At 43.9% G+C, this 576,716-nt stretch overlaps 1 protein-coding gene and 1 pseudogene across 2 annotated transcripts; both read left to right on the top strand.

Annotated features, from left to right (window-relative positions):
* The first annotated feature begins 27,319 nt into the window (after window positions 1–27,319).
* On the top strand, window positions 27,320–27,438 carry LOC148502669 (5S ribosomal RNA; annotated as a pseudogene).
* Window positions 27,439–188,561: 161,123 nt separating this feature from the next.
* Window positions 188,562–558,758, top strand: PPM1E (protein phosphatase, Mg2+/Mn2+ dependent 1E). Of its 2 annotated transcripts, none has more exons than XM_088449535.1 (7): window positions 188,562–188,781; window positions 414,900–415,018; window positions 484,309–484,508; window positions 508,813–509,001; window positions 523,090–523,233; window positions 526,808–526,901; window positions 556,251–558,758. In XM_088449535.1, exons 1-7 carry the CDS (start codon window positions 188,600–188,602, stop codon window positions 557,303–557,305), a joined length of 1,983 nt encoding a protein of 660 aa, XP_088305661.1. In that variant the 5' UTR covers window positions 188,562–188,599; the 3' UTR covers window positions 557,306–558,758. The 2 variants fall into 2 exon arrangements, with proteins under 2 accessions (XP_088305661.1, XP_088305662.1); XM_088449536.1 differs by lacking the exon at window positions 188,562–188,781 and adding an exon at window positions 408,439–408,567.
* Window positions 558,759–576,716: the final 17,958 nt, after the last annotated feature.

Below are 576,716 nucleotides of genomic sequence, written 5' to 3'. Positions count from 1 at the left end.
AGTCACAGCGGTCTGTGGTGAGGTGGACCCTTAGCAATCAGTGATAGGGGCAGCTCTTGAGTGCTGGATATACCCACAAAATGATGAGAAATAGGGGAGTATTATGCAGATACAGCAACATTTTAAGTGACCACAACCCTCCTGATTTGTGGCCAAGCTAATTTTTACATAATAAATTCAAACTACTTGCACCACTATCTATCTACGTCTCTCTAACTATCTTTTCTGTGCCCTCATCTCAGTTTAGGGGCAAATGCTGGGGTAGTATGGTAAACCTATATATATATATATATATATATATATATATATATACACGCATACCATGTATATACATACATTCATACTGTACACAGGGGTAGACACTGACCTGTGGGAAGATACTCTGCCTATGCTTGTTGCTTTCTCCTCACTGCCGGTGACCGCTGCCTTCCATCCTGTGCTAGGCAGCTGCCTCTGCACTCGCAGGCTGACTCTCCTTTTCATTTCAGCGCCCCGGCCGTCTGCCAACTCAGTTGCTGAGAGTAAGATGATCGATCAGGTGAATATGTGGGCCGGGCCGGGAGCTTCAGATGGCATGGGGGCTTCATAAGATGACCCAGGAGGCAGAGCTTCGGATCACCGAGGAATCCAGCTGCGGGTGACCCAGAGGGCGGAGCCTCGTGCTGAGCGGAGGTGGAGCTACAGGCTTTATGTGAGCGTGGCTTCGGGTGACAGGGGTCGTGCTTTGGGCAGTCCTGGGGGTCAGTGCCGGCGGGGCTTCAGACAGTCAATCGGTTGGAGAGAGTTAATGGGCAATACTTCAGTGCAGCAGCCGGGACTCAGGATGAAAGAGCTGGGTTGTGACTTGGCTATGCCTGACTTCACTCCTGCTTACTCGCTTGGCTAATCTTTCATAACCTATAGACCCTATCTCATCTTGCTGATTACTAGTCCTTACCTCTCTGCTTCCTACCTGTAATATTAGTACAGAGGGCCCAAACTCCCTCGCAGGGAGCCCTGTCTCAGGAAGTGTTAATCCTAATCGATAGAACAATCCATTTATTATTGTGAAATCATGACAACTGCATTAGCTTCAGTGGTGTTTGGTCAAGCTCAGTGGCGTAACTACCGTAGATGCAGGGGGTGCGGCTGCTATGGGGCCCAGACCGACCCGGGGCCCGGCCCTCCCCCTGCACCTACAGTGCCAGGCCACGATCTGCGCACTCCCCCTCGCTCCCAGCACCTTCCTCACTCTCCTCAACTTACCTGCTGCCTGCTCCGTGGTCGCGCCCCACCTCCGTTGTCACATCCTCTCGATTGGCTCCGCCTCCGGCTCTCCTCATTGACTGATACTGGGAGGAGGTGTGGCCGCTGCCTCCCAGCATCATTCAGTGAGCAGAGTCTGATGGAGCCAATGCATGTCCTGAGCATCACGTCCACGGAGCAGGTAAGTTTGAGGAGAGGGGAGTGAAGAGGGCGCGGGGGAGGGGGGGACGCGGACCAAGGGTGGGAGGTGGGGCCAAGATGTGTCCGTGAAAATTTTGCTATGGGGCCCCCTAGGTCTAGTTAGGCCCCTGGTCAAGCTTAACTGTAAAACAGTATGTTATAAATAGAGTTACTAAAAAAAATGTTAATAGACCTGATTCAAAGTCGGACATGGCTGTGTCTTTTTCCACAGTCACGTCTGTGACTTTATGCTAATGACGCTACAAAGTCCTACAAAGTACGGAGACAATACCGGAGACAATGGACGTGGTCGCTTCCAGGCACCTGCCCTAAAGGGGGCACCTCACCTCCATTGTCCCAGCCAGCTTCCGCCGCCCCCTGACAATAAGTGCCCACATCTGCCTCTACCCCTGCACTTTGCCCCTGCAGCCAGGGTTCGAACTGGCCCACCAGGCACAGTGCAGCTCAGGCGTGTCTTAATAAAGTAGGTGGCTCTTGTGTAGCCACCGCGCCATTTTCACTGTGATTTGAGCAGCGCTGCCAATACGAGACTCTGGAGAGGTAACTATTGAAGAAATGGGTGCAGGGTGTGTAATGCAATAATTGTAGCTGCCCACTGGATATCTCTAAAACCTGGACTGTTGGGAGTGTCTTGAGCAGGGGAGCCTAGAGGGGGGGGAGCGGGTACTAGTTACCCGGGCTTGCTGGAGGGGCCGGCGGGGGCCGGGTCCAGCATCACTCCCCCTCCCTCTTACGTCACAGCAGCCCAGCACATGCTGCTGTGTGCTGGGCTGCACTGGGAGACTGTTAGAGGCTGCTAAAGCAGCAGCTGGAGCAGTCTCCTATGCCTATGGGGGGAGCGATCATGCTGATCGCGCCCCCCATTGGCTGTGCGCCGGGCTAAGGGGCACACAATGCCCACCTCACCAGCGCGCAGTACCGTTTTTTTCCCTAAGGGAGTGTGGCCATGCCTCCCGTGATTAGGCCACACCCCCTGTCACCTGGGCCCCGCACGGCTGTCGGCGGGCCTGGTCTTGAGAACCACATTTGGAAACTTCTGGGTGAGCAGGAAATGGGCTGTAACTGGATGTGGAGTACTGAGTCGCATGATACAACTCATTTTCATAGGGATTTCAAGGGTGTGTTGTTCGTTTTACAAAGTTGAAGAGTTGGCATGGGGGGAAGGGCGCCAAATATCTTGTCTTTGGGCAACTGCACTTAAGTTTCACCACTGTCTCAAAGTTACATAAATGTTCATACAGATTTTCCCCCTTCTGTCTATATTCTTTACACCATCCTCTGATTTATTGTACTAAAATCGTAATTACAAAAAAAAAAAAACATTTTGCATCATATGTAAATGGCTTGGACAGTAACCTATCATGTGAGCAGCAACATTTACAAAGTCAGTCTGTATATATGACCATTCATGTTTATATATTTGTTCCTGAGTTCCGAAGTTTCATGCAAGCATTTAACTTTACATACATGTAGATAAATGTACTTTCAACAATCTACAGAAGCTCCTGTGACAGTTGGTGTCCATCAGACTGAATAGTGCCAACTGGATGGGCACCAAATGTCAATTACTGCCCTGCCAGCCCTCCACTATGCCTGAACTCATGCAAATAAACATTGGTGTTCACACGCGAGGATGCCAATGCTTGACAAAGCCATCAGTGTCTATCATGACGACATTTCTGGCTCGGGGACAAACGTAAGGCTGCCCTTTGAATATATGACTAGCAATTTAAACTAATGTTAGGTAAGCAGAATAGTGTTTACTGCAGCCATAATAAATAAAAGCAGACCCCAAAATTTAAAATGTAATTTTATTTCATGTTTTACATAGTGTTAGGTCCTTTCAACCCATTGCAGGTAAGGTGGTCACACAGAGGGGTGACTGGGTGTAAGATGACCAGGTTAGAGTAGTACAGTACATATACCATTACAGTAGTTTATAGTGGTAATAAATAAACTACCGTTCAAAAGTTTGGGGTCACCCAGACAATTTTGTGTTTTACATGAAAACTGACTTTTATTTAAGTTGGATTGGCTTGATCGACACTTCTTGCATACCATACGGTCAAGCTGCTCCCACAACAGCTCAATGGGATTGAGATCTGGTGACTGCACTGGCCACTCCATTACAGATAGAATACCAGCTGCCTGCTTCTTCCCTAAATAGTTCTTGCATAATTTTCAGGTGTGCTTTGGTTCATTGTCCTGTTGGAGGAGGAAATTGGCTCCAATCAAATGCTGTCCACAGGGTATGGCATGGCATTGCAAAATGGAGTGATAGCCTTCCTTATTCAAAATCCCTTTTACCTTGTACAAATCTCCCACTTTACCATCATCAAAGCAGCCCTAGACCATCACATTACCTCCACCATGCTTGACAGATGGCATCAGGCACTCTTCCAGCATCTTTTCACTTGTTCTGCATCTCACAAATGTTCTTCTGTGTGATCCAAACACCTCAAACTTTGATTCGTCTGTCTATAACACTTTTTTCCAATCTTCCTCTGTCCAATGTCTGTGTTCTTTTGCCCATATTAATCTTTTCCTTTTATTGGCCAGTCTCAGATATGGCTTTTTCTTTGCCACTCTGCCTAGAAGGCTAGCATCCCGGAGTCACCTCTTCACTGTAGACCAGGGGTTCCCAACCACGGTCCTCAAGGCACACTAACAGTCCAGGTTTTAAGGATAGCAATAGTTGAGCACAGGTGACTTAATTAATACCTTAGTTTTTTTATTTAACCATCTGTGCTTAAGCATGGATATCACTAAAACCAGGACTGTTAGTGTGCCTCGAGGACCGAGGTTGGGAATCACTACTGTAGACGTTGACACTGGCGTTTTGCGGGTACCATTTATTGAAGCTGCCAGTGGAGGACTTGTGAGGCGTCTATTTCTCAAACTAGAGACTCTAATGTACTTGTCTTCTTGCACAGTTGTGCACCGGGGCCTCCCATTTCTCTTTCTACTCTGGTTAGAGCCTGTTTGTGCTGTTCTCTGAAGGGAGTAGTACACACCGTTGTAGGAAATGTTCAGTTTATTGGCAATTTCTCGCATGGAATTGCCTTCATTTTTAAGAACAAGAATAGACTGTTGAGTTTCACATGAAAGTTTTCTTTTTCTGGCCATTTGGAGAGTATAATAAAACCCACAAATGTGATGCTCCAGATACTCAACTAGCTCAAAGGAAGGCCAGTTTTATAGCTTCTCTAATGAGCAAACCCGTTTTCAGCTGTGCTAACATAATTGCACAAGGGTTTCCAAGGGTTTTGTAATCATCCATTAGTCTTCTAATGCGCTTATCAAACACAATGTACCATTAGAACACTGGAGTGATGGTTGCTTGAAATCGGCCTCTATACACCTATGAAGATATTCCTCTAAAAACCAGACGTTTGCAGCTGGTATAGTCATTTACCACATTAACAATGTATAGAGTGTATTTCTGATTAATTTAATGTTATCTTCATTGAAAAACAACAGTGCTTTTCTTTAAAAAATAAGGAAATTCCTAAGTGACCCCAAACTTTTGAACGGTAGTGTGGTGTTCATCTTATACTATCTAATCTAGTGTTAAAGGGAAGTGTGTGTGTGTGTGTGTGTATGTGCAGGGTCATTAAGGGTTAATAAACTAGCACATTTTTGCAGAAGTACATTAGATAATGCAAAGTCCAAATGACCTACTACCATTCATTTCAGAAACCAATACTAGAGATATTTAGCACATATGAAATGTGCCTATCTTGTAATGAAGGTTGAGGCAAAGAGATGCACATAAATAGCAGCTGTATGGGAGCATTCTTTGCCATAGTACACTATACAGTAGGGATGCTTCTAAAACACACATCTAAAGCTGGACATACACTGCGACCACTGACAGAGATAGGGGAGAAGCCGACTGCCCAATAGTTGGAGCCCCTCTATACACCCCTGATCTCCATTTACAGCTTGAAGTTGGCTGAATGATGGTCAGGTGGATAGGAAAGGTTTCTAGGTTTGGTTTAAAGTTAACTAGCCTACTTTCTCAATGCCTGGGTATGTGACCCCTTAGTTAGAATTATTTAAATTTATCTCTGTTTGCTAATGTTACAAATATGTCAAACATACCTAAAAGGGGATGCAGTTTATATACCGGCAGATGGAATGCCGGCAGTCGAAATACTAATGGCGGAATCCTGCTGCCCGGCATAATGCTGAAGCCGATATTCTGAAGGACATCAGGATATTGCACAACTGTAAATGATATGTTAACCCTGTAAATGTAACTATACACTTTATTATGCTCAATAAAACATTAATGTAATTGCAAGATTGATTGAATTTCAGATTTTAAACCATGTGATGTGTTTTTGTCTACAGTGATTGTGAAACTGGGCTTTCCCAAAGCCACATCTCGTCTTGGCTGATGTACAACATCTTACATACAACTTTGTTCTTTCTAACTTTTGTCGCATCCTTGTCTATAAAAATGCTGTAAGTGTAATGTTGGATAAATGTTGCTTGGTCATTACACTACTGTACAAAATGCAGTTACTCCAGCATAGTGACACACTTTACAAATGTCCATCAATGTATTTTCTTTGGTGTTTTGTTTTCCAAAGAAATACAAAATACAAACGTTACTTTCTATTTCTTCAAGAGGAAAACACTGGTGAGGCACAATTAGATAGGGAAGCAGTCGGGAAGCCGACGGATGGAATCCCGACCGTCGGCTTCCCGACTGTCTAATCCCGGAAATGGGTTAACTGACAGGCGTCGAAATCCCGACGCCTGTCATTTTACCTACGCTGGGAGCCCGACACCCGGCTTACCGATCGAAGGTAAACCGGGCGCTGACAGCAGCGCGGGGGGGGAGGGTTAGGTTTAGGGTTAGGCACCCCCCCGGGGGACTTCGGTTTAGGCGGCGGGGAAGGGGGGGTTAGGTTTAGGCACTTGGTGGGGAGGTTAGGGTTAGGTACCCCTAAGGGAGAGTTAGGGGGTAGAATAGGGTAGGAAATACTTACCTTGGGACGATTGGGATTTTCACTGCTGCCAGGATGCCGCTGTCGGGATTTGCATGCGGCCAGCGGTCAATCATACTGAATCCATTAGATCTCTTCATACTAGTTATTTAATGCATTTCTATTGAAAATATCAGGTGGCGGTTTCAGGCCAACTGTTCTGGTTGATGTGTGGTTTGACCTTCAGTAAAATAATTTACAATTTGCACATTAAAGTACATGAAAACCTACAGTTTGATCAAACCACAGTGTAGGTAATCTTTAGGATTAAGTTTAGGGTGCAGGAAGGGGGGGGGATAGGGTTAGGACCACCAGGGGATGGTTAGGAGGGGAGAGGGAGGGTTAGGATTCTCATACCGATTCCAAATTATGGACAGTACTGTATATTGAAGTCCCATGGCCTTTACACCTTAGCATACTTGAATGATATGGTCATTCATGTCTCATAGTATAGAATGAGAGTCTAATCTGCCACAATGGTCATTCATGTCTCATACCGTGTTTCCCTGATAATAAGACACTGTCTTATTTTTTTTTTGGTTCCAAAAAACACCATAGGGCTTATTTTCAGGGTAGGTCTTATTTTAACTAACATTGACAGCAGTGCCCCTTATGCAGGCCCCCCTGTAGCAGTGCCCCCCCTGTAGCAGTGCCCCTTATGCAGGCCCCCCCCTGTAGCAGTGCCCCTTAGGCAGCCTCCCTTGTGTAGCAGTGCCCCTTATGCAGGCCCCCCCTGTAGCAGTGCCCCTTATGCAGCCTCCCTTGTGTAGCAGTGCCCCTTATGCAGGCCCCCCCCCTGTAGCAGTGTCCTTTATGTAGGCCCCCTTATTGCAGTGCAAGTACGGTACTTACCTGAGTCGCCGCCGTCCGGGATGTCCCTCTCACTTGCGCGCTGACTGGATCTAATATGATCCAGCAGGCGCGGCCGCACAGGATCCTCAGCGCGCGGGTGACGTCATGACGTCACCCGCGCACTGCATGACTGGGAACGCTGGTCTCTGCAGCGTACCCAGCTCAAAAAGAGAATAAGGTAGGTCTTATTTTCGGGGTAGGGCTTATTTTAGACCGGGCTACAAAAGTAAGGGTAGGGCTTATTTTCAGGGTAGTTCTTATTATCGGGGAAACACGGTAGTATAGAATGAGAGTCTAATTTGCCAAAAATGTAAAATGGTGCTTGCCTCAATTCAGTCTGTAAATGTAGCTATTAATGCCTTTAAAATTACTATTGGCATAATAAACTATATAATATGCAAAAGAGATGGCGAACAGACCCATTAAGAGATTGCTTAGATAAAATTCTGCATCCAACATATTTTTGATGTCTAGCTGCTTGGATGACATTTCCTTGCTTATAAGGTGTATTAAGGATTATACTGTATTTTATTTGGGTTTTCTTTCCTCATGTTGCATTTCTTGTTACAATTTATGTAATAAATAAACAATCAGGAAGCTATTTGAATCCACATGTACCAATACTTTCTATCTATCTATCTATCTATCTAAAACACCTTTTTCTCCTATTCTATCTTGCATTCATGTACTTTATATTGTTTTTCATTTAGTTTTAAAATGCCTGTTGCACGATTTAGTTTCAAGCTCTGAGAGCAGAAGGCAGATGTATTGTCTTGTGCTTATTCAACATTGCAACCTTGACATTTATTCAACTCTTTATTCAAGTTTGTAGAATATAATTAGATGTTTGTAGATGGATGTTTTATGCATAATATATTTTATAGATGCAGATGAAAATTTAGTGTTAGCACTGCCCAAATATCTGGGACATTAATATTATGTACTGAACATGTGCTGGAGAGGATATGTATAAATATAGCTATTTGTATTATGCTTACCTGGATGATTTATTGATCCTATTGCCTACTCCAAAGGGCAGTCTTCAGATTTATGTATTCCTCTTTTAGTTTTCTACGCAATTCAAAAAAAATTATATGTCGGGTCCTAAAAGGAGACCCTACCATCAATGACACCCAAGAAATATGGCCCAAGGCCATTCATTGTGTAGTATATCACCAAATTAATACATACAATAAAAACAGCTAAAATACTCTTACACTAAAATTATATAATTATTTTTCTTTTTTTGTGTAACTTTTGGTAGTACAGCTGTCACTTACAATGTGTTTCGTCACATGCAACTTTTTCAGGGGTGTTTATGATAAAAAGTTGCCTGTTACTCGTCACATCATCGCTGCAAGATTATTTTCTTGCTTTTATATTTTTCTGAAAATGGATCACTGTATTGTTGGTTGATTTAATTTAGATCTTAAGCCATATGTATATTATGTATTTAATGTTTTCCTGAGTTATGTTGGCTGTTCTTAACTGTGATTCGATTAATAAATTGAAATTTAAAAAAAAAAAGAAAGTTGTCTGTCAGCCTATTTACAGTGTTCCATGTATTTTTGTAGAACAGATGCAACGAAGCAAAGTGATGCCATGATTATCAGTCCCAAAGAGTTGGTCATGGCAAAGAGCAAAGATTTTGGCTATGACTAGAGAAAAAACTTGAAAGCCCAAGAAAAAAATTGGACAGGAAGGTAAACTGGGTTACTTAATTTTCTAATTCAAGTAACACACGGCCTAATTCAGAGATGTATGCAAACCCGATGTTTACGTACACCTCCAATGGTTTTTTTTTTAGAAGTGTATATGTGTAGAAGCCACACTGCGCACGTGTAGCTCTGGGACTCCAATGTCACTTGCAGTGCCCCAAACTCCGCAATATGATTGAAATGCTGGTGGTGTTTGGGGGTGTTGAAAGGCAGCGTTACAGAAAATGGGGGCGTTAGCCCCATTTTCTGTGAATGCTAAAGCCAGTGGCTGTATCTTTGGATGCAGCTTCGCTGGCTCCAGCTGCATGAATTTCCCGGCTATCCTGACTAACCTCAGGGTTACTCAGATGACAGATGTTCACGCAGATCATCCAGCGCTTTGACTTCAGACACAGCAGCGGATCAGTGAAGCAGGCCGGAGGTCTCTTTTTACACAAGACGTCTCCTGCAACATTAGCATATTATCGCACAGTGCTGCGTACAATGACACAGCGGCTGTGTGATCTGCGTCCATCTCGGAATCAGGCCCACAATTATGGTCTATTGTCAGCTCTGATGCTGATCTTCCTTTTCTTTAAAACCCAACAATAATGCCTTGTCCCAAAAAAGAAAAAAATATTCAGGATTAAGTAATACATGCTGATATTTCACAACCTCAATCTGCAAAGTCCTTTAGTGCCGCCAACCTCTACTGCAGATATATATATCCATGTGGTAATGTGGTGTCTACATGGGGGAGTGACAGTGGATTTAAGTTGCCCTGTTTGTTTCACATGTTGTGCAATGTGGTAAATGCTGTATTAAATGCTGTTAGAAGGTGGTTGTCTGCGAGTTTCCTTCATAGCCTTGAGTGCTGCAGTGGAGATGTGCTATTAATGTACTGAATTTCTTCAGTATTTGAAAGGCAACAGAGTACTTAAAGTTAATGGGGGCAGGGGCTATGATCTGTTCCTTTGCAATACAATAAACTTAATTTGATAATCAAAAATGTAAGTACTACCCCAAATCTGTTATTTGAGGTCACTTATGTATATATATGAAAGAGAGAGAGAAGAAAAGCAGACCATTGATAACAAGAAAGACCAGCACACATACCATATCCAAAAAGATATTAAAAAAATGTATTCCATCAGAAAAAAAACATACAAAGTCAAATAGACAAATATTTATAGGTAGCGTTCTTACTAGGCTGTTTTAGCAGCCCCTAAAATAGCCTGCGGGTTCCCATCCGCAAGCAGCAGTGTCCCACGGATGGGGAAAATTGCGGTGTAGCGATTCAGAGAATGGAGAGCTTGGGGCTATGATATGCCGGGCACGCCCCCAAGAGTGAGGAAAAGGGCATGCGTCTTGAAGACACACCCTCTTATCGTGGCCATGCCCCCTTTTCGGGCACGCACTGGAGTGCCCTTTCTCTAGGTCTGGCGCCAGACCTAGAGTGAACACTATATAAAGTATGTCATGATGAAATGCTTATCGCAAAAAAACAAGCATGCCACAAACTGAATGCAAATTTCAGTTACTAGTAATATGGACAAAGCACACAAGAACTGTTAGGCATGGCGCCTATAAATTGTATCTGCTAAACAAGGGTGTAACTATAGTGGGGGCTGGGAGTGCCATTGCCATGAGGCCTGGATGCTTATGAGACTCACCTCTCCTGCTCCAGCTCACAAGGGCCGAACATTTGATATTGTATTTAATACAGAAACTACTCATCAGGTTTATAGTAGAGATGTGCTGGCTCAGATTAGTTCAGATTTTCCCGCCAAAAATCGGGTCTCAGAAGAGGCAAAATGTCATCTTTCATGGACAAACATCATCTTTCCTGGACAAAAGTCCATGAAAGTTGATGCTTGTCCATGAAAGATGACATTTTGCCTCTTTCTGAGACCCCATATGTGCGGGAAAAATCAGAATTTGCTGGGAAAATCCAAACTAATCAGAGCCTGCACATCTCTAGTTTATAGTGTACAATACTGTGCAGTGTACCCTTTAATCCTAGCCGCCGCCTCAGTGGATTGTGCGCAACAGATTAGATGTGCAGAACACAAGGGGAAGAAGAAAGAGGCAGAGGCTCCCAAACGCGGTCCTCAAGGAACCCCAACAGTTCAGGTTTTAGAGATATCCATGGTTGAGCACAGGTGGTTAAATCAAATTGATGTACTAATTAAGTCACCTGTGCTCAACCATGGATATCTCTAAAACATGAACTGTTGGGGAGCCTTGAGGGCTGCTTTTGGGAACCTCTGGGCTAAGGTCAAAAAGTGTAGTAAGCAGAATCTCACCAATGTGAACTGGGGCATGTTAGTAATCCACCCCTACACTGATGATACTTACAAGATTACAAGTGTGTGTAGGTTGGTAATGAACAAAAACCTAAGTCCTTTCATATTATCACCTATAGAAAGGAAAAGTACATCTTCAGTTGCCTGCACATAACAGCAATATTAGAAAGGTGGGCAGGGGAGATCTCAGCTTGCAAAATGTGTGCTGACACATGTTATTGTATCACATTGCAGCAGACAGTAGTCACGGTAGTAACAGTGAATCTTATTTTCTTTTTTAAAGCACAACAAATTCTAAACACATTACACTTGGTGATATGTTTTAAATTCACAGCTCAGTGCTTAAAAGAAAAAAAGGTGTTGAGTTCTTATTATTATCTTCATTTCGCAATTGAATGTTAATATATTATATTTACTCTGGTGATCCAGCTGTGTCAGTGTGGGTAAAAATATTGCCATTGTACAATAGTAGCTGGGCAAATACAAGATTTGTAAAGGTGTGTGTATACAGGGGTGTTGAGAGGGGGGATTGGCTACTAATTATTTACCAGGGCCAGACTGGATGGAGAGGCCCGGCAGGGGTCTCACGCCCTCCCTAACTTGTCAGTGGCAGCAGTCTGTGTCTCCCAAGCCCAGCTGCTGTGTGCTGAGCTGCGGTGGGACAGGGAGGCTGCTACCACTGATCAGCAGCAACAGCATTTTCCTCTGGCATTTTGGGGGGGAAGCAGTCACACTGATCACGCCCCCTATGGATTTGTCCCTGGCTGAGAGGCACACGGCGGCCCCATGTGGTGAGTGCTGCGTCACTGCGAGGCGCAGGAAAGAGAAAGAGAGAAAATAAAAAATTAAAAATGGGCACTCCAGTGTCCGATGTTTACAGCATTTGAAATATGCAACAACGTTATGGGCAGCCAAGAGCGGTTTCTCAAGCTACCAGAGTAACTGGTCACATCAGGTATAAATAGGCTTCACTTAATTAGCTATTAGCTTCATTATGTCATCAGTTTAACACCATCACCAATTATGCAAAAAATAAACAGAAAAAAATAAAAATAGGCAGTACAGCATAGCAAACAGAATAAATTGTAAATGCTTAAAGGGAGACGATTGAAAGAATACCAAAATCGTATGTATTTAGGCAACAAAAGCACATACTAACAGGAGCCAACCAACACATATATAGTTAACTGAGTGAACAGATAGAAAAGTAAATGCAGGGTGAGAGTGAGTCTGTAGGCATTGAAGGATCACCAACTTTAAAGACCGGAATATAAATGCTAAAAAAGATTCCATATTATACAAAAAAAAAAAACATAGCATTAGCCAGGGTTTCCCAAACTCAGGCCCTGATTCAGAGCTGGACGCTCTAACAGAGCACTCACTCTGAATCAGGGCCATCCCTGCTCCTTTTTGGAGCAGCCTCCTGGCCGCTCGCATAGCTGTGGGTGACCACCCACAGTTATAGCGAGTGGCCAAAATGATGGTCGCGATGGTCAAGACCATCGCGACCATCGGGCTTGCGACGAGACCCTGCGGTAGGGTCTCGTTGCCGCAAGCCCTGGAGTGCTTTTGGCTCTTGTGATGTCAGTGGGGCCGGCCCCAGACAGTAGGCGTTCCCATAGGAACGCCTCCATCTGGGCAGCCACGCCACCGGCACGCCCACCAAAGGGGGCGTGCTGTCAATCACCATTGACAGCACGCCCCCTTTGGTGCGAGACCCATAACGACGGCTTGGCCGTCGTTATTCGGGTCTCGCGCATGCGCACGACGGAGCCAGCTCCCTCGTGCGCATGCGCACTTGGGCAACATCGACCCGCTTGTGAGCGCTCACGAGCAGGTCTGAATCAGGCCCTCAGTCCTCAAGGCTGGTTTTAAGGATATCCATGCTTGTGCACAGATGGTATAATCACACTGACTGAGGTACTAATTGAGTCACATGTGCTTAAGTGTGGATAACCTTAAAACCTGTACTGCCTTCAGGACCTAGTTTGGGAACCACTGACATAGGCGGTACCCTAAATAGAGGGTATGCGTGCTGGGATCCCTCTGCGATGGGCGCCATATGCTGCTGCCAGTTGTTAAGCAACTGCACCTCAAAACAGGACCTGAAAGGAGAGGACATTGCCATACCTCATGCAGGGGACATGGCTACCAGGTCCTATTGTATACAAAGACACTGGCAGCTCTGTAGGGTCAAGGTGAAGATTATGTAACATAGATCGCCAGCATATGCTACAAGTGAAAGGTAGAAAACATGAGATGGCACATAGGCTAAACTGGAAAGAAGAAAGCATGGCATGTCAGTAAAAAAATGTCAATTCAAGTTCATATAAATAACGATATTAGAGGAAGAATGCCAAACTATAGTGTTCATTTAGTTCCAGTTGGGCTGATGATGACAAGTCTATTGATCAATGTTGCTTCCAAATGGAGTATAAGGTTGGAACGATGACCTCCCTGTGAAGGGATAGGTACATGGTATATAACATGATTGTCTTACAAATTGCAGATCGATGAAGGGACTTCCATTCTCATATTGTTTGTTCTGTTTTGCCAATATAAGTTAAATTGCAAGAACATATGAGTTGTTGAGGCAGTTCAGCTAGTGCTATATCTTGATGGATGATTTGAGTTTAGGGTGTCGGATATATTCTCCTGTGTTCATGGATTTGCACTTAATACACTTATAACACATTTTTTAATGTTTGGTATCTTCATAGGAAAGGTTCCGTCCTCTATATCCCGTAATGGGTGGACCAACAAAAATCTAATGTTTGGACCCCTCTGGTGGCTGAGGAGTTGTTTTGTTTGATGTAGGGAAGCTATTGACGTCTGTGCTTTTCATGTATAGAGAAGTAGTAATATTCGAGTCTCTGATGGATTTGTTGACGCCGAGAAAACGAGTCATGTGATGGTTGTAGTTCAAAGTCAGTTTGACTGGGAACTATTTGTTATTAATGGAAGTGACCAGATTTTCAAGCTGTAGTGCTGTATCTGTCCAAATCAGGAAGATATAATCGATATACTGTTTATATATTATAATGTTGAGCCATAATGTTGGTAGAGAAGATGTTCATTCTCAAAGTCGAGCATGGAGATATTCGTGTAAGCAGGCGGCATGGCTGCTCCAATCGCGGCACCTGTCAGTTTCGGGCAATACTCCCCTTCAAACAAAAAAATAGTTGTTACTGAGTAACAACTCCAACAATGTTAACAAAAAGTCCAGTTTCAGGCCTGAATATTCAAGATTATTCATCAGGAATTTATGGACAGCTGTCACACCTTGTGAATTTGGTATACAAGTGTATAGGCTGACCACATCTAGTGTAGCTACAGTAGCAGGGTATGAAGTGATAGTTCTGGTATTTCCTCTAGGGCCAAGAGGAAGTCAAGTAGTGTCACATAGATGGCTAAATGTTTTAGTTATGCATGCTTGAAGAAATTAGTCAATAAATTGTGCCAAAGGCTATTTGAGCAATCCAATGGTCAAAATTATCAGTCGTCCCTGAGGTTTCTGAAGTCTCTTGTGAATCTTGGGCAGAGTATAGATAAATGATCTTTTTGAAAATGGGAACATAAGACAGCTTGTTGTTGTTGTTGTTTTTTTTTAATACCATCTGGGAATCAATCTCTTCTTTGATGGTGGAACAACTAGGGCTTTGAGTTCAGATGTTGGATCATTTTCAAGTTTGCTGTATGTTGTAGTATGGCTCAATTGCCCAAGGATTTCAGCACAGTAGTCTTGCAGGACGATTGCTCCTCCTTTATCTGCCTTGTGAGATACAACTCCTGGTAATTTAGACAGGTGTAGTAATGCAAGGTATTCATTGTGGGGTAAGTTGTTTTGAAACTTGGTGGAGGCATCAGAGACTTCTTCATTAAGTCTGTGAAGGAATGTCTGTATTGATGCATTACTGGACTGTGGATCAAATATGGACTTTGGGGGTCATTCAGACCCACTCGCGAGCAAAGGACGCTCGCAAGCGGGTCGATGTTGCCCCACTGCGCATGCGCACGACGGAGGGAGCTCCGTCGTGCGCGAGACCCGGATAGCGACGGTCTCTCCGTCGCTCCAGGTCTTGCACCAAAGGGGGCGTGCTGTCGATGTTGATTGACAGCACGCCCCCTTTGGTGGGCGTGCCAGGGCGTGGCTGCCAGACGGAGGCGTTCCCATGGGAACGCCTGCCGTCTGAAGCCGGCCCCACTGACATCACTAGTGATGTCAGTGGGAGTGATTTTGGCTCTGATAGAGCCAAAATCACTCCTGGGCTTGCGTCAGCGAGACCCTACCGCAGGGTCTCGTCGCAAGCCCCATGGTCGCGATGGTCAAAGACCATCTTTTTGGCCGCTCGCATATGCTGTGGGTGGTCACCCACAGCTATACGAGCGGCCAGAAGGCCGCTCCATTTTCAGGTAGGAGGGCACTGATTCAGAGCGAGCGCTCTGGTCAGAGCGTTCAGCTCTGAATCAGGCCCTTTGTATTTGTTTGACACAGCAATGAGGGCCCAAAAACTGGGCATAAATCAAGTCCCACCAGATGAGGGCAACAGTGGAAATGCCTTCAAGAAATCCACATCGAGGAAGAAAGCCTAGTGTACAGCCTTACCAACTATAAGCTCTATGAGTCCTCCTATCTTTTGTGCCAACCACCAAAGTTTCCGTCTTCAGCTGAAATTATACAGAATGGGCCGCTTTTTACATCTAAAGGACTTTTTTGATAAAGCACAATCTGCCTTTCAGGAAGTCCTACTTTCCAAACTAAGAACTAAGGGCCTGATTCAGAGGCGCTCGTAAAAAGCGAGCACTTGCTCTGAATCAGGGTGGGCGCTCTTTTTTTTAGTTGCGGCCTCCTGGCCGCTTGCATAGCTGTGGGTGACCACCCACAGCTATTGCGAGCGGCTATGATGATGGTCGTGATGGTCAAGACCATCGGGCTTGCGACGAGACCCTTGTGGTAGGGTCTTGTGGCTGCAAGCCCCAGAGAACTTCTGGCTCAAATAGAGCCGGAAGCTCTCTCACTGACATCACTGGTGATGTCAGTGGGGCTGCCCACAAACGGCAGGCATTCGCATGGGAACGCCTCAGTTTGTGAAGCCACCCCCCCGCCACACCTACAAAACGGGGTGAGCTGTCGATCAACATCGACAGTCGCCCCTTTTGTAGTGAGTCCCGGAGCGAGCGCTTTTTGCGCTCGCTCCGGGGCACGCGCAGTGCACACGCCGCGCATGCGCACTGGGCCACCATCGACCCTCTTGCGAGCGGGTCTGAATCAGGCCCTAAGTCTGTATGATCCACAGTCCAGTAATGCGACTGCCAGCCTACTCCCAGCTCCTCTGTGATGCGCAGGAAACCAGAGGGCAGCTGGGACTTAGTTTTGACAAAAGTCTCTTCTTGCTGAATTTTCGGCTCTGTGCTGAGCTTCCAGGTACTCTGTATCTGAACGGTACCAGGGACTGATTCATCAAGGATCACAATTGCAAAGCTGCACGCAGGCAGCTTTGCAATGCGATCCTTGCAATCATGAAAATACAGCAGGAGGTGTAGGACACCCCCTGCTGCATTTGCGATCCCACGCACTGCGACTGAGGTCACAGTGCTGGGATCACCATCGCGACCATCGACGGTCCATGGTCGCGATGGTGGACAGCCGACCAGCTGAGTAAGCATCAGCTTACTCAGGCTGGCCAGCTTGCGAGCCCAGCAGACTGCGTACGTCCATGCAGTCTCTGTACTGGCCACTCTCGGAAAATGGGGCAGACACACCCCGTTTCTGGGAACACAGGCCACCACCGCCCCTTAAAAGCCTCTGCCTGTCAATGAGGCAGAGGCATTTAAGGGCTAGCGTGCGTGTTAGCAGGACCCATTCTGCACACTCACAGAATGGGTCCTGTGCATGTGCAGATCCCCGATAATCGTGAATCTGTGTTCAGCAGTGCACTTGCGTGCACTGCTCAAATAGCCCCCCAGTACGTTATATCCAGTTCCTATATCTGGTAAACAAGTCTCCTATACCATCTTGCACTCTAGTCTGGTTTTTAACCATTGAGACTTGTTCTTACAGCCACCATCGGTTCAGCCTATACCTCCAGCCATCAATCTCATCCGATGCTTCCAACATTGGACTCATATTAATTAAGTTCTTCAACATCGGTCTCAAACCGATCAAGTTCTTCAAATCATCAACATCAGTCTCAAACCAATCCAGCTCTCTATCCAGCATCATCGGTCCCAATCTGATTCTGCTCATTCATTCAGTATCATCATCTACAGTTCTCATTCCAACCTGTGGTTTAATAAAGACATTCCATTATTGTTCTCGCCTTCGGGCCCATCATCCTCTACAATACATGAGATAATCCTGGCTCAAGTCACCCAGGTTTATTCACACATCCCAAGTCTCCTCTTCAGCCTCCCACGCCTGTTCCAGCCCAAACCAACCCTCAAGCGTGACACTGTGGGACACGGACCAACTAGTGACATACTTAGATGTAGTGACACACAGTATGAGAATCACTGATTTAGGAGACGGACATTAGCACAGGAGAAAATTATGTTATGGTCAAATACAGGGGCATAATTGTAAAACTATTGAATGAGAATATTGTGCACGTCGCCAAAGGGGGGAACTTGTTCCGCATCCTTGGCCTTCTTGGCACCCCTGCCCTTTCCCAATTTAAAGGTTAAAATGAAAAAACCCTCATAGAATGCCCAACACTTGGAACCGCATTGATTATGAACCTGAAGCTGGCTATCAAATTCTTTTATTATAGCTGAAATGTCCCATGCTCTTCCCACACTAGGAACCTGGGTGAAGCAGACAGGAGTATCTGCTGCTACTTCCACTTTTACATTGTATCTAAGCTGCACAAAAGCCCCTTACTGTATCCTTTACTCCCTGGTTTTGTCTCACTATGGGGTCTATTTACTAAGCAGTGTTAGGAGACAGAGTGAAAGTGATAAGAAAGTGATAAGGTGCCAGCCAATCAGCTCCCAACTGTCATCTCACAGGCTGTGTTCGAAAAATGACAGTTGGGAGCTGATTGGCTGGCACCTTATCACTTTTCACTCTGTCTACTAACACTGCTTAGTAACTAGACCCCTAAGTGTAGAAAGGTGTAAATGTCAGCGCTCATAAGGGCCTGATTCAGAGATGGACGCTAATGCGAACGCATCTGTGATTTCGCACGGACCGCAGCTGCGAAAATATGTTAGTAGTTTCAAAGCTTACCCGAGCCCACTACTGCCTTCTCATGTGCTGCCGACATCGCGTACCAGCATAAATATCGGTAACATCGACGGACATCGGCCAGCCATGCAACCCTTGCGGAAGGTCTGATCTGTCTCAAATACAGCGGCTCTCCTGAATCGCAGAGAGCTCTCATAGTGCGTATGTGATTGCAATGGCTAATTTATGCACGCGTTTAGATGGTCAGACATGCCTGCGTTTTTCTAACCACCCCCCCGATACCTCACCCCAAACACCCACTACCAGTCACCCACTTTGCAAATGGGTTCTCGGTGCGTGTAGAATTGCAAGACAATCGCTGCACTGCGCAGTGCGATTTTGATGCATACGCAATAGCAAAAAATTGCTCGATCTGCGTAAAAATTGCCATTGCCCACATCTCTGAATCAGACCTACATACAGTATATATGTGCACACTAATGAAAAGCACATTTCATTTTAGACCTGTGCCAAACTCTACATCAGCCATTTAGTTGAAAGTGTACATATTAATGTATAGTGGAAAGCTGTTAAATAGTTATATAGTAATGTGTTTCAAAAGGAGCTAATGCTAGACTTTCTCTGCAGCCTCCAATCTGTTAGTAATCTGTGACTTTTGTGCAAATAACTAACCATAATACATACAATATTTAATTGCATAATGTACATGTATTAAGCATATGCATATATTATGAATGTTTTATCTCTTTTGGTCTTTTAGAATATTTAAATAGAAATTTTTCATGTGTTTAATGCATTATAAAACTTGAGCGTTCTATATTGTAATTGCTAAGAAATAGGTAACGTCTGAATTCTTTTGCTCCCTTTCACACTTGTAGTTTCCATGTCACCCGTCTCTATGGTTTCTAGACGCACAATCTCTTTTTTTCCCTAACAAGACAGTTTGGCAGTAAAACAAAAATTAATCTGTGGAACAGAAGGATTTATCTCCTAACATTTATCAGCAATGTGTTACAATGCTGAATACAGCACGTACCTCCAAGATACTGTCACTGATGTAACCAGATCCTATGAAGATATTTTCTTTCAAACACATATAAAAACAGACTTATCTTTTAAACATTTTTACAGAAAGTAACCATCAAGTACAATATATATATATATATATATATATATATATATATATACACATATACACACACACACATACAAACACTTTTCTCTAAGTGCTTCTAACAGTAACAGTTGCAAAGTCTCAAGGAACTACAAGTCCCAGAATTTCTGTTTGCAAAAAATAAAGCCAACCAGTTTCCAAAGAATTTGGAGTTCCACAGCCGGTTTCACTTGCATTCAGTCCGCCATAATCAGGCCGGCGTCTTCCCCTTTATAGATCCCGAATCCAAACAGCGGGTATTGTATATTTCTAAAATAAAGCAAGAGTGCACCAAAAGTGTATGAATCAATTACATTTAATCAGCAACCCTTTAAAACAATTCTAAAACTCTATACCAAAAATGGCGGTATATATAACCGCAAGTGTAACAGCATGAAAAATATAACATCCACAGCAATGATGATGCTCACAGCAGGATGCGCTCTCCGTCTGTCTCCTTCCAAAACTGGGCCACGCCCCTACTAGTTCCATTACTGGGACTTCGTCAGAGGGCTAGCTCAGCATCTCCACGACATCCACTATATACTATTTAGCTGTTGATCACCTGTGTGCATAATTATCTCATTATCCTGCACACAGTATTTTAATCAGTCAATTAGTGCAACATCAATTCTCACTATACAAAGTGCTATGTTGTTAACTCCATAAGATAACATACAATGGTTAGAAATTGCAATGCATCTCCGATACACAATAATCTCATATATTACCATAGCAGTACATGTAACACAAAATATACAATAAAAAGAATGCATTTTATCTAAAAAGTTAAAATAGCAATGCTCTTTCTTCATCCTTACAAATTAATTACTAACTAGATCTCTTTCTAAAAATATATATAAAATCATCCTAAAATAAATTTCATTCTAAAAAGGCGTGATTTCAAATCCTTTGTTTAACCCATAAGGATGCAGTGTGTTTAAGGTTATTATCCAGTATGTCTCCCGCCTGTATAACAGGTTCAATCTATCACCACCACTCTCATTTAAGACATGTTCTAACCCCATATATCTCATTGTACTAGGATCATTACCCTGACAGGTTTTAAAGTGTCTGGGCACATTGTGGTTCTCTACATTATTCTTTATATTCCTGATATGCTCAAGGACTCTGATTTTTAATGCCCTCTTTGTCTTCCCAACATATCTTTTTCCACAGCCGCAAATTAGCATATAAACCACATATACATACCTCTCAACATGACCCATTCCAGGAGGGACAAAATGCTCTATTCCTGGACTTCCCTCTTAATGTATGATTGCCATCACCTGTGTGAAAACACCTTTCTCAAATAAATTAATTAGTTCAACACAGGTGATGGCAAACATAAATTAAGAGGGAAGTCCAGGAACAGAGCATTTTGTCCCTCCTGGAATGGGTCATGTTGGGAGGTATACATATGTGGTATTACAGTTAATAAATCCCTTTACCTTATACTCTTTCTTTTGATCCTTTCCTAAAAATGTTTTTTTACCTGTCAAACCATACGGATATGTTTTACATTTCCCACAGGAAAAAAAACCTTGTATTCTATTCATGGTCACGTCTTGCTTTCCAGATTCTTTCAGGGGCTGCAATAAACTGGGTGATCTTGTCCGTGTAAACACTATTTCAGATAAAACTGGATCCATTTTAACAATATATCAGTACTTATTTAAAATCTTCCGTATATCATTACTTTGTGCATTATATTATACTGAGTCACGAAAGGACATTTAAACCTCGTGTATTCTGCCTCATTCCAGAGTGTGTGTGTGTATATATATATATATATATATATATATATATATAGAAATCCAAGATAGGCAGCACTCCCACTATAACCAAAAATAATAAGCTCTGGTGCCTTCCTGAGTATCCCTCAGCGAGGATCCAACATAAATAGAAATGAAGGCGGCACTCAGATATACAATACCAACACACAGCTGGTTTGAAGTTAGATCAACGTTTTAAGACTTTATTGTCTCGTAATCAGGATAAATAACACAAACAAACACTAACCTTATATAACCTCCACCCTCACCGAGTGTATCTCTGGACAGTGACCCGCCCGGAAGGCGCACAAATGTGTTATATATACGTTGCCCAAAATTCATAAATGTATGATTAATCCACCAGGGCGGCCGATTATTGTGGCTAGAGGCTCCCTATTTCAGGCATTGTCCACTTACCTGGATGCTTTACTGCAACCATGCATTACAGGTAGTCCTGGCTTTATTTTGAATACTACAGCTTTCCTTAATATGTTGAACCAAGTGAGTCACCTACCATCAGATTGCTTTTTGTGTAGTGTTGACATATCCAACTTATACACTATCATTCCTAATAATGAAGGTTTAGCTGCAGCGAGAACACTGATTGTTGATAATTGTCACAACTCCCGGATGGTTATGGATGCGTCCCGTATTAGGGAGTTGACTAGACCTAAGCCTGAGGCTCGGAGTCTAATGTGCCGGCGTTATTCACCAGGGACCCTCGCAAGAAGGTATGGGCTTGGCTGCGTCCGACACACAGGTCGCGGCCCTCAGGATAGGTTCCCTTATACAGGTGCTGGTAAACTCCAGATGAAGCAGAAAAGACATATAGCTTAGTCGACAGGCCGGGTCAGAGCCAACGGACTTAGACGGTACCAGGGAGCAGGTGTAAACAGGTCACAGGGAATAGCCAAAGTCAAAACCAGATATCAGATGCAGTACCAGGGGTCAGGCGCAATCAGGGTCACAAACGAAGCCGAGGTCAGGAACAGGTAATGGAATATCACAGGAACGCTGGAGTCTGGTAAATGAGCCTGATAGCAGTGGTGGTTTTCTGCACAAAGGAGCCACAGGTTAGAACTGAACTCTAGGAAGCAACACTTTGCTCAGGCACCAGTGGGAGTTCTCACAGGGGATATGACTCTGCTGCAAGTCCCTGATAGGCTGCTGAGGTCAGTTGAGGCAGGAGCACTCTCACTGGAAGAATGCTATCAGCTGACATAGCGCCTGATGGTGATGTCACTGCATGGTTCCCGAACAAGGTCAAGCAGAAATCCTGCCCTGCAGCAAATGGCAAGGTAAGTCACACAATTTGTGCAGAGTGTGACAATAATGAGTTATACAAGGGGCCCCATGTCAATTTGTTCCTGCTGCTCCTAGAGATGATTATTACGCATAATTACTTCCTTTATAATGGTAAATGTTACCTGTAAGTCTCTGGATGTGCAATGGGGTCCAATGTGGCCCCATCCTATGCAAATGCATACATGCTTGTTGCAGAGCATGATATTTTTTTCAGCAATCCTTTGATTAGTGGTAACATTAAAGCATATTGTCGTTATATTGACGACGTGCTCATAATCTGGTCTGGCACTGAACAACAATTTATAGATTTTATTACACAACACAATGACACGACCAGTCCCATAAAGTTCACTTATCATATTTATGCCCATAGGGTGAACTTTTTAGATGTGGAGGTATCTTTATATGACGGGCAACTTACCACTTCTCTATTTCAGAAAGCCACTGATTGGAACACGCTCTTGCATGCCAGCAGCTGTCATCCCAAGCCTTGTAAATATGGACTGCCTTTTTCGCAGTTTATTCGAGCCAGACGTATCTGTAGCGATATCAAGGTAACAGAGAAACATATAGACACCATGTTACTCAAATTTTTGGCTCGTGGTTATAAATATGAAGAACTGCTGAAGGCTAAGATGCGTGCTATGTCCTCTTTGCTAGAACAGTTGTTATCTAAGAAAAAACAGGATGATACTAAAAAGGTTATACCATTGGTCAATCATTACCATCCCCTGAGCTTCAAAATTAGTAGCATTGCCAAGCAACTTTGGCCTATAGTACAGTCAGACCCCTCTTTAAACCTGGCAGATACACAGATTATGCCCTGCTATACCAGGGGATGCGGTCTGATAGATAAACTGGTATGTACTGACATCTCTACTCAATGCAATACATCTTCCAGTTTCTTAACCCTCGAATATGGATGTTATAGATGTTTGAACTGCTTGATTTGCCGGTACATGAATATTAGTTACTAGCTTTAGACATCCCCTTAGTGGTAAACCGATTGATATACAACACAGACTAACTTGCCTTACTAAATTCGTGGTGTACCTCATAACATGTTCTTGTGGACTAATTTATGTAGAGAAGACCGAGAGAACAATTAGGGAGAGGATGGCTCTACATCGTTCTGCAATTAAAATAGCGTTAGCTAGCAAGCACAGTGATCAGCCTGTAGCCAGGCATTTTCTCAATGCTGGACATAGTCTTTCCACAATACGGTTCATTTTAATTGATCACATTCCTGCATCTATTTGCCGTGGTGACCGGGCAGGTAAACTGCTGTGCTGTGAATCTCAGTGGATTCACAGATTAGGCACTATGGCACCCAGAGGATTCAATGAGTCTATATGTCTTCATTGCTTCATTTAATCTACCACATGTAATATGTACTTCATTCATTAACCACCACGAGATTGCAGTTGTGATATTTATGTTTGATACATTTTTGATACCATAATGATTGTATGCTACATGTCTGCATTTTTCTGGTTTCTGATGCCCGTGACAGTTTGTGATACAACATTCGGGGTTTCCGCTATTTATACATGTATTGTACTGTGTTACTAGATGTATAGTTGTTTTATGGGGCTGCCCCGCTTCGTCATATGGTCCAGATGCCCTGTCTATAATCATTGCATGTTGCAGGGGTTATTCATATATTTATTTATATTTTATAATCTGCTTGCTTTGATGGGCTTGGTGACACTTTTTAAAGCACTTATTTTATGTACAATGTTTTATGTGTATAATGTTGTCCTGGAGACGGACCCATGTGAATGACGTCACATTTGTGCGCCTTCCGGGTGGGCCGCTGTCCAGAGACGGTGAGGGTGGAGGTTATATAAGGTTAGTGTTTGTTTGTGTTGGTTATCATGATGACGAGACAATAAAGTCTTGATACATTGATCTAACTTCAAACCAGCTGTGTGTTAGTATTGTATATCTGAGTGCCGCCTTCATATATATATATATGTATTGTGACAAAAAATCACGTAGACTGGGTAAAATCCAACAGACTTTTTTTTCTCACCACAGGCAGGTATACAGGACAGTGCAGTGTTCATAGACAAGATGTTACAGGCTGTACTCAGAACCTTCCAAACAGCAATGCAGTTCTTTTAGTGGACTCATAGGTCCAGGATCCCTAACACTAGTCACCCCCTGGCCTATAACCTGGGCGACTAATTCACCATCAGGATCAGTTTCCCAGTGTCTCTGCAGCTCTTTTACCAGCCTCACACAGGTGTCTGTAATCAGCTGCCCTCCAGACTCAGACTTACACAAACACACACAAACCCTGGCCTGAACCTGACAACCTGTAATATTACAACTATGACAGATCTATCCTGTCCTTGCCACAATATATATGTGCGTATATATATATATATATATATGTGTGTGTATATATATATATATATATATATATATATATATACAGTCAAGTCCATAAATATTGGGACATTGACAGAATTTTCATATTTTGGCCTCTATTCACCACCACAATGGTTTTGAAATGAAACAAACAAGTTGTGATTTAACTGCAGACTTTCAGATTTAATTTGAGGGTAATTACATCCAAATCAGGTGAACAGTGTAGGAATTACAACGGTTTCTATATGTGCCTCCCACTTTTTAAGGGGCCAAAAGTAATGGGACAAACTAAACAATCCTAAATCTAACTTTCACTTTTTAATACTTTGTTGCAAATCCTTTGCAGGCAATTACAGCCTGAAGTCTGGAACACATAGACATCACCAGACGCTGGGTTTCATCCCTGGTGATGCTCTGCCAGGCCTCTACTGCAAATGTCTTCAGTTCCTGCTTGTTCTTGAGGCATTTTCCATTCAGTTTTGTCTTCATCAAGTGAAATGCATGCTCAATCGGATTCAGGTCAGGGGATTGACTTGGCCATTGCATAACATTCCACTTTTTAGCCTTAAAAAACTCTTTGATTGCTTTTGCAGTATGCTTCGGGTCATTGTCCATTTGCACTGTGAAGCGCTGTCCAATGAGTTCTGAAGCATTTGACTGAATATGAGCATATAATATTGCCCGAAACACTTCAGAATTCATTCTGCTGCTTTTGTCAGCAGTCACATCATCAATAAATACAAGGTAACCAGTTCCATTGGCAGCCAAACATGCCCACGCCATGACACTACCACCACCATGCTTCACTGATGAGGTGGTATGTTTTGGATCATGAGCAGTTCCTTTCCTTCTCTTCTCTTCCCATCACTCTGGTACAAGTTGATCTTTGTCTCATCTGTCCATAGGATGTTGTTCCAGAACTGTAATGGCTTTTTTAGATGTTGTTTGGCAAACTCTAATCTGGTCTTCCTGTTTTTGTGGCTCACCAAATCTTGTGGTGAACCCTCTATATTTACTCTTGTGAAGTCTTCTCTTGATTGTTGACTTTGACACATAAACATCTACCTCCTGGAGAGTGTTCTTGATTTGGCCAACTGTTGTGAAGGGGTTTTTCGTCACCAGGGAAATAATTATTTTGTCATCCACCACAGTTGTTTTCCGTGGTCTTCCGGGTCTTTTGGTGTTGCTGAGCTCTCCAGTGCGTTCTTTCTTTTTAATAATGTTCCAAACAGTTGATTTAGCCACACCTAATGTTTTTGCTATCTCTCTGATGGGTTTGTTTTGATTTTTCAGCCTAATGATGGCTTGCTTCACTGATAGTGACAGCTCTTTGGATCTCATATTGAGAGTTGACAGCAATTGATTCCAAATGCAAATGTCACACCTAGAATCAACTTCAGACCTTTTACCTGCTTAATTGATAATGAAATAATGAGGGAATAGCTCACACCTGTCCATGAAATAGCTTTTGAGTTGATAGTCCCATTACTTTTGGCCCCTTAAAAAGTGGGAGGCACATATTGAAACTGTTGTAATTCCTACACTGTTCACCCGATTTTGATGTAATTACCCTCAAATTAAATCTGAAAGTCTGCAGTTAAAGCACATCTTGTTTGTTTCATTTCAAAACCATTGTGGTGGTGAATAGAGGCCAAAATCTGAAAATTCTGTCAATGTCCCAATATTTATGGACCTGACTGTCAAGCATGATTAAGAGTGGGACATCCCAAATCAACGAAATCCTCCCCAAGTGTCTAGGTTGCTATAAGTGTGGACATTGCAATGTCTGTAAATATATCCATCCACGAAGGAAAATATTTCACAACTTTGATGGTTCAAAGGAATTTAAAATTAAGAACTATATGAACTGCAATACCATCGCCAACATTTACCTTTTGGAGTGTAAATGTGGTTTAAAATACGTGGGGAAAACTAAGAGACCGTTAAAATTGAGAATTCAAGAACATGTTCGCAATATCAGGAACAAGGTCGAGGGACATGTGGTGTGCAAACATTTTTCTGTCTATCATGATTCCAATCCGGAGGACTTTTAAAGCAATAGAGCATGTTAAATTAGGAGAGAGAGGGGGTGATCTAGGGAACAAATTAACAAGAAGAGAAATGTTCTGGATCTTCGAGTTAAATACCATGGCTCCACAAGGATTTAATGAGAGTTACGAGATTGCCCCATTCTTGACAAGGCGGTAGTTGTGTATGTTAATAAGAACCTACAACCAAACCATTGTGTATATGCCCAATCTCGTCCGATCTTGGAAGCTAAGCATGTATGGGCTTGGCCAGTACTGGGATGGGAGACCTCCTGGGAATACCAGGTGTTGTAGTGTTCATACATACTTACAACAGGGCGCAAGATAGCCACTGGGTCTCTGAATGGTTTTAACTCTCTACCTTTGTTCCGTGGTACTCATGGATTTTATCCACCCCCTCCTCCGTCTTTAAATAATGAATTTATTCATAAATAATCTAGTTTTAAAGGTATTTTCAAAGTTTTCATTAAGACCCTTGCTTGCCTATTACTATTTTTTATTTTTTTTATTTTTTAATCAGCCAGTGTTTTCTTATGTTCTTCTTTTTTATTTATTAATTCATTAATATTTATCATTCTTATCATTATCATTATCATTATCTTATCATTCTTAACTAGTCAGTGATTTATACCATGTCGTCTATCTTATTATATTTTATATCAAAAAAATGTTCTCCTTTTTTTATTACTCCATCTTTCTTTTTGCCATCTAGAACTCGATGCTGTATTCTTAAAACCTGCTGCTATATTTGAGGCTTATTGTTTTACAATGCCACTATCACTTTATGCCTATCCAATTGGTGTATCTATTAACATTAACAGTTTGGGCTAAGTTACCCTTTCTCAAAATGGCGCTTTTAAGTGTCCAAAAATTACTGAGTTTTTTTCGCTTCCGCAGACCCACGGCAGTGCCTATTTCTGGAAGCGCGTGACCTGAGTGAGATTTAGATGACGTCGTCCATGGGCGGGCGCTTGCGGAGACGACGAGCATTGGAATCTGTGCGGAGGTCACGTGGACTGGACGGGAGTTGACCACCCGCGATACCATTCCCGGATACTGATGGACGGATGCCGCGTGGAGCCAGAAGTGAGGGCGGAAGTCACAGCAGACGCCGATCCCATTGCCTAAGACCCGGAAGAGGGCGGATGTTGACACTGAGGGCGGAAACCTGGAGTCTTTTGGGCGTAATTACCGCTCAGTTTCACGCTAAGTTCTACTTAATATTAGAAAGATCTGCATATTACTGGAATCCCATTTACGTTATAAATAATGTAACTCATTTATAGGAGTGGTTTGGAAGTTTCCTTTGCTGAATCACTCCGTCAGACCGGATATGAGGTCACTAATTGTAATGAGGCTGACTAATTAGTTCTGTTTAAGCTTGGTATAAATATGGACTCATGCCTGCTATCTAACATCCCTTGAAAAAGTCCCATTGGATGAAACGCGTTGGAGAAGCTGTACTCTTGCCTTTGAGTTATTAAGATAAGCACCTTTGAACTCATTGCTGTTTTTAGAACCTTATTCTCAGTTCATTTGTTTTTTATTTATATTATTGGGCTTGTGCAATACTTACCATTTTCCATTTGCACTTTATTCCAACACTTTGGTGTTGAGATTTATGTATCTGCTTTTTAACTCAGTCATCATTTAATATTATTAATATCTTTGCTCCTTCATTTTTTAGATATTAATTTGACATTTAAAGTCATATGTAATGTGTGCGTTTTTATTTCATGTGTTCATGTTAGTGTGTCCTTTTGAACCTTTGATTAAATAATTTTTTATATATATATTTATTGCACTGTGCACTTTCTAAGTGACGCCTGTCGCTGTATCATTCACTTTTTCCACATTTTCCTTTGGGATTTGCCCCAATCCCTCTTATTGGTATTCAGCTGACACCTTTAGGTAGTGCGTCTCGTTATTTATATACCTTGCACTTTATTCGTTTACTACAGTTTAAATTATTTTTAATACAATATTTACTGTTGTTGGCTGGCGCCATAGCCATCACATTTGTTCTATATATATATATATATATAAAATCAGTATGTAATACCACTGGCTGCATGGCCGGCGGTTCTAATCCCGACAGCGGAAGCCTGGCAGCGGTGAAGATCCCAATCGCTAATTTAGGTAAGAACCCCTAACCCTACCCTAACCATCCTTTAGGGGTGCCTAACCCTAACCTCCCCCCTAGTGCCTAACTCTAACCCCCCTCTAAGTGCCTAAACCTAACCCCCCCCCCTTCCCCACAGCCTAAAAACCCTCCCGGTGGGTGCATAACCCTAACCCTCCCCCCCTTCGTTCGATATGCGGGGCGTCGGGCTCCCGGTGTAGGTCTAATGACAGGCATCAAGATTTCAACGCCTGTCATTAGTACCTTGCCGGGATTTGACAGTCGGGAAGCCAGCGGTCGGCATTTCGACCGTCGGCTTCCTGACTGCATCCCATATATATATATAGGGTCCATAAGGTTGGCACTCCCTCCACTGAGCAGAAAGACCGGGGTCCCAGCAAACAAGATCAAGAATATACGTCCATTGGCAGCAGCACTCATCGGATTTCCAGGGAAGAATTAAGACACACACAGTATAGTTCAACGTTTCGGGTTTATTCCAACCCTTCGTCAGGAATAATAGACAATACATCAATCTTACCTTAAATACCCCAAAAGACTGAGAGATGCCGGTATCACCGCCAGCTCTGTCGGTCAGCGCCCGCAGGACTTCTGGTGTGCACCTGGAATGATCGCCCCCAGCACTCAATGCCCGCAGGACTTCCAGTGTGCACCCGGAATAGCCGTCCCCGGCGCCCCCTCCTTTGCCATGGCTACCCCTTGGCGTCTCCTTATACCAATAATCCCATGCATAAACATACTAACTGCTAGTCTTTACCAAATAGAAAAAACAAAATAAACATATACAAAAAGACTATTTAAATTAGGGGTGTGCACCGGCCACTTTTCGTGTTTTGGTTTTGGATCTGGATCTTTCTTCGTGTTTTGGATCTGGATTGGTTTTGCCAAAACCACCCTTCCGTGTTTTGGGTGCTGGGTTTTGTGTTTTGGATCTGTATTTTTTTTAAAAAAAGCATAAAAACAGCTGTAGGTTTTTCTGCCCCTATGCTATTATTAACCTCAATAACCTTAATTTCCACTCATTTCCAGTCTATTCTGAACACCTCACACCTCACAATAGTGTTTTTATGTCCAAAAGGTTGCACCGAGGTAGCTGGATGACTATGCTAAGCGACACGAGTGGGCGGCACAAACACGTGACCCATCTAGGCGTGATACTGCAGTGACAGACAGGATGGCAGTTTGAAAAACTAGGCCCCAAACTGTACATAGTGCAAAGAAAAAAAAGAGGTGCAAGATGGAATTGTCCTTGGGCCCTCCCACCCACCCTTATGTTGTATAAACATGCACACTTTAACAAACCAATCATTTCAGCGCCAGAGTCTGCCACACAACTGTGGCTGAAATGATTGGTTCGTTTGGGCCCCCACAAAACAAGCTGGCAATTAATGTGTCCCTGCACAAACTGGCTCTACGGAGGCAAGATGTCATCCTCATCCTCCTCATCCACCGATTAATCACCCTCTTCAGTGTGTACATCCTCATCCTCACAAAGTATTAACTCGTCCCCACTTGAATCCACCACCACAGGTCTCTCTGTACGTTCTGGAGGCTGGTCTCCCTGGAAGAGCTGATAATTCATTTTGATGAACATCATCTTCTCCACATTCTGTGGAAGCAACCTCCTACGCCTTTCGCTGACAAGGTTCCCGGCTGCACTAAACACTCTTTCGGAGTACACACTGGAGGGGGGACAACTCAGGTAAAATAGAGCCAGTTTGTACAGGGGCCTCCAAATTGCCTCTTTCCTGCCAGTACAGGTATGGACTGTCTGACATGCCTACTTGGATGCTGTCACCGATGTAATCCTCCACCATTCTGTCAATGGTGACAGTATCATATGCAGTGACAGTAGACATGTCAGAAATTGTTGCCAGGTCCTTCAGTCCGGACCAGATGTCCAAACTTGGTCCTGCCTGCCCTGCATCACCGCCAGCGGGTTGCTTAGGATACCTAAGTTTTTTCCTGGCAGCCCCAGTTGCGGGAGAAAATGAAGAAGGAGCTGTTGACGTGTCACGTTCCGCTTCAGCTGGCAGTGTGTTCACCAGCAGGTCTTTGCACCTCTGCAGGCTTGTGTCGGCCGGAAAGAGAGACACCACATAGGCTTTAAACCTAGGATCGAGCACGGTGGCCAAAATGTAGTGGTCTGATTTCAACAGATTGACCACCCTGGAATCCTGGCAAAGCGAATGAAGGGCTTCATCCACAAGTCCCACATGCCGAGCGGAATCGCTATGTCTTAGCTCCTCCTTCACTTTCTCCAGCTGCTTCTGCAAAAGCCTGATGAGGGGAATGACCTGACTCAAGCTGGCAGTGTCTGAACTGACTTCACGTGTGGCAAGTTCGAAGGGCTGGAGAACCTTGCACAACACGGAAATCATTCTCTACTGCGCTTGAGTCAGGTGCATACCCCCTCCTTTGCCTATGTCATAGGTGGATGTATAGGCTTGAATGGCCTTTTGCTGCTCCTCCATCCTCTGAAGCATATAGAGGGTTGAGTTCCGCCGCGTCACAACCTCTTGCTTCAGGTGATGGCGGGGCAGGTTCAAGAGTGTTTGCTGGCGCTCCAGTCTTCGGCACGCAGTCACTGAATGGCGAAAGTGGCCTGAAATTTTTCGGGCCACCCAAAGCGTCTCCTGCACGCCCCTGTCACTTTTCAGAAAATTCTGCACCACCAAGTTTATTGTGTGAGCAAAACATGGGATGTGCTGGAATTTGCCCAGATGTAATGCCCGCACAATATTGGTGGCGTTGTCAGATATCACAAATCCCCAGGAGAGTCTAAGTGGGGTAAGCCACTGGGCGATGATTTCCCTCAGTTTCTCTAAGAGGTTGTCGGCGGTGTGTCTCTTACTGAAACTGGTGATACACAGCGTAGCCTGCCTTGGAACGAGCTGGCGTTTCTGAGATGCCGCGACTTGTGACGCTGCTGCTGTTGCTGCGTAAGGTGATACATCTACCCAGTGGGCTGTCACAGTCATATAGTCCTTAGTCTGCCCTGTTCCACTTGTCCACATGTCCGTGGTTAAGTGGACATTGGGTACAACGGCATTTTTCAGGACACTGAGGACACTTTTTCTGACGTTTCTGTACAGTCTCGGTATCGCCTGCCTAGTGAAGTGGAATCTAGACGGGATTTGGAACCGGGGACACACTACCTCCAGCAATTGTCTAAATCCCACTGCACTAATGGCGGATACCGGACGCACGTCTAACACCAACATAGCAGTCAAGGCCTCAGTTATACGTTTTGCTTCAGGATGACTGCTGTCGTACTTCATCCTCCTCGCTAAGGACTGTTGGAGGGTCAATTGTTTAGTAAAAGTAGTGGTGTTCCTACTTCCTCTCTGGGATGATGAACGACTCCCAGCAGCAGCAACAGCAGCAGCGGCAGCAGGAGGCGTAGCAATGCAGGATCCTCCGGAGGAATCCGGGATAGGAGAGTCAGTCATGCCAGTGACATGGCCTGCAGGACTACTTCCGATCCTGACTAAGGAGGAAATTGACGAGGAGGGAGTTGATGGTGTGGTTTGCAGGCGCTTGGATACAACAGGACAACGGGATTTAGGTGTCCCTGGACTGCTTACGGTCTTAGCCAAAGTTTCTGAACTTGACAGTAACTTATTATGAACGCGCTGCAGGTGCCGTATAAGGGAGGATGTTCCTAGGTGGTTAACGTCCCTACCCCTACTTATTCCACCTTTACATAAGGTACATATGGCAAGACAGTTGTTGTCCGGATTTGGATAGAAATATTGCCAGACCAAAGAGGTGGAATGTTTGGTCTTCTGCCCAGGCATGACCGTGATGGGCTTTTTCATCCCACGGACAACAACTGTCTCCCCCGGAGCCTGATTTAAACAAACCACATCACCATCAGAATCCTCCTCGCCAACTTCCTCCTCAGCGCCAGCTACACCAGTATCCTCATCCTGTTGTACTTCAACAGTGACATCTTCAATTTGCATATCAGCAAGTGGACTGTGGGTGCTCCTTTCAGCACTTGCAGGGGGCGTGCAAATGGTGGAAAGAGCCACCTCTTCCTGTCCAGTGCTGGGAAGGTCAGGCATCGCAACCACCACCACACTTGGACTCTCCTTGAGGATTTGTGATATCTTCTTAGAAAGCACAGTTCTTCGCTGTGCTTTTGCCAGCTTAACTCTTTTGATTTTTTTAGTGGGAGGAGGGCTTCCATCGTCATGTGAAGCTGAACCACTAGTCATGAACATACTAGGGATCGACCTTAGCCGTTCCTTGCCACTCCGTGTCGTAAATGGCATATTGGCAAGTTTACGTTTCTCTTCAGCTGATTTAAATGTTTTTTTCAAGGTCATTTTCCTGAACTTTGTCATTTGGGATTGTATGTGCCCTCTATTATGACATTGGGCATCGGCCTTGGCAGATGACGTTGATGGCATGTTATCGTCTATGTCATGACTAGTGGCAGCAGCTTCAGCACTAGGAGGAAGTGGTTCTTGATCTTTCTCTATTTTATTTTTATCGGAGAAAGTTTGGTCCTCCATTTATGTTATATCGATTTGATATATACGTGCGGCTAAACACAGAAAATATTTTTTTATTTTTGCTGGAGAGTAGTGCACTTTGTGGGTTACACCAGCCTTTAAGAAATGAGCCAGCCGGCTCTTTACTTATGGGACACAGGCGCACGCTTGGCGCTGCTCCTTTTTGATGCACGTGCGGCTACTGCGCACACAATTCACAAACACAGAAAATATATATTTTTTTGGTTTGGACTGGAGTGTACTTTGGGGGTTACAGCACCCTTTAACGGTCAAGCCAGCCGGACCTTTACTTATGACACAGGCGCACGCTTGGCACTACTTTGTTGATGCACGTGCGGCTACTGCGCACACAATTCACAAACACAGAAAATATATATTTTTTTGGTTTGGACTGGAGTGTACTTTGGGGGTTACAGCACCCTTTAATGGTCAAGCCAGCCGGCCCTTTACTTATGACACAGGCGCACGCTTGGCACTACTTTGTTGATGCACGTGCGGCTACTGCGCACACAATTCACAAACACGGAAAATAATTTTTTTTTTGGTTTGGACTGGAGTATACTTTGGGGGTTACAGCACCCTTTAACGGTCAAGCCAGCCGGCCCTTTACTTATGACACAGGCGCACGCTTGGCACTACTTTGTTGATGCACGTGCGGCTACTGCGCACACAATTCACAAACACAGAAAATATTTTTTTTTTGGTTTGGACTGGAGTGTACTTTGGGGGTTACAGCACCCTTTAACGGTCAAGCCAGCCGGCCCTTTACTTATGACACAGGCGCACGCTTAGCACTACTTTGTTGATGCACGTGCGGCTACTGCGCACACAATTCACAAACACAGAAAATATATATTTTTTTGGTTTGGACTGGAGTGTACTTTGGGGGTTACAGCACCCTTTAACGGTCAAGCCAGCCGGACCTTTACTTATGACACAGGCGCACGCTTGGCACTACTTTGTTGATGCACGTGCGGCTACTGCGCACACAATTCACAAACACAGAAAATATATATTTTTTTGGTTTGGACTGGAGTGTACTTTGGGGGTTACAGCACCCTTTAACGGTCAAGCCAGCCGGCCCTTTACTTATGACACAGGCGCACGCTTGGCACTACTTTGTTGATGCACGTGCGGCTACTGCGCACACAATTCACAAACACAGAAAATGATGGACAGAGCACCCCCTGGACAACACTACAGCACCCCTTTAGGACTGGGACACTGCACAGGACTTTGGAGTGGACACAGCCACTATGGAGAACTGACTGCACAACACAGTCCAGCCAGCCCCTATGGACTTTGAAGTAGTGGACACAGCCCCTATTAACAACAGCAGCACAGCACAACACAGCCAGCCCCTATGGACTTTGAAGTAGTGGACAACAGCAGCACTACACTACACTACACAGCCCAGCCAGCCCTAACTCCCACCCTCCCTCTTCACTGTCCACAGCCGAGTGAGAAAATGGCGCCGACGCGGGTACCTTATATAGGATCCAAAACCCGCGAGACTCGGAAGGCGGGATGATGACGTTTTGCCTCGATTTCAGATCCGAGTCAGGCGGGAAAAGTCGAGCCTGACTCGGATCGGACTCGAATCGGGGGGGCTCGGGGGGGTTTGGATTTCAGAAATCCGAACCCGCTCACCCCTAATTTAAATGCTATTACATAATGCAATGCAGTAACACCTTCTATTATTATTTAGTTATGTCCATACAGCAGTACAATAGTGTAGTCCATTTAACCCTTAGTATAATGGGCTGACTAATGTTATAAAGACTGGGAACAATCTATTTGTACATATGTAATGCCTAAATTGCAGAGTTCACACAAAAAACAATGTCCCCAGACAATAAACCACAGATACAAGCAAGAACCATAAAGAGAGATTAATATAAATACAATGCTTACTTCATACAGAGATCTATAATACCTACAACCTGGATCCAAGAGTCAGAAAAGCTTCACAAGAACACATTAAATGTCAAATAATAATTTAAGCCTCTAGGCTTAACAGTATCCAACATAAAAATCCATTTGGACTCCATTTGTAAAAGTTTTTTATGTCTATCCCCTCCCCGAGGATTATCAGGAATATGATCTATAATAGTATGTCTAAAGCTTGATAAGCTGTGTTTATATTCAACAAAGTGTCTTGCTATAGGCTGCTCTGAAGGTTTACCACTCAGGGCTGCCCTGATGGCCGACCTGTGCAAGGCCATGCGTTCTCTGAAGATGCGCATGGTCTTGCCTATGTAACAAAGGCCACATTGACATTTAACCATATAAATTACATAGCTACTCGTGCATGTCAATGCAAAGCTGATGTTGTAGCATCTTCCAGTGTGTGGATGATGGAAGTATTTCCCCGCTGTCATGTATCTACACGTCGTACAACCTGTGCACTTATAGCATACACCTGCTTTGATCATACCTGGTATTCCAGCCTGCATAAGGCTAGTTATATCTGCCTTGACTAGCCAATATCTTATATTTTTGCCCCTTTTCAAACAGGACATAACCTCCATTTGGTTAAAGTCACGTAGATCTCTATCCCTCTGAATGATAGGCCAGAGTGAACGTGCAGTTTTTATCTATAGATCGATGTTAAGTATTGAACTTCCTTACCCAATGTAACTTATTTGTCCTTAGACATGGGTTTATTCAACAGTTCATGTCTCGTTATTTTTTCTACTCTCTCTACTGATTTATCCAAGATCTTGTGCGAATATCCCCTCTCTTTAAATATATTGACCATCTCTTTCAAACCCACTGCTAATTTATCCTCATCACTCGTAATTCTTTTAACCCTTAATAATTGGGAGTATGGGAGACTTCTCTTCATAGCTTCTGGGTGGTGGCTGTTTGATAATAATAGGGTATTTCGGTCGGTATGAGCTGCTCGCTATTCTTGTGGTTGGTTTTTGCTACCACAATTTTGCGAGCAGTTCTGGCTCTAAAATAACCCAGTGACGGGGTCAGTGACGCTGCTGTTTTAAATATGCACACCCATAAAACGCCCGTTTTGACCTTTAAGCACGCCTGCGATCGGATCTCCACTCCCCATTTTCAAGCACCTTCCCGTTACCACCCACATACGCCTCATCCTGTCACTCAAATTAGCAGGCATTCGCTATTTTGCGAGCACATGAATTTCGGCCGCACTGACTGGTTCGCGCATGCATATAATGATCCGTACGCATGCGCAGTTGGGCAAACATCGCTGGGAGCGAACGAGCTGCCGCTTACGAGTGGCTCTGAATCAGGCCCTTTGTCCCTGACTTCCCTATTGAAAAATAATTCTTGCTCAATATTGAACATGTATGAGTTTGCATAGGTGGGGGCCACGTGTGACCCCATTAACTGTACGTAGTACTCTCCATTGTAATAAAAATAATTTTTGTACAAAACAAACTCCAATAGAGATAAAAAGAATTCTAGATCAGGTCCTTTATATAATGGGTTGTTATACAGGAGGTCTCGCATAGCTTGTATCCCCTGCCGGTGAGGTATATTTGTATAGAGACTTGTTATGTCCATAGTGCACATCCATGTATTTGCCGGAATCTGTCCCAAGTCACTTCGTTTCTTCAAGAGCGTCGTTGTGTCTTTGAGATACGTACTCTTGGCTTGTACACATGGTGGAACATAAAAGTCCAAATATTCAGGAACCACACAAGATAAAGACCATCTGGCCGAGATTATTGGCCACCCTGGAGGCTTATGATGATTCTTATGGATCTTTGGTACACAATATAGCAATGATACTATAGGGAAATCCGTCTTCAAATACATGCCTGTTTCTGAGTCCAGAATACTGTACCTTCACAACAATGTGCCCAGTTCTCTTTTAAATACCATAGTAGGGTTGTTGGGCAATTTCAAGTATGTCTTTGTGTCAGCCAGTTGTCTACTGACTTCTTCGTGGTACTGTATAATATCCTGTACCACAATGCCGCCACCCTTATCTGCCGGCCGGTATACCACATCATTATATGTACTTAAATCCTTAAGTGCTTTAAATTCTTAACGTGACAAGTTATAGTTGTTGAGTGTGTATTTTTTTGGAGGCTTTGGTCACCTGTATATCTGGTGCCTTCATAAAAGCTGCAATGGATGTATTGTTGGAAATCGGGTCAAACATCGATTTTCTTTTGAATTCATTCTCTGTAACAGGAGAGCCCAATGTGCTGTCTTTTTTATTAGTACCAAAATATTCTCGTAATTTCAGTTGACGATGTAGCCCACATTGGTCGATTTTCCAATAAAATTCTTTGAAAGTTGTCTCCTTTGCGGGTAATCTCTATTAGTCATACCCGATAACCATCTATACACACGATGTTCAACATAGTCCTTGCTGACTTTCTCCATTTTTTTTTTTTAAATGTTATGAAGTCACGTTTATATGTAGTCACCTGTTGGGTTAATTTCTCTAACCAACCACCTTTGACATCTTTAATCAAGGCCTGTTTATTTAATATCTCAAATTCCTGAATATTCTGTCTGACCACAGCTATCTCACCGGCAGATTCTTCTATTACCAGACTCATGAGGTCAAAAGTACATTTATTTAATACTGCTACCCAACGACGACAGAACTCATTATTGTATCTGCCAATCGTGGGGGTGTTTCTCATGCAAAATCCACACGGAATTTTCTTTTCTCTCTGATATTCTGATAATGTAACCCCGTGCATGAGGAAATCAATTTCCCTTTTCTTAATTTTTAATAGTGCTGTATATATGCCATCTGCGGTCATACCACACTCTGTCTTCAAGTCTCTCCTTGAACCATAATGCCTCAGTTTCACTTTCAGAGAAACTAAGGCCCTGATTCAGAGCCGTTCGTTAACAGCAGTACGCTCGTTGCGTTCCGATGTTGAGTAACCGCGCATGCGTCGGTGTTACACTGCGCATGTGCGTACGGCAGATTGCGCGTTTTTTTTGTCTCATTCGTCAAATAGCGTACAGGAAGTGACATGTCAAATGTGATTGACAGAACAGGGCGTTTTGGGGTGTTGCCGGGGGAGGAGATTGAAAAACGCAGGCGTGGCGAGGCGTTTTTTGGGCGTACATACATTACCAAATGCGAACGTCAAATGTGTTCTTACCAACTCATACGTCACTGGATGATTCTCTTTCCCTTCAAAATGCTCGCACAGCTTAGGGGCTGGATAACTCGACCACAGTGGCGATGGCCTTCTCCTCCGTCCCGGCACTCCACGATGTTGCATCGATTAATCACGGCTTCTCAGAAACTCAATTAGTGTTGGATTGAAAACCGGCTTGGTATGTGTTTGGAAAGCATTTTTTTTGGATAGCACAAAACCGAATGCAGGTGGAAATCATAGCTGCTAATGTCTGGATTACACAATCAATTAGCGTACATTTGTGGGGGTGTATTTTGGCCGCAATGTGTTATTTTTGGACTATTGTAACAATAATGTCATCATGTTTAGGTTTGGTCCCTCATTTTGTGTTTGCAAGGTGATTTTTCCTCCTGAGGTAATGTTTCAAACGTTCCTTAACGAGACCTTTTTTTTCAATGTGTAATTTTTAAGTTTGAACGTTGTTGGCTTGTGTGCCCCGATTAAATGTAACCCATTTTTACAATAATGTCAGAATACAAAGTCGTACATTTGTGGTAAATTTATTGGTATCCCACAAAAAAAATACACATATTTAACTCAAACATTTTTGGCAGTGTTCATTCCACAATATTTATTAATTGTGCAAACAATAATTTTTGGGTAAACGAAAATTAAAAAATTAAAAACAATTCACAAGAAAGGAGAGGGAAGTTTTGGCCAGAAAGGAATATGAGGCAAGCACAGAAGGAGTGTGGGAAAAGTAGCCAATGGTGTCACCGTTTTTTCGGCCGTTTGGCTGGGGGAGGGAGGGCGCCAGACCGGGTCCGGGATGTCATCGGGCTGGCCTGTCCAGAGGCAGATGTTGTGGCCTCTGGACTAGGCACAGGGCTAGGCACATTTGGAGGATTGGCTGATGTTGTGCCAGAGGTGGAGGATCCTGATGTTCCGGCAGGAAGGGAGGTCGGCTCCACCATGTGCTGGCGAACGAGCTGCTCCAGGGCAGTGGCGATGCAGATGTTGGCCCTGGTATTTTCTGCCAGGGCCTGAACAATGGTCACGTTGGCCGCAGCATTTTGCTCCAGGGCCTCAGCCACCCGTACCAGACTGGCGTCCATCCTCTGCAGAATCTCCGTATGGAAATCCGATTTAAAATTGAGTTCTGTGAGGAGGGACACTGCCTGCGAGGGGGATTGCCCTGGACTGGCTTCTGCAGGGTCCTCAGCCGGATGTACTGGTTCCTCCCCTGCAGAGCCAGCAGAAATTCTGCGGCCAAGGCTCCCCTCTGGAGCAGACTCATCCGCCTGTGTCTCTGTTGGAAAAATGAGAAAAGACTCACATTAGAATCTACATATTGGCACAATAACATTTCACAGTTGGTGACATCACAACATTTACCTGGGACAACATGAGGAGCCGCAAAGTCTGGCATGTCCGTATCCATGTTGGACACGCCAAACACCTCCACAGCCTGCACACACCCCTGTGCCAGCTCTTCTAAATCAGTCAACTCCAATGACACAGGGGTGGGACCTCCACCTGTCCCCCTTGCATGCCTAGCCCTGTCCGCCATTTTTTGTTTCAGGCGATATTTGAAGTCGCCCCATCTGTGGGTGAAAAAGGAACCATTACTTTTTATTTGATTTTGTTTTTTGTTTTAGGGTGGTCAAGTGTTTACTTACCGCCGTTTGGCATCCCGGGCTAGACGGACATAATCACCCACCCTATTGACATCCACGGCTACCTCTTCCCACATTCTCCACTTCTGGCTAGCACTCATATTCCTGTCTGCCTGTGGCAGGATGTCCACACATTTCTGAATCAAAACCTCCATCTCCTTTCTTGTGAATTGTGGCTGCCTTTTCTTTTTGGCAGCTTTGCCCGGAATACTGGGCCCAGCAGCCTCTTCCATGTCATCCTCCTCACCTATGTGTGTAAATTTGCAGAATTCTCAACTTCACAACTTGCACAATATTATGTTTTTAATTAATCATTGAGTCAAAATGCATGAAATACTTACCGCCTGACTGTTGTGCATTGTTTCCCTGGTCTGTAGCCATGTGTGAGCTTCAAACAAGAAATACACCAGAATAGTGTTTTTGTCTCGTGACGTATTTATACATGCGTCCTTATTTTGCGCCCGCATCATTGATTGTGCGTTCCTATGATCCCTCCTTAATTTGTGCGGGAAACGAAACACTATTTATGGCTTGGGGCGTCTAGATTCGAGGTGGCGTTTATTGAATGTTGGAGGTTACGTTGGTTGGAGTTGATTGTTGGCTTGTGTTTGAGTTAGCGTTTTTTGTATTTTTTTGGTTGGATTTATTCTTTTTTTGTTTTCCGTTCGTTTTTTTTCCCTTTTAATTTTTTTGGTCGTTTCCAGTTTTGGTAAGTTTGGGCAAGACTAACTTTGGGTCAATTTGGCTCTCATTCTGGTGATGTTTTTTCTAATAAGTTTTTCCCGTCATTTCATCTCTCTTAGGTTTTATTTTGGCTCTGCCCCAAAGACATTTTGTTCCGGATTCTTATATATTATCTCTTGGTAAGTTCATTTGTTAAACTGTTTTGGAAATGTTCTTGTTTGTCTTTAGGCAACTTTGGTTGGCCTTACACATGTAACGTTTGTTTCTGCACAATCGAAATCTGTGTTTTTTTTTTTTTATTTACGCGGCGTTGTTGTGACTTGTATTTGCGAACTAATTAGCGCATTTTTACTACTTACTATTGTGACTTGTATTTGCAAACTAATTAGCGCATTTTTACTACTTACTATTGTGACTTGTATTTGCAAACTAATTAGCGCATTTTTACTACTTACTATTGTGACTTGTATTTGCGAACTAATTAGCGCATTTTTACTACTTACTATTGTGACTTGTATTTGCGAACTAATTAGCGCATTTTTACTACTTACTATTGTGACTTGTATTTGCAAACTAATTAGCGCTTTGTGAAATGTTTATTCATCCCTTAAAATTGTTTGTGTTTTTTCGGGAGCATTGGTTGCTTACATTTGGCCTCAATTTGACGTAGTGTGCGCCACGTCGTTTTCCTCTTTGCCCAAATGTGTGTGTGTCCCCTTTTCTGTTTTTTCTTGCTTTAATTTTTGAAAATGACATGGCCAGCATAAAATGATGTATATTTATGTTGTGATTATTTCCAGTTTCAACATATCATGACAATACCCCGGCATGTAAGCATCAATGGATGGTATTTTCAAGCTAAGTAAAATTTTGTATTTTTGGGTGTGGTAAAAAGCCTGACATTCCAATGTTGCCATTTCAGGTTGATATGGGTCGGATTGTTCTGGCCCTGCTCCCGGAAGCCGACCAACCTCAATCTCGTCCCAGGCGTAGGCATCGTAGGCGTGCAAGGCCCCAGATATTTCAAACACGTGTCACCCTTTTTGGAATGCCCGATGATGAGGTTTTAAGACGATACCGTCTTCCTCCAAAAATCATCATAGACATTAATAGAGAGTGATCTTGAGCGGCAAATTGACAGTCCTACAGCAATACCACCACTTACGCAATTTATGGCGGTGTTACATTTCTGTGCCTCAGGATCATTCCAAACAACGGTGGGAATAGTGGCGGGCATCTCACAATCCTCCTTTTCCCGGATCCTGAGGGCAGTGATGGAGGCACTTTTCAAGCACCTCCATCATTTTATTCAAATGCCTTTGGATATGGGTGCCCTTAGTGTGGCCAAGGCCAATTTTTACCAAATAGCTGGCTTCCCACACATCATAGGGGTTGTGGATGGTACTCACATACCACTTCAGCCTCCAGCACGGCTGGAGGCAATATTTAGAAACCGGAAACACTATCACTCCCTCAATGTAATGGTGGTATGTGATGCCTCCCTCCAGATCCTGTCCCTGAATGCAAAATTAACAGGAAGTGCACATGACTCCTTCGTCATCCGGCAATCAGGGATATGGCACAAATTAACCAACCTACAAGCTGGTGATGCGTGGCTTCTGGGTAAGTGGAGACCTTTAGTACATAACAATGTTAAGCTTCATACAGAGTGAGCCTGATGTTGACTATTCTTTTTCACAGGAGACAGTGGCTACCCTTGCACGCCCTGGCTGCTCACTCCTTATTTGGCTCCCACACCAGGGCCACAAAGTGAGTATAATTCCGCACTTACAGCCACCAGGCAAGTGGTGGAGTGCTGTATTGGCCTTTTAAAAGGCCGATTCAGATGCCTCCACCGCTCTGGTGGCGAGCTCATGTATTTGCCGGATATGGTTTCGAAAATTGTGGTCCTGTGTGGGATATTTCACAACATCGCCATAAGGAGTGGTGTCCCAATGCAGCCAGAGGATGCCTTACCTGAGGATGGCCCCCCCGAGGTTGGTCGGAGGTCAGTATGTGGGGGGGCCATACGCGATGATGTGGTGGCCAGATTTTTTAGGTAATTATTATAAAAAAAACAGTGTTGATACCTAATGTGGTTGGGTTTGTTTGAGAACATCTAATTTTTTGTTTATTTTTTTCTCCATCTTCTGTTTTTTAACATAATCTTTGGCACTCCAACGATGACTACTTCCTGCTACCCTTACAAAACCTGTATGTGGACATTTTGGGGATATATTCTGGAACCCTTATTGCAATGCCATATGTGTGGAATCATGTTGGCATGGTCCTTCGTCAACCAGTTCTTGATTTTTTGTTTTGTGATGTGTTTTTTTTGGTATGTGTTGCATTTGAGATTATCACTGTGTGTTTTGTTTGTGAGTGACCACGTTGATTTTTCAGTTATGTTGGTAATAAATGTTTTGAGAGTGAAATGTTGTACCTTTTTTGGAACGTTACCAGCAAGTGTAACCAGGTTCACACACGTTACATTTGACTAAGGGGTACTGACGCCAGTTGAGCAAAAAAATTTTTTTTTCAGGGTCCAAACCAACACCAAAAGGAAGCCTGTACAATCATTTTGCTTCGTAAGATTGGCCTAAGCAGCTTGCACACCAACTAGGAACCTGTAAAATGTAGAAATATCTAATTGTGACTACACCAAAAAAGGGAAATCAGATTGTTACTGTTAGGTGTTTCTTGTGGCTGTTTGACATAATAATACAACACACACTCTTAGTGTCAAAAAAAGGAAATCCTTGCAGGAACAGTCTACTTATGTCAGGGTAAACAATCTGTGCTTTTGAAAGAACGAAGGAGCCAGAACGTTACTTCAAAAATAACAATTTATTTACATAATGGGACAAAAAAAAAAAACTAATCCCTAAGGAGGACCGACATACGGTCAAGGACCACCAGCACCCCGACTATATTGTTGTGCATCTAGGCCACACAGGCGGATAATTCGGCCCGACGCCTCTGTTCCTCTGTGGGTGAGAAAAGTGTGGGGATTAATACAATAATAGTGAAACCACATTAAAAAAAAAGCCAAAACCAAACTCCACCCAAAAAAAAAAAAAACAGCATTAAAAAACATCAAACTAAAATGGTGTAGGCCAAAAATACAAGGCCTATGTACAAATTCCGACAGGTGTGATATGTGTATGTGGAAAACAGCAGTAACAGGTAAAGGCAATCGCCAAAATCCCCAAAAGTGTAGCCAAAAACCCCAAAAAAAGGAACCACACATGATTACATACAAACAGTTTGTGTCGATAAAAAACCGCATAGAAAAACATACCGGAAGATCCAACGCCAGCTACGGAAGGCCCTCCATCGTCCTCCTCGGAGGTGGCTCCATTCACCAAAGATCGGGGCGGGGTAATGACCGACTCCGGGGAGGGGGTCATTCTAAGAGGGGTGGTTGGAGGAGAGGGGGAATTGGGACGGAGGGGAAGGAGGCCCGAAATTTCAGGCTGAGGGTCTAGGAAGGCTGGGGAGGAGTGGGGAATAGGGGAATGACTGGAGTTGGAGTGTTGGCTGGGGGTTGGGGAGAGTGGCCGTGAGCGACGTCTGGCCGGACGCTGACGGCGTAGTCTTCGCTGGGCCCCTAAAAGATGTGAAACAAATTTTGGTTATTTTCAACACAAATCCGCGCCACAAAACAATTTCAAATCCACCCCAAAAAAAAAAAAAAATGCAGATATGAGGAGAATGAATAAATATGACATACAGGGAAAACATGGCCATGCAGATATGAGGAGAATGAATAAATATGAAATACAGGGAAAACATGGCCATGCAGATATGAGGAGATTGAATAAATATGAAATACAGGGAAAACATGGCCATGCAGATATGAGGAGAATGAATAAATATGAAATACAGGGAAAACACGGCCATGCAGATATGAGGAGAATGAATAAATATGAAATACAGGGAAAACATGGCCATGCAGATATGAGGAGAATGAATAAATATGAAATACAGGGAAAACATGGCCATGCAGATATGAGGAGAATGAATAAATATGAAATACAGGGAAAACATGGCCATGCAGATATGAGGAGAATGAATAAATATGAAATACAGGGAAAACATGGCCATGCAGATATGAGGAGAATGAATAAATATGAAATACAGGGAAAACATGCACACGCAGTTAGGGCCACAAAGACAAACATGAAAAACACAATCCAGAAAACTTACTTTCTGCGATCTGCATGCGAAAGCATGCCAGCAAGCGGGGCGTCCGCCGTTGCAGGTCCGACCACCTGCGCTCCAGCTGCCCGATATGGCGGCGTGAGCTGAAGGAGCGCAGGCGGGCCCGTACCTCCGCATATGCGGAACGCTTCTCGCAGTTGGTGATGGGTGGAGGCTGGCTGGTGATCCGCCTATCCATCACCTCCGTAAGCACCAGCATCTCGCGCCTGGTGAATGAGGAGGCTCTCATGATGGCAATGGTGTTTTTCATAAAAATCATTTTTGATAAAGTGCACCAAAATTTTATGATTGGCTAATGTATTTGGGTAATTAACAGGAGCAATTCTATTGGTTAGTGTATGAGTCATGTGTTCGACAGGGCCAGAAATCTGTTGAGACTTATGATAGGCTTGATGCAGTGACATGCGTAAGCAAATTTACATAAAGAAATGAACTCCGGGAAATATGCGGCCTGAAAAACACATAGAACAATTATTTAATTGAGGCTAACATGTATTTTGACAATGAAAAGCGAATGTTTAAGCCGTACGTATTCTGAGGGTAAACACAAACACAGACATGAATAAAGTTTATTGCATTGTGTTAAAAAAAAAAAAAAAAAAAAATTAAGCTAATTGATATATTGATTGGCATGTTACGATTGAGGGAGGTAGGCAGAATAAACGAGCAGTTAATCGAAATCTGACAGTCCAACTTCCGGGTAGTACTAGTGCGTGCGTTCCCTTCAAGCCACTTCGGGGATGTACGCTCGCTATTTGGCACGCTCGTTAGTTAGAGGAGGGGTCGCTTGAGTTTGGGGAGGATGTTTGGCTGCGAGCGAAAATACGAGCGTGTGCTTGAATTTAAATATTTTTTTACGTACGCCGAACGTACGAACGGTCACTTGCGTCCGGGTCTGAATGAGGGCCTAAGTGTCTCTCCTAGTGGTAAAATAACTCTATTGAAACTTCCTGGTTCCTCCACCGGTAACTGGGACATATCCTCAAAGTAACAATTGTGCGTATAAGAGTAATAAAATAGTGCAGCATTAAATAGTAAAGTGCAGTCTCAATGAAAAAAGTGCTATGTGCTTGAAACCAGTAAAGAAAAATAAATATAATACATATGTCTTAACTCAAATAGTATAAGAATATAAGACAATGCGCACACCTAAAATACTATGTTAAAAAACACAGACAAGATTTAATCCACGTGGCAGGTTACGGGATTCCTTAATGACCAGTTCATTTGAGATGATTAAAGACTAGGGGTACTTCAACCACAGCAGCAAACAACTGATGAGATGCCGGGATCACCGCCAGCTCCATCGGTCAGCGTCCACAGGACCTCCGGTGTGCACCTGGAATGGTCCTCCACGGCACTCAATGCCCGCAGGACTTCCGGTGTGCACCGGGAATAGTCGTCCCCGGCGCCCCCTCCGTTGCCATGGCTACCCCTCGGCGTCTCTTTACACCAGGAGGGGGCGCCGGGGAAGGCTATTCCGGGTGCACACTGGAAGTCCTGCGGGCATTGAGTGCCGGGGATGACCATTCCAGGTGCACACCAGAAGTCCTGCGGGCGCTGACCGACGGAGCTGGCGGTAATCCCGGCGTCTCTCAGTCTTTTGGGGTATTTAAGGTAAGATTGATGTATTGTCTATTATTCCTGACGAAGGGTTGGAATAAACCCGAAACGTTGAACTACACTGTGTGTGTCTTAATTCTTCCCAGGAAATCCGATGAGTGCCGCTGCCAATGGATGTGTATATATATATATATATATATATATATGTGTATATATATATATATATATTATTTTTTAACAGTTATTTTTATTAAATATAGCAAGTGTGTCAGCAATATGGAACGTGAGAGTAGTCAAAGTAGATATAAGTGCACAATAATATAACAACATGAAAATATTTTAATTAAGAGGTTCCTAAAACATCTAGAGAACAATATAGAAAGTAATTCAAAGCAAGAACAGACATTGCAAATATGAAGACAAACATAATAATATAAATTGGGAGAGGTATAAATGGGACAAACCAGTGGAACATTAATGCACAAAGATATATACATCTCACATTGTAATGGAAAATAAAACAAAGTAAAGCACTCAAACTGACACAGTTGATGAGTCCAAAGGTATTCTTTTATTCATAGCAAAATATATATATATGTGAATATAAATATTTATTAACCAAGCATATATTACACTTAGTAAACATAAAATTAAACAGTAAATTCCAATCTCCATCCTATAGTCTAATATTAGTATCCTAGAAAGACATAGGCCCTCATTCAGAGCCGTACGCTCTGAGCAGAGCGCACGCTCTGCATGAGGGCCGGGCTCCATTTTCATGGAGCGTCCTCCTGGACGCTCGTATAGCTGTGGGTCACCACCCACAGGCTATACGAGCGTGCATTTTGATGGCCGCGATGGTCGTGACCATCGCGACCATCGAAATTGCGAGCCGGAGCCTGCGGTTGAGGTTTTCAACCGCAAGCTCCGGAGTGATTTTGGCTCTATCAGAGCCAAAATCACTCCCACTGACATCACTAGTGATGTCAGTGGGCCGGCTTCTGACGGGAGGCGTTCCCGTGGGAACGCCCCCGTCAGGGAGGCACGCCCCCGGCACGCCCACCAAAGGGGGCGTGCTGTCAATCAACATTGACAGCACGCCCCCTTTGATCGGACACAACGAGCGAAGGAAAGTCCTTCGCTCGTCGTGTCTGGCGCATGCGCACGACGGAGCTCCCTCCGTCGTGCGCATGCTCAGTGCAGACCATCGACCCACTTGCGAGCGGACAGCCGCTCGCGAGTGGGTCTGAATCAGGCCCATAGATCATAGTCCTCTGCAACAGTACTTAAACGATGTGCAAATCTAGCTTAAGAGATGACACAATATAACAATCGTTAGCAGCAATATGGTATCCACTGATCAGTCTAGTAAATTAAAATGTTCCTACTAAATGCCATTTGGAATAAGTAAAAGCTCCTTATTGTGTGAAATGAATTGTCTCTAACCGCTGAATCTCCATATAAAAAGATGATAATGAAGCTATAAGCCGGTTGATAATGTAGAAGCTCTCCTTGGGTGCTGGTTGCATTAGTGATATTACCTGTCTAAAGGAAGAAATCCTTAGTTCAATCGGCAGGTGTGGTTCCAAATAAAGCACTCAGCATGTATCAATGTTTATGCAATCCTAGCTCCTAGTACCTGTTACGGATCTCCGTGTTAGACAACCATGAGTTGATACTTAGGGAGGGGAAGCGGAGGTAATGTCCATTTGTTCAATAGGAATCCATGCTGGTTATCAGCAAGGAGCGGTATCTCGCGGCTCACTGTTCAGCAATAGGAGCTACTTGTGTAAGGCAATAGGAGATGGGAGTCACGATTGGAAGAAAGCAGCATAGATCGTTGACGCATTTCTCCGGTCACTACAACCCCTGGAGAAACGCGTCAAGGATCTATCCTGCTTTTTGTCTTTCGAGTGTGGGTACAGAACCCTCTTGTGAGCTGCCACAGATACAGTTGATATTAGGAGCAATTGACAGCGCACCTTTCTGCCTTTTATATATTTTCACATTGTAATGCAGCCTAATGCAATTACAGATAAAATGTCATCAAGTGGGAAAGATTATATAATCTCTTTGCAACATTAATTGCTCATATAAACACAATGCAGTTTTCATCAAAGGGGAAACATTCTATCACCCCTTTACATCAATAGTTGTTCTTATAAACATAAATTGATGCATCTAAATGTAATTTGCAGGCAGAGTATCATCAGATGGAAAAGATAGAATCTTTTCCATCTGACGCAGGAAAATCCTGAAAAATGACAATAGTAAAGTCATGAATGGTAAGGGAGCGAAGTTTTTGGTACGCCATGTTCTCTTTGTCTTTGTAATCTAAGAATCTAGCAATGACCTCACGCAGTGCCGTGTTGGAACCCCTGTGTTCAGGACCAATCATATTGGCTTGTTTCTACGTTAACAGACCCAGATGAAGTAGGAATCAAATCGGTGTATCAAATCGGTATTATGAAGAGCCAACAAATCGACACCTTTTCTGGCTTCAGGCCAGAAACCGCAGATTGTTATGTAAGCTACCATTTTCCAGGTCGTCCAATTTTTCAAGCATCTGGCGCATACCCTGTTCTTGCAATCAATGGTATTTTGCAACATGAGGATAGTATCTTCAGCTTCACCAGTACGTTGTTCCAGGTCCCCAATACGTTGTGGTTGTGTTGTGTTGGATTCCAGGCGTGAAAGAACAGAATCAGTAGAGGCCTGTCCATATTCTTATTTAATAAAAATTTTTACATTCTTTATAAATGTTTATATATTTAGATGCAAGAAAAAAAAGCTGGTGGTGGGGGAGAAACAAGCTGTGTTTATGCAGGCATGTTGATATCTTTCTCCCTTTTTGGATTTTTGCCAAGTGAATGCATGAGAGACAGGTACTCACACACTGTAGATCTCAACAAATAGACATATATAGATCCAGTGGGGATGCGGTCAAAATGCATATGGCCTGGAAGCCGTTTGACTAAATCCCGACGTGGGACTAAAGACAGGCCTTGAAATCCCGACGCCCGTCTAGTTCCTGATGCCAGAATCTAGACAGACGACTTCCAGAACTAAGGTAAGTCTGGCAGTGTTAGCATTTAGTCATGGGGGAGTTAAGTTAGGGAACCCCGGAGGGGACTTAGGGTTAGGCACCACTTTGGGAGGGTTAGGTTTAGGGTGCAGGAAGGGGGGGTTAGGGTTAGGCACCACCAGGGGGAGGTTAGGGTTAGGCACCACCCCGCGAGAGTTAGGTTTAGGGTGCAGAGAGAGGGGGATAGGTTTAGGCATCACCAGGGGAAGGTTAGGGTTAGGCACCAATGGGGAGAGGTTAGGGTTAGGCACCACTATCGGAGGGGGAGGTTAGGGTACTTACCAGCCCCAGTCGGGATCCTGACAGTTTGGGGTTCCAGCGTCGGTATTTAGTCCATAACATTATGGGCCTGATTCTGTATGATTCTGATGCTACAGCATCCCATAATTGCCTACCTTCTAAAATCTCTTCCCGGGAGAAGCCCGGGTAAGAGAAGCAGGAGGATGGCAACGGGGGCGGGGCCTGATGAGCGCGTTATTAAGCCCCGCCCCCTCACTGCAAAATTGCCACGATTGGCTGTAATTTGCCTAGGGGGCGGGGCCAAATGACGTGAGTCATTTAGAATCACATTTTAAGCCCCGCCCCCTACATGGAGACCCGCGATCGCTGCGGCAATTCTCATTCTGCCCACTTCACTAGGAAGTGGGCAGAATGCGGGAGAAATGCCTATCCTTCCGGGGGTGCGGGGGGTTGCCCGAAAAATCGGGAGCCTCCCGCGAAAACCGGGAGGGTAGGCATGTATGCAGCATCCGTGTGTGCGTTTGCAACTATACACAAGTACCAATATAGCACTTCCCTGGTTTACATCTGTGCACGGTGCATCTGCTGGTACAAGAACTGAAATGCTCATTTTGTGCATCTTTAGATGTTCAAATAATGCTTGGTGTGCCTTTAGACTCACCAGTGGTTGCATCATTAAAACCTCAATCTGTCCTGTGGCTGGTGCAGATTATGCTTTTGAACATGGCCTCCTTTGTTAATGATTCTGCGTGCCGTACATAACCACTATCAGCAGATCTGCAGCTACACTCTCATAACACGCCCATAAGTAGGACCATCTCTGTGCATCTATTTCATCTCCGTGTCACTGCCCAGAAACACCCAATGCATTTCCAATACATTTCTGAGATTGTGCTGCACTCACAATCACCCTTTAATGCTGTATTAGACTGATCACATTTTCTGTGTGGCTAGAATTATACCCCTTTCAGACAGAGAAAAGAACCCAGTAATTTTCCGGCTCTTGCTGGGTCGACCCGGGTTTTTTTTCTGTCTGAAAGGGTCAACACGGGACCTGATTCCCGGTACTTCGACCCAGGTATTTACCAGGGTTTTTCCCAGGTCTTACATGGGTTGGCGGCTGTCTGAAAGGTGCCGACCCGGGTTTTTCAACTCTGGGCATAGTAAACAGCGCTTATTGGCTGAGATGGCGGTGCGCAGGCTGATTGGCTGAGCGGCTGGGTCTCCCTGATTGGCTGAGCAGGCGGGGCAGTGGCGCTGGCGTCTGATGTCATAATTGTGCTGCAGAAAAGTAGAGAGAGAGAGAAGCATGGCGCACTGGAAGGATGAGGAGATCCATGAGCTGCTGGCAGTCAGAGGGGAGGAGGAGATCCGCAAACAGATCAGTGGCACAGTGAAGGACGCGATAGTCTACACAAACATAGCTAAGGTCCTCACCTCAAGGGGCATTGTGCGGACCCAGCAGCAGGTAGTGAACAAACTGAAAGCTCTACGCAAATACTACAACAAAGTTCACGACCATAACAGGCGGAAAAGTGGTGCTGCCAGAATGGAATGGGTTTACTACGATCAGTGTAATGAAGTCTTTGGCAATTCTGCACTGGTTAATCCCATTGCCATATCATCGTCTAGTTGTGCATCTTCACGAAGTGTTACCCCGGAGAACAACCAATCCTGCCCAATGACACCACCAATACTCTTTGATGACATCACAGAGATAAGTGACACAGATCCGATGGCTGCCACGGGGGTCCCAGACACCAATACACTTGAGGGTGTGGTTGAGGCGAGTGGAAGCAGTACGAGTGGGACGCCAACTCTTGCACAGACTGAGACTCCGACATTGCGTAGGAACAGTAAGTTACTATATACACCCACTATTTTTGGGATGTTAACATTGTCCTGTATTGACTTGTCATTATAGTATGACTATGCTGATTTACTATGCTGAAATCTAAACTCAATGTATCTGTTGCAATGTGAAGCTAGTGTGCAGTAGGCCGCAAGCACATATATGTTTACATTACGGCTTTGAATTAATTTGTAAATGTATTTTTTCTTTTCTTCTATTCCTAGTCTTTGAAGTACCAGAGCGGAAGAAAAAACTTCCAAGATGGAGCTAGCAACGCGCACAATGACCAGAATCCTGGTAAATCAGCTGCGAGATTCTGATGCTGAATTCCAGGCACAGGAGGATGCCCGACTCCAGCGCTTCTTTGACAATGAAAGAGAATTACAAAATTCATTTGTTAGTCAGGTTGTTGGTCTACACGAACGAATTTCACGTGAAAACAGAGAGGCACAGATGTCCTTCCTTAACGGTCTAGTGTCTAGGTTACACACTCCACAACCTTATGTAATGTATCCTCCTCAGTTCTCTGAGGGTCCTGTTAGAAATTACCAACAGCATAGCAGAGGGCTACCATTTCTGCAAAGTAACCCCTCCAATCCACCTCATGCTACTCCACATGGCACAGTGCATAGTTATCCAGACGGCACAGGGAATAGTAATCCACATGTCACTGTACAGAGCAATCCACATGCCAATACCAGTCCAGAGGGCACAGTGCCTAGCACTCCACATGTCACTGTGCATAATAGTCCTGACGGAACAGGAAATACTAATCATTATGGCACTGTGCATACTTATGCAGATGGCATGGGGATTAATACACAGGATGACAGAGGGCATAGTTATTCAGATGGCACTCATCATAACACTCCACTTAGCACTATTGTCAGCACTGCCTACAGACAGTTGTAGACTTATATGATGTTTTACATGTTTGCTGTCTACTTTACATTTCTTTTTAGTTGAAGCTTGTTGTTTTTGACAATATTGTTTATCCTGCCGTTGACAGGCCTGGCAAGAGCTTAGGGCAATGTGTGGGTGCCCTTTAAGTCAGCTATGGGGGTGTACATAATTTAGAATGTACACACATTACCTCCATTTCTTTTGTATTTAAAAATTTGTATACTGCACTTAACAGGCCAGTCGTGAGCTTTCTGCCATGTGTGGCCGCTGTATTACCAAATGTATATTGTATATGTGTCGTTTCTAAGGCTGGCCCTGACACACAGTTCTAATAGTTGGGGTGCCTCCCCTATTATATTTTTCAGTTCCATGACAGCACAACCTATTTTTCTAATGTATATATATATATATATATATATATATATATATATATATATATATTTTAATTGTTGAATGCATTAAGGCCATGTTGTTAATGGCTAATGCATATTTGTTGAAAAATAAAAGAAGCACTTTAGAAAATTTAATACAGCAGGTGTTACATGTGACATAACATGTACATAACATGAGGCTTTAAAATAAAAAAAATTTGATTGCAAAACAAGACTTGTGTCGTCTATACTATGTCATTTTATGTATGCAGTGAGCAGACACCACCCACTTTTCATGACCTCATCTCTGTGTGCCATAAAAGCAGTCCATTTATAATGACACACTTTATATTGCAGGGATAATCTGGATTCTGTGTGAAAGGGGTCTACCAAAGAATTCCCCGGGAATTATATGCTGTGTGAAAGGGGGTTAGGAGCAAATTCCCGGGTCCTTCCCGGGTTGAGCGATACGGGAAAAACACGGATTTTTGGGATTTTTCTGTCTGAAAGTGGTATCATAGAATTTTTCAGAACTTCATATTTATCAACCTAAAAGCTGATTTCTTGGAGGGCCCAAAGCTCTCGCCTTGGGGCCTGATTCTGAGTCGCACGCACCGCCGATGTCATCTACAGTGGAGCGATGTTCTTCTGGTGCATGCGTCCAGATTGTTAGTGCACAGAGGGCCTGATTCAGAGCCGAACGCTCTGACCAGAGCGCTCGCTCTGAATCAGGGACCTCCTCCCTGAAAATGGAGCGGCCTTATGGACGCTCGCATAGTTGTGGGTTACCACCCACAGCTTATGCGAGCGTCCATGGTGATGGTCGCGATGGTCAAGACCATCGCGACCATCGGGCTTGCGACGGAGACCCTGCGGAAGGGTCTCGCTGCCGCAAGCCCTGGAGTGATTTTGGCTCTATCAGAGCCAAAATCACTCCCACTGACATCACTAGTGATGTCAGTGGGGCCGGCTTCAGACGGTAGGCGTTCCCATGGGAACGCCTCCGTCTGGCAGCCACGCCCCCAGCACGCCCACCAAAGGGGGCGTGCTGTCAATCGACAGCACGCCCCCTTCGGTGCGAGACCCGGAGCGACGGAGAGCCCGTCGCCATCCGGGTCTCGGCGCATGCGCACGACAGAGCTCCCTCCGTCGTGCGCATGCGCAGTGGGGCAACATCGACCCGCTCGCGAGCGTCCTGCGCTCGCGAGTGGGTCTGAATGACCCCCAGAGTTGCAGTATTGATTCAGACGCACATAGTCTGGGAGGTGGCTAATCAGGGTTATTATAATTCAAAAATATAAATCAGGGACACACTACCACGATGTATCGATACATCTATAAGTATCAACACATCAAAATAAATCACTTATTGTTATTTTTATAAATGGTGGATTATAGCAATGCATTTAATAATTACTTACTGACAGGCGCCTGGCAGTGTAGTATCCACAGTCCACAGTACTGGAGCTGGTGTGTTCAGAAGTATTCAGTGTTGCCCAGTTGAACTGTGGGCCTCATTCAGCTTGGATCGCAGTCTACGGAAGCACACACCCGGACGACTTTTGCATTCTGCGCGAATGCATATGCACGATAGCGTGCATGCCCGAACCGGCCGCTGCGATCACCAAAGTGAACACAGTCGATACGCAGAGCCAACGCACAGTGATTGACAAGAAGCACTGTTTAGGGGTGGAGAGGGGAGGGTTGAAGGAACACAGGCGTGCCTGTGTGTTTGAACACCATTACAGCTGCGTGCATAATTAAGCCCCTGCGACAGCATAAGCAGCCAGAGGTCTAAATGGCGATAGGATGTTTTGCAGTTTGTGAGTCAGGGTCAGCTCAACTGTGCGTATGGGTCCGATGTTACTCAATGTTACCGATGTTTTTGCTGACTTGCGGATGTATGTAATGAGAAGCGGGCGGCTTTATACAGTGGTGGGCGTCTTGGTATTGTGCTGCGATCGCACTGCGATTGCATTCATTTGCATAATTTCGCAGCGAGCTGGTGCATGCTATTGCAGACTTGCAATCCCTGCTGAATGAGGCCCTGTGTGTCTAGCTGTGGGAGGATAAAACCGGTGGGGAAGTAGCACAATAAACATCTGTGTCAGATCCTGATAGGTAGTGCTTTGTATTTAATGGGAAAGTCAAACAGGATTATTTTAGGAGTTTCATTTATGCCCAGTTCAGTCAGAGGTACTCCCTGTGTAAGGGTGATAGACAGCTAGTGTACAGCAGGAAAAGCATTGATATGCTGTCTATAGTATGTCCATCGATGCCGCAGTATGCCCAGCGTGGTCTACAGGGTAGAGCAAGAGAGATGGCCAGTGCAGAATGTCTTAGGGGTATTTCTGGTGTAGGCTGCTGTGGGCTCTTGACTGGTGGATGTTTGGTGGAGAGTGTGCATGGACACTGTGAATGGGCGCTGGGAACCACCGTGACCATGCAAGAGCATCCTACGCTTCTGCATGGCCTCTTCTGCCCTCAGTGACAGCGGCTACCTCTCCAGCAGCCCTCCCCATGAAACTGGGACATTTCGGCATCCCCAATTCCAGTAAAATCCAGGGAAAACTGGGACTTCTAGCAACCCTAAATAAGTCACACAGAGATGGTCCATTTTATGGGAGTGCTGCTGAGAGTGGTTGCGTACTAAGGGCCTGATTCAGAGATGTACGCTAACAATGCATAAACATTTGCATTGTTCCATATCTGTAAGGTGTGGTATAAGAGAGAAATAAGGTTGACAATGTATAGCTCAACACCAAAAGGTCGACAGGCAATAGGTCGACAGGTACAAAAGGTTGAACGCAAAAAAAAATGGTGGACACTTTTTAAAATTTTTTAATCCTAACCCTCCCCCTAATGCCTAACCCTAACCGTCCCCAAGTGCCTAAACCTAACTGCAGCTTAACCCTAACCCTCCCCCTAGTGCCTAACCCTAACCATTCCCTCTGGCAGCCTAACCCTAACGCTCACCCAAGATCCTAACCCTAACCCCTAACTTTAAAAATGTTTAAGAAAAAAAAATCACGTGTTGACCTTTTTTGTGTCAACAGTTGGTGTGTCAACCTTTTGAACATGTCAACCATTTGTACCTGTCAACCTTTTGCACTGTCGACCTATTACCTGTTGACCATTTGGTTTCGACCTATACATTGTCAATCTTTTGTCGGTTGAGCCTTCATCTGGATACTCAAACTGTTAAATTATAACCTACTATCACTTTGCAGTCACATATACAAATGTTCTGTTAATTAGGCACTTGGATAACAATAGAATTCTACTATAATGGACACAATAAACTGTAAATGTATTGTTCACAAGAATCTGCTTATAAAGGGCTTGATTCAGAGATGGACAGAATTGCAGAGCCGCACACAGCTTTGCAATTGCATCCATCTTAATGCAACTGCAGAAGGAGGTGTCAGACACCTCCTTGCTGCATTTGCGAGCACCATCGCAATCATTGTGACCGATGCTCCTTTGGTCAGGGTACGGGAGCTGAAGCTTCCCGCAGCCTGACTTGGTGCTGGTCACTTCAGAGGCCAGGAGACTGCATCCATCAATGCAGACCCTGGCCTTATCCCTCCCAGAAAATGTGGGCGAAATGCCCCCTGTTTCCGGGAATGGTGACCAGCCACACCCTGCTCCGACCCCAAAACACCGCAGCATGTCAATCATGCTGAGGCTTGGGGGGGTCTGCAAGCATAATCGCAGAACCTGTTTTGCAGATACGCACAACGGGTTCCGAGCAGGCACAGACCCCTAACTATCGGAGGTGTACAATCCTCATTGGATAAATTTACATCTCTGAATCAGGCTCAAAGGCCAGAGCATGTAATAAGAAGCTTTAAGTGCTGGAAACTCATTACTAGCAAAGATACAGTTAGAGCACTCCATTACAGTCTAATCTTCCTTAGTAGAATGACGAGTTTCAACTTAAAAAAATTAATTGAGGACAAAATGGAAAACAAATTATGGTATATTTCCGAGCAAATTTATAGATACTGAACTCAATATCAACTGGGAGAAGGATTTACAAAAACTTTCTTGACAACAACTGCAAACAAAAAAATCTCCACATGCAGGCTAAGAACTGCTTTTAATCTAGCAACTAACATTTTGAAAAAAACAACTGGGAAGCATGGCCCTCATTCAGAGCCGCACGTTAACAACAGTACGCTCGTTGCGTTCCGATGTTGACTAACCGCGCATGCGTCGGTGTTACACTGCGCATGTGCGTACGGCAGATTGCGAGCTTTTTTTCTCTCGTTCCTAAAATAGCGTACAGGAAGTGACATGTCAAATGTGATTGACAGAACAGGGCGTTTTTGGGTGTTGACGGGGGTGGAGATGAAAAAACGCAGGCGTGGCGAGGCGTTTTTGGGGCGTACATACATTAGCAGATGCGAACGTCAAATGTGTTCGGACCGTCTCATACGTCACTGGAACATCCGCTTTCCCTTCAAAATGCTCGCACAGCTTAGGGTCAGGATTACTCGACCACATTGGCGATGGCCTTCTCCTCCGTCCCGGGACTCAACGATGGTGCTGCGATTAATCGCGGTGGGTCAGTAAAGTAATTAGTGTTGGATTGAAAACCGGCTTGGTATGTGTTTGGAAAGCAGTTTATTGGGATAGCACCAAAGCGTACGCAGGTGAAAATCAGAGCTGCTAATGTCATGATTACACAATCAATTAGCGTACATTTTTGGTGTTTTATTTTGGCCACAATTTGTTGGTTATGGCCTATTGTAACAATAATGTCATCATGTTTTAATTAGCTCCCCTTTTTTTTGGTTTACTGTGGAATTTGCATCGCTATGTGATTTTTTAAACGTTCCTTAAAGAGGCCTTTTTTTTTTTTTTAAGAGGGTCAGTTTTTGCCTTTAGGGCCAGGATTAAATGTAACCCATTTGTACAATAATGTCACAATACAATCTCAGTTTTTTGTTTTAAATTTATTGTTTAAACACAAACAAATTGGCCTAATATTTTGTTGCCTTTTTTTGTGGCAAAGATATTTGTTAAAAAAAAAAAAAAAACCATAACTGCTAACATAAGCGTAAATACAAAATTTAAAAACATTTCACAAGAAAGGAGAGGGAAGTTTTGACCAGAAAGGAATATGAGCCAAGCACAGAAGGAGTGTGGGAAAAGTCGCCATTGCTGTCACCGTTTTCTCGCCCGTTTGGCTGGGTGAGGATGGGCGCCAGACCGGGTCCGGGATGCCATCGGGCTGGCCTGTCCAGAGGCAGATTTTGTGGCCTCTGGACTAGGCACAGGGCTAGGCACATTTGGAGGATTGGCTGATGTTGTGCCAGAGGTGTAGGATCCGGATGTTCCGGCAGGAAGGGAGGTCGGCTCCACCATGTGCTGGCGAACGAGCTGCTCCAGGGCATCGGCGATGCGGATGTTGGCCCTGGTATTTTCCGCCAGGGCCTGAGCAATGGTCACGTTGGCCGCAGCATTTTGCTCCAGGGCCTCAGCCACCCGTATCAGACTGGCGTCCATCCTCTGCAGAATCTCCGTATGGCAATCCGATTTAAAATTGAGTTCTGTGAGGAGGCCCACTGCCTGCGAGGGGGCACGCCCTGGACTGGCTTCTGCAGGGTCCTCAGCCGGATGTACTGGTTCCTCCCCTGCAGAGCCAGCAGAAATTCTGCGGCCAAGGCTCCCCTCTGGAGCAGACTCATCCGCCTCTGTCTCTGTTATGAAAATTGCAAAAAGACTCACATTAGAATCTACATATTGGCACAATAGCATTTCAGAGTTGGTGACATCACAAGACTTACCTTGGCCAACATGAGGAGCCGCAAAGTCTGGCATGTCCGTATCCATGTTGGACACGCCAAACACCTCCACAGCCTGCACACACCCCTGTGCCAGCTCTTCTAAGTCTGTCAACTCCAATGACACAGGGGTGGGACCCCCACCTGTCCCCCTTGCATGCCTAGCCCTGTCGGCAAGTTTTTGCTTGAGACGATATTTGAAGTCTGCCCATCTGTGGAATGAAATTGGACCCATTATCCTTTTTTTTACAATGGGGTTTGTTTATAGGATGGGAAAGTGTTTACTTACCGCCGTTTGACATCCCGGGCTAGACGGACATAATCACCCACCCTATTGACAGCAACGGCGACCTCCTCCCACATTCTCCACTTCTGGCTTTGGCTCATATTCCTGGCTGCCTGGGGCAGGATGTCAACGCACTTCTGGATCAAAACCTCCATCTCCTTGCTTGTGAAATGTGGCTGCCTTTTTTTTTTGGCAGCTTTGGCGGGTTGACTGGGGCCAGCAGTCTCTTCCATGTCATCCTCCTCACCTATTTGGGTAAATATGCAGATTTAGCCACTTCACAACTTGACCAATATATTTGTTTTAAAATAATCATTGAGACAAAATGCATGAAGGCCTTACCGCCGGATTTTTGGCCATTGTTTCCCTGGTCTGAAGCCATGTCTCTGCTTCCAGAATGCAATCAACCAGAAATTCAATGTGATTTCGTGACGTATTTATACATGCGTCCTTTGTTTGCGGCCGCATCATTGATTGTGCGTCCCTATGATTCATCCTTAATTTGTGCGGGAAATTAAACACTATTTATGGCTTGGTGTGTGTGGAGTCGAGGTTGGGTTGTTGGATTGTTGGCGGTTAAGTTGTTTGGATTTGGTTGTTTGCGGTTGGAGGATTTGGCAGAGTTGGTTTTTTGTTTGGTTTTGCTACAGTTGTTTTGGTTTTCCGTTCGCATTTTTTTGCTTTTTTCCACATCCTTTCCTGATTTGGTAAGTTTTGTGCAGTCTAATTTGTGGCCAATTGGTGTCTACTTCTGTTTTTTGTTTAGCTATTTTTTTTTAACACTAATTTCATCTTTTTTAGTTTGTTTTTGCTTTCGGACCCCAAGACCTTTTTTTAGGAAATCTTATATATTCGAGTTGGGTAAGTCCATTTTTTTTCTTGCATTTGCGAATTAATTACCGCATTTTTGACTGTTGGTGTAGTGACTTGCATTTGCGAATTAATTACCGCATTTTTGACTGTTGGTGTAGTGACTTGCATTTGCGAATTAATTACCGCATTTTTGACTGTTGGTGTAGTGACTTGCATTTGCGAATTAATTACCGCATTTTTGACTGTTGGTGTAGTGACTTGCATTTGCAAATTAATTACCGCATTTTTGACTGTTGGTGTAGTGACTTGCATTTGCGAATTAATTACCGCATTTTTGACTGTTGGTGTAGTGACTTGCATTTGCGAATTAATTACCGCATTTTTGACTGTTGGTGTAGTGACTTGCATTTGCGAATTAATTACCGCATTTTTGACTGTTGGTGTAGTGACTTGCATTTGCGAATTAATTACCGCATTTTTGACTGTTGGTGTAGTGACTTGCATTTGCGAACTAATTAACGCATTTTTGGCGGCTTATTCATCATGTAAACCAGTTTTGCTTTTCCCTTTTCCATTTTTGGGGGCCATTTGAACCCTATTTGACGTAGGTGTGCAATGTCGTTTTCATCGATGGCCAAATGTGTGTTTCGCCTATTTTATGTGTTGGCTTGCAACAATTTGAAAAATAAAAATTCACCCTCAAAATTTTAGATGTCTCATTTTTGGCTTTTTTACAGTTTATACGTATCATGACAATACCCCGGCATGTAAGCAGCTATGGATGGTATCAGAAAGCTAAGTTGTTTTTTGTTACTTTTGGGGTGGCTCAAAAGCCTTACATTGTAAACTTTGAATTTCAGGTAGATCTGGGGCGCATTGTTCTGGCCCTGCTCCCTGAAGACGACCAACCTCAAACTCGTCCCAGGCGTAGGCATCGTAGACATGCAAGGCCCCAGATATTTCGAACACGTGTCACCCTTTTTGGAATGCCCGATGATGAGGTTTTAAGACGCTACCGTCTACCTCCCAAAATCATCATAGACACTCTCTCATTAATAGAAAGTGATCTTGAGCGGCAAATTGACAGTCCAACAGCAATACCACCACTGACGCAATTTATGGCGGTGTTACATTTCTGTGCCTCAGGATCATTTCAAACAACGGTGGGAATAGTGGTGGGCATCTCCCAATCCTCCTTTTCCCGGATCCTGAGGGCAGTGATGGAGGCACTTTTCAAGCACCTCCATCATTTTATTAAAATGCCTTTGGATATGGGTGCCCTTAGTGTGGCCAAGGCCAATTTTTACCAAATAGCTGGCTTCCCACACATCATAGGGGTTGTGGATGGTACTCACATACCACTTCAGCCTCCAGCACGGCTGGAGGCAATATTTAGAAACCGTAAACACTATCACTCCCTGAATGTAATGGTGGTATGTGATGCCTCCCTCCAGATCCTGTCCCTGAATGCTAAATTACCCGGAAGTGCTCATGACTCCTTCGTCATCCGGCAATCAGGGATATGGCAGAAATTAACCAACCTACAAGCTGGTGATGCGTGGCTTCTGGGTAAGTGGAGACCTTTAGTACATAACAATGTTAAGCTTGATACACAGTGTTCCTGATGTGGTCTATTTTTGTTCACAGGAGACAGTGGATACCCTTGCATGTCCTGGCTGCTCACTCCTTATTTGGCTCCCACACCAGGGCCACAAAGTGCGTATAATTCCGCACTTACAGCCACCAGGCAAGTGGTGGAGCGCTGTATCGGCCTTTTAAAAGGCCGATTCAGATGCCTCCACCGCTCTGGTGGCGAGCTCATGTATGTGCCGGATATGGTGTCTAAAATTGTGGTCCTGTGTGGGATATTTCACAACATTGCCATAAGGAGTGGTGTCCCAATGCAGCCAGAGGATGCCTTACCTGAGGATGGCCCCCCCGAGGTTGGTCGAAGGTCAGTATGTGGGGGGGCCATACGCGATGATGTGGTGGCCAGATTTTTTAGGTAAGTTTGAACAAAACTCCAGTGTTTATACCTAATGTGTTTGTGTTTGTTTGCGAACATCTAATTTTGTTTTTTTTTTCTCACCATCTTCTGTTTGTTCACATAATCTTTGGCACTCCAACGCTCACTACTTCCTGCTACCCTTACCAAACCTGGATCTGGTCCTTTTGGGCATATATTCTGGAACCCATATCGCAACGCCATGTTTGTGGAATCATGTTGGCATGGTCCTTCGTCAACCAGTTCTTGATTTTTTGTTTTTATTTAATTATTTCTTGGTATGTGTTGTATTTGAATTTATCACTGTGTTCTTTTTTTGGGAGTGACCACTTTGTTTTCTCTGTTATGTTGTGAATAAATGTTTGGAGAGTGAAATGGTCTTCCTTTTTTGGGACGTTAACAGCAAGTGTAACCAGGTTAACACAAGTTACATTTGACTAAGGGGTAAACCAGTACTGACGCCAGTTGAGCTAAACTGAAATATGTTTTCAGCTTCCCAATCCACACCAAAAGGAAGCCTGGCCCAACCTTGGGATTTGTAAGATTGGCCTAAGCAGCTTGCGCACCAACTAGGAACCTGGAAAATGTAGAAATATGTAATTGACACTACACCCAAAAAGGGAAATGACATTGTTACTGTTATGTGTTTCTTGTGTCTGTTTGACATACAAAGACAAAACACAATCTAACTTTTAAAAAAGGGAAATCCTTGCAGGAACAGTCTACTTATGTCATGCTAAACTATCTTGGTTTTGGTTTTTAAAAATGAGCCACAACGTATATTTGTCTTAATAAATTTATTTAGAAAATATAACAAAAAAAAAAAAACTACTGGCGAAGGAGGCCAGACAGCCGGTCGAGGGCCACCAGAATGCCGATGACATGTTGGCGCATCTGCCCCACACAATCCGCCACCTCTTGCCGACGCCTCTGTTCCTCTGTGGGTGAGAAAAGTGTGTGGGTTAATACAACAATAGGGAATCCACATTAAAAAAAAATAACACAACCAAATCACTCCTAAACCCCAACCCCCCCAAAAAAAGGGGGGCTGGCAAAAATACAAGGCCTAGGTACAAATTCCCAGAGGTATGATATGTGTATGTTGAAATCACCAGGAAGAGGTAAAGGCAAACCTTCAAAATCACCCAAAGTCAAGCCACAAAAACACGAAGAAAGGCACGACACATGATTACATACAAACAGTTTGTGCTTTAAAAAAAATAAATAAATAAAACATACCGGGAGACAAAACGGGAGCTCCGGAAATACCTCCATCATCCTCCTCGGAGGATCCGTCATTACCCAAAGAATGGGGAGGAGTTATGATGGACTCCGGGGAGGGGGTAATTGGAAGAGGGGTGGGTGGAGGAGAGGGGGAAGTGGGACGGAGGGGAAGGAGGCCCGACATTTCCGGGAGAGGGTCTGGGAAGGATGGGGAGGAGTGGGGAATAGGGGAAAGATTTGGGGTGGAGTGTTGGCTGGGGGTTGGGGATAGTGGGCGGGAACGCCGTCTGGACGGACGGTCACGGCGGAGTCTTGGCTGTCCCCCTAAAATATGACAAAGAAATTGCGGTTAGTTTATGGACAAATCCGGGCAACAAAACTCCAAAAAAAAAAAAAAAAAGCCAAATAGCAGTAGAATGAATAAATCAGAAATAGAGGGGAAACATGCACACGCAGATATGAGTACAAATAAGAAATAGAACAGACAGGAAAACATGCACACGCAGATATGAGTACAAATAAGAAATAGAACAGACAGGAAAACATGCACACGCAGATATGAGTACAAATAAGAAATAGAACAGACAGGAAAACATGCACACGCAGATATGAGTACAAATAAGAAATAGAACAGACAGGAAAACATGCACACGCAGATTTGAGTACAAATAAGAAATAGAACAGACAGGAAAACATGCACACGCAGATATGAGTACAAATAAGAAATAGAACAGACAGGAAAACATGCTCACGTAGATATGAGTACAAATAAGAAATAGAACAGACAGGAAAACATGCACACGCAGATATGAGTACAAATAAGAAATAGAACAGACAGGAAAACATGCTCACGCAGATATGAGTACAAATAAGAAATAGAACAGACAGGAAAACATGCACACGCAGTTTGCCCCACAAACACAAACATTAAAACCACAATACATAACACTTACTTGCCAGGATCTGCATGCGAAAGCATGCCAGCAAGCGGGGCGTTCGCCGTTGCAGGTCGGACCACCTGCGCTCCAGCTGCCCGATGTTGCGGCGTGAGCCGAAGGACCGCAGGCGGGACCGTGCCTCCGCATACGCGGAGCGCTTCTGCCGGTTGGTCATGGGTTGAGGTTGGCTGGTGATCCGGCGATCCATGACCTCCGTAAGCACCAGCAGCTCGCGCCTGGTGAATGCGGAGGCTCTCATGATGGCAATGGTGTTTTTCTTAAAAATCATTTTTGATAAAGTGTGTAAAAATTTTCTGATTGGCTAATGTATTTTGGAAATTAACAGGAGCAATTTTATTGGTTAGTGTATGAGTCATGTGTTCGACAGGGCCAGAAATCTCTGGAGAGTTATGATAGGCTTGATGCAGTGACATGCGTAAGCAAATTTAAATAAAGAAATGAACCCAGGGAAATATGCGGGGATCCACAGCAATAGTACAATTGTTTAATTGTGGTTCACATGTTTTTTGAACAATAAAAGCGAATGTTTCATCCGTACGTATTCTGCGGGTAAACACAAACACGGACAAGAGTAAAGTTTCTTGCATTGTGTTGAAAAAAACAAACAATTAAGCTAATTGATACATTGATTGGCATGATACGATTGATGGAGGTAGGCAGAATAAAGGAGCAGGTAATCGACATCTGACAAGGCCACTTCCTGTTTATACTTGTGCGTGCGTTCCTTTCAAGCCATTTCGGGGATGTACGCTCGCTATTTCGTACGCTCGTTAGTTAGAGGAGGGGTCCTCAGAGTTTTGGGAGGAATTTTAGATGCGAACGAAAATACGAGCGAGCCATTGAATTTAAATATTTTTGTACGTACGCCTAACGTACGTGCGCCCGCTTGCGAGTGGGTCTGAATCAGGGCCCATGTCTCTTAAAATACTCACTAGAACTAATGAGCGTCTTGCTTAAACACAACCATCTCCATGTACAGGAGTGTGAAAGAGAAATAGGAACTATTGGTAAAAAGTTAGAACAATGGGAACAAGATGCCCAATTCCAATGATGCTTTGAACAGAATCAAAAAGTTTTACTGTAGAAGGCTATGAACAGGTTATCACTGACAGGCAGAAAAGCAAATTTATAAGGGGCAAAAAGGACTTTGCAACAAGCAAATTATTTAAATGAAATATGACACTGAAAACAGAGAATTCAAAAAGTTACACTGAAAAAAATTCTTAATCTGAGACTGAATCTTCAGAACCAGAAGACGTTTAGAATCCAAACCCTGCCAACAACATCACCCTTGAATCTTAGGTCTTTCAGATCACATCCTTAACAATGAACGAACCAATGTTCTCCGTAATCAATTATCTTTTTCTCCCACGATCAAGCAATTGGTACACTACACTCAATGCCATCATCGAGAATGCTCTAAAAATTAAAAAAAAATTCCCCACAGGATAATATATATTCTGATGTAAAAGTGTTTATTAATATAGGGCCTGATTCAGACCCACTCGCGAGCGGCTGTCCGCTCGCAAGTGGGTCGATGTTATGCACTGAGCATGCGCACGACGGAGGGAGCTCCGTCGTGCGCATGCGCCAGACGCGACGAGCGAAGGAAAGTCCTTCGCTCGTTGTGTCCGATCAAAGGGGGCGTGCTGTCAATGTTGATTGACAGCACGCCCCCTTTGGTGGGCGTGCCGGGGGCGTGCCTCCCTGACGGGGGCGTTCCCACGGGAACGCCTCCCGTCAGAAGCCGGCCCACTGACATCACTAGTGATGTCAGTGGGAGTGATTTTGGCTCTGATAGAGCCAAAATCACTCCGGAGCTTGCGGTTGAAAACCTCAACCGCAGGCTCCGGCTCGCAATTTCGATGGTCGCGATGGTCTCGACCATCGTGGCCATCACAAAGCACGCTCGTATAGCCTGTGGGTGGTGACCCACAGCTATACGAACGTCCAGGAGGACGCTCCAGGAAAATGGAGCCCGGCCCTCATTCAGAGCGTGCGCTCTGCTCAGAGCATACGGCTCTGAATGAGGGCCATAGTATCCAAAGATTTTGATACAGTATACAACATAGAAAAAAAAGGCACTAAATGATATCAAAGGTTGAAATGATGTTATGATTAAACCATCAGACAAAGCTAGGAATATAGTGATACAGTACTACCTAATGAAAGAAGCTATGAGACAACTAGCCTGGTTAGAAAATACAAGACAAAGTACAAATTATATTGTTTCAGTAATGCGTTTTTGTTCATTATGATATACGGATCATATATCAAAAAATCTATGGCCATTGATAAAATCTGATAGTGAGCTGGGCTTGTCTAGTACAGACCTTATGCCATGCTACTCAAGGGGTAAGAACATCCTTGTAGGGAGGGGGGGGGATCGTGTAAGATCACTCCTTAGACATGAGACACAGTGGATACATAATCTGGAAGTTATTTCCCCTTGTGGGTTAAATGAGAATATCTATTTTGCATGTTTTGTCTGATGGTATGACAACATTTTGATATACATACAGGCTTGGACTGGGCTGCCAGGGATTCGGGTATCTCCCCGGTGGGCCCCACTGATTTCAGGCCACGCCCCTTTTCAGGAAGGGCGGGGCTTATCGGGCCACGATCGGGAGGGGGGAGGGTTGCTGGCCAGCCTGTGAAAGTGCCCCTTGCCCTGCCACGACTAGTACTAGACATTCCCTTCCAATACCTGCACCTTGTCCCTGATCCCTGCTTAATGCTGGTATGGAGCAGCTCAGCTACGAGAACAGAGTCTAATACAAGGGGCGGAGACTAATGTCGGGAGCAGTTCTGTGAGGATCAGAGATCCCTGCTGAAGTCAGCCTAATAATGATGTTCAATTGCCCCTTGCCCCCTTTCTCAGGGGCCCCCAAGCCAGGCTGCCTGTCAGCTTCTGCCCTTTGTCCTCAGACTCCTACCACATACTGCTCTGCTCTTTACAGCGAGAGAGCTGAGTTCTATAGTTGATGGACGGTGCGGGCTCATTTCGCTCGCCACAGGTTTATATTCCCCCTCTATGTTCACGTTAATAGTAAGGTATGACGTTGGACAGTAACTGACGTCAGGGTTCATCTATGGAAGAGGATATATCCACTACCGTGTCAGCAGCAGTGGGGAAATCTGCCCGAACTTCTGAAGGAGAGCCATGTCTATGGAGGGTACAGCTGACCAGGCACAATAATGGTAAAATAAAGATCTAAGGCCCTGATTCAGAGGCGCTCGCTATTTGCGAGCGCTCGCTCTGAATCAGGGCGGGCCATTTTTTTTTTTACCCCGGCCTCCAGGCTGCTCGCTAAGCTGTGGGTAACCACCCACAGCTTTAGCGGGCGGCCTGGCGATGGTCACGATTATCGCGACCATTGGGCTTGCGACGAGACCCTTGTGGTAGGGTCTCGTCCACCGCAAGCCCCAGTAAACTTCCTGCTCTAATAGAGCAGGAAGTTCACTACTGACATCACGTGGTGCAGACTCTGTGCATGCCAGGAGTAAGATATTTATATACTGATATCTTAGTGGCCAAGAGCTTCACATATGGCAGGAATATTACTTAAGATGAGTGGCTGATTCTGAGTCGGACACAGCGTTTTTTGCCAGCCATACATCTATGACTATTTGCTATTGCCACTACAAGCCTTTCTCCTGGTGTACACCCATGTGTATGACTGTGCAAGGACAGAGACACTCATTTAGAACGTCCCCAAACACTGCAATATTTTTTGGTGAATCTTGGTGCATAGGAACTTGCACCAGCCCCATGCTAGGAGCAGAATCTCTGTCTAAGTGGGCACCAATGTGAGCGACTAGGGGCCTGATTCATCAAGGATTGCAACTGCTATTGCGCCCACAATCGGCCGATTGTTGCATTCTGCGTGACCGCAGTGACTACACAGACCCATCGCAGAGTGATTGACAGGAAGTGCTGTTTGTGGGAGGTTTCGCAGTCTTGCTAAACATTACGGATTTGTGTAAGGTAATGTGGGAGTCCTTATGTTGTGCTGCGACTGCATAGCAATGGATTAGCATATCATTGCAGTGAGACTGCATGCGTAATCACAGCCGCGATTGCAGTTGCGATCCTTGCTGAATCAGGCCCTAAGTGAGTCTGTATACAGAACCATTTCAACGACATGCCCAGGACACACCCATAACACGGCCATAAGACGGACCATCTCCATCTATCTTCCATCCACCTCCCTGTCACCGCCAAGGAATGCCCAATCCATTTTCAGTACGCTTCTGCATATGTGCATCTCAAATCACTACTGCGACTCTGTATCTGAATGAATGAGTACACAGTAAAAAAAAAATTAAAATCGCTCAACTGTATCCGGCATCGGCATAGTGTCCATCTTCGAATCAGGCCCTAAAAGTTCTCTCTAAGAGAGCAGGATGGGAGTTCTCCCTTGAAGGATTGTAGAATGGCTGTATGTGTATGTTAGCACATAGGGCTTTATTCAGAGGTGGCCGTACGGTCTACGACCGCACGGCGGCCTTGATGTTTGTCTAGTGCGCATGCGCACAAGGGAGCTGGCTCCTTCGTGCGCATGCGTGAGACCCGCTACGACCGACAGCGCCGGTCGTAGCGGGTCTCTTTCCAAAGGGGGCGAGCTGTCGATGTTGATTGACAGCTCGCCCCGTTTGGAAGGCGGGCCGGGGGGCTGGCAGCCCAAACGGAGGAACGCCTGCCGTTTGGGGAAGGCCCCACTGACATCACTAGTGATGTCAGTGGAGAGCTTCCGGCACTGACAGAGCCCGAAGCTCTCCGGGGCTTACGACAAGTGAGACCCTACCCTAGGGTCTCGTCGTAAGCCCCGATGGTCGCGATGGTCAATGACCATCGCGACCATCACCCTAGCGGTCGTTAGAGCTGTGGGTGTTAACAGCCTAACGACCGAAACAGAGGCGGCCGGTCAGGATGCAAGCGGCCGCCCAGTTTCTGAGCGACCACTTGCATCCTCCGACCGCCTCTGATTGAGGGCCATAGTCCTGACAACCATGCATCTAATACATTTTTCTGTTTATGTCCCGTTACTTTGCATTGCTCCAAATTGCTTCCTCTGCACCTTCCCTCCATCTCCACCTCCCCCTAACCAGCTCATCCTTCACCTCATCCACTTGCCTCCACCTTACTCCTCTCTGGTACAAATTTCTCATGATCTTTTGCTACTCTTAGTTACACCCTCTCACCTACCTACTCTTTCCATAATACTCCCCTCACCTATAAATCTTCTTCCTACATCCTAGTCCTACTAACCCCATTACTTCTCTTGGTTGCCGGTAATCCTGCTACATCTCCCCATTTCCCTCTCCAACATTCTTGGGCACTTTCTAGATTGCTAGATCTGTCTGCAATAAACTGGCCTCCATTCATAATAATATTTTATCTCTAGTTTCCTAAAGCTCTTTGGCCACACCCCTCCAGTTAATGACCACATCTACCTATTGGCTGGTCACGCCCCTTCCATTACATTTCCCTGGTGGGCCCTTCATGCCCCAGTCCGATACTCTATACATATATTTGGATTTATTACAGATGGCTAATTCATTTGAGTTCCCTCAAAGATTATTATCCAACCCTGATAATTAAACTATCTTATCAGGTTTTTGCTTAGTCCTAGGTCAATCTGACTCCTTGGTTTTGTAAGTGGTGTTGTTGCATCCCCCCCCTTCCCCCTCATTTCTTTGGTTGATACTTGTTGTATTTCTTGTGTTGATTCTTTGTTTATACAGATTTTTTGTTTATATGGAATTTGGACATGTCCTCTTTTAGTATGGCTTTATAAGGCATTTATAGGCGATAGTAATAATATTTCTGAATAGTGCTTGATTATGCTATATTGGCTATTTATATTAAGATAATGTTATTTTCTTATAATGGGCCAGTGGCCTCTTTATTTTGCTGCTATTAAGACATATGGACATTGTGCAATTTTGTAATGTTGTTAATATATTATTGGATATGGTTTTCTATTGCATTACCATTAATGTGTTGATATGATGAATTTGCACCTCTCTATTTTGGTGTGGGGCGCGGCACAGGTGAGTTCACTTGAGGTGATTTTAGGGGTATATAGCATGCCGATTTGCTGAGTGTAAACTTGTGGTTCCCTGAGGAAGGTGTTACGAAACGGCTGTTGGAGCCCACTGGGTTCAGAGCGTGGCTCCCCAGACTATGCTTGACCCACTGAATATGTGCTGAGTAGAATTTTATATACTATCGCAAATGGCTTGTTTATTACCCTGTTGGTACTATTTAAAAAATCTTTTTTGACTAGAAATGGTGTGCTGGATTTTTTGTCCTTGGTTGGACTCAACTCTATATAATACAGCATCCTGGCACCCGCTATTGTGGATAATAAGTTTTGTGTGCGGCCTAAGTTTACATATATGATATCTATATCGATTCTGATATATCCAGGCTGCACCACGCATTTCTATTTTTGATTGTCTACTTCCATTTTGATTATTTAAAGACATTTTTTACTATTCCTGAACTCATTTGTATTCACCATGGAACAGGATATAGGAGACCTCACAGGAACTTTAAGATTCCAAGACAAGGACATATCCAAAATTCTATTTTCTAATACAGCTGAACTGGCTTTTGATGTAGATTCTTCAGCAGAGACTTTTACAGATTTATGCAGATTAGGTAAAAGGATTGTGGAACTGGAATTACATGGTCTCACGTTGTCACAGTACCATAAAGAAGGTCTGATACCTAGAGGATTTAGGATCCGCAATCAGCCCACGTTGGGACGTAACAATAAGGACTTCTGTAGACAGTGGTGCATGATCCTGAACCAGTGTAGTTTTGACCTCATGGTTCTTGTGGTACAGCAGGTCAATTGTGAGATTGAATGTGTTAAAAAAGATATAGCTACATGTGAGGGGACTGGCATGGAAGCTCTAAAAACAGATAGCAACATGGATTGGCTGACCAAATTAGATGATATTGTCAATAAATTTAAAACTGATTTGTTGGTTTTTAAGAAATCTAAGTATAAAAAGGTAAAAGATGACTACAGGGATATGAAGGTCTACCCGTGGCTTATTAATCAAGTATCTAGACGACCTTGGAGAGGTGGGGGTGGAACACGTAAAAGGATCGATACACATTTTACTGATATTGACACTTCACAAAGTGATTCAGATGTCCCTGGTACAGGAGGTCATTTTTTAGGGGACAGGATGCATACACGTGGGACCCCAAAGGACAGAATGGAAGGAAAAGATCGTGTAGGAGAGGGGGGCTCAGACACAAAAAAACGAGGGAGGGGATACAGGGGACCAAAGAAATAACCCTGTTCAATTTATCTAATTATATATTATCTGAACAAGAGTCGGCAGTGCTGTCTAGGGGTCTGTCTTTTATACAGACCTTTAGACAGCGCAGTTTTGACTACGAGAGAGAATTATATGATTTTCATAGGACACTTAGAATTAAAGATTTTTTTGTGAGAAAGGGTGAACAAGAGTTAGTTAAAAGACCATTTAAAGTGAGAAGCTCCTTTGATCCCCCCTCACCTAATGCCTCGATTGACACTTTTATGAGGTTAGTTAAATCTGACACCCTACCCCACATACAAAAGGCAAAGATATTTCATTCGAATTTATCTAGAGCTGAAAGCAAAGCTATTGGTACCTTGCGTGATAACCCATCCATTGTCATACGCCCCGCCGATAAGGGTGGGGGTATTGTAATCATGAATCACGATGACTATATAAATGAAGTGATGCATCAATTGGCAGTAACTGAATGTTATAAGCAGCTTACTTTTGACCCTACTGATAATTACAAGAAAGAAATAGATTCTATTCTATATATGGGCCATGGTAATGGTTGGATTGATGATCATACTCTACGGTTTTTGTTACAAGACTATCCCAAAATACCATTACTTTATATATTGCCCAAGGTGCATAAGTCACTTACCCAGCCTCCGGGTAGACCAATCATTAGCTCATGTGGATCATTGTGTCAGAGTTTATCGCAGTTTGTTGATTACTACCTGCAACCGGTGGTACAAGGTACAACTTTTTTTCTGAAAGATACATCTGACTTTTTGCGAAAAATTATCTTCTGTTGGTCAGCCACCAAGTGATTGCTTACTGGTGACATTAGACGTCACCAGTCTATATACAAATATAGGACATACCGAGGGAATACAGGCAGTGAGGGAGGTTCTGTCCTCCAGTCCACAGTACACTGGTCCACCCATTGAATTTATTTTACTATTAATGGAAGTTATTTTGCATAAAAATTATTTCTTATTTAACAACGCTTTTTATTTGCAGTTAAAAGGAACGGCTATGGGGTCTAATATGGCCCCAGCCTATGCAAATTTATTTATGTATTGTTTTGAAAATCTACATATTATGGCTAACCAGGTTTTTTCACGATTTATTCTATTTTATGTTAGATTTATTGACGACCTATTTATGCTGTGGACTGGAGGGGAGAAGGCTCTTCATGAGTTTGTAGAGGTTCTGAACCACTTGCCGGGTTCAATTAGATTTACATACAGTTACAATGCAGAATGTATTGACTATTTAGATGTTTGTGTTAGGATTATAGATGGTCAGTTCTCAACTGCAATCTTTAGGAAGCCAACTGATAAGAACATGCTTTTAGAGGCTGCGAGTTTCCATCCATTACCCCTTAAAAGGGGTTTGCCCTACTCCCAACTTGTCCGTGTAGTGCGCATTACATCTGATGAGCGCAATGTTCCAACGGTGTTGGAAGCGATAGGCACTAAATTCATTGAGAGGGGCTACCCAAGGAAAGAAGTTAAGGAAGCGATACAGAGATGTCTGCTCCTGAAAAGAGAGGACCTGTTAAAAACGTCTTTAAAGGATGATGATAAAGACATGCGAATGATTTTTTCCAGCACTTTTTCCATTACCTCAGGGTTAGTTAAGAGAGCCATTTTGCGTCACTGGCACATTATACAAACAGACCCGATACTGAAGGACATTTGCAAGAATGTACCGCTCTTCTGTTACAAAAGGAGCAGAAATTTGAGAGAAAGGGTCTCGAGCTCTGAAGTTAGCTCAGTGAGCCATTGCGCTACAAATTGGTTAAATCCTCAGAGAGGGTCATTCAAATGCACTGGCTGTGTCAATTGCCGCTTTATGAAAACGGGCAATACATTGACAAACCCCATAAATGGAACTGTATATTGTCTGAAACATCGCATGTGTTGTGACACGAAGTTTGTCACTTATATAATCATTTGCCCATGTAAGAAGATCTACGTGAGCAAAACTATCAGGATGCTGAAAGAACGGGTCGCAATGCACAGGTCCTCCATTAAAAAGGCCTATATCAAAATGGAGCCTTCGACTCCTCCGGTGGCCAGACATTTTGTCATGGAGTGACATTCTCTGAAAGACTTCCGGGTAATGCCTATTGACCACATACCCCCCCTACGTAGAGGTGGGGATAGGCATAGACTTCTTCTGAAACAAGAGTGCAAGTGGATTTATGAGCTTGGAACCATGGTTCCCCATGGGCTACACGAGGAATTTACATTTGCACCTTTTGTTGGCGATTGAAATACATAAGATCTCTCTAAAAATATACTTATTAATTTTTCCCGGCTGATGTTTGGCTCTCTGTGCTGATTATTGCTTTTTTTAGTACTCAACTGCTGCTTATTGATAATTATCTTTACTATCATTTGTACCTTGAGCCTATACTATGTCAGTCTCCACAGATGTTTTTGCCATCTGTTGGGATTAGAGTTCTACAGCTATGTATCTGCATGTTTAACATTTCTGGTCATAGTGTAGTATTGTCTGTCTTGTGTTGTCAATTTTTGATATTTTATTGAATTAAAGTGTATTGTTTACATGGGGACAGCTGTGCCGCGTTGGCCGGCGTCATTTCCGGCACCCAGGAACCATGATGTCTTCCCCCGGACTCCAGCGGGTGCATACTCGTTCCGGATGACGTCACATCCGGCGGACGGGACGTGTGTGCATCGCCGTGGACGGAGGGAGCGTGGTGTGGGCGGGGGTGATGGCGCGCGGTGGGGCGCGGCACAGGTGAGTTCACTTGAGGTGATTTTAGGGGTATATAGCGTGCCGATTTGCTGAGTGTAAACTTGTGGTTCCCTGAGGAAGGTGTTACGAAACGGCTGTTGGAGCCCACTGGGTTCAGAGCATGGCTCCCCAGACTATGCCTGACCCACTGAATATGTGCTGAGTATAATTTTATATACTATCGCAAATGGCTTGTTTATTACCCTGTTGGTACTATTTAAAAAATCTTTTTTGACTATAAATGGTGTGCTGGATTTTTTGTCCTTGGTTGGACTCAACTCTATATAATACAGCATCCTGGCACCCGCTATTGTGGATAATAAGTTTTGTGTGCGGCCTAAGTTTACATATATATATATATATATATAAAATAGCAAAAAATCGCACACACTTCCAAAGTAATAATGTAGAGAGGGTGCCAGATCTCAATAATTAGTAGTAGTATATCTTTCCAGCCCAACATATTGAAGCATACAAAAAGATAGATCTGCACTCTATTTTTGAAAGGTTCAGTCCTGATGCATATTAATGTAACAGCAAAGAATGCATCAAACTGCAATAGTTCATATAGGGGCTCTATTTACTACAATCCGCATTTGTAATGCAGATTGTAGTGTGATAATATCGACTGAATTCGCATTGTGAATTCAGACAATATCACAGGGATTACTAGAAATCCCTTGCAGGGACAGAGCTTGCGAGAAAGCTCTGTCCCTGCGAATCCCCTCCACACTCTAGTCACGATATTTTCGCAAAAAATAAGGTGACCAGTGCCCCTCGCATGCGCCGACCGGCCACCGCTGCTACCCCCCGGCGCTAAGCCCCGCCCCTGACAATAAGCCCCCCTCACAATCGCGGACACCCCCGTGACCCCCCCTCCCTTAATAGCACTTACCTGCAGTCATCGGTGCTTCGGTGATGTCTTCCATGCCTAGATATGTAAACATTGGAGTTTGTATTGTTACTTCCAGTTAGTTGACAAGCAACCAAGATCATATATTGATTGACTGGGTTGGTTTATTCACACTGTATTTGTGTGTGTATCTTATTTTGTTTGAGCCAGGTTAAGGGGATCTGAGCCAGGTTCCTACCCGATGCTTAGTTATAAATAGGGGATGATAGACATCTAATGTTTATGTTTTATGGTGACGCTGCGGCACCCACTGACGCCATTTCCAGTATGACGGAGCTGACCGGCGTTCCCCTGATCCAGAGGGCGCGCATGTTGGTTCCACCTGCCGGTGACTGTCGGATGGGGTCCGTCATGAACGACACGTGGGAGGAGGGCTAAACAGGTGAGTGCACCTTAGGTGACTATTTAGCAGGGCTATATATATATGTTTGCTTGGGGAGTCAAGTGCATGGCAGACCCCTGAGGAAGGTGGTAGCACACCGAAACAGCTGTTGGGTTGGGACCAAGGAATCATGCATCCCCCAGTGCCTGTGCTCTAATAAGTATTTTTATGCACTTTTTGCACTTTATATGAACTATTGCAGCTTGATGCATTCTTTGCTGTTACATTAAAATGCATCAGGATTGAACCTTTCAAAAATGGAGTGTGGCTCTATCTTTTTGTATGCTTCAACATGTTGGGCTGGAAAGATATACTACTACTAATTATTGAGATCTGGCACCCACTTTACATTATTACTTTGGAAGTGTGTGCGATTTTACTATTTTTGATATAATTTCTTCAATTCGTTGGATTGGAATTGCACCACCAAGTTGTATGCGACTATATTAATTGTTTATGTGTATTTATGTTATTTTTTGGGATTTTTTTTATACACATTGTTTGAGTCCTCACCCTTGCATTATGGAGCCAAAGGTCGGAGATTTGACAGGGACCAAAAGGTTCCTGGACAAAGATTTATCTAAGATCCTATTTCCTGATCCCGATTCACTTGCTTTTGATACATACATACAGCCCCACGGAAATTTATTCAGACCTCTTAAAATTTAAAAAAAGACTGGTAGAATTGGAACTTCATGGTTTAACATTATCCCAGTATCATAAAGACAAAATGATACCAAGAGGTTTCCGGATTAAAAACCAACACACTTTGTGGCGTAACAACAAAGAATTTTGCTAGCAATGGTGTATGATACTTAATCAATGTAGTTTCGATCTCATGATATTGGTAATTCAGCAAGTAAACTCCGATATAGATATTTTGAAAAGAGATATAACAGCTTGTGAGCTTAGTGGTTTGGATGTTCTCAAAACCGACACTAGTGGTGATTGGCTGGCTAAGTTAGAGAACAACATTACTGCCTTCAGAACAGATTTGTTAACTTTTAAAAAGACCAAATTTAGAAAAGTTAAAGAGGATTATAAGGAACTCAGGGTATATCCCTGGGTATCTAATTACAATACACGATGGCCAGGGGCGGATTGGGAATTTAAAGTGGCCCTGAAAAAAAACTTGGAAAGTGGCCCCATGCGCGCGCGTCGTAGGCGCGCGCCCAAAAAGTGGGTGTGGCCTTGTGGCAGGGGTATGGCCTAATGTGAAATGTTATGCCCGCAAGCCACTCCCCCCCATTTTCATCATGCTGGGGGCATGCCCACCGCTCCAAAAGCTGATAGCCATGCCCCCAATCCTTCGTTCTAGTGAATAAGCACAGCAAACATGTTAATGACAATGAGTATTTTCTTACCTATATGATTTCTCTGCAACGAGGGAACCTCTGAAGAAATTGATGCTCCCTGGACAGGCAGTGTCTTGAGACGGTATTCACAATTCATGCAGGAGATCACATGGTCTGGAAGCCACCTGTTTGTGTAGTAATAAAGCCAATGTCATTATCGTTTAACAGAGGTTCAATCAGATGTTTTGGGGCAGGACAAATGTGGATTTCCCATATCAAACAATTTTATATTAATAAAATATATTTGCTAATTTGGTTCCCTTTGCATCAGTAATATGGTTTCGTTACAATTGTTGTCTTACTGAAGATTATTGTCCCCTAGTCTTTTCTTCTAATAGTACCAGTGATCTTATTGTCCTCTATGTGTGCTCCCTCACCCCCCCACACACACAGGGGTCAGTGCCATCCCCCCTCACCCCACACACACACACAGGGGTCAGTGCCATCCCCCCTCACCCCACACACATACACAAGGGTCAGTGCCAGCCCCCCACACACATACACAGGGGTCAGTGCCAGCCCCCCCTCACCCCACACACACACACATAGGGGTTAGTGCCAGCCCCCCTCGCCCCACACACATACACAGGGGTTAGTTCCAGCCCCCCTCACCCCACACACACACACAGGGGTTAATGCCAGCCCCCCTCACCCCACACACACACAGGGGTTAGTGCCAGCTCCCCTCACCCCACACACACCCACATACACCGGGGTTATTGCAAGCCCCCCTCCTAACCCCACACACACAGGGGTTATTGCCAGCCCCCCTTACCCCAAACACACACACAGGGGTTAGTGCCAGCCCCCCTCACCCACACACACAGAGGATATTGCCAGCCCCCCTCACGCACACACACAGGGGTTACTGCAAGCCCCCCTCACCCACACACACAGGGGTTAGTGCCAGCCCCCCTGATCCACACACACAGGGGTCAGTGCCAGCCCCCCTCACCCCACACACATACAGGACAGTGCCATGGAGCTGCTGGGGTAGAATCACAAACACTCACTTTGAGACCATGCACTTCTCCTCCAGCCACTCCGCTGAGCTCCAGTACCAAGCCGCCACTAAACAGGAATCTCCCCATCAGATAATAGCTTCTCTCTTCACTCCACAGGCTCCACACGTGCAGGGGGGAGGGATCCGCCCGCATGTCTCGCTCCCCTCTGCTCCAAACGTGCAGGAGGTAGAGGGGAAGGGATCTGCCGCTGCTGCCACAGGAGACTTCGGCTGCAGACCCACGCGTCTGAGCAGTGAGCACTCTTCCTACAAAGAGCTGATGCGCGGTCCGGCGCAGTGTCTGACTGGGATTCAGGGGGCAGGGTCAAAACTCAGAAGCCTCTTCTCGCGCTAGAGGTGGGCAGGCCACAGGCCATGGCCAGCTTACTGCTCTCTATGCCAGGATGCCTGTCATGCTTAAGAAAAAAAAATCACAGCTGGGTGACGCGATTCGGGGGGCGGGGCCAGGGTTGAGAAGCGGCCCCACAGACCAATCGGCCCACCGGGATTTTCCCCGCTAAAGGTAAGGGCCAATCCACCCCTGACAATGGCCCTGGAGGATGGGTCAGACTAATAGAAGGAGATTTGACAATGCCTATACAGACATTGATTCACACACTTCCCAAAGTGACTCAGATCAGTCATCTATGAGCAGAAATCAATTTTTAAGGAAAAGGATAGATACATGGAGCAAACACAAAGGATAAAAAGACCCTGTAGGAGAGGGGGAGTTAAGCACAGGAAATTCAGCAAACAAATCAAGGAAGAACACAAAGAAATAGTCATCTTTAATTTGTCTCATTATCAGCCGAACATCGCTGAGATGTCCGTATTAACAAAGGGTCTTTCATTTGTTCAAACATAGTAAGAAGGGACACCATACCCCTTCTTAATACATGTAAAATTAATTATGGCAATTTAACTAAGCAGGAGATTAGTGCGGTTAAATCTTTGCATGACAACAGCGATATAATTATCCACGCCGCCGATAAAGGCGGGGGGTGGTCATATTAAACCGCACAGACTACATTCAAGAATGTGATAGAAAGTTGACAGATAATACATGTTCTAAAAAATCATCATTTGATCCAACTAATACATCCAAAAAAGAAACAGACTCTATAATCCAAATGAGTCTAGCTAATACATGGATTGATGACCAAATGGTTAAATTCCTAACCCAGAACTTTCCTAAGGTACCGTTGTTATATCTGTTGCCTAAAATTCACAAATCGCTGACCCATCCCCCAGGACGACCGATAATTTCCTCTAGAGGTTCATTAAGTCAAACTTTATCCCAATATGTAGACTACTACCTTCAACCGGTAGTCCAGAACACCCCATACTTTCTGAAGGACACTTCAGACTTTCTAAGTAAGTAAAATTATTTTGGTCAGCCATCCACCGACTGTTTGTTGGTAACTTTCGATGTTAATAGTCTTTATACAAACATTGAGCACACTGAAGGAATGAATGCTGTAAGGTGTGTGATTACAGCCAGTCCACATTATGAAGGGTCACCAATTGATTTCTTATTATTATTAATGGAGGTCATTCTTCACAAAAATGATTTCATGTTTAATATTTCATTCTATTTACAAATGAGAGGGATGGCCATGGGGCAAATATGGCCCCATTGTATGCGAACCTTTATATGTACGTATACGAGTTGTCTCATTTTATGTCAAATTCGATCTATTCAAAATATATTGCGTTTTATGTACGATTTATAGATGACCTTTTCATTGTGTGGACTGGCGGGCTGATATGTCTTGAGAGCTTTGTTGAGTATTTGAAAGAGATTCCAAGTTCCATTAGATTCTCATGTGTTAGTAATTCTTCCACCATTGATTTTTTTGGATGTATCAATATCGATCAGTGATAATCAATTCCACAGAGAGGTTTTCAGCAAACCGACAGATAAAAACACGCTGCTATTGGCTAGCAGTTTTCACCCATGACCATTAAAACGTGGTCTTCCTTACTCACAGCTGGTGCGAGTTACGAGGATTACATCGGACAAACATAAACTTCCGGAGGCATTGAATCAAATTGGCCAGAAGTTCATTGATAGAGGATATGATTTTAAAGAAGTAAACCAAGCCATCCAAAAATGCTTGGACTTACAGATAACAGATCATATTATCCCCAAAGATCAATGAAAATAAGATGGAGAGGTTTCTCTTCTCAAGCACTTACTCGGTTTCCTTGAATATGACACGCAAGGCTATTTTGAGGCATTGGCATATTATAAGGACCGATTCAAATCTTGGTCCTAGCTGTCAAAATAACCCGATGTTCTGTTATAAACGGAGTGTGAATTTGAAAGAACGTATTATGTACTCAGATGTTAGCCCAAGAGCCAATATTGCTAAAAATTGGCTGAGTATTCAGAATGGGGCATTTAAATGCACGGGTTGTGCAAATTGCCCTTACATGAGCACAGGCACTTCTTTTCAGCATCCAACTACAGGAGTGAAACATTGTCTCCAGCACAGGATGTCATGTGACATGAAATTCGTTATATATATAATTCAGTGCCCTTGTAAACTCCTCTATGTGGGTAAAACCATTTGCATGGTTAAAGAACCAATAGCCATGCATTGCTCATCGATCAAAAAAGCATTGTCGGTTATTGCTCAAGGTACTCCACCAGTGGCCAAACATTTTGCAAACAGTGGACATACACTAAGAGATTTTAGATTCATGCCAATATATTATATCCCACCCTTAAGGAGGGGTGGTGATAGACATAACCTTCTTTTGAGGCGAAAATGTCAGTGGATTTATAATTAAAGTTCATTGACGCCTAATGGACTAAATGAGAAGCTCGTGTTGACACCATTTTTATAAGGTTATAGGATCAAGACCTGATGGGGTTCGTCTCCTCACTTCATTGTCAGTTTAGGAGTCATTTTGTCGTAATATTTTCAGAGCTTTCATACCACTATACTTTTCTCTACAAAATAGAGGCTCCATTTTCTTAGCATATTGTTTTGATGATATACATTTTTTTATTTTTTTTGGGTTGCACAATTTTTAAATTTTGTGTTTCGATGTGATTTATTTTCATTATCATATGGTTAGAACAATTAGACATAGGTATGGGTAGATAAGATAATTATTTTGTCAGCAATTGTAGCAGAATAGTATAGAAACCAATGAGTTAGCTGTATAAGTAATATTATTCAGATGTTATAATTATGAATGTCGTTTTTGTTTAAATTGAAGGGTTGGTCATGTGACGGCGAGCTCCGATCCCAGAGCAGCCGATACTAGACTTACTTCAAATTATGAATAATGATTTACATTTGATTGCGACTATTTCTGTTTTTATCTGACAAGCCACTCAGCGTTATGTCTAACTGACACAGTCAGCCATTTGGAGCGATTCGACAGATGATTAATGCTGATTGGAATATTATACATACTGAACCCGCATGAGATTAGGTGGTTAGTTCATTTTAATATAGCATTCATGTAAAGATATGTAAACATTGGCGTTTGTATTGTTACTTCCGGTTGGTTGCCAAGCAACCAAGATCATATATTGATTGACTGCGTTGGTGTTATTCACACTGTATTCGTGGGTGTATCTTATTTTGTTTGAGCCAGGTTAAGGGGATCTGAGCCAGGTTCCTACCCAATGCTTAGTTGTAAATAGGGGATGATAGATATCTAATGTTTATGTTTCGTGGTGACGCTGCGGGACCTGCTGACGCCACTTCCGGTATGACGGAGCTGACCAGCGTTTCCCTGATCCAGAAGGAGCACATGTTGGTTCCGCCTGCCGGTGACTGTCGGATGGGGTCTGGCATGAGGAGGGCTAAACAGGTGAGTGCACCTTAGGTGACTAATTAGCAGGGCTATATATATATGTTTGCTTGGGGAGTCCAGTGCATGGCAGACCCTTGAAGAAGGTGGTAGCACACTAAAACAGCTGTCGGGTTGGGACCAAGGAATCATGCATCCCCCAGTGCCTGTGCTCTGATAAGTATTTTTATGCACTTGTTGCACTTTATACGAACTATTGCAACTATTGCAGTTTGATGCATTCTTTGTTGTTACATTAAAATGCATCAGGATTGAACCTTTCAAAAATGGAGTGTGGATCTATCTTTTTGTATGCCTCAACATGTTGGGCTGGAAAGATATACTACTATATAAGATACTACTGTATCTGAATGAATGAGTACGCAGTAAAAAAAAATGAAACTCGCTCAACTGTGTCCGGCATCGGCATAGTGTCCGTCTTCGAACCAGGTCCTAAAAGCTCTCTCCAAGAGAGCAGGATGGGAGTTCTCCCTTGAAGGACTGTAGAATGGCTGCATGGGTATGTTAGCACATAGTCCTGACAACCATGCATCTAATACATTTTTCTGTTTATGTCCTGTTACTTTGCATTGCTCCAAATTGCTTCCTCTGCACCTTCCCTCCATCCCCACCTCCCCCTAACCAGCTCATCCTTCACCTCATCCACTTGCCTCCACCTTACTCCTCTCTGGTACAAATTTCTCATGATCTTTTGCTACTCTTAGTTACATCCTCTCACCTACCTACTCTTTCCATAATACTCCCCTCACCTATAAATCTTCTTCCTACATCCTATTCCTACTAACCCCATTACTTCTCTTGGTTGCCGGTAATCCTGCTACATCTCCCCACTTCCCTCTCCAAAATTCTTGGGCACTCTCTGGATTGCTACATCTGTCTGCAATAAACTGGCCTCCATTCATAATAATATTTTATCTCTAGTTTCCTAAAGCTCTTTGGCCACACCCCTCCAGTTAATGACCACATCTACCTATTGGCTGGTCTCGCCCCTTCCGTTACATTTCCCTGGTGGGCCCTTCATGCCCCAGTCCGATACTCTATACATATATTTGGATTTATTACAGATGGCTAATTCATTTGAGTTCCCTCAAAGATTATTATCCAACCCTGATAATTAAACTATCCTATCAGGTTTTTGCTTAGTTCTAGGTCAATCTGACTCCTTGGTTTTGTAAGTGGTGTTGTTGCATCCCCCCCTTCCCCCTCATTTCTTTGGTTGATACTTGTTGTATTTCTTGTGCCGATTCTTTGTTTATACAGATTTTTTCTTTACATGGATTTTGGACATGTCCTCTTTTAGTATGGCTTTATAAGGCATTTATAGGCGATAGTAATAATATGTCTGAATAGTGCTTGATTATGCTATATTGGCTATTTATATTAAGATAATTTATTTATTTTTTTATTTATTAACAGTTTCTTATGTAGCGCAGCATATTCCGTTACGCTTTACAATTATAAGCATTAATAGAACAAAACTGGATAATAACAGACAGATATATAGGTAGGAAGGCCCTGCTCGCAAGCTTACAATCTATAGGTAATGTTATTTTCTTATAATGAGCCAGTGGCCTCTTTATTTTGCTGCTATTAAGACATATGGACATTGTGCAATTTTGTAATGTTGTTAATATATTATTGGATATGGTTTTCTATTGCATTACCATTAATGTGTTGATATGATGAATTTGCACCTCTCTATTTTGTAAAGGTTGTATTAATTTGCATTATAGTGTATGCTTATCACTGCTGCTCATTGTATGTATGTTACCATGGTGATAGGTTCCAGGAGTCCCATGATGATTATGTCATTACCCGACACCTGGACCTGGAAATGGACTCTCATTGTTTGCACATGGGTGATGGTGAAGGTATATTAAGGTAAGATTGTTATTCTTTTATTGTTATACTAAAGACAGTTGCAATACTGAAACGGTGATGACACCACCTGTGTTTGTGTGATATATATATATATATATATATATATTTATATAAAATAGTAAAATATCGCACACACTTCCAAAATAATAATGTAGAGAGGGTGCCAGATCTCAATAATTAGTAGTAGTATATCTTTCCAGCCCAACATATTGAAGCATACAAAAAGATAGATCCGCACTATATTTTTGAAAGGTTCAGTCCTGATGCATTTTAATGTAGCAGCAAAGAATGCATCAAACTGCAATAGTTCATATAGGGGCTCTATTTACTACAATCCGCATTTGTAATGCAGATTGTAGTGTGATAATATCGAATTCAGGCAATATCACAGGGATTTACTACAAATCCCTTGCAGAGACAGAGCTTGCGAGAAAGCTCTGTCCTTGCGAATCCCCTCCGTACTCTAGTCACGATATTTTCGCAAAAAAATAAGGTGACTAGTGCCCCACGCATGCGGCGACCGGCCACCGCTGCTACCCCCGGCGCTAAGCCCTGCCCCTGACAATAAGCCCCGCCCCCACGATCGCGGACACCCCCGCGACCCCCCTCCCTTAGTAGCACTTACCTGCAGTCATCGGTGCTTCGGTGATGTCTTCCATGCCTAGATATGTAAACATTGGGGTTTGTATTGTTACTTCCGGTTGGTTGCCAAGCAACCAAGATCATATGTTGATTGACTGGGTTGGTTTATTCACACTGTATTTGTGTGTGTATCTTATTTTGTGTGAGCCAGGTTAAGGGGATCTGAGCCAGGTTCCTACCCGATGCTTAGTTGTAAATAGGGGATGATAGACATCTAATGTTTATGTTTTATGGTGACGCTGCGGCACCCGCTGACGCCACTTCCGGTATGACGGAGCTGACCTGCGTTCCCCTGATCCAGAGGGCGCACATGTTGGTTCCACCTGCCGGTGACTGTCGGATGGGGTCCGGCATGAATGACACGTGGGAGGAGGGCTAAACAGGTGAGTGTACCTTAGGTGGCTAATTAGCAGGGCTATATATATATGTTTGCTTGGGGAGTCAAGTGCATGGCAGACCCCTGAGGAAGGTGGTAGCACACCGAAACAGCTGTTGGGTTGGGACCAAGGAATCATGCATCCCCCAGTGCCTGTGCTCTAATAAGTATTTTTATGCACTTTTTGCACTTTATATGAACTATTGCAGCTTGATGCATTCTTTGCTGTTACATTAAAATGCATCAGGATTGAACCTTTCAAAAATGGAGTGTGGCTCTATCTTTTTGTATGCTTCAACATGTTGGGCTGGAAAGATATACTACTACTAATTATTGAGATCTGGCACCCACTTTACATTATTACTTTGGAAGTGTGTGCGATTTTACTATTTTTGATATCATTTCTTCAATTCGTTGGATTGGAATTGCACTACCAAGTTGTATGCGACTATATTGTTTATGTGTATTTATGTTATTTTTTTGGATTTTTTTTATACACATTGTTTGAGTCCTCACCCTTGCATTATGGAGCCAGAGTTCGGAGATTTGACAGGGACCAAAAGGTTTCTGGACAAAGATATATCTAAGATCCTATTTCCTGATACCGATTCACTTGCTTTTGATACATACAGCCCCACGGAAATTTATTCAGACCTCTTAAAATTTAAAAAAAGACTGGTAGAATTGGAACTTCATGGTTTAACATTATCCCAGTATCATAAAGACAAAATGATACCAAGAGGTTTCCGGATTAAAAACCAACACACTTTGTGGCGTAACAACAAAGAATTTTGCCAGCAATTGTGTATGATACTTAATCAATGTAGTTTCGATCTCATGATATTGGTAATTCAGCAAGTAAACTCCGATATAGATATTTTGAAAAGAGATATAACAGCTTGTGAGCTTAGTGGTTTGGATGTTCTCAAAACCGACACTAGTGGTGATTGGCTGGCTAAGTTAGAGAACAACATTACTGCCTTCAGAACATATTTGTTAACCTTTAAAAAGATGAAATTTAGAAAAGTTAAAGAGGATTATAAGGAACTCGGAAGCATATCCCTGGGTATCTAATTACAATTCACGATGGCCCTGGAGGATGGGTCAGACAAATAGAAGGAGATTTGAAAATGCCTATACAGACATTGATTCACACACTTCCCAGAGTGACTCAGATCAGTCATCTATGAGCAGAAATCAATTTTTAAGGGAAAGGATAGATACATGGAGCAAACACAATGGATAAAAAGACCCTGTAGGAGAGGGGGATTTAAGCACAGGAAATTCAGCAAACAAATCAAGGAAGAAGACAAAGAAATAGTCATCTTTAATTTGTCTAGTTATCAGCCGAACATCGCTGAGATGTCCGTATTAACAAAGGGTCTTTCATTTGTTCAAACATAATAAGAAGGGACACCATACCCCTTCTTACTACATGTAAAATGAATTATGGCAGTTTAACTAAGCAGGAGATTAGTGCGGTTAAATCTTTGCATGACAACAGTGATATAATTATCCACGCCGCCGATAAAGGCGGGGGGTGGTCATATTAAACCGCACAGACTACATTCAAGAATGTGATAGACAGTTGACAGATAATACATGTTCTAAAAAATCATCATTTGATCAAACTAATACATCCAAAAAAGAAATAGACTCTATAATCCAAATGGGTCTAGCTAATAGATGGATTGATGACCAAATGGTTAAATTCCTAACCCAGGACTTTTCTAAGGTACCGTTGTTATATCTGTTGCCTAAAATTCACAAATCGCTGACCCATCCCCCAGGACGACCGATAATTTCCTCCAGAGGTTCATTAAGTCAAACTTTATCCCAATATGTAGACTACTACCTTCAACCGGTAGTCCAGAACACCCCATACATTCTGAAGGACACTTCAGACTTTCTAAGTAAGTTAAATTATTTTGGTCAGCCACCCACCGACTGTTTGTTGGTAACTTTAGATGTTAATAGCCTTTATATAAACATTGAGCACACTGAAGGAAAGAATGCTGTGAGGTTTGTGATTACAGCCAGTCCACATTATGAAGGGTCACCAATTGATTTCTTTTTATTATTAATGGAGGTCATTCTTCACAAAAATTAATTTATGTTTAATAATTCATTCTATTTACAAATGAGAGGGATGGCGATGGGGTCATATATGGCTCCATTGTTTGCGAACCTTTATATGTACGTATACGAGCAGTTGCATTTTATGTCAAATTCGATCTATTCAAAATATATTGTGTTTTATGTACGATTTATAGATGACCTTTTCATGGTGTGGACTGGCGGGCTGTTATGTCTTGAGAGCTTTGTTGAGTATTTGAATGAGATTCCAAGTTCCATTAGATTGTCATGTGTTAGTAATTCTTCCACCATTGATTTTTTTGGATGTATCAATATCGATCAATGATAATCAATTCCACACAGAGGTTTTCAGCAAACCGACAGATAAAAACACGCTGCTATTGGCTAGCAGTTTTCACCCATGACCATTAAAACGTGGTCTTCCTTACTCACAGCTGGTGCGAGTTATGAGGATTACATCGGACAAACATAAACTTCCGGAGGCATTGAATCGAATTGGCCAGAAGTTCATTGATAGAGGATATGATTTTAAAGAAGTAAACCAAGCCATCCAAAAATGCTTGGACTTACAGAGAACAGATCGTATTATCCCCAAAGATCAATGAAAATAATATGGAGAGGTTTCTCTTCTCAAGCACATACTCAGTTTCCTTGAATATGATTCACAAGGCTATTTTGAGGCATTGGCATATTATAAGGACCGATTCAAATGTTGGTCCTAGCTGTCAAAATAACCCGATGTTCTGTTATAAACGGAGTGTGAATTTGAAAGAACGTATTATGTACTCAGATGTTAGCCCAAGAGCCAATATTGCTAAAAATTGGCTGAGTATTCAGAATGGTGCATTTTAATGCACGGGTTGTGCAAATTGCCCTTACATGAGCACAGGCACTTCTTTTCAGCATCCAACTACAGGAGTGAAACATTGTCTCCAGCACAGGATGTCATGTGACATGAAATTCGTTATATATATAATTCAGTGCCCTTGTAAACTCCTCTATGTGGGTAAAACCATTTGCATGGTTAAAGAACGCATAGCCATGCATTGCTCATCGATCAAAAAAGCATTGTCGGTTATTGCTCAAGGTACTCCACCAGTGGCCAAACATTTTGCAAACAGTGGACATACACTAAGAGATTTTAGATTCATGCCAATAGATTATATCCCACCCTTAAGGAGGGGTGGTGATAGACATAACCTTCTTTTAAGGCGAGAATGTCAGTGGATTTATAAATTCAGTTCATTGATGCCTAATGGACTAATTGAGAAGCTCGTGTTGACACCATTTTTATAAGGTTATAAGATCAAGACCTGATGCGGTTCGTCTCCTCACTTCATTGTCAGTTTAGGAGTCATTTTGTCGTAATATTTTCAGAGCTTTCATAACACTATACTCTTCTCTACAAAATAGAGGCTCCATTTTCTTAGCATATTGTTTTGATGATATACATTTTTTTCTTTTTTTTGGGTTGCACAATTTTTAATTTTTGTGTTTAGATGTGATTTATTTGCATTATCATATGGTTAGAACAATTAGACATAGGTTGGGGTAGATAAGAAAATTCTTTTGTCAGCAATTGTAGCAGAATAGTATAGAAACCAATGAGTTAGCTGTACAAGTAATATTATTCAGATGTTATAATTATGAATGTCGTTTTTGTTTAAATTGAAGGGTTGGTCATGTGACGACGAGCTCCGATCCCAGAGCAGCCGACACTAGACTTACTAAGAAGTACTTCAAATTTAGAATAATGATTTACATTTGATTGCGACTATTTCTGTTTTTATCTGACAAGCCACTCAGCGTTATGTCTAACTGACACAGTCAGCCATTTGGAGCGATTCGACAGATGATCAGCCCTTATCAATATATGATTAATGCTGATTGGAATATTATACATACTGAACCTGCATGAGATTAGGTGGTTAGTTCATTTTAATATAACATTCATGTAAAGATATCTAAACATTGGGGTTTATATTGTTACTTCTGGTTGGTTGCCAAGCAACCAAGATCATATATTGATTGACTGCGTTGGTGTTATTCACACTGTATTCGTGGGTGTATCTTATTTTGTTTGAGCCAGGTTAAGGGGTTCTGAGCCAGGTTCCTACCCGATGCTTAGTTGTAAATAGGGGATGATAGATATCTAATGTTTATGTTTTGTGGTGACGCTGCGGGACCTGCTGATGCCACTTCTGGTATGACACGAGCTGACCGGCGTTCCCCTGATCCAGAGGGAGCGCATGTTGGTTGCGGTGACTGTCGGCAGGCGCATGAGGCATGAGGAGGGCTAAACAGGTGAGTGCACCTTAGGTGACTAATTAGCAGGGCTATATATATATATGTTTGCTTGGGGAGTCAAGTGCATGGCAGACCCCTGAGGAAGGTGGTAGCACACCGAAACAGCTGTCGGGTTGGGACCAAGGAATCATGCATCCCCCAGTGCCTGTGCTCTGATAAGTATTTTTATGCACTTTTTGCACCTTATACGAACTATTGCAACTATTGCAGTTTGATACATTCTTTGTTGTTACATTAAATTGCATCAGGATTGAACCTTTCAAAAATGGAGTGCGGATCTATCTTTTTGTATGTATATATATATATATATATATATATATATATATATAAAGTTATGGTCATTTGGGCCAAAAGAGGGCACTCACCAGTATATTCAAAAATGAAAGCTTATTAATTCAGCTGGGTATCACAAGTGGGTATCACAAGTCAATGTTTTTCGGCCCCTGAGGGTCATTGTCAAGACAGTCCAAAAAGGCATCAGCACAGCATGCAGTCAATAGGTACACTGCATGCTGTACTTATGCCTTTTTGGATTGTCTTGACAATGACCCTCAGGGGCGAAACATCGACTTGTGATACTGCTGAATTAATAAGTCTTAGGGGTGCACCTCAATGTAACCACATGGAGCATCCAGGGTCCATACATTTGTAGAAAAATAAAGTAGCGAGGGCACTCACCATAATTAAGCAAAATTAAGTCCAGTTTATTCACATACCACCAGTGTCATATAGCTGCAAAGTCCGACGTTTCGGTCCCCATATGAGACCTTTGTCAAGGTGCATCCATAACACAATGTTAGTCAAGCCTTAAGAAAAGCGTAACAACAATTACCACAGAAGACAACATATATAGCACACATAATGCTTACCAGGTGGAAGGCCAATCGATCACTGTGAGACTGCGCACATGTACAAGTGAGTTTGTGATTTATATGCTTATGTGTCCTTGTTCCCTGGTCTATATTGGTCTTACAACAAGATCCTTCCGTGAACGGATGGCTAACCATAGAAGCTCAGTGCGACAAGCATTAACTATGGGAACCACCAATAAACCGGTGGCAAAACATTTCTTGGCACAAGGACATGCACTGGCCAGTTTACGGTGTATGGTCATTGACTGGCAGCCTCCACTAACAAGAGGCGGTGACAGGGAACTGGCACTTAAGCGGCGTGAAACAAAATGGATATATGAACTTGACACAGTAGCACCTCGTGGCCTGAACGAACAAATCTTATTTAATGTATTTCTATAAATTTTTTTAGGTATTGTTGATATATAACAAAATTTTTTTTAATATTTGTTTGTATGTGACTATGTATGTGTTTTTATATTTTGCTTATCTACAGGGAGTGCCATATCGATTATGTGAGTCTTTATTACATGAACTAATAGAGGGACATTATTATGGCTAATTTTGTTTGATGACAGGGAACTGATGCCCCACACTGCGCATCGCGCTATGTTGCCTAGCAACTTACTGTTGTGGTTTAGCTTGCAGTGATGTTCGTATCCAGGTGCTGTTTAGCACAGCCCTTTTCCATGTGACTTTGTAGTATGATGTCACAGAGGTTTGCTGCCATATGATTATTTCTCCAACATGAGGCTTGGAGCTGGTTTGTGCTAGGGGGCGTGGCCACGTGGGTGTGCGTGTCTGCACTAGGGATGGGCAGATCGTTTCACTGTACTGAGTTGAGCCTCATGTCTCAACTCAGTGAAGTGTCTCGAGACACGGCTCTTTAGATAGAGCAAGTACTGGAGCCAGCAGGGGAGCCAGTGACAGCTCCGCCCCCCAGCAGCCCAGCACTACAGCTCAGGGTTCTCACTGACTCTCTTGAGTCAGTGAACTCCCCTGAGTCCTGGCTGTAGCTGTGCGACTCAGGGAGTCGCTGATAGCTCCGCCCCCCCCAGGCCAGCTCAAGCTTCTTCACTGACTCAGGAGAGTCATTGCACTGCCCTGAGCACTTGGCAATAGCTGCACGACTCAGAGTGAGTCGCTGACTTCTCCGCCCCCTACACTGCTGATCTGACACAGTGCACAGAAGTATGATCAGGTCGGATCAGCAGTGTAGGGGGCGGAGCTGCCATTCACTAGCTGCCACTGACAGAGAGGCTAGGGGAGCTGGGTATCTCGACTCACCAAACACTGAGTGACTCGAATCATTCACTCATCTGAATGATTCGAGTCAGTGTGTTGAGACACTCACTCACTAGCCATCTCTAGTCAGCACAGCATGTGCAGTTTCACAGTGATCGATTGGCCTTCCACCTGGTAAGCATTATGTGTGCTATATATGTTGTCTTCTGTGATAATTGTTGTTACACTTTTCTTATGGCTTGAATAACATTGTGTTATGGATGCACCTTGACAAAGGTCTCATATGGGGACCGAAACGTCGGACTTTGCAGCTATATGACACTGGTGGTATGTGAATAAACTGGACCTAATTTTGCTTAATTACTGTATGGTGAGTGCCCTCGCTACTTTATTTTTCTACAAATGTATGGACCCTGGATGCTCCATATGGTTACATTGAGGTGCACCCCTTTGGGCTGACATTGGCTGCAGTGAGTGCGGGCTATACTGGATTTATACTTTAGAATTGCTCAGTGTTTGGACATTTCTTTGGCCCTTGCACCCTATTTTTGGAGAAACAGCTGTTGTATCAACATTGATACCAACGAAAAAGCAATTTTTTTATATGATTGATATTTGGATCCATCGGATGCTTTTCAGCCTGGTTTATATATCAGCAATCCAGTATATGTGTTTGTAATTTTGTATGTGTTACTTGTGGGAGGATTTTGTGTCTGTTTAGTGTGTTGTCTGTGTTAGTGGATGTTCTTGAGCATATCTGCTATATATCATGTCCCAAACTTCCTCTAGGGTATTTGATGAGGAGATCCTGAATGAGGCTGAAAATTGCTTCATCAGTTTAACTGATGATGATGCTGAGAGGGTCCTTTTTGGTCAAATAGAATTCTCTGAGTTACCTGCTGAAACCCCTGTCGATATTTATCATCAACTACTTAGATTAAGGAAACGAGAAATTGATCTTAATTTACATGGGCAGTTCCTTTCAAAGTATTTTAGATCAAAAAGGATACCTAGGGGATTTCGTATTGCTAACACCCCCACCATCGTCCGCAATAATCCTGCCTTTTGTAGCCGTTGGTGCGGGGTGTTAAACAAATGCTCTTTGGATTTATTACTCTTGGTAATTGAGGAGGTGTGGCGTGAATTAGCCATTTTGAAACCTGAGATTAAAACCTTCTCTGACAATTATTATAAATGTCTATCTGATGACAAGACTGAAAAATGGGTTGATAGGTTAGAGACTAATCTTGATAATTATAACAGCGAATTGCTTGCATTTAAAAGATGTAAACTTGAGACTGTTAATACTGACTATGAACAGCATTCTGTGTATAGATGGTTAATTGGTGACTCTAATACATCTAAACAGCGTAGACCATTTAGATTTATACGCTCAAGGAGGTTTAACAAACCAGACTTTTATTCATCCCAATCAGCGTCTGAGTCTGACTCCCAAGATAGCCTGCCCCCTAAACAATCTTTTTTAGGGGGGATCAAACAGCAGCCCGTAAGTGGATGAGACAGAGGATCAGACCCCACCCGAGAAGAGGTGGATATAAAAAAGAAAGGGCGGAAAAAATAAGTAATCTTATATTTAGTTTGTCATCATACACCTTATCAGACAGTGAAACCTCATTGTTAAATAAAGGTCTCTCATTTGTGCGACTTCAAAAGCATAGTGATTTCCAGTGGGCGGTCGATCATTATAAAATAGGAAGACAGCTCAGACTAAGGGAGTTTTTCAGTGATAAGCAGGAACTCCCCTATAATGACATATTACCGATTCTTAGACAAGCAAGTTTATTTGATCCGAATTCCACTAATTCAAGTATAAGGGCCTTTCAACGACTAACAAATGTTGATCATAAAATGAATTGTAAAAGATATTTTGACAATTTGATGATTGATGAATGCAAGGTGTTAAAACATTTACAAAACAACCGTGATCTTGTCATACGGCCTGCCGATAAAGGCGGAGCCATTGTGCTGCAAGATTTTGTCGATTATGATGCTGAAATTTGTAGACAATTATCTGATAACATTACCTACAAGAGATTAACATATAATCCTACTAATAAAATTAAAAAGAAAGTAGATGATGTTATCGATGATGCGATCTTACATCGATGGTTGGATGAGACACTCGCTAAAGGTTTGAAAGTACAGTTTCCGGTATGCCCCATCTTGTACACACTCCCGAAGGTGCACAAAACCTTGGTGAAGCCGCCCGGATGTCCGATAATTTCAGCACAGGGATCAATCTTACAGCCACTGGCTCAATACCTTAATGGCTTTCTTCAGGTGTTTGCCAATCAAATCCCCACATATATCAAAGATACGGGTGACTTCATTTGCAAACTGAAAGATGTGGGTGAGATTTCTCTTTCTACGATGTTTGTCACCATCGATGTCGGATCGCTGTACACCGTCATCCCGCATGATGATGGTGTGGAGGTGGTGCGTAAGGCTCTTGTACTGATTAAGGAACATATTGTGATGCCCCCAATAGAATTTTTATTGGTACTACTTAGATGTGTTCTTGAATATAATTACTTCCAATATAAAGATGGTTTCTTTATGAAGTCATCAGGGACAGCAATGGGGTCGAATGTGGCCCCGATGTATGCAAATATTTACATGCATTTTTTTGAGCAGACATACATCCTCCCCAAGTATGGTAATAAGATCTTGTATTTTTAGCGGTTTATTGATGACCTGTTTATAATTTGGTCTGGAGACTATGAGAGTGTTGTTACTATGATGAGAGAACTCAACAACTTACCCACGCCCATTAAGTTTACATTCATGGCATACAATGACCATGTCGATTTTTTGGATCTGACTGTGTTCAGGTTGGGCACCAAAATTGCCACAACATTGTTTCGGAAGCCAACGGATCGTAATACACTATTGTTGGCATCAAATTTTCACCCGGAACATTTAAAATCTAGTCTTCCTATTTCGCAGTTCTTTAGGGTGTTGCGGAACAACAGTGAGGAAGAAGTGGCTGAAGTCCAGTTGCATGAAATGGAACTACGGTTCTTACAACGAGGGTACTCACATAAAATTGTCAAATCCTGCTTGGCTAAAGCAAAGAAAAAATGTCGACAGTTGTCTAACAAACGTACCAATTGTGAGAAATTTAAGAATCGTATCATCCTCTCTAGTTTGTATGACACACACACCACCAGTGTACAGAAGGCAATTCACAAACATTGGCCAATTATAAGAACTGACACTACATTGCCATTTAAGGATAAGACTCCCCTTTTATCATTGCGGAAGGGTGCGAGTCTCAAACAATTATTGATGAGGCCTACCTTATGGAATGAGCCTTCCAACATGAAGGATATGCGCACAGGCTATATTCATTCAAGCATCCACATACTGGCAGGACGATAAAAATTAAGCACAGACTCACATGTACAAGTGAGTTTGTGATTTATATGCTTATGTGTCCTTGTTCCCTGGTCTATATTGGTCTTACAACAAGATCCTTTCGTGAACGGATGGCTAACCATAGAAGCTCAGTGCGACAAGCATTAACTATGGGAACCCCCAACAAACCAGTGGCGAAACATTTCTTGGCACAAGGACATGCACTGGCCAGTTTACGGTGTATTGTCATTGACTGGCAGCCTCCACTAACAAGAGGCGGTGACAGGGAACTGGCACTTAAGCGGCGTGAAGCGAAATGGATATATGAACTTGACACAGTAGCACCTTGTGGCCTGAATGAACAAATCTTATTTAATGTATTTCTATAAAAAATTTTAGGGATTGCTGATATATAACAAAAAAAAAATTGTAATATTTGTTTGTATGTGACTATGTATGTGTTTTTATATTTTGCTTATCTACAGGGAGTGCCATATTGATTATGTGAGTCTTTATTACATGAACTAACAGAGGGGCATTATTATGGCAAATTTTGTTTGATGACAGGGATGACAGGGAATTGATGCCCCACACTGCGCATCGCGCTATGTTGCCTAGCGACTTACTGTTGTGGTTTAGCTTGCAGTGATGTTCATATCCAGGTGCTGTTTAGCACAGCCCTTTTCCATGTGACTTTGTAGTATGATGTCACAGAGGTTTGCTGCCATATGATTGGTTCTCCAACATGAGGCTTGGAGCTAGTTTGTGCTAGGGGGCGTCGCCACGTGGGTGTGCGTGTCAGCACAGTGATCGATTGTCCTTCCACCTGGTAAGCATTATGTGTGCTATATATGTTGTCTTCTGTGGTAATTCTTGTTACGCTTTACTAACATTGTGATATGGATGCACCTTGACAAAGGTCTCATATGGGGACTGAAACGTCGGACTTTGCAGCTATATGACACTGGTGGTATGTGAATAAACTGGACTTAATTTTGCTTAATTATGGTGAGTGCCCTCGCTACTTTATTTTTCTACATATATATATATATATATATATACAAGCCTGGTGGGGAGCACACTCGTTGAGAAAATATAGCATTGTCGGTGCCTTCCGCAGGGCACTCCACACCGGAGTCCCAAATAATACCAAACAGTCAGCAGCGGCACTCAAGCAGATAAAGACCTCACGGCAGGTAAATGTCACCAACATTTCGATTTTAATCAATCGACATCAGGGTACAAAACATAGACATACAGGCTTACCTTATACCTTCACCCACACCACGTGCAAACAGCGGCATCCGGAAATGGAAACAGGCGCCCACCAATGACGTCGTCTCCAAGATCCCGTTGCCATAGCAACTATAAACAAAACGTGAATACAATCAAATATAAAACATCACAGTACAGAGTTATAATAAGATATTAATCCTATTAAAGCTTTATAACAAGCAATGCAAACCCAGATTCTCATTTAAGCCTCTAGGGGCTAAAGTACCCAAACGATAAATCCACCGGGTTTCACATCTTAAAAGTTTTAATGATCTATCACCTCCACGTATTGACTCTACAATATGGTCAATAATAATATACCTTAGGGTGGCTAATCCATGTCCAGCCTGCGCAAAGTGTTGCGCTACTGGTTGGTCACTTTTTCCGCAAGGGCATAGTATCAAATAAACAATAAATCTAGTAGTACATACTAGAACATGTCTAATTGAAAAACTTTTCCCACTACACGGATGTTTAAAGGTAGAGCCAACCATTAAGTACCGACACGTTAAATGATTTAGACACTTATAACAACCAGGTTTTTTTGTTAAGAAATTTGTAACTGCAGCATTACTTTTATTCCTTCCTGTAACATCAGCTTTTACGACCCAATCCCTGATATTTCTGCCTCGAGTATAACTCGGCATAATATCAGTATCGGACAGACATAGATCTTTGTCAGTTTGAACAATTGGTCATCTATATTTAACCACCTGATGTATTTTATCGCTTGCTACATTGAAGGTATTAACCCATGGCATACGATTTTGAGATGTGACCTTCTTTTTTTCTGTTAATAAGTCCTCTCTAGATAATGACATAGCGCGTTGTTTGGCATTCATTAATGTAATAGGATCATATCCTCTATCAATAAAACTTTCAACCATAGTATCAATCTGTTTTTCCGCATCAATTATATTGTTACATATGCGCCGGGCTCGAACAAATTGGGAATATGGCAAGCCATATTTTAGGGGTCTAGGGTGAAAGCTTGCTGCATGTAAAAGGGTATTTTTATCTGTATCCTTTTTAAAGAGATAAGTATTTATTCTTCCTTGATGCACAGAAACCTGTACATCTAAAAAGTTCACCCTAACTGGATCTATACTGTAGGTAAATTTAACCTGGTTATCAGTATTATTATGTTGATCAAAAAATGAAATAAATTCATTTTTAGTACCCGTCCAAATCGTAAATAAATCATCTATAAACCGTGTGTAAAAAATCATATTCTTTGAAAAATCTGAATTATTGAAAAATAAATCCTGTTCAACCTGAAACATAAATGAGTTTGCATAAGCCGGGGCCACGTTCGGCCCCATGGCACATCCGGCTGTCTGTAAATAAAATTTTCCATCAAAAATGAAATAATTTCTGGTTAGAATAATTTCCAAAAGATCAATCAGTAAATTAATATCAAAACCAGAGTAGTTAGGGTTATCACACACCAATCTCCGTACCGCTTCCATCCCTAAATCATTTGGGATGATGGTGTATAGGTTAACTACATCTGTACTACATAAAAAGGCATCTTTGGGGATCTCCCCAACTGCAGACAATTTCCTCAAAAAGGTTGTAGTATCTAGCAAAACGTTGTCATGACCCTTTACACATGGCTGTAGTAGACTGTCCAAAAACACGGAAATTGGCTGAAACAATGATCCCCTCGTCGATATAATAGGGCGTCCTGGCAGATTAACGATACTTTTGTGTATTTTAGGCAATGTATATAGTAAAGCCACCACCGGATGTTTAGGTATTAAAGCTTCTGCCAAAGTCCGTGAAATAATGCCATCCTGAACAGCAAGCATAAGTCTACTTTCTAATGATTTTTTAAACTCAAATGTAGGGTCGGAATGTAACCTTTTATATACAGTAGAATCCATCAATTGTCGCTCAATTTCTGCCATATAGGCACATAAATCCTGTTTCACAATTGCCCCACCTTTATCAGCGGGGCGAATGATGATATCAGGATACCCAGACAAATCTTTTAATGCTTTAAATTCCTTAGCAGACAGATTATACTGAATGTTAGACTTTGCAGTACATCCTCATCTACAAGGCGAATAAATGTTTTTATACTGACATTATAGGAAATAGGATCGAACTGGGATTTCCTTTGCAACTTCTTTAACTGTAGAGGTATACTAGATGTTGTATTAGGTATTATATTAGAAATCATAGAGGCTTTTATATACTCCTGTGCCTGGCCACTTATAAATTTAGAAACAAGTACTACAGGATTTGCAAAATGGAAGGAGGTTTTCCCGCTAATCCCCATAGAGACTATTGCTCTTTCATGTTTTAAAATGAACAAACAATTGGGATCAGTATCTTATGCTGAAATGCATCTAAAAGTATTACACAGAGCATACTACACCCCTAAATTGAAATATATTATTGGTGATGCGCCTGATGCCAATTGTTATAAATGCTCAGCGCCTAACGCTGATATCGTACATTGCCTATGGGACTGTCCACAGGTACAAGTCTTCTGGGAGGAACTTAATAATTATATTAAAGAAATTCTAAAAATTGATTTTGTGATTCTTAGAGACTGGGCTTTTTGGAATATATCGGAAAAACACACATTCTCAGAGATTGACTAAGGGAAATAGGCTATTAATGACCAAATTGACGGCAGCAGCTAAAAAGACCATTCTCTCACAATGGATTGACCCTCATCCACCTACTCTGTATTATTACGCCCTAGAATTATATTTTTGTTTACAATGGATTGGACAGAGACGTCCACTAATAAAGAAAAATACACTGAAAGATTTTTTGGCACATGGTTACCCTATATTCGTACTCTTTCCCCATCACTTAAAGACTCCATACGGAAATGCTTCCAACTAACATCATGGTATAATTTGGAAGTGCTTGATAATGGCCCCCCTTTCTGACAACTCAATCTATGATTTTGATCTATGTCATTAATGGTAACTGATTTACTGACAGTACTGATATATGTAACAATATATGTAAATGTTTCTTATATGTGCAATTACAACTTATATCTGGATTTTTGAGCTGCAAATGTTATAATTATTTTGTTGTATGAAAGTTCTTGCAAAGTGATTGTTCTATTTACTATGTTTAAGATGATTAGGCATATATCTGTATCACAATACTTTGTTGTCCTAACAATAAAAATTGTTTTGAAAAAAAAAGAAATCATAGATGCATCATTACTATGGAAATGCTCATGTAATTTTAATTGCCTATTAAGGCGATGTTTCTCTACCTCCCACTGTAAACCATCAAAATTAACTGTAGGCACAAAGGATAACCCACGACTTAAAACATTAGTTTCATCATCAGACAGGGGATGAGAGGATAAATTATAGATTATTGTCTCTTCAGTAGAGGTGGTCGTCCTGTTTTTCCTATGCCGCGTCCTCTGACCTCCCCGTCTAGTGTATTTCCTCTTGCGTCGTAAGACTGTTTGCGAGTACGTACCCCCAAAGGGACAAAAGGTGCTCCCCTACGTCTCCTAATGTTACCTTGATCAGAGTCACTGGTATTAATTTCCTGAGATGTATCAGAATCAGGATGAAATTTTCTATGTTTTTTGTAGGAGGCACCCCCTTGAAAACTGTTACCACCCCCTATCCAGTGGTACACTCTATTCTGTTCGTAGTCCAATTCCACTTTAGATCTTTTCATTTTTTTAAACTGAATAAGATCATGTTTGTATGTAGCAATTTGATCTTTTAGTTTATCACACCACTTATTTTCTATGTCAGACTGTAATGTTGCCAGGTGAACATCTTCAAATGATTTCATTCGATCACGAACAAGGGTCAGTTCTCTATTAGCCTCCTCAATAACCAGTAATAGTAGATCAAAGCTACATTTATTTAGGACAGCAATCCAGCGCTTACAGAAACTGGCATTAAATCTTCCTGTGGGAGAATTTTTTACACGAAAACCACGTGGTATGAATTTATCTTTATAGTAATCACTTAAGGTAGTGCTATGGAAGAAATAGTCCAATTCTCGTTGCTTCTTTTTAAATAGTTCTCGATATATATGTTCCACTGTCTGGGAATCATAATCCTCACCCAATTGCACATTACCTAAAATAGATTCAGCTTCTGTTTCAGAAAAGGATAATGTTGTACCTTGGGTTGCTTTAGATAAGTTCACAAACTCGGCAATATTATCCTCCGACATGATATTTCTGATATCCAACACTGTGCTCATATTAAAATCAGACCACTGATAAATTCACACATAAGTGAGAGACTTGTATAGTCAAATAAACGGGTGCCAAACGCCCAGGGACTGCAGGTCCTGCCACCTGATCTATCCCAAATATACAAGCCTGGTGGGCGGCACACTCGTTGAGAAAATATAGCGTTGTCGGTGCCTTCCGCAGGGCACTCCACACCGGAGTCCCAAATAATACCAAACATTCAGCAGCGGCACTCAAGCAGATAAAGACCTCACGTCTCCAAGCCACCCTAAGGTATATTATTATTGACCATATTGTAGAGTCAATACGTGGAGGTAACAGATCATTAAAACTTTTAAGATGTGAAACCCGGTGGATTTATCGTTTGGGTACTTTAGCCCCTAGAGGCTTAAATGAGAATCTGGGTTTGCATTGCTTGTTATAAAAATGAATAGGATTAATGTCTTATTATAACTCTGTACTGTGATGTTTTATATTTGATTGTATTCACGTTTTGTTTATAGTTGCTATGGCAACGGGATCTTGGAGACGACGTCATTGGTGGGCGCCTGTTTCCATTTCCGGATGCCGCTGTTTGCATGTGGTGTGGGTGACGGTATAAGGTAAGCCTGTATGTCAATGTTTTTTACCCTGGTGACGGTTGATTAAAATCGAAACGTTGGTGACATTTACCTGCCTGGTCTTTATCTGCTTGAGTACCGCTGCTGACTGTTTGGTAGTATGAACACCGGCACTCCACTGTGCAAGCTCAATACATGCCCAGGTGCCCTCCATGGTGCAGAATAATACTTCCACCAATGTCTAAAAGTACGAGTTCATATATATATATATATATATATATATATACATCCATTTGATATAACCTACTATTGCAGATATAAGTCCAGGAACAGGTGGTGAATAGCACAATACTGAGCCGCTTGGAAGCAGCGAGGTGAGATGCAGGAACAGACAAATGAACAAGGTAACTCACTGATGTAGGAATGTCCAGAAACAGGTGGTGATATTGGTAAAGGTTTTCTGAATAGCACCGGAGCAGAATGCTGAGAAACAATACAGAGCTGGTTCTCCAGATAGCACTGAAGCAGATTTACCAGATAGTATAGGAATTTGACACACTCTGGCCCAGATGGGACTGTGAAGCAGGTGTAATAAGATAGTATTAGTGCTAGGAGCAACTCATAGCTGCTGGATCAGGTAATTAACATAGGCTTGTAAGATCATCAAACAGCACATGGAATCAGACTGGCTGGAACATTGCTGAGTAGCATCAGTGGAGAGAGTAGCACGACTGGTGGGACAGCGATACTGCAGCGGATCATGTCAGTTGTTAGCTGAGCCAGCCTGTGTAGAGGCTGGATTATTGTGATCCATAGTTTTCACTTTGAGTTTTAGCAGCACTAGATTCTTCCTGGGTATTGATGGTGTGAAAAACCATGTTTCTGTGGCAGCAGAACAGTTGAATCATGTTGGAAAAGAGTTGTGAATTTAAATGGTGAAAACTGTATGCTAACAGTCGAGGACTGAACAATTATGGCATTAACAATGTGCAATATCAAAAATGGAAAGAGGTATACAGTATGGTTGGAGGGGCGGATTGGGCCACAGGGAGCTCAAGTCAGTTACCGCTGGTCTAGGCCCTGAGTTCCCCTCAGTGGCTTGCCAGGCCCACAGCCCCTGGCTTCTCTTTGTTCGCGGCTGATTCACAGGCCTGGTGACAGGGACATATACAGTGCAATAAAGTTTTTTCTTTATTGCGGCACAGCACTCGTGGCATAATGATGTCATGCCACGCCACTGAGAAGAGCCATGAGATGAAGAGGAGCAGCTGCCAGCCAGAAGACAGAATAAGCAAGTGACAATGGATGGGGTTTGAGAGACATATGCTGGGGTTGGGGCTGGAGAGACACATGCTGGGGCTGGAGAGATTCACGCTGGTACTGGTGAGACACAAGTTGGGGCTGGAGGCACACATGCTGAAGCTGGAGGCACACACGCTGGGGCTGGAGAGACACATGCTGGGCCTGGAGAAACACAAGGTGTCTGGAGCTGGGGAGGCAGAAGGTAGCTGGACAGATAGAAGGGAGCTGCAGAGACAGAATGGGGCTCGAGAGACACTGGGCAGCTGGAGGAATGCAGGGAGGCTGGAGCTGAAGAGACAGAAGTGGGATGAAGAGACAGAAGCAGTCTAGAGAGACAGAAGGGGTTGAGGAGACACAAGGAGACTAGAGCTGGAGAGACAGAAAGGGGCTGGAGAGACAGAAGATGTCTGTAGAGACACTGGGGTGCTAGAGAGAAGGAAAGGGGCAGGAGAGACACTAGGTAGGTGGGGAGACATAAGGAGGCTGGAGCCGGATAGACAGTTGGGGGTTGGAGAGACATTAAATTGTTTGATTAGGGAAGTTCACATTTTGCCCTACACCAAAACTTCTGTCACTATGTATTAGCTGGTTGAACGTCTGCTACATGATGCTGACATTGGTTATAGTCCTATGCAAACTGGCATCTTCTAGACCATGTGATCTCCTACGTGAATAGTGAATACTGACTGATGTCACCATCTGCCCAGGGAGGATCAATTTATGCAGAGGTTCCCCATTGAATGTGCCACTTCCACAGACCCCACCCCTTCACAGGTCCTGCCCCTCCAAAGACCCCACTCCCTGACCCCACTCCCTCAACACACCTGCCCCCATTAGCAGTGGTATAACTAGGGCGGGCGAGCAGGGCACGTGCCCTGGGCGCCGCCAGCCAGTGTAGCGTATGCCGAAGTTGCAGTTATAGAAGAAGCATCCCTCAGCAATGTAGCTCCTGCTCTGTGAGTCCCAGCATTTCCTCTCTACATCTGATGACATCTCCTCCCCTTTAGTCATATTAACATTTCAAAATACAGTCATAGTTGGGACTCGAATCCGGTCACTTCATGCTTTGCAGTCAGACAGTTTACCAATGGAGCCATCGGCTATTACAAGGGAAAACTGTGATTTCTAACTAAATGAAGCTACTTCACATTCCTATTAATCTAAAATAAAGTCATACCTAGGATTCAAACTTAGCACCTCATGTTTTGCAGTCAGTCACTTTGCTACTACAGTGAAAGCCTCTGAATTCTAACTATATCAAGTTACTTCACATTCTCCTTAATTTAAAATACGCCATACCTAGGAATCAAACTTAGCACCATACTTTGCAGTCAGTCACCTTACCCATTGAGCTATTTGCTACTACAGTGAAATCCCCTGAATTCTACCTATATTATTCTCCATAATTTAAAATACAGTATACCTGGGTTTCAAACTGGAATGGAAAGAAATGTTCCCAGAGTGACGAGAAACGGTGGCGTGTCATGTTAATTTTCAGCGACCACGCCCATTTTTGGAGCGCAGTTAGGGAGGGGGCGCCATTTTTCATCTTGCCCTGGGCATCAAAGATCCTAGTTATGTCTCTGCCCATTAGGCATGCTTCCAGAAATTTCCTGGGCTGGGGTTCCATCCCAATCCTCCTGTGTGGTTGTTTTTTTTATATTGTACTCACAGTTTAGAAAGACCTCATATTATTTCTGGTTAATAATTTAAATATACTGCATTATTACCTTCAGGCTGTGTTTATAAGGTGTATATGAAACATAAATGAATTTCATGTATGTACACAAACATTGGCCCTGATTCAGACCCACTCGCAAGCGGGCGCACGTACGTTAGGCGTACGTACAAAAATATTTAAATTCAATGGCTCGCTCGTATTTTCGTTCGCATCTAAAATTCCTCCCTAAACTCAGACGACCCCTCCTCTAACTAACGAGCGTACGAAATAGCGAGCGTACATCCCCGAAATGGTTTGAAAGGAACGCACGCACAAGTCTAAACAGGAAGTGGCCTTGTCAGATGTCGATTACCTGCTCCTTTATTCTGCCTACCTCCATCAATCGTATCATGCCAATCAATGTATCAATTAGCTTAATTGTTTGTTTTTTTTCAACACAATGCAAGAAACTTTACTCTTGTCCGTGTTTGTGTTTACCCGCAGAATACGTACGGATGAAACATTGGCTTTTATTGTTCAAAAAACATGTGAACCACAATTAAACAATTGTTCTATTGCTGTGGATCCCCGCATATTTCCCTGGGTTCATTTCTTTATTTAAATTTGCTTACGCATGTCACTGCATCAAGCCTATCATAACTCTCCAGAGATTTCTGGCCCTGTCGAACACATGACTCATACACTAACCAATAAAATTGCTCCTGTTAATTTCCAAAATACATTAGCCAATCAGAAAATTTTAACACAGTTTATCAAAAATGATTTTTAAGAAAAACACCATTGCCATCATGAGATCCTCCGCATTCACCAGGCGCGAGCTGCTGGTGCTTACGGAGGTCATGGATCGCCGGATCACCAGCCAGCCTCCACCCATCACCAACCGGCAGAAGCGCTCCGCGTATGCGGAGGCACGGTCCCGCCTGCGGTCCTTCGGCTCACGCCGCAACATCGGGCAGCTGGAGCGCAGGTGGTCCGACCTGCAACGGCGAACGCCCCGCTTGCTGGCATGCTTTCGCATGCAGATCGAGGAAAGTAAGTGTTATGTATTGTGGTTTTAACGTTTGTGTTTGTGGGGCAAACTGCGTGTGCATGTTTTCCTGTCTGTCCTATTTATTATTTGTACTCATATCTGCGTGTGCATGTTTTCCTGTCTGTCCTATTTATTATTTGTACTCATATCTGCGTGTGCATGTTTTTCCTGTCTGTCCTATTTATTATTTGTACTCATATCTGCGTGTGCATGTTTTCCTGTCTGTCCTATTTATTATTTGTACTCATATCTGCGTGTGCATGTTTTCCCTCTATTTCTGATTTTTTCATTCTACTCCTATTTGGCTTATTTTTTGGGTTGTGTTTTTTTTTTAGTTTTGGTCCCCGGATTTGTCCATAAACTAACCGCAATTTCTTTGACATATTTTAGGGGGACAGCCAAGACTCCGCCGTCACCGTCCGTCCAGACGGCGTTCCCGGCCACTATCCCCAACCCCCAGCCAACACTCCACCCCAAATCTTTCCCCTATTCCCCACTCCTCCCCATCCTTCCCAGACCCTCTCCCGGAAATGTCGGGCCTCCTTCCCCTCCGTCCCACTTCCCCCTCTCCTCCACCCACCCCTCTTCCAATTACCCCCTCCCCGGAGTCCATCATAACTCCTCCCCATTCTTTGGGGAATGACGGATCCTCCGAGGAGGATCATGGAGGCATTTCCGGAGCTCCCGTTTTGGCTCCCGGTATGTTTTTCTTTTGTTTTTTTTTAAAGCACAAACTGTTTGTATGTAATCATGTGTCGTGCCTTTCTTCGTGTTTTTGTGGCTTGACTTTTGGTGATTTCGCAGTTTGCCTTTACCTCTTCCTGGTGATTTCAACATACACATATCACACCTGTGGGAATTTGTACATAGGCCTTGTATTTTTGGCAGCACCCCCTTTTTTTTATTTTTTTTTAGGTTTAGGAGTGATTTCGTTGTGTTTTTGTTTTTTTAATGTGGATTCCCTATTGTTGTATTAACCCACACACTTTTCTCACCCACAGAGGAACAGAGGCATCGGCAAGAGGTGGCGGATTGTGTTGGCCAGATGCGCCAACATGTAATTGGCATTCTTGTGGCCCTCGACCGGCTGTCTGGCCTCCTTCGCCAGTAGTTTTTTTATTTTTGTTAACTTTTCAAAATAAATTTTTTCATACAAATATACGTTCTGGCTCATTTTTTAAATCCAAAACCAAGATAGTTTAGCCTGACATAAGTAGACTGTTCCTGCAAGGATTTCCCTTTTTTAAAAGTTAGATTGTGTTTTGTCTTTGTATGTCAAACAGACACAAGAAACACATAACAGTAACAATGTCATTTCCCTTTTTGGGTGTAGTGTCAATTACATATTTCTACATTTTACAGGTTTCTAGTTGGTGCGCAAGCTGCTTAGGCCAATCTTACAAATCCCAAGGTTGGGCCAGGCTTCCTTTTGGTGTGGGTTGGGAAGCTGAAAACATATTTCAGTTTAGCTCAACTGGCGTCAGTACTGGATTACCCCTTAGTCAAATGTAACTTGTGTTAACCTGGTTACACTTGCTGTTAACGTCCCAAAAAAGGAAGACCATTTCACTCTGCAAACATTTATTCACAACATAACAGAGAAAACAAAGTGGTCACTCCCAAAAAAAGAACACAGTGATAAATTCAAATACAACACATACCAAGAAATAATTAAATAAAAACAAAAAATCAAGAACTGGTTGACGAAGGACCATGCCAACATGATTCCACAAACATGGCGTTGCGATATGGGTTCCAGAATATATGCCCAAAAGGACCAGATCCAGGTTTGGTAAGGGTAGCAGGAAGTAGTGAGCGTTGGAGTGCCAAAGATTATGTGAACAAACAGAAGATGGTGAGAAAAAAAACACAAAATTAGATGTTCGCAAACAAACACAAACACATTAGGTATAAACACTGTAGTTTTGTTACAACTTACCTAAAAATTCTGGCCACAACATCATCGCATATGGCCCCCCCACATACTGACCTCCGACCAACCTCGGGGGGGCCATCCTCAGGTAAGGCATCCTCTGGCTGCATTGGGACACCACTCCTTATGGCAATGTTGTGAAATATCCCACACAGAACCACAATTTTAGACACCATATCCGGCACATACATGAGCTCGCCACCAGAGCGGTGGAGGCATCTGAATCGGCCTTTTAAAAGGCCGATACAGCGCTCCACCACTTGCCTGGTGGCTGTAAGTGCGGAATTATACGCACTTTGTGGCCCTGGTGTGGGAGCCAAATAAGGAGTGAGCAGCCAGGACATGCAAGGGTATCCACTGTCTCCTGTGAAAAAAAATAGACAACATCAGGAACACTGTGTATCAAGCTTAACATTGTTATGTACTAAAGGTCTCCACTTACCCAGAAGCCACGCATCACCAGCTTGTAGGTTGGTTAATTTCTGCCATATCCCTGATTGCCGGATGACGAAGGAGTCATGAGCACTTCCTGGTAATTTAGCATTCAGGGACAGGATCTGGAGGGAGGCATCACATACCACCATTACATTCAGGGAGTGATAGTGTTTACGGTTTCTAAATATTGCCTCCAGCCGTGCTGGAAGCTGAAGTGGTATGTGAGTACCATCCACAACCCCTATGATGTGTGGGAAGCCAGCTATTTGGTAAAAATTGGCCTTGCCCACACTAAGGGCACCCATATCCAAAGGCATTTTAATAAAATGATGGAGGTGCTTGAAAAGTGCCTCCATCACTGCCCTCAGGATCCGGGAAAAGGAGGATTGGGAGATGCCCGCCACTATTCCCACCGTTGTTTGAAACGATCCTGAGGCACAGAAATGTAACACCGCCATAAATTGCGTCAGTGGTGGTATTGCTGTTGGACTGTCAATTTGCCGCTCAAGATCACTTTCTATTAATGAGAGAGTGTCTATGATGATTTTGGGAGGTAGACGGTAGCGTCTTAAAACCTCATCATCGGGCATTCCAAAAAGGGTGACACGTGTTCGAAATATCTGGGGCCTTGCATGCCTACGATGCCTACGCCTGGGACGAGTTTGAGGTTGGTCGTCTTCCGGGAGCAGGGCCAGAACAATTCGCCCCAGATCTACCTGAAATTCAAAGTTTACAATGTAAGGCTTTTGAGCCACCCCAAAAGTAACATAAAACAACTTAGCTTTATGATACCATCCATAGCTGCTTACATGCCGGGGTATTGTCATGATACGTATAAACTGTAAAAAAGCCAAAAATGAGACATCAAAAATTTAGAGGGTGATTTTATGTTTGTCAAATTGGTGCAAGCCAACACATAAAATAGGCGAAACACACATTTGGCCATCGATGAAAACGACATTGCACACCGTACGTCAAATAGGGGTCAAATGGACCCCAAAAATGGAAAAGGGAAAAGCAAAACTGGTTTACATGATGAATAAGCCTCGAAAAATGCGTTAATTATTTTGCAAATGCAAGTCACTACACCAACAGTCAAAAATGCGTTAATTAGTTCGCAAATGCAAGTCACTACACCAACAGTCAAAAATGCGTTAATTAGTTCGCAAATGCAAGTCACTACACCAACAGTCAAAAATGCGTTAATTAGTTCGCAAATGCAAGAAAAATAATGGACTTACCAAAATCGAATATATAAGATTTCCCTCAAAAAGGTCTTTGGGTCCGAAAGCCAAAACAAACTAAAATAGATGAAATTAGTGTTAAAAAAAATATATCAAACAAAAAACCAGAAGTAGACACCAATTGGCCACAAATTAGACTGCACAAAACTTACCAAATCAGGAAACGATGGCAAAAAATAAACCAAAAAAATGCGAACGGAAAACCAAAACAACTGTAGCAAACCAAAAAAAAAAAAAACACCGCCAAATCCTCCAACCGCAAACAACCAAATCCAACCAACTTAATCGCCAACAATCCAACAACGCAACCTCGACTCCACACACACCAAGCCATAAATAGTGTTTATTTTCCCGCACAAATTAAGGATGAATCATAGGGACGCACAATCAATGATGCGGCCGCAAACTAAGGACGCATGTATAAATACGTCACGAAATCACATTTAATTTCTGGTTGATTTCATTCTGGAAGCAGAGACATGGCTTCAGACCAGGGAAACAATGGCCAAAATTCCGGCGGTAAGGCCTTCATGCATTTTGTCTCAATGATTCTTTAAAAACATAATATTGTGCAAGTTGTGAGGTGGCTAAATCTGCATATTTACCCAAATAGGTGAGGAGGATGACATGGAAGAGACTGCTGGCCCCAGTCAACCCGCCAAAGCTGCCAAAAAAAAAGGCAGCCACATTTCACAAGCAAGGAGATGGAGGTTTTGATCCAGAAGTGCGTTGACATCCTGCCCCAGGCAGCCAGGAATATGAGCCAAAGCCAGAAGTGGAGAATGTGGGAGGAGGTCGCCGTTGCTGTCAATAGGGTGGGTGATTATGTCCGTCTAGCCCGGGATGTCAAACGGCGGTAAGTAAACACTTTCCCATCCTATAAACAAACCCCATTGTAAAAAAAAGGATAATGGTTCCAATTTCATTCCACAGATGGGCAGACTTCAAATATCGTCTCAAGCAAAAACTTGCCGACAGGGCTAGGCATGCAAGGGGGACAGGTGGGGGTCCCACCCCTGTGTCATTGGAGTTGACAGACTTAGAAGAGCTGGCACAGGGGTGTGTGCAGGCTGTGGAGGTGTTTGGCGTGTCCAACATGGATACGGACATGCCAGACTTTGCGGCTCCTCATGTTGGCCAAGGTAAGTCTTGTGATGTGACCAACTCTGAAATGCTATTGTGCCAATATGTAGATTCTAATGTGAGTCTTTTGGCATTTTTCCTAACAGAGACAGAGGCGGATGAGTCTGCTCCAGAGGGGAGCCTTGGCCGCAGAATTTCTGCTGGCTCTGCAGGGGAGGAACCAGTACATCCGGCTGAGGACCCTGCAGAAGCCAGTCCAGGGCGTGCCCCCTCGCAGGCAGTGGGCCTCCTCACAGAACTCAATTTTAAATCGGATTTCCATACGGAGATTCTGCAGAGGATGGACGCCAGTCTGATACGGGTGGCTGAGGCCCTGGAGCAAAATGCTGCGGCCAACGTGACCATTGCTCAGGCCCTGGCGGAAAATACCAGGGCCAACATCCGCATCGCCGATGCCCTGGAGCAGCTCGTTCGCCAGCACATGGTGGAGCCGACCTCCCTTCCTGCCGGAACATCCGGATCCTCCACCTCTGGCACAACATCAGCCAATCCTCCAAATGTGCCTAGCCCTGTGCCTAGTCCAGAGGCCACAACAATCTGCCTCTGGACAGGCCAGCCCGATGGCATCCCGGACCCGGTCTGGCGCCCACCCTCACCCAGCCAAACGGGCGAGAAAACGGTGACAGAAATGGCGACTTTTCCCACACTCCTTCTGTGCTTGGCTCATATTCCTTTCTGGTCAAAACTTCCCTCTCCTTTCTTGTGAAATGTTTTTAATTTTGGTATTTACATTTATGTTACCAGTTATGGCTTTTTTTTTTTTTTTAACAAATATCTTTGCCACAAAAAAAAGGCAACAAAATATTAGGCCAATTTGTTTGTGTTTAAACAATAAATTTAAAACAAAAAACTGACATTGTATTGTGACATTATTGTACAAATGGGTTACATTTAATCCTGGCCCTAAAGGCAAAAACTGACCCTCTTAAAAAAAAAAAAAGGCCTCTTTAAGGAACGTTTAAAAAATCACATAGCGATGCAAATTCCACAGTAAACCAAAAAAAAGGGGAGCTAATTAAAACATGATGACATTATTGTTACAATAGGCCATAACCAACAAATTGTGGCCAAAATAAAACACCAAAAATGTACGCTAATTGATTGTGTAATCATGACATTAGCAGCTCTGATTTCCACCTGCGTACGCTTTTGTGCTATCCCAATAAACTGCTTTCCAAACACATACCAAGCCGGTTTTCAATCCAACACTAATTACTTTACTGACCAGCCGCGATTAATCACAGCACCATCGTTGAGTCCCGGGACGGAGGAGAAGGCCATCGCCAATGTGGTCGAGTAATTCTGACCCTAAGCTGTGCGAGCATTTTGAAGGGAAAGCGGATGTTCCAGTGACGTATGAGACGGTCCGAACACATTTGACGTTCGCATCTGCTAATGTATGTACGCCCCAAAAACGCCTCGCCACGCCTGCGTTTTTTCATCTCCACCCCCGTCAACACCCAAAAACGCCCTGTTCTGTCAATCACATTTGACATGTCACTTCCTGTACGCTATTTTAGGAACGAGAGAAAAAAAGCTCGCAATCTGCCGTACGCACATGCGCAGTGTAACACCGACGCATGCGCGGTTAGTCAACATCGGAACGCAACGAGCGTACTGTTGTTAACGTGCGGCTCTGAATGAGGGCCATTGTTTGATGAACAAATTTATTAAAATTATAAAAAATATTGTATAGAATTACCTGCACGCTGTGTGTATAAGGTGTATATGAAACCAGTGGCGGAACTTGTGAGTGGTGGGCCCAGGTGCAAAAATTAGTTTTGGGCCCCCCTCCTCCGCCCTACTCCAAGTTCAAAGTGCAGTGGGTGACAGAGAGAGGTAAAGGGTGACAGGGAGAGGCAAGAATGTAACAAGGAGAGGGTGACAGAGAGAAGCAGTGGGTGACAGGGAGAGATAACAGGCAGTGGGTGACATGGAGAGACAAGAGGACAAAGATATGCAAGAAGGTGACAGGCCATGGGTTACAGGGAGAAGCAGTGGGAGACAGGGAAAGGTGACAGGCAGTGGGTGACAGGGAGAGGGAAGAGGCAGTGGGTGACACAGAGAGAGCGAGAGGTGACAGGGAGAAGCAATGAGTGACAGAGAGGGGGAGAGGGTGACAGCGATAGTTGACGGGCAATGGGTGACAGGGAGAGCGTGATAGGTAGTGGTGACAAGCAGCAGGGAAAAGCAGTGTGTGAGAGGGAGAGGGTGATAGGGAGAGGTGACAGGGAGAGGCAGTGGGAGACAGGGAGATGCAGTGGGTGTCCAACACATTATACCACACTGTAGTACCCCCCACATTATGTAACACTGTAGTGCCCCACACATAAAGCTACACTCTAGTACCCCCCACATTATGCCACCTGTATTGCCCACACATTATGCTACACTGTAGTCCCTACACATTATGCCACCTCTAGTGTCCACACATTATGCTACACTGTAGTCTTCACACATTATGCCACCTGTAGTGCCCACACATTATGCCACCTGTAGTGCCCACACATTATGCCTACTGTAGTGCCCACACAATGTAATCACCAGCAGCATCCATGGGCAGCTGGCAGAGCAGCAGTCACAGCCTCACAATGAGTCACACACATGAGGTTGCGCTGCTGCTGGGTCATAGAAGCATGTGATGGGCTCCTCCAATCAGAGCTCAGCACATGCTTCTCTGACGCCACCAGAGCCGGATTTAGACCTCATGGGGCCCTAGGCAAGATACCATGTGGGGCCCCCCTCCCTCAAACAATCCATAGCACTATATGTGGATTTTGGGTTTTGGGTTTTTCCTCCTTATATTCAGCTTAATAGAATAAATAACCAGGCAGAGAAAATGATGTTTATCATGAAACGTTGAAATTGACACTGATGTGTCTGCCTGGTTATTTATTCTATTAATTAAGACTCCTGGAGTGCTGCCGCTGATTGGAGGGGTGTAGTAGGTATTACCGCCAGCCACATGGAGCCCGACAGGGGTGAAGATCCTGATCGCTACTAAGGTAAGTATAACAAACCCTATTTTCCCCCCTAATCCTCTCTTATGGGTGCCTAACCCTAACCTTCCACCCAAGTGCCTAACCTCCCCCCGGGGGTGCCTAACCCTAACCCCCCTTCCCCTAGCCTACACCTAACCCTCCCTGGGGGGTGCCTAACCCTAAGTCCCCCCCGGGACCATCGGCTTCCTGACTACATCCCGTTTGGAGATATATATATATATATTCCCATTGAGATAGATACACATTTTCATATCATATACTATATATACTTGATGATGTGTTCGCCCACCAGGGGTTAGAGCACTGCATGGCACTACAGGACTTTGAAGCATATAAAAGATTGGGAATAAAATCTTTTATATGCTTCAAAGTCCTGTTGTGCTGTGCAGTGCTCTAACCCCTGGTGGGCGAACACATCGAGTGTATCAATTGATAGCAAAGGCACACAGGCAACGGGACATTTATACTGAGTGCCGGCCCACTACATATATATATATATACATATATATATATATATATATATATATATATCAGCCTCTTATTTGTGGATTCTATGTTGGGGGTGCATACCCCGTGGAGGGCACCGGAGAGAGATAAAGTTTTTATATATAGATATATATATATATATATATACTCAACTTGCTCGTCACTCCCAAAAAAAACAAAGTCCAACTTGAAACGGTGCCCTTCCTAAGGTAGATCCAAATAACAGATACAGATAACAAGAAACATTTCTAAAACACTCACCCAATGTGCTTGTCTCCATCAGCACGGCTCCCCGTGGGACTAATGACGTCATCAAGCCGCATCACGGCCAACGACTTCCCAGCAACCACCGGGGACACCACCCGATCATGTGACCCATCACCATAGTAACCTAGAAATAAACTAAAGTGTGTAGATATAGTTACACACTATAAACTAAAAAACCAATTGTGCGTTTAACACAACAGCACAACTAATAACAACATATCAATCCCAAACGGGATGATGTAAATAGTATAAGTCGCTGCAAAGAAAACATATAGTGTCAAATAAAAATGCACTACAATTATAGCTAATAGGGGAAACTACTACAGATATCGGGCAATATTATATATATATGTAGAAGACTAGTGAAGAAACACTGGTTATATAGTAGCTAACATCGAAAAACTCCAAACCTGATAGTTAAGCGACACCTGCTTGTAAATATGAATAAATCACCAATAATTACAATGTCAATTTGTTCTATCTCAAGTTTATAAAAAACATGCTAATGGAAGTGTTTCATTCAGGCCAGAGGGTCGGACTGTGTTTAAAATATGGATCCACTTCGATTCTCGCTGTAAAAGAATTTGGCCACGGTTACCACCTCTGTGTAGTACAGGCACATGATCAATCATTTTATATTTGATTGTTGAAAGTCCATGTTTCAAATCCCGAAAATGCCTGGCGACCGGTTGGTCACAATCCTTCCCATCTATAGCCGCACGGATGGCCGATCTGTGAAGTGCCATCCGTTCCTTGAATTGACAGGTCGTCTTCCCGACATATAAAAGGCCACAGGGGCATCTGATAATATAAACAACAAATTTGCTGGTGCACGTTAAGGGATATTTAATTGAAATTCTATTGCCCGAGTGTGGATGGGCAAAAGAATCCCCAATTTCCAGGGAGCTACAGGTGATACACCCCAAGCATTTGTAGTTACCCTGTCTACGGGTGAGAAAATGAGAGGAAGTTTGACTTTTTAATGATGAAATATCGTTGCGTACCAATAGGTCCTTAATATTTTTACCCCTTCTATATGCTGGCATGACTGACAGATTTCTTAATGCTGGTACTTGAGGGTCATTAGAAACCATTGGCCATAATTGTCTGGCCTTCGTCATGATGCTAACATTCAATTTAGAAAAATCCTGGACCCAAACCATTCCGGTCATCTTGTTTTTTCTTCAGACTGGATTTCAAGCAATCTGTTCTTGACAATGTCAAACTTTTTCTTTAGCTGATTTTAATAACCGAGGATGATATCCCCGTGCAAGGAATTTCAAGGACATTGTGGGCCTGCTTCAGAGTCGCTCGTAAGCGGCCGCTCGTTCGCTCCGAGCGACGTTCGCACATCTGCGCATGCGTAAGGGTCGTAATGTGCATGCGCCAACCAGTCAGTGCGGTCGGAAAACGTGTGTTCGCAAAATAGCGAGTGCCTGCTAATTTGAGTGACAGGATGAGGCGTTTGTGGGTGGTAACGGGAAGGTGCTTGAAAACGGGGAGTGGTGATCCGAATGCAGGCGTGCCAAATGGTCAAAACGGGCGTTTTAAGGGTGTGCATAATTAACAAAGCAGCGTCATCGACCACGTCACTTGGTTGTTTCTTAGCCTGAACTGTTCGCATGATTGCGGTAGGAAAATCCAACCACAAGCACTGCGAGCAGTTCAGACGCCTTTCGATGTACTCGATTAATCTAATAAATAGTGGAGATGATGTAGGATGCGAGCGGCCAGGGGGCGTCTTTACAAAATAGCGAGCGCATGTTTCGTTCGCTCGCTCAGACATAGAGGCGTCAACAGACCGCAAAGAGCGAGAGCTCAATTTAAATAGCCGGTCCCTTTTTCTGAACGAGCGAGCGCAAATAGCGTCCGGCTCTGAATCAGGCCCTAAGTCCATTTGATTGCTGGCATCTTGAATATCACTACAAATACGGAAGATACGAAGAAATTGTGAAAACGGCAAGCCTCGTTTCAGGGTTAGTGGATGTTGGCTATTTGCCGACAATAGTGTATTTCTGTCTGTTTTTTTAGTGTAGATGGAAGTTTGTAATAGGTTAGTGTCGGTCAATGATACTGCTACATCCAAGAAGTGAACCATCTTACGGCTGTATTGGTAAGTAAATTTAATTGCTGGATCTTTCGAATTGATGGACTCCATTGTTTCTTGAAAGCTTTGTTCACTCCCGGACCACAAGAAAAAAATATCATCGATGTAGCGTCCATAACCGATAATGTGTTTGACGATGTTGTTGTCCTGAAAAATAAATCCTTCTCAATTTCCACCATAAATAGGTTGGCAAAACATGGTGCCACGCAAGACCCCATGACACATCCCGATTTCTCTGGATAAAGAAATTATTGTCAAAAAGGAAATAATTCCTTGTTAAAGTTAATTCGAGCAATGTTAAAATAAAATTAATGTCCGGGCCAGTATAAAACTGGTTATTCACAAGGATCCTGCGGATGGCATTCAGACCCCTATTATGGGGAATGCTTGTATACAGGCTTACTACATCGACTGTACATAACACGCAATTGTTATCTAACAATGGCGTTAAGCCTTGGAGTTTCAAGATAAATGAAGTTGTGTCCTTTAATATCGTTGGCTGATTTTGTACTACAGGTTGAAGTAGATGATCAAGGAATTGTGACACTGCATAGTACAAGGAATCCCTGGCCGCTATAATCGGATGGCCTGGTGGATTTGTTGCTTCCTTGTGCAATTTTGAGATGGTGTAAATGACTGGGATCTTTGGGAAATCACAGCGAAGCATGCTTGCTAATTTACTTGAAATAATGGACTCCATAACAGCTTTTGCCAGGATATCATCTAATTCCTTTTTAAATCTGGCTGTAGGGTCGCATTGTACTGATTCATATACCTCTAAGGGCTCTATTTATTAACATTATTTTTACTAAAATAAAGTGAAAAAGGGTGTTTTCACACTATTTTAGTTTCACCTGTAGTTATTACAGGGCAATTGGAGTAGAATTAGTAAAATTCTACTCAAATCCCTAGTATCACTTATTTTTAGTAAAGCAGATCGCATTTCCCATAATTGTAATGGGAAATCTAATCCGACCATAGTTACTAAAAATAAATTGTAAAAAAATACCAGGGGAAGCCCTGTGATAATAACGCCACCTGGAGGTGGCGTTATCCAGGGTCTCCCCCGGTTACCGGGCTCCCACTCTGCTCTAACGGGGAGAGCAGAGGCGGGAGCCGGTACCAGTAATCAGCTATGTGGTCTAAACAGACCGCAAGCTGATTACAGTAAAAAAAAAGAAAAAAAAAATTGAAACATTTTTTTTTACTTACCTGACTCCAGGGACCGGTGATCAGGCCTCCGGTGATGGCTCCTCTCCGGTCAGCTGGTCTCCGACAGTGCACTGCTGCCCGGTCATCAGGTGATCGGGTCCCAGTGCAGTATGGGAGATCACCTGATCGGGAAGCCCGGAGAAGATCACCGGAGGCCAGGAGGATGCAGGTAAGTGTAATGAAGGGAGGGGGGGTCGCGGGGGGGAGGGAGGTCACGGGGGTCCGCGATCCTGGGGGGCGGGGCTTAGCGTCGTGGGGGGTAGCAGCGACGGTGGATCGGCGCATGCACGGGCTCTTAGTCGCGGTATTTTTTCTGAAAATACCGCGACTAGAGTGCGGATGGGATCCGCAGGGACAGAGCTTTATCGCAAGCTCTGTCCCTGCAAGGGATTTATAGTAAATCCCTGTGATATTGCCTGAATTCGCAATGCGAATTCACTCGGTAATATCACACTACAATCCGCATTCAATAGTCAGATAATTGTCCCAGCATCTATGTACGATAAACTTCCAAATCCTGTACCACTATACCCCCGCCTTTATCAGCGGGGCGTATGATTATGTCGGTATAATGACTGAGGTTCCGGAGGGCTTGTTTTTCCTCTGCCGATAGATTCGGGATAGTAGATGTCGTAGAATAATCTGATTGCTCAATTGTCTCATTGATACAATGTGTGAAATATTTAAGAACCATATTGTTAGACGGAGGGTCAAAATTGGAGGGTTTATAGAACCTTTTGGTTATTTTGTACTCCAAAGTGTTCGTGTCTGTTTCCAAAGGGAATCTTTTATTTGCCCTCAATCGTGGGCGTCTATTGATGTTAGGGCCCCTGTTGGTAACCCAGCTGTATACTTTAAACTCGGAATAATCCCTATTAATCGTAGCAAGTTTTGCTTATTTAAATTTAATTAAATCAGCTCGACATTTATTAACTTGGTCAGAAAGTTTGTGCATCCAGTCAAGATTAGTGTCAGTCTGTAACTTGTTAAAAGGGATTTGTTCAAAAGATTCAATCTTCTCCTAAACTAATGACAATTCTCTTGCAGATTCTGCAACTACTAGGAGTATTAAATCAAACGAACATTTGTTTAGGACCGCAGACCACTTATGGCAAAAATCCGGATTATATCTTCCTATGGTGGGAATGTTTTTAATCCTAAATCCTCTAGGGATCTTTTTGTCTCTGTAATAATCTGACAAAGTTACTCCATGTAAATAGAAGTCAATTTCCTGTTTTTTTAACTTGAGAAGTTGTGAATATAACTGCTCTGTACCTTCCTCTCCAACTGTGTCTTAGAGTTTGGATTCAAATAAAATAGATTCTGCTTCGATATCCGAAAAAGTCAATGTTTCACCCAACGGTAAAACTATATTCAGGAAACCTCCTGTTGCAGCATCTTCTGCTGGATTTGACATTGCAGGGACAAAAAAATGATTTACACCAAAAAAATATATCTCAATTAGTATGTGATGAATAAATGGTCATGAGCTTTTAAGTGAAGTAATGTTCTGGGTGCCTTAGCTGACAGACTGTGATCCTCCAGTAAGACTTATGCCAGGGATCTCAGAATGTTAATGGATATACTCAACTTGCTCAGCACTCCCCCCCAAAAAAAATTCCAACTTGAAACGGTGCCCTTCCTAAGGTAGATCCAAAATGCAGTGTATGGATGGCACTCGTTAATACAACTTGGTAAAAGGACGGAGACTCTCACTCCAGTGTCACAGTCAACGTTTCAGAGATTTTAATCTCTTTCATCAAGACATAACAAATACAGATAACAAGAAACATTTATTAAACACTCACCCAATGTGCTTGTCTCCATCAGCGCGGCTCCCTGTGGGACTAATGACGTCATCAAGCCGCATCACGGCCACCGACGTCCCAGCAACCACCAGGGACACCACCCGATCATGTGACCCATCATCTAGGTTACATCATCTTGCATGGACAAACATCATCATTCCTGGACAAAAGTCCAGGAATGATGATGTTTGTCCATGCAAGATGATGTTTTGCCTCTTTCTGAGTCCCGTTTTTTGGAGGGAAAATCCGAACTCGGCGTGCATATTCGATCCTATCCGAGCCTGCACATCCCTAATATATATATATATATATATATATATACACTCCTCAAAGAAAATACAGGGAACACTTAAACAACACAATGTAACTCCAAGTCATTCACACTTCTGTGAAATCAAACTGTCCACTTAGGAAGTAACATTGATTGACAACCAATTTCACATGCTGTTGTGCAAATGGAATAGACAACAGGTGGAAATTATAGGCAATTAGCAAGACACCCCCAATAAAGGAGTGGTTCTGCAGGTGGTGACCACAGACCACTTCTCAGTTCCTATGCTTTTTGGCTGATGTTTTGGTCACTTTTGAATGCTGGCAGTGCTTTCACTCTAGTGGTAGCATGAGCCGGAGTCTACAACCCACACAAGTGGCTCAAGTAGTGCAACTCATCCAGGATGGCACATCAATGGGAGCTGTGGCAAGAAGGTTTGCTGTGTCTGTCAGCGTAGTGTCCAGAGCATGGAGGCGCTACCAAGAGACAGGCCAGTACATCAGGTAACGTGGAGGAGGCTGTAGGAGGGCAACAACCCAGCAGCAGGACCGCTACCTCCGCCTTTGTGCAAGGAGGAACAGGAGGAGCACTGCCAGAGCCCTGCAAAATGACCTCCAGCAGGCCAGAAATGTGCATGTGTCTGCTCAAACAGTCAGAAACAGACTCCATGAGGGTGGTATGAGGGCCCGACGTTCACAGGTGGGGGTTGTGCTTACAGCCCAACACCGTGCAGGACGTTTGGCATTTGCCAGAGAACACCAAGATTGGCAAATTCGCCACTGGCGCCCTGTGCTCTTCACAGATGAAAGCAGGTTCACACTGAGCACATGTGACAGACGTGACAGAGTCTGGAGATGTCAAGGAGAACGTTCTGCTGCCTGCAACATTCTCCAGCATGACCGGTTTGGCAGTGGGTCAGTAATGGTGTGGGGTGGCATTTCTTTGGGGGGCCGCACAGCCCTCCATGTGCTCGCTAGAGGTAGCCTGACTGCCATTAGGTACCGAGATGAGATCCTCAGACCCCTTGTGAGACCATATGCTGGTGCGGTTGGCCCTGGGTTCCTCCTAATGCAAGACAATGCTAGACCTCATGTGGCTCGAGTGTGTGAGCAGTTCCTGCAAGATGAAGGCATTGATGCTATGGACTGGCCCGCCCGTTCCCCAGACCTGAATCCAATTGAGCACATCTGGGACGTCAAGTCTCGCTCCATCCACCAACGCCATGTTGCACCACAGACTGTCCAAGAGTTGGCAGATGCTTTAGTCCAGGTCTGGGAGGAGATCCCTCAGGAGTCCATCCGCCACCTCACCAGGAGCATGCCCAGGTGTTGTAGGGAGGTCATACAGGCACGTGGAGGCCACACACACTACTGAGCCTCAGTTTGACTTGCTTTAAGGACATTACATCAAAGTTGGAGCAGCCTGTAGTGTGTTTTTCCACTTTAATTTTGAGTGTGGCTCCAAAACCAGACCTCCATGAGTTAATAAATTTGATTTCCAATCATAATTTTTGTGTGATTTTGGTGTAAGCACATTCAACTATGTAAAGAACAAAGTATTTAATAAGAATATTTCATTCATTCAGATCTAGGATGTGTTATTTTAGTCTTACCTTTATTTTTTTGAGTAGTGTATATATATATATATATATTCCCATTGAGATACATTTTCATATCATATGAACTATATATAGATATATATGTATAGATATATATATAGATATATATCTAGTTAGATAATTTCAGCTCATTAGATCCCCTACCTGGCCTTGCTGGTTGCAGCACTGCTGCTGCTGTTTACTGCTGGTGGGCCTGGAAGGCTGGCTAGCGGAGTGGCTGCTGGAGCGGGCCGCGGCGGGGCTAGTTAGATGATGGATGGGAGGAACAGGGCGGCGGGCCGCGGACAAGGTGACCGCGGGACGGAGCACATTCTCTTTCCCCCAATCGCAGGCGGGCGCTTTCTCAGTGTCTCTGAGAGAGCTCATTGCGGGGCTCTCTGGGAGTGGAGGCGGGACTGTGTGACGTCATGACATCACGCAGTACTCGCGCAGTTCTCCTCTTGGAGCACTGTGATCGGAGATTTCTTCAGGCAAAGGGGCCCGTCCATGGGCCCCTTGGGTCCCGCCAGGCCCTAGGCGAGCGCCTAGGATGCCTAGCAGGAAATCTGGTCCTGGACCCCACTGCAGAGACTACTGGGATTTATTACCCAGTAGTGCACTGCAGTGCTGAGCTTGACTGCACTGTGATCCGGTCCCCTGCATGTAGCAGCCGGCCGGGTCAGCACAGCCTTGATGACTGCCTGGCAAGAAGCTGCACTGCACCTGCCATACAGGCAGTGTGGAACCCTATATTGTTGCGGGCCCCGGTGCAGTGCATCGGCTGCTCTGCCGGTAGTTCTGTCCCTGTATGAAGCATAAATGCATTCTGTGTTTAGATTCGGTTTCCATTCCCGAGATATCTCATTATGGAATGCAAATATTCCAAAATACGGAAAAATCTGATATCCAAAATACTTCCTGTCCCAAGCATTTTGGATATAGGAGACTCAACCTGACTACCTTGGCTAAGCTGCATGTGTTAAAAATAATTTAGGTGAAAAATGTACAAAGTGTAAGTGACTGTTTGTGAAAGTTGTACTTAGTATTTCTGGCATAACAATCCTGGAACAGTCACTAACAAACATATGCTACTTTTAGAATTCATCCAACTGTGTCTTAAACGCCACAGCCCAGCATGTACCATATGCCTGTTTGAAAAATGTATTTAAAGTATAATTCACTGAGGGATAGCTAGCATTGCTGAGATCTATGCTAGAAATAATACATCAGCTTATTAGATACATAAGTATTACATGAAGCCTTAAACTAAGTGCACATTTTTACTTGAAACAAACGTACTGTTCTAATAAACAACAAATTACTGTATTTTTGAAGAACAATTTTATATGAGAATTTGCACAGAAGTAGAAAAAAGGAAGGTTCATAAGATGTATGAAATAATATTGTCTTCATTTTAATACAATTTAATTTTAGACATAGAACACAGCATACTACACTAAGTAAATTGCACTTAAAATACCTCTCCAAACCTTGCCTGCTCTTATTCCCAGTTCTCCCATAATCTTTTTACCCCTCCCCTTAGTATGTAACAGAGCCGTAACTAGATTTTTTGGTGCCCTGGGCCACATAGAGCATTTGTGCCTTTCCTCCATTTTTCAAATAGCAACAGTAGGTGTGTCCCCGAAAAAGGGGCTTGGACTCATGGGGAAGGTGGGGAAGGGGCTTGAAAAATCTGACTTGTCCCTTACGATGATGAAGGGGTACCAATCCCTTTGTTTTTATATAGGTGTCGGAGCACAGGGGTGGGGGTCAAATGCAGGATTTTCTGAGGGGGTTCTAAATCTAACTATATACAGTATATTTATATTGCAAACATGTATATATTATATAACATACACATTAATACATACACATAAACAGTATACACACACTAACATATATACACACTGGCACATACATATACACTAACATATATACACATACATACACACTAACACATACACAGTATACACATATATATACAAAATTACATACATATGCCGGGATGTACTAAAGGTAAAAATACGGTAAAACCCTCGAAAATACAGTTTTCGGGGGTTTTACCACATTCCCCGAATGAATTAAGCATCTGAAATGCGATGCATTCCGGTGCTTCGCCCCGATGGTTAACGCCACCTTCAGGTGGCATTACCCAATAGAAACTTATGGGCTTCTTATTGGGATGCTCCCCCTTGGGAGGACCCCTCCCATGAGCCCCCGCAGCAAATGTCCTTCTGCACATGCGCAGAAGGATGCCAGAGGGACGTCTGGGTGTTAAACCCGGAGGTCCCTCTGCCCGGCAGCATCGCAAAGGACAGCTCTTATCGGGAGAGCTGTCCTTTGCAAAATTCTTGGTACATACCGTGGTAGGTAGGTAAGTCAGGGGGGATGTACCGCATCGCTAATGCTTAGTACATCCTGTCCATAGACACTAACACATACATACATACACCCTAAAACAGTACACCTGCATTAACATACTTACATTTGATGCAGCAGGTGCAGGACAGGTTGCTAATGGGAACCGGCACCTCAGTCCATTAGATCCCACCCCCTTGCAGTGTAATGCCGCAATTCACAGGCCAATGGGGGCGCTGTACTGGCTCCACCTCCATTGCGGGCAGTGTATGGGGAAATCGGTGTGTTGGGGGGGGTTATAGGTCCTCAGAAACCCCCCTGCATGCGTTAGTGGGTGCCAAATACAGTGTGAATCCAATGGCTGCTGGGATGATACAATTATGCAGTATAACTCACCAGCTCTAGACGTAGGATGCAGGATTTGTCCATCAGAACAGATGTGCACAAGCCTGAAGACGGTAGTGTAGATCACCAGCTGAAGATATAAAAAGAGTGTTGCTTTAGTGTATATGCAACAAATATCAGCAGCGGGTTCGAGTCCCGGATATGACAGTATTGTAAAGTGTGCGCGCTAAATAAAGGATCATGTGACTGTAGGTGCTGAGGGAAGTGGCCACATAGAGTGAGAGTCAGCCACAGAGGAGATAGAGATGGCCAAGAGATGCTGAGGATCAAAGAAGAGGAAACTACAACTGAGAATGAAAATAAAAATAAAATTGACAGGCACACCGAACAACGCCCCCTGTCCTCTGGTGGCCTGTGCCGTGGCAAATGTCACACCAGTCTAGTTATGGCTCTGTCAGAGAGTATCGATGTAAGACAAACTTTTACCACAAAATGGCTGCCAGTAGCTGGGCATCCTTATATAGGGTGGTGACCTGCATTGTGACATCACAATACATGCAGGCAGCAGCTAGAGACGGCTGTAGCTCAGATCAGCTCTGGGCCCAGATGCCCTGCAGCAGCACTCTGGTGAGAATAGAAAAGCCAGGGCTCAGGGGATGGCAGTGTAACTCATTGCAGGGAGAGGGTTAGGCCAGAGGGGGCCTGGGTCCCATAGCAACCCCATTCCTTGCACCTACTGTAGCTACGCATTTGCCTGTGAGTGGCAGCTAGTCTGCCAAAGATTTGGAAGAGTGTGTACAGTGACACAATCCTTAGATTCAATCCAGTAGATTGTTTTAGGACATGCAGATCTAAGATCTGCTGCAAAAAATGGACAGGTGTGTAGGCATATATTGGTGTTGAATCTGCATCCAGGTCTCCATTAGGATTGTGTCAACAGTCTGAACTGGAGTTGGATCGCCAGAGGATCTGACAAGTGTATACCCATCTTAAGTCATGCAGCGTCATATCAGATATAAAATGTGCTTTATCCATTGTTTCAAAATTAGAAACTGCAGATAAAATGGAGGGAGGTGTCTGAAGGAGTATGGGTAACAGGCCAAAATTTGTTATATAGACCTTACCTGAGGATGTTATTCAGATTCTTTTTCTGAAAATTTTGCTGTTCAGGACCTTATTGGAAGATGTAATCCAAAGTCAATATCAGTAGTCATTATCCAAAGAACTACTCAAAGATTATCAATGTAGGACAAAATGTAAACACAAAATGGCTGCCAGTAACTGGACATCCTTTATATAGGACTGTGACCTGCATTGTGTCATCACAATGCATACGGGCAGGAGCTAGAGATAGCTGTAACTTAGGGTGCCCACACACATACAGACGTGCACACGATCAGCCGATGTGTACGATTTATGTACGATTTCTCTTGAAACTCTCCCCGGCAGCTCTGCACACAATCTGCACACGATATGCACACAATTTAGTGTCCAATCTTCAAAGGATCTCTCATGCAGGCAGACTTTTCACTGTGTATTGTATCCTAGATTGTCAGATCTGCCCTACAGCACGGCAGATCTGACGATGCGATGTGCAACCAGCGGGGACATGCACCGCATCGTGATCGTGAGTGGGGACTCACGATTTCCTCATGATTTTGGCATATTTTACACGAACTGTCGTTCTAATGCGTCGGAATCGGCCAGATCGGGTAAAATATCGCTATGTGTGTGGGCACCTTATGGTCAGCTCTGGCCCAGCTGTCCTGCAACAGCACTCTGGTGAGAGTAGAAAAGCTGAGGCTCAGGAAATGGCAGTGTAATTGCAGGGAGATGGCCGGGCCACAGAGGCGGCCCAATTCTCTGCACCTACTGTAGCTATGCCCTTGCCAGTGTGTGGCAGCTGGTCCGCAAAAGATTGAAAGAGTGTGTACAGTGACACAATCCATTCAGTCGATTGTTTCAGCAGATGCAGATCTGGGATCTGCTGCAAAATTGGACAGATGTGGAGGAATATATTGGGTGTTGAACATAGTTACCAACTTTCTGGCTGACCCCTCCTGGACGGCGATTCGAGCGGCTGCACAAATGACAGAGTGGACTCTCTGGGAGGCACTGCCGCAGCAATACTAGGTTGCGGTAGGTTGCGGTTCCAGGCACCCTGCTAGCCATAAGCATGGATTGTGGGGCAGTAACGGTGCCTGGTTCTTCAGTCTTCAGATTCACAAAGGTTTGATTGCTGGTGGTGTGTAAAACATTATCAGAACCCTTCATTAGCTCCCACATTCATTAGCTCCCACACACTACCCCGCCCCATATATATATATATATATATATAAATATATATATATATTATAAGTGTATAGGTGATGAGCGACTGACGTATATCTGTGCAATAATTAGTAAAATGTGCAATTCAACCAACAAAACATGGTACACACAGTATATATGTATGAAAAAAATATATCACAATTTAATAATAATAAAATATACACACAAAATAGACATATATAGAGATACTGCTTGGATAAGCACAAAGTGTACTAATAACGTGTCCACAGTGTGCAAAAAGTGCTTATAAATATTCTAAAAGTACAATTCAATATAAAAAGCGAGCAGAATATATATACTTGAATATTTAAAACATTTTAAACCAGTATCACAGAGGAATTAATAGAGTAAAAACAATTATAAAAAACAAGTTAAAAAAGTTCCAGACTTGTTTCTTAAAAAAGGAAGTTTAGAGTAAAAGTGCAAAGCTTATCTGTAAAGGTTCATTTCAGGCAATGGTGGCTTATCCCAACGCGTTTCATCCACTTGGGGACTTCATCAAGGGGTGCTAGTGAACAGGGTTTGCCACTTTTTATACCCTTTGAGACAGGATTCTAATTGTCTCATTAGGGCCAACTTTTTGCATCACTTCCGGTTGGTTACTTCCGGAAGTGCGCTCTTAGCATGAAGCGATTAAAACATATTTAATAACACATGGATATATCGTGAAACAACCTTGGTGGACTGTCCATAAATCTAATATATGATCCTGTATATTGTTAGGTGACCCAATGCCCCCGATCGTGCAAAGAAGTCTGCCAGTCTCCGTTCCTACTTCCGCCCAGTTGCTGATGTCACATTCTTTCTACCATTCAATAAGTCTGTCTTCATTCGTGATGTAGCGTCCGCCATTTTGTAGAAGTCTATACGCGGCTGTAGTCTTAGTTCAATTCGGCTCATCTCGACAGGCACTTCAGGCTATCTCTAGCTCCCATCCTCTTCCGGCCGCAACACCAGATCTGTTCCCCACCTGGCACTTTGATTGGCGCTCGCAGGTCTCCTTCCTGTTGTTCATATTCCGGTTGTCATAGTAACCGGGATGCCATCTTCCCGTAAACAGCTGATAATTCAAGGACCAACTATTACCAACTATATGAATATATTTTTATATATATTTTTTAACAAAATTATGATGCTCCAAAATATAAATGCTGTTATTTCTCATATTATCCTTCTATTACAATAATATACAGAATCCAATTATACTTCAGTATGTTCTTGATTTGTGATATTAGCCAGGGCCCGCTCCCTATGCATATCCTTTATGAATAGATTTACTAATATGTCCCCTTTTGAATTATCAGCTGTATATATTCTGCTCGCTTTTTATATTGAATTGTACTTTTAGAATATTTATAAGCACTTTTTGCACACTGTGGACACGTTATTAGTACACTTTGTGCTTATCCAAGCAGTATCTCTATATATGTCTATTTTGTGTGTATATTTTATTATTATTAAATTGTGATATATTTTTTTCATACATATATACTGTGTGTACCATGTTTTGTTGGTTGAATTGCACATTTTACTAATTATTGCACAGATATACGTCAGTCGCTCATCACCTATACACTTATAATATTTCACTTGTAAGGGCTACCCCACAAGTCCTTTTTCATTGGGCATAGCTGACACCCTATTAAACTAAGGGAGTACGTATATATTTATTATTATATATATATTTTATACACTATTTATCCTCTGTACTAATTCCAAGTTGGCGCCGACACTTCTTATGTGTACTAATATATATATATATATATATATATATATATATATATATATATATAAACGACAAGACAAGAAGACCCTGATAGTGTAGTATGTAAAAAAAAGTTTGGTTTCAAGGTAAGTTATGTGCGTACATTTAATAGAAATAATCACGCTTATCTCAATTTCACTCCAACCGGTGGTATGATGAATCAGGACCCAACCTACATAAGATCTTCAATTTCGGAATATAGCCCAGCACCAAAACAAAACCAGAGAGAACTCATAGGGTAGTATTTCACATTAGAACACCCACTATGTCTTGGTGTGCGATCACTTTGTGTATGCAGACGCCCACCAGTCGTTTATAAGACGCCCACTTGCGCACGTCATCTCCTGGAAATGCATGAAACCATTGGTACATCGAGCATCATCGGATGCAATCGCAGCGATTGAGGTTGATCTATACCCTGCCGCAAACACTGCGATCACTTCAGTGTGTAATTCAACCAGGTGACGTGTACTATGATGCTGCCTGTTAATTATGCACGCCTCTGAAATGGCGTTGAGACATTCAGGCACGTCTGCGTTCGCACCGCCACTCCCCCGTTTCTAGTGGCCTGCCCCTGTCACCACCCACAAATCGCCTCTCCTGTTACTTATTCTGCTGGGCTGTCTATGCTGGGCGAGCAAAAGCTTCCCAATCTCTCACAGTGGTTTGCGCATGCGCATTGCGATGCGTATGCATGAACACAAAGCGACAATCGACCATCTACGAGCAAACGCATCCTAGCGAGCAGGTCTGAATCAGCTCCATAGTTCACTCAACCTGGGGTCTGGACAGTCCAAACAGAGTGGTAACAAATTCTGGGAACTTCCGGCAACCGTGGTATTTTCTCAGTGGGTGTAGACTTGAGAGACTATGAGCAGGAACCTCACACCTGATGTAAATATACATTATGATAATGACACCTATTTTGGCACAACACTCTCTAGTGGCTAATAGATTGTATATTGACTCCTTCAGCGATAGAACTTAAATTATAATCGCCACGGCTATATAATATGATATCATTGTAATTTCCATTTGGACTATTGTAGGAAAAAAAGAGTCCTACTGGATTTTTACAGTGGTTAACAATGAATGAGGGTGTGTTTGTATATAGGTTAATTGTATTTTATATGGTAATGTGATTTATGCATTTATTAATAGCAATTTCAAAACACAATTCTCCTCTCTGTATATAATATTTTGTCATGATTATGGTGTAGTCATGAATTAATTAAATAAAACATGTCTTTATAAATGATTTCCCAAAAATATGAGTTGTTTTACCATGTCCCTGTGTGCACATTAGAGATGTGCATCGACCCTCATGTTTTGGTTTTAGTTTTGGATCTGGATCTCCCCTGGTTTTGGATCTAAATATGGTTTGGGATTTTTTTCCTTGATGTTTTGGTTTTTGGTTTTGGAACTGAATTTTTTTCTTAAAATATCATAAAAACAGCTAAAATCACATAAAATGGGCCTGTACAGTATTATTAACCTCAATAACATTTATTTCCAGTCATTTCTAATCAATTCTGACCACCTCACAATATAATTTTTTTCATCTATTTAAGGCCATAAGGTTAGGCATCCCCCGTTGGACTTAGGTTTAGGCAGCGGGGAACGGGGGGGTTAGGCACAGGGGGGGAGGTTAGAGTTAGGCACCCCTAAGGAGGATTAGGGTTAGGGGGGTTAGGTTAGATTAGTAGATACTGATACCTTACCACGATCGGGGTTTCCAGCGCTGCAGGGCTTCTGCTGGCGGGGCTCTGCTGTTTTGTCGGGCCGCCGCTGATGGGATTCGAACTCCAGGCCATGTGGCAGCCGGGATATCATACCGATTCCGTTTGCAGTTCCCAGTCTTAGCTGCTACTGACACACTGCACTAATTACTGCCTATATGTGAGCAGTATCAGCTGCTCACTAATTGATCCTCTTTCTGTGCACAGCCTGCACACTAGTCTGTCACTAGGGAGGCTTGCTTTGATTGGGCCCTGTATCTGTGAAATTCCAGCCAGCCCTTTACTCCTTGCCAGTGATAGCGTTCCACGTGTTTCCGGTTCTGGCATAGTCTCCTGTATTCAGTCTAGTTTCCAGGACCCAGTCAGCTTTATTGTACCAGCCATTTGTGTCATTTAGGCGGCAAGATATGCATTACCACTTTCTGCCGTTTGTGTCATCCAGGTGGCACAGACCGCACTCAGTGTCCAGAGTGTGCAACCCAGCGTCCAGCGGCTTGCATCAACCCGGCGGCACAGGTCGCACATCATTGTACGCGATTCTGTGTATTACCCCTAAGGTCATCCCGGCGGCAATCTTAGCGCATCTCAGCAATCCTGTGTATGCAATCTTGTGTATTGCCGCTAGGTCATCCCGGCAGCACTTAGCGCACCCCAGCGTTCTGTGTACGCAATCTTGTGTGCTGCCACTAGTGTCAACCCGGCAGTACTTAGCCCACCTCTTCATCACCTTGTCAGGTCTACCAGCCCAGGGGCTGCTCCTTGGCCCAAAGTCCACACCAAGCCAAGGTTACCAGCCCTCGAGGCTGCTACAAAGCCCAAAGGCCACATCAAGCCAAGGTTTCCGGCCCTCAAGGCTGCTACACATCCCAAAGGCTGCTCCCTTGCCCAAAGGCCACACCAAGCCAAGATTTCCAGCCCTCAAGGCAGCTACACAGCCCAAAGGCTGCATCTCGACCCAAAGGCCGCATCAAGCCAAGGTTTCCAGCCCTCAAAGCTGCTACTCAGCCCAAAGGCTGCATCTTGGCCCAAAGGCCGCATCAAGCCAAGGTGTCCAGCCCTCAAGGCTGCTACACAACCCAAAGGTTGCACCTTGGCCCTAAAGCCGCATCTGGCTAAGGTTTCCAGCCCTCAAGGCTGCTACTCAGTCCAAAGGCTGCCACACTACTCTTAGACTTACATCTCTGCCCTCAAGACTGTGCAGGACTAGGCTCTTGGGTAATCATCCCTACAAATCCTAACATTATCACCGGCCACATATATAAAAAAAAATATATTATTATTGTGATTTGTCATGGAGCCTGGGCAGAATCCGGCGCAAATTCTGGCAGCCCAGATTAAGGCGCTCACCCAAAAAGTGCAGGAACTTACCCTCAAAGTTGAGGAGACTCGGGCTGCACCTGCCCATTCCCCTGTCCATGAGCCCAAATTGAACCTGCCCAACTGTTTTACAGGAGGCGTAAGGACTTTGTGAATTTTCGAGAAAGCTGTAAGCTTTACTTTGAACTCAGACTCTGTCTTCAGGTTCGGAGTTCAGCGAGTCGGGATTGTGATCTCTCTTTTACAGGGAGACCCTCAAACTTGGACCTTCAGTCTTCCTTATGCTTCGACTGCCCTGCAGACTGTGGATTCCTTTTTCTCTGCTCTGGGGGTGCTTTATGATGACCCAGACAAGGCAGCCATGGCAGAGGACAGTCTCCGATGGGGCCTATCAGATCAGATTAAGGACATCCTGGTCCAACATCCTTCCACAGACACTCTGGATGACCTTATGAGTCTGACAATCCACATTGACCAACGTCTCCGAGAGTGCAGCTTGGAGAAGAATCTGCCTCCAGAAGCTCCTCATTCTCCACTTTGGATGCCTGCTGGTGAACAAGAGAAACCCATGCAACTGGAAGCTTTCCATCTCCCTGTTGAAGAGAGATGAAGAAGATGCACACTGGGACTGTGCATGTATTGTGGGGGTAAGGTCATATGGCAAAACTTTGTCACATCAAGTCAGGAAAAGACAAGGTCTAGATATTTGTGGAGAGTTGCATCTAGGCCTTGTATCCATCTCTCCTAGAAATTCAGTCCTTTTTCTCTATACTCAAGTCTTCTTATGGCCAGGTCTCTGTGTCAGCCTTCATTGATAGCGGAGCCGCAGAGAACTTCATAGACTTGTAATTTTTTGAGACCTTGGGGCTTTCTCCAGAACCTTTGTGTACCCCGGTCGCAGTCTTTGGATTCGATGGCAAGGATCTTTCTTCAGTTCCCATTTCCTACCGGACACCTCCTATACAGTTGACCATTGGAGCTCTTCATCGGGAAGATCTGTCCTTTCTCCTACTACAATGCCCATTGGCCCCCATGGTACTGGGCTTGTCATGGCTGAAAAAGCATAGCCCCGTTATCCACTGGCAAACTGGGGAGATTCTAGAATGGGGATCCTCCTGTCTCGCTTATTGTTTGTCTCATCCAGTTCACCTTGCTGCTGTCATTCTGTCTGAGACTTCCATGGTCCCCACTCCTTATTGTGACCTGGCAGAGGTGTTTTCTAAAAAGAAAGCCAATGTTCTTCCATCACAACTGTCCTTCAACTGTGCCATCGACTTGATACCTGATGCCAGACTACCTAAAGGTAGGCTATTCGCCTTGTCAATTCCCGAGGATAAGGCGATGCAAGAGTATATCCTTGACGTTCTAGAGAAAGGATTTATTCGGCCATCCAAGTCCCCGGTAGGTGCTAGCTTCTTTTTTGTTCAGAAAAAGGACGGATCCCTCCGACCCTGCATCGATTTTAGAAGACTGAACAAAATCACCATTAAGAATGTCTATCCCTTACCACTCATCTCAGTCCTGTTTGATCAGCTACAGGAGGCCTCTATCTTCTCAAAGATCGATTTAAGCGGTGCTTACAACCTTATCCGGAAAGGAGACAACTGGAAGACGGCTTTTAAGACCCACTCGGGGCATTTTGAATATCTGGTTATGCCCTTCGGTCTCTCCAATGCCCCAGCCGTCTTCCAGGACTTTCTCAATGAGGTCTTGAGGGATGTTCTGGGTGTCTTTGCTGTTGTCTATTTGGATGACATCCCTATTTTTTCCAAATTCATGGACCAACACCGACAACATGTGAGGCTGCTACTGCAAAGACTCCTAGATAATAGCTTATATGCCAAGTTGGAGAAATGTTAGCTCTAGGTAAAAGAGATCTCCTTCTTGGGCTACATAATCTCCACTAGTGGGTTCTCCATGGACCCAAGTAAGGTGAAGGCTGTCCTTAATTGGGAACAACCCACATTGTTAAAGGCCATTCAGTGGTTCTTAGGATTTCTAATTATTACCGCCGATTCATCAAATCCTTATCCATTATTGTCCCTCCCATCGTGGACCTGTCCAAGAAAGGGGCGGATGTCAATAATTGGTCTCCCAGAGCCGTTCAGGCTTTCAATCCTCAAGATGGCGTTTGTGTCCGCTCCGGTCCTCTTACATCCTAATCCCGACCTTCCCTTTGTGGTGGAAGTGGATGCCTCCGAGGTTGGAGTAGGGCCATTCTTTCTCAGAGACATTTGGAGGACAATAAACTACATCTATGCGCCTTTTACTCTCAAAATTTCAATCAGCAGAGAGAAATTATGATGTGGGCAACCGAGAGCTTCTGGCCATAAAGTGGGCATTTAAGGATTGGCGACACTGGTTAGAGGGGGTTAAGCATGTTGTTTCTATGCTGATGGATCATAGAAATCTGGCCTATATTGAGTTTGCCAAGATACTGAGGACCTCATTCAGAGTCGGTCATTGCGGCCGCTCGGTCGTAAGGTAAAAGGGGCTGCATATGCAAATGAAGAGCTCGCAAGTTGCGTCATTAAGTTGGGATCGTTAGCTGGATGAGCAAGGGGAGGATGCGGCCGTAAGACTAAAAATACGCCCCCTTCTGCAATACACGTCATCTTCGGGCATATAAGGATTAATCGAGACCATCGGGAACCTTCGGAGCTGGTCGTAGAGCATAAGGTAGACCATACCCTCTCTTAAGCACTACGATCAAGTCAGTGTAAAAACCTCCCATGTCACATGTGCAATGACACTACTTAGTTAATTATGCACTCCCATAAAACGCCGTTTGCATAGTCAGGCACGCCTGCGTTCGGATCGCCACTCCCCCGTTCACAAGCACCTTCCCCTGTTACCACCCACAAACGCCTCATCCTGTCACTCAAACGAATGACCTGGCCAAGTTGAATGAGAGAGAAATTTCTGATCGTAATAGCTAGTTTGCGCATGCGCATTGCGAATTTTACGCATGCGCAGTTTAGCGAACATTGGTAGCGTACGACCGAGCGGCCGCAACGACCGACTCTGAATGAGGTCCTGAATGCTAGACAGGCACGATGGGCCCTGTACTGCACATGCTTTAACTTTACCATCTCCTTTCGGCCTGGGACTAAGAATGTGAAGGCGGATGCCCTTTCCCGTAGTTTTTCCATCATCCCTTCTTCTCAGATTAATTTGGCCTTGACAAGAACCTTGGCAGACTCCCTGAAGCTGTGCCAATCTGAAGCTCCCCCTGAGATGCCTTCAGGAGAAATTTTTCTTCCATTGAAGTCTCGTAAGGCAGTCTTTAAGGAATTCCACTCGTCCAAGGCTGTTGTACATCCATGTATTTCTAAGACTCTGGAATTGCTTTCTCGCTCTGTCTGGTGGCAGTCCATGTCTCGTGACGTTCATGAGTTTGTGGCAGCTTGTGAGGTCTGCTCTAGAAACAAGATGCTCCGTACCACTCCTTCTGTTCTGTTGTGTCCAGTACCAACTCCTCTCAGACCTTGGACACATATCACAATGGACTTCGTGGTAGATCCTCCGTCAGCTTCCCGGTGAACGGTCATCTGGACCATTGTGGACCGCTTCTCCAAGATGGTACATTTTGTTCCGCTCAGCAAGTTTCCTTCAGCCAAAGAACTGGCAGTTCTTTTTGTCCAACATGTTTTTAGACCTCATGGACTTCCTGTGGACATTTTCTCTGACCGTGGTACTCAATTCGTTGCTTGGTTCTGCAGATGCTTCTGTGCTGATCTGGGCATTAATGTCAGTCTGTCTTCAGGGTATCACCCATAGTTCAATGGACAGACGGAGCAGGCCAATCAAACACTGGAGCAGTACCTTCATTGCTTTATTTCCAAGTGTCAAAACAACTGGGTTGTTGCCATTCACTGAATTTGCTTACAACAACTCCTGCCACTCCACCTCCACAGTGTCTCCGTTCTTCTGCAACTTCGGGATTCATCCGAGGAGTAATTCCTTTGAGACTTCCGCTTCCACCGCTCCTTCTCTTTTATCTGTGTCCAGGTTACATGTAGTTTGGAAGAAAGTGCATCAGTCCCTACTTCAAGATTCTGGTCGTTCCAAGGTCTGGGCAGACAGATATCGTAGGCCCTGTGGTCTCAAAGTTGGGGATTTGGTCTCGCTGTCTGCAAGAAGCATTAACCTACGACAGAGGTCAAAAAAGTTGGGACCAAAGTTCATTGGTCCGTTCAGGATTATTTCTCAAGTTGAACCTGTGGCTTTCCATCTGAAGTTACCCTGGACTCTCAAAATCAATAATACTTTTCATTGTTCTCTTCTGAAACCGTTTTTTCTCTCCACCAGGTTTTCCCTTAGGCATTCAGTTAGACCTCCACGTGTGCTTGTCCAGGGGTGCTAGGAATTTGTCCTTGAAAAGATCTTGGACTCCAGAATTTCTAGAGGTGGTCTTCAGTTTCTTGTACATTGGAAGAGGTATGGACCAGAGGAGCATTCATGGATTCCTGAAGGATCATTACATACTCCTATCCTAAAGAGAAAATTCTTTGAAGACTTACCTGACAAGCCAGGGTCTAGGGGGTGGGGGGGGGGGTACTGTTAGGATCTGCGGTTAGCAGATCAAATTGTTTGCAGTTCCCAGTCTTAGTTGCTACTGACACATTGCACTAATTACTGCCTGTCTGTATGCAGTATCAGCTGCACACTAATTGAGTCTCCTGTCTGTGCACAGCCCAGGTGTACACTAGTCTATCATTAGGGAGGCTGGCTTTGATTGGGCCCTGTATCTGTTAAATTCTAGCCAGCCCTTCACTCCATGCCAGTCATCTCAGTGGCACTTAGCGCACCCCAGCGTCCTGTGTACGCAATTTTGTGTACTGCCGCTAGTGTCAACCCAGCAGCACTTAGCGCACCTCAGCGTCATCTTGCCAGGTCTACCAGCCCAGAGGCTGCTCCTTGGCCCAAGCCACATCAAGCCAAGGTTACCAGCCCTCAAGGCTGCTACACAGCCCAAAGGCCACATCAAGCCAAGGTTACCAGCCCTCAAGGCTGCTACAAAGCCCAAAGGCTGCTCCCTGGCTCAAAGGCCACACGAAGCCAAGGTTTCCAACCCTCAAGGCTGCTACACAGCCCAAAGGCTGCATCTTGGCCCAAGGCCACATCACGCCAAGGTTTCCAGCCCTCAAATCTGCTACACAGCCTCAAGGCTGCTACACAACCCAAAGGTTGCACCTTGGCCCTAAGGTCACATGTAGCCAAGGTTTCCAGTTCTCAAGGCTGCTACTCAGCCCAAAGGCTGCCACACTACTCTTAGACTTACATCTCTGCCGTCAAGACTGTGCAGAACTAGGCTCTTGGGTAATCATCCCTACAAATCCTAACACCTGTACCTACAGTATTAGCATGGGTGCAACCAGGGGCGTATCTAGGGGTCTGAGCGCCCCTGGCAAGCTAAGGGACAGCCCCCCCCTCTCTCTCTTGCATTTTCCCCTACCACAAAGCAGGGTGGGGGAGGCTTGAGAATGAACCCTGACTCCTCCCATCTCTACGTATGACTCCTCCTTCTTCCAATCCTGGCCCCTCCCATTATATTGTTATTTGTATAGTTTAAATTTGATGATTTTTTTTGTCCCCCCGCAACTCTTCATTTATATGTATAGTTAATTATTGTTTGTTTTGTTGCCCTCACCCCTTCTCTTATTTATAATTAATGATCCCATGTTACCCTTCACGTTCACTTACTGTATATGTATGTGTGTGTGTTTTGTTTAATACGGCTTTATCCCCTACTCCCTTTTACTAAAGTTATACATATGCTCAAAAAATTTTTGGCCCCTCTTCACTGGTATACTTTTCTTGTGTGTGTCCTCCCCTCCCCTTAACCTCACACATATATATATATATATACACACATACATATACACACATACATATATATACACACACATATATATATATATATATATACACACACACATATATATATATATATATATATATATATATACACATTAATATATATATATGTACACACACATTAACATATATATATATATATATATATATATATATATATAGGTTCTATTCTGACAGGGCAGCAAGGGGAAAATGCAGGATTTTCAGGGGGGGTTCCATAATATAAATATATATATGTATGTGTGTATATGTATGTAGATATATATATGTGTATATATATATACATACATATATATATATATACACATATACACACAGCATACATACACACATGACATACTTACAAACACACACCCAGCATACATACACACATAACATACACACACAACATACTTACAAACACACACTAAAAAGAAACTGACCTTCTAACAAACACATCCACCCACACCACCCCCTACCTGGCCAACACTAAAAAGAGACTGACCTGACCTGTTAACTTTTCAGTCCCCCCCCCTGAGGTGGACTGCCGCACCGAACAGCTCCTCGATCCCTTGTTGAGTCACTAGAGAGACTGGAAAGACAGTGCACCATGCGGGAGCAGGGGGAGGCAGAGCTCACAGGCTCACAGCAGGGTTGTGGATAGATCCCCTTCCGTACATGTACTTACTGAAGGGGTTCTATACACAACCCTCACAGCAGTCAGGACAGCCGGGTGCGTTGCTGATATACATCGCAGCGGGCACCCAGCAAACAGAAATTGCAGCAGCGTCCGGTCTGTGTGGCTACCCTACCTACTATCCTTTGCAGCGGGTGGCCAGCACACCATACCTGTCCACAGTGGAGCACATGTACTGCTATGGTAGCACTGCCGGTTGGCGCCCCCCTGGCGGCCAGTGCCCCTGGCAAGTGCCATCCTGACCAAAGCATAGATATGCCCCTGGGTGCAGCTAACAGGTTTAGAGCCTCTGGAAGAGGTACAAAAGCAACAACAAAGTACAGCTCGGGGCAGAGATTCCAAAGAAGAGTTGTAGAGAGTGTAGGTGGTGTGCAAGAGAGGTAGGCTGTGAGAACAGTAAGGAGGAGGACCCTGCTTTTTGGGGCTTACAATCCATAGAGAAGGGGGGAGAGAAACAGATTTCACCAGGAGTGAGCTAGTGTAGGGGGAGTGAGCCAGTGTAAGGGGATCTGAGGCAGGAAGCAAAAGTGGTAGAGATAGGGGGTGCAGGAGGGTGAACAAATGGTGACATGGTCACGTGGTGGGCTGGTATGCTTTTATTAACAGGTGAGTTTTCAGTGCCCGTTTGAAGCTATACAGACTGGGAGGAAGTCTGATAGATCGAGGGAGATCATTCCAGTGACAACAAAGGAGAAATCTTGGATTTGGGAGTGAGATGTAGTAACCAGAGGGTAGGAAAGGTGGCGGTCATTGGCTGAACGGAGAGGACAGCAGGGAGTTTGTATGGAGATGAGGTTGGAGATATTAGGAGCAGTGGAGTTGGAGAGGGCCTTGTATAAAAACAAATAAAACCGGTTTGTACTATATTCTGATATAAATGAACGCAACTCACAGACTCCCAGGATCAGTAGTAATTATAACTTCTATAGCACTTTACTCCTGTTTTGATACAAACTGATACGTTTCAATGCAATGTCTCAATCCTTGTATAACTGATCTCAGTGAAAAACGAATGTAGCAAGCATCCAGTCAGCATTAAAACTCATCGATTAGCAGGAATATACTGTAGAAATGAAAATGCTCATAGTGATAGAGATGACATATTCAATTAATCATGCTTTCCAATATAAATCAAATGATTCAGAAATGCAAAAACTTTTTTATTAGTGGATACAGCTGAATTTCCACAGGATTAGTCTATTTTACATTCTGAGAAACTCAAATACTGAGATACAGTATTATCAAATTTGCAAATGATTCACAAACTAAATTAATCAAAAAGTCATTCAAAGGAGAGATTTAAACAAGGAATAATCTATTTTCTATTGAGACAGGCAGCCCACAATTAAAGAGTAATTTTCCAATAGAGTCCAGCACTGATAAGGGTCCTTGGATCTGACCTCTAGAGGTGTGAGCAGAAATAGGCGCTAATTCCTTGTGGGTTGATTGCAGGTCTCTAAGTGAATGGCTCTGGGCCGGCAACAGAAATCTTGGTGCCTGGTACACTGATGTATCTGTCCCCCCCCTCCCCTGGAAATACAGTACACTCATCTCACACTGTTTCACTGATTATGCAGATGCTGCTGCACTTCTATCTGGACTGTTACACAGTTGGAAGCGCATGCCCCATCCGAATGAGCGCTCCAATGCTTGCTTGCCAGTGTGGCTTCCTATTAGAAGTGCTCTCTGCTAATCAAATCCAGACAGGCAGCCCCAGGGGGAAGTGCTTTCTTCCCCTGGAACTGCCAGTCTGCACCATGATTAGCAGAGAGAAAGCCTCCAATGGGAAGCCACTCCTCTGTCTTTCCGTGAGCCCTATCCAGCTTCTAGAGGCTGCAGCCAATGTAGTCCCTATAAGCAGGTGTTTGTGTGCAAGCACCGGTCGCAGGCCATGCTAGATGCATTGCACATGCACAATACACCTGCCAGGCGCCGAAGCGAACAGGGGCCGGACTGCTGCACACGAGCAACCCTCCTCACATAAAAAGGTAGGAGCCGCCACTGGTGACAAGCATAAAGTAAAAGAAATGACTCAATGGCTCATGCCCTGGGTGCCATTGGACCAGCGGTGCAGGGGGCGCCGCTGGCTGTGGTCCAGGACACTGGTCAGTGTAGTGCAGACCGCACGGAGGGCCTGATTCAGACCCAATCGCTAGGATGCGTTCGCACATAGCCAGACGAATGTTTGCATTCTGCACATGAGTACGCATCTCAATGCGCATGCGCAAACCAGTGTCGAGTGATCGGGAAGCATTAGCTCGCTGCGCATAGACAGCCCGCTGAATGAGTGACAGGAGATGCCATTTGTGGGTGGTCACAGGGGCTGGCTGCTAGAAACAGGGGAGTGGAGGTGTGAATGCAGGCGTGCCTGAGCGTCTTAACGACGTTTCAGAGGCGTGCATAATTAAGAAGCAGCATCATAGTACACGTCACTTGGCTGAATTCTACACTGAAGTGCTCACAGTGCTTGCGGCAGGGTATGGTTAACCACAATTGTGCAATCGCATCCGATGGTACTCGATGTTATCGATGGTTGCATACACTTCCTGGAGATGACGTGCGCAAGTGGGCGTCTTAAGACAGGCTGGTGGGCCTCTGCATACACAATGTGATCACACGCTAAGACATAGTAGGAGTGCTAATGCCTTGCCGTGCGATCGCTTCGCTTACCGAATTTGCATACGCATCTAGCGAGCGAACGCATTTAGTGAGCGGGTCTGAATCAGGTCCAGAGTGCGGTCCACACTACACAGTAAGAAACACCACCGCCGGCAAGTACACTCATACTACCTGGCGGTAGTGTGTCTGTTTTGGCAGTTAATGAGAGTCAGACAGACTCTCATTGACTGCTGCGCCCACTGCCGGAGCCATGCTGAAGCTCACTCATGAGTAGTGGCGTCACAAGGGAGGTGCGGGGTGCGCGGGCCGCACCGGGTGTCCTTCACCGGTATACAATCGGGAAGCCGGCTGCCTTAATACCGGCAGCCGGCTTCCCGACTGTCATATCCCGGCAAGGGTGAAATGCTGGGCGTCTATATCTATATATATAGACGATAATAAAATGAACCTCTATATACCCCTGCCTGTACCTTCTAAAATCCTTCCTATAAACCTCTAAGGATGACGCTAATTTGCGTACGCAGTCATACAATAAATAGAGACTCCAGACTCAGAACATGTGGTTCCGAAGCACAAAGTATTATTCAAGTAAAAGTACAGTCAGTTACAAGCTATCATCTGTGTCCAATTTAGCGCAAAGGAATTATACAGACCCAAGTACAGTATACATACGCAGCGCCTCTGGACCAGATCCTGGCATTCAGAAAGAAAACCTCCATCAATCAGCATTCAGCAAGAAGACTAAAGACCCAGTGTTTGAGCACACATGTTTATACCCCCCCAGAATAGACAGGATAATAGAGAAGTTTCTTGCTTATGCCATTGGTTCCCAGGGGAGAAGCATATGTTACAGTGCATTTAACAGGCTGGTTCAAATAGACTCGCCCAGCCTCTAACAACTGAGGGTCTTTTCCCTCCCGCCTCCCCATGCTGCATCCTAACAGTTGTTCATAAAATATACATTTTGTTGCTTGTAGTTTCTGCGGTCCATAAGTTGAGAATGCATGATGTGATCTCCACACCGATAGTACCGGAATTCTGTTGAAAGAGTATGCATCAGTACGAACCCAAACACGGCTGTCTTAACATGTATAAAACCTTAGTTTAATATCTTTATTTCACAGCATTTCAACTAACTGAACCAACTGAAATCATATACTTTAAAGCTTATTAAACCTTTTGTGTGAATATGTAATGTGTGAGTATTCGGGGTTTGATATAAGGACGCTAGTTAACTTGGGGCAGATGCATGCGCATAAAGTTAATAAAACAGCGGTTTCATACAAAGTCCTATGCATTCGCTAATATGCAACCAGTTAGCAGCGCAATTGTGCGTATTAATGTGTGTATGAGGAAGGGTGCACTTAACTCTCACTAAGTGAACATCTTAGCAGTGTGACATGCTGAGCCAGATAGTTCCACATGCCCACTCTGTCAGCAGTCCCCCCCACCTGTCCCAGGCTTCAAAAGAAAAAAGTCTTTATTCTCCCAGTCTCTTGTGTGAAATGCAAATAGCCCAGCTACAAAAGACAGACCTAAGATGACACTCTAGTCTTTGAAATCATGTCATTGCAGGAAGCCTGCTAATGTAAGGTGTGTATTCTAGCCGGACCACCTGGAGTGAGAGCAGACATTATTCCAGGAAGCTTATCTACACAGACTAGTTGTCACTTGGCCATTTGCTTTATTCAGCTAATGCAATAAATTTTGGCATACTGTAAAGCCATTTCTGAAATATATATCCTTTATAATACGTAAAGTAATGAAATGGGCTTTTGGTGAATTGCCATAACCTATGGCGATGGTCACAGATGCATTCGCATGATGCTAATAGTATTATCGCCACATGTACTAAAATGTGAGTTTATTTAAAATGGCGCTTAGGCGGCCATTTCGCAAAATGGCGTCTTGAGGCCAGTCGCAAGATGGTGTCCCTGCGATTCAATTTTAAACTGGTCTTGTCTCAGCCAATAATCCAGTTTCGACAATATATACGCCTGTCATTTCCCCAACGCCAGGAGACAGGCGCCTGGCATCCCGATCGAAGGGATGCCAGGCACCATGAGCGGACAGCCGCGGGGGGGAGGGTTAGGTTTAGGGCACCCGGAGGGGACTTAGGTTTAGGCATCCCCCCGGGAGGGTTAGGGTTAGGCTAGGGGTAGGGAGGGTTAGGGTTAGGCAACTCTGGGGGGAGGTTAGAGTTAGGCACCCCCCCGGGGACTTAGGTTTAGGCAGCAGGGAACAGGGGGTTAGGGTTAGGCACTTAGAGGGGAGATTAGGGTTAGGCACAGGGGGGGAGGTTAGGGTTAGGCACCCCTAAGGAGGGTTAGGGGGGTTAGGTTAGGTTAGTAGATACTTACCTTAGGACGATCGGGATTTCCAGCCTGTCGGGCTTCCACTGCCGGGCTCTGCTGGTTTGTCGGGCTGCCGCTACTGGGATTCGAACTCCCGGCCATGCGGCAGCTGGGATATCATACCGATTCCCACCCACCAAGGGGGTGACACCAAAAGCCACACACTCCTGCCCGTACCCGACCCCCCCCCCTGAATTGCCACAATGGTGCAGGACTATGGGTGGAGCTGCAGCTCCAGGCCGCCCACGGGATCACTAATCACAGTAGTGCTGTACACAGGAATTTTCTTTTCCTGGTTACAGCAGCCTTCCGGTGTTCATGCAAGGCCCTGCCCCCTGGTTACAGGCTCCGCCCCCCACAAACACTGCCCGCGACCCCCCTCCGGGTCCAGGTCGGATCATCTGCACCTGCCCCATGAGGAAGTTTGGAAAATTGGGCCCCCCTCTCGCATGCAGCTTCCCCCTCAGCCCCCCGCTAGCTTCCTTTCTTAGCTCTGCCACCCTGTACAGCTGTCCTGCCCCCCAGCTCTCCTCTCCTGCTCCCATTCGCTGGGCATGGTGTGGATGCAGTGCACTGCACAAAAGAAGATATTTACAGTATGTGAGAGAAAGTGACAATGCTGCCCGTGCAAAGAGGTACCTCAGCCCTTCTATCCTGTGAGGTCTGTCCCACTACCACTATCCTCTTTGCCATTCCTGCCTATGCCATCTTCCTATATGTCTGCCCCTTCCCCATATATGTGCTTTGCTCCCTCCTCATGTCTGTGCCACTGCACATCCCCATATCTGTGCCTTTGCCCATCCCCATATCTGTGCCTTTGCCCCTCTCTCCATATCTGTGCCTTTGCCCATCCCCATATCTGTGCCTTTGCCCCTCTCTCCATATCTGTGCCTTTGCCCATCCCCATATCTGTGCCTTTGCCCCTCTCTCCATATCTGTGCCTCTGCCCCTCCTCCCCATTTGTGCCTCTGCCCCCTACCTATCTATGCCCCTGTCCCTTTTCCTCTGTGTGCCTCTCCACATTGTGCCTCTGCCCACATTATCTATGTGTGCCTCTGCCATTGGCTGCTGGCTGGCGATCAAAAGAGGCAACACTGAACAGAGGATCAAGTTTATTCAACACCACATAAATTAACATACGGGTGCCAAGTAAGCACAGTTTTCAATTATTAAGGGTCCCACATATATTATTAATATATGTGGGGTCTCTTCACTCCTTGCACATCGCAGGGATGCGCTCCACTCAGATCCCCTGTCCCTGCGGGTGATATTTCATAAATCCCGGCACTATCATTGCATACTGCAATGTGATCATGGGCACTAATATTACGCCTAGATCTCATTTATTGATAAATTGGCTCCCCAAGCCTTTATGGATTTTTCTCCAGTTTAAAAAAATGCTTTTTTACTTTTTAATCATTAAAATTTAAAAAATATTTTTTTAAATAGTTTATCTACTCTTTAACTTTTTGTGTGTGTGTGTGTTAGCGTATATACTCTGTGTGTGCGTGTCTGTGTATAAATATATATAATTATGTGTGTGTGTGTATCTCGGTCCCTATATTTTTTTTTGGTGGAGGGGGGAGGGGGTGTGTCACCATGCATTATAGCACCGAGTGACACCAACCATAGTGATGCCTCTGCTCATGAGCTCCATCTTTCGGCTCCCACAGCGGATGATGGGAGAGACGTCATAACGTCTCACCCATAGTATAGAGTGGGCCAGTCCGGGAGAACGGAGGAGCAGACGGCAGTGGGTGCAGGAGCAGGAGCAGGGATTCAGGTAGGTGTTGTTGTTTTTTGTGTGTGTGTGTGTGTGTCTTTGCACTGTCTGGCACTGCTGGGGGGGGCACTAGGGGCACTGTATAGGAGGTACTAATACTGGGGGCACTATATAGGGGGCACTACTGGGGGCATTGCATAGGGTGACTACTACTGGGGGCACTGCATAGGGGGGACTACTACTTTCAGGCACTGCATAGGGGGACTACTACTGGGGGCACTACTGGGTGCACTGCATAGGGGGGGGCGTTACTGGGGGCACTGCATAGGGGGGACTACTACTGGGGGCACTATATAAGGGGCAATACTGGGATCACTGCTGGGGGGGCACTACTGGGGGCACTGTATAGGGGGGACTACTGCTGGGGGCACTATATAAGGGGCAATACTGGGGCACTGCATAGTGGGACCACTACTGGGGCACTATATAAGGGCCACTTCTGGGGGCACTGCATAGGGGGGACCACTACTGGGGGCACTGCATAGGGGGGACTACTACTGGGGGCATTATATACGGAGCATTGCATAGGGAGGACCACTACTGGGGGACTGCATAGGGGGGACCACTACTGGGGGCACTGCTTAGGGGGGACTACTTCTGGAGGCACTATATAAGGGGCACTACTGGGGGCACTGTAGGGGGGGCACTACTGGGGGCACTGTAGGGGGGGCACTACTGGGGGTGCTGCATAGGGGGGGACCACTACTGGGGCACTGCATAGGTGGGACTACTACTGGGGTCACTATATAAGAGGCAATACTGGGGGCACTGCAAGGGGGGTGCTACTGGGGGTGCTGCATAGGGGGTACTACTATTGGGGGCACTATATAAGGGCCACTACTGGGAGCACTGCTGGGGGCACTGCATAGGGGGGACTACTGCTGGGGACACTTTATAATGGGCAATACACCTGCATAGGGTGGACTACTGCATAGGGGGGACCACTACTGGGGGCATTACTGCAGCACTTTATAAGGGCCACTACTAGGAGAACTGCATAGGGTGGATACTGGGGGCATTATATAAGGGGCACTGCATAGGGAGGACCACTACTGGGGGCACTGTATAGGGGGGACTACTACTGGGGCACTATATAAGGGCCACTACTGGGAGAACTGCATAGGGTAGATACTGGGAGCATTATATAAGGGGCACTGCATAGGGGGGACCACTACTGGGGCACTGCATAAGGGGGCCACTACAGGGGCACTGCATATGGGGAACTACTACTGGGGGCACTATATAAGGGGCACTACAGGGAGCACTGCTGGGGGGGCACAACTGGGGACACTGAATAGGGGGGACTACTGCTGGGGGCAATATATAAGGGACAATACTGGGGGCACTGCATAAGGGGGACTACTACTGGGGGCACTGCATAAGGGGGCCACTACTGGGGGCACTGCATAGGGGGGACTACTACTGGGGCACTATATTAAGACCACTACTGGAAGAAATAGGGGGGACCACTACTGGGGGCACTGCATAGGGGGGACTACTACTGAGGGCACTATATAAGGGACAATACTGGGGGCACTGCATAGGGGGGACTACTACTGGGGGCACTGCATAAGGGGGCCACTACTGGGGGCACTGCATAGGGGGGACTACTAAAGGGACACTATATTAAGACCACTACTGGGAGAACAGTATAGGGGGGACCACTACTGAGGGCACTATATAAGGGACACTACTGGGGGCACTGCATGGGGGGGTGCTACTGGGGGTGCTGCATAGGGTAGACTACTACTGGGGGCACTATATAAGGGCCACTACTGGGAGCATTGCTGGGGGTGCACTACTGGGTGTACTGCATAGGGGGGACTACTGCTGGGGGCACTATATAAGGGGCAATACTGGGGGCACTGCGTAGGGGGGACTACTACTTGGGCACTGCATAGGGGGACTACTATTGGGGACACTGTATAAGGGCCACTACTAGGAGAACTGCATAGGATGGACTACTACTGGGGGCAATATATAAGGGGCACTGCATAGGGGGGACCACTACTGGGGGCACTGCATAGGGGGGACTACTACTGTGGGCACTATATAAGAGGCACTACTGGGGACACTGCATAGGGGGGACCACTACTGGGGGCACTGCATAGGGGGACTACTATTGGGGACACTGTATAAGGGTCACTACTGGGAGCACTGCTGGGGGGGCACTACTGATGCCACTGCATAGATGGGACTATGACTGCCATCTTTATATAAGGGGCACTACTGGGGGCACTGCATGGAGGACCACTACTGGGGGCACTGCATAGGGGGGACTACTACTGGAGGCACAATATAATGGGCACTGCATAAGGAGGACTACTACTGGGGGCACTGAATAGGGTGGACTAGTTCTGAGGGCACTATATATGGGGCACTGCATAGGGGGACTGGGGGCACTATATAAAGGGCACTACTGGGGCACTGCATAGGGGGGACTACTACTGGGGCACTATATATGGGGCACTGCATTGGGGGGACTACTACTGGGGGCACTGTATAAGGGGCACTAATGGGAGAACTGCATGGATTGCTACTGGAGGGACTACTACTGGGACACTGTACAATGGGCACTGCTTAGGGGGGACCACTACTGTGGGCACTGTATAAGGGACACTACTGTGAACACTGCATAAGGGAGACCATACGTGGGGCACTGTATAATTGGCACTACTGGGAACACTGCATAGGGCGGACCACTACTGGGGCCACTGTATAAGGGACACTGCCTAGAGGGGACCACTACTGGGGGCACTGTATAAAGGGCACTACTGGGAGCACTGCATTAGGGGGGGCACTACTGTGGGCACTGCATAGGGGGACCACTACTAGTGGCACTAAATAAGGGGCATTACTGGGGGCACTGTATACATGGTACTACTGGGGGCACTGTATAAGGGGCACTACTGGGGGCACTGCATAAGGGGCAATGTATAAGGGTGCATTACTGGGGGCACTATACGGGGCACTACTGGGGGCACTATATAGGGGCACTACTACAGGGGACACTGCATAGGGTCACTACTACAGGGGACACTGCATAAGGGGCACTGCTACTGGAGACACTGCATAAGGGGCAATAGTACTTGGGGCATTAAGGTGCATATGGAATGGAAAGGAATGTTCCCAGAGTGACAAGAAACGGTGGTGTATCATATTGCCATGCCCCCTTTTTCCAGTGGCCACTCCCCTTGTGGCATGTGACCATGCCCACTTGGGAGGGGCTCCATTTTTTAACTTGCCCTGCGCTCCAAATACCCTATTTACACCACTGCTAATAACACAGTCAGATGAATTTGAAAATGTAACAGACGATTTAACAGAAATGTCCAGACTCTTTAGTGAAGTCAAAACACTATGGGGATGAAAGAAAGCATTGGAGTGATCATTATTCCATACAAAATTATTTAGCATAAGGAACTGATCCCGAGAGGATTAAGGATTTTCAAAACCTCATCTTTCAGAATGAACTATTTCTGAATGACTGGAACAACATATTACGTACTTGCTAATTGATGAAGTTGTTAATTAAATTCAGAGAACAGAAAGTACAGAAAAGAAAGAAGGAAATAGAAATGACACTAGAATTTTTTAAAACCTTTCAGTGAGGAGAAAGAGTTTAGATACTAATTTAAAAGTGGAAGCCTTTGAGAATAACTTGATTGACAATAAGAATAGGATTTAAAAAGAGACCGAGGCGGCTATCAACGTGATCAGGTTTGCATGTGTAATAGAAGGAATTCCTATTTGAGAGGGATACATTTTTTGAGGAATCAGGTTTCTAGAGACACTGGAGTCATCATTCAGGTTACAGGTGGAGTAATACACACTTCAGTAGGAATACGGGGCCTGATTCAGTCCCGTTCTCTAGGCTGCGTTCGCACATAGCCTGACGATGTTTGCCATCTGTGTATGCATACAAGACGCAGTGCGCGTGCGTGAACTAGTCCATGCGATCAGGAAGCGTTCGCACCCTGTACACAGACGCTCCGCTAGAATGAGTGACAGGTTGTGCCGTTTGTGTGTGGTGACAAGGGGTGGTCGATGGTAACGGGGGTGTGGTGGTGCGAATGCAGGCGTGTCTGTGCATCTGAACGCCATTTCAGGGGCGTGCATAATTATCACGCAGCATCAGCATTCATGTCACATGGCTGAATTACACACTGAAGTACTCGCAGTGCTTGCAGTAGGGTATGGTCAGCCACAAGTGCTGCCTATGGATCCGATGTTACTCAATGTTACCGATTGTTTAATACACTTCCTGGAGATGACGTGTGTTACTAAGGGAAAGAGGGCATCTTGTGACAGGCTGGTGGGCGTCTAAATACATACTGCGATCGCACAGCAAGACATAATGGGCACGCTAATGTCATCCTAGCGATCGCGTGATTTGCATACCTTGTCAGCTGACGGCTGTGTGCAAATGCATCCTAGCGAACGGGTCTGAATCAGGCCCACAACACTTTCCTATGGTGTTAAAACAGCAACATGGACCTACAAGGAAAGTTGTGATTAATATAAGAATGGAAGGATGGTGGAAAGGGTCAAAGAGAGCACTCAAAAGGTGGTCTAGGGAGATAGAAAAACCAGAAACTAAACCAAAGGGTATAAATATCAATAATAACGATATTAAAGGTGCGGAAGGGGGACTAATGATTTTTTTAAGGATCGACTTCACATACTCCCAGACCTAAGGCTACAAAATTGTTTTTGGGTAGTAAAGTAGAATCAGTGAAATTAAACAGGCAACAAGAAGACAAAGGTATAGAGGAGGAGGCTACAAATATAAAGAATATATACATGAAGATGAGATAGAGTGAGCTGGACCGTAGAGAGCCAGCCTGGGCCCGGGGAAGGGAGTGTGGCTTAATTGCGGGAGGCGTGTCCACACCCCCGTATGAAAAAAAACAAAAAACTTTTTGCAGCTACGCGAAGGGGCACTGTGCGCTGGGGTGGGAGCACTGTGAGCCCCTTAGTCCGACGCAAATCCAGGGGGGACACGATCAGTCTCCCACTGCAGTTCAGCACACAGCAGAGGGAGGGGGGTGGCATCGGACCCGAGCCCAGGTAATTAGTACCCACTACCCCCCTCATCTCGGCACCACTGAGAGTGAGAGGATTGTTTCATCTTTCAGATAAGGAGCTAACAGGGGATGAAATGTCATTATTAATAAGGGACTGAAGTTGTCTCCAGCATCCAAACCTAATTTATTTTATATTCTCATTGAACTTACTAAATATATGACCGTTTTGTATATTTCTAGTAAGGAATTAAAAAAGAAGAATATCGAAACCAAACCTAATTAATGAAATCGATATGGGATACTAGATACTAGAATCTTCAATGTCAGAAAGTGTGTACAAGACAGAAGTATTGTTTAATATTAATGGTAAAGATACACTAAATTTTGTAAAAAAAAAAAAAAAAAAAAGCTTTATTTTTGTCCCTTTACAACATAAGAATACCAATATTATCAAACTACCTTGAGGATTATTAGAGTATACGTTGAAAAGCAGATATTGCCGGAATGAGAGATAACGTATTTCATATTAACTAGTTAGCATTCAATAATCTATTGGATGACAAAACCATAGTGATTAAGGAGTCTATATACTAAGCCTTGGAGAGATAAAGTGGACAGAGATAAAGGGGGAGATGTATTAAGCTCTGGAAAGTGATAAATTGGAAAGTGATAAACTACCAGCCATTCAGCTCCTAACTATCTTATGGAAAGTGATAAAGTGGAGAGATAGAAAGTACCAACCAATCAGCTCCTAACTGTCACTTTGTATGCTGTGTTTGAAAAAGGACAGTTAGGAGCAAATTGGTTGGTACTTTATCTCTGTCCACTTTATCTCTCTCCAAGGCTTAGTACATAGAACCCTATGTTTGAAAAATGACAGTTAGCTGATTGGTATCACTTTTTAGAGCTTAGTACATCTGCCCCAAAGTACCAATCAATCAGCTCCCAAATACAGCCTGTAACATGACAGTTTGGAGCTGATTGGTTTTACTTTATCTCTGTCCACTTTATCTCTCTCCAAGACTTAGGGCCCTGATTCAGCAGCGTACGCAATTGCAACTACGTATGCAGATCGTCCGATTGTTCAGTACTGCACATGCGTATGCACTGCACGTACGCTGCAATCGCACTGCGATTAAGCATACAGATAGGAATCAATTGCAGAGTGAGTGACAGGCTGTGAGCATTTGGGGGTGGTGATGGGGGAGTGGTTGCAGAAATGCAGGCGTGCCTGTCCGACGGAACGCCGTTGCATGGGCGTGCATAAATTAGCCACTGTGATTGCCTACGCAGCCTCACTGCGTGCGACGAGACTTGCAAATTCTGAGACAGGTCAGACCTGCTGTAATTGTGTGTGTGGGGCCGATGTTCTCCGATGTTACATATGTATATGAAGGACTGTGAGCAATTATGGATGTGAGAAGGCCGTAGGGGACGTCTCTATGCTGGCTGAGCTGTGGCATGCATTAGCATATTTTCACAGCTTCATTGCATGCGATTACGCAGCTGTGATCCCAATTGCAATCCGTGCTGAACAGGCTCTTAGTACATAGAACCATAAGTCCACTGAGAAGGGGATCGAGGGGGGGTGAGTGAGATACACTTAAAACCAGTAGGCTACTTATATACAAGAAGTACAGAGACAGTTATACAATAAGGATTTTTCTAACACAATATATTTGAAGACCCTACAACACAATTTCAAGATGAATTGAACATTATGCTAGAAATACCTTTGGTGGAGGAGGTGCTGTCAAGAGCAACATTTCATTTTGTTTATAATTATCACCTTTTAACATTTGTAATTATTTGCCTAAGGTACACTGGTTAATATACCAAAGCTTCCTATTATTTCAAAAGTGAGCTCTCTTATTTAATTTCTTACTTCTTTCATCAAACTGACTTAAAATTATTTGGAGAAAGATATGAGAATGGGGGAGATGCAATGTTTATTTGGGATTCTATACATTGTATGCTTTCACACAATAATACCCCTTTTACACCACAGCTAAAACCCGGGTTATTGCAGGATTAACCTGGGTTGCTGCTAGGTGTAAAAGGGGCAAGTGTTGGATTCCTGGGTTGAGCGACCCAGCAATCCAACCCAGGTAACTTGCAGGGTTTAACACGGGTTTAAACCCTGCAGTGTAAACAGGTAACCCGGGTCATCTGACCCAGGTCCCGTTTACAGCATGGGTACTTCCAGGTTTCTCGGCACTTGGAGATGATGTCATCTCCAAGCACGAGAAGTGTTCCACTGCACCCGTGTGTGGAAAAGGAGTCTGTACCAGGTCTGACCCGTTTTGGAACTGTGTTCCAATTCTCTCGTCTCAGATACTGGACTTAGGAGGAAAAACTGTATTATATGTAATATTTTATCTTTTTTATTTGATTGTATTATAATGTAACATATTGTATGTGAGATAACCCGGGTAGGAGCTGTTTCCACTGCCGAGTTACTGGGTCTTACACGCAAAAAAACCCTGCTTGAGACCTGGAAAGAAGTGCCGGGTCAGTCGATACAGGATTTTTACTGGGAGCCGTTCCCACTGATCCGCTACCGGGGTTGACACAGCAATACGCTGGTTATTTTGGTCAAGGGAAATTATTAGTTTACTTTCAACTTTCACTATAATATGCAAACACATGGGACAGAGATGGGCACAAGGTTTACCCCAAGCATCTCCAACCTACTGTATATATTGTGGGCTTCAAAGAGGAGCATTTGTGGTCAAGTGTCGTCTGGTGAATATTATGTTCTATGCTGGATATATAGATAATTTATTTTTTATTGGAATGGAAATTCTTCTTTTATGCAGACTTTTGTTAATTAAATAATAATCACTTTAGTTGACACTTCACTAGCTCTTATCATGATTAACTTCTTTGATATTGCCCTCCCTATAGAAGGAGATAATATAGAAACTATTACTTTGATTGTAATCATTTTTGAATTATAGAAGTAGCAATTTAAAAAGCTGGAGACTTAATATATTTCAACTAGTAAGAATAAAGTGTTCTTCTGAAGCTGCTTTTCATTCGCAAGCATTACTGTAGATACAGTACAGAGAAGAAAAAATTCTCCCCAGCTGTGTGGCAGGTGTAAAGGCCCCCATACACCTGCCGTCGAATCGCCGAATCCAGCGATGGGATCGATAACGGCGGCCATCCGTCAGTGGATTGGTGAAATTCTCCATGTTTACTTTCACCGATGTGCCAAACCCAATCATATTTTGATCATGACCGTCATTGCAGGAATGCTGGATCATGGTGCTCTGTCGCAGATGTATGGGGGCCTTTACTCCAAGACTCCAATCTACACTATGTTTTGGAAATGGGAATGGTAACTTATTAGCAAAAATTAAGTAATGTTTTATCACCCAAAAATTCAGAAACCTTTCCCTTTCTATAATCCAACCCATATTCAGAGGATACAGAAATGGTTTCTTTTCACAGCTATATTTGTATAATAATAACAAATATACTAAAAGTGTTTTGCAGCATACATTTTTGAAGAAGTGTGAGGCAGTGATGGTATGCAGTCTAAGGATACTGGATTTAAACCTCTATACGCTCCTGCCTATACCTTCTAGAATTGATGCTATTTGCGTACGCAGTCATACAGTAAATAAATGCCTTCAGACTTTGAGAAATGTGTTTCCAACGCACAAAGGTTATTATTCAACATAAAAACAGTAGGTTACACACTGTGATCTAAAGACAATTTAGCGCAAAGAAATCATACAGACCCAAGGTACAGTTATACATACGCACGCGCACTGGGACCAGTTACCGGCATCAACAAGAAACCTCCATCATCAGCATCAGCAAGAAGACTACAGATTGGAGTCAGTACGCACATTTATACCCTTACAGGGATAAGCAACACAATAGAAAAGTTTGGCATGGTTCCATTGGTTCCCAGTGTGGGTGCATCTGTTACAGGACATTTAACAGGTCAAATGGACACAGATCAGCCTCCGACAGCCTTTTGTCTCCTTTTTCCCGCCGCATGCAAATCTAAGCTGCTAATATTACAAAGTACATTTTAGTGTTTTAACTCTCTACAGTCCATAAGTTGAGAATGCATATTGCGATCTTCTCACCGATGATACCGGAAAGCTGTTGAGACAGGGTAGATCAGTACGACACTAAACATGGTTTGCTTATCATGTACTCAACCTTAGGCCCTCATTCAGACCCACTCGCAAGCGGGCGCACGTACGTTAGGCGTACGTACAAAAATATTTAAATTCAATGGCTCGCTCGTATTTTCGTTCGCATCTAAAATTCCTCCCTAAACTCTGACGACCCCTCCTCTAACTAACGAGCGTACGAAATAGCGAGCGTACATCCCCGAAATGGCTTGAAAGGAACGCACGCACACGTATAAACAGGAAGTGGCCTTGTCAGATGTCGATTACCTGCTCCTTTATTCTGCCTACCTCCATCAATCGTATCATGCCAATCAATGTATCAATTAGCTTAATTGTTTTTTTTTTTTCAACACAATGCAAGAAACTTTACTCTTGTCCGTGTTTGTGTTTACCCGCAGAATACGTACGGATGAAACATTCGCTTTTATTGTTCAAAAAACATGTGAACCACAATTAAACAATTGTACTATTGCTGTGGATCCCCGCATATTTCCCTGGGTTCATTTCTTTATTTAAATTTGCTTACGCATGTCACTGCATCAAGCCTATCCTAACTCTCCAGAGATTTCTGGCCCTGTCGAACACATGACTCATACACTAACCAATAAAATTGCTCCTGTTAATTTCCAAAATACATTAGCCAATCAGAAAATTTTTACACACTTTATCAAAAATGATTTTTAAGAAAAACACCATTGCCATCATGAGAGCCTCCGCATTCACCAGGCGTGAGCTGCTGGTGCTTACGGAGGTCATGGATCGCCGGATCACCAGCCAGCCTCAACCCATGACCAACCGGCAGAAGCGCTCCGCGTATGCGGAGGTACGGTCCCGCCTGCGGTCCTTCGGCTCACGCCGCAACATCGGGCAGCTGGAGCGCAGGTGGTCCGACCTGCAACGGCGAACGCCCCGCTTGCTGGCATGCTTTCGCATGCAGATCCTGGCAAGTAAGTGTTATGTATTGTGGTTTTAATGTTTGTGTTTGTGGGGCAAACTGCGTGTGCATGTTTTCCTGTCTGTTCTATTTATTATTTGTACTCATATCTGCGTGTGCATGTTTTCCTGTCTGTTCTATTTATTATTTGTACTCATATCTGCGTCTGCATGTTTTCCTGTCTGTTCTATTTATTATTTGTACTCATATCTGCGTCTGCATGTTTTCCTGTCTGTTCTATTTATTATTTGTACTCATATCTGCGTGTGCATGTTTTCCTGTCTGTTCTATTTATTATTTGTACTCATATCTGCGTCTGCATGTTTTCCTGTCTGTTCTATTTATTATTTGTACTCATATCTGCGTCTGCATGTTTTCCTGTCTGTTCTATTTATTATTTGTACTCATATCTGCGTGTGCATGTTTTCCTGTCTGTTCTATTTATTATTTGTACTCATATCTGCGTGTGCATGTTTTCCTGTCTGTTCTATTTATTATTTGTACTCATATCTGCGTGTGCATGTTTTCCTGTCTGTTCTATTTATTATTTGTACTCATATCTGCGTGTGCATGTTTTCCTGTCTGTTCTATTTATTATTTGTACTCATATCTGCGTGTGCATGTTTTCCTGTCTGTTCTATTTATTATTTGTACTCATATCTGCGTCTGCATGTTTTCCTGTCTGTTCTATTTATTATTTGTACTCATATCTGCGTGTGCATGTTTTCCTGTCTGTTCTATTTATTATTTGTACTCATATCTGCGTCTGCATGTTTTCCTGTCTGTTCTATTTATTATTTGTACTCATATCTGCATCTGCATGTTTTCCTGTCTGTTCTATTTATTATTGGTACTCATATCTGCGTCTGCATGTTTCCCCTCTTTTTCTGAATTTTTAATTCTACTGCTATTTTTTTTGGTTTTATTTTTTATTTTTTATTTTTTTTTTGTTTGTTTGCCCGGATTTGTCCATAAACTAAACGCAATTTATTTGACATATTTTAGGGGGACAGCCAAGACTCCGCCGTCAACGTCGGCGTTCCCGCCCACTCTCCCCAACCCCCAGCCAACACTCCACCCCAAATCTTTCCCCTATTCCCCACTCCTCCCCATCCTTCCCAGACCCTCTCCCGGAAATGTCGGGCCTCCTTCCCCTCCGTCCCACTTCCCCCTCTCCTCCACCCACCCCTCTTCCAATTACCCCCTCCCCGGAGTCCAGCATAACTCCGCCCCATTCTTTGGGGAATGACGGATCCTCCGAGGAGGATCATGGAGGTTTGGCCGGAGCTCCCGATTTGTTTCCCGGTATGTTTTTTAATTTTTTTTTTTAAAGCACAAACTGTTTGTATGTAATCATGTGTCGTGCCTTTCTTCGTGTTTTTGTGGCTTGACTTTTGTTGATTGTGAAGGTTTGCCTTTACCTCTTCCTGGTGATTTAAGCATACACATATCATACCTGTGGGAATTTGTACCTAGGCCTTGTATTTTTGCCAGCCCACCCTTTTTATTTCTGTTTTTGGGTTTAGGAGTGATTTGGTTTTTTTTTTATGTTTTTCTGTGGAGTCCCTATTGTTGTATTAACCCACACACTTTTCTCACCCACAGAGGAACAGAGGCGTCGGCAAGAGGTGGCGGATGTTGTGGGGCAGATGCGCCACCATGTAATCGGCCTTCTGGTGGCCCTCGACCGGCTGTCTGGCCTCCTTCGGCATTAGATTTTTTTTTTTTGTTCTATTTTCCAAATAAATTTATTAAGACAAATATACGTTGTGGCTCATTTTTAAAAACCAAAACCAAGATAGTTTAGCCTGACATAAGTTCCTGCAAGGATTTCCCTTTTTTAAAAGTTAGATTGTGTTTTGTCTTTGTATGTCAAACAGACACCAGAAACACATAACAGTAACAATGTCATTTCCCTTTTTGGGTGTAGTGTCAATTTCAGATTTCTACATTTTCCAGGTTCCTACTTGGTGCGCAAGCTGCTTAGGCCAATCTTACAAATCCCAAGGTTGGGCCAGGCTTCCTTTTGGTGTGGATTGGGAAGCTGAAAACATATTTCAGTTTTGCTCAACTGGCGTCAGTACTGGTTTACCCCTTAGTCAAATGTAACTTGTGTTAACCTGGTTACACTTGCTGTTAACGTCCCAAAAAAGGAAGACCATTTCACTCTTCAAACATTTATTGACAACATAACAGAGAAAACAAAGTGGTCACTCCCAAAAAAAATACACAGTGATAAATTCAAATACAACACATACCAAGAAATAATTAAATAAAAACACAAAATCAAGAACTGGTTGACGAAGGACCATGCCAACATGATTCCACAAACATGGCGTTGCGATATGGGTTCAAGAATATATGCCCAAAAGGACCAGATCCAGGTTTGGTAAGGGTAGCAGGAAGTAGTGAGCGTTGGAGTGCCAAAGATTATGTGAACAAACAGAAGATGGTGAGAAAATTAAAAATAAATTAGATGTTCGACAAAAAACACAAACACATTAGGTATAAACACTGGAGTTTTGTTCAAACTTACCTAAAAAATCTGGCCACCACATCATCGCGTATGGCCCCCCCACATACTGACCTTCGACCAACCTCGGGGGGGCCATCCTCAGGTAAGGCATCCTCTGGCTGCATTGGGACACCACTCCTTATGGCAATGTTGTGAAATATCCCACACAGGACCACAATTTTCGACACCATATCCGGCACATACATGAGCTCGCCACCAGAGCGGTGGAGGCATCTGAATTGGCCTTTTAAAAGGCCGATACAGCGCTCCACCACTTGCCTGGTGGCTGTAAGTGCGGAATTATATGCACTTTGTGGCCCTGGTGTGGGAGCCAAATAAGGAGTGAGCAGCCAGGACATGCAAGGGTATCCACTGTCTCCTGTGAACAAAAATAGACCACATCAGGAACACTGTGTATCAAGCTTAACATTGTTATGTACTAAAGGTCTCCACTTACCCAGAAGCCACGCATCACCAGCTTGTAGGTTGGTTAATTTCTGCCATATCCCTGATTGCCGGATGATGAAGGAGTCATGAGCACTTCCGGGTAATTTAGCATTCAGGGACAGGATCTGGAGGGAGGCATCACATACCACCATTACATTCAGGGAGTGATAGTGTTTCCTGTTTCTAAATATTGCCTCCAGCCGTGCTGGAGGCTGAAGTGGTATGTGAGTACCATCCACAACCCCTATGATGTGTGGGAAGCCAGCTATTTGGTAAAAATTGGCCTTGGCCACACTAAGGGCACCCATATCCAAAGGCATTTTAATAAAATGATGGAGGTGCTTGAAAAGTGCCTCCATCACTGCCCTCAGGATCCTGGAAAAGGAGGATTGGGAGATGCCCGCCACTATTCCCACCGTTGTTTGAAATGATCCTGAGGCACAGAAATGTAACACCGCCATAAATTGCGTCAGTGGTGGTATTGCTGTTGGACTGTCAATTTGCCGCTCAAGATCACTTTCTATTAATGAGAGAGTGTCTATGATGATTTTGGGAGGTAGACGGTAGCGTCTTAAAACCTCATCATCGGGCATTCCAAAAAGGGTGACACGTGTTCGAAATATCTGGGGCCTTGCATGCCTACGATGCCTACGCCTGGGACGAGTTTGAGGTTGGTCATCTTCCGGGAGCTGGGCCAGAACAATTCGCCCCAGATCTACCTGAAATTCAAAGTTTACAATGTAAGGCTTTTGACCCACCCCAAAAGTAAGAAAAAACAACTTAGCTTTCTGATACCATCCATAGCTGCTTACATGCCGGGGTATTGTCATGATACGTATAAACTGTAAAAAAGCCAACAATGAGACTTCAAAAATTTAGAGGGTGTTTTTTTTGTTTAAAAATTGTTGCAAGCCAACACAGAAAATAGCGGAAAAACACATTTGGCCATCGATGAAAACTACATTGCACACCGTACGTCAAATAGGGTTCAAATGGACCCAAAAAATGGAAAAGGGAAAAGCAAAACTGGATTATATGATGAATAAGCCGTCAAAAATGCGGTAAATAATTCGCAAATGCAAGTCACTACACCAACAGTCAAAAATGCGGTAAATAATTCGCAAATGCAAGTCACTACACCAACAGTCAAAAATGCGGTAATTAATTCGCAAATGCAAGTCACTACACCAACAGTCACAAATGCGGTAATTAATTCGCAAATGCAAGTCACTACACCAACAGTCAAAAATGCGGTAATTAATTCGCAAATGCAAGTCGCTACACCAACAGTCAAAAATGCGGTAATTAATTCGCAAATGCAAGACAAAAAATGGACTTACCCAACTCGAATATATAAGATTTCCACAAAAAACTTCTTTGGGTCCGAAAACAAAAAAAAACTAAAAAAGATGAAATGAGTGTTAAACAAATTAACGAACCACAAAACAGAAGAATACACCAATTGGCCACAAATTTGAATGCACAAAACTTACCAAATCAGGAAAGGATGTTGAAAAAATGAAAAAAATGCGAACGGAAAAACCAAAGAAATGTAGCAAAAACAAACAAAAAAACAACTCTGCAAAATCCTCCAAACGCAACCAACCAAATCCAAACCACTTAACCGACAACACTCCAACAACCCCACCTCGAATCCACACACACCAAGCCATAAATAGTGTTTATTTTCCCGCACAAATTAAGGATGAATCATAGGGACGCACAATCAATGATGCGGCCGCAAACTAAGGACGCATGTATAAATACGTCACGAAATCACATAGAATTTCTGGATGATTTCATGCTGGAAGCAGAGACATGGCTTCAAACCAGGGAAACAATGGTCAAAATTGCGGCGGTAAGGCCTTCATGCATTTTGTGTCAATGATTCTTTTAAAACATAATATTGTGCAAGTTGTGAAGTGGCTAAATCTGCATATTTACCCAAATAGGTGAGGAGGATGACATGGAAGAGACTGCTGGCCCCAGTCAACCCGCCAAAGCTGGCAAAAAAAAAAGGCAGCCACATTTCACAAGCAAGGAGATGGAGGTTTTGATCCAGAAGTGCGTTGACATCCTGCCCCAGGCAGCCAGGAATATGAGCCAAAGCCAGAAGTGGAGAATGTGGGAGGAGGTCGCCGTTGCTGTCAATAGGGTGGGTGATTATGTCCGTCTAGCCCGGGATGTCAAACGGCGGTAAGTAAACACTTTCCCATCCTATAAACAAACCCCATTGTAAAAAAAAGGATAATGGTTCCAAATTCATTCCACAGATGGGCAGACTTCAAATATCGTCTCAAACAAAAACTTGCCGACAGGGCTAGGCATGCAAGGGGGACAGGTGGGGGTCCCACCCCTGTGTCATTGGAGTTGACAGACTTAGAAGAGATGGCACAGGGGTGTGTGCAGGCTGTGGAGGTGTTTGGCGTGTCCAACATGGATACGGACATGCCAGACTTTGCGGCTCCTCATGTTGGCCAAGGTAAGTCTTGTGATGTCACCAACTCAGAAATGCTATTGTGCCAATATGTAGATTCTAATGTGAGTCTTTTCTCCAATTTCCTAACAGAGACAGAGGCGGATGAGTCTGCTCCAGAGGGGAGCCTTGGCCGCAGAATTTCTGCTGACTCTGCAGGGGAGGAACCAGTACATCCGGCTGAGGACCCTGCAGAAGCCAGTCCAGGGCGTGCCCCCTCGCAGGCAGTGGGCCTCCTCACAGAACTCAATTTTAAATCGGATTGCCATACGGAGATTCTGCAGAGGATGGACGCCAGTCTGATACGGGTGGCTGAGGCCCTGGAGCAAAATGCTGCGGCCAACGTGACCATTGGTCAGGCCCTGGCGGAAAATACCAGGGCCAACATCCGCATCGCCGATGCCCTGGAGCAGCTCGTTCGCCAGCACATGGTGGAGCCGACCTCCCTTCCTGCCGGAACATCCGGATCCTCCACCTCTGGCACAACATCAGGCAATCCTCCAAATGTGCCTAGCCCTGTGCCTAGTCCAGAGGCCACAACATCTGCCTCTGGACAGGCCAGCCCGATGGCATCCCGGACCCGGTCTGGCGCCCACCCTCACCCAGCCAAACGGGCGAGAAAACGGTGACAGAAATGGCGACTTTTCCCACACTCCTTCTGTGCTTGGCTCATATTCCTTTCTGGTCAAAACTTCCCTCTCCTTTCTTGTGAAATGTTTTTAAATTTTGTATTTACGCTTATGTTAGTAGTTATGTTATATTTTTTTTTGGATCAAATATCTTGGCCACAAAAAAAGGCAATACAATATTAGGCCAATTTGTTTGTGTGTAAACAATAAATTAAAAACAAAACACTGACATTGTATTGTGACATTATTGTACAAATGGGTTACATTTAATCCTGGCCTTAAACGCAAAAACTGACCCTCTTTAAAAAAAAAAAAGGCCTCTTTAAGGAACGTTTAAAAAATCACATAGCGATGCAAATTCCACAGTAAACCAAAAAAAAGGGGAGCTAATTAAAAGATGATGACATTATTGTTACAATAGGCCATAACCACCAAATTGTGGCCAAAATAAAACCCCAAAAATGTACGCTAATTGATTGTGTAATCATGACATTAGCAGCTCTGATTTCCACCTGCGTACGCTTTTGTGCTATCCCAATAAACTGCTTTCCAAACACATACCAAGCCGGATTTCAATCCAACACTAATTACTTTACTGACCAGCCGCGATTAATCGCTGCACCATCGTGGAGTCCCGGGACGGAGGAGAAGGCCATCGCCAATGTGGTCGAGTAATCCTGACCCTAAGCTGTGCGAGCATTTTGAAGGGAAAGCGGATGTTTCAGTGACGTATGAGACGGTCTGAACACATTTGACGTTCGCATCTGCTAATGTATGTACGCCCCAAAAACGCCTTGCCACGCCTGCGTTTTTTCATCTCCACCCCCGTCAACACCCAAAAACGCCCTGTTCTGTCAATCACATTTGACATGTCACTTCCTGTACGCTATTTTAGGAACGAGAGAAAAAAAGCTTGCAATCTGCCGTACGCACATGCGCAGTGTAACACCGACGCATGCGCGGTTAGTCAACATCGGAACGCAACGAGCGTACTGTTGTTAACGTGCGGCTCTGAATGAGGGCCTTAGTTACCAAAATATTCTTTATTTCACAACATTAGCAATAAATGAATAACCCTTGAATATTACACTTTGAAGCTATGGAACCTTTTATGTGAGTGTGCAGTGTGTAAGTATGAGGGGTTTGGGAAAAGACGCTAGTTAGTTATATGTAACTTAGGGAAGATGCGTACGCCTGAAGCTAATAAACAGCGTTCGCCTGCAGAATTTTATGCATTCGCTAATGTGCGTCATGTTAACAGCGCAACTGTGTGTATTTAATGTGTGTATGGGATATGGTGAAATATGCGATCACCTGGTGCAACTAATAGCATCGCTGTAGGTACTTAAGTGTGAGCTTCTCTAAAATGGCGCTGGGCTGCCATTCGCAAACTGACGTCGTGCAGATCTCATTTTCTAAGATGGTGTCTTGTGGCCATTCACAAGATGGTGTCATTCCAATCTAATTTTAAACTGATTCTGTCTCAGCCAATTATTCAGCTTTGACAGTCCACCCTTTGATAGCAACCAACATGCTATCATACACTGGTCTTACATTTAATTTAGGCTTACATTAGGACATATCATTTTAATGTTATAGTATGGGATGGCACACGGTGGTTCTTAATCCATCAATAATGTGTCTCTAGGAGGGGACATAAGACTACCATTATACGCACACTGCGGATCTTGGAAGATCATGGGAAAGGTGTGAGGATGCACCTATCCTATAAAGGAAGTCTTGAGGGGGATTAGGGACTTACATTATTTGAGGTGTTTTAAAATAACATTTTAATAATACATTTTTTGCATGTCTAAATATAATACATTATATGATGGTATTTCCTAGTTCAGGGTTGTACTGCAGTTCGGTATTTCCTAGTTCAGGGTTGTAATGCAGTTCTACATTTACCTCAGTATTCATATTGTCATTGCTAACCACCATCATAATTTCGTTCTTCCGGTTTACCTTATCTTTACATTTTCCACACATCAACACAGTAGGAACACACCTGACACATATGCCAATTACTATGATGACAACCAGTATGAGGATCAGGAGTTTACCTATGCTTGCGATCATTTCCTGGACCCACTCTCCTAGACCTGAGAACCATTTCGCTGGGTTCAACCATGAAACCCATTCCTCTACCTGTATACCTGAAGGTGTCATCATACTTCTCGGTGATATTATCTATCAATTTAGCAAGATCTTGGATATATCTAAAATTTAGTGTACCCCGAGTGATACTGGTGGGATCCAATGATACTAAAACTTGAAAGCCAGTTGTTTCACTAATTAACTGTGTGGCTTTATGCACATCACCAGGTATCATATTTCTTTTGCCTCTGTGTTCATACTGCGTGTGAAGATATGGTGATGGTGTGTTTTTATGAATACTAAGCATTTCAACATGTGTGAGGGTCATATCTTTTAACAGTTACAGTACTAAGGTTGGTCAAACACTCCCCTGATTGGCATAGTACTCCTCCTCTTGACTCCACTCCATCAGTACTGCCATCAGCTCCCATCTCCTCTATCGGTCCCCCGTCACAGAAACCAGGTATTCCCGAACAAACCAGGATGATGGAAACTCTGGAAGAGAATATGAAAATAAACACAGCAGGCCAGTCCATCGCCGCAGCACGGACCTGCAAATTGCTTTAGCTCAGGTATCTCATTACAACCTTTTAATCCTCCCGGAAGCAAGCTTGCGATCGACAGGTCCACGTTATCAGCCTTGTCTCCACCTTGTTTCTCCACCGGTTGGTTTACTTTTTTGCAGTGAGTTGAATGGGCCCAGGTATCTCTCTCGGCCACCTTCAAAGATGTGGTATTCGTCAGCAACACCTGATACAGGCCTTCCCAACAATCAATCAGTCAAACAACCTGGGCGTAAAGAAATTCAGATCATAACAAATTCTCCAGGTTTGACAGTTCCACCCTTTCATGACAGTTTGCATCAGACATGTTAGAAAATAACATTTTCAATTTCAGTTGTTCTTACTCATCTTCGTGAGACACTGCACAGTAACCTCATTATCACATTTTCACATGAGGCTGCCTGTCAAACAGTATCTCAAAGGGGGGACGGATAAAAAAAGAAAAAGAAACAGTCTGGGGTGATCTTGATATTATTAATACCCACCAACTTACATATGTTTGTTTTTAAAGACATCACCTGTGAAATGAGTATCCCTATACTCTAGGGATACCATATCTGCATACAACCTTCTGTACAATTAAACCCTGTTATTAATAGCTACTGCTCTAGGTAGTGTCTTAGCCCCTGGGTTTGGACAGTTTCCCAAGTACTTGACCTTAGCCTGGCATGGCTGCAATTTGTCCTTAGCAACCTTGTGTCCTGTATGTGAGAGATGAAGCACAACAGTTTAGTATCATTTAAACATGGCATAAATGAAAACAAGGCACAACAATAAATCGTCCACATATTGTATCAGAACAGAACCATCGGCAGGTTGAAAAAGATTCAAGGCCTGGGAGAAGATACTGGGGTTGTCTATGAAACCTTGGGGCAATCGTGTCCATGTGTAGTACTTCCCGTTAACCTGACTATCTGTAGACTAGAGATATGACCTGACCCCTAGCGCTGACCTTCATTCTCCACTACAGCATGTTACTGTTGGCGGTTTCCTGTATTATGTGCATATCCCTTATGAGGATATACAGGTACTGTCTGGTTTGGGAGTCCTACATTCTTCACTTTGCAGTGCTTACTTAGGTGTCCCACTTGGTTGCAGTTAAAGCATTTTTGTGAGCAGGGTGGGTGATAAAGTTATTGTGTGGGTTGAGCAGGAGAGAAAGGTTGTGGGTATGGGTAAGGATATTGAGGGAGAAGATATTGTGGCAGATATGGGGTCTGTGGATTGTATGAGAATTGTGGCTGTGTGTGATAAGTGAGGTAGGGCTGCGTTTGCGGTGGTGTGGGATTAGTGAGGATGTGTAACTGTTCAGGTGCAGGTGTGGGTGCAGGTATGTCTGCTGGCTGTGGTGTTACTGTTATTCTTTATAGAGCTTGAATACTGAGAGCCATTAGTTTCTCGCTCTGGGTCTCTCTCTTTTTTTGTGTGTGATAAGTGGGGTAGGGCTGCGTTTGCGGTGGTGTGGGATTAGTGAGGACGTGTAACTGTTCAGATGCAGGTGTGGGTGCAGGTGTGTTTGCTGGCTGTGGTGTTACCATTATTCCTTCTAGAGCTTGAATACTGACAGCCATTAGTTTCTCGCTCTGGGTCTCTCTCTTTTTAGAGATGTTCTTGTCATGTTCAATTGCAGATTCTATGAGGGTGTCTATTGTGACTCCCCTCCAGCCAGGCTATGAGCTCTGAACCCGGGTCTTTAGGTCTTCTTTAAGACCATCCATGAGTACAGTGACAATTATTCCCCTGTGGTGAGTGCTATCTTTAATATCTTCTAACCCAGAGTACTGGGTGATTGCCTGCAGAGCCCGGTCACAATAATCTTCTGCAGATTCACTCTCTTTTTGTTTTATGGTGAAGATTTTGTTCCAGTTAACTACTACTGGAAAATATACACCCAATTGAGTTACAATGCGGGAAATGTTACCTTGATTAATTTAGTCTGTTAAGGTAACATCTCCATCCAATACACAATCCGTGATAAATTTTGTCACGTCGATATTGCGTGGTAGACAGGCCCTTAGCACCACTCGCCAATCTTTGTTGGTTGGCTCGTGAGAACTATCCAAATTTCTCAAAAATCTTTGACATTTGGCTAATTCCTTTTTGGGATCGGGGAAATAATTTATTATGGAATTTAGCTTGGGGAAATCATTTATTATGGAATTTAGCTTTGCTCTTGTCCAAGGACAATGCTTTACTACTTCCCTTGTGGGCACTACTCTGTTCACATCTGCATTCCCATTTGGAACAGTTATTGTCCGAATAGGATGCAGACCGGCCGCACTGCTACTTTTGACCTTATTACCTGGCTGGAGGTTTGAAATGGCAATAGGCTCATCATCCACATCATAAACATTTTCCTTATGGTTACTTAAGAGAGGGTATAAATTACTTGTTACATTTTTATGGGATTTTTCAACAACTGTACCTGCACCCCTGTCAGCATAGGGCGGTGGTGGTGCATGTGAACCACTGGCAATATCTTCCACAACACTACTTTGCTGCACGTGCGCGCTATTTTGCGGCTCACACGCATTGCAATTTAGTGGTGCGGGTGTACTTTCTGGTAATGCGTTCGCAACGCTAGTTTGCGTCACTTGTACACCTTTAAGCCACACATCCCCTTCATGCTGCCATAATTTTAAATATTCGTTATATATTATCTTTTTCACTCGAGAACGCACCAAACAGATGTGAGCTCGGACATTGTTCAATATCTCCTTATCAAAGCTACCAATTCTAGGAAACGGCCTAACACTCTTCCTCGTCATATTAAACCATAAATCACAGTACCTGGTTGCATTGGCACTAGGGATGTGCAGACTCGGTTCTACTCGGTTCCGTTCGTTTTTTTTTACCGAATCTTATTGGCTATCCAAAACTCGTGACAGCTGAAACCCAATAAGATTCGGTAAAAAAAAACGAACGGAACCGAGTAGAACCGAGCCTGCACATCCCTAATTGGCACCGTGCTTAATATGCATAATATGTCGTGCCGACCCAAACAGCGCTTCCAACAGCAGCAAATCATTTAACATCTCTACCGTTTGCTTAGCCCCCATCCTGGGAGAACCCTAAGTTTTTCAATAAAGATTTAAACTAGTGAAAGACAGTCTAGATACTCTCACTTACCTATGGAAGAAATTTCTAGATGCCTCCACTCACCTATGCAAGTTATTTCTAGATGCTCCCACTCACCTATGGGAGACATTTCGAGATGCTCCCACTCACCTATGGAAGAAATTTCTAGATGCTCCCACTCACCTATTATCTCTCAGTTTACAATCACAAGTTTCCAGTGCGGCTCAATTACAATGCTCAAGTAACCCAACCTAATTACTAAACACTGCAATCATACTGAGAGCCGGTCCCTACAACAAAGACAACATGTACACCTGCTGATGTGTATAGAACGGTAGCTACTACCGAGCAGCTAGGCTAACTCTTGCACCTAGCCCTTAAGGATCATACAATACCCTTAACATTTAGGACCCGTGTTACACCCTAAACAAAAAATCATCATCACAGGTGCACAAGCATACCCAGCAAGTCACTCATCATCCCAAGTGCAGAGCATACTCAGCAAGTCCATCTTCATCCCAAGTGCACAAGCATACTCAGCAAGTCCATCTTCATCCCAAGTGCACAAGTATACTCAGCAAGTCCATCATCATACCAAGTGCACAAGCATACTCAGCAAGTCTCTCCACCCCAAGTGCACAAGCATACTCAGCAAGTCCATCATCATCCCAAGTGCACAAGCATACTCAGCAAGTCCATCATCATACCAAGTGCACAAGCATACTCAGCAAGTCTCTCCACCCCAAGTGCACAAGAATACTCAGCAAGTCCCTCATCATCCCAAGTGCACAAGCCAACTCAGCAAGTCCCTCATCACCCCAAGTGCACAAGCATACTCAGCAAGTCCTTCATCATCCCAAGTGCACAAGTATACTCAGCAAGTCCATCATCATCACAGGTGCACAAGCATCCCCACAAGTCCATTATCATCCCAAGTGCAAAGCATACTCAGCAAGTCCCTCATCACCCCAAGTGCACAAGCATACTCAGCAAGTCCATCATCATCTCAAGTGCACAAGCATACTCAGCAAGTCCCTCATCATCCCAAGTGCACAAGCATACTCAGCAAGTCCATCATCATACCAAGTGCACAAGCATACTCAGCAAGTCTCTCCACCCCAAGTGCACAAGCATACTCAGCAAGTCCATCATCATCCCAAGTGCACAAGCATACTCAGCAAGTCCATCATCATACCAAGTGCACAAGCATACTCAGCAAGTCTCTCCACCCCAAGTGCACAAGAATACTCAGCAAGTCCCTCATCATCCCAAGTGCACAAGCCAACTCAGCAAGTCCCTCATCACCCCAAGTGCACAAGCATACTCAGCAAGTCCTTCATCATCCCAAGTGCACAAGTATACTCAGCAAGTCCATCATCATCACAGGTGCACAAGCATCCCCACAAGTCCATCATCATCCCAAGTGCAAAGCATACTCAGCAAGTCCATCTTCATCCCAAGTGCACAAGCATACTCAGCAAGTCCATCTTCATCCCAAGTGCACAAGTATACTCAGCAAGTCCCTCATCACCCCAAGTGCACAAGCATACTCAGCAAGTCCATCATCATCTCAAGTGCACAAGCATACTCAGCAAGTCCCTCATCATCCCAAGTGCACAAGCATACTCAGCAAGTCCATCATCATACCAAGTGCACAAGCATACTCAGCAAGTCTCTCCACCCCAAGTGCACAAGCATACTCAGCAAGTCTATCATCATCCCAAGTGCACAAGCCAACTCAGCAAGTCCCTCATCACCCCAAGTGCACAAGCATACTCAGCAAGTCCTTCATCATCCCAAGTGCACAAGCATACTCAGCAAGTCCATCATCATACCAAGTGCACACGTATACTCAGCAAGTTACTCATCATCCCAAGTGCACAAGTATACTCAGCAAGTCCATCTACATCCCAAGTGCACAAGCATACTCAGCAAGTCCCTCATCATCCCAAGTGCACAAACATACCCAGCAAGTCCCTCATCATCCCAAGTGCACAAGCATACTCAGCAAATCCATCTTCACTGCAAGTGCACAAGCATACTCAGCAAGTCCCTCATCACCCCAAGTGCACAAGCATACTCAGCAAGTCCATCATCATCCCGAGTGCACAAGTATACTCAGCAAGTCCCTCATCATCCCAAGTGCAAAAGCATACTCAGCAAGTCCATCATCATCCCAAGTGCACAAGCATACTCAGCAAGTCCCTCATCATCCCAAGTGCACAAGCATACTCAGCAAGTCTATCATCATCCCAAGTGCACAAGCCAACTCAGCAAGTCCCTCATCACCCCAAGTGCACAAGCATACTCAGCAAGTCCTTCATCATCCCAAGTGCACAAGCATACTCAGCAAGTCCATCATCATACCAAGTGCACACACGTATACTCAGCAAGTTACTCATCATCCCAAGTGCACAAGTATACTCAGAAAGTCCATCTACATCCCAAGTGCACAAGCATACCCAGTAAGTCCCTCATCATCCCAAGTGCACAAGCATACTCAGCAAATACATCTTCACTGCAAGTGCACAAGCATACTCAGCAAGTCCCTCATCATCCCAAGTGCACAAGCATACTCAGCAAGTCCATCATCATCCCAAGTGCACAAGCATACTCAGCAAGTCCATCATCATCCCAAGTGCACAAGCATACTCAGCAAGTCCCTCATCATCCCAAGTGCACCAGCATACTCAGCAAGCGACAAACCCTAGTTAAATAGATGAATTAATGGGCTACCAAGACAATCCTTATTTCCTTATTATAATCCTACACTGAGTGCAAATAACTCCACAATTTCCAGCTTTTGATTAATTTACTCTTTTATCCACAGCCCACTTTTGAAGACAGACATCAGATGTGCATACTGCTACTTCTCTGCTAATGGTTCACATTAATCAGGAAAGCAATTGAGAGTAGAAACAGCCAGTATATTAATATCTCTTTTACACCAAAGTTCCAGGTCTGACCCAGGGGTTGGAACAGGGTTCCAATCAGGAACCCTTTCATATTGTGGCGCCGACCCTGGAAATTCCCGAGTCGGTGCCATTCACACCAGCGTTGCAGTGGACGCTTGGAGATGACATCATCATGACCCAGATCGCTCCGTTTACACTGCAGGGTTTCATGGGTTGTTCCCATGTTAAACCCTGCAAGCCACCTGGGTTGGATTACCGGGTCCCTAAACCCGGGAATCTAACCCTGGCCCTTTTTATACCCAGAAGCAACCCAGGTTTTAGTTCTGATACTCTGGATAGTCACAGTATAAAAAGAAGACTAATGGTGCGTACACACGGTCAGATATAACAGGACGATAGGAACGATAACAATATCGATAATATCGTTATCGTTCATATCATCCTATTTTTGGGCCCTTCCAACCCCCAAACGATGGTCGATATCGATCATCGCCTGTGCATGCAGGCCAACCTGGTCGATATCGACCAGGTTAGCCTGGTTACTATAGGGACCAGCGATCATTGATTGCGGGTCATTAGATGTTTGGGGGTTGGTGCATGTGCTGGATTGATATTGAACATCCAGCATATGCAGGATGATCAGACAACGATATCTAATCGTTGTCTGGGCCTGATTGAGAGCCGGACGCAATCAGCCGTTCGCTCGTACGCATTCGATTGTTTTAAACCACGCATGCGTTCGGTTCTCATTGCGCATGTGCGGCCGGATCATTGCGGTCATTTTTCGTTCGCTCGCATACACAGCGAACAGGAAGTGACCTATGTCATTTGATTGACAGAATGTTCCGTTTATGGGTGGTAACGGGGGTGGAGATGAGAAAACGCAGGCCTGGCAAGGCATTTTTTGGGCATACATGTATTATCTTGTGCGAACGTCCATTTTGGACGCTATTTTGGAGACGTCACTGTGTGATCCAGTTTCCATTATGACTGCTCGTTCAGCTTGTGGTAGGGTATTGGATCTCGCAAAGACGATGGTCTCTTCTTAGCTCCTTTAGCGAATCGATGTTTTGCTATTCAATCACCTAATAATTGGATCACTTTCGAGAAGGTGATTTTTAATGGCCATGATTTATTAGCTAAATTTGGAACGCATGTTGTGTTCCTATTTGTTTGTGTTTTGTAATCACAGCAATCACAAAATAAATTTTAAAATAAAGGTAAAAATGTTTTTTTGATTGGCTCTATTCCGTACGTATGTTGTTGTCAGCTGGTTTTTTTTTTTAAAAAAAGCCCAACACATTTTTTGGAAAGGTAAAATTTTTGTTTAGATTTTGGTGACAATACAGAAAGACAATCAGCTACTAATTGCTTTGCTTGTGTTATTGTTTACCTACCTGTTACCTTATGTTTTTTGGATGGAAACATTTTTTTAAGTATATGACCTTTGTTATGTATTTAAGTATGTTTGTTCCAGTCCCTTTTAACCATTTGCTAATGATTTTGACACACATTTTTTTTAAGGGATTTTTATTTTTCCAAAATGAAATGTTGAAATTTTTTTACAAATATGGCTTTTTTTTCAGCCAATTTTTTATTTTATTTTACATCCCAAAAATAAATTATTGTAAAAAAAAAAACAATTCACAATAAAGGAGAGGGAGGTTTGGTGTAGCAAAAATATGGAATTTGTGGAAATTAGCCAGTGCTGTCAATGCCTTCTCCCCCGCTTGGCTAGATGTTGGAGGGAGCATGATTTTGTCTGTCTGGTTGTACGGCGTGCCTGGGCAGAGGTAGCTGGTGTTTCCTCTGGGCTAGGCATAGGGCTAGGCACATTTGGAGGGATGGCCGATGTTGCGCCAGAGGTGGAGGGCCCTGATGTTCCGGCAGGAAGGGAGGCTGACTCCAACATGCACAGGCAGACGAGCTGCTCCAGGGCATTAGCTATTCTGACATTGGCCGCAGTGTTTGCCTCCAGGGCATCCGCCGCCCGTAGCAGATTGGCGTCCATCCTCATCAGAATCTCGGTGTTTTTATCCGTTTTATCATTGAGATCTGTGAGAAGGGGCACTGCCTGCGATGGGGAAGGCCCTGGACTGTCTGCCAGAGGGTCCCCAGATCTACTGCGGCCAAACCTCAGTTCTGGAGCACACTCGTCGTCTTCTGTGCCTGTGTGAAAAAGAGACATCATAAAAATATTAGTACATTTGTCTTTGTATTTAAACAAGTTGTTCAAACATTTTTAACTAAATTACCAGCAGCAACATGTGGAGCCGCAAAGTCTGGCATGTCTGTGTCCATGTTGGACACGCCAAACACCTCCTCTTCCTGCACACACCCCTGTGCCAGTTCCTCCAAATCGGTTAACTCCAATGACACAGGGGTTGGCCCACCACCTGTCCCCCCTGCATGCCTAGCCCTATCAGCCAGTTTTTGTTTGAGCTGATATTTGAAGTCACTCCATCTGTTGTTTAAAAATGTATGTTTAGTTTTTTAACTAAGTTTTTAGAATTGTGAAAATAGGTTACAGCATTTACGTACCGGCGTTTGACTTCTTTGGTTGAACGGACAAAGGCCCTCATTCAGAGCCACTCGCTAGCGGCAGTACGCTCGTTCCGAGCGATGTTCGCACATCTGCGCATGCGTACGGTTTTTAGTACGAATGCGCGAACCAGTCAGTGCGGCCGAAAATTGTTTGTACGCAATATAGCGAGGGCCTGCTATTTTGAGTGACAGAATGAGGCATATGTGGGTGGTAACAGGGGAAGGTGCTTGAAAACGGGGAGTGGAGATCCGAACGCAGGCGTGCTTAAAGGTCAAAACGGGCGTTTTAAGGGAGTGCATAATTAATACAGCAGCGTCATTGACCACGTCACTTGGTTTTTTTTAACTCAGAACTGCTCGCAAAATAGCGGTTGAAAACACCAACCACAGAATAGCGAGCAGTTCATACGCTGTACGATGTACTCGATTAATCTAATAAATAGCGGACATGACGTATGGTGCGTGCGGCCAGGGGGCGTTTTTATCAAATAAACGAGCGTATGTTTTGCTCGCTTGTTCAGACTTAGAGGTGGGAACAGACTGCAATTTGCGAACGGATCATTTGAATAGCCACCCCTTGTTTTTGAACGAACGACCACAAATAGCGAACGGCTCTGAATCAGGCCCAAAATCACCAACACCATTGACAGCACTGGCTATTTCCTCCCACAGTTTCCATCTCTGGCTTGCACCCATATTTCGGGGTGCCTGTGCCAGGTTATCCACGCACTTTTGCACCAAAGCCTCCATCTCCTTTCTTGTGAATTGCGGCTGCCTTTTTCATTTGGCCCTGGCCTGGGTACTAGGACCCGCAGCCTCCTCATTGTCAGTTTCAACACCTTACAAAAAATAAAACAAAAATAATTTTATTGTTTTTTTATTTTGTGTGGCAACTTTAAATTTGGAGCTACTTACTTTTAGGTCCTGGATTTTGGCTTTGCTGCTGTTCAGTGGACATGATTAAACCCTTGAATTCAGCAGACCCATTGTGGCCTCTCGTGATGTTTTTATAGATGAGTGTGCATTATACGGGCGCATCTATTGTGCGTCATTGATTTGAGCGGGAAAGTTAGGTCTATTTAAGGCTTTTTTGTGGCCTTGTTTCGGGGTGGGTTGATTGAAGTGGTTGGAGGTTGTTATAGGTGCGGAGTAATGGTTTGTGAAGTTGTTGTTTGGATTTGGTGTGAGTTGTCGATTGTTTTGGGTTTTTTTTCGCATTTTTGCGTTTTTTTACTAACCTTTTTTTTGGTGTTGAGGTAAGTTTGGTGGGTTGCTTTTTGGGTTGTTTTAAAGTTTGTTTGATTTTTTTGTTTAGTTTTTTTTTTTTATCCCCTTTCGTCTTGTGGACTGCGTTTATATTTTCGGGATCGTCTTTGTATGGTAAGTGTTTGTTGACATACATTAGACCCTGTTTATTGTTAACATTTATCATGTTTTTTTAAGGGGTCTCACTATGCATTTTTTTTTTCCCCAAAATGATTATTTGGCCATCAAAAATGCGAAATGTCTTGAGTATATTTTGCACATCTCCTGTCTGTGGTGTTAGCATACCATTTAGTGGTATTTTGTATCCTCTATTGCATATATTTTGCACATCTCCTGTCTGTGGCGTTAGCGTACCATTTAGCGGTATTTTGTATCCTCTATTGTGTATATTTTGCACATCTCCTGTCTGTGGCGTTAGCGCACCATTTAGCAGTATTTTGTATCCTCTATTGCGTATATTTTGCACATCTCCTGTCTGTGGCGTTAGCGTACATTGGATTATTCGAATAAAAACATACACTAACAACATCTGTGTAGTGCATGTATTCTTTATATTTTTGCCTTAGCATGTCTTTATTTTGTGGTAATTTTTTTTTTTTTTTAATGTTAAATCTAATTCGTAGGTTTACTTCAAGATGTCACTGCCTAACCCTGTAAGATTCTTCTTAATATGTAAAAAAGATAAGTATATTTTCTTGTTTTTAAATGTTGTAAAAATAACTACATAGTCTAACATTTCAGATTAATGTTGGGCGAATTATAGTGGCGATGGTCCACGACCCCGACCAACCTGAACATCCTCCAAGACGTAGGCATCGTAGGCGTGCAAGGCCCCAGATATTTAGAACACATGTCACCCTTTTTGGAATGCCTGATGATGTGGTTTTACGGCGGTATCGCCTACCACCCCAAATCATCCTAGACACTCTTTCATTAATAGAGAGTGATCTTGAAAGGCAAATTAACAATCCAACAGCAATACCACCACTTATGCAGTTAATGTCGGTGTTACATTTTTGCTCCTCAGGATCCTTCCAGACCACAGTTGGGATCGTTGCAGGCATTTCCCAATCCTCCTTTTCAAGGATCCTGAGGGTGGTAATGGATGCACTCTTTAAGCACCTCCATCATTTTATTAATATGCCATTGGATATGGGTTCCCTTAATGTGGTGAAGCAGAAATTTTTCAAAATTGCAGGCTTCCCACACATCATAGGGGTTGTGGACAGCACTCACATACCACTTCAGCCTCCAGCAGCGCTGGAGGCCATATTTAGGAACCGCAAACATTTCCATTCAATGAATGGTGGTATATGATGCCTCCCTCCAGATCCTGTCCCTGAATGCCAAATTTCCAGGAAGTGCACATGATTCATTTGTCATCCGGCAATCAGGGCTTTGGCACAAATTAAACAACCTACAAGCTGGTGACGCTTGGCTTCTGGGTAAGTGGTACCCCTAATTTTTAAACCAAACACTATTGACTTAGAAATGGTACTGAATGTTTTTTTATTTTCACAGGAGACAGTGGTTACCCTTGCACGCCCTGGCTGCTCACTCCTTATTTGGTTCCTACACCAGGGCCACAAACTCAATATAATTCCGCACTTACTGCCACCAGGCAGGTGGTGGAGCATTGTATTGGCCTTTTAAAAGGCCTATTTCGATGCCTCCACCGCTCTGGTGGCGACCTCATGTATTTGCTGGCTATGGTTTCCAAAATTGTGTTCCTGTGTGGGATATTTAACAACATCGCCATAAGGAGTGGTGTCCCAATGCAGCCAGAGGATGCCTTGCCTGAGGATGGCCCCCCGAGGTTGGTCGGAGGAGAGTGTCAGGGGGGCCATACGTGATGAGGTCGTTTCACGCTTTTTCAGGTATTTGAATTTCCTTGGCTTTACATTTGATGACATTGTGAAGACTGAAAATTATGTGTGTTTACTATCCTATGTTTCGAATTTTAACCTATATTTTTTTGTGCAAAATCCAAACAACAACCTTCTTACTTCCTGAAAATGCTCGCCTGTGACATTAAATGACTCACAAATGACCTTTACACCTGGACAAATGTGTTTCTTACCTGATTTTTGGACAACATGTTGGCATGCACCATCTTCAACCAGTTCTTGATTTTTTGTTTCCAATCTTTGTGTGTATTTGGTTTTTATTGTGAGATATTGCATAATAAACAAATTTTAAAATTATTCATTTTTTTTACATGAAAAACCAGCAAATGGACCTTAACTTAATTTACAAGTGTTTTTTTTGTTTTAAAATTTTTTTTACAAACAATTTTAAAAACAACATAACAATTAAGAACATGTTTGCATAGTTTGGCCTACCTTTTTTCGTATTTTTTTCCTATTTTGGGAGTTGCATGGATATTTTTGAATAAATTAAATTATTACATAAGGGTATTTTAGAAAAACATTATGGAGGTAATGTCAATTGGCCCAATTATTGGAATGTCCAAATATGTCTTTAAAGTCTTGGAAACCACTCTTTGTTTTAAAGAATACTTACTCCAAAAATTTAGTATGCCACATTGTTTGCATTTTCATATGCAAATTCCATAAACCCAAATGTTTACCCCCCAAAAAAAAATTGATTGACCTTGTGAGCTAATTTTGGAGTCAATAAATGAGATTTGTTTAAAGAAACAGCTTTTATTAACAAAATAAAATAACATAATAAATTAATTTCTCAAAAACACAATTAAATGGTCCATTGCGACCAGCAGCTGGACCAAATGTCCCCTCATCGCCATTATCTGGCCCAAAATGGCTTGATCCCGCCTCCTTGGGTCTGTAGAAAGACAAATATGAGTTTTAATTAAATGTGAATTTTTTAAGAAAAACATACAAGAAAAAAGTATGATTTACACTTAAATAAAGTTTACATACCATGCTAATTTTGGTGCTAAACTATAGTGGTAACATAAATTTGCCTAAATTACCAATTGGCACCAAAAAAACAAAAAACAAAACATGAACATGAGAATAGTGGTTTGAACAATCACTTTGGGATCTTAAATAATCCTTACACCATTTGTATATTGATTTTAGTGTAGAAATTTAAAAAAGCACAATGAAACTTGTATTTGGCTCTGGCATATGTGGTTATTGTAAAGTTTATTTTGTTTTGAAACATGAATAAATTTGGCCAAAATTTAGGAAAACAAACTCCCAAAAACTTTAAAAATTGAAAAAAAAAACGATTTTAAAAATAAAAATTAAAGATTAAATTTGGGGCAAAATTTTAGAACAAATACCACCCAAAAGAAAAAAAAATGGACTGCCCTTAGATTGTAAGCAGGGATACCACAGTGTATGCATATAGGGCACATTTTAACACAATAATTGCAAACATAAAATACAAAATACGTGCAGGTTCAGGGCCAGGTTGGCCCAGATCTTATTCCTCCGAATTGGGCCAGTGGATGGGCGAAGAAGGTGGCAAAATGTCCGGGGGAGATAAAGGGGAGGGGTTGGATTCAGGAGTGGGTGCATCAGGGGAGAGTGTGGGAATGTGGATGGGTAGGACAGGGGAGGGAGGGGTTATTTGGATTTGGGGAGCAGAAGAGGGAGGGGAAATAGGGATGACCAGGTCAGGGGAGGGTGGCAAAATTTGGGAGGAGTGGGCAGGGGAGGAGATGGTGGGAGTTGGGGAGAGGGGTCGGGCAGGCCTCCGTCTCTGTCTCTGGATCTGCTCCTGACCTAAATGATGTATAGTTTGTAATATTAGCAAATATGTATACCAAAAAACATTTTAAATTTAAAACATTAACCCAAAAGAAAATATTAATTTAAAAAAAAAACATTAACAAGGTCTCATTTAGCCCAAAAAAAACGCATACTGCACACATGCACACGCATTTATGCAAATTTACATTAGCAAAGACAAAAAGTAACAACAGATTGTCATAGATATATAAACATTCAAATATCCACTTACGCCAATGGATCCTCATCCGAAGATGCGCAAGCAGGTGTGGGGACCGGCGTCGTAAATCCGACCACCAGCATTCTAATTGGCCGATGGTCCTCCGAAATCCCATGGCCCACAGCCTGTGCCGCACCTCCGCGTACGCCCGGTGCTTGCGTTGGTGATGGGGGCGGCATGTCCGTTATACGGCGATCAATAATTTTGGTGAGCACCAGCAGCTCACGCCATGTAAAAGCACTGGCTCTCATGATGGCAATGGTTTTTTTTTTACACAAATCAGTTTTATTACAGGGACCCCTAAATTTTGATTGGCTAATGTACTTTCATAAATAACATGAAAAATTCTATTGGTTAATGTGTGAGTCATGTGAACAACCCCTAAAAGTATATTGTGACTTCTGATTGGCTTGCTGCATTTGGATGCGTTAGCAACAAGCTGGAAATAAAACAATTTCAAAATTATAAACCAAAATAAAAGCTATTAAAAAAGCAAACAAACTGCCTTTGGATTGAAAAAAAACAAGTTTGCTGTTAAAAGCGGACGGATTCTACGGACCAAAATGAACAAAAACAAACAATAAAGTTTATTGACATTCAAAAAAGAAACAAGATTGAAAACTTTCGACCAACAATTAAGTCAATTAAGGTAATGATTGCCACCAATTGATTCACAGATGTTTAACGAAGGAGAAACAAGGCAATCGTCAAAAGACAGGCCTACTTCCGGTCGTACTTGTGCGAGCGAACACTTCATCCAAAAACGAGTAGTGCGCTCGCTATTTCGGACGCTCGTTAGCTAGAGGAGGGGTTGTGGAAATATGGGGCAGAAGACTGGCTACGAGCGACCACCCGTGCGAGCGCTTGGTTTGACTTTTGGACGATCGTACCTACTTGGGGCGAACGGCTGATTGCGTCCGGCTCTGAATCAGGCCCTCTGTTCGCTCCATGTGTACAGAGCTTAACACTGAAACTTTATTGTAGGTCTTGATATACAGTATAACAAACATTTCTACTAACAGATCAAAGTCAATGAAATAATCCTCTTGACAATATGTGCAGACCTGCCCCAAAGTAATCTAAATATCATTTTGGATGCTCCTGGCATTCTAAGGGCAATATGCAGTCAGTAGGAATTGGATATTCTGACAAACTCATGTATGCCAACAGCCTGAAAGGGAAGCCAGTGTAAAAGTTGCAATCACACAAAGCAACTTTTGTACCTTTTTAACTTGAAGATGAAGTTCATAATCATTATAATCATTCTTCAAGGATGCCGTCCAATGATTAAATCGATTAGATTGCTATGGCTACCACGCCCCAAAAAATAAATAAAGTCTCTCCTGGAATTAATTGGTTTCTGTTTGCTCTCAGGTAAGTCTAACCTCTCTAAAGTTGCCCATACACGATGCAATATGCACCTTGCTATGCGACTTGGGATCCGTCGGCTGGCATATCGGGCAGCCCCCACACACAGAGCGATCGGGTGGCCGACCGGCCGATATGCCGGCACCCCCCACCCCCACCCGCATAGGATCGTACATCATTTCCCCAGATCAAGTGAACATGCAGTAAGATCTGGAGGTGCGATTTATGACCCCATGGGAGCGCGCACTGGCCGATATCATGCCCACACACGGTACGATATAGCAGCAATATTGTACCAATTCATCGGATAGGCTGCTATATCGCACCGTGTATGGGCACCTTAAGACTGAGCCAGTCAGTACACCATGAGCCTAATGCAGAATAAGTATTACACCAATTTGGGTAGCGTACAATAGTGATTCAGCAGAGGAGGCAGGAGCTATTGCAGCTGCTAACAGCTGCTAACATGTTAAAGGACCTTCATCGTCATTATCATACGAAGTGCATACCTTGGAACCACACCTGCCATTCAATTCCCCGGCAGATGACAACAATTATACATGTGGAACCAGCACCTTATGGGACCCACCACCAGCGATATTTAATTGTTAACAAACGGTAAGAGACTATGCATTTGTATCATGTTTATAACCACTGAGGATTTATTCCAGTGACTCAGTTTACACTGTCTACAGACTGCCCACTAGACACTTGTTACATTGTGTCAGCCCGAGGATAACCAGCTCAATTGATCTGCTTTTTACATTTAGGCTCAGTTTTTAGCCATTTATATTGCAATTATCCATGTTTATTCATGTGTGTTTATAATATTAACTATATTTAAACTCAATAAAAAGCAACATTGGACTCATCAACTGTGACAGTATTGAGCGCTCCACATTTTTTATTCTCTTTCTACTGCAGAACCCACTTGTGAGCTGCCACAGACACAGTTGGGATCAGGAGTTATCGACAGCGCACCAGTCATTTTTCTTTGGTAAAAGTAGAAAATAGCCTTTTTTATTATTAATTGCATGGGAAAATTTGATCACCAAATACATGGATATAGACAGTCATATTTTTCTACATATCTGTATTTATTGTGTTGTTATCCAGGTACAGCACAGGGTGCGGGCTGGCGGTGCTATTGCCTGAGACACTGCGGCCTGGGGTTGCAGCCAGCGCCGCGTTGCCTCTTTTTACTACTGGCCAACAGCAGTCAAGCACTAGCTGTCCTTTGCAAGTGAGGGACTTCCCGGTCTATGACCCAGAAGTCCCTCAGGTGTCATTCTGTGCAGAATGGCACACGCACTGCGGCAGGAGCTGGGAGGGATCTGATTGGATCCCTACCAGGGGGGGGGGCATCGTGAAGAGAAGCCCATAGGCTTCTATTGAGCAACACCTAGCGAAGATGGTATTGCCCACCGCATCAAAGCCCTGGAATATATCACATTCCGTGGCTTGATGCATATGAGAAATGCAGTCAGACCCCTGAAAACTACATTTTCGGGGGTTTGATCGCATTTCTTGCTTTCTTGCTTTGCTGCATTCCGCCCTTTGTAACTACGTCTGCCTGGCACTGCTGAGATTTGTGGTGCCCTCCTAATAAACATTGATGATGATGATTTATTGAAATGGTTGGAGCAGCAATACTGCTTGCCTGTTAAGGTCAAATAAAATATTAGTCATAGACTTCAATGGCACACTGCAAATTAATAACAGCATATGGTAAAATACATAATAGGCTTCAACAAGCATTAGCTTTTTAACAATTCATCCCTCATATACAGGAGTTCTCTTGTGTTAACCAGGAAGACACTGTAAAATACATATAGACTATTGATCTAGTATGGCACATAAATGTAGTTTCAGTAGAATATGCTGCAAGACATACCTCCTAATATAAAGGTTATTTAGAAATAGATGTTACTTTGGAAATAAGGTGATCTAAATGTGTATGAAAAATATTTGATGTTGATGTGATGATTTGTCTTATGAGCTTTTCATTCTAATGACTGTAGTCAGTGGCCATAAATTGTGAATAGAAGGAAAATTGTTTCCCATCAGTATATAGAAAGGGTTTCTTAGCGATAAGGGAGGATAAGTTGTAAATCCCTTACCTCATGAATTAGAGATGGTAAAGTCACTAACTAGAATTGCAAGCCTTTCTTAAATGAAATGATATCTGTAGACGTTATTTGTCACATGCATTATAAAGGTGAAATATGCCATTGTCCATTTTTGAATTAAGAAAGAATTTGACCCTTCTGAGGCTAAAATGGCAACTGTCACACTGGGGGTTTGTTTTGTCTGCCTTTTGATGAACATAATTATAAATTATGAAACATTGAACTTTATAGACCTGTGTTTTTTTAACATTATGTATGTCTCTAAATTAATTACGATATCTCAGTTTTCCCTAAAATAATTCACCTCATTCACTTTGTACTTTTTAATGCTTATATTAGGAATATTTGTGCATGCAATTGTGCTTTCCTGTATTAATTGCACCTGAAAAGTAATCCCAATGACAGTAAAATAATTTAGTTACCCACATCAGAGCCGTACCTAGACTTTTTGGTGCCCTGTGCCAAAAAGAGCATTGGCGCCCCCCTCAATTTTTCAAAGGGACATAATGCACCCAAAAAGGGAAAAGGCCTCATGGGGAAGGGCCAGGGAAGAGATAGGAGATGCTGGGGATTAAAGAAGAGGAAGCTACAAGTGAGAATGATTATAAACAGGAAAATTGACAGGCCCAAACAGCGCCCCCTGCCCTGCGGTGCCCTGTGCGAAGACACCGGCCGCACTACCCTAGCTACGGCCCTGACCCACATTTCTAGGTCATGTCAAAATTAGCCACAAGATACCTTGTGGTCATAATGTCAGACATGCTCTAGATTTTGCAAGAGTGACCCTGACTACCGATGCCGGCCAATGTCAAAAGTCAACCAAAGGTAGTGGCAAATGAGAAAGTCTCATAGAGTACATATAGGGGCTGATTCTGAGTTGGAACAAGGCACAAAAAGCCAGTCATTTTGCACCTGGATAAACCATGTTGCAATGCAAGGGGTGCACATAAATGTATTTTATTTTTTTTACGCAGGGGTAAATATGGGCTGTTTTGCATTTAGCCCACAAATTCTGGACAGCTTTATTATTACACTGCATTTTAGATTTGCATTTGGACATGCTCCTCCCAAATCTAAATCTCTCTGCACATTTTAATCTACCCCACCTGCAGTGCAGCACAGTGTTACCGAAGTGCACAGTTACTTGTTTTTTTTTACCTCACTCCCAACTCAGAATAATTTCCATGGATGCCCAACACAGAAACAATTAAGAGAGGAGGGGGACCGTGTGCAGTCTCCGTCCAGGGACCCATTCTCTCTCTATGGCGGCCAGCAGCGTAATGAGCACAGCAGTAGACTCTGGCCCTTAGTCAGTGCCCAAAGTCTACTGCACATGCATAGGTAATTTTCCCGGCGATTACCCTACTGTACATGTGCAAAATGGTGGCCATTATCCAGGCGATTTGTACAGCGCTGATACTGCCAACATGGGACTCCAAAGAGGTATTAATATATGGGCGCAGGGTGTGCGGTGTGGGCCCCGCACACGCTGCATCCTTTATAGATACGCCCCTGGCGAGGGTTAAGAAACACATGTGGAGACATACAGGGTAAACATACAAAATTGGAGAAAGACAGACACACAACTGCAGAGAAAAAGCATCACATAAAAGGAGACAGGGATACACATACAAATAAGGAGACAGAGACACACATGGGTAGAGAAGTAAAGAAGGATGAACATGTAAAATTGGAAAGAGTGTTTTGATCTGGATCTATTCTGAGCTCTCAGGATGTAATTTATCTGGGACTGATATTTTAGGTTTAGGGTTAGGGGTTAGGCACTAGGGGAAGGGTTAGGGTTAGGCTGCGGGAAAGGTGGGTGTGAGGTAGAGTTAGGGTTTAAGGTTAGGCTACTTACCTTCTAGCGTTGGGATTCTGACTGTCAGGATGCCGCTGTCAGTATTCTGACTGCCGGCATCCCAATCGTACCCAAGCTATAAATCTATTGCATTTTATACATTTTAGCCAGGTATACACTACAAGCCCGTTTTCATTTCTGCCTGACAAAAAACATCACTCAGAGGGGAAGATGTGTCATACTTTCAAGAGAGATAAAGTAGAGAAGTTACCCATAGCAAGCAATCCGCTTATGGCATTTCATAGCAAGCAATTAGCTTCTGCTATATAAATGATAGCTAGAAGCTGATTGGTTGCTATGGTCAACTTCTACACTATCTCTCTCAAAGAATAGATACACCCCAACCCCACCCCATCCCATCCCATCCTCTGAGAAATATTCTTTCTACATATCACTTTAAAAACTTGGTTGAAGGCTCCTGTTCCTTGGCATATTTTTATACACCCTGTAGCCTAGGCCAACAGAGGAAGCACATGAAGGAAGAGTGATGCATACTCCATAGCCCGATAAAAGGGAAGTAGTTACGGGGGTGGGGCCGCGAATGTACACAGCAAAAGCCTGTATTTGTGTAAATTAAATGGTTGCGTGCTGCCTCTCCATGGCAAGCAGCACCCAGCCAATGTTGGATGCTGGCAGTCAGTCCAAGGCCCTGACAATGAGTACTAGTGATGGAAAGGGTAAAGGAAACGTGTGAAAAATGGCAGTGAACTATTTTTATTGTCTTTTAATGAAACTCTAAATATTGTATTTTATATTACATTATATTAGTTATCTTCCCAGAGCCAACAGTGACATATTTACCAAACATTACTTGGTTTCACTGTGTAGCAGCTCCTGCTCAACGCCATGCCGACACCTGCAGTGATGCATAATTCTATTATATCACACAATTTATTGCTGCTGGACTGTATCTATATTAATAAGTTGTGACTGAGCACCACTTGAGTGAGCTCTCTGCATTGATATGGTCACAAAGGTCAAAAGGGTGGCCAACCTCTAGTAGAGTACAACTATACTGTATAGCAAATACAGTTTTAATAGCCCATCCTACACTTAAACACAGCATCCCTTAAAGAAAATGCCAAAACAGAAGTGTGTAGAAGTCTTAGATTATGGAGTTCAGAAGGTTTTGATGTGTTAAACAATGCACTGTGACAGGCACCAGGTTACAGGTCACATGCCATTTCTGCGGGAAATCTGAATTGCTGCAGCAAGGTCTATGCAGAGTCTGAAGATAAGCATGTAGTAAGTGCATGGACCCACAAGTCCTCCTGCTTCATACCAATCAGGGGCTGCATATTACTTCAGAGAGCCAATATGAAAACACTTTCCTCGGGTATACCCCTTGATAGAAAGACCTAGGTTGAGGTTTCGAGAAATCTAGGAGCTGACTGCTCATGAAACATCCTTAACATGAACCACAGAAGTAGAAGATTTCTAATGTATATGGAACACCTGAAACAGACAATAGAGAGATAATAGGTGGGAAAAAAAACTCAATTGTCAGTTGAAGGACAAAAGTGTCATGCTATGTTATGGATTATGAGATATTAGGCATTATATAAGACTTTAAGTGTATTTATTTCAATTACCAGCACGGTGACCTGCGAATCAGCCTTGACGTGGATGTCCAGCTGCAGGGGTGAAGATGCCATGTGAGAAGGAGGCTGCCAGATTTCTGTATAGCCCAATAGTACTGCCAGCAACTGATCCAACAGACAGATAATTGTAAAATTATGGGGTCTTATACATTCTGGGCTTGCCCTTGTTAACAACATGAGGTTGTTCTGGGGAGTGTTACCTCTCCCTACCTGAGTGACAGAATGCTCTAGACATCTAGCCATCAAACCTAATTAGCAGGGGCGTATCTACCCATTGGCCAGGATGGCACTCGCCAGGGGCGCCGGCCAAAAGGGGGGCGCTGTCCGGCAGTGCCATCAGCAGCTAATGGGTGGACTACTCCGCTAGTCCCCCGGTCCCTAAGTGAAGGGCAGACCACAGCGAGAGCGGTCTGCCATACACAGCTTACAAACACACAGCCACCAGCGGCTGCTGTCTGCTTGTTATAGCAGCCAGCCAATGAGAGTCAGACAGACTCTCATTGGCTGCTGGGCCATGGAGGGAGCTGGCTGGAGCTCACTCATGAGCTCCGCCTTCTGGCTCCTCCCCCGCAGCGGGTGATGGGAGAGAGCAGTGGGTGATGGGAGAGACGTCATGACGTCTCTCCCATCCCATAGTGCAGAGAGAGAGCGGGCCTGGAGGAGTGGACAGCGGCGGTCGTCGGCAGGAGCGGGGATCAGGTAAGTTGCTTTTTTTCTTTTTTTTCCCGGAACAGCACAGTGGGGGAGTGTGGCTACTAGGGGGCACTGTATAGGGGGTGACCGCTACTGGGGGCACGTTATAGGGGGCGATGGATGCTACTGGAGGCACTGTATTGTGGGGGCCGCTACTGATGGCACATTATAGGGGAGGGGGATAGACACTACTGGGGGCACTGTATTGTGGGGGCCGCTACTGGGGGCATGTTATGGGGGGGATGGCCGCTACTGGGGGCACTGTATAGGGGGGACTACTGGGGGCACTGTATAGGAGGACTACTACTGGGTGCCTGCATAGGGGGAATACTAGTGGGGGCAATGCATAAAGCGGACTATTACTGGGGGCACTGCATAGGGTGGACTACTACTGGGGGGCACTTCCTGAAATTATGGGGGGAGCAAGTCCATTACCTCCATTACGCTCGGATCCCTAGATACACCCCTGCTAATTAGCATCTATCCAAGCCAGTGAGTCAGCAGAAGGCAGGCTGTGTTACAGCCCAGGCAAACATAAAATACCATGTAGAACTCTGAAACTTTGTATAAATCTTGGGAGCCAATCTGACATTGGGAATTGCTCATCTTCTTGCATCTACCTACAAACAGATTAATGTAAGTGAGACTGTTATTTTATTTTTTTTCATTTTTGTTGATAAGAAAATGATTTGCCTAAAATTATCTTTGCAAGTTATTCTTATTAATTGTTATTGCATATACTTCAAGCATTCTTAGTATCTTTCTCATATTAAACTTAATTTAATATGATTGTTCTCTGTGATTCTTATCAGATCTATTTTGTCTATGGATTTGGCTTATCCATGATATATAGCAGTACTACAGGTTTTTATTTGGGTAATGATAATTGGGACTTAATACTATTGTGTAGGGAGTTTGGAAACTATCTACTTGGAGTTTGTCGCTCCTAAAATAACTTCCATGGTGGCGATTATATTTGCCAAGTTAATAGTGAGTGGAAGAGATACTGTGGAGTGTAAACATTTCTGTAGACAGACCAGGGGGTTTATTTACTAAAGTTTGTTTTGAATTTTGTTCAATTTTCCATTCAATTTTGGTTCGATTTTCTTAGAGGACATTTACTAAAGCCCAAATCAAATGTCATATCAAACAGAAAAATTAATTTAATTTCAAATCGAATTTCTGCAAAACATCAAGGTTTTCCCATAGAAGAATATAGGATCCCTTCATTTACTAACATTCGATTTGCAAAACGAAAGTAAAATGAACTCCAAATCAAACTTCAAATCCTCAAATGAATTGAAGTGCTTCATGCTTTAGATTTTAGCATGAGCAGTTCTATTTTACACAGATGCATGCATACAAAAAAATTACGCGGGGTCCCCTCCCCTAAAAGCTCAACCATTGGCTGAGAGAGGACAGCCTCCGCCTCTCTCAGTCAATGAACGGCTCCCACTATTGAAGTCAATGGTGAGAACCGCAAGATTACTAAAGGTTAGCTTGCAGGTCTCATCATTGACTTTGATGGTTTGAGCCATTCATTGGCTGAGAGGCAGAGGCTCACCTATCTCAGCCAATGAACGCTCAGCTCCGAAACTTCGCAAGACTGAGGCCGTCAGTCGGGAGGTGCCGTCCTCCAAAGACGGTAATTGATTTCGTGGGTCAGGACTTTTCAATTTTTTATTTTCAGAAGACCGAGGATGCATACATGGAGAGGAGGACCGGTCCATGTATTGTAGGTATGTGTGTGTATGTGTGTAATAAACATATACAGTCACGGTGTGTGTGTCTTGTCTTTATTTTAACATTTCTTTACAGGTAATCTAGAGGTACCAACGGGCCCTTAATGCCCCACATGCTGGTACTTGTGGTTCTCCAAGTACCACCATGCGGGGGTATGCGGGGGTATGCGGGGGTACCACCATGCGGGGGGAGGCTTGCTGGGACCTGCAGTTCTACTGTTAAAGACAATGTTTTTACTTATATTTTAACACACATTTTACACAATCAACCCAGCACCCACTGCCCAGGGGTGCCGGGGATAGCGCCGGGCTATCAGCCTATGCCTGGAGTGCCCTGAAGAGGGGGACCCCTTTATTGGGGGGTCCCAGCAATGAGATGACTAGCGGTCAGGGGTAATGCATTGGCCGGGGTACCCAGTGATAGGGTTTCCCTAGCTGTGGCATTACCCCCCCCCTTCCCCGCTAGAAATAGCCAGGTGCTGCTTATGGAATTACAGGGGAACGTGACGCATTTTTTCCCCTGTATTTCCAGAAACAGGAAAGGCTCAGAGCCTGGTGCTGGTTGCACTAAGTACAGGGGAACCCTATGCACTCTTTCCCCTGTATTTACACAACCAGGACTGGCTATGAAAAGTCCGGGGCTGGTTGTGCTTTTAGGGGTGGACTCCACTTCATTTTTTTTTTAAATTAGCACTTAACAAGCATTTAATACTAAGATGCATGCCTGCTTCTCACTGATGTATGCATGCATCTGTGTTAATCAGACCTGCACATGCTAAAAATTTAAAAAATAAGCAGGTCTATTCATTTGAGGATTTGAAGTTCGATTTGGAGTGGGATTTCTTATTCAATTTGTACATGAACATGCAAAATTGAACATCAAACCCCTTCTTACAATGAAACAAAATCGAATTCGATTTGAAAATAGAATGCAAAATAGAATCTTTGTAAATTTGAGATTTGCTAAGGGATTTTGCAGTTCGATTTCAGTTGAATTAAGAGATTCATAAAATTGAATCCCAAATCGAACTTTAGTAAATTTACCCCCTTTTTGTTTTTTTTATTAACTTTGTGTCAGGTTGCACTGTTATTATGGCTTGTATCTTCTACTCTGCCAACCCTAAAGGGACCAAACCCAGATCATTCGTCTTTTGCTAACCCCAGTGGTGTTGACCACTGTGATGTCTATGGAACGTGATGTGTTATGGTTTATTCATGACTGTTCACTATGATGTCTATATCCTGAATGCATTACATGTTGTTATTTATATATACTTTGGTTAATGTTTTCCTCTGCTTTGTATGTAATACAAATATATTTTTTATGATTGATTTTTCAATAAAGTATATTTAAAATACAAAACAACAACTTTTTGTCAGACCCACATTACCCACGCTCAAGTAAATACTGATCCTGACAAAGTTACGGACAGCAGTTGGAGAATCTTGGAAGAAGTCCTGGGTTTGAGTCCCGGGTATAACATTATTGACAAATGTGGGCCTTATTCAGAGATGCACGCAATGCCCGTCGCTGCTGCAATCCCATACACAGTAGGCCTGCAAAAACAATCTATTGACTCAGTGCCTGATTCAGAGATGGACGCAATGCCGATATTTGCGCAGTTGAGCGATTATCAGTGTTCTGCACATGTGTCTGAGTTGCACTTCACATGCACCAAGTTTCATTACTGATGTCGCTCGCAAAGAGGATGTATTCACAAAGTAATTGACAGGCAGGGACTGATCGTGGTCAGCAATGGGGTGACGACTCAAACGTAGGCATGTCCCGACTATTTTCGGGGTGTGTCTTTGCCCGCGAGTGTGATCCTGTATGTAAAGCATTCCAGAGCTTGGTAAACTGACAGCTCTGCAACCTCCATAGCAACCTATGGGGGTTGTGGCTGCTGTTGGAAATATCTGCTGTGGTCCTTCCTTCCAGGGGTGTATCTATAATGGGTGCAGGGTGTGCGGGAAACACAGGCCCCTGGGTTCAGGGGGGCCCCGCACCGCACACCCTGCATCCATAAAACTACTTACCTCTCCGGAGTCCAGCATCGGCGCAGGGGTCCGGCGCTGTAAAAACGACTGGAAAATGGCTGTGGCCATTTTCCCGTCGTTTGCGCATGTGCAGTACAGGGAAAATGGCTGCCGTGGCCATTTCCCGGTGACCAGCGCATCCTCTATAGACCCTGGGTGCACTCTAGTGCCCAGAGTCTATAACTCCGGCTCTGGCTGCGCTCAGCTTAGTGTGCTGCCGGCCGCCGGACAGAGAGGAGACTGCACACGGGCCCCCTCCTCTCTAGAAACGCCCCTGCCTCCTTCATACATTGACGTGATACTTAATATTTGTGGGTATCCTCTGAAAAACAGGTGTATTCAGGGAATATGCCGCATATATTTAATGATAAGAAGGCCCCAAAGAGAGATATAACAGTTTATACAGTGATGGTGGTGTACTGAGAACTGGGGCACAATATAAGGCTGATTCCTGCATTTAGATTGTGTATAGTGAGAGATTAATAGCAGTATGAGCTCGGGACATCAGTGGGACACATTTTTAAGGTAGACTAGACTGTATAAGACCTAGTACTGGTGGACTGGATAGAGGTGGCATCCTCTGCATCTCCTGCCTTTCAGAGTTTATATATACACAGAAGTAAATTATTAAAAGGGTGATAAATAGTGCTGCATATGACAATGGAGTACACAATTTAAAGAAGAATAAGTCCATACTATTGGATCGATGTAGTAAAGCTGTCCTACATGAAGTGACTTGTAGCATAAAACAAATATACATACAATATATGGAAGGGACAAGAGAGTTGCATTAGCCACGCCCCTTGAGGTCATATGACTGAGTGTTGCCGTCAGAGCTGTGCTTGTATTGAGATGTATGAGAACAGCGCTTAGTGCCAGTGTCAGTGCCAGTGCTGCCAGTGCTAGTCCTTCCTCCAGCATCTATTCGCCCAGGAATGAGAAGCGATGTCCGGCTTATCCAACGAGGAGAAAAACTGCCGCAGGTTCCTGGAGCTTTTCCTCGGGGAGTTCAGGGGACCGTTCGGGGAGGAGGACCCCATCCCATTTCGTCCGTTGTCTGACCACATCACTCCGGAGGAGGTGGAAGGGGAATGCCTGGACCTGTGCCTGCAGCAACTCTGCAAATAGTTAAGTCGTTCAATAACCTCCTGTGTGTGAGCATCGCTGTGTGTGCTGGGGCGGGTGCTAGGGGTCGTTGAAAAGTAGCATATGAGCATGTGAGGCTATAAATAGACAATAAGGAGCTCTCCCTGGGGAGGTGAGGGGCTCAGCATGCATAGTGCAGGGGGGTGGCAGCTGTAGCAGCCACAGTAGTATCACGGGGAGAGCTGGCATTCCCAGCAAGGGCATGTACCGGGGCACCGTCCTGTTCTTGTTACATGTCCGTGCATGGTGACCCGGAGCGAGAGATGTGCTGCTAAGCTGCAGAGCCCTGTGTCCGGGTCTGCCTGTCACTCCTGTGTAAGCTTTCTTACATAACACCTGGGTAAGATAAGTCACAGACAATGTCGATTCCAGATCCCCAGCCAGCTCGTATCATTCCAGCAGTCACAGCCAATCCGGAGATGGGAATCCGGAGCAGTACAGGTCTCTCCCTGTGTGTACTACATTTCCCTTCCTTTCCCTGGCATCATGTGCCCATAGTACCTGACACCATTCATGTTATCTGTTGTCAGTGTGCATCTTCCAATGCTGAGAGATAAGATATGCAAATCACCTATTGTGCAGAGACATGCGGGCTGGTGTGTAGCATATTAATCTATTCCCCATCTACTGCCATATGTATGTGTCCCAGTCCCTGGCTGGCTCCATTTGCAGTGTGATCGGTAATGATATGATCATTCACATATTTTTATTGCTATTCTTTTTATTGTGACCTCATCATAAATGTTGCCCAAATGTTTCCCACAATTTATCTCTCTGTCCAACTTGAAATAAGTACATTTTCTTTAAATCCTTTTTTTATTAAAAAACCCAACAATAATAATAATATAAGATAACAAACTACCATTCTCTGTCTCCGCAACTCCTCTAAATAAGCTGGCGCATGTTAAATATATAAATATATGCAGTGCTTATATGTGGTGGGTCATGACCTATGTAGTATCTTTAAATCTTAAAAGCGTCTGCAAATTATGGATGAGCGATAGAACTGTAGTTTTACTTCATAGACCATATTTACCGTTGTAGACAACGTATAAAGGAGAAATAGTTCTACTTGTTTTCACTGTTGAATTGTTCCTTAACTTTTCACCAATTTGCAGGCATATTATATTATTATGGATTATTAGTATTATTACTACATGACTGAACTTATATTGTATTATGTAAGATGTATTATTTAAGAGAATGTGTAGAGTGTATGGATCAAGTGTATGGATCACTATCTGTGTGTCCTGACATAAATAATCTGTTTCATTGCCATTTATACTGGGACTCATGATCCTATTTCACAAAATGACTGTATACTTTCATTCAATAAAATATTCTATGACTCCTATAATTCCTTTTTTACCAGTCCTATTTTATTAAAATAATACTAGTGTAGATTATTTTATCCAGCGATCCAGGAAGTTCCGAAAATAAGGCTAAAAGAGCAATGAATTGCTGCTGCGCAGTTATAATGCCATACACACAATCATGATCAAAAAAGCATTACCTCCTTCAGTCACAGTGAGGAGCACTGTCACACAATGTAACAAGCACAGGAATGTTAGCAGTGTATGGTAAGATAGGCTTTAAAGGTGCTTATTTGAGTTTAGGCATGACCCTCGAAATTACTAAGACAACACACACACACACACACACACACACACACACGCAGTTATAATGCCATACACACAATCATGATCAAAAAAGCATTACCTCCTTCAGTCACAGTGAGGAGCACTGTCACACAATGTAACAAGCACAGGAATGTTAGCAGTGTATGGTAAGATAGGCTTTAAAGGTGCTTATTTGAGTTTAGGCATGACCCTCGAAATTACTAAGACAACACACACACACACACACACACACACACACACACACACACACACACACACACACACACACACACACACACACACACAGTCCGAGATAGCACACTCACAGCAGTATAATAAGAATGGTGCACAGTCCATAAGCAAAACTACAGCAGCACTCACCTCATCCCTCACAGACAAGGTGTAAGACCAGCACTCACAATATCAGTAGATAATGGAAGGCTTTATTCGGTATGTCATTATGATACAGGCAATGACAGGGGGGCAGGTGCCTGTGTGGCCTTACTGTGTATGGGATAAAATGCACATCCCTTGGTCTCCATTTCCTTCACAACTTCAATAGAGCCAGTGAAAATGCCTGTTCATTGGAGAAATGAGCTTTCCCCTATAGAAAATAGATTAATTAGACTGAAAAACCACAGTTCTCTTTTGAGACCAGGATAAAGTATTGGCTGAGACCATGCTGCAATATGTCCGTAAAACCTAGGAGACCTATGGCTAACAGAGACCCACATCATTGGCCCGATGAATCCTCCTTCTGAAGATTGTGACATTTCCTATATCGAATAGAGGACTCTCATCATGTAATGAAGCAAGACTTTCTAGTAGTCTGTGATAAGCTGGGCATACATTGTCAGATAAAATGTCTGTCAGACCGACAGACATGTTATCTGACTGCCTGAAGCCCATCAGATATCGTGGCCATACACTGTAACATATTTCACAGTGTAATATGGCCGAAAGATATCTGCGCTCCTCCCCTGGGGAAAAACACTTCCTCGTTCCTCCCCTTTGAAGAACCATAGGAAATGTCGGTTGCTCGGCCCAGGGCAACACAAACACATGCAGCCGATTAGCAGCTCAAAAATGGTGAGATCTTTCGGACATGCCAGACGATTCAGCGTGTCCGACAGACTGATAATTTGTGGTAGACTTTTGTACGCTGTTATCTGGCCAATGCGCCTATATCTGACGGATTGGCCAGATATATGTATAATGTATTCCCAGCATTATAGGTCTTTGGCACTCATGTTACAGATCTTGAACAACAGGCTCATTCAGACTAAGAGGGGTATTCAATATGAAACATTAACTTCGCTGTCGAAGTTAATGTTTCATATCGGAGTTTTTACCTGCGTTAAAGTATCGTGCGTGCGCCCGCTTATCCCCGTATTCAATATAAAATTAACGAAAACGGGAGCCTCCGAAGTTGGATTTGCGTAAAGTTACGAATTTTTCCTTAAAAAAATTGTAAGACCCCCCTAAAGTTGTAAAAACATGGGGGATAACTATGGGTACCCCCGTTTTAGCCTTTAAATGAAAGTCGGGGATTTAAATAGCCGCAGCAGGTGTTTTTCCCGACATTGAAGAAGTGATGCAGAAGAGCACTTAGGTTTTTTTTTTTCCTTTTTTTAAGTGGTCCCATCAAATTTGGGGTACATGAAAATGGGTACTAGCATATTTTGATGTCCCTAAAGTAAGTTTTTAAAAATTCTGCATTTGTGCACCTGCCGCTATAATTCTAATCTAGAAAACAACTGCCGCATACATGCAGAATAGCCCTGAACCTATTTCCCTGTTGTTAAACAATTTTTTGCATTTTTTTTTTTTCACCCCAATTTTTAAATTACATTTTTTGGGATGTCCCTATTTTTTTTAAAAACTTTTTTTGACACAGTCCTTTTTTAAATGTCATTCCCAGGGGTGCAGGCTATTTTTTTTAAGCCTGCACCCCTAAACCCCAATTCTGCACTTTTTTTCGACACCTATTCAATGGTGAAAACTTATCCCCGTTTTTTATCAAAGACTTTTCAAAACTGCGATAAGTCTTTGAAATTGAATACGGTGTAAAACTAAAACCTGCGATAATGACGTCATAAGTGCGATATTAACGCAAAAACGATGTTATCACTCCCATATTGAATACCCCTATATAGCCCAGATTGGGAGAGCCACATAGAGATGTAATATAAAGGCTACACCTTTATTGTGCTAAGGAGGCTCCCATTTCACTCTTCAGACTGGAACACTCCTACATGAACGGGTTAGAATTCTATCTACTCTTACCAGATCTTGTCCTTATCATGAGCCTAGTGATACCAGGAGATGTGTAACCATTCCACTGTGAACTTTTCAAGACCGATACTCAGGAAATTTTTTGTTCTGCTGTATTGTGGACCAGAATTGCTGGCAAAGAATATGCCATCTTTTATGGCCAAATGGAGTGTAATTGTTGTTCTGTTATGCAAAGCAGAACAAAAAGCTGTCCAGTGGCACCAAACACCTGAATCCTGGCTATGGGTTGAACTGGAAACATTAATTGCCTTCTGCTAGATCTTCTTGAGATTCCTCACATGTTCTTCTGTCTATCTAACAAAACAGCATGATGCATGAAATATATTTCCACAATCCATATTTCTGTCCTGGCAGTATGCAAAATACATTACATTTACAACTCCAACAATATATACAGATGTGTCCACATACATCTATCCTCTGTGCGCTACAAGTCGCGCTACACATAACGCATGAGAGCCATGTGTCTCGGTAACACATAGCATCTTTTCGTGTGACTTTTTACCTCCAAATGTGTCTTATTCACACAGCGATGAGAGTAGGACGCACAAGCATCTTCTGCTGATTCAAATAATATGCAGCATGCATATATTCTGTGTGTGACTGTGGGTGTATCTGCATGCGAAATGCTACGTTACACTGTCATCGGCTGTGACACTGTAACGTAACGTTTGCATGCAGATATATCATACGCTTATGCGTCATATTCACATCGCAAATTGTGGATAAGCTTAATTTGAAGGTAAAAAGTTGCACGAAAGATGCTTGGCGCTACAGAGTCAAGCCACGGCATGTATAATGTGCAAGGAGGCTAGATGTATGAGGACACATTTGTATATACTACTAACAAAATGAAAAGCCATGTTCTAATCTATACCCTTGAATGTTACAGGTTAACTCAATTGTTTAATTTGCTAAGACTCAATATTTCACCAAATCCAATATACTTGCTATATTACAGATTTTTTTTATCAACATATGTATTCTGGTAGGAAAAAGTGATGTCTTATACAGGTGTACATACTCCATCTTTAAACTTGACATGGAGTCTATGTACATGATTATATGGGATCCATTCTTACATCTTCTATTAGTATAACAAATTATACGATGGGTTTCAAAACACGGTTTATTTCCAAAAGACCCACCACATTTTGAGCTACAGTCAATTCTATAGAAAAAGTTTAGAACATGGATCAATAATTTATATGTGGTGGTACTCTCCAACTGTATATGAAAGTATCTTCAGTCTAATTACTCAGTAATACCCAAATTTGCCTACCCTATCTGTCTATACCAGTGGTTCTCAAGATCGGTCCTCAGGACCCCAAACAGTAAACGTTTTCCAGGTCACCTAGCAGGTGCAGAGGTGTATTCATTACTCACTGACATATTTTAAATGATTTTAAAAGATTTACAGGTGGAGACCACTGTTTGGGGTCCTGAGGACCGAGTTTGAGAACCTGTGGTCTATACCAGTGTTTCTCAAACTCAGTCCTCAAGACCCCACGCAGTTCACATATTCCAGGTCACCCAGCAGCTACACAGGTGTATTCATTACTCGCTGACACATTTTAAAAGTTCAACTGGTGGAGCTAATTTTTTCACTTGTGATTCTGTGAGGAGACCTGGAAAACATGTACTGTTTGGGGTCCCGAGGACAGAGTTTGAGAACCTGTGGTCTATACACTCACAGTTGCTTAGCAAATATCTTAAATAAAGAGAACCTTCCTCATAAGGCCATCTCCATATTTTACACATTTCTAAGAGAACATTTAGACCAGTGGTCTTCAACCTTTAAGACAGTGTGGGCCACATTAAAAAAAATCAACGAAGTCTGGGGGCCACTAAGCTATACTACGGTATTTAGACTCTGCCCCCATCCCCAAACAATTATGTACATGTAATAATGTAACAATGACAAAAGGGAATCTGGAGTTCAAAAGACCTACATATGGTTATAATTTAATACTATACTCAGTGGCGTCACTAGGGTTGGTGTAACTGGGGGCCTGATTCAGACCCGCTCGCGAGCGCACAGCGCTCGCAAGCGGGTCGATGTTCCCCCACTGCGCATGCGCCGCCTCCGGTGTGCGCAAGCGTGAGCCCCAGCGAGCGACGGCAGCTCCGTCACTCCGGGGCTCACTACAAGACGGGGCGGCTGTCGATGTTGATTGACAGCTCGCCCCGTTTTGTAGGCAGGGAAGGGGGGTGGCTGCACAAACTCAGGCATTCCCTTAGGAACGCCTGCCATTTGTGGGTGGCCCTACTGACATCACTCGTGATGTCAGTAGTGGACTTGCTGCTCTATTAGAGCAGCAAGTCCACTCGGGCTTGCGGGAGCCGAGACCCTCTCGCAGGGTCTGGACGCAAGCCCGATGGTCGCGATAATACAGCAGGACCACACTGGGTGCTAAACTACAATTATACACAAAGATACATATTTAGAGAGAAGGTGACAGCACTTGGTGACAGGGAGAGGGTGCAGCAATGGGTGACGACAGGTAGAGGGTTACAGCAGTGGGTGACAAGGAGAGTGTGACGACAGAGAGAGAGTGATGATGGAGAGGATGACAGCAGTGGGTGACGGAGAGGGTGACAACACTGGGTGACAGGGAGAGAATGATAGCAATGGGTGACAGGGAGATGGTGACAACAGGGAGAGGGGTGACAGCACTTGGTGGCAGGGATAGGGTGAAAACAAAGGGAGAATGACAGCAATGGGTGACAGGGAGAGGGTGATGACAGGGAGAGTGGGAAAGCAGTGGGTGACAGGGAGAGGGTGACAGTGGATGACTAATATACAGTATTTAATTTTTTTTACCTGGGCCCAGAACTTCAGTGTAGTGCGTGGATGGTGGCTCCGCGTTGAATGTAACGCCGGGGACGGTCACGAGATAGAGACGTCAGATCCCCGTCACCCAAGCACAGCCTTTCAGAGAGGGGAAAGCAAGGGAACATAAGGTGGAGAGGGGAGGAGCTGAGGAGAGAAGAGCGTGGCCCCTCCTCCCCCTCCAGTCAGGCACGTACGCCAGTAAGACTGAGTCACTCTGGGGAGAGGAGTTGAGGAGAGGGCAGAAGAAAAGAGAGCGGTCCCTCCTTCCCCTCCAGCCATGCCTGGACTGTCAATCACAGACAGTGTTCAGGCCGCAGCTGCAGCACTGGTGGCGGACAGCTCAGCGGCATAAAAAATAATAAAGTCAGTGTGACTTATTTTAATGCCGGCTGCTGTGGGGGACCATGGGTTGAAGACCCCTGATTTAGACCATGCTGTGGTTAGCCAAGGTGTGCGGCAATAGCTGCAGGTATACAATCGGGAAGCCGGCTGCCTTAATACCGGGTGCCGGCTTCCCGACTGTCATATCCTGGCGAGGGTGAAATGCCGGGTGTCTAGATGTAGACGCCTGACATTTCCCCGACGCCAGGAGACCGGCGCCCGGCATCCCGATCGAAGGGATGCCGGGCGCCGCGAGCGGACAGCCTTGCGGGGGGAGGGTTAGGTTTAGGGCACCCGGGGGGGACTTAGGGTTATTTCATACCGATTCCTAGCTGCATCAGTTTCCTACTCTTACTATCACAGATTTACGTGGGCTCTCCAGATCCTGTTCACTATTAACAACTAGTTAATATAATGAATTATTTCTTAATGTATATTATAGGACATGTTTGTCCCCTCATAGGCGATTTAGAATGAGGCTTACAGAATCCCACAATTGTCTTAGATGTGGATGAAAGGAAGCTGATCTATACCATTGTTTATGGGAGTGTCCAGTGGTTCATGCTTTTGGAGACAGGTGAACGTGAAGACAAAGCACACTTAATTATATTCCTTTCACTCCAGAATGGCCCATTCTGGGTATCTTCTCGAGCGAGCAGAGGATTACTCATGGTAGTAGGAAATAATTATTGGCAGTGAGTGTGGTAGCAAAGAAAACTGTACTGCAAAATGGGAACACCCTACCCCTGTAAACTTCCAAATTATATAGGGACAAACTCCATTTTATCTTTCGCATGGATTGAGTGGAGACGCTGTTTGATAAAGAGAAGGTTGCTTTATTTTTCGATACATGGGAGAGTTGCATCAACATTCTACCAACTTTAATGCAATCTCAGATTCTTTGTACGTCTAACTCAGTGATATGAGACTCGTGCTCTTCTTGTTGTGGCTGAAGGATGAGCGCCAGGACCTTTGTTTCATGTACTCAGTAGCTCCCAGCTTTCACTCCAGCTCTGCCTTCTGGCACCACATCTACATCCTGCTTTTAACATTTGTCCCTTAATCCTTTGTACTTATTAACAAGTTCACTATGTAATGTCATATTCCATACCCCTATTACTATGATTTATACATTGAAAAATGATTTCAATGTGCCTTTAAGTACATTTCGCAATGTACTATTCAGTCTATATATTTTATTGTACTTTGTATAATGTTTATGCTTCAATATTTTTTTATTTTTTAAAAGAGAGATCCCCACAGTCTGGGACATAAAACAAAAAGTATGGTGACTTATGGCAATGGAAGGGATGAGAGCTATCTTCCAGGACAAAATACAGGAATTTTGAATACATGGACAAACGGACACACGTGTAGAACAACATCTGCAAAATTCACTCTAATTTGAATTTTACAGGTGGCCCCAGTGCTCTGGTACAGGTTAGAGGACTTCACCTGCTTCTACTTTCTCTATTTTCACCCCAGCGGCCTCCTTTTTGTTATTAAAAGTACAAATAACAACCAAACCAAATCTTTTTCGCAAGAATATTTGCTTGCTTTTTATACATTCATAAAATCTGATTATACATGTATATTGTATCAAATGTTTGTTTTGGCTTTTGTCCTTTGCTGATTCCAACCGTTCACAGACATCTCTTGTAAGCAGCAGTCAAGTGAACAAAATGGTATATTTATTCAGAATTGAACAATCTAGAAACGGACTCTCATACTTAATCATATTCCTGAAAAGTAAATGTTTAAGGATCCTCCTCTTCCCCTTCAAGATATCTTTATTACATTGTTTAGTATGTTCCAAAGAGTTACACTGTTCATATTGAGGACGTTACTGGGAATGTTAAGCTACCTCATTTGCTTCTCACAAGACCTGAATATACCAATCTGAAAAGCAGTAGTTATAAGCAAACAATGTGTTCATTATTATGGTTACTTATATAGAAACACGCGCACACACACACACACACACTATGGTAGCAGTACACCAGTCCAGGACCTTGGTACAAAAATAAACCATAAGAATAAATCATTGCCTGTCCGGCTCTAACTATATAAAATGATTCCTAACGTCCCTCTTGCAAAACAGATATTTTTAGCACAGCAGATACATTCAGTAATCACAGTGTCTCTCAACAGGCCTCTGATCTGTTCTCCAGGCAGTGAGAGACTGACTACAACTCTTTCACACTCTTTATCAGCCTCTCAAAGGTGTTCTGGCAATCAAGGCTGCCTGCAAATCAGCTTCTGTCTACAATATAGAAGCTAAAAACCTGGGGCATATATATCTTCCCTTGACATTATTGACATTATTTTGCTTTTCTTGCATTTGTTATCTGCACATAAATAAGCACATTTGTGTTATTGTTCTTTCTGATTTAATAAATGTGCTGTTACATATTATGGAGTTGTGAAGAATCCTTGAAGATCTGTGTTATTATCTAATGTGGGTAAAGGAAGGTGCTACGCTATAAGTAATACAATTGGTTAATAGACATTACAACTGCATTGTATCTGTATATAAATGTATTCTGTGTACGGTGCCTGAAGAATACTCTTGCTACTGTGTAAATCCATGCATACATTATTGGATAGACAAACATATCAACTGTTGGTAAAGTAGAACAGTCCCCACAAATCCAGTTCGGAGGTATGGCTTGCTGTCATTGTGGTATACTTAAGCTGGGTACACACTGTGCTGACGGATCCACCGAAGGGTGGATCCTCCGACACAGTGGCTGATCAGGTAAGCAGTACAGACTTATTGATCGACCACTTGATGTGTGTTCCCTGATATCACAACTGGGTGGGCATTTCAATTTGCCTGCCCAGTTGAGCTGTCAGTCACCAGCGGTCCCTGCAGCAAGTGTCAGCTGTCTGCCTGTACACATAACCAGATGTGCCGATATATCTGAAGACATATCAGCCATCTGCTGTGCTGCAGAGCAGATGTGATATGTCCGTGAACGATGTCGTTCACATACATAATGGGGGTACACACCCGCCAACATGCTCGCGATATATCTGCCGTTCAATTGAACGGCCGATTATATCACCCAGTGTGTATGCAGCTTTAGTAAGTATGCACAAGTGCAATCAATCAAATCTTTGCTTTCAATTGTGATGACTTAATGCTTAAAGCTGGCCATACATCTAAAGATTACCTTTCCAGCCATCCAATCAGTTGGCAGGTTGAAACGAAAATCTGGTAATGTATAAAAGTAAATGACAATGGACCATTTGCTCCCAGATGCCAGATAATAAGTAAATTGGTTACATCAAACGGATTTAACAACTGTTTTTGTCCGTTTACCAGTGTTTGGGAACAAATGGTTAATTGTCATTTTGCTCCCATACATTACCATTGGATGGTTGGAAAGATAATCTTTAGGTGTATGGTCAGCTTTAGAAAGCTGTTAACAAATATAGCAAGTATAGTTGAAAAATATAGCATTTTTCTAAGCTTGCAGTAATAGCACTGGTTATATTCCTGTGTTTTAATTCATCAACCTGCAAATATGTATTATAAAAAAAAAATACCATTTACTAAGATCTATTATTTAAAATTTCAGCCTCATACTGTATCTTTTTGTCTAAATCTGTATACTTAATACTAGTTATACAACAAAAATAGATGTCCAACTTATTTATAGCAGAGCCGTAGCTAGACATTATGGTGCCCTGTGCCAGAAAGATACTCAGCGCCCCCTCCCCCATAATTTTTTAAAGGCTTCTTCTCTCCCTTCCCTTTGCACTTACTGTTCTCCCAGCCAGCATTACAGATGTCAGCAAGAATGGTGTACCTGCTGGTTGTCATATGGTGTACCTGCTGGTTGTCATATGGTGCGTACACACTGGGCGATAAAGTGGACGACTGAACGATAACGATATTGTTATCGTTCAGTCGTCCACTTTATCGTCCATTTTTAACACCAAAAAGATGAACTTTGACGACGACGACGCGCGTTCCCGCGGGTCGTTCTTCATCATCGTACATCGGGCTGACATGCAGGCCAACCTGACGATCTCGTCAGGTTGCTGCATGTCAGGGAATGGGGGAGAGAGCCCGGCGCTGAACGATATCGTTAATGATATCGTTCAGCGGCTGTGCTCAATGTCATGAATGACATTGAGCACAGCCTGCCGGGGACAACACTACACGATATCTCTCAGGGAGCATATCGTGTAGTGTGTACCCACCAATAGACACATTATTATGACAGAGTCTGTGGGCTTGTGTGAGCTGGGGAGCAGGAGCAGTGGCCAGCGTTCTATGAAAGCTCAGGCCACATTCACCACACATACATGGCCCGATGTTTTATGAGAACTGCATGGACAATAGAATCATGCGGGTCCGGCCTGGCAAATTGTGACCAGCACAGGCACGAGGAGAAGGCAGCAGCACAGACTCCACTGAGAGGAGGACGACGAAGGAGGCGGTACAGGGAGGTCTCTGCCCACACACAGTGCAGGAGCCGGGACAGGCAGAGCTTCGGAGAGAGAGGAGGGGCTGCCTGGGTGCACAGCTGCATAAGTTATATCATATCACACGCCCTGCAAATGCAGACTGTGGTGGTGGCCGGTTCCGTCCCAGCGCATCCAGCGCTCTGTGCAATGGCACCGGCCGTACCAACCTAATTACGGCACTGGTTTTTAAGCATTCACCAGTGTGACAGAGATTTGCTGATTAATGGTATTCTTATTCTGCCATCTCCAGTTTAACCTTTTGAGTGTTTTGGACTTGATGCAGAATAAGTGCTACGCCAGTTGGTGTAAAATATCTTGCGTAAGTTTGCACTGTGCATGCCCAGAACAATGTAAAAATACGTATTAACATGATTTGCCCGCAAGTACCTGCGCCTGATTGGGTGGAATAGGAGTGTTCTAATGAAAAGTGCAGAAAGAGTGTGTTCAATAGCGAACACAAGCTGACTGGGAATAAGATGCATATACACCTAGGAAGGAGTAATTATGTAGGGGTGATTGGGGGTGGTCACCGGCACTAGCAAACCACTTGTGATTGGTAGTCTGTGAAAGCTTCCCTGTTACTGGCACTTTTGTAATTGTTTGGGCATAGGTTATGCCACTGTGAGCATGTTTAATAAAAAGGTCATAATAACATGCATTTGTTCCACTTAACTGAACATGGGCACAAATGGAACATACAGCGGGTAAAATAAGTATTGAACACATCAACATTTTTCTCAGTAAATATATTTGTATTGGGGCTATTGTAATGAAATTTTCACCAAATGTCAGCAACAACCCATGCAATCCACACATGCAAAGAAATCAAACCATAGATGTCCATAAATTAAGTTATATGCAATAATGTGAAATGACACAGGGAAAAAATATTGAACATATGAAGAAAGGGAGGTGCAAAAAGGCATGGAAAGCCAAGACACCAGCTGAAATCTATCAGTAATTAGAAAGCAATCCTGCCACTTGTCAGTGCAAATTAATATAAGCTGGTTCAGTCCCAACTGATGGCCTATATAAAGGTGTGTCATTACAAAGGGGTCACACAAGAAACATCTCATGATGGGTAAAAGCAAAGAGCTCTCTCAAGACCTTCTCAACATTTATTGTTGCAAAACATACTGATGGCATTGGATACAAAAGGATTTCTAAACTTCTGAATGTTCCAGTGAGCACTGTTGGGGTCATAATCCGGAAGTGGAAAGAACATAATTTCACCATATACCGGCCACGACCAAGTGCTCCTCGCAAGATTTTTGTCAGAGGAGTGAAAAGAATTATCAGAAGAGTTGTCTAAGAGCCAAGACCCACTTGTGGACAGCTTTAGAAAGACATGGAATTAGCAGGTACAATTGTTTCAAAGAAAACAATAAGTAATGCACTCAACCGTCATGGCCTGTATGCACGCTCACCACCCAATACTCCATTGCTGAAGAAAAAGCATGTTGAAGCTTGTTTAAAGTTTACTGCACAACATTTGGACAAGCCTGTGAAATACTGGGAGAATACAGTCTGGTCAGATGAGACCAAAATTTAACTCTTTGGTTGCCATAATACACACCATGTTTGGAGGAGAAATGGCACTGCACATTACCCCAAACATACCATTACAACAGTGAAGTTTGGAGGTGGGAACATCATGATGTGGGGCTATTTTTCAGCATACAGTACTGGCATACTTCATATAATTGAAGGAAGGATGAATGGAAAAATGTACCGAGACATTCTTGATAAAAATCTGCTGCCATCTACCAGGATGCTGAAGATGAAACGAGGGTGGACATTTCAGCAAGACAATGATCCCAAACACACAGCCAAGGACACTCTCAATTGGTTTCAGAGAGAGAAAATAAAGCTGCTAGAATGGCCCAGCCAATCACCTGACTTGAAACCAATTGAAAATCTATGGAAAGAACTAAAGATCAGAGGGCCTGATTCAGAGCCGGACGCTATTTGCGCTCGCTCGTTCAGAAAAAGGAGCCGGATATTTAAATTGAGTGCTCGCTCTTTGCGGTCTGTTGATGCCTCTATGTCTGAGCGAGTGAACGAAACATGCGCTCGCTATTTTGTAAAGACGCCCCCTGGCCGCTCGCATCCTACGTCATCTCCGCTATTTATTAGATTAATCGAGTACATCGAAAGGCGTCTGAACTGCTCGCAGTGCTTGTGTTAGGATTTTCCTACCGCAATCATGTGAACAGTTCAGGCTAAGAGACAACCAAGTGACGTGGCCGATGACGCTGCTTTGTTAATTATGTACACCCTTAAAACGCCCGTTTTGACCGTTTGGCACACCTGCGTTCGGATCTCCACTCCCCGTTTTCAAGCACCTTCCCCTGTTACCACCCACAAACGCCTCATCCTGTCACTCAAATTAGCAGGCACTCGCTATTTTGCGAGCGCTCGATTTCCGCAGTTGTGCGAACATCGCTCGGAGCGAACGAGCGGCCGCTTACGAGCGGCTCTGAATCAGGCCCAGAGTTCATAGAAGAGGCCCACGGAACCTTCAAGATTTGAAGACTGTTTATGTGGAAGAATGGGCCAAAATCACACCTGAGCAATGCATGCGACTAGTTTCTCCATACAGGAGGCGTCTTGAAGCTGTCATTACCAACAAAGGCTTTTGTACGAAGTATTAAATAAATTTCAGTAAGCGTGTTCAATACTTTTTCCCTGTGTCATGTCACATTATAACACATAACTTAATTTATGAACATCTATGGTTTGATTTCTTTGCATGTGTGGATTGCATGGGTTGTTGCTGACATTTGGTGAAAATTTCATTACAATAGCCCCAATACAAATATATTTACTGAGAAAAATGTTGATGTGTTCAATACTTATTTTTCCCGCTGTAAGTGTCTCTAACACTAGCCTGATGTAAGATAGACTGGATGTAGTTATGTGACCATCGGCTACAATCTTGACTGCAGAATGCCGGCATAGGATTTATGATAGGTGTCGAAATACCGACGGCTATCATAATCCCGACTCCGGAATCCAGGATGACGCGTGCTCGAACGAGGTAAGTCCGAGGCGCCCATCCTGTTAGCCGCCGGGGGGAGGGTTAGGTTTAGAGCAGTTAGCGGGTTGAGCGCTAGGTTTTGAGGGGGAGGTTAGGGTTAGGTACCCCTAGGGGGGAGGGTTAGGCACTCCCAGGGAGAGGTTAGGGTTAGGCACCCTCTCGGGAGGGTTAGGTCTAGGGAGCGGTAAGGGGGGGCTAGGGTTAGGCACCACCCCGGGTGTTTAGGGTTAGGCACCCCTAAGGGAAGGTTAGGGGGGGGGTTAGATCAGTTACCTGCCGCTGTCAGTATTTCCTGCTGTCGGGTTCACGCTGTGGGGATTTGAACCGGTGGCTAAATAGTCGCCAGCATTTCAGTCCCATTCCAAGCTAGATATATATGCTATTGTTGCTGACTGAAACGCATTTTGAGCTCCGAACATGGGTGAATATGCACTATGAGGTATACTGAAAGACTAAAAACCGAAAGTGATTTATCATTGCTGCATTTAGTGGTTAAGTGCATATAAAGTCATTTCAAGCTTCTAAGGCTCTCTTCTCTATTCTATTTTCTGTATAGAGATACCTGTACAGGTCAGAATGCAGCCTACAGAGGTATGATTTTGGTTGGCCAACCTGACCTAGCAGCAGTGATTTTTATACTGCATTGGGTGTGGTAGAATAATCTGGTCACGGGGGTCATTATCAGTCAATCTAGTATTGCAGATCGCAGTTTTTATATATTTCTCATTTTTTTAAAAAAGCATTGGTCTTTAATCTGTTTTATGGCTGAGATAATACCAGCTTTTGAGACAGAAAGATGTTGTCTAAAATTGCTGAAAATGGTCAACAAACCACTTTTCTGCCACATGGACTAATATGACCTCTTCTTTACATGTTTGCATTGATTATTATTTGTTTCTTTTTTTGTTATTATTAGTTCAAGGCAACTATATTTCCGTGTTACATTCTGTTCCCTAATTCTAGTCATCTGGTCAGATGGGAAATTACAGATACATGTTTCACTATTGAGACAGCAAGAAATATAAAAATGAAGATGCAGTGAATTAACTTTACATTTGTCAAAAAGACCTGAGGGTATATTTATACTAAGATGCGATTTTGTAGATTCGGTGGTTTTCCGGCAGGATTGCATCCTGCTGTTTTATTAAAGCCTAAACCTCGAGAAATCTACAGAGAATCCAGACTACAAGAATATTGGAGCAGCATCCACCTTTTTACCATATTTAAAATGCTGAGAAGCCTGGGCAAATAAATGACCTGCCTTAGGTAGGCATATTTATAGAAAGCACTACACAGATCCCTATGATCTATGTACAGGGCCGGATTAACGGGGGGGGGGGGGGCGACAGGAACGATCGTCCCTGGGCCCCCACACATTAAGGGCCCCACACACATCGGGGTTAAAGTGGACCGGAGGAGACGGAACCAGTTCCGCCTCTCCGGCCAACCTAACCCCGGCGCCGCACGGAGGCTCCATTTGCCAGGCGCACGCTGTAACCAGCGGCACCTGGAGTCGGAGGCTTGAGCTCACATGAGCTCTAGCCTCCGGCTCACGCAGTGCACTAAGGCAGAGACGTCATGATGTCTCACCCATAGTGCAGAGGAGCAGCCGAGCGGACTGCAGCGGATGCGGGGCTTAGCTTAAGGTAAGTATGAACTTTATTTTTTTTTAGTGCAAGGGGCCTACTGGGGGCATTACTGGTGGGGGGGGGCAGTACTACAGGGGGCATTACTCAGGGGGTAGCATTACTACCGGATCATTACTCTGGGAGGGGAGAGGCATTACTACTGGGGGCATTACTGGGGGGGGAATTACTACTGGGGGCTCTACTAGAGAGGGAGCATTAGTATTGGGGGCACTAATAGAGGGGCATTACTACTGGGGGCATTTCTACAGAGGGCTCTACTACAAGGGGAATGACTACTGGGGGCATTACTATTGGGGGCACAACTACATGGGTATTACTACTGGGGATTTATACAGGGGGCATTACTACTAGGGCATTACTATTGGGCACACACCCAATTACTACTATTTGGGGCAAAACTACAGGGGTATTACTACTGGGGGCATTTATACAGAGGGCATTACTACAGGGGGCCCTACTAATGGGAGTATTGCATTTGGGCACTGCATAAGGGGCACTACCACTGGGTGCCCTGCATACAGGGCACTACCACTGTGGGCACTGACAATACTGAGGGGCTCTGCATATGGTTCCCATTGCGCATACCCCCAGCTTGTCACATTTAATAGGGGCCCCCACATGTTTGTTGCTCAGGGGCCCCCACAGACCTTAATCCGGCCCTGTCTATGTATGCTTTAAAATCGCAAAGATACACAGAATTGAAAGAAAAAAAACATACGTTGTGGGGTTACCCTCCCAATTAATAACCAGGCCCAGGACTTTAAGATTATACTGGTAATGAAAAATGCAGGGTTGGGGGATTGACAAAGAGCATGGTGTTCCCCCAATATTTCAGTGAATGTGGGAGTCCTCCCACTATGGTTCCAATCAGTCCCAGGCAAGTTGGCACCAAAGCTGGCTAGTAGCAAAAAGAACCAAGTGCTAGTGAACATATAAAATAAAAATATTAATAATAATAAACAAAAATTTAAAAACACACATAGATTAACGAATATATTAAAGCAGCAGAAAAAGATGTGCTTGTGGAAGCACAACAAACATACACCTGTAAAACAGGTAAGACACAGATCTTTAATATTAATCTCTGCACTAATTTGAAAGAAAAATAGACCTGGCTGAAATGAAGCACATATTCAAGGTATATCACAAAAATAATAAATTTAATAACCTAAAACAATTAGACCGGTCAAAAAGATAAACATCTTGCATAAATAGCAATATTGCACAGAGAAAGATATCTTTGATAAATGAGTGAATAGTGTTACACTAAAATATCTATATTTAACCTAAAGGAGGTGGATCCTAAAAATCCTGGTAATACCAGTGTAAGAATAGTTATATGTGATACTCAAGGATTATAGTTTACACCTGTAATAGATGCAATTTAATTTGAGTCCCGTAACTTGTTCAGTAGAACTCAATCATAGGTTCTGTATAGTCCTGCGGATTTCTGCAATAAAGATGCTGGTTCCAGAGCGTATATCATGCAGTAAGCATACAATAGAAGCAAGGAGAGACAAAGGGAGGCAGTTCTCCAGCCGGAGATAACGGGCAGCGGCTACTGGTCAGATGTACACAGTTCCGTAGATTGCGTATTAAGCCCAGACTCAACCTTATTAGCAACAGTGCGTCCAGCTGTGTAATGCAGCGTCTGACTCCCCGGGGCTCCACAGCCAAACAACAGGTATCAACGAGTATCCACAGTGGGTCAAGTATATCGGCCCTGACACGTTTCGCACCGCAGTATGGGGACTTTTTCAAAGATGGCTACCACTGGGGTTGGTCCCGCAAAAAAAATGTGCAGGCCTCCCACATGGATCTAACCAGCCCTTGTGCCAATAACACTGTGCCCATCGGTTTTGAAAACTGATGATTGATAAATTTACCCTGTTTTTAAATTGTGGCTTAATATGTCAACATTGGAAAACATGGGGTCCTTAGGGGAGAAAAAGTACAAAAAATTTTTTTTTCCTGCAATAATTAACAAAAAATCCATTAAGGTGACAAAATAACAACTAGAGAATATATATAAATACATAAAATCATAAAAAACAACATCAAAGCAATGCTCAGTATGTTTATTTTGGTAAGTTTAGGAACTAAGGGCCTGATTCAGACCCACTCGCGAGCGGCTGTCCGCTCGCAAGTGGGTCGATGTTATGGACTGAGCATGCGCACGACGGAGGGAGCTCCGTCATGCGCATGCGCCAGACGCGACGAGCGAAGGAAAGTCCTTCGCTCGTTGTGTCCGATCAAAGGGGGCGTGCTGTCAATGTTGATTGACAGCACGCCCCCTTTGGTGGGCGTGCCAGGGGCGTGCCTCCCTGACGGGGGCGTTCCCACGGGAACGCCTCCCGTCAAAAGCCGGCCCACTGACATCACTAGTGATGTCAGTGGGAGTGATTTTGGCTCTGATAGAGCCAAAATCACTCCGGAGCTTGCGGTTGAAAACCTCAACCGCAGGCTCCGGCTCGCAAATTCGATGGTCGCGATGGTCTCGACCATCGCGACCATCACAATGCACGCTCGTATAGCCTGTAGGTGGTGACCCACAGCTATACGAGCGTCCAGGAGGACGCTCCATGAAAATGGAGCCCGGCCCTCATTCAGAGCGTGCGCTCTGCTCAGAGCGTACGGCTCTGAATGAGGGCCTAAATTGGAATTTAAACCTATACAAGTGTTTCCCTAGATACATTTAAAATCTGAGCTTTCATACTGGCTATTTTATAGTCCACTGATCTTCATGTGTCATTTTGACAAGTCTGTCAGAATAATTTCATATTGCTGTCCTTTCACACAGCTTGTGCATTCTAATTGGGTCATCTTTATAAATGTTGCTTTATTGCACATACAGTATATTCCACAGCTTATTTGTAGATATTAAATTATTATGTTTTTTTTAAGAGAAACGATTTGTTTGCATTATGCTTTTTTGTTATAGTGCAGTTTTGCATGTCAAAAAGTTCAAAGGTCATTTAATGAAAATTGAAATAATGAACTTATATTAAACACCGTGTCCTCTTCATCTGTATCTATACTGACTTGTTACTGGCAGTTATTCTTATTCACCCCTGGTTGCTAAGATACATGAAATGAAGCTGTTTGTGTCTTATGGAGTAGTTTGGATAGTGCTGTGTCTTTTCTACAGTGAAATAAATCAGTTAAGAACTTGCACATGCAGAATCATTATTGGTATTCACATTTATATGCAGCATCATATACAGTAAATAGATAATTTATTCTACTGCGTAACCTTGCCTGTCCTTTCTTTCCTTCAATGTAATTTGTTTGTTTTTCAGATGTATTTATTAATGCTCCCTCCTGCTTTCTAAATACTGCTATACACATGGGATAGTTTCCTTCGCTAAAGTAAACTGCAGTGTTAGCAGTTTCGGTGTATGTTATAACACAGTTTAAACTGTTTAATTTAATCATTGTTTATTTAATAACCAAAGTATTGTCATGGAAACATCTGTGCTCATAGTATAAACACCTTGGCACTGCCTACTCTGCTTCTGTACGTATGAATAATAGATATCATTTAAACTCAATAATAGATACATGTTTTAATGTAAAGGGTATATTAAATATTGGTTTAAGCAACATGTTAATGATCATATCATTTTAAGACCCCATATGTAATTCAAAATAGTTTGTATATATGTAACATTCTGTACAGGCAGATAAACAGCATAGTTATGGATTTATTCAGTATATCCCCTGCTGTCTCAGTCTATCTATGTACGCTTTTAGACTGAATGAGCTCATGCACATCCTGAGCTACTGTAGCCTGTACATTCCATGTGTGTGCCGAGGCTGTCCTGGTGAATTCATGCAGACTCTGATATTCCCCCGGAGTGTCCATGTTCTGGGTTTCCAGCCTCCCCTCCTGTCCTGGTGTAAGGGAGTTCATGCTTGTGCTTTTGAACTGAATGCCTGGATTGTCTGTGGTGTATATTCACTGTACTTTCTTATTGTAGTGTGAATTAAAGAGAGTTACACGCCTCTTAGTCCTTCACATTGGTTAAAAGTTGCCTGGCAACTGGGAGAATATATAGGTTTTACTGTGAACAAAACTGTTTTAGCTTACATTGCATTCAATCTGTTTATTTATGATTGCGTCACCCATGCTATTTGAAATGTCTCACTTTTATCCATACTTGTCTGCATTTGAAAATTGCATAAATATATTCCAGGAAGATAGTGCAAGTTATACCTAAGAGCCACCAAACAGGTGTGCCCTTCTCCACCATGGGTGCATCTAGTGCAGGGGTGGGCAATAAGCAGCCCTCCAGCTGTTGTTGAACTACAAATCCCAGCATGCATTGCAACAGTTTTAGCATGGCCAAATAGCAAATTCTACAGCAGCTGGGGGGCTGCTTATTGCCCACCCCTAATCTAGTGCCACTCAGGGCATGCCCAGCAGCACCAGAGGTTGTATAGTGTAGCTGGACTGAAGGAAATATTATTTTTATTTCTCTGCCAGTGATATCAAGCAGTAATGTAGCAATTAAATTACTACTGCCTTGACAGATAAAATAATAATGTATCCTATGCAGAAGTATGGGGTTTAATCGCTTGTGAGAAAGGGGTGAACTGATAGAGGAAAGCAAACAAATCCTTAGCTTTGCGATAAACACAGATAGATATTCTTTCTATCTATCTATCTATCTATCTATCTATCTATCTATCTATCTATCTATCTATCTATCTATCTATCTATCTATCTATCTATCCATCCATCCATCCATCCACCCACCCACCCAGCCACCCGTCTGTCTGTCTGTCTGTCTGTCTGTCTGTCTGTCTGTCTATCTATCTATCTATCTATCTATCTATCTATGTCCTAGCCAGCAGTTTGGATGGCACAGTGGGGATTCGGGAGATTACCCTACCTTCCTCAGAGGCCTCCTATTGTTACTGAATACACTGATAGTAGATACTTGGATATGTCTTTGTGAATTTTGCTCCAGTGATTAAATTGTCACTAATTGAATTACTGTTATTCTCCACTGTCTATACCAGAGGTTCCCAAACGCGGTCCTCAAGGCTCCCCAACAGTTCAGGTTTTAGAGATAAAACCCTAAAAACATTCCTGGGAGGTGGCTATCCAGACAAAAATAGTCCTTCTTATGGGCATGTTATGGGGGTGTCACGGGCGTGTTACTAAAGTGTTTGCGTACAGAGACGCTTCATTGTTCTCATTGGAGGCCACACTTAGACGAAAAATATGCATCTAGCATAGGGCCGGTGCAAGTTTTGATTGTGCAACCGATGGTGACGTTTAAAGACCCACCAATCGGTATTAATGGGTGTATGGATGCTGACAATGAGCGTATCGGTCCTAAAGTCGCACCAGGCGTTATTTCAGAATCTATAGATGCTTAAAGTGGGCGTCTTAGACCTAGCACATTCGCACCAGGGAAAGTCTGTGTAGCTGCATTTGCATAAAGGCGCACATGAGCGACTGCCAAAAGACGAACACAAACTTGTCACAATGACCAAGGACAGCAACTTTTCCAATGTAATGTTTGGACCTGATTTATCAAGTTCCGTTTTTTTTTAACATCTTCAGTTTGCTGCATTTTCGTCGACAAGTTACAAATAGTCAGTTGCTGGGGGGCTAGTTACGTTGCTGGGGCCCTGTGTTTTTTGCTCCGGTTGGCTTACCTATAAACTGGATCTGTCTTCAGGCATAAAATGCGGACATCACAATGTAGCTTATATTATTGCCTAATAATTATTTACTAATGAAATTCACATATTGTTTGATGTCATATTTAGCATATCACATAAAGAGGTAATAAGCTAACAGTTGATTGATACAGATTGAATTCTCTGAAATCTCTCCCAATGCCTTTTTGTTCTGACCTTCAAGGTGTCACTGTCTGGCTTTTACACACTTGGGCATTAGTTCAGCTAATGCTGCAAGTCAAGTGAAATTACACATGATTGTGGCCAGGCTTTCTGTAGCAAGGACACAGGACCACAAGGGAACAGTGCTCAGATGTTTCTGCAACAAAAGTCTTTTTTCTTTCCTGTGTTATAAAAGAAAACCTTACTATCAGCACGGATCAATTATACATTTAACTATCTTAAGTCTAAGATGTTAAAACAAAGTTTATGTGTTTAGGCACATTCTGCACTAATTGCTCTAAGCTGTGCATCAATATGCAGTCCTTTGGTGGATAGGTATTGCTGTGTGGGAATTGCTATTTATACCCCTTTCACACTAAAAATGAAAATCCCAGGTAATACCGCTTTTACACCGAAATTCCGGGTCTGACCCAAGGTTGGAACAGGGTTCCAATCCGGATCAGACCCGTAATTTCCCCAGCGCCGACCCAGGATATTCCTGAGTCGGCGCCGTTCAAACCGGAGCCGGGTCTGCAGAGACCCGGCTTTTCCGGCGTTGAAGTGGACACTTGGAGATGATGTCAATTGCCAGGCATGCGGCACGATCCAGGTCACCGTAACCCGGATCGCGCCGAATACACTGCAGGATTTCACAGGTTATTCCCGTGTTAAACCCTGCAAGTTACCTGGGTTAACCCGGCGATCCAACCCTTTCCCCTTTTACACCAAGGAGGTACCTGGGTTAACCCTGCAATAACCCGGGTTTTAGCTCTGGTGTAAAAGGGGTATAATTCACTTTTATCTGGTAAATTGATAAACAACCCGGAATGTTTCCCTGTGTGAAAGGGTCATCTTGGGACTCGGGACCTGATTCAGACCCGGTCGCAAGGCTGCGTTCGCATGCAGCCTGCCGATGTTTGCAATCTGCGCATGCTTACAAGATGCAGTGTGCTTTCGCGAACCAGTCACTGCGATCGGGAAGCAATCACTCCCAGTACATAGACGCTCCGCAAGCATGAGTGACCGGATGTGCTGTTTATGGGTGGTGACGGGGTGGTCGATGGTAACGGGAGTGTGGTGGTGCTAACATATTCGTGTCTGTGCATTGGAACACCATTTCAGGGGCGTGCATAATTAAGACGCATCGTCAGCGTACACGTCACATGACTGGATTAAACACAGCAGCACTCGCAGTGCTTGCAGTAGGGTATGGTCAGCCACAAGTGGTGCGTATGGGTCTGATGTCAGCCGATGTTACCGATTGTTTAATACGCTTCCTGGAGATGACATATGTTACTAATACACCTTTTCCACCTACATTCCGGGTCTGACCTGGAGTTGGAACAAGTTCCTATCCAGATCAGACACGGAATTTTGCCGGCGCCGACTCGGGATATTCCCGAGTCGGCGCCGCTCACACCGGAATCGGGTCTACATAGACCCGGCTTTTCCGGACTGAAAGTGGTCGCTTGGAGATGAGTGCCACTGAAGCCGGACCAATGGGCCGGCTAGCAGCGCACTCCAGGACATCGTGACCCGGAGTGCGCTGTTCTCACAGCAGGGTCTCACGGGCTACACCCGTGTTAAACCCTGTTTTTTACCTGGGTTGGATTGCTGGATCACTCGACCCAGCGATGCAACCATCTCCCCTTTTACACCAGGGAGTTGCCTGGGTTAACCTTTCAAAAACCCGGGTTTTAGCTTCGGTGTAAAAGGGGTATAAGGATAAGGGGGTGTCTTGTGTCAGGCTGGTGGGCGTCTAATTTAATACTGCGATCACATGGTAAAACATAGTGGGCGTGCTAATGGTTTGCTAGCGATCGCAGGATTTGCATACTTTGGCTTTTGACTCCTGTGTGCGAACGCAGCCTTGCGACCGGGTCTGAATCAGGCCCTAAATTCCTGGGTCTTCGACCCTGGTTCGTAAACCCGAGAATTAAGTCCCCGGTTGACCCTTTCACACAGGGAAAAATCCCGAGTTGTTTAGCAAATTACCAGGTAAAAGTGAATTACCTGGGATTTTCATTTTCCTGTGTGAAAGGGGTATCAGACAGAAATTGGCAAAATGCTGGGTAAAGCCTGTTTTTATGCCATTTTCTGTCTTAAAGTGGTATAAGCTTTCTGTATGTGTAGATAAGTGTGGTTTGTAGTGTTACAATGTACTTCGTATTACTGGGCGAATGTATTAAACATCAATACACCTTGCTGGGTGAGAGTTTTCCCTTGTACTGTTCACATTTGAATTGATTCTATCATTGCAACCTATTAGGTTACAGAAATCCCTCATTTGTTCTTATTGGATGTTTTCTTTAGGGCAGTGTTGTTAAGTATTTTAAGAGAGGATTGCATACAACTTTTAACTACAGGATTGCTAGCCAAGTACTGTGAGAAAAAATAACAGAAAGACATATAAAATGTTATATATTTAATATTTTATATTAGTTATGATAATCGTAATTATGGCCTTAAGCCAGATTCATTTTGTATTTACTAAGCCATGGATGAAGATAAAGTGGACGGAGATAAGTGCCATCCAACCAGCTCCTAACTGTCATTTTTCAAACACAGCCTGTGACATGTCAGTTAGGGGCTGAAAGGCTTGTACTTTATCTTAGCTTAGTAAATAAACCCCTCTGTTACCGTGGTGATACTGGTCCAGAGTGATAAGAGTTGACACACCAGTTCATCAGACCAGTCTTTCTTGCAGACATGCATCAATTTTTGAAGTGGAACTGAAAACCCAAATTTTATATTACATATAGGGGGGTATTCAATTAGGTACGAAAAGTCAGTTTCTTCGTAAAAGTTTCGTTGGTGACGTCATTTCGCCAGGTGAAAATATTTCCCCGTATTCAATTCCACAGACTTTTGCCGGTGCAGTAAGTCACTGCATTGGAATAGGCGAAAAAGATTCGCTCTCTGTAAAAAGGGCAGAATTAGGGTTTTGGTGTGTAAACTTGCGGGAACCATCCTGCACCCTTGGTACAGGCCCCCAAAGGTAAACTGTGTAAAAAAAAAAAAAGTAAAAAAAAAAACGTAAGAACACCCCAAAAAAGTGCTTTCATTATGGGGGCGAAAAAAAAAGTTGGGGGACAAACTTAAAAACTAGTGAAATAGACTGCACGGGGGTCCCCAATTATGCCCCAGGTGTTTTTAAGATTGTAGGTGTTTGCGACAGGTGGATTTTTTTTTTTTTAAACATTAAATTTTTATTATTATTTCGAAATTATAAGGGTAGGATCTGGGGTACAGAAATAAAAAAAAGGGAAGGGATCAGGGAAACAGAAATAAAGAAATAGGTACAATATTTGCATAGAAATTAACAAATATAGCCTGATAATATTAATACAGTCCGGAACAGGCAACTGTTTTCAACAATTAATACATAATTACAAAATTTGGATCTACCGTATATACTCGAGTATAAGCCGAGTTTTTCAGCACATTTTTTGTGCTGAAAAAGCACCCCCTCAGCTTATACTCGAGTCATGCCCGCATGGTACGCTGCTGAGTAGCGTACCATGCGGGCCGCGGTGCAGACTGTGTCACTGTGACACAGCCTGCACCGCGTGTGTAGCGCTGACCGGACGGAGTTCGGTCAGCACTACACACTTCTAAACACACAGCCACCGGAGCCGGCAGCTATGTGTTTGGTGTAATCAGCAGCCGCTGAGAGTCTGTCAGACTCTCAGCGGCTACTGCTGCTCCCACTGCGGGAGCCATCTTCCGGCTCCCGCAGTGGGTAATGGGGGAGACGTCGTCATGACGACGTCTCTCCCATTATGCAAAGCGGCGGAGGAGCCTGTAGCAGCGTCGGGACCAGGAGCGGGGTTACAGGTAAGTGTTTTTTTTTTTTTACATTTCTATCTACTGGGGGGGCTACTACCGGGGGGTACTACCAGGGGGGGATATCGCTACTGGGGGCACTACCAGAGGGGGGGGGATTAATAATGGGGGAACTACCAGGGGGGGATGTTGCTACTGGGGGCACTACCAGGAAGGGGGGGAATACTGGGGGCACTACCAGGGGGGATGTTGCTACTGGGGGCACTACCAGGGGGGGTTAATACTGGGGGCACTACCAGGGGGGGATATTGCTACTGGGGGCACTGCCAGGGGGGGGATTAATATTGGGGGCACTACCAGGGGGGATGTTGCTACTGGGGGCACTACCAGGGGGGGGATTAATACTGGGGGCACTACCAGGGGGGGATATTGCTACTGGGGGCACTACCAGGGGGGATATTACTACTGGGGGCACTACCAGGGGGGGATATTACTACTGGGGGCACTACCAGGGGGGGATTACTACTGGGGGCACTACCAGGGGGGGATTACTACTGGGGACAGTACCAGAGGGGGGATTACTACCAGTAGCTGCTGCATTTCCCACCCTAGGCTTATACTCGAGTCAATAAGTTTTCCCAGTTTTCTGTGGTAAAATTAGGTACCTCGGCTTATATTCGGGTCGACTTATACTCGAGTATATACGGTAGTAATCACAGATTGCAAACAACCAAACTGACGAAATATAGACTACTACCTAAATTAATGTCTTCCAAATGGACACAGCCATAGAAGGGACAAAACAATTCTACTCGTAGCCTCCATTGATCTACTTAAGCTCGTTTTTTTTTTTTTTATCCAATATTTAGGGTCTCAGGGTTTGGGTTTTGAGGACCAGTATTCAGACCAGTTCTGCCACTGAATTAGCGGATTGGATGATGTTGGGGAATAACTTACTCCAGCCGTTTCAAACTCAAAATGAGTTTGGACCTTTTTTTCTATATCTTCCAAAGTGGGGATTATAGGAGATCTCCAGCGTTGGGCTAACATCATTTTAGTGACTATCAGGACGTGTCCCATTAAATAACGGTCATTGGAGGTCATATCGTCTTTGTATATATGAAAGATAGCTATAACCGTATGTGAAGGGATAGTGATCTTTACGATTTTTGATATTAATATAAACACCTCTTTCCATAGCGAAGTGATATAAGGGCAAGTCCAAAATATGTGGAGTAAAAAGCCGACATGGCCACAGTTCCGCCAACATAGATTGGAGTGGGATGGTGAGATAATATGCATTAGTTTAGGCGTGAAATATTGTCTGTGAAGCAACCGATAGTATTGTTCCATGTGCGACATACATTTTGAAACTTTATGACTAGTTTTATATATTAGACGGCATTCCTCTTCAGAGAAGATATAAGAGAGATCCATTTCCCATTTCAGAATTGTTACAGGTTTGTTAAATTTTGTGGGAGTTGTTAATTGGGAGTACCACCATGTAATGGCTCCTTTGTTATTAACTTTATTCAGTTGATTGACTAAAGGTTTAGGGAGATCTTTGATGATATGTGGGGTTGGAGTTATACTTTGTAGCCAATGTCTGATTTGTAAATATTTATAAAACTCTCTAAAAGAGGTCTGGAATTGTGCATTAATTTGGGTAAATGGTTGAAGGGTGCCGAATGTTGTTATTTCTTTAAGGGAAAAAATACCCTGGGATTTCCATGTCTCAAAACTTAAATTTGGTATTAAAGCGGCCAGTCCCTCCAGCGAGAAACCCGTAGAAGGAACACTAATCTCTGGTGACGCATTAACCATCTCCAACCAGGCTCTCCTGGTCGTGGAGATCGTCATACTTTTTTCGATCCACGGGATCCCAACACGAGATGGTAACCAGAGACAATCTGTGAGTGGGAATGGACCCATGGCATCAATTTCTCCTTTGAAAACCAAGGATTCACTTGTGCTAATAGGGATGCTATTTGGTACCTGTGAAGATCTGGGAATCCCAGGCCTCCCTTCATCTTAGCTAAGGACAGTGTTTTCCTCGCTTGCCTAGGATTCCTATCTTTCCAAATATAGGAAGTAAAGAGTTTTTGTATCTTAATGAGTATATATTGAGGGATTAATATGGGCAATGTTCGAAAAAAATATAGTAACTTTGGTAATACAACCATTTTTAGGGCAGAAAGTCTGCCCATCCATGATATATTGGACATCATCCAATCCTTAAATAATAACGACAGTTGTCGTATCAATGGTAGATAATTAGCTGCTATTAGACTATTAGTAGTGGTCGTTAAGTGAATTCCTAAATATTTAATAGAATGATCCTGCCATGCATATGCGTAATTCGCTTTGAGGGACGCCAATAAGTGTTGTGGGAAGTTAATAGGGAGAGCCTCCGTTTTGGAGCAGTTTAACTTATAGTAAGTGATCCCAGAGAATTCTCCCAACAAACTATGTAGAGCTGCTAAGGAGTTAATCGGATCTGTTAGTGTCAGCAGGATGTCGTCAGCAAACAGGCTTGGTATATACATTTTGCCAAAGAGGATGGGGCCTGCAATGTTATGGTCCATTCTGATGGCTTCTGCCAATGGTTCGATCGCCATAGCAAACACCAGCGGGGGTAGGGGACACCCTTGTCTCGTACCATTTGTAATCAGGAATGGGGTGGAAAGCATGCCATTGACAAAGACTCTGGCCGAAGGGGTGGAATATAATGCAAGTATTGATGTAAGGAAACTGCCCTTTATTCCAAATTTAACCAATACTGCTTTTAAATCATTCGAATTCAGTCTATCAAACGCTTTTTCTGTGTCTAATGATAGTAGTAGGAGAGGTTGATCAAGACTGGAGAATGATTCAATAATATTGATCACCTTCCTCGTATTATCAGGGCCCTGCCTTCCTGTCACAAATCCTACCTGATCTTGATGTATTAAAATTGGTAGCAGTGAATTACGTCTGTTTGCTAAGAGTTTGGCGAATATTTTAATATCTGTATTGAGAAGTGCAATTGGCCTGTAATTAGCCATAGATGTCAAATTCTTACCTGGCTTGGGGAATGCTACTATTCTCACCTCTAGCATTTCTCTCGGGAAAGAATCCCCTGACGAAACATCATTAAACATGTGCGCTAGGATGGGAGACAAAGTATCTTGAAAGCATTTAAAGAATTTATTTATATAACCGTCTGGTCCCGGAGCCTTATCCAAGGGAAGGGATTTAATATCTGATAGAATTTCTTCCTCGGTCCAGGGATCAGCTAAAGCAGTCAAAGCTTCAGCATCCAGGGATGGAAGATCCACTGTACTAAGAAAATCATCTATCTGGGTTAATGAGGGTTGAGGCGTCATAGGGTCATCTTTCAAATTGTAAAGGGAGGAATAAAACTGCGCAAAGGATTCTGCTATAGCATAGGGATCTGTAATTTTGGTACCTTTGATATTGGAAATCATTCTTATACTTTCTTTTGCTCTTTTCCCCCTTAACTTTCATGCTAGCATTCGGCCCGCCCTGTCTCCCTGAGTATAGAACCTTTGGCGTAGCTTAAACATTGTCTGATGGACTTTTTTAAGAGCCAAAGTGTTCCATTCTGATCTGACATTAAGTAGTTCCCTATAAATTGCGTCGTTATTCGGATTAAGTTTATGTTTAGCAACTAAATCTGCCAGTTGACGTTCGATATTTACTTGTTGGAGAATAGCTACCTGAATAGCCGAACCCCTCAGCACTGCTTTTAGCGAACACCAGAAGGTAAATGAGGAGGTATCCTCTGGTTTGTTGGTTTCCAGAAACAAGGACAGGGCATCGGATATTAATTGTTTAGATTCCATATGGGTTAGAAGATATTCTCCCAAATGCCGGGGGCCCGGGGGAGGCCTCAATCTATTGATATCCCAATCTATGGATATTGCCGAATGATCTGACCAGGCAACTGGTAGGATTGATGATTGTTTAATGTACGGTAAGGACCATTTATCTGCCAAGGCCAGATCAATGCGGGAATAGGATTTGTGAACCTGAGAATAATAGGTATAGTCCCTCTCACCTGGATGCCCTGCCCTGCCCTCCATACGTCATACAACTCGTATTCACTAAGGATTCGTCTGAAGCTCTAAGAATGATTTTGAGAGGGTTGCGGATTAATTTTTGATTTGGAGGAGGATTTGTCCCATAGCGGATCCGGAGCTATATTGAAATCTCCCAATAATAGTAAGATCCCCTTTTTATATGTTTGAAGAGCCGTACAAAATTTTCTAATAAAGGATATTTGTTTTGTGTTTGGAGCATATATTGATGCAAGCGTCACTGGAACATTATCTAATTTACCTACAAGTATAAGATATCGGCCCTCCTTATCATTTATTTGTTTATCTAAGATAAAATTACTTGTATTAGAAAATAGAATTGCCACTCCAGCTTATTTGCTAGGACCATTGGAGGTATAGCAAATGGGAAATTTCAAATTAGAAAATTGAGGGGGGGGGCGGATTGTTGGAAATGGGTCTCTTGAATAGCGATGATATGAGCCTTACATTTAGCAAAATATCGCAGTGCGAGTCGTCTTTTATTGGGAGAGTTGAGTCCCTTAACATTAATAGACATTATCTTAACCATTTGGAAATATGATAACATTGCTTAGCATTAATTGATCTGAACCTAAGTGTACTAAAGATATAAACAGATTGCTGGTTATGTAAAGTACCTGAAAACTAGTTACATTGGTGAGGTATGAAAAAAAATAAGACAACAAAGTAATAAGAAAAAATGAATAGTTCCATAAAGAAACTTATCAGGGACCACCTTCTTAGGTGGTACATTGGGGTGAGTGGCCAATAGAACATTTAACCCCCATCGCCCGGGGTCAGAATACGTTGCATTAAACTTGAGTATTTTATATAAAAGAAACAGAAAACACATACAACGACCTATATCTATCACTTAAATAGAGAACACAGAAAAAGGTCTCAGATGTACCGGTATATAGAAAAGAAAAAAAACCAGTAGGTACACACCCAGTGCTCCAAACTGTAAAATAAACGATACATGAACATGACGCTCAATTCTGCGACTTAAACTGAAAAGGCAGCTCTATTCTATAATTTACTACCTCTATGCAAGTCGCCCTAATTATAACGTGTCACAGAAAAGGAGCATCACACAACAAATAGTCAGTTAAATATAGCAACACCAGGTGGGCACATTGCTGTGAGAAAGGATACAGACACTCTGACAGCAGTTAAGACCATTCCTGGTTTATATGCAGGTTGCTTGGTAACTTCTGTGAGATATCTTCTAGATTCCACGACACTAGAAGCTGGATACCGGCCGCTGGATCCGATATGACTGTGGTAGAGCCATTCCTATTGATTATCAATTTAGTGGGGAAGCCCCATCTATAATTGATGGATGCCTTTTGTAGGGCTCTGGTGACTGGCAGAAATGATCTTCTTGATGCTAACGTTGCGGCAGAGAGGTCACCAAAGATTTGGATTTTTCCCATAGCGGAAGCATCTGCTGACCTTGCAGCACGGAGGATTGCCTCTTTAGTGTGGAAAAAATGTACTCGCATCAGAACATCCCTAGGAGCATCAGTAGGAGCATTACGGGCTTTAGGCAGTCTATGCACACGATCCAGTAGAAAGTCCGATATCTGTGTAGTTGGTAGAAGTTTCGTAAATAAATCCGTCACATCAACTCTGAATTTGGGATTGTCTCCGGAATCCCCCGAAGCTTGAGATTATTTCGCCTAGACCTATCTTCCAGGTCTGCGGCCTTAATCCTCAGGGATGTGACCTCTGACTGTAACTCTTCATGAAGATTGATCAGTTCATTATGTGACTTTACTACTTTTTCTAACTTGTTCTCCAAATGGTCTGTGCGGGACCCCAACTCGTCCACCGATCGTTGACAAGATTGCAAAACTGATTTAAAGTCGGAAGTAATATCATCCTTAAAGGAAGCTAAGAGCATCCTCATGGAGCCCATTGTGAGTGGGGCATCGTCTGCAACTTCCAGTTGTTTGGAGGCAGCTCGTAGGGGGTCGTCAGATGGGGCGCCCAAAGTAGACGGGTGTTTACTGCTTTTATTAGATGATGGGCCTGCTTTATCGATTTGTGAGGAAGGAGACGCTTTGAAGAACGATACTGGTGGAATCGTCCGAGACTTTGGGCGTTTAGGTGCCATCATAAAAGAGCTGGAGGTCCGCTGTTATGTATTAGATATCAGATACGGAAGCTTGTACTGTTACTCAATATATAGACGGGCGACGGAGGGTCAAGTTGGAATTAGTGGAGATAAGCCAACATATCGTAACAATGGTATTTATCACTTGGAAGGTAGCCTATCAGTTTCATAGACGTAGATTTGGCAGCAATGGATTAGCTTTTGACAGTGTGCCAAGGTTCCTGAGCTGTTGGGAGCCCCTAATTCACAAAGTGCAGGCGAGGACTGAGGCTGATGATGATATCCAGTAAAGTGTCGTTAGAGTTTTCAACACAAGGAGCGGCTATGTAATATAGAGTGTCTCCGTCTGGTAAATCCAGTCAGCCAGGTGAGATGTTAGGGTGGTTCAAGCCTCTATAACTTAGGGTCTGCCTGATAATACAGACCAGTTGACAGGGTTAATGGCTATTTAAATTATCCAGGCTCAGGATGGCTTAGGATGGCTTAGGAGTCACCCCGCAGTGCATCTGGTCCCCCTTGCCTCCAGGTCTCGCCCCCGGTCAGTGAGTTTCACAGAGTGAGTTGGCCTTACAGAGGGCCAGGTATTAAATAAGTGCTCCTGTATGGCTCTGGGTCCCCTGTCAGCACTAAAAGATGAAGTAGCTGTAGTAGGTGGAATTTGGAAATATGGCGGCCCCCCCGCTATTCGCGGGACCGTCTGCTGTTACCTCCGGGGGTCCCCTGGTGATATTACTTATCTCACCTTGGGTTTCGTCTGACGGTGAGGGTCCAGAGGATGCTGAGGGGTCACAGGTCCTACTTGCTGCGCCACAGCGACAGGTAATATGGCGTCCTCCCGCGATTTCACGGGTCCGTTAGCGGGAGTCTCTGGGGGTCCCTAGAGAATAAGACTGGTCCCTCCTTGAGTCCGGGCAGTCCGTGTAGGTTCGGAGGGTGCTAAGAAGTCGCGGCTCTGTCCAGCGGCAGCCGCTACAGCCCCGCTCCGCGGCACTCCAAAATTGAGGCCGGGGCCTCTGGAAGTGGATTAGGCCTCAGCTGCTCCGGGGCCACAAAACGTCTCGAAAGTCCGGGCGGGTGTTCAGCGCAGTTGCCGATGACCTCCCTGGGCTGAGAGGACCAGGTAAAGCTGCAGGGTCCAGCCGTTCACGTCCGTTCACACCAGCTAGCAGGCCACGCCCCCGACAGGTGGATTTTTTACGTTTTTTAATACTTTACTTTAGCATGTTCCAAATATGCTAGCACCCATTTTCGTGTACCCCAAATTTGCTGGGACTACTTATTTTCTTGAAAAAAAAACGGCTAAATGCTATTCTTCACCACTTCTGCAAAGATGCTAATTAGCAGCTATTGAAGTACTTTAAGTACCCCAAATACCTTCAGCAGGTCTATTCGGAGGTATCTAGAGTGATCCCCAATGTCAGTGCATCTTTTGGGGGGTGTCAGGCTGATTTCCCCAAATCTGACAGGACTTTTCGCTGGTTTCAAATTCGCCGGGTTCTGTTTTCGCTGATTTGGTATTGGATACTGGGACAAGCGGGGACGAGCGCGACACTTTTCCGCATGGAAAACCAGCGATGTCGGTGAAAAGTCCGGCATGCGAAAAGTACGGGACTTTTTGTTTCTAATTGAATATGCCCTTAATTGCAATTATAATATATATAATGTTTTTTTTAAATATCGAATTTATAATAAGGCTTCTTTTAAAGTATATAGTATTTATTTTTTAAGGGATTTTCCTGTTATCGCCAACCTACGCATCATCGACATGCCCCCTATCCAAATATTGTTATATACAGTACATCTCTAGTAAGGAGTAGAAGAATGCGCCCTTTTGGTGTAGTAGTTTAGTAATAAATTCATTGTGATTCTAAGTCGACGCAATGCGATATTCTCACAAGTGGTCAATGTTTTTCAACTGCGTATGCGTCTAAGTCGCTGAAAAGTTGCACAGCGCATGCGTCCCACGGTGTGAGTGTACAAAGTCACAGGACCGATTGAGACTCACAGTCTGAGAAATGTATTGGATATTCTTGGGCGGTGACCAGGAGGTGATTATCAGATGCATAGAGATGCACTGTCTTAAAGGCATGTTTTGGGTGTTTTGTTGAATGTCACATAAATGGTTGCACACTCAGACGTTTAATTGCTTACATTGCAGGCCAAACGCAAGCGGAGTTTCTGCAACTAGCATGGTGCTTGTGCAAGTTTCGATGGTGTTTTCGGTGGTTGCGTCTTAAGACACACAAAGAGTGTGTCCCAGTGCTTGCACATTCAGATGCCAAGATGTACACCAGTATTTAGCATAAAGTCTCAGACACCGCTGCTGTAAAAGACGCATATACGGATTCTGCTGGGTCTGACACAAAATCAGCCCCTATATGTACACACATATCAGTGGATTTGCTCCAAATAATTGTAGATTATAGATATATCTATGTACAACTTTGACATCAGAGTGTTCATATACATAGTAGACTTTTCATTATCAGTACATCAATACTGAATAAGAAGAATCGACAATCATAGTGTAGTATATTAAAGACATTTATTTCACACCAAATGTAAACAATAATATATGAAGCATATTTCAAAGAAGGTTAAAAACAGCTAATCTGCTTTGTAGCTAGAGGATATGGAATTCAACAGATTTATTTTAAGGTGTCCAAACACAAGCTTCAATGTTTTTCGTCTTATACTTCATCAGGTTCCCCAAGGCGAAACGTGTTGAGCACTTTCCAGGCTGATGAGACCTGTCGGCTAACTACAGGATAATGTAACTCTGCCACATTGGAATTAACACACATTTTGTTCCTAAATTCCACCCTCAATCTTACTCTCAGTTGCACTTTACACAAAAAAAGATATTTGGCATCATTCTCACAACTGCTTGTGTGTGTTTGTATATATAATAGATATACCACTCTTGGGTGTGCAGTCACGCTCTCATATACGCAGGGTTGCCGACATTCTGGCTGCCCTTTCCAGGAGGGAGCAGCCAGATCGGCATTGCAGGGGGGCGTGGCCGGCATAGGGGGCATAGTCTGACATGTTTTGTGGGCAGAGTGTGGGCATGGTCACGTGATTGCGTCATTTTGGCTCCGTCCCCGCTACACAATGCTGAGATTACCAGTGTGAATCGCGTCATCGCCCTTCCCCGCTGCTGGGGTTTCTCTTAAAATCGCAGGGTGCGGCCAGAGGGGCCTGCCTCTCCAGGGGGGCCGGGAGCAGCATGCGATTTTCGAGAGGCTCCTGGCCAAATTGGGAGGGTAGGCAAGTATGTATATACGCACGTCTTGGTGTGGGTTGAGACTTGGGTGTGCGTATATAAGAGCGCGACCACACAAGAGTGGTTTATCTATCTTATAAAATGTTCCCTGTTGTGACAAAATGGTTCTATGTGGAGATGATGTAGGGTGAAACAGATACAGAATAGGAGATAATAATAGATCAGAATAGGCTGTTTAATTTGAATTATATTTTAATGAACAAACATTTAACAGGATAACAGTGTGTAAGAGTGGTTCATTTTTTAAAGAAAGCATGTGTTGTACAGTGAATTGTACTGGCAGGAAGTGCTTAATGCTTCTTCAGGGTCAGGGCAGGCATGTCTGCTCATTGTTGCCTATAATGGATTTTGAATAGACTGCTGAGGTAATTCCTGTTCAAGTTCTTTGGTGACGAATAATGTCGGGTCCATTGAGTCATGAAATAATTTGGACAATTCTTGAAATTTTTCTAAAGTGTTATTGGTCACACTTGTGGAGTGATACAGGTTTGGCTTAGTGATGAGGCGTAGATTACAGTTGAAAGTAGACCAAGCCTGAGGTGTGTGGTCGTTGGGAAGTAATGGGTGATCTAGTGATCTAGTGTGTCCAATCATACATGTGTATGTGTGTATACACACACACACACACACACACACACACAGGCATGAAAAAGTTATTGCCCTTTTCCTGATTTCTTCTATTCTTGCGTATTTGTCACACCACTGTACATATAAGACAAAGACAACCTGAGTAAACACAAAATAAAAAAGTTATCCAACACGGGGCGTGGCCTGGCAAGCTAAGATGGCAGACGCCTAAATCCTGAGCTCCGCTATAGTCCACGCATCCAGCCTCCCGGTTCCCGCTCTGACCCTGTCCCCGGCCGCCGGAGTGTACCTCTCCTCCTCCTGTCTATCTGTGCCACCTGACGGGGCCGCCGGTGTGAAGCGGGGAGTCCCTGGACAGTCTCAACGCAGGCGCCGAGTGCTCGGCGCAGCACCCTCGCTAGCCTCAGTTAATGTCAGCATTTATGATTTCACCATAACAAAGAAATTGGGCAATAATGGTATACATGGAAGAGTTGCAAAGAGAAAACCACTGCTAACCAAGAGGTACATAAAAGCTCATCTCACATTTTCCAAAAAAACACATTGATGACTTCCAAACCTTTTAGGCTAATGTTCTGTGAACTGATGAGTTAAAAACTAAAATTTTTGGAAAACATGTCCCGTTATGTTTCCTGTAAAGCTAATACAGTAATCCACAATAAGAACATCATACTATGTGTCATGCATGCTAGTGGGTATGTGATGGTGTGGGGATGTTTTGCTGCTTCAGGACCTGACAACTTGCCATAATTGAAGGATATTATAAATTTCGCTCTCTGACAGAAAATTCTGAGGGAGAATGTCCGGTCATCAGTACGGGATCCGAAGTACAAGAGCAAGTCTACCTCTAAATAACTCAAAAGAAAGAAGTTAAGGTTTTGAAGTGGCATAGTCAAATTCCTGACTTGCATCCAATTGAGATGCTGTATCAGGACCTTAAACGCAGTTCATGCTCGAAAGACCTCCAATGTGACTGAATTAAATCAATCCTGCAAACAAGAGTGGGACAAAATTCCTCCACAGCGACGTGAAAAACTGATCTGTTTGGGTGTAGTTGTTTCTGCTAAAGGTGTTGCAACTAGTTATAAAGTTTAGGGGGCAATCAATTTTCGACATGGATGATACTTGTGTTGGATAGTTGGAAGTAATGGGTGATCTAGTGATCTAGTGTGTCCAATCATACATGTGTATGTGTGTATACACACACACACACACACACACACACAGGCATGAAAAAGTTATTGCCCTTTTCCTGATTTCTTCTATTCTTGCGTATTTGTCACACCACTGTACATATAAGACAAAGACAACCTGAGTAAACACAAAATAAAAAAGTTATCCAACACGGGGCGTGGCCTGGCAAGCTAAGATGGCAGACGCCTAAATCCTGAGCTCCGCTATAGTCCACGCATCCAGCCTCCCGGTTCCCGCTCTGACCCTGTCCCCGGCCGCCGGAGTGTACCTCTCCTCCTCCTGTCTATCTGTGCCACCTGACGGGGCCGCCGGTGTGAAGCGGGGAGTCCCTGGACAGTCTCAACGCAGGCGCCGAGTGCTCGGCGCAGCACCCGCCGGCGCCATCTTGCGACTCCCATCTCCTCTCACCGGGCTGTCTCCTGCTTCATGCTGTGGCCTCCTGTCAGCTGAGGGCTTAAAAGAGCGCTCGGAGGTTAGTGCTGCTGCCGGCATCCCTGATCTGCCTGCGGGGAGTCTCCTAGCGGGGCCCACTCCCTGCAGCCTAGCTCAGACCTGAAGCCAGGGACTAAAGTATAAAGCCCATCCTGTGACACGCATGTGAGGGTCCATACAAAACAAAACATCTTGTAAGCCAGGAATCCAGGAGTAAAGCCCTGCCTATCTTATTCAGAGGTGAGAGTTTACACTAATATTCATCAGCTTGTGCCACTTATGAAGCTTTAGACATAGAACTACAGGCAGCCACTGTGAGAACAGCACCTGTCATACTCCAGTGATTCCTCTGTGTAAGTCTTCAGATTACTGGGCTCCCTACATTTGCTCCATTGAATATTGAATATGTAATTGTCCAAGATAACGCCCGATGAGCGGGTCTGGGACTGGATGTCTTTTATAATGGACTGATTATTCACTCACCCATACAGTAATGTACTGAAGACCGGATCTAACACTATCATTTCAAGCTCTCTATCTACCTAAACCTACTCTTGGCGTTTCGATATTATATTTAACACCATGCTGACGAAGAAAGGGGGGAAAACCCCCCGCCAACCAGCCCCTATTCAATTCCCTAAACCAGCTATACCTAGAAACGAAACACTCACAACCACTCCAGTGAAACCCTCAGGATCTGCGGTAATGCCTTTGTCAATGGGATCCTCTCCACAGACAGGAACGGGTCTGGATCTCGATCCATCGGCTCCCCTCACTACCCAGACAATGCTACACTTATTTACCGCTTTTCGTACAGATATCCTCACTGGTTTGGAAACTTCAGTCCAATCTCTCCGAGCGGATCTTGTGGGAATTGCGGGACGTACAGATCACTTAGAGTGCAAGATGCAGGAGTTGGTGGAATCCCACAATGACCTTCTTATAGCTCACTCTGAGCTACAGACCGAGATGACCTCCACCAGAGATAAATTAGCAGATCTCGAGGACAGATCAAGAAGAAATAACCTAAAGATTAGAGGCATCCCAGATTCTGTCACGCCTGGTGAGCTTCAGGGATACGTGATTAAGCTCTTTTCAGAAATTACTCCCATTAGCGTCTGAACATGACCTGCTAATCGATCGAATTCACCGTCTTAAGAGACCAAGGGGGGGATCCTCCAACTTCCCCAGAGACACCCTGATGAGGATTCATTTTTTCCATATCAAGGAGAATATTCTAAAGGCGGCAAGATTGGCGGAAGGCTCTGACGCTTTGGGTGGCTTACAAATTTTTCCAGATCTTTCCTCCTACACTCTGGCTAAAAGGCGCTCATATCACGCTATCACTGCCGCTCTCCGAGAAAACGACATCTCCTACCGCTGGGGATTTCCTGTCAAGATTTTGATACAATACGAGTCTTTCACATATGTGATTTCTTCTATTGAAGCTGGAGTTAAGCTTCTCGCAGACTGGGACATTCCTATTTCAGCTTCTAAATCTGCTTCTGCCGATTGAATCTTCCCGGACTGTACTGTTATCTAAAAGTCACTGGTAGGACGATTCCAGCTCATAGTTAAAATGCTTTTGGGCATGAGTATATACTGTTCTAGATTTGATACATACCAGATGTCATATGTGGATATTGTAAGTTACTTTTCTACCATTAGCTATATCCATGTCTCTTATTATCTGTTAGTCTTACCGCTCTAGCGCCACCATACATGGTATATTTTCTAATTACTAGGCTCTGTTATCAAAATCGAAATTCTGTTGATCCTGGAAACTGCAAACTAAGGCCCTCATTCAGAGCGTGCGCTCTGCTCAGAGCGTACGGCTCTGAATGAGGGCCGCCCTCCATAAAAATGGAGCGTCCTTCTGGACACTCGTATAGCTGTGGGTCACCACCCACAGCCTATACGAGCGTGCAGTTTGATGGCCGCGATGGTCACGACCATCGAAACTGCGAGCCGGAGCCTGCGGTTGAGGTTTTCAACCGCAAGCCCCAGAGTGATTTTGGCTCTATCAGAGCCAAAATCACTCCCACTGACATCACTAGTGATGTCAGTGGGCCGGCTTCTGACGGGAGGCGTTCCCGTGGGAACGCCCCCGTCATGGAGGCACGCCCACCAAAGGGGGCGTGCTGTCAATCAACATCGACAGCACGCCCCCTTTGATCAGACACAACGAGTGAAGGAAAGTCCTTCGCTCGTCGCGTCTGGCGCATGCGCACGACGGAGCACCCGCCGTCGTGCGCATGCGCAGAGCACAACATCGACCCACTTGCGAGTGGACAGCCGCTTGCGAGTGGGTCTGAATCAGGCCCTATGTTTCTATTGTGATTTATATCTACGTAATTTTGATTGGCATATATTATATTTATAGATATTGGATAACCCTCCCACTGCCGAGCCAGTTTCCGACTAATATCGGTAGGGATGTTATTGCCATTTTTCATTGCCCCATATTATTATTTAGGATTGTTTCGTTGAAATATAGATCCAGTTATATGTTTATCATGATCTTTATATTTCTTCATAATTACAGTTATTTATGATGGTTAGATTACTGTATGGGTGAGCCATATGATGGCTCCACCCCGCTGTTTTTCTCTTTTTGGTTTTGTCTCCAAGATATCCCGGAGACAACCACTAATCTGGACTGCTAACATTTCTACGCTTATACAAGCTTCTTACCACACCCCATGGTTAAGTTTTTTAGTCTAAACACACATGGTCTCAACTCCCCAAATAAACGACGTCTTGCTCTTGATACATTTCACAAAGAAAAAGCTAAAGTAGTCGCCCTCCAGGAAACCCATTTCTCTTCTTTAGCCCCCCCAGTCATTAGTAACACCAGATATCCCACTGCTCACTATGCTAATGGCCCTTTTAAAAGGAATGGAGTAGCCATTCTGTTTCATCGTTCAGTGCAATTTGAACTAATATCGAAGATAGCTGATAAAGATGGCCGCTACCTTATTGTAATTGGGAAATTGGAGGATAAAGTGATGGCACTAGTCTCGATCTATGCCCCTAACTCGCGTCTAGCGTCTTTCTTGCGTAAATTTCTAGAAATGCTTCAAAAGGTTAGACAGGGACACCTTGTACTAATGGGGGACCTTAATTTAGTGTTAGATGACAAGTTTGACAGATCACCACCGGCTCCGGGTTCCTTTGGGAGAGGGGGTCCTACTGGCGCCCTGCAGCGTCTGCTCGCTGAGTTTGATTTATACGACGGTTGGAGGACAAACTGACCTCAAGTTAGGGATTACACGTATTTCTCACACATACACAATTCTTACTCTCGTATTGACTACATACTAATGGATAAGTGGACATTGCAGCACACCCATAGATCTACCATTGTCCCAGTGGTGTGGTCCGATCATGCTGCCGTGACATGTACGTGGAACCCCTCCCGATCTACATTGCCCCCTAGACAGTGGAGATTTCCTAGCTACTTATTATCTTCCCCGGAGGCGGTTGATGCATTGGCTAAAGCTATGTCAACCTATCTAGGGACTAATTCTCCCCTAGATATCTCATACCCTACATTTTGGTGTGCCCTGAAAGCTGATTTAAGAGGGGTGGCCATCCAGATGGGAGCTAGACTTCGAAGGCAATATCTTAATAAACAGACAGCTTTAGAGGAAAGGCTCCATCAGGTGGAGTCACTGAATAGAACTCAACTCTCGCGCGTGCTCAAAAGAGAACTAGTCTCTATCCGAAATCAACTCCATAAGATGTTCCTATCCCGTATGCAATCGGCCTATACTAAAATGCAACAACGGTTCTATACTTTGGGAAAGAGATCCGGCAAGTTTCTTGCTGCTAGACTTCGGACTAGACACGCTACAAATAGAATTAAAGATATATGTTCCTCTGACGACGTACCCTTCTAAATCCCTCAGATATAGCTAGAGAATTCTCTAGGTACTATGCGAAGTTGTATAACCTAAAAGATGACTCCTCAATCCCCCAACCTAACGCTACTATTATTTCTTCTTTCCTGAGGGATTTGGAGCTCCCTGCATTGAGTGTTGATGATCTAGAATCCCTTAACTCTTCATGGTCCACCGAGGAGATATTGGGGGTGATTGGCTCCATGCCTTCAGAAAAGGCTCCTGGTCCGGATGGATTCACGAACTCTTTCTATAAAAAATTTGCAACAGAACTTTCCCCTATACTCAGAGATCTTTTTTTGTATACTACTAAAACGGGCTCCTACCCTAAGGAAATGCTCCAAGCCCAAATAATCACTATACACAAGCAGGGAAAGGATCCTTCTCTATGCCAGAGTTATAGACCCATTGCATTGCTCAATACTGACGTGAAAATTTACCCTAAATTAATCGCTAATAGACTATCCCCCTATATTTCAAAATTAATCCATCCGGACCAGGCAGGATTCGCTCATGGTAGACAAACATCCGACAATACCCGTAGAGTATACGACCTTGCCGAATTCTTGCTCAGGGAAAAACGCGAGGCTGAACTTCTCTCCCTAGACGCCGAAAAGGCGTTTGATCGTCTAAATTGGGATTTTCTTAATGCTGTCTTAGTAAAATTTGGGTTCCAAGGTGAAATAGCGACCTCCGTCTTGGCACTCTATAGTTGTCCATCGGAATCGGTATTGAGCAATGGATTTCCATCTCCAACTTTTGAATTAACAAATGGTACTAGACAGGGCTGTCCCCTTTCCCCGTTTATGTACATTCTTGCTGTCGAGCCATTTGTCGCTACAATTAGAGGGTCTAATGCATTTCTGGGAATTAAGGTGGGTTCTACACTACATAAACTGAGTTTGCAGATGACGTAAACCTATTCGTTACCAACCCAGGCTCTTCACTTCCAGCCCTACACGACATCATAGATCACTATAGCGCTGCGTCATTCTATAAACTTAATACTACTAAAACAGAAGCCCTGCCTTTCCATATCCCACTTGAAACATTGACAAGATTTAAAACAGAATTCAAGTACATATGGAAGGAGAACTCCATATCATATCTAGGGATTCACATATCTAATACTATATCAAACTTAGCAGAATTGAATTTTAAGCCCCTTTTGACCCACATAGATGACCTATTAAAACGTTGGTTAAGTTTTGAAATATCTTGGTTGGGTAGATTAGCAGCGTTCAAAATGTCGATTTTACCAAAACTTATGTATTTGTTCAGAGCAATCCCCTATCTAATCCAAAAACACTATATTCGACAGATCCACTCCTTAATTTTGAAATATATTTGGAAGGGAAAAACCCCTAGAATCGCCTATTCTTGATTAACTAGACAGCGCAAGTTAGGTGGGCTCGAAGTCCCCGATCTGTTCGCTTACCATTATGCTTGTCTGGTGACTCAGTTAGGTGACTGGTCCCTCCTCCGTGGAACCAAACCATGGGTAGATTTGGAGAGGGAACTATGCTCATATCCCCTATGGGATTTTTTGTGGACCCCTAAACAACTACGTCCTCTGGCGAAAGATACTCCTCGAGCCGTTGTGGATTCCTTAATGGCCTGGGATCTAACAGCGATCTCTACTAGGGGACTTTCTTTACCGACTAGTAACCTCTCCTTAGGATCCCTATCACACTTAATACCTGATCTAAACATTTCCCGATGGCAACCCTGCGGCATCTCTTCTATCTCTGATCTGATTATTAATAGATCTACTAGAACTTTTGCCTCCCTTCAACAACAATACAACCTACCAGACAGGGAATTATTTACGTATACCCGTATATACCATTGGTTGTTGAGTATATTTAAAATCCCGGGCTCCCTACACATCCCACCTGCCCACATCCTATCCAGACTGTCATCAGGGAACTCCAGAGGTTCAATACGGTTTTGGTACTCTATATACCAAGATAGAGAGGAATTAGGTAAATCCCCCTCGCAACTCCAATGGGAAGCTGACCTACAAACCACATTAACACCCCCTCAATGGGAATACATATACTTAACAGCCCACCGCTTCTCCAGATGCCACAACCACCTCGAAATGCAATATACATTGCTACAGAGACTTTACTTCACGCCAGCTAAACTACATAAAATATGGCATTCTCGATCGAAGTTCTGCTGGAGAAATTGTATGGAAGTAGGCGATCTATTCCATATCTTCTGGAGTTGTACTTGCATACGTCCTCTATGGATTGAGATGTTCACATTAGCCCATAAAGTCCTACAAGTACGTATCCAGGAATCCCCTGCTCTGGCACTGTTACATATTTACCCTTCTGGTCTATCTAAGGCGGATTGCTACGTTCTAGGACATATATTTATTGACACAAGAGCAGCTATTGCTCAACATTGGAAATGCCCATCCCCTCCTCCCCTCTCTAAAATAATCCGCAAGATCCATTTTGCATTTTTAATGGAATCTGTAGGTCTACCGGGTCTCCCCCCGTCCTCTTCCCCTGTAGAGAAGTGGTCTAGTTGGTCAAGGTTTACTGCAGCTGGGGAAGGTGCATCACTTCTCCTCGAAACCCCTTAGATCCCTATCTTATTGTAAGGTATATTATTGTTTTATTTTCCAATGATGCTTTATTACAATGTAACCATAGAGTACAAGAATAACCTGTGGTTCATACTATCCGCTTCTCATTTATTGTATGTACGATTGGAAATGTTGTAATTTTTTGTCTTTTTTCCTGATTCCCTTCCCTCCCCCCTCCCTTTTTCTCCTTTCTGTACCCCCTCCCCTCCGTGTTTCACAGACAAAAATTCTAATAAAAAACTATTGATGTTAAAAAAAAAAGTTATCCAACACAAGTATCATCCATGTCGAAAATTGATTGCCCCCTAAACTTTATAACTAGTTGCAACACCTTTAGCAGAAACAACTACACCCAAACAGATCAGTTTTTCACGTCGCTGTGGAGGAATTTTGTCCCACTCTTGTTTGCAGGATTGATTTAATTCAGTCACATTGGAGGTCTTTCGAGCATGAACTGCGTTTAAGGTCCTGATACAGCATCTCAATTGGATGCAAGTCAGGAATTTGACTATGCCACTTCAAAACCTTAACTTCTTTCTTTTGAGTTATTTAGAGGTAGACTTGCTCTTGTACTTCGGATCCCGTACTGATGACCGGACATTCTCCCTCAGAATTTTCTGTCAGAGAGCGAAATTTATAATATCCTTCAATTATGGCAAGTTGTCAGGTCCTGAAGCAGCAAAACATCCCCACACCATCACATTCCCACTAGCATGCATGACACATAGTATGATGTTCTTATTGTGGATTACTGTATTAGCTTTACAGGAAACATAACGGGACATGTTTTCCAAAAATTTTAGTTTTTAACTCATCAGTTCACAGAACATTAGCCTAAAAGGTTTGGAAGTCATCAATGTGTTTTTTTGGAAAATGTGAGATGAGCTTTTATGTACCTCTTGGTTAGCAGTGGTTTTCTCTTTGCAACTCTTCCATGTATACCATTATTGCCCAATTTCTTTGTTATGGTGAAATCATAAATGCTGACATTAACTGAGGCTAGCGAGGCCTGCAGTTCCTTCAATGTTTGTCTGGGTTGTCTTTTTACTTTCTGGATGAATCATTGATGCACTCTTGGAGGAATTTTGGTATATCGGCCACTCCTGGGAAGATTCACCACTGTTCCAAGTTTTCTCCATGTGGAGAGACTAGCTCTCGCTGTAGTTCGCTGGAGTCCCAGAGCCTTAGAAATGGCTTTGTAACACTTTCCAGACTGCTATATTTCACATCTCTTATGGAATTTCTTTAGATCATGGCATACTGTGCTGCTTTAGCCAACTTCACATTGCTGTAAAGGTTTTGTAAGTGATGTTTAGATTCAACATGGCTGTTAATAATCAAGCTTGATTGTGTCTTGTCTATTTGAAACCAATTATAAATTAAATTTTATTAATTGGTGGAGTGAGTTATGGGGCCCTTGCGCGACCCTGTGATCGGATCGGAAATGCCAACCAGCGGCCATCAATGTTCCGTGATCTGTCGGAGGATTGGTGAAATTCTCCATGTTAAGATTCACTGATTTGCAAATAGCAATCATATTTTGAGTGTGATCGGCAATTCAGTGAAATCCAACAAGATGGATTTCGCCGATCCTGCAACCATGAATCTCCGGATCGCAGGTATGCTACAATCCGTGCATGGGGGCCATAACTCAGGGGGCAGTTATACAGGGCCACTTGGTGTTGGATAACTTTTTTCCTTCAATAGAGAGAGAGATTTAAAATACCTATTTTGCACTGAATTAAAATTAAAACTATGTATTTCTGATTTTTAGATTTTCTTAAAAATAATAACAGACTGCTTATCCCCCCAAAAAGGCCTTTGTCAGTAAGGCTTATACAAATTTCTAGGGTACAAAGGTTTTTCTGGGGAGTGCACAGTTTTTTCAATTTAATGTTGCTCTCTTTCCACTTTCACCTTCTATATTCTATTCTGTTTGATGCGTTTTGACCATTCTAAATGTTGTATTACTGTCTTGAGTATACCCAATGATATTATTACATTGAACAATACAGTTGTAAAATAATTTAATTTCTGATAAAACAATCTTTTAAAAACTTTTTCACATAATACATATAAAAGTCATCTTTCCATGATGGAAGTTTCACTTATAATGTTGCCCTCACAAGGGCTAGCTTGTTAACATTCAATCAGATTTATTTTGGGGACAATATTCCCCAATGCGTTTTGTCGGCACATGACTTCTTCATGGGTGTTTAATTTGTTTACTATTTTCAAATAGCCTATATGATAATCAATTCATTTTGCCAGACTCTTATCATGTAGCTTTCTTATTTTAAAATGTCTTAAATTAGATCTTTTTAATCAGTTTTGGCCAATTTACTGACTTTTACTAGATTTCTCTCTTCATTTCTCTCTTTAACTATGTACAGTACTCAACAAATGTAAACTTTCAATTAAGGAGTTTTTAGTGTGACTTTCCACCTCAATCTCACTCCTTCTTTCCTTCTATGCAGCTCTGGAGCTCAAGTGTAAGGATTAAGATTAACAAACTATTTTTCTATCTAGGGGTGTCAGCTACAACATTAGGCAAGGAGTCATTCCACCTATCTAATACATACACTATGAAGTATACAGTTCCTTCCCGTATACACAAAGTGCTCATGTCCTACTGTCCTACTCTCGCATTAACTACAAACGGATAGAGTGACAGAAGACATCCACATTCTAGCTAACGCCACCATCACTAACATCAATAGGTTATTCTGATGTAGGTAAGTGTCACTATTAACCAAGAGAGACAAGTACAGGCAAATAAGCTGGCAGAAGGTGAACTCAATGGGGGACATTCAGTGATATTTGCCTGAGGCCCCGGCACTTCTGCTTACAACCCCGGGAGGGTGTGTGATAAGTCCGAGTATTGGACGTCAAAACTGCTGTTTGGGCACTCTAACCAGGACTTTAGACAGGTTTAGTCATTTTACATAGCTAATCCCGTTCTAATTGGGCGCAACAAGCTCAAAATTAATGGGCATCCAAAACAATTGAAGTGCTTCATTGGGCTCCCATTAATTATTGCCCCTTAAAAATACAGTGCCACACCATGACCCAAGAGGTCTGAATAAAAGAGCACTCCTAAATATGGTGCTAGAAATTAAACAGGATAAAACCACACTTACAGATGTGTCCTCGCACATCTTGGCTTCAGTTGCGCCAAACAGCCCCTCTCTGCGCACCAGGTCCTGCGCCGGGTATCTTTTTTGCAGAAAATGTGTCTAATTTAGTGGTTCTTAAACTTGGTGCCGTGACACCCAGGGGTGACGCGTAGCACTTGCAGGGTTGCAATGGGTTGGTTGGTGGTCCAGGACCAAATCAAATTATTTATAGTCAATGTGATAGGCAAAACCAGTGCAGGTGACTGCCAATCATAAAATATGTGGGCTAACAGAAGCACAACCCCTTCCACCACCACATAACTGACCCTTAGGGTGACAGATAAGCACAATTAATTTAATACTTTTTGCTGAATTTCTCAATAAGAAACATTTGGCCTAGGGGTGCTGTGAAAAAAATGCTGATACTCGAGGACGCCGTGAGTCATGAAAGTTTGGGAACCACTGGTCTTAGTCGCAATTCAATGCGAGAAGGACTCAACAGGCTGTGCTGATTACCTTGATATATGCGACACTTGTATATCTGTGTGCGACTGAGTCTCTGAATCTGTATACAAAGTGCTGTGATGCAACAGCCTCAGCTTTATTTTTCGTGTACAGACTCAAGTGCACACAGATATACAAGTGTCACATATAAAATGAATCAGCACAGTCTCCTGGTGCGTCCTAGTTGCATCGCATTCCGACTTAGATGCATTTTCGGCAAAAAAAAAAAAAGCCGCCCGATGCTAGCAGAGTTGCGTGGCGTACTGAGGATAGATGTAGGAGGACACATCTGTAGGACAATGCATGGAACCACCGCAAGCAAACCTACTAAACTCTGAGTCAAATATACCATGTGCAGAATATACTGTATAATTGGATTTGCTGAAACCGTACAGACATACGGGGAGTATGTCAGACAAAGAGCACAGTTCACGCTCCCATTAGCACAAGGTTATTTAGTTATCTCAGTCCTGTTAATAGTCCTGTTAATAACTGGGCAAGTATTGTTTTTAAACTAAATAAAATCCAGTGGCGCATAGTTGTGCATTATTAAAGAAAATAACTTTTATTGTTACTTGAAAATGTCATAATTTGCATAGGTAACCCAGTACTCCCTCACCAACAAATGGAAAAGAAGATGATGTAGATATTACATCCTAAGCACACCATACCTGGTCATCCGGTTTAAAGCAAAGTACTCTTAGTGAATTATTAAGTGTGATACTTCTACTTTAGGCTTACATGGTTAGCACAGAGTAGTAATAACTAAGAATGTAAATTATTTGATTCAGAGTGTTGTAATCATCATTTGTACTTAGATCATCTACCTATTACGGTATGTACCTAAGACAAGTATTCCTCACATATTTACAAATTACATGAAGGCATTCTCAAAATGAATACTGTTCTGATACTGGTTTAGGCTGTTTCTATTGCGAAAGCTAATATTTATTGCTCTCTGTAATTGCTAATGCCTGGTATTAAACACGACAATCAGTACATAGTATTATATGTTGGTATATAATGCTTCCCCCACACACACATCCAACATTTTTCACCATTATGACTGGCTTCTTCAGTGTATGAGACTACGCACTGTGCTGCCACGGTAGCGTGCTGTGATTATTTAGTACATTATTTTTGCCAACCTTACTATAATGTTAGTTTTGGGCTGGCAGGACACAGAAGGAACACTCTGCTTATTTCTAAGGATGCACATGTTGCTAATCCAGTCATGTAGCTACAATTAATTTTATGGAGTTAGCTACCCAGTATAATCATGTGATTTCATGATGTAATGCCTGGCTTGTAACGGGACCACCAGGTGTTATTAACAATCATTTTAACGTGATCTAAAAATGTAATATTTTTAAAGCAATTAACTTTTTTTCTTAAGATTAATTAGCTGCTTCATTTACATTTTTCAATATTTGTATTTATTGAGGTATTTTTTACATTATGTTTGATTTAGTTTTATGATGTTCATCTCCCTTACCACGGTAGTTTTTGTTCACCTTTGACATGTCATCTTCTTTCTACAATAAATGACCAAATGTAAAAAATAAGCTGTTTTTGAAGGTGTTTACTCATAACTTTGGATATTTTTTATGTATAATAGCTATAACTATGGTTGAGAGGAAGGAAAAAGACTAAATTAGGTTACTAGAATTAATTTGCTTACTAGAGACAAAGTGAAGGTTATTGATTTCATAAACCATCCTGTAGCAATAGATACATAAGACATCTTCAGACTTCAGTCCTACTGTTTGCATATGTGGAGTCTCCTAAAGGGGATGCGGTCAATATCCCGACCGTGGGGATTCCGGCACTCAGAATGCCTGCGCCGGAATCCCGACACCTGTCAGAATCCCAGCGCCGGCATCCCGACCACCGGAATTCTGAAGGTAAGTATTGGGGTTAGCGGGATGGTTAGGGGTTAGGGTAGTGCACTAGGGGGAGGGTGCGAGGAGGGCAAGGTTAGGGTTAGGCACTAGGGGGGGTTAGGTTCAGGCATCGGGGAGGGAGGAATAGGGTAGGGAGAAGGGGAGGACTAGGATATCGACTGACAGGTGTCGGTATCCTAACCCTGACTAGATTCTGACCCCCGGGATCCCGTACCCATCCCTCCTAAAACTGTAAAAGTGGAACACGGTACGTATTTATAGGGCCTGAATCATGTCCAGACGCAAATGCCATCGCAGCTGCTATTTCTCACAGATTGCAATAGCAAAAATATGTTAATGTCTCTAAAACCTCCCCGAGCCCACTGCTGCCTTGACGTCGCACAACAGCATAAACATCGGTAACATCGATGCAGATCGGACAGCCACAGCTTCCGAGTCAAGTCTGACCTGTCTCAAACATTGCAGCTCTCCTGTCAAGCTGTGAGCTCTTATGCTGCGAAGGAGATCGCAGTGGGTAATTTATAAACGCCATGAAATAGCATGGTCAGACATGCCTGCGTTTGCCTAGCCACCCCAGTTACCTTCCCCAAACGCTGACTACCTGTCACTCACTTTGTGATGGATTCCTCTATGTTTGCATTATCGTCTCTGGCGCATGCACAATGGAAAACAATCGCACCACTTGCGCGAAACATTGACTTTGCATCTGGACATGAATCAGGCCCGTAATGTTTTCAGAGTCAGAGCTTGTATTACAAATGATTCTGCCCATGCTGTATCTGTAACCTTTTTGCAGAAGCGTTGCTAGGCAAAGCTTGTCTCTGTATTATAATAACACTTTATTTTGTTTCACATGAATGCCTGTTAGCAAGAATGAGGATCTAAGCTATTTAGGGAACAGCCAACAATACCATCTATACACATTTATACTTATTTATGGGTTATGGCAGGTATTACCTTTGTTCTTGAATACTGCTTGTACAGTATACAGTTTGTTGATGTTATAATGAAATTCATGAAAAAATGTTTATACAGTATATTGCTTATGTGTTGTAGCTGGATAATTTTAGCATATGATCATCAATGTAAAATGTGCAGAAGGAATTCAGGCGTCACAAATGGTATTACTCCTTACAACCCTTTGGTGTAGGGAATCTTTACTGAAGCTGTTTTTTCCACTTTACTTGTTAAATTGAGTAATTTGTATAGGAATTTACAAAGGAAAACACCCAATACAATCAATAACAGTAAAAATAACATATTACAATACATACAAATAGTTGTGTCAAATAAGGGGATAGACATAAAGTAATGTGGTACAAGTTTAAACAATTAGTTAGTCCCATATACAAATAACATCCCAGCTATACAGAGACGCTACATACATTACAAATCAGTACTATTTGGTATATCTACAATCTCAATCCTAACACATAAGCGTTCTGGTAATATATCCCATTAGGACATCTATTCCACAATACTATTAGACGAGTCCTACAATGGTCAGAACCCCCCTATATTATTAATTAACATTACAATATATAATAACAAAAAAAGAAGAAAAGAAGACGATAAAAGAAACAAAAAGAAAAAGGAATAAAATGAAAGAGAGAAGAGGAGCTGCTCTCATGCCTGCTCTTGTACCATACAACCTTTAATCAGCAGTTAAACATTGCACAACAGGGAGAGCATATCTGGACCAACTCCATCTACACCAAATGCGGTCAGATTTATACACTGCCCTTCGAGTTAAGTAGAGGTATTTCTCTTGCCTAACAGTGGTGCGGTCCAGCGCAAGCCATGCACGGAAATCCGGACCCTGAGAGGCCAACTATGTGCGAGCAATACTAACCTTAGCCAAGGTACACATATTGATGATAAACTGTCTAGTATACTTATCGAGAATGGTATCCTCCAGGATACCCAAACAATATATCATTGGAGTGAGAAGGGAGGCTTGAAACCCAGTAGTGAAAAGAACCTGTATAACCTTGCACCAAAATCAGAGCCGGATTTAGACCTCATGGGGCCCTAGGCAAGACAGCAGTTTGGGGCCCCCTCCCTCAAACAATCCATAGCACTATATGCGAGTTCCTAATTCATGCCCCTCACATTTTTTGGGGGGGTTTTCCTCCTTATATTCAACTTTTTAAAGCTTTTTAATGAAAATATTCCCACTATGTACAAAGGGGAACATGCAGGGACAGTAGTTTGTGGTAACTGCTGTCCCTGAGAGTTATATCCCCGGCAAATTACAGAAGTCTTTCACAGGAGTGAAAGACTTCTCCTGGGAAAGCTGGCACTGCGCATGTGCACAGCATCAGCTTCTGGAGCTGGCTGGGGGTCGCAGGGGAGAGAGCTAAAGATCTCCCTCCTGCCCTTGGATTATCCATAGGCTTACAGTAGTTTATACCATCTAAAGATGGTGTAACCTACCGTGACTAAACTCCGAAAAGCTTCGCTGACAGGGGTGACAGGGGTTGGACGTAGAGGAAGGTGGGGGCAGAAGAATATAAAGGAGGCTGGGCCAGAGGAAGGTGATGGGGTCTGGTGCAGTTGATGACAGGGGCTGGACGCAGAAGAAAGTGATGGTTCCTGGTGACAGAGGAAGGTGATGGGGTCTGGGGCAGAAGGTGACAGGGGCTGAACGCAGAAGAAGGTGAATATTAATTGATAAATAGGCCTCTATGTGTTTTTTTTGGTGGCTGTCTATTAAACAGTGTAAACTATGCCTCCCCAAGGTATTTTGGAACTACAAGTTTTAGCTTGTCCTGTGATAGGACATGCTATTTTTTTGTAGTTACACAACACTGAAGAACCATAGGCAGTGGTAAGGGTAAAGTATTATTGGTTTAAAGCCACCTACCTTATAGCTTGTCTGGACAGTCTGAGTCGCCTTGGTACTGCAGCTTCTCCCTGCAATGCAGGTGTCAGATTCCATCCACGTGGTCAGCTTACATTTCTATACAAAGTAAATATATTTTAAGGGCTCTCTATAATATAAAAAAGAGGACCCCTGTCCACTGTGTAAAATGAATGGCTAAAAAGCATTATAGCCAAGTAGCTGGGAACTTTCTCATTTAGGGGTCCATTTATTAATTATCGGGTTTTAGACACGATAATTAGAATTTCTTATAGCCTCTTATCATGGCAATAAGAAATTATTTACTGCCTGGATGTATTATAAAATTACATCCAGTGACAGGGACACAGTAATATCCCAGTAATATCTGCCATATGTGTAGCCCATGGGCCACAATGGTGTTAGCTAACAGGGTCAAGCTTGGTAAATCTCACAATATAGCAGCCCCTACAGAAACCTATGGGGGCTTCTATTGCGAGCATAAACATCCAGGAGATACTTACATTTTTGGATATCCCCTGAAACAGATGTTTTTTGGGGGATTTCCTGCAAAATTAGATTAGTTAATATGCCCATTAGACTTCTATTTATCAAAAAGAGCCTAAATCTGGCAAAAACTGTTCTTTTTGCCAGAGGTCTTATCCCTATTAACAATTGTTTTTTTTATTTTTTTATTAAACTGCTACTGGAAGTCCTAGCACCATTAAATTTTTTATTGCTGTGCTACATAATGTCACGGGGAGCATCTGTAAATAAAGATCTGTGCATCTGAGACCTGCATCCGGTATACAGTATACACTATATACAGTGTTCCTGCTAGGCTGTGGGAACGGCTGGGAGCCGTGGGGGCCAGGCCAGGAGTCTCTGCACGCGCCAAAGGGGGATGCCTCCAATTTGTGACGCTTAGAATTCCTGGAGGCAAAGCAAGCTCTCCCTTCAGGGAAAATAGATGCCAAAAGGTCACCGCAACTTTTCCCACCCACAGGACACTGCGGCTTACGGGTGGGAAAGGCCGAGGGCATGCTGTTTTAGCAGGGTTCTGCTAAAAGGGCAGGGCCCATTTTGCCCTTTTAAAATCGGGCAGGATGCGGCGCCCTGCTAAAACTAGCAAGTGATCCAAGGCAATGGAAAACGAAAGCATTCATCATGTTGTGAAGAAATATAAACTTTTAATATGCCACCGTCATACCATGCAGGCAGCAAGCTCAATTGTTGCTCATTACAGATGCCACATGCCGGCGTTTGGGATCCTGAAAATCCTTTATCCAGGTAGACCAACAGTAACACCAGGGTCAGAGGGTCATCACAGAATGCATCAACAGCGGCACACACCACACTGCCTTCCCGGCCCCATATACTGTATATAGTGAAGTACTTGAACTCACAAACCAGTGAGCACTCAAAGAAAAGGTGCTTACCTACCATGCAGCTGATGTGAGCGACCACCATACTTTCTATTTAAGCTGATGTGAGCGACCACCATACTTTCTATTTAAGCTGATGTGAGCGACCACCATACTTTCTTCCACGCAGTGTGTCCAGCCATCATCTGCTGTAATCCAAAGTACACCATGCAATAAGCGCACCCAGCACTTCCAGGTTCACGACTGCTGCCGCGAGTGCGCATTCCCGCTATCACAGTCTAGAGTGCATCTATGAGTATCAAGCATGGAAACGCACCTCCATCTTGTCCCCAGCCGTCGGCATGTGGCATCACAATTGAGCTGGCTATCTGCATGGGTACGTCTGTGGCATATTAAACTATATATTTCTCTAAAACCTGATGAGGGCTTTTGTTTTCCATTTCCTTGGATCACTTTAAGATAGATAGATAGATAGATAGATAGATAGATAGATAGATAGATAGATAGATATGAGATACAGTAGATATGAGATAGATAGATATGAGATAGATAGATATGAGATACAGTAGATATGAGATAGATAGATAGATAGATAGATTGATAGATAGATAGATAGATACATATGAAATAGATAGATAGCTATGACATACAGCAGATATGAGATAGATATGAGATACAGTAGATATGAGATAGATAGATAGATAGATAGATAGATAGATAGATAGATAGATAGATAGATATGACATACAGTAGATATGAGATAGATAGATATGACATACAGTAGATATGAGATAGATGATAGATAGATAGATACATAGATACATAGATACATAGATAAATATGAAATAGATAGATAGCTATGACATACAGCAGATATGAGATAGATATGAGATACAGTAGATATGAGATAGATAGATAGATAGATATGAGATAGATAGATATGACATACAGTAGATATGAGATAGATAGATAGATAGATAGATAGATATGAGATAGATAGATATGACATACAGTCGATATGAGATAGATAGATATGAGATACAGTAGATATGAGATAGATAGATAGATAGATAGATATGAGATAGATAGATAGATAGATAGATAGATAGATATGACATACAGTAGATATGAGATAGATAGATAGATAGATAGATAGATAGATATGACATACAGTAGATATGAGATAGATAGATGATAGATAGATAGATAGATAGATAGATAGATAGATATGAGATAGATAGCTATGACATACAGCAGATATGAGATAGATATGAGATACAGTAGATATGAGATAGATAGCTATGACATACAGTAGATATGAGATAGATAGATAGATAGATATGACATACAGCAGATATGAGATAGATAGATAGATAGATAGATAGATAGATAGATACATATGAAATAGATAGATAGCTATGACATACAGCAGATATGAGATAGATATGAGATACAGTAGATATGAGATAGATAGATAGATAGATAGATATGAGATAGATAGATATGACATACAGTAGATATGAGATAGATAGATATGAGATAGATGATAGATAGGTAGATAGATAGATAGATAGATAGATAGATAGATACATAGATAAATATGAAATAGATAGATAGCTATGACATACAGCAGATATGAGATAGATATGAGATACAGTAGATATGAGATAGATAGATATGACATACAGTAGATATGAGATAGATAGATAGATAGATATGAGATAGATAGATATGACATACAGTAGATATGAGATAGATAGATAGATAGATAGATAGATAGATAGATAGATAGATATGACATACAGTAGATATGAGATAGATAGATAGATAGATAGATAGATAGATAGATAGATATGACATACAGCAGATATGAGATAGATAGATGATAGATAGATAGATAGATAGATAGATAGATAGATAGATATGAGATAGATAGCTATGGCATACAGCAGATATGAGATAGATATGAGATACAGTAGATATGAGAGATAGATAGATAGATAGATAGATAGATAGATAGATAGATATGACATACAGTAGATATGAGATAGATAGATATGAGATAGATAGATATGACATACAGTAGATATGAGATAGATAGATATGACATACAGTAGATATGAGATAGATAGATAGATGATAGATAGATAGATAGATAGATACATAGATAAATATGAAATAGATAGATAGCTATGACATACAGCAGATATGAGATAGATATGAGATACAGTAGATATGAGATAGATAGATATGACATACAGTAGATATGAGATAGATAGATAGATAGATAGATAGATAGATATGAGATAGATATAAAATGTGTGTGTCTGTTCCTATCACAGAGTGTGAGTGAAACTGATCTTGAGTAAGGGATGGCTTTCCAGCTTTGTGGAACTACAAGTCTCAGCTTGACCTATTGCAGGGCATGCAGTCTTGTAGTTCCACACTGTACAGACACTGCTGCAAGAAGATAAAACCTTAATTGCTGCTTCTGCTCCGTCCTGTGGCTCCTTCAGTGCAGGGCTGCTGTGGCTCCGCCCCCATGGCTTGTGCTGCAGCAGATTAGTGCGGAGCTGCCTGAATTCATGGTGGCAAAGCAGGGCTTACTTGCAGGTACGGTAGTCAGTCTCTGTGCAGGTACTGTATGCTATGGCTGGTCTGCACTGGGCGCTCCCCCACTGACGCCACAGTTAAATTTACAAATCTCACGTGCTGTCATTTACACAGCCTTCCCCGTCCCGACCTCCCTAGGAGCAGCCAACAGGGATAGTCAGTCACAGGGACAGTGCACTGCGGTCCTAAAGGGGGGTATCCACTAGACGATAAAGTTGAACGATTGAACGATAATGATAAAATTGTTCGATAATCGTTCGATAATCGTTCAAACATCGTTTAAACATTGTTTGCAAATCGTGCAGTAATTGTTTCTAACGATATACGATGCGCGCTCCCGCTGGTCGTTTGATCGTCTCCTCCATCGACTGAACATGCAGGTCAATTTCACTTGATTGCTTACAAATCGTTTACACATCGTTCAAGCTGAACGATCAAACGATGAACCACTATCTAACACTGAAGGCTCCGTCCCCTTCCTCCGAGTGCAGGGAAAAGTCAGTTGGGCCCACCGGACAGTCCAACCCTGCGCAGGCACACACAGAGTCACTCTCCGACGGAGCACTGTGTGCACTGCACTGGGAGTATAAGCGCTCCCAGACAGGGGCTGGCTGGCAACTTTTAGCCTGGGGGGCAAATGCATGCAGGTGGACCTGGCAGAGGGGTAGCGTTTAGCCTGGGTTCCCGAAGAACATGGGTGCTACGGTTCCCCCCCCCCCCCTCAAGTGTTCCAGGGAGGAGGCAGGTCCATATGGGATTAATGTAAAGTAAAAATAAAGATTAGGAACAGCCCCGTCGTGGTGCCCATATGCAGTGCCCCCGTGTGCCCCAGGAGAGGATCCCCTTATGCAGACCACCAGTAGTGCCCTCAGTAGTGATCCCCCTATGCAGTGCCCCTTATACAGTGCCCCCAGTAGTGGTCCCCCCTGTGCAGTGCCCCTTGTGCCCCCAGTAGTAAGCCCCTTATATAGTGCCCCCATTAGTGGTACCCCTTATGCAGTGCTCCTTATATAGTGCCCCCCGTAGCAGTTCACACCCCATGCAGTGCCCCCAATAGTGGTAATCCTTATGCAGTGCCCCTTAAATAGTGGCCCCAGTTGTAGTCTCCCCCGTATTCAGTACCCCCAGTATTGCCCTTTTTATAGAGCCCCCAGCAGTGGTCCCTCGATGCAGTGCCCCCCGTGGTAGTCCCCTCCCCCTATGTAGTGCCCCTAGTAGTAGTCCTCTCCCCCCTGTGCAGTGCTCCTAGTAGTTGTCCCCTCCCCTTGTAGTGCCCCTAGTAGTAGTAGTCCCCCCTTGTAATAGTAGTCCCCCCCTTGTAGTGCCCCCAGTAGTAGTCCCCCCAGTTGTAGTCCCCCCCTTGAAGTGCCCCCAGTTATAATCCCTAGTAGTGGTCCCCCCTTGTAGTGTCCCCCCTGTAGTGATCTCCCCCTTGTAGTACCCCCAGTAGTGGTCTCCCTCCTGTAGTGCCCCCAGTAGTAGTCCCTCCCTCTTGTAGTGCCCCCAGTCCAGTAGTGGTTCCCCCTTTGTAGTGCCACCAGAAGTGTCCCCCCTTGTAGTGCCCCCAGTAGTAGTAGTCCCCCCCTTGTATTGCCCCCATTAGTAGTAGTCCCCCCCTTGCAGTGCCTCCAGTAGTGGTCCCCCCTTGTAGTGCCCCCCCAGTAGTGATCTCCCCCTTGTAGTACCCCCAGTAGTGGTCTCCCTCTTGTAGTGCCCCCAGTAGTAGTCCCTCCCTCTTGTAGTGCCCCCAGTCCAGTAGTGGTTCCCCCTTTGTAGTGCCACCAGTAGTGCCCCGCCTTGTAGTGCCTCCAGTAGTGGTTCCCCCTTGTCGTGCCCCCAGTAGTGGTCTCCCCCTTGTAGTGCCAGCCTCCCCCCCAGTAGACACACGTAGTAAAAAAAACCCCAAAAAACCCCACTTACCTGAATCCCCGCTCCCGCCGTCGCCATCCGCTCCTCTGTCTGTCCTTCCCGGGCCAGGCCACTCTGCATTATGGGAGAGACGTCATGACATCATGACGCCTCTCCCATTGCCCACTGCGGGAGCTGGAAGATGGAGCGGCTCCTGCAGTGGGCGCAGCAGCAGCTAATGAGAGTCTGACAGACTCTCATTGGCTGCTGATCAAAACAAACACACAGCTGCCGGAGCCGGTGGCTGTGTGTTTGTCACTTGTGTAGCGCTGACCGAACTCCGTCCGGTCAGCGCTACATACGCGGTGCAGTCTGTGTCACAGGGACACAGACTGCCCGTGGCCCGCATGACGCTGCGACCTGGGGGGGCACATGGCACCCCCCCCGGCACAGCCCGCCACTGCTCCCAGAGGAGCATTGCTCGAGTACCGCGTGACGTCATGACGTCACGCGGTACTCGAGCAATGCTCCTCTGGGAGCGCTTTGATCGGGCAGATTTCTTGGGGCCCTTCGGGCCCTAGGCAAGCGCCTAGGTTGCCTAGTGGGAAATCCGACCCTGACCAAAATGTCTGAACCGTGGGGCAATCCCAGAGTAAGTGCCAAAAAGTATCGACAGCCATCCGACACTTCGGGCAAAGATTGGAGGCAAGGCCCCCAAATTTTACCAGCCTAATTGGGGTCAAATAAACTCTATGTAAAATATATAGCTGGATTTGCTGAAATCTTACAAAGGCAGTGGAGGTACGGGGAATACTCAGAGCCATATCCCAGTCACTATCAGCCATTAAGCCCACATCTGCCTCCCATTTTTCTTTAAGATCGGGTAACCTGGATTCATGATGAAAGGACGAAAGACTTGTTAACCATATATATGTATATTTGTTCATATGCACACAGTACTAATTTTCATGAATGATGCATTTATCAATTTAGTTAAACGTGTACATTTTGGTGATATAAGATGAATGTATCTGCTAATGACTTACTTATGATGGGGATGGAATAATATTAGTTTGAATTAGCAATCAATGCACCCACACCCTGCACCCACTGTAAATACTCCTCTGGATGATGGTACATGTAGTAGAAGTCATTCTGACATGTGTCAGTCATTTGATTCTGTGACAGTCAGTAAATATGACACTGATACTCAGGATTTATAAAAGGTGAAAATTACTATATACCATCAGCCTTCACTATGTTCGATTTCAATTCCATGTGCTTCTTTAGTGCCAGGCATAGATATTCACAGAATAACAACTGTGATCTACTTGTAATTTGTGTAACTGGCTTTTGCATCATCTCTTTTATACACTAGTTGGGTCCATAGTGATAATAATACACCCATCACCTATAACACATTAAAATCATCTGACTAATAATGTGTAGGTCCCCCTCATGCCACCAAAACAGCTCTGACCCTTAGAGGCATCACTCCATAAGATATCTGAAGGTGTCCTGTGGTATCTGGCACCAAGATGTTAGCAGTAAATCCTTTGAGCCCTGTAAGTTGCGAGGTGGGGCCTCCATGGCTCAGACTTGTTTTTTCAGCATATCCCACAAATGATTGATTGGATTGAGATCTGGGGAATTTGGAGGCCAAGTCAACACCTTGAACTCTTTGTCATGTTCCTCAAACCATCCTAAACAATATTTGCAGTGTGGCAGGGCTCATTATCCTGCTGAAGAGGTCACTGCCATCAGGGAATACCATAGCCAAGAAGAGGTGTACTTGGTCTTCAACAATGTTTAGGTAGATGGTTTGTGTGTCAAAGTAACATCCACATGAATGCCAGGACCCAAGGTGTCCCACCAGAATATTGCCTAGAGCATCACAATGACTCCGTCGGCTTGCCTTCTTCCCAAAGTGCATCCTGCTGCCATCTCTTCCTCAGGTAAATGACATGCATTTTCCTGGCCATCCACATGATGTACAAAAAAAACCTTGATCCATCAGACCAAGTCACAGTCTTCCATTGCTCCATGGTCCAGTTCTGACACTCAGTGTTCATTGTAGGTGCTTTTAGCGGTGGACAGAAGTCAGCATGGGCACTCTTACCGGTCTGCAGCAAGCTGTGATGCACTCTGTGTTCTGACACCTTTTTATCATAATCAGCATTAACTTTTTCAGCAGTTTGTGCTACAGTAGCTCTTTTGTGAGTTTGGAACATACGAGCTAGCCTTCACTCCCCACGTGCATCATTGAGCCTTGGGCACCCATGAACCTGTCATCAGTTCACCGGTTGTCCTTCCTTGGACCGCTTTTGATAGATACTAACCAATATGTACCAGGAACACCCCAAAAGATCTGCTGTTTTGGAGATGCTCTGATACACATACATCAACTTAAAGAACTGGGCCTGATTCAGAGTTGGGAATAGAGTAAGAACTAGCAAGTAACTGTTTACCTGGACAAACCATGTTACAATGCAAGGGGTGCAAATACATAAATAAAAAATAGCATGAAGGGTAAATACTGGCTGTATGTAGCCCACAAATGCTGCACATCTTTATTTTTACACTGGAGTTTAGAGTTCAGTTTGTACACACACTTCCAAATCTAAATCTCTGAGCATAGTTTAAATCTGGCCCACCTGCAGTGCAACATGATTTTACCACAAAGTTACTTGCTCTTTCTTACTCTATTCCAGGGACGTGCAGTCAGGGTAGGCAGGCCTCCCCTGTCATACTCCTGAGATTTGATATAAAAATTATTAGAATAATACAAAGATGATATTTATAATTTATAAACATCTTCTTTATTTATTGTAATAATTTTTATAGTAAACACTCACCAGCTTTGTGGAGCTCTCTGGGACTGCAAGGAGATGAGAGATGAGGCAGCAACAGCTCTGCCTCGCTTCTGTATAGTCAGACACTGTTTGCAGAGCTGGGGGCGGGGCCACACCATGGGTGGTAAGCTGCACAGAAAGATAGCTAATAGAGGCATTCCTCTGAGTATGGGAGGCCCTGAGCGCTGATGGACACCTTGGATGTGTCATGTGACCAGGAAGTACACTGCAGTGTTTAGGGATAGGATCTCAGTCAGCAGCAGCAAGAGAAGACATAGTGATGCAGGTAGGAGATTCAATGGACACTGAAGCTTAGTACGGGTGAGTAGGGGTGAAAGTGGGAGTGGCTTTACCAGCTACTTCTCTTCCACAGCACCGGAGCACCCTGCGGACGCCACTGGACCCATCCGCACCTCGACGCTGGACCCCCGCACCCTGCCATGGCTGCCACTGAACCCCCGCAACGCAAGCTGGACCCCCACTTCTGCCGCCAGACACCCGTCTATGCCGCCGGACCTCAGGTATTCTAAATACCGAAAAATAAACATCCTAAATGCTCCTGGTCCTGAGCATTTTGGATATGGGCCTGTACACATATACAGATATATATATAGATAGATAGATAGATCCAGTGCCAGTCAAAAGTTTGGACACACCTTCTCTTTCAATGGTTTTTGTTTATTTAAATTATTTTCAACATAGTAGATTAATACTGAAGACAAAACTATGAAAGAACATGTATCTGATACGACCATGCCAGGCAAGTGGTTAAGATAAAAAAAACAGAAGCGCGGACCAACTGGAAATTGGTCCTGATTCAGATTGTATTGCAAGTGCGATCACCGCTGTGATTACGCATGCAGTCTTTGAAAATCTCCCGAAACTGACCAAAAATTTACTAAAAATTGTAATTTAAACAGAACTGCCTTTATATGAAACTATATGTTGGTAGTAATTCTGTTTGGTCAATGGTGCAGTCTCACTGCGAAGATATGTTAATCCTCTGCGATCGCAATGCCATCGCATCACAACATAAGGACGCCCACCTTACCTTACACACATCCGTAATACTTAGCAAGACTGCAAAACCAACGGTAACATCGAGTACCATCGCAGCCTCATACACACTTGCACAAGGTCAGACCTTCCGGTATGCAATGAGAGCTCAGGCTGCATATGGCATTGCAGGGGCTAATTTATGCGCCCCGCTAAAACAGCCTAGTGGGAACGCTAAGTATGCATCACAGTGCGCGTGCGCAAACACTGCACTGCGATCGGGATTGCGATCGCAGTGATTACGCAGACCCATTGCAGAGTGATTGACAGGAAATATCATGTAGGAGTGGTGGTGGAGGGGTGGTCAACAAAACGCAGGCGTGCCAGTGCGTTTGAACGCTGTTGTAGGGGCATGCATACATTAGCCACTGCGATGCCATATGGGCTTTCACTGCGTGCGATGAGGTTAGCAATTTCTGAGTAAGGTCAGACCTTGTGCAAGTGTGTGTGAGGCTGTGATTGAACTCGATGTTACTGATGGTTTCGCAGACATTAGCATATCTTCGCAGTGAGACTGCATGCGTAATCGCTATTGCGATCGCAGTTGTGATCCATACTGAATCAGGCACTGTGCTGTTCAGGCAAGCAGTAATATAACGCCCTGGAAATGGCAGTTGCTGTAAAATCGTACAGTATAGTTAGTTTTCCATTTGGGGCTGACCCACTAATTATACTATTGCATTCCTTTTCTGAAAAGAACAAGCCCACGTTGCTTTCTGTTTGCAAAGTGGTGGGCATGAGCAATTTCTTGTAATAATTTTGATGACTATAACGTACATGTTTTAATCTCATCATAATCTGCTGTAGTCTTGTAGTACAAGCTTTTCCATCTAGCCTACCACAGAGACATTATAGTGGACATGAACTTTATATCTTGAAGAATCAGTCCGTTAAATGCTGGTGTACAAATCTCACTGAACTACAAGACCTGGATATGTTTTTATTATATTGTTTAATATGCACAATCACTGAGTGTGCAACTGCACTGAAAAACAACAAATGAAGAAAAAAATAATACAATCAACAACAACAGGATGACAAATGGAATAGCTGCACTGAGCTCTGACCAGGAGATGTGACGTAAATTGAAGCAAATTTCACCCACACAGTATCCCTATACAGAATCTCCGAGGAATTTGCAGGCTATACATAAATGAGTAGAGGGTATTTCTTGCAGAAGAAAATGAGTCACTTTGTACGTAGGACATTGTGTAATGTATTGCAGCTCATATTTAAATCATCCTGTAATATCCACACGTTCAAACTTTCTAGGTGAGAAAGGGTTGGAATGATATTGAATAAAGAAATTCTATATATATATTGTGTATCTTAAAGAACCACTAAACTTCAAAATAAAAGTTTTTTTTAGACATTAACCATGAAAGGCAAAATATATTGTTAGTGGAAATCTGCACTGAAGTTCTAGTACACAATCTATGCCCCTCTCACATCTATAGAACTATAGGCCTAATTCAGCATTGTACACTATTGCTACCGCAGCTGCTGTGCGAAAATATGCAAATTTCGCAGCAGCCAGGATATGTATTGAGACACCCACCGGAGTCTTAGCAAATCCAAGCATCTGCGTACAAAGATGCAGCATCGCTCACAGATCATTCAGTGTTAACAGTCCTGGGTGAGACTATGGTCGCCCAGAATGGTCTCAGGAACTGAGAGGCTGCAACCATATTTCCTGCAAATGGGATTGCAGATGCAAAGTGTGACATGCCCCTGAAACAGTCGCAACACTTCTGCATTTTTAACTGACACTCCCTGTTACCACTGGTCGAGTCTAGACTGAATCATTGGAATGGTTGCTGACTTGTTCACCTGTTATAATGATGTCGGCCTGGTTGACTGTGATTGGTTTGCCAGCAGTTTTAATCAGGTGCTGTCTCTTGGACCTGTGTGGGTTCTGTTCTGACTGTGTCTCCCACAGGATTCCATGTCTTGCCTGGTCCCTGGTTTGCAAGCTGTCTAAGAAGGATTGCTGGTTTCGTCATCTGCTAAGTATCCAGGATACATTCTATTACATATTATTGCTAGCAAATGTACACCTGGCTAATATACTACTCTGGATAGTCCATGTGTTTTGAAATGTCTTATCCTGCAGTTTGCTGTATATCTAAATAAATAAAAATTTTAGTCTTGCAATTACTCTCATGTTTATTGAATTATCCTCCTGGAATTATTACTATTGCTTAAGAATGTATATATTACTAATGCAGCCTTTTGTTAGGTGCTTAAATAGCTAAATTGAATCCTTATTTGTTACTAGCTTGCAGTGACGTTAACTGCAGGAGAGTATTCTCGTAATCACTCTGTAGTAGTGCTATTTGTATTACTACATCAATTAGCTTTAGACAAACTTCTGTCTAGTGTGGGAAGCTAAGCAGTAAGGGCTTGCATCTAGTCCTGGATGGGAGACCTCCTGAGGATCTAGGTGGAGTACCCTTTATGAGTTCTTAGAGTGTCACATTCCTATGTCTATATTTTGATACCTGTGCTTCCTGCACTGTTATTACTTTAAGTGCGAAGTTCCGGCTGCATCCAAGTATCTACGAACAAGTGTGTGTTCCGGGAAAGGGGTTGTTATTTCAGAGAACATATTGTATATCAGAGAGAAGTTTTGAATCAAGTGATTCTAACAATGTAAAGACTGAGAAAGATGAGCTTATGCAACTGGGGGTAACCCATATTCCTGTCAACATATATATAGGAGGAAGGTTGGTGGGTTATGCTTTAATTGTGGCAGTAAAGATCATTGGGTTAGAAAGTGTCCCCAGAAGACGGAAAACTTCAGAGCCTAGGTTGTGAAGGGGAGTGTCTCCTAGGTGCTATGAAGAATCAAGCCACTTACTCCCTGAATTTTACCATAACACTTCTGTCCCCTGACAAGGAGGCTGTTGCTCTTAGTGCTTTGATTGACTGTGGGGCTGCATGTCATTTTATTGATCAGCAAGAGGTTCAAAAACTTAAAATTACTGTAGAGAGACTTCAAGTTCCTCTTTCTGTAACGGGATTGGATAGGCAACTTTTGTCTGGTAAAACTGTTTCTTTTGTTACCGTCCCAGTAGAAATGTTTCTGGGGGCTTACATAGGAAATCCATTCATTTTTTGGTTATTGAGTCTCCTTTATTTCCTGTGGTTTTGGGGTTTCCCTGGTTACATCAGCATAACCCAGTTATCCATTGGAAGATTGGTCAGATTACTTAATGGAGTGAGAATTGCAGAAAGTGCTGTATTACTCTCATGGTTAGAGTTGTCTCCTCCAATCTATCTAAACTTGGAGAAGGGTTTTATTAGACCATCCAGGTCAACTTTGGGGGCTGGTCTTTTTTTTTTTGTTTCTAAAAAAGATGGGGGGTTGAGACCCTGTAGGGATTACAGAGGCTTGAATAAGATCTCAGTTACCCTTGCCCTTTATTCATAATTTATTTGATCAACTTACATTTTCCTACATTTATACTAAAATTGATCTTAAAGGTGCATATAATTTGATTCGCATTTGTGAGGGTGACGAATAGAAAACTGCATTCGTCACTCATTCTGGTCATTACAAGTTATTAGTCATGCCATTGCAGGTTTACTAATGCACCTGCTGTGTTTCAGGATCTTATAAATAATGTATTTTGGGATATTTTAGGCAGATTTATGGTGATTTACCTAGATGACATAATGACCTATTCTTGGAATCTTGAGGAACATAGGAATCGTGTGTGACAAGTGCTGCAGAAGTTACGTGAAAACAGCCGTTATGTTAAAATTGAAAAATGTGAGTTTGAACAATCACAGGTGTCATTTCCGGGGTATGTCATTTCTGGGCAAGGTTTTTCTATGGATTCTGTTAAAATCTAGGCCATTGAGTATTGGGCCAAACTGCTTAATATTAAGGCACTCCAAAGATTTTTAGAATTTGCTAATTATTGTAGGAGATTCATTAAGGGGTTTTCTGTAGGGGTGTCTCCTCTCACGAATTAGACTAAAAAGGGGGCTGATCCTTCCGATTGGGATTCTGAGTTAGAGTTAGTTTCTTTCTCTAAAGAAGGCTTTCATGACTGCTCCAGTGTTAATTCATCCAATTTTAGACACTCCCTCTATTGTGGAGGTTGATGCCCCTGAGGTGGGGGCGGGAACAGTGTTGTCTCAGGTCAGGGAGGAGGTCATGAAGTTGCATCCGTGTGCCTTTTTCTCTAGGAAATTTTCTGGACCTAAGCCCAATTACGATGTTGGTAATCGTGAGCTCTTCGCCATATAATGGGCTCTGAAGGAGTGGAGGCAGTGGTTGGAAGGAGCGTTGTACAAGATTAATATTTATACCAATCATAAGAATTTGCTTTATATTCAGGATGCCAAGAGGTTGAATTCCAGACAGGCCACGTGGGCACTTTTTTTTTCCAGTTTTAATTTACCATTTTGTTTCGGCCAGGTTTTAAGCATTTGAAGGCTGATGCGCTTTTTGCATACTTATTCTGTAAGCTTTTTGCATACTTATTCTGAGGTTGTTCCAGAGATTCCCATTATTTTGCCTGAAAGAATTGTTCTGGGTTTGGCTAAAGAGTTAGATCAACAGTTGAGGACATTACAGAGTCAGGTGCCCCCTGAGATACTGGCCAATCGTTTGTTTGTTCCCGACTCCTTGTGGAGAGCAGTTTTGCAGGGGAGGTACATTGTAGTAAGGTTTCAGGACACCCTGGGATCTTTAAGACTCTTAAATTGTTATCTAGGTATGTCTGGTGGCCTTCTATGAAAAATGACATTAGGGAATTTGTTTAGGCTTGTCCGGATTGTGGTAGAGTGAAAGTCCTTACAGGTCAACCTTTAGGTCCACTGACTCCGTTACCTATCCCCATTAAACCATGGACGCATTTATCGTTCCTGGGTGGCTGGTAGAGATATTCATGCTGAGGCATTGATGAGAAGCTTTCATAGAAGGTTTCCTGATAAACCCTGTCATTGGGATCCGTTGACCTCTCCTTCGGGAGGGGGGGTAATACTATATCCGTACTCGGGTGGTCATTCTCTTGTGCCTGTGTCACAAAAAAAGTGACAGACACAAGAACCATGTGCTCCCCTTTCTTCTGCCAAGCTCTCCTCCTTTGCTAAAGATCCTTTTGTTATATCTGTACTCAGCTGGTCGAGTCTAGACTGAATAATTGGAATGGTTGCTGACTTGTTCACCTGTTATGATGATGTCAGGCTGGGCATTGGCCTGGTCGACTGTGATTGGTTTGCCAGCAGTTTTAATCAGGTGCTGGCTTTGGGCCTGTGTTGGTTGTTCTGTTCTGGGAAAGGGGGTTGTTATTAGTGAAAAGCACTTTGTTTAGGTTTTGACAGTACAGGAGTTCATCTGGTATCATAACACCTTCAGTGTTCTCCCCAGAAAATGTTTCCAGCCGGGTGGCATCAAGAAGTAGCCGGGTGAGAGCCTTCGCAATAATAAAATGATTTAAACCCTGACCTTATAATGATTTAATCGTGAAATAACATATTATATATTAATTCTCCTCTTCTTCTTAGAGGACCAGTCGTTTGCAGCTTTTTCATAATCAAAGTCTGTAGGATCTGGTCCCTCTAGTGAAATCAGCATTATTTAGTGCTGGCACCACAGAATTAATTATTTATATAGCTCCCAGATACAGTGTCCCCACTTGCAGGCTCCACAGATACTGCCCGCACAGAATTTTTTTTATACAGCTCCACAGATACTGTCCCCACTTGCAGGCTCCCAAATACTGTCCCCTGCACTGTGATGGGCCCGAGCTGCACAACCCGACACTCCCCCCCATCCCAATTCACCGCCTCCCATCACCTGGAACTCTCACTAACATCACGTGTCCTTATTGCCGGCAGACACGGAGCCTCCGATGGGAAGAACATGTGACGTCACATCCGGCATCCATGTCTGTGGCAACAAGGACCCATTGAGGGTGACCGGGCAACAGGGGACACGGCGCATTGGGGCGAGGGAGAGTGCCGAGCAGTCAGTTGTACGGGGACGCTGCGCATTGGGGCAGGTGGAAGTGCCGGGCGGTAGCTGTTTCTTGCCGGGCGTTGTGCCCGCAACAAACAGCCTGTGGAGAACACTGACCTTTTTCTTCACATGTTGAACTGTTGATAACAGTTCCAAGTGCAACAATCTGACTGTCATGGCAGTCTCATTACTGAATAAGTTTGCAGCTCTGTCATGAAATATAATATTTTCACCCTGCACTTCCTTCAGCACCGCAAAATCCAGATAGTGAAAGCCCAGGCATGGGACTAAAGATAGGCGTTCAAATACCGACTATCATTAGCCCCACGCCGAAATCCCGAACGTAGGTAAGCTGGGCGTGGGGAACTTTTAGCCGGGGGGGGGGGAGGGTTAGGTTTAGAGACTCCTGGAGGGACTTAGGGTTAGGTACCCCCTCGGGAGGGTTAAGGTTAGGCTGGGGGAAGGGGGGTTAGGGTTAGGCACCACCGGGGGGAGGTTACGGTTATGCAACCCCCTAGGTCTAGAGTGGGGGAAGGGGGTTTAGGTTTAGGCACCCCTGGGGGGAAGTTAGGGATAGGCTGTAGGGAGGAGGTTAGAATTAGGCACCATTAAGGGAGGGTTAGGGGGGGAGAGGGGAGGGTTAGGGCACTTACCCTAGTCAGGAACTTCATCTGCCGGCCTTTCGGCGTCGGGATTTCATCCGCCGGGCTTAGATCCGGCGGTGTTACATACCGATTCCTTAACATTTTCTGTCTGGAAGCTTGTGTAGTTCGACTTCTTTATCTGGAAATCCTTAAATTCTTTATTTCCATTTAATTTTCATAATACAAGATATGTGGAAACGAAGTACCCACAACAAATGCTTAGTCCAGATGTTTCCTGTTACATCGTTGCTGTGTACGCAGAAAATCACACCATGCATGGCATGAGGTGTGCACCCGTGAGCGGATCCACGCACCGCGTTCGGACCCGCGCCTCCATAGGATTGCATGGTGCAATCGCAGTAATTGCATGGTGCGATACGTGCAAAGATGTAGCTGAACACATCTGTACTTTTCATATCTGGAAGGTTATTGCCCCTTGAATGGTGAAAAATACTGAAAGCCCCTAATTCGCATGCGTTCCACTGAGTGTATGGAAGCTCTGGCATTAGAAAGGGCGAGGCAAAATCATGGACGTTCCTGGGAGGTGGCTTGTCTCATGGACGTATTATGGGTGTGCCGTAGGCGTGTCAGTGATCATGGCTATGTTCTCAGTCGCAGAGCCGCAGCCACAGAAGGAGACACTGCACCTGCCATTGACTGGTGAAAGGGTCGATGGTGCGCCGATGGTGGAGTGCTCAGAACCACCGGCAGAGTTAAACCGTCAATAGTCATTGAACTTGGACGCCCCAGGGCTTGCACAGTCTGGTGCATGTTAGTACACATTGGGAAGACCGAAACTAACATCTGCATATTATTCTCTGCACCTCTGTATCAGGCCCATTGTGGTCTGACTGCAGGGTCACCTTAGAAATATTATGGGTGCCATTTTAAAGGAAATAAAACAACATTTTATTAATCACGGGTAACGTTATCAGGGAGTAATTTAATCTTCAGTTTATTCTTAAGGGGAGTACATTCAGGTCTAAAAGGGTTATTTAACAACAGCATTCCCTCTTAATAAGATTTCAATAGCCTGTAAAACATTTAGTGAGACTCTCTATATGATATATCTTCTCATATCTTTCATATACCTCTTGGAGGAGTAATACAGAGAGGGGCTCTTTGCTACATGGTTAGTGGAGTTCTCTTATTATGAAGCAGTGTTGGCATAGATTCTAGGCTATTTATCAGAAGGTTCGTGGTCAGGCAGTTACCAACAGACCTTCAATACATAACTATAGTCTCCAGTTTTTGAGGAACTATTTGCAGCAAGAGTCATCAGTGACACGTTCTGTGGTGCTGGAAATAAACATTCTGTTTAGAATAGAAGAACACTTAGCTTTGACTAATGGACACAGTAAATTTGGTATGGCATGGTGGGCCTGGCTTGTGTTCAAAGAGCAGATTTAAATCAATGTTATACTGAGAGCTATTCTTGGTGGAATAAGTCTCTCCACAGTAGACAGATGTCATGAGAGAAAAACTTTTACCCCACCGGAGGTTGCCCAGAAGCCCCCTCCTTATTTGTGTATTGTCCTTATTTTAATATAATGTTTGAACTGCTTTTTGTACCCTCTTTAGTTGTTTAATTTGTTGTATATTTATTAACTTCATTTGTATTTGCACATTTACTATTTAAAAATAGAGATAGCAAAATAAAATGAACTGACAAAATAGTCAGTATGGGGATAGCTGTTATGTCATTAGGTAACTCGCAAAAATCATATTCTCTACAGAGAGGGGGACTCTGCCCCAGGCAATAACTATCCATGAAGACTTCATCACTCAAATGAAATATATGGTTGCTACATTTATGCTTTTCTTGTTTGTCCAAAAAAGGATTCATTACTAGATAGAAGTCATTCTCCTTTGCCCCAAAGCAATAAGCGAGTCATTAAACTCTTACACTTCCAATCTTTTTCTGCTAAAATGCAGTTTGGTTTGCCATAGTTCCTGTCTTACATTCATTATAAGAGTGATTTGCCTATCTCTCATACCTGTCCTCGGACATTATAACATTGCTTCATCAGGTTACATCATCAAATGGTAAGAGCAATGTGTATGATGACATCATTTCTAACAAATATGTCCCCTGTCTATTACGTGTACACTGAGGGTGCGGGACTTGATAGAATGATGTGCATAGTCATAGCACATTTCTATTCACCTTGCAAAAATTCAGACAAACGTATTGCTTATTGCTTTACTCTGTCCAATAGTCTTTGGACAGCGTAAACAATTATGGAGTAAAGGGACATTGGGACTTTCTTTATGACTTTTTTTGTGTTAGAAATATTTTTATTACAGTTTTGGGAAAGTGCATTATAGATGCGCATTGACAATTGGGAGATATAAAATGCATCCCAAATACCGTATATACTCGAGTATAAGCCGACCCGAATATAAGCCGAGGTACCTACTTTTACCACAAAAAACTGGGAAAACTTATTGACTCGAGTATAAGCCTAGTGTGGGAAATGGCAACAGATGGTAGTGCCCCCAGTAGTAATTCCCCCTGGTTGTGCCCCCAGTAGTAATCCCTCCTGGTAGTGCCCCCAGTGGTAATCCCCCCTTTCAGTGCCTCCAGTAGTAATCCCCCCCTGGTAGTACCCCCAGTGGTAATCCCCCCTTTTAGTGCCCCCTGTAGTAATCCCCCACTGGTAGTGCCCCCTGTAGTAATCCTCCCCTGGTAGTTCCCCCAGTGGTAATCCCCCCCTGTAGTAATCCCCCCCTGGTAGTTCCCCCAGTGGAAATCCCCCCTTTTAGTGCCCCCCGTAGTAATCCCCCCCTGTAGTAATCCCCCCCTGGTAGTGCCCCTTGTAGTAATCCCCCCCTGGTAGTTCCCCCAGTGGTAATCCCCCCTTTTAGTGCCCCCTGTAGTAATCGCCCCCTGATAATGCCCCCTGTAGTAATCGCCCCCTGGTAGTGCCCCCTGTAGTCCCCCCCCCCCAGTAGAGAGAGACGTGACAAGAAAAAAAAAAAATCACTTACCTGAAACTCCCGCTCCTGGTCCCGCCGCTGTCCGCTCCTCCGGCCGCTTTGCATGGGAGAGACGTCGTCATGACGACGTGTCTCCCATCACCCACTGCGGGAGCCAGAAGATGGCTCCCGCAGTGGGAGCAGCAGCAGCCGCTGAGAGTCTGACAGACTCTCAGCGGCTGCTGATTACACCAAACACATAGCTGCCAGCTCCGGCGGCTGTGTGTTTGGCAGTGTGTAGCGCTGACCGAACTCCGTCCGGTCAGCGCTACACTTGACTCGAGTATAAGCCGAGGGGGTACTTTTTCAGCACATTTTTTGTGCTGAAAAACTCGGCTTATACTCGAGTATATACGGTATATATAAGGATGAGGTTGGGTTTCAGAAACTTCTTATGAGATGGAAATTTCAAACCTCTTTTGCAGGGAGGGTATGCCAGCCTACTGTATATGTGCCATCTCCACCACTGCTCATTTATGTAATCGTTTCCTGCACGATTATATCTGGTTACCAATTATATTTTACCAAGGAATGCCTCCATCCATTCAACTGCTCCCATCAACTTTGCACACCTCAGATGCCGTCATTTTGGACTGCAAATTCATGTATTTTCCCATAAAAACAGGTACATTTGTGCACTTTTGCACTCTCTTAGGTGACTCATCCTGTGCTGAGTTACAGAAGCACCTCCTATTTAGCATGGCAACCCACTGAGAATTTTTACACACCAACTATTTCAGATACATTAATCAGCTCAGTAATGCACAACCTTTGTCATATCCATGTCTCAGTAGCTTTTATTTCTTTGCAATAACTGTTATTTTGGACATTTTTTCATTATGTTTTTTGTCAAAATATTTAAGCTCCAAAAAGTTTCCTTGCAGTTTCTCTATAGATTTTTAGACAATTGTCAGATGTAAGAATGAAACAATTCTTCCCTGAAGATTACAGTTATCTCAAATATCTTCTGGTCTGATAATTGCTGAAAGCTAAACATGCTGTATATATTCATTTATTTAAAAAATAATAACCAGAGGTGCACTGACCAGTCTTCTTATGATATTCATTTATTTCATAACCTCACATAGACAGTAATCACAGATCGGCATAGCAGGGTTGTGTGGTCGGCATTTGGGGGAGGAGCGGGCACATGGACACACGATCGCATCATTTTGGCCCCGTCCCCCGCTACACAATGTTGTGGAACTAACCCAATATATATATTGGGTTAGTGAGTGTGGACCTTTCTGGATTTATTTAGCTTATTTTTGACTTACTCCTTTTTCCATGGTGCAGAGTGCAGAAGAATGATGTTGCATACATGAAATTGTACATTATTAGAGTAGACCAGCAGCGTACATATAGTATTATGACTGTTTGTTTTACAACAAGGGAATGATATGAACCTGTGGCTAAATAGTTACACTTGAGATGTCAAATCAGCTGTATTGGCATGGGTACATATCTCATACTTGCCTACTTTTTATTTCTTCTCCCCAGGAGAAGCCCGGGGAGGAGAAGCAGGTGGGTTGCGAAGGGGGCGGGGCCTGACAGATCATGACATTAAGCCCCACCCCATTTGCAATAAATTGATGCAATTGGCGAAAATTTAAATAGGCGTGGCTAAATGACACGATTCATGCAGAATTGCGTCATTAAGCCCGCCCCCTACACGGGGACCCGCGATTGCTGCTGAAATTCTCCCCATTCTGCCCACTTCACTAGGAAGTGGGCAGAATGTGGGAGAAGTGCCTATCTTTCCGGGGGTGCAGGGGGTTACCTGAAAAATTGGTAGCCTCCCACGAATTCCGGGAGGGTAGGCATGTATGACATATCTGTGTTATGAAGAAACGGCAGATAGTCCTTATTCATATATACTAGTTAACACATCATATGTAACATAAGATGGCATTGAGAGGGGAGCATTGGAAAATTCCTCTGCATCCTGTGATGATGTTGCTGTGAAACCCTGGGAATGATAATTTGTTGCTTCAAAGATAATGTTGAATGGCAGCTACGTGATGTAGTTCATGCCTGTGATATGCTGAAAGCATCTCTATGTCTGTCCCTACATTTTAAGTTTAGTGGGTGTATTATGTTAAATGTGTGAGCATGGGCAGTGTCTGATGCCAGAGCAGGTCTTGGTAGGTGCAGTGGGCTGGGGCCCCAAGCATGAGGACCCCATATATCTTTATTTTCCTTTCACTGCTACTGTTCCTTCCAAACGTTGATTAAACCATTGGTCAATGATTCCTGACCTAATCTCAGCTCATCATGGCCACAGGAATTCAGTGTAGGGCAGGAAATAGCCGTATTAGCCAGTGGTAAAAATGTGGGGATTTCATTTTCGGGGTCTCTACATTTCACAAACTAGATCATTAATGAGCCTTTATCCAAGGCTCAAAGCCTGATTTTAAACCATTCAAGGCAGTATATGAATAACTTTTATGGGCATCTCCATAGCTCAGTGTGCCACTTTGGAGGGTATTCCTGAATAATTAGCATTTTTTTTAGGATCACTCAGTGTTTTCATAGACTGTGTTAAGCCAAGTTAATTTATTGTAGGGAGTTTTAATGTTCTTCTGCATTTTCTTATCCATAAGTCAGCTTTCAGTCGTAAATCTGATGACTACCGTGGAAATGACACTGCATTCCTGAGGGTCATAAAGTATTCAGTCTTGGCAAGCAATTGCAAAGAGAATTATGTTATAGTAGATGAAGAAAAAGGAAAGATATTTGTATAATGTTTTTGTATTTTATTGTTTAGTATAGTGCTTACCAGGGGCATGCAGGGGCACAAAAAATGTCAGTAATGGCCATTGATGGCAGACATGCTACCTTAATGCTGTGTGAGCAGAAGCTACTTTACCCCACCAGCCTAGCTAGTACAGTGGCAAGGGAGGCAATCGGGAAGCCGACTGCCTAAATACCGGCAGCCGGCTTCCCCGACTGTCTTATCCCGGCATGGGTGAAAATGCGGGCGTCTAGATATAGACGCCCGCATTTCCCCGACGCCGGGAGACCGGCGCCACGGCATCACGATCGTAGTGATGCCGGGCGCCGCGAGTGGACAGCCGCGGGGGGGAGGGTTAGGTTTAGGGCTCCCGGGGGGGACTTAGGGTTAGGCACCCCCCCGGGAGGGTTAGGGTTAGGCTAGGGGGAGGGAGGGTTAGGATTAAGCACCCCCAGGTGGGGACTTAGGGTTAGGCACCCCCCCGGGGGACTTAGGTTTAGGCAGTGGGGAAGGGGGTGGTTAGGGTTAGGCACTTAGAGGGGGGATTAGGGTTAGGCACTTGGGGGGGAAGTTAGGGTTAGGCACCCCTAAGGAGGGTTAGGATTAGGGGGGTTAGGTTAGGTTAGTGGATACTTACCTATCCACGATCGGGATTTCCAGCGCTGTCGGGCTTCCGCTGCGTCGCACTCTGCTTCTGTCGGGCTGCCCGCTGACGGGAATCGAGCCGCAGGCCATGCGGCCGACGGTATTTCATACCAATTCCCAGTGGCAAAGACAGTCACCACCAATTACTTTAGTACCTGTCCCACACTTAGAAAGCAAACAGCAACCAAATGACAGTAATATACTAATCAGGTATCCTAGTGGAAAATCAGTGTCTTAGGATGGGTTGTATATGGGATCTGACTGTCAGAATACTGTCAGTCGGCATCCCGATGGTCAAAAATCCAGACGGATTTTGATACATTTTCTAACCTCAATCCTAACCCTAATCCATTCCTCCCACAGCAATTACCCGAACCTTCCCTTCCCGCAGCCTAACCCTAACCGCAGCATAATGCCGGGTATACACTTGGATGATGTAGTTTCGATTTAGCCAAATCGGATAGTCAAATAGTGCATATCGTGCAGTGTGTATGCACGATATGTGTGGTCGCATGCAACATCCACAGGTTTGATGTGCTGCCCATCGTTTCGTCGTTCATTACATGGGTCTGATGTGTACCTGCGGTACAATCTGTCCGTCTGACGAACCCACCTTAACCCTAACCCTAATACTCACCAACGGAATCTGCCGGGATTGTGGCTGTTGCCATTCTGACCGTGGGATTCTGACTACGTTCAGTGTTTCTATGCAAGATGAGATCTAGATATTCTATATCTAACTTTAATTGGCCTATACATATAGTAGGAGCATTAACATGACTTCTTACTGGGTTAATTTTGTATTTTAAGATCATTTGCGTTTTAAACCATGCCTGTGTACTTGGCAGCATATTAAAATATTTCCCAGGTTGAAAATGTATATTCTTTAGAGCCTGCAGGAAGCCTTCTCATTCTTCTCTTATTTTAGTCAAAAATCAATAATATATTTTTTATATTCATTTAATTAATAATTTTTTTATGATTATTCTATTCTAAACAAAAAAGTCTAAACAAAAAGATATACAGTAATTTTTCCATGTTCATTGTGCCGTTGAGCAGGTCCTCTATGCATGTTACATACTTTCCACTCCAGGAATTTCCTGGAGACTCCCAGATTTGGGTAAGATTCTTCTGGCTCCTGGGAAAGTGATCAACTCTTCTGCATTCTGCCAGTGCCAACACTTCTCAGGTAAAGTGGGCGCGGAGGGGGAGCGTGATGACACAAATTTCCATTGTGCCTTGTGGGCGAGGGAGGGGGAGCGTGATGACATAAATTTCCATTGTGGCCGTGTCCCAGTAATATATAATGCTGTGAACCACGACAAAATGTTGTTAGGGTGGGGCTGCTCTGATGTAATTCACTGCTCCCCACCACATTGGATTTTTTCTTTTTTTTAATCTCTTTATTTTTCAAAAGGTAGATAACAAATAAAGAGAAAAAAAGATAACAATAACTTACAGCCATAGAAAAGAAAAACATTGAAAAATCATTAAACTACCTTGTTAACGATACTGGATTAGAACCTCATATACACTCCTTCCTATACCTTCTAATATCCTGCCTATACCTTCTAAGGATGACGCTAATTTGCATACGCAGTTTATACAGTAAATAAAGACTCCAGACTTGGAACGTGCGGTTCCGAAGCACAAAGTATTATTCAAAGTAAAAGTACAGTCAGTTACATGCTATTGATCCATACACAATTCGGCGCAAAAGGAATTATACAGACCCAAGTACAGTATACATACGCAGCGCTTCCGGACTAGATGTTAGGCATCAGCAAGAAACCCCTCGTCTATCAGCATTCAGCACGAAGAATAAAGACTCAGTGTTGGAGCACACATATTTATACCCCCCAGAAATAGACAACACAATAGAGAAGTTTGTTGCTGATGCCATTGGTCCTCAAGGGGGATGCATCTGTTACAGAGCATTTAACAGGCTGATTCAAATACACACAACCCAGCCTCCAACTACTGAGGGTCTCTGGTTTCCCGACCCAACATTCTAACAGTTGTTCATATAATATACATTTTGTTGCTTGAAGTCGCTGCGGTCCATAAGTTGAGAATGCATGATACGATCTCCACACCGATAATACCGGAATTCTGTTGAAAGAGTACGCATCAGTACAAAACCAAACATGGCTTACTTAGCATGTATAAAAACCTTAGTTACCAAATAATCTTTATTTCACAGCATTTATACTAAATGCACAAACTTAAATCTTATACCTTAAAACTTATGGAACCTTGTATGTGAGTATGAGGGGTTTGATGTAAAGACGCTAGTTAACTTGGAGCAGATGCGTGCGCATAAAGCTAATGAACAGCGTTTTCATATAGGATCTTATGCATTCGCTAATATGCGATTAGTTACCAGCGCAATTGTGCGTATTAATGTGTGTATGAGAAATGGTGCACTTAGATCTCACTTAAACCAAGTGAACACCTAGCAGTGTGGAATGCTGAGCCTTATAGTTCCACACGCCCCCCCTCTCTCAGCAGCCCCCACCCTTCCCAGGCTCAAAAGTAAAGTCCTTTGTTCTCCCAGACTCTTGTGTAGATGCTAATTAGCCCAGCTACAAGACCCAAACCTAAGATAACACTCTTGGCTTTGAAGGTATTTTATTGCAGGAAGCCTGCTAATGTAAGGTGTGTATTCGAGCAGGGCCACCTGGAGTGAGAGCAGACGTTATATTCAGGAAGCTTGTCTACACAGGCTAGTTGTCACGTGGCCATTTGCTCTGTTTAGCTAATGCAATATATCCTTTAGGGGAATTATAATAATATACACTTTATCCAGAGTACTCAAACTACGTAAAGTCATGAAATGGGCTTTTGGTGAATCGACGTAACTTATGGCGATGGTCACAGACGCAATCGCATGATGCTAATAGTATTATCGCCACATGTACTAAAGTGTGAGTTTATCTAAAATGGCGCTTAGGCGGCCATTCGCAAAATGGCGTCTTGCGGCCAGTCGCAAGATGGTGTCGCTGCGATTCAATTTTAAACTGATCTTGTCTCAGCCAATAATCCAGCTTCGACAATATATTGGCCAATATTTTAGAAAACAATTTAAGGTCAGCGTTGATCAATGAGATTGGTTGATAGTTAGCGCAACAGGTAGGGTCTTTCTGTCACATTGGATTTTTTATTGTGCTGAAAATCAGTCTTATTCCTGTAGAAAGGGGCCTATGGATAAATATCCGCAAATACATTAAAATGAAACAGCTATTTGTATACTCTGTCATTAATTTTATTTATTACTAGCGACCTGCCCCAGCTTCGCACAGGAACAATTTTGAATTTACAGCGATAGTCTTTTTTAACCGAGGTCTTATAAGATTGTCTTGTAGATGACATTAGTCGTTTTTCTTCCTAAGGTCAACTCGAAAAGTTTTGTTTTGACGTGACACGCAAAAGGGCCACTTAATGTTGTACATGCAAAACAGTCAACGTTAAGTGTCTGTCTCTGTGCTTATATATTGTCATGCCAAAGCAGACTCCTACCAGGAATTGGACTCGTTTGAAATTAAAGAATCATTTTTCACATAAATGAAATAGGAATAACTGACATTTTGTATCAGTAAACAGGGCTTCCATCAAATTTCTGGAGAACCCAGATAAAAAGTATCAATCTCTACATGGTATAAAATAAAGTTCATTGTTGTCATATATCTTTAACGGTTTAAACAGCGTAAGCCAAAAAAATTATTTGAACGTCCGTCTTTTCATTCACTAAAATCATCACTGCTCGTCTCCCTTTTGTCATACATTAATGTTTCATACATCTAAACCTTCCTCGACAAATGCTCTATAGAATAGTGAAAACTGCATCCAGTGGTTCGCGAGATTAGCCCGAACAAACAGACAAATACCTACCAGGGACTTTAATCTTTTTACATTTTTTTTTATTTGGCTGATGACAGGTGGGCAGAAGCCTGACTGGTTATTCATGTCAGTTTTTCATGGAACATTGACCTAAATACCGAGAAACTTGGAAATGTTAAACAATAATCTATGGTTTTTTTATTTCTATACAGAGCTATTGCAGGGAGAATAGATTTTACAAACAGTTATTCTTGCTTATGAACAGTTGTAGGCAGGGCCCCACTGCCCATCTGGCTCTTCTGGCAAATGCTAGAAGGGTCAATGGCCAGATGGACCGGTCCGGTGTTAAACCCTGGCCTCCCAGCTCCGCCTCCCAGCGCTCTGCTCGGCGGGGGTACTGAAAGACGGTGGCGTACTACGAGGCCAGGGCTCTTGTGATTCATGGCACGCCGCTCGAGACGTAACCACGCCCATTTTGTAGTAAGGTACGCCTCTTTTGCAGGCGCGCAGGGGGACTGCCAGGGCTGATCAGCAGCCCCAGTCCGTCCCTGGTTGTAGGGATCTTGTAGGTTACTGTACAGGGCATTGCCATCTCTGATTTTAGATACTAGCTTAACATTAAGTAAATTTATTTTTAATAAATAAAACAGATATAAGTAAGGCTGGGTACACACTTAGCGACCCGCCAATGCGACGTCCGATGGGGCCGATGAACAATATATCGGTTGGTACACACTGCACGATCTGGTGAATGACCGCCTGATATTTCGTTTACCGGCACTACTGACCTTACCAACGTCAGCAGCTGGGTCGTTCCATCGGCCGTGCATGCATGCCGTTGGAGTGACCCACCGGAGCTCGCATAGGGGGAACACAAGAGACGATGTGCCAGATATGTCAGCCTGATCCGCGGGATTGGACATCATATCGTGTGGTGTGTACCCAGCTTTAAATAGATTTTACTGTTACTCCAGAAAGCCCTGGCAAAAATTCTGAGTTTTATGCTTTTTGGAGACCATTAGTGCTGACTTGTTATTGTTACATTATGTAACAACATCAGATGTTGCTTCACTGTCTTTTTAACTAGCAAATGAAGTGTGTGTTTGTGTGGGGGGGGATTGATGTTGAGACATGAACACCTGTTGCTAACACTGAGAGCTTGCAATTGTACATAACAAAGAAAGTGTCTGTCATCTGCAACTGTTCCTTTCAAAAGCAGAATTGAACCCTTGCTGTGGGTAAAGCATTGTGAGTCACTGAATATAGTTTGAAATTACACCTGGTATTGGTAATGTTAATTTACCTTTTGCATATCAAGACATCTTATATTTCATCAGTAAATCCATGTATTAATGTTAATTATTAACATCTGATTAACATCTGTCAAAAGTCAGTCAGTACAAATGGCAAATGTAATCATATGACTGCACTGTATATGGCATTATTGAGTACGCCAAAGTTGTACTTTCGGTCCTGGTAAAAGGCTTTTTGTTTTTCCAGATTTGGTCTCTTTTATATACATACATTATATTGGGGTAAATGCAATAGCCTGCAGTCTTCAGGCAGCGGTAAGTTCCGTGCGAGACTACCCAATGTTTTAAAGTAGCAGTCATTTAAAAGGCAAAACCAGGTTGATTTTTGCCTTTTAATGACTGCTACTTTAAAACATCACTTTTTGACATCCAATTCTAAATTAGTTTAGGAATTAGCTGTAAATTAGTTTGAACTGCATGTATAGCCAGTATCTGATAGAGTTCTATTGAGGCGTTATTGTTCAGCGCTTACTAGTCTCCCTGATCCAAGAAAGATTAAATAATGAGTTGTCCATTAGAGATACACTCTCATCTAGATATTAAGTGTAAAGCTGGGTCGTCAACCTATCTGACCATTGGAATGTGCATACACACTTACACATACACACTTACCAATTGTCTGCCCGATGGGCATTTAAATTTGCCCGCCCAGTTGAGCTGTCACTCATCGGTGGGTCGCCCGTACGCACCATCAGACAACCATTTTATCTTTCAGATATAACGGCCATCTGCTGTGCTTCAGAGCCGATCCGATATGTCTGTGGACGACATATCGGGTGTACACACCCGCCGATGTACTATAGTTATATCGGTCATTCATTGGAACGGACGATATATCTATCAGTGTGTACCCAGCTTTACTATCCTGCTCCTCCCATGGAGACTGCTCCATGCAGAAGTTTTTCTTGGGGCTCCATGCCTCCAGGGCTGTGATGCTTAGGAGGGAAATGTGCTTTAGAGCAGGGCTTGATTAAGGGTTTTTAATATACTTGTAGTGCCACATGTGAAGCTGCTAAATACAGAGCACAGTTGCGTATGCATGCTCAGCAAATCACCATTCACACTGCACATGTGCAGGTAACGAAGGTTATACAACTGCCATGTTTGATCTTGGTATCTAATAATGTGAGTGGAATGTAACGTTGACTTATGCTCTTGAGAAATGCGAGGAAGACTTTAAAGATAATTCCATGCAGCTCTTCACGCTACACAGAAGGTGCTGTAGCACAATCTACATATAGTAAAGGTTTTAGCAGTGTTACTTGGTCACATCGCCACAACCACCTGGTAGTCACATTCAGAACTTCCCTCAACACTGCCTGGATAACAAGCTTCTTTAATTCTGTGCAGCCATCGCCAACATAGAATGAATTAGGTCTTCATTTTATTCCCCAACTGACCAGTGCATGGTGCCCCCTCCTCTCCCCAAGTCCTGGTGTCCTAGGCTGCAGTCTTATAAGCCTGGGCACTGTGTGGCTTTGTAGTGGTGCTCTAGCTTAAAACACCCACCTTTCCCTGCTCTTCACGTCACAATGCAGGAATTGGTGACATATGTGATTGTGGGATGTATGTCACTTTTCTTTTTTGACATTTGCAAAAGCGGATATTTAGATTTTCCTTTATACATTAAAGTAAATTTCAAATTGCCATATAAATAACTTAAATAAAATCTGAGATTTTGTCAAAATTGATTACATTTTAACTGTTTTTAGTAGAGCTAGCTGAAAAGCTTAATATAATATTTCTAAATGATTTACTTAAAGAATCAAACTTTTTTCTTTGTAATTTCTCTTTCTACACGAGATCACTTTATTGTAGCGTGCCATTATAAGCTCTTGTCTTTGCTTATAATCATAACATGAATAAATGCAAATTAATTGTAGCTAGGAACAAGATATGAGTCACTGGTACAGCACCATAAATAACTTTATTTTTTTTTTAAGAATTGACCTACAACCACAATCTGAGTATAGTAGCATGTTCAGCATATATCTACAGTCAAGTGCATAAATATTGGGACATTGACAGAATTTTAATATTTTGGCCTCTATTCACCACCACAATGGTTTTGATATGAAACAAACAAGATGTGCTTTAACTGCAGACTTTCAGATTTAATTTGAGGGTAATTACATCCAAATCGGGTGAACTGTGTAGGAATTACAACAGTTTCAATATGTGCCTCCCACTTTTTAAGGGGCCAAAAGTAATGGGACTATCAACTCAAAAGCTATTTCATGGACAGGTGTGGGCTATTCCCTCGTTATTTCATTATCAATTAAGCAAGTAAAAGGTCTGGAGTTGATTCTAGGTGTGACATTTGCATTTGGAATCAATTGCTGTCTAATCTCAATATGAGATCCAAAGAGCTGTCACTATCAGTGAAGCAAGCCATTATTAGGCTGAAAAATCAAAACAAACCCATCAGAGAGATAGCAAAAACATTAGGTGTGGCCAAATCAACTGTTTGGAACATTCTTAAAAAGAAAGAATGCACCGGTGAGCTCAGCAACACCAAAAGACCCGGAAGACCACGGAAAACAACTGTGGTGGATGACAGAAGAATTATTTCCCTGGTGAAGAAAAACCCCTTCACAACAGTTGGCCAAATCAAGAACACTCTCCAGGAGGTAGGTGTATATGTGTCAAAGTCAAGAATCAAGAGAAGACTTCACAAGAGTGAATATAGAGGGTTCACCACAAGATGTAAACCATTGGTGAGCCACAAAAACAGGAAGACCAGATTAGAGTTTGCCAAACTACATCTAAAAAAGCCATTACAGTTCTGGAACAACATCCTATGGACAGATGAGACAAAGATCAACTTGTACCAGAGTGATGGGAAGAGAAGAGTATGGAGAAGGAAACGAACTGCTCATGAACCAAAACATATCACCTCTTCAGTGAAGCATGGTGGTGGTAGTGTCATGGCGTGGGCATGTATGGCTGCCAATGGAACTGGTTCCCTTGTATTTATTGATGATATGACTGCTGACAAAAGCAGCAGAATGAATTCTGAAGTGTTTCAGGCAATATTATATGCTCATATTCAGTCAAATGCTTCAGAACTCATTGGACGGCGCTTCACAGTGCAGATGGACAATGACCCGAAGCATACTGCAAAAGCAACCAAAGAGTTTTTAAGGCTAAAAAGTGGAATGTTATGCAATGGCCAAGTCAATCCCCTGACCTGAATCCGATTGAGCATGCATTTCACTTGATGAAGACAAAACTGAAGGGAAAATGCCCCAAGAACAAGCAGGAACTGAAGACATTTGCAGTAGAGGCCTGGCAGAGCATCACCAGGGATGAAACCCAGCATCTGGTGATGTCTATGTGTTCCAGACTTCATGCTGTAATTGCCTGCAAAGGATTTGCAACAAAGTATTAAAAAGTGAAAGTTAGATTTAGGATTGTTTAGTTTGTCCCATTACTTTTGGCCCCTTAAAAAGTGGGAGGCACATATAGACACCGTTGTAATTCCTACACCGTTCACCTGATTTGGATGTAATTACCCTCAAATTAAATCTGATAGTCTGCAGTTAAAGCACATCTTGTTTGTTTCATTTCAAAGCCATTCTGGTGGTGAATAGAGGCCAAAATATGAAAATTCTGTCAATGTCCCAATATTTATACACCTGACTGTATGTGAGGAACATGCACACAAAGGCAGCACTAGAATAAGTTTCATGTCACAACGCATTCCAAACTATCACAGAAATTGATGGGATTTAACAATCTTATTCCATATGCCATCTGCCATCTTCAACAATCTTTTTGGGTGATTTATTTTCCTATATAATAATAAGTTATAGGGCCAGAGCAGGGTTAGAAATGGCGGGGAATAAGACATAGTATAGTTCTTGTTTTAGCATGTTTGTTAAATATAGCTTTGCCATTAATATTTGTCCTGCGTCACACTGATATGTCTGTAATTTGCATAATCTGATTGGATACTGAGGTCCTGATTCAAAGCCGGACGCTCTGACAGAGCGCTCGTTCTGAATCAGGGCCGTCCTTAATTTTTAGAGCGGCCTCCTGGCCGCTCGTATAGCTGTGGGTGACCACCCACAGCTATAGCGAGCGGCCAGGAAGATGGTCGCGATGGTCAAGACCATCGCGACCATTGGGCTTGCGACGAGACACTTGTGGTAGGGTCTCGTTGCCGCAAGCCCTGGAATGCTTCCGGCTCTATCAGAGCTGAAGGCACTCCCACTGACATCACTAGTGATGTCAGTGGGGCCGGCCCCAGACGGTAGGCGTTCCCATGGTAAGGCCTCCGTCTGGGCAGCCATGCCCCCGGCACGCCCTCCAACGGGGGCGTGCTGTCACTCACCATCGACAGCACACCCCCTTTGGTACGACACCTGGAGCGACGGCTTGCTCGTCGCTATCCGGGTCTCGCGCATGCGCACTGGGCCAACATCGACCCGCTTGCGAGCATTCAGCGCTCGCGAGCGGGTCTGAATCAGGCCCTGTGTTCATAGTTTTGATAACGCTTCCATTATGCAGATGACACTAAGCTGCAGCGGTGTCTTCTATACTAAAACCTGTAAAAAGGTATTGACGTTATGTTCCAAAGTTGGAGTTATGGTGTGTACACATGGTACGATTAAAATGCAGGATATGAACGATAACGATATTGATCATATCGTTATCGTTCATATCGTGCATTTTTCGGTGCCTCCAACTCACCAACGACCTGCGATGCGCGGGCACGTATGGACGATAAAGATACTGTCCATCGACCGTGCATGCAGGCCAATGTGGTCGATATCGATCAGATCAATATCGACCAGGTTACTATAGGGACCCACAAACGTTGATCGCGGGTCGCTAGGCGTCGTTGGTGGGTTGGTGGTATGCTGGATGATCGATATAGGTCATCCAGCACATTCGGGAGATCGTTCAACGATATCGTCTGCACCATTAGTTCTACAATAGTTTGGCTTAAATGCATGTTTTTTTTGTGAGCATTTCCTATAATCCCCTGCAGACGTTCTCTTATCCAGACTCCTGTGCTTGCCTTCAGCCTTAATAAAAAATGCATTAGGCTGGGTACCATAAGTTCATGTACTGCTGTTACTACAGTGTCTCTGGTTTTAAATAAAAATATATATTGTGTATATTTTGATGTTTTTTAATAATGCCCAACTTCAATATGGCTACAGCTACCGAGTAGTCATAATTACACAATATTGCATTCATTTTATTTATTTATTACAATTTTTTTTAAAAAAAAACATAAAATCCAATTAAAAAAAACAGTACTGTCATTGAATTATGCAGATATACGTCGTTAGTTTATCTATCTGTTCTGTGCAAACCTGTGGGTTATAATGGAATTTCCTAGCATGGTCTTATTTACTTCACCTTTGCAATTTGTCATAGCTTGCGCTATCACATCACCATCTTCCTTTTTGTTGATGGAATGCAACCTGTTTAATTAAATTCTTGCTCACAAATAGCAATTTTATCAGGATTTTCACACTTCAGTAAATCTACCCTACATTTTCTTTTCATATAGATAAGTAAAGAAGTTTTAATTAATACTGACATCAAGTCCATCTCTCAAATGTGAAATAGAAGCTTATATTTTTAGTACATTTGGAAATTGCTATTGAGTGTGTGCGTATATATATGTATGTATGTGTATATATATATATATATATATATATAAATATATAATTAGGGGTGAGCGGGTTCGGATTTCTGAAATCCGAACCCCCCCGAGCCCCCCCGATCCGAGGCCGATCCGAGTCAGGCTCGACTTTTCCCGCCTGACTCGGATCTGAAATCGAGGCAAAACGTCATCATCCCGCCTTCCTGGTCTTGCGGGTTTTGGAGTCTATATAAGGTACCCGCGTCGGCGCAATTTTCTCACTCGGCTGTGGACAGTGAAGAGGGAGGGTGGGAGTTAGGGCTGGCTGGGCTGTGTAGTGTAGTGTAGTGCAGTGTAGTGTTGTGCTGTGCTGTGCTGCGACGTGCTGCTTTTGTCCATAGGGTCTGTGTCCACTCCTCCAAAGTCCATAGGGGCTGGCTGTGTTGTGCTGTGCTGCTGTTGTCCATAGGGGCTGTGTCCACTCCTCCAAAGTCCATAGGGGCTGGCTGTGTTATGCTGCTATTGTCCATAGGGTGTCCATGGCTGTGCTGTGCTGCTATTGTCCATAGGGGCTGTGTCCACTCCAAAGTCCTGTGCAGTGTCCCAGTCCTAAAGGGGTGCTGTAGTGTTGTCCAGGGGGTGCTCTGTCCATCAGGGGTGCTCCCCCCAAGTGCAAAAAAAATAAATATTTTTTCTGTGTTTGTGAATTGTGTGCGCAGTAGCCGCACATGCATCAACAAAGTAGCGCCAAGCATGCGCCTGTGTCATAAGTAAAGGGCCAGCTGGCTTGACTGTTAAAGGGTGCTGTAACCCTCATAGTGCACTCCAAACCAAATAAAAAAATATTTTCTGTGTTTGTGAATTGTGTGCACTGTGGCTGCACGTGCATCAACAAAGGAGCAGCGCCAAGCGTGCGCCTGTGTCCCATAAGTAAAGGGCCGGCTGGCTTGTCCGTTAAAGGGTGCTGTAATCCCCAAAGTGCACTCCAAAAAAAATAAAAAATTCTTCTCTTTTTTCCTGTCTTTGTGAAATGTGTGGGCTGTAGCCGCACCTGCATCCTCAAACCAGCAGCGACAAGCATGCATCTGTCTGTTAAAGGGTGGTGTAACCCTCAAAGTGCGCTCCACAAACAATAAAAAAAATTCTTCTTTTTTTTTCTGTCTTTGTGAATTTTGTGGGCTGTAGCCGCACCTGCATCCTCAAAGCAGCAGCGACAAGCGTGCGTCTGTCTATTAATTGGTGGTGTAACCCTCAAAGTGCGCTCCACAAACAATAAAAAAATTCTTTTTTTTCTGTCTTTGTGAATTCTGTGGGCTGTAGCCGCACCTGCATCCTCAAAGCAGCAACGACAAGCGTGCGTCTGTCTGTTAAAGGGTGGTGAAACCCTCAAAGTGCGCTCCACAAACAATAAAAAAATTCTTCTTTTTTTTTCTGTCTTTGTGAATTGTGTGGGCTGTAGCCGCACCTGCATCCTCAAAGCAGCAGCAACAAGCGTGCATCTGTCTGTTAAAGGATTACATCGGTGACAGCATCCAAGTAGGCATGTCAGACAGTCCGTACCTGTACTGGCAGGAAAAAGAGGCAATTTGGAGGCCCCTGTACAAACTGGCTCTATTTTACCTGAGTTGCCCCCCCTCCAGTGTGTACTCCGAAAGAGTGTTTAGTGCAGCCGGGAACCTTGTCAGCGAAAGGCGTAGGAGGTTGCTTCCACAAAATGTGGAGAAGATGATGTTCATAAAAATGAATTATCAACTCTTCCAGGGAGACCAGCCTCCAGAACGTACAGAGGGACCTGTGGTGGTGGATTCCAGCGGGGACGAATTAATACTCTGTGAGGATGAGGATGTACACAACACTGAAGAGGGTGAGGAATCGGTGAATGAGGAGGATGAGGATGACATCTTGCCTCCGTAGAGCCAGTTTGTGCAGGGACAGATTATTTGCCAGCTTGTTTTGTGGGGGCCCAAATGAACCAATCATTTCAGCCACAGTCGTGTGGCAGACCCTGGTGCTGAAATGATTGGTTTGTTAAAGTGTGCATGTCCTGTTTATACAACATAAGGGTGGGTGGGAGGGCCCAAGGACAATTCCATCTTGCACCTCTTTTTTTTCTTTGCGTTATGTACTGTTTGCGGCCTAGTTTTTCAAACTGCCATCCTGTCTGCCACTGCAGTGTCACTCCTAGATGGGCCACGTGTTTGTGCCGCCCACTCGTGTCGCTTAGCATAGTCATCCATCTACCTCGGTGCAACCTTTTGGACATAAAAACACTATTGTGAGGTGTGAGGTGTTCAGAATAGACTGGAAATGAGTGGAAATTAAGGTTTTTGATGTTAATAGCATAGGAGCATACTGTGATTTTAGCTGTGTTTATGCTTTTTAAAAAAAAAATACAGATCCAAAACACAAAACCCGGAACCCAAAACACCGAAGGGTGGTTTTGGCAAAACCAATCCAGATCCAAAACACGAAGAAAGATCCAGATACCCACACAAGTAAATGTATAGATAGTCCAACGGTGCGGCACTCAGGCTCATGGATACAAAAATGCTTTTAATGAGGACAAAAAAATACAGCAAAGTTTCAGTGCTCAGCAGGCACCGTCATCAGGCTAAAATACAATAAAACAAAACCCTACCTTATACCTGTTCATAGCATCACGTGGACGCCATCTCCGGATGTGGGACCGCACACCCTGCCCGGCAGCGTAGTGATGACATCATCGCACTGCGTGATCTGTCATCAGTGAGAGCCCATCACCATAGCTACAAAGTGCAACAATAGATAAATAAAATGAATAAAGTAGCACACAATGATGGACTTAACACACATATACAATATAAGGTATAAAATAATAATGGAATGGAACACATAATAGATAACCACCTGTAGCATAAATGGCCTGCTACATACTTAGAAGTAGCTTATTGTATTATTAATATATGTAGCAGGCCATTTATGCTACAGGTGGTTATCTATTATGTGTTCCATATACCTTATATTGTATATGTGTGTCACAAATGTTCTTCTGTGTGATCCAAACACCTCAAACTTCGATTCGTCTGTCCATAACACTTTTTTCCAATCTTCCTCTGTCCAATGTCTGTGTTCTTTTGCCCATATTCATCTTTTACTTTTATTGGCCAGTCCCAGATATGGCTTTTTCTTTGCCACTCTGTCTAGAAGGCCAGCATCCCGGAGTCGCCTCTTCACTGTAGACGTTGACACTGGCGTTTTGTGGGTACCATTTAATGAAGCTGCCAATTGAGGATTTGTGAAGCGTCTATTTCTCAAACTAGAGACTCTAATGTACTTGTCTTCTTGCACAGTTGTGCATCGGGGCCTCCCACTTCTCTTTCTACTCTGGTTAGAGCCTGTTTGTGCTGTTCTCTGAAGAGAGTAGTACACACCGTTGTAGGAAATGTTTAGATTCTTGGCAATTTCTCGCATGGAATAGCCTTCATTTCTAAGAACAAAAATAGACTGTCGAGTTTCACATGACAGTTCTCTTTTTCTGGCCATTTGGAGAGTATAATCAATCCCACAAATGTGATGCTCCAGATACTCAACTAGCTCAAAGGAAGGCTTTCTAACGAGCAAACCCGTTTTCAGCTCTGCTAACTTAATTGCACAAGGGTTTTGTAATCATCCATTAGTCTTCTAACGCACTTAGCAAACACAATGTACCATTAGAACACTGGAGTGATGGTTTCTGGAAATGGGCCTCTATACACCTATGTAGATATTCCTTTAAAAAACACGTTTTGCAGCTTGTATAGTCATTTACCACATTAACAATGTATAGAGTGTATTTCTGATTAATTTAATGTTATCTTCTTTCAAAAATAACGAAATTTCTAAGTGACCCCCAAACTTTTGATCGGTAGTGTATACATTTACTAAAAAACTTTTTCCTGCTCTGAAAACTAATAATTAAATATCCAATGTAGATTTTTTTTGTCTAAAGATTGGCAACAAGGTAGTTCTCCTGCCAGCACAAAATCTAATAAATATACATACCCAACATACACCAGTAATACACCTATATTGTAATAATTAAATTAAACTTGGATGTCAATAAAGAGTTAATAATATGCATAAATGATGCAATCTTGTAATGTACACTTATCTGGAATTTTTTGTTATTTTAATTGTCCTTTTAAATGAGGATTCCTTCCTGTGGATCGATTCTGAAGAGTTGAAAGACAACTTGTTTCAAATGTCCTCCCCATATAGATTCTTTCTTTTAGGTTAAGCCAGAAAGTTGGGAGGCATAAATAGACCCTCATACCAGAAACACCCAACAAAACGGCCAAAGGTCTCTCATTATGTTCTATTTGATTATATGTTTAGTAGTTAAAAAAATTCTTATATAAAAATACACTTACATTAACATCCCTTAAGAATGCTGTATAACCACACTATGGCAAGATGTTGTCAGTTTCCTGTCTAACCCCTTACAGGGGCTCATGACAGAACTGCCACCACAAGTGAAAATTAGTTCTGCAATTCCACCCTACGTGTTTCGTCTAATACAACTTTATCAGGGGTATATCTAATAGCAGCTTGAAATGTATCTATGCTTTTCAATGGAGATGTATGTGCTCAATCCTCTCTGCAAGTGGAATATATATTCGCTAAAGTCTGTCACGTCTCCAATATGCATGCGCATTGGGAGCTGGGGTGTGGCCCACATTGGCTCCCACTGCTAGGTAGACAAGATTAGCCTAGCCTAAGAGGAGGACACGGCCAACCAACAGCAATAGGATAAGATTGTGAGCAGATTGGGACAAGGGGGAGAGGTGTTAAGGAGGGGGGAAAGCAGAGAATTGTCAACCAACTTCTGTTTGGAGGAATGTTGCTGCTGGAGAAAAACTGACCAATGTACTGGTCTATAGGGTTATAGACTCTGTAACCACCCCAACAGTGTAAGCAGTTTTAATGTCCATGTGCAAATACGCTATTTTTCTTGTTTTTTAGTGTTGTTACAGTGCTAGAGGAGAGATTGCTGCAGGGTTGGACTGACTCACAGGGGTACAGGGGAAATCCCCGGTGGGGCCCACTGGAGGTCAGGTTCCAGACTGTGTTCTGAAATTTTACATGGTTACTCTATTAGAGGATCAGTTACATGGTGAAGCAGGACTACAGATAAAATGGGTGCTTGGTTTGTTTCTATAAAAGTACAGAAATATTCGCCCTCCTGCCAATCAAAGTGGGTGGTCATGGCACTCCCCTCCTCTTGTTGACTGTGGGCTTTAACAAAATGAACAGAGGGCCTGATTCAGAGCCGGACGCTATTTGCGGATGGTCGTTCCAAATAAGGGGCCGGCTATTTAAATTGAGCGCTCGCTCTTTGCGGTTTGTTGATGCCTCTATGTCTGAGCGAGCGAATGAAAAATGCGCTCGCTATTTTGTAAAGACGCCCCTTTGCCGTTCGCATCACACGTCATCTCCGGTATTTATTTGATTAATCGGGTACATCGAAAGGCATCTGAACTGCTCGCAGTGCTTGTGGTAGCTTTTTCCTACCGCTATCACAGTGAGCAGTTCAGGCTAAAAGACAACCAAGTGACGTGGTCGATGACGCTCCTTTACTAATTATGCACTCCCATTAAACGCCTTTTTTACCGTTAGGCACGCCTGCGTTCGGATCTCCACTCCCCCGTTTTCAAGCACCTTCCCCTATTACCACCCACAAACGGTACATTCTGTCAATTAAATTAGCAGCCCCTCGCTATTTTGCGAGCGCACGATTTCTGACCGCAATGACTGGTTTGCGCATGCGCATTACGACCCATACGCATGCGCTCAGAACGAATGAGCGGCTGCTTACGAGCGGCTCTGAATCAGGCCCAGACTTCCTGTCAGTAACTGGAATGGTATTGTAGCTCTGCAATCATTCACTGATCTACAATGAAGTCATCACAGCGGTTAGAGCTTAAATAGTTGATTATTTTTTTTTACAGTGGAATGTATTTTGCCTTTACCTATCGCAGTTCTCATTAAGTTTTAGTCACTGGTCGGTCAGTACCGTAGTCACCTATCACATGTACAGTGCATTAATGTGGCATATATAGACAGGATCACCATCATGTGCTTAATTATAATAGTTAAGTTACATTATAATGCAATCTCATGACTATGGTGTATTCAGTACAGTGCATTGCTATTATCAATCTACTTACTATATATATTTATAAACAGTCCCAGACCATGAACTAATGTTTAGCCAAGCCTCTGTGGGGTGTGGCCACACCCCTTAAGCACAGGCCCCTACCACTGCATTCCCCTGGTGGGGGAACCACCAGTCCAACACTGGTTGGCTGGGGTAGAGTTAGATGGCTGTTTAATATCTGAATTTACTTTTGGTTTTGATGGCATTGATATGGAAATGTTGAAATGACAGTATTTTCAGCGGAACAAGTGATTTGACAATCCCATGGTTTTTGAATGAGATGTTCAACAAGCATCTATGGGTGTGATGTGTGGGTGTCCACATTCTTTTGTCCATGCAGTGTATGTAGCAGTTGGCTGGCTAAAATTACAGCTGAGTGCTTTGTGCTTGTTGCCTAAGTAGATGAGCCGTTCCTGTGTGCAATGCTTAAGGAGATGGGGTTAGAGTGAGGAGAAGGCTGGTATGGAAAATAATGGATTGGTATAAGGAGCTCATTCAGAGCCGGTCGATGCTGGCGGCCGCTCGCTCTGAATGTGGGCGTGTTTTTTGTTTTTGATCTCCGGCCCTTGCAAAGCTGTGGGTGACTACCCACAGCTTGTGCGAGCGGGCTGGAGACAGTCACGATTATCGCGACCATCGGGCTTGCGTCGAAACAATGGGGTAGGGTCTAGCTGCTGCAAGCCCGAGTGGACTTCCTGCTCTAATAGCGTCAGTAACCCCTCCTACAAACGCCAGGCGTTCCTAAGGGAACGCCTGCTTTTGTCTGGCCACCCCTCCTACCTGCCCACAAAATGGGGCAAGCTGTCAATCAACATCGATAGCCGCCCCATCTTGTTGCGAGCCCCATAGCGACTGACCTTCAGACGCTCAGCGGGGCTCGCGCATTCACACGCCAGACGTGGCGCATGTGCAGTGGGCAACCATCGGGCCGCTTGCAAGTGACTCTGAATCGGGCCCTAAATTCGCTAACGATGGTGGTAGACATGGAATATTGATAAAATGAGGTGATCAGTGATGTAGGAAAATAAAATGTTGAAGTTACTCAACTGTTCTCAAAGTACAAACCTAATTTAGTCCTGAAGCTATTTAACTTTGCCATGAGAAAGCACATTTAAGCATGAAGACCCTACTTTGCCTGGGCACACGTCATATTTCTGCCTGCATAAGGGTGGGTTGGACAGTTTAATGGTGTCTGCCATGCACATTTATCAGAGCAACTGCAAAATATCAAATATTAATATTAAAAAAAAACTGTTTATAAAGGACATTGAAATGCTGTTTCTAAAGAATTATACATACAGCATTAACAAAAATGTAGTGTAGTTTTTATTTTATTGTTTTGTGCTTATTATTTATTATTTATTTATTAACAGTTTCTTATATAGTGCAGCAAATTCCGTTGCGCTTTACAATTTGAATCAACATTAACATTATACTGGGTTGTAAAAGACATACATACATGACATACATAAGGGTAAGAGGGCCCTGCTCGCAAGCTTACAGTCTATAGGGAAATAGGTGTTGATACACAAGGAAAGGTGCTACATATTGCAAATTGGTCCAGCCCAGTTGCAGATATTCTTGGTGGGCTTTATAATCAAATCACACTGGAAAGTTGTCCTAGGGTTAGGAGGATGTTAAATTGAAGAAAGAGAAGATGTGATAGGTGTTTACTATAAGAAGAGAGTTAGATAGGGAGCTATAAAAGGTTAGGTGGGCGGTCCTGGAATCTGATAAGCTTGTCTAAAGCGGTGAGTTTTCAGAGAACGCTTGAATGTTTGGAAACTAGTGGAAAGTCTTATTGTGCGTGGGATGGCATTCCACAGGGTGGGTGCAGCCAGAAAAAAGTAATGCGCGGGGATGAGAGACGCAGATCTTGTGCAGAATGGAGATGTCGGGTTGGAAGATATTTTGAGATTAGTGAAGAGATGTATGTTGGTGTGGTTTGGTTAATAGCTTTATGTGTGAGTGTAAGTATTTTAAATTGAATACGGTAGAAGACAGGCAGCCAATGGAGGGACTGACAGAGTGGATCAGCAGACACTGAACGTTTGGTGAGAAAGATCAACCTCGCAGCTGCATTCAAAATGGATTGTAGTGGGGAGAGCCTGTTTTTGGGAATACCAATAAGGAGACTATTGCAATAGTCAATGCGGGAAATTATGAGTGCGTGTATTAGAGTTTTTGTAGTGTCTTGCGTAAGATATGGTCGAATTTTGGCTATGTTTCTTAGATGTATGTAACAGGGTTTAGAGACAGATTGAATGTGGGGAACAAAAGACAGTTCAGAGTCAAGGATCACACCTAGGCAGTGAGCTTGTGGGGTGGGGTTGATTGTTGAGTTGTCAACAGTAATAGAGATATCAGGTTGGTAACTGCTATTGGCCGGTGGAAATACAATTAATTCTGTTTTGGATATATTAAGTTTGAGGTAGCGAGATGACATCCAAGATGAAATGGCAGAGAGACATTCAGTGACACGGACCAGCACAGATGGTGACAAATCTGGGGATGATAGGTAAATTTGAGTATCGTCCGCGTACAGATGATGCTGAAAACCAAAAGAGCTGATTAGTTTGCCAAGAGAGGTGGTATATATTGAGAAAAGCAGAGGACCTAATACTGAACCTTGTGGTACTCCAACTGATAGAGGTAGCGAAGTGGAGGGTAGAATCAGAAAAGCGAACAGTGAAAGAGCGATTAGATAGGTAGGATGAGAGTAGTGTTTGTATGAGAAGAGAGTGGTCAACAGTGTCAAAGGCAGCTGAGAGATCTAGAAAAATTAGAAGTGAATAATGGCCTTTAGCCTTGGCAGTGACCAGATCATTTACTACCTTAGTCAGTGCTGTCTCAGTGGAGTGTTGGGAACGAAAGCCTGACTGAAGTGTATCCAATAAGTTGTGGGTGTTAAGAAAGTGTGTGAGGCGAGTGTAGGCAAGTCTCTCCATTAGCTTGGAGGGGCAAGGTAGCTGGGAGATAGGACGGTAATTTGAGAGAGAGTTAGGGTCAGAATTTTGTTTTTTCAAAATGGGAGTGATCACTGCATGCTTGAACAGTGATGGAAAGATACCAGTAGAGAAAGAGAGATTACAGATTTTAGTTAAGTGTGGAATGAGCACAGGAGACAGAGCTTTACTGATTTGTGAGGGTATAGGATCAAGAGGAGAGGTAGTAGAGTAGGAGGATGAAAAGAGTGTAGCTACTTCATCTTCATTAGTGGACTCAAATGATGAGAACGTGCCACTGGGTTCAGGTAGGGAATTGAACAAGACCCTTTCTGAGGAAGTGCATACCATTTCATTTCGGATATTATCAATCTTGTTTTTGAAATAGGAAGCAAGATCTTGTGCACTGATAGTAGCAGGTGGGTTGGGTGATGGAGGGGTAAGAAGTGATTTAAATGTATTAAAAAGTCGCTTGGGGTTAGAGGCTTGGGCAGAGATAACATATTGGTAATATGTCTGTTTGGCATTATCCAGTGCATTACGATAAGAGTGATTCATACAGTATAGAAGTCTTAAATATACAGTATACTCAATGTCCATTCTCAGCACACTCAGCTAATATCCCCACTCATAGCTATCAGGAAAATGAATCATCTGCCTGTTACATCAGTCACTGACTGTGTCAGTTCTGCTGTAGATGAGGGACCCATAATTGAGGATTGGACTTTGAGATGATAGGCTACATCTGCTAGTGATCTTAACGTTTTGTTCTGTGTGCTGGAATGGTATGACTTATTTAATACTTTTGTATTGCTTCTTCTAGGCAACCATGGGCCAATGTGTGTACTGCACTAGATTTATTCTTCCAATATAATAATAATAATAATAAATTATTTATGAAGACTCTTTTATCATGTATAAAATATGTAGTATATGACAGCAATGGTGCACACTTTAGTGAGCTTGCTATTTTGACTGTGAGACTGCAGAGTTCATGCTGGGCTAATCCTAACCTTGTATTGATGCCAGTCATTACTGCTGAAAAGGTTACCAAAATAGATACAGTACCGACCTGCAGATAAAACAGTTCACATTACGAGGAAATATTGGAGTTTATTCCTTCTTTCTATATAGTCTGGAAATAGATGTATTGATAAAATGTGCAGTCCTTTAAAACTTAGTGATTGCTTTGTTTACTAAGGCAGTGCTGTGCACTTTTCCTTGTACTGTATATATGAATACCTCTGTATCCACATAAATACAGGAATTGCTTGGACTTTGTTATAGAAGCTGTGTGTCACAAATAAAATATTGCTTCTCAATTCATGAATCAAATTAAAATAAGATATTACCTTTGAATAGCTGTGTGGTCTACACTTTCTTGCTCTATATATGTACATAATAAAAACAGAAAGTTGCATTTTTAAAATGTACACAACTTCAAATCCGTCTAATTTTTTCATGTATTCTAGTCCATCATGTAATTAGTGGAGTGGTGTGAGCAGACCTGGTGGAGCGGGTTGGGTATGAAATCCCAGCTGTCGGGATGCCGCTGGTCAGAATACAGACAGCGGCCTCCCGACACCCAGAATCCCGACACCCATAGGAAGTAATAGTAAGTATTATTCTAACCCCGACCCTAATCCAAACCCACCCTCCCCGGTGCCTAAACCTAACCTCCCTCCCTAGTGCCTAAATCAAAAGGCAGGCAAGCCTCCCAGAAGCCTGCGACCCTCCCGACCTCCCCCCAGAAAAAACTAGAAACCCCCGCAGCGGGGGGGCGATGACACGATTCGCGCTGAATTGCGTCATCGTGGCCCCGCCCCCTGCTTCACAATGCCAAAAATAACAGCATTGTGAAGAAAGGGCGGGGCCACGATGACACGATTGCGCGGCTCCGGCCCCAATGTGACGCCAATGGCCGGCCCCGCCCCTCGCTGTTAGCCAACAATCAGCTCCCTCCCGGAAGGCTGGAGCTGATTGTCGGCAAGTATGCCCTAAATTAGGCCAAAACGAGCCAGATGCAAAGAATTTTAAAAAATTTGTTGAGTAGTGCTCTATTTAAGAACTATTAAAGTAAAATAATTGTGAAGTCCGCTCAGCTTGCTTGGAGTTCCAAAGTCCAAAAGATTTATTTGCACAAAGAAATAAATGCGTATGCTTCTTTGGCACAGACACAAGGCTTCATTTCTGAATGCACTGACTTCCAAAGGTCACTGCAGTACAATTTATAGGTTCACATTCAAATAGTCCTCATGGAATAAAATCATTGGGTACCGGCAGGGATCTGTGTATACTCGACGTTGGATAGGTTAGGACCTTCTCCTTTGTGTGTGCAGCCGGATCTTCATGAAGCCTGAGGGCCCCGCCGATGACTATCCCATGCTGGATTTCCTTTGTTTTACAGTATCATGGGTGAGGGGGAAATATAGAGTTTCAGGGGCAGCACATTACATTGCTTAACTGCAAATAAAGGTATCTAGAACACTACATCAATAATATTACACTTATATTTACAGCAGAGATGCAGTATTTATCTATAAAACAATACATATCAAATGCTGATTAAAATAAGACTAAACATCAATATACAGTTATACAAATTTAACATAACTTACCTGTCCAGAGGTCTAATGGTGTCTACCTCCATGGCGGTGTTTTCTGCTGAACTGCCAGCAGCCTACACAGGGCCATCTCTTCCATTGGGCTTGTTGGGCAGTTGCCCAAGGGCCCGAAGCTTGTGGGGCCCGCCAACCCGCCCCCCTGCAGCTGCAGCCAGTAGGTAAATATGTGATATTTTTATAAGCTGGAGCACTCTATTCTGATCTAACCTCCCCCCCCCTGGTGATGAGTACTCACCTCAGTCCCAGTTTCACTCCACCCACCGGCTTCAGACCAGTCAGACATAGTCTCTCTGCATGTGTGGGAGGTCTGATGGGCATGCAGGAGGGTTTAATTTTATTGACCATTTACATTTTTTTCCTGTGAATGGGTGGGTAGGGGCCCCAGTGCATTGCTTTGCCCAGGGCAAACACTGCTGTTAAGACAACCCTGAGCCTACAGCTGCCGGCAATGGGCTACTGACAATGTGCATGCCTGGCAGTCATATGTGCATGCGCATAGTTTGAAAAGGCTTTGGAACCATACTGCTAATGCCTTCTATAGATCGTGTAAGTGGTACAGTCATACACAGTGGTAAGTTAAGAATATAGGTGCTTGCTAAATACAGAACAGGTGTCATCAGCGAGTGCTAAAAGGGTTATGGTTTGTTCTTAAATGGAGCCCATAGAGTCTAGAGAAAAGTGAAATTTTTAATTCTGGCTGCAGAATTTAACACATCTTTCTCGCAGAATTTGATCCTATCTTTTTGACCGTTGTCATTCCAGCTCTTATTTATAGTATGCGGATTTTGCTAAATGCAACGTTGCAAATATAGGGGTTGATTCAATTCGATGTGATTTTCTCGCTTCCGCTGTTAAGTGTGACTATATGCTAGTACCGCTGGGCTCAGATTTTTGTTAGCGGCCCTGTACAAAAATCTACGAGTCCGCAGCAAGATTAGTCCATGAGGAGTTTCCATACTTTAACAACTGCAACTCAACTTTTTCACGTCTGATTGAATTGAGCCCATAGAGTGTTAGAAATATATTTATTTGCCCAGTAGTTTTACTTGGCTTTTGTATTTTTACCCTCTAGCATACTGTGCTGTGTGTCTCCCAAACAATGTAACACATTTGCAGACTGGTTCTTGGTGCTTTGGCTTTTTGATTTGCTTTGGAGGCCGCTGGACTAAATCCCATATAAGCAGTCACTTCCTCTCCAAACTGCAGTCAGCAGAAATAGGTGGCCATTCCTCATATGAGTTCTGACAGGTACACTTGCTACAAAACAAGTCTTGCTCTCTGGACAGTGTATTAGGAATTCCAAGGACAGGTTTGACAGCTATTGCCTTAATTCACGATGTCAGGGAGCATGTGCAGACTAGCAGACTTTTACCTTGTAGTTTTATTTGCTATATTTTTCTTTTATCTGCTGAACTCTGTGGTTATATTAAAGTGAATTTGACATCATTGCTAACTGAAGGGCTGGCCCCGGCACTGATGTGCTTCCTGGTGAAACCCCTGCCCAGGGGCCAGACACCTTATATTATGTGCCACAGAGGGGCGTTTCTAGAGAGGAGGGGGCCCGTGTGCAGTCTCCGGCAGCCGGCAGTGCACTGAGCTGTGCGCGGCCAGCGCCGGAGTTATAGACTCCGGGCACTAGAGTGTGCCCAGAGACTATAGTGTCTGCACAGGTCACCGGGAAAATGGCCACGGCAGCCATTTTGCCTGTACTGCGCATGCGCAAACGACGGGAAAATGGCCGCCTCGCCCATTTTCCAGTCGTTTTACAGCGCCGAACGCCCGCGCCGACGTTGGACTCCGGAGAGGTAAGTAATATTATGGGTGCAGGGTGTGCGGTGTGGGGCCCCCCAGGACCACTTCAGATCCTTGCTGTAAAACCACTGAGGGGAAGGGTTGCTCCCTTCTCTGAACAGGAAATGCAGAGCACATATAGCTTATGTTAATACAGTACAGAGCACTGATTGCTTTCTAGCTCTAGAAGAAAAATGTTAAACATTTAAAATGTTAATTAAAAATAGAGGCCGAACTGGCCTATTTATTCTCCTATGATAATAAAGACTGTTGTTCTCTGCTAATCGTGACTATCTCACTTTTGGTGATGGGTGGTATTGTGCTGCAACATGCTGTGGAGGCAATGGTCTTCACAGAATGCGGTGTTAACAAATTAAATTTTTCTTTACAAAACGCCCACCAGATATGTGGCAACATTCCCAGTGTGCCTTGGCCCAGCCCCTATTTTGCTACTGGGACATCTAGTGTTGGATGGGTTGGCTGTAGGGAATTACTCTTTCCAAACACATATGTATTCATAAAACAAAGTTTCTCACCCAGACATTATTTGGTACGTTAAATTCTCCATTCGTTTATTATGCAGCTATTGTCCCGTAATGGTTTAAAATAGTTTCTTGCCTCAGCCACATAATTTTTTATATCACTGGAGGTTTAAGAACCCAGGGCTCTATGTAAGAATAAGCCATAACACCTTTGGCAGTCGCTAAATGACTTATGAGCTCCATTCTGTATTTTGCAAACTGCTAATAAAATCTACAGATGGTGTTAGTGGTGCGGTCCCCATTGCCGGAAAATGAGGACCCTGCATAAGCCTTTACGGCTTCAGCGAAGCCTTCCAGGCTTTGCTGAGTCCCCAGTGGATGAAATTGTAATGCACATGGGAAGACAGCCAATGCAGGTTATGCAGCACCATTGATTGGCCACAATAGCACATCTACTCCTAGTGGCGTAGCTATAGTGGGTGCAATGGATGCATTTGCTTTGGAGCCCTGAGGCTTATGGTGTCTCCAACCTTTCACCCAACTCACATGAGCATAATGGCTGAATTTCATTGTCTGAACAGATGACTGGTCTATATTGAACATAGAAGGTGACAGTCTACAAACTGCTCAGCTTAATACAGTGTATTGAATACACTGGATCATAGCAAGTAGGTTGCCAGCCCACTGTGTCACAGTAAATGGCTTGCAGCAGATTTGGTGCACAAAACACAAGAGGAAGAATAAAACAGCCAAGATTGGTGAAAGCGGTAAGCAGGAGCCTGCCAAAGTTACTCGGGGGCACCCTGTGGCATAATATGAACTGGAGGTATTGTGTAGCATAAGATGAACTGGGAGTGCTGTGTGGTATAAGTTGAACTGGGGCACTGTGTAGCATAAGGTGAATTGGAGGCACTGTGTAGTATCAGGTGAACTGGGAGTGCTGTGTGGCATAAGGTGAACTGGGGCACTGTGTTGCATAAGGTGAACTGGGAGTTCTGTGTGGCATAAGGTGAACTGGAGGCACTGTGTTGCATAAGCTGAACTGGAAGCACTGTGTGGCAAAATGTGAAGGCACTCTGGCAACATGTGAAATGGGGTACTGTGTTGCATAAGGTGAACTGGAGGCACTGTGTAGCATAATGTGAACTGGAGGCATTATGTAGCATAAGGTGAACTAGAGGCACTGTGTATGTAGCATAAGATGAACTGGAGGCACTGTGTAGCATGAGGTGAAATGGGAGTGCTATGTGGTATAATGTGAACTGGGGCACTGGGTTGCATAAGGTAAACTGGAGGCACTGTGTAGCAAAATGTGAACTGGGGCACTGTGTAGCATAAGGTGAACTGGAGGCACTGTTGCATAAGGTGAACTGGAGGTATTGTGTAGTATAAGATGAACTAGAGGCACTGTGTAGCATAAAGTGAACTGGGGACAATATAATGTGGTATAATGTGAATTGGTGGTACTACAATGTGACATAATGTGAACTAGGGCACTTCTGTAAGGCATAAAATAAACAAGGGCACTAGTATGCAGCATAAAATGAACAGTCACTGCAGAAAGAGGTATCTCTCTGAAAGCATTGGAGCCCTTTCCAAATTTTGCTATAGAGCCCTGAAAGCTTTAGTTACACTCCTGTCTGCTCCTCTCCTAGTACCTTCTAATACTGCATACTAACAAACTACAAATACAGTTTTTGTAAAAATAGGGGGTGACACCAACTTGTCGACTCCTTCTCATTAACAGGAGCAGGTGCTGCAGTGTGACATTCTCCTGAAGCACTTGGCCCCTGTCACAGAGGAGGAGCCGGCAGTGCGGGCTCAGTTTCCGGGGACAGCCCAGCATATCCGGGGATGCTGGGCACGCCCCCGGAGTGACGCTATTGGGATTCACGTGAGGGCACGCCCCTTTACGGTAGGCCACGCAAATCTTCTATTCTACCACATCTCAAAGTTGCTCTATTGGTTTGATAACTGTTGAGTCTTTAGGAGTACACTTAACTCATTGTCATGTTTTTTTTTATATGACATGAGTTTCGTCACATGGGGGGGGGGAGTGAACAAGTTGTCCCTTAGCAACCAATCAGCTTCTACCTATAAACTTGAACCAGTCTGGCTATTCTCATCTTACATTTCTCATTAACAAGGCTTTTTTGCCCAGATAACTGCCACTCACTGGATATTTGTTGTTTTGCACACTCATTCTCGGGAAACTCTAGAGACTGTTATGTTTAAAAACAAATCAGCAATTTCTGCGATTCTCAGACAATCCCATCTGGCAGCAACAATCATTCCACAGTAAAAGTCACTTATATCACATTCCACCCACATTCTGGTGTGTGGTCTGAACACAACAGACACTCTTGTCCATGTCTGCCTGCGTTTATGTATTATGCATTGTGTAGCTGTCACATGATTGGCTGATTATTTGCATTAAACAGTAGGCTTACCGATGTACCTAATAACGTGACCACTGAGTGTATATAACCATGCAGATTTGGGAGTGCAAAACATTTATTTTTTTTGTGACACTGTATAACAATTTAGCCAGCTACATAAAACTACCACTATGAATGATGATATATGGAGACCATTGGTCACAGAACAGTTTATCAACTGGCAAGAGTGTTTCTATTTTTAGGCCTGAAATCAGTGGTGTGAGCGACTAGAAGATTATCGGCATTGGGAGTTTTGGCACATTATATTTGACACATTACATCGTAGGATTCACAAGTCATAAGAATGTGTGTGAAGCTCTGAATGTTAACAATAATCCCAGCATCATCTAAAATAAATTATATGGTCAGAAATAGAAAATAATAAAAAACCTATTTAGGGTGCAGCTAAATTTATTCATCTAGATGTTTCTAATAGAAAAAAAGCATTTGAGAATATCTAGTAAATATAGAAATTTTTTTTTAAAGTTCAAAAGAACACCAGAGAGTAGACCACAGTAATAATATATCACAAAACATTTAAGAAACTATGGCCCTCATTCAGAGCCGTACGCTCTGAGCAGAGCGCACGCTTTGAATGAGGGCCGGGCTCCATGAAAATGGAGCGTCCTCCTGGACGCTCGTATAGCTGTGGGTCACCACCCACAGGCTATACGAGCGTGCATTTTGATGGCCGCGATGGTCGTGACCATCGCGACCATCGAAATTGCGAGCAGGAGCCTGCGGTTGAGGTTTTCAACCGCAAGCTCCGGAGTGATTTTGGCTCTATCAGAGCCAAAATCACTCCCACTGACATCACTAGTGATGTCAGTGGGCCGGCTTCTGACGGGAGGCGTTCCCGTGGGAACGCCCCTGTCAGGGAGGCACGCCCCCGGAACGCCTACCAAAGGGGGCGTGCTGTCAATCAACATTGACAGCACGCCCCCTTTGATCGGACACAACGAGCGAAGGACTTTCCTTCGCTCGTCGCGTCTGGCGCATGCGCACGACGGAGCTCCCTCCGTCGTGCGCATGCTCAGTCCATAACATCGACCCACTTGCGAGCGGACAGCCGCTCGCGAGTGGGTCTGAATCAGGCCCTATGTTCTGCCAAATTAAATGTTATATATCTAAAATTTATGTAATATGCACCTAAATTCTATCAATAAAAAGAGATACTTTAAAATATACATAATCATACGTATAAATCTGCATTTATTTATTTTATGTAATTATTACAGTATGTGCCTAAATCTGTGAAACTAATTTATACCTAAAAAAGCGCAATATTTTACAATTAAATATGTGTGTTTTCTCTATATATTCTAACTTAATTCTTCCAAACACTACCAGATTAAGAAAAAAATAAAATGTGCCAGATAACTATACTGGATGTTGAAATCAGTTTTTCATACATCTCTTCTCTAAATAATGATATTGTTTCTATATAAAAATAGGAAAATAAATAATGCCATAACATTATATCAGCTCTAAAATTTAATACCTTTCAAGCAATATTAACGGGGTCCAAATAGAGTATATCAGGTCATCGTTGCTACTGTACAGTCGTTTGTACATGCTAAAAACTATTGATAATTGAGGATTATATTAATACCATTGTGTAAACATGTTTATGTGTAAATGTATAACTGAATATGATAGTTAAAATGCGAATTCAATATTACACATAATCACCTTACTGTATAATTTTTTTATTAATATTTATATTTATGGTTCAACTATTTTATAGACTTTATCATTAACAGATCAATCAGATGACTTGTTAACTGATTTTATTTTCAGTACTGTAACAACTAAACATGGCAGACAGTACTACATGTGTGTGTCTAATATAGTGTGCAAAAGTAGAGCTATTCCTAAATATTGTTTAGAACTGTTCTCGCTTTTCCTATGCAAAAACAACTTTGTGAGAAAGATTGGCAGATATGTCTGGTATGAATTTGCATGTCTGTGAACAACGACAGAATGCCCATGCTTTCAGGGGCTGTACTTGTTGTACTGGGACATATGACACCTCTTCTGCATTCTAATTTTCAAAGTGTTGCATTAGTGTGATGATGCCACTTGCTCATGTAAGCATGACTTAATCGATTTTGAGAGCATTTACTGAATAGAATGAAGATGTCAGTCTGTGGTTAGTGATGATTGATATACCTAGAAGCTTAAAGGGAATGGGTATGAAGTCCTGGCGGCTGAATAGCCGGTTCATATCCCGACACCAGGCAGCCTGAAGGGAGAAGTTCATGACAGGGCAGGTAAGTACCCTATCCGTACCCTCCCCCCCCCAAAACCTTACCCTCCCTTAGTTGTGCCTAACCATAACCTTCCTCCTTAGTGCCTAACCTTAACCTCCCCCCGGGAATGCCTAACTCTAACCCTCCCTTACCGCACCCTAAACCTAACCCTCCCAGGGGGTGCCTAACCCTAACCTCCCCCCAGGGGTACCTAACCCTCCACCCTAGGGGTGCCTAACCCTAACCTCCCCCCCAAAACCTAACCCTAACCCCTGTATGGTCCCTAAACCCAACCATCCCCCCCCCCTGCAACTAATGCTAAGGGCGTCCCGTACTTACCTCGTTCGGGCTGGCGCCCCTATGTGTTCCGGCGTCGAGATTAAGGTAGCCGTCGGTATTTCGACGCCTATCTTAAGTCCCTTGTCGAGATTTCGTTGTTGGTATTGAGACCGGTGGCATCGCGGACGATGGTCTCATAACTACATCCCGCTTAAAGAGCTACAGTTCCCAGTCCTACTAGAATCAATGGAGAATAGCCAAAGGCAGATAAGAATTGTACTTGTCGTCCCTCTTCTCTGGCAGGAGAATAACATGTAGGTCACAGTTATAGATATGATCAGAGTAACTGAACTGATTACCAGGAGCCGATAGTTACGTCATGTAAAGATGCCTTTACATGTTGGATTAAAGATGTAGTTATTATCCTTTTTTTATAAAGCACCAACATACAGTATTAGCCAGTGTTGTACATTGATATAAATGAATTAAGTAAAATGACATAAAACATTCTAAGATGGACATGACATACCCAAATATGCTTACACTCTTACAGGTAAACAACTTTTTGGCTTACTGTGTCTGAAGGTCTAACCCAATATTTATTAATATGTTTTTATATTTTGTGTAGTTATGCTGTGAGAAGTCAGACATTGCTAGGGGATGTAGCGCCGACTGTAACAATACCGACAGTGGTATCCCGACTGTCAGAATACCAACAAATTGCAGAGGTAAGTATTAGGGTTAGGGTTAGGCACTAGGGGGGAGGGGGGGAGGATTAGGTTGCGGGAGGGGAGGGTTAGGGTTAGGCTGTGGGAGGGTTAGGGTTAGGCTGTGGGAGGTGTGGGTTAGGTTAAGGGTTATAATACTTCTGGATTCTGACCCTCAGCATCTTGACGGTTGGTATCCTGTACCCAACCCATTGCTAGTTTTGTAGTTAATTTGTAGTTAATTTTTTATTCTTTCTCTTACCATGTGAGAAAGAAATATTGGACTTTAGTGAAATGCTAGCATCTAAGTACGCAATATATATGAAGCATGTGCATCATGTGCCCACTGAGAAGTTTGTGTTGACCAGTCATTACTGTGTCCCCGGAGAAATATATCTTCATGTACAATCCACCTATACAAGTGACTGGAGACACCGCTATAACCTATTCTATAAAAAAAACGCTATGTAATGGATTGCATTCAGCTAACTTGGCAAACAAATGCATATATATAGTAGTATAATGCTTAAATAAAAGGTTTGAAAAATAAAATGATTACAGTATTAGAAAACATAACTATTTGTTTTTGTTGAAGGCATAATTAGGAACCATGTGCATATTAGATCCAAAATATATGGGTTATAGCCCTTGGGGTTACCACATAGCCAAACGCAATAGCCTTATTATAAACAGAGTACATTAATGTCACCTGTTTGAAGGGTGTTGTCAGTTGGGTGGAGTTTTTAATCCTGATACAAGGAATTAGAAGTGCCATATCAATCACTCCTTACACATCTTTTTGGGCCATATATGCATTTATTTTAATCTAATATTATAAAAACAGCTTTATAGAATTTTGTTTTCCTTTATTTTATTTATTTCCAAGGGCATTTTTGTGCTTGTATCCAGTCTCCCGCTAACCCAAATGAATAGCTACCGTATACCAATATGCCCGCTTTGCTCTATTGCTATTATGTACAAAGCAAAGCAAGCACAAATGTTTTCATGGTAACACTTTGCATGGCTAGGTTCCATGTAAACTGTTGTATAGAGTCTGAGATCTAAACATTTCATATATCAAGGCTATTTCAATATTCTAAATATATATTAGATATGATGTAGGGAAAGTGAATTGAGAAGCTGATGTTATAAAATGATGGCAACCTACCAGGGGCATTTCTAGAGAGGAGGGGGCCCGTGTGCAGTCTCCGACACGGGCCCCCTCCGCTCTGTCCGGCGGCCGGCAACGCACTGAGCTGTGCGCGGCCAGCATCGGAGTTATAGACTCTGGGCACTAAAGTGTGCCCAGAGTCTACAGAGTATGCTCTGGTCACCGGGAAAATGGCCACGGCGGCCATTTTCCCTGTACTGCTCATGCACAAACGGCAGGAAAATGGCCACGGTGGCCATTTTCCAGTCGTTTTTATAGCACCGGCCCCCGCTCCGATATTGGACTCCACAGAGGTAAGTAATACTATGGGTGCAGGTAGTGCGGTGCGGGACCCCCCTGGACCCAGGGGCCTGTGTTCCCCGAACACCCTGCACCTATTATAGATACGCCGCTGCAACCTACTGTACTTTATAACAATTAGTGAGTATTTAAATACATACATGAGCACATTACTTTACATTTTAATAATTTCAACTTTATTACGTCTTGTAACAGTTTGCTATCTTACCCTTCCAAAGAAAGCTGTTTAATATTACTTTTATTTTCAGATCAATTTTCAGACATTGCCCAGCAGGGTGAATATCACTATGGTTCTAGTACTCCCTGTCACCTGGCATTGTTTGCTTCATTAAGGTTCTAGAGATAGCGTATGCATTTTTAAGACTGTATATGTACATGTGTTTGTAGTGTAGATAAGAAACTGGGTATCTCAGGACCTTTACCTAGTCTCATATGGTAATGTGGCAAACCTTTACGTTTGACAGTGACAGTCCATCAATAACATGATGTTCAGAACTGTGAAAGATATAACCTTTGCCACTGTTTGGTTGAGATGCATGAAATCAGGAAAATCAATATGGCCTCTTGTGCAATTTGAAGCCTCTTTTCTTTTTTTAACAGCATCTCTTACAATAATAATTACATATCAGTGTAAAAGCAGGCCTATGCCATGGTGGGAATCAGCAGCGGCTCCTGACTTCTTTTCTGAGGGGGGCTGCCGCTGCTTCTGGTCCTGGTGCCTGCACAATGAACCGGGACATGCGCATGAGTGGCGGTAGCGCTGCGCATAACACTATACCAGCTTCTCAGGGCTGCATTGGTAGCAGCCCCGAGAAGCCCTGTAGGGCTGCCCGAAAGGCAGAGCAGCGGCTTCCACTGGAAGTCGCTCTCTGCTTATGGCAGCCCGGACTGGCAGTCCCAGGGGAGGAGACACCTGTGCGTGACTGGCAGGTGGCGCTTCCAATAGAAAGTCACCTCCAGTCAGAGCCGGCCCTAGGCATAGGCATACTAAGCAAATGCCTAGGGCATCAGAATGCCAAGGGGCATTCCATGGCTCTGCAGTTCTCCCCCGCCGCTACCACGATCAGAACTCAGCTCAGATCGGGTATTGCAGTAGTCAGACAGAATGAGCTTCTGAACAGCAGCTCATTCTGACTACAGGGGACAAGGAAAATGGCCGCTGCTGCAGGATGGCACACTGCGCATGCCCAGCCGCGGCCACTCCTCCCATGGTCCTCGGCGGAGCAGAGCCATGCGCGACTCACGGCTCCGCCTCTGCATTTGCCACCCGCCGCAAAGCGCTCACCGCCGGACCAAGGCACCTCAGTGCAGCACAGCCCGAGAGGCTTGAGCCCCGAACTCAGCATGGTCCCAGCGACTCCCACTCCAACCATGCTGACCACCTACAGCAACAAGCGTCAGTCTTCTCAAGGTAAATTAGTTTAGGTTGCACTCACTAAGCAGAGAGTGGTGCAGGCTATGTGTATGTGTGTGTATATATATATATATATATATATATATATATGTGTGTGTGTCTCTGTGTCTCGAATGCTGAGATGCCGAAAATATCCCATACACACAATATGTCCGTGAACAAAATTGTTCACAGACATATGGCGTCAGCTGTGCAGCACAGCCGTTGCTGTGTGTAAGGGCGTTCAGCTGTTCGCCCTTACACTTGCTGCAGTGGCTGGCAGGGAGGGTATCACTATATGTCGTCCGGCTAGCGGGGCTGCAGATGATGTTTGTTCAGTGTGTATGAACTACCATAATCTGCAGATATATCCGTCAGCTGTGTACCCACTTTAAGATTGGTGGTGGATTACGTATCTTCTAGGGTGCACCAGCCCAAATCTTGCCTGGTGCACCAAATTGGCTAGGGCCAGCCCTGGCTCCAGTCACAGTGAGCCAGTGCAGGGCCGGACTGCACTGGCTCACTGAAGTGGAGGATTTTACTGGGAGGACTGCAGCCCCTAGGCAAAATCCTCCACTGGTGGGAATACAGGTGAATACACCTTGGTAGTGAATATCTTTAAATTATAATAATAATAATAATAATTTAGTAATAATTTTATTTATATAGCGCTTTTCTCCATCAGGACTCAAAGTCGCTTTGGCAAAAACTAGACTGGCAGATAAAATGTGTATAATATTTCTGTTGATGTCACTGAGTTATGGCATTGAATCTGATTATCTTTCTTAAACTTTATTATATTTAATTATTGGATTGTTTGAAAAGGCATGACTGCACATCTACGTGACAGCCAGTCCCTCTGTATTGACTCAATAAGGCAGCCAGGGACATCAATTATCTACTTCGCTAAATTAATGTTTAAATGGAAATGAAGCAAATACCACATTCATCTGTTTTCACATTTCCCAAACGATGCCTGTGCTTTTGTGGTTACAGATTCTTTCTAGAATGATTCCGTTTTCATAGATAGTGTTTTCAATTAAATATTTTTTATACAGTTTATCAAATATTCCCTATTTACTGTATAAATATCTTTATATTTTCTTCATATTGATAATGACATGTAGCAATTTTAAATGCATATATGCCAACTGTTTTCACACCCTTTTCACATTATTTTAGTTTCACCTGTAGTTATTACAGGGCAATTGGAGTAGAATTCGTAAAATTCTACTCCAACCCCCAGTATCACTTATTTTTAGTAAAGCAGATCGCATTTCCCATAATTGTAATGGGAAATGTGATCCGACCATAGTTACTAAAAATAAATTGTAAAAAAATACCGGGGGAAGCCCTGTGATAATAACACCACCTGGAGGTGGCGTTATCCAGGGTCTCCCCCGGTTACCGGGCTCCCACTCTGCTCTAACGGGGAGAGCAGAGGCGGAAGCCGGTACCAGTAATCAGCTGTGTGGTCTAAGCAGACCGCAAGCTGATTGTTGTAAAAAAAAAAAAAAAAAAATTAAACATTTTTTTTTTACTTACCTGACTCCAGGGACCGGTGATCGGGCCTCCGGTGATAGCTCCTCTCCGGTCAGCAGGTCTCCCACAGTGCACTGGGGCCCGGTCATCAGTGATCGGGAAGCCCGGAGAAGATCACCGGAGGCCTGGAGGATGCAGGTAAGTCTAATGAAGGGAGGGGGGGTCGTGGGGGTCCGCGATCGCGGGGGCGGGGCTTAGCGCCGGGGGGCGGGGCTTAGCGTTGGTGGGGGGGTAGTAGCGGTGGTCGGTTGGCGCATGTGCGGGCTCTTAGTCGCGGTATTTTTTCTGAAAATACCGCGACTAGAGTGCGGATGGGATCCACAGGGACTGAGCTTTATCGCAAGCTCTGTCCCTGCAAGGGTTTTATAGTAAATCCCTGTGATATTGCCTGAATTCGCAATGCGAATTCACTCGGTAATATCACACTACAATCCGCATTCAATATGCGGATTGTAGTAAATAGAATCCTAAGTGTAGTGCTTCAAAGTCTGTCAAGACCATATAGTATATGTTGTTCTACACTAGCTTAGCATCAAAGTGCTGCTGGAAATTACTATCATGTGTTAGCAACCATGATGGGTGCTTTTACCATGGCAAGTTCTATTTTAGTTGCCAAGGAAGAGAAAAGCCTTACTACAATACTTGCCGACTTGGAGGCTCCCAATAGTGGGTGAACTCCTGGACTCACAAGAGGGGTCGGGTAATCTCTCTGAAGCTGAGCAGGCAGAGAAGTGTTGGGCAGAACACAGCATGATGGCACTATTCACGTTATCAATCTCCATCCTATCTGCTTCTCTGTTGTACAATGAGAGCCTAAGAGCCAGGCAGTTCATATTTGGGGTTCTGAATGTGCTAATGACCCTTGAGGACGCCACACTTCTGCTGCACACTAGAGTACAGTCTTCTCAAGTTGTGATTATTATTGCTGTATCGATAATGGTTGCAATCATAATGCTGCTAAACTGTGCTACATGTCATACTTCGCCGAAGTCTTGTCTGCACACAGGAGTACAGGATTTATTCACTGATTGTCAGATACTTGAAAAATGGTGCTTGAAATAAATAATATATTAGTATCTCACAACCCCCTTCCGACGGCATGCTGCTGGAGATGCCCTTGAGTGGCACTAGATACGTCCATGGGAGGAGCTATGCATGCCCATGTGGTGGACCAGGACAAGCCCACTCCAGCTCCTAGGTGTTACTTCTCAAAAGTAAAGTATGCTTAATGCACCGCATTATTGGTTAGTATTACATTATCTTTTGCATAGCTCTTACTTTTATTACTTTTTAGAACCCTATTGGCACAGGCAGGAGTTTGAATGTAGAGCAATGAGGTCATGACAGAGAAAGCAATTATGACATACAATGAAAACCAACCACATATGGAGTCTTCAGAATGCATTGCACCTAAGTATACTTGTGTATTCAACAAATGCATGACATCATTAGGTGGAATTGTCTGACACCTTTTCTTTTGCCATAAATGGGTGCTATCTGTGGGTGCCACTCCTGTGGCTGCAGTTATAGCTATGGGCAGGGGTGCTGAGAGGGAGGGAAGGGCGTGTACTAATTACCCGGACCCGGGCTTGCTGGAGGGCCCGGCGCTGCCCTCCCCTCCTTCTTACATTACAGCAGCCCAGCACACGCTGCTGTGTGCTGGGCTGCACTGGGAGACTTCACGCGGCTGCAAAGCAGCAGTCGCAGCAGTCTCCTATGCCTGTGGGGGGAGCGATCACACTGATCATGCCCCACACTGGCTATGTGCCTGGCTGCTGGGCTCACAGCAACTCCCCCCCCCCCCCCCTCCCCAGCGCTGCAATAATGATTTTTTTTTCCCCCTAAGGGTGCGTGGCCACGCCTCCTGCGATTAGGTCACACCCCCTTCATCCAGGCCCAGTGCATCTGTCAGCGCACCTGGTTATGGGCCATGCATATCTTTCGTGGCATACAGATATTCATGTAATTCAAATTGGTAGGTGTGGTACACTACTCAGAAGTGCTAATGCTGGCATAGTGAGGGTAAGCTGATAAATTCCATGACTTGGAGGTAATAAAGGTTACAATACAAAAGTAACCAATCAGCAATTGGCTGTTATCTGTCTAGTACAATTTGCAGAATGAAAGCGTGTGTGTGCTTGGTTGCTATAGTTTAATGCAATCTTTTTCATTCAAATGTATGACCCCTTAAACAGGGGTGGGGAACCTTTTTTTCTGCCGAGGGCCATTTTGATATATATAACATTATTTGCGAGCCTGGTTTAGGCCATGCCCCCTCCGCATGATGTCACATGGGGGCGGGGCCACAATCGCTGGTGATTACAGCAATGCCCGGAGCATCCTGAGGAAGGTAAGGGCAGCGGTGTGACCATCTGAAGCATCGTAAGGATGCTCCAAGTGGCACTGCTGGATAGATTCTGGCTGCAGTGTGCAATTCTAGGCACCCTGCTAGCCAGATGAGGCTAGCAGAAAAAAGCTCTGAGGGCCAGACCAATGATACAGAGGGCCTTATAAGGCCCCTAGGCAGGAGTTTCCCCATCCCTGCCTTAAACATTTAGGCAAAACATTTGTCAGAGAAGCATCTTTTGTTTTACTAAGCAAGTGATGACCTAGGCCACTGATGGGCAACAGCCAGGTTGCCCTCCAAGGCTTCTTCTGCGGTCCCAGGCATCTTCCTGATTTGTTGTTAAATTTTGTTTAATATAGTTTGTAACACTTTTTTAAAGTGTCTGCTGATACCCTGATATGTTATTACTGATAGGAGTCTATTTTATTAAGTTTATTGTTTTTATTTGATTCTGGATGGTTTATGACTTTCTACTCAGAATCAGCTACCCTGTGTCAAAGCCTGGAAGTTCATGTGGCGCTGCCTAGACAAGTAGTGAAATAACGCGGATGAGCTGTCCTGACACTACTTGATAAATTGCTCTGTTAATTCATCTGTTCTCAATGCAAATATAGTTGAGCAGAAATTGTTAATTTGGTCCCATAGTAATTTATTAAGTATGATTTCCTCTCATATAGTAGAAATAATTCTATTCTCGTGAGCGCTCTGACATTCATTGGTAGTTCTATTTCTCAATTGGCCATTTTCAAAAATTAGTTGAAAGTCTGTCTGAATGAGTTTCCACAGAAATTAAGCCCCAGAACTAATACTTCTGTGACATAATAGCAATACTGATATAATCATTCAATTCATCATTGCATTAGTTCATCTGGAAATGTACTATAGCAGAGGTGAGGCACTCTAGCCCTTCTAGAAGACCAGCAAGTAATGTTTCTAAGGGGTTTGGTACTGTTCGCGGCATAATGACAGTCAGAATCCCGACAGAGTTTCGCAATTATCCTAACCCACCTTTCCCGCAGCCTAACCCTCCCAAAGCCTAACCCCCCCCTTCATAGCCTAACCCTAACTTTTCCTGCCAGCAGCCTAACCCTTCCCCCTTCCCCTAGTGCCTAACCCCTAACCTAACCCTAATACTTACCATAGGAGTGTCAGCGGATGGGATTCTGGAGCCAAGATTCTGACTGCTGTCGGGAATCCGTTAGCGGGATTCTGACTCCCGGCATCGCGACCACCGGGATGTCGATTACATCCCATTTCTAAGGCATATCTCATTGCCTTAATCTACAAACAGTTTGTTATTTGCACTTATTTATTGCCTACTTTTTGCCAGGGTCGTCAAGAGCAATGACAGGCTGGGCTTGGGATAAAGACTGCTGCCACTGAACAGCAGCAGTCTCCTCTCTCACACTGTCCGATGTGCTACAGACCCGAACCCCCACCAGGGCCCCTCCAACTGAATTTGCTAACGTAGTTCTGATTATCTTTTTCACTTCCTCAACAGTAAATAAAAGATTGCCCTTTTTTCAGTTCAGAAAAGTTCTCTTCGCAACCTAATTTAGTTTGGCCTTTAGGGTATTCCAGTATTTAGACTTGCCTTTAGGATAGATCCAAGATTCATTGCCTCTGATGAAGTCCCAGACAGAGTTTGGGCGACTGCCATTAAACCTGGTCAGCAGCCTCCTTCTGCTTGCGAGTCAGCTGATGGGACACCCAGCATGCAGAAACCTTGCTCAGGCCAAGCTTTTTTGTGGAGTAGCAAGCAGGTGGATCCCGATGAGATGCCTTTCTCTTTCTCTAACTGGGCCACACTCATCCTGGCATCCACCGGCAACGTTATCCTCAGTGTAAGTGCACACAGGTCGGCCGCAGTGCTCCTCGTCTTCCAGGGACCATCCCCCGCACCGAAATTTTGCAAACCACTCAAACACAGTGATTCAGGGCGGTACTTCCTTCCCAAAAGCAGCTTGCAGTTGGACAAAACTGTCATGCTGTTGCAGACCACTCTTGTAGTCTTGTAGGCTCTCCAGTGGCCTCTGTTGAGCTCCATAACGAGTTTGTGAAGGAAGTGAACAAGCTGACTTCTTCGGTGTGCAGTGCTGCTTATATATGGTTCGGTGCCCTTAAATTTCACATGACCTTTAGAGAGATTACAGTTCACAACCAGTCAGATTGTGCCTACTCTACCTATGCACTGCACATATGGAAACTTATTTCACACCCTTCTGTATGTCAACAACAGATCTTAAAAAGTATTGTGGAAATATATATCTCTATTCTTTATTTGCAAATATCCCATATTTAGTGTGTGTATCCATTTCCTGATAAATCACATAGGAGCAGCTCTTTGTAAGGCAACGCATAAATGGACATTCCGTTTACATGTTTTAGCACCTTTTCTTAAAGCCTATTAAATGTGCTTTGGTGCAGTTAGTTAAAAAATAATGTAAGCCTCTGGGCCTGTACACACGCACTTTCTGAAAAGCCTTCACTTTTACATTGCTTAAAATTTGACATTGCCTAGAGCCTTCCCAAGGCAAAACATTCACTAAAATACATTAGGAATGAAATACATTAAGGGCATAGAGCCTGATTCGGATTTGTACACTAATAGCATCGCTGCTGCGTCTTTGGATGCGGCAGCAATGCTGAAATATGCTAATGCTGCAGGAGGCGTCTGAAGAAAAAAGAGACTCCTCCTGCCGGCATTTCAGATCCGAGTATCGGATCACCATCGCAGTGCCCGCAGTCATCACCCATCTGAATAAGTCTAAGCTTACTCAGAATGGGCGACGGAACTCCTTTGCCGGGGGCAGGAAATCTCTGTCAGAAGACGCAGTCCCTGGCCTCGGCACTCCCACAAAACGGGGGTGATATGCATCTGTTTCGAAGAACGGTCCCTATTGCCGCCCATTCCCTGCCCTCAAACAGCCACAGTGTGTCAATGGGCTGCAGCGTCTAGGGCACTGCAACAGGGATTACAGTGGCATCGCAGCACATGCACACTGTGGCCCCAGCGCATGTGCAGTCCCCAAAACATTGGTCAATTGTGATTAATAGGAGACTGCGCACAACTCTGAAGCATAGTACAGTACTATGCTGCCGGGAAGCTTTGAGAACGCACCTCTGCTGTTGAAAAGAGGACAAAGAACAGGCTTTTATGTGTGCTTTTAATTAACATTGTTTTTGACACCTGTGTGTATAAGCCGTTACAGTGATCCCAAGTTTAAGCAGAGTATAATGGTAGGTTTTTCAGGTCTAGCTTGTGTTGACTTGTTCCTTTATAACGTTAAGGAACAGATTCAAATAATAATGAGGGTGGGTTGAAATATTGATTATTTTTGCTAATATTTCATCTTAAAAATAAGTAACATGCAGGTGTGCGTGCAGCACATTTTGGTCGATTGAATGTTGCCTGTGAACAGTTCTTCTCCACTTGCCGGCCTTCATATGGCATCTGTCCCACAGTGTTGTCTAAAAGACTGAGGGGCCTATTCATCCTTATGGCCTCCGATGATGAAGTATTGAACTCGCTGTGAGGGATACTTAAGTATCCAACTCGCAGCGGGGGAAGTGTGACACCGGAGCAATTCATCATTGCTCTGGGGCAGGGACAGCTGCTCCGAAAAGCAGCCGTCTCCTCGGTTAGTATCGCTGCTACAGAAGTAGCTGCGTTACTTACCTCCTCCCTGTCGTCCCGGCTACGCCTGCGTGACCTTGGGTCACGCAAGCGCACAGCCGCCGGGGCGGTAGTGAGTAGGCGGCGGAGGAATCCGCTCGTATCTCCCTCTTCACATCCCTGGAACTCCTTCCCATAGGAAGGAGCCTCAATCCGAGAACAAGCGCCATCTGAAGATGTTCTTCGGAGTTTGCTGAATATCAGGTGGTCCTTTTTGGACCCCTGATGATGAATGGCTCGGTAACTTAAATATGCAGAAACTAGCGTTTCCGCATGGTTACTGGGCCATTTAGTTTTGATGAACTAGGCCCCTGAGAGATGTACTGATAATGGTCATTATAGTAATGCACAGTAATTGTAGTATAAGTCAACTTACCATATATTGATGAACAATCTCCTGCTTTACCTTTATTGGAAGGTAGGCAACCTGAAGATTTTCTTATTCAGACATTGGCGTACTTAATTCAGAATTTGGTTATAATGGCATTCTGCCAATGTTTGGACACCATTCTGTCTGGCTTCCTGTCATTATGACAACTATAACCTGAGAATGTGGGTGCAATCTCATCCAGAGTGCCAAGTAGAGGAAAGTCTGTCCACTACATCGTCACACAGAACAGGTCCCGGAAAGACCAATAATGACGCTCCACTGCTAGTGAACTGTTATAAGTTGGGCCTCATCTTCTTTGTTTCTGTACAGACTATCTTTCCCCTGGAATACTGAATATATGTGTATTAAAGGTAAAAATATATAGTTAATTCAGCAATAGCTATGTGATGGCATATTCTGTGTGAGGACACAAGGCCACACATTACATAGTGTTATGGCTCTCTTAAAGTTGTTTCCAAGGTGACCAACATAAGTTTCATATTCTGCATGAACATAAATATACTTTTCAGACAGCGTGACCTTGGCTTATTTTATTTATTCTTGTCAGTCATTAAATTGCTTTAGCATATCTACAACCTTTAGAGTTTTACTTTGTGGTATAACATTCTTTAGTTCATACTTGCCTATTTATCAAATGAAATCAGGGATATCAAATGTATGTGTGGAGTTCCAATGTGGGGACCTGTGCTGCTCCGCCCAAGGGACAGCTATGTGAAAAATACCACATAGGGATGAGCCCAGCATGGCAGACTGCCCCTTGTTTCTTCATCATATGCTATGCAAACCTTCTGCACAAATAATCATAGGGATTTTTAATCACTGACAGCAGGGTGTATTAAAGCAGGGGTGGGGCTGTGTGCAGCAGGCACCCTCCTCTGAGCAGCCCCTCCCCCCAAAACTAGGCATCTTACAATTTATCAACAAGCGGGTCCTTCCTCCTTTGTTGCACCATCTTCCCAGCACATGCGCACAGTCCCAGAGTCTTTGCTTTCGCCAAGCAGCACCATCTTCCCGAAAATTTCACTGCGAAGATGGCGCCGCAGAGGAGAGACCCACTTGCCAGCAAAGGGAAAGTTTACTATAGATGCAAGATATATGGTGCAGGGGCCCATGTGCACTGCACACCCTGCATCTATTATAGCTACGCCTATGACTGACAGGTTTCATGTTTTTTATATAGAGAGGATACTTTCGAGGGGGTTGGCACTTACCGGAGGGTTAGGTACTAGAAGGGACAGGGTTAGGCACCTACCCCCACGGTTAGGGTTAGGCACCAAAGGGAGGGTTAGGGTGAAGATTAGGAGAAAAAAGAAAAAAATGTGTTGACCATTTTCTTGTCGACCTTTTGACCCTGTCGGCCATTTGTACCCATTGACCTATTGACTGTCTAACATCTGGTGTCTATCTAGACACTGTCGACCTTTTTACTGTCTATCTGTTAATCCACACCCATTTCAAGGGGAGAGCAATATAAGGGTTGCAATAAACAATTACCTTGCTCTGTGTGCTAGTGCAGTATTATTTGTTGATTTTAGGCTTGTTATGGGGTCTTTTCATTACGACACAAAATTTGCTTTGTAATAAAATTTGGACTGGAAAATATTGCAAAAGTGCCTTAGCATTGTCATAAAATGGGCTGCAATCCTAGAAAATGAAGCAAAACTTGAATGCATTGCTAAACCATGTAAAGTACCATGTCAATTCTTAAAATGGAAGTTTGACTCGTAGGAGCTCTGCGTTGATTTTATACTGTTGTTCTGTCCTCTATACATTTCTCTTTGGCCTAAACTTAAGTAGTAGACAGCATAACCATGTCTACTTTTCAACAAATCCAATCTAGATGTGATAATCTGAAGGGATGTAGTTATGAGACCGGCAGCCGCGATGCCGCCGGTCTCATTACCGACAAGGAAATTCCGACAAGGGACTTAAGATAGGCGTCAAAATACCAACGCCTATCTAAATCTCTATGCCGGAACGCCAAAGTATGCCAGCCTGAACAAGGTAAGAGCGGTGCTCCCTTAGCATTAGCTGCGTGGGGCAGGGGTGGGGGGAGGGTTAGGGAGCGTAGCGTGGTTAGGGTTAGGTTTTGGGAGGGAAGGTTAGGGTTAGGTACCACTAAGGGAGGGTTAGTTTTAAGGGGGGAGAGGGGTAGGGTTAGAGTACTTACCTGCCCTTCGGGCTGCCAGCATCAGGCTATTCAGCCGCCGGGACTTCATACCCATTCCAATATGAAGAATTGTATTTTTATTGTAGTAATTGTGCATGGGGAAACTTGACTATGGAGGACTGAGTTGTTCCATTATGCTGATATTAGGCTGGCCATATTAGGCTGGCCACTAGGTGAAGCGTAAACAGATATAATTTCATATGAAATACAATGCTAAGGGCATATCAATATTCCCATCATTATATTGAAGGGTGATTCTCTGTGTGACACATGGCTCTTTACGAGGGCTGATTGATAAGTAATGAGACTGATTTTTTTTATTCAGAATCAGATGACTCCACAGGATCTGAACATTTTTCTTTTCAAAGTAGCATCCTTCACATTCAATAAATTTTTTTGCAGAGTCTCAACAATGTTTCAAATACGTGCAGTAGACTGTTTTGTAACATCACTTTAAGGGCTCTATTTACTAAGACTCCACATACCGTGGAGTTAAAGCCACTCCTGCTTTGCCTGCTACCGCTGCGAAGCAGGAGCTGGCTAACGCGGGTATTACTAATAATAGAACCGCCGAGGAGGGTGAACATTAAGTCACCCCCTTGGCGGTGTAAGCAGCATAGTAAAGAGACACAGGACTCACCATCACCAGGTCTCCGGAGTCCCGTGCAGCAGGAAGCAGAGAGGAGGGTTGGTTTTTTTTGGAGGTGGGGGAGGGTTCAACAAACTTTATTAATAAACGTCCAAACTGACACAACTCAAAGTCCTGCTTCTCCAGTGAGGAGATTTGGCTGCCGAAAGAACATGCATAAGTAATTTCTTTGAAAAAATATGATGATTTGGTGGTGAGCAGCATAACAAAAATACCCAGGGATCTTTTGTAACTGGGGATTCCAAGAGAGAGTTCAAAAGGTCAGTAACCAAATCCCAGAAGGGGATAATATTTGGGCATGTCCACCAAATATGTAGCATAGTGCCTCTATGACCGCAACCCCGCCAACAGTAAGGTGATGAGGAAGGAAACATCTGATGGAATCGCACAGGGGTATAATACCATTGGTAGTAGATTTTGTATGAGGTTTCCTTAATTTTAGTGGAGATGGTATCGCTAAATGCTCCGAGTCGGACTTCCTCCCAGGTTTCTTCTTCTGGAGGAGGGCCTAAATCTGTCTCCCATGCAACCTCATGAGATCTTGGGGAAGGAAAAATTATATCAAGAAAAATAGAATAAAGTTGTGAAATCAGGCCTTTGGTTAGGGGACAATATTTACAAAGGCGTTCAAAGGGCGTAAGTTCTCTGAGTACCGATGCAGAAGGTAGAGACCGCAGAAAATGACTAATTTGAAAAAATTCAAAGGGGCTTAATATTTGGGCTGGGCATTGTATTTGGAGTTCTGGTAGGGACAACCATTCCCTGTGTGGAGAAATCTACAGGAAACTTAAAGCCCGCTTTGGACCATAAGTATGCTTTTAGGACCCAGGGGAGAATAAGGGATTGAACCAAATAGGAGTTAGGGGAGAAATGGAGGAGGTAAGATTCAATTTGAGTGAATGTCGGTCCCAAAGGGAGATATTAAATTTAAGGGCAGGAAGTTGTTTAATGGTGACAGGGCGTTGCATAGGGGATAGGCCCCAAATGGAGGTAAGGTCAGGAAGGGTAATATAGGCAGCTTCTAGGTCTAGCCAGGAAGTGGATCCTGGGGGCGAAAAAGAGGTAACAATTTGCGAGAAATGGGAGGCTAGGTAATAGAGTTTAATATCTGGAAGGCCTCTGCCACCAGCATTGACCGGTCTCAAAACGTTGGCCAATATTCGGGGGGGTCTATGGTTCCAGATAAAATGGACCAAAGCTTTCTGGATATCTCGGAGAAGAGTGGCCGGTACAGCAACAGGAAGTGTTTGTAACAAATAGAGCCATTTGGGTATAATGTTCATTTTGACCGATATGATCCTGCCCAGCCAGGAAATAATAAGACGGTTCCAAGAGTTTAGGTCAGCTTGCATTTTGGAAAAAAGAGGTGGAAAGTTCTCATGATAGAGAAGATCATAGCGAGAAGTGAGATAAATCCCCAAATATCGAATCCGTTTGGGTTGCCATTTAAACTTAAAAGCGGCCTGGAGGGTCTCAATAATTGGAGGGGACACGTGGAGCAACATGGCCTCTGATTTAGAGTAATTAATTTTATAATTAGAGATAGCACTATAGGATCGCAGAACGGTGAAAAGGTTGGGGAGGAAAATCTGTGGTTGGGTTAGGGAAAGCAGGATATCGTCCACAAAGAGAGAAATCTTGGAGTGAGTGCGCCCCACCTGCACACCCCATACATCTGGGTGAGATCTGATCTGAGAGGCAAGCGGTTCTATCACGAGAGCAAATATAAGGGGGGATGGGGGCAGCCCTGCCGGGTACCATTGGTAATGGAGAATGAATTAGAGGGGATACCATTAATAAGAACCTTGGCAGAAGGAGCTGAATACAACGCTAATACTCCCGTGAGAAAGTCACCCGTGAAGCCAAACGCCTCAAGGGCGGCCCTCATGAAACCCCAGGAGATCCTATCAAATGCTTTTTCAGCATCAAGAGAGAGCATGATAATAGGGGATCTCCTGGAGTTCGTTATATGAATAAGGTCAATGGCCCGTCTAGTGTTGTCCCTAGCTTGACGACCTGGGACAAACCCGACTTGGTCATAGTGGATCAGGGATGGAAGGAGGGTGTTCAGTCGATTTGCCAGAATCTTAACATATATCTTTAGATCTAAAGATATAAAGAGATCTTTAGATCTAAATTAAAGCGGGAGATGGGTCTATAGCTAGCGCAATTAAGCGGGTCTTTGCCCTCCTTAGGGATCACAATGATTCTGGCTTCCAACATTTCAGCAGGGAAATAGGTACCTCGAAGAGCATTATTAAAAAGGATGTGCAGGTGGGGGGCAAGTAGATCCAAGAACTTCTTATAATATGCTGCCGTGAACCCATCAGGGCTGGGGGATTTACCAGATTTTTGGGAACATATGGCTTGTTTAATCTCATCGGGTGAGATCTCAACATGTTCGAGAGCACTAGTGGACAAACGTGGCAATTGGGACTTGGCAAGAAAGTCAGAGATTAACTGGGAAGCAGGGATAGTTGGCGATGGATCTGAGGGAGCCATGAGGTTGTAGAGATTAGAGTAATAAGACTGGAAGGCAGTTCGAATGCTTACCGGGTCATGAATCAGTTGACCATGAGAATTATGCATAGAGATAATATTTTTGTGGGTTCTAGCCGTACGAAGACGAGCCGCAAGAATTTTATCTGCTTTATCACCTTTCTCATAAAAAGTCTGACGAAGCCAACGAAGGCGCTTGGCCACCTGTTCAGAGAGAAGGAGATCAAGTTTAGATTTGATCTCCTGGAGGGCAACTAAGTTAGCAGGAGTGGGGGTGGATTTGTGCAGAGATTCCAAAGTGTGTAGTTGAAGAGAGAGTTCATTGATCTGAGTAAGAGATTCTTTTTTTTTCCTGGATGCCATGCTGATCAGGTGTCCCCGTAGCACTGCTTTATGTGCTGTCCAGAGAGTAGCTCTAGAAATATCTGGGTGATCATTAAGATCAAAGTAATCTTTAATATGAGATTTAATAGAAGAGACTGTTTCTGGATTGTGAAGTAGAGAGTCATTAAAACGCCAGGTCATGGGACGAGGACGGGGCAATAAACCAGAGATATCGATGGAAATAGGAGCATGGTCAGACCAAACGAGAGGGTGAACCTGGGCTGACTGGAGATGTAAGGTGAATTCGTGACTGAGCAGGATCATATCAATACGGGAATATGAGTTGTGTGGGTGGGAATAGAATGTATACTCGCAAGCAGATTGTTCTTTAACATAATCAATAAAATAGTAATGCAACAGAGAAACGCATTTTGATATAGAAACAAACTAATATATCAGATTACCATATAATAAAGATTACTTAGGTTACGTGAGAAAAAAGAAGGACAAAACATGAATAATCCCTCAGTAGAGGGAGCAAGACCACGATGGGTCTTATACTAAAAATTTGAAAAACAGTAAATAAACCTGGTGAAGAGAATCAAGTCCCAGAGGGTATAGCTGATGGCGAGGATGAAGCGGGGATGGTTATCCATTCAGAACCTGGGGGCTGACGGGAATCCACTCTGGGGGGCCTCTGTGGTAGCAGAAACAGGGTCGCATCCACAGTTCCATCTGGGGTGATGCCCAAAGTAGAGAGCAAGAGCTGAGCTTCAGAAAGGGATTTGGCTGTGAGCAGTTTACCTTGGTGCCAGACCATTAACCGAAATGGAAATCCCCAGCGATATTTGATATCTTTTTGACGAAACATGGTAGTGATGGGCTTGAAATCTTTGCGTTTAGCCAAGGTAATCGGAGAGAGGTCTTGGAAAACTTGTAGGGTAGAGTTGTCGTAAGTTACTGTAGAAAGTTTACGGACTTCTTTCATGATGGCTTCTTTAGCAGTGAAATAGTACATCCTAAGAATTACATCCCTAGGTTGGGATTGGTCTTGTGAGCGAGGACGTAATGCACGGTGAGCGAGGTCATGAAGAAGATGATCCCCGGAGAGAGCTGTGTAAAATGTTTTTTAAGATAAAGTTCAAGATGGGTAGGTTCAACCTCTTCTGGGATTCCCCGGATTCTAAGGTTGTTTCGTCGCGCTCTGTTGTCTTGATCCTCTTGTGCTTCTTGTAATTGAGTGATATCCTGACGTATATGACGGAAGTTCGTATCCATAGTTTGTTGGAATGAGACTACTTCTTCCATACGATGTTCCAGCTGATCGGTTCTTTCTCCACTCTCCGCGACATCAGTTTTCAGTGAGTGAAGGACTTGAACAGAAGCTTTGACGTCTTTCATTTCTTTTAGGAGGGAAAGAAAGTCTCGACGTGTAAGAGGTCCAAGATCATCATCTTCCGAGTCAGAGTGTCCGTGAGAGGATGCAGGCTTATTGTGTTTGGGTTTAGATGAAGTTTTCTGCTGAGAGAGATATGGAAGGAGGTCGCCTCCAGAGGATTTCTTCCCAGGTCTAGGCATGTTAGAGAGAAGATCTGGAGAGCGGATGAGAAGTGTGAAGGAGAGGATAAAGTGGTGTTCCGCAGGTGTATCTCAGGATCAAGAGGGGCAGGTAGATCGAAGTTAGAAGGGAGATATCTGAGCCATGGTGTCTGCCTTCAGGGGGATCAAGAGTGTCGAGGTCACAGCGTTCCCAGCAGGAAGAATATCAAATGTATTGACCCAAGTGTACAGGGGGAGAACAAGGAGGATCCAGAGATAATGGCAAAGCTGGGTATTTTCAGTGTAGAGGAGAGGGTAGGTGAAGAATGCAGGTAAGTGGGTATGGTGAGTATACAGCTCACTGGGTGGTCTGGGGCGACTCAGCTGGGATCTAGTTGTGGCTTGTAAGTGAAAAGGATCCCCAAGAGGTTGATTGGCTGGGAGAGACTCAGCAGCCAGAGGCCCTTTGGAAAGCTGTAGTAGTAATGTTCTGCAGGGGCCAAGCAATGCTGAGGGCAGCTCACCTTGGATGCTGTGGGGTAGGTAGACACGGTCGGCAGCAGGTGTAGAGGTGCCCGCTAATAACTAATGGTGCGCTGGCCGGGAGTCCAGTTCATAGCACCTCGCCACAGGCACCGTTGGCTAATCGGGCTATAATAGCCACAGGGCAGTATCCGGAGGCAGGGGGAGGTAAGGCTGAGGGGTCCAGTCTGGGAGCGCCAGATGCGCACACTTGCGGCAGCAAACTTAGCCCGCGGCTGCAGGGCAGGAGGTAGGCCTCTCCTGGTGGTCGTCTAATGTAGAGCCGCGAGGACCGCGCCTCAGTCTTCCGGCAGGGGAGAGGTGAGGGAGGCGAGATCGGGTGGTCTGGAGCAGGCACAGCCTGGTGGAGGTGCTGGTCAAGCTGTCGTGCCACACCGGCCGGAAGCTTAATCCGCTCCTGATGATTGCCGGCGGGTGATGGAGCCGCGGGATCCGCGGATCAGTCTCCGGAGGCAGGGGGAGAGGTAAGGGAAGCTAGGCTGGTTGATCCGGTCCGGGCACAGCCTCGCGGAGATGCTGGGCAAATCTTCGCGGCACGCCGGTCGGAAATTTAGTCTTCGGCTGTAGGGCGGGGAGTAGGCCTCACCGGGTGGCGGCTGCTGACGGCGCAGCGGAAGCTGCTGAGTGGTCACCGGAGGTAGGGGGGAGATCAGGGGTGAGTATGGGGGACAGAGAGGGCAAGAATAGGCGATATTTGTGCCTATTTATGGCTCAGGGAGGGAGAGCTCCATACAAATGCAACCTCTCTGCAGGACAGCTAGGCCACGCCCTCCTCCCTATGTTTTTAAACATCTACATCACATTACAGCGCAATTCATTTTGTCCAAAAAGTGACTAAGAGTGAGATGTAAGGTGATGCAGAGACACACCTCTGATGGTGGCCTAGGGGTCCCAAATTTTAAATCTTAATATTATGCTGCTAGATTAGTAGCATGCGTATTATAGAATGGACCCAAATCTGAGAGGATGTGGGTCATGATAGAAACTAACGATCTTAAGTTGCACTTCATGTCTTTGCTATTATGGCTTCCTAGAACGTCCTGGGGCTGTCCTGCATCACCCTGTAATTTCTCATTCTCTGGATGTTTGGGAAGCCGCTATTATAACGTTGCCCCACTTCCTAGCCATTTAATTCCAATGTTTGGTAACCCTCTTTTTTGTCTGGGCTGTCACGCAAATGCCTTAATGCACTGGAAGAACAATGGAGTTAAATTGCTAAATAATATTGTGCAGAACTTGTCCTTCCCCGCATTTTCAGATATCCAGACCAAATTCTCAATTCTTCATAAACTATTTTTGCAATACTTACAAATATGGCATTTTCATTCAACGATAGCATTGCACATTAACCACAGGTCTCTCACCACATTGGAGGGCTTTGCCCTTCACGAGGCATCCTCTAAAAGGACTTATTTCCACATTATACAACTTGCTTTTGCCCGCACCACCGAACAACAGATTGCCATGAGCGGGCCTGGGAGACTGACTTGGGGGAAACCTTAGACAACGAGACTGGTCTAAAATCTACTCCATACTTGCCTACTTTTTTTTTCTCCTCCCCGGAAGAAGCTCAGGGAAGAGAAGCAGGTGGGTTGCGATGGGGGCGGGGCCTGACGGTTAGCGTAATTAAGCCGCCCTTCATGGTAAATTGTTGCAAATTTAATAGGGGCAGGGCTAAATTACGCAATTAAAGGAAAATCCCATCATTAAGCCCTGCCCCCTACACGGGGACCCGCGATCACCGCGTAAATTCACTCCATTCTGCCCACTTCACTAGGAAGTGGGCAGAATGCGTGGGAAGTGGAAGTGGGCAGAATGCGTGGGAAGTGGAAGTGGGCAGAATGCGGAAGAAATGCCTACTCTACCGGGGGTTACCCGAAAAATCGGGAGCCGCCCGTGACTTCTGGGAGAGTAGGCATGTATGATCTACTCTAACTTGGTCAAAAGCTCAATATGTGTTTGCATAAAAGAAAATAGATACAAGTTATTCTTTAGATGGTATTATGTTCCTACTCGCCTTACCAAATGCACCCTGAGATTTCTCCTTTGTTTTGGCGATGTAACATGACTGATGGAACATTCCTACATATCTGGTGGAGTTGCTCGATATTAGTCCCCCTATGGAGGGAATTGGGTACCATCTTAGGCATTCAGGTTCCTTTTAACCCTAAATATTTTCTACTCCCTATATGTATCCCTGAGGCATCTCCTCATCAGAATAAATTATTTACTCACATGGTTCTGGCTACCAGGTGCATCATTGCTTCAGCATGGAAGACATCTGATGCTGCTACTATGGGTCTAATCATAGCTAAAATATGCCATATTCACTCCATGGAATTCATTACTAGCATACTGAAGGTCTCCTCTAAGAAATTTGTCAATGTTTGGGAGCCTTGTACCTCCTATTTCCGGGTTCCCCCTGCATTTAACTGACCACCTATTGGTGTGGTTATTTGAAATATAGTCCAGACTGTAGAGCCGCTCTACTGTGGCTCAGTCCAGTCGGGTTTCTCCTCTCCTCACCCCCCCCCCCCCCTCTTTCTCTTTCCTCTCTCGCATTTTCTTTGTCTTGCTCCCTTCTCTCTCTGTTTTTCTTTTATATTTTACTCTTTTCTTCTACTATAAGGAAAAATAAATGAGACTGTTTTGCTGTATATTTCATGTGTTTTTACCATTGTGTATAGGTTTTCTGTATGCTACAGATTAGACGCTTTATTCCTATTTCTGCGATATGGTATGTATATACTGTTAGACCTCTGCGTAGGTCATCACTGTTTTGTCTCTCATCTTTCTAATAAATTATGTTTTTAAAAAAAATAAATGATCTTTAGTTTACTTAGTTGCAAAAGAAATATGTTGTCTATTTAAGTTTAGATAATATTTTTAATGTGTTTTATGTCTTGAAGTGGATGTTCATCTAAATTAACACTTCATATGTAACAGCAGCTAGGGGTATTACACACAGCTTAGTAGTGCTGGCCTATAGCGTACTGTCAAACTCTTTTGTAGCTAGGAGTGTGCACTATTGAAAGTCAACTAGTGAATTTTTGACACCCTTCATGGAAATTAGCTATAAATCAATATGAGTGATTGTTTAGGTGTAAATAAAGTGGTATGCTGCATAGTTTTTATTTTCCCACTGTGTTTTGGAACCACTTTTGTTCCTTTGGTGCACAATGTTTTGTAAAAATATAGGTTATAAAATTATTGGCATCCTCATTTTAATATTTGTTGAAGCCTCCCCTACTCCAGCAAGAATAACAGCACTGAGCTGCTTTCTGTAGTGCTTTTCAAGGTTGGAGAACACTTTCTGAGGTGATCGTGGCCGTCTCCTCCATGCACAACATTTCCAGTTCCCAAATTTCATTATGATCCACCACCATAATAGACAGTAGGCATCAGTGTTCTTGTTTATATGCAGTTTTCTTTTTTTCAAACGTGACACTGGTGTGCATGGCCAAAAAGTTAAAATTTTCTCTCATTTGACCACATCACGCAATTCCACAATTCAAATTAAAGTTTGCAAAGTTCAGTGACTGCATTTTGATTCTTACTAGGTGGAAAAGCTTATTGTATGGAACTCTTCCAAAAAGCTTCTGGTCATGGAAGTGGCGTATGACAGACGATTTTTAACGTTTAAAACTCCAATATTCAACTAAACTAAGCAGGTCTGACAGTGTAATCATTGGTTTTGCCTTTGCCTTTCTTACCATCTTCTTCACTATAGAACTGTTCAATGCATCTCTTGCTTTTTTTATTATTATCCTGATTGTGCTTAATGAACGGTTCCCTCCATTGAATTCAATGGTGAGAAACTCAAGGTTACTTAAGGTTACCTTTGCGGTTCTCACTTTTGACTTCATTAGCTGAGAGGTGGAAGGCTCGCCTCTCTCAGCCAATGAACGCTCAGCACCGGGATTTCTATAGTGAAATGCTGCAGCTGAGCCGTCATTACGATAGTACCGTCCTTAGAGGATGGTACTAATGTTCGCTGGTCTAGGATTTTCAGTTTGTTTTTTTGGCAAGACCCTGGATGCCTACATGGACAGAAGAGGACATGATCCATTCCACCTGGATAAACTTTACCTGGACAGGATGGGTAAACAAAAGTCCTTTCATCCATGTCTGCATATGAATGACTTAAAATGTATATTTCTACAATAGCAAGAGTTTCAGAAAACACCTGACCTTAGTGTGCTGGATAAATCTGACTTGGGGGCACTTGGGACATATATGGCATGGGAGAAATTAAGTATCTGACCAATCCCAGAACAGTCCTATAGTTTAAATAATAGAGATTAATGTGAACATACCATATTTCATTTGGCTACTGCACAAGAGAAATTGTGTACAGTTAAAAGTTACGTGGGCAGTCCTGGTATGGACCTTGGGTTAATAACTGGCTAGCCAGTCATCAGAGACTTGGTCATGACATCACTATGGGAGTGGAAATGTTGATAAAAGGTAAAGGTGTCAGACTTTGGGGGATTAGTTTCCTAGTTGAAGCCTAGACCTTCAGCTCCTACCATATCCCCGCCCCTGGCCCAGAATAAGCTGAGTATAATTCTGTGTAAGTTTTTCCTTTTTATTTTGAAATTGCAACACACATTTGTCTATGCGTTCGGTAACCATTTTTATTTTTATAATTTTTGTAACTAAGCATTGTGCTCCTTTTTGTAAATAAAATGTTCCTTTTGGGTTTATGTACTATACTAAGGACCTAATTGAGACCCGCTCGCTAGATGCGATCGCTCGCAACCAGCGTATGCAAATTTGTCAAAGTGACGACATGGGAAGCGAACGCTCGCCAAGGCATAAGCACACCCACTTTGGCTGTGCGAGCGATCGCTCTGTGTATGCATACACCCATTAGCGTATGTTGAGACGCCCACTAGCGCCCGTCATCTCCAGGAAGTGTATTAAAACATTGGTACATCGAGCACCATCGGAAGGGATCGCAGCGCTTGTGGTTGCCTTACCCTGCCACAAGCACTGTGAGGACTTCAGTGTAAAAAACAGGCATGTGACGTGTACTATGACGCTGCCTGTTAATTATGCACACCTTAAAAACGGCGTTGAAGTTCGGAGTAGTTTGTGCACGTACAGAACGAAGCGTGCGCATGTGCGTTCACAAGCCATCGGGCCGCTTGCGAGCGGGTCTGAATCAGGCCCTAAGCCTTGGAGAGAGGTAAAGTGTATGAAGATAAAGTACCAACCAACGAGCTACTGTCATTGTTCAAACACAACCTGTAAATTGACAGGAGCTGATTGGTTGGTACTTTATCTCCATCCACATTCTCTCTCTCCAAGGCTTAGTACATGAAGGACCCCTTTATTAATCTATTTTCATATATGCTCCAGAACCCAGTCTTTGAAGAAGCTATTAGATCGCTAAGGTTACGCTATAACTTATTTATTGCTAGAAGCAGGAGGGGACTAATTAGCTTGGGTTGCGTGGACTGCGCAATTGTGATAGTGTTTGTGGACCTGTGGCCAATTTTATTTCCACGTGTGGTGGCAAACAAGAGAGGTGTATGGTATAATGGGCACAGTGATAGAATATCAATTGTGAGTAGGCTCTGCCCTTACTACATTAGAGGATCTGCACGTTTGCAGTCCTGATGTTAGCATAGAGCCAATCAGGGTGATATGGTTATTGCCTCTGACCTAGCCCGAGTCAAACAGAAATACTTATAGCAGTCCCGGACAGTTAGGTATGTTGTTTAGTTTGTACCATTTTACATTTAGGTAATGCAATGTGTAGAGAGTGTGTTTATCCTTTGGTGCTGCTGTTTTTCTTTCTGATGAAGAGGCAGCTCTTGGTATATGTATGCACGTACGCATATGCTGTCTCTCTGTTGCTGATAGCTTTGAGGTAATGTCTTTAGTTGCCATAGAGACCAATTTTACAGCCAAAGCATTTTTTTTTATGATAATGGTTGTAAACTCTAGGAGTGTATAGATAGTAGTGTAAATGTATACATGATTACGGAGTATGTAACTGGTATTTTACTAGTTATCAGTCCAAAATGTAACAACCTGCCAGCAAAAATACAAGCTAGCTAGGAAACGCCAATCTCTCGGCAAAAAACCTGGGATACTTTTGACATTTAGGGGGATATTTAATAAACTTATCTTTCTCCAAACTTTTTTCACCTAACACCGCATTTTTTATTTCTCCATATTCAAAAGAAATTTGTTACTAGGACAGGCGAAGCGAAAACAGCCTGTCCCAGCGAACTGTAATGCGATGTTTATCCTCTGCAGTGTGCTGGTGAGCAGGTGCATTGTGGGGCCAGGGAGAGAGTCAGACGCCAAGGAAAGTGATGGTGGAGAGGAGTGTGAGAGCGGCGCGGATGTCAATAGGTAAGTTCTTATGTGTTTTTTTTTTAGGTAACTTGCTTTTTTTGGATGTGGGAGCTGGTGTCAGTGGCCGATGTCCTGGGGGCTGGTGTCAGCGGCCTGTGTGCAGGGGGGCAGGTGATGTCTGATGACCGCTGGTGGTGTATACCGCGGGGGCATTAGATGGCTGCTTTGCATGCTGCGGGGGCGGGAGGGGGGGATGAGGGCATCGGATGGCTGCTGTGTGTACTGGGGGGGTGGGTATCTGATGGCTGCTGTGAGTGCTGCGGGGGAGGAGAGGGGGGGATCGGATGGGAACTCAACCGGGAACTTATTTCCAGAGCCTCAATGGGATTTTGCCCTTTCTTTGAAAGGTTTAGGTTCCTGATATGCTATATTTTCATGCAATAGCTCATTTTAAAGCCCCACTTCTGCTCTGCTACGTCACCAAATTGAGTGTATTGTGGCCTACCGGAACGGCAGCCGGTACAAGTTTGGGTCCCCAGCCGAGAACCGCTCCATGTTAAGTCAATGGGAGATTTTGGATGAATTTGCGGGGCCCTAACTCCGGTTCCTGGTGGCCCAAATTTAAGTGGGACACCTTGTTGGAAAGCCCCAACCTGCCTCTACCAAACCCCAAAATCTGGGGAATTTAGCATATTAGCAGCCGGAGATAGATCCGTCAGAAGCGAGGGTTCGTGGGCCCCGACCTCTCCCCTTGGATGTACCTGGTTTTGAACGCCTGTAGCCCCGCGAAAGTTGGTCCCAAATTGTCGGTCCATGGCTCATTTGAAGGCCAGGAACCAGACCTGCAAGTATCCCATAGGGCTTTATTAGCCCCCCTCCCTAGTTTTCAAATTAAAATTGAAAATCAGCAAAAAAACGGCCGCCGCGTCACTCTGCGCATGTGCAAATGGATACCAGAGTCATAAACCCAGAAGTCCACGGAGCAGCTCGGATTGGAAAGGATAGAGCTTATCGGAAGAACTGTCCTTTGCTGTACTGATCGCATATGTTAGTGCACATGCGATTAGTACAAACGCAGTGTTTGCCTGTAAGTAGTGCATTGTGTTAGTGCATCCTGTCCAGGTACTGAAGGGGAAAGGCTACTTATCACCATCTGGAGATGGTGATAAGTTTGTTTAAAAAAATTGTCATTTCAGTAAACTGTCCAAAGTTATAGAAAACATAGATTCTCCAGACTTTTTACTGCACTTAAATATGGAGAAAACATAAATGTCAAATTTTCCAGCTTTATGCTGTAAAAATTAGATAATTATGGGCCTGATTCAGACCCACTCGCGAGCGGCTGTCCGGAGGCTGTCCGGAGGGAGCTCCGTCGTGCGCATGCACCAGACGCGACGAGCGAAGGAAAGTCCTTCGCTCGTTGTGTCCGATCAAAGGGGGCGTGCTGTCAATGTTGATTGACAGCACGCCCCCTTTGGTAGGCGTGCCGGGGGCGTGCCTCCCTGACGGGGGCGTTCCCACGGGAACGCCTCCCGTCAAAAGCCGGCCCACTGACATCACTAGTGATGTCAGTGGGAGTGATTTTGGCTCTGATAGAGCCAAAATCACTCCGGAGCTTGCGGTTGAAAACCTCAACCGCAAGCTCCGGCTCGCAGTTTCGATGGTCGCGATGGTCACGACCATCGCGGCCATCAAAATGCACGCTCGTATAGCCTGTGGGTGGTGACCCACAGCTACACGAGCGTCCAGGAGGACACTCCATTTTCATGGAGACCGGCCCTCATTCAGAGCGTGCGCTCTGCTCAGAGCGTACGGCTCTGAATGAGGGCCTATGTTTATTAAATATCACCCTTACAATTATACAATAATGTGACCATTCAGTTAATGAAATTTACAATTGTTTAGATCAGGGGTGGGGAACCTTTTTTCTGCCGAGGGCCATTTTGATATATAGAACATTATTTGCAGGACTGGTGCAGGCCACGCCCCCTCCATGTGACGTCACATGCGGGCGGGGCCACAATCTTCGGTGATTACAGCATGCCCGGAGCATCCTCAGGAGCTGTAAGGGCAGCGGTGTGATAGTCTGAAGCATCCTAAGGATGCTCCAGGCGGCACTGCTGCATAGATTCTGGCTGCAGAATGCCATTCTAGGTACCCTGCTGGCCAGATGAGGCTAGCAGAAAAATGCTCCAAGGGCCAGACGAAATGATTCCACTGGCCTTATACGGCCTCCGAGCCTGAGGTTCCCCATCCCTGGTTTAGATGTTTCTCCTTATACATCCAACTGAATTTTTCATTCTTAATTAATCCACTGTTATGTATCGGTAAAGTGTGTGTCTATGTATATCTAATAAGAAAACAGTATCCTCGTACTGTAGACCTGCTGCATACCTCCCAACAGTCCCGCTTCTGGCGGAACAGTCCTGCTATTCAGGTACTGTCCCGCTGTCCCACATGCAGGCTGCAGTGTCCCGCGGTGAGAAGTTGGGGGAAATTAATCTCACTGCTGTTCTGCAGAGCAGAGCAGTAGGTGAATAGATGCCGTGGGGAGAGCCCTGGGGGCAGCCCAGCATTTTGTTGATGCTGGTCTTGTCCCCGGAGTGATGAGATCACGAGACCACGCCCCCTTTTTGGATGTACGTTCGTCACTTTCCAAAGTTGGGAGTTATGCTGCTGTATAAAAATGTTAAAATAATGCAGTAATCCCCAAGTAGCCTGCGTCTCTGTTTTTTTTTTTTTATTGTTTTTTCTACTTCAGGGTCCATAGGTATCCACAGGATACCTTGGGGTATAGGTGTGACGTCAGTCATCGGGCACCAAAGAGTTAAGCTTTCAGCCTCCCAGGATGCACTAGGTCCCCCTCCTATACCCCGCCCCCGAGCCAAGGCATCTCAGTTTCATTTGGTGCCCGGCCGGAGTCGGAGGCACCTGCTAGAGGGGGGCTTAGAAGAGCCCCTGAAGCTTTTTCTTCATGCAGCTGTGGCTGCACATCTGGATGAACAGCATGGACAGTCAGTCCTGACGTCCATGCTGTCTTCCCTACACACCGCCGGTACCAGAACGCCGGTACTGATCCGGGGATGCTGGTGGACATCTGGGGTCACAGCTAGCGGTGACCCCAGATGTTCCGGACCATGGCCGGATTCAAGGGGGACAGAGGTAAGCAGCGGGGTCCCGCGGGGGGTCCCCGCTGATCACATGGTCCTAAGTCCCCAGGCAGGGGGCTCCCTGGGGACTGGCTGCAGCGTGGAGCCAGGCGACCAACCTGCGCTTCCACTACCCCCTGGGACAGCGGACCGCAGCAGAGCGGTAGCGCTGCGGCGTCCCAGGGGTTAAATGCATGCCAGGGGAGCGTGCCTTCCCTGTCTCACAGCCAGCGCCTCCCCCGCTGCACACAGCCCTCTCTGCACTGTGCTGACTGGCCCTGTGTCAGCGCTCCTCCCCCAGGCCAGCCTTCTCTCTGCTCCTCGGCGGCCATCTTTTCTGAAGCATGGTGAACGCTGCTGGAAGCCTGCATTGGAAGCATCGTGGTCTGGGTCCCCCCGCATACCTCTCCTCCGCTGTGGTCAGGTCTGTGTATGCAGCGCTGTGTCCTACCAGGCCCTGTGTCTGTGTAGTTGAGTGATCAGCGCTGTTAGTGCAGGAATTGTTATTTCTCTGCATTGTATGTGACTGTGCTAGCGCTGCTGCCTGTAACTTTTTTTCTAAACTGTCAGCTTTATACTGTCCCTGTTTTTTCTGCTAAGCCCTTGCGGTGCGGTGCTGCAGGGTGGTCTCTCGCCTCTTAAATATATAATTGGTGAGAGGGGTCACATACATGGTGCCATCATGTCTGAAAGTGATTTTCCCCTCCGGCTACAGTGTACTACGTGTAAAGTACCGTTAGTGGAGGGGGAGGGTAGCGCGGAGGGCCTCTGCTGGCAGTGTTTGTCTATGGCGCGGCCTCTTACGGTTACTGCACCGGTACAGGAGCCGCCCTGGGCTTGTTTCGCTCAAGCGCTTACAGCCTTAGTGGGCCAGTTAGCTCCGCAGCCCGCGTTTACACCGATGGGTTTGTCCCAGCAGTCAGTGGTGTCGTCACCCATGCAGGGTTTCCCACGACAATTGGTGGTACCCCACAGTCTCCCTATTTCCCCGCTCCCGGTTTCTCGGGAGCCAGCGTGGGTTAACTTCCTGACGAGTTCTGTACAGCACTTGTCGGATGTGTTGCAAGGGGAGTCTGTGATGCGGCCGCATAAACGGCCGGTGGCGTCTCTGTCGGCTCCTTATGAGGATGACGAGGGGACGTCTGATTATGGGGAGATTCTGGATCCTTACGATCAGGAACCTCTCCATGCTAAGGACGCTGATGCTAAGTCCAAAGTATATATTCCTGGACTTATTCGGGCGGTCCGCACAGCCTTGGTGATTGAGGACGAAGTCCCCCCAGCGGCTTAATCTAAGTATGCCTTTTTCAAAGATGTGAAGGGCGATGCCACAGTCTTTCCTCTTTCGGGTCAGTTGGTGGACCATTTAGAGGAGGCGTGGAAACAGCCTGGCAAAAGATACCAGCTGCAGAGACGCCTGGCGGTGGCTTATCCGTTCGCGGATAATTATTTTGCAAAGTGGGAATCCCCTCCACAGGTGGATTCTCACGTGACCCGTCTTGTCCGTAGTGCCACATTGCCGATGCCATCCATGTCCTCCCTTAAGGATGCTACGGACCGCAAGGTGGAGATCTGCCTGAAGTCCGCTTATTCCCTTGTGGGGGGGGGGCAGCACGGCCGGCTATGGCCATTTGCTGGGTTGCCAGAGCGATGGAGCGCTGGGCGGATTCATTAGAGGCTTCTTTTGATTCCGACTGTCCGGCCGAACAGGCGGAGTTGATTGGCAATCTCCGTGATTTGGCCACCTACATCAACGAGGCGGCCCTAGACATTAGTACTCTGGTGTCTAGGATTTCTTCAGCAGCGGTAGCTGCTCGTCGCACCTTGTGGCTGCGTTCCTGGAAGGCGGACGCAGATTCCAAAAAGGGTCTGGAGGCGTTGCCGTTTACCAGAGAAGTTCTCTTCGGTCCGGATCTGGATAAGATTGTGGCCACGCTGGCGGCAGCCAAATCGGCTTGTCTCCCGTCGGCCGCTGCTCCTTCTGGTTCTGGACCATCGTCCTTTCGGTCATCTAGGGCAGGCCCAAACCACAGTAGTTTCCTCGACAGGCTGGCCCTAAGAAATCGGTCAAGCCCCGGAAGCAGGCATGGAGTACCAGACGTCCGGCCCCCAAGCCAGATGACAAGCCTGCGGCCTGACGGTCCGGGCCTCCCTTTGGGGGATCCCAGGATGGGAGGCCGCCTGCTGCAGTTCGCCCAGTGTTGGTCGACCACTACGACAGACACTTGGGTTCTGGAGGTGGTCTCCCACGGGTACGCCCTCTCCTTCCGGCACAGACCCCCGGCTCGATTCTTCACCACGGTCTACCATCAGACCGGAACAAGGCTACGGAGCTGCGGAAGGTATTGCACACTATGCTCCAGGCTGGAGTTATAGTGCCTGTTCCATTCTCCCAGAGGGGCCAGGGTTTCTATTCAAATCTTTTTTTGGTACAGAAACCCAATGGGTCGTATCGTCCGATTCTCAACCTCAAAGCACTCAACAGGTCTTTGCGGGTACCGAAGTTTCGGATGGAGACCCTACGGTCCATCATTCTGGCGCTGGAACCTGGGGACTACATGGTGTCATTGGACATACAGGACGCTTACCTGCATGTCCCTATTCTTTTGCGCCATCAACAGTTCCTCAGGTTTGCAATCCGCAGCAACCACTTCCAGTTTCGGGTGTTACCTTTTGGCCTGGCGACAGCACCACGGGTTTTCACCAAGGTGATGACGGTCATGGCGGCTTCTCTGCGGCTGCAGGGAGTCCGCATGTTGCAGTACTTGGACGACCTGTTATTGGTGGCAGGATCTCCAGAGCTCCTGTTACGCCACTTGGACCTGACCATTGCACTGCTGCAACGGCACGGCTGGCTAATCAACTGGCAGAAGTCCACTCTAATCCCGTCTCAGAGGATTCTGCATCTTGGAGCCTTATTGGACTCGGGACAGCAAAGGATCTTCGTGACGGAGGACAAGATCTCTGCTTTACAGTCAAGGGTGCGCAGTTGTCTGCACAGCCGCCGGGTGTCCCTACACTCGGCGATGAGGTTACTGGGCTCCATGGTGTCGGTGTTCGACATGGTGGAATACCCCCAGTTTCACTCCAGACCTCTGCAGCACCTGATCCTGTCCAAGTGGAACGGGCTGCCTCAGTCTCTGAAGTCCCAGACGATTGTGCTCACCCCGGAGGTTCGCCTGTCCCTTGCTTGGTGGTTACAGACGACCCACCTCAACAAGGGACGTCCATTCTGGGTTCCAAATTGGGTCCTGTTGACAATGGACGCCAGTCTTCGGGGCTGGGGAGCGGTTTCGGGTCCACACTTGTTCCAGGGCAGGTGGACGCCGACAGAAGCGGAGCTTCCCATAAATATCTTGGAAATCCGTGCGGTCTTCAATGCTCTCCAGTAGGCACATCGGTTTCTCCAGGGTCACCCGGTACAGGTCCAGTCGGACAACGCTACCACCGTGGCCTACATAAACTGGCAAGGAGGAACCCGCAGTCGGGCGGCTCTCGTAGAGGTCTCTCGGATCCTGGTTTGGGCGGAGTGCAATCTTCCGGCCATATCAGCGGTCTTCATCCCGGGAGCGCTAAATTGGGAGGCGGACTTTCTAAGTCGCCAGGACGTTCATCCGGGGGAATGATCCCTGCACCCGGACGTTTTTCAACTGCTGGTGGACAGGTGGGGTCTTCCAGAGATCGACCTCATGGCGTCCTGGCACAACAACAAGTTGCCGGTGTACGGGTCTCGCACAAGAGACGAAGGGGCGTCTCTGGTGGATGCTCTGTCCGTCCGGTGGATGTTCCGGTTCGCATACCTGATCCCTCCGGTCTCCCTTCTTCCACGGGTAATCCGGAAATTCAAACAGGAAGGAGGGACGCTCCTGTTGATAGCTCCCGCGTGGCCCAGACGGCACTGGTTCTCAGACCTTCAGGGTCTGTCCGTGGACAGTCCTCTGCGGTTGCCGCTACGACCGGACCTTCTGTCTCAGGGTCCTTGTCTTCACCCGGACCTGACTCGGCTGTCTTTGACGGCGTGGCTGTTGAGACGGCCATGCTGAGGTCCCGGGGGTTTTCCAGCTCTGTGGTGCGTACCATGTTGCGAGCTCGGAAACCGTCTTCCGCGAGGATATACCATCACGTGTGGCATACGTGCTTCCAGTGGTGTCGACCGAGAGGTTATGCACCGCGGGAGTTTCATCTGTCTCGGATTCTCGCCTTCCTACAAGCGGGACTAGACCATGGGCTTCGCCTTGCTTCTTTGAAGGTACAGGTTTCGGCCCTGTCTGTTTTTTTGCTACAATCCCGGATGTGCGCACCTTTATGCAAGGTGTTGTCCGCATTCAGCCACCCTTTGTTCCACCTGTGGCGCCTTGGGATTTGGCTGTGGTCCTGAGGGCTCTCCAAGGACCGCCGTTTGAACCACTGGGCTCAGTGGATCTTAAATGGCTAACAGCTGAGACTGTTTTCCTTCTGGCTATTGCTTCGGCCAGACGTGTTTCTGAGTTAGGGGCTCTTTCTTGTAGACCCCCTTTCTTGGTTTTTCATGGGAACAGGGCAGTGCTCCGCACTCGGCCCGAGTTCCTTCCCAAAGTTGTTTCCCAGTTTCATGTTAACGAGGAAATCGTTGTTCCGGCCTTTAACTCACCGGGTCTTTCCGTGGGTGAGGCCTCTTTGGATGTTGTGTGGGCCTTAAGGACTTATGTTGACCGCACTTCTTCGTTTAGGAAGTCGGACGCTTTGTTTGTCCTCTATGGCTTCCGTAAAAAGGGTTGGCCTGCTTCAAAGCAAACTTTGGCAGCCTGGATCCGTATGGCTATTTCTGAAGCTTATCTTCATGAAGGTCTGCCGGTTCCTCCTTCTGTGAAGGCTCATTCCACTAGGTCTGTGGGTCCTTCGTGGGCAGCTCGACGTGGTGCCTCTGCAGTCCAGATCTGCAAGGCTGCTACGTGGTCCTCTGTCCATACCTTCGTGAGGTATTACAGGTTTGACACCTTCGCCTCTCAGGATGCTTCCTTCGGGCGGCGAATTCTCCTTTCTGCACAGGAGCGTCCCCACCCTTAAAGGATACTGCTTTGGGACATCCCCAAGGTATCCTGTGGATACCCTATGGACCCTGAAGTAGAAAATATGAGATATGGTAAGAACTTACCCTTGTTATCTCTATTTCTACGAAGTCCATAGGGTTCCACAGGACTCCCGCCCTGTCGCACCTGTGCTGCAGATGGGCTTTGCTCTGGTCACCGGTTTTCCGTCTCTCTCTGGTGAGAATGTGATTCTTGTATGTGTCCAGATCTTTGTTCTCTCTCTTCCTTCTCCTCCTCCGGCCTATGGCTTGGTAACTAACTGAGATGCCTTGGCTCGGGGGCGGGGTATAGGAGTGGGACCTAGTGCATCCTGGGAGGCTGAAAGCTTAACTCTTTGGTGCCCGATGACTGACGTCACACCTATACCCCAAGGTATCCTGTGGAACCCTATGGACTTCGTAGAAATAGAGATAACAAGGGTAAGTTCTTACCATATCTCATATTATTTGATTGAGAAGCACATTAAAATGTAAAGAAAAACACCATTTTTTATGCATATCTATAGTTGTAATTTCTTGCAGTTGAGCAATATACATTATCTATAAATTGCAATGTTCAAACTGTTTAGAACAATGTGTTTGAGCACAAATTTTGTCAGTCCACCCATTATTGGTGCACCTTACTGTATTAGCTTAGTGTAATAAATCAGCTTGCTCTGATAAGCCAGGGTTAGTTTAAAAATAACCTTCGTTAATGTAAGCACAGGACTTCCCCTTTTAATGGGATTAATTAGGCATGCATTCTGACATACATTTCACTTTAATCTTCTTCTAGTATTACCACAATCCTGGCAGCATTACCGGTTGTGTGCCCTTCTTGTGCATAATATTAAATTCAAATGCAATTTCTAAAGCTGCTTCAAAACAAATACCTATTCTGCAACAATATGCTAGATTTAAGCGTCTGTCTGTGAATCAGACACAAGCTTATTCTCAAGCCTTTTGACATCAAGATTTTTCTCTTTACAACATTTATCAAATGTTAAAGAGCGGAGATCTCACTGGTTTCTCCACTGTATCTTATTTATTCTGCATCCCCATAGGGCAAATAATTATTTGTTAACAGTATTATTCAATTTGGTTAAGATTGTATTTTGAGATAAGTCAGGTAATAATTGGAGGCTTCCTCAGAGTATCCACTTTGGATCCAAATGGGTAGAACTGGATTGTTAATCGTGTGTGTGAGATATATTACACTCCAGGGGTGGAATGCATCAAGCATTGCATTTTAAATGAGATTCATTCCACCATTGATCGCACGCATAGTGGCGTTTAGTAATGCTGTATGCATGTACAATTTGCATTTAAAACAGCAAAGGACAGCTCTTCCGATAAGAGTTGTCGTTTGGAGTGTGATGACTTCTGGGTTTATGACCTGGGAATCCTGCGAATGTGTGGCCGTCAGTCAGCCCATGTGCGAGCTGGAGGAGAAACTGGGAGAGATCCTGTTGGATCTTTCTCGGGGAATAATGCGGTAAGAAGCCCATAAGCTTTTACAGGGCACACCATCTACAGATGGTATACGTTTATGAAGCCGGCGGACGGAATGCCGACCGCCGGCTTCTAGACTACTTAATCCCGGTGAGGGTTAAATGACAGGCGTCTAAATCTAGACGCCTGTCATTTTACTGACGGCTTCTCTTTGGTAAATAAAATGATGAACAACACCAGGACACCAGGATTTCCCATATGGCACACCCATCAACAGAACATGTTTTGTGCTCTTATAAATGCAGTGATCACAATCACCAGGAAAAAACACATTTTTCATTAAACAAATTGCCCCAGTACTAGAGCTAAAGAAGTGAATATTTTTAATCTATTGATTTCCAGCAATATATATGCAGACAATATTTATATACTGTAAACCCATATCTGAATAGGAGCTATGTGCATGAATAGGTGTTTATATTATAGTCATAATGAATACTTGGAGGCATATTGATATGTATCACCATAGTTTCTATTGCTTCAGTAATTCTTACACAGCAGGTGTTATTAATCTTCTCATAGTAATGAATAATCAAAGTCTCTCTGACTTAGAAAACATCATTCTGTTTCAGATATGGATTTTTAGAACCATTTCTGATGAGGTTAGCTGACTGAGATTAACTGGTTCCTGGCATTATGGAAACACTCTCCAGGAGATGCTATCTGGTGTAATCCATTATACTGAGAGATCAGCTTCCGTCAGGAATGTCTGCACTATCATAACTAATTATTTCAAACCTCTAGTCAGTCTGTCAGTCTCTCTTGTCTCTATTCCCTCACCCATACCATAGAATATAGTTGCTTCATTAAAAATCCATCATCTTATATAATAGGCTAACACTGCTTCTCACCTCTATGGGGAAAATTCAAGTGTGTTGCGCGCCGGTGGCCACTATATGGCGCTCAACATAGCAATTCAATTGTTGCTCTGTTCGGGCGCGCACAGCCGCCGTGCAGACATTTCTGCTTGCAGCCCCCTGAGCTGCTGAGCAGAAATGACCGAAAGTGACCGATTTGAGAGCTCAAACGAGACTTTTCACGGGCGCAACAATGTCCCATCATTTTGACGTGCTGATAACTAGTGGTAAAATAAAACCCAGAGATGCTTTTACCCGATTGTAAATCACCTGTCCCCAGGAGACTAATGTTTTCGCCTTCAAGGACCTTGCCAATGCAGAATCACAATGACATAGTGCCAGACCCTGATTGTAATTCAATAGAAATAATTTACAACTGTTTAGAATTATACCCAAACAGAAACCATAATGCATTATGTTATATTTTTCATATCGTTTATGTATGTAAACAATTTTGCCACAAACCATTTCTTTTGGGGACCCACCCCTTCGTGATCTTTCTTTAACCACCTCCAAAAGTGTGAAGCAAGTCAGTTGAGAACAGGGCTGGACTGGCCCACAGGAGTACAGGGGAAATCCCTGGTGGGCCCCACTACCTAAGGGCCCACCCACTACTCTAGAGGTCCCCTATTGCAACACATAAATGTGGTTTATATAGACATGATCACTATCATGTGTGCTTTATTATTATAGAAATGTTACATTATACTGCATTCCCAGGACAATGGTGTATTCACTATATCAATATGGTACATTATCATGCATGCACTATTAGTATTTACTATGTATTTATAAACGGTCCCAGGCATAGCGCCATGCCGTGGCATGACTCTGTAGCGCCGAGCATCTTTCCGTACGACTTGTTTCCTTCAAAAGCATCTTAATCGCACATAGATGTGAATAGGACACGCAACTTCTGCTGATTAAAATGATAGGCGGCATGCCTATATTCTGTGTGTGACTGCGGGTGTATCTGTATGTGTTACAGTGTCACAGCCGCTGACACTGTAACATAGCATTTCGCATACAGATACACCCGCAGCTGCACATAGAATATAGGCATGCCGCATATCATTTTAATCAGCAGACGCTGCTTGCATGTCCTATTCACTTAGCTGTGCGATTAAGACACATTTGAAGGGAATAAATTTGATGAAAAGACATTCAGAGCTACCGCGTCACTCTGCACTCACACGTTATGTTGAAAGCGAATTGTAGCGTATGCAGGATAGATGTATGTGGACACATCTTTACTAGGATGCACCAGGACACTGCTGATTAATTTGCAAAACTTGTATATCGGAATGTGACTGAGTCTGAATACAAAGCACAACAGAACTTGGCATGGAAAAAAGCAGCAGCCGCTGTATCGTAGCACACCGTATATAGATTCAGAGACTCAGTTGTACACAGATATACAAGTGTCGCATATCAAATTAATAAGCACAGTCCAGTAGCGCACGCAGGCCCTCTGACAGCCTCGAGAGCAGACACCATGTTATTAAGCCCCACCCCCATCGCGGCAAAATGGTGCGAAACGTGGGTTAATAAGTAGGAGGCGGAGCCATATGACACGATTCTATTCGAATCACGTCATTTGGCTCCGCCCTTCTCGATTGACCCGCGAAACGCAGCATTTTGCTGCTAGGGGGAGGAGCCTGTAGAAGTCTAGAATGACAAAACTTTGGAGCGGCAATAGACAAAGATATACCTGCGTAAAAGCTGCAACTGCTAATATGTCACACACGTTAGTGCACTGCTGATCACAGATTCCCGATGATCGGGGATCTGCGCAGGCGCCAGACCCATTCTGCGCATGTGCAGAACGGGTCTGCAAAGCCGCACGCAAACTGGCAGCAGTCTGTCAGTGATTGACAGTATGCTGCCGTTTGTGGGCGGGGAGGGGGTGGTGATGCCCTCCGTTTCCCAAAACGGAGGCTCGTCGCTGCAGTTGCGGGGGAGGGAAGAAGCCAGGATCTCCGTCGGGTGACAGAGATTTCGTGGCCTCTTCCTGTAAACTGCGGTGGCCAGCTGCGGGACTCCATGGGTCACCACAGGCGGCCGATGGGATGCAGATTAACCGATGCTGCATTGGACAACGCATTGCATCGGTTAATCTGCGTGCAGTTTTGCAATTACGATCCTTACAGAATCAGGCCCCCAGTCTTCAATACAATGAAATGTTTTGATGATGACACTTGTACTCTTCTTAAATGCTGACAGTCATTTGAACAATGATGCAGATACAGAGACCTTAGTATGCACAGGCATTATGTATTAACAATGAGAATAATTCGGCCATGAAAATGGAGCATACAGTACCTGAATAGGTGGTAGCTTAGTGGGATGATAAATGCGTAAATGTTCATCTGTGGTTCGATTCCTCGTGAGGATAGATGGCATTGAAGAATCATTGTGAATTTGATTTCTTTATCAATATTATATTAAATACAGTATTTTATTTTGCATATTTCTGTGAAAAATGTGCAAACCTGTATTGAATTGAATATTCTGAGATCTGCTGCTCATGGAACAAGACGCAATAAAGTAGCAGATGTACAGCGTGGCAGATATTTTCATGGCGAGTCTTGTACTCTGCTTAAATGTTGACATACAGTACAGTATCCTGTAACAGCTAGTAAGGGTATACTGTGGGGGATGGGTGTATTTCATCTTTACATCACTGCAGTGATGTGTACCCATTAGCGTCATGTTGAGTAAGCTGCTAGCGGCTATGTCTATAGCAATTAGCGGCAAAGCCATCTCTGTTGGCATGGCACAGGAATGAAGGCAGGGGGATGGTGTGAAGCTACAGTATGCTGCGAGTTAAGCACAGTTCCCTGCCAGTGGTCAGCATGAATTCATCTTGTTTATTGAAAGCTGTTTGCGTCCTGTTGAGCAAGCTGCTATCGGGCATGTGGAGCATTCACCTTAACCACTAAGCCACGGAAGCACGCATACTGTCTACTACATTACAAGTGCCATGCAGTGCAAAACTAAAAAAAAAAAAAAAAAATAATGATTACAAAATCACATTGCTCAATGCCCCTGAATGTGTGGGTTTGATACTGTACAATTAGGGGTCATATTATCTGTTATCCGTTTCCATGAGACTACAGGTCCTAGCCAGCCTGTCCCAACATCTTGCATGTCCAGACAGTAATTGGCGGCTGGCACCTGTACTACCAGTATAAAGAAAATATTTTAAATACAGGGCTCACACACCAAATTATTTAATCCTTTACTACACCTCCAATTACAGCTCTCGATCCATGCCGAACACACTGTACCATAGCGTACAGAATGACAGGTTCAGTCAGCCAATCAGTGGACGGTGCTACAGAAACTGCAAAGGCTTTTTTACGCATGCGCAGTGCAGTTTAGAAAAAGCAACATCTGGTGGACAGAAAGTTGTATTAGACTATCCGGCTTTTCCAGCATATCAGTACGTTACAATGTGACTCAGTACTCCATAAGGCGACTCAATATAGCAAGTTGCCGCATGACAGGGCGCAAGTAGCAGGGTGCGCTGCATGGCGTATGGATACTAGATATAAGAGGACACATGAGTACATGCGTACACTTTAAGAGGGCATTGCACTGAGATTATATCATGAACAACACTATAGCACAGTCAACACTTCCAACCTTAGACAAAATGGAGATACCATTTTTGATGTCGAACTACATGACTGACTTTGAGCTAAATTCCATGCCAAAGTTTTACTGCAAGCTATAGCAAGCCATCTTATGTATCTACTGTGCATAACTGGTCTTGAAATTACATTTTTAATTTTGTCCAATCTGAATTATGCCTTACCATTTGGTTGCACGTTGACATTTATCTCCTATGGACATGATGCACTCTCATCTAATGGATTTTGTACAAGTTTATAAAAAAAATAAAATAAAACCTATTTATGGTCTACACAAATGCAAAGCTAAGTCTGTGACTGAGATGTCTCCATTTACATCAGAAGGACAAATTACTTTCTTGGCAGTGACAGGAGAGACATGAAACAAAACAGAAGTGTTCCAAAACTAGATGTCATTTGCTAAAATAATGTAATTGAACAGCAGCTCCTGATTATGAACTAAGGTTGCTGTTATATAAGTACTCTTTGTTTTTGCATGGTAAGTGTTTTTTGGCCTCCAAGAGCATAATCAATCAGAAAAAGACAAGGCTTTATATTTCTGTTATACAATGGTACTAAATAACAAATGACTAATTTAGAAATATTTACATTTTCCTACCATTAGGATTAACATATGAACATACATTTATGTTATGATTAACATATGAATAAAAAACTAACAGTATAAATGTTAGGTTAGTAGCAGCAACCACTATCTTCATTGGGGACCATCGAAAAAGACCTAAAGCAGCTATTGAATGAACAGTGCCAGTCCTTTGTGGCTGAAAATTGCATGATGAGCTGCAGACCTCTCATCCATCAGCCATAAGAAAGCACTAAGCACCTGTCCTAAGCAATAGGAAAGCATGTATGTCACAGCATAAACCTCCATCAGAATGTTCAGTGTGTTTGTGGAGCTACACAGTACAAAGTACATGGGGGATTCTTGTCTCTGTATAGCGTGTCCTTATGGATGTACCTTGGTGACTTTAGGTATGGGTAATGATTTAGATATCTTGTAGTCTGTTCTCATGTACCTGTCCATCTCCTCTCTTAATACTGGCTTTGTTATTGATCAAGTAGGTTCGTAAGTTCCTATGATCTTTCTGTTTGGAACATGGATCACTTATGCCGGGTACACACTAGACAATATGTCGTCCGATCCAGCGGATCGGACGACGTATCAGGCACATCGGCCAGTGTGTACCCGCAATGTCACTGACGATGCACACCCCCGCATGTCTTCGGTGGCATTGTCCGGTCCGAAGGGTGATATAGTCAGTGGAAGTGTATGCATTTGCTGATGCCAGCACTCCGCCTGGTCCTGCCGCACGCGAAAACGGTGCTGGGCACACATCACTAAGTGTATACCCAGCTTTATGTTTCATTTACATTGCAGGGCAACTAAATTTATGTGATGGATTAGATGTAGTCTATGTTATTCTACAGTATCTCATACATGATTATAAGCCTACAGTGCTGATCACACATGAAGCAATCCCCTAGAATTCTATCAGCATTAGAAATGGAATCTTCCATGTAGCTATCCATGGTAAATGTACCGGTTATATTTTTTGGGTGCACAATTCTTCAGGGAACTCCATATTCCAGACAGATTTATCTATTCTCATTGTTCATTGAGCTTATATTTTGTTGTGTTTGGAGACAAATAAGCAAATGATCTATAAGCACATCTGCTTGGTGGCAGAACTCCCTCAAGGCGGATTTCCTCCAAATCGTTATTCGAGCCGTAATGTATTTTAACTGAAAGTGCCCGCATTTAAAAATTATGCTCACCTTGGAATCTTTCTTTTTTTAACCTATTACCTCCTTAACTGGCATTTCAACATAAGCTGTTATATAAATACAGTCAGAGAAAACCAGCATTTTATTTATTTATTAACGTCTCCCCAGCATTGCTGTCTGAGGTATATGCTCCATAGGCCACCCATCCCTTAGGTGTCTGTACTCCTTCCAAGAAGGAGATGTTTAGTTAAAGTACTATAAACAGATAACTAACAGATACCCACAAAATATCTGATTTGATACCAAATCAATGCACAATGTTTGCTACTTACCTTGTTATAGAGGAGGGCATATTTTCTCAAACAAAAGAGAAATTCTCAAAAGGGTAAGAAAGAGGTTTGCTGTTGTGAATTGGGCAGTGAGTTCAGGTTACTTAAATAGTATCTGCCCAGTTGCTGCTATTATCCTGAGAAACTTCTACCAAAAAAACCTTGTTGGAAACCAAACAATGCACACTGAAATTCACATAACTGCTTAATACTTTTAGGGGTCTATGTACTAAGCAGTGATAAGTGACAGAGTGAAAAGTGATAAGTCTGTGATAAGTGCCAGCCAATCAGCTTCCAACTGTCATTTTTCAAACACAGCTTGTGAGATGACAGTTGGGAGCTGATTGGCTGGCACTTATCACAGACATCACTTTTCACTCTGTCACTTATCACTGCTTAGTACATAGACCCCTTAGTTTTTTTTTCTGACTCAAGCTTGTCAAACAAACATATTTTAAAATCAACTAAATGTACTAATTGAAGTAACGTAATTCACTTTTTTCCACCATTTAGTGAATTCTGCTAGATAAAAGAATACAAAATGTTTCATATCTAAAAACATATACTGTACTAAGCCGATATAGTATATCTATAAAATGTTTTACCACTTTAGAGTCTTGTTTATTTGTCAGCATAGCCAACTAACACCATCCAAGAGGTATATTTGCTAAAGTGCGGGTTTTTAGAGGTGGAGTTGTTGCCCATAGCAACCAATCAGGTTCTGCTTATTATTTCTCTAGCACCTTCTAGAAGATAATAGCTAAAATCTCATTGGTTGTTATGGGCAACACCTCCACCCGCACTTTAGTAAATATACCCCTAGCCCCTAGATATCACAAACCTACAGTAAGAAGATCATCTTTAACTAGACACAGAACATGCATATTGTAATACCAAAATGTCATATACAGAATTCATTAATGCAGACTGCAGTGTTATCCTGTGGGGAAAAATTGCATTTTAACTTGACTGTCAAATACACCAATTTGAGCTTTTTTTTTTTTTTTTCAACATACCTTCGTGTTTAAAAAAATTTATGTGATTTTGTTAATACCTGATGTTTTCTCGTGCCATCTTGGCTAAATGGTAGTTGCTGTGACATAATGGTATAGGTTTTATGTAATTACAACATGTTTCATTTATATTGTAGGGTGGTGGCATCACATAGCAGGAAAGGCTTTCTCGAGATTCTCTCTGGATAAATACAGTATATTGGAAGATGCCAGTGACAGATCTCAGAAAGTGTGCTTTTTTTAAACTGGGGCTGACGCAGGCTTGTCTTCAGTAATTCTAAACATTTCTTTAGCTAACATTTTCAGGCAGCTTCACAGGAAAGAGTATTAAAAAAAATCCAGGGAGGAGGAGTAGTGAGGTTCAGGCAAATCCAGCTGTTACATTTAAAAATAGCTGCAAATGTCCGTGGTGATAAAGGGTTTCCTTGTGTTGTCAAGGCAACTACAATTCCAGAGAATCTCCATATAATGTGATGTTGGGCGTTTTCCCATTGCATTTATAGTTCAACAAATTGTAACGTCAGATGCAAGGCATTAACACTTTTCTGTCATTCCTGTTATTGATTTACTTTCTGTATTATTTGGATTTCAAAATGTCGGAAATAAACACAAACCATAATACATTTTGTACTTGTTCAGGTACATTTGATTAGGAAATCTTCTGGTTATCATTTACAAAAGGTTGATTTTGGATTCTGGGTGACTTTGCATTCGATTTGCATTCGATTTTGATCAGAGATTTACAAAGTCAAAATCGAATGTGAAATAGAATATATAACTGAATCCCCTTCAAAATAGAATATTGTCAAACATTGGTACTTTTACATAGACGAACGTAGGATCCCCTGATGTACTAATATTGTAATTGAAAATTGAACACAAAATCGAACACATCATCCCCAAAATAATAGACCTGCTTCTTGCTGGGGATTTAAGCAGGATTCTTGTGTGTTATGCATAAGAAAGTGTTTAAAAAAAAAAAGAAAACAAATTATGTGGGGACCCGCCAAATGCACAACCAGCACTGGGCTGTGTGAGCCAGTCCTGGTTGTGAAAATACGAGGAAAAAAAGAAGTAGGGGTCACCCGTATTTTCAACAACTAGCACCGGGCTCTTACTAGCGGGGTCGTAATGCCACAGGGATAGGTGTTAATAGAATTTTACAAATTTTTACATGGGGAAAATACAGTGGACCCCTACATTCCCCCCCCCCCATATTTTTACAACCGGGACCGGCTCACACAGCCCAGTGCTGGTTGTGCTTTTAGGAGGGGGGAGGGCATGTATTTTTTTTATTTTTCTTTAACACTATAATACACATAACACACAAGAAGCCTGCTAACATCACCAGCATGGAGCAGGTCTATTATTTTTGGGATTTTGTGTTACATTCTATATGGATTTTATAGGTGATTTTATGTTCAATTTTGAGATGGACATCCAAAACTGAACAAGAAATCACTAGTAAAAATAGAATAACCTGGAATTTGATTATGAAATCGAACTAAAAAAATTATAGTAAATGTGGGATTTTGACACTGAAATCTAAATTCGATTTGATTTTAGTTGAGTTAAATCGAACATAAAATCGAATAAAAATTTGAACGTTTGTAAATAAACTCCCTAGTCTAGTGTTTCCCAAACTTTTTTGAATCACGGCGCCCTAGAGCATCAGCATTGTTTTCACGGCACCCCTAAGCCAAAAGTTTGTTATTGAGAAATTCAGAAAGAAATGTAGTTAAGTAGTAAAGTGAAGTAAATTGTGCTTACCTATGTTCCTTAGGTTCAGTTATGTCGTGGTAGACAGGTTTGCACTTCTGTTTGTCCACATATTTACATTACATTGACCATAAATAATTTGATTTAGTACTGGACCACCAACCTGAGGTACCCCTGCAAGTGTGCAGAGGCACCCCAGGGTGCCATGGCGCACAGTTTGGGAACCACTGCCCTAGTCTATTGCTTATCTGTGTTGTCCCCAGTGTTGAAGTGTGTGGGCCCTGGGCTATCTGCGGTCAATCAGATGATCAGAAAATTCCCAACAACTCAGAGTATTTCAGTATGTGAGTGAGCTAATTTTGTGGAAGGCAGTGGCCTGTCAACTAGTATTATTATGTCAGTGACAGCAGTAATGCATTTGGCAGGGGCAATGTTACAATGTGAAGAAGTGTATGGTGTGAGCGGGTTCGGATTTCTGAAATCCGAAGCCCCCCGAGCCCCCCCGATCCGAGACCGATCCGAGTCAGGCTCGACTTTTCCCGCCTGACTCGGATCTGAAATCGAGGCAAAACGTCATCATCCCGCCCTCCGGGTCCCGTGGGTTTTGGATTCTATATAAGGTACCCGCGTCGGCGCCATTTTCTCACTCGGCTGTGGACAGTGAAGAGGGAGGGTGGGAGTTAGGGCTGGCTGGGCTGTGTAGTGTAGTGTAGTGCAGTGTAGTGTTGTGCTGTGCTGTGCTGCGATGTGCTGCTGTTGTCCATAGGGGCTGTGTCCACTCCTGCAGTCCAAAGTCCATAGGGGCTGGCTGGACTGTGTTGTGCAGTCAGTTGTCCAAAGTCCTGTGCAGTGTCCCAGTTCTAAAGGGGTGCTGTAGTGTTGTCCAGGGGGTGCTCTGTCCATCAGGGGTGCTTCCCCCAAGTGCAAAAAAATTAATATTTTTTCTGTGTTTGTAAATTGTGTGCGCAGTAGCCGCACGTGCATCAACAAAGTAGTGCCAAGCGTGCGCCTGTGTCATAAGTAAAGGGCCGGCTGGCTTGACCTTTAAAGGGTGCTGTAACCCCCAAAGTGCACTCCAAACCAAATAAAAAAATATTTTCTGTGTTCGTGAATTGTGTACACTGTGGCTGCACGTGCATCAACAAAGGAGCAGAGCCAAGCGTGCGCCTGTGTCCCATAGATAAAGGGCCGGCTGGCTTGACCGTTAAAGGGTGCTGTAACCCCCAAAGTGCACTCCAAAAAAAAAATCAAAAAATATATTTTTTTGTGTTTGTGAATTGTGTGCGCAGTAGCCGCACGTGCATCAACAAAGTAGCGCCAAGCGTGCACCTGTGTCCCATAAGTAAAGGGCCAGCTGGCTTGTCCGTTAAAGGGTGCTGTAACCACCAAAGGGCACTCCAAACAAAATAAAAAAATATTTTCTGTGTTTGTGAATTGTGTGCACTGTGGCTGCACGTGCATCAACAAAGTAGCGCCAAGCGTGCGCCTGTGTCCCATAAGTAAAGGGCCGGCTGGCTCATTTCTTAAAGGGTGGTGTAACCCACAAAGTGCACTAGTCCCCAACAAAAATTAAAAATTATTTTTTGTGTTTGTGTGCGCCTTAGCCGCACGTATATATCAATAAAAACAATAAAAAAATTCTTCTTTTTTTTTCTGTCTTTGTGAATTGTGTGCACTGTAGCTGCACGTGCATCAACAAAGGAGCAGCGCCAAGCGTGCGCCTTTATGCCCAAAAGTCTGTTAAAGGGTGGTGTAACCCCAAAGTGCTCCAAAATATAAAAAACAATTTTTTTCTGTGTTTGTGACTTGTGTGCGATGTAGCCGCACGTGCATCAACACAGTAGCAGCGCCAAGCGTGCGCCTGTGTCATAAGTTAAGGGCCGGTTTGGACATCTGGTCCGGACTGAAGGACGTGCCAACAATTTCTGACAAGTCTACTGTCACTGCATATGATACTGTCCTCAAAGCAGCAGCGACAAGCGTGCGTCTGTCTGTTAAAGGGTGGTGTAACCCTCAAAGTGCGCTTCAACCAAAATAAAATAATCTTTTTTTCTGTGTTTGTGTGTGAAATGTATGCGCAGTAGACGCACCTGCATCCTCAAAGCAGCAGCGACTAGCATGCGTCTTTCTGTTAAAGGGTGGTGTAACCCTCAAAGTGCGCTCCACAAATAATAAAAAAAATCCTTTTTTTTCTGTCTTGATGAATTGTGTGGGCTGTAGCCGCACCTGCATCCTCAAAGCAGCAGCGACAAGCGTGCGTCTGTCTGTTAAAGGATTACATCGGTGACAGCATCCAAGTAGGCATGTCAGGCAGTCCGTACATGTACTGGCAGGAAAAAGAGGCAATTTGGAGGCCCCTGTACAAACTGGCTCTATTTTACCTGAGTTGCCCCCCCTCCAGTGTGTACTCCGAAAGAGTGTTTAGTGCAGCCGGGAACCTTGTCAGCGAAAGGCGTAGGAGGTTGCTTCCACAAAATGTGGAGAAGATGATGTTCATAAAAATGAATTATCAACTCTTCCAGGGAGACCAGCCTCCATAACGTACAGAGGGACCTGTTGTGGTGGATTCCAGCGGGGACGAATTAATACTCTGTGAGGATGAGGATGTACACAACACTGAAGAGGGTGAGGAATCGGTGGATGAGAATGATGAGGATGACATCTTGCCTCCGTAGAGCCAGTTTGTGCAGGGACAGATTATTTGCCAGCTTGTTTTGTGGGGGCCCAAACGAACCAATCATTTCAGTCACAGTCGTGTGGCAGACCCTGGCGCTGAAATGATTGGTTTGTTAAAGTGTGCATGTCCTGTTTATGCAACATAAAGGTGGGTGGGAGGGCCCAAGGACAATTCCATCTTGCACCTCTTTTTTTTCTTTGCATTATGTACTGTTTGCGGCCTAGTTTTTCAAACTGCCATCCTGTCTGCCACTGCAGTGTCACTCCTAGATGGGCCACGTGTTTGTGCCGCCCACTCGTGTCGCTTAGCATAGTCATCCAGCTACCTCGGTGCAACCTTTTGGACATAAAAACACTATTGTGAGGTGGTCAGAATAGACTGGAAATGAGTGGAAATTAAGGTTATTGAGGTTAATAATAGCATAGGAGCAGAAAAACCCACAAATTCTGTGATTTTAGCTATTTTTATGCTTTTTAAAAAAAAAATACAGATCCAAAACACAAAACCCAGAACCCAAAACACGGAAGGGTGGTTTTGGCAAAACCAATCCAGATCCAAAACACGAACAAAGATCCAGATCCAAAACCAAAACACGAAAAGTGGCCGGTGCACAATTGGCCAGGATGGCACTCGCCAGGGGCGCCGGCCAAGTAGGAGGCGCAGCCCGGCGGTGCCATCCACAGCCATGAGGTAAAGTCAGTGGCAGTAAACCGGGGCTCTGTGAGTTGAGGTGTCTTTGCTGTGACGGAAGCTGTGTGGGCTGAACCTCTCCCACAAATCACATGCTGAGGCAGCTGGAGCTGGGTCTGACTGTGCCTGTTAGTGCTTTCTCCAGTGCCAGAACTAGCAGAGGTGCAGCCAGTGCAGTGCACCGGGGCCCACTGCTATGAAAGTGTCTGCAGCCGCCGGCAATATGATGAGTCAGAATGACTTATTATATGCCACTGTGTCACGGGCCACCAGTAATAGAATGAGCACAGAATCTGTGGATGTGATCCGGCCAGAGGGGAGGAGGTGGTGGATGGCCTCCTCCCCATTTCTTCCCTTTTCCTCTCCTTATTTCTTCTTCCTATCCAGGCCCTCTCTGAGGCTGACCTTGCCGCTGGTGCGGGGGTCTGACATCACGATCTTGTGACTGAACACCGGTGTCAAATGTGAGGGGGACAATGAGGAGCAGCCCTCTCCATGCACTGCATTTATAGACATATGGTATGTCGTATAAATTGCTGGACTGGATATACAAATTTCTTTGGGCATTAGTCAATAAGTGTTCTTTTAGCTGATGCGGACTGAAGCTGGGACTTGTAGTTCTCCTATAGAGCCATTGGTAGGTGTACTATTTCTTTGTGGTCAATCGAATGCCTGTTTGAAAGTGTTAGTGACTAAGAGGCATTACCGTGTGGTATAATGTGAATAAGATGCATTACCATGTGGCATAATGTGAATAAGTGGTACTACTGTGTGGCATAATGTGAGTTGTAGGCACTACTGTGTGGCAAACTGAAAATGTGCACCCCTCAGTGGTCAGCACCCTGCATAAAAATACCCTGCATAAAAAATCCTAAAAAACATAAAGGGGTGGTGCAAGTCTCTAACTTTGCCAGGGGCATCGGACCCCTAGATACACCCCTGGGTGTTATGTCTAACTTTCCATTGTAAATGCATGATCATGTGTATAAACTCACTATATTTTAGATGAATCTGGCTTGTAAGAACAAAACAAAAATCTCCAAAATTGTTAGGGTCATACATGAAGTTGCAAAGATAAATCTTCCTCATTCCTTTTAACATGGAGACTTATGTGCAAATGTCACAAAGTGCATATAACTATAAAGTGTGTTGGGATATTCAGTTAGAAATATCATTGATTCTCCTTGTTTCTTTACATATAGAGAGTGCAAACTTTAGATGCAGACTTTATATTCAACTGCTGCCCCTTACTCAAGAGACTGCTCTGGGCTGTGTTCATGATAGACTTATCCTCATGTCCTAGTTTCCATTGCAAAGCCAAATCTCATTTCCTGTAGACACTACACTAGATGCCTATAAACCTATCTCTTCCCACACAATACTAAACATTACTCTCAGAAATGGAAGAAGTGAAACTTCAAATGCATCAATCAAATTACCTTATGCACTTGTAACAGGCGCATGACGTCCCTAGGTAAAATGTGCTTTGCAGAGGGTTTTAATCTATAACTTTAAGCCAGTCTGGTCTGCCAAACACATTCAACTAAAAGTAAAGAGAGGGAGGCGAGTGGTATGAGTCACTTCAGCAAATATATAAGGAAACTTTCTACTTATCAGCTGAATGATTGTTTCATTTCTTTTCAAACAAAAAAAGGAAGACTGGGCCTGATTCAGCACAGATCGCTATTCTGCTAATACGCACGCAACGCAGTTACTAATATCAGCGGTGATATGCAAATTATTACATTCGCATTGCGATCGCAGCCTAACATAAGGACGCCCACTTTCCCTTACTCACATCCTTTTACTTTGGCAACATAGCGAAATAATCAGTTACATTGGACCTATATGCACAGGTAAGGCAGGTCAGAACTCACTCAGGAATTGCTAACTTCAACGCACGATATGAGGCGTCAGGCTGCGTATGGTTTCGCAGTGGATAATTTATGCACGCCCATGCAATGGCGTTCAAACGCATTGGCACGCCTGCGTTCACCCGACCACCCCCCCTTCACCACCCACAAACGGCACTTCCTGTATATCACTCTGCAATGGGTCTGCGTGGTCACTGCAATCACAGTCCCCATTGCAGTGGCCGGTTCGCGCACGCACACTGCAAAACAATCGGCTGATTGCATCTGTATTAGCAACTGCGATCCTTGCTGTAATCAGACCCACAGTTCGGATTCCACTATTTCATCCTTGACAAGTATATTTCTATGCAGAAACCCCATGCTGGCCTTATTCCTACATTAATCCAAAAGGTAAAATGTACAGTTTAGTCTTAACCTGACATGCCACTACGGCACTATTAAAAAGTGGGATTCTGCGACTGGCTGCCCCTCCATAAACAACAATTGAAACCACATCCCCATCTTTAGTACATAGGGGGTCATTCAGACCCGCTCGCGAGCGGCAGTACGCTCGCAAGCGGGTCGATGTTCCCCACTGCGCATTGCGTACGACGGAGGGAGCTCCGTCGTGCGCATGCGCGAGACCCGGGAAGCGACAGGCTTTCCATCGCTCCGGGTCTCGCACCAAAGGGGGCGTGCTGTCGATGTTGATTGACAGCATGCCCCCTTTGGTGGGCGTGCCGGGGGCGTGCCTGCCAGACGGAGGCGTTCCCATGGGAACGCCTACCGTCTCAATCCGGCCCCACTGACATCACTAGTGATGTCAGTGGGTGTGATTTTTGGCTCTGATAGAGCCAAAATCACTCCAGGACTTGCGGCAGCGAGACCCTACCGCAGGGTCTCTGTCGCAAGCCCGATGGTCGCGATGGTCAAGACCATCGCGACCATCATCATGGACACTCGCTATAGCTGTGGGTGGTCACCCACAGCTATACGAGTGTCCATGAGGCCGCTCCATTTTCATGGAGGAGGGCCCTGATTAAGAGCGAGCGCTCTGGTCAGAGTGTTCAGCTCTGAATCAGGCCCATAGTCCTAATGTGATCTGATAAAAGGACAAAAAAAAAATGTATATAAAGAATAACATGTGCGTTACACTTGATGTATCCATCGTCCTGCCCCTGTTTATGAATCCATATATCAGCAACTTAAACAGATCTTGCTTTGAACACAATTTCTACCCTTGGAGTCATGTAAGGTAGAGATGGACAATGTAACAATTAAAGATTTCTATAATTGAAGTAACAGACATCATGCTGGACAGTAGATGCTGCTTAAGAGGGTATGGCCACACCACCTTGGACCTCCTTGGCAGGCACACAGAAAGGCTTGGAGTCTCTCTCTCTCTCTCTCTCTCTCTCTCTCTCTCTCTCGTTAAGAAACATTGAATAAAACACATATACAAACAAATGTATTTGGTTAAGCATACACGCCAGAGCAATTCCACTGCTTTTTGTTCAGTGACTTCCTACCATCTACATTCCATTTTAAATTGTGTGAAAGTGTAATCTCAATTTAAAAAAACATGTGCACCTTTTTGCCAGAGATGATACAAATTCCGACAGTAATGTTTATTGTATGATATGGAATATGCATGAACACCAACTCCATGTATATTTGTTTCCTATAGAAGTTAATCTTCACAATCTCCCCTATTGTTTTGACTGGTGCCTCATATCTGTGCTTAGGGCCGAGTCTCGTCCACGTAGAGCCCAGTGCAAAAATTTCATTTGGCACCCCACCCCCACTCCTTATAAAAAATGAACATCTCTCAGGACAACACTTTCAACATATCAGCCTCAGAGCCCCTTTATGTTCTTTAATGTTCCCTCATGCCCCATTATATTCCATCACAGAGCCCCCTCATCCTCCTTAATGCTACCCCAAAGCCCCCATATACTCCTTTACGTGCCAGCTCACAATTTCTCTCCCTTCATGTTATGTTATAAGCCCCCCAGGCCCCAGGGACAAATGCAGGATTAAACAGAAGTTCCCCCAGTATACACAGTACAGCCTCCAATACACAGTTGTGTATAATCCACATTTTTCAAACAGTAGTGCCTGTTCTTAACATTATTCCACACAGTAGTGCCTGTATTTAACATTATTCCAAACAGTAGTGCCTGTAATTTACATTATGCCAAACAGTTGTGTCAGTAGTTACATTATGCCACCTGTAATTGACATTGTGTCACAAGTACTGCCCATAATTAACATTATGCCACCCAGTACTGCACATAAACCACATTTTGCCACACAGTTGTGCCCGGAATTCACATTATGTCACAAAGTACAGATGTGTCCTCATACATCTAGCCTCCTTGCGCGTTATGCAGCCCTTCTTATCGTGCCATGCCGTGGCATGACTCGGTAGCGCCGAGCGTCTTCTTGTGCATCTTTTTACCTTCAAATGTGTCTTATTCACACAGCAATGTGAATAGATAGCACAAGCAGCTTCTGCTGATTTGAATGATATGCAGCATGCCTATGTCCTCTGTGTGTCTGCAGGTGTATCTTGTACCCTTGTGGGCTCGCTTTGCTTGCCACGCTTGGGGCATGGTGGCTATATCCACTTCACTTCATGTTACTATTTCCAATAGACATCTACGTGGATAGTAAATGATGGTGCCAGGATCCTTTAACTGAAGGTGATCTAGCTGCAACCAATATAGAAGCAGTGGGCATTTTCAGCCAAAAAGGATGTCCTGCTATTAGCTGTGTGCATCACATCCAGTAATGTGACTCTCTTCATCTAGGAACACTGGCTGATTTGCATTATCTATTGCTATTGGCTGAGGGGGACTGATCAGATGGGGGCAGGCTAACTAATTTATCAATGAAAATTGCTTAAAGGAAATGTCCACTTTTAGACAGAACATTGGGTAGTTCACATTTCCTTCACTGAAGATAAGTAGTGTATGCAGCAGTGGCAAATGCAGGATTTTTAGCGGGGGGTTTCCAAGAGCTTGATTTTAGAGCGAGTGTGGCCTTTCCATGAAGAGGGCAGAATTAGTACTTATCCAGCTTTAATATGTTGCATACAAAGTATATTGTGTGCACAGAAACAGACAAATCCCAGGTGCACAACTCCAAATTATTAATAATATATATAAATGCAATAAAATTTTGCAATCAATAGAGGTTTTTAGCATAATCATGGCCAAGGTTATGGGCCCACCCACCATATCCAGGTAACCTCTTTCGGATAGGTCCCTAACATACTAGGGTTCAAATCCAGAGCGCAGGACCCCCCAAATCTACCCCAGCCAAGCCGCCCCAGGGCACCAGCATAGTAAGAAAAGTGCAGTGTAAAGAGATAGTTAGGAGCAGCTGCATATAAAGAATCAAAATAAAAAAAAGTGAAGTACATATATATAAAACACACAGTGAAGGGTTAAAATGTGTTCTAATGGAAAATGTGTTATAATGCAGTGCCCTCAGACAAATCAGCCAACGCAATCCAGGGGGACCCACGCCCCAAAAATGAACCAAAATTGCACTACAGTATATATAACTTTTATGACTTACCTAGAATTGTGCCTAATACAGTGTGCATATACATTACCAGACTCCATGCTTTTAAACCAATAAGGTAGGGTGCCAGTCCAGAATGAGGGCGTCTCATTTCCCTCAGAAGTGCAATGAAGCACATTAAATGGAGTATATGGGAAAGATTTCTGGACTGCACAACCTGACTTTATATACAATGGGAGGTGCTACCTGATGAGACTAATTGCAGGCACAGAAACAGACAAATCCCAGGTGCACAACTCCAAATTATTAATAATATATATAAATGCAATAACATTTTGGAATCAATGGGGGAGCGGCAGATATGGTGGGTGGGCCCATAACCTTGGCCATGATTATGCTAAAAACATCTATCGATTGCAAAATGTTATTGCATTTATATATATTATTAATAATTTGGAGTTGTGCACCTGGGATTTGTCTGTTTCTGTGCTTGCAATTAGTCTCATCAGGTAGCACCTCCCATTGTATATAAAGTCAGGTTGTGCAGTCCAGAAATCTTTCCCCTAAAGTATATTGTGTGTCATAATTCCAGCATATGTCGGACCAGTGATCACAGTAACCCATTAGATGTTGCAGTAGGGCCATCCTGTCTGAGCAGAATGTTTTTCTTCAGATGTGGGCATCATTCCTGAGCATTGGAGCAAGTCCAGGAGTCTGGGGGAGCGGCAGAAGAACCTAGCACTGTCCAGGACATATATATGTACATATTGGTCTTCTTATGTACTGGATAGTGTATTATTATACAGTATTAATTAACCCTATTGATGGTCTATAGCAGTGCACCCCTAACAGTGCATGTTTTCCACATGTCCTAGTTGGTGCACAGGTATATTTATTACTGGCAGACACATTTTAAAAATTCCACAGGTGGTGCTAATTATTTCATTTGTGATACTGAGAAGAACATGCATCACTAGTAACATTCTATTATATTACTATTTCTATTGTGGTCATGGTGTGTGCTGGGGAGGGGGGTTTCCAGGCAGACGGAAACCCCCCCTGCGTTTGCCTATGTGCAGAACCTGACTGGACAAGCAAAGCAAGCAATAAAATAAGGTTCTGCATGTGCTGTGTAGTTGTTGAAGCAGCTATGTCTGCTCACTTTCTTTTTCTTGCTGCTGTCAGACATGGCTGACCGGAAGCTGTGTGCTGGCAACAGTGAGTAAAGCTGGGCGCACACTGTACAATTATCTGTGAGAATTTTTTGCTCTGACAGAGGATTGTATGTGTGCCTACATTGTGTATCTTCAGTTATCTCAGATAAATCAGACTGATCATATTATCACATCTTCTCGGATGCTCATAGGATGTGATAAATCTGGTCACAGTATCGTAAAAAGTTTGCAGTGTGTACACGCTGACGACCGATCTGCCTATTTTATTTTGATTAGGCACCCACTATACAGATAATCAGTGCAGTGTGTACAGGAACACAGGACCTCATTCAGAGGCGGTCATTAGATGCAAGCGGTCGCACTGAATCAGGGCGGCCGCATGCATCCTGAACGACTGCCTCCTTGTCAATCATTAAGCTGTGGGTTACCACCCACAGCTTAACGACCGACCAGGTTGATGGTCGCGATGGTGATCACCATCGCGACCATCGGAGCTTACGACCAGATCCTAAGGTTGGGTCTGGGCACTCATAAGCCCCAGGGAGCTTTCTGCTCTGATGGAGCAGGAAGCTCCCCACTGACATCACTGATGATGTCAGTGCGGCCGCCCACAAAACAGTAGGCGTTCGTAAAGGAACGCCTCCGTTTTGGAAACCACCCCCCCAGCCCGCCTACCAAACAGGGGCAGCTGTCGATCAATATCGACAGCCGCCCCTTTGGTAGCAAGCTCCAGAGCGACAGAGTTTCTCTGTCTCTCCGGGAGTTTCGCACGCGCAGTGCCGCCGCTGCGCGTGCGCAGGCCTAACCATCAAGCCGGTTACGAGCGCATCGGCGCTCGCGACCAACTCTGAATGAGGTCCACAATCTTACCTTCCGATCACTATGACAGATAAATAGGAGGATTGGAAGAAACCATTGTATAGTGCAGTGTTGGCTAACCTTGACACTCCAGCTGTTATGGAACTACATAACCCAGCATGCACTGCTACAGTTTTGCTATTAGGGCATGCTAAAACTGTGGCAGGGCATGTTGGGATATATAGTTCCACAACAGCTGGAGTGTCAAGGTTAGCCAACACTGGTATAGTGTGTACACATGAATATTGGAAATTTTCCTTGCAAGGACAAATCGTGAGGTCATTGCATCTTAAGTACAAATTGTACAGAATGTACTCAGCTAAACTGTTTGTTTTATTAAAATGAGTGAAAAAATAAAATAATTTGTGTAACTTCTATAACAATTCTGATGTGTTTACTTCTATTGTCAGGATCTTTTTATTACCAGCACCTTTAAGTTCACAGACCAGCTTTCAATAGTAAAACATATGCGATTCTAATACAAAGGGGTAAATTTACTAAGGTTTGATTTTGCATTTTGAGTGATTTGGCATTCAATTTGCATTTGATTTGTTTCGATTTTGCATTTGGGTATTTACTAAAGGCCAAATCGAATGTAAAATCGAATTTCAAATCGAATTTTAGTCAAATTAACATCGAAAAAACATTGGTACTTTTACATAGACCAACACACAAATCCCTTATTTACTATCATTCGATTTGAAATCGAACACAAAATCGAACTTCAAATCGAACTTCAAATCCCCAAATGAATAGACCTGCTTCATGCTTTCGATTTGAGCATGAGCAGGTCGGATTGACACTGATACATGCAGATATCAGTGAGACGCCTGCATGTATCTGACTGTAAAAAGCAAATAAAGAGTTAAATGTAGAAAAAAAATGACGTGAGGTACCTCCCCAAAACAGAACCAGCCCCGGACTTTGCAAAGCCAGTCCTGGTTGTTTAAGTACAGGGAAAAAAATACGTACGGCTGACTAGCGGTCAGGGCTGATGCTGCGGCTGGGGGGCCCGGTGATGGGGCTCCCCTGGCTGTGGCATCAGTCCCCCGCTAGAAAGGGTGCAGTGCTGGTTCTGGGAATTACAGGGAGACCCTACGCAATTTTTTCCCTGTAATTCCAGAACCAGGACTGGTTCCCAGAGCCCAGTGCTGGTTGTATTAAGTACAGTGGAACCCTACGTATTTTTTCCCTGTATTTAAACAACCAGGACTGGCTTTGCAAAGTTCGGGGCTGGTTCTGTTTTGGGGGGGTAGCTCACATAATTTTTTTCTACATTTAACTCTTTAATTGCTTGTTACAGTAAGATACATGCATGCATCTCACTGATGTCTGCATGTATCTGTGTGAAAACGAACTGCTCATGCTGAAAGTGAAACATGAAGCAGTTCTATGCTGTCGGGGATTTGCAGTTCGTTTTGAAGTGGGATTTGCCGTTCGATTTGTACATGAACATGTCAAATCGAACAGCAAATCACTGTTCAAAACCGAACAAAATCGAATTTGATTTGAGAAATGCTTCTCAAATCGAATAATAGTAAATGAGGGATTTGAACTTTCGATTTGAGTCGGTTTGAGGTGAGCTACATCGAACTTCAAAATGAAAGTCAAATCAACCCTTAGTAAATTTACCCCAAAATGTCATAGACTTTTGATATTGTGTAATAATGATCAACCTGAAGAACACAGTTTTTGACCTCTTTAAGTGGCCAAGGGCATGCTGGCAAAACCATGATTAAATCCTGCCACCTAGTTCTGATACTTTCCTTAACAGACTTGGGGCCGTATTCAATTAGTTTCGCACCCGCGGAAAAGTTTTGCCTGCTCGACTTTCCACCTAAATCACATGTTTTGGACACGGAAACTTATCGTGCGATCCCCCGCTATTCGCCCTATTAAATTCCAAACCACGCGAAAACGGCAAGCCGCGAAGTCGGAACAGGCGGAAAGTGCTGTCAGAAATGGGGCTATCAGCCTGAACCCCCCAGAAAGATGCACTAACATTGGGGATCAATGTCGTTGTGCCCGAATAGCCCTAATAAAGCAATTTGGGGTACTTAAGTTGTTTCAATAGCTTCTTATTAACATCTTTGCACAAGTGGTGAAGAATAGCATTAAGCAGTATTTTTGGGTGAAAATAAGTAATCCTGTCAAATTTGGGGTACCTTAAAATGGGTGCTAGCATATTTTGTCTGTAAAGTGAAGTTTTAATAAAAATGAAGTTCCTCCGTCTTACAAGCACTTGCAATCCCAAAAACACTTGGCCCCTTCTTAGAGCACCCCCCAGAACCTTATTTCGCTAGTTTTTGAAGTTGTCCCCCCACTTGGTGCTTTTTCACCCCCAAAATCAAAGTACTTTTTTGGGGTGTTCTTAAGTTTTTCCCTGGAATTCTTTTACACAGTTGTCCTTTGGGGGGCTGTCCCAAGAGTTCTGAGAGGTTTCCCCACCTTTGCACCCCAGAATAAAATTGTTGCACTTTTTTTCTCCTGCTATTCATAGGCAAATCTTTTTCGCCTATTACATTGCATTGACTTTTGGCGTACGCGAATCCCGGCTGGAATTGAAGTAAGTTTCCCGCCACAAGAAAAGCCCCGATCCGCGATACTTTTCTGCTGATCTCGGCTTTTCGCGTCTAATTGAATAAGGCCCTAGGTTGTATTTGCTGACACGTTTTATCCCACTACTGGTATTTTCCTGGAACACATCACAACTTAGCAAATCTATCTGAGCATGTAACATATAACACTGCCTCAGCAGCCTTTTACTCACTACACACCAACATCATGTAATGTTCAGCCAATTTAAATATCATTTTTATATAGTTGGAAAACAAAATGTATCTATCTATCTATATATATATTGCATTTTGGTCAATTCTCATAATTAGGGATATTTCCAAATAAAACAATCTAAGGGGGAAATATTTAATACCTCAATCTGTACCTGGAAATTAGGAACAGTTGGCATCGCTTGCTGTTATACACCATATTTTAAGTAGTGTGCATACTGCAGTATTGTATTTTTTTTTGGTAGGGGCATACATGCTGACTTTTCAGTGTACGGTTATGGGAGGTGCGGGGAAGCGGAGCCATGATCTACAATGTCAGAATTGTGCAGGAAAGGTGGCCTAAGTTGGCAGGACCCAGGAGGCTGGTTTGCTGTCTTCGGAGTGTTTGAAAACTACACAAAATTAAGAGGTCATCCAGACATTCTGCAAAAATAGACACTAGGCACTTTCATAATGCACGCCTGGCTGGGAGTCTGGAGCAGGTGTCTGAGACAATAAAATATTTTTAATAAATTTAAATAAAATATATAGAAACTGGTGTTTTATCTTATTTTGTAGCTCCAACAAATTGCTTGTACAAGTGTTTATAACACTTTGTTTAGGGGTCGAGTAAGGTCACTTTTACTCTTATTGCTTTGTATAGCAAATGATTAAGCACACCTAGCATTACCACATCAGCCAGGTAAATCCAGAGAAAACTAATTGTACATGCTGAAATGCTTTTCTGTAGTGAGGTCACATAACACCCCCAATCATCTTATATATAAAATTCATTGGTCTGTTTGTTTGTCTGTCTGTCTCTCCGGTTATGCATTCGCACTCCCCTGTGCCGATTGGGATGAAACCAATGCGTGGTAGTCCAGTTGGGTCCTTGACAAGTTTTAGGGGGGTTAGGGTCCCGGTCGGACCTCCTGCTGGTGTATACTGGCCAGAACTTTGACCCTGGGAGCATGTTCTGAGCCTTCCACAAGATGGATTTAGACGAAAACTTCAGAGTGGTAACACTGGATCTCAGAAGACATAATACGGGGCTGAGGTCTTGGTCGGACCCCCCGTTGGTGTACGCTGGGCAGAACTTTGACCCGGGGCCGTTAAGCAGAACTTTGACCTGAGGAGACTGTTCTGGGCCTTCCACTAGATGAATTTGGATGGAAACTTTGCAGAAGGGTGGTAATTGGTCTGAGATGCTTATGGAGTGGTTGAGATCTCGGTCGTACCTCACGGCGGAGTGCCCCGTGCAGAACTTTGAGCCAGGGAGCCTGTTCTGGGCCTTACACTGGTTGGATTTGGATGACATCACATCTTAAAAACTTCAAGATTTAAACCAGGGCAATGCCAGGTACTTCAGCTAGTTTTAAATAGTTTGCCACTGTGCTTCAAGTACTGCTCTTTATAAATGTACTATTTGCAATATAATTATAAAATATGTAAAGGTTTAACGCAATCACGTATTTAAAAATCCATCTGTTGTGTGTGAAGATTTTTTTTTTAATTATTATTAACAAGTAAGTAACAAGTGGTTTTTATTATGCTTTTTTTATGCATTTTCTGTGCTGGTCCTCTGATAATTTGTTTCATGTGGCTTATCCCCACTGTTGTAGTATTTAGGATTTTTTGCAGTGGTTCTTATTTTCAAAAGCAAAGACTGAAAGTGTTTTCTCTCTCTTTTTTATTCACACATAATTAGACCTAAATTAGACATAACAATTTCTCTGATTTTAGTAAAATAAGTTTCAATTTTGTTTCTTTCTATCATGACACAAAATATTCACTGGATCAGACAGGGCCTGATTCAGCTTTGGGAATAGAGTAAGATATAGCAAATAACTGTGAACCTGGACAAACCATGTTGCAATGTAAGGGGGGCAAGTACATCAATATTTTTGTCATGTAGGGTAAATACTGGCTGCTTTTGCATGTAAGCCACAATATCTGGACAACTTTCATTTTACACTACAATGTAAATTTTAGTTTGATCAAACCCCTCCCAAAACTAAATCTCTCTGCACATTTTACCTCTACCCCATCTGCAGTGCAGCATGGTTTTAACAAGATGATCAGTTACTTGTTATATCTCACTCTGTTCTCGAAGCTGAATCACGCCCATAGTGCTTTGGAAGCTTCCCCAATCCCTCCTTTAAACGCTTACTAAAAAGCAGCAAAATACTGCAGTTACTAAAGGGAAAACTCGAAGATCGGGGCAGCTGGTAATGTGGAGAGACGGCAGTCTGCTATAGTGTGATCTGTACACAGTATATTTTAGGAGCAGTATAAATTGTCTATTGTTATTTGATATGTACATTGTGCAATATATGCAATTTTAAGAGAATATTTTACTTAAATATTGAAACATAAAAAAAATAGTATAGTTATTTATTCCTTATTACCCTATAATAAAATAGATTGCAATGTAAGGTGTAATTGTGGCATTATGATACAGTAGGCCAGTAATTAAGCAGCTGTGAGTTAAGACCAGGGAAATATTTTACTATATATGCAAAGTGTATTACCATGCACAATTCTTATGACCCAGTTCTGCAACGGCTCACAGTACAGACTTTAAGCAGTTTATTCTGAGCATGTATGTGTATGTACATTAGACATGCATGCTCATCTAGGTGACTTTCCATCAAATTGACAGGCAATGCAGAAATAAACTGATTATTGTGTAATTTTCTGCTTATACATGCAATGCAACTTTAAATGGTTACCTTGTACGGTATTACTGCAACGTCAGTTGCACAAGCCCCAATAATCATAAATTCATTACTCAAAGCTCATGTAGGATAGTACTAAAAAAACCATAATAGCAATTTCAGAAATCTAATTTAGATTCTGTACAACTGTTACATGAAAATGATCAGGCTTTGTAATAATCGCTATGGAAAATTACTAGAGTACACAAGTGGTGGTATCCTTGCTGGTCATTGTGTTTCTAGCACTTTTTTGTATCTGTTACATGCTTTAATATTTGTTCATTGTATTTTTTGTGTTAATGGCTGAAAGAACCATGACTGACACTAGCTAGTGAACCTAGCAACTGTTGCTATAGTTACATAGTTATGAATAGAAAAACTATAAATGGAAATGACCTGCTGTTAAGCTATTGTTAATTTGTTGTGCTACAGCTCTTAAAATAAGTGTATTGGCATTTAAACTATTGAAATGTTTCTTGATTTGTCAGGGGTTTATCATTCCATACAAGTAAGAGTGTTGTCTCTTACTAAACTAACCTGCGGTAAACCTCAGAGATCAGTAATGACTGGCAAGTTAAACCCTGGCAGCATTCAGTAATGAGCAGCCGGAAGTTGCTATGGAAATCAAATGAAGCAGAGCATCTAACCATCATGCGTGGGTACTACTGAGCATCTGCAGAAGCTGGGCAGTAATGCAAAGTCTGCATGTATCCTCCAGAGTTACACTTCATCTCCCATGTCATAGAATTAGGCAATATTTGGTGCTTTAGCTGCACTGGTCCTACAAGTCTCATCATGCCTGCCATCTCTTGATTACAGATTATACCATAAGCTACTCAGAAATTAAATGAAAGCTGGTAAACCACCAACTGCTAACAGGACATACTTTAAACAGGCATCTCTGAAACGGTCAATAACTCATCATTCCTATTAAAATATTTGCACTTCTCAGAATTACACCAGATACCCACCCTCTCAAACAAAAATCTATATAATAATTGTGTAAGGTCTGTCCCGTCTACTCAATGCACGCACAGTGGCAGCCTGTAAGGGAGAAGGGACAAACCTAGAAGAGGAGAACTGGCTGCCGTGAATGGGGTAAATATATGAGCCTAAGAAGGGAGGGGGGAGGGGCAATGGCTAGATGAAGCGACCTGAGGGGGGGGGGAGGGGGGGTCTGATAGAACAGCAGGGGGGAGGTCTGGACAGAGCGGTGGACAATCAGAACAGAAGAGAGGGGGGGTCTGGACGATGGGATAGAGCAGGTAAGCAGAGACTGAAGTCATTCTGCATATGCCAGGTCCAATAAACTAGTATTTTTGTATTAATTTTTTTTAAGAATACTTGTGCACACAAACTTCAGTTCTGTTTTACATTTTTCTCAAACTCCCTCAGTTGTTTAGCAGCCAGGAAGAACTGTCCAATGTCCTGAAAAGGCTATTTGGTTGTTGAAGTGCAATAACGAAACTTTCCATAAGTAACATGATGCCAGTATTGGTCTAAAACCAGAAATGTGATCTGCATTGCAAGAGCAGGGCTTTGGAAGATGGGCAGAAAGAAAGACATCACAGAAACTCATTAGCTATACAGCTCTCATACTCTGAAAATATAAGTCCTAAGACTTTAGCTATATTAAAAAAAATATATGCACGTTGTATTCAAATCCATGATTGAAATCAAATCCATGATTGACATCATTTACTATAATGGTTAAATTTAGATTAACAATATCTTGTTAAATCAAAGATAAGCTCATGTTAGAGAACGATTTCCTTTTGAACATATCTGTAGTGTAACAATCTGTTTTTATTTTTTGTAGTTTTTTTTCTCTTGGTCTTTTAGTCATATTTGCCCTCTTTAGTAAATCATTTGAACTCTAAAACAATACATGTAAAAAGTAATTTAGTACTCATTGTTACCTACCAAATATTAACTTTCTTTCATAGCATGTAATTTAGTTTAACCATCTCAAGAGTCTTGTTAGCATTATAGTTAAACCAGCCATGTGTAACGGGTGCGATGTGCAAAACAAAATGATGATGTCCATTTATACATGCAGCCTAGATCTACACTATGTGGAATTACTGACCACTTCTTAGCCCCATTGTCAGCAGAGGTCAAGTGTTCCTAAGCAATGGTTCTTGTGTTTTACAAGCTGTACACCAAGATCGGTATCCGTACAATAAATACATTAAATTGCCCTGCAAAAACAAATATTTTAGAAACAAATTTTTTATTCCAAATTTAAGCCATCATATATGGTCAACATATTAAAAATAGAGATGAGCAGTTACATTTTGGCTTCTCTATGTTTGGATCTGAAAAGCAAATCTTATTGGTGTCCGGTTCTCACGTGTTTTGGATAGCCAATAAGATAAATCCAAACTTGCGCTAATTTTGTCCAAAAGAACCGAGTAAAACCGAACCACTCATCTCTAATTAAAAGTATATAAAATTAACCATTTTGAAACGATACCATAAAGAGAACTTAGATTCTATGTAATCCAGGGAAACCTCAAATTTAATCAGTTTTGTGAAACACTTTTCTGCTGCTGTTCACGCAATGCAACAATACAGTAAGTAGCACTAATCGTCATGCCAAATGCAAAGAGGAGATGATATTCATTGTCATTCCAAACTCAAATTTGTTACAGGTAATAAAGGAATTTAATCTAAGCATACTAGAATACATTGTTATATACTGGGAAAATAGAAGAGAAAAAAATATTTTTTTTTCCAATTCTTGCTAAGTTTATTTTCATAAAGATAGAGCAAACACATTAATTTACTGTAATCTTTAGTTATGTTATTTCCTCAAGGAGAGTGATACCAAGTTAGAAATTGGGATTACAGTTTAGAGCTTTCTGTGTCCCGCATTGCCTATCAATGAGCTGAAATATGCAATACAAATCCTTAATAAACCTGAAACAAAGTACATTAGTCTGTTAAAATGTAACTGTTTAGTCCATAGCCATGAAAGATATACTTTAAAAAAAGTAGATAATCTAAATCTGCATACACACAGAATGATATTGTGAACGATATGATTGATAACAATATTGTTATCGTTCATACCGTTCAATATCGTTCCATGTGTATGCAAGACATCGTTAACGATGCGCTCTCCCGTGGATCGTTAACGATATCTTTCATCGGCTGTACTTGCAGGCCAATCTGATGATAGTTTGGGGATGCAGCCGGTGACATCACTGAACAATATCGTTAATGATATCGTTCAGTGTGTATGCTCAATGTTATGTATGTTAAAGGAAGGATTCATTTTTGACAACCTCCTCTATCTCTACTGCCCACCTAGGGAATGGAATATAACATAGATGTGTTGTATGTTACATGTGTTACTTTAAGCATGGCAGCCAGTTTTGCAGGAAATGTTGTTCTAGGTTCAGTAAGCTTGTATTTTACAATATATCAAGAAATCCTATAATTTAATAATGTCCCTCTGTGAGGAAATTTCAACTGAAAAGAGGTTTGATAAGACAGCATCCCTAATCTACCTGATATTGACCATGATGTAGTTACAAGAGAGATGATGGTTTAGAACGACCTTATGTGATATTGACAATCTGTAGGGAATGCAATGTATGTATGTAGGAAGTCAGAGGTGTATTTATGAGATAGAACTGTTTTGCTAAGAAGAGGAAAACTTTGTAAATAAATCAGAAATTATAAAGTACTAACCAAAAACCTACAGTTTTGCACACGCCGTGCTATTTGAATCTGTAAACAGATTATGAAGACAAAGTAATTATGCAGTACAATTTGCTGTAATATGTTCAAACCCAATTATGAGAGAAACAAATTGCAGACTTGTAGCTCCAATGAACATTTGTGATATCATGTGTCTTTTTTTTGTAATCTATTTTTTATTAAATATAAAGATAATATACAAAGAATTCACCAGCGCTTCAAAAAAACAGCAGCAAATACTATACTTGAGTGGTCTGTAACACTCCTCTAAATGAACAGATATATAACAAGTAAGTATAGTCCTTGCGCCAAAAGGTCAGGGTATAGGTATTTGTACCAAAGTCACTTCATTGTTCCATCTATCAATGCTCCATTTCTAAGAATAAAACTTAACAGTTCTTGCTTGATTTTCTTTGATCTTCTCTTATTAAGGAATGGCACACCCTAATCACTCCAATGGATATAGGAAGCATATAAAAGAGGAAAGCATAAAACTCCACATAGTGAAATACTGTATAGCTATTATATTTCTTCAAAATATCTGTAAACATTAAAAAAATAACAGTCCAACATCCAATAGCAGCGTACCATGTAGTTGGGTTGTAGTTTCCAAACACCCAAACAAGCATATGCTGGAATATCCCACAAAGTGTCCCGGGAATGACTAGTGGACATGTTGGGGAGGCCGGTGTGCGTTGAGACGGAGCATGCAGGAGACCGGGAGGAGAGGATGGCGAGTTCGGTGGTCACGAAGGTGCAGGCCGGAGACCAGAGCAAGATGGCGCCCTCCAGCAGACCGCCTGGACACACTGCACGATGGATGGATATATCTGCCATTGGCTGTGCAGCACAGCCGACGCGAAATGTCTGTGAACTATGTCGTTCACAGACATATAGCTGGTGCACACTGGCCAATGGTCACCGGATATATTGGCCAATCAATTGATCGGCCAATATACCTGCCAGTGTGTACCCAGCATTAGAGGTGCAACCTGTCTTGATAAGAGTCTCTGTGGCGTCCAGGAGATATACTGTACATTGGATTTGTTTTATACATTTTAATGCACAATATGTTGTCCCCTGGGCCTGGCTCAGAGTCAACCGCAGACGTTGCATCTTTTGCCGCAGTCGCATCTGTGTTTTTATGCTAATACAGCTACAAAACCATTCCCTGGCTTATATCTGTGTGTATGAATGTGCAAGGACTAGTGCATTGTTAGACACCACCACCAGCACACCATCATAACTTGCACCAGCCTTATGGCAGATGCAGTTTCTCTATCTGAGTATGGTCTTCTATGTGAGCTGTTCAGCGTCTTTGTGCGCACCTGCATTCAGTGTCACGTCTGCTACACATTGAGGACACTTCCATAAAATGCAACGTCTCCATGTGTCGTATTAGCCACCCCATGTTAGTTCCCAGTCACCGCCCAAGAACACCCCTTACATTTCTGCTACTGTGTCTGAATTTATTCTGCTACTCTGTACCTACAGTACAAAATCAGGATGCATGTGCGGTGCAACTCAGACACGTGCAGAAATTCGCCCGTTGAATATTGGCACAGCGTGCAACTCTGACCCAGGCGTCTCTTCTTGTGAATTATTACAAATGTAATATTGGAAAAAAAAAAACTTAGGAGCTCTGCAAGCTTATTGCAGGGTTCTGCCTCCTTTCAGTATCTCCCAATCCACTGCTCAGGTACACCTTATATCAGAGGTTCCCAAACTGGGTGTTGTGGTACTCTGGGTGCCTTGGGGTACTTGCAGAAGTGACAAGGGTTGGTTGTCTAGGACCAAATCATCTTATTTATGGTCCATGTGATAGGGAAAACCAGAGCTGGTGGCTGCCAATAAGTGTCGGATTTTACCTAGGGGCTACGGAGCTCCAGCCCCCCCAGTAAAATCAGCCACTTCAGTGAGCCAGTTGCAGCCGTGACTCCTCTGTCTACACTGAGACTGGAGGTGGCTTCCCAGTGGAAGCGCCCCCTGCCAGTCACGCACAGGACAGGCAGCCCCAGGGAGATGTGTCTCCTCCTCGTCCTGGGACTGCAAGTCTGGGCTGCGATTAGCAGAGAGCGGTTTTCAGTGGAAGCTGCTGCTCTGCCTTTCGGGCTGCCCTACTCGGATTCTCGGGGCTGCAGTCAATGCAGCCCCCAGAAGCCAGTGTTATGCGCATGCGCGGCATCACAGCGCTCATGCACATGCGCCGGTCCCCACGTCTGCCAGATCTAGACCAGCCAGCAGTGGCAACCCCCCTCAGGTAGGAGGGCAGGAGCCGCTGCTTCCAATCAAAAAATATGTGCGCAAACAGAATCGCACCTGTGTTCTCCACCACATGACTGAACCTAATGCCACATACCAGAACCTCAGGATGACAGGTAAGCACAATTGACTTGAATAACTTTTGCAGAATTTATCATTAAGAAACTTGTGGCCTATGGGTGCTATAAAAAAATGCTGATACTCTAGGATGCCATGATTCAAGAAAGTTTGGAAACCACTACCTTATATGTTTCTCTGTAAATGCTACTTTTCCAGTACAATTCCTCATGACCTACAGTCTTCATTTCTCCAGTTAAATCCAACTTTCTAGATAACAAGCACAGTGCACCTACAGATTTGTGCCTTTACGTAAACTGCCACGACTTTTAGATGTTTAGTACATTTACATACCAGTCTCTCTGTAGGTTTCCAGCTACCTAATTACGCATTGAGCATTTCAGTACAGTGACTTCTTTTCTATTGTATTCAATTCTTTGATCTTGCTGTTACTCCCGATGACTTTTATAGATGTTGTAAGGTAATGTTATACTGTACATTGTGTAGTGCCATATGAATAAATGTGTACAGATGGAGAAACATTCTTTCAGTCAGATGGAGCAATCATTCCTTATGCCAATTCACTTGACTAGACAAAGAAATAAAAAAGGTATTTCTGATGATTTTGGAACATCAACACTTAACACCAGAGGCAGTTCAAGAGAGGATGGGCGCAGTCTCAGTGTGGGCTCCCACCACCGCATGAGCTGAGCAGACTCGGGCACTGCGCCAGAATCTACTGTGCATGTCAAAATCTGTTGGAAAATGGCATTGGTGCCATATTCCCAGTGACTTCTGCACTGCTCATGGGCAGATCTCAGGGAAAATGGCTCCAGTGATTTCTGCAGTGCTCAGTGGACAGGTAAGTATAATCTATGGGTACATGGTGTGTGGTGTGGGCCCCCTTGGACCCAGGTCCCGTGTGCACCAGACACCCTGCAGCCATTATAGATACGCCCATGATTCCCACATACAACAGACCCTGGTTATGGAGGTGCACACCACCCACAGATATGTGTTATATGAAGGGGTTAAATACCTCCCCAGTAAAAGTGCTGCAGACATATTGCTCATCAACTGTATTATGGTGTCTGGAGTTTCTGTGTTCTCCTGCTGCTGAGCATGAGTGCGGGCTTTACAGGGAGCTGTACATATATGTACAGACAAGCAAAACACCTGTGGTATGTTGAATGTATAGCAATGTCCATATCTAGTGCAGTCTAATTTATGTATCTGCGGGAGTTTAAGAACAGGAGAGCTGAGATGGAAAAATATTGTTGAAATGACTGAACAAACATTTTCGTTTAGATAAATGATAGTTTCTTTGTTGTTATTAAATGCTTCAATTTGCAGAATAATGGCCAGAGAGCCTTACCACGGTGATAAAGCAACAGGTTGCTAATAAAGTCATAAGCTAACTCGGGGGGTATTATAACTAATGCACTAAGACAGGGTCTCTTTTTCTTTTACATACAGCAGGAGGTAGTTGGGGGTGGCTGTAAGCTCCATGGCAACTACTTATATTTTATACCTAAACAGTCTATGTACTATATGTAGCACCATATGAATTAGAGCACTCAAACAAATATACGCACATGAGCAGTTGGTGAAAAACTACAATCCCCACAATTACACTTGTCCACTATCGGGAAGTTCTCCCCGGGAGAGGAGTACAGAGTTAAGTGGCGGAGCCCTTGAAGATGTAACTCACTGTGTATCGCTTCATCGTGGCCCCGCCCCTGCCATACAGTGGCACCTATCGTGGCATAGCACTGAGGGAGGAGGTCCGTGGTTACATGAATTGCATCATCATCACCATGCCACACACACTTCCCATTCGGACCTTCCATGCGGGATCTCCTGAATGTATAAAAAGTAAAAGTTATGCTATAAATATGGCCAGGGGTTTCTTCTAAGCTGTGGCCTGCTTTAGCACTTATTAGCAGTATACTGAAATTAGAAAGATGGTGTTTTTGTACATACTGTAGCAACCAATGAGGCTTTTGCCTTTTTTTCTAAAATGCACGAGAAAATGAGAGAATCTGATTGCTCTGGGCAATTGACACGTGCCAAATATATGCAGTAAGTGCTGAGTACACTGCGCCTGATCCAGAGCCGGACGCTCTTTAAGAGCGCTCACTCTGAATCTGGGCGTTTTTTGGTTTTTTTTGTTGCGGCCTCCTGGTCGCTCGCTAAGCTGTGGGTGACCCTTGTGGTAGGGTCTCGTCCGTCGCAAGCCCCAGAGAGCTTCCTGCTCTAACAGAACAGGAAGCTCTCCACTGATATCACTGGTGATGTCAGTGGTGCCTCCCACAAACGGCAGGCGTTCCTTTGGGAATGCCTCCGTTTGTGTAGCCACCCCCCTCCCCGCCTACAAAACGGGGCGAGCTGTCAATCAACATCGACAACCGCCCCTTTTGTAGTGAGTCCTGGGCAGAGAGAATTTCTCGCTCAGGGGCTTGCACATGCGCGCGCCACGCGCCGCGCATGTGCAGTACCCCACCATCGACCCGCTTGCGAGTGCTATACACTTGCGAGCGAGTCTGAATCAGGCCCACTGTACTATATGTTCCAACTTAACTGCATGTGATCCAATATTTGTTTTATATTTAGTTTTTAAATTGGAATCTTCAGACTGATGCTGAAGCTAGCTGTTAATGTGCATTATTTTCTACTATACGCAAACCCTTTGATCCCTTCCTTCTCTTAGAACCTTTCCTTTACATTTGGTGTAGAAACTGATCCGTGCATGCAGTCATTTTATTCATCATACATGTTGCCCACCACATAGACACATTCAGTACAACTTTGCTAGTACAACACGTAGTTTTAAGGTGAAGACACTGTACTCCTGCACTGTGAGGCAGTGGAAGTGTGCAGCCCACATGAGACCAAGATGCTGCGAGCACATGACAAGCGTTGACATTTACAGATATTGTAAGGCAGACTGGGAAATGACATTACAGAGACTGACTGCTGCAGGCTCCTGGGGGAGCTGGAGCTGAGCTGAATTGAAAAGGAAAGCGCACTGAAGGGAAAGGAGTCATCGCCTTCAAATAGCTGAAGCCACAGCTAAAGGATATCAAGAGCTAAAATTGTGTTAGATTAGCTCACATTTGGGGAGGTCAAAAGGGGTTTAATGGCAAAACGTTCAAAGTTTTGCAGTAGCTGATAATAATAGACCTATCTAATGTAATGCATCATAAAATGCTTATTACATCATAGTTACTAGTATCTTTCATAAGGTAAATGTTTCAGGTACCCAGCAGAAATAGTAATGTTTGCAGTAAACCTGTTCACTTCCCAAATACAACAGACTTCAATATGATTGCAAGTGACTTTAGAGACCCTGAAATGACTCATTAATGGTTGTGGCATCCCCATATACAATGCTTGTTAGCCATAGTATTTTCAGTCTAGGGCTCCTTTAAGTGATTCTGTAAAGCATGTTGGTGACTATGGCTTGGAACATTTTTATTTTAAAAGATCTATTTCAGATATATAGAAAACGTGTACATGTCAAATGTGTTACCTTGTAATGACCTTGGGATTGGTGCAACAAATAATGAATTGCTACAATGAATTGGTGCTGCTTCCAGTCGGTCCCGGGCCTGGCCGTTAATGATCCACTGAAAATTCTGTCAATGTCCCAATATTTATGCACCTGACTGTATATAGCCATATCTAGATATAAAGCTACTGTACATATATATGTATGTACAGTATGTATGTATGTATACACACAGTACACACACTGATCCAGTTGCTGCCCACATCATAGCACTCACTGACCCTCCTCTCAGCACCACATACTGCCCCCTTCACTGCCCGCCGCAGAGCACACCTCATCCAGGACCACTTTCCCAGTACAGCAGCCCTTGTCTCATCCAGCACCCCTCTCCCAGCACAACACCCCTGGCTTCATCCAGCACAGCACCCCTGGCCTCATTCAGCACCCCTTTCCCAGCACTGCACCCTTCATACATCATAGCACCCCTGACCTCATCCAGCACCCCTTTCCCAGCACAGCACCCCTGGCCTCATCCAGCACCCTTGCCCAGCACAGCACCCCTGGCCTCATCCAGCACCCCTTTCCCAGCACAGCACCCCTTGCCTCATCCAACACCCCTTTCCCAGCACAGCACCCCTGGCCTCAGCCAGCACCCCTTTCCCAGCACAGCACCCCTTGCCTCATCCAGCACGCCTTTCCCAGCACAGCACCCCTGGCCGCATCCAGCAACCCCATTCCCAACACAGCACCCCTGGCCTCAGCCTGCACCCTCTTCTTGTTTTTTTCTGGCTTATTGCATATGCCAATGGTTTATATTTACAGCTTTGTTTAAATAGTATCTATCTATATTCATGGAAAGTGTAATTAATATAGATTTTTCTTATTATGTAGTATAGTTTTTTATATGGGGGTTATGTATGCGTAAAAAAATGCAAAAACGTAAGGCTGATTCTCTGTGTGATGCTCGGGTCAATTACATCCATTCAAGTAAATGAACTGTTTCCATACTTTTTTTTAAAGCAGTAAACCTCTTCATGAATGGCCTGGCACTTCGGGCGTTTCCACTATTCGCACCACTCTTGTTACAGCCCTGATAACATCATAGTAATTTAGCTAATTATTTCATTATACAGGTAATGGTTTAGAAACATTGTTTTGGGGATATTCTTAATTTACAATTTCCTTTGTCTTTTAAATAACTTCAGTTGCAGGGAGAGTGGAAAGAATCCAGTGCCACACATACTGTATATTTATAACACATGAGTTAATAGATTTGTCTGTATTACAAATTAAACTTACACAGATTGTTCCAGACAGTAATTTTTGTAGGCTCAAAGTAAATAATCAAACTCATAATTCATTATTTGCAGATTTATTTAAAAAAAAAAATAATAAAAAAATAAATATATATATATATATATTCCATAGACAAAAAAACCTTACGGTTTCACATATCCCATTAAGGATGCTTAGACATGATCTGAAAATTCACGAAACCTACTGAATTTGTGCCACAGAAACCTCAAAAAGCAATGAAATTACGATCATTAAGGCTGACACCTGAGGTTTGAGCAGTTATGTGGCACACACATCCCACTCAGTGCCCACAATCTTCCCATTCAGTCACTACAAAAATTTCACTGAGTTCCAACATCCTTCTCACTCCATACATCCATCTCATTCATTATACACATTCAACTTCGCAATTCCTAACACTATCATACTCTGTGTATACATGTACACTATCTTTGCCTCCATGCTGCTATAACTTCCCCAATCCCTACAACTGTGTGTTCTCCCAACTGTGCTAGTCTGCATGCCCTTATCCACACCATTTGTCTTTCCCCCTGTGCACCACCCGGTGTTCCTGCATCCGTGCCACTGTGTTTCCTTCCATCTGCACCACTGCCTTGCCCCCAGCCAAGTCACTCTGTCTTCCCCTTATCTCTGCCACTCTTTATTCCTCCATCTGCACCACTCTGTCCCTCCCAACTGTGCCACTCTGTCTTTCCCCTCCCACTCATACCACTCTGTCTTCCCCTCATCTCTTCCAGTTTCTTCCTCCATCTGCACCACTCTATCTCCCCAACCGTGCCACTCTGTCTTTCCCCTCCCATCCGCACCAATCTGTCTTCCCCAATCCCTACTGTGCTAGTCTGTATTCCTCATCCACACCAATCTGTATTTACCCATCTGCGCTGCTCTATCTTCCCGCATCCATTCTACTCTGTTTTCCCCATTCATGTTGCTCTGTTCCCCCAAACCGTGCCACTCTGTCTCCCCCCCATGCGCACCACTGTTTTCAACCCATCTGCATCACTTTGGCTCACTCCCATCTGTACTGCTTAATCTTCCCCTCTGCACGCCTTTAATTTATTAACCATCAGGGTTTTGACGAGCAACCGGGCCACCTGCAGGGCAGTAGGATAACAAATAGGTACACTAACATGGGTGGAGGAGCAGACAGCACACAGGAGGTGTTTTAAGGGTGCAAAGGGAGAGACGGCCGTGGGGGCAGGCTTCAGGTGTGTGTGGGGCAGTGGCAACAGCGAGGGTGTGGAGCAGTGGCAGCAACAGGGCCCTGAACAGAAGCATCAGCGGGCGACAGAGGGACTGCACCTGAGAAAATCAAATCAGTAAGACACAGATGCATGGACGTATCGGTGAGATCCATCCATGCATTGTTTTAAAAAATTAATGTGTAATATAAAAAAAAAAATGACATGCCCCCGACAGCACAACCAGCATCGAGCTTTGGAGCTCCAGTGCTGGTTGTGCTAAACACAGTGGACAAACAGCGTAGGGTTTCCCTGTATAAAGCACAGCCAGCACCAGGCTAATCCGAGCCAGTCCTGGTTACCAAAATACAGGGGACAAACGATGTAGGGGTTCCCTAAAAAAAACAACGAATTCTCCCATAGAGAATTCCGGAGGGAGGGGGCATGGTGTTTAAGGGGCTACACCTCAAAAACTTTGGAGGTACAGAGCTGAAATTTGGCATGGGCTAGTAAAATTGTCGGTCGGTGCTGCATTCCAAATTTCAGGGCAAAAGCATAAAAAATGAGGACTTGGGAGTAATCTAAATTTCCAACTGACATTTTTTTCTGACACTCAATTAGGACCACTGTTCTGCTGTTCTCTATGGTGGAATTTTGGGAAGGCATAACTCAGGGTAGGGGGCAAATTTAGACTTGGGGTTTGTTTTATTAGGTGACTATTGTTCAACGGTAGGTGCTTTTGGGGTTTAGGTAATTGAGAAAGTTACAGTTTTTAAACTATTACCTCACAAATCCGCCATTATAGAGATAGGAAGTTTCAACTTGATGCACAGCCTCAGTAGGAGCGTCTGTCAGGTGTACTTACTGTGGCTTCACTTGGGTGCACCAAGATGGCAGGTCAGTGCGGGCGGTAGTGGCGGATGGGCTCGGGGGAAGGAAGCAGCCGTAAGTTACGTCAGGAACCTAGGGGGGCAGCAGGCGTTAGTTGTGGCCGGGACCCAGGGGCGTTAGTGGTGGCGGCGGTGCAGGTGGAAGGACCCGGGGGAGGTAACAGCAGACAGATGCAGGGTCAGATCTGAAAGATCCGTGATACCTGCATCTGTGTATAAATAAACACAGAAGCAGGGATGGGATCAGTGAGACCCGTCTATGCTTCTGTGATTAAAAAAAATCCTGTGTAAAAACAAACACAAAAAATGGAATGTCCCTACCCCCTAAATGACAACCAGCACCGGGCTATGGAGACCAGTACTGGTTGTGCTAAATACAGGGGACAAACGACGTAGGGATCCCTCATATTAAGCACAACCAGCACCAGGCTTTTCAGAACCAGTCCTGGTTGCCAAATTATTGGGGACAAATGACGTAGGGCTCCCCCGTATTCAGCGCAACTAGCACTGGGCTCTGAGCCAATCCTGGTTCTGAAAATACTTGGGAAAAAATGCGTAGAGTCCCCAGTATTTACCAGAACCAGCCGAAGCATCACCCCTGACTGCTAGTCAGCCCAGGCTGGGGATCCCTGGGTAGTTGGGGACCCAAAGGGGGTCCCCCCTCTCCAGGACAGCCCAGGCTGATAGCCCGGGGCTATCCCCAGCACCCCTGGGTAAAGTGTGGTGCATATGAAAGAATTCAAATATTGTCTTTTGCTTTGGAACTACAGTTCCCAGCAAGCATCCTCTGCATGCTGGTACTTGGAGAACCACAAGTATCAGCATGCAGGGCATTACGGGCCACAGCCATATTAAAAAAATACACAACACACACACGTGCTAGAGGCTCCTACTGCGGCTGTGCAACCAGTTGTTAAGTCCTATCTATTCAATGGTGCATTCTTGAGGTAATAGTTTAAAAACTGTAACTTTCTAATTTACGTGAACTCCAAAAGCACGTACCCTGGCACAATAGCTACATAATAAGTCTAAATTCGCCCCCTACCCTGAGTTATGCCTTCCCAAAAAAAAAACATAGACTACAGCAGAAAAGTGGTCCTAATTGAGAATGTCAGAAAATTGTGAAAGTTGGAACTTTAAACTACTCCCAAGTCCTCATTTTTTATGTTTATGCTCTGAAATTTGGCATGCAACACCGAGCGACAATTCTACTCATCGGTGCCAAATTTCAACTCAGCACCTCCAATAGCTTTTGAGGCTTAGCCCCTTAAACACCATGACCGGAATTCTCTTTGGGAGAAATGCAGTTTTTTACACGCAGCCTTAATAAGGGCACAACTGTGCCCTTATAATTATATATATATATATATATATATATATATATATATATAAATAAAACAGAAAATTACTAGTAATGACTTACACTGTGTATTCTATCATATCATCATCATTGTCATTGTTAACCCAAAAGTGTTTTGTTGCTCTAAATATTAAACCCTCAATACCCCTGCTTGAAAGTACTAATCTGCGGCCAAATCAGCTAATAGCAAAATGGGAATTGTGGTCACATGTCAAGCTATGACTGTAGACCCACTGTAAATGTGTAGTTCATTCACAATCAGTCCATATTTTTGTGCGCACGTTACCTAAATATAGCAACACACTGCAGGCAAGATAACCACTGGAGTGGGTCCGGGATGCTCAAACTGCTTAGAAATTCATTTCCAGAATACTAGCGCGAAGGATGAAGAGTAACCCTTTTGTGGCCTCTTCTACAGTTATTATACATATTTTACAGAACACATTATTTTATGAGAAATGTGCAAGCTGTACAATGTTAATTACTGAGTATACAATTATGGTGACAGACGTTTAGATGTCATCAGCTATCTTCAGCTTGAAATCATAAATGTTTGTTTATGGTATATAATGAATGGGGCAGAATAATTACTCCATCTTCTGTGATACTAATTACAATTTATTTGAGAATACACAGGATTTTAGCTGTTGTTTAAATAATAAGATCCAGAATAAAATGTTATACAAAAATGTAATATTACTATCCTGTCTTTAACATGAATATGTGTACAAGGATGATAAAACATGTAACAATTACAAATTTAGTTCAGGATTTGGTTGAAAGCAAAAAAAAAAATACAATAATTAGGCTTTATTTTCAATTGTGTCCTTGGGGGATTCCATCATATATCAAAGAGAATTTTTCATTAGGTCTGGTCATGGTGGGGGTAGCACAATGCTCATTGATCCCAATGGTCAAGAATCAAAGTTACCACCACATTCTGCACTGTAACAGGGCTAATTTGTGTCCTGTTGCAGCCCCACCCCTTGATCATGTGATGTCATGAGGTCACATCCCGATGGGCAGGGACACGTCACCAAGAAGAGAAGTACTGCTGGTAGCGTCCTCCAGACAGCCTTACAGTCATTGCCATGGGGAAACAACGGTGGCACATCAATGCACTGCGCCCTGGCCGATGGCACTGCTCGCACACCTCTAGCTATGGCCCTGACCACATTACAGGTAAATTAGAGCAAGCAATGATGCCTTGTATGTGGTATATGCAGGGCTGACCCTAGCCCAAATATTTTGGTAAGCAAATATATTTTTTGGCGCCCCCCTATGCAGTGCCCCTTTTACAGTGCCACTGGTAGTGGTCCCCCCTGTGCAGTGCCCCCAGTAGTATTCCCCTTATATAGTGCCCCCAGTAGTATTCCCCTAATTTAGTGCCCCCAGTAGTAGTCCCCCTATGCAGTGCCCCCAGTAGTGGTACCCCCTATGCAGTGCCCCTTTTACATTCCCCCCAGTAGTGGTCCCCCCTGTGCAGTGCCCCTTGTGCCCCCAGTAGTATTCCCCTTATATAGTGCCCCAGTAGTACTCCCTCCCCTATGCAGTGCACCCAGTAGTGATACCCACTATGCAGTGCCCTTTATATAGTGCCCCCAGTAGTGGTCCCCCCTTGTAGTGCCCCTAGTAGTAATCCCCCCTTGTAGTGCCCCCAGTAGTATTCCTCCCCCCTTGTAGTGCCCCCAGTAGTAATCTCCCCTTGTAGTGCTCCCAGTAGTAGCTCCCCCTTGTAGTGCCCCCATTAGTAGTCCCCCCTTGTAGTGCCCCCAGTAGTAAATTCCCCCCCTTGTAGTGCCCCAGTAGTATTCCCCCCCTGTAGTGCCCCCAGTAGTATTACCCCCTGTAGTGTCCCCAGTAGTGTTACCCCCTGTAGTGCCCCCAGTAGTATTACCCCCTGTAGTCTCCCCAGTAGTATTACCCCCTGTAGTGTCCCCAGTAGTAATCCCCCCTAGTAATCCCCCCCTTGTAGTGCCCCCAGTAGTATTCCCCCCCTGTCGTCGCCCCCAGTAGTATTACCCCCTGTAGTGTCTCCAGTAGTATTCCCCCTCTAGTAATCCCTCTTGTAGTGCCCCCCAGTAGTATTACCCCCTGTAGTGTCCCCAGTACTATTCCCCCCCTAGTAATCCCCCCTTGTAGTGCCCCCCAGCAGTATTACCCCCTGTAGTGTCCCCAGTAGTATTCCTCCCCTAGTAATCCCCCCTTGTAGTGCCCCCAGTAGTATTCCACCTTCCCCCGCCCCCCGCAGTAGAGACGTAATGAAAATTTAAAAAAAAACACCTGAAACCCGCTCCTGCTCCTGGTCCCGCCGCCGATACCAGCTCCTCCGTCCGCTGCTTTGCATTATGGGAGTGATGTCATGTCATGACGTCACTCCCATTACCCACTGCGGGAGCCGGAAGATGTCCGGCTCTGGCAGTGGGAGCAGCAGCAGCCGATGAGAGTCTGTCTGACTCTCATCAGCTGTTAAAGCAAACACACAGCTGCCGGCGCCGGCGGCTGTGTGTTTGTGCTGTGTAGCGCTGACCGAACTCCATCCGGTCAGCGCTACACACGCGGTGCAGCTGTGTCACAGAGACACAGTCTGCACCGCGGCCGGCATGGTACGCAGCTGAGGCGCCCTTCACTATGTGGCACCTTACGCAGCTGCGTACCATGCGTAATGGGAGAACCGGCCCTGGGTATATGTGTAGTCTGGTCAAGCTCTGCACATATCTTCTAAACATTTTCTTTTTTATACATGGATAAAGTAATTATTACAGTTTTACAACTGTGCATCATTTTGTACAAGTAATTACTCTGCTGTATCTATAAAAAGTATATTTTTCATATTGTTATAAAGTATCCATATTTCTTCAGTTTTACATTTAAAATAGGATGGAGGGGATGTTGAATTAAAAACTGCTAGGTACACATGGGCCTTGGCTTGGCTCATTTTTCCGGCACTTTTTTTATGATCTATTAATTCCTATTATTCGTCACCACTGGAAATCTATTCTCCGTTTTATTCTTTATCAAGGCGCTAACACATGGATCATATGCCGTATTATAACTTCCATACCTCTCGTCGCCAGTGTCAAGCACTATCTACCTTACACGCCACAGATTAAAAGATGAAAAGAAAGTTTGTCTTTCCATGCAAATCCACAAAGGCTGCTACAGAATAATCCTTTGTGTGTGGGTTGCTCAGCTAAGGAAGATTAATTTTTGCTTCTTGCTCTTGCAAAACAAGCTGAAACAAAAGAGATGTGTGTTCGGTGACCTTTCCTGATAAGGGAGACTGTGCAGGCCTCTGGGTTTTACAAAGTGCCACTAGAATGGAGAAGGAACTGGCACTGTTTTAGTAGAACATTGTGCAAACAAGAACAGGATATGTGGGCGTTCTAAGTGAATATTAGCATACTGTGCATACATTGTCATTTGCTGTTCAAATATACATTTGATCAGTTAGAACTGTGACAGGCAACCTGATACACTTGTCAGTAGTAATTTAAAGGAATACATTTAATCAGTGAAAGAGACACATCAGCAGGCTTTTAAACAAACATTACAAGCTATAAGAAACAAATATGACAACAAAGCAGGGATGGGCTGGTGGCTGCAATTGAAGGCTTGTAAGGGGCCACCTTTTGCCCATCACAGGTTTAGAAGTTATATATTACAGTATATGTCACTGCAATAATGGCAAGTAGACATATCCCTACATTTCACTATAAGGTGCATATTTACTAAAAAAGTGCAAGTTTTTAGAAGTGGAGTTGTTGTCCATAGCAACCAATCAGATTCTAGCTATTATCTTCTAGAAAGTGCTAGATAAATTATAAGTAAAATCTGATTGGTTGCTATGGGCAACATCTCCACTTCTAAAAACTCGCACTGTAGTAAAAATACCCCTAATGGTGCGTACACACGTAGCGATTTAAATGATTGATTTGAATGATAACAATATTCTTACAGTTATTGTTCAAATCGGTCATTTAAATGGTCCCTACCAACTCACCATCGACCAGCGATATCGTTCATCGGCCGTGCATACCTGTCAACATGCTCAATGTCGAGCAGGTTACTATAGGGATGCGGGCCGCTACAGTCGTCGGTGAGTTGGTGGTGTGCTGGATGTTCCATATCGATCACCCAGCACACCAGGGAGGGTGCAGGATGATCAGTCAGCAATATTGTCTCACTGGCTGATCGCTATGTGTGTTTGCACCATTAGACATAAGTGCTTTCCTTGAATTACTACACCCAGATATTTTTGTGTGCAGCTAGGGTGTTCCCAAAAAGATTGAACCATTAGTAAGAACCAAAAAGCTTCTCTTCTGATCCCCAACACACTGCAATTACAAGTATCTAAACTAGTGCTACAGTGTAATTTTGGCATTCGCCTCCCTGATGCGTAATGGTACCTATGCAAATGTAATTAGACCCACCTTGTCCCCCAGTGTTAATTGTAATTACATTTTTCAGTGTTGCTGACACTTATGGATTCAGTGTAAACTGCATACATTTGCAGCAACTATAATATCTAATCATTACAGCTCACAGGGACAGCTTTATGTAGTGCTGTGTTGTTAATTTAGTCAGTACTAGGCAAGATAAAAGTCTGTGTTTAACATATATTTATGTAGGTTAAGTGTTTATAAATTGCTGTGGAAATTAAAATATTTGTAGCAAATAATATTGTACATATTACTGTGTTAGCAGCGTAAACTTAAGGTACATACACACGTAAAGATTTTCTGTCCAACCATCCAACTAGTTGATTGGTTGGAATGAAAATCTGGTAAGGTATGAAAGCAAATGACAATCAGCAATTTGCTCCCAAACCCCGGAAAATGGCCAAAAACTGTTGTTTGAACAAATTGTTTAGATCAAACATTTAACAAACTTGTCTGACGACCATTTTCATCTGTTTTCTGGCATTTAGGAGCAAATTGCTGATCATCAGTTACTCCCATACATTACCAGATTTTCATTCCAACCAATCAACTAGTTGGATGGTTGGACAGAAAGTCTTTACGTGTGTATGCAGCATTACTGTTTAATTTTTGTGCATTTTATTTTTATTGTGATTGTTGTACTAGTAGGTGTCATCATACATTATAAGATTATTATTAGCTTTTATTTTTAAGGTGCCGCAAATTTACTGCAGCACCTTACAGTTAATATACAAAGTAATAGTGGAACTTGACATATCCTAAGGACAATAAGTGTAAATTAAAATACATAGTTACAACAAACAGTACAGCAATAAATTGGCAGCTCACTATCGTGTACGGCAAGCAGTGATAAGTCTGGAGGGGATGCAGTTTGGCAATCAACGAGTCTAAACAAAAGGTAAGGGCAAGCATACATTATCAAAGATGCTGAATGGACAAATATCAAGGAACACAAGTGGCAACGATAATGCTAAGGAAAGAACAAGAGGAAAGAGGACCCTGTCTGTGACTTTTTACATACTAAGGGATGGGATGGGAAGAAGGGCAGGACAATGGTAGAGAGGTAAGTGAAGATTTAGGAGGAGGGATGGTAGTAGGGTTATGACAGGCTGATTGATGTTACCACTGGCACATGATCAATGATGGCATAAAATAAATTAATTTCAAAACATTGGGGGTTTTTATGGGGATAGTGAGTGCATCAATGTTTTTAGATATAACAACATTGGCTTTTGACACGTGAGCACAGAAAGGCCAGTTGTAAATGTTGACAAGTCGAATTTTGCCTTCTGTTGAAGAAAAACATTGGCATAGATAGAAAATAAGTGGGTACTAAGCCTTGAAAAGAGATAAAGTGGAGGGAAATAAAGTACCAACCAATCAGCTCCTGTTAGGAGTTGATTTGTTGGTTCTTTATCTCTATCCACTTTATCTATTTCTAAAGGTTAGTACAGTACATAGACCTCAAAGGCACTTAACCATAAATGGAGTGTAGTATGTTAGCTCAACAATAATCATGTCAATGTGCATCCGGTCGACATGAAAAAGTGATCATGTCTACTCGGATGATATGTCAACATGATAGAATGTCGATCTAACATCCCTGGTGGCCCAGCAGTCACTTAGCTGGTCCCGGCGGCTACAGCGTCACCAGCGTCTTTTTCGTCACCAGCGGTCACTTGTACAGCAGTTCTGGTGCAGACTTCTGACGAGCGGTTGTTCTGTTAAGTATTATTCCCCTAATCTCCAACCCTCCCCCCTAGTGTCTAACGCTAACCTTCCTCCCCACCGCCCCAATATCCTAACCATAACCTTCCGCACTCCACAAAGCAGCCTAACCTCCCTGGGAGCCTAACTCTAGTTGTCAGCATTCTGTGTATTGTAGATGTCAACATCATGAACATGTTGACATTTTAAGGATGTCGACATGTGGAACCATGTTGACATTCAAATATCGACCATGTGACAGGGTCCCCCATAAACCTCATACTATCAATGGCAAAAACATTAAACATTGACTTCAAAACATTGATGGTTTTCAAGAACCAATGATGGAGGCACAACCAGTGAGAGCAACTGAGTCATATGCATATGACTTGAAGCTTCCCTATTATGTTGCAATTGAATAGGGTATTTGGAAGAAATTCAAAAGGCCGACAACAGATGGTAAACATGCAAATGGTCTACAGGGACAAACGGTCGACAGTTAAAAGGTCGACATGGATTTATGACGACATGGTCAACACAGAAAAAGTTGACATGGTTTTTCATGATTTTTTGAGATATTAGGGTTAGTCACCTGGCGGAGGGTTATGGCTTACATCCACTAGACAATTAAATTGAATGATAACGATATCGTTCACTAATCGTTCGCAAATCGTTTGCAAAGTGTGGCCAGAGGCAGGCCACACGGAGTTAATGGCTGCCACAGCACTGAAGGGGTTAACCCCCGTGCTGTGCCGCCATTTTTAAAAGGACAAAAAGGCGCCAGGCGCCCATTGTAAATGTATACTCTGCGCTACGCGCTCAGTGTTGATAAGTGTGTTTTTTAATGTTTTACATGTCGCGGCCAGGACCTGCTGCACTTGGGGAGAGTAGGTAGAGTGTGTCATGGCCGCTGCGGGACAGGGAGAGCCAGCTCCCACTGCGACCAGCGCTGAAACAGTTAAAGTGGACAGTGTAAAAGCACACTGCACATGGTTCATAGTAAACTGTATTAATATACACATATTGTGTGGTAGAGCACTGCGTCTGCAATGCATTGGTGTATAAAGTGGAGTAGTATAGTCTATGACATGTGTGAATATATTTTTGTATTTAATATGGGTTTAAATGCACTTATAGAAATGTAACATGTCCTGACCTTTGGAGACAAACTGCTCGTTACACATCCTTACCTAGGGATGGATATGGTAATTACCCTAGCCTGGCAGTGGAGGGTTAGGTGTTGACTGAAGAAGCCTTTCCTTTGAAATGCGGGCCAGGGAGACACTTGTGTGTCTGTGTACAATACCCCCGCAAGTTTTGGGGAAAGCAAGTTGTTTGTGTTTAGGAAGCTTCTATGTTGTATAAGAGTTTAGAAGGTGCTAAGACTTAGAAAGCCCAAACTGGTTTAGTCATAGACATGTGAAGAGACTAATGCAATAGGAATTTGCATTATATTTACCTTTTCAGAAACAGTATATGATAACTCAGTTTGTGCTTAGGAAACCAAATGTTTTTGGGTGGTATCAAGGAAATTGATTTAATTTCTGTGAAATGTAAGACGTACTTATTTATGTTTTGTGAGAGAGCCTGATTGGCTAGAAGGAACCCAGGGTGAATTTGCCCCCCTGTGATGTTGTGTGTAAGAATGACATAAAAGAGGGACTGTGCGCCCTGTATGTGGACATCCTTGTGAATCCTGTGTGGAGAAGAATTGCTGTAACATCTTATGTATGCTGATTATTCCCCTTCAATCCGAAGGGAGGGTCTTTTTTAAGACTGAGAGCAATAAACACCTTTGCCTTTAAATTCTATTACATCTGTATCCTGCGACCAACAGAATTGCGCAAAACGCATTCCGTTCTCCTGCTGTTCTGGGTAAGAGCGCCGTGTCTCCAAGTTCAAGCCCTCTGCCAAGCTACCGTGCAGACCTGGTCCATTGCGAGAGATCAGGTGGGAACAGCCGAAACCAAACAGGAGGTGTGTCCGCAGTTGGGCAACGCATACACAGCAGAAGTGGTTCCAGGTGCCTAGGCAGGAGCCTGATTGTACGTAAAAAGCGGTTCCAAACGCCGATGGTAGAGTTTGGTGGTGGCAGCATCGTTACACGCCCATGGCACAGTGGGCGGAGTCAGTGACAGGAGTCCAAAAGCGGTAACCCGTGACCAGGGACGTCCTAGGCGAAAGATGTCCGGTCACACAAATCGTTTAGAAAAATGTCTGAACGACCAGTGATCCGCACTCCCGCTGGTCGTTTAGACATCTATCATCGGGCAAACATGCTGGACAACCTGACAATAACGTCAGGTTCAGAATGTTAGGAGACGATTGATGTTCCTACACTGTACGACTGCTTGTACATTGTAGGCACATTACTGACTGACAAATGACTGAACGACAATGTCGTAATTGTGCAGTCGTTTTGATGTTTTTTAGTGGATGTGTGCCTTTAGGGTTAGACTGCGGAAGGGGACAGTTAGGGTTAGGCACTAGGGAAAGAGTTAGGGTTAGGCACTAGGGGGAGGATTAGGGTGAGCATTAGGGTTAAAATAAAATCATGTGTCAATCATTTGTGTACCGACCTTTTGCCCATGTCAACAATTTGACCCTGTCGACTTATTGCCTGTCGACCATCCGGTGTCATCCTAGCGACTGTCTATATGGGATGCAGTCAGGAGCCGGCGGTCGAAATGCTGACCGCCAGCTTCCCGACTGTCTAATCCCAACAGGGGACTAATGACAGGCGTCGAAATACCGACGCTTATCATTATCCCTATGCCGGGAGCCTGACGCCCGGCATACCAAACGGTTAGGTTCAGGGCTTCTGGGGGTATAAGGTTTAGGCAACCTCCCCTGGGAGGGTTAGGGTTAGGCTAGGGGAAGGGAGTGTTAGGGTTAGGAACCCCCAGGGGGGAGGTTAGGGTTAGGTTTAGACTGCGGGGAAGGAGGGCTAGGTTTAGGCACTTACAGGGGGGATTAGGGTTAGGCACTAGGGGGGAAGTTAGGGTTAGGCACCCCTAAGGGAGGGTTAGGGGGGGGATAGGGTTAGGTGTAGTTACTATACTTTCCAATCGGAATTTTCAGTCCTGCCGGTCTTCTGGTGTCGGGATTTGAACCGCCGGGCATAACTCCGGCGGTCATTCATACCAATCCCATTTATACACTGTAGATCTTTTCAATCCATTGAATAGGTGTTTGAAATCCCTTTGTTGTCTGGAGGTTCTTACTGAATTGTAAGTGTATCTGTTATGAGTTGCTCTAGGCCCAGCTTGATATGGTCAGGCAGACCCAGCAGTGGTTTGACATCACAGTCCACAATGTGATATTGCAGATTTGCACAAATTAATTTAGTGATGGTCATGACCATTGTTTTGATTAGTTGAACACAGTTGGCTACCAGGTTGACCTTGTCTATTAATGCATGAGAGTCATGTTGTTGTACTAAGAGCTTGGACATAATGTTGCATTCTACACAATTGTCTATTTTAACCATACTGTCATTGTGCTTAATAAAAAAGTTTGTGAAGATTTCATACCTTTCTGAGATTGTCTATATCAAGTTGATTAATCTTATATGCTGGGCCGTTTCTAGGGCCTTGGGGTCCCAGTGCGAACAGTCAAAATGCGCCCCTGCCCTCCCCTCAAACAAGCAGTGGTTATTACGTTTGCATGCCTCCAGAAAGGGGATGTGGCCTCTTCACAAGGGGTGTGGTCTCACAGTAAGGGGCTCAAATTAAAAGACTACCTTATGAATAAATGATGTTAACATAAGCATAGGTTTAGGGACAGCAAAACCAACTGGTGTTGTCCTGTTTCCTGTTCTAAGGCACACCATGATTGCCCCCCCCCCATGAAACAAAAAACACATTGCTCCCCCACAGAAAAAAAGCACATTGTTCCCCCACAGAGGAAATAACATTGCTCCCCCACAGAAAAAAGCACATTGCTCCCCCACAGAAAAAAGCACATTGCTCCCCCACAGAGGAAATAACATTGCTCCCCCACAGAGGAAATAACATTGCTCCCCCACAGATGAAATAACATTGCTCCCCCACAGATGAAATAACATTGCTCCCCCACAGAGGAAATAACATTGCTCCCCCACAGATGAAATAACATTGCTCCCCCACAGAAAAAAGCACATTGCTCCCCCACAGAAAAAGCACATTACTCCCCCACAGATTAAATAACATTGCTCCGCCACAGAAAAAAGCACATTGCTCCCCCACATAAAAAAGCACATTGCTCCCCCACGGAAAAAAGCACATTTCTCCCCCACATAAAAAAACACATTGCTCCCCCACAGATGAAATAACATTGCTGCCCCACAGAAAAAAAGCACATTGCTCCCCCACATAAAAAAACACATTGCTCCCCCACATAAAAAAGCACATTGCTCCCCCACAGAGGAAATAACATTGCTCCCCCACAGAAAAAAGAACATTGCCCCCCACATAAAAAAGCACATTGCTCCCCCACAGAGGAAATAACATTGCTCCCCCACAGATAGAATCATTTACACACAGACTGCGCCAATCAGCTGCTAACCTTCATTTTTCAAACACAGGGCCTGATTCAACAAGGATCGCTATTCTGCTTATACACGCAACAAACAGAGTAGCTAATATCAGCGGTGATATGCAAATGTTTGCATTCGCATTGCAATCGCAACCTAACATAAGGGCGCCCAATCCCCCTTACTCACATCCGTATACTTTGGCAACATATCGAAATAATCGGTAACATCAAGTAACATCGAACCCACATGCACAATTAACGCAGGTCAGACCTCACTCAGGAACTGCTAACTTCAGCGGAAGCTATGAGGCTGCGTCTGGTATTGCAGTTGCTAATTTATGCACGCCCATGCAATGCCATTGGAATGCACTGGCACGCCTGAATTTGCCCTCCCCATCATCACCCACAAACTGCACTTCCTATCAATCACTCTGCGATAGGTCTGCGTTACCACTGCGCAGTATCCGATCACATTGTGTACTTCACGCACTTCGATGCATGCGCAGTGTGAAATAATTGTCCGAATGCGTGTGTATTAACAACTGTGATCCTTGCTGAATCAGGTCTACAGTCTGTACATTGACAGTTAGGAGCTGATTGGTTGGTACTTTATCTCCATCCACTTTTTCTCTCTCCAAGGCTTAGTACATAGACCCCTAAGATTTGATTTACATTCCCCAGGGTCAGTTGTGTGGCTGATGCAAACTATAAGTGTTTTTCATATTGGTAATGGCTATGCGTCTTCCACAAAGCAAGTGCACCCAAGCCTACCCTCCAACATGACCCCTCCCATCAGGTACAAAATGCTCTACTCCTGGACTTCCCACCTAATGTATGATTGCAGACACCTGTGTTGAACTAGATAATTGATGAGACAGGTATTTTAACACAGGTGGCTGCAATCATAAATGAGGTGGGAGGTCCAGGAGCAGAGCATTTTGTACCTAATGGAACAGGTCATGTTGGAAGGTCTGCCCAAGCCCTTTGGTGACTAATTAAGAGCACCAGTTCAAATCAAGTCATGTGACATCACCAAGATTTCAGTTATGTGAGTCTATAGGTCAGCGGTAGCCAACCCTGGCCCTCGAGAGCTACCAACAGTGCATGTTTTCCAGGTCTACTCACAGGATCACAAGTTTAATAATTGGCTCCACTTGTGGATCTTTTTAAAATGTGTTAGTGAATAATGACTGCACCTGTTAGGTGGTCTGGAAAATGTAAACTGTTAGTAGCTCTCGAGGACCGGGTTGGCTACCCCTGCTATAGGTACAGTATGAGATATTTTTTTACGCTTGTTGCTAAGCTCCAATACATTGCATGCAGTGTGATTGGCTGATCTTCTAGTGGGTGTACATTCACTGATTTTTGGAGAATAAAGAAAAACCTTCAAATTATCTCATTGCAAATCTCACACATCTGAACCCAGGGGAATATGTACTAAGCCTTGGAGAGAGATACCAAGCAATCAGCTCCTACCAAGCAATCAGCTCCTAACCAGGGGCGTATTTATAATGGGTGCACCTTGCACCCATATTATAAATACCTCTCCGGAGTTCCACATCGGCGCGGGTGTTAGCGCTGTAAAAATGCCTGAAAAATGGCTGTCGTGGCCATTTTCCCGCCATTTTGCGCATGCGCAGTACAGGAAAAATGTCTGCCACGGTCTTTTTCCTGGTGACGTGCGCATGCACTATACACTCTGGGCACACTCTAGTGCCCAGAGTCTATTAGTGCGGCGCAGCGCTCAGTGCACTGCCGGCCGCCGGACTGAGAGGAGGGGGCCCGTGACGGAGACTGCACACGGGCCCCCTCCTCTCTTGAAACATCCCTGCTCCTAACTGTCACTTTACAGGCTGTGTTTGAAAAATGATAGCAGCTGATTGGTTGGTACTTTATCTCCATCCACTTTATCTTTCTCCAAGGCTTAGTACATACGTAGACCCCTTAAAAAGAAATAAAGAGAAGAAGTGGTCCATAGCAGCCAATCAGCTTCTACAGTAACTGTCATTTATCTAGCACAACAGTCTTTGAAATGACAGCTGGAACCTGATTGGTTGCTTTGGGGAACTACTGCCCTCTCCAAGTATTGATGCATCCCGCCCCCTGAGTCGGGCCATACATCGCATTTAGAACTACACTATAATCTAACATTGGCACACCAGCACAGCCTGTTTTTAGCTGTAATTTTCCCTTATCGTGTATGGTGATAAAGAAACGATAGGTGAAAAAGAAAAATCAATGGCACGCATTTCATATACTAGCAGGAAACAGGTCGGTGGTACTAACAAAAGATGAAGTACAGAGTTTTAATAATGGGTCGATAAGACTTAAATAAGAATTGAAGGTCTCCTGGAAATTAGAGGTTACAGTGATATTGAAAAAAGGAACATAAAAGATTATAGAAAATAGTTAAAGCAATTCAATCTCATAATCAAGTATATTAAATGTATACAGAATGAGATATAACAAATAGCTTTTCCGAGCCCATCCTATAAATGGATCAGTAGTGCTCAGCTTAAGTGCTAAAAGCCTTTTTCTCAGGACACACAAAGTAATGCTTTATAATAACTCTGCTGCTTCATCACGGTAGAGACCTCCTTCTGTCATTCTGATATTACTCATGAGCCCTGCAAAGCATATGAGCATGGGCTTATATATCATTCTGACTTCACCTACTGATAGTGTATGTTTCCCGAGGGATTGAGGCACAAGGTGAATCCCTCACAAAGTACTAGGATATCTTGTGTAGATATTATAAGCATGACACTGTTTCAGTGTGTAAACCAATTTTCTTTCCTCTTATTTCAACATCTTCTAGTAAAACATTACAGTATAGCAAAATATATAAACATTCTGTTCCAAATAAAATGCACTGTATTGATTGCCTAGCATATTTATATCATACATAAGTATACAAAAACAATGTAAAAGCATTTAGACTACTTAAAATAGGGGTTCATCATTATTCAGACCAAAACAATTGTATATTTATGATACATGTACAGGTTATGGATCTGATATCTGATGCAGAGTTGAATGCAAGTCCGTTTCCTGAGTGTATCTTGCACTTTCACGGGCTGCGAATTCCCTGGATCCACATGTGCACAACTATGGGCAATGCAGAGTTATACGTAATTCAGTTGCATCTCCACAGAGTAATGATAACTGGCTGTAATGGGGCGATCTCAGTTTAGTGAGGGCAGGCTATGCAAAGTTCTACATACTGATGAATACAGTATCACCTGTCACTCCCTGCCCTGCCTTGTTCAAATCTCTGCCTGTTCTATATGTTTTCCATATCCTAAGTAGCTGCCTGTCCTGTCTGTGTTTCTTATCTAAGTGTCTGTCTGTCCTGCCTGTGGGTCTCATTCAGACCCGCTCGCGAGCGCAGGACGCTCGCAAGCGGGTCGATGGTACCCAAATGCGCATGCGTATAACGGAGGCTGCTCCGTCGTGCGCATGCGCGAGACCCGGCGAGCGACGGGGAAGCCGTCGCTCGGGGTCTCGCACCAAAGGGGGCGTGCTGTCGATGGTGAGTGACAGCACGCCCCCTTTGGTGGGCGTGCTGGGGCGTGGCTGCCCAGAAGGAGGCGTTCCCATGGGAACGCTTACCGTCTGGGTCCGGCCCCACTGACATCACTAGTGATGTCAGTGGGAGTGATTTTGGCTCTGATAGAGCCAAAATCACTCCAGGGCTTGCGGCAGCGAGACCCTACCGCAGGGTCTCGTCGCAAGCCCAATGGCCGCGACCATCATCATGGACGCTCACATAAGCTGTGGGTGGTAACCCACAGCTATGCGAGCGTCCAGGAGGACGCACCAAAAAAAAACAAAAAACGCCCTGATTCAGAGCGGGCGCTCGTTCAAAGCGTCCGGCTTTGAATCAGGCCCTGTGTTCCATATCTTAAGTGTTTGTCCTGCATTTGTTCCTTACTCTAATGGTGGGTACACACTAGGCGATTAAAGTGGACGACAACGATAACGATATCGTTCAGTCGTCCACTTTATCGTCTATTTTTTACACAAAAGCGATGATCGATAACGACGACGCGCGTTCCCGCGGGTCGTTCGTCATCATCGTTCATCGGGATAACATGCAGGCCAACCTGACGATGTCCTGAGGTTGCTGCATGTTGGGGAATGGGGGAGAGAGCCCGGCGCTGAACGATATCGTTAATGATATCGTTCAGCGGGTGTGCTCAATGTCATGAACAACATTGAGCACACCCTGCCGGGGACACACTACACGATATCGCTCAGGGAGCATATCGTCTAGTGTGTACGCACCATAAATGTCTGCCTGTCATGTCTGTGTTCCTTTGTTCCATATCCTCAGTGTCTGCCTTTCTTGTCTGTGGGCTTGGTTCAGCATGAATCGCAATTGCCACCGCCTACACAGATCGGCCGATGGTGCGTACTGTTCATGCACCGCACTGCGATCTGGCTGTGAGCATTTGGGGGTGGTGACAGGGGAGTGGTCGGAGAAACGCAGGTGTGCCTGTCTTTTTGAACGTTGTTGCATGAGTGTGTATAAATTAGCCACTGCAACGTCATACACAGCCTGTGTACTCCCTGTGTGCGACGAGTCTTGCAATTTCTGAGACAGGTCAGATCTGCTATAGTTGTGCATGAGGTGCCGATGTTCCACGATGTTACTAATGTGTACACAGGACTGCGAAGTATTACGGATGTGAGAAAGTGGTAGTGGGCATCTCTATGCTGGCTGAGCGGTGGCAGACATTAGTATATTTTCGCAGCAGCAGCACTGAGTGCAGTTATGGAGCTGCGATCACAATTGCGATCCGTGCTGAATCAGGCGCTGTGTTCCTTATCCTAAGTGTCTGCCTCATATCCTTAGAGTCTGTGTTTAAACATTTGCCTGGTATGTCTGTTGTCTTGTCAAAGGGCCTGTCAGTTCTATGTAAAAGTCGACTTGACCCGTACTTGACTAACCTCCCAGAATGTCCATGAGACATCCAGAATGATGGTAAAACCTTCTGTTTCCTGAGAGGGTAGGCAAAGATCCCAGAGAACATATGGACTTGGTAAATATGCAAGGCCAATGACGGGATTGATGATGTCAGACCAGGGCCGGTTCTAGGGGTGTTCGACCAGTGCGGTCGCACAGGGGCGCCACCCATAGAGGGCGCACCGCACCCCATCATCCCGATTTCAGCAGGACTGTACTGTGTACGAAGAGTGGCCCGCGGGAGGTCAAATCGGACCCCTGGAGTGTGAATGGATGCCGCAGGCATGCGCATGCGTGCGGCATCCATTCACTGACGCATGGCACGCCTCCAAATAACGTTACTTAGGGGGCATGGCCTACAGTAATGAGGCCACGCCCCAATTTCAGTCGCGCACGGCTTCGCAGGGCGCATAATACTAGGCCGGCACAGGGTGCTCAGACCCCTAGAGCCGGCCCTGTGTCAGACACATAATGTAATGGAGCTGAATGTAAGCTGGCCACTGTGCAGAATTGCAGAGGAAACTGCTGTCGAGTCTACTCCACAAGTAGGTGTAAGCTATCTGCCTAATCTAGTAAATATTTGAGTTGGGTGTTTTCTCTGTAAGCTGAACAGAGAGAGGTAACAGGTAGTGATGGTGTTTTTGTCATTTATTCAATCATTTGCAATTGAGCTAGTTATTCTGCTAAAATTCTGTGCTGTTAATTAGAAATGGTCTATTTGCCTGTGGGAGAGCAATGTGTGTATTATTGCAGGACTGAAACTAGGATTTTTGTCACCCGGGGCAAGGCCATAATTTGGCGCCCCCCCCAATAAAAATACAACAGAGGATGAAAAGGATGTGTGGTTTTGTGACACAGTAATGTCCCTTATAACACATTATGCCACAGTAATGCCCCTTACAACACATTATGCCACAGTAAAACCCCTTATTCATTAAGCCACAGTAATGCCCCTTATACATTATGCCACAGTAATGCCCCTTTTACATTTATGCCACAGGAATGCCCCATATACATTATGCCAGAGTAAGGCCCCCTTTACATTATGTCACAGTAATGCCCCTTATACATTTATGCCACAGTAATGGCCCATATACATTATGCCAGAGTAAGGCCCCCTTTACATTATGTCACAGTAATGCCCCTTACACTTTATGTCACAGTAAGGCCTCTTTTACATTAACTCCCATCTCCCTTCTCTTACCTACCAGGGCCATGTGGTGGGTGATCTTGGGGAGGCGCGGGATGGGGCTACCGCATGCCGGGGAACTATCAGTATTGCCGTCATTGTAATGTGGCGCCACTCGCGACCAATTGGAACACACGGACCGGCAGCCTCTGCTGATTGGCTGCCAGTCCACGAGCACTGATTGGCTTGCGGCCAGCACCACATTAGACTGTGTCTCTGTGCCTCTCAAGGCCAGGATGCGGCTCCAAACTCACAAGAGCAGCAACCTAGCCTCCCGACAGCCTCTCCCCGGCACCCCCTCAAGTCCAGCACCTGGGTCACGTGCTCCCTTAGCCCCCTAGTTGTGGCCCTGATTATTGCTGCCTATGGTCTGAGGCCCTGATTCAGAGCTGGACGCTCTAACAGACCGCTTGCTCTGAATCAGGGCCGTCCCATTGCATTTTAGAGCGGCCTCCTGGCCGCTCGCATAACTGTGGGTTACCACCCACAGCTATAGCGAGCGGCCAAAAAGATGGTTGCGATGGTCAAGACCATCACGACCATCGGGCTTGCGACGAGACCCTTGTGGTAGGGTCTCGTTGCCGCAAGCCCTGGAGTGCTTTCGGCTCTATCAGAGCCGAAAGCACTCCCATTGACATCACTTGTGATGTCAGTGGGGCCGACCCCAGACGGTAGGCGTTCCCATGGGAACGCCTCTGTCTGGCCAGCCACTCCCCTGGCACGCCCACCAAAGGGGGCGTGCTGTCACTCACCACCAACAGCATGCCCCCTTTGTAGCGAGACCCATAGCGACGGCTTGCCCGTCGCTATCCGGGTCTCGCGCATGCGCACGACGGAGCCGCCTCCGTCGTGCGCATGCACACTGGCCTAACATCAGCGCTTGCGAGCGGGTCTGAATTAGGCCTTGAGTTCTAATGTCAGTGCAACAGCTAATTTCTCTGTGAGAACAGTATCCGTCAGTAGTTTTTCATGTTGCTCCAAATGTGTTTATTGAAGACAAAAAAAAAAAATAATAATAATAATAATAATAATAACAATAATAATAATGTCATTTTCTATTTGGATAGGTGGCAAGGTGTTGGGGACTGAGTGGTGCTGGATATGCCCCCTTGGCTGCAACAGATATGCCCCATGGGTGGAGATAGACACTGCCCTTGGGTCTAGGAGCATGCGGAACATTCTTTTTACTAATTAATTTTAAAAGTAGGCAGTCATGCCAGAGATTATTCTCTGAACTCTTGTGTGCTAAACTTTGTGGCTGTACTAACTACATTCTGAGAGTTCCTGATGCATGCGGCTAGTACTTAGAGGTCCCCTTGAGGGAACAGTACAATGTGTTCTTTGGGGGCTGGAAGTTTTTCAGTGGGTCTTTGCATTCCGATGGGCCCTTCATGTCCCAGTCCAACACTGCATGAATGTATCTGTTTGTAGATGCATCTATTGCACCAATAAAAGGGTTGGTACAAGTGTGCACTGATGATAATAATAATAGGTATCAAATAAAGTATACAGATAAGGGCGGGTCTGAGCAAAGATGCATTAACAGTCAGGTGCATAAATATTGGGACATTGACAGAATTTTCTATTCACCACCACAATGGCTTTGAAATGAAACAAACAAGATGTGCTTTAACTGCAAACTTTCAGATTTAATTTGAGTGTAATTACATCCAAATCAGGTGAAGGGTGTAGGAATTACAACGGTTTCTATATGTGCCTCCCACTTTTTAAGGAGCCAAAAGTAATGGGACTATCAACTCAGAAGCTATTTCATGGACAGGTGTGGGCTATTCCCTCATTATTTCATTATCAATTAAGCAGGTAAAAGGTCTTTAGTTGATTCTAGGTGTGACATTTGCATTTGGAATCAGTTGCTGTCGACTCTCAATATGAGATTCAAAGAGCTGTCACTATCAGTGAAGCAAGCCATCATTAGGCTGAAAAATCATAACAAACCCATCAGAGAGATAGCAAAAACATTAGGTGTGGCCAAATCAACTGTTTGGAACATTCTTAAAAAGAAAGAACGCACTGGAGAGCTCAGCAGCACCAAAAGACCCGGAAGACCACGGAAAACAACTGTGGTGGATGACAGAAGAATTATTTCCCTGGTGAAGAAAAACCCCTTCACAACAGTTGGCCAAATCAAGAACACTCTCCAGGAGGTAGGTGTATATGTGTCAAAGTCAACAATCAAGAGAAGACTTCACAAGAGTGAATATAGAGGGTTCACCACAAGATGTAAACCATTGGTGAGCTACAAAAACAGGAAGACCAGATTAGAGTTTGCTAAACAACATCTAAAAAAGCCATTACAGTTCTGGAACAACATCCTATGGACAAATGAGACAAAGATCAACTTGTACCAGAGTGATGGAAAGAGAAGAGTATGGAGAAGGAAAGGAACTGCTCATGATCCAAAACATACCACCTCATCAGTGAAGCATGGTGGTGGTAGTGTCATGGCGTGGGCATGTATGGCTGCAAATGGAACTGGTTCCCTTGTATTTATTGATGATGTGACTGCTGACAAAAGCAGCAGAATGAATTCTGAAGTGTTTCGGGCAATATTATATGCTCATATTCAGTCAAATGCTTCAGAATTCATTGGGCGGCGCTTCACAGTGCAGATGGACAATGACCCAAAGCATACTGCAAAAGCAACCAAAGAGTTTTTTAAGGATAAAAAGTGGAATGTTATGCAATGGCCAAGTCAATCCCCTGACCTGAATCCGATTGAGCATGCATTTCACTGATGAAGACAAAACTGAAGGGAAAATGCCCCAAGAACAAGCAGGAACTGAAGACATTTGCAGTAGAGGCCTGGCAGAGCATCACCAGGGATGAAACCCAGCGTCTGGTGATGTCTATGCGTTCCAGACTTCATGCTGTAATTGCCTGCAAAGGATTTGCACCAAAATATAAAAAAATGAAAGTTAGATTTAGGATTGTTTAGTTTCTCCCATTACTTTTAGCCCCTTAAAAAGTGGGAGGCACATAAAGAAACCGTTGTAATTCCTACACCATTCACCTGATTTGGATGTAATTACCCTCAAATTAAATCTGAAAGTCTGCACTTAAAGCAAATCTTGTTTGTTTCATTTCAAAGCTATTGTGGTGGTGAATAGAGGCCAAAATATGAAAATTCTGTCAATGTCCCAATATTTATGCACCTGACTGTAACTCTGCATATTGGCATATTGTTCTGTACACATATGCAGGAGCAATTACAGCTGACATGTCTAACTCTGCATCAGTCCCTATGGATTTTCTTTTGTTGTTTCTTTACTGAGCACAGATTTAACTATTTTTTTTACTGATCATTTGTAAATTTACTGACAGTTGTAAATCTTGTGCGGGTTTCAAGGTGAGCTGCATGTGATACAGGGGTGAATTACAGTGAATAAGGGGTCTATTTACTAAGCTTTGGATGGAGATAAAGTGAACGGAGATAAGGAACCAGCCAATCAGCTCCTAACTGCCATGTCACAGGCTGTGTTTGAAAAATGACAGTTAGGAGCTTGTTGGTTGGCACCTTATCTCCATCCACTTTATCTCCATCCAAGGCTTAGTAAATAGACCCCTATGGTATTGACAACATTGTAGCTTATTTATAAGGCATATTCAGTTTTGCAGCAATGGATACATTACAGATACAGACATTTATACACAAAAGAACTTCCTTTTGCACCCGTGTACCAAACGGCAGAGCATTTGCAGGACGTAGCATTGGGTAAGAAGGATTAGGAGATGCCTAGGTATTATGTAGCATGGGAAATAAAAAGATCTGCTTGAGTCTAGATAGGATTAATTGCTTGTTGACGATTTTCAAAGTACTGTAGCCTATTGTTCTTTGGAAAAATGTGTTGATGTAAACACTTCAGTGTTACAAAACCCACTGAAGTAAAATAATGCCTTGGTGTCAGAGATAACCCATACATCAGTGTACGTACTTGCAATATTGTAAAATATTTTAGTGTTCTAGATAGTTCTCGATAGTGTATATTTTCATCTCAAAGCAACAGCTAACACTGCAGTATAAAGGTGACAAGCAATCTAGCACATATAAAGTATATTCTGTTTTTTTCCCATGATTACTTATTGAGCTGTGATAAGGGTTCTCCTACCACTTATTTGGGCTAGTGTTTGCCACACATGCATGAGCTGACATGTGCAGTGTAACTGATAACCAGGGTAGTACATACTGCAGAAAAGTACCTCACCATTTTGAACCTGGTATAAGGTGTTCAGATAAACGCCACTAAATTTTGCCCATTATTCTCTTGAATAAACTGTCACTGTGTCCAGGGATTTGACCCAGATAACTTTTGATAAAAGCTTTTCCTGATTTTCCCCTTACTGAGGCACCTGATTGCTAATGCATACATGTCCTAATATGCTAGGACCTTCACAGCAAACAGCTAATGGATCTGAAGATGTAAGAGACTTCCACCTTCCAAAAGGCACTATAACGCCTGCACAGGCAAATTACAAGGATTAGTAAAACGTGAATAAGTACAGTATGTTGGAATAAATAAAAAGTATACAGTGCTATAAATTGAAAATTAATGAAAGAATATCTTAATCTGTGAATGTAAGAATAACAATTAATAAAACACATATTACACACATAAACCACTACTAAAATAAAAAAATGTTTGAATGTATATAGTTCATGCACTATTAAGCAGTATTGCACATTGGGCCTGATTCGCAAAAATGCCATTGCAGCTGCGATATCTCAGGGATCACAATTGCAAAAATATGCTAATGACTCAGCCACCCATTTGCCGCTCATGCACAAAACCTGAAACATTTGACGCAGATTCAGTGGCTATCAGCCTTCTGAATAAGTATAAGATGGTGTAGATACAGCGTGTCTGCGCTGGACACGCATGGGGCTCTCCTGCTGCAAGCAAGGACACAGTGGCTAATTTATGCACGCCCTGAAAATGCTGTTTAAGCGGCAAACCTGCGTTTTTCTAACCACCCTGTTACCTCCCCCAAATGCTGACTACCTGTCATTCTCTTTGTGAGTGAATTCTCTGTGTGTGCATGATCGCAAAACAATCGCTGCGCGTGTGCAGTGCAGGTTTTCACGTTTGCGCAATGGCTAACAATCGCTCAAACTGCGTAAATATCTAATCAGGCCCATTATCAATAACAGTGAATCATGGTTCAGTTTAAAATAAGGATATGTTTATCTGCTGTAATTAGTAATCTTTAAGATCCTATGGGGTATATTTGCTAAGGTGCGGGTTTTTAGATAGTGAAGATGCTGCCCATAGCAACCGATCAGATTCTACTTTACATCTAACTTGCAGCTTCTATAAGGTAATAGCCAGATTCTGATTGATATGGGCAACATCTCCACTTCTATAAACTCAATTAGCATCAAAATCATCCGTTATCGCCGCCGCTGGCAAAAACATCTGTTTTTCGCTAAAAAACAGGCCAAAAATTTCTCCACTTAAGTCCAGGAAAAAAAAAAATCTAAATCCCTATTTTTGACAAAAAATGTGGGGATTTCTTTCAGAATCCTTTGGACAACCCCCCCTAATGCTAAATAACCCAACAATTTTTTTTGAAAGTTGCGTAATTTGTTGTAGAAATAAAAAAAGTTGAAAATTTGTTTAACGTATTGGGTCTGGTTTTTTGGGGGGCGGTATGGATGCCGTGTTAAGTGTTTTAAACATCGCATGTGGCCACAACAGGCACTTTTGAAAAGTTTTTTGAAATTGCGCTTTTATGACATGAAAATATATTTGCACCCATTTTTTTTTTTTTTGTATTCGTTTATTGAAAATAAATGGTGGCATAGTAATTTTGTACAAATAACGTGTCAGACAAAATGATTCAATAGTATATCAGCAATAGACAGGTAATGACATTCGCCACGGAACATATGAATAGTTAACAGTCAAAAACCAAATAGAACGTGAGCATGATGGAATAGAAAAGGGGATAATAGAGAATAGGGTGAGGATTAATGTATATGATTGGGAGGGAAGGAGGGAAGAGAAAAAAGAAGAAAAAAAAAAAAAAAGAGAGAAAAGAAATGGGGGGAGAAGTGTAAGAAGATAAGCCACAGGTGGATAATGTATTTATATGTAGTTATATGGAAAGCGTTGAATCAAAGCTAACCAAGGCCTGGGAGAGGTGAATTTTGAGAGGTGTACCAGGGGTTCCAAATGATATGAAATTTCCGAACAGCATTGTTTTGTAGACTGGTGATATATTCCATATTTGCTACAAACCAGATTCTGTTTATTAGCTCCTGTCGGCTGGGAGTGTGTTGAACTTTCCAATTGCGAGCGATTTGAAATTTGGCTGCGCAGGAAACGTGAAGAATTAGTTTATTTGTAGTGTTGGGGATGGAATCAATCGGAGCGCAGAGTAAAAAAGTAGCAGGAGAAAAAGAGATCGGAATGGTAAGAATTTGGGAAAGTAGGGTACGGACCATGTTCCAGAATGGGACAATCAGGGGGCATGACCACCACGTATGAAAATAGGTTCCGAGTTGACCGCACCCTCTCCAACAAAGATTGGAGGTGCTGGGGTAGATTTGATGTAAACACTCTGGCACTAAGTACCATCTGGTATATACCTTGTATGAGTTCTCGCGTATGGCCACACTAATGGAGCATTTAGAAATAGTCAAGCGTATAGTGTCCCATGCTTCTTCCCCGAGAGAAAGGCCAAGATCCGCTTCCCAAGCCTGCTCATGTGTTTCGAGCGGAGGAGGCTTCAACGCCAGTATGAAGTGATAAAGGTGCGAGATAGCTCCTTTGTCATTAGGTCTATGCATGCATAATCTCTCTATAGGTGTGGGGTTAGGAGTGGAGCGGGTGGAGGGATTCGAGCTAGCGAAGTGGCGGATTTGTAAATATTGATAGTGAAGTTTGTTGGGAATTTTATGTTTGTCTTGAATGTCCGAAAATGATCTAGGTGAGGGAACTTCAACTATATGGTGAAGCCTAGTAATGCCTGCTGAAATCCAGGGGGAAGCCACTGTCTGGGATAGACCAGGGGGGAATGCAGGATTGTTCCAAATGGGGGTTAGAGGGGAAGGGTGTGGAGAAAGGTCCAGTTTTTTATTAAGGGAGTCCCAATTATTAAGCGTCAGAGCTATAGTGGGGAATAAAAGAACGGATCTAGGTCTGTGTTTACGGGGCGTCCAGGGTAGATAAGAGAGTGTACACCTACCAAGTCGCTCTCCAAGTCAACCCATCTCTTAACATGGTGAAGTGAGTGCCAGGCGGCCAACTGACTTAATCGGGTTGCATTATAGTAGCGGTGCAGTGAGGGTAACCCCAAGCCTCCGTCCCAGGGACGCTTAGTGAGTATGTCTCGACGGATTCTGGGTTTTCGGTAGTTCCAGATGAATTTACAGAGTGCGGTTTGAAGTGTGTTGAGGGTGTGAGAGGGGATAGGAATAGGGAGAGTTTGGAATAGGTATAATAGTTTGGGGAGAATGTTCATTTTCACGGCGTTGATACGACCTACCCAGGAGAGAAAGTGTGTTTGCCATTGTTGCAGGTCTCTCTGGATTGAGCTGATGAGGGGGGGGTAGTTGGCTTTATATAGAGAATCATAGGATTTAGTAATGAATACTCCTAGATATTTGAGGGAATCTTTTTTCCATATGAAATTCAAATTGATTGCAATAATGACTTCATATTGCCGGGTAGATGTATAGGAAGGGCTTCGGATTTGGTATGATTAACCTTGTAACCAGACAGGGAGCCATATATAGAGAGTTCTCGAAATAGATTGGGAAGAGAGGTGAGTGGTTTTGTTAGCGTGAAAAGTATGTCGTCCGCGAATAGAGATAGAGTATATTGAGAATGTTTAACCTTAATCCCTGTAATATCGGGATTGGCCCGTACACGAGAAGCGAGTGGTTCAATAATAAGGGCGAATATGAGTGGCGATAGAGGGCATCCCTGTCTGGTCCCATTCGCTATTGAGAAGGAATCGGAGATCAGGCCTCCTGCTGAGACCGTAGCAGAGGGATTGGAGTAGAGGGCTTGGATGGCTTGCAAAAACTGTCCTCGGAATCCGAATTGGCGCAATGTTTGGAAAAGAAAAGGCCAGGACACCCTGTCGAAGGCTTTCTCCGCGTCCAGAGCAAGCACCAGAGAGGGGAGTTTGTGAATATTAATATAGTGGACTAGATCGATTGTGCGCCTAGTGTTGTCTAATGCTTGTCTGGACGGGACAAAGCCCACTTGGTCGGGATGGATTAAAGAGGGAAGGAGGGGGTTTAGCCTATTTGCAATCACCTTAGCAAAGAGCTTTAGATCAGTGTTAAGTAGTGAAATGGGACGGTAATTAGTCACTAAAAGGGGATCCTTATTAGGCTTCGGGATGACGGTTATGGTAGCTCTAGTCGTGTGCGGGTGAAATGAAGAACCTTCTAAAATACAGTTGAAAGCCACAGTTAGGTGAGGTATCAAGGAAGTTTGAAAAGTTTTATAGTAGGACATTGGAAGTCCATCAGGACCTGGCGCCTTCGAGGACTTTTGTGTTTTGAGAGCCGAAACAATTTCTTCTGCAGAGATAGGGTCGTTTAGCGCGGAAGAGGTGGCGGAATCAATTTGGGGGAGATTACAAGAAGCTAGATAGTCCGCAGTTGAGGTGTCAGTGGTAGTGTCATTTGTTGGGGGGAGATTGTAAAGGCGTTCGTAGTAATTTTTAAATAAAGAATTGATAGTGGATGGATTATAGTGGCTGGTTCCACTGTCATCGTTTAATGCTGGGATAGCAGTCCTGGCTTTGCGAGCCTTCAATCTGTTGGCCAGTAGGGAATCAGCTTTATTGCTCTTTTCGTAAAATTTTTGGTTGAGCCAACGTAGGGCCTGTTCAGTCTTTTCAGCATTAATGGCATTGAGAGCATTCCTGGAGGAGGTCAGTTGGGCGTATAGTGAATTAGAGGGAGTACGTTTATGGGCGGTTTCAAGGCGTTGAACCTCTCTGGTCAGGAATTTAATTTGGGACCTACGCTCCTTATTTCTAAAAGAAGCATAATTAATGATGTGCCCACGGATAACAGCTTTATGCGCTTCCCACACTTGGTCTGACCAAGCATTAGACACAATAGAGGAGTCAACAAGATGTTCACTGGCTGACGTACTACAAAAAATAAGGTCTATTCTCGAGTAGGACTGATGGGGTATCGAGAAGAAAGTAAAATCCTTAGATGAGGGATTAAGGGCCCTCCATGTATCAAATAGACCCGATTCACTGAGGTGATTATTTAGAGAGCGAGTTGCCGGACAGGGTCGTGTTCTGGTAGGGGTAGGACCGTTATCAAGCTCGTGGTTAAGGACTGCGTTGAAGTCTCCTCCGACAATGAGGCTACCTATCCTGTATTTGTTTATTTTAGAGAAAACAGATTTGAAGAATGATGATTGATCTGAATTGGGAGCATATATATTAACAATCGTGCATTCTAAACTGCCTAATTTGCCTGTCAAGATAATATATCTCCCGTCTGAGTCTGTATGTACTGTGTGTAAAGAGAAAGGGATTTTACTATTGATCAGTATCGCTACTCCATTGTGTTTAGACCGACTAGAAGAATAGTACGCGGTGGGGAAACTTTTAGTATGCAGTGAGGGATGTGATTGCGCTTTGAAGTGAGTTTCCTGGATTAGAATAATCCCTGCCTTGAGATCTCGGATAGTTCGGAAGAGCGATGAGCGCTTCTGAGGGGTGTTTAAGCCCTTGGAATTAAGGGAGGCAAAAGTTAGCGACATTTGGGTAGAGCGTGATACTCAATGTGGATAATGTAGGTGGGAGATTCCTGGTTCGTTGAGAGATAGAAAGAAGAGAAAAAAAAATAAAAAAATAAAGAAATGAGATATGGAGAGAAATTAGAAATGTGGAAGACAAGGGGGAGAGAACCGGGTGGGAGTTCCCCGTGTCCAGCAGGGGAAAACACACTCGGAAAGTGGGACTAGGTAGTCCAGGAAGGTAGTAGGGAAGGGAATCCGAACTACCTTTAGGTAACTTAATTAAAATAAATTAGAAAACAAGTAACTGTATGTACTGGAGAATGCTGAAGGTAGAGGAGAGAGATGAGGGTGTCAGAGAGCTTTGGCCCTCCAATTGTGGTTGTGTAGTAAAGGTAGATGAAGGCCTAGGGACGTCTAAAGAGATGTCAATGTGAAATGTCAGAGGGGAGGGGAGGGAAAACATATAGAAGAGCCCAGATAAGGGTATACTTATTAAATATAACATCAATTATAACTGCATATAAAACATACATAAACATTTCAAATATGTTTATCAGATATTCTTAGAAACAATGAAAGAATAGAATAATATTGGTCGTGTGGGACCCACATGCGAAGTCCTAATGAACAGAGCATACCTATAGCTCCGATGGAGTGATGGACTTACTAAGAGACAGCGTTGATATATAGCAAGAAAATTCTACTATGAATCAATAGAGCAGGTAAAACAACTACAAACATCTTAATGCATAGTATTATGATTAGGAAAAAGGATACGAAATGACTGCCTGTGTCAGGACCAAAATTAGGATCCCAGGGCGGGGGATGGTAGTCTCCGCCCAATAGTAGTATGTTTCTCGGAAGCGTATTCAGGTATAGCAAGTGAACCCAAGTGGGAATAAAAAACAACATGTAACTGTGGTCATATCATATGTCCTCTGAAGCAGTTGGAGAGGGGCCGGAGTCTTCCAAATGGGAAAGAAAGTCTTTGCCTTCTTTAGGGGTTCTGATGATAATTGTTTTGCCGTTGAAGTCAACCATTAGTTTGAAAGGGAAACCCCAACGATAACGGATGCCCCGTGCTCTTAGTGCTCTCGTTAAATCTTGAAGTTCTCTGCGTTTCAAAATTGTAATGGGGGCCAGATCTTGGAAGAATTGTAATTTGATGTTGTCGTAGAGAACATGGGGTTTTCCACGTGTAGGGGCCAAGACTTTTTCTTTGTCCTTAAAACTTAGGAAGCGTATGACGACATCTCTTGGGGGTTCACCTTCTCTTGGTTTAGGTCTCAGGGCTCGATGGGCTCTTTCAAGGGGCAACGGATGGGAGGATAAGTCAGGGAGAATGGTGGAGAACATGTTATGGAGATAAGTCTCTAAGTTATCCGGAGAGACCGATTCTGGGATATTTCGTATGCGGAGGTTGTTTCGTCTTTCTCGATTCTCCAAGTCCTCATTCTTGGTACGAAGATCAGCAAGATCCTGGATAATGTGATCGATGTCCCTATGAGTCTCATTTTGGAATTTTTGAAGAGTGTCTTGGCGTGATTCTAATTTAGAGGTTCTTGTAGAAAGTAAGGATAGGTCTGATTTGATCGAGGAAACTGCTTTATCTAACTTAGACTCTAAAGATTCTTTGAAGTCAGTAATAAGGGATCGCAGAGCCATTATATCTTCTTTTGTGGATAGAGCTGAAGAAGGTGTGTCCTCTACCTCTGCATGGGGAGGACTGGGGGATGGAGGGTCGGCGGCCGTTGATGATTTGTCACCTTTAGGAAAGTGCTGAGAGATGTCACCACCCACACGTTTTCTGGTATTAGTATTTGACCTGTTCATAATGGCGATGAGGGAGAAGGTGGTTAGAGGTAAGTATAGTGACTGAAAGGACTCTATAGGCCTGGTTGAACAGCGACAGAAGACCTGAGATGACGGACGTCTGCAGATATGCACAAAGTGTAATTGTGCGGCCTTTGTTAAGAAAAGAACCACAGGAGGGCACTGCTCCAACTCTCTCAGGGAGTCATTGCTTCAAGTTGTAAACACATTTATTTCAGTGTCGTAAGGCGGTTTATAGGCGGCAGTGAGGTTCCGCTGGAGTCGGATATGCGTGTTCGCTTTAGAGCTGCCTGTCAGCCCGGCCAATGGTGTAGGAGAGTGAAAAAGTTTAGGGGCCTCTAGTAGGTGCAGACTTTGTAAGAAGATGTGCAGACCTTCCGATTATTAGCAGGTGTCCAGGCGATGTTGCCAGGGTGGAGGAGACCCTTGATGTTAGAGCACAGTATTCATTGATGTAGTTGGCGGAGAGCAGATTGTAAAAGGATTCTGCCAGTGGCATGGGGATTATCAATCCAAGGTGGGTAACTCAGAAGGGGAGAGAGTTACAGTGGAGGAAGGGTCCAGCAAGAAAGGTGAGGCACCTGAGGGCCCACACGCTGCAGGGCAGGGCTGAGAAGCAGGTCTGACAGGAGGGAGCCAGCACAGCAGGGGAGAGATGATCTGGGGAGACTGTGAGCAGGCTGGTGTGGTCTACAATGCAGGCCAGGCTCCAGGGCCATTTACAAGATGGCGGCCACCCGCGATTTGCGGCTTCAGCCGCGACTGCTGTTAGGGGGTCTCCTGGGTAGATATCTCCCCTCCAGAGGGCCACACACCACCAGGGAGGTCCAGGGGGAGGTTCGGGAGGTAGCGCCGGTAATTGGAGCCAGTCGCGGCTGATCGAGGCGCCGCCGACCCGCGGAGCTCCAAAATCGAGCCCCCGGCTTCTGGGAGTGAAGTAGGCCGCGGGGCTGCAGAAGTCAGAAAACACTCCCGGAGCTCAGATGATGAGGCAGAGGGGTAGTAGAGGAGCAGGAGGTGCGAGGGGAACCCCTGGGACAGCTGGGGCAGCAGAAATGGGGTGCTTTGAGGCAGCTTTCTTGGGAGCTCTGCTGAAACACAGCCTCTTTGCTTGCTAGTCAGGCCACGCCCCCCATTTGCACCCATTTTAACGTACCCTCAATTTACATGGAACAGTAATTTCCTGGAAAAAAATTGCTTCCTATCATTTATTAACGTTTTTCCGTATTTGCAAATTACCACCAATCTACGCAATTTAGGTCCCTAAAATACTTTTATTACGGTCAAACGTACACTTCCGATGCACGTCAGCCATTTTTTGGGGTACAGATGCAAATTCCTAACTTTTTTTTGCCTATGTTCGCCTATTACTTTTCACCCCTCCAGTTTTTGCATGTTTTTTTGGCAAAAATCATCCGTTTTCGCCATTTTTTTGGCCAAAATCGTCCGATTTCTCCGGCAGCAGTGAAAACGGATGATTTCGCTGCTAACTGAATCCGGCCCCAAGTGAGAGGATAACTTCTGTCTACCTATTCAGTCATTGGCAATCTGAATATGTTTACATTCATACATTTGTTTATTTTCTTGTTGCATTTTTGGTTTATATATGTTATATGTGTTTTTAATAAATGGTTATTCTTACAATTACAACAAGATATGTTTTCAGCAATTGTAAGGTCATAAGATAATAGCTTTATTTATGAAATAACAGATATTGACATTTTTAAATAAAAGTTTCTATTTGATACTTAATGAATTGGCAACATATGTTGAACTTTTAATACCTTGAAGGTGCTGATCTTATAACAACAACGTAGAGTTTATTGCTTTAGAGATTCTGGTTCAAATTCCAGTATTAGCTCCTTGTGACTTTGCACAAGTCAATCTGTCTCCCCGTATTTCTGGCACAAAACTGGGCATGGAGACATTGACTGACTTTTCAAGGTCCTTTTATGCCATGTTAGCCCTCAAGTTATCAGAGATCAAACTAAAACTCATTGTGCAAGAGCCCTAAATTATATATACTGATCAATATAAATCATATGCAAGGAGATCTCTGTTTGCAAGTACTGTAAGATATGACAGGCATAAATGTTATTTGGAATAATTGTGCATTATGTATTAAAAATATATAAAAATAAGTCTTAGTTATGCCAAACACTAGCTTTTCTGTTTTGTACACACCTATTCAGGGCTGTATATGCACTGTATTCAGAGATGTATCTATATCGCCATCAGCATAATGCTTGGGTACACACCTGAGCAACCGGCTGACCAACTGTGCTGCTGACAGACTTATACACACTTACCAATTCACTGCTCAATATGTCTGGCCAGACATCGCAAATGAGCAGGCATTTAAATTTGCCGGACTAGTTGTGATGTCAGTTGCGACAGTCCCTGCGGCCAGGGTACGGACAGTCGGGTCGCCTGTACACACACGCAGATATATCGATATATCTGCAAGATATATCAGCATCGGCTGTGCTGCAGGGTCAACCTGATATGTCTGTGCATGGCGTTGTTCACAGACATATTGTCACACTTACATATGCACTTAGCGATATTCATCGGCTGTACGAACGCCATATCGCATAGTGTGTACCCAGCATTAGATTTCATGAAAAGCCTCCAGAAAATATTGCTTATATATTAAGTATGGAAAAGGGACTTATACTAGAGGGATTTATAAAACTGAAGTCATCCTCTGCCAGATTGCGTAACTGCAGTGTTGGTAGTGTGTGTGTATATATATATATATATATATATATATATACATTAGCATTTTTAGAAATGTCCTCTTTGGTGACTGATTGTAGTGCCCGGGGACTTAAAGAATGATCCAATTACCTGAAAGAAACATCTATTGGCTAGAACAAGCTCTGCATATGGTGTATTCCTGGTTCAGACATGTAAAGCATTTCATTAATATTTTTAACACAGTTGAATGGCATGAAAATGAGTTTGATATTTGTTTTAATAGACTTTGGGATTTTGATTAGCAGTGGATTAATAAAAATAAAACCTTATATATGCACTAACCCAGAGTAATTACCAAATTATTATTTCTCAGTTTCAATAGGACTTAATGAGAGCTGTCGCTTCTGCCATAAATGCCAGTCTAATAAACATGACTAATAAAACACACTAGGCTAAGCTTAAAGCTGCATTATCTCATACTACAGTTGTTATAGTATACCCACCAGAACCAATGGCAGCTGCTCTGTGTAGCTGCTTTTCCTGGGGCTTATCCATTCATCTATTGCAGAAAACTCTGCTACCGCCGGGTGTCTTTTTTGCGTGTTTTATTGCCGAAAATGTATGTTAGTCGTGATGCAATGTACAAGGACGCACCAGAAGATTTCACCGATTAGTCTGATATGTGACACTTGTATATTTGTGTGTGACCGAATCTATATACGAAATACAACCGAACTTGGCGCAGAAAAAAGCCGTGGACGCTGCATCATAGCACTTAGTATACAGGTTCAGAGACCCAGTCGCACAGCTATACAAGTGTCGTATATCCTGATGCGTCCTAGTTGCATCGAATTGTGACTAAGATTGATTTTTTGGGAAAAAAAGCAGCAAAAAAAGATGTCCAGCGCTAGCAGAGTATATATACCAAAATGTTAGATTAAAAAAGGATTTTTTTCCACTAAAGTCGCTGAGTGCTACTAGTTTTCACATTACTTTAGTAAAAATAATATTGATAAATATGCCCGAAAGTCTTGCAAAACAAATAACCTAATATAATTTGTGAGGGTACTGCATAAATAATTACTGATATTGATTGTGGAATGTTACCAGCCCAAAGAGTGCCTAAACAGGCTCAGCAGCAAAGGGTTAAACCAACATTGTAAGTGTAACTAAATATGTTACTGGCTTTATATCTTAATAATTATTATGCTTAAAGTGCTGACATACTACACAGTGCTGTACAATGAAGGAATCAGGACATATGCTCTACAGCTCTAGCTTGTTATGACTTGACATGAATTGTAAGAGATAATTGCATACAGAAATAATACTAAGAGGATTGGTAACATTCTGCTGTTCAGCAGACAGGGGCAAATCTTTGGGATCGGGGATAGTTGGTAACATTATCGCCAATAATTTGCCATTTAATTTTGCGCTACATGCTTTGTCTGCATGTTTGCTGCTTACATCGTTATTGTATTTTTCATAGTCGCTAATTGACGGAAGTTGTCCATCTTAAACTTTGTTATTTCCTTGGTATGTTACTCCCCAGACTGTTGGAAAATGCTGCCTAAGTTTGCTAGTTCACACCCACACTGCTCACATAATCAAAAAGAATGCACTTGCAAACAATTTGCTTCCTCTAATTAGGTCTTTAGTGACAATGTGTTGGTTTGGGCAAGGCAGTGAAAATGCAAGGCTGGTGAAAACTGATGAAGCTTGAAGCATATATATTTTACAAACCCGCATAATTTTCAGGCGATCCCATATTTTAAAGATATGTTTGTGTTTTCCAAAATCGGTCAATTGCAGAAGGCAACTTTTTTCGTATTGAATGCTGGATCTAATTCTTTTTATTTGTTCCTTTTCTGTATACTGTGTTTACATGAATTGATGGGGAATATTTAAAATAAGATGGAATGGCATGTTCCCTATGTTCAGTGATCACGGGGATCTAAGCATCGCATCCACGATGCGCTACATCCCGCCTCTCATCAGGTACATACTCTGGTATGTACTTAGAAATGCGATTTAAATTGCAAAGGACAGCTCTCCCGATAAGAGCTGTTCTTTGCGATACCCCCGAATAGAGGAACTTCCGGGTTTAAGACCCAGAAGTCCCTCTGATGTCCTTCTGCACATGCTCAGAAGGACGCCAGTGCCATCAGGGGGAGATGGGAGGGATCCAGTCGGATCCCTCTCGGGGTATCCCGATAAGAAGCCCTTAGGCTTCTATTGGGTAACCCCACCTGAAGATGGCGTTACACAAAGCACATATGGAAAATGTGGTAATACCCCCGAAAATTTCATTTTCAAGGGTTTTAGCGTATTTTTCACTTTAGTACATGGGCGGCAATGTGAGTACATTTTTTTTAAATATAAAAATGAAATGTGAAGATGTAAACATGGGAAATAAGGTGGATACAGTACCATTTAGAATACTGGACTACATACATCTTTAAATGAGATGTCAATTAGCTTCCTAAGCCAAACCAGAATGCACAATAGTTCCTATTAGGTGGCAAAATAGATGTTTTTGATTTTTCATATATTTAATTTATGGTGAACATTGAAATCGAGAAATTCTAACAAAAAAATTTGTACAAGAATGATACCACATTTGTATTGGTTAGTTTACCAAACTTTACCATAAATGTGCATCAGGAGTACAATACAAATTTGCACCTAATACTTTTTTTTTTGAGTACCTTTTTATAAAAGCATTACATCACATCACATGCACTCAGTGTATTATTGCAGATTTGAACAATAAAAATAGAGAAACAATCCTTCTCTTACAATTGTTTGCAATAACATCGGTAATTGTCAACAACATGAGCATACCTTGATAACCTGGCACAGACACATATTAATACATGGTCTAGACAAGAATTAGTAGATCCCTTTTACTAGGGGCCTAGAGTCCAAAGGAGTCACAGCATCTCAGGAAGTCTGGTTATCAAGTACTATGGGAGGGTCTCTGAGCAGCATTCTAGTCTAGTACCATTCTGTATTTTTTAAGGGAGTCCCTGATCTGTATTTGAAAGTCCACTGGAAAATGGTTATACTGTATATCTCTCCCAGAATCAAAAAAATTGGAGCCAATTTTTCTTTATCTATAGTCGTTTCCAACCAGTGTATCTGAAATATATGAAACAGTTTCCCTATGAAAAGAGTTAGGGAAGGTGGTTGGGGAAGAATCCAAGATTGTAAAATGGTTTTTACTGCCTTCTGCACTCATGGCCAATAGTAGCTTCCTACAGCCTTTGGCGACCCTCTGGTTGTCAGGCATAATTCCAAAAATCGCCCATTCCGGTGTAAAAGGCAGATAGTTTACTAAATGTTCCATCGAATGGTGCCTAATTTATAGCCAAAAACTAAGAATCAATGGGCATGTCCAAAACTAATGAAGCAGATCTCCTTCTGATGTACGACAGCAGTGACTTTCACTAGAGGCTGACATACCTGCAAAATATTGTCTATAATAAGCTCTGTGAAATATGAACATTTCTTGATATTGGGCCTGATTCAGAGTTGTACGTTCATCCCCAGATGAACGTACATCTTCGATGTTGAAGAGTCTGCGATCTTGCTTGATGAGACCAGGGTCTGCATCGGCAGACGCAGATTCCTGGCCTCTTGCGTGACCTGGCACCGGCCAGGCTGTGGGAGGCTTAAGCTCCCACAGCCTGACCAAAAGAGCAATGTCCTGCAACGTCAGTCGTAGTGCTGGGATTGCAAATGCAGCAAGGTGTCTGACACACCTCCTTCTGCATTTGCATGTGAGATGACGGATTTGCACAGCCACTTGTGTGCAGCTATGTAAATCCGTCCATCTCTGAATCGGGCCAATTGTGTGGAAGGTAACAGGCAACACAAACTAATTAGATTTTTAAGTAAAAGATCTCACGTTAGTTCCAGGAATTTAGGCAACCATTGCCTCATACCTGAGTGTTGGAGTGATCCATGAGTGACATTATATAGTGTATAGATATAGCTTTCCTGGTGGCCGATGGAGACCTCAACAATGGATCCAGACTACTGTACCAATCTGTTTCTGAAAATAATAAGATCCCAGTACTAACACAGTTTTGCATTCGAAAATATGCTAGTGTATATCACTGTAGTATTAGGTTTGTTTGTTTAGCTTGTGCAAATATCATCGATTTATTTGATGTACAATCTACCATGCATCCAATATCCTAATACTTTTATTTACATAAATGTGTTTTTTTTATACATACAGTATATACGTATGTGTTGAGCTTTTTGTAGGGCAAGTGGTTGGGTCTGATCACAATATTTCGTCAGACAATAAAGGGTACTTAAAATAGCAGGTGGAGGAACAGGAACATGGCTCTATATGAGAATCCCCTTCCAGTTAAGAAAGACTTTTTTTTAATTCAAAATCGTACTTTGTTGAAACAAACTAAGAGAAGGACTCTGATTTGAAAATTATATGAAAGAGAGGACCCTCTGATCCCTATAAAAAAAAAAGAAAGAAAAGAAATGATGATAGCCTTCATATTTTGGAGCCAGGGTGATGAGGTAGCAGCCAATTTAACACACAAACACACACAAGCTATCTTCATCAATGTTATTTATTGCTTAATGATACATCAATATCAACAGGCATTTAATTAAATGGGGACCCTCATTTAAATTCAGAGGTGCCTACAAGCATCTCTGAGCCATGGATAGTGATATCTCAAATGCCGATTATTGACACTGTGTATGCTTAGGGCTACTGTACATGCTGCAATCTCACGACAGGGTCATACACGTAACCACTGGTCCTACAGGTCAAGTGGGTATGGAAACTTGTTTTTGAGCGGCATGTAGTGGCAATAAGAAATTATAGTTTTAACTGCCACAAATGATAAATATGTCTTTAACAAACTGTGTGTGTATATATATATATATATATATATATATATATATATATATATATACAAGCCTCACATCACTAATCTCTGTTATTGGATAATTGTGTTCCCTCCATTATCTGTTTCCACCTCCTTCCCAATTCATATCACAGCTCTGTCACATTGTGTCACATTATTTCTGTTCTGGGTACTATACTATAATCACATGAGTGGAATGGTGGCTTTCACAAATACTGTGGGCTGCTATGACGTGATGGCAAATAAACTTGAACAACCCAGGCTAGCAGGTGATGACGGCTGGATGAAGAATGATTATAAGGTGAGCTGACATAGGCCAAATGCACCTAAAAAAATATTTATTTCTCTGACTGGTCAAGAGACAGAACCGGAATGCAATGTAACTATGTTACCCCTATAGGATGACAAGCTGACACAGATGCGTTATACCAACACTCTACATAAAGCTTCATTGTCATTTCCACTAACTTAATACACTGCTCATTGGCAGTATTATATAGTCTTCCAGGGGCAAACGCAGGATTTTTAGGGGGGGGTTTCCAATATATATATATATATATATATATATATATATATATATATGTGTGTGTGTGTGTGTGACACACGCAGCAAACATGCACACATAACATACACACACAACATACTTGCATACATGCACATAGCAGACTTACACACACCCTAGTTGCCAGGCTGCTGCTCGGGTGGCCGTACTGATCCTCCCTTTTCCCTGGGACTCCTATGTCTCACACACATACATCCCAAACACCCTTCCCACTCCAGGACTTCAATGTCACACACACACATACATACATCACACACACACACACAAACACATACAACACACATACCACCTACCCGGGCCAACACTAGTAACAAGAGTGAACTGACCTGACTCTTCAGGGTTTGAGCCTCTCAGTGACTTGCCTCCTTCCCGCGCCGCGCCGCGCCCAACAGCTCCTCCATCCCTCGTCAGCACTGTGAGAGTTCTCTGGAGAGACGTCATGACTCTCCTTAAAGCCAGTGCGCCAAGCTGGAGTCGGGGGAGGCGGAGCTCGCAGAAGGGTTGTGGATAGATCCCCTTCCATAGATGTACCTATGGAAAGGGGATCTAGCATCAACCTTCACAGTAGTCAGGACAGCCGGGTGCGCCGCTGATATACACCACAGCGCGCGCCCGGCAAATACACATTGCAGCAGCTGCCGGGCAGACCTCTCTCCAGAGAACTCCCACAGAGCATTTCCCCCTCTGTACGGCCACCCGGGTTACAGCCCGAGACGGAGACAAGACTGTCTCCGTCTATAAAAAAAAAATTTGGTTGGTCAGGGGGGGTTTCTGGGTACTCGGAAACCCCCCCTGCGTGCGCTAGTGTCTTCAAATGTTTTATGTTTATACTACAAATAATGTTGCATTCATATTACTTTTTGTAGTTAAAATTTTAAATGTGGAAATCCCAGGGAAATAAAGAATAATTATATGGTTGAGCTATATTAATTCTAGTAGAGGTTTCTTTTGTTCTTTTGGGAACACACATTCCCATATTTGATATATATTGCTGCTTGTGTTATTTTAATGAAGGTCCTTTCACTCTGCTTGTGTCCCTGCCTGGTAATGTATGCATGCCTTGGGCAGGAAAGTCATATAGCTCAACCGCTGGTATGGGAAATGACTTGTGCTAATGTCACAGTCCCGCTATAGTCTGTGGATGGAATTACAAAGGCCAGCTAGGATACTCTATCTTTTGCTAAAAGCAAATGTTCAAGCAGTTCTTGAACTGCATACTATTTATGGCTCCCAGGGGAAATAAAAAAGAAATAAGAAAGGAAGGAATACATCTCTAAAGGGCCTTTTATTTCATAACCTGCTTGCTGCTAAAAATGGTAACTGGGAAGGTGACACTAAAGCTAGTATTGACACAGCACCAACATTCGTTGTATATTAGGCCATTTCTATATATACACATTATTTTATGGAAATGCCTTTGATACATATTTACTTTCTAACTATGTTATGTGACAACATATTTCATGTAGTGAGCTTCTGACACAGACTGTCTGCTCTTTCAGTCTGATGCAGGTGTGGTACACAGTATCACTGGGACCTGTAGTATAATGTAAGAAAAGCCCTGCAATGCCAGTCCACTCTCCCGAGTCTTCCATTCTGTTCTGAGCAGCGGCAAACAGGTTCTATTTGGAGCACTGCGGCTGTCTCTGTAGTGTTGATTGGCATTACAAGGCTCCCAAAAGCATAAGGGCCACATAGAGACCACACCACTTGCCACTGGTCTGATGTCTTCTGGCTAATTTCCATGACAATTATGCTGCTTTGCTTTGTGTGATCAGGGCCGAAACTAGGATTTTTGGCACCAGGGGCAATACAGTAATATGGCGCCCCCCCCGCCCATCATAAAATGGCCTTTTCTGACATAAATTTAATATACATCCCTTAAAAATATTAATTAAGTTTTCTTAAATAAAACCATCAAAGGTCCAAATTATTTTATTAAAATTACAAATTTCGACAAGCCAAATCAGGGGGTACCATAGTGAACCTCCATGTCAAAGCATCTTTTGGGGGGTGCCAGGCTGATTTCCCTAAATGTGACATGACATTCCGCTTGTTTAAGTTTCGCCGGTTTCCGTTTTTGCGTACTTTCAAATTGAATACGGGGTAAAGCGGGCACGCGCGCGATACTTTTCTGCCTCCAAAACAGGCGAAGTAGGTGAAAAGTCCGGGATGCGGAAAAGTATCGCGGCTCGGCTCAAATTGAATACGGCTCTAAATATATATCTATATAAACTTGAAATTTCAGTTTATTATTCTTGTTTCTATATAGTCAGAGGGTTCCGGCACACTCATAAACAAAATGACTGGCCCGGTGCCTTCACAATGCGATCATGCATACATACAGGTCCAGAAGTGCGGCACTCACAGCAATTGTAATAGAATAATTGGCACATACACAGGGTGCTTTTCAACGTTTAAATCTATTGATTTTCTTAAGGAAATATTTCCTAAAGAAAATCAATAGATTGAAATGTTGAAATACATCCTATGTATGTGCTAATTATTCTATTACAATTGCTGTCAGTGCCACACTTCTGGACTTTATATATAGATATATGGAGCTATATATATATCTAGATATATATGTATCTATATATATATATATATATATATATATATAAATGGTTTGTCCCCTGTCCAAACATATATATATATATATATATATATATACATACATATATATCTATGTATACATATATATATACATATATGTCTATGTATACATATATATATATATATATATATATATATATATATATATAATTTATATAGATATAGGTAATATATAGTTACATTAATAAGTTAACGTGGGGTGTTTATAATTGGTTATATAGTGGCTGCTGGGCAGATATGGTGCACACTTACACTGTCACTTGACACTTGGCTAGACAGTGAAAAGGCCCCGCCCCCTAGCTCACAGTCATTGTCTCGCGGGATGATGACATCATCATCTCACGAGACTCTGACTGTGTACTTGTTCCTCGGCGGCTGCTACACAGTACAAGGAACAGCTGAGCCGCCGAGTAACCAGCTTAAGTGCGCGGCGGTGCAAAGCAGGTTTGGTGGCCATGGGACAGGTGACTGCCAAGTATCCCAGTGTAAGTGCGACTATCCTGGATTAAGTGCGGGGCAGTGTACAGTAGGTTTGGTGGCCACAGGGGTGACCTCTCATGCTGCCAACCCCTGCCGGACATCGGTGCCTGAATAATCCGGCACCCGGTGCACGTGCACCTGCAGCCCCCCCCTAGTTGCGGCCCTGGTGTGATTGTGGTGCTTTGTGTGATTGTGGTCAGTTAGTTTTGGCATTTGTAAACAATGCAATATGTCGTGTGCGCTCAAAAGCATTAGCCAATTATTGAATCATAGGTATCAGTGTGAAGCTTTGCAATCCAATTCCTCAGCACAGGGCCTGTAGACGCAGATCTGGGCTATGTGGCTATCCGCAGGTGTGGAGAAATTAGATCTGGTTGATAAGCTGTAATGTCACCCAGATAACAAAGGTCGAGGACAGCCATTACTTAGACCCATGGTTAAAAAGAAATATAGGGGGTCATTCAGACCCGCTCGTGAGCGGCAGTACGCTCGCAAGCGGGTCGATGTTCCCCCACTGCGCATGCGCACGATGGAGGGAGCTCCGTCGTGCGCATGCGTGAGACCCGGCGAGCGACGGGCTCTCCATCGCTCCGGGTCTCGCACCAAAGGGGGCGTGCTGTCGATGTTGATTGACAGCACGCCCCCTTTGGTGGGCGTGCCAGGGGCGTGCCTGTCAGACGGAGGCGTTCCCATGGGAACACCTACCGTCACAAGCCGGCCCCACTGACATCACTAGTGATGTCAGTGGGAGTGATTTTGGCTCTGATAGAGCCAAAAGCACTCCTGGGCTTGCGGCAGCGAGACCCTACCGCAGGGTCTCCGTCGCAAGCCCGATGGTCGCGATGGTCAAGACCATCGCGACCATCATCATGGACGCTCGCTATAGCTGTGGGTGGTAACCCACAGCTATGCGAGCGTCCATGAGGACGCTCCAAAAAAAGGTAGGAGGGCCCTTATTCGGAGCAAGCGCTCTGGTCAGAGCGTTCAGCTCTGAATCAGGCCCATAGTGCCAACATATTCCTCAGCGCTTACCAATTGGGAACAAATGAATTACTAAAACAAGACTAGGTATTCATAATCAAACAAAGAACTAACAGGACACCCCTAGTTTACAATCTGCTGTATAGAAGAACAGGACTTTGACACAAGTGAAGTGCCACAAATTGCATATTTTTGTCCAGCCCCTATGGGCTTAGTGCTTAGTGAGGCTGAATTATCTATCAGATATTAGGTTGGATTTGAGGTAAGTAGACTGTTTGGGCATATAAATATAATAAATGCAAGTTTAGCATTCTGAGTATACCAGATGTATTCATGTAAAATAGCTTAAAAAGTATAAGAGAGTGGTTGGGTAATATTGGTAAGCTTACTATACAAATGGAGCCAGGAAACTATATACATAGCTTGCAATCATCACATGATTGTACATCCCAATTTGGGGGTTTAGGAGGTGTGGGGGCATGTGTCTGCATACATTTAAATGTGTTTAATATTCACTTTGTCACTACATTGTTTTAAAGTTGTCCTGTTCCATCATGCAATAGTGATATTTTTGCATGATTGTTTTTAAAGGTTACCTATTATCTAGTGATGTCACTAAACTTGGGCATAAAGGTCAGTGCTGGTCACAGAACACAGGCAGTTACCAGCTTCCAGCGAGCTGTCTGTATTGTATCTGACATGTAGTATAGATTATTTTATATATTACTCGTTATTAATGACCAAGTAACTTGTTTTACAAAATACATAGAAACAATATTCAAATGGAATGTCTCACAAATATATGGAACTGTTAAATACTACTACCACCGTGTAAAGTCCCATTTTGTTAGATGTAACATTTGTATTTGTTGTGACTTCCTAATCTAATAAGATTCATGAAATGAGAGATCTGTCGGGACTCAAGTTATTGAAAAACTTTAACTAGATTTACAGTTAGGATGCGGAAACTAGTGTGAAGTGTTGGTGTAGGTCAGATTTAGGCCCAAAATAGTAAATCAAATATTTTAATATCATTTTGGTCAATCGACAATATACAGTAGAGAGAACACCTACTTTGTTTTAAAATAAGGGATCTCTTTTTCTTAAAACCAGTGTATATACAGCCCACATCTAATAAACAACAATCCAAGATTAGAAACATTTTGGCACTCAGTATTGTATGCCAAAACCCGTGGCACTGACAAACTAATCTATAATACTGTGTGATCCCTAAAAGTAATATCAAAGTAGCAGCATTTTAACAGGGAAGCAATCGGGAAGCTGACTGCCTATATACCAGCAGCCGGCTTCCCGACCGTCTTATCCCGGCATGGGTGAAATGCCGGGCGTCTAGATGTAGACGCCCGCATTTCCCCAACGCCGGGCGCCGCGAGCGGACAGCCGCGCTAGGGTTAGGGCTCCCGGAGGGACTTAGGGTTAGGCACCTCCCCGGGAGGGCTAGGCTAGAGGGAGGGAGGGAGGGTTAGGGTTAGGCACCCCCGGGGGGGACTTAGGGTTAGGCACCCCCCCGGGGGACTTAGGTTTAAGTAGCGGGGAAGGGGGTGGTTAGGGTTAGGCACTTGGGGGGGAAGTTAGGGTTAGGCAGCCCTAAGGAGGGTTAGGGTTAGGGGGGTTAGGTTAGTGGATACTTACCTATCCACGATCGGGATTTCCAGCGCTGTCGGGCTTCCGCTGCGTCGCACTCTGCTCCTGTCGGGCGGCCGCTGACGGGAATCGAACCGGCGGTATTTCATACCCATTCCTTTTAACACTGTGTGAAGACAGAAAGTTGATTCAAGTTTTACAAATTTTCTGTAATATTCCATTCTATGTAACAAAATAAAAAAATGTACGTAAATGACATGGGGAGAGATGTATCAATCCATGGAGAGAGATAAAGTTAGTGAAGAGAGATAAAGTACCAACCAATCAGCTCCTTACTGTCATTTTTCAAACACAGCCTGTAAAACGACAGCTAGAAACTGATTGGTTGGTACTTTACCTCTATCCATGGCTCGATACATCTCACCCATGTACAATATAAAGGTATACATTGTTTTAGCAGTTGTGTGATGCACAAAGCTACTATCGTTATCTCTGAGATATAGCTCTCAGAATGCTTTGCCAACTAGCAATTAACTGACAGATCATTGTGTTATTTGTAGTTTCAGAAAATGGAGAGTTACAATTAATTCCTCTCTTTGGATTACTGCATACTGAGTTTTGTTTATCTAACATTTTCCACTGACCTTACAAGGATGAATATAACGAATAAGTATACTTTAATGTATACATCTAGTACCTGGCCATCAGTAATAAAGAAAACACATGCTTATTTTTAACTTTGTATTGTCTTCCTGCAAAAAACAGGAGAAATCTTATAGCAAATATTTATAGCTGTAAAGTGCTATATGTTTGCTGCAATGAATTTTCCCAATAATACAAGTTCTGTAGCTAGTGGCAGCATCAAAAGCTTAGCAAAGAAATATAAAAAGAAAACCTCCTGGGTTGGGGCACAGTTATACATGAAAAAAAAAATAGTATATATTAAAGAGTTAAAATGCCACCTTTGCTGATATACACAGTAACAGTACATAATGCAAATGATGTAATTGTGTACAGGGGTACACAGGCTACAGGGCAATCACAGCAGGAAACTGGTTTAGTACTAATGAGGGCTATGTAGTCATTATCTCAACATTCAAAATGTTAACACCAGAATTTCGACAAGCTTTAAATATTGACAATTAAAATGTCGACATTCACAATGGACATGGTTATTATATTCACATTGTGAATGTCGACAGTACATATCACTGTTATGGTTTAGGGTTAGGCTGCGGTCAGAATAGGGTTAGAGTTTGAGCTCTAACACTGAAAAAAACACTGTATCAACATGCCAACTGTCAACATACAGTGTCGACACAATGTACATGTTGACATTCTGATTGTCAACATTTCATACCACACCCATAATGAGGTGTGTACAATAATCACAGCAATGTTTGCCTGCTGTGAAAAGGGTGTTTCACACTTCATGAGAACTAGGTACTCTGGGCCTTCAGGGGCTGTACGCAGTGTCGATGATGCACACTAGCGGCCCATGTTTTTGGTCTGCGCATGCGTCTGAGTCACACTTCTTCACATGCGTCCCTATGGTTACCGCCGGGAGCCACAGAATGAATTTAAACACAGAGAGAGGCAAATTCAGTGGGCATTTCAGGGTTGTAACGGGGTTGACTAGCCAGATGCTGGAGTGTCGCGGTCAGTGACTGCATCTTAAGATGCAGTTGTACTGACCCTGGCGGCCATGTTAAGATGGATAAATTGCACCTGCCATAGGGCTGATACAATCTCCAATGGTGCGTCCGATTTTGCTACTTAATGCGCACAGCGGCAATTTAGCGGTGCAGTCAGTGGACATCTTTGTACGATACCCATTGGCTTAAGCATTAGCATAAAGACGTAGTGGCACTGCGGCAAAAGATGCACGGCTGTATTAGGCCCTCTATGTGGATATATTTCAGTACCTTTTTGTATTGCATTATTACCTTCAGTGCCTCTATATGAGAAAGGGCAAATAGCATTTTACACTGGATTTCTCATATTTTGTACTGCCTGCTTAGTTAGGAGAAACTGCTAATTATACTATTTGGAGTTAGTTTCATTGATAAAGGCTATATAACAGGTTCATACAACTCTATCTGAATGATATTTATTTTATGAAGGTATTCTGTGTGAGCTGTACAGTAATCAATATATATGAGAATGTTTCTCCAAATACTTATGCCGCCTATCCTAACGCACATCTAACAGGATATTTTACAGTGTTTTAGGCCTTGTATATTAGATTTGCCATCTCACATTTAATTCAGGTGTATAATGATACAGGGGCTGAATTCAGAGTAGGATGCAGTGTTGATTTTTCGGCAGTTTTGCTGTCAGAGAAGCCCCTACAGCGCATACGCACCACTGAGTGTACACAGAGCGTGCTACTACGATCAGAGTCATTTATAATAGAGCTGGTTCTTGAGAGGTTGAACGTACAAAAAGGCCGTCTCATGGGCGTGTTATGGGAGTGTCCAGGGCGTGTCCATGAACGAGTTCTCTAACGCAGAGCTGCAGCTAAGAGCCATGATTAGAGAAAGTTCAGAAGGAGACACTGCTCCAGCCATAGGGTGTCCTACATGGTCATTGCGTTGGTGTACCAATGGTGGAGTGTTTGAGTTCAGTGTCCGCAGACATTAAAAGTGGGCGTCTCAGGGCATGCAATTTCTGGTGCCCGCAATTATACAAGGGGAAGGCTGAGACTATCATATTGCAACAACGAATCCGAAATAAATCACAGCTGCGACGGCATTAGCGTCCACCTCTAATACAGGACCACAGGTCTTTTCCGGGAATTAACAATGTATGTTTTTACTTCAGAGTTTCAGTCACTCCTAATTAGACTGAAAGTATCCCTGTACACAAAACATATATCATTTTATTGAGTATATGAATAAAAGTTATATTTTAACTTTTTAATACAACCTAAAAAGAGATTTGATTTATAAGTGTGCCCCAACCCAGGAGTTTTTCTCTGGAAAGCTTTTGAATATTTGTTTATTTGACGCCTTGGGAGCGCCACCAACCACAATAACCTGGATTGCTTACATAACATTTTTGGTTCTCTGATTATTTGATATCCATTTAGTGTGCTCATTTGCTAGTGCCCATATTCTCAGGATTTTAGTCAAGGAGCAGAGACTATGCTGTCATGGCATAATCACAAAATCTTCCCTAAGAGCATGGGCATATCTATAATGGGTGAATGGTGTGCCCACTCCGCACACCCTGCACCCATTCAAAATACTTACCTCTGTCAGGTATCACTGGGAACATGGTGCATGCTCCATGTTTCTGGGGATTTGCACATGCGCACTACAGAATTCATCTGGAAAATGTCAGCCGTACCATATAAGTTCATATAATATCCTACTAACTAAGCAAACTCAAGGAAATGATAGGCCAACAGCAGAGTGTGATTTCATGATAATGAGGCAGATGTTTGACTATTAGATTTGAATTATGATTTTTGAGAATGATGTGGTTCTTACTGCTTGTGGGGAAATCTGATTTATTTGTGTACAAGAAGAGAGATGAGGAGAATCAGAAATAGATACCATAACTCAATCTGCTACTAGGGGTCAAGTAGCCTGCTGCCTGCTAACCTGTAATATCATTTGTTATGGAGCATAACTGTGAAATTGTATTTTTACCATTTTTCCTTTGCCCTCTAGTTCCAGGAACTGAGCAAAACAAATCACTTGTTCGGACTGTTTGATCAATGTCTCCTTCTGTCTTCTTTCCTTAGTAATTGCCCATCTTTCCTGGCTGCGGGTTTGGCGAAGGCAACAGCCGATGAGATATTGCAGAGTGACCTGTCAGCATACTATGTACCAAAACATGTGGATGGCACAGAGGGAATCATACGTAAGTCATTTATTATATCTAAAATTCTAATTAGCACGCAGATTAGTAATGCTAGTTTTTGTTACATTTCATTCATTTTATAGTAAAAAAAAAACAAACCTCAGATTAATAAATCATGAATCAATTATATTGAATCAATAACATAGTTTGTCAAGGGCTGTAAGGATAGATTTATGTAAAGCCAGTGATTGCTGCACTGATACAATAAATATCTATTCAGGTTTCTCTCACAGGTGGAACTGCCAACTGGAGTAAATATAATTATCAAGACACGTAATTAAGGATATAAAATATTTAATACACAGGTATAATGGAACATATACTATACACTAATGAAACCTTACATATGAAATATCAGAAATAAGTGCTGTTATTAAATATACAGTATATCTCATTATAAAACCAATAGAATATAAAGATATAAAGCTCTCCATTACAACTGATGTCAATATCGTGATTCAATAAAAGTGCTGGTGAATAAGAGGTAGGAACTGAAGAGCCCCAGTTATTGTAAATGGAGTCCTGGACTCATGTACAGAAGTGTACCAGTGATGTAAGTGACAATCCACTCTGGGCTCTTTCTCCAATGATCACTGTATAAATGTTCATTCATCGCGGTCTAGTCAAGGTAAGTGCGGCGACTGGTGATGAAGCCGAAGGAGGGGCTCAAAAAATGGTATGAAATGGTTACAATGTGTCTGCGCTCAGCTCAAGTGGCCCCCCTTGTGTTTATTTTATAAAACTATGTAGCAAAACTATAAATAGAATGAGGATACACCTTTTAATGATCTCACGCAAGTCTGTATAGTTAGTAAATAATGTGAATTTATTTAAAACACTGATGTAGTCACAGTGCTCCTAAACAAAAATATTTATTCAATGGATCTTAGTGGGTGCCTATAGGTTTAATATACTGTAAGCACGTCTGGGATAACTTGCTCAGTAATGAGATATCTCCACTTATGAAAAAAAGGGAAAAAAAAGAAAAAGAAGAAAAAAATGTAATACAAAATCCCCAAATAATGTGTGGGGTTTAACGCTCTGGAGGGGCGGCATCCCGTGCCCCCCGGTTCATTAACTGTCATGGGGCGGGATGCAGTAATACTTACCGCCGGACATCGCCATTGTACAGATCGCATATGCACTAAAATATGCGATCTGTACAGCAAAGGACAGCTCTCCCGATAAGAGCTGTTCTTTGCAATCTCTCCTGCACAGTGGAGTTCCAGGTTTATGACCCGGGAGTCCATCTGCGCATGCGCAGTGACGGGACGGCTGCGGGGCATGCTGGGAGGGATCCGATCGTATCCCTCATACCAGCGCGATGTGGTAGAAGCCCGTAGGTGTTACCCTCCGCATCGCAGCCCGGCAGCCAGGAGATTGCTGCATACGGAAAATGCGGTAAACAGGGATTTTACCGCATTTTCCGTTTGGTGCATCCCGCCCCTGTGCTGCTGTAGTCCACTGTATGTAGGGGAGTGTGTGCCTAGTTACACACTCCTGGGTAGCTCTGTTGTTATTCCCCAGACGCTACGGGACAGACCGGATCACACGCTCTCTCGTAATCACGTGATCACCGGTCCTCTACCGCCGTGGCTGGTCACTCCGATCAACCGGATGGTGAGGAGTGTGCGTCGTCTGCCATGCCGGTGGTTTTAATCTGAGTGTGTGCCTAGTTACACACTCGGTGCTGGTGTTGGACTTGTGTGTGTGAGACGTTGCGTCTGTACTGATGCTGCCCTGTAAAGTCCGGTAATACAATAGTAAGCACCCAAAGTATATCGCTAGTCTGGGTAGGATGGAGGGCATAATACCCAATAGAAGTAATAAAGTTGAGAGTCCAGATATCAGTATTGTATAGGTCCGACGCGTAGCGGCCTCCACGGCCTTCCTCAGGGACATGCTGTTCATGATTGATGTTGCTCTATTTATTGGGGGGATTCCTCTACGTCACTCCCAGTCAGTGGCGTAAATTCATCCCAGATGCCCGGAGGCAAGTTATAATTTAGTGCCCCCCCATCACAGCCACTGACAATGCAATGTAGCAATTCGCATGCAGACAGGCTATGGATAGACTAGGCAGCAGCTGATGGTCTGACATGGAGCCCTCCACTAGTGTATGGTGGCTTCTCAGGTGCCGGGAAGGGGTACCATGTATTGGGCGGCAGTGTTGGTACACTCCGGGTACATAGTTACAGCCCTAAGTGGGGTGCATATGTTGTGGACAATGGAGGATGTGCCCCTTCAGGGCTGGAGCCCGGCGGCAGGCGCCTCCATTGTCTCCCATAGTTCTGCCCCTGCTCCCAGTGGTGTCTGTAGTCATGGTGATGTGACATGAGTGGTAATCAGTCTCAGCTTGTTGATGATAAAGTGTCCATTGAATACATCCCACACTTGAAATAAGTGGGATGTGGGTACAAATGCAATTAACACGCGATGTTGTATATAAAACTACCTATAGTATATGCAGATTGATAGCTTTGTTGCTACTTCCCTTGTACACTGTGTTGTCAATACTGTATGTAGCGATTAGTCACAATCTGTGTATTTAAAATGTTACACAAATTATATTCCTGTGTAGGAAAAATATAAAGTAAAAATAATAAGGCTATACAATAATAGGGGACTTTGGGCCTAATTCAGAGCCGCTCGCAAGTGGCTCGATGTTTGTGATCTGCTCATTCGCCGTGTCCGGCATGCACATGCGCGAGCCCCGCCGAGTGACTGAATTTCAGTCGCTACGGGGCTCACTACAAGTCGGGGCGGCTGTCGATGGTGAGTGACAGTTCGCCCCTTTTTGTAGGTGGGTAGGGGGGGTGGTTGGCCAAACGCAGGTGTTCTCTTAAGAACGCCTGGTGTTTGAGGGAGGACCTACTGACATTATAACTGATGTCAGTAGTGGACTTCCTGCTCTGTTAGAGCCGAGAAGTCCACTACTTCTCGCAACGAGCCACAGGGTCTCGTTGCAAGGCCTTCTTGCAACGAGCCACAGGGTCTCGTTGCAAGGCCGATGGTCGCGATTATAGCAACGGATTTCTTGCCGCTCGCACAAGCTGTGGATGGGCTCCTACAGCTATGCGAGTGGCAGGAGACAAAAAAATAAAATAAATTGAAAATGCCCACATTACCTGCGAGCAGCCGGCCCTTACGAGCGGGTCTGAATCAGGCCCTTTATCTGGAAGGGGAACAAACCGAAGCTTGCTAGAGGTACTCTCTCTCTCCCTAAAGATAAGGGAGGGGTAGCATTCCCCGACCTTGAAAAACATCAAGTTGCTTGTTTAATTGATCAAGCTACAGATTGATTTGCAGTTGACTCATTTAAACCGTGGGTAAACATAGAAAGTGAGGCAGCACGTCCCTTTGCCCTTATGGATCTCTTATGGTTTCCTATGCATGTCAAATTCCCTGGGCCTGGTTTTTCTAAGGCAATTACGTGTAAGTTGTCTGCCTGGCATAAGATGTTGTCCCACATGGATGAAGTACGCTTGCCCTCTCCAGCTCTATCATTAAAGGCAATAGCGAATCTAATTCCTGATCTGAATCTGGTCTCATGGTCTGGGGGTAGTCTCACCTCTCTGGATGATGTCTTTACTGAAGAAGGATTAGCCTCATTTTCCCATCTCCAAGCAAGATATGCAACTCCCTCGCAAGATTTCTATAAATATTTGCAACTCAGGGACTGGCTCCAAAGTTATTTGCCTGTTCCACTAAACCGGTTTTCCCGGCATTTATTACATCTTGTTTACAATCCCCTAATCATAGGGGAGCCATATCAGGATGGTATAATTTCCAGCTATTATGAAAGCAAAAAAAAATAATAATAAGGCTGCATCCAGATCCCCTCAGTTGTTGGTAACTGAGGGGATCTGAATTGTGCCCCAATACTAACATCTTCATTTATATATTGATATTATGCTGTTGCAGATGTATCAATTGACCAAGGTTGAGAGGTGGGAGCAATAAAACAGGGGAAGGGGGTTTGTAGCCATCTTGTTGCAAGTAATAACACTTCTGATATAGATATAGATAGATGGTTTTATTGGCTGATAATGGATCTTACTTCGTTATCTATATTTAGGCCTCTTGAAGATTGTGTTTTCAGTATAAAGATCCACTTAAGCTCTTCTTTATTTATTGTTTTGTTGAAATCACCTATTCTCCAGTTCTGCCTTATTAGTTTGATTCCTATTCCTATTAGTTTGAGTCCTTTAGGATTATTGTCATGTGCAAGTTTGAAATGGTTAGACAAGCTGTGGGTCTCTAAACCCTTGCGTATATTTCTGACATGCTCTGCAGATCTTACTCTCAGTTGTCTTCCTGTCCTTCTGACATATTGTAGTCCACATGGGCATTCTGCTAAATATACGTCTCCTGAACTTGTACAAGTGATGTGTTCCCTGATATGGTGTTCTTTCTTTGTTATATTTGATTTAAATGATTGTATTCTCTTGGTTGTGGCTCCACATGTCTGACAGGTGGAACACATACCGCGCTGAAAAAAAAAAACATTTTGTAGAACTGTGTTAGTCAGGGATTTTTGTATCGAACATGTTGGTGGAATATGGTTTTTATTTAATCTCATGTTGAGATTTGGTGCTTTTCTAAAAATCACTTTAGGTCTTGGTGGTAGAACTTCTGCTAATAGTACATCCTGCTGTAAAATGTGACAATGTTTTTTTTAGTATACTATTCAATGCATTATAGTCCCTACTGTATTGTGTTTTAAAACTTGTTGTATAAGTTTCCTTACTGTTTTGTGGTTTTTTGTTTAAGTTCAACTAAGGAGTCTCTGTCCAACTTGAGGGCTGTGTTGAAGGCTTTTTCTATCTCACTTGAGTTGTATTGTTTTGATATAAATTGTTCCTTCATTTCTGACCCCTGTTCTATATAGTGTGTATCCTGTGTGCAATTCCATCTTACACTCCTAAATTGGCATAGGGGTATACTTTTTAGCCAGTTTGAGTGATGCCCACTTGTAGATAAGATGTAGCTGTTTACATCGACAGATTTTTGTTAAGTCTTTGTATGAATGCTGTTGTTGTCAATGAAGATGGTCAAATCAAGGAAATTGACTTGTTGTTTACTGTAGTCCATGGAAAAAATTAGGTTCTTACCATTACTGTTAATGTATTCCATGAATAATGTTAGTGACTTTGCGTCCCCCTTCCAAATGAAGATGTCATCTATGTATTTATGCCATAGGACCAGATTTGCGCCGATATGTGACTGGGACCAGATGGTATAGTCCTCCCAGATGCTCATGAATAGATTTGCATAGCTTGGCGCAAATCTGGTCCCCATAGCTGTACTTGTAGTCTCTCTAAAGAATTGGTTATTGAACCATGCATAGTTATGATTTATTATGAATCTGATTCCCTCTATTAAAAAGTCAATTTGATCATTATGTAGAGTCTCATCATTAGTAAGAACTGTATCTTCTTTACCGCTTGTAGTTCCTGTTTATGATCTATCACAGTATATAGGGAGGTGACATCACTTGTACAGAGCCAGTAGTTCTCTCCCCATTTGTTTGTTTTAGTATTCTCAGGATGTCACTAGTATCTTGTAGATATGATTTCTGTTGTTTCACCTATGGTTGAAGGAACCTATCAATGTACTGCATTAGATTAGCTGTCAGTGAATTTATGCTGGAGATGATAGGTCTACCTGGTGGTTCAGTGTGGCCTCAGGCTCATAATGGTATGAGCCTGAGGCCAGTAAGATAAAGACTGCTGCAAGCTGGGCAGGTTCTACGTCCTAGAACTGCTATGACCAACAATATGCAGCTCTTCCAGCATAAGAAGCAAACTTTAAAATGCACAATGGAAATACATCTGGCTAGTTTTGCTTCTCTATTGTCTCTGTCTAAGTTCTGTCTGTAGTAATGAGAGAGTGGTGCCAAAATCACAGGTGTGTCGAGACCACAATCTCGTACACAAGCAAGTGCTCCGGCATCTAACCATAGGATTACTCAGAACTTTGATAATCGACTGTTCTGCTGTGTCTCTGTATGCAATCGCTTGGATTTGCAAAGCTGGCGGAGGGCACCTCTACAAATCCCAGCGGCTGCGTCATTTGCATATTTTTGCACAGACGCTGCCAAAAATATGCACTGGGCCCATATTCAGAAGACGATTCATATGCAGGGGACAACTCAGACCAGTGAGTCAGGTGGGTGGATCAATTACCACCGCAGCAGTGGTGGCATTAGCATCCATTTCTGAATTAGGCCCTCTGTCTACTGTATACTATGTATAATTACATCATTACATCATCTCATGAAGAGACTAAGAGCTTCATTTACTAACGAAACATAACCCCTATAGCGCTCGCTAAAGGTGTTATGCCACCTTTCTGCATTTAATAAACAGCGGTAATCTAAGATTACCGCTGTTTTCACAGAATCGCTCTCGCCATCTTTTAGATGGCGAGAGCGTTGCAGTCCCCATTGCTGGCAATGGAGACCCAGCGGTGCCTTTCCAGCTGCAGTGAAGCCTTGCAGGCACTGCCGGGTCCTCGTGTCATGTACATGCGCAGACGGACCGTCATGCATGTGCATAACACTGGTGTCCTGTTGCTGGCAGTGTTAGGCTGCCAGCAGCCCAGTGGAGGACCTCGCCGAGGACTTCGCTGGACTTTGCGGAACCTCGCCGGAGGGGAAAGTATTAATAAATACTAGTGGCATTTTCGTTTGTATCACAGTGATACTAAATGAAAATTGCCGCTGGTATTTGGGGCCCTTATTGTCTAATATATAGATGAAACAGAAAGTAAGGGAACTGTGGGCCGGATTCTAACGTGCACTGCTAAACGCAGATTCCCGATGGTCGGGAATCTGTGCAGGTGCCTGATTGATACTGCGCATGTGCTGTACGGGTTCTGCGTGTCTGCACACAGACTGGCAGCAGATTGTTAGTGATTGTGGGTGGGGAGGAGGCGGCGACGGCCTCTGTTTCCCAAAATTGAGGCATGTCGTCGCCGTTGGGAGGGAAGAGGCCAGGATCTCCATCGGCTGGCGGAGATTTCTCTTTCTCTCATCTGCGGTGGCCAGCTTGAATGACCCCATGGGTCGATTAGCTGGCCGATGTTCTCGCAGATTATCCGATGCTGCGTTGTACAATGCAGCTCAGATAAGTAATGTATGCAGAAGGCGTGATGCCTCCTGCTGCATCACCATAATTGCAAGGACGGAATTGCAAAGCTGCTTAAGTACAGCTTTGCAATTCCATCCTAAGCTGAATCAGGCTCTGTATGTGTAGCACAAATATTGTAATAAAATTGGTCTACTCCACCTATACTCCTCAGTCAATTCATGTGGGTTTGTCTACCCACATTAAAGGTAAATATTACATTTTTCAAACCAGTTGTAGCTTTCTCAAAAGTTAAGTTTTTCTTTTTTTCTAAACTTATAATATGCCAATTGTAACACAGAGCGGCTAATATCAACATAGTAGGAAAACCAGGAGCACTGATCTCAACAGGGGAGTCAATAAATGAGTCTGTATCTTGAAAAAAATAAGATAAACATTTTACTAAAATACAGTATAAGCAGAATGTAATAAAACAAACATTTTATTAAAATACAGTATAAGCTGTATGGATGCCAGTGAAATAAAAGATAAGTCTACAGGTAAATATCACAAAGAGTGAAAATGTACATTGTAATTTGTATTGTGTCAATGTTATGATAATGCTGGTAAGGCTACAATGTCCTTATGTATATCGCTTTAGTGATGGTTGGAAACTCATCACAATGAATTTATCTCATTAAATGTTCTTATTATCAGTAGTGTTCCGTCCAAGGAATATTCCGGAACGTATAGTTCAGGCCTGGCCAACCTGTGGCTCTCCAGCTGTTGTGAAACTACAAGTTCCAGCATGCCCAGCAACTGTTTTACCATTCCCTAATAACAAAACTGTAGCAGGGCATGCTGAGACTTATAGTTTCACAACAGCTGGAGAACCACAGATTGGCTAGGCCTGGTATAGTTCTTCAAAAAGGGTAACTTTCTTCAATTGTGCTGACAAGTAGGGGGTAAATCCCATTATGTTTGTAATGAATTAATAAACATTTGTTTAGTTTGGCAACTTACAGACCGATGGTGGGAAGCGGTGACGGAAATAACTTTTGTCCGCTCAGCTGAGGTGTTTAGCCTGGAATATTGCATTGAATATATGGGCAGCTCGATACCAGCTGTCAGTTGGGCTCTTTGCATACAGCATGTTGCCAAGATGTAAAAGTTTCTGAAAGTGTAACAGAAATAACCTTGGAAGGACCAATAAAGTATTGCAGTCTATAAAAAACAACCTAGCAAAACTTTATATGCAGGGACTACGGGGTTGCTCTTCATAGAGCTGAACATCCGGCTGCTTGTTTGTGTTGGATACATTTTCCTGAGCATACTTGTGTGGATGTGTTAGAACAAAGAAGTTTCGTTTTAGACACAGGACAACTCTCGATGGCATTAAAGTGTTTACCTTAAAAAAAGACTAGTTTGGTTAGCAAAAGATATTAGTTGTTATAAAATCAACGGTTTCATGTATTTATTACAGAATGTACTAAAACAATTTATAACAAATATAGAAGAATAACAAATGGAATAGTTTACAAATATTTTCCCACTTTAACTCTGAACATCTGTTAATAAAATGTATATATATGCTCATAATTTGCTGCATCTGTTCTCTGGGAAAATTATTAGCACAGTACAGTACCTGTGTCGATAAATATGAATCCCCTGCAACAGCTAATCTTCTACAGTACCTCATGTACCAAGTGTACTCCACAGCTATTAGATGTCATTTGTATCATTATTGCCTCATTTGTACCATCTCTGAATCAGAGATGGATGGAATTATAGAGCCGCAAACAAACGGCTGTGCAATTCCATCCATCTCAAATGCAAATGCAGCAGGAGGTGTCAGTAGGAAACAAACACCTCCTTGCTGCATCTGCGATCCCAGCGCTGCGCCCGAGGTTGCAGCCAGGGATCATCATCGCGAATGATGGTAACGATGGTTGCTCCTCTGGCCGGGGGGGTGTAGTTAGTATGGCAGCGGACTGGATGCTGGCTGTCAAAATCCCGGCGTCGGAAGACTCGGGACTAAAGATAGGCATCGAAGGTACACCTAGGCGTCTTAGCTGTTAGCCACGGGGTGGGGGTGGGGTTAGGTTAAGGTACCACGGTAGGGTTAGGGTTAGCCTTTGGGGGGGAGGTTAAGGTTAGGCACCACTGGGGGGAGGGGTAAGGGTTAGGCACCACTGGGGGGTTAGGGTTAGGCACCACTGGGGACGGACAGGTTTAGGCACCAATGGGGGTGTGTTAGGTTTAAGCACTAACGAGGAGAGTTAGGGTGCGGGGTGGGGAGGGTTAGGGTGCAAGAAGGGAGGGTTAGGGTGAGAAGGGGGGAGGGTTAGTATGCTTACCCAACCCCTGTCAGGATACCAAGCATTGGTAGGCCGCTGTTGAAATTTTGACAGCAGGCATCCCGACTGCCGGTATTTCATACCCAACCCCTGGCTGGGTCCTGGTAGCTGCGAGGCCAGAAAATCTGCATCCACCGACGCAGACCTTGGCCTCGTCACTCCCAGAAAACGGGAGACAGTCGCCCCCAAAGCTGCAGCAAGTTAATCATGCTGCGGCTTGGGATGGTCTGCAAGCAAAATCGCAGGACCCGTTCTGCACATGTGAACCAAACCGTTCCTAAACCATCGGAGATGTACAGTACACTAACCATCGGGTTACTCTTGTAGCTGCAAATAAAAATGCATAAAAATGGTAAGTGTAACTACTTTAAAAACATCAAAACACGCAATAGATATATTGAGTGGTTCCTGGTCTCATGATCATTGCACACAGTGGGCTTGATTCTGACCCCCTCACGAGCGTTGAGCGCTCGCAAGCGGGTCGATGGTGCCCTAGTGCGGAGTCGTCGCTATGGGTCTCGCACCAAAGGGGGCGTGCTGTCGATGTTGATTGACAGCACGCCCCCTTTGGTGGGCGTGCCGTGGGCTTTTGGCTCTGATAGAGCCAAAAGCACTCCTGGGCTTGCGGCAGCGAGACCCTACCGCAGGGTCTCGTCGCAAGCCCGATGGTCTTGACCATCGCGACCATCTTTTTGGCCGCTCGCATAATCTGTGGGTGGTAACCCACAGCTATGTGAGCGGCCAGGAGGCCGCTCTAATAAGAGGTAGGAGGGCCCTGATTCAGAGCGAGCGCTCTTATCAGAGCGTCCGGCTCTGAATCAGGCCCAGTGTTCAAAGTAAACATTTTAGCTTGTGCAGCAAGCATATAGCACTGGCTAGCAGCCCATCCTTTAAAGTCATTTAAAGAATTGCTATCACCAGGACTAAGGATGATTTATTTATTGCAGAAATAAAAAAAATAAATTGTATACAAAATATATCACTAACGTTACTGACAGACGTTAGCTATATCGCGCATGCACAGGATTTTTAATTTTAAGTAATAACATTTGTATAGCGCCAATATATTTCGATGCACTTTACAATCAAGAACAAAACAGTAATAAAGTGAGACTGGGTAATAAAAGACAGATAATAAGGTAAGGAAATAGGAATTTGATACTAAAGGATAAGTACTGCATGTTACAAATTGCTCCAGCCAGATTGCAATGGTAAAAGGTTCTTGATCGAATATATCATCCAGTCACACGGCAATGTTGCCTTGGGGTCAGTGGGATGTATGATTATAGAAAGAAAACATATGTACATTTTTTTGTGTGAACTAAGCAGAGTGGAGGTACTTCTGTAGACTATCTTATGAAAGATGTCATGGATGGTTACAGAATTTGATAAGCTTGCCAAAAGAGATGAGTTTTCAGGGAATGCTTGACTGTTTTGATGCTAGAAGCAAGTCTTGTTGTGCATGGGAGGGCATTCCACAGAGTGGGTGCAGTCTGAAAAAAGTCCAGTAACTGTGAATGAGAGCAGGTAATGAGTGTGGAAGATGCAAAGCAGAAAGGTCAATTTGGAAGATATTTGGAGCTAAACAAAGAGATGTATGTTGGTGTAGTTTTGTTGATTGCCTTATATGTTTGCAGTAAAATGTTATAGTCAGTTTGGTAAAATACAGGTGACCAAAGCAGGGTCTGACAGCGTGGAGCAGCAGTTTAAAATGTTTTGCAAAGCGCAATCTAGTGGCTGCATCAAAATAGATTTGAGGGGTGAATGTCTGTTTAGGAGAAGGCCAATAAGGAGACTCTTGCATACTCAATGCTGGAATTAATGAGTGCATTAATTAAATTTTTTGCAGTACCTTTTCTGAGATGTAGTTTTCTAGATAGGTTTCTTACATGTACAGTATGTAAAATGATTTGTGGGGGAGCAACGGACAGTACTGAGTCGAGGATGACAGGCAGCAAGCTAGAAGGGTAGGGTTTATTGTTGTGTTGTCAACAGAAGTACAGATGTCAGGTCGGTAGTTGCTGTTGACTGGTGGGATTATTTTTAACTGTGTTTTTGAAAAATTGAGTTTGAGGTGCTAAGATGAAATGGCAGAAACACATATTCAGTAACATGGGCCTGCACAAATAGTGAAATTTCTGGAGTGGATTGGTAAATTTGGGTATCATCTGCATACAGATAATTCTAAAATATGAAAGAGTTTGTTAGTTTTCCAAGAGAAATGGTGTAGATTTTGAAAATTAAAGCAGAGGACCTAGGACTGTCTTATGGTACTCCAACTTATAAAGGACGTGGAAAGGAGGTGGGTCCAGAGAAGCAAACACTGAAAGAGATTTGAGCATTAGGAATGGATTAGAACCAGGATAGGACAGTGGGGTTTTTTGTATCAAGCAGTGAAAATAGTGGTGAAGCGGACCAGTGGAGAAGTTGTCTATAGCAACCAATCAGCTTTTATAGAATGTGCTTGATAAATGCTTCCTACAATAACCCCAGTGTCCGGAAGGGGATGTAGTCAGGAAGCCGACAGTCTAAATGCCGACCGCCGGCTTCCCGACTGTCAAATCCCGGCAAGGTACTAATGACAGGCGTTGAAAACCTGACGCCTGTCATTAGACCTACACCGGGAGCCAGACGCCTGGCATACCGAACGAAGGTAAGCCAGGGTGCCGGGCAAGGACAGCCGCGGTGGGGGATGGTTAGATTTTAGGGCTCCCGGGGGGACTTAGGGTTAGGAACCCCCCCGGGAGGGTTAGGTTTAGGCTAGGGGAAGGGGGGGTTAGGATTAGGCACCCCCTGGGGGAGGTTAGGGTTAGGCACCCCCTGGGGGAGGTTAGGGTTAGGCACCCCCCCCGGGAGAGTTAGGTTTAGGCTGCGGGGACGGGGGGGTTAGGTTTAGGCACTTAGAGGGGGGTTAGGGTTAGGCACTTGGGGGGAGGTTAGGGTTAGGCACCCCTAAGGGAGGGTTAGGGGGGAAAATATGGCTAGCTATATTTACCTTATTAGCGATCAGGATCTTCACCACTGCCGGGCTTCCACTGTCCGCTGGCGGTATTACATACTACACCCTCCTGAAGATCAGGGTTTGCATGATAAGAGAGTGGTCGCCACCCCCTCCCACTCACAAACGGCAGCAGACTGTCAATCACTGACAGTCTGCTGCTGATGTGCATGCGATCGCGCAGGACCCGTACTCCGTCTGCGCAGATTCTCAACGGTCAGGAATCTGCGTTCATAAGGGCCTGTGTCACAAACACATTTATCAGGTTATAACCATGATTTTTGCTATACCATCCTCCAGCTCCGGAGAAAGTTTTTTTCTTCTGCTATTCTATGAGATTGGATGGAAAACCCTTTTCTCTCCTTGGATTACAGGAGTAAGGGCATACCTGCTTACTCTCCCGGAAGTTGCGGGAGTCTCCCGAATTTTTGGGTATTCCCCTGCATCCTCTGAAGTGTAGGCAACCCTCCTGCATCGTGCCCACTTCCTAGTGGGCACTATGGGGAGGATAATTCCGCAAATTGCGGCTAAACAGTGAAGGGGCGGAGCCAATATGACATGTTTCTAAGAAAATTACATCATATTGGTTTTACTCCATTTACATTGTTGGTTGGACCCGGGTTCAGCCGTTCATAGCAGAACCGGGTCTTCCTTGACCCGGGTCTTTTGGCATTACAGTGGATGCTTTGAGATTATGTCACCTGGGTTATGCCGTTTACACCGGACCATTATCCAGGTCCTTCCTGGGTAACGAATAGGGTCGGATTCCCGGGTCACTCGACCTAGGATATTTTGCAGGGACCCTTTTCCACATAGCCGCGACCTGGGTAGACCCGGCAATAAACCAAGTTATTGTGTCAGTGTATGAGGGGTACTAGAGAGAGAGTTATACATACACAATTGGAGACGGAGACAAACACAATGAGGAGTTAGAGAGCGCTAGAGACAGACAAACAGAGGTTGTGGCTAACATGTAAGGGTAAATGTACGTAGTCAGGACGGTGGGGGGAGGGGGGTGGAATGGGAGATCCAGGCAGATGAGTGAGCCATCTGTACATGGAGGTAGCAATGGTCACAAACATTGTGGCACTTATTCTTGTATTGATTTCTTCTAGCCCTGCGGATCAGTAATCGAATGGATATTGCCTGGTAGTGCCTACGCTATTACCTTAGTTGTCACTGGGCGATATCTTGGATCATGATATATCTAGAGTGCATGTTTCCATGGCAGATTTATTTATTTTATGTTATTTTAATGAGAAAAAACTATTGGCACAATGGTTACCCACTACTGTATTTTTAGCTTCTTCCATGGAATTTCCTGATTATACAATATAAATTATTGAACTAGATTTTCCATATTTTTGTTGATTTCTATGGCGATCAATGATAACTCACAAAACTTAATAGAAAATTACTACTATTTCCAAATGTTATCAATAGGTTGATTAAGACAATAAGATTGTTTTTTGCAAAAAACAATAAGATTGTTTTTTGCACTCATCAAAAATCCCACTTCATCCCTACAGTTTAAAAACTTCAATGTCACTCTGTAATACGGGCCCAGAGTGGTAAGGGCTATCTTCTGGTACCACTTTGCTAGGTCAGTCTCTGCATATGTGCACGTGGGTTGGCTCATGCATATGCTATGGAACAGAAAAACATGTACCACTAATGTGTAAAGAAAAAAAAATGTAAATACATTTTGTTTTCTTTTTTTTTAGAAAGATCAGCATGTTGGTTAGTAAAAGTGTTGCCAACATACAGAAATATCAGCTGTAAAAGGAAGCCTATTCTGTAGAACAGCAACACCAACGAACAGCATTTATAAAGAACAACAAATATTTTTAAAGTTGCATAATAAAGGAGGAAAAAAAGAGGAGAAAGATAGGCGGCATGGCTAAGCCATCTAGTGGGGATTAGCAGGAGACACAATAGCAATAAGGAACAGATGAACAGCGCTGACCACAGTGAGCATATAACCAATATTTAATCACAGAAAATATGATATAAAATGACAACATAAAACAAAACTCTAAAAATAAACACACTGTGATTACACAGCTGATGTGAATTCTAGATAGCACCAGTGAAAATAGTTAAAAAACCATAAGATGTCCAATAAGACTATTCCTGGAAGTACATATATCGATCTGTGTGTGCCTAATCAGGCAAATATGGTAAGTCAGCTGATGAAAAAATAACCAGGTTGGATCGATGACTGGTATTCCCACACAAAAACAGACCATATGATAATGTCAAAAAAATGCAGGCTATTTGTCTATATCCAGCTAAATAGCATCATCAGTGACAACAGCCCAATTCCAAGATGAATATCTTTTATAGAATATTCTCTGGCTCATTAGCCTTCCACGTATTAATGTTATTGAGTCTCTGACCGTGCACGGCTCTTATAGCTGAGATATTAATGTGAGTACTCACGTGGCACACCATTGTGTAGCAATGGGAATATGAACAACCAGTAGTGCCTCCAGATAGTTCAGGGCACTCTCCACGCTCCCTCCGTCTCAATGCCCCCCTGGGCAAGATGCCGTGTACTCGGTCTCACTTCACACCGGCCGGGTGTATGACGCTGTAACCCCACGTGGAGCTGGCAACAATCGGCTGGTGCCTGGTGCGTGACTAGTCACGTGACTGCATGTCACTCGGGCAGGGGATTCCCAAATTCCAGTAATCCGGCCGACAGAGAGGGAGGGTGCGGGCAGATCTGCCTTTCGAGACGTCACTGGTGCTAGTGTAGAAGGGGTATGTCTTGACGCGTTTCTCAGCCGTATCTAGCAGGCTGTTTCCTCAGAAGTAACAACCCCTATCTCAGACCATCCTTTTAAGCTCAGTCAATCAAGTTCCAATTGATTCCACTCATGGGGCATTACTCGATTAGGACTGCTGTTAACTCCTTGTTTGTCTCTTCTATATATGATGGTCATTAATGTCCATTTAGCTTTTCTTATTTATACACATAAGGTAAGTAAAATCACCATGGCAGAACGAATTTAAAAAATACACAGATGAATAAACAATTAATTCTCAGATCACATATCTTAATTTATTGGAATCCAATCTCTCATCCACTATTGAAATTAAGGGAGAGGGAGGACTATATTCATATATATATATATATATATATATATATATACATAGTCTTCCAAGGCATATTTCGGCATGTCCTTCTGGTAATATCTGTAACATCAAGGTAAAAGCAGTAGAACAAATCAAACCAACAGTAAGAGGAGGGACAGATACCGGGCCCTATGTAGGAAAGAGGCTTTCTGGATTTACAGATTGGGCACTTTAGTCCCTGGGGGTCTGAATGACAATATTGAACTAAATGATATTTGATATGAGTCAGGCATGGGTTTATTGGTGTGGGGGAGGGTATGGGGAGGTTCACAATAGGTTAGCCACCACGGACACTCCAGGTCCCTGTAGGTTCAAGAGTGACTATCTGGTGGAGCCATATTCATGTCATCTATCCCATCAAGATCCCCCACAAGATCACCATAACATTTTCTTTTATAGAATATATGGCCACAGCCATCTTTCTTTCTTTTTTTTCATTCTTCTTTCCTTCTCTCCTTTTGTTCCCCTGTGTAAACTCCACTTATTACATTGAGATTTAAGAGTATCAATATCGTGATAATTATTACATAATAAATAATTATTAGATATGAAAGCGTATATTGCAGTAAAGAATTATCTGATATGTCAGATTAAATACATGATTCACTTGAGAAGACCAGGGTCACGTGAATTGTTTTTATTTCCCTATCCTGGTGCATGAGATAGCACCATTGGAGAAAACTGAGTCTATGGATTGACTTTTGGTTTTATATTTATTTTTATTTATATGTATTTTTTATCTTTATTTATTTTTTAGTATATATTCTAATTTCACCCATATGTCTATTGGGGTGATTGAGTTATCTATTTTTAAGGATAAGCTTTGATGTGTGTTATCTATAGATGAATAATATAGTCCTCCCTCTCCCTTAATTTTATGTGATTAAATATTGGTTATATGCTCACTGTGGTCAGCGCTGTTCATCTGTTCCTTATTGCTATTGTGTTTCTTTGTGAGGTCTCACCCTTCACATTCTGACCAGCAGCAGACCAGGGAGCTTTGCATATTAATATCTTAACACATGAGGATCATTAGTCACACCAGCGCTTAAATTCCATCTTTTTCCTCTTTTTGATAAGAGTAGCAGGAGACAGACTGACCTTGAGAGGTCAAAGATTAAAACAGAGAGTGGTGCATTATTGTATGAAGCCCAAGGCTTACAAACCTCATGAATTATGTATGTAATTATTGTCATGTTATAAATGGGGATGTGTGCCAGACTCTGTTAAGCTCCACCTGAAAAGATGGAGAAGACAGTTGCTTCCAGTTGGACACAGTGTGAAACGTGGTCAAAGATACAATATGTAGAAATAATTTATTTTGATGTTGTGTAGCTGAAGGACCCCTAAGTAGAATCCATGTACTGTAGATTTTTAATCTCCAACCAGAATGATGATAGTTTTGGACAGTGCCACCAAATGTGGCTTAAAAAAACATCTGTGGGGCAATCTCTCCAGCATTTACTTGATATGTCAGGCACAAATGTATTTAGCCTAGTGGGTACAAAGTACTAGAGATAGAGAAGTTTATATGCATTTTGTTTGATCTCCCACACATGCTGGAGGCTGTACTTTGTCTTATTTCTTTCCCATCTCCATTGTCCAGAGTCTCTCTTACATCTCCCAAAACCAATCCAGAGGGTCTTTTGGGGGAGATCCATTTGTTTGAAGTTCCTCATATAGCAAAGATTCATTGCCTTTGGTCAGGGATTGCCTAAGGCTAAGGAATTCAAATGTTGTCAACAATCTACATTTTAAGTTTATTTTGATGGAAGATTCTCTGTTGTAAAAATGGAATAAAATTTTTGTTCAGTATATCATTTTTTTTAATCTTTTTTGATTTGTGTCAGCAGAAATCATATAACATTCATAAAACAATACATTCAGTATATATAATTTTTATAATATTTCTGTAAAAGAAGTAACGGAAGAATCTCTTGTTATATACCAGTGGGATTCTCAAAGAGTAAAATAATGGTACCGGGAGAAGGATTCGAGTTTTTGTAGTTTATTTGATTTGTCACAGTATTACACACTTCAGCCTAGAGAGCAAGAGGAGAGAGATCAAAATAACATCCAGACTCTCAACCCTAATCAAATTGCAAACTCTTGCGGAGCTTGGACTATTCCAGTGAACGCAGCCATTGAGAGAGTCACACAGCCAAATAGTAATGCTTAATATTTTGGAGGCATCCACAATGCATTGTATTCAAAACTGCACTCCCTGGAACTTCTCTTCCCCAGATGAACTGTGGTTTACACAGATGAGCCAAAACATTATGGCCACCTGCCTAATATGCTGTTGCTCCTCCATGTGATGTCAATAGAGCTCTGTATTGCTGAGCCTTGGACTCTGCAAGAGCTCTGATGGTGTTATTCTCTTATCTGGTGTCTGGATGTTACTAATACCCCTTTTCCACCAAAATCTCGGGTCAGACCCAGGATTTACCCCATTCCCACTGCGGCGCTGACCCGCAGACGATGTAACCACCAAGCGCCGGAAACTCCAGCTCTACCCTGAACACAGGACCAGAGCGGACCGGTGACCATGGGAGTGGGTCCTTCCCGGGAAGGAGGGAGAGGTTCCTTCCCTGGGAGGAGGAAGGGTCCTCTTTTGGGAGGCTGTAATGTCACAGCTGACACCGGGGAGATGGGCAGGGAGAGATTACAGCCTCCCCATATGAAGCAGGGATGGAGTAAAAACCGGAATGATCTGAACCATACAGGGAGGCTGTAATTTTTCCCTCCCCAGTGACAGCTGTCACAGACAGCTTCCAAATAGCACCCAATCAGCATGCTGTAAATGGGTCCCCGGGTTACCTGTTTCCACTGAGCCTAGCCAAGGTTTTACCCGCGTAAAAAACTGCTCGAGCCCGAGATTTTTTCCTAGGAGCCTTTTCCACTGAGCTGCTCCCCGGATTGACACAACAATAACCCGGGTATTTTGGCCAGTGGAAAAGGGGTATAACAGATCTTTTAACCCCTTTAAATTGTAAGGTGGAATCACCACGGATCAGACTTGTTACTTCAACACATTCCACAGATGCTCATTTGGCCAGGACAACACCTTGTTTGTCAAACCATTCTCGAATAATCTGTGCAGTGTGGCAAGGTATATTATCCTGCTGAAGAAGACCACTTCTGTCAGAGAATACAGCTTCCATGAAAGGATGTACCTGGACTGTAATGATGTTTAGGTAGGGGTACACATCGAGTTTTCCAGCAGAATATTGCTCTCCACTGACTTGTTTTGTCCCTCAATGCATTCTGGTGTCATCTCTTTTCGTAGGTTAATGATGTACATGTACCCAGCAGTCCACATGATGCAACAGAAAACTGTATTCATCGTACAGACAGCTTTCTTCTGTATAGCCAAGATCCAGTTGCAATGTTCATTGTCATTTGTAGGTGCTTTCAACTGTTAATAGGGGTTAGCAAGGGCACTATGATCTGGCCTGTAGCTATGCAGCAGGATTTAATGCCCTGGGTGTCATGACCATTATTAACATTTTCTGTCATTTGTGCCACAGTAGCCTTTCTGTTGGCACAAATTGAAGGGATAGCCTTCGTTGTCCTCTTGCATCAATGAGTCTTGGACACCCAAGTTTTTTCCCTCCTTGGACTACTGTCGGTAGGTACTCACCAAAACTGAATTTGAGCACCTCATAAACATAGCTGTTCTGGAAATTATCTGACCCATTCATCTGGACCTTGTCAAAGTGACTCAGGTCTTTACACCTTCCCATATCGTCTGTATTCAAATGCCAACTATAAGTAGTGTCAGGTTATCGTCTACTATATCCCTGACCTTGCTATGCACTTTTGATAGTCTTGGTCATACGCTTTATGTGGGAGTGGTCATAATATTTTGGGTCATGAGTGTATAATTTTCAAAAAATGTAAATCCGTAGAGGTGTGATATGAATTGCTAGGATCTAAAATAAATATAACATTATGGGCAGTATGTTCATCTTAGCATCAATCATACATCCTAAACAGACACTATATTGATTACTCTAAATCTGGGTAGACACTAAACGATGTGTATACCCAGCGATGTCGCTGATGATCTCAGCGCTGATGGGCCAACATGTCAGGTGGTTCGTACACACTGGGCGATCCACCCAATATGCCGCCCCCCCCCCGCATAGCGCTGCATGGGATCGTCAGCCGCATCGCCTGATCTTACATGCTGCACATAAGATCAGGCGATGAGTCTGACGACCCCACGGGAAACGTGAAACGTGAAAGTTCACAATGCATTTGAACCTGCGCATAGACAGCCCAGCAGAGTGAGTGACAGGAGAAGCCGTTTGTAGGTGGTAACAGGGGCTGACCTTTAAAAATGGGGGAGTGGAGGTGCAAACGCAGGCGTGCCTGAGCATCTCAACGGCTATTTAGAGGTGTGCATAATTAAAAGACAGCATCCTAGTACACGTCACCTGTCTTGATTTTACACTGAAGTGCTCGCAGTGCTTGCGGCAGGGTATGGTCAACCTCAAGCGCTGCGATAGCATCCGATGTACCGATGGTTGCATACACTTCCTGGACATGACGTGTACAAGTGGGTGTCTTAAAACAGGCTGGTGGGTGTCTGCATACACTATGTGATCGCTCTCTAATAAATACTGGGCGTGCTAATGCATTGCTGTGCGGTAGCACAGCCTACGCAATTTGCATACACCTCGTGCGAGAGATCGCATCTAGCGATCTAACTATGGAGGGCTATGTATAGATCTGCAGTGACTTGGCTGTACCGGCAAATTTGGTAAAAAAGGATCAGGATTTAAAATTAAAAGATTAATTTAATATCCTGAATTAGAGCTATTTATATAAAATTTTCTACAATAGATGTTTGTGTTTAACTGTATTTTCCACTACCAAGGGTTCAATTAGCAATGCATAAATTAGCGGAGAGAGGGGTCATCCTTGTTTTGTACTATTGAAAATTGTAAATGGAAATTAAGTGATTAGTCTATACCGTTGCTTTCGGCTGTTCATGTAAAGCGTGAGTATGCCATTGACAAAGTTACCATTGAAGCCCAGTGACATAAGCACTCTAGACAAAAAAGTCCAAGAAAGACTTTGAGCATCTTAATGCTATAAACGCCTAATTATTGCCTAATTACTGCTATTCATGTAAGTTCTCTTTGTCTAGTACATATTAATATGTGTTTTTAACAACTAAATTATTAAAATGTTTTTGTTTGGTTTTTTTTCTATCTTTGTGGTTCTTATGAACCCTGCCACTGTGTCATTATAACTACACTTACTCTAAGGCACTATTTTCAGCTTGCTGTTTGAGTTTTTTTCATTTAAGGGGTCAGTTTAGTAAAGAGCAGAGTAGAGAGTGCCCCTATGAGCAGCCTTTATTAGTGATTTAATATCTATATATTAAAATTAAAGAAAAATGAATTTTGCTTAATTGTAGTTTATTGAAGAGCATCTTGATTTTTCTTTTCTTGTTAATTGTATAATCAAAAGGGGATGTAGTCAAAAGGTCGACAGTCACAATGTCAACAGTTATGATGACAACATTGTAGAAATGTTGACAGGCAACGTGTCACCTTTTTTTAGAATGCTGACATTAGAAATATCAACATTAGGTTTAGCGGTGGCTGCAAGGGAAGCTAAGCTGTAGGGGGAGGTTAAGGGGCCTATCCATTAGGCAACCTGAAAAACTGATTGTCTAGTGTTCAGTCCTTCAGGTCGCCGGGTGCGGTGCCCGCACTGAATGGCGTTCACTGAACGTCATTCAGTGCAGGAGACCGACCTCCTATCTGTGAACAAGTGAACCTGACGTTCGTTGTCAGGTTGACGAGCATGTTCCACAGATAGTCGGGGTCGGCAAGGACCCAGCGTGCACGCGCATTGCTGGTCCTTGCCGACTATCCATTAGACGACTTTCTGAAAGTTATGACCAAAACCTCCTGGTTTTGGTCGGATCGTTCAAAAAGTCGTCTAATGGACAGGCCCCTTTAGGGTTTTGCACTAGAGGGAGGGGTAGAGATTAGAATTAGGGATATGAGAGAATTGCTTATCGGAACATCAGAGGATCACAGCTCTGACTCGGAAGTCACAGGGGGGAGATGTACTAAGCACTGAAAAGTAATAAAGTGCAGAGTGATAAATAGCCACTCAGCTCCCAAATGTCATGTTACAGGCTGTGGGCTGTATTCAACTAGCAGCAAAAATGGCCGTTTTTTCGCCAAAAAACAGCGATATTTTCGCCAAAAAACAGGCGAAAATGCAATTGGAGAGCAAAAACTGGAGAAAAGTTTTCTCCATCCCAGATCAGGTGAAAAAAATGCAAAATCCCTATTTTTGGCTAAAAATGTGGGTATTTCTTTCAGAACCCTTTGGACAGGCCCCCTAGTGATACTTTAGAAAAAAAAAAATTCGTAAGTTGCGCACTTTGGCGAAAAATTACCGCTGAAATTTCGGTCAAAATGTATTTTTTTTTCCATGAAAAATCCGTTTAACGTATTGGGGCTGGTATTTCGGAGTGCCATAAGGATGCGTCAAGTGTTGTAAATATCGCACGTGGCTGGCGCAGGCTTTTTTTAGCGGTTATAAAAAAAACGCCTGCGCCAGCCACGTGCGATGTTTAAAACAATTGGTGCATCCTTATGGCCCTCTGAAATACCAGCCCCAATACGTTAAACGCATTTTTCGTGGAAAAGAAAAATTTTGACCGAAATTTCAACAGTCGTTTTTCGCCAAAGTGCGCAACTTAGGATTTTTTTTCAGCTACAGTATCATTAGGGGGGCTGTCCAAAGTGTTCTGTAAGAAATCCCCACATTTTTACCCAAAAATAGGGATTTTGCCCTAGGCTGGAGAAAAGTTTTCTCCAGTTTTTCGCCGTCGGACACTCGATTTCGCCAACAACGGCGAAAACAGCCGATTTCACCTGTAATTGAATACCCCCCTGTGTTTGAAAAGTTACACTTAGGAGCTGATTGGCTGGTGGTTTACCACTCTCCAGTCTATCACTTTTCAGAACTTAGTACATCTGGCCCACAGTCACATGACCGCTGGGCGCTGGAAGCCGCGCCCTCAGGTGAAGATAAGTCACCGCCAGGCTACTAGGGAAGATATGTCGACATTCTAACATGTCAACATTTCAACACTGTCTACATGATGAATGTCAACATTATGACCAGGTCAAAATGATGACCACGCCCATCAAAAGCTTGATGATCCACTACAAAGCCAACTTGGAGAAAGGAGACTGCAAGCAGAAGGGACAGTCTGATTGCTATTATTTTGTCATATATCTTAAGGTTGACATTCAAAAACAATAAAATTATTTACGCAGGTAATGGATTTTTGCCTGGTTTAGGTATAAAATAGATAAAATTTTAAATATTTAAATACCTTTATTTATTAAAAAAAAATAGATTCAAAGAAGAATGCCTTTAAAAATTATTTATATATGTTCTTGCCATCCTGAGATAAGCAGTATAATAAAATACAATTTTTAATTTTAATATTTTGGTAAAATTAAATGAAATATAGAATATTAATTTATTGATAAAGTCACATTAGACTGGAGACAAAACTCCTTTTCTCTTTATTGTGTCTTTTTATGTGACTTTTGTCTCATTTTGCATGACTTACACAACCTCAGTATGATTTTACAAATATATATCTTGTCAATAAGGCACTTGCAAGGTTATAGCTGTGAACACTGAAGCCAGAAAGATAAGGTATCTTGTACCCACTCTCAGTGATTAATTGGATAGATATACCGTAGAAAGACATTCATAAAGCAGTGATTCCTGCCGCAGTGTCACTTTTTGTTTCAAATTTAAATGTTTGGGTACTTAGGGGAGTGTGCAGAATGGGTCCTGCTAACACGCACGATAGCCCTTGAATGCCTCTGCCTGATTGACAGGCAGAGGCATTTAAGGGGAGTTGTGTCCGCCCCGTTTTCCGGGAGTTGCCAGCCCAGAGACTGAGTGGACGTATGCAGTCTGCTAGGTTCGCAAGCAAGTGAGACCACAAGAACCGGTCTAGCGAGATCTTCACCAATAACAACCGCCCGTTATTCCCTTAGAACTTGGATACATTCACCGGTACTTAGGTGGCCGCCTGGACTTAAGCTTGGGGTAGTAGCAGCTCTCATGGAGGTACAAGGGAATTCAATAGATGAAATGTACAGTTGGAACAGATACAGGTGATGGTAAGGCTTTGAGGAAAAAGAAGAGTGGATATTTTACCAATGGTATGACTTGAAGTGGTTTAAAGTAGCACAGCAGCCGATGATGCGGCAATTGTATCGATGGTGCTGCAATTGTGCCGATTGTGTGGCAATAGCTGTTAGTAAACAGTCTAGTCTTTGGAAATGGCTTTGGAAGCCAATGATGCGGCAATAGTGGCGATGGTGCAGCAATTGTGCCGATGGTGTGGCAATAGCCGTTAGTAAACAGTCTAGGTTTTGGCAATGGCTTTGGGAGCCGATGATGCGGCTATAGGTCTGATGGTGCGGCAATAGTGCAGATGGTGCAGCAATAGCCGTTAGAAAACAAAGTAGGTTTTAACTGTGGCTTGGGAGCCGTATGGAAACTGATGCGCCAATTATCAGCACGGGGGCTGCTTGGTGCGAGTGGAATGCCGTATGGAAGTGGATGAACCGATGGCAGCATGGGGGCTGCTTGGTACGGATGGAATGCCGTATGGAAGTTGATGAGCCGATGGCAGCACGGGGCTGCTTGGTGCGGCTAGGAAGCCGTATGGAAGCTGATGAGCCGATGACAGCACGGGGGCTGCTTGGTGCGGCTGAAAAGTCGTATGGAAGTTGATGAGCTGAATCATGAGGAGAAACAAACAAACTGACCATGCAGCAAAGCCGATGAAACTCACAGGCAGGCTATAGTCGGCACAGCTGCAATAGTCCAGTGAGTATAAATAGGGTGAACTCCCAATCAGGTTTCCACTTGTGGAATACATCACTTCCTAAAGCGTGCCGATCGCCTAGCAACAGGAATAACTGAAGTAACCCCGTCCTGTCTGGGCAACCTGTTAGAAGGATTCAAGTTGTGACCGCGACTTGTAACAGTGCCAGAGTCTACTGCACATGACCAGGTCACAGGGGAAATAGTGCTGCAACCATTTTCCCGGCAATTCCCCTACTGCACGTGCGCAAAACACTGGGAAAATGGCCGTGGCAACCATTTTTCCATGCAATTTGTCCAGCACTGCTACCGCCATCGTGGGTCTCCGGAGAGGTCAGTACTGAATAAATGGGTGCAGGGTATGCAGTGTGCATCATACACCCTGAACCCATTTTGGATACACCCCTTATTACCATTGAAACTGTGGGGCAGATATAATTAAGCGGAACATCAAATATAACGGGTTACTACAGTATGAAATATGTTCTTGTTATATTCTCACACCTACGGTATGTGGGATGCAAGCAAAAACAAGCAATGTTTTCCTGCCCTGGTAGTATCAGTACACAAGGGATCTCATTCAGACCTGCTCGCAATCGCCTGTACGCTCGCAAGTGGGTCGATGTTTGGCTGTGCGCACGCGCAGAAGGCGCACTGCGTGTGTGCAAGCCCTGGAGCGAGAGAGAAATTCTCTTGCTCCGTGGCTCACTACAAAAGGGGCGGCTGTCGATGTTGATCGACAGCTCAACCCGTTTTGTAGGTGTGGCGGGGGGGTGGCTTCACAACGGAGGCGTTCCCAAGCGAACGCCTGCCGTTTGTGGGCGGCCTCATTGACATCACCAGTGATGCCAGTGGGAGAGCTTCCGGCTCTATTAGCCCACAAGGGTCTCGTCGCAAGCGACCATCATCCTGGCCGCTCGTTAAGGCTGTGGATGGTAAACCACAGCCTAGCGAGCGGCCAGGAGGCTGGATCATTTATTAGATGCGGCCGCCCTCATTCAGAGCGAGCGCTCGCATTTTGCGAGCGGCTCTGAATGAGGTCCTAGGTTCCAATTAAACCTTGCAGCTAATTGAATCTGTCCATACATTTTTTTTTCACAATGATAATGTTACGCTTTTATCTTAGGGTAAGAGGGCCTGATTGACAGGCTGTGGCTGCTTGGAGACGGGGAGTGGGCGGGCTTGTCCAGAAAACAGCACGTGCTCATTTGCACCCCTATACTGCACCCTGAGAACTGCATGTCTGACACACTTCCTTTACATACTGTAGCTTCATAGAACACCAGAGAATGCACTGGCTCTGCCAGATAGAAAGTTTTACTTTAAAGTGTATATATATATATATATATATATATATATATATATATATATATGAATCGGCAACACTGAATTATGAGTGATCATGTAAGATTTGTGCAAATTTGGAAGTATTTTGCATTTTGAAAAGTAAGTCTATACATATTGGTTAGAATTGGCCCCTAAACCGATGCCTTGCCCATGGCTCCTTAAAATTCATGGAGTGACCTATCTCATACAAGTATTTATGTAACTGGTTGGGAAAAGAAATGTAAATCATAATGACATATGTTATTGCTTTGCTCTATTTAACACACTCTTAGGTAATGAAGGCGTTGAAATAAGAATTGTCTTCAGCTCGGCAGGTCCAGATTCTGAAATAGAAGATAAAAGTCAGTCCACATGACAGGCAAACAGAGAGCTGAGTCAGCTCTAAAGCAACCCAGGGATTTCAGTACGTAACATACAGCTGTGAGTGGGTGGTGATCAGTTGAATTTGGGGGAGGGAATGGGGGATTTCTATTTTTATCCATTCTTTCTCAGCTTATTCTTTAGAAATGTTTTATCCAGTTACCGCCACCCCCTTTTTATCTTTGCTTACTAACAATGAGCTATACATTTCACATGAGCAGCCAATTAGCAGCACAGTTTATACTCTGTAACCATCATGAAAATCACAAGCAAACATTGATACTCTACATACAAGTGTATATGTGAAGAGGGTTAAATAACTACAAAGACAAAATATTGAATTTGTCTTCTACAGCTACAGTATATATTTTTAAATTGCTATAAAATGTATATATAATATTTGTTGAATTTTTTATTAGAAACGCAACATAGTCATACTGTACCTGTGTTGTTCTTACTAAAATTAAAATAAAACAACATCTACTTTTTACATAGACCCATTGCCATAAATCAAATAAGCCCGTGATATACAGTACTGGACAAATCATAGGTGTGATGTGAGCAGCATTTACAATCTTGAATAGGGGAAGATTGTACTGAGCCAACCATTTAGTCTAAATTTAACTGGAATAAATATATATTAGTTTTTGCATTAATTATTAAAGAGGTCTGGCATGTGAATTAAACACTCAGGCATGAGAATTAAATACTCAAATACTATAGAATGCTATATATATATTTAGTTATTTATTGCACAATATAACAGTAAAAAGATTGCAACTGGTTGCTATTATATCAGTGTATATTCCTATAAAAGATCACAATAAAATGGCATAAAAAAAACCATTAAGGGGGGGCGTGGCTTGGCAGCCATTTGGAGGAGACGTGCAACTCTGCAGCTCCTGATCTGGAAGCTTTTTCTAGCACATTTTATATCCTCCATCCAGCCTAAATTACCCTGGTGAGCTCCCATATTGTGCCCAGCACCGGTGGGCATCCCTGAGGTAGGACTGCGGAGTCGGGGAGGGTCTTCTACCCTCCTGCGGGCTGTGGCCTACGGATCGCGGACCCGCTTTAGCTGCTGGTGTCTCCTTTCAGCCCCCGTTGGAGTCTCCCCCGCTGACGCCGCTGCGACCACACATCACCTGGGGGCCTTACCTGGTTCCTGCATACCTGCTGGCCGGCTCTCGGCGGGCGACTGACGCGGACCCACGGGAGAGTCCGCCATCTTGGAAGTCCTGGAAGCGAGAGGACCAGAGTGTGGGCCCCCTGCAGGCTCAGCTGCCTGCTGGGGAGTGCTGCGGCCTGAGGTCTGTGGGCTCCCTCTGTTTGATAAGATGCGGTGACTCAGACCTCCTGTCCTGCTGGGATGCGGTGAGTGTGCCAGGCTCGTTGCGGAGGACTGCAAACGCCATCTGTTGCTATCTTATTGCTGCCTACACCCTCAGTGATCCCTGTATTATTTCCCATTATCTGCAGAGCGCTGAGTGTGGGCCACACAGTGTCCATCTCTGGTGGCCTAAAGATTTCATTATAGTGACCCTACTCACTCCACATAGAGCTCTCAAACCCTCTATGCTCCACCGTATGAATATTAAGAGGTTGTGATAATTATAACATATTTGTTCACCAAAGAGACCTACCTGGATTTAATACCTATATCTATCTATATTACTTAACAAAAGTTACCCTCAAGTATCCTACACTGACTTAATCCTCATCAACAATACCAGGTATTTTGGCTCCCTCTTGTGGTTGACTTTTGGAAACTCACTACAAAGAGTTCTCATCATCCCCTAGAGACTGCCATATTCTATTCTATGTACTTTCCTTAACTATCGAACCCAACACGAGTTTCATATTTCTTTGATTACACGAAACCACGTATGATTTTCTCTCTGCCATGATGTGACGGTACTCCTGATGGCTGCCTAGGTCTTTTAGGAGGGGCGGTGCCTGGCGATGACCCAATCCTTTTTCTTTTTTCACTAGTCACCTTCACATATGGAATTGTGAGCAGATCTTATTCTATGTCACAAATCTACAGTTTTTGAACTCAGAATGGGGAAGGACAAGAAACAAAGGTCCAGGTCCGAAGTTGGTGGTAGGTCAGATAGCGGAATTGGAATTGTGAGCAGATCTTATTCTATGTCACAAATCTACAGTTTTTAAACTCAGAATGGGGAAGGACAAGAAACAAAGGTCCAGGTCTGAAGTTGGTGGTAGGTCAGATAGCGGATCCCATCAAGATATGCGTCAGTTTTTAAAGCCTGCTGGTGCCACTGCGGCGGATGAGGCCTCTGCACCAGCCTCGCCTGCTGCTTCTTCTTCATCAGACAGAATGTCTCCAGGAGCTAATCTTAGTTCCAGCCCTTCAGCACCTTCCTTCCGGGACGAGATTAGTGAAATTCTCTCCTACGTCAGATCACTACCAACGAAACAGGACTTTCAGTCTCTGGAGGCCAGACTTCAGTCTACTATTCATCAGGAAGTAGCCACTATTCAATCGGATATGGCTGAGTTGGCGACCAGGATTGACGGCCTGGAAGATTACAAAGAGGTATCTGCGGGCGTTTTCCACCAATTCACAGAAGTTCTCTCTCACCAACAATCTGAGATCCGCTCTCTTAAATCACGTATGGACGACCTGGATAACCGCGGTACACACAATAACATCAGGATACGTGGTCTACCTGAAGATGTAATGCAACCTAACCTCACAGATGCCCTCACGAAAATATTTGGGGAGATCCTCGGTCTAGACCCCAATAGTGACATTTTGTTTGATAGGGCGCATCGGGCCCTCCGCCCGAGAGGTCTACCCACTGACAAACCCCGAGATGTAATATGTTGCCTTCATTACTATACCCAAAAAGAAGCTATCTTACAGAAGGTCCGACAACTTGAAGAAGTCGATTTTAACGGGGACAAAATTCAACTCTTTCCCGACCTATCATGGTATACCTTGCAACAAAGGAAGGCTCTGAGACCACTCACAGAACAACTTCGCAAACATTCCCTGAGATACCGTTGGGTTTTCCCATTTAATTTACAAGTAACTCATAATGGGAAAAATGTTGTTCTCCTTTCTTCCGATGACCTCCCTTCCTTCCTCTCGGCTTTGGGTATAAGTCCAGTGGCACTCCCGATTGGGAGAACCTACACAGCTCTCTAGTGGTTAATTCCCTTCCTTCTGATGGAGAAAAATGGCATCATACTTCAAGCTCCAAACGGAGGACAAGACGTCCGTCTCTCCGAACACCCGTAGAAGAGACTTACCACTTCACCTTATATGTATAATTGGTGAGACCGTTTCAGTTTCTTCCTATCTACAAAAGACTTCTGTCTTAGTCATATATTTAATTGTTATGATGCCAGCGTTCATTTTATTGCATTTTTGGTATATTTTAACTAATTATTGCAGCAATATTTGTGACGTTACTCCTCATTACGTCTATAAGTTTCATAATGCAATATTAACTGTGGGATTTGCCTAGTTTAAGTTGATTTAATTTATAATCATATGTTTGGGTGGTTGTTGTTATCGTCCCTCCGAACCCCCTCACTGCTGCATTTTTTTCTTTACATCCTGGACATGGAGCTTTTTTTTGTCTCCTGGTTGTCCAGATGCAGCATTTTAAGATTTCAATCCTTATCTATACTCAATGTTTCATATATATGTTTATTGTATGCGATTATGTTTTTACTTTTATTTTTTCTCTTTCCTTCCCTCTTTTTCCGTCCCTTTTCCCTTCCCACTATCCTCCCATTTTACAGGGGTGACATATATGGTTGGGTAACTAACACTATATCAAGAGATGCAGATTATTACGCTATCTTTACATTATTCATTTATGTCCAGTCGTAAACCTGTGTTGCGGATTGTGACCATTAATTCCAAAGGATTGAATGTTCCTGAAAAGAGATCCCAAATGCTAAGGTCCTTTCGTTCTGATAAAGTAGATATAGCACTTATACAAGAAATACATTTCAAGAAAGGACATCCCTTTAAAAAATTTCTATTATCCTCAAACATTTTCTAGTGATAATTCAGTCAGTAAGACTTTAGGTGTTGCAGTTGTGTTTGCTCGTCATTTACCGATACCTGATATTTCCATACATAACCTTGTCGAAGGTAGAGGTATTTTGGTTAAATGTACTCCATACCATCAGCGCTTTTCCTTTTTGAATGTTTACACACCTAATTCTGGTCAACCCTCTATTATTGCTGCTGTTTTATATAAAGCTGAGACTTTACTGGAAGGAATTACGGTTGTAGGAGGTGATTCAAATTGGCCCCTTGACCCTCTCCGTGACACTTCCAATAAAACAACTCATAGGCCAGGTAAGGAGTTTAGGCGGATGAGACGCATCCTTCACGACCATCAGCTAACTGATTCCTGGTGGATCGCTCATCCAGCTGTATCTCTCGCCCGCACCACATCTACTCAAGAATCGATTATCTTTTCTTAAGTCACCGACACTTACATCTCATATCAAACACTTCAATAGGATCTGTCACATGGTTTGACCATGCTCCAGTTTTTCTTACCCTTTCCCTTCCACAACACTCGCTCAATCCTTGGTCATGGCGTTTTAACGATCTTCTTTTACAAAATGCCTATCGCAAATCCCAAATTGAGTCTTCCATAGACTCTTATATTGAACAAAATGACCAAGATGACATTTCCAAGGTCACGGTGTGGGAGGCACATAAATGTGTACTCCGGGGCACTTGCATTCAATTAGGCTCCTATTTAAAAAAACAGAAAACGAAGCAAAGGGATGCCCTTTTGGCTGAGATCAAATCCTTGGAAACTACCCACAAAGCTTCCTTATCCCCACACTACTATTCTAAATTGGAGGAAGCTAGAGCTGCCCTCCATAAACTCTCCATGGATAACATTAAACTGTCCTACCGTAAATGCTGTAGTCTCTTCTATAAATGGGGAAATAGACCAGGCAAGATGTTGGCCAGGGCGCTGCGCGAACAGTGTGCTATTACGTTTATTCAAGCTATAAAAGATGAACATGGCCAGACCCATAATGAAACTAGACGAATCGCTGAATCCTTCCGGTCTTACTATGCTAATCTCTACAATCTTAAGAACCTGAGTGAAGACTCGGACATTATTAACCATCAAGAGGCAATTTCATCTTATTTAAGATCACTTGACTATCCTCAGCTCTCACCAGAAGAGGTTGATTCTCTTGAGGCACCTTTCTCTGTTGAAGAGGTGGATCGGGCAATCTCCTCCTCTCCAGCTGGTAAGGGCCCTGGACCGGATGGATTTTCTACAGCCTACTATAAGGCTTTCAAAGATAGATTGGCACCCCTTATGACTCGCACCTTTAATTCAATCTCAGATAGTAGTGGTTTCTCCAAACAATCACTGGAGGCACACATTACTGTCTTGCCTAAGGAGGGTAAAGACCCTACCTTGTGCCCTAGTTATAGGCCTATTTCACTCCTAAACATTGACATGAAGATTTTTGCTAAGCTCCTAGCCAACCGGTTGAAGACATTCTTACCTAAATTGATCCATGATGACCAGGTTGGTTTTGTATTAGGTCGCGAGGCCAGAGACAATACAACAAAAGTTATCAATTTAATACACCAAGCCTCTCTCTCATCTACCCAGACTATTATTTTATCAACTGACGCAGAGAAGGCTTTCGACAGGGTCAACTGGGAGTTTATGTCAGGTCTTTTACGTCATTTGGGATTAGGGCCTACATGTCTGCAGAGAATTTTGGCATTATATACTGGTCCCACAGCAAGAATTAGGATAAATGGATCCCTCTCTGACTCATTTTGGTACGAGGCAGGGGTGCCCTCTCTCTCCTCTTTTATTTGTCCTATGTATGGAAGCTCTAGCTAGGGCGATTCGTAGTAATGTGAACATTTCTGGTATCCATATAGGTAGTAAGGAATATAAGCTAGCACTCTTTGCAGATGACCTTCTTGCAGTGCTCTCTAACCGGCTACCTCTCTTCCGAACCTTGTTTCAGAATTCCAAAAATTTGGCATGTTTTAAAATTTTAAAATTAATTATTCGAAATCTGTGGTTATGAGTCTGACTGCTCCTCCTTCCTTGGTAAATTCTTTGAAACAATCCTTCTCCTTTACTTGGCATCCCACCAGACTTAAATATCTCGGAGTCTTCCTGACTAAAGACCTATCCCAACTGTTCTCGAATAATTTTTTACCATTATTACAAACTATCCGCACTGACTTAGCCAAATGGCGTACCACTCGTTTATCCTGGATCGGCAGGATTAACGTGATCAAAATAAACTCCTTGCCAAAAATTTTATATTTAATGCAAACCCTCCGGATCCACATACCCCCAGTGTGGTTTGTGGAGATGGAACGCCTTATTCGTAGGTTTGTCTGGAACACCTCTACACCACGCTTTAAACATGCTATCCTTTACCGCCATAAACAAGACGGAGGTCTGCAACTTCCCCACATCACTAGTTATTATCAGGCCATAATGCTTAATCGTGTTCTTGAATGGACTCGAGCGAAGGGTTTCAAACAGTGGATCATGTTGGAGGAAAGCAGTCTGGCTCAACCCATAGAAATTGCTCTATGGCTTCCCAAACTACCAACTGTTAGACATCCCACTATAACACCTACACTACGCGCTTGGCAGAAATTGTGAAGTCTCCCTCTTTCATCTAATGTTTCCCCTCTCACTTCCTTTCTTGGGAGTTTGGACTTTCTTCCTGGGCTCTCTATACTGCCCTTCAAAAACTGGATGAGCGATGGTCACTTTCGACTGGGTCAGATGGTTTGTTCGTCGGGGGTGCGTTTGTTTACAGAACTCCAGGAATCATGGCACCTCCCCCAATCCGAATTTTGGAAATACCTCCAAATACAGCATTTTATCACCACTTCTTGCAAGCTCCCTGATCTCACCAGGACACTTACCTTATTTGAATCTTTATGTTCTTCCTCTCAAACTCCATCCCATACTATATCCAAATTGTACTAACTAATTATTGGAAATTTGTATAAACTACCTCCTCAATTTACTGTAGTGTGGGAAAAAAAACTCCAAGATACAGTTCAGGATATTGATTGGGAGATTGTTTTTAATAACACCTTTGCCAGTTCTTCTTGTATAGCTACTCTTGAAACTCTCTACAAAGTCTTAACACGTTGGTATAGACATCCAGTACTTTTAAATAAAATGTTTCCTCAGGTCCCAAAAATCTGCTGGAGATGTAACTCTGCACCAGGTAGCCTTCTCCACATATGGTGGGACTGCCCCTCCCTGGCTACTTTTTGGTTGAACGTATTTGAATGTTCCAAGATAATTCTTGGGGGAGAGGTCCCTAGAGATCCTGGCTTTTGGCTTTTAAACATAACCTCTTCTCATATGGCTTCATACAAGAATTCCTTGCTGAGGCACTTAAACAATGCAGCTAAAGCGGTAATCCCTGTGTTATGGAAGTCCACCTCCCCTCCCTCCATTAAAGATTGGTTCAAGAGGATCGATTATTACATGGATATGGAGGACATCATATCTTTTTCTAAAGGTAGCCCCACCGACTTTACTGTTTTATGGTCCCCTTGGCTGTTGTTCAAGGGATCTACACAATATTCCATGTTTAATGGCTCCAACCCGGTACCCGTATCTGTCTCTTCTTGATTTTGATATAATCTATTTGAGATTATGTAATTTGCCCCCATAGATCACCCTTCATTCCCCGCTAGTTTCCTCCTTCCCTTCTGACCTCCCTCCCCCTTAACTTTCCCCTATATTGTTTATTTATTGTCTATTTTATTATTATTGTCTACTGTTTATTTTATTTTATTGTATAATTTGTAATGTGATTTATTTACATTATATTAGGATTTTGATTGTATTATTCGAAATGGAACTATCAATTGTCAATTGTTTGAATCTATATGCTTTTTCCTTTCTGATATATCTAAAAGTGTTTGATTTTCTTTTCAATAAAAACAGTTTGTGTAAAAAAAAAAAAAAAACATTAAGACAAAAAGAAAAAGAAAACATAATGGGCCAAATGTAATAAGGTGAGAGTTTAGAAAATGTGAGAGATTAGCAGTAACCTCTGACACTTTTTGGCCAATGTAATAGAGTCCGAGAACATGCAAACTCACATGTTTTTCAGACTCAAACATTGTCACAATTTAAACTCTCATCCAGATGTTTCCCATTTTGAAGATAAAACTCGACCAACGTGACAGGTTACTGCTAATCTCTCACATTTTCTAAACTCTCAACCTATTACATTTGGCCCAATGTCTTTTATGTCTATAGTCCAGGGGTCTTTAATTTGGTCCCCTTTAATGGCTATTAGTGTGAAAGCTCACCACAGCAGTTATTTTCCTTTATGGGTGTAATTGATATTGTATTCAAGTAGATCTATAAACAACAAATTAATTTTTAAAGGAGCAAATTTCCAAAGTTCTGTTATTGCTGGCCTGGTTAACAGGATCTCCTGGGCTAAATTCACCTTAGTGCCTTGAATCTGTGTAAGATCATTAGCACAGGTGCATAAAATGCTGTGCCATTTAGCTGTGTACTCACAGGTTGTTATGCCACGTCCCCAGACAATGAGCGACTTGCATGTACAACCACGTTTACTTGTCACCAGTCCAGTGGTTGAAATCTCCCCCTTACACAGAGCCGCTATTCCTGGTGTCACCATGCAGCATCTGTGTAGGGCCACATTTAGTCTCATCTGTGTAGGGGCACATTTAGTCTAAATTTGACTGGACCATATTTGCAGACTTTTCAGTGGTCCTCTCTGGGAAATCCTGGCAAAAAGAGAAGATACATGAGAGTGTTCTACTCTCTGGGAAGTGTGTGAGAAGTCCCAGACACTCAGGAGTCTCACTGGCATTCAGGAAAAGTAGGCAAGTATGGACTGGACCAATGGACAACTACTTTTTGCTCATGTGCAATTGATTTCTCCCCATCTAGGTAGTCAGTAGGACAGACCTCTCCGTTTGCAACTAGAAAGCTTTCAGTCACAGCAATAATATTATATTGATGATTGACACAGGAGGGATAGTGCTTGACACAGGGAACAATCAGTTGTCTTCAACTGGGTTTAACTACAATTTACAATTATCTGATTCTGAAATAACCGCATCTCTCCATTACTAGCTCTAACACACAGGAAGACTTCACTGGGTTTCATTGCCAGTCTTTCATCAGAATAATGCAGTTGTCAAGGTGATGCCTTCAACCTTCCTAGGCTTTATGTGAACACACCTTTATTGTCCTGGCTCATGCTTACATGGCCCTTTCCAATGAGGTGCAACCAAGGATACATAATAAGTATGATATTGATGCAGGAAAATAATTTTTTTGTGTGTATACACAGTTGGAAGAAAAACATATTTATGCTTAAGAAAAGAGGCTTCCATCTGATATATCTCATTTCTTCAGCAGAAAACTTAATCCACTTCTGCATCTCATTGCAGCTCCTTCCACGACTCTGGTCAGGTGTCAGCACTGTTGGAGCCATGAAGGCTTTTTTTCTGCAACACTCTTTTTTTTCATCTTTTAACTGAAGGTAGAAGTGTTATTAGTCTCTTTCATTCTGTTTTGTTTGCCAGTGGGCATGTGTCGAGGTACATTTCCATAGTCACACGCTGCAAGTCTTTATTTGCAGTGTGATTGACTGGCAGGGAGCGCTTGGGGAAGGCAATAGGGATTGTTGGCTAGAAACACAGGCTTGCCTCAACCATTTTGGGTGCAAGTCACATAGGAGAATTTTTCAGACGGGGGTGATTGCTGACCCAGGCCCCCACTGGGCCCCTCCCTCTTACCTGGGTTCGGGTAAGTAGTACCCGCTCCTCCCCACACACTCTTGGTGCCCCTGACTATCTAGCCAGAATTGACTTTATACCTAACAATCTACTATTATGGGACAAGCTCCTCTGGACTCAACCCCAAACGAGTGTATTATATACCATTATCCTTAAAATGATTGCTTTTACTTAAGTGGCTACTATCAAATGTTTAAAGTTATTTTATTCTTTGTGTAGAATTCATTGTTATATTTGCTTTTCTATTTATCATCTGTCTCTGAATATTGTATGCACATGCATTTTTTATGCTTTATATTAGCACTGATCACCTGATGTTTGGTGCCAGATGAACCAACCCAACATCATTACAATTACCATATCAAGCAACTTTACAACTCCACACTGATATTTTCTCCTATTATACATATTTTGTTTTGACCCTCTTACTAAGTTATCTTATGGATAAGGAAACTCTATATTTCTTTAGGCAGCAATTCTTCACCTTCCCTTATTCAGGAGTTGCAGAGATATACCCTGTATACATTAAAAATACATTAAGGACCTATTAATAAAATGTGACTAGTATCTGCACATTGGGCCTGATTCAGAGTTGTACGATATGCCATTGTTTATGCAGTTGAGCAATCTTTTTGCTACTGCGCATGCTCAAAATGCAGAGCACTCTCGATCTGTAGTTTTACACAGCATTCGGAATGTCTCCATGATCACAAGGTCCTGAGCAGACCACTGCGATCCATGGGCATTCCTGGGTGGAATCGGAGTGGATGGGGGGGCAAAAGTGTTTGTAAAAGGAGCCTGGTCTGTGGGCATTTTACGGAGTGTGTCTGCAATTGCGACTGCATTCCCAATCGCAGCACTACAGTCTCAGGGGCTATTTTTAGCATCTATGGTGGTGTGTCCACAACCCCCGGGGGATCACATAGCAGATAGGGAAAGAGGGTGTAGCAACATTTGCTCAGTCTGTCGCACACTATTTCAGACTCTGTTACTAGGCATTAGCATATTGCCGCGCATAAATTGCGATCGCAGCTGCAAATGCAATAGTGTACAACTCTGAATCAGGCCCAATATGCACTGAATCAGGGGAGCAACTAGAACTGTGGGGGCCCCATATCCTGATACAGTATTTATAGAGAGACACCTCTCTCAACAGCAGTTGTTCATTTTATGCCCCATATTAGTGCCCTAGTTCACATTAAGCCACATTGTAGTGTCCTCCAGTTCATATTATGCCACATTATAGTATTCCCAGTTCATATTATGCCATTTTGTACTACAGCTTGTACACACTGTAACACAGTGCACCCAGTTTACACATGGGAATAACTACCATAGGTGCAACGGGTGCAGCTGCTATGGGGTCCAGAGCGTAGAGGGGCTCAACTTCTTTATCAGAGTTACATGTGTTACAGTATATATATTTTCACCATTGGATGGTACATAGGGACCCTTACAAACTTTTGCTATAGGGCCTTCAAATACCTAGTTATGTCCCTGAGTTCACATTATTCCACATTGGTTCTATCACATGAAGTACCCATAATCTGCATCCGGAATACCCCTTTCAGAAATTGGACATCAGGGAAGGAGGACATGATGTGCCTTACACTGATAGACTTGTCTCCCCATGACCATTCTTTCCTGGATCCCGCCCTCCAGTGGTACTGTACATAGGACTGTGGCCAGGGGCATAACTAGGTAGTTGAAGGCCCCATAGCAAAGTTTGTATAGGCCCCTATGTACCATCCAATTGTAAAAAATGTGTAGAACACATGTAACTTTGACAAGGAAGATGGGCCCCCCTAAGCTCTGGGCCCTATACCAGCTGCACCTTTGCACCTATGGTAGTTGCGTCCATGACTGTGGCAAGTAAAAGGGTTACTGAAATAGACTGGCGTTACATGATGGGGCTAGGGTCATCATGAATTATTGTAACACAGCTGTAAATATGTTATTTGAAATGCACAAATATTAAATTACAGAGGTGTGCAGACCCCCATGTTTTGTGTTTGTTTTTAGTTTTGGTTTTACAGATGCCTGCAAGATGCCTGGCCATCTTTTTTCACCTTTATTTGCCGAAAATGTGTCTAACTCGCAATGTATTAGGACACACTAGGAGACTGTGCTGATACATTTGATATACAACACTTGTATATATGCGTGTGGTTGTAAGTGGTGGACAATCTGGGCACAGAGCCAGTGAAAACTCTGCAGCTGATAGAAGGAAATTCAGGTCCTTTCACCAGACAAAGAACACAAATATTGTAAAGAAATAAAGAATCCACTACAGCGTTGGGTACGAGGTAAGGGAGGGAGGAGGGGGAAGGACACGTGTATATTTCTGTTCGACTGAACCTGTATATGAAGCACAATGGAACTCGGAGTGGAAAAAGGCAGCGACCGCTCTATCATAGCACTTCTTATATAGATTCAGAGACTTAGTCGCACACAGTTATATACACGCCGCATCTCAAATTTATCAGGGCGGCCTCCTGGTGCGTCCTAGTCGCATTGTGACTAGATGCATTTTTTAGACAAAAAAAGACGCCTCAGGCACTAGAAGACTAACATGGAACCTGGCACACCAAGAGGGGCTGTTTAGCTCGACTGCAGCAATGATGTTTGAGGGCACATCTGTAAATATAGCACAGTGGCAGGCAGAATGACAGTTCAATAAACTATACGACCCTATAGAATGTTTTCATTAATCAAAAACTAATAGCTCAAAAGTAAAAGCCTAGTAGAAAATATAATATATTATTAACACACTTCTCCAAACAGTAAATTCCAGGCATCAGGCTAGTAATGCTGATTTCTCCTGGAGTAAACTGGAGTAGATCACCATCAAATTTACTCCAAACAGCAAATGGAGTATTTAATGGAAGGTAAAGCATTGATTAAGAAAAAGTAAATTGGAGAAATGGAGCGAACTATTAAAACCAAATTTCCAAATGTGAGTTTTCAAATGCAAACTAAGGACCTCATTCAGAGCCGCTCGCAAAATGCAACCGCCCACAGCTTTGGCGAGCGACCAGGCGATGGTCGAGACCTTCGCGACCGTCGGGGCTTGTGATGAGAACCTTGGGGTCGGGTGTCGTCTCCCGCAAGCCCCAGGTGGCTTCCTGCTCTAATAGAGCAGGAAGCTACCTACTGACATCACTGCTGATGTCAGTAGGGCCGCCTACAAACGGCAGGCGTTCCTTCAGGAACGCCTCCATTTGTCCGGCCACCCCCCCTCCCTGCCTACAAATCGGGGCAAGCTGTCGTTCAACATTGACAGCTGCCCCTTTTGTAGCGAGCCCCGGAGGGGGTGAATTTGTCACTCGCTCCGGGGCTTGCGAACGCGCATTGCAGCCGCATGCACAGGGCCTCACCATCGACCCGCTTGCGAGCGCATAGGCGCTTGTGAGCGGGTCTGAATGAGGTCCTAAATCAAAACAGCAACTCACAGGACTCAGGCCAATACCAGCGATTCAAGCTAGAATAACACCCTAGCAGAAAAGATAATATAACAAACTTCTCCAACCAGAAAATAACAGGCCAGTACGGGTAAATGGAGATGAAGTAACAGGCTAGTAGTCTTTACATCAAAACAACAAGGTGGGCAAAGGCCATAATGAAATGTGGTGCACGATGGAGTTGTCCTTGGGCCCTCCCATCCTTCCTTATGTTGTGTATTAAAAAAGACATTCAGAATTTAACAAACCAAGTACTTCAGCAATAGGGACTGCCATCTTTGTGGCTGAAGTGCTTGGTTTGTTTGTGCCTCCACAAAAGAAAACGTTTTGGTGGTTTAGTTAAACCAAGCTACTGTCACAAGTCGCTCAGGCGAACGCCAGGGGGACCGTTCACTTTACTCCTCCCATCAACTGCCAATCATCCCTGCTCTGTTCTGGATTGGTTCCTGCAGCTATTGCCTTCTGGTGCGAACGCTGCTCCGATGCTGGTGATAGCATTTCACATGTTTCCGGTTTGGTGTTGTCTCCTGTTATCCAGTCGAGTACCCAATTCTCCTGCCTGCTTTTGGTTACCTGCCGTATGTGTCATCTAGGTGGCACGGTCCGCATATCTACTACCTGCCGTTTTGTCATCTTGGTGGCACAGTCTGCATATCCACGCTCTGCCGTTTGTCATCCAGGTGGCACAGACTGCACTCAGTGTCCAGAGTGTGCGGTTCTGAGTCCAGCGACTTGTGTCAACCCAGCGGCACAGGCCACACTCCAGCATCCAGCTGCTTGTGTCAACCCAGCGGCACAGGTCACACTCCAGCGTCCTAAGTACGCAATCCAACGTACCACAGCTTGTGTCAACCCGGCGGCACTGGCCCCAATCCAGAGTCCAAATTACGCAACCCTGCGTACTACAGCCTGTGTCAAACCAGCGGAATAGGTCCTTCTTCAGACTACCACAGCCTCCTAAGGCTGCTACATGGCTCAAAGGCCGCATCTTGTTCTACGGCCCACAGGCCACAGCCTGCCATGGCTGCTGCATGGGCCAAAGACTGCATCTTGTTCTACGGCCCACAGGCCACAGCCTGCCAAGGCTGCTACACGGCCCAAAGGCCGCATCTTGTTCTACAGCCCACAGGCCACAGCCTGCCAAGGCTGCTATACGGCCCAAAGGCTGCACCTGGTTCTATGGCCTACGGGCCTCAGCCTGCCAAGGCTGCTACATGCCCAAAGGCCGCACCTCGTTCTACGGCTCAAAGGCCGCATCTTATCTTACGGCCCTCTGGCCACAACAAGCCAAGGCTTACAAGCCCTCAAGGCTGCTGCATGGCCCAAAGGCCACATCTTACCACACTACCCTTGGGCCCCGACTAGTCAAAGACTTACCAGCTCTCAAGGCTGCTCCACAGCCGCAGCTAGCCAAGTGTTCCAGCCCTCAAGGCTGTTGATGGACAATGTCTACAAAAGAGAATACCTGAACCCTAACATTATCACCAGACAAACAGAGACTTTTTGTCATATTAAGGTATTCTTCTTTTGTGTATCAAGCATGGATCCCTCACGAAATCCTGCTCAAATTCTGGCCGCACAGATTCAGGCACTAACTCAGAAAGTGCAGGAGCTTTCTCTTCATGTTGAGGAGACTCGGGGTGCTCCAGCCCCTGCAGTGCCTGAACCTAAGCTTAATTTGCCTGACCGGTTTTCAGGGAATCGGAAGGATTTCTTGAGTTTCAAGCAGAGTTGCAAGCTCTATTTTAAGATCCTCGAGCTCACAGGTCCAACAAGGTGGAATCATAATTTCCCTATTACAGGGAGACCCTCAGACTTGGGCCTTTGGTCTTCCCTCCACTAGTACGGCATTACAGACTGTGGACTCTTTTTTGCCGCATTGGGTCTACTTTATGATGACTCTGATAAAGCGACAATGGCTAGGAGAGTCTCAGGTCCTTGAAACAGGAGAACAGAGCAGCCGAGGACTACTGCACAGAATTCCTGAAATGGGCTGTTGGTATGGGTTGGAATGACCCAGCCTTACGAAGCCAGTTTCGTTTGGGACTATCTGATCAAATAAAGGTTATCCTAGTCCAAAATCCTTTTCCGGTTTCCTTAGATGACCTCATGAGTTTGGCCATTCTTATTGACTGGTGACTCTGGGAGCGCAGAGTAGATAAGAATCTGCCTTCTCTGCCTCTGTGATCTCCAGTATGGATGGCTTCATCTGAGCCTGATGAACCCATGCAACTGGGAGTATTGCGTCTTCCGGAGAGATGCAGAGATGTTCATTGGGTCTTTGCCTCTATTGTGGTGGTAAAGGACATTTGGCCCAACTTTGCCCAGTAAAGTTGGGAAAATTCAAGGTCTAAATGAGCTAGGGAGGTACATCTAGGCCTGGCATCCATCTCCCCTGAAAGTTGTGTCCTTATCACCACAGTGATCAATTTGCCCAATTATCAAATTTCTGTTCCTGCCTTCGTGGATAGTGGTGCTGCGGATAATTTTATGGACATTTCTTATTTCAGAACATTGGGCCTGAATTCTGAGTCCTTATCCAGTCCTGTGTCAGTTATTGGCCTGGATGGTGAAAGTCTTTCTAAAATTCCTGTTGCCTTTCGGACTCATCCATTACAATTAGCCATTGGGGCTCTGCATCTGGAAGAGTTGTCTTTCCTCTTACTCCAATGTCCACTGGCTCCAGTTGTGTTGGGATTACCTTGGCTGAAAAAGCATAACCATTGGATCCAATGGCAAACCGGAGAAATTCTCTAGTGGGGATCGGCTTGTTTCTCAGTGTCTTTCTCGACCCATTCGCTTTGCTGCTGCCATCTCATCTGCACTGTCATCTGTTCCTGCTCCTTACCGTGACCTTGCTTAAGTGTTTTCGAAGAAAAAAGCTGACGTTCTTCCACCTCATCGATCCTTTGATTGTGTCATAGATCTGTTACCGGGTTCCAGGCCTCCCAAGGGCAGGTTATATGTGTTGTCCATCCCAGAGGATAAAGCCATGCAGGAATGTATTCAGGAGGCCCAGGATAAGGGATTCATCCATCCTTCTAAATCCCCAGTGGGAGCAGGCTTCTTCTTTGTCCAGAAGAAGGACGAATGACTCTGACCCTGCATAGACTTCAGTGCGTTGAATAAGATCACTGTCAAGAATGCATATCCCTTGCCCCTCATCTCCGTTCTGTTTGACCAACTACAAGAAGCTTCCATCTTTTCTAAAATCGACCTTAGAGGCACAGCTAACCTCATTCGCATCAGGAAGGGAGATGAATGGAAGACGGCGTTTAACACCCACTCAGCACATTTTGAGTATCTGGTCATGCCATTTGGCCTTTTCAACGCCCCAGCCATCTTTCAGGATTTCATCAATGAGGTATTACGGGAGTATCTGGGAGTCTTTGCAGTGGTCTACTTGGACGACATCCTCATTTATTTAAAGTCAGTGGAAGAACATCGTAGACATGTAAGGCAGGTCTTACAGAGACTTTTGTATAATAACCTGTATGACAAGCTTGAGAAGTGTGAGTTTGAGGTTAAAGAGGTCTCCCTTCTTAGGCTATATAATGTCATCACAAGGTTTCTCCATGGATCCTGGCAAGGCGAAGGCTAGAAACATAGAAACATAGAATTTGATGGCAGATAAGAACCACTTGGCCCAACTAGTCTGCCCCATTTTTAAACATATTGTTACCTCAACCCTTATTGATCCTTACTTCTTCTGAAGGATATCTTTATGTCTATCCCATGCATTTTTAAATTGCTCTACTGTCTTAGCCTCTACCACCTTTGATGGGAGGCTATTCCACTTGTCCACTACCTTTTCTGTGAAGTAATTTTTTCTCAAATTTCCCCTGAGCCTACCATACTCCAGATTCGGAACATCTTCTCTTGTTCTAATACTTATTTTTCTTTGAAGTATGTCTCCTTCCTTTACCTTAAAAGGATGCATTGGGAACAACCCACTTCGCTGAAGGCCATCCAGCGTTTTTTGGGTTTTGCGAACTACTATTGGAAGTTCATTAAGTCCTTCTCCATTGTCTCGCCAATCGTGGAGTTAACAAAAATAGGAGCTGAGGTCACAAATTGGTCGTCTTGTGCCCTTCAAACCTTCAACACACTTAAGGTGGCTTTTATGTCTGCACCTGTCCTTCGGCATCCTAACCCTGAGGTTCCATTTGTTGAGGAGGTGGATGTTTCAGAGATCGGAGTGGGCGCTTTCCTTTCGCAGAAAGATTCAAAGATGGCAAGTTTCATCCTTGTGCTTTCTTTTCCTGGAAGTTTGACTCTGCGTAAAGTAACTATTACGTTGGCAAACTGGAGCTTTTGGCCATTAAATGGGCGTTTGAGGACTGTAGACACTGGGTAGAGGGGGCTAATCATGTTGTGACTGTTCTCACGGACCATAAAAATCTGGTCTATATTGAAATGGCCAAGAGGTTGAACGCAAGGCAGGCTTTCTTGGCTCTATTCTTCACCCGGTTTAATTATTTAATCTCCTTCTGACCTGGGTCCAAGTATAAAGGCAGATGCTTCTCGAAGTTTCTCAATCAATCATCCTCCTGTTATCTCAGAAGAAACCATTATTCTGGCTTCCAGGATTCATTTATCTCTGACCAGAACCCTGGCTGATTCTCTCAAATCTTGTCAATCTGAGGTTTCTCTGGAAAAACTGACAGGGGTGCTCTTCGTTCCTGAGAGGTTCCGCAAAGCAGTCCCGAAGGACTTCCATGCGTCTAGAGCTGTGGGTCACCCAGGCATCTCTAAGACTTTGGAACTACTGTCTTGTTCTGTTTGCTGGCAGTCTATGTCTCGAGACACTCGTGAGTTTGTCTTGGCGTGTGATGTCTGTTCCAGAAATAAGACTCTCCGGACTACTCCTTCAGGTCTGCTGTGCCCTCTGCCTACGCCCTCTAAGCCTTGGACCCATATTGCTATGGACTTTGTCATTGACCTTCCTGTGTCTTCCTGTTGTTCTGTCATCTGGATCATTTTTGACCGGTTCTCCAAAATGGTGCATTTCATTCCCCTAATCAAGTTACCTTCAGCTAAAGAATTGTCAGCACTATATTTTCAGCATGTCTTCAGACTCCACGGGCTTCCATTAGATATCATCTCGGATCCTGGGACTCAATTTGTTGCCCAGTTTTGGAGATGTTTCTGTGCTGACTTGGATATCAACTTGAGTTTATCCTCGGGCTTTCATCCACAGTCCAAAGGACAAACGGAGCAGGCAGAAGTGGAACCCAGTGTCAAGACGACTGGGTTCCACTTCTGTCCTTTGCGGAATTTGTGTATAACAACTCCTACCATTCTGCTTCCTCCGTCTCTCCTTTCTACTGCAATTTTGGGACACATGCTAGGAGTCATTCTTTTGAAACCTCAACAACCAGAACTCCTTCATCTGTTTCTAGGTTTCGATGAGTCTAGAGGAAGGTACAGCATGCTGTTCTGTCATTCCAAACGCTGGGCTGACAAGCATTGTATACCATGTAAATTCAAAGTGGGAGACTTGGTGTGGCTGTCCTCCAAGAACATAAATCTTCGTCAGAGATTACAAAAACTGGGTCCCAAATTTATTGGCCCATTCAGGATCATTTCACAAATCAATCCAGTTGCATTTTGATTATTGTTACCCAGGACACTCAGGATTAAAATACAGTTCACGCTTCACTTCTTAAGCCGATGTTCTTCTCCTCCAGGTTTTCTCCTAGATGTTCAGTCAGACCTCCTCCAGTCCTCATCCAGGGTCGCCAGGAGTTTGTGGTGGAGAAGATCCTTGATTCCAGACTCTCACAGGGCAGTCTTCAGTTCTTAGTCCACTGGAAGGGCTATGGACCAGAGGAGCACTCCTGGGTTCCTGACAGCCTTACATGCTCCTATCCTGAAGAAAAACGTTTTGATGACTTTCCTGGGAAACCAGGGTTTAGGTGTTCCTTAACCCTCGTCAACGGGGGGTACTGTCACAAGCCACTCAGGCGAACGCCGGGGGACCATTCGCTAAACTCCTCCCATCAACTGTCCATCATCCCTACTCTGTTCTGGATTGGTTACTGCGGCTATTTCCTTCTGGTGCGAACGCTGCTCCGATGCCGGTGATAGCGTTTCACGTGTTACCGGTTTGGTGTTGTCTCCTGTTATCCAGTCGAGTACCCAGTTCTCCTGTCTGCTTTTGTTACCTGCCGTTTGTGTCATCTAGGCGGCACGGTCCGCTTATTTACCACCTGCCATTTGTGTCATCTAGGCGGAGCGGTCCGCATATCTACTACCTGTTGTTTGTGTCATCTTGGCGGCATGGTCTGCATATCCACGCTCTGCCATTTGTGTCATCCAGGTGGCACAGACTGCATTCAGTGTCCAGAGTGTGCAATTCTGCGTCCAGCGGCTAGTGTCAACCCGGCGGCACAGGTCGCACTCCAGCGTCCAGCTGCTTGTGTCAACCCGGCGGCACAGTTCACACTCCAGCGTCCAAGTGCTTGTGTCAACCCGGTGGCACAGGTCACAATCCAGCGTCCTAAGTGCGCAATCCAGCATACCACCACTTGTGTCAACCCAGCGGCACAGGCCACAATCCAGTGTCCAAAGTACGCAGTCCTGCGTATCACCACCTATGTCAACCCAGTGCCACAGGTCCTTATTCAGACCACCACAGCCTGCCAAGGCTGCTACACGACCCAAAGGCCGCATCTTGTTCTACGGCCCACAGGCCACAGCCTGCCATGGCTGCTACACCACCCAAAGACTGCATCTAGTTCTACGGGCCACAGGCCACAGCCTGCCAAGGCTGCGACACGGCCCAAAGGCTGCACCTGATTCTACAGCTCAAAGGCCGCATCTTGTCCTACGGCCCTCAGGCCACAACATCTGCATCTTACCACATTACCCTTGGGCCACAACTAGTCCAAGACTTACCAGCCCTCAAGGTTGCTCCACGGCCACAGCTAGCCAAGTGTTCCAGTCCTCAAGGCTGTTGCTGGACAATACCTACAAAAGATAATACCCGTACGCTAATAGCTACCATTGGGCTTAAGGCTAACAGTGTTAATTATCCTAAAAGTTGTAGATGTCATCATCCTCATCACTGTTGTTGTTGTTATCATCATCACACAATATTAGCTAATCCCAACTGGAATTTACCATTACAGTCTCTTTGTAATTGGCATCAAAGGTATCCATCTTTGAATTTGTAGTTCATATTGATGAACATTCAGTTCTTCCACATTTTTTGGAAGTAGTGTCCTACGCTGATTGCTTACAAGGTTTTGGGCTGTGCTAAACACTCTTTCTGAATATGCACTTAAGGGTGGGCAGATTAAGGAGAACATAGAAAGCTTGTACATGGGGCTCCAAATTGCATTTTCTCCAAGTAAACAAAGGAACTATTTAAGATTCTAATTTTCTATGTTATCAGTAACTTAATTCTCCACCATTCTGCCATTCTATTGATGCTTACTGTATCAGATAGAGTCAAGTTAGAGGTATCAATATATGTAGGTAATTCTTTTAAGCCTGACCAGATGTCAAAATGTTTTACTCTGGTGCGCTGAGTTGACTCATCATCATCACCAGTGGGTCTCTTGAAATTGGCCAGTTTTTCACTGGCAGCGGCATTTGCAGGAGAATCTAAAGCAGGAGATATTGTGTCATGTGCCATTTGAGCAGACAAGTTGCTCACAAGGAGCTCTTTGCATCTCTTAAAATCTGTGCCAGTTGGAAAGAAAGTTTTAATCCTAGGATCAAGCATGTGTGCAAAATGTAGTGATCCAATGGCAAGATGTTGTAAACACTTGGGTTCTGGTGAACAAAAAAAAGAACCTGATCTGCAAGTCCAACATACTTAGCGGAATTGCTTAGTTTCATCTCTTCATGCAGCTTCTCTAACTACTTTTCCAGTAGTTTAATAAAGGGTATGACCTGACTAAGGCTGGCAGTGTCTGAACTCACTTCATAGGTTACAATTTTAATTTATGTGTTATTGACACACATGTCAATAACACATAAATAAAAAATATAATACAAATTTTGTTATAGAGGCAGATGAACAATTAACTTAATTTTGACATAACATTAGGTCATTTTAAAACACATATATTCCGCAACATATATATATATCAAAGCTTTCCAGCTCTCATCCTAACCCACTGCTCCATGCACCTTCCTCACTATCTACCCCACCTGTGTCACCCATTTCTGTGTGCCCCTCCCCTTTAGAATGTAAGCTCTCTTTCCTCACATGCTTCTCCTTCCCTTACTTATACTATAATATATTTCTATCTCACCAAACGGCACCTAACACTTGGTTGCTGATGCCCTGCTGCTTATTCTTTGTGTTATGCAGCAATGTTTATAAACCATGTCCTTGTCCTGCAATGTTTTGTACTGCTAATAACTGTTTTTCTTGTGTGCTCATTTGTTTATGTACTTTGGCCCTGATTCAGACCCGCTTGCTGCCGCAGGCAGCTCACAGGGTCTGTGGGCATTTTTTTTTCTCCTGCCGCTCGCAAAGCTTTAGGAGATCTTCCACAGTTTGTGCGAGGCGACCTGGAGACCGTCGCGATTATCGCGACCATCGGCCTTGCAACAAGACCCTGCGGTAGGGTCCAGGCTGCCGCACGGCTGAGTGGATCTCCTGCTCTAATAGAGCAGGAAGTCCACTACTGACATCAGTAGTGATGTCAGTAGGTCCTCCCACAAACGCCAGGTGTTCCTAAGGGAACACCTGCGTTTGTGCAGCCACTCCCCCTAACCGCCTACAAAATGGGGCGAGCTGTCTCTCACCATCGACAGTAGCCCCGTCTTGTAGCGAGCCCCGTAGTGACTGAAGTTCAGTCGCTTGGCGGAGCTTGCGCATGCGCTCGCCGGACGCGGCGCATGCACAGTTGCCAAACAACGAGCCGCTTGCGAGGTCTGTGCTGATTCAGGCCCTTTGTTTGGTGCTGTGGAACCTTTGTGGAACCATATAAATAAAGGATAATAATAATAATAATAAATAGTTTCAGTAGCTTGCATAAAACCAAGAGTATTCTCCATTGTGCAAATCCTAAGGAGAGTCTTAGCGGTTTAAACAATTTTTCCATCACATTCCTGAGTTTTTCCAACAGATTGACACCAGTATGCTTCTTATGCTGGACATACACTATACAATTATCTGTCAGATATCTATCCAATCTGGCTGATTGAAATGGAAATCTGGTCATGGTAGGGAGCAAATGACAATCGATTATATGGTTCTAAACACTGGAAAACAGACAAAAACGATGGTTCAAATAGGTTACATTTGTTTTATTTAACCAATTTGTCTGAACGACCATTTTTGTCTGTTTTCCAGTGTTTGTGAGAAAATGGACAATTGTCATTTGCTCCCATACATTACCAGGTTTTCAATCCAACCAGCCAGATTGGACAGATATCATAATTGTATAGTGTATGTCCAGTATTAGCGAAGCCAGTAATAGAGAGTAGCCTGCCTTTGAATGAGCTAGCGTTGCATATTAGATACTGCTGCTGAAGGCGATACATTCATCCAGTGGGCTGTCATACTCATGTAATTTAGTTTGACCAGTACCGCTTGTCCACATATCTGTAGTTAAGTTGACAGTCGGTACAATGGCATTTTCTAGACAAAGCATAACTTTTTGTTTAATGCCTCTGTACAGATGAGGAATTGCTGTTCTGGTAAACTAGAAAAGAAATTAAATTTGAACACATGACCTCAACTAATCGGCTAAAACCAGATGCGTTGATGGCGGATAGTGGATGCTAACCCATGATGGCTAACATAGCTGTCATGGCTTTAATGACCCGCTGCGCAACAGGATGGCAGCTGTCATACTTGGTTCCTCTTGCAAATGATTGTTTCACAGACAATTGTTGTGTGAAACTACTAGTTTTTTTTTTATCCACTTCTGTAAAGATTTACTCCCAGCATCACCAGACCTAGGGGGTCATTCAGAGTCGGTTGCCAGCGCTGAGCGCTGGCAACCGACTCGATGTTGCCCCACTGGGCATGCGCACGACTGAGCCGGCTCTGTCCTGCGCATGCGCGAGACTCGGCTAGCGACGGACGCTACGTCGGTAAGCGTCTCACACCAAAGGGGGCGAGCTGTCGATGGTGAGTGACAGCTCTCCCCATTTGGGAGGCGGGCAGGGGTGTGCTTTCCCAAACGGAGGCATTCCCGCCATAACGCTTGCCATTTGGGGGTGGCCCCACTGACATCAGCAATGATGTCGATCAGAGCAGGAAGCTCCCTGGGGCTTACGAGTGCCCAGACCCAATTTTAGGATCTGGTCGTAAGCCCCGATGGTCGCGATGGTCTTGACCATCGTGACCATCACCCATGTCAGTCGCTAGAACTGTGGGTTAACCCACAGCTTAGCGATCGACAAGGAGCCGGTCGTTCAAGATGCAAGCGGCCGCCCAGATTCAGAGCGACCACTTGCAACTAACGACTGTCTCTGAATGAGGTCCCTAGTGTGCAAGGATTCTTCTTGGGAATCATTGATAGTGGAGTCAGTTTGCCTTTGTAAATTAAATGCAGAACTTCCTCTGACTGTTATTGAGGAGGTTGATGATGAAGGTGTTGGCGGTGGAAATTGCATGTGCTGGTATCTATCCATGGTGCTGGTAGCTGATGCTGGACTGCTTGTAATTTTATGTAATTTTCCTGATTTTTTTTATAAACAACTTGAACGAACTTGCTGCAAATGTTGTAACAGGGAGTAGGTGCATAGATGGTTAACTTCCATACCTCAAATTACTTTGGTATGCCTTGACAAATGTTGATTTGGACAAAAATAATTCCACACGGAAAATGGGGATTTTTGGGTCTTTTGTGCAGGTATGACAATGCGCTTCTTATAACAGGCAATACGTGCTACTACTGGTGGCAGACTTACTTTGATACAAACAATATCATCCTCCTAATTCTGGGATGCTCTTGTTCTTCGATCAACTGATCCATTATTGATTTTGACACTAGGACAGGAGTAAAGTTAATGTATTTGAGATATGAGATTGGGTCTGTTACCTTTACCATGCAGTATAATTAAAAGACTGACACCAGAAAAAAAATATATATTTTTTGCACTTATTTGGGTTCCAGCTGACAGGAACACCACACCCAGTAATTACAGTAGTATATGCTGCCTCTCAAAAACACACAATAATCCATTGATTTATGATTTAAATGTAATTATGAAAGACTTGAGACTTTTTTTTTTTAAACACCAAAAAAAATATTTTTTGCACTTTATTTTCGAGTGCAGCACACAGTCAGGGACACGACTACACCCAGCAAGTATAGTAATATGTGCTGGCCCGCAAAAACACACAATCTTTCCTTGAAAATGAAATATGCTGAAAATATTTTAAAACAGGAAAAGATGTCTTCTTTAGGGTGAAGCTCACTCAGACACAGCACAATATTTTGGACAGCTAAACTTTAAATCACATTCTGTCTGCCCTCATATAGTGATTATGGGGCCTATTCATCAACACTAAAATAACGGTTCTAAGGACATTTTTCCTTAATTACCGTTTTTTTAGTTTTTTAGTAGTCATTAACACAGAAGTCCGTCTGCATTAATTTCCACACTCTCCATACTTTAGTATGTGGATGTAGCAATTAGGCTATTCAAAAAAATTCCGAAAATTATGTATTTTCGGAATTTGATGGTGTTACTGTACACCATTCTCAGGTGGCGTACAGCCCCCATAAGGCTTATACGTACCTGCTTGCAGCTGGGCAGGTCCTTTTTCGGCTCCCTCCGTCGCTTCCTGGTACCTTCTCAGGCTCCGGCTGTGTGTTCTCCCCGCTACAATGCTGCCGCTGCCGGGCAGCGTCTCCCTTCTGTTCCCCAGTGACACTTGTAAGTGCTTCTTCAATTAACTGCACTTACAAGTGCCACTGGGGAACAGAGGGGAGATGGTGGGCGGGGACTGGCTATTTCGCGGGGCTACAGAGGTAGCCGTGACTCCATTGCGCCACTGTGGCTAACTGGAGCTGTGGCTGCAGACTGTGCTGGTGGGTGGGGGACTAGTGGTACCGCAGGGCTACCCGATCACTGTGGCCACAGTGATTGGGACACTGGGGGCAAAGGCACGGCTACTTCGAGCACATCTGCAGCTGCTCCCACTACTACACCCTTATTACCCCCACTCAGTTTCACTGTAACCCCAAAACAGCTTCAATATACACCCTGATAACAACAATATACCTCCTTAATATTAATACACCCCCCAATCCCATTAAAATTAACATAAACACACCCCCAGGTGACAATAACATTAATCCTCCCCACCCCAATATTGCATTCATTACCCTCCCCATGCACTTACCTCACCATGAAGAAAGCTGCCCGGTCTCAGCACACTGCGGAGCTCCAGAGGAGGAGGAAGACTCACCCTGATGCTGGCAGGTAGAGGAGAGTATGGGGCAGGGACCACGGGAGGAGGCTAGAGGAGGAAGACAAAGACATGGTAGAAGGAAAGGGTCGGAATCTCACGGAGGAGAAGGGGCAGAGTTTAAGGCAATGGAGGAAGTAGAGACAGCCTCACAGGCAGCAGTGGCCAGCCCCGATCATGACAGTCATGTGCCCCGCTGGGCAACCTATGGGGAAGTTGACAGCCAGAACATGCTGGACAGTGTCCCCCCCAATCGTGGCCCACTTAGCTCTGCCCCCTCACCGAGAGGGGAGGAGTCTTAAAGCAGTGGGGCCCAATGGAGAATTAGTCAGCTCCCCGGCCCCCCAGTCCGAGCCTGTTAAATAGTTTATGCAACAAGTTTACACTGGCATGTCTTTGTAAAGCCAGCAATACATAAAATAGCTTGCATGTGAATGAGTTGACGTTGTGTGTTTGTACTGCTGTGCTAACAGAATGAAGATGATGCCACTGCAGCTGAGGTCGATACTATTTTCCAGTGGACTGTCACGGTCATGTAGTCTTTTGTTTAACCAGTGCCTCTAGTCCACAGTTAGGTGGCTAGTGGGACCAATGCTCCTTTCAAGGGAAGTAATGACTTTGGCTTTGACTTCCCTATATAGCTGTGGGAATGCTGTTCCAGAGAAATGGAATCGAGATGGAATTTAATTGCTTGGCCACCTGACCTCTACTAATTGACTGAAACCAGTTGCATTAATTGCAGATTTTGGATGCAGGTCAAGTGCCAAACTGACTGTCATCACTTTGGCGATCCGCTGTACAATAGGATGATGGCTGTCATACTTGCTTCCCCTTTTAAATTATTGTTTAATAGACAATTGATGGAAACTAGGCTTACTCTCATTCCCCTTCTGAGATGATAAATACCTCCAAAAGCAGCTGCCCTAGCACACAGGGATTCTTCTTGGGAATTATGGATTGCATTATAGGAGTTAGATTGTGTTTGATTCAATGATACAGTTTTACACAAATTACGTATTAGTGAGGGGGTGCCAATATAGTTAACATAAGGTAGTAATGTTATCACAATGGCTACAGATGGCTTGACAAACATGGTCTGGGTAGGGGTAGAAATAGTTCAACATCTCAGAGGTGGTTTTGTTGGTCTTTTGGCCAGGCATAACAACAGTGTGCTTATCATGGGCATGAGGCGGGACCACTGGTGGCTACCTTACTTTGAGATATTCATCAACATCTTTTTCACGTATAACACAGTCATCACCTTCATTGTCCTCATTGTCAGATACGCAATTATTGCCAGCATGCTGTTGCAGAGTGATAATATCTATGGCCCTCATTCAGAGCCGTACGCTCTGAATGAGGACCGTCCTCCATAACTATGGAGCGTCCTCCTGGACGCTCGTATAGCTGTGGGTCACCACCCACAGCCTATACGAGCGTGCAGTTTGGTGGCCGCGATGGTCTTGACCATCACGACCATCGAAACTGCGAGCCGGAGCCTGCGGTTGAGGTTTTCAACCGCAAGGCCCGGAGTGATTTTGGCTCTATCAGAGCCAAAATCACTCCCACTGACATCACTAGTGATGTCAGTGGGCCGGCTTCTGACGGTAGGCGTTCCCTTAGGAACGCCCCCGTCAGGGAGGCACGCCCCCGGCATGCCCACCAAAGGGGGCGTGCTGTCAATCTACATCGACAGCACGCCCCCTTTGATCAGACACAACGAGCGAAGGAAAGTCCTTCGCTCGTCGCGTCTGGCGCATGCGCACGACGGAGCTCCCTCCGTCGTGCGCATGCTCAGTGCAGAACATCGACCCACTTGCGAGCGGACAGCCGCTCGCGAGTGGGTCTGAATCAGGCCCTATATTTCCATCCTCTATTTCTGAATCTTTAAAATTCGCATCCTAATATTTTCAGCTGGGTTAGAAACCTTTGAGGATGCTGCTTAGAACTTACCACAGTTTCAAAAGTTGATCACACATGCCGCTCATGGACACCCTTGGACTCTCCTCTGGATTCTTCTGTGGATGCTCATTTTGTTCTTTGGCCTCAGTATTATTATTTTCACTTACTGAAAGGCCTGTTTTGGAGGTGACAACAGTCACCAGATTTACGCAATGCCAATATTTACACAGATTGAAAGTTTTTTAGCCATTGAACATGTGTGAAACCCCGCACTGTGTATGTGCAGCGATTGGTTTGCAATTACGCTAGGACAGAGAATTCACTCACAAAGTAAGTGTCAGATAGTCAGCATTTGGGGAGGTAAAGGGGGGACTAGGTAAACAAAGGCGTGTCGTGACCATTTAAACGCTGTCTCATGGGCGTGCATAAATTAGCCATTGCAATCTCCTTTGCAACATGAGAGCTCTCTGTGTGTCAGGAGAGATGCTGTTTTTGAGACGGGTCAGACATCACTTAGAAGCTGCTTGGCTGCCTGATCTGTGTCGATGTTCCCGATGTTTGCGCTGATGCACGTTGTCGGAAGGATATGAGAAATCAGCAGTGAGTGTCCCTATGCTTGTGTAAGCTTTGGGAGACATTAGAATGTTTTCGCTAATGCGATCTGTAAGAGATCGCAGTTGCAATTGCATTAGTGTAAATCTGAATCAGGACCTTAGAGTGAGAAGATATATGCTTGGGGAGTTGTAGGAAATGCATGACTGCGTTGTTCAATCACTTTTGGCCGGGGCTTGTTTTTACTAGTACCATCAGGGACGGTTCTAGAGGCAGGCTAACACGGCTGTCGCCCGGAGCGCCGGCCCCTAGAGGGCGCTGCTGAGCCCCCCTGTGATTTTTAGCCTTTTTATTGCTGGCTGCTGGGCAGCTGCTGCTAATGGCAGCCTGATCTGTATAGCAGCAGCATACTCTGAGTCTCGGAGGCTGAGCTTGAGAAGCTCCGCCTCCTTGAGCTCTGCTCTCAGTGCTCAGGGAGCTTCCCGACCGGGCATGGCTGCTTGCTACAAGGAAGTGTGTGGGAGGATGACAGCAGTACAGAGACTATACAGCCTACTCGGACTGGAAGGGGAAGACCAGCATCAGGTAAGGATTTTTTCTTAACTAGTGTACTGTTGTAAGTGATGCTGGTGCTGGGGTGTTGGTTAGGGGGAAGTGTGGTGCTGGGATGTTGGTAAGGGTGGGGGGGGGGCAAGTGTGGTGCTGGGTTGTTGGTAAGGGTGGTGGGGGGAAGTGTGGTGCGGGGGTGTTGGTAAGGAGGGGAGAGTGTATTGATGGGGTGTTGGTAAGGGAGTGGAGTGTGCTGCAGGTGCTGGGGTGTTGGTAAGTGGGGGGGAGTGTGCTGCTGGGGTGTTGCTAAGTGGGTGGGGGGGAGTATGCTGCAGGTGCTGGGGTGTTGATAAGGGAGTGGAGTGTGCTGCAGGTGCTGGTAAGTGGGGGGGAATGTGCTGCTGGGGTGTTTGTAAGTGGGTGGGGGGGGAGTATGCTGCGGGTGCTGGGGTGTTGATAAGGGAGTGGAGTGTGCTGCAGGTACTGGGGTGTTGGTAAGTGGGGGGGGAGTGTGCTGCTGGGGTGTTGGTAAGTGGGTGGGGGGGAGTATGCTGCAGGTGCTGGGGTGTTGATAAGGGAGTGGAGTGTGCTGCAGGTGCTGGTAAGTGGAGGGGAGTGTGCTGCTGGGGTGTTGGTAAGTGGGTGGGGGGGAGTTTGCTGCAGGTGCTGGGGTGTTGGTAAGGGAGTGGAGTGTACTGCAGGTGCTGGGGTGTTGGTAAGTGGGGGGAAGTGTGCTGCTGGGGTGTTGGATAATGGGGGGGGGAGTGTGCTGCTGGGGTGTTGGTAAGTGGGTGGGGGGGAGTGTGCTGCAGCTGCTGGGGTGTTGGTAAGGCAGGGAGTGTGTAACTGCTGCAGGTGTAAAGGAGGGGGTGTAACTGCTACTGGTATTAGGGTATTGGTCAAGGGGTGAGCGAGTAATGGAGGCAGGCTCAGAAACATACCCAGGCAGGTACCCCTTACCGCTGAGAGGCATCCATATACACCTGTAGCCCTTATCACTGAGGGGCAACATAACCAAGGTACACCTTACCACTGAGCCAGTAGGCTCCTCCACATACCCAGGTACCACTCACCACTGGAGGCAGGCTTCACCACCTACCTCTATACCTTTTTCTATTGGAGGCAGACTCCTCCACATTGCCAGATACCACTCACCACCAGAGACGGGCTCCTACACATACCCAGTTACTACTGAAGAACAGCTCCTACAATGTACTCTAAAGGGCATTTCCGCATGTGGCATATTGTGTGCTATAAAGGGCATTACTGTGTAAGGCGCATTACTGCGCTTGGCAATTATTCATCATAAGGGTAGAGCTTGGGGGAAGCCAGGACCTCCGTAAGTGCTGGGCACAACCCAAAGTGTGATGAATTGGGGGTGTTCCGCAAGGACACGCCCCCTTTCCGGAAGCTGTAATAACTTTTTTTTTTTGGGGGGGGGGGGGGGGCGCAAATGGAAACTTTCTCCCTGAGCTCCACAATGTCTAGAACTAGCCCTGAGTACCATGTAAAGCAAAAGGGAGGGAGGTCTGGAGAAGTTCACAGACAAATGCTAGCGTAGTGTTCAAAACTTTTGTAGATTCTAATTATAATAATTATAATTTAAAGACTGGTCTGGTTACAGTGGTTGGCAAAGTTACAGCTTGTACTTGCAACAGAGAATGCTGGTGCAACCACAGATCAGTGTATAGGATGAAGTTGTTGTTGTTGTTTTTAGATCTGAGTGCGCATGTGCAATCTCGGTCGCAGACTGGCAGTGATTGACAGTCTGCTGCCGTGTGTGGACGGGGAGGGGGCGGTGATGGCCTCAGTTTCCTGAAACGTAGGCTTGTTGCCGCCGCTTGGGGGATGGAAGAAGCCAGGATCTCTTTCGGCTCCTCTCAACTGTGGCGGCCGGCTGCGTTACCCCATGGGTTGCCTCAGCCAGCCGATGTTACGCAGATTATCCAATGCTGCGTTGGACAATGCAGCATGGATAAGTAATTCACAGGAGGCGTGATGTCTCCTGCTGTATTACTATATCTACAAGGATCGCAATTGCAAAGCTACCTCCTTGTAAATTTGCAATTGCGATCCTTGCTGAATCAGGCCCTGAGTCCTGAAGTGAAAACAAAGATCACTGTAACCTGAGGTGTTCAAAAGAATGTAATTTCCAGCAAGTGTCAGAGCTGCAGAGTAGCCAGCCCATAGACGTATGTAATTACTGACAGCGATCCTTTGCCTACATCTGCAAGTGTCAGAGCTGCAGAGTAGCCAGCCCATAGACGTATGTAATTACTGACAGCGATCCTTTGCCTACATCTGCAAGTGTCAGAGCTGCAGAGTAGCCAGCCCATAGACGTATGTAATTACTGACAGCGATCCTTTGCCTACATGCGCAAGTGTCAGAGCTGCAGAGTAGCCAGCCCATAGACGTCTTAGTTACTGACAGCGATCCTTTGCCTACATGCGCAAGTGTCAGAGCTGCAGAGTAGCCAGCCCATAGACATATGTAATTACCGTGTTTCCCCGATAATAAGCCCTACCCTTAATTTTGTAACCCAGTCCAAATTAAGCCCTACCCCGAAAATAAGACCTACCTGAATCTCATTTTGAGCTGGGAATGCTGCAGAGACCAGCGTACCCAGTCATGCAATGCGCGGGTGACGTCATGACGTCACCCGCGCGCTGAGGATCCTGTGCGGCCGCGCCTTCTGGATCATGTTAGATCCAGTCAGCGCGCAAGTGAGAGCGACATCCCAGACGGCGGCGAGTCAGGTAAGTGCACTGCAATAAGGGACACTGCTACAGGGGGGCCTGCATAAGGGTTACTTCTACAAGGGGGCCTGCATAAGGGGCACTTTTACAAGGGGGCCTGCAAGGGAGTGCCCTGCATAAGGGACACTTCTACAAGGGGGCCTGCATAAGGGGCACTGCTGTCAATGATAATTAATATAAGACCTACCCCGAAAATAAGCCCTATGGTGTTTTTTTGAACAAAAAAAAAAATAAGACAGTGTCTTATTATCGGGGAAACACGATACTGACAGCGATCCTTTGCCTACATGTGCAAGTGTCAGAGCTGCAGAGTAACCAGCCCATAGACGTCTGTAATTACTGACAGCGATCCTTTGCCTCCATGTGCAAGTGTCAGAGCTGCAGAGTAACCAGCCCATAGACGTCTGTAATTACTGACAGCGATCCTTTGCCTACATGCGCAAGTGTCAGAGCTGCAGAGTAGCCAGCCCATAGACGTATGTAATTGCTGACAGCGATCTTTTGCCTACATGCGCAAGTGTCAGAGCTGCAGAGTAACCAGCCCATAGACGTCTGTAATTACTGACAGCGATCCTTTGCCTACATGCGCAAGTGTCAGAGCTGCAGAGTAGCCAGCCCATAGACATATGTAATTACTGACAGCGATCCTTTGCCTACATGCACAAGTGTCAGAGCTGCAGAGTAGCCAGCCCATAGACGTCTTAGTTACTGACAGCGATCCTTTGCCTACATGCGCAAGTGTCAGAGCTGCAGAGTAACCAGCCCATAGACGTCTGTAATTACTGACAGCGATCCTTTGCCTACATGCGCAAGTGTCAGAGCTGCAGAGTAGCCAGCCCATAGACATATGTAATTACTGACAGCGATCCTTTGCCTACATGCACAAGTGTCAGAGCTGCAGAATAGCCAGCCCACAGACGTCTGTAATTACTGACAGCGATCCTTTGCCTCCATGCGCAAGTGTCAGAGCTGCAGAGTAACCAGCCCATAGACGTATGTAATTACTGACAGCGATCCTTTGCCTACATGCGCAAGTGTCAGAGCTGCAGAATAGCCAGCCCATAGACGTATGTAATTACTGACAGCGATCCTTTGCCTACATGCGCAAGTGTCAGAGCTGCAGAGTAGCCAGCCCATAGACGTATGTAATTACTGACAGCGATCCTTTGCCTCCATGTGCAAGTGTCAGAGCTGCAGAGTAACCAGCCCATAGACGTCTGTAATTACTGACAGCGATCCTTTGCCTACATGCGCAAGTGTCAGAGCCGCAGAGTAGCCAGCCCATAGACATATGTAATTACTGACAGCGATCCTTTGCCTACATGCACAAGTGTCAGAGCTGCAGAGTAACCAGCCCATAGACGTCTGTAATTACTGACAGCGATCCTTTGCCTACATGTGCAAGTGTCAGAGCTGCAGAGTAACCAGCCCATAGACGTCTGTAATTACTGACAGCGATCCTTTGCCTACATGCGCAAGTGTCAGAGCTGCAGAATAGCCAGCCCACAGACGTCTGTAATTACTGACAGCGATCCTTTGCCTCCATGCGCAAGTGTCAGAGCTGCAGAGTAACCAGCCCATAGACGTATGTAATTACTGACAGCGATCCTTTGCCTCCATGTGCAAGTGTCAGAGCTGCAGAGTATCCAGCGCATAGACATATGTAATTGCTGACAGCGATCCTTTGCCTACATGCGCAAGTGTCAGAGCTGCAGAGTAGCCAGCCCATAGACGTCTGTAATTACTGACAGCGATCCTTTGCCTACATGCGCAAGTGTCAGAGCTGCAGAGTAGCCAGCCCATAGACGTCTTAGTTACTGACAGCGATCCTTTGCCTCCATATGCAAGTGTCAGAGCTGCAGAGTATCCAGCGCATAGACATATGTAATTGCTGACAGCGATCCTTTGCCTACATGCGCAAGTGTCAGAGCTGCAGAGTATCCAGCGCATAGACATATGTAATTGCTGACAGCGATCCTTTGCCTACATGCGCAAGTGTCAGAGCTGCAGAGTAGCCAGCCCATAGACGTCTGTAATTACTGACAGCGATCCTTTGCCTCCATGTGCAAGTGTCAGAGCTGCAGAGTAACCAGCCCATAGACGTCTGTAATTACTGACAGCGATCCTTTGCCTACATGTGCAAGTGTCAGAGCTGCAGAGTAACCAGCCCATAGACGTCTGTAATTACTGACAGCGATCCTTTGCCTACATGTGCAAGTGTCAGAGCTGCAGAGTAACCAGCCCATAGACGTATGTAATTACTGACAGCGATCCTTTGCCTACATGTGCAAATGTCAGAGCTGCAGAGTAACCAGTCCATAGACGTCTGTAGTTACTGACAGCGATCCTTTGCCTCCATGTGCAAGTGTCAGAGCTGCAGAGTAACCAGCCCATAGACGTCTGTAATTACTGACAGCGATCCTTTGCCTACATGTGCAAGTGTCAGAGCTGCAGAGTAACCAGCCCATAGACGTATGTAATTACTGACAGCGATCCTTTGCCTACATGCGCAAGTGTCAGAGCTGCAGAGTAACCAGCCCATAGACGTCTGTAATTACTGACAGCGATCCTTTGCCTACATGCGCAAGTGTCAGAGCTGCAGAGTAACCAGCCCATAGACGTATGTAATTACTGACAGCGATCCTTTGCCTACATGCGCAAGTGTCAGAGCTGCAGAGTAACCAGCCCATAGACGTATGTAATTACTGACAGCGATCCTTTGCCTACATGCGCAAGTGTCAGAGCTGCAGAGTAGCCAGCGCATAGACGTATGTAGTTACTGACAGCGATCCTTTGCCTACATGCACAAGTGTCAGAGCTGCAGAGTAACCAGTCCATAGACGTATGTAATTGCTGACAGCGATCCTTTGCCTACATGCACAAGTGCCAGAGCTGCAGAGTAACCAGCCCATAGACGTCTGTAATTACTGACAGCGATCCTTTGCCTACATACGCAAGTGTCAGAGCTGCAGAGTAGCCAGCCCATAGACATATGTAATTACTGACAGCGATCCTTTGCCTACATGCACAAGTGTCAGAGCTGCAGAGTAGCCAGCCCATAGACGTCTTAGTTACTGACAGCGATCCTTTGCCTACATGCGCAAGTGTCAGAGCTGCAGAGTAACCAGCCCATAGACGTCTGTAATTACTGACAGCGATCCTTTGCCTACATGCGCAAGTGTCAGAGCTGCAGAGTAGCCAGCCCATAGACATATGTAATTACTGACAGCGATCCTTTGCCTACATGCACAAGTGTCAGAGCTGCAGAATAGCCAGCCCACAGACGTCTGTAATTACTGACAGCGATCCTTTGCCTCCATGCGCAAGTGTCAGAGCTGCAGAGTAACCAGCCCATAGACGTATGTAATTACTGACAGCGATCCTTTGCCTACATGCGCAAGTGTCAGAGCTGCAGAATAGCCAGCCCATAGACGTATGTAATTACTGACAGCGATCCTTTGCCTACATGCGCAAGTGTCAGAGCTGCAGAGTAGCCAGCCCATAGACGTATGTAATTACTGACAGCGATCCTTTGCCTCCATGTGCAAGTGTCAGAGCTGCAGAGTAACCAGCCCATAGACGTCTGTAATTACTGACAGCGATCCTTTGCCTACATGCGCAAGTGTCAGAGCCGCAGAGTAGCCAGCCCATAGACATATGTAATTACTGACAGCGATCCTTTGCCTACATGCACAAGTGTCAGAGCTGCAGAGTAACCAGCCCATAGACGTCTGTAATTACTGACAGCGATCCTTTGCCTACATGTGCAAGTGTCAGAGCTGCAGAGTAACCAGCCCATAGACGTCTGTAATTACTGACAGCGATCCTTTGCCTACATGCGCAAGTGTCAGAGCTGCAGAATAGCCAGCCCACAGACGTCTGTAATTACTGACAGCGATCCTTTGCCTCCATGCGCAAGTGTCAGAGCTGCAGAGTAGCCAGCCCATAGACGTATGTAATTACTGACAGCGATCCTTTGCCTCCATGTGCAAGTGTCAGAGCTGCAGAGTATCCAGCGCATAGACATATGTAATTGCTGACAGCGATCCTTTGCCTACATGCGCAAGTGTCAGAGCTGCAGAGTAGCCAGCCCATAGACGTCTGTAATTACTGACAGCGATCCTTTGCCTACATGCGCAAGTGTCAGAGCTGCAGAGTAGCCAGCCCATAGACGTCTTAGTTACTGACAGCGATCCTTTGCCTCCATATGCAAGTGTCAGAGCTGCAGAGTATCCAGCGCATAGACATATGTAATTGCTGACAGCGATCCTTTGCCTACATGCGCAAGTGTCAGAGCTGCAGAGTATCCAGCGCATAGACATATGTAATTGCTGACAGCGATCCTTTGCCTACATGCGCAAGTGTCAGAGCTGCAGAGTAGCCAGCCCATAGACGTCTGTAATTACTGACAGCGATCCTTTGCCTACATGTGCAAGTGTCAGAGCTGCAGAGTAACCAGCCCATAGACGTATGTAATTACTGACAGCGATCCTTTGCCTACATGTGCAAGTGTCAGAGCTGCAGAGTAACCAGCCCATAGACGTCTGTAATTACTGACAGCGATCCTTTGCCTACATGCGCAAGTGTCAGAGCTGCAGAGTAACCAGCCCATAGACATATGTAATTACTGACAGCGATCCTTTGCCTACATGCACAAGTGCCAGAGCTGCAGAGTAACCAGCCCATAGACGTCTGTAATTACTGACAGCGATCCTTTGCCTACATGCACAAGTGCCAGAGCTGCAGAGTAACCAGCCCATAGACGTATGTAATTACTGACAGCGATCCTTTGCCTACATGTGCAAATGTCAGAGCTGCAGAGTAACCAGCCCATAGACGTCTGTAGTTACTGACAGCGATCCTTTGCCTCCATGTGCAAGTGTCAGAGCTGCAGAGTAACCAGCCCATAGACGTCTGTAATTACTGACAGCGATCCTTTGCCTACATGTGCAAGTGTCAGAGCTGCAGAGTAACCAGCCCATAGACGTATGTAATTACTGACAGCGATCCTTTGCCTACATGCGCAAGTGTCAGAGCTGCAGAGTAACCAGCCCATAGACGTCTGTAATTACTGACAGCGATCCTTTGCCTACATGCGCAAGTGTCAGAGCTGCAGAGTAACCAGCCCATAGACGTATGTAATTACTGACAGCGATCCTTTGCCTACATGCGCAAGTGTCAGAGCTGCAGAGTAACCAGCCCATAGACGTATGTAATTACTGACAGCGATCCTTTGCCAACATGCGCAAGTGTCAGAGCTGCAGAGTAGCCAGCGCATAGACGTATGTAGTTACTGACAGCGATCCTTTGCCTACATGCACAAGTGTCAGAGCTGCAGAGTAACCAGTCCATAGACGTATGTAATTACTGACAGCGATCCTTTGCCTACATGCACAAGTGCCAGAGCTGCAGAGTAACCAGCCCATAGACGTCTGTAATTACTGACAGCGATCCTTTGCCTACATGTGCAAGTGTCAGAGCTGCAGAATAGCCAGCCCACAGACGTCTGTAATTACTGACAGCGATCCTTTGCCTACATGCGTAAGAGTCCTCACAGTGTCCTTATACAGTAGGTCATCAAAAAACTGTGAGCATAGAGAATTATGGGAAGTTTACCTTTAACCTGCTTCACCTTGGGTTTAATTATGTGATTGAAAATACGTGATCTGAGATTTCCTGGAAAATGTCATTTTCTTCGTAAAAAAAATCCTATTTTGGTGCAAAAATTCAAGTCATGACTCAATAACCTTAAATTCAGAGTCTGAACCACTCATCTCATCTCTTAATATTCTGACTGTCACTGCTACAGTATCGTGGGTGCATAGATTCTTAGCCTTACATTCAGGACAGTGACCTTGTATAACCATGTTCTGTATGTTAATGCTAATGAGATTTGTTATATAATAAAAACATTCACTAACTTCAATACACTTGAACAATTTCCTGTATTATCTGCTGCATAGTTGATTGCTTGATTACCGTACCCGTCTATTACGTCCTTTGCTTGGTTCATATAACCATCTCCATAACTGCAGTTCATTTTTTAGTTCATGCGCTAAACTCCCCAATCCTATATTTGTTGAAATGAGCTGTTTAAATTTTTGCCAAATAATTTAGACCCCATTCATTTTCTAATGTCTCTAAGTTCTTTTTAATTTCAATCACTTATGGAGCGTACACACGGTCAGATTTGTCAGACTTGTCAGATTTGTCAGATGAACGACTGAACGATTTGAACGATTTTACCAAAGTTTTGAACGATTTGAACGATTGAACGATTTTTGACTGCATTAAAATGAATGGAATCGTCCAAGTCTGACTGCAAACCCATCAGATGTCAGATATCGTTATCTGACAAACGGGAACGCGCATCGTTGATCGTCCATCGTTCAGGCATGTCAGATATGAACGATTTTCCTTCAGATATGAACGACTGAACGATTTTTAAATCGTTATCGTTCATATCTGAAGGAAAAATCTGATCGTGTGTATGCACCATAACAGTGATTCTCCCAAGTCTAGTTACCAATTTCATTTATTTCAAATCCTACATGTGAATATGAATTATACTAGTCCTTCTTAGGGCAGATGCAAGCCCTAGGTATTATGTAATTCATGCAGTCTTTTAGGTACCTCCTACCCACCTAAGCAGCCATCTAGGGTTGCCTAATGGAGTAGTGCAGCCATGATCCTTTTTCAGCGATGTGATCTGCGATCCCACCGTCTATGTTTCCATCTTTAGCAATTTCCGTAAAAAAAATAAAAGTTCTAGTTTTTATTTTAAATCATAATTTGTGGCCTTTATTTCCTTAGTCTATGGAGTATTCAGCACAGTGATGCTATAGCTAGCATTGCTGCTTCACAACATTGAGTTAATGAGTTTAATTCCTAATCAAGGCTGTATCAGTGTGGGGTTTGTATGTTCTCCCTGTGGGTGTTTTCCAGATGCTCCAGTTTCCATTCCTACAAATCTGAATTTTTTCATTCCTACAAATTTGAAATGATAAATATCACCCACTTCATATTATTATGTGTCATTGGATATAAGAAGGGGCACTTTGTTTCCTATTGTATGTCTCACATTTTATAAATGTATTTCAAAAGCCCTATTGGAGTTACGCTTCCAGGGGTGCTGTGAGGAAAGGGGAGCGGGTACTAATTACCTGGGCCTAGGCTAGTTGGAGGGGTTCAGGCCAGCTGCTGCAGAACTGCGTAGGGGACAGATGTCCTTCTGTGCAACCACCAGTGCCCCCTGTGCGGCAACTGGGAAAACTATTTAAATTTTTTTTTAGAGGGTGTGGCCACACCTCCCCTCCCCACCCCTTTTCCTCAGTACCTGGGCTTGTGGCCGCTCACGGGGTACCTGTACTTTTCCTATCATTACATGCAATGACCACCATTTTAGGACATCGGAACACTAGGGCAAATTAATTTGCTTCCAGGTTTGAGAACATGAAAATCTATATTCCTTCTGTTTTTGAAACACCATACTTACATTTTTATATGGTTTTTTTTGAGGCTGAGAATGTTTTGTTTGTTCTTTATTACATAAATACTCATGCAATAGTATTAAAGGTACTTGGATATGTGTTTTTGAATAGTGCTGCTTAGTGATTGTGCTTCAGTCGCCAAAGAACGTGAAGCTGCTAAACTCCAATGAGGTGGGAAGAAATTGGCCGGGGAAGCCCACCAGGCTTTTACTGGCAGACTGTACCCTGTAATTTGTTGTGCTGTAACACACATTGGTGCTAGTTATATCCTTTTATGCGGTGCATTTGCTCCCAGAATCTTACATCCTATGTGCTCTGACACATCCACATAAGAGCTGTGGGATCAGCTGGAAATTATTGTGCTTCCATGTTAACCTCTTTGAGACCTGTTAGTGCCTAAATGCACTTTATAAAAAAACAACTTATAAGTATAGATATTAATCCACATATACAAACATTCACTGTGGTGGACTAAAGAGTTGTGTTCTATACCGCAGTGCCTTAAAGGGATATTATTATAACTGTTCATTTTTCAAATCAATTTCCAAGTTATTTTTCTCACTTCTAGTTTTATTTTATTTTCCTGAAAAACGGATGAAATTGGCTATGCACACAAATTGGTTAAATCCATTTGATTTAACTACCGTATATATACTCGTGTATAAGTCGACCCAAATATAAGGCGAGGTACCTAATTTTACCCCAAAAAACTGGGAAAACTTATTGACCTGAGTATAAGCCTAGGGTGGGAAATGCAGCAGCTGGTAGTGCCCCCAGTAGTAATCCCCCCTGGTAGTGCCCCCAGTAGTAATCCCCCCTGGTAGTGCCCCCAGTAGTAATCCCCCCTGGTAGTGCCCCCAGTAGTAATCCCCCCTGGTAGTGCCCCCAGAAGTAATTCCCCCTGGTAGTGCCCCCAGTAGTAATGCCCCCCTGGTAGTGCCCCCACAAGCAATCCCCCTCTGGTAGTGCCCCCAGAAGTAATCCCCCCTGGTAGTGCCCCCCCAGTAGTCCTAATAAAAATAAAAAAAACCACTTACCTGAAACCCCGCTCCTGGTCCCGCCGCTGCTATCAGCTCCTCCGGCCGCTTTGCATTATGGGAGAGACGTCGTCATGACGTCTCTCCCATTACCCACTGCGGGAGCCGGAAGATGGCTCCCGCAGTGGGAGCAGCAGCAGCCGATGAGAGTCTGACAGACTCTCATCGGCTGCTGATTACAACAAACACACAGCTGCCGGCTCCGCTGTGTGTTTGGCAGTGTGTAGTGCTGACCAAACTCCGTCCGGTCAGCGCTACACACGCGGTGCAGCTGTGTCACAGAGACAAAGTCTGCACCGCGGCCCGCATGGTACGGTACGAGTATAAGCCGAGGGGGTGCTTTTTCAGCACAAAAAATGTTCTGAAAAACTCGGCTTATACTCGAGTATATACGGTCATTTGTCTGAACAATTGTTTTTGTTCGTTCTCTAGTGACTGTTTAGATGCAAATGGTTGATTGTAATTTGCTCCCAACTAGTTGGCTGGTGGGAAAGATAATCTTTAGGTGTTTGGCCTGCTTTACAATGAGGCAATTTGACAGTTTTCTGAAACACAGTTTGAGGGGCAAGCATTTGGATGCAGCAGTCATAGAATAATATTATTATATTGCTTTTTTTTTGTAAGGAATAAGGTTTCTATTAATGTGCCATCACAGGGGAAAAATGAGGAATCCATAATGTTACTATTAAAAGATTTTTCTTTCTTTTTAGTTTTGCACCTAACATAAATAGAATTAAAATTAGTATAATAGTGCAATTAGATATTGCCGCAGCAGAACCATCACCTTCAGTTTTCTCTACAAATAAATGTACATACAACTGTATGGAAAACAAAAAAAAACAAAAAACACAACACTGCTCTTTTCTGTAGATTGTGTGACACCTGGGCAAATCAATACAAATCACACATTACTGTAATTTTACTTAGTGGCAAAGATAATTCTCCTACCTACAGCCTAACATTAGCTAAGTTTTAGTGTTACCTTGTTCTGTAAGAAATTACCTTTGCCTTTCATAGCCAAGTACTGTGGACTGATTCAGGTTATGGAAGGATGGCATACATGTCAGTACAATGATTTAGAGTCTCCCCTGGCAGGACATGGTGTAACTACAAGGACACACTGCAAATAATAGGAGTAAATAAGCTTGACCTTGGCAGGGATGTCAGGGTCACATACAGATTTTGCACTCGGCTTTGTCTTCCTATTCTAATGCGAGAAGATGCACATGAATAGAGGCTATTATTTGTTGTGTCCATTTTTCTCAGCCCAGAGCTATATAAAAGAGTACCTTTCCTGGTTACTCGTTTTATAGTATGTCCACTGTTACATCGCTCTCACTAGATAGTATTAGGCACCTATGTAGCACAGCATATTATGGTGTACTGCCTGCCCATAGTATAGAACAGCTAAGGAAACAATATACATTATATTAAGACAAGCAGAAGACAATGGATGGCCGTTTTCAGTGTGATCATGTAGTGCCTACCATAGCCCGATTGCTGCTGAACACAGCCTGTTATTTCATGCATTTTACCATGTCACAGATGGCAAGGAAGAGAAATTATTCTGGAGTGTCATAGACACAGATGGATGGAGTTATAAAGACACAAATCACTTTATGAAATCCAATAAATTGCAGTGTGTAAACGGAACAGTAGGTTCCGAAAAATGAAAAGTGGAGGTGTTGCAACAACCAACCAATAAGATCCTAGCAATTATTTCTCTATTGCATCCTAGAAAATGTTAGAAAAAATCTGATAGGTTGCTAAGGGCAACATCTCCACTTGTCTGTTTCCAAAGCATTAGTAAATCTACCCCATAATGTCCTACTGTACCTCTGGAATAGCTGGGTAGTTCTCTCTTTGGGCATAATACCTAATAACTACCTGCCTGGCTTCATAACTCCTATTTTGACCTAATTCAATAGAATGCCCACAACATATTGTGCTTATGTGGCCTTTAGTGAAATTACTGGATTAAGTAGGCATTAATTAAAACTGTGTAATCAATATTAAAGGTAAACTAACACACAGTGTTAGATATGGTGCATGTAGGGATAGAGGGGAGAGATTAGTGCAACAGCATCGTCTAGGACAGGGGTTCCCAACCACGGTCCTCAAGGCACACTAACAGTCCATGTTTTAAGGATAGCCACATTTGAGCACAGGTGACTAGTACCTCAGTTATTTTGATTTTACCACCTGTGCTCAAGCATGGATATCACTAAAACCAGGACTGTTAAGCTGTCCATACACTACACAAACTTTCATCCAACCATCTAACTAGTTGGCTGGTTGGAATGAAAATCTGGTAATGTATGGGACCAAATTATAATCAGCAATTTGCTCCCAAACGGCAAAACAACAGATGAAAATGGTAGTTTAGACAAGTTGGTTAAATGCGTGATTTAAACAGTTTGATAAAATAACAGTTTTTCTCTGTTTTCCGGGGTTTGGGAGCAAATTGCTGATTGTCATTTACTTCCATACCTTACCATATTTTCATTCCAACCAACCAACTAGTTGGATGGTTGGATGTAAATTGGTCAGCTTAAGTGTGCCTTGAGGACTGATGTTGGGAATCACTGATCTGACCACTACAGTACATGGAACATCAATGCTTATGATGATTGCTACTTTGGTCAACTGTTGAAAAGGGAAGTCTCACAATAAATTAGGCACTCAGGAATCCCATGTTTTGCTAAATGATTTGGCAAAAGTTTTTAATAATGAAGTTCATACATTTTATTCCATCTGCTTTAAAGCAATAAAAACTGAAAGGAGTGTGGTGCTGGGTTTTCAGAGAACATTTAAATATTTGAAGGCTGTGGGAGAGTCTGATTGGAAGTCATAGGGAAATCCATACGTGGGTAGCGGGACAGGAGAAGTCCTGTAGGCGGGAGTGAAAGGTGATTAGCAGAGGCGAGATACAAGCCAGAGGTACATCTAAAAGTATGAGAGGGAGATTATTTTTATATGAGATGTATGAGGAGGAGGTTGTGTTCAGGGTTTTATAGATGAGGTTGAATAATTTGAAATTGATTCTGGAGGACACAGGGAGCAAACTTGGTAACAACAATTCTAAACAATTCTGCTGTTTTATCTACAAGTCATATATGGTGCTTTTTGTTCTGTTAATCTCTTCTTTTCATTTTCTTTCTAGAGCTAGAGACTGTGAAACTGGCCCATGCAGTGTTTAGCAAGCTACATGAGATGTGCTGTAGCTGGGTGAAAGACTTTCCATCATGTCGCAAACCTCACTTATATTATGAGACATCCATTCATGCCATCAAAAACATGCGAAGGAAGATGGAGGACAAGCATGTCTGCATTCCTGACTTCAATATCCTATTCAACCTCGAGGTAATGACACAGTTAATTAAAGACAAATGAGAGACCTGAAATAATTTAAAGGCCAAGCTTCCTACAAGTTAAGGCTTGTAGGAAAACATGAAACAAATATATAACATGTTAACGCATAGTACATCTTAACAACTTGCTTATTATATATGTATGGCTTGGGGGAAGTGCAACGCTATGGGAGGTGCTTGCAGGACTTTTAGTTGTGAAAGAACATGTTGAGATCCTGATCTCCAAGAAGCTGCATCTGAACCCAATTTGGTCACACATATGAGTGTCTAAATTGCACGAACACAAGCAATTGAAACTCAGACTAAATGGCCAGAGCCCTTAGAGGCACATTTAGGTCATCCAGTGATCGCATAGCAATAGTACTCAGCTGACTATGTTTTCAATCAACATCTATGGTGTTTAGTGGAGGCACACAAACATGGAGCTTTGGGTCCAATTTGGTTTAAATCTGACAAATTAGCTGGCAAACCATCATATGGCTGGCCGCCTTTATTGCTAATATAACCAAGCTAGCTTCATATAAATTAGAAATGACTGAGTTTTAGCCATTGATAAAAACAAGAAAAATAAAGTGATATTCTGTATTGGCTAACTGAAAAGATATAAATGATCTAGTATGTATGTATGTAAAGAAAATCCATGTTTTTTGGCTATGATTCCTTCCTCTAAGTACATCTTAAAGTGGTTTAACTCAATTATCTCAAAAATTTCTATTCCTCTGAGCCACAACTTACAAAGCACCCACTCAGTTTAGACACTAAATATGCTTATGGGAAATGGGATGTCTGGCTGCTTTAATATTAGATTTTATTTGCTTTGCTTGTAATGTTCTGATTTTGCAGCTCTGAATACATATTTCAACCCTGACAGTACCCAGCATCAAACATGAATGAGAGGTATTATCAGTGTATTAAACACAGACAGTTTGGGAAGAAATGTGACAAGTGAAAGCTTCAGGAATTAATAATTCACATTCTATTCACAAAACACATAGTAAGCCAGGGGGGAAAAGTCAATGGTTGTATTAATTTGATTCCTTTTCCTAATCGGATTGTAACATAAGGTAAGAGGTTGTGTGTGTACACCACAAGTCAAATCTTCCTGTCACCTAAGGTTATATTATATAGAACTTTATGGTGGTATTTCTTTATTAGCTACTAACAGTGTCTAGCTGACTCCTGAAATTAAGATGAATGATAGTGTGTCTTTTATATTACTTTATGTTAAATGATGTCAGGAATTTTGTTTTGTATAGTGCATGGGTTCTGTTTATCCCTTATTGCATTTAATCTGCTATCTTAAATATGATGTGTTGTCATAGTTTCCAAAACTTATAATTTCCAGGGACTGGTTGTAGGAACATAAATGCATGTAAAACATCGTACTGTCTACAACTGCGCAACCTGATTAAGGTTGCGCAGCAAGAAAAGAAAAACACTGTATATAGCACATACAACACCTGTCCTCCATGTCTCTTTTTTTCTGTACCTCTTTACATGTTTTGAAAAATGAATGTGTATATATACCTCTCTTGGCAAACTAATCCGCTCTTTTGGATTTCAGTACCATCTGTATGCGGATGATACTCAAATCTACCTATCCTCTCCAGATATATCACAATCTGTATTGGTCTGTGTCACTGAATGTATTTCTGCCATTTCATCTTGGATGTCATCTCGCTACCTGAAACTTAATATTTCTAAAACAGAATTAATTACATTTCCACCGGCCAATAACAGTTACCAATCTGATCTCTTTATCACTGTTGATAACTCAACAATCCACCCTGCCCCACAAGCTCGCTGCCTTGGTGTCATCCTTGATTCTGAACTGTCCTTTGTTCCCCACATTCAATCTGTCTCAAAATCATGTTACATACATCTAAAAAACATATACAAAATTCGACCATATCTCACACAAGACACTGCAAAAACTCTAATCCATGCACTTATTATTTCCCGCATTGACTATTGCAATAGTCTCCTTACTGGTCTTCCCAAAAACAGGCTATTGCCATTACAATCCATTATGAATGCAGCTGCAAGGCTTATCTTCCTTGCCAAACGTTCATCGTCTGCTGCCCCGCTCTGTCAGTCCTTCCATTGGTTGCCGGTTTTCTACCGTATTCAATACAAAATACTGTTACTTACACATAAGGCTATTAACCGAATTACACCAACATACATCTCTTCACTCATCTCAAAATATCTCCCAACCCGACCTCTCCGCTCAGCACAAGATCTGCGTCTCTCATCCCCGCGCATTACTTGCTCCCATTTACGGTTACAGGACTTTCTTCGGGCTGCACCCACTCTATGGAATGCCTTACCACACACAATAAGACTTACCTCTACTCTTCAATCCTTCAAGCGTTCCCTGAAAACTCACCTCTTCAGACAAGCTTATCAGATTCCAGAACCGACCACATAACCTTCATAGCTTCCATGTCTTATCACATCCCCTCTCACAGTCCACACATAACCTCACATATTGTCTTTCTTTCACATACTCCTGACATTTTGCCGACATTCCTGTGTGACTGGATCATGCAGCCCACCAAGAAACTCTGCATTCTGGCCGGACCAAATTGCAATATATAGCACCTATCCTTGTGTATCAATGCCTATTTCCCTATAGATTGTAAGCTTGCAAGCAGGGCCCTCTTACCTCTATGTCTGTCTGTTATTACCCTGTTTTGTTCTATCAATGTTTCCAATTGTAAAGCGCAACGGAATATGCTGCGCTATATAAGAAACTGTTAATAAATAAATAAATTTATATATATTATATGTTTATTTTTAATTCTTTATTTTTAAATGGAAAAACACCAAAATGATTTTTGCCCACAACTTCTAAAATAATTATAAAATTGTACCACATGTTCTAAGACCTTGCCACAAATTGACCCCATATCCGCTCAGACCACTACAGATCACACATGTGCTCCAAAACTCTCACACATGACACTCAGACCCTCTCAGTACTCCAAACCTTTTGAAATACCACTGAGATATCCTCAGATATACCACATGCCAATAAGACCTCCCCGGATAGCATTCAGACCTCAATCACATGCTCCAATACACTGACTAATTTACAGTCTAAAAATACCTTGCGTAATGCAGAGGTCACGTGACGTGGGAGCCGACAGCTCCTTTTCAGCCTTAATCTTTGCTTTATAACAAAGCAGAGAATAAGTCAGACAGGGAACATATAGCCAAGAGCTTCCGTTGCACACCGATGGTCTAGAACAGGGCTTGGCAACCTCCGACATGCGTACCAGACGTGGCATAATGAAAACTTTTAAGCGGCATGGCATCTGGCTGGCTCCTACCTGTGAACTGAAATACAGTTGTGTCCTTATCTCTGTAACTGTGGAGATACTGCAGTGAGATTAAGTGAGCTCCATATTTGATTTATAAGGGGCATGTATAGAAGTCTGATGGCATATGAGGAGCATGCGGAGGTGTGTGATAGCATATGAGGAGCATATGGATATTGTGATGGCATATTAGTGGTATGTCTGATGTCATATGAGAGGTAAGTGGAGGGGTTTGATGGCATATGAGGGGGGGGGTGAAGTGTTTTCTGGGATTTTCTGCTTGGTGGGTTGGGGGAGTGCTGTGTCCTGGCAGGCAGCCAGTGAGAGTTTTTGGGGAAAAGAAGATGGGTGGGACTTTTATATACATCTGTATGTATGTATACATTAAAGTTACTTGACAAATTTAGTTCAAGCAGGTTTTAGTCCCCATAAAAAAAGAGCGTCATAAGCTCAATGTCTGCATCTTTAAAAATACTTTTTCCCAGACAACCATCACAGAGCAGCAGTACAGAGAGAATGATTCATCACCACCACCAACACCTATTTTAATGAGTGTACTCAGATGTGTAAATTAATTAATTTATTTGCATTAGGCATACCATATACAATATATGCAATATTAATTTTATAATACGCAGCCATACATCATCTATTAACACCATGTAATCAAACAAACACAAAAAAAGTCATAAACCATATTCAAGGCAGCTATGTGTTTCATCCTGGAACTCATTGTACTTTTGATTCCCGGCTAGTCGTCTGTTTTTTTCCTGACCTTTCCTCCTCTATCTCAAACTGTTTCTCTGTCATCTCTTCCTGGATATCCCAGCACTTTCTTAAACTTAACATGTCTAGGACTAAGCTGATCATCTTCCCACCCTCCTGCATAACCTCACTGCCCACAATTTCATCATGTATTGATGGCACAACTGTCTCCTCTAGTCCCCAATGCGCTATCTTGGAGTTATCCTTGACACCTCCCACTTTCTCAAACCACAATATTTCCAGGGTCAGGCCCAACTACTAAAACCCTCATCCATTCACTGGTCACCTCCAGATTGGACTACTGTAACCTCCTCCTATCTGGACTCCCACCTCTCTCCACTCCCATGTGTCCTCAATGCTGCTGCTCAGCTCATTTTCCTTTCCAAATGTTCTACATCTGCATCCTTTCTCCTATAAGCCCTAAACTGTCTCCCCCCCCCCCCCTCCTTCAAAACCCATTTCAAGCTTCTCCTGCCAACAGATTACTTCCTCCCACTACCGTCTCCAAGATTTTGCCTGTGCTACTCCCTACCATTGGAATTCTTTCCCTCTCTCCACCTTTCTACTAATCTTCAAACGGGCTCTTAAGAGCCACTTTTTCTTCAAAGCTTTCCAGTTCTCATCCTAGCTCACTGCTCCATGCTCCTTACTCACTGTCTACCCCATCTGTATCACCCCTGTCTATCTTCCCCTCCCCTTTAGAATGTAAGCTCTCATGAGCAGGGCCCTTTTCCCTCACGTGCTTCTCTTCCCCCAATTTATAGTATCATTTACTCCTAACTTCCCAAAAAGGCACTTAACTCTTGGTTGCTGATGCTCTGCTGCTTTTTAAATGTTATAATCACTAATGCAGCAATGTTTATAAACCATGTCCTGCCTTGTTTTGTACAGTTAATAACTGGTTTTTTTTGTTTGCTCATTTGTTTATGTACTTAGTAAGGCGCTGCGGAACCCTTATGGTGCCATATAAATAAAGGTTAATAATAATATTATATAGTGTGTCAGTGTTTGCGGTTGCAGGTGTAGCTGTGTGGTCGTATGAGTAAATATTTTTTTATGACTGTATATTGATATTGGTTTATTGCTAGAATTTTGTGTTTATTATGATGTTTTACGATTATTGTATTGTGTATTATTGTATTGTATTGTGTATTTCTGTAACTGTATTGCTAGAATATGGAGTTTCCATCACCAGAAGTGAAGATCTGTGAACGTCCAGTTTCTCAGCCTATACAGGCAGTGTTGGGTCTCAATATATGAGCACTAATGCACAACTTCCAACATGATTGCCATTACCTGGTTCAAAACATCTTTCTTATCAATTAACTTATTTAACACAGGTGACAGCAATCATAAAGAGGAAAGTCCAGGAACAGAGCATTTTGGGGGTCATTCAGACCCGGTCACAAGCACCGATGTGCTCTCAACTGGGTCGATGGGTAGCCCTGCGCACTGCGCGTGCGCAAGCCCCGGTGCGAGAGAGAAACTCTCTCACTCCGGAGCTCGCTACAAAAGGGGCGGCTGTCGATGTTGATCGACAACTCGTCCCTTTTTGTAGGCGGGCTGGGATCCTTAAGGAACGCCTACCGTTTTGTGGGCAGCTGCACTGACATCATCAGTGATGTCAGTGGGGAGCTTCCTCCTCCATCAGAGCAGAAAGCTCCCTGGGACTTGCGAGTGCCCAGACCCAACCTTAGGGTCTGGTTGCAAGCCCTGATGGTCGCGATGGTGATCACCATCGCGACCATCACCCTGGTCGCTAGCTAAGCTGTGGGTGGTAACCCACAGCTTAGCTTGCAACCAGGAGGCCGCACCAAAAAAAAAGGAGCGCCCGCCCTCTTTCAGAGAGATCGATCGCTTCTTGCGACCGCCTCTGAATGAGGTCCTTTGTCCCTCCTGGAATGGGTCATGTTGGGAAGTAATGTACTCATCAGTTATCGCATGATTTAAGGATATTGTACTGTAGTTTCCTTATGCTGGGTACACACTGACAATTCATCGGCCAATGTATCTGCTGCCCGTCGGCCAGTGTGTACCCGAGATATGTTGGTGAACGTCGCCGTTAACCAACATATCGCATTGGCTGTGTTCCACAGCCGATGGACAGATATGTCTGCAGACATATCTGTCCATCGGCAAGTGTGTACGGGTGGTCTGCAGACCACCCATACACACACAGCGGCAGCCGCGAGGAGGGTGATGGGTCCTGCCCCCCGGCCGTCAGGACCCGAGGGCACAAGCAGATGATGGCCGTTCAGTGTGCAGGAACGACCATCAGCTGCAGATATATCTGTCAGGTGTGTACCCACCTTAAGATACAGTTTGTGACTATTTTTTTTCATGTTGGTGTGTGTTTGATTATGTTATACTTTTTGAATGAATGCATTTTAGATGGTGTGTGTGACTATGTTTATAATAGGATTAATGTTGACTATATTGACTATACAGTATGACTAATGGAATTGAATTAATTAGTTAGTACAGCTGGCTACAATCATGTTCTCATTAAGTGGTTTTAAAAGAGGTGTTGGTGTTGAACCAATTCCTCTGTACACCTGCTCTATTGTCTGGAAAAAGGCATCTTTCTGAAGGGGAATAATAAAACCTGACTTTACATACTTGAACACATTTTTACTGTATTTAGAGGAGCCTGAAGATTTGTTCTAATGGACGACCCACACTTGAGGAGCACTCCAGTGTGGGGAGGGGAGAGCGTAATGTGGCTGTTTCTTGCAAAAAATAAATAAGTAGTTTATGTATTGAAACTGTTTCGTGACATTCCTTTCTGTGCACACATACACACACACCCTTTTCTTTAGTCTGTATGCTCCGCAGCAGATACAGTGTTTCTTAACCAGTATGAGCAGCTCCCATTCTCATATCCTTTACTCACGGGCTTAAATTAAGGGGGTGCACAATAATGAAAACTATGTTTTCAAAACTATAATATTTGGTGCAAGATTAAAAACACGTATATTAAATATATCAATTCGAAGCAGCAAAGTCCGATGGTGAGGAAACATTTTGGACATTGACCCAGAAAGTAACGCATGAGTGGAGACAGAGGCATGGATCGTGGAACCAAAAGAGTCTATTATGGTGTCAGATGGAGGATAAGTTGTTACATGCTTTGAATTAATATACATTTAATGTACGTGTTTTTAATTTTGCAACAAATATTAAAATGTTGAAAATGTAATAAAGTGCAGCAATTAGTATCAGCACATGCTGGCTTAGTGGATGTAAACAATAATATTGAATATGAATGTAGAGTGTGCTAATAATTATAAAATGCAACATCTACACTACAAAATTGCAGACATACAGGACTGTTAATACAGCTATACTCTTGAGGCTAGAGCAATTCCAATGCAGCCTACAGCAATACAGTACTACATACTTGTAATAGTCTTTCAAAACATTTCTCCTGGATTTGTAAGATCGAGACCTTACCATAGACCAGATTTTACCAAACTTATTCCTCAGGGAGCACTAACAGTGCATGTTTTCCAGGTCTCCTCACAGAATCACAAGTGAAATAAGTAGCTCCATCTGTGGATCATTTAAAAGAGTTTGGTACGGAATTCCGGCACTCGGGATCCCGGTGGTCAGAATTCCGACGTCGGCATCCCAACAGGGTTAGGATACGGACACTTGTCAGTCAGTACACTAACGCTCCCCCTCTCCCTACTCCTAACCCTCTCTTCCTGGTGCCAAAACCTAACCTCCTCCCTAGTGCCTAAACCTAACCTCCCGCTCCCCGCACCCTAAACCTAACCCTCCCCCCTTAGTGCCTAACTCTAACTCTCCCCCCTAATGCCTAACCCTAACCCTCCCCCTAATCCCAGTACTTACCGTCAGGATGCCGGGGACGAGATTCCTACTGGTGTCGGGATTCCAGCGCCGGCATCCCGACTGTCAGGATTTTGACCAGATCCCTTTTAAAATGTGTCAGCCAGTAATGAATACACCTGTGCACCAACTGTTAGTGCTCCCTGAGCAATGAGTTTGGGAAACACTGCCATAGACCACTATTGCAGACTTCCTATACCTAAGGTTATTACCCCATCTATCACACAAGATGCTAGAATAAAAAAAAAAGTTACCAGAATCTTGCAAATTCCTATAAATATTTAGTGGCACTGAGATTCTGAAACCACAAGTCTAATATAGCAGCACAATATCCCACAACATTGGAATTTTCCTGGAAAGCAGAACAGGCAGCATCACCACGCTTAACACTCTAGAAGAAGCCCACAGTGAATGGAGTATATTACCACCACTAGACACACAGTCCACTTCTTGGCCAAAACCTAAGAGGATTACCCAAGATTGTATTGTATAGCCTTCATCCCCGCATCCTTAACCACCATGAAATCCTATAATATTGTAGAAAGCCCTTCAACTCATTTCTACAGTTGAACCTATAGTAGAACAATCTGTCTACAAATATAAGGTTTAAATAGTTACATTCTGTTGCTATATTTACAATCTAATAGTCCAGCATTCAGGAGACAATCCATAGATAAATTAGTTATTTAGTATTGTGTATTACTTCTTTTTAGTTATTTTAGTATATAGGCTTCGTCTTCCTTTGGTAGCACAGAGATTGGGCATTGCTACTAAGTTTTCAGTCTCCACATACTATTTTGTTTTTGAGAACTTCCATTTAGAAATCTTTACACAGTTTTTTTTCCTACTATTATAATTTTCAAATGGAATTCAAGAATACAAGGATAATATTATTTAACAAAAGCCTCATAGCCTGCATACAATCAAACAAGTAACTGAGACGGTAAAAAAATAAAGCGAACACACGATTGAGCCAGACATATTACACTGTACAACAAATTAATACAATTAATTTGTTTCCTTTCTAAAAATAGTCCTACATTACTAATTTGAGGTCAACAAAAACTAAAATGATTTCAGAATGTTTTTACTAGCTCTATTTTATGAGCAACACTACTTGCACTATACTGTATGTACATTAGTAATATAGTCATAGTGAAATGCTATTTTAAAATAATCTGATATTTTCTTGATAGAAAATAAATTACAGTTGTTTTAATTCAATCAATCACAAATAAGAACACAAAACAAACATACAGCATACGAAACAAACATACAGCATATGAAAGTACTATCTAATATAGTGGCCTATTCATGGGGGTGCTTTCTCTTTGCTTGTCGCTTGTACTCCTCTTCTGGGGCATCTCTTGTCATTGTCCAACAGTAGTGATCACCTACCCTGATATCTTTGTTCCATTGCTGAAATGTCTTGGTGGAATCGCTCACTATGCTTGTCACTCAGTGCACCACAGTTATCTTGTGTGGGTAATCCCGTGAATCGCATATATTTGAATAGGGGAGGAGACAAATAACTGATTCATTTAATTGGGTCATTAGGCCCCGCCCCCTCTGCGCGGAACGCAGATTGCTGGTAAGTTTCTCTCCATTCTGCCCACTTCACTAGGCATACCCCTACATCGTCATAAATGGGCTATATCTCGGAACTCAGAGCTAACTGAGAGTTTTAAATGTCATTCATTCTTTGCATGCTGAAATCAATTAGAAGTAACTTTTCACATCGGAAACATTTTCATTGTTGTGCAGTGTTATTAGCATGACTGAAAATTAGAACAAAGTAAACAGCTATCAAGGATATTAAATCCAAAAAACATATTTGAGCCCAAAAGTACATGGTACAGCAATTACGTAAGGGGAATGAGGGAGAATGAAGAAAAGGAAAGGGGGTAGAGAAAGAGGCTTAGGCTGGGTTCCCGGGCAACCATGAACAGCAGAGTGGTCACCATTCAGGAGAAATAAGTATCAAGATCTCAGTACATGTGCCCAAAGAGATCTAGAATAAAAGGTCAGAGAATCCCTGAGGAAGGGTCCCTTGAGGTGTTGAACTGTTTTAAATAAACCATGCACACCGAACCTGGAAACATGTATGGAAAGGAAGCGTTATGAAATACCGCCGAGAGAGATCCCGGCAGCGGCAGCCCGGCAGTGCTGGAAATCCCGATCGTCCCTAGGTAAGTACTTACTTACCTAACCTTACCCTCCTTAGGGGTGCCTAACCCTAACCTCCCCCCCTGTGCCTAACCCTAAAACCCCCTCTAAGTGCCTAAACCTAACCCCCCCTTCCCCGCTGCCTAACCCTAAGTCCCCCGAGGGGGTGCCTAACCCTAACCCAGCCTCCCCCTAGCCTAACCCTAAGCCTCCCGGGGGGTGCCTAACCCTAAGTCCCCCCCAGGAGCCCTAAACTTAACCCTCCCCCCCCCCCCCCCCCAGCGGCAGTCCGGTCGCGGTGCCCGGCATCAGAAAAATGACAGGCGTCTAGATTTAGATGCCTGTCATTTAACCCTCGCCGGGATAAAGCAATTGGGAAGTCGGCTGCCGGGCTTACGTCAGCCGGCTTCCCGATTGCATCCCGTAAGGAAATATTATGTAGGTAAACAGATATTTTCTCATTGGTTGTAAAGTGCCAGTTTCTATATTGAAGTTGCTAAAGGGATGTGGGTTTCCAGCAATCAAGCATATAGCAGCATTAAGAATTTGTATGGGAAGCCCATTGGCATGTATATCCAAACCCTCTTTTGGGCAACCAAAAAGAAAAGACAAAGGGAATTTTGAGACTCATTCTCTCATTGTAGACTAAGTTTCCTCATGTGGAGGGCTCCCTAAATCCTCTTCCTATTAAAACTCATGACTCAGGACAGTCGTCTGTTTGGTGGTAAGCAGGAGGTTACATAGAATAGAGATAATACCCTTCAGACTATAAAGATACAAATGAGGTAAAGGGCCTAGCAATCAGGTGAATGGTGAGGGAATCGACATAGTGTATCACTTGTTGATAAGCAAATGGACTAATACTGTAGTTTAGATTTCAAATTTGTCCTGTAGGGTACCAAAGGGGTGCAATGGCCAGATTCAAGAACATCGGAAACCATCCCAACACCATTTTAAATCCATAGGTAGAATATTCTCCTGGAGGAAAATCTGGATTTTGTCAGGGGGGAGTGATAGGGGATGGAAAAGAGGTAGTCTGATAATGGATAATGGATTTTACAATTGTCCTAATTGGAGCATGAGAAGGCAATGACAAGGTAAGAGTGGACTAAGATGGGTCTATTGGGGGCTGGAACACATACTATTGCTGACAGGGAGGAGACATTACAGGAGTTAGTCTCAGATTAATTCATCATGCAGAATGTAAAATTGTAAACCAAGCTACCGCCTGGCTTAAATGGGTAGCTAAGTAATAATTAAGGACATCGGGGAACACCCTCCTGCATGGAAGTGGCATGTTGAAGGTTAAAAAAGTACATGGTGGTTCACATCTTCATACAGATTCTAAAGACAGTCTGTGCAATTATCTCAACATAGACTTTAGTACTTAAACTGGGAGAGTATGGTTTACTTAATTTTGCTTGTTTGTTTGCTTTACATCCCCCAACCCCCCCACTCCATTTCCTCCCCACATATACTTTTTATTTGCCTTACAGGACTGACCTCTCTACACCTGAGTTAAGTTAAAATATCTACATTGACCAAATGTGTACATTGCCATCATCCCTATAATTTAGGCATTTTATTTACATCACTATACTTCCCCAGTTGGTTTAGCATGGCTTTGAAACTTATATTCTTAAAAGTAACATGTTTAAATCCTCAACAAAAATCCAAAATGCTTTCTTAAGTAAAACACTCAGGGGCCAATGTGGTTTTCTGTCAAGAAACACATTTTAATTTGATAAATCAAATAAAATTTACTAATAAGCAAATTTGTACAGCCCACAATTCTACATTTCCAAATAATGAGGTGTTTTCACCATGATTATCACTTTGGGGCGGATTAGTCTTTGCCGAGCTACATTGTAAAATTTGAAGAATGGCCCAGCAATGCCGTTCTTGCTGACCCTCCCTTTGCAGTCCTCTTCTGAGCATGTGCAGCAATGCTTTGACTGATGCTTCACTTTTCATGCACTGGACCCAAAATATGCTCAAGAGACTTTCACTCTACATTTATGAGAGCAGAGGGCCAGAAGGAACAGCGGAAGAGCTCAGATGGTGGGGATGACCAGGCATTGCAGGACCTCCCTCACCCATGCTCCTTGCAGTGACAGTAGTTCCACTATTTAAACAAAGGATATCTCTGACTACCCCTGAAACGCTGGAACATAGATTTGTTATGCTTATAAGACCAATTTTACTGTACGGCAAACAAGGAAGTATTAAAAATAGTGCACAATGTTTCAGGAACCCACCACCTTTCTCAGGTTGTTCCGAAACTGTCCGGTGTGTATTGATCAATATGCTGATAAATCATTGACTCCTTCAGTAACTAAGTATTATACACCATTGTAAATATGTATGTCCGAACATCTCCCTTTCTTTAGAAAACTTGAGATACATCTATTAGAATTTCTTCAGTAATCCATCTATAGCTTTAATCCATTGGACATACAGTATGTTTGCCCTAGCTTTACATTGATTAAACAACCATTGAATGGATGAGTGTGTTCGCTAACCCATTACAATAAATAGATCTGAAATTACTAAATTCTTTCATTCTAGCTGTAATTCCTTCTCTCTCCAATCCACCCATTGTTGTGCCCCCACGACCTCAGCTCCAATATGATAAAACAGAGAAGCCAACACCAAGCAGAGCTTCTTGCCATGTTATAGTCTCGAGCAGCTCAATAGAAAGTTATCAGGGAGATGTATTATAGCGGCAGTTATCGTGCCACTATCGTTCTTCTTTGAGGCAAAGCAGGAAGCAATTAACGCTGAGATGTATTAAAGTCTCAGCCGCCGGGGTGGGAGAGACCTCTGCAACTCCTACACTGCATCAGCCTAGGGAGATAAACCCAAATCTATTGAAAATGGGTGTTTTCTCAATAGATATTTCTGATGCCCCCTGGTTAGGGATGAAAGAATCATGGTGATACATGTACAGCTGCTACCCTCTTATCTCTGGATGTCTGTAACAGAGGTCAGGGTAAAAAAAATAATGTTTTATCATTAAAACAGAGTAACTTTTCCTTAGCAAAATAATTTTAAATCAAAATTTTTTAGTCTTTTTTTTTTTAATGAAATCTGGCACTGGAAGCCTTAGTGCAGACTACCAATGCACATGTGTGAAAGCCAGATCAGACATGTACAGAGGGGTCCAAGGCTGTGCTCTCCTCTGTAAGTCAGTACTGCTGCAGATTCATAAATAGAACCCATGGTTCCCACTTTTCCCAACAAAATGTATTCAACTCTAAGCTGTTGTTGGAGAATGGTCCTTATATCATAGTTGTTCCTTTTGGAAATGCACTATTCCTACCATTCCCTTAATAATATGAAAATACAATGACCCTTTCCCATGAATTGCACTTCTCATACTATACAGTAATTTATCCATGTTTGTTTAATTGTTTTAATAATGACAAGAGGCCTAATTACCAGAGCCTGGAACATTGGGCTTCTCCTTACAGTGTCTCTTCTACAATGTTTATCTTGCCAAATATATACAAACATACTGTGGAAAAGTAATGGTAATCATGGGAACCATTGTATACTTTCAGCAAAAATAGATTTTTCTCCTGTATTTCTTTTATGTTGTAACAAGTTACCTGTTTGACTCCTAATCCTTTGCCTTCTTTTTTTTTTTTTATCTCTGATTCCTTCACTTATTCATCCCCAGTAATCTTAGTATTGTTGGTAAGCATGTAAGTTGTTTAAGAAGGTTACATGACCATTCTATAGTGAGAGCTTTCATGTCATAAAAGTGAAGTGCAATAAACAAGAAATTAAATAAATAAATCTGCAAAACAGCCTTTAGTGATTGATAGTATTTGAGAATAAACAGGGAAATGTTGACCCACAATATGTATTTGTTTTATCAGTTATATGCTTTGTGTTCAGTTGTGGTGATAAACCCATTTTGCTGCTAGTAGTTGGTGCTGTCTCACCCTAGGCATAAAGCCTGATGAGTATCTGGTATTCGGTTGATTAGAAATATCCAACTAAACCAATAGGTAAATTATAGTTGTTGTTTTTTGTGTAAGCGGCACTACTACAGGGGGCATTACTACAGGGAGCACTACTACAGGGGGCATTACTACAGGGAGCACTACTACAGGGGGCATTACTCTTGGGGGCACTACTATTGTTGGCATTACTACAGGGTGCACTACTATTGGAGGCATTACTATTGTGGGCACTACTACAGGGGGCACTACTATTGGTACTACTACAAGGGGCACTATTACAGGGAGCATTACTATTGGGGGTACTACTACAGGGAGCATTACTATTGGGGGCACTACTACAGGGAGCATTACTATTGGGAGTACTACTACAAGGGGCACTACTACAGGGAGCATTACTATTGTGGCCATTACTATAGTGGGCATTACTATTGGGGGCATTACTACAGGGATCATTACTATTGGGGGCATTACTACAGGGGGCACTGCATAAGGTGCACCCCTGCTGGGGGCACTGCATAAGGGTCACTACCACTACTGGGGGCACTGCATAAGTAGCACCACTACTGGGGGCAAAGCATAATGGGCATCACTACAGTGGACACTGCATAAGGGCACTACTGCTGTAGGCGTGTATAAGGGGCACTACTACTGTCAGCATTATATGTATTATTGGCACTACTACTGTGGGCATTGTGTATAAGGGGCACTACCCCTTTTCAGGCGCACGCTTACGTGGCGCTGTCCCTTTATTGCAAAAGCGCCAAGGGGGAGGGGGTGAGTTCCACAACTTCTCTAGGACCACTCTAAGCACTGGGCCTTACACTCTTAGGAAGCTGCTGGCAAGAAAAGCACACAGTAATAAGATTAATGCACAAACGGTACTTGGTGACAGCCCAGTTATCACAACAAGTAGCACAGATTCAAAGTCAGTACATGAACGGAAGGTCAGGGTCCCTGCACAATAGAATGCTGGCATGGTTAGGAACAGGCTGGAGTCAGATAGCACTGGTATAGCTACTGGTACAGATAGAAGGCTACTTGTTGATCAGGCAATGGACATTAACCTACCCAGGATTTGTAACTTCACCAAGCATTCAGCAGTGCACAAGCCAGATAACACTGTGTAATGGAGACAACCTGGAATGGTATGCGACACAAATGTTTGTCAATATTTTTTTCTGTATAAACCATATAATCTTTCCCCATAAAAGCTCATAGTTAAAGTAACTAATGTGAAAATGAAGAAAATTACTATAGTTCACCGAACATTTTAAACCATTTCATTCAGAAGAAATGCCCATGCATGGACATATGTAAATCTGAATCTATTTTTGGTGTTTTTGTGTACCCTGGAGCCAATGTGGTTACATAACTTAAAACTTAATTTGGGTACACACATATAGGCAGGCAGTACACATTACACAATCCGGTGCCCGACCGCCTGATATGTCGGCACCAGCCGCATCCCGCTGCATGGGGTTGTCAGTCAGATTGAGCTGCATGTAGGGCCGACCGGACGATGCGACTGATAGCCAAACGAGTGTGCGCTTGGCTGTTAGTAGTGTGTACACACTGGCCGATATTGACGATGCGTGGGCCCAATCTGCCGGCTCAGACGACATACTGTCTACATATTGGCTAATGTGTACCCAGCTTAAAAGGTGCTCACACACATACCGACTTGCTCCCAATCAGCCGATGTACACGATTTCCCCTGAATTCTCCCTGAACTCTCCCCAGGCAGTCCTGGTCATGATTTGGAGTTAAAAATGTCCAATCTGACTTAAAATCTATCGTGCAGCCAGTGCATTGTGTCCCAGATTGGCTAATCTGCCCTACAGCACGGCAGATCTGAAGATGCGAGGTACGACGAGCGGGGACGCGCATCGGCATCGTGATCAAGTGTAGAAACTCACGATTTGGCCATTTTTTACATGATCCCCGTCACGATTCGGCAAAATCGGCCAAATTGGATGAAAAATCGGTATGTGTGTGGGCACCTTTAGAGGTGATTCTGTATGTTTGTAACAAAGTTGCAGTGGAGAGTGGTAAACACAAAACACTTATTGGCTGGAACCAAAGAGGCTGATATTAAGGGGACATTTACAGTTGCACAATCAAATTTCTTGCCAGACTAAGCTGGGTACACACTATGTGTGACCCAGCCGACGGGGCGATCAAGAAAGAGAGAATCAAGAAAATAGTTATTTTCAAGCTTTGCATACTACATATTTTTACAAGACATTAATAATATGTGGGAACAACATAAACGACAAAAGCTAATAAACAAATTAAAAAAGAAACCGGAGGAGAGGGAAGATAGATATGAAGTGAAACAGAGGGTAAGGACAGTGTAAGAAGGTCATCTAAACAAGAGAGCCGGCTGCCCAGGATTTGGTCATATGAATGTCTACAGTAGTTAATTACCTAGGATAGCGTGCCAGGCGAAAACCGGAAGTGACGTCATTCACAGGTGCCCTCAGGCAGGCATTCACTCCAGAATGGGCAGGAGACCAGCTGGATGAATCAGGAGTGTGGCATGACAATAAATAAAGCACTTAGACACTTAACGTGGAGTGAACACTGTTTTGCTGAAGGACAACTTTCCGTGACCCTTTTGCGTGTCACGTCAAAACTAAACCTTTTCATGTTGACGTCAGGAGGAAAAATGACTAATGTTGTATACAAGGCAATCTTATGATACCTTGGTTAAAAAAGACTATTACCATAAATTATAAATTGCTCGAGTGTGTAACCGGGGCGGCTCGCTAGTCTTTACTAATATAATAAGAACGTTGTGTCTTGTTCCAAGTTGGCGCAAAAACTACTGAACTGATTTTAATGAAAACTCTTATCATTTTGTAGTGGAAACTCCTGGAAAAAACCTGCTTGATCCGTCAGTTAAAGCTGAGCAATAACAAAAGCAAAATGTATTTGCATCATCAATACAAGAGAGAGGTGTGGCACCATGCTAGCAGCTGGTGAGGGGTGGAGGAGAGTTGCTTTGGGTCTGTGTTCACTTGAATGAGATAGGCTACATAGCAGTATGTGCACAGTATACATCGTGACATTGGTGTGAGGCGATGTAGTCGGCATCCGGCGTGCGGGATGCCGACGGTCTGAATACCGGCGCCAAAATCCAGACATCGGGAACCCGGCACCAGTATCCCAACCACCGGCATCCTGAAGGTAAGTATCAGGGTGTTAGGAGGAGGTTAGTGTTAGGTAGCGGAGTTAGGGTTAGGTATTAGGGGGAGTGTTAGGCACCGGGTAGAGGGTGTTAGTATTAGGGTGCGGGGTGGGGGAGGTTAGGTTTAGGCACTAGGGGGGAGGTTAGTGTTAGGCACCGGGGAGGGTGGGTTTGGGTTAGGGTAGGGGTTAGAAAAATACTTACCGTGACTTCCTATGGGTGTCAAGATACTGGATGTCGGGATGCCGCTATCTGTATTCTGACCAGCGGCATCCCAACAGCTGGAATTCCATACCCGACCCAGTGTAAGTTGTGGGCCTGTATACCAGTCTGTATAGTGCTGCTGGTCACGTGGGCCACTCTCGCGACAGGGCCCTTATGCAAAGCAATACAAGTAGAACACCTCAAATAGAATAAATGTTGGCAGAAGCAATTTCAGCTGCAGGCAACAGCTGATAGATAGATAGATAGATAGATAGATAGATAGATAGATATGTTTATTAAGATTTCCATGTGAAAAAAATATTTGTTTAAATACGAATACCAATATATTATCTTGTACTGTCATAAATTAAAGGGCAATAACAGAAGACGGTTGTAGAGGTATGCTGCAATCTTTGTTAAGTAGAGACCTTTTAAAACTGCACATATTTGTGCTTTTTGGGTATGTAAATATGACAAGTATCCCTAGTGTGTAGCTCCTGTGTTAAGGGAGCAGAAGAATATTGAAATGAAAGACTGTCTGAAATTTGGAGACATGAACTCTCTAAGGCTCTATCCCAGTCACACTGGAGCTCTGAGATTAAGTCAAACTTATACGAGTGTTGCCAGTGGCATTTTTTTCTGCTCTGTTATAGTAAATAAGGGTCATAGGAGTCATTTGATGTCAAAATTACAAATAATTCAGTCTTTGGTTTATGTTGAAGAATGTGCTAGAAGAACTCTGGGCCTGATTCAGACCTGCTCGCAAGCGCTATGCGCTCGCAAGCGGGTCAATGGCGGGTCGGTGGTTACCCACAGCTATGCGAGCAGCCAGGAGGCCGGCTCCAAAAAAAAACAAAAACCACCCTGATTTAGAGCGAGAGCTCTGAAAGAGCGTCTGGCTCTGAATCAGGGCCTCTGTCCCTAAACAATTCAGTACTGCATTAAAGAAAGTGAGGGGAGGTTGACTATAGAATACTTGTTCTTTTTCAGGGGTTGGGTATGGGATGCCAGCGCTCGGGATCCTGGTGGTCAGAATCCCAATGCCATCATCCCAACAGGGTTAGGACACCTGCCGGTAAGTACCCTACCCCTAAACCTAACCCTCCCTCCCGCAGCCTAAATCTAACCCCTCCTCCCCTGCAGCCTAACCCTAACCCACCTTTCCAGCAGCCTAACCCTCCCCCTAGCGCCTAACTCTAACCTCTAACCCTCCCCCTAACCCCAATACTTACCATCAGGATGCTGGTGCCGGAATTCCGGCACTGGCATCCCGACCGCCAGGGTATCAACTACATCCCTTTTTTCAGTAATATCAAGTATTTAGGGCTCAAGGATGGAAGATGTTTAGTAGTGAACTGCCTAAAAATTGTTGTGCATGCACATTAATTATTATTATTTATAACCATTTATTTATATAGCACACACATATTCTACAGCACTTTACAGAGAATATTTGGTGTTTCACATCAGTTCCTACCCCAGTGGAGCTTCTATATTCCCTACCATATACTCACACATACACACTAGGGTTATTTATTTATTTGTTGGGAGCCAATTAGATTCTTTTTCGATTGTGGGAGGAAACCCAGAGTAACCAGAGGAAACCCATGCAAGCATGAGGAGAATATACAAACTCCACACAGTTAGGACCATGGTGGCAATTGAACCTAAGACCTCAGTGCTGTAAGGCAATCATGCTAACCATCAACGGCTGCTCCTTACCTGTCGCCATCCCGCACATGAGCACAAATTAGCATACTGGCTGGCTTCTAGGGACTGCAGCCCCTAGAAGCTGGTAAGGGCTGCTGTAATAGCAGGGAAGTGGATTCCCATGGGAAGCGCTCTTTGCTATCACAGTCTGGACTGGCAGTCCCAGGTGGAGAAAACACCTCCCCTTGGGACCGCCTGTGATGAGCACGAAGTGATTAGCACCGTCAAGCATAACTCATCCCTCCTCAGCTAAATTAGTAGGTGGAAAGATATTTAGTATCTGCACTACAACATCGAAGGTCCGGGTCACAGATGGAAATTGTGGAGGTTGGTAACCAGCTGGGGAGGGACGAGTTATGCTCAGCGGTGCTGCCATCCAGAGGTGGATCTACTGTGAAACTAATGAAGCTAAAGCTTCAGGGCCCCTAACCCTTAATGAGTGAATTTTTCTAAATCAATGGAGTTTTTAAGTGTGTGTTATTAAAATAAGGTTATAGGGAATGCAGTTTATAGACCGGCAGACTAAATGCCAAGGTAACGAGGTAAGTCTGGGGTGTCCTTCGCATTAGCCGCATGGGAAGGGGGGATGGTTAGGTTTAGGGTGAATAGCGGGGTTATGATTAGGTTTTGGGGGGGGGAAGGTTAGGGTTAGGCAACCCCCGGGAGGGTTTGGTTTAGGGTGCGGGAAGGGGGGGGGGGATTAGGTTTAGTCACCCCCGGAGGGAATTTAGGATTAGGAACCACCCGGGACTTTTAGGGTTAGGCACCCCTAAGGGAGGGTTAGGATACTTACCACCTGGCGTCGGGATCTCCTGCTATACTTCTCGTGTCGGGATTTGAATTACATACTGATTCCAGTTATAGTGATAGGTTATAGTGGTTTTAGTGATAGAATCATAAGCCAATGGGTTGAAGTACTTAATGAGATGGGGCTAACTGATGCGCTTTGCGTAATTGTAGCCCCACCTCCTCCATATGGACCGGCAACTCACATTTCTATCTCCCCAATTCTGTCGTGTTCACTAAGAAAAGAGCGGGATGAGTAAAATCCAGCCACTCTTCCTGGGGTGCGGGGGCTACCTGAAAAACCGTGAGCCTCCCGCAACTTCCGGGAGAGCAGACAAGTATGATACACGTAGATAAACATATAAGCTTGAATACACATAGCACATCAATTCAACAATGATATCAGAGAAGTCTGCATGCAGATATGGCGTTTCATTTAAAATTATATTCTCATTAACATATACTATCCAAAAACGTAATCTTACATATATATTATAAAACAGTTTAACATAAATGATACAATACATTAACTTTCCACTGCTGTGATTTATTTGCCTGTGTTATAGCTTTGTGTAGGTATTATGTGTGTGGGAATGCGATAGTATGCCAGGTTCCAGCATTATTCCAGTATTGCTCAGTATTCTCACATATTGCTGCTTAGCCATTACTTACATCACATATCATATCATATCCATACAATAGCATTAGCTTAGCGTTAATTGCAGCATAACAGTTGCTTATCAATACAGCAGCATTATCTTAGCATTCAAAAATATTGCAGATAGCATTTGCTCAGTATTACAGTATATAGCAGTATAGCAATTCCTTTGGCTCAGGCTCAGGAGACAGTTATCCAACATATAGAATGTTTTTTTGGGGCTGTAGGAATATGTGGTACGATCATCTTACTCATTATCACTTTTACTGTATGAATTTACATATGTCTATAAAACGATTGTGGTGAATGAACTTGTGCCTGGCAAGTGATGTTTATGTAGGCTTGCTATATCATCCCTTTAATTTGGGACACAAATCAACTACACAGGTTCTGTGGCAGATTAAAACCATATGAAATGGAGGCTAAATGTAATAGGTTCCGATCTTCAGCCGCTGCAGGGATTTATGCGAGTCTCCCCGTGTTTTTTATTATTGCCACTTAAAAATAGGGGGAGACTCGCATAAATCCTCGTAGTGACTGAAGATCGGAACTTATTACATTTAGCCCTTGAAGTCAGTCAGCCACCGAGTCTGTACTATTCATATGTGTCCCAAATTAAAGGGATGATATGTTAAGCCTATATTTATGAATTAGGCTTCATCACTGAGCAATTTACTATATGTGCATATCAGAGACCTAGTTGTTTGTATTAATTTTGTGGATATATTTTAAAGATACATAAATTTACGGTATGCAATAAAATACCGACAGCCGGCTTCCCGACTGTCATATCCCGGCAAGGGTGAAATGCCGGGCGTCTAGATGTAGACGCCCGCATTTCCCCGACGCCGGGAGTCCGGCGCCCGGCATCACGATCGTAGTGATGCCGGGCGCCGCGAGCGGACAGCCGCGGGGGGGAGGGTTAGGTTTAGGGCTCCCGGGGGGACTTAGGGTTAGGCACCCCCACGGGATGGTTAGGATTAGGCTAGGGGGAGGGAAGGTTAGGGTTAGGCACCTCCGGGGGGGACAGGGTTAGGCACCCCCCCGGGGGACTTAGGTTTAGGCAGCGGGGAAGGGGGTGGTTAGGGTTAGGCACTTAGAGGGGGGATTGGGGTTAGGCACTTGGGGGGGGAAGTTAGGGTTAGGCACCCCTAAGGAGGGCTAGGGTTAGGGGGGTTAGGTTAGTAAATACTCACCTATCCACGATCGGGATTGCCAGCGCTGTCGGGCTTCCGCTGCTTCGAACTCTGCTCATGTCGGGAATACCCATTCCATAATTTACATGTACAAGTTTTATATTGTATATTTGATTTACAGAAGTACCCCATGTGTTTGTATATTTTTCTAAGTTTTAGAATCATTTATCATCACCTTTTTGCAAGAGTTATATCAAAATTATTTAAATAGATGCTGTTACCCCCTCTAGTTCAGTGGTTTCATTTCTTGGTTTTCTTAATAAAGAGCTTGGCTACCTCAGTATAGAGCTTTCATTACACTGCTCCAGTACAATTGAGCGGATGGAATAGAAAAGGGCATTGATTGATGCATCCAACAATGGGGAGGTGGGGGAAAACAAGAGTTATAGTATTGAAAAGCTCACAATGGTCTTTGGATTCAGAGAAACAGCTTTAACTACAGAGCCCAAGTTTATGTAACATGGCATAGACTTGCTCCCTATGGCATATATACTGTTTATATCTCACAGTCTTAATAATGACCAAACAGAGCAAGACTTTGTTAGATGAGCTTAAATGATAGTTCGGTGACCCGTTACTTACAAATGTCTTCTCTTGCTGTATATTGGATTAAACTCCCCTTAATGATCACTTTATCAGTGGCCAAGTGATGTGCCAGGGATCGAATGGAGGCTCCATTTGAATTTAAATACTGGAATAAACGCTTTTCAATTACCACCATGATGGAAATGTAACAAAGGAGACAATAATTAGGTCTCCAGTGAATTGGCAAAGATATTTAGGAACTCACAGTCTTCAACTGAGCATGGTCTAATCGGGCCAACAAGAGGACTCTACACAAGAGCTGGATACATTTCCCTTCGTTACCAAGTGTTGTTCAGAGTAACAAAGTCAAAATTAGCTCAAGGGGCAAAGAGCTTTCAAGGATAGTTGGAATAAGGGAAAACAGTTGGTGAGTAAGAACTGACAGAGTGGGAATACTGCTTTAGACGTAAACATTTATCTATATAGAATCAGCATATGGCAGATTAACAATTGGGAACAAACATGCTTAGGCACTAGAATGGACATGACCATCATGCAAGAGCCATGGCTACAATTTGAGCTAAAGACATGAGCAGTGCTGTATACATCGCTGTTAGGTGCGTTCAGCTCTCCCTTCATGAGCAAAGCAGTGTGACTCAGACATACTTCACTGATACAGCAGCATTGTCACTGTAAATTGGGAATGCCCAATCAATTTCAGGACAGTTGGTACACGGTCCTGTTCTCTCCTAATTGTTCTCGCAGTTTCCCTGCTGCTTGTGTCTGTTGCTAGTCTGGATTCTGAAACGTTGAAGTTCTGTTTAGATAAAAATATAGTTACATGAAATATAGAAACCCAACCAGCCCTGATGTTGAATCAATAGCGCTCTTGTTTATTAATTAGGGCTCCCTTACTGCAACCAGACCCCAAATTAAATTAACATGATTTATATTTCATAAATACTGTAGACTTATATTCCTCCAACCAACCCCAACATTAAATTAACATAAATAATAATAGCACAGTATGTATTAATTAGCTCTCACTTACTGCAACCAACCCCTAAATTAAAGTAACTTCATTCACTTTTTAAAAATATGTATTTTTCCCCACCCTTCAAAAAGCTCCATAAATAAATAGCATTTACATTTAATGTAAAGGTGTTGTTACAACAAAATGATCACAAAAAGCTTATAATACCGTGTAAGAGAAAATATACAGTGGTTTGCCGCTTGATTCTGCTTACAGCAATTTAGGCCAGCAGAATAAACACTACAAGAACATACAGTACAGCTCTTTAGAAACCAGTAGCAACAAACAATTACCTGGCACACAAAGCTTACTGTCTGCTGCTTTTTTATTTCAAACTTAAAAAAATTGCCAGTCTGTCTGCAGAAGTAAATAATAGTACATGTTATTGTCATTATAGGTCAGTGGTTCTTACCCATTATAAGTGCTCGTACCCATTCAGTTTTCATAAAGTTCTCTTGTATATTCTTGTCAGTTGTATGTAAAAAGGTCTATAGGACTTAAGCCTCATGAAAGGCTACACCTACCATCTTAAAATACAATATAAGAATTAGAAAAAGCATCCATCCCAACCTCAATGAACAATTTACCCCAAAAATAACTAAATTCACATATATAAAATATGAAAAATCACCTATCCGCCCTATTCAATACTTGCCTAATGTTGAAAACTAATTTCAGGGAGATTACAGCAGGCCTAAGAATGTGCCGCTAAGGGTATGTGTCATTCTCCACCCAAGGGGCATGTCTAGCTCCACCAATGGGGAGTGTCTATTTATCCCTATACATGAAAAAGTCATTATAGTTTCGGTATATGTTGATATAACAAAATGATCATAAAAAGTTTATAATACTGTGTAAGAGAAAAGATTCAGTGACTTGAATCTTCTACTTCTAACCTTTCTTTTCACAATCCCTAGGACCAAGAGGACCAAGCGTATTTTGCTGTGTTTGATGGACATGGAGGAGTAGATGCCGCCATTTATGCTTCTATCCATCTACATGTAAATTTGGTACGTCAAGAGGTTTTCCCACAAGACCCAGCTGAAGCACTGTGTAGAGCATTCCGCACCACAGATGAAAGCTTTGTAAAGAAAGCAGCACGTGAGGTCAGTATGTTAAATGATTTCTGTTTTATATATTTAGAAAGATGTCTTCCAGTTAAGGGCTGCAGCAAAACCCAATTAGCATTCTCGAAGCTTTATCTACTATATTAGACAGGATGAAAATGAAATATAGGGAATCTGCAAGAAAAAAAAAGCTGCAATGGTAAGATTAGGTGCATTAATGAGAACAGTAAGATAGTAGGTGTGGCCTTAATGCGCTAGGCACCTCTGTATATTTTGTTATATGATTATGCATTTACACACAACACCATTTATACACCGTATATAAACATTGCCTAGCAATAACATACATTTGCTAAATATATAAAATATTTATATGAGGGCAGTTTAGCAGGATTTTATTTTATATCCATTTTTGCATATCCGTTTATGGGCAGTGTACAAGTCATTATACTTCTCTCACAGACATCTGTGCCGAGATGTACAAGAAAGATGACGTTTTGGTCATTCTGAGATCCGAACTTGGCAGGAAGATCCAAGCTAAAAGCCAACCGCTCATCTCTACTACTTATGCCAGCAGTGGCAAACATATATAGTAGCCAGCAATGCCCAGCATATACCGTATAACATTATGCAATTACAGTGCCCATTCTGCTCAGCACATGTAAACAGTGACTAGCATGAACCATTAGTATATTACGCATATTTATATTATAGCGAGCACAATTTACCAGCATTGGTCAGTAGTGTTTTTTTTCTGGATAATCTGACATTTTACAACAGGGGTGGGGAACCTTTTTTCTGTCAAGGGCCATTTTGATATATATATAACATTATTTGCAGGCCACGCCCCTCCGTGTGACGTCACATGGGGCGGGGCCACACTCACCGGTGATTACAGCAATTCCCGGATCATCCTAAGGATGCTCTGGGGAGCTGTAAGTGCAGCCGTGTAACCGTCTGAAGTGTCCTAAGAACGCTCCAGGCAGCATTGCTGCATAGATTCTGGCTGCAGGGTGCCATTCTAGGCACCCTGCTAGCCAGATGAGGCTAGCAGAAAAAATCTCCAAGGGCCAGAACAGATTATTCTGCGGGCCTTATACGGCCCCCAGGCCTGAGGTTCCCCATCCCTGCTTTACAGCTACTGTACACTTGCACGGATTAAGTGGTTGCACTGTCTGGTATTATTATAGGTCATATACATTATAATAATAATAATATCTGATGTTCTGAACAAGCTCTTTGATGAACACTTTAAATGCCGTGATCATCTCATTATAAGACTGCTTGTCTATTTTCAACGCTGTTCACTTACCTAAATAAATCAAATCAATCACAGCTACCTAGATCCTGCCCACTTCCCTAGTACAGGGGCAATCTGCGGTGAATGGCGTTGTTGTGGCCCTGCCCCCTGAGGCACATTTCTGCAGTTCACAGCGGTGGAGGGTGGGACTAGGATGACACAACTCGCTGTACTACCACACCACTTCCTATACCTCCCACCTAGACCTTGACCTTTATGATTTACACTTCTGCACACTGACCATATTCAGACGTCTCCATTCTTTAATCCTAACTGCACATTGATTTTTGGTGACACCTCTGCATTATCAAAAAGTAGGGTTGCACTGGGCAGTCCAGCTAGGTACAGTACAGTTACTTATACTATTCATACTTTACGCTGCATTAAATGGTCTCCAGCGAAGGTATCTATTTTGTGGACTAAATTAATATTTACGGAAAATATAATCTATGAAATCACTAGGCAAACTCAAATGAATATTGGATTATCCCAGAAAATGTATGCAGAGCTGTGCAGAGCTAGATTAGTGGGAGGAAGGGGGGACCCGAGCACACTGCTGCACTGTGTAGTACCTTGCATTTTCTAAGGGCCAGATGAATGGTGAAAGGGGTAGGAACGAACGATGAATGGGGGCAGTGCTGACAAGAGGGAGAGGGTTGGAGGAATGAGGGCGGATTCCCCTGTCTTAAGTGCCTTGGGCCCCCCAAAAGTTCATTCCGGGCCTTCCATTTTGGATCTGTAAGTGATGTTTCCAAACCCCCCACCTGTCTAGTCACATGACCCGGCTCACACCTCCTAATTAGTTAGTTGCATGACTTGACTCAACCTCAGGACTCTGGTATTGCTATTGACTTACACGTCTCAGCCTGTAATGTCGGTGGCTGTTATGGCATGCTGGAACATGTGAACATGTGAGTTTAGGTTGAACATAGCAGGCATTGACATCACATCAAATACAGATGTGTCCTTGCTCATCTAGCCTCAATACGGCATGCAGCGTGATATGCCTGGCATGAGTGAGCCCGTGCAACTCTGCTAGCATCAGGCGTCTTTTATTGCCAAAAATGTGGGTAGACATTAGATGACTATTTTGCCCGATCCAACAGATCAGGCCGACATATCGCCCAAATCGCCTGTGTACGCACTACGTTGGGCCATGCGCACTCCCATTTAGTTGTCAGTCGCATCGTCAGGTCGGCTCTACATGCAGCTCAATCTGACAATGTGACTGACGGCCCAACGCAGCGGGATGTGGAAATAAAGCTGTGGCCGCTGCATCAGAGCACTTTGTATGCTGACAGAGAGTCGCACACAGATTTACAAGTGTCCAGGGCCGCCATCAGGGGGGGTCTGCCGGGACTGGAGTCCCCGGGCCCGGACCCTGGCTGAACGGAGGGGGGGCCCGGCCGCTGCTACTGCCCGCCACCAGTCACTGCTAGCTACCACCCGCTGCTGCCGACTTGGTCCCGGTACCCTTAAGTAAATAGAGGAGGAGGAGGCAGCCCGGACCCGCTCGAGTCGCTCCGCCCGCTCCACCCAAAGGACACTTGCTGGCCCCTGCCCTGCTACTGTATATTTAATAAAGTTTTTTTAGCCGCGGCGCGCGTGACGTCATGACGTCACGCGCTACAGGAGGGCGAGGTCGGAGAAGCTGCGGATCAAGAGGAGCAGCATCTCTGCCAGGGATGAAGCGGAGAAGGAGCCGGAGCGGGGAACTCGGAGCCTTCTTAAAGGAAATAAGGTAAGTGCACAGCGGGGAGATGGCAGATGGATTTAATAATAATAAACAGGACGGGGAGGGGGGGGGGGGGGAGTGGTTTGGTTTGGAAAAAAGAGCTAGGCAGGGCACAGACTGGATTTAACAAATGGGGAGACTGGACTTAATAAACGGGGGAGGGGGGGGGAGGAAGTGGGGAATGAGCGAGGCAGATCATGGCACATATTGGATTTAATAAACAGGGCCGGGGGGGGGGACAGTAATCAGCGCCGTCTCCTGGTGCGTCCTAGTTGCATCACATTTCGACTTAGATGTATTTTCTTCAAAAAAAGACGCCCGGTGCTAGGCCGGGACCAGGCGCGCCAATAGGGGGTGTTTGATGCGACTGCAGCAAAGACAAGTGAGGACACATCTGTACCATTCTTTGTCAGGAACATAGATTCTACTCTCCCACTAGTGCAATATATATCAGAGCAATGTCATCTGTAGGTAAGTGCACATATACATAAATGATGATAATAATAATAATTATAATAAAAAAGTGCACAGAACAATTCTTTATCAAATCTGATTGTATGTATGTGACAGTTCCTCTTTAGACGTTACTGGAGATTTCCTCTAGTGGTTTGCCGCTTGTTGCTGCTTACAGCAATTTAGGCCAGCAGAATAAACACTACAAGAACATACAGTACAGCTCTTTTGAAATCAGTAGCAACAAACAATTACCTGGCACACAAAGCTTACTGTCTGCTGCTTTTTTATGTCAACCTGAAAATTGCCAGTCTGTCTGCAGAAGTAAATAATAGTACATTTTATTGTCATTATAGGTCAGTGGTTCTTACCCTTTATAAGTGCTCGTACCCATTCAGTTTTCATAAATTTCACTTGTATATTCTTGTCAATTATGTATGTAAAAACGTCCATAGGACTTAAGCCTCATGAAAGGCTACACCTACCATCTTAAAATACAATATAAGAATTAGAAAAAGCATCCATCCCAACCTCAATGAACGATTTACCCCAAAAATAACTAAATTCACATATATAAAATATGAAAAATCACCTATTCGCCCTATTCAATACTTGCCTAATGTTGAAAACTAATTTCAGGGAGATTACAGCAGGCCTAAGAATGTGCCGCTAAGGGTATGTGTCATTCTCCATCCAAGGGGCACGTCTAGCTCCACCAATGGGGTGTCTATTTATTTAACCCTATACATGAAAAAGTCATAGTTTGGGTGACACACATGTGTTTATTTGAAATCTACCTGGCTGGCTGTTTTATACCTCCTGACAGGTTGCCGGATATACAGATGTAGCCACGCTCATCTATCCCGCGATGCGTGTGCATCGTGGCATGGATGGAGTGACTAGTGTGCCCGCGTCCAGGTCTCCAGTTATAGTGCACTCACAGGTGCTGCCAGGAAGCAGACTATTCAAGCTGCTTGCCAGGGCATCGAGGTAACTTTTTAATTTTTTTTTTTAAATAGCCTGGACAAAAAACAATAGAGATGCACTGTAACAGATGAATTAGTTAGATATGTTCAGTTTCAGGTAGGAAGGTTCTTTAATTTCTTAATAATTTAGATATTATAAGCAGACTGAGATATACTGTACATGGATTGCATGTATTTATCTGGTATGATATTGACAGCTATTAAGAGAAGTAGATAATACTATTTAATCTGGCTGTTTGGGCGATAGATATTTGTAATACATAGGGCCAAGCAGTTATTCACCTCGAACGCTGTGGAAACCAGAGGATTTTTCAGTTAACATTATCCAGTTTCTACTTCTCATTAAGTTTATGTGACACTCTGGCATGAAGTTCCAAGTCCTTGATGCACTTAAAGGAGTGTGGATATTAATAGTGTGTCCCCATTTTCAGAGTCCACAAACGATCAGAGGAGGAAAATAAATTCAGATGGGTCCTAATTCTTTCATTTATCATTTTCTATAAAGAGCTCTTGATTGTTCTCTCTACCCTCCGCCTAGCAGTTAATTATATATTAGATGTCAAGAGTGATTAATACTGTACAGAATTCACATCTCTGAGAAGATTACAAAACAGTCTTCCCTCATTCATAGGCTGGAGAATCCTGGGATTCATCTATTGCAGGCTAAATTCAGATTATTTAATATATATCTTTTTCACTTTTATAAGGTGAACACCTATAAGTTTCCGTAGTTGTAATATATTGAATAGTCGGCTTATTAAGGCCAATGCATTTTTATTCTGCTTCGCTGGAAAGCTGCATCATGAATTGTTCCCACCCAAGGCAAGGTCAGCGCACTCGTAGCCAACCAGGTAGAAATAAACTCCTTTGTTTGGGGATTTTAGCATTACATTATGTAGGTTAGGAAGTAAGAATTGGCCTTTTGTGAACGATCTAGTATCTAATGGGAACTTTATATACACATTGAACAGCCAGTTTAATATGGTCACAAGTCAACGTTCCTGGGAAATGTTGTGGCCCCAAAGATTGCACACCCTTGTCCTGTGCATGAGGCATATTCATCCAGTTACTACTGTATGACTTTCCTCCGCCTGTTGCTGATCACTTCCGGTGACTACTAGTTACTGTACCTTCCCTTCTGCCAATTCCGGCTTTCAGTCACTGTAACATTCCCTATAAATACCTGATGCAGTTGGCGAAGGAAATAACCTGCTAGAATGTCACACAGGATGTATTATACATTTCTGGCAATGATTCTGAAATCAATAAAGAAATGTAAAAGATGAGAATTTCTATAGCAAATGAAAGCAAGTATTACTGTTCTGAGGATTAATTAGATATTATGGGCCTGATTCAGAGGTGGAGGCAGATGCGCTTACAGCTGCGTCTATTGGCGGTCGCATGTATGCAGCTTAATCCAAATGCTGCTACAAAGTCCGTCTCCTGTGTATATCAATGCGACTGAATGTGCAAGGACTGAGATGCCCACTCCCAGCGTCTGTACACGCTGTAATGGCCCGTACACACAGGACGATCAGACAACGATTAGATATCATTGTCTGGTTGTCCTGCATGTGCTGTTGGGATGTCAATATCGAACATCCAGCAACTATAAACGACCCCCCATCGACTATAACGACCCGTGATTAACGATCGCGGGTCCCTATAGTAAATAGACTAACCTGGTCGATATCGACCAGGTTGGCCTGCATGCACGGGCTATGGTAGATATCGACCATCCGTGCCTGCGCATCGACCATCGTTTGAAGGGGCCAGAAACTTGTCTATTTGAATGATAACGATATATCGTTATCGTTCAACAGACCAGGGAAATCTGTGTATGCACCATAATACAGACTGCTGCATCTGTAGACGCCACCATCGGTTGCACCATCAAAACTTGCACGGCTCTATGGCAACCACTTTCACAGACACATCGACGACACTCTTATAACACACCCATAAGACACCACCCAGTAACGCCTACAACATTTTCAATACATTTCTCCGTGTGTGCTTCTGAAATCGCAACTGTGACTCTGTACGGCAACTTAGACACATGCACAGTTGCAAAAAATCAGTCCACTACGTCTAACATCAGCCGTGCGTCTAGATCTAAGTCAGACCCTATAAGATTATGTGCCCAGTACATTTTACATTCCTGAGAACTTTTTACATGCTGCAGGATTTGTGTCAACGTTTTAAATCCCCTACCATTGGCTTATTGCTTCATCATTGGGCCTTATACTGTAGCGAGAGTTTGCAGGAGATTGGCAAAGCTGTTCCATCCACCAAATGCATAGTGACGTTCAGTTCGGGCTTTCAGTTCTCAAATATAAGAATCAGACGGGCTTTGCTGCTAATGCACAGTTTCCTTTAGTTTTTCAGAGAAGCAGAGTGGTGGCTTTGGCTACAGACGGACCACCACTGCTGGATCACCTTCACCTCCAGCCCACATTCCATGAAAATTGTGATACATCCCTCCCTCTGTCATCTGCATATGGCATACAGTACTTTCCTACTTTATGTTTCTCCTCTCCAGAAGAATCCCGGAGAGAGATACAGAGGAGCACTCTGGGGCGGGGCTGTACACATCATTGAGCCCTATCCCAGTCTTGGCAAAATGCAGCGAATCACAAGTCATTTGAGAGGGAAAGAAGCGAAAATTATGCATATTGCATTGTATTGGCCCCACCCCCTCCCTATTGACCCGGTATTCCCGGTATTCTCTCCCCATCCTGCTCACATTACTAGGAAGTTGGTGGGATGTGTGGATCCACCCACTCTTCTGGGGGTCTGGGGACTACCCGAATAATTGTGAGTCTCCCACACCTTCCAGGAGAGCAGATAAGTATGGCATACGACATCTGTGATCTCCGGCATGCAGGTACTCTTACCTGCAGGGACAGCTCTTCCGATAATGGCCATTGCATAACATTCCACTTTTTAGCCTTAAAAAACTCTTTGGTTGCTTTTGCAGTATGCTTCGGGTCATTGTCCATCTGCACTGTGAAGCTCAGATGTGCTTTAACTGCAGACTTTCAGATTTAATTTGAGGGTAATTACATCCAAATCAGGTGAACGGTGTAGGAATTACAACGGTTTCTATATGTGCCTCCCACTTTTTAAGGGGCCAAAAGTAATGGGACAAACTAAACATTCTGTCAATGTCCCAATATTTATGCACCTGACTGTATATACCAATCTGCAATACATCGCTGCCAGAAAATCAACAGTCAATGCAATTTATTAATAACATATTGATAATGCAGCTGAGTGATAATGCTTTCTCACCAGGCCAGTCTTGGGAGATATGCACATGTAGTGTTCCACTAATACTAATAAAAAAACAAAAAAATAAATAATATTAATTGTACTACAACAATCCTTGTCAAATAGACTTCAGCATGCTTTAGTCTGTGAGACCTGGCTCATCTGTTCTCTGGAGGGGGCTATCTCTGCTCATTAGTGTGAACAATGCTTTTCCTCATTCCACACCAACGGTACATAAATCTCAGAATGTATTTTATGCCGGTCCTGTATCTACTGTGGTATATGATTAGCACTAGGTCATATGTCCCAACAGTCAATGTTCAGTGGGACATTTCTGATTTGAGGGCTCTGTCCAGCCAATTACGATCAGGACTGCAATTTTCCCAATTGGCTGATCAGTTGGGCGGTCCCATTTGCATGATCAGCGGACTGCTCCATTCCCATTCTCCTCTGTACATTTGTTGGGAGGTATGCAAGGTTATTGGTTATAACAGATGTTCTCAAACTCCGCCATTACAGTCCAAGTTTTAAGGATTATTCATGCGCAAGCACAGGTGACTTAACTAGTACCTCAATCAATTTGATTGAACCATCTGGACTTAGCATGGATATCCTTTAAACCTGGACTTTAATGGCAGATTTTGGGAATCTCTGGGTTATAGCACTGTGATAGCTTTCTCTACAGTGGATTCCAGCAGCCAGTTGGAAACCTTACAGTGCATGTTTTTAAGCTCTCCTCAAGAATCAGCTCTCCTCAATAATCATATTAAATAATTAGTACCACCGGTGGATCTTTTAAAAATAGTTAGTCTATATTTAACTCCCTGTGCACCAGCTAGATAATATGGAATACATTCACTGTTAGGGTTCAATGACTAGATTTGGAAAACTAAGAAATACCATTTTGTCTTAACGTGCTGAATACATAAGACTTTGGTCTGTGGCAGAGCTTGCTTAGCTGCGTATTTTCACATAGATCACTTTGTAGAAAAAAATCTGTAAAGATGGCAGATATGTAACATATTGTGTTTATATTGCTTTGTTTTTTGGTGGCCCACAGTTTAAGTGGTCTCCATTTGAAAAGGCTACATCTGTAAATGTCAACTCGTTTTTCACCTAGGCACAGATATACAATAGGTCTGTGTAGAGGAGATGCATATACTTGAACAGAATTAAATAGCTTGATTATTTTTTGCTGCCAAGCTCTGAATTGCTTTCATGAAGCAAAATGAACTGGCAGGAGATGTAGACGGGGGGAGATAGTGTGGAAGAAAAATTATTCTGTGCACGAGCAATATTCCTTCAGACTGGGGCAGATGTGCGTGTGTCATAGTAATATCTATCACAGCAACATGAGGCTTAAGGTGACATTGGACAAAAAGAAAACAGCACTGAGCTGCTCATACACTCAAAGATGATGTCTGGTACCTCACTGACTGTGTGCAAAGGAATCTTTCCAGGGAGAATGGTGTCCTGTTCAATTTAAAACTGCACACACTTACCCCATATCCAGTGGCGTAAGTTCATCCCAGACGCAAGTTATAATTTGGTGCCCCCGCTCCCTAAAAAAAAATGAAAATAAATATGGCGCATTTCTATCTATCTATCTATCACATATGCACAAAAATACTAATAGAGAATAGCCTTAAGTGGGGTGAATATATTGTGGGCAATGGTTGAGGTGCCCCTTCAGTGTTGGCACCCGGTGGCAGGCACCTCCATTGTCTCCCATAGTTCTGCCAATATCATAGCAAATTAAGATTTTGCCCTCATCAAAAGACAGAGCCAGTTGGATTTTATGATATAGTTTAAAAGAAAATTTTCCACTTATTTAAACCATAGTCCCCTATTGATAAGAGGATGACATTTAATTAACTTTTCTGCTACAGTATCTTCCAGTGGAAAAATAGGTTTATATTTTTTCTAATTCACCTACTTGTACTGTAAGCTGCAGAGCTGTAACTATAAAGTCTTTCATTTGCCATCACTCCCTGACCCATACCATCTACTGTAATATCCCTCACTCTCTAACCTATACTGTCCCTCACTCCCTGACCTATACCTCACATACTGTAATATCCCTCATTCCCTGACTCATACCTCACATACTGTAATATCCCTCACTCACTAACCCATACTGTCCCTCACTCCCTGACTCATACCTCACATACTGTAATATCCCTCACTCACTAACCCATACTGTCCCTCACTGCCTGACTCATACCTCACATACTGTAATATCCCTCACTCACTAACCCATACTGTCCCTCACTCCCTGACTCATACCTCACATACTGTAATATTCCTCACTCGCCATCATTCCCTGACCCATACCTCACATACTGTAATATTCCTCACTTCCCATCATTTCCTGACCCATACCTTACATACTGTAATATTCCTCACTCGCCATCATTCCCTGACCCATACCTCACATACTGTAATATCCCTCACTCGCCATCATTCCCTGACCCATACCTTACATACTGTAATATACCTCACTTCCCATCATTCCCTGACCCATACACCTCACATACTGTAATATACCTCACTTCCCATCATTTCCTGACCCATACCTCACATACTGTAATATACCTCACTTCCCATCATTTCCTGACCCATACCTCACATACTGTAATATTCCTCACTCACTAACCCATACTGTCCCTCACTCCCTGACTCATTCCTCACATACTGTAATATGCCTCACTCACTAACCCATACTGTCCCTCACTCCCTGACTCATTCCTCACATATTGTAATATCCCTCACTCGCCATCATTCCCTGACCCATACCTCACATACTGTAATATCCCTCACTCGTCATCACTCCCCGACCCATACCTCACATACTGTAATATTCCTCACTCGCCATCATTCCCTGACCCATACCTCACATACTGTAATATTCCTCACTCGCCATCATTCCCTGACCCATACCTCACATACTGTAATATCCCTCTCGTCATCATTCCCTGACCCATACCTTACATACTGTAATATACCTCACTTCCCATCATTTCCTGACCCATACCTCGCATACTGTAATATCCCTCACTCGCCATCATTCCGACCCATACCTTACATACTGTAATATTCCTCACTTCCCATCATTCCCTGACCCATACCTCACATACTGTCCCTCACTCCCTGACTCATACCTCACATACTGTAATATTCCTCACTCGCCATCATTCCCTGACCCATACCTCATACTGTAATATTCCTCACTCACTAACCCATACTGTCCCTCACTCCGACTCATACCTCACATACTGTAATATCCCTCACTCACTAACCCATACTGTCCCTCACTCCCTGAGTCATTCCTCACATACTGTAATATCCCTCACTCGCCATCACTCCCTAACCCATACCTCACATACTGTAATATTCCTTTGTCGCCATCGCTCCCTGACCCATACCTCACATACTGTAATATGCCTCACTCGCCATCATTCCCTGACCCATACACCTCACATACTGTAATATTCCTCACTTCCCATCATTTCCTGACCCATACCTTACATACTGTAATATTCCTCACTCGCCATCATTCCCTGACCCATACCTTACATACTGTAATATTCCTCACTTCCCATCATTCCCTGACCCATACCTCATACTGTAATATCCCTCACTCACCAACCCATACTGTCCCTCACTCCCTGACTCATACCTCACATACTGTAATATCCCTCACTCGCCATCATTCCCTGACCCATACCTCACATACTGTTATATCCCTCACTCGTCATCACTCCCTAACCCATACCTCACATACTGTAATATTCCTTTGTCGCCATCGCTCCCTGACCCATACCTCACATACTGTAATATGCCTCACTCGCCATCATTCCCTGACCCATACCTCACATACTGTAATATTCCTCACTCGCCATCATTCCCTGACCCATACCTCATACTGTAATATTCCTCACTCGCCATCATTCCCTAACCCATACCTCATACTGTAATATTCCTCACTCGCCATCATTCCCTGACCCATACCTCACATACTGTAATATTCCTCACTCGCCATCATTCCCTGACCCATACCTCACATACTGTAATATTCCTCACTCACTAACCCATACTGTCCCTCACTCCCTGACTCATACCTCACATACTGTAATATCCCTCACTCACTAACCCATACTGTCCCTCACTCCCTGACTCATTCCTCACATACTGTAATATTCCTCACTCGCCATCATTCCCTGACCCATACCTCATACTGTAATATTCCTCACTCGCCATCATTCCCTGACCCATACCTCACATACTGTAATATTCCTTTGTCGCCATCGCTCCCTGACCCATACCTCACATACTGTAATATGCCTCACTCGCCATCATTCCCTGACCCATACCTCACATACTGTAATATTCCTCACTCGCCATCATTCCCTGACCCATACCTCATACTGTAATATTCCTCACTCGCCATCATTCCCTAACCCATACCTCATACTGTAATATTCCTCACTCGCCATCATTCCCTGACCCATACCTCACATACTGTAATATTCCTCACTCGCCATCATTCCCTGACCCATACCTCACATACTGTAATATTCCTCACTCACTAACCCATACTGTCCCTCACTCCCTGACTCATACCTCACATACTGTAATATCCCTCACTCACTAACCCATACTGTCCCTCACTCCCTGACTCATTCCTCACATACTGTAATATTCCTCACTCGCCATCATTCCCTGACCCATACCTCATACTGTAATATTCCTCACTCGCCATCATTCCCTGACCCATACCTCATACTGTAATATCCCTCACTCGTCATCACTCCCTAACCCATACCTCACATACTGTAATATTCCTTTGTCGCCATCGCTCCCTGACCCATACCTCACATACTGTTATATTCCTCACTCGCCATCATTCCCTGACCCATACCTCACATACAGTAATATTCCTCACTCGCCATCATTCCCTGACCCATACCTCACATACTGTAATATTCCTCACTCACTAACCCATACTGTCCCTCACTCCCTGACTCATTCCTCATACTGTAATATCCCTCACTCACTAACCCATACTGTCCCTCACTCCCCGACTCATTCCTCACATACTGTAATATCCCTCACTCGCCATCATTCCCTGACCCATACCTTACATACTGTAATATACCTCACTTCCCATCATTTCCTGACCCATACCTCACATACTGTAATATTCCTCACTCGCCATCATTCCCTGACCCATACCTCACATACTGTAATATCCCTCACTCGCCATCATTCCCTGACCCATACCTTACATACTGTAATATACCTCACTTCCCATCATTTCCTGACCCATACCTTACCTGCTGTAACTTCCCTCACTCAGCACAACTCCCTGACTCCATACCTCACTCACAGAAAAGGAAAACAAAACACCAAAATAAAATTGTATGACAATACTATTTCTTAAATTAAATTGTCCTACCTCTCATTGCCAGCACCCGTTGATATTCATTCCTCCTCCCAATGGTTGTATTACTGGGTTGAAACTTTGTTTCTGCCTGATGCTTTTGCTGTACTCCAATACCTAGGGGTAGACCGTTGTAGAGAAATGACAGGAGGGTTTGCAATGAGCCTCCCTCATCCCCTTGTCTGTATGTTCTGTAATGTGCTTACCCCCTGTATATTTGTATGTGTTGTGATGAGCCCCCAAATCTCTATATTCTTCATTGTTCTCCTCGTCATCTGTAAGTTCTATATTGTCTTCCCCCCATTGTTAATTCTCTATTGTGCTCCCAGCTCATTTGCACTGACAGGCAACCTCACGTCTGCAACGCTACTGGTAGCCAGGGCCAGGTGCCGTCAGGAACAGGTACCACCAGGGAACATGGATCAATGCAGGCGGTCAGGCATCAGCAACATGTTCCACCAGGGCAATTGTGTGCAGGTGGCGGTGCCTCCCAGTGCCCTGGGCGGAGACCCGGCTGTAGGCTTCAGATTGAAAGCGTAGTAGACTGAGCCCTATAGGGCTCTCCCTTCTATTTTTTATTAGATTGAACTAGTAAAGTTTGGCTGGTAGCCACTGACTTCTGTTACTTTCAAATACAAAAGATAATAATACAAGATGAGGGGTATTGCTTTTGTTCATAATGTTCTTTATCCCCTGTCCCAACACAGTTTTTTAACCATAAACTTGAATGTATATTTTTGCAGGTGATCAAATCATATTGATGAACAAGTTCTTCTTCTTTTTTTCTTTTGATTGATATGTGTGGATCTCTTTAAATACATTTATATATTTTATGTGATAAACAGAATTTCTAATAGCCAAAATGCTTTTCTGTGGTATAGTGAATTGTTTTGTTATATTTTAACTAAACACCTTTATTTTTACTTTTTTGGCCTAGAACCTACGATGTGGCACAACTGGCGTGGTGACTTTTATCCGTGGCAACATGCTGCATGTGGCCTGGCTGGGAGACTCGCAGGTTATGCTAGTACGGAAGGGACAAGCTGTGGAACTAATGAAACCACATAAGCCAGACAGAGAGGTGAGGCCTACAGAGTTGGTGAAGCCATTTTAATTAGTGTGCGGACACTGTCTTCTTCTGTAAAAGGAGAGTGGTCATATAGAATCATACTTGCCTACTTTTTGCATCCCCTCTTTGGGAGAAGCCCGGAGAGGGGAGGCAGCTGACTACTTCAGGGGGCGAGACGGGCTTGGACGTATTATGCCCCACCCTTGTCACTGCAAAATGCTACGATTTGAGGGTCCATGGGGAGGGGGGGTGCTAAATGACGTGTTTTCTTTTCATTTAGCCCCGCCTCCCCACACAGACCACAATTCAAATTTTTGTCTTCCCTATTCTGCCCACTTCACTAGGAAGTGGATGGGGTGCAGGAGATCCGGACACTCTTCCGGGGGTACGGAATCTGTAGCCGCCCGCAACTTCCGTCAGAGTAGGTAAGTATGTGAAGAATATATATTACAATCTAAAAATAGACTATTTTATCAGTGCTGATGGAAGGCTTTCCAAAAGCTATAGATGTATCATCATTTAACTATCCTTCTGGCCAGACATAACTTAAGGCCCCCTTACATCTACAACAGATTGGGGCAATTCCCTGTTCTATCGCTGCCTGGCTCATGGGATTTTAGAAATCCGACATGTTTGATTTCCCCGACTTGCCGAGCCTGACCAAAATATGGTCAGGATTGGCGAGTCGGGGATTTTTAACATTGATTTTTTTCCCCGATCCGCCGCCAGATCGCCGATCGATGGTCACCAATCCGCGGATTGGATCTTGGATCGGCAGAACAGAGAATATCAGTACTGATGTATGGGCCCCTTTAGATAGAGCTTAATAAATTTGAGAGATGTGCTAATGAACAATGTATCTTGTGATAAGATATCACAACTAGTGGTAAGCTGTCACAAGCTAGTATTCTGTTATAGAATATTAGCTTATCAGGAGTTTAGATAACTTTTGTATTACGCAAAGCCATGCAAATGTTTAGCCGGAAGTATAATTAATTAAGAACACATCTGTATGTAGTGTAATGCTAACAAAAAAAACTGATTCCTCTGGACGTGTAACCAATTGCCAGATTTTTGTTGTACTTGTTTATTTGCATCTTCTTATGGCCTGATGCAGGTCCGGATGGTAGTTAGGGGTCTATTTACTAAGCAGTGTTAGGAGACAGAGTGAAAAGTGATAAGGTGCCAGCCAATCAGCTCCCAACTGTCATCTCACAGGCGGTGTTTGAAAAATTACAGTTGGGAGCGGATTGGCTGGCACCTTATCACTTTTCACTCTGTCTCCTAACACTGCTTAGTAAATAGACCCCTAAGTGTATTAACACAGTTTTCCGGAAAACTGCGCATGTGCAGAACAGGTCCTGCGATCTCACTCATTGATTCCACAGTTTGAGCATGATTGACATGCTGCGGTATTTGGGGAGGGGCGAAGAGGGGCGTTCCATATGTGCCGAGGCCTGCATCGGTGGACGCAGATTTCCTGGCCTCGCAAGCTGCCAGCCTAAGTAAGCTGAACCATACTCAGACTGGCCGGTGATGCCACCATCGTGACCGATGGCTCTTTTTAACTGTCATCACAGACACTTGGAGTTAAGCTGTATCTCTTATAATGGGAAAATGTATGTTCTTGTGTGCATTTAGAGGTAAGAGATGGGGCTCTCCTTACCTGCGAGGACCGTGAGTATATTTGGTCTGAAAGACCTCTTTGGGATACTAAGAGGGGTATTCAATATGAAACGTTAACTTCACTGCCGAAGTTAACGTTTCATATCGGAGTTTTTTTCTGCGTTAAGTCTGCTGCACGCTCCCGCTTTATCCCCGTATTCAATATCAAATTAACAAAAACGGGAAACTCCGAAGTTGGATTTGCGTAAAGTTACGAATTTTTCCTTAAAATAATTGTAAGACCCCCCTAAAGTTGTAAAAACATGGGGGAACACTATGGGTACCCCCGTTTTAGCCTTTAATTGAAAGTCGGGGATTTAAATAGCCGCAGCAAGTGCCTGAAGTGATGCAGAAGAGCACTTAGGTTATTTTTTTCGTTTTTTTAAGTGGTCCCATCAAATTTGGGGTACATGAAAATGGGTACTAGCACATTTTGATGTCCCTAAAGTAATTTTTTTTAAATTCTGCATTTGTGCACCTGCCGCTATAATTCTATTCTAGAAAACACCTGCCGCATACATGCAGAATAGCCCTGAACCTATTTCCCTATTGTTTAACAATTTTTTCCCATTTTTTTTTGCACCCCAATTTTTTAATTTTTTGGGGTGTCCCTATTTTTTTTTTTTAAACCTTTTTTTGACAGTTCTTTTTTAAATTTCAATCTCAGGGGTGCAGGCTTAAAAAAATAAACCCCAATTCTGCACTTTTTTTCGACACCTATTCAATGGTGAAAAGTTATCACCGTTTTTTATCAAAGACTTGTCAAAACTGCGATAAGTCTTTGAAATTGAATAGGGTGTAAAAGTAAAACAAGTGATATTAACGCAAAAACGTTAAAAAGTGCGATATTAACGCAAAAAACACCCATATTGAATACCCCTCTAAATAGGAAACAGTCAGTAGAGTGCCGTCCCAGTCCCTGATAACATTTGGAAACAAGAGACTTCTCACAGCAGGTGCCCCTAAAGCTCCTTTCATCTTACATCGTGTGTGACAGAGATCACAATATACTTTTTGTTGCAAGTCCGATAATGCTAAAGGACTGTTATCTATAAATAAATGAACACAGCAAGGATGGCTTTATTTTATAAAGAAATTCATTAACCTCCGAGACGTATAATTTCTCAGGGTATTCTGATTTTCTATACCTATCTGTGTCGACACAATTTGGATCAGCATTTATAAAATAATTATAAATATATGTAATTGATGTTAGCAAACATTTTACTGTTTTTTATTGTTTTTTTATATACACATGTGCATTTGTTATATTATATGTTTTCATTATACATTGATATAAAATATCTTAAATATAATAATGGAGTCTTGAGTTATTTTCTGAGGTGATAAGCGCAACTTCGTTTTGTTTAGTTTTGTGACCCTTCATTGAGAGGCTTTAGTGAGTATACACAACTCACTTGTTAGTTGCTGCTAATATTAATATATTTTTCACGTATTCTATACTAGAGCCTAAATACATGTTTTATGTGTGATCTTCTTAATTTAGGCACATTGTTCCTTTTTGTGACAGTCTTAATCCTGGAGCTCAATGGGCTTACTGATTAGCTTAGCTGTGTCTCTGAATGTGAAACAGGATTGTGGGAGATGGCTCATGCTGATCGGGAGACACAGAGATCGCCACAGACAAGTCCCCCTTTTCAGGCTTGGTTAGTTTTGGGCACTTGGTAGACAACTATATGAGCTGGGTTCTGGGCCCCATAGCAATGGCACCCCTTGCACCCACTATAGCTACACCCATGTATCTGGGTCATATCAATAGTGTGACCACTGCTCCACTACATTTCATTGTCAAACTATTATTGTTAGGTTTGATCTATTGCGACTGTGACCATAAATGTGTATATACTTATGTAAGCACAGGTGCTGCCTGCTAATAATTCTTGTGCTTGTTTCTTTACAGGATGAGAAACATCGCATAGAGGCCTTGGGAGGTTGTGTGGTCTGGTTTGGAGCATGGAGAGTTAATGGAAGCCTGTCTGTCTCCAGAGCTATTGGTAGGAGATTGACTTTAATTAATTCTTTCCCCTTCTCTCTGTCTCCTTATGGCCCTGATTTTAATTAAGCGTTTGATGAGCTCAGAAATACAGAAAGCTAAAGAAACATGAAACAGAAGATAATTTGTATTGGGAAATCTAAAGTCATCTCACCTAGGATGCAATTAAATTATAAAAGCTCTTAGACTCCATTAACTAAACAGAGTAATGTGCTCAAGATTTATTCCCACACCCTGGTCAGTGTTTACTTTATAAAGAGACATATCCTTGGACATTGTTCAGAGGAAACAATATTTTCCTTCATTTTTTTTTTTAGCAGATTGTTCTGTGCCCATTGCTCCAATTATAACCTTGGTACAGTGCAATATAAGTATGCACAGCTTTGGCAGTAGTAGATACTGGATCTGTACTGGGAGTCAAAAGGTTGGGCATGCAGACCAACAAGCTCCCATGGATTGGTGTGTCACATGAAGCAGTCTGAGCAGATGATGCCGGGGATCCCTCCAGGAGATACACAACTGTACACATGACTTTATTTTATGGTGCCTTGTGGCGTTACTCTTCCCCTATGATTGAGTGCTATGTCTGTATATTAATGGATTCTGAATGATTAGTGTGGAATAACTAATCAGTTCCTTTTTAAAAACTAGCTCCACACACACAGCCCAGAATCTGTAGAATATTTGTGATCTTTAGTAGGGAAAAGCAAATTCTCTAGTAGACTGCAAAGTTTATTAGATACATGCTTGTCCCCAGGGCCAGTGACACCAGGAGGGGCGGCTACAGATTATACGGGGCCAGGTTTGTCTGAGTGGCATATTGAGGACATGAGCCACTGAGGGAATGCCCCCTCAATCTTCACAGAGACTCTTATTCTGAGTGGCACATGAACACAGCTCCATGCTTGGCTATGCCCCCTATTTAGCACCGGGACCCAGGGGCATAATTAGTCTGGTACAGCATATGCCACCACCAGGTCACAGAAACTGAGGGGCGATGGCTCAGATATCACTTAGGAGTGGCTCAAAGTGAGCTCTTAGTTATGCCTCATTCAGTTGATTAGGTGCCTCTGTGGTAGTAGCAGGAGTCAGGACTCATGAAGGACAGTACTAGTATAATTGTTTGCATGGGGCTGCTGCTAATGTAATGATTTAGGGGTATAGCTGGTACAATCATTTGGGGATAAGCACTGCTTGTTTATACCCCTTTTCCACCAAAAACTCAGCTCCAACCCAGGAGACTGAGCACGAGTTAGAGCCGGGTTTTACCCTTTCACACTGGCGGCTGGAGCCTAGTTATTCCTGGGTCCAGTCGTTCACACTTGTCTAGGGTGTTCTGGAGTTACAGTGGACGCTTGGAGATTGGCTGGCTTCAGTAGCGCTTGGAAATGACAACATGCTCATTTGAGGCATGAGCCGGGTCATGCCTATCACACCGCATAGTTATCCAGGACCTTCCCATGTTCAACCCTGGAAGCCACCAGGATTGGATTCCTGGGTAACTCTACCCGGGTTGCTTTTCTTAGACCCTTTTACACCAAATGTCGATCTGGGTTGCCCCGGCTTGACGTTTGATGTAAATAACATTATTGGTGTAAGTAAAGTTCACAAATTATTAACACCCCTTTGTTTGGTGGGAAAGGAGTATTAAGAATTTGTAAACGCTGCTGCTATAATTAGTCTTCAAGGGCATTAGAGACATTAAAAAAGGCCCTAAAATAGCTACTCACATGAGCCCTGTTTGGCCTTAAGCTAGTTTTCACTTGGAGGGTCCAGACATTCGGGGAGCTGCATTTCTGCTTGCAGCTGGTATCCTAAACTCCTTCTAGAAAATGTGATCTTGCTCCAACTCCGGGGACCGCATACATATTGGACCGTACAGTGGGCCTAATTCAGCTTGGATCGCAAGTGTGTGGATGCACGCAGACAGCCGATAGTTTCGCACTGCGCATGTCTGCATCACAGTGCGCATATGCGAACCCTTCACTGCGATCGGGAAGCGAGCACAGTGAGCACGCAGCATCATCATACAGTGATTGACAGGAAGTGATCGTTCGGGAGTGTGACAGGGGAGTGGTCAGTGAAACGCAGGCGTATCAGTGCAATTGAACGCCATTACAGGGGAGTGCATAAAGTAGCCCCTACGATGGCATACGCAGCCTGAGCGCTGACGGCGTGCAGGAAGTTTAGCAATTTGTGAGTGGGGTCAGGTCAACCACAACTGTGCGTATGGCTCCGATGGTACCCGATTGTACCAATGTTTTCGCAGTCTTGCTAGCTATTGTGGATGTGAGTAAAGGGAAGGAGTGGCTTTATGTAGTATTGGGCATCTGCATAATTTTGCCACAGCCAGGTGCGTGCGTGTGCAATCTTGCGATCCAAGCTGAGTCAGGTCCAGTGTACACAGACAACAGGACAATAAAATATTGGTCTCCCTCCTGCTGTAACCAGACAATAATGTGAAGGCATGAAGAAGTAGTCTGTCCTGCTACTCACATAGGGGTAACTTCAACCAGACACGATGTACAGTGATGCTCTCATTCAGTTACAGTACCCCTGACATTGCAAGTTATAAAGTAGTTTACACCTGTATGGAATGCGCGGGAGAATTTGCGCTGTGCTTTTCCAAAACATCACATCTCAGGCATCACAGAAAATTGAATCAGTCCTTTAAAGTCTTAAGACCTGAGAGTAATAAAAGCAAAATCTACACCTTAGAGGGCTAGCAAGGTATACAGAATATAAAGGATACCAAATCCAGAGGCCAGAGTAGGGTTGTTAACCCATTATATTCTGAACTTCTTTCCTTTTAGAATGAGCTTCTTTTCATACTACACAAATAATTTTACAGGAAAAATGACAAGGACCATACAGAACATAAGTGATTCTGTACAGATTTCCTCTATTCTCTCTATACACTGTAAGACTAGAATGAAATATGTAAAACCAAACAAGAGAATTGGTTGTTATGGAAATAACTGAATTCATAACATACGTCTGAATGAAGAAAGTTCTATATTTTTTCTTTGTCAGACAAGAGACGGTCTCAGAGACCCCAGCAGTTCTGGGAGAAGGACGCAGCACAGAGTGATAAAGCAAAATGTTATTTAAAGAATATGCTGCTAACTATCAATCACAGTAAAGGTTAACACCTTACTACACACACTATGCTAATTCATTAAATATAAGCATATTAAATGTAATTTTATTGTGTAGTGGCAAAGAAGAGAACTGTCATAGGACTATTCATGGAACCCAATATGCTGGTTCATCATGGTTTGCCCCCTCACTGCCCACCCCCTCGCTGCTCTGTCTTCCTCTGTCCGCTGCTCCTCTCTATCCTGACCCCAACTTTGTTACATCCCATCACTGCTGCTCTGCTCTCTATCACCCACCACTCTGTACCGCCTTGCCCCCTCTCCGCCACTCTGTACTGCTAGGGTCTGCCTTGTCTCCCTAGCAGTGTGCATGCATGTAGGAGATGGTAAAGACCGTAGAGCAGAGGTTCCCAAAATCTGCCATTACAGTCCAGGTTTTTAGAATATCCATGCTCGAGTCCAGATGGTTAAATCAAATTGACTGAGGTACTAATTAAGTTACCTGTGCTCCAGCATGGATCCTTAAAACATGGACTGTAATGGTGGAGTTTGGGAACCTCTGCCTTAGAAAATTATTATATAGATTGATTTCTCATGTTCTCAGCATCTGGTACGTCGTTATAACCAAAACGTAGTAAAATGATATGCGAGAAAGTAAGTACAGGCCTGGGAAACCATGCTAGGAAGGAGCACATACATATTATCATGACATAGGGGGAGGGGCCCTAGATTGCACACCCTAAGCACAATGTGAGGTGCTACTTGCTGAGTCTTGTAGTGCTGCAAGCAGGGCCAGCTCTAGGGGTGTTTGACCAGTGCGGTCGCACAGGGGCGCCACCCCTGCCCTCCACAGCATCCTGATTTCAGCGGGACAGTAATGTCCCGCTGTTCCACCCGCGGGCCAACGTGGCCCGCGGGTGGTCAAATCGGGAGCCTGGGGACCCCCACCGCCGCAACTGTGCGGTGGTGCCGGACCCCCAGAGAGTGAATGGATGCCACGCATATGCGTGCGGCAACCATTCACTGACGGGAGAGGGCTGGGGGAAGCCCAGCCAGTGACGGAGTGCTGGGCTTTACCCCCAGCCTGACGTTATTAGTAGGCGTGCCATGCGGGCACGCCTCCAAATAACGTCACACAGGGGGCATGGCCTATGGTACACAGCCCCCCCCAAAGCCACGCGCGAGGTTAGGGCGCTCTCTCAAGAGCCGGCACAGGGTGCTCAGAACCATGGAGCCGGCCCTGGCTGCAAGCAAAAAAAAGACAGATGCAAGTGCACAATCTAACCATGCTGAACCTAATAATATAACTGCTAAATTGCATCCAAGAGGTTCTTAACATAATAATGGCCATAATTATGGGCCTGCCCACTGCGTCCAGGTGACCTCCATCAGGCAGGTCCCTAACTCTAGGATGTGTTCTCAGAGAAAACCTATGTAAGGGTCATTGGGGTCTATTTACTAAGCCTTGGAATGAGATAAAGTGAACCAGCCAAACTGCTCCTAACTGCCATGTCACAGGCTGTTTGAAGAATTACAGTTAGGAGCTGGTTGGCTGGCACTTTATCTCAGTTCACTGTATCTCCATCCAAGGCTTAGTAAAGAAACCCCATTGTTATGTTACATACCTCCTAACTTTTAGGTCCCCCGAAGAGGGACAGTTTGCGAGCCGCAGGTGCACTGACAAAAAGGAGTGGGGCTTCGGTGAAAGGGAAGGAGCCTCAGGAAACCGGGGAGGAGCATCGCTGCTTCCCCCGTTTACGTCACTATGGGGGAGAGATGCTGGGCAGCCCCCAGGGTCTCCGTATACCGGTGAACAGATGCTGTGCGCATGCGCACTGCATCTGTTCTCCACCTGCACAACCGCTGCTCTGCATAGCAGAGCAGCGGGTTGTGCTCCCCCCAACTTCCCCCCCTACAGAGGCCCGCAGGTGGGACAGTCTCAGAAAAACGTGACTGTCCCGCTGGATGCGGGACAGTTGGGAGGTATGGTGTTGCTGGCCTGTGTCTACTGGTGCATTATGTTATAAGTGCAAATTTGAAAGTGGAATTTACATTTTTAAACATAATTTTAGCGCCACACCAGTGTTAAACCGAAGGAAAACTGCAGGAAAACAATCAAACCCTACTACAGAAGGACTACTTTGAGGCAACAACTGTGAGTTCACTAAAGCTCCACCACAAAAACCAGTAATTTTCCTAACCTGAAGTACAGTACACGATTGGACACTGCATGAACTTATCACATCACTTGTAACTTTATGCACTGACCTTCTGAATTTCACAAACAAATAACAGCAGATCTGCACCAACATTACTTAGTCCCTGATATTCCTGTCTGAATCTGATTTGCTTCCCCTTCCCTCCATTATTACTTTCTGTAAACCAATAAAATCTGTACATTTATTCCACTTAATAAAATCCTGCTGTTGTGCATACTCATTTACCAACACATTAATTCATTTCTGCAAATCTACTGCACCGTCTCTCTCATACAGCCACCATTCCTTTTCCAGTTTTCCAATTTACCTCATCCACACCATGACCATGTGTTCAACAACCCCATTACTCAGTGTCTATCTAATCCTTTATTCTGCCCCGTTTCCATCTCTAACTTTTTCCCCTAGTCTCCTCCTCCTCCCCCTCTCTACCCTCCTTTATGCCATCCTCCCCTCTCCTTACCTCCCCCGAAACTCCACTTTCATTAATTTCTCCCCAACCATGTCCTACTATGCCACCGGCTCCCTTTCTCCTCTCCCTGTCACATAACTAGGCCTTTCCACATCACACTAAACTCCCTCCCTGCCTACCTCCTCCAGTTTCCCTTCCTAACTCAGGAGCCTTCACCATCACAACACTCTCTTCATCTTTATCCCCCAAAGTTATCTCACCTCCACGCTACAGCAACCCTCATAATCTTATTCGTATCTCTCTTAATTTTACCCTTCTCTCCTGTGCCCTCTGGAATGCCAGATCTGTCTGTAATAACCTGGTCCTCACCCATGACCTTTTCATCTCCAACTCCCTGAATCTCCTAGCCATTACTGAAACTTGGATCTCCCCTTCTGACACCACTTCTCCCGCTACTCTCTCCTCTGGGGGCCTCACATTCTCTCTCACGCAACGGCCCGGGGGTCACCGTGCTGGCGGTGTTGGGGTCCTTCTGTCCTCCTCTTACTGGTACCAACTCATTTCCTCTGAACCGTCCCTTACCTTTTCTACATTTGATGTTCATGCTATACGCCTCTTCCAACCTGTTCACCTTCAAGTAGCTGTCCTTTACCATCCCCATGGCTCACCCTCTAAGGGCCTGATTCAGAGCCGGACGCAATTAGCGCTCGCTCGTCCTGAAAATAGGGGTGGCTATTCAAATGAACCGTTTGCTGTTTGCGGTCTGTTCACGCCTCTAGGTCTGAACGAGCGAACAAAACTTGCGGTCGTTTTTTGGGAAACTACGCCTCCTGGCCGCTCGCATCCTACATCATGTCCGCTATTTATTAGATTAATCGAGTACATCGAACAGGGTATGAGCTGCTCGCTATTCTTGGGGTTGGTTTTTGCTACCACAATTTTGCGAGCAGTTCTGGCTAAAAAAAAACCCAGTGACGTGGTCAATGACGCTGCTGTTTTAAATATGCACACCCATAAAACGCCCGTTTTGACCTTTAAGCACGCCTGCGATCGGATCTCCATTCCCCGTTTTCAAACACCTTCCCCTGTTACCACCCACATACGCCTCTTTCTGTCACTCAAATTAGCAGGCATTCGCTATTTTGCAAGCACATGAATTTCGGCCGCACTGACTGGTTCGCGCATGCGTAATACGATCCGTACGCATGCGCAGTTGGCCAAACATCACTCGGAGCGAACGAGCTGGCCCTTACGAGTGGCTCTGAAGCAGGCCCTAAATTCCTCGACAGCTTTGTTTCCTGGCTCCTTTACTTTTCAAATCTTCCCTCCATTATCTTAGGTGACTTCAATATCCCTATCGATATCCACACAGTGGGCCTGCTTCAGACCCGGACGGTATCTGCAGTCCATTCGCAATTGCTGATGGTTGCTAATTTGCACATGCGTATGCATCGCACTACACTGTGCGATCACAGATCCCTCGCTCGTCCAGCAAAACCAGCCCAGCAGAGTGAGTGACAGGAGAGGCCGTTGTGGGAGGTGACAGGGGCAGTCCAGTAAAAATGGGGGGTTGGAGAGGTGAACGCAGACGTGCCCGAGTGTTTCAACGCCATCCGATAGTGGTCGATGTACCAATGTTTTCATAAACTTCCAGATGACGACGTGGGGCAGTGGGCGTCTCTGCATATGCTAAGGGGAGTCTGCATACACAAAGTGAACGCTTGTACAGGTACGATGGGCGTGCTTATGCCTTGGCGAGCGATCGCTCCTCGCCGCGTCACTTTCAAATATTTGCATACGTATCATGCGAGCGTACGCTCATAGCAACCGGGTCTGAATCAGGCCCAGAATCCTCTGCCTCTAAACTCCTTACACTCAATTCATTGTTTGGTCTCTCCCAATGGACCAACTCACCCTCCCTTGTGAGCGGGCACTCAATTGACCTGGTTTTCACTCACCATTGTGATATCTCTGATTTCACCAATTACTATTCTCCCTCTCTGACCATCACCTTCCCTATTTTAAATTATCCCTCTCACCTTCTCCACCTCTACCTACTAAGGGCCTGATTCAGCAAGGATCGCAGTTGCTTATGCGCACGCAATCGGCTGATTGTTGCGTACTGTGCATGCATCGCAGTCTATTGCGATCGGGACTGCGATCGCAGAGGCTACGTAGACCCATGGCAGAGTGATTGACAGGAAGTGCCGTTTGAGGGTGGTGATGGGGAGCTTGTCGGGCGAACGCAGGTGTGCCAGTGCGTTGGGACGGCGTTGCAGGGGCGTGCATAAATTAACCTCTGCAATACCATACGCAGCCTGGGGCCTCATAGCGTGCGCTGAAGTAAGCAATTCCTAAGTGAGGTCTGACCTGCCTTAACTGTGCATATGGGTCTGATGTTACCGATTATTTTGCTTTGTTGCCAAGGTATACAACTATGAGTAAGAAAAAGTGGGCGTCCTTATGTTAGGCTACAATCGCAATGCGAATGCAAACATTTGCATATTACCGCTGATATTAGCAACTGCGTTGCGTGCGTATAAGCAGAATAGCGATCCTTGCTGAATCAGGCCCTAAGGCCACTATCACTAAGCGTAATATTGAGGCTATCGACACTATTTCCTTATTCTCCCTGCTTGACTCACTGCTCTCTCTCTTCTGCCACGAACAAGCCGCTTCCCTATACAATGCCTCCCTTACTTCTGCTCTTGACTTTGTTGCTCCAGCAATCACTACTCACCATCTCAGATCCACACCTCAACCCTGGCATTCCAAATGCACCAGATTCCTACAAAAATGTTCAAGTACTGCCGACCTCCATTTCAAGTTTATCGTCACATCCTACAGTGCTGCCCTTTACCTCTCTAAACAGGGGTTGGGTATGGGATGCCAGCGGTCAAAACACCTACATAGGCATCCCGACAGTCAGAAACCCGACCCAACTAGATAAGTACCCTAACTCTAACTGTCAATGCAGCCTAACCCTAACCCTCCCCCTAAACCTAATACTTACCATCGGGATTCTAGCTGTTGGGATTCTGGCACCAGGATTCCGACTGCTGTCAGCCTTCTGGCGCCGGTATTCTGAGCGCTGGCATTCTGACCGCCTGGATGCTAACTACATCCCCTAAACAGTCATATTTCAAGAACCTCATCTCCTCCCAGTCCCTTCGCCACTTTCAACTCCCTCCTCTACCCATCCCCTTCTCACTCTCTGCCCTTGACTTTGCTACCTACTAAACATCTAAAATTGACGCCATACGTCAGGATATCATATCCTACCAGACTCTCAGCACTCCACCCCCTCCATTCCCTGACCACCCCTCTCCATTCATCTTACCAATTCTGAATTTTGTTTTTCCCTGTATCTGGTGAGGAAGCCATGGCCCTCCTCCTTCCCTTTCGCCTCCCTCATTGACCCTATCCCTTTCCGCCTCCTCCACCATCTCTCTCCTTCTGCCTGTTCCATCTTGCCCACCTCTTCAATCTCTACCTCTCATCAGGTACAGTCCCTTCTGTATTTAAGCATGTCCTTGTCTCCCCCATTCTTAAAAAAAACTATCCTTGATCCTAAAACTCTCTCTAACTACCGGCTCATCTCTCTCTTACTGTTTGCCTTCAAACTCCTTGAGCGTATTTTTTGCAACCGCCTTACCACCTTTCTTTCAAATACCTCCTTGTTGCCAAATCCAAAGGCCAGTACTCTCTGCTCATTCTCCTTGATCTCTCTGCTGCTTTTGACACTGTTGACCACCCTCTCCTCCTGCAAATACTTAAATCCCTTGGTCTATGTGATTCTGTTCTCTCCTGGCTCTCCTCATACCGCTGTGACCGTTTCTTCTCTGTCTCTACTTATGACTGCTCTTCCCCCTCACTTCCATTAAAGGTAGGTGTTCCCCAAGGTTCTGTTCTTGGACCCCTCCTATACGTCTTCTTTAGGTGAACTCATCAACTCTTTTGGCCTCCAATATCATCTCTATGATGATGATACTCAGATTTAACTCTTCCCCTCTCTCCTCACTTGTATCTCCAAATGTCTCTCTGCTATCTCTTCCTGGATGTCCCAGCACTTCCTTAAACTTAACATGTCTAAGCTGATCATAAACCCACCCTCCCGCATAACCTCACTTCCCACAATTTCATTATCTATTGATGGCACAACTATCTCCTCTAGCCCCCAAGTGCGCTGTCTTTAAGTTATCCTTGACTCCACTCCTTCAAAACCACACATTTAGTACCTCTCTCAGTCCTGCTACGTCCATCTCAAAAATATTTCCAGGGTCCAGACCCTCTACCACACAGGATGCTACCTCATCCACTATCTGATCATCTCCAGATTGAACTACTGTAACCACCTTCTGTCTGGCCTCCCTCATTTCCACCTCTCACCACTCCAATCTGCCCTCAATGCTTCTGCTCGGCTCATCTTACTCTCTAAATGTTCTACATCTGCTTCCCCTCTCCTACAAGCTCTACACTTGCTCGCCCTCCCCTTCAGAACCCAATTCAAGGTTCTTACACTCACTTACAAAGCCCTCACCCAATCCTCTCCCATTTACATCTCTGACCTCATCTCCCTTCACACTCCTGCCCGCCCACTTTACTCAATATATGCTCGCTGCCCATCCTTTTATCTGATTTCTTCCTCCCACTCCCGACTCCAAGATTTTGCCCGGGCTGCTCTCTACCTCCGAGAACTCTCTCCCTCTATCAGACTCTCCACCTCTCTACAAATCTTCAAACAGGCTCTCAAGATCCGCTACTTTATTATTGCCTTGCAGCTCTCATCCTAACCCGCTGCTCAATCCTCCTTCCTCACGGTCTGCCCCTGCTCTTTAGAATGTAAGCTCTCACAAGCAGGACCCTCTTCTTTCACGTGCTTCTACTTCCCTTACTCATACTATCATCTACTCCTAACTCCCCACAAGGGCATCTATCACTTGGTTGCTTACCCCTGCTGCTTATTGAATGTTTCTGTGGAACCATTGTGGCGCCATGTAAATAATTATAATAATAAAACCGTAACAGACATTTTGGGGTATATTTACTCAAGTGCGGGTTTTTAGGAGTGGAGATGTTGCCCATAGCGGAATTTGTATGAAATACCGCCGGCCGCATGGCCGGCGGTTCGATTCCCGTCAGCAGCAGCCCGACATCAGCAGAGATCCCGGCAGCGGAAGCCCGACAGCGCTGGAAATCCCGATCATGGATAGGTGAGTATCTACTAACCTAACCCCACTAACCCTAACCCTCCTTAGGGGTGCCTAAACCTAACCTCCCCCCAAGTGCCTAACCCTAATCCCCCCTCTAAGTGCCTAACCCTAACCACCCCCTTCCCCGCAGCCTAAACCTAAGTCCCCTGGGGGGGTGCCTAACCCTGTCTCCCCCGGGGGTGCCTAACCCTAACCCTTCCTCCCCCTAGCCTAACCCTAACCCTCCCGGGGGGTGCCTAACCCTAACCCCCCCTCACTATGATCGGGATGCCGGGCGCCGGTCTCCCGGCGTTGGGGAAATGCCGGGCGTCTACATCTAGATGCCCGGCATTTCACCCTTGCCGGGATATGATAGTCGGGAAGCCGGCTGACGGTATTTAGGCAGTCGGCTTCCCGATTGCATACCCCCATAGCAACCAATCAGATTTAACATTATTATTATTATTTATCTAGCACCTTCTAGAAGATATTAGGTAGAATCCGATTAGCTGCTATGGGCAACATCTCCACTTCTAAAAACCCGCACTTTAGTAAATATACCCCTTTTAGTTTCACCTGTGAACAAGATGGCTCCCAGCTTTACTGCAACAACAGTTGGTTGAATACACATTTCTCTTACACCTGATGTGGTCAAAATATGTAGAGGTTACAGAATACACTGTTATTCAATGTATTCAACCATGTAACTTTACTCATGTAATGAAATATGTTTTTATTCATAACAAGTTGTATGCAGTGGTCATTGGCATGTATAGTGTTCCTGCACTGGCCCAGTATGCAGCTTCCTGCTGTATGACTGTATTAGTCATATAGACACAGTGATCGCAGTGAGCCAAAAAAATTGTGGGACCCCTCACTTTACTAAATTGGGGTCCTACCTGACCTTTTCTGGGTCCCATTGGAATGATATTATAAATACAAAGAGCCCATTTATAGGAAGCAGAGGCTGCACATCAGTGGGGACAACCCATGGGACTTCCCCCACTACTGCCAGCATCACTAACATCCCCCCCCTTCTCCACTACTCCCAGCATCACTAACATCCCCCCCTTCTCCACTACTCCCAGCATCACTAACCATCCCCCCCTTCTCCACTACTCCCAGCATCACTAACCATCCCCCCCTTCTCCACTACTCCCAGCATCACTAACATTCCCCCCCTCTCCACTACTCCCAGCATCACTAACATTCCCCCCCTCTCCACTACTCCCAGCATCACTAACATCCCCCCCCACTCCACTACTCCCAGCATCACTAACATCCCCCCCCACTCCACTACTCCCAGCATCACTAACATCCCCCCCCACTCCACTACTCCCAGCATCACTAACATCCCCCCCCACTCCACTACTCCCAGCATCACTAACATCCCCCCCCACTCCACTACTCCCAGCATCACTAACATCCCCCCCCACTCCACTACTCCCAGCATCACTAACATCCCCCCCCACTCCACTACTCCCAGCATCACTAACATCCCCCCCCACTCCACTACTCCCAGCATCACTAACATCCCCCCCCACTCCACTACTCCCAGCATCACTAACATCCCCCCCCACTCCACTACTCCCAGCATCACTAACATCCCCCCCCACTCCACTACTCCCAGCATCACTAACATCCCCCCCCACTCCACTACTCCCAGCATCACTAACATCCCCCCCCACTCCACTACTCCCAGCATCACTAACATCCCCCCCCACTCCACTACTCCCAGCATCACTAACATCCCCCCCCACTCCACTACTCCCAGCATCACTAACATCCCCCCCCACTCCACTACTCCCAGCATCACTAACATCCCCCCCCACTCCACTACTCCCAGCATCACTAACATCCCCCCCCACTCCACTACTCCCAGCATCACTAACATCCCCCCCACTCCACTACTCCCAGCATCACTAACATCCCCCCCCACTCCACTACTCCCAGCATCACTAACATCCCCCCCCACTCCACTACTCCCAGCATCACTAACATCCCCCCCCACTCCACTACTCCCAGCATCACTAACATCCCCCCCCCCACTCCACTACTCCCAGCATCACTAACATCCCCCCCCACTCCACTACTCCCAGCATCACTAACATCCCCCCCACTCCACTACTCCCAGCATCACTAACATCCCCCCCCACCCCACTACTCCCAGCGTTAACAACAACCCCCCCCACTACTCCCAGCGTTAACAACAACCCCCCCCACTACTCCCAGCGTTAACAACAACCCCCCCCACTACTCCCAGCGTTAACAACAACCCCCCCACTACTCCCAGCGTTAACAACAACCCCCCCCACTACTCTCAGCGTTAACAACAACCCCCCCCACTACTCCCAGCGTTAACAACAACCCCCCCCACTACTCCCAGCGTTAACAACAACCCCCCCACTACTCCCAGCGTTAACAACAACCCCCCCCACTACTCCCAGCGTTAACAACAACCCCCCCCACTACTCCCAGCGTTAACAACAACCCCCCCCACTACTCCCAGCGTTAACAACAACCCCCCCCACTATTATCATAATTAATAGCAGCCCCTCCACTACTCTCATAATTAATAGCATCCCCTCCACTACTCTCATAATTAATAGCATCCCCCCCACTACTCCCAGCATTAATAGCATCCCCCCCCCCCCGGCAATAATAACAGCCCCCACACACACACACACTACTCCCAGTACCTTCAAATCGAGGGGCCGGAGTGTTCACGCCGGGGAGCGCGCAGTATTCGATCCAGGTGGGCCTCCAGGACCAGGCGCAGTGTTCGGGCGGGGGGCCGCCGGGACCAGTCCTCACGCAGGGGGCCAGGCACATACATTTCTTCTCAATTTTTGCCCCCCGCCCTGCATCAGCCCACAGCACTCACAGCAGCTGTCATACAAACCTGGCGCCACACGTGAGCCAATCACAGCTCGCGCTGATTGGCTGCCGGTCTGCGAGCTCCAATTGGCTCACGACCGGCGCCTGTTTGATTGACAGCGGTGCTTTTTAGCTATGTGTGCAGGGCGACTGGGTCGTGTCTCCGGAGATGCGCTGTGCCGCGGCCAATCCCTGACAGCCTGACGGGGATTGACAGCAGCACACTGCGTCCCCGGGGACCTAACTCTTTTATAAAAGTGAGTCTCCAGTCTTTGAAACCGGGTAAAATAGCGCGTATTTGCGAACACTGAGGCAGATGTCTTTCTTTTGATTTTATATGAATAAAAAGATTTTGGCCTTCATATTACTAAAATGTAATATGTTATATTTACCTGCCTGCATTTTTAATATAAAGCAGGAACTATTGTAAATTTCTACTTCAGGGTCCATAGGGTATCCACAGGATACCTTGGGGTATAGGTGTGACGTCAGTCGCAGGGCACCAAAGAGTTAAGCTTTCAGCCTCCCAGGATGCACTAGGTCCCCCTCCTATACCCCGCCCCCGGGCCAAGGCACCTCAGTTTAGTTTGGTGCCCGGCCGGAGTCGGGTGCACCTGTTGGAGTGGGGGCTAGAAGAGCCCCTGAAGCTTTTTCTTCATGCAGCTGTGGCTGCACATCTGGATGAACAGCATGGGCAGTCAGTCCTGACGTCCATGCTGTCTTCCCTACACCCCGCCGGTACCAGAACGCCGGTACTGATCCGGGGATGCTGGTGGGCATCTGGGGTCACAGCTAGCGGTGACCCCAGATGCTCCGGACCATGGCCGGATTCAAGGGGGACAGAGGTAAGCAGCGGGGTCCCGCGGTGGGTCCCCGCTGATCACATGGTCCTAAGTCCCCAGGCAGGGGGCTCCCTGGGGACTGGCTGCAGCGTGGAGCCAGGCGACCAACCTGCGCTTCCACTACCCCCTGGGACAACGGACCGCAGCAGAGCGGTAGCGCTGCGGCGTCCCAGGGGTTAAATGCATGCCAGGGGAGCGCACCTTCCCTGTCTCACAACCGGCGCCTCCCCCGCTGCACACAGCCCTCTCTGCATGCTGCCGACTGGTCCTGTGGCAGCGCTCCTCCCCCAGGCCAGCTTCTCTCTGCTCCTCGGCGGCCATCTTCTCTGCAACGCATGGTGAACGCTGCTGGAAGTCTGGAAGGAAGCATCGTGGTCTGGGTTCCCCCGCATACCTCTCCTCCGCTGTGGCTCAGGTCTGTGTATGCTGCGCTGTGTCCTACCAGGCCCTGTGTCTGTGTAGTTGAGTGATCAGCGCTGTTAGTGCAGGAATTGTTATTTCTCTGCATTGTATGTGACTGTGCTAGCGCTGCCTGTAACTTTTCTTCTCTAAACTGTCAGCTTTATTACTGTCCCTGTTCTTTCTGCTAAAGCCCTTGCGGTGCGGTGCTGCAGGGTGGTCTCTCACCTATTTAATACTTAATTGGTGAGAGAGGTCACATACGTGGTGCCATCATGTCTGAAAGTGATTTTCCCCTCCGGCTACAGTGTACCACGTGCAAAGTACCGTTAGCGGAGGGGGAGGGTAGCGCGGAGGGCCTTTGCCGGCAGTGTTTGTCCATGGCGCGGCCTATTACGGTTACAGCACCGGTACAGGAGCTGCCCTGGGCTTGTTTCGCTCAGGCGTTAACAGCTTTAATGGGCCAGTTAGCTCCGCAGCCCGCGTTTACTCCGATGGGTTTGTCCCAGCAGTCTGTGGTGTCGTCACCCATGCAGGGGTTCCCACGACAATTGGTGGTACCCCACAGTCTCCCTATTTCCCCGCTCCCGGGTTCTCAGGAGCCAGCGTGGGTTAACTCCCTGACGAGTTCTGTACAGCACTTGTCGGATGTGTTGCAAGGGGAGTCTGTGATGCGGCCTCATAAAAGGCCGGTGGCGTCTCTGTCCGCTCCTTATGAGGATGACGAAGGGACGTCTGATGATGGGGAGATTCTGGATCCTTACGATCAGGAACCTCTCCATACTAAGGACGCTGATGCTAAGTCCAGAGTATATATTCCTGGACTTATTCGGGCGGTCCGCACAGCCTTGGTGATTGAGGACGAAGTTCCCCCAGCGGCTAAATCTAAGTATGCCTTTTTCAAAGATGTGAAGGGCGATGCCACAGTCTTTCCTCTTTCGGGTCAGTTGGTGGACCATTTAGAGGAGGCGTGGAAACAACCTGGCAAAAGATACCAGCCGCAGAGACGCCTGGCGGTGGCTTATCCGTTCGCGGATAATTATTTTGCTAAGTGGGAATCCCCTCCACAGGTGGATTCTCACGTGACCCGTCTTGTCCGTAGTGCCACATTGCCGATGCCATCCATGTCCTCCCTTAAGGATGCTACGGACCGCAAGGTAGAAATCTGCCTGAAGTCCGCTTATTCCCTTGCAGGGGGGGCAGCACGGCCGGCTATGGCCATTTGCTGGGTTGCCAGAGCGATGGAGCGCTGGGCGGATTCATTAGAGGCTTCTTTTGAATCCGACTGTCCGGCCGAACAGGCGGAGTTGATTGGCAATCTCCGTGATTCGGCCACCTACATCAACGAGGCGGCTCTAGACATTAGTACTCTGGTGTCTAGAATTTCTTCAGCAGCGGTAGCTGCTCGTCGCACCTTGTGGCTGCGATCCTGGAAGGCGGACGCAGATTCCAAGAAAGGTCTGGAAGCGTTGCCGTTTACCGGAGAAGTTCTCTTCGGTCCGGATCTGGATAAGATTGTGGCCACGCTGGCGGCAGCCAAATCTGCTTGTCTCCCGTCGGCCGCTGCTCCTTCTGGTTCTGGACCATCGTCCTTTCGGTCATCTAGGGCCCAGGGCAGGCCCAAACCACAGTCATTTCCTCGACAGGCTGGCCCTAAGAAATCGGTCAAGCCCCGGAAACAGGCATGGAGTACCAGACGTCCGGCCCCCAAGCCAGATGACAAGCCTGCGGCCTGACGGTCCGGGTCTCCCCTTGGGGGATCCCAGGGTGGGAGGCCGCCTGCTGCAGTTCTCCCGGTGTTGGTCGTTCACTAAGACAGACACTTGGGTTCTGGAGGTGGTCTCCCACGGGTACGCCCTCTCCTTCCGGCACAGACCCCCGGCTCGATTCTTCACCACGGGTCTACCATCAGACCGGAACAAGGCTACGGAGCTGCGGAAGGTATTGCACACTATGCTCCAGGCTGGAGTTATAGTGCCTGTTCCATTCTCCCAGAAGGGCCAGGGTTTCTATTCAAATTTTTTTTTTTGGTACAGAAACCCAATGGGTCATATCGTCCGATTCTCAACCTCAAAGCACTCAACAAGTCTTTGCGGGTCCCGAAGTTTCGGATGGAGACCCTACGGTCCATCATTCTGGCGCTGGAACCTGGGGACTACATGGTGTCATTGGACATACAGGACGCTTACCTGCATGTCCCTATTCTTTTGCGCCATCAAGAGTTCTTTCGGTTTGCAATCCGCAGCGACCATTTCCAGTTTCGGGCGTTACCTTTTGGCCTGGCGACAGCACCACGTGTTTTCACCAAGGTGATGACGGTCATGGCGGCTTCTCTGCGGCTGCAAGGAGTCCGCATGTTGCCGTACTTGGACGACCTGTTATTGGTGACAGGATCTCCAGAGCTCCTGTTACACCACTTGGACCTGACCATTGCACTGCTGCAACGGCACGGCTGGCTAATCAACTGGCAGAAGTCCACTCTAATCCCGTCTCGGAGGATTCTGCATCTTGGAGCCTTATTGAACTCGGGACAGCAAAGGATCTTCGTGACGGAGGACAAGATCTCTGCTTTACAGTCAAGGGTGCGCAGTTGTCTGCACAGCCGCCGGGTGTCCTTACACTCGGCGATGAGGTTACTGGGCTCCATGGTGTCGGTGTTCGACATGGTGGAATACGCCCTGTTTCACTCCAGACCTCTGCAGCACCTGATCCTGTCCAAGTGGAACGGGCTGCCTCAGTCTCTGAAGTTCCAGACGATTGTGCTCACCCCGGAGGTTCGCCTGTCCCTTGCGTGGTGGTTAAAGACGACCCACCTCAACAAGGGACGTCCGTTCTGGGTTCCAAATTGGGTCCTGTTGACAACGGACGCCAGTCTTCGGGGCTGGGGAGCAGTTTCGGGTCCACACTTGTTCCAGGGCAGGTGGACGCCGACAGAAGCGGAGCTTCCAATAAATATCTTGGAACTCCGTGCGGTCTTCAATGCTCTCCTGCAGGCACAGCGGTTTCTCCAGGGTCACCCGGTGCAGGTCCAGTCGGACAATGCTACCACCGTGGCCTACATAAACAGGCAAGGAGGAACTCGCAGTCGGGCGGCTCTCGTAGAGGTCTCTCGGATCCTGGTTTGGGCGGAGCGCAATCTTCCGGCCATATCAGCGGTCTTCATCCCGGGAGTGCTAAATTGGCAGGCGGACTTTCTAAGTCGCCAGGACGTTCATCCAGGGGAATGGTCCCTGCACCCGGACGTTTTTCAACTACTGGTGGACAGGTGGGGTCTTCCAGAAATCGACCTCATGGCGTCCCGGCACAACAACAAGTTGCCGGTGTACGGGTCTCGCACAAGAGACGAAGGGGCGTCTCTGGTGGATGCTCTGTCCGTCCGGTGGACGTTCAGGTTCGCATACCTGTTCCCTCCGGTCTCCCTTCTTCCACGGGTAATCCGGAAATTCAAACAGGAAGGAGGGATGCTCCTGTTGATAGCTCCCGCGTGGCCCAGACGGCACTGGTTCTCAGACCTTCAGGGTCTGTCCGTGGACAGTCCTCTGCGGTTGCCGCTACGACCGGACATTCTGTCTCAGGGTCCTTGTCTTCACCCGGACCTGACTCGGCTGTCTTTGGCGGCGTGGCTGTTGAGACGGCCATGCTGAGGTCCCGGGGGTTTTCCAGCTCTGTGGTGCGTACCATGTTACGAGCTCGGAAACCGTCTTCCGCGAGGATATACCATCGCGTGTGGCATACGTTCTTCCAGTGGTGTCGACCGATAGGTTATGCACCGCGGGAGTTTCGTCTGTCTCGGATTCTCGCCTTCCTGCAAGCGGGACTAGATCATGGGCTTCGCCTTGCTTCTTTGAAGGTACAGGTTTCGGCCCTATCTGTCTGGTTTCACCGTAGGATTGCTACAATCCCGGATGTGCGCACCTTTATGCAAGGTGTTCTCCGTATTCAGCCGCCCTTTGTTCCACCTATGGCGCCTTGGGATTTGGCTGTGGTCCTGAGGGCTCTCCAAGGACCGCCGTTTGAACCACTGGGCTCAGTGGATATTAAATGGCTAACAGCTAAGACTGTTTTCCTTCTGGCCGTTGCTTCGGCCAGACGTGTTTCTGAGTTAGGGGCTCTTTCTTGTAGACCCCCTTTATTGGTTTTTCATGGGAACAGGGCAGTGCTCCGCACTCGGCCCGAGTTTCTTCCCAAAGTTGTTTCCCAGTTTCATGTTAACGAGGAAATAGTTGTTCCGGCCTTTAACTCACCGGGTCTTTCCGTGGGTGAGGCCTCTTTGGATGTTGTGCGGGCCTTAAGGACTTATGTTGACCGCACTTCTTCGTTTAGGAAGTCGGACGCTTTGTTTGTCCTCTATGGCTTCCGTAAAAAGGGTTGGCCTGCTTCAAAGCAAACTTTGGCAGCCTGGATCCGTATGGCTATTTCTGAAGCTTATCTTCATGAAGGCCTACCGGTCCCTCCTTCTCTGAAGGCTCATTCCACTAGGTCTGTGGGTCCTTCGTGGGCAGCTCGACGTGGTGCCTCGGCAGTTCAGATCTGCAAGGCTGCTACGTGGTCTTCTGTCCATACCTTCGTGAGGTATTACAGGTTTGACACCTTTGCCTCTCAGGATGCTTCCTTCGGGCAGCGGATTCTCCTTTCTGCACAGGAGTGTCCCCACCCTTAAAGGATACTGCTTTGGGACATCCCCAAGGTATCCTGTGGATACCCTATGGACCCTGAAGTAGAAAATATGAGATATGGTAAGAACTTACCCTTGTTATCTCTATTTCTACGAAGTCCATAGGGTTCCACAGGACTCCCGCCCTGTCGCACCTGTGCTGCAGATGGGCTTTGCTCTGGTCACCGGTTTTCCGTCTCCCTCTGGTGAGAATGTGATTCTTGTATGTGTCCAGATCTTTGTTCTCTCTCTTCCTTCTCCTCCTCCGGCCTATGGCTTGGTAACTAACTGAGGTGCCTTGGCCCGGGGGCGGGGTATAGGAGGGGGACCTAGTGCATCCTGGGAGGCTGAAAGCTTAACTCTTTGGTGCCCTGCGACTGACGTCACACCTATACCCCAAGGTATCCTGTGGAACCCTATGGACTTCGTAGAAATAGAGATAACAAGGGTAAGTTCTTACCATATCTCATATTATGCTCATCTATAGTATCAAAGAGCCTGGAGGCTACTTTCTTCCCCTGATATTATCCCTTTTAGTGACCCATTTATTAATTACAAGGTCCCTATTTCTTATCACAGCTATAAGAAATGAAGACTCCCATCCAGGGGCAGGGACATCAGACATAGCATGCGCCCAGGGCTGGCCAGAGCCTAATATTTTTGGTAAGCAAAGATACATTGTGCCGACCCCAAGCGGACTTTGCACGCGCCCAAGGTGCGTGCACCTGACAAAGGAAAGGGGTGTGGTCTCATGGGAAAAGCCATAATCACGAGCGCCACCCCATAATTCCAATCATGCTGGGTACATGCCCAGTGCTCTTGGAGCTGCTGGGCATACTCCCAGTTCCTTTCTCAAGTCAATAGATGTCGCATGCATGCGCATGGCATCAATTCACCATTTCTCCCCCCCCAATCTGGGACACTTTCTCATTAAAATCAGGATGGTTGGGAGGCATGCTAAAGGCAAGGACTCAAAAGAAAGGGGCGTGGTCACACAATAGTATCCCCAATTCAAACTATACCACACAATAGCACAATCTTATTCACCTTACACTGCACATAGTATCCCTGATTCAAATTACACCACATAGTAGTGTTCCTTATTTATGTTCTGACACACAGTAGTGCCCCTTTTACACAATGCCCACAGTAGTAGTGCCCCTTATACAATTCCCACAGCAGTGGTACCCCTTATGCAGTGCCCCCTGCAGTAGTGCCCGTATAATAGTGCCTCCAAAAGTAATGTTCCCTGTAGCATTTGCCCCCAATAGTAATTCCCCTGTAATAATGCCTCCAGTAGTAATGCCCTGTAACAATGCCCCCAGTAGTAGTGCCCATATAATGATGACCCCAGTAGTAATGACCCTGTAATAATGTTCCCAGTAGTAGTGCCCCCAACAGAAATGCCCCTGTAATAATGCCCCCCTGTAAAAGTGCCTCCAGTAGTAATGCCCCTGTAATAATGCCCTCAGTAGTAGTGCCCCCAATAGTAATGCCCCTGTAAAGTTGCCCCCTGTAAGAGTGCCCCCAGTAGTAATGCCCCCTGTAAGAGTGCCGCGCCCACACACAAAAAACAACAAAACACAATACTTCCTTAAGCCTCAATCATGCGTCCGCTGCCGTCGGCCGCTCCTTGGAACTATAGGAGGAGTGTGGCTGCGGCGGCAGGAATTGGGGGGGGGGAGAAGGTGTGTGGTCCAGCGGCAGTGGCTAATCACAGCGCCCTCCGCTGGCTAGCGCTCTACGCACCTGCGTAGTCGGTGTAACGGGCCGGCCCATATTTGTTTGTGTTTCGCTTGGTGTATGTGAGAATGACATTATTAAGTATCCACTAGAACAGTTTTTCTTATTAACATTAATTTGTCAACATAAGTTTTTACAAAATCATATGATCTGCAGTAATTAACACATAAGCAATTCACTTTAAGTATACATCACATGATTTAGGCTAGGTAATAATGTGCAATATACTAAGAAATACCTGCATATAACATACTGTACAGCGGGGGTCAAAGTGGTCCGGAACGAGTCAGAGCTTCATTCCGTCTGTTCCATTTGGAGGTGGAACCAGTTCTGCCTCCTCCGGCCCACCTTACCAGGCCAGTCAACACTCAGCCCGACACCGCAGGGAGGCTCCATTTGCTGAGCGCTCGCCAAGATTTTGTTACAAGTGGGCACCCGGCTTCTTCCCGGCAGCGGCAGCCAGAGGCTGGAGCACACTCCTGAGCTCTGGCTTCCGGCTCCCCCCACGGGCACTATCGGAGAGACGTCATGAAGTTTCTCCCATAGTTCCAAGGAGCCGTCGGACCAGATGGCAGTGGATGCAGGATTGGGGCGTAAGGTAGGTATTGTGTTTGTATCTTTAATTGTATTTTTTTTGTGTAAGGAGCACTATTAATGGGGGCATTAACACTGGGGGCACTACCCCTTGGGGTACTACTAATGGGGGCATTACTTCTGGGGCACTACCACTGAGGGGCATTACCACTGGGGGCACTACTACAGGGGGGCATTGCATAGGGGGCACTACTGCTGCAGGCATTATGTGTAAGGGGCACTACTACTGTGGGCATTATGTATAAGGGGCACTAATATGGGCATTGTATAAAAGGGGCACTACTGTGTGTCATAACATGAATAAGGGACACTACTACAGTATGCGGTGTAATGTGAATAAGATTGTTCTACTGTGTGGCGTAATTGGAATTAAGGATACTATTGTGTGACCACGCCCCTTTTTTTGGAAAAAGCACTGTGGAGGGGTGGGTGGGATTGATTTCCACCACGTCTCTAGGACCACTTTAAGCACTGCTGTACAGTAAATCCCAGCCATTACATTGTCTAAGCAAAATAGTTTTTTTTTTTTTTAGCAAATTTATTTATTGAAAATTTTCAAATAATAAAAAAGCAAAAAAAAAATCAACATAAAAGTGATCATGCAAATCGAAGAGAGACAATGAAAATCAAAACATCAGGGGGCTCAGTATCTTTAATAAGGAATATAGGATAACAAATAGTCTTTTTATTATTGTTCATTTTCCCTTACTCATAAGGTTACATCATAGTATCTGTATGTGTATGAAGCTTTTGGACAAGAATCTGCTTAATGGAGGGAATTGCTTTTTTCTGTGCTCTATCTATTACTCATTATGTACAGAGAGGAGAATGGAGGGAACTGAAATTAAATAATATCTGAGCTCTCAGAGGTCTGTGTACTTAATGTATATAGTGTCAGTAATTAGATTTTTTTCATACATGCAAGACTGGGGTTTCAGAGACAGATGAAATACAAGTGAAAATGCATTTATGGGAGGTTCATAAGTAAAAGAACAGTTCATTTTTTTTCTAAGTGATTTTCCAGTAATCTGTCCCATTTATTTTGAAATAGTTTTCATAATTAATTTGCCATTAGGGAGAGCTGTTCTGTTGTACAGCGAGTGTGAGTGTGTGTGTGTGTGTGTCTCCTTCCATCTTAGATGAGGGGGGCGGTTGCTGCAGGTCGGTGGAGAGGAGGTGTGTAGTCTCGCAACCGGGCAGTCTGATCGCAGCACCTGCGCAATGGATCTGGCATGTGCTGGGACTGGCACATGCGCATAACACCAGCTTCTAGGGACTGCATCGGCTGCAGCCCCTAAAAGCCTATGGGTAGGGAGCGGAGCCTAATGCCATGAATTGCCCGCCCCCATCAGAAGCCTGTCAGATGCCGCTGCAAGTCTGCAAAAACAAATTTAGTGGGTGTGTGCTCTGTCCCTTCCTCCCTCGCTCTCTCTTCCTCCCTCTGTCTCTCTCTCTCTCTCTCTCTCTCTCTCTCTCTCTCTCTCTTCTCTCTTCCCTCCCATCCTCTCCCCCTCCTCCCTCCCTCCTTCTCTCTCTCCCTGTCTTCCTTTTCTTTTTCCCACCCCTTCCCTTTCGGTCACCCCAGTCTCTCTCTCCCTCCCTTTCTCTTTTCTCTCTCGTTTTCTCTCCCCCTCTATTTTGCGGCCTCCCCTCTCTCTCCATGTCTCACTCCCTTCTTCACTCTTCTTTTCTCCCTTCTCTTTCTTTCTGTCTCCCTCCTTGGGCAGGATGCATGACGAAACGCATTTGGGATGCATCCCAGTGCTCTTAGCATGCATGCCGGCGTTAACAACGCCAGTATGCATGACGAACATCGCAAAGGACCAATCTCTCGGTAAGAGCGGCCCTTTGCACTGGTGTGACTATGACCCAGAAGCATGCACAGAAGGACACACGCGCCACGGGAGGTGCTGGGAGGGAGCCAATTTGATCCCTCTCACAGCAGTCTCCCGCTGATAGCTTGCTAATGCCATCAGGAAGATGGCATTACCCACCGCAACCAAGCCCTGGAGTGCATCGCATTCCAGGACTTGGTGCATGAGATATGCGGTCAAACCCACATTTTGTGGGTTTGACCGCATTTCTACCTTTGATGCCTTCCGCCCCTTGTCTCTCCCCCTCCCTCCTTCTCTCTCTCTCTCTCTAATGCCCCACTCAAAATTCTGTGTTTGCCCATGGCAGTTTACTAGATCATGTCTGCTATGCTGCCTGCAGTCAGTTCCCAGACCTTGCATTTCAGTGGAGAGACCAGAGAAAAGGTAAGGGGCATATGAGTCGTTGCATGAAGCCGTGGCATTTTTATTGATAGGGCTCCCCCCAAGCTTTAATCCGGCCCAGGATTAAGAGTACCAAGAGGAGAAAACACCTCCCCCGGAGACTGCCTGTCCTGTGTGTGACTGACAGGTAGCGCTGTGTGTGACTGACAGGGGGTATTTAAAATGGGTGCAGGGCACACGGGCCCATGAGTCCAGAGGGGGCCCGCACCGCACACCCTACACCCATCTTATACTAACGTCTCCGGAGTCCCACGTCGTCGCCGGTGTCTTCACTGTAAAAAAAAATAAATGGCTGTTGTGGCCATTTTCCGTTGTGTGCGCATGCGCTATAGCCTCTAGTGCCCAGTCTATAAGTGCGCGCACCGCTCAGTACGCTGCCGGACGGAGAGGAGGGGGCCCGTGAAGGAGACTGCACACAGGCCCCCTCCTCACTAGAAACGCCCCTGACCACTGATATATCTCTATATTTGCGCGCACACACACACTATATATAGTCCTTCGGGCGACACTCAAGACGACTGTACAATAACTCTTCGTTCATGAACTAAGTTATTTGTACAGAGTGTCGCCTGAAGGACTATATACAATTTATTCAGCTCTCCCAAAGGGAGGTAATATAGGAGGGCATTGATGCACCATTTATGCTAATGTGCTGGAGTGCCGACTATTTGGTATACTAGATAGATAATTTTGTGTTGAAACAACGTATGATGTTGTCAGTCATAAAGTCAAAAGCATTTCTCTACCATTTCAGTAATAAGTGAAGCTAAAGCAAGCAAATAACTATATAATATATTTTACTTTGAAAGCTTAAATTTCCACAGTCAATTATTTGTTTTACATTTTGAAAAATATCTTAAGCTGCAGGGTTCAATAGAAAACACATGTTCCATGAAGACTATTTTAATTGGGTTGGTAATTTCTTTTTTTATTCTGGCAAAGATGTCCTCCACCCAGGGGCGTATTTATAATGGGTGCAGGGTGTGCCCACACCGCACACCCATATTATGTTTACCACTCTGGAGTCCCACGTCAGGCACTGGTATAAGTGTTGTAAAAAACCGCCTGGAAAATGGCCGCCACTGCCATTTTCCGTGTTTTGAGCATGTGCAGTATGGAAAACACTGGGAAAATGGCTGTCGCGCCATTTTCCCAGTGACCTGCCCATGCGCTGTAGACTCTGGGCGCAGTCTAATGCCCAGAGTCTGGTGCTGCACTCAGTGCGCTGCCAGCCGCTGGAGAGAGAGGAACGCTCCTGCCTCCACCAAACAAGTTTTCGTCTAAGCAAAACGCTTAGTATAGTCCATGTACAATTATATTGTACTGTAGGTTGTTACATCATAGGCAAAGACAGGGGAGTTTCCAGTTGTCCAGAGACCCCCTCACCCAATCATTGGCGGAAATTATGACCACAATAGCAATAGTATTTACTTGAGGTTGAGTCTCCCATAACCGTACATTATAAAAACCAAAATATTCCAAAAAACAGAATATTTGGGGGCAGGCGTGACGTCATGGTGTGACCTGATGTCATGATAGCACTAGTACAGTGGTTCCCAAACTGGAATCCCTCGTGTCAGCAGCTTCTTCTAAGTCTGCTATGAGTGTGGACTTGAGCGCACAATCAGCGCACTTGACCAGAGAGCAGCTGCCAGCATAAAGAGACAGGAGTCTTACATGTGCTGAAATAATGTGTGCTTAGAAGTCTCAGTTCTGTGTCAGACTGGTTATATCTATGTATAGTTATTATGTTTAACCGTTTCCTGACCACTTGTTATTTATATGAGAAGTATATGTTTGATACAGAAAGATAATATTTTAGACCCTCTCCCGTACAGCAGACACCAGTGGTTCCCAAACTGTGCACTGTGGCTCCCTGAGGTGCGCAGCGCTCTCACCGAGGTACTATGGTGGCCAAAGAGGCTGCCCATTGTTTTTTGTTTTAATTGAAATAAATTTTTTTGTGCACAGGGGAGAGAGTTTGGGGCAGGGAGGATGCGACGAGTGGTAAAAGCGTGCACGAGCCGTCCAGTCAGTGGAAAGCAACAGGTAGTAAATTGTGAGGCTGTCTGTTGCTGCATGAGGTCCCACAACACCAGGGACGTGCAGTCAGGGTAGGCACCTGAGATTTGATATTAAAATGATTAGAATAATACAAAGAAGATATTTATAACTTATAAACATCTTCTTTGTTTATTGTAATCATTTTTATAGTTAACACTCACCGGCTTTTGTGAGCTCCTTGGGACTGCAGGGAGACGAGAAATGAGGCAGAAGCAGCTCTGCCTCGCTTCTGTATAGTCACCACGGGCAGTAAGCTGAACAGAAAAAGAGCTAACAGAGGCATGCTTCTGACTATTGGGGGTGTGCCTTGAGCACTGATGGACACCTTGGATATGTCATGTGACCAAGAAGTGCACTGCAGTGTTTAGAGATCGGAGCTCAGTCAGCAGAAGCAAGAGAATTATGCAGGTACTAACACTGAAGCTTAGTGTAGTGAGGGGAGAGTTAGTGAGTAGGGGATGAGACAGGCTCCCAGCACTCAGGCCCATCTCCATGTGTGCCTCCCCAGCCATTGGCCTCACCGCACAACACACTATGGCAGAATGGCGCTGGTGATCACAACTAAAAGTATGTAAGGGGGGGCAATGGGAGAGACATGGAGAGGGGCAATGGGAGAGACTTGGAGGGGGCAGCAATGAGAGACAGAGGGGAAAAGGGAGAGACAAGTAGAGAGGCATATGGAAAAACATGGAGGGGGTAAAGGTAGAGACATGGAGGTGTTGCAATGAGAGACATGGAAGTGTTGCAATGAGAGACATGGAGATGGGCAAAGGGAGAGACATGGAGGGGGGCAAAGGGACAGATATGGAGGGGGGCAAAGGGAGAAACAGAGAGGGGCAAGAGACTTGGAGGGGGGTAAAGGGAGAAATATGGAGGGGGCTGAAATGAGAGACATGGAGAGGGGCAAAGGGAGAGACGGAGGGGTTGTAATGAGAGACATGGAGTGGGGCAAAGGGAGAGACATGGAGGTGGCTGCAATGAGGGCAAAGGGAAATACATGGAGAAGGGCAAATGGAGAGACATGTATATTAAACATTATTTTTCCTTGGATTTATATGTAGTATTTTTACAAACAACTTAATAAGCATAAGTATTATTTCTGTCCTGACCTAAATACTTTTTACATTATTTTGACCCAACTACAGTACTTATAAAATGTGACTGCTCTGTAATTATTTGGCTTAGTGGTGCCTTGAAAAAATGATAGGGGGCGTAATGGTGCCTTGAACTGTGAACGTTTGGGAACCACTGGCCCACATTATAGACCAGTTCCCAAACTTAGTCTTTAGGGAACTAATGACTGCGTTTTGGAACCCCTGGGGACTGAGGGCCTGATTCAGCTTTGGGAATTAGCACTTAACTGTATACCTGGACAGACCATGTTGCAATGCAAGGGGTGTAAATACATATATTTTTTTGCATGTAGTGTAAATACTGGCTGCTTTTGTATGTAGCACACACATACTGCACTGCTTTCTTATTAAACGATAATTTAGATGTCAGTTTGGACACCCCTCTCCCAAATCTAAATCTCTCTGCACATTTTAAATCTGCCCCACCTGCAGTGCAACATGGTTTCACCAAGATGATCAGTTACGTGCTATATCTCACTCTATTTCCAAAGCTGAATCAGGCCCTGAGTTTGGGAATCACTATAGATAACCTATAGGGTTAATTATTACTACTGTATTACATACACTATCCAATGTGTACATATGTGTCCAGGACCAGTGCTAGGTTTTTCTGCCCCTCTTCTGGACTCCCGTATTAGCATCAATGCTCCAAAGAGCAGAGAGAGGACTTGGATTGTGGAATGGTGCCCACATCTGGAATAAAAGCCATTCAGCTCGGGTGTGCCAGCCCTTCTGGCGCATGTAACGGTTTATGTCTGATGTATTACATGCACTGCAAAAAGATAAGGGAAAAGAAACTCAAGTCAGGCGCAAGCAGCCTATACTAAAAAGCAATGGTTTAATAGATATGCATTAAAACAAGATAATTACCTTCATATAACAAAAGCATTCAAGTCCATACATTTACAATACAAATAATGAAAATGCACAAAAATTGAGAGGGAGGGGGAAGGGAACATACTATTTCACATAAAGGCGAAATATTATAAACCCATATAAAAATATAATGTTAAAATAATCAGCAACCAAAGAGTAATTGGAAGTAATATTATATATATATATATAATACCACGATCCGGCACTCGTGAAAACAGATAGATACTTAGCTGGGTGCCCTCCACAGATAATCTGTAAATATACCATCCACTTGGCGGCACTCCGGACGAATAAATAATGAACAATGGACCTCTTCTAATTAGCAACGTTTCAGTGCACTTCATAAAGGTCAACCTAAAATGACTGGTATAGAAATAATTTGAGATAACGGTTTTAACTAAACTATAATAAACAGTGGATACTTCTTGAATCCTGTATCTACACTAAACAAGTGTGGACAAATCTCACATCACTTTAAATGTGACTGAAAATTTTCTTCCATATCAGAAACCATGTTAACATCAAAACAGTATGGATATGTATCAAAGTATGTAGCCTGAGGATAATATTTCACAATACATAAAGGTCAGCCCAAATGGCCTGATATAAGGTTTGAGATTGATATCTAGCTGAAATGTATAAATCGTAAATACAATATCAATCTTAAATTGTGTGTGATTAAAAGGTGAAATACAGGCAAGTCTCGAAATTGCATTAAGCATAACTAGAAAAACCTCCACATCAGAATCAATAGTCATATCAAAGGGGTAGAGAGAAGGTCCTTAATTATTGTTGTTACTAGACAGCTGCTTCTCACTATTAATAGCAATTAAGTGAAATTGTTTTTGAACATTTGTGAAAATTGGTGCCGATTTGTCAACCCTGCATGAACCTCTTTCAAATCACCCCTTTTATTTATTCTATGCAGGTATTGATCATGTTAAGTATTATATGTTGTCTTCTTTGTCATATAGGGGATGCTGAGCACAAGCCATATATCTGCGGTGATGCAGACTCTACCTCCATTGTCCTTGATGGTTCTGAAGATTATCTCATTCTGGCTTGTGATGGTTTTTATGACACGATGAACCCAGATGAAGCAGTAAAAGTTGTGTCTGACCATCTGAAGGAGAACAACGGGGACAGCAGCATGGTTGCTCATAAGCTGGTGGCATCAGCTCGTGATGCTGGCTCCAGTGACAACATCACAGTTATTGTGGTGTTTCTCAGGGACCTCAATGCAGCAAACAACACAAGCCAGGAGAAGAACCAAACAGAAAACTCTTTTGATAAAGGACAGGAGGATAATGGAGATGACAAGGAGAATCAAGGAGAGTGCAAAGGAACATGGCCACTACATCAGTGCTCAGCACCTGCTGACTTAGGAGGTTATGATGGTCAAGATTCTTTCACAGATAGAACTAGCTTGAACCTTGGTCCAGAAGTGCAGGTGTTAGAGAAACAAGACTATTTAGACCCATTGTATGGAGGAGGTGGCAAACCATATAGTGCCAAATGCTTGCCGTGCTCCCAAGTATCCAGAGCTAGCTCACCAAAGAGAGTCAACGGAAACAAAGAATCTGTGAGGAAGGAGTCTTTAGAAAGCCCATCAGCTTGTGGAGAGGGAGAGTGGGATGAAAGTATTTCTGGAAATAAAGGCTTGGGATATGTGAATATCTTGATGCCCAGAAAGGAGAGCTTATGCTGCCCTCGAGAATTAAAAGATGAATGTTTGGAAGTAGTGGTGAATGGTCCAATGCATGTATCTCCTGTACGCTTCAGAAAGAGGAGAGGTGGGACTAAAGCCAAGCCAAACTTTGCAAAGCTCCTTTCTTCCAAAAAGCCTTCTCATAAAGCACGGTCCACTTTATCAGTGCCAGTGCAGAGCATTGGCAAGCATAGGATACCCATTCATTGCTCTGTAGCTTCTAGGAAAACTAGTCTTAGAGGCCGTTTGATGACTAGAGCATTGTTAAAAGAGAGCAACTGTATAGCACTGGCAGACATGCATAGGATCTATCAAATGTAAACTGAAACCTGACTTCCCCTGTGTGTTATATAACTGTAGTGCTCCAGTGAATTAGGTTAGGTAGACCCACACTTTAATGGCATCTTTCTCCTATCTTAGTGTATTGATCTCACCCCAAACAGTGCACAGTGTGGTACACTATTTACATATAGATGGACATTCCACAACTCAACTGTTGATAGTGACTGAGAGACATATCTGCTGCTGTGTTTCTATCACAACATTTCCACAGTATTCCTTGTCACGTGCAGCAATTAGGGGAAAATAAGTGATTTTTTTTTTAATGCAAATTGCTGTGAGGGAATGATTAGAAGGTGACATGTGTATTCTGTGTTAAATCCGCAATGTAACCTATCAAATGCAGTACAAACTGTTAACATCCCAAAAAATAGAGTGTTTCACAGGAGTTTTAATGAAAACCCCCCGTCGTTGTTGTACTGCACTTTTTCTGAAACAGTATCTATGCCCAGTGCTACAGCTTGGAGGTCCCCATGGAGGTTTAAGTTAAAGTTGATGAATTCATTGGTTTAAACGATCATTGTGAAACAAATGACTGAACCAGATGATCTTATAATGAGCATTGTGGCTTTTGCTTGTGAGCTAGTGTCAGGTTATATAAGTGTCTCTGCCCAGTGCCCAAACTAGGATTGCAACTGTATATTTATTTACCTCTGAAATCTACTTTATACATGAAAGGCTAGAGATTATTAAACCAGTTATTTTTATAGTTCTAGATAGATGTCACACTTTATAATGGCAATAAGGCACTGCTGGAGTACAGTGAGATCCAGACAATTTCCAGCGATTCCTGCGGATAAGCCAACCTCTCCAGTATGAGGAACTCAGGTATAAAGGAGATTAATCAGTAACTGCATTATAGAAACCATCCCATTCTGGTAAGAAGCTCATAATCCACTATTCATTATCTCTTGAAAGTTGGTTTAGTCATGAGAGATCTGATCTGAGTTTAGCTGCACTTGTCTCTCATTTGAAAGTACACTAAGAGAAAATGTACTCACAGAAGTGTTAGCATTTAAACCATTAAATCTAATTAAGTAACAAAGATACAGGGTTATTACTGTGTTAACACATCATGTATATTTAATTATACAGCACAGCGTGCTCCTTTCCATAAGGGATTATTGACCTTCAGGCTGCCTTAATTTCATGCATCATGTTTCTTTGCAAAAACAATTTTAAATTATAGATGGTTATAGGCAGGATTTTTCTCAATCAAAAATCTAATTCATCAACAGATAGTTTTTAGTCTTTATTTTCATGTACTGAATTTGAGCTCAACAGCAAAGTAACAAAAATACAGTAGATTTTGTTACACAGCCAGATGAATTGTATTTTTTTGTTGTTGAATTAAAGTAGTGATGTGATTTGCATGAAACAATACTAAATATATCATGATAAATGGGATCAGTTGCAGCATTACCAATCCATACAATATGTGTAAGAAAAGAAATCCATTATTTCTGTGAAAGATTTTTTAACAAATGTAAGTAAAAAGGTTTTCGTCCCAAACTAAACATTATTTTAATTTGGATAAACATTATGGTTTCCTTTACATGACATTTCATCATAATTTTAGTTAATAGTTAAACAGACACATTTTTACTTTTTTTTGTTTCAATTTTCCCTGTAAGTTTTGGAAATGTTCGTTGGCTGCAATATTGTGACACTCAGTTAGCAATGTCAGGGCAATGTGGCTGCATGGACAGTACAGTACATTTGCTTCTCTGAAGACAGCAGATTAATAGTTACTCGGAGGCAAACTCAATTGCATTATCTTGCAAGTAAAGCCACCACAAAACCCAAATTACTAATAATGTATGCACAGCTAAAAATTATAATAATCTCTAAAAATTAGGTTATTAGTTAAGCTGCATACACACAACGATTTTTTTAATGAACGATTTTAGTAAACGATTTGTTCCCTTGAAAAAATTTACTAAAATCGTTTACTAAAGTTGTTCATTTACTAAATGTCATGAATGATTTTTATGCACTACAAACGATTTTTGCATATTCCCTTAATGAAAATCGTTGAGTTGACAAGTCTGACTGAACGACAAACTACAAACGTGGACGCGCATGAACGATAATCGTTCATCGTTTGACTCAGAAAGTGAACGATTTTTGCAATCAATTATCGTTAAACGATATCGATCATTAAAAAAATCGTTGTGTGTATGCAGCTTAAGAAGTAGCAATTTGCAGTTTGCTCACACCAACAATTATGGTGCATACACACGGTCAGATGAACGATAGAACGATTTTACAAACGATTTGAACGATTGAACTATTTTTGACTGCATTAAAATGACTGCAAACACATCAGATGTCAGATATCGTTATCTGACAATCGGGAATGCGCATCGTTCATCGCTGAAGCCTCGCATGTCAGATTTTCCTTCAGATATGAACGATTGAATGATTTTTAAAATCGTTATCGTTCAGATCTGAAGAAAAATCTGACCATGTGTATGCACCATTACAGTGCAGCCACAATCATATGATGTACAATGAAATAACCCATACAACATCTAATGTGCATGACACTCGCAGTTGGAGCTGGGGAGCACGTCATACATGTTAGGTGTGACCTCATTTTTATCAGGGACCAATTTTATAATAATAGATGTTGCAGAGGCTTTTGAACCCCCATCTTCTATGGGAAAGTTAGCGGGATCCAGGAGCATGATTTACTCTCCCAGGAGTCATTCAGGAGTCATTACAGGATCGTAAGCAAGTACATTGTTTTCTGGCTGTCTCCCTTATGTTTTAATCAGGGCCTTTAGAGTGCATCTGGCACTTATACACAGTAGATACAGGCTTCTTGTGCCCAAAACGTGTTATTCTTTAGAATGCAACTGATCATTTCAGTAACAACCAGCGCAGAATATTTGAGCATGAAGTGCCTCAGTGATACCAGTGGTTGCTAGTAATTTGATAGGCTGCATACTCATGAGCAGAGGTGCTGAGGGGGAGAAGTGTAGGTACTGGTTGCCCAGACTTGTTGAAGGGACCAGACGAGGACCTGAGTCAGCTGCTGCAAATGTCACACTTTGTAGCACTGCTGAGCAGGACATCCTGCGGCACAGTTGCGCATAGTAGTATTAAATACATAAAACATATTAAGGGGTGCGGCCACACCTCCCATACTTGGGCCCCGTTCAGCTCTCGACGGCTCTACTCATGAATATGGATTCATCACAGTTTATATTGAATAGAAGGCAAAAGAATTCAACATGTGGCCTTCCATCTGCTGGGGAACTACACATCCCAACATTTCCTGCCATAGTATTGTTATTAGGGCATGCTAAAACTGTGTCAGAGCATGCTGGGATGTGTAGTCCCACAGCAGCTGAAGGGCCACATGCTGAACACCCCTGATGTAAAGCATTTGACGAAAAACACAGATGTAAAATGGATAAATAGTATTTTAACTACAAGTTGAAGTTGGTTATGTGATAAAAAGAAAATATGTTCAAATTGCCTACAGATGGAAACCACTATTACATTATAAATCCGATTACGGTGTGCAGAATAAAAAAACAAATGGCTATCCAATTCTTCCATGTGATTTGGATAGTGCACATGCTACAGTAAAATAGATGGGTAGGAGAAATCATCAACACGTCTTGGGACCATATAAGTCCAAGGTGACTTCTAGTATATGGAATAATTTGCATTATTCCTTATATCAAACTACTGTTCCTTTTACACATGATAACATCTGATTATACCGGATATCACAACTCAATGCTTATGCAAATATCATTTAAATGAGTTTAGACATATATTACTTGTATATACTAACCACATATTTAAATGATTCATAACTATATTAGTTAAGCATAAACATCCTAATGAGGAAAATAATTAACATTTTAAAATGTTTATTTTGTTACAATTCTAATTTATTTTTATAGTGCCCACATGTCCTACCGCACTGTACAATCAGGGAAACAAATATTAATGACAAAATGACAGATGTTACTGAAACAGAAGGTGACAGGGTGTTTATTGCTGGCTAATACACAATAGCCATATGTACTATACCAGTGAGCAGTCTGTCAGGGTTTTCTTTATTGTATTTTTATTTGCAACCAGATTCTACTTAACGGTTATCTAGCACCTTCTAGAAGATAATGGCTACAATGTGACTGGTTGCTATGGGCAACATCTCCACTACTAAAAACTCGCCCTTTAGTAAATATACACCAGAAAGTGTATTTGGTATAATCCTACCATCTCCGCATGTGTAAATCAGATTCTGTGTGTAAGATAAAGGGGGTTTAGACTGCATGAAAACCTAGTATGTGGGTCAGCTCTCAAGTCAATTCAAACACACCTACACTATGAGACATGTCAGTATTTGTCTCTAGAGAAAGGCAAAGGTTCATCTTCAGTATCCCCTGGAAGATTTCAGTGGAGAGAACAATATGGCTGAGCCTGTAAGTGCCAGTTAAAATAAAATAGAGAAAAAATATATATAAAATAAGTTAAACCATTGTAATTAGATATTAAAAGTAATGTCTTATTGTTCTCATAATCATCCTTTATAAAGTGACCACCACATATTACACAGCACTGAAGGGGATCACAATACAGTTACATAACTTACAATGACATTACACAGAAGGTTAAGATGGCTGATAAAACAAATAATAATACTGCAAATAGTTCACTCACAGTACAATTCAGTATAAGAGAATCTGACTTCTACTGTGACAGTCTCATGGTTAGATTAAATATATAAGGATTACTGCAGTTACCATAGTGACCAATCAGCTCTAGTTAGGACAAAGTCTGACTTGCGAATATAATTTAGTTTGTTCATCATTACAAATGTATATAATGTGTAGGTAGCCGTTGGATAGACCTCCAGTAGTGACAGCATATGTCAGTGTTACCAGCCTGGTAATTGTGTTATTGTTCCTCAGGGGCCAGACTTGTGCAACACTGACATATGCTGTTGCTACTGAAGTCTATGGAGGTCTTTCAATTTTTGTCCTATCTATTTTTGTTTATAATCAACCGCTATAAGCAGTTCATGGTAGTCATAATCCAACAACATATGTAGACAAAGGCTCAAGATAGTAGAAACAACCTTAAAAAATAATAAATCATTTCTGTTGGATGTAAAGGTCTTTGTACTGTAACTGTAAATTCCCTAGCTTTATATCACCTGCCAAAACTGCAGTGGCCAGTCCTTTTACTTGACTGCTTATATGAGATAATTAAAAAGAGGAAATTGCATGTATTTTAAGTGATTATTTATAGTTATTAAACTTATCTTGAAATAAGAATAGCTGTACAATTGACTGAAGAATAGTCAGATTTTATTTTTAGGATTACATTGCTCAATTGAACATACAGCCACCAGAGGGCGCACATGTGTGTATTAGTAGCTGTAGAAGAACTGTTGCAGGAATATCCTTTGGGCAGGAAGTCTCTTGGTTAGACTAAAGGTATAACGTCATTATAACAATTGGCAGTACAGCTGTAGTGCAGGCTACTGTATCTTTTGTGTAGAAGTCAAGTGTATGCTTCTCATAGACTATCCATTGGTTAAACAGTTATACAGAATATTACGGACCAGGGATCTGGCAACCTACCTGATCAGGCAGGTATAATGTTGGCCGCAGGCAGGGGAGACTTTATTTAACATTATAAACATGTTAATTAATATATATTAGGCAAACCTCAGTAACAGGACGTATGATCTTGTCACGCAATGTAAAAAGTGGGACTCATTGCAATGGCCACCCCATATCTGCCTATAAACTTGCTTTCTAAAGGAAAGGATTGGTGCAGTTCTATAATACATTCTTAGGGGGTGATTCAATGAAATGCAATGTGTTGTTGGCACATGATGTGAATGCAGTTCGCGGCACTCTACATCACGCATTTTACCTTGTATTCCCATAGGGATGCACAGGAAAATGCCCAATGTAAAGCTACCTTATGTGCGGGTGATATGCACACTACATATCTCACACCAGAACAAGCAATCTTACATTGTATGACATTGAATTACCCCATAGTCTTATTTCTCCTGCAGACACACATAAATCAGAAAGGAACATAGTAGTAACACAAATAGTCAGAGACAAAAATAAATGGGGGTAGAAACCTGAATGAAGTTTATTCTGTACTTTGATTCATGGGCAGATTAGTGTCACTACTCCTGATAAACACTAGTCATGCCGCATTCTCATTACTGTGCTACTTATATATACTGAAAGTAGTGGTTACCGTTCTGATATATACTGCTCTGGATACTACGCTTTAGATTAAGCAGCTGTTTGTGAAATAGTGTTCTCTCTTCATTCCACTGGTGATTAGAAATTTGTGCCCTTATTTGCTGCTTGCTGATGTAAGCAATAACTACCCCTATAACGAATGATATATAACATCCCTGTATATTGTAATTTATGACAGTATAAATTGGTGATCATGTAAAAAACACAAAATATTAGACCATTATGAAACTATATAACATTGTATTTATTTACCTGTTAATGCAGAGGAGTAAGCCTCTGGATCTGTGTTATGTACTTTTAGCGTGTTCCTGATAGTGCTGGTGTGTTAAATAAATAAATAATAATAATCTATGTATAGAAATCAGATAAAGAACTGGAGTGTCCATTTAACATCATCTGGTAGAAACGAAAGTATAGGAGAATGGTGTCAGTTATGAGCAACAATATCAAGCCATCCACCCAACAATGTGTATAACTCCCTTGGAAACTATTCACTGTGAGTTAAAAATAGAGCCAAGCCTGTTTGGTTTGCATATATAAATGTTAACGTGTTTTGGATTAAACTTCATCTCCTATAGCTGGGATCAGCACCTGGCTGGAAGACACACGTTATTATACATATGTAAATAATTTGTTTGCCTAAAAGTGCCATCAGTTTGTCTCACAATAAATAGCATCACTGGTTACAGGAAAGATAGTAATGCATACATTCAGATCTGCATTCAACATTCAAGTTACTTTTGGCCTGATAATCCTTTCCCCCTTGACATTAGATTGAACTTTATTGAGGGATGTAATCTGGTTTTATCCTCACCTGTGTCCCACTCTAGAATGATAGGATACTAACAAATATATGTTGGTACATATACAAAATAGGGGTTAAGGTAACAAAGGGCAATTTGTTAAAATCTGATTTGTGCCGCAGGGTTTAAAGTGGGAAAACCTGGGCTTTAGGTTGGAAATGTCGTCTTCCTAGGGCTGACGCCGAATTACATTTGTACCAGTTTACGTACCGTAATTGTGAAAATTTGCACTGTGCAGGTCCATAAACAGACTGATTGCTAGTGCAGACATATGAATAGAACTTGGGAGGGAAGGGATGGACTGACATAAGCCTAGTAATAGGTCTCATGCAGACCTGCAAAAACATGTACTGTAGCCCCTATGTGACCAGATTATTCCAGATCAAAATAGTTTTAGCTATTACTCAACATGTTTGGTTTTCAGCTTACTTTAAATATATCAAGAATACAAATAATATTGTGTATAAATCAGACTATATTTGTGTTCAGTCATAAACTGTATTTCTACAATAGTGTTGTTTTTTTCCTCAATCTACATTTAAACATAATCAAATATAATTGTTAATTGCTTGTTTTTTTTATCCATAAAATATTTTCACTTTATTTTGATGGGGTTAAATGCACCTTTCACTGAGTCTTTTTTTTGTACACAAGACTTTGCACCCTGCACTAAATGGATTAAGCTAGTCTTGTTAAGAAGACCTAACTGTGTTTACCTACAATGCAAGATGTTCTATCAGATAACAATAAAATATTGTTGGGATTTGACCAGTATAGTAATAAAACAAAACTATGAACTAGATATCTTCTAATGTCTTTCTTCATACAATGTGGTAATTGAAAGTATAAATACGCTCTAAATGACTGTCTGAAATGACCATCAATACCAGTGCCAAGTGCCCTCTTGGCACCTAAGAGATAGACAAAAACCACACACCATATGCCCAGGATTTGTTTCCCCCATTACCACCTCCATACTGGTACATAATACAAGCAACCACCCCAGGTCATTGAGCTAAATAGGGACATTTATTTAATTGCACTATAAAGCAAGGAACCAATGCTACATAACATCTCAACCCAACAAAAACACACAGTACACAATTCAACAGAATAGCCAGCCATACTACTTAGTAAAATGCTGAATGCCTATATACTAGTACACCGAGACAGCTGATAGAGTATTTATGTGGACAAGATCCTGTACAGGCTCTTGTTAGATAGAAGCATTCAAATAAAACAAACATGACATAGATATCATCTGCAGTTATCTTGTGGCAAATCAAAATAGAAATAATACGAAAAAGGCAAAATTGGGTACTGCATAAAAATAGTTGAGTAACAAACATACGGATTGTAAGATAATTTCAATGACAATAACCTAGTAATAATATGGACAGAAAAAGAACAATTACAGACCAAAGCAAGAAAACATTTGTGGATTAATATCCCACTGAGCCATGTGATTTTAACTTCATTCCACTTATGCTGTCAAAAAGTCCTTGACCTAGTAAGTGTGTTAATTATCTGCAGCAAAAGTTGTTCTGTAAAAAGATTTTGTACCTGTTCAGGACAATACCTTGCCACCTGTCATTTGGGTTTCTTTACATTAGCCCACTCATGTAGTTAGAAGAAAAACAAAATAACTCCAAATCATATATTAAACGTGCCTTGGATCAACCACAGCCTGCTCTGAGCCCGACCCACAGCTTGCAGCCTGAAACACAAGCAGACTCACAGCCTGACCCTTCAGTGTGAACGCGTCTGACCCGAGAATAACCTGGGTCGAAGTGCAGTGGAAACGGGGTCTAAAGCCATGTCCGACTGGGGTTGGACCAGAGTTCAGAAACCTGGGTCGGACCCAGGACTTTGGTGTTAAAGAGGTGATGTAAACGTGTGGAGTTATAATGTTTATAATAAAAAAGGTAGCCCCAGTCCATACCCCGGCAGATGATGTGACCAGAAGTTCTTAGGCACTTTTTTTGTAGTTCAAAACAAAGTGGTTAAATGATGTTTGGAAAGTAGAAATTTGGTATTGCGAATGGCAAGATTTGAAAGCAGTAGTTGACTTTAGATAAGACGTTTATATATTTATTTTACCTTCCAAAGTTATATATCACTTCTTCCACTGGGACAAGCCCAAAGAGGTCAACCCATTCGTAAATACCACTGTACAGATATTATATTACACTGATTGTTTGTAGAAATCGGTCTTTTAATCCATAATGTTTAAAACTGGACCTTGAATGGCCATAATACTCTATTGCTGGCTTTCACTGTGTGCAAAAATATTATTTTTAATTATTTTAGAAGTCTAAATTTTCTGAAATACATTGGACGGTTATTACAGTCATTTCAGGGTAACTTGAAGGGTAGGCTAGGAGAAAGAAGTCACACTGGAAATATATAAGGCCAGCTCCTCCCTTTCCTCATGGTCTTCCAAATATTCCCCAGCATAACACCCAACATATAGAGTAGTAACTGTATACCAATAATAAAATTGCAATGTAAACCACCTCAAAAATCGATTTAGTTGCAGTTCGCCCATTTTGAACTTTCTTTGGCAAAACTGTTTTTTTTAGTATTATTACTTGTTTTCTGTCTGGTTATATAGGTAATTTACTAGGTCCAGTGTGTGCAAAAACCTGCTCCTTAGAATTGCTATGATAGACAAAGGAGTGAAAGGCCAGTTTGTTATGTAAAATGTTTAAAGTACCTCAGGCAGGAATTGGTTCTGAACCTGGATGTTTGTATAAGGTTCATGCACTAAGTTATGCTAATAGGAATAAATCAATGCCACCAGTAAAAATACCTGCTACACTGTGTCCTGTTTTGTCTTTGTGTATACAGAAGCTTATCCCTGATGCAAGTCTATTATTATTAACAGGAAGCTTATCTTTGTGGATGGCATAAGCTATTTTTTATTTTACCACTTGATTAGTCATCCATAATCCTATAGGTTTCTGGTTACTTTGGCCATTTGCTCATATATTAACTTTTTGGACTTGGCGTTGATGACTATATTGTCCACATAAGCTAAATTTCTTGTAATCTTCTATGCACCACAACTACTACAATGATTTTTGTGAAAGTGTGGACAGGTTAAAGAAAAGATGATGGTTTGCGTTCCTCCAGAAATGTTGGAAGCACAATTATCAGTTCCCAAGACAGGTATAGATCCGCCCCATCGACAAAGTATGATAGCATTAATTACAGAATTTAAAATGTACTCCAAATTGATAGTAAACAGACCAGATCCAATTTCTCCATAATTGGTTAACTTCAACCAATTAGGTTATGACCTGGGCTGCCAAGCCATAACCACCACTTGATGAGTTCTCAATTGTGTAGCATCATAGGAGGTGGGATGGATCATCCCTTCTGCAACTGTTGCTAGATGTTAGTATTCAGTCAGGATACAGGAAAAACATGCTACACAGCTTTGGATTTTCTGGAAATATATTCAAATACATTCTAGTTCTGTAGCTGTGTCCCACTGCAAGGAGTCTTTAGCAATGGTTTTCTCTGCCTAGTCCCAGAAATGCAACACATCACTGTTGTTAGTTGTCCACCCTTCAGATTTGGTTTAGTAATGTAATCCATGGCAGTTGAAAAGGATCCAATTGCTGGCTCAGCATATAAATTGTCTCTCTTCACAGATGAAGTATTGTTGATGTTGGCAACCACAAGCCCACATTACTAGTCTTAGGTGTGTATTTATTTTATTATTATTGTTTAACAGTTTCTTCTAAAGCGCAGCATATTCCGTTGCGCTTTACAACTGGAAACATTACTAGAACACAATTGGGTAACAAACAGACAAAGGTAAGAGGGCCCTGTTTGCAAGCCTGCAATTTATAGGGAAATCGGTATTGATACACAAGGATACAGTAGGTGCTACACATTGCATATTGGTCCAGCCAGATCGTATGCTTTGAAAAGGTCCTTGACCTGGCAAATGTGCTAATTCTCTGCAGCAGAAAATTGTTGTTCTGCAAACAATTTATGTACCTGTTCAGGACAATACCTTGCCAATACCTTGCCACCTGTCTTTACATTAGCCCAATCATGTAGTTAGAAGAAAAACACCATAACCCCAAAGGGCCAAATCAGATATTAAATGTGCCATGGATCAATTATTAAACTGGTCCCTGTTCAAAGACAGAATGGTTTTAGTTGATATGGAGTGCCCTCCCATAACTGTCCTCACCTGCGCTCTCCTGATCAACATCCTCCCTCCTTAATACATATCTATACAACCATGGCAGCTGCCTAGCTAATTTAGGATTAAGCCAGTGGTTCCCAAGCTTTATTTTTTAACCACGGCGCCCTAGAGTATCAGAAATGTTTTCACAGCACCCCTAAGCCAACAGTATTTGAGAAATTCAGGAAAGAAATGTAAAGTAGTAAAATTAAGTGAGCTAATATGGTTCTTAGGCTCAGTTATGTGTTGGTGGTGCACAGGTTTGCGCTTCCGTTTGTCCACATATTTACGTTACAATAAGCAAAAATAATTTGATTTGTTGCTGGACCACCAACCTGAGGCACCCATGAAAGTGTCCCAAGGCACCCCAGGGTGCCACGGCACACAGTTTGGGAAGCACTGGATTAAGCCATTACATCTTGCACATGGTGGAAATCCGTCTCAAACTCTCCATGGTGGCACGAAGTCTATTATTTTATATCTAAATGTTATGCAATGGCAGAATAAAGACCTCAAACTAACACAATTATTCTCTGGATTCACCCTACTCTCCTTTTTCCAAATTTAATCTCAATTCAAGAACTCCCATATTTTTTTTGCAAATAGTACAGGGACACCACAGGTCATCCAGAGACCATGAAATGTCTTTTACCCTGGCCTGCCTCCAATCTTATTCATAGACAAGAGAGATTCCCTTGACATGCTACTCAGCAGAACATCCTCATCTCTTCAATAAGACTGAACAACAGATAATAAACAGCCACATAATACTCAGATGGCAATATATGTTGGTATCAACTTAATTTACACACAATTCCTGACTAAATTCACCACAATTTTGCACACAGCTACTCTTCACTACTGACTACTATTAGAAATGACTTTGGTTGTAATACAGTACAATGTTATAAAATATTTTCTTATTTAGGACTGTGCATATTTTGCTGCCCACATAAAACTTTACTCAATTACAAAACTGTTAAAATCTCATTATCTGGGCAAATAAATTATTACCTCTCATGCTGCTTCAACTGGCCGCAAATTAGGGGGACTGACTATACCCAATCTCTCACCATACTACAAGTATTCTCTACTTCAGTGGTTCTCAAACTCAGTCCTCAGGACCCCACACAGTTCATGTTTTCCAGGTCACCCAGCAGGTGCACAGGTATAGTCATTACTCACTGACACATTTTAAAAGATCCGCAGGTGGAGCTAATTATTTCACTTATGATTCTGTGAAGAGACCTGGAAACATGCACTGTTTGGAGTCCTGAGGACAGAGTTTGAGAACCTGTGCTCTACTTGATCACACAGAGTTCAAGCCCCAACAGCTTGTTTGATACAGAGGGGGCGATTCAATTCAGCAGGATGCTGAATAGCCCCGGGAAGGAGTTCCCGGAGCTAATCAATTCACCGCACTGTTAAGTCCAACTAGAACCACCTACAGTTAGAGAATGCTGGTTACGCCTTAAGCTGGGTGTTTGGTCACAGTAACCGCTGAATTGAATTGCCCCCAGATTCATTACAGAGCCAACGTCCTTTCCTGAGCTAATATGGTCTCCATTAGGAGTAAAACTTAACTATATATGGTTTATAAATACATGCACATATCAATGCCAGTATGAATTCTGAAAACTATTTATTTGATGTATATATTTCCTATATGAAACCTAAGGACTGAAGAATGTGGCTGATGCATCATTGCACACAAGTCTGTTTGGAGGAAGAACTTCACGATTTTTAGCACTGCACATGCACCATAGTCGAGTGCACACCTATACGGGCCATTCCAAGTCATATGCAGCAAAGCCGCATCTCCACTTGTGGTAGCAAAAGTGCCTCTCCAGTTAGGCTAAGTTTAAAGAGGAACACAATAGCATGGCTCTAAACTATTTGTATAAAAACAATGTATGCTCATTATAAACTAGCAGATGTACCCGGTTTCACCCGGGTAGACCTTAGATATTTACTGTTTCCATCTCACCTCTCCAGTAATACATTAATCCTTCACCTCTATAGTAATGCATCACTGTTATAGTAAGACATTACCCTCCCTAACCTGTGTACTAACACATTCCACTCCCTCACCTCTGTAGTAACACAAGTATATTTTTTCATAAAATTGCATTTTTTTTAAAATGTTAAAAATACACCTGTCACTTGCACCTGCAATCCTAAAAACACCCGTCCCATGCATACAGCGCCCCCAAAATACCTATCCCACTACTTAAAATCCATTTTGTAACTGTTTTTACCCAAAAAATTACATGTCATTATAGGCCAAATTAAGCTAATCAACATTTATTTTTGCCTAATTAGTCACTAGGGGGTGTCTAAGGGGTTCTGAACCAAGTCCCCACATTTTTAGCCAAAAATGGGATTTTGGATAACTTTTCACCTGCTCTGAGATGGTATAAACTTTTTGCGGCTTTTGCTTATGGAGAATTCGCACTGTCGAAAAGCTGCTGCTAATAATATTGCACAAAACACCTTTTTTGTCAAAAAGTTAGAACAAGTGAAAACTTTTCGCATCTAATTGGATACGGCCCAAAATCGTTCTAACAAGAATTATTACCTGGAAAAGTAAAAAGTCACTCTGAAGATCGAGCTCTAATGTGGTTCTTCAAACTGTGAATAATGTAAACTAACAGACAACTTCAGCGGCGTCCCGCAGTGGGTGTGAATGAATGCACGATGGCTTGACTGGTAAGGTGAATCTAGTTGAATTGGTTCCCTGCAGGGATATGAGCATAAAATAATGACACCTTTTAGCCCTCCCCACTATTGCGCTATTCATCTGCTCTCATGGAGAGCTTGTCCAGGAAACAGATTTCCCCAATGGGAGCATGTTCCTATATGTAGAGGTCATTATAGTTCACAGCAATTGGGGTTTCAAAACAAACAAGGAGGAATGGGATTTCCTTCCACACCTCCCTGACAGCTGCAACTAACATACAAGTACAGCGCAGTTAAGACATATTCCGTTCTATAGATCCTTTTAAATTTGAAGGGGGTGTGTAGACAGAATTGTGGCCAATGTTGAGTTGTGCATATGCAGAGATCCGTCTGACGAACGATAGATCTCTTGCACAGCTATAGGGGCTGGAGAAAATGACCATGGTTAGTTGAGCAAGTGCATGGATAGGGTTGGTGCAGTGGCATATATGAGCACAACTTGGCACATGGGCAAATATTCACATTTGGTTCCACGCACATAATGAGTGTGCAAATTAGATTTGGCTCCACTAGCATTTGCTGTGCCTTACTTCTTCATCATATGTTGGGGAAGACACATGATGATCTACGCAATGTAAAAAAATTTACACATAAGGGTCCATAGGGTATCCACAGGATACCTTGGGGTATAGGTGATGACGTCAGGCACCGGGCACCATAGAGTTAAGTTTTCAGCCTCCCAGGATGCACAAGGGTCCCCCTCCTATACCCCGCCCCCGAGCCAAGGCATCTCAGTTTCGTTGGTGCCCGGCTCAGAATCGGAGCACCTGTTTAGAGGGGGGCTAAGGATTAGCCCCTGAAGTTTTCTTCAAGGCAGCTGTGGCTGCCCATCTGGAAGTACAGCATGGACAGTCACTACTGACGTCCATGCTGTCTTCCCTACACCCCCGCCGGTACTGATCCCTACACCCCCGCTGGTAAGCATATGGGGTCACAGCTAGCGGTGACCCCAGATGTTTTGGACCATGGCCGGATTCAAGGGGGGCAGCAGGTAAGCAGCGGGGTCCCGCGGTGGGTCCCCACTGAAACATGGTCCTGAGTCCCCAGGCAGGGGGCTCCCTGGGGACTGGCTGCAGCGTGGAACCAGGAAACATACCTGCGCTTCCACTACCCCCCTGGGACAGCGGACCGCAGCTGAGCGGTAGCGCTGCAGCGTCCCAGGGGTTAATTGCATGCCAGGGGAGCGCGCCTTCCCTGTACACAGCTGGCGCCTCCCCCGCTGCACACAGCCCTCTCTGCACCTGTCGATTGGCCCTGTGGCAGCGCTCCTCCCCCAGGCCGGCCTCCTCTCTGCTCCTCGGTGGCCATCTTTATGGAAGCATGGTGAACGCTGCTGATCGGTGGCATCGTGGTCTGGGTCCCCCGGCATACCTCTCCTCCGTTGGAACAGGTCTGTGTATGCAGCGCTGTGTCCTACCAGGCCCTGTGTCTGCATAGTTGAGGATCAGCGCTGATAGTGCAGGGATTAATTTCTTTGCATTGTATGTGACTGCTGCTAGCGTCTGCTGCCTGTACTTTCATTTTCTACTGTCAGCTTTTTCACTATCCCTGCTCTTCTTCTGCTAAAGCCCTTGTGGTGAGGTGATTACAGGGCGGTTCTCCCACTATACTAACGAGTATCAGTGAGAGGAGTCACATACTTGCCATGTCTGAGAGTGATTTTCCTCTCCAGCTTCTGTGTACTACGTGCAAGGTACCTATAGCGGAGGGGGAGGATAGCGCGGAGGGGCTATGTCGGCAGTGCTTTTTATTGGCGCGACCAAATACTGTCACGGCTCTGGTACAGGAACTGCCCTGGGCTTGTTTCGCCAAAGCGCTTACAACCCTAGTGGGCCAGTTAGCTCCGCAACCTGCGTTCTCTCAGATGGGATTGTCCCATCAGTCAGTGGTGTCGTCACCCTTGCAGGGGTTCCCGAGACAGCTGATGGTACCCCACAGTATCCCTATTTCCCCTCCTCAGGAGCCTGCGTGGGGTAATTCGCTGACAAGCTCTGTACAGCATTTGTCGGACGTGTTACAAAGGGAGTCTGTGTTGTGGCCTCACAAGCGGCCGGTGGCGTCTGTCTGCTCCTTATGAGGATGACGACGGGACGTCCGATGATGGGGAGATTCTGGATCTTTCTGACCAAGAACCTCCCCGTACTAAAGAGTCGGACGCTAAGTCCAAGGTTTATATTCCTGGCCTTATTTGTGCAGTCCGCACAGCTTTAGTTATTGAGGATGATGATTCCCCGGTATCAAAGTCCAAATATGCCTTTTTCAAGGATATTAAGGGTGACGCCACAGTGTTTCCTCTTTCGGGTCAGTTAGTATACCATTTAGAGGAGGCGTGGAAACATCCTGGCAAACGGTATCAGCCTCAAAGACGTTTAGCGGTGGCTTATACGTTTGCGGACAATTATTTCTCTAAGTGGGAATCCCCTCAGGTGGATTCTCATGGTACACACCTAGTCCGAAGTGCCACATTGCCCATGCCCTCCATGTCCTCCTTGAAGGATGCTACGGACCGAAAGGTGGAGATCTGCCTGAAGTCCATTTATTACCTTGCGGGGGGGGGCATCCAGACCGGCTATGGCCGTATGTTGGGTAGCCAGAGCTATGGAGCGCTGGGCCGATAGTTTGGAGGCGTCTTTGGATTCCGACTGTTCGGCTGAACAGTCCGAGTTGATAGGCAATCTCCGGGATTCGGCCACTTACATCAATGAAGCGGCCTTGGATATTAGTACCCTCACTTCTCGCATTTCCTCGGCAGCTGTGGCTGCTCGTCGCACCTTATGGTTGCGATCCTGGAAGGCGGACGCTGATTCCAAAAAGGGATTGGAAGCTTTGCCATTTAATGGAGAAGTCCTCTTTGGTCCGGATCTGGACAAAATTGTGGCCACGCTGGCGGCAGCCAAATCTGCATGTCTCCCATCTGCTGCGGGCCCTTCCAGTTCGGGTACGTCGTCCTTTCGGCCTTATAGGGCCCATGGTAGGCCTAAGGCACAGTCCTTTCCCAGACAGGCTGGGCCCAAGAAATCGGCCAAGCCCAGGAAACAGGCCTGGAGTACCAGACGTCCGGCCCCTAAGTCTGATGACAAGCCTGTGGCCTGACGGTCCGGGCCTCCCTTTATATGATCCCAAAGTGGGAGGCCGCCTGCTGCAGTTCGCCCAGTATTGGTTGGCAACTACGACAGACACTTGGGTTCACGAGGTGGTTTCTCATGGGTACGCCCTCTCCTTTCAGCACAGGCCCTCATCCCGATTCTTCACCACGGGTCTTCCCTTAGACCAGACCAAAGCCATGGAACTGCGGAAGGTTTTGCACACTATGCTCCAGGCTGGAGTTATAGTGCCTGTTCCATTCTCCCAGAGGGGCCAGGGTTTCTATTCCAATCTATTTTTGGTGCAGAAACCCAATGGGTCGTACCATCCGATTCTCAACCTCAAGGCCCTCAACAAGTCCTTGCGGGTGCCGCGGTTTCGGATGGAGACCCTACGGTCCATTATTCTGGCGCTGGAACCTGGGGATTACATGGTGTTGTTGGACATACAGGACGCTTACCTGCATGTCCCTATTCTTTTGCGTCACCAACAGTTCCTCAGGTTTGCAATACGCAACGATCACTTTCAGTTCCGGGCGTTACCGTTTGGCCTGGCGACAGCACCATGTGTATTCACCAAGGTTATGGCGGTCATGGCGGCGTCCCTGCGGCTGCAGGGAGTCCGTTTGTTGCCGTACCTAGACGACCTTTTGTTGGTAGCAGGGTCTCCAGAGCTCCTTCTACGCCACTTGGATCTGACGATTGCAGTACTGCAACGCCACGCGTGGTTGATAAACTGGCAAAAGTCCACATTGATCCCGTCGCAGAGGATTCTGCACATCGGAGCTTTATTGGACTCCAGTCAGCAGAGGATCTTTGTGACGGGGAAAAGATCTCTGCCTTGCAGTTGAGGGTGTGCAGTTGTCTGCAGAGTCGCAGTGTGTCTCTACACTCGGCGATGAGGTTACTGGGTGGGGGCCTGTGCCGAAAGGAGAGGGCCTACTGGTATTCGACATGGTGGAATATGCCCAGTTTCACTCCAGACCTCTGCAGCAATTGATCCTGTCCAAATGGAATGGACTGCCTCATAGTCTAAAATCCCAGACGATGCTGCTCACTCCGGAGGTTTGCCTGTCCCTTGCCTGGGGGTTGCAGACGACCCATCTCAACAAGGGTCGTCCATTTTGGGTGGAGAACTGGGTCCTATTGACAATGGACGCCAGCCTTCGTAGCTGGGAAGCGGTCACGGGTCCACACTTGTTCCAGGGCAGATGGACTCAGGCAGAAACGGAGCTTTCAATAAACATCTTGGAACTCCACGCCGTTTTCAATGCTCTCCAGCAGGCTCAGCGGGTTCTCCAAGGTCACCCCGTGCAGGTCCAGTCGGACAACGCCACCACCGTGGCCTACATAAATCGTCAAGGAGGAACCCGAAGTCGGGTGGCACTCGTAGAGGTGTCCCACATTCTGGTCTGGGCGGAGAGCAATCTCCCGGCCCTATCAGCAGTATTCATCCCGGGAGTTATCAACTGGGAGGCGGACTTTCTCAGTCACCAGGACGTTCATCCGGGGGAGTGGTCCCTGCACCAGGACGTCTTTCAACTTCTGGTGGCAGGTGGGGTCTTCCAGAGATCGACCTCATGGCATCACGGCACAACAACAAGTTGCCGGTGTACGGGTCTCGCACAAGAGACGAAAAAGCGTCTCTGGTGGATGCTCTGTCCGTCTAGTGGACGTTCCGGTTTGCTTATCCATTTCCTCCGTTTTCCCTTCTTTCTCGGGTAATCCGGAAATTCAAACAGGAAGGAGGAACACTCCTGTTGATAGCTCCCGCGTGGCCCAGGAGGCACTGGTTCTCAGACCTTCAGGGTCTGTCCGTGGACAGTCCTCTGTGTTTGCCGCTGCGACCGGACCTACTGTCTCGGGGTCCTTGTCTTCACCCGGACCTGGCTCGGCTGTCTTTGATGGCGTGGCTGTTGAGACGGCCATGTTAAGGTCCAGGGCTTTTTCCAGCTCTGTAGTACGAACTATGCTAAGAGCTCGGAAGCCTTCTTCTGCAAGAATTTACCATCGTGTGTGGCATACGTTCTTCCAGTGGTGTCGGCCGAGAGGTTATGCACCTCGGGAGTTCCGTCTGTCTAGTGTTGGCTTTCCTACAGGCGGGACTAGACCATGGGCTTCGCCTTGCTTCTCTGAAGGTGCAGGTGTCTGCCCTGTCCATCTGGTTCCATCGTAGGATTGCTACAATCCCTGATGTGCGCACCTTTATGCAAGGTGTTCTTCGAATTCAGCTGCCTTTTGTTCCACCGGTGGCGCCTTGGGATTTAGTTGTGGTCCTGAAGGCTCTCCAGGGACCGCCGTTTG

Source organism: Taudactylus pleione, unplaced genomic scaffold (genome assembly GCF_031769625.1).
Source record: "Taudactylus pleione unplaced genomic scaffold, aTauple2 ptg000487l, whole genome shotgun sequence".
Classification (NCBI taxonomy): Eukaryota; Metazoa; Chordata; class Amphibia; order Anura; family Myobatrachidae; genus Taudactylus; species Taudactylus pleione.
Note: the sequence above shows the minus strand (reverse complement) of the source record. Positions and strands in the feature narration are given on the sequence as shown.

Coding starts and splice junctions, on each gene's coding strand:
- PPM1E (XM_088449535.1), top strand. CDS start 188,600: ATGTCCGGCTTATCCAACGAGGAGAAAAACTGCCGCAGGTTCCTGGAG. Junction 415,019..484,308: donor TGGCACAGAGGGAATCATAC/GTAAGTCATTTA, acceptor TTTTCTTTCTAG/AGCTAGAGACTGTGAAACTG. Junction 484,509..508,812: donor ATATCCTATTCAACCTCGAG/GTAATGACACAG, acceptor CACAATCCCTAG/GACCAAGAGGACCAAGCGTA.